Source organism: Anser brachyrhynchus (genome assembly GCF_964034855.1).
Source record: "Anser brachyrhynchus genome assembly, chromosome: 4".
In the NCBI taxonomy this organism is placed as follows: domain Eukaryota; kingdom Metazoa; phylum Chordata; class Aves; order Anseriformes; family Anatidae; genus Anser; species Anser brachyrhynchus.
This window is the reverse complement of record NC_137698.1, coordinates 21,627,413-22,204,128: the sequence shown is the minus strand read 5'-3', so window position 1 is coordinate 22,204,128 and position 576,716 is coordinate 21,627,413. Positions and strand designations below refer to the sequence as shown.

At 39.6% G+C, this 576,716-nt stretch overlaps 9 protein-coding genes and 4 long non-coding RNA genes across 44 annotated transcripts; 6 read left to right on the top strand and 7 right to left on the bottom strand.

Annotated features, from left to right (window-relative positions):
* Nucleotides 1–8,356: 8,356 nt before the first annotated feature.
* Nucleotides 8,357–251,086, top strand: TENM3 (teneurin transmembrane protein 3). 6 transcript variants are annotated; one of them, XM_080590723.1, is made up of 30 exons: nt 8,357–8,510; nt 75,673–75,882; nt 109,960–110,197; nt 115,210–115,302; nt 132,613–132,851; nt 151,853–151,975; nt 158,690–158,904; nt 165,422–165,632; nt 166,124–166,225; nt 166,387–166,581; nt 167,993–168,193; nt 171,127–171,312; nt 184,495–184,521; nt 187,042–187,188; nt 194,106–194,322; nt 195,775–195,894; nt 196,290–196,551; nt 203,544–203,811; nt 204,393–204,536; nt 207,517–207,766; nt 208,169–208,189; nt 213,404–213,636; nt 214,017–214,171; nt 215,023–215,897; nt 231,917–232,092; nt 232,816–233,051; nt 237,829–238,125; nt 239,581–241,192; nt 243,931–244,061; nt 247,456–251,086. In XM_080590723.1, exons 2-30 carry the CDS (start codon nt 75,681–75,683, stop codon nt 248,209–248,211), a joined length of 7,932 nt encoding a protein of 2,643 aa, XP_080446849.1. In that variant the 5' UTR covers nt 8,357–8,510; nt 75,673–75,680; the 3' UTR covers nt 248,212–251,086. The 6 variants fall into 6 exon arrangements, with proteins under 6 accessions (XP_080446849.1, XP_080446846.1, XP_080446850.1 ...); XM_080590720.1 differs by lacking the exons at nt 8,357–8,510; nt 184,495–184,521; XM_080590724.1 differs by lacking the exons at nt 8,357–8,510; nt 184,495–184,521; nt 247,456–251,086 and adding an exon at nt 246,649–247,445.
* Nucleotides 187,195–189,956, top strand: LOC308194617. Its single transcript, XR_013950761.1, has 2 exons — nt 187,195–187,406; nt 187,473–189,956. It is a non-coding gene; the product is annotated as an uncharacterized lncRNA (long non-coding RNA).
* Nucleotides 251,087–284,535: 33,449 nt separating the features above from the next.
* On the bottom strand, nt 284,536–316,121 carry DCTD (dCMP deaminase). 2 transcript variants are annotated; one of them, XM_080589655.1, is made up of 6 exons: nt 315,969–316,121; nt 302,282–302,393; nt 300,745–300,880; nt 291,245–291,361; nt 289,611–289,707; nt 284,536–285,858 (listed from the first exon to the last, which is right to left on the bottom strand). In XM_080589655.1, the coding sequence occupies exons 1-6, from the start codon at nt 315,998–316,000 to the stop codon at nt 285,780–285,782; spliced, it is 573 nt and encodes a 190-aa protein (XP_080445781.1). In that variant the 5' UTR covers nt 316,001–316,121; the 3' UTR covers nt 284,536–285,779. The 2 variants fall into 2 exon arrangements, with proteins under 2 accessions (XP_080445781.1, XP_080445780.1); XM_080589654.1 differs by lacking the exon at nt 315,969–316,121 and adding an exon at nt 306,045–306,193.
* A 10,965-nt stretch (nt 316,122–327,086) lies between these two features.
* Nucleotides 327,087–341,597, bottom strand: LOC308194162. Of its 4 annotated transcripts, none has more exons than XR_013950347.1 (5): nt 341,458–341,597; nt 340,288–340,463; nt 339,524–339,623; nt 337,701–337,859; nt 327,087–336,666 (listed from the first exon to the last, which is right to left on the bottom strand). It is a non-coding gene; the product is annotated as an uncharacterized lncRNA (long non-coding RNA). The 4 variants fall into 4 exon arrangements; XR_013950348.1 differs by having other exon boundaries at nt 327,087–336,019; XR_013950349.1 differs by having other exon boundaries at nt 337,804–337,859.
* Nucleotides 340,838–440,205, top strand: WWC2 (WW and C2 domain containing 2). Of its 9 annotated transcripts, XM_080589636.1 has the most exons (24): nt 341,496–341,551; nt 344,524–344,581; nt 374,217–374,326; nt 389,614–389,817; nt 390,824–390,900; nt 395,463–395,542; nt 398,969–399,098; nt 399,724–399,870; nt 400,823–400,896; nt 404,983–405,225; nt 409,624–409,713; nt 411,458–412,071; nt 415,445–415,568; nt 418,108–418,188; nt 418,272–418,358; nt 420,200–420,392; nt 422,093–422,257; nt 423,024–423,142; nt 423,805–423,997; nt 425,943–426,107; nt 428,634–428,726; nt 429,836–430,078; nt 436,154–436,281; nt 437,564–440,205. In XM_080589636.1, coding segments are annotated over exons 2-24 (3,429 nt in total). In that variant the 5' UTR covers nt 341,496–341,551; nt 344,524–344,579; the 3' UTR covers nt 437,631–440,205. The 9 variants fall into 9 exon arrangements, 5 of the variants coding, with proteins under 5 accessions (XP_080445763.1, XP_080445760.1, XP_080445762.1 ...); XR_013950334.1 differs by lacking the exon at nt 344,524–344,581 and having other exon boundaries at nt 340,838–341,551; nt 411,458–411,927; nt 436,143–436,281; XR_013950335.1 differs by lacking the exon at nt 344,524–344,581 and having other exon boundaries at nt 340,838–341,551; nt 436,143–436,281.
* LOC308194164 lies at nt 405,362–422,097 on the bottom strand. The gene is made up of 2 exons (XR_013950352.1): nt 422,006–422,097; nt 405,362–405,653 (listed from the first exon to the last, which is right to left on the bottom strand). It is a non-coding gene; the product is annotated as an uncharacterized lncRNA (long non-coding RNA).
* LOC308194159 (claudin-22-like) lies at nt 430,089–487,416 on the bottom strand. Of its 9 annotated transcripts, XR_013950340.1 has the most exons (4): nt 485,766–487,352; nt 484,381–484,493; nt 436,000–436,092; nt 430,089–433,975 (listed from the first exon to the last, which is right to left on the bottom strand). XR_013950340.1 is itself a non-coding variant. In XM_080589652.1 (2 exons), exon 2 carries the CDS (start codon nt 443,581–443,583, stop codon nt 442,930–442,932), a length of 654 nt encoding a protein of 217 aa, XP_080445778.1. In that variant the 5' UTR covers nt 443,584–443,885; nt 462,788–463,703; the 3' UTR covers nt 442,923–442,929. The 9 variants fall into 9 exon arrangements, 1 of the variants encoding a protein (XP_080445778.1); XR_013950339.1 differs by having other exon boundaries at nt 430,089–436,092; nt 486,986–487,416; XR_013950341.1 differs by having other exon boundaries at nt 430,089–436,092; nt 485,848–487,352.
* LOC308194160 (putative claudin-24) lies at nt 440,339–441,718 on the bottom strand. The gene has a single exon (XM_080589653.1). It carries the CDS (start codon nt 441,710–441,712, stop codon nt 441,086–441,088), a length of 627 nt encoding a protein of 208 aa, XP_080445779.1. The 5' UTR covers nt 441,713–441,718; the 3' UTR covers nt 440,339–441,085.
* Nucleotides 487,417–487,441: 25 nt separating the features above from the next.
* Nucleotides 487,442–492,973, top strand: CDKN2AIP (CDKN2A interacting protein). Its single transcript, XM_080589645.1, has 3 exons — nt 487,442–487,725; nt 487,862–487,992; nt 488,823–492,973. Exons 1-3 carry the CDS (start codon nt 487,502–487,504, stop codon nt 490,313–490,315), a joined length of 1,848 nt encoding a protein of 615 aa, XP_080445771.1. The 5' UTR covers nt 487,442–487,501; the 3' UTR covers nt 490,316–492,973.
* On the bottom strand, nt 492,708–498,733 carry LOC308194163. Its single transcript, XR_013950351.1, has 2 exons — nt 494,804–498,733; nt 492,708–494,517 (listed from the first exon to the last, which is right to left on the bottom strand). It is a non-coding gene; the product is annotated as an uncharacterized lncRNA (long non-coding RNA).
* Nucleotides 498,734–498,849: 116 nt separating this feature from the next.
* On the top strand, nt 498,850–503,036 carry ING2 (inhibitor of growth family member 2). The gene is made up of 2 exons (XM_080589651.1): nt 498,850–499,105; nt 501,745–503,036. The coding sequence occupies exons 1-2, from the start codon at nt 498,937–498,939 to the stop codon at nt 502,413–502,415; spliced, it is 840 nt and encodes a 279-aa protein (XP_080445777.1). The 5' UTR covers nt 498,850–498,936; the 3' UTR covers nt 502,416–503,036.
* Nucleotides 503,037–503,191: 155 nt separating this feature from the next.
* Nucleotides 503,192–549,406, bottom strand: RWDD4 (RWD domain containing 4). Of its 6 annotated transcripts, XR_013950338.1 has the most exons (14): nt 549,277–549,401; nt 549,023–549,103; nt 546,826–546,935; nt 546,571–546,715; nt 545,628–545,742; nt 544,726–544,775; nt 534,057–534,405; nt 531,774–531,874; nt 530,230–530,314; nt 527,854–527,906; nt 526,034–526,189; nt 515,684–523,198; nt 512,783–512,877; nt 503,192–510,967 (listed from the first exon to the last, which is right to left on the bottom strand). XR_013950338.1 is itself a non-coding variant. In XM_080589648.1 (7 exons), the coding sequence occupies exons 1-7, from the start codon at nt 549,298–549,300 to the stop codon at nt 538,892–538,894; spliced, it is 555 nt and encodes a 184-aa protein (XP_080445774.1). In that variant the 5' UTR covers nt 549,301–549,401; the 3' UTR covers nt 534,514–538,891. The 6 variants fall into 6 exon arrangements, 5 of the variants coding, with proteins under 5 accessions (XP_080445774.1, XP_080445776.1, XP_080445772.1 ...); XM_080589648.1 differs by lacking the exons at nt 503,192–510,967; nt 512,783–512,877; nt 515,684–523,198; ... (3 more) ...; nt 531,774–531,874; nt 534,057–534,405 and adding an exon at nt 534,514–538,916 and having other exon boundaries at nt 544,721–544,775; XM_080589650.1 differs by lacking the exons at nt 503,192–510,967; nt 512,783–512,877; nt 515,684–523,198; ... (3 more) ...; nt 531,774–531,874; nt 534,057–534,405 and adding an exon at nt 534,514–538,918.
* Nucleotides 549,407–549,464: 58 nt separating this feature from the next.
* Nucleotides 549,465–573,780, top strand: TRAPPC11 (trafficking protein particle complex subunit 11). 2 transcript variants are annotated; one of them, XM_080589643.1, is made up of 29 exons: nt 549,465–549,818; nt 550,269–550,438; nt 550,847–550,917; nt 551,864–551,978; nt 553,982–554,081; nt 554,844–554,917; nt 555,127–555,223; nt 555,993–556,126; nt 556,468–556,615; nt 557,183–557,276; nt 558,451–558,530; nt 558,616–558,694; nt 558,792–558,846; nt 560,309–560,454; nt 561,609–561,670; nt 561,775–561,907; nt 562,590–562,720; nt 563,245–563,400; nt 563,895–564,082; nt 564,747–564,895; nt 566,411–566,532; nt 566,983–567,102; nt 567,470–567,535; nt 567,619–567,775; nt 569,304–569,412; nt 570,093–570,184; nt 571,077–571,210; nt 571,591–571,758; nt 572,815–573,780. In XM_080589643.1, exons 1-29 carry the CDS (start codon nt 549,615–549,617, stop codon nt 572,857–572,859), a joined length of 3,399 nt encoding a protein of 1,132 aa, XP_080445769.1. In that variant the 5' UTR covers nt 549,465–549,614; the 3' UTR covers nt 572,860–573,780. The 2 variants fall into 2 exon arrangements, with proteins under 2 accessions (XP_080445769.1, XP_080445770.1); XM_080589644.1 differs by lacking the exons at nt 570,093–570,184; nt 571,077–571,210; nt 571,591–571,758; nt 572,815–573,780 and having other exon boundaries at nt 569,315–569,412.
* The last annotated feature ends 2,936 nt before the right edge of the window (nt 573,781–576,716 follow it).

Sequence of the window (576,716 nt, the reverse complement as noted above, 5' to 3'; positions counted from 1 at the left end):
ACTCTGAACATCACAGATTTCTGAGGCCTCAGAATTGTTCCAGTCACACAGCATTTTAAGTACTAAAGGTGGCTGCACTCTTCCACCTAGGTTTTCATTTAGGTTTTCATTTTACATGCTTTGCTCTTAAAGTGTAAGCACATAGTAGGTGGGAAGAAGAGGAGGAAAATTAACTTGCCCATGACTTGTGCTGATTCATCATCACTCTAAAATCTTCTGTGTCATGCCACCAGCTTTTCTCTGTGTCCTCGGTGTATACATGCTGTATTTAGTGTCTTTATTTTCCTTGAGAAATAGCATTTATGCCCAATGTCCAAGCACTTGCTCACATTTTAAGGACTCTTGTATGAGAGAATCCAGCCAGCCTTTGAGTTCCTTCTGTTGGCAGATAATACCAGAGCTTGCAAAGCTGGCAGTGCTTGTGAGAAGGGCTTTACTGAAATGTGTTGTTAGTGAAATCATTTAGATGATGGAATTAGGAAATGACAGTGATGAAGTTGGCTGCTGTGAAAACAGCAAATGAACAACAGAACTGAACTCAGTGATTTCTGGAGCTGTTTTACACAGGTAGGTCTGTGGCAGTCTGACATCCGTGCACTGGAGTGCTGAGCAAATAAATGGAGTACTGGGACATGGCAGTGGGAAGAAGGACTTCAGGGACTATTACATGTGATAAGGTCTGTGTAATATATTGTATTCTGGAGATGCGTGATAGTTAGCCTTGCTTGAAATAAGTTGAGCCCAAGTGGTGGGTGTAAGACCTGCAGTACAGAGGCCTGGCTCTGCGTGTGAGCACAAGGTGAACAGGCTCACTGAAACGTGGCAAGTGCATCAAAAGCTCCTGAATTATGGATAAAAGGAAGGAAGAAATATGTTCTTCTCCTTCCTCCCCTTTTAAGTAAATGGTAACCTTAAGTTCTTCAGAGTGTCTACACCCTATTTATGAATTTGTCACATCTGCTAATATTATTTTACTAGCAGTTGGGCATGTTGGCAAATGGTAAGACTGTTGGGTGAATGTGGAAAATGATCACTTGCTGTCTAGGAGAATTAATATCTAACAAATCAACTCAAGGTGTGCCATAAATGCAATTCTAGATGCACTACAGCACTCAGTTTTGTGCCTAACAGCCCACCTATCACCAGGCATTCATCATCTGCCTGGAAACACACCACAGGAGGGAAGTTTGTTAATGTGGGCAGTTCTGAGTGTATATAAAATGTATAGAAAACCTATTCTTATGGTTTATAAACACCTTCTCTTTATTTATTTTTTTTTTTCTGGAAAAGGGAATAAGGTATCACATTAGCAGCCTGCAATGACTTTTTTTTCTTTTTTTGCAATTAGCATCCAACCTAATGTTTTGGAAAACATTTATTTTAAACATATAGTTTTTATAACCATTTCATATATATATATACTACTTGCAGGGATGTGGCTCAGACCAGACATCAGAATAGTGTGAAATATTTTTTACGCCACCTTTCCAAGGCAATAAATGTCATACAAGCATACACAAGTGCAGATATAGTACTCTTAGATGAATGCTCTCAAACTGTATGTTAGAAATCTGTTTGACAGACATACTCAAAGGATGAAACTTTTTTCTGATCTTGCCAGAGAAGAAACTGTGTAAAAAGAAAATTTGCTCTGGTCATTCGGTTGGTTGTTTTGGGTTTTGTTTAGTTTTGTTTTGTTTTTTCTTAGTTACAGTGTAAGAGGAGGGAGAATAAGCTGTAATTAGGAGAAAAGAAACAGCTTCTTTTTACTTAGGAAAAAAAGGAAATTTCTAACCAAAATGATACGGTGATTTTTCCGTTATCTACACTTTACTAAAAAGGCAGAATACAAGATGAAGGACAGCAGCAGCTGAACACACAATCCCAACCACATAGTTTCTGTTATGATCAGTATAATGCTTGTTCCAAGAAATATGTGAAATATTTTCTGTGGGAGTCACAAGGACATTGATCTTGTGTGTGTGTGTGTGTGTGTGTGTGTGTGCCTCTTTTAGAAACACCTTTGTAAAGATTCATTTTGGAGAAGTACCTTGAACTTTTTTTTAATGAGATGATTGGAATACTTTAAAGTTAAACTTTCTGGAGGTATGAGACGCCAGCCTCATCATTAGCAAGAATAAAATGTTTTTTTCTTTGTTCTCTTACACTGATAGGATTGCTCTGTTGGTGGTCTTTACCAATTCTCAGAGATTTACAATATGGTATTTTTTTCACAAAATCCAATTCTCTTTGTCAGACCTCTATACAGAACTATTTTACTCTAAATAGATTGTTTCAAACAGCCTGCACCTACCGTGTTTGTTATGAGATGTCCTGTATGTCATATGTTTACATGCCAAATTGATCTTCTTTGGAGTTACTCCTTTTGTCTCTTTCATTTGCAAGGAATATATTCCCCTTCTTTCTATCAAAAGTGTGAATTTTAATTAAAAATAATGATAATCCCGTAATCCAGAGGGATTTAGAGCTGTGGACTCAAGTATTAAACATAAATCAGAACTTTGTCAGTTGGAAGCTGCTTATTATGAAGATTAGACACTCGGGCTCCAGTTCGGAGCATTAGCTGTGCAAGCAACTGTTTCTTTGCCTTCTTTTCCAGATGAAAGCCAGTGAGTAGCAGCTGCTGATAGAGGTCTCTGAAAAAAAAAATAGGAAAGAAGAATGAAAAATTAAGGAGAGAAGGTGTTGCAACTGTGTGTGTAATAGTTTTCTCTTTAGGGTTGTGGAGTGCACTGAAGTGCATCTCACAAGATAAAAAGAGAAGCCAAATTCACAGTGAGTCCAGTTCGAAGAGAGGTTTAAGGCGTGGATTATATTTGGATTTTTCTTACTTCAGTGACGGGTTTAAACTTTTTTCCTAAAATACTGTTGTCTTTTAAGGTTAGGTAAAATGACCTGAAAGCATTACTTTTTATTGCTTCATCTTACTTCTGCATAGCAGTTTTTCTGAAACAAGTGAGATTAGCCACTTGGCTCTTTATTCTTTCTTTCCCACCCCCCCCCACCCCACCCCCACCCCACCCCCAGGGTAGCTATTTCTTTCGAAGGGTTCATTGGTACATATCATCTAATCCCCCAGAATTTTTGTGAACATCTCCCCCTCATCATCATTTAGCTGTACTCTAAGATAAGGAAAGCATGTATGCGGTGTGTTTTCCAAAAACTGTATTAATCATTCAAAGTATATGTGCCCTTTTTCTCTGTAGTCTACTGACTGGCTGGTACTTTAAGCATTCGAACCCAGAAACACGGTGGTGAGAAAGTAACTGAAACTGTATGTGTGACTGTAACTATATATGTGAAAAGTATTCAGTATCTTTGTCTTCAATAACTTAGTTTTTTGAGTTCAAGATACTCGATTTGAATAATAATTGCAAATTTGTATTTTCCCATAGTTTTATTTATGACGGGAATTATTTTAGAGTGACTTCTAAGCAGGGCATTGTACCGATAGATAGCGAAATTCTAAGTAGTGTTAAACAAAAAATATTTTGCATTTTTTACCTTGCCAGATATTGCATTGAGCTCACTGGGAAATTTTTCAAAGAGCAGAGGAATATTATTTACTTTACTATATTCATATACAGCTCTCCAAAATCACAGTGCTAACATACACAGAGTGGTTTTATGTTACTTCTTAGGAAAAAAGTCACAGGTTGCCCACTTACATTCAAAAAAGTGTCTCGATTGATTCGACCATTTTGTGAAAGTACTGTATTTTTGCTGTAACTCCAGCTGTATCTGAGTTTCATCCACTTACTCGCAATTTCCACTTGTATTTTCAGTGCAATGCAAATCTGAAACTGCAAAATCCTTAATACATTTTTGGGAGAGGTTATAAAAAATGGTTAGGCTTTTTCCGTGTTAAGAGGGTAAAAAAAAAAAAAAGTTTATTATTTTCAGGTACGAACACTGAATCTGTGACCTCATCATCATCTTAGTCTGTTCTCATTTAAACCATGATCATTATTGCATGAAAAATGGCTCATCTTAATGGCTTATCTTACTTGCATGAAAAAAAATCTAGTCCATTTAGGGGACTGTTGAAGTGCTTAAGAACTGTAGGACGTTATATATGTAAATATATATAAATTATATATACTATATATAGTATATATATATACACTATATATACCATTATATATATATACTATAAACTATATATAAACTAAATTACAGATATTTGACTCGATTAAGTCTGTTTTGTACAACAGACGTGAGAATCTATGTCGCTGTTATATATGATACCTTATCTGACAAAAAATCTTTCTCTTAGGCAGTGTTTAAATTCCATAGCTTAATGCCCTCCTTTTTGTAGGGCTGTAAGAAAAACAGGCTCAAAAGTGATGTACTAATACTGTGCAGTTTCAGCTTCTAGGTAGGTCCGCCATCCATACTTGTTTGTAGCGCACACGCAGAGAATAGTGTTTCTGTAAAGTACGTGCAGCGTCTCAGTACAAGTAGCTGCAAAGCTTATTAACTATTCATGATAGGATGTCTTCACAGGGCACTTAGGCTACTACTGTTCAAACAGGCGAATTAGTATTTGGCTAAAAAGGTGCTTGTTCCCTTTTAATAAAAGTCACTGGTCATCATTAATGTTGATAAATAGCTGAAATTTTTATCTTGATGATGAGCAGAAGAAAGGTTCAGCAATTAGGACAGGAAGACTGGCATCAGGTTTTCCCTCTCTCAGGATACTGCTTTAGCAGTATTGACAAGTCAGCTCTGTGCCTCCATTTGCCACGTTAAACTGGGCGTAACAGTGCTTTCTGCTTTGGCGTGCCAGTGCTCAGACAAGATCCTAGTTAGGACTGAATCGTTAGGTGCGGGGCAAGGAGCCCAGCTGCTCGTGTCTGGGATTCTCAAGTCCAGTGCCTGCTACCCAGAGTGGCTGCTGTAGCACCTCTCCAGTCCTTCCCAGGTGCCAGCTGGGAGTGATGGAATTGCTGACATTTTGGCTCTCTGTGATAGTACTCGTCTTTAACAGAGGGGGAGGTTGCTTGTCTGTTACTACTTGTGCATTTCCAAAACCCAAGATAGATTAAAATGCAAATATAAAAATAATCATGGTGACCAGGCTGTTTTAACTCTCCCTCCACAGCCGAATCCAACCCGGCCAATTTTAGAGCTAAAACAAAGCCTTGCCTCCAGAAACTAACCACATTCGCAATTCTCCCCAGTTTTCATGCACTCTGGAAAAATATGAACTATGCAACATGCTATGAAGGCCATAAAATTTGAGCTCTTCTGGATCAGGGAAGAGGAATCAGTTCCAAAAGCTTTGAGTTCCCACAAAGAACATCCTGTTAGCAGTTCCTCTTTCTTTTATACCAGCAAGGCCCCAGCTCAGTTGTTTTCACTGATCTAAATTGTGGCAATATGACAGAGAGAGTGAGAGAGAGAAAGAGAAATTCTTTCACATATGTCAGGGCCAGCTGTGCAGTACCTTTCAGTCCTGTAAAAAAAGGTAAGTTTTCAAGTGACCCTGCCAGTGACCTGAAAAGGCCACTGTGACTTGAGTTCAGCAGGGGATGAGTCTCTGTTGCCCGTGAAATGCAGCTTCCAGTCAGGAGAGTCAAAGAGGCTGCGGTGGTGATAAATGTACCTGTAGATAGCTGCACAGATTAACATGGCTCTAATTTATTCCACATTAAGAAAAAGGACTATAATGAGTTATTAATAAAGAAAGACTAAAAATGGGTTCAAATTCAGTGGTTAATGCTCTCCATAATTTACTGGAGTAATCCTTCTGACCAAACTACTTCCAAAAAAAAAAAAAAGGTTTCTCTCTTTTTCCTCTGAATGAAACATGTACGCTGTTCCTCCCCACCTACCGCAAGGTTGTGTTTGATCTTTCTACTGTTTGGGCGTGAGCAACGTTGGCATAAAGTGTGATATCCGTGCTGGAGTTTGCTTCACCCACACAGTTGCCTCCTCCATATAAATGTTTTCCTAAGCAGAAACCTATGTTCCAGATGCCTTTAGTATTGCAGTTAATAGATACCATAAATGATTTGTGCTGCCATTAGTGGAACGGTGGAATCACAGCACAAGGAGCATCCTCCACTGCAGCAGGCTGAAAATGGAGAGAAGGGGATCTGCTGCAGAGACATCTGAGTCTCTTCCTGGATGGGGAGATCAGGGACGTGAAGGAGGTTGGCACTGGCTTAATTAACAGAGGCAGAATCCTACGTTTTTTGATAGGCTGCAATTCTATTGAATGTACGGTTGTACATATTTGTAGGAAAATGGTATAGAATGTATAGGTTGGTCGTCACAAGGCAGCTTTAATTTTAAAAGGATTGCTCTAAGTACCTCAAGCCTGCATGGCATCTGACTGTTGGAAGACCCCATGTCCTGCTTCCTGCACAAGTCCCCGACAGTCTTTTGGATCGGGATACAAGTACAGGCATCTGCTGAGGGATGTGATTCTCAGATGGGCTTTAGACTTCTGCATGAGCCGATGCCAAGCATTGAGTTCTCATTCCTCTTTCTTTCAAGATCTGTAGGGCTATATGCCTGAATTAATTACCTCTTTAGTAGATTTCTCCAAAGGCAGAAAATGCTTATCTGTAGGTATTCCATTCAAGCGGTTTGGAAAATAGTATTTTCGTGATCTAATACCTCATTTATTACAGCTGGACCTCTTGGAAGAGCCACAGAGAGCGTGAGTGTTGCTGTGGCCTTGCTAGAGACTTGCTTCCTTAACTGGCTCTGTTCGTTCGTGATTTCATCTCGTACCTCTCTCCTTGGCCAGTGTTGCAGCTCTCACAGATGTGAGAGTCTGTCCAGAACGTGAACTGCAAAAAGCTTCCAATTTGCAGCACAAGCCCCTGAAGTCTGAGCAAAGTGTAAGTCAACGGTGACTGTATTACAGTTTCTCCTTTGTGCTAAGTCAAAGGGCATGTAGTCTGTTGCGTCTCTGACTGAAGAGCTTCAGTTCAACATAGTGTTAGTGCTGTTGTGCATTTTTTCAGGATTTTTCCCCATTGTCAGCCAAGACTGCCATCATCAGGACTTGGCTACTTAGCTTATTATTTTCCCCCTTTTCACAGAATAATACTATTTCAGTCTGTGTAGTCTATGTTTCTCTTGGAAGTTGCAAGTGAGCACGTGGAAGTCCTAATTGTATAAGCTTTTTTTGAATATTATGAAATTTCTTATGAATAATACATCTAAAAACATGTGCTTTCATTGCAGCGTTCTACATAACACTGCTGAAACATAAATCTGGAGAGGTATTATTTTCCCTGGGGGTATTTTGTAGTCATTAACAATATCTCGACCGATTTTTGGCAAAATGTGGCTTCTGAGTAGCTGCTGGGATCACTTGGACCGTGTCAGGGACAAATCTTGTGCTAGGGTGAGGAGAGTGAAGGCTAGTCAGCATTAGCAGGGGTCCGAGGTGAAAAAAGCTTGATCCGAGAGGTTTGGTGGGAACTGCTGAGTACCAGTGTACTTTCTAAGGCAACCCAGAAAAAGATTCTTTGTGTGGTGATGTTGAGAGTAACGTTGGGGATATCGTTCCCGCAAATGTTTTCAAGGGTGTTGCGCGGGGGGGGGTAATAAATAATCTTCTTTTTTCCCGATTCTTTCACTGACGATAGGGGCACTAACTTCAGTTCGGTTACCAGCTGAAAGTAGGATATTCTGTTTCGAACGCGCGCCTTTGCAGCCGCAGATTTCCTAGCCACCCAGTCACTCTGGCTCTCCGCAGCACCTCGGAAATCAGGGGTGAGTACAGGGAGCGCCGTGGTGTGTACCGAATACTTGACAGCTTTCTACGGCCACCGCCACACACAGGGCACCACCGCATGTGGTTCTGCGCCCGGTCCAAGCAGGCCGCAACCCCGAGGCTTTCACAAGGAGCAAGCTTTAATTTTATTCAATTTATTGAATTTGTCAAGTGGCGTGTGAGGAAAAACTCAGAAAGTGGGCGACAGAGGTGTGTGTGTGGGTGCACTCGGGCTGAAGGGCAGGTGGAGCGGGGTGGGGGGCAGGCCCCATGGCCGCTGTGCCGCCACCCGGGCGGGGCTCCCGGTCCGGCCCCGGGCCGAGGGGGGTCTCCCCGTCCCCCTCAGGAGGTAGCGGGGCTCGGACGCCCCCCGGTGCGCGCCGGCCCCGTCTCCTTCCCGCCCGCCTCGCTGCGGCGAGCGGCTCCGCGGGGAAGTTTGCGCCTCGGCAAGTTTCTGCTCCGCGGGCGGCGCCGGGGGCCGGAGGTAGGGCTCGGGCCGGGCCCCCCCCTTCTCCGTGCCTCCCCCCGGAGCCCTCCCCAGCCCCTTCGACGTCGCCGTCCCCGGCCGCGAAAGGGTTACGCGGCGCCAGGCCCAGCCCCCGCTCCCCGGCGGGGAGTCGCGGCGGCCGGGCTCAGCCTATCGCGGCGGCCGGCGGCGCGGGGCCGCGGGCGAGCGGGGCTCCGCCGGGCGCGGCGCCACAGACGGGGCCGGGCGGCGGCGCGGAGCGGCGCGGAGGGAGCCGAGGCGGAGGTGGGCGCGGGGCTGCGGGGGGCTGCGCGGGGCGGCTCGGGCTCCTCCGGCTCCTCCCCGGCTCCGCGGGCAGCCCCGCCGGGAGCGGAGCGGTGCGGAGCTGGGAGCGGAGCCGGGAGCGGAGCCGCCTCTCCCCCCGGTGCTCGCCGCGGGTGCGGTGGGGTCGGCTTTAGAGATCAGGGATGGAGGAGGCGAGAAGTTTTTATTAGTGTGTTTTTTTATTATTATTATTATTAATTTTATTTTCTGTATATTTTATTTCCGTAATTTGTACCCGAAGTGTCGCGTCTCCCTGTTGGAGCTAACTCTTATATAATGGGAAAAAAAAACAAAAAAAAACCAACAACCCAAACTACGAAGTGTTCCTAATTCCTGTGCCTCGCAGAGGCTCCGATACCTGCTCTGGCGGGGGGGCGGGTCGCTGGTTCAAAAGTCTCTAAAGAAAAACGTAACTTTACCACCGGGCAAATTCTGCAAACAAAACCGCGACGAAAAAAAAAAAAAAATCAGCCTGGCTGAATTCATACGGAGCCGTGCAGCGCTTCGTTTGGAGTTTAGCGCGATCTTTGACGTTCGTGTAGGCACCTGAAGGAGAGAAAGGCGAGCTGCGCTGCGCTGCGCTGCGCTGTGCTGGGGGAGCGCGGTGCTGCTGCGAGCGGCCGCATCCCCGCCTGCCTTCCACTGCCGGCGCGAGCTCCTTCTCCACACACCTAGCAAACGCTACGCATCGAGCACACGGCTGTGTCACCAAATCAGTCCGCAGCCTTAAAGCTTAACGTAATCAAATTCGTTGCCTAAAGATGGTGTAGCTGAAGATTTGATCCTTTTCCACTGAAGTGGAAATACTTTCAGTAATTGAAAGCAGATTCACGTCTGGAGTTGTACTAGCCAAGGTTTGCTTTTTTAAAATAAACCTTTTGTTCCCCAGCTTTAAATGTTTGAGCGAGCCATCCGGAGACCTGTTTGTTAATTGCTAGAGTAGACTTTAAGGAAGGATTTGGGGAAAAAAAAAAAAAACTGAGAAAGGTACGTCAGCAGCTCCGTTTATTTGAAGTCATAATCTTTGTACTCCAGTGCATGAATGTACCGTTGCAGCTTTTGTGCCCGCTACATCTTAGTTTTTCTCTGTTAAATCACATGAACCTGAATGTGAACTGCCCATCTGCCTGTGGAGTGTGTGGTTTGTTGTTTTGGTGGTTTGCGTGTTTGGTGGTGTTTGGTGGTTTTGCGTGTTTTTTTTTTTAAGCTGTCTTAGCTTATGTTCGCCTTACTTATCCCATTTACCATTGTTTTAACAGTTTATTAAACAAAAAGATTTGAACTTTGAAGGTTTGGAGGAATAATGATTTACTTCAGTAAACAAACCTGACACTTTGCAGTGGTAGCTCTTCTTTGTTAACTTTGCTCCTGTTTTCTGGCTGTTGCTGTGAAAAGCTGGAGAAACCCTGCCTTCAGATACTTCAACAACAGGAGGGGCTTAGGATATGAACTACCAAACCCTCACACAAAGCCTGAGCTGCTTTCGAGCTGTGACCAGCTTTGAAGGTAGAGAACAATGAAGGGAGAGGAAGGGAATCACCTTCCCTCCAAAGCTCCCAGTCCGCAGAATAAATTCACTGAGAATGTGTGGAAAAGTTACTGAGGATGGCAAGAGTCACCTATCCATTAGTGTTTTAATTGCTTAATAGATGCAAGGAGGTGATTTCCTGATGTTAAATACAGGCTGTCATTAAGATAAGAATGTGTACATTTGCATAATCGTTCTCCATAAACCAGGTTTGTTTCCTTGAACTTCTTGGTGGCGTGCACGTAGCCTCCTTAGGTCACTTTTCCCTGTTTCTCTTAGAAAGAAGAATCTTTCAATACACACTCTGCTGAGTTGAGATGGAAGTGTTTGAGTAAGACATGGGAAAGGGAAGGTGTTCAAACCAGAACAGAAAATGTGGCTTTCCATTTTCCGTCCATCGCAGTGGGGTTCACAACTGTCAAACAGCTAACTTGCTAACTACCTCTGAGATGTTACAAAATTTTTTATTAATCGCTCTGCACATAGAAGGAGAATGGCCTAATATATGTCACAATGCAGTGTTTTCTTCCAAGGAGTTATCAAAAGGGTATGTTACAATTTAGCAGGCAATATCAACAACATAACCTTCACAAAAACATACAATGTTTGTTTAGACTTTTTGGCTTACTTGTCATTTGTACTTTCTAACCTTTCCGAGTAGAACTGAAGACACATGATGTAGTACATTCCATGCAGTATGGATTATTTTTTTTCTTTTGAAGAAAACCAGCTAAAGCGGTAGCTATTTGAAAATGGCTTTGATGATTAGTGCTATAAAAAGGTGAAATGTTAGGTATGTGTTCATTTTAAACATCCGCAACGAGAATGTTGCGGAGCACCCATCAGTGCATGGTATAAGCTGACCCGAGCTAAAGACTTCTCTTGAGCTGTATTCTTGCATGTCTGATGTGCATGTGTGAAGGTTTATCAGGACTTACCAAATTACTGAAATGATCTGATAAGCAATTATGAGATCAGACTTTACAACTTCGGTTTCTGGAACTTGTTTTGCATCTTAGTTCACTTTCTGACCTAAACAAGGAAAAATTAAGGGGTCACAATAGGTGCAGTTTATACAACGTAGTCATTTTAGCAGTAATGTGAGAAAACAATATTGCACTTTATTGTTTCACAAATGAGATAAGTTGGTTTTCCTATCTTAGAGGCTTCACTCTGTATCGGTTTTAGAGACTGCCTGAAGAGGTAGTTATATGCATTAAAGAATAGCAAGGAGGATTCTGTATGTTCAGTGATTATTGTAGAGACTCAATACTGTGAGCTGCTGACCTCACTAATGATTGGGAGGTTTATATGTCTGTTAGGTGTAAACACTTGAAGATTTTTATATGAAGTAAGAAATCATGATGAAATAACACATAAAATGCTTCTTTAGTTTTCCAACTGAAGTAATGTAAGCTTTTTAAAAGTTAGGGACGAATGGAAAAAAAATGGCACTTCTGTTCCTTTAGAAAGCTTCACATCTGTTAAACTCTGTATAGACTAGGTAGGTGGCCGAAACATAATGAATGGAAAATAATCACTCACCTTCTTTGCCTAATATTGAAAGAATTGGAAGTGCAATTATATAGGAAAACTTCAAAATTCGCTGTGGGTAAGAGCAAGCTGTGTAGTCTTCTTTTGGGGTTGGCTGGCAGCTGTTTATGGAAATGGAAGTAACTGTTTTGTCTAAACTGCTGTAAAGTTAGAGACTTTACAAAACAAGCCCTTTAAATCTAAGAAACTGGTGGAATTAGGATATCTAGAAACAGTATAGCATCCTAGTGGGATGTATATATAGGAAACAAACAGTGGTTTGGGGTTTTGGTTACAATTTGGAGAGGTACTTCAGGTTTGCTTTTGGTTTGTTATATGCCATGGAAGAGATTTTGCCTGCCAATAACATAAGAATAATTACAAACTTCAGTTATTTGATGTGGTAATCGGTCGTGTTCAAAACACTGATTTTTGTATTTGGTATTAGAAGGAAAATTTACAGGCAGTTTATATTCTAGTATATTCAGAATTTGAAATTTGAGGCTGGTTTGAGAAATCTTTTGGTAAAAGATTTAACCAAACACCTAAACTCTGAAATTTAAAGCAAACTACCTGTACAACTCAATGTAATGTGGCCTGAAAAAACAGCAAGGGTAGATATTCTTGGTGTTTCCCAAGATCTGGGTTGTGGTAAAAGTCTGCTTAAATGTGATTAACAAGTTTGCCTGCTTTATTTTCTGTGGCAAAAGAGCAATTTTTGCAGTAGCAGTAAGCTCACATCTCTAGTATCATGTCAGTAGTGAGTTACGTGGTTTTATCTTTCTGATACAATTTGCTGTTCTGCCTCTTTCTGGCTCTCACAGAGGATTCAGACCTCTATAGCAGAATTTCAAAAATGCTTAAAAGAGAAAGAGATTTAGAAGAAGAAAAAAAAAGGAGAGATTAATCCAAAATAAGAGCTCTTGCATGTGACTACAAAAAAGCACATCCAACTGTTTTGCTTGGTTTTTCATTCTTTTTATCCAGTTTCAGTTGTTGCGAGTCCAAGTGCTATTGACGTGGGTTGTTTTTGTTTTTCTTTTCTTGGTGTGAAGACTTAGTGCTCCGGAGAATGCTGTGGGATGCCAAAATACATATGAATACAAATTGAAGAAGAAAGTAACTGCTGTTATAGATCAGGAGCATTTGGTCATTCTTCATCATTGTATAAACCATGATAAAACATTACCATCAGCTTCCAAACTGTCGTAACTGATTTTTAAACTATTTCAATTTGCATCTTTAGTATAGTTGCTGACCACACACAAAGGGGAAAAAAAAAAAAAAGAATAGAAATACTTTTATTAGAGCAGGTCTTTGTTTAATCGTGTAGACCTACTTTTTCATAAACCCAGATGTAATTGTACCAGTGTATGAATTACAGTCATTTCCCAACCTGCAGAAATTTTTGAGTTGTTAATTTTTGCAGAACGTTTTTCCTCTTAGCCAGAAACTGCGTTAAAGAAAAGACTGTTGTCCAGGGAGTTGTAAAAAGTAGTCTGGAAAACCTTTTATGTGCTTTCTTTTAAATAAAACAGAATTGCTTTATGTAACAAAGTTAACTTCATCAACCTTTTATAATTATTTAACCATTATTTCATTTTACCCCCTGCTCAAACATTATACATTAATGCAATAGACACCTGGCTGCGCTCTTAAAAGTTTATTTGTCTTTCAATTCCTGTGATAGTAGGGGGCAGTATATCTCCTTAATTATCTTTGTTCAGGGAAATGTTGAAAGGCCAGGGTAGTTAAACAAGGCCATTTGGATTTGCAATAAGGTCGAAGTCAGATGCAAGGAAAGTGGTTAAATGCATTATCATCTTATTGAGCACATCATCAGTAAAGTGACCTTGATGGAGGTGGAAAAAGCCATTTGGCTATTTTATGACAGCCACCTCTCTGCTGCCTTTATCCCTTCCAGAGAGTACTTCAAGTAGCACTACCATAATCTCCTCGTGTTGCTTTGAAATCTGATTTTTCTTAATTACAGCTAATGAGTTAGAGTCTGAAAATGGAAATGTACTTTTTTAATAGTGGCAAACTTTTGTACCTCGAATGTATCCAACGTATCCTTCAGCTTGGGTGGTACAGAAATATCTCTAAATGTCAAAGTGACCTTAATGTTGATTATTATATATCTGCCTTTAAGAATCTCTTAATGATATCATTGTTTTCTATTCACGAAAGGCTTTATTCTGCTGCTCTTTAAACTTATTCTAAGTTAGTATGAGGACAGACGAGCCAACTTTCAGCCTTAGCAGCAGGGATGCTGTTTGTTTTAGTGTTCGTGTATTTATGTTTTTATAAAGACAAATTATGGGAGGCCTGTGGCTAAGCTGGAAACAAATAGTTTAGAAAATGTGTAACTAGTGTTTAAATTCCAATGTCTGTTATGCTTGGTGATGGTAGTCAATACTGATGCCTTAAAAGCTCACAAAAGTGAAATTTCAGCTTTTGTCCATTAATTTACGTATTTAATCAAAGTACTCTAAAGTGCCCATCTTCCCCTCCCTTCTTTTTAGCTATGTTTTCTCATTCAAGAATTTCTTTATTTGTTTGGTTTAAAACTACGCTGGTTTGCAACAAACAATATAAGCCTAAATTTATGGCTTTGAAGATGCCTCGGTAGTAGGTGGTAATTCTTACAGTGCTCTCTTTACAGGCATTGCCATAATTATTAAGGGAATTTTAAAACAAATGTACAAAATAAAAGGGAAGGCCATAACATGAAAACTGGATCTAAATTTGAACACCTTAAGATATAGGTTAATTGGCTGAAGCTCATAGCAGAGCATTAAGAATGACTGGAGGCTAGAGGGAATGATTTATAAAAAAAGATTAAAAGAATTTTTTTTTTTTAAGTGTATATATAGCTTGGTCACATGGCTGCTATGCACTGATGGAAGAACCATCTGCAAGATTTTTAAAGACTGTGTGGACTGAGGTGGTGTATCTAGATGCAAAAATAAAACAAAAAACTAAGGACTAAAAAGATCATCTGCATGTCAAGGCACTTTTTGTAATGGTAACATCCTGGAGGTTATGGAAAATAAGTCAGCACAATTGATGGAAGTCTCATTTTTTGAGAGAGTAAATATTAATTGTTTTATGGCTGAGCGTGGCTCTTACGCCTTTGGTTCCTAAGTTTTGATCAGATGTTGCTGTTTTGAAGATAAGTGTACTTACTTTCCACTTTGTGAATGATGATCTTTTATTCTTCAACATGTAGGTCATCTCCAAGAAGAGCTCAAGATTTGTCCTGTCATCACCTCTGTCTCTGGAGTTGGTAAAACTCAGAGTTGTGTCTCATCACAATTTGTTTTAAACCAGCATTATGCCTGGGTATGCCGTTACTTTTCTAGTAGCTTTTACTTCATATTCAGTCGATAAGATTTTAAAGTTGCCAGCTGCAAGCAACGTGTTGGTGTGGTCTTTAGCCCTGAACTGTAGTCACACTGCGTACTCACTGTTTAGTTTCAACCTCAGGGAGCCAACCATTTGGCTCCCCGAGGTTGTTTTTTGCAAAAGTTTGCTGATGAAACTGGGAGCTGGACTGAGCTAGAAGTACCTGATGCTCTTCCTCAGTTGCTGGGGTATTTCTCTTAACGCTATGTTCAGGTGGTGGCTGCTTGTTCTCAGAAGAGCAATTTTGAAAGCAGAGCATCCAGATGGAGGGAGGGTCTCTGCTTTCACGCACACCTTGCTCCTCACGGACATGCTCTGTTGATCTGGTTGCCTGTATGGTGGAATTGTACCTTCCCCTTGTAGTATAAGGAGTTTTATTTTCTTGCTCGTTAGTTACTCTTGTTTCTTCCTTAGCACTCTCCTGCTACTTACCCCGTGTTCTGCCACAGTGGGAAGAGTCTCCATGTGTGTTTCTGTGTACCCATGTGGAACACCAGTCTTTTGAAGGTACACGCATAGAGCCAGAGGTTGAAAATGTAGTTCTGTCTTCTCCTGTCAAACTTCCTTATTTATCAGGTAACTCCAAGAAGTTTGTCACACAGATAGGCCTGTCCATTGTCTTGTAATGATACCGAATCTCAAGATCTCTCCTATCAACTAAGAGACAAGCAGGGAGCTGATGGATATTGTGATGAAGAGGCTCGGAATGTTCCTTGACAAGCGTGCCAAAAATCACTGTCAATATTAGAGTCTTTTTCAAAGCCCAGAAGTACCTCAAAGAAATTTTCTGTTCCTCCCCCATCTTCCTCTTCATTTGTTCCCCTCGTGACCATGTTGGTTTATGGAGCCTGGCACATATTTCATTGCCAGGAGAGTTTCTTCTTAACAGCTGTCCTTTCTCCAAATCACACAGTAAGGTTCATGACATGAAATAAGCATCTTCAGAGCATCTCAAATAGTCTTATTCTGCAAGCCCTACGACTTCTTATTTTGTGTGAGATCCCCTGTATTTACCATTTGCTTTTTCCCCTGAGGTCAAGGAATCTCAAACTGACTTCTCAGACAGTTGGTTCCTCTCTGGGTGTAAAAACCTTCTCCCCAGCTGATTTTTTCTATCAGTGCCATTTGGGTAGTATTTCCACTTATTCCTCAGCAGCTCTGCCAGCTTTTCACAGAAGAGACCTGTATATTATTTATCAATTCTCTTTTCTCATTTCTGCCCTCCAGCTTTTACATTACCCCCTCATCCTAGCTCTTTCTACTTAATCCTAATTTACTGCTGATCAGACCCATAGCAGCAGAATCAATTACATGAGGTGAAAAAAGAATAAAAATAAAAACCTACATCAGACAAACTTATGTTTTTGCCTTTGAGGTAATTGGTTTTGCTCGCAGTGATCTCAGTGAAACCGGGTAGAGCTGAGCTGCTTTATCTTGCTTGTATGTTGTCTGCCTTCTGAACAAAAGCAGGAATATCTGCCTTTGTTTCCTGTGGTGCATGTGTACCCCATAAAAACCAGGTAAGAAGTGGGTCTTTTGGAGTGTCGGGTTTCTCTCTGCAGCACAGCAGAGTGGGGCTAGAATATCCTCTTCGATTTTTTTCTTATTACGTGCAATGTTATATGTGGGTGGAGTTCCCATGCATGTTCTTGTGCTAAACACGGTCACTGTTAAACTTGCATGTGATGAACTACGTAAAGGTGTTTACTAAGAAGTATGAGAACAGACTGTGGGCCCTCTCTTAGCAGACAGAATTGCCATAGTTCCCTGGAATCGGGTTTATTGGGTATAGTCCATACAGAAATTATAACCTTTATTAACATAATTTTTAGACTGAGATGTGTTAGTCTGAAACAAGGTATGCATGCATGTATGCAGGTTTGCATTTTAACCAGGGAAGGAGTCCCCTGCACTCAGCTGGCTGATGTTCAACCTGTGTTTAGGGCTGTAACACAGTGACTTTTTAACATTATAGCTAATCCGTGCCAGAAACTGTTAAGAAGTGTCATAGAATTCAGTAGGTAAAAGGCCCTGGATGTCAATAAACCCAGAAGGCTGGCAAAGTGTTATTATGTGAAAAGTTCAGCTCTGTATTCCTGTTGGGAGCTGCGTGTAGGTGTAGGGTGCTGTGCTGCTGGTAGCACCCCAGAGGTGCTCCCTCCTTCCTCAGTTCTCCCAAAGCCTCCTGTATGGTGGAAGAGGGCAAGGAAGAGAGAAGAGACCAGCCAGGTCTCACTGTAGGGAGTAAAATCAGGTTGTGGAAGAAGAGACAGAGGCATAGTCTATGTCTGTACTAAGAAGGAGAGCAAGCCAAGGTCCATTTTCTGGCTCTGCTGGCACACGGTGCGAGCATCACGGCAGTGCACATCCCCTTCCACTAAAGTTCGTGTCACATGGACCAGCGGCTGTTCCCAATACACCCTTCCGTGCCTTGGGTGGGGTTACTGGGCAGAGCGCTGGTTGTCAGACACAGAGATTAAGGCAGGAAAACCTATCACTTAAAGGTTATTGATGCTTGTATGCAAGTGCTTGCACTCAGGCTGAACTGATCCTGTTCTGCGCTTCAGGCTCATCATGGTAGGGGTAAGAAGGAAAGAGCAAAGCAAAGGCGGTTGCAGGGATGCACCCATCTGCTTTAAACAAATTTGAGTTTGTCAAAAGCCATTAACACTTTTCAGCATAACAGTGCGAACTTAAATATGAATTCATCCTGTAGAAGAGTCTTTTTTTTTTTTTTTTCCACATACCATCTCAGTTAGATCTGGATTTCTTTGTTCTTTCTGTCATGTTGGAGGTCTTTTCTTGGGCTGTCAGGGAGAGAACCCTTTTCAGTGTGGTCCTGACCTGGAGCAGATGTCCCACTTTACTTAAAAGATATCACTTATCTCAACTTTGCTAACATTTCATGCCACAGATTCACTTGCAGCTTTAGGGACATCCGTATTATGCTTTTGCGTCCAGGTTTCTTTGTCACATAGCTCTTAATTTAGGATCATGAGATCTATTAAAAAAGAAAAAAAAAAAAAAAAGAATATGAACTGCTAGTTCCCCTTCAGCATGCATCTTGCTTGACTGGCTGCATGTGTAACTGCCTTTCACATGCCATTCCTGCAAGATTTGTTGCTCCTATACCAGTGAAATCAGCTTTAAAAAAAAAAAAAAAAAAGTTCAGCTCTGCCTCATTTTCATGGACATTTCCTCATTTTTTGAAATACTTGAAAATATTGTGGCTCATATTAGTGATCACGTTTCCTTTCGTGAGATGATTAATCAGCATCAAAAGTTTTGATGTATTTTCTGCTGGGTGTGGATCTGCGTGATATACGTCTTAGTTGATAGAATCAAGTTCTTCTGCACACATACCATCCTGAAAGTAATAAACCTTTGTACCGTGATATTCCTGAGTGTAAATTGCTGCAATTGGATTTTAAGTTGGTTGAAAAAAAAATGTGTAAATACTCCCTTTTGGCTACCCATCTGAAGAGCCTAAAGAAATGCACACTACTCCTATGTCAATTATAACTCACACTAAATAAATTGATTCAATATCTCTCTGTGGCAGACAAATGACCTAGCAAGCTTTTTGGTTTGAACGAAGCTACATCTCCTTCTAAACACCTACCATTACTCTGTTCTTAAAAGAAAATGATGCGCATAGAAGCTAAAGTTTTGTAAAATAATGGAATTTGCCAGCCGAGCTATTAATCAGTCATTTACGGCTCCCTCTTTCATTCAAATGCTGCCTCAGACCTCTGATCTAATTCTGCAGACAGAACTTCTGTCTTTGTCACTGATAACTCTGGTTAACTCTTCCCTACCTCAGCAGCATTAAAACGGAGAAAGGGAAAATATTTATTGACTTGGCATAGCCAAACAGGTAATGGGCAATTCACTGTGGCCAGCCTTTAGGATATGTCATGCTTTGAGGTGACACAGGGACTTTGTTGCTTTTGTAAGAATCTCCTGTGGTAAAACCCTTGCTGACTTGGTGGAAGGAGAGTTGGCTTATTGGTCTGAGCAGTTATGAAAATGTACCTATAGCAAAATAGCAATAATAACACATGCTTTTCTCTGAAGTATCCATGCTGTGGTTTGAAAAGCAAATTTTAAGAAGATACGTTCTTCCACATGATGAATTTGCCTCCGTACCTTATGTATAGTGTAAGTTGATGTGCCAGTGCAAGGAAAAGCAATAATCCCAGCAAAGGGGAACCAAAGTTTCATCTGTACTAAAATACGTAGAAGATTTTAGTATTTAATATTGATAGTGCATACACAGTTTATGGAATCAGTGTAATTACACATCTGTGGTTTAAGCAAACCAATATCAAATGAGTGAATATGCATGATATGTTAGCTGCATATATTTGTTTTTCTGATATTTTATTGTAATTTCCTGAGCCATGCCAAAGAGAAGACAATAAAAGATACTACTGTTTGTTTCCTGTAGCCTCAGATACCCATACCTAAAACCTCTGTGGCTGTGGGCTGTTTTGTCTATTAACAGAAAACCTGCAAGGAACTTAGATTTAGTCTCATAAGATCAGAGTCCTTACATCACTCAGAGCACACTTAGCATTGTTAGAACATATTATATGTATGTAAGTGTTGTTTGAGGAGTGCTTAATTAGACTTTATCATAATACTTGTGCATTGTGGCAGCTAAAGTTCTCCATGCAACGTGAACTTAGTTAAGAAACCTGTTGGAGGTCACTGATAGGATATGAAGTCTGAACCTGTGGAGTTTCTGTATCCTGCTGCAAAATTGGGATCAGTGTCCCCAAGTATTGTGGTTGGAGAAGACCTTCAAGGTCACCATGTCCAACCTAGAATTTTCTGTGATTCCTCTAAGAGAGTGTGAGCTAGTTAGTTGAGAGCATCCATCCCTGTTGCACTTGGATGTCTCTGCAAAGACACATCCCAGTGCTACCAGTTGCACGTTCCAGTACAGAGCTACCAAAGAAGGCCAGTTTAACTCTGGTACAGTTTAGTTCGGAAACCACGAATCCAGACTGCTAGGCCAAAGCATTAATTGTTTAAAAATTATTACAAATTGAAATATTAGTACCAATTATTAAAATAGCTTAGTCTCTTAAAGTTAACAAGCTGGAAGAAATCTGAAGCTGTTTTTTCCACCTTTAAAGATGAAATTTGTATGCAAGATGACTAGAATACCAAATCCCAGCCAGATGTGAATTATAACTGCAAAATTATGAATGCTTGAGAAACAGAGTGCATAGTGGAAATGACAGCTCTACGGCTCTAGTACAGGAATGCCAGGAGCTGCTGTAATAACTTAATATGTAACATGCTATAAAATCAGAAATAAGCACCTGTATGTTTTCGTGTTGCAGAAGGTTATAGTAATGAGACGTGTTGCTCTGTAGACAAATTCCATGCTATGTCACAGCTACAGCACTAGCAGGTCTTCACATACCTGCAAGAGTAACTTAGTTTGCAATGAGGTGGTATATACAAAACTAGCAATCAGTTTTTTGCATTTTTTAAATATCCTTATTACAAACATCTGTAAAATTTGCTGTCTACTGAAGTAGAGTTCTGTGAAACAGACATCTTGTTTGTATTTAATGCATGTAATACCTTGCTTTTGCTTGCTCCTTCTCTGGTTAGTAACAAAATGTTTGTTTGTTTGTTTTATGGATTATGGTGCTGTTAATTGCATGTGCCATGAAAGCTTTGCAAAAGGGGAAAAAGCCATTTGCTGAAAGAGTTCTTACTGTTTTCTGAAGCATCTTCTGTCTTTCATACTTCATAATTGATCACAAGCACTCAAATGTTTGTTTTTTCTTCTGTCCTGAAACACTCTTGAAAGAAAGATTTTGAAAGCTCTTTTGAAGGAGTGGGGAAATGGGAATATTGTAAATTTCTTCATTCACGTAAAGGAAAAGGATGTTTCAGTTTGTTATTTTCATTGTCACACGTGAATAGTAAAATACAACCAATGCAATTAGGCGGCTGACTACAAGCTAATTTTATTGGATTGCTAAAGGTTAATAGTGTGGCTGTATTTCAAATCACACATAGGCTGAAATTATGACAACAGGTGTAGTAAAAACTGTAGTCACTGCTATCCCTAAAATAATATCCAATCATTTAACGACAAGAAATGTAGAAATCCAAATACCATATCCAAATAGGATATTCCTGATCCTGGTAAAGCACTTTGCTCCTATATTTCCTAGTAAAATTTAGGCATAATCTGAGTGGTGATTTTAGTACTTTGCAGTAACTGATCTTAAAACTTGCATCTGACTTGTTAAAATCTTACATCTGTAGTTAATAAAGTAAGAAATCTTTGATAATAGGAGTGGAAAACGGTGTATAAGTATAAAATCATGTTCATTAGTAATTTAAATGTGTAGGTTGCCAAGGACCAGAAAAATGTTTTCTAAAATACATTACGTGTAATGTCAAAATTCCTGCATGGAGAGGTAGAAAATAATGACTAGTCAAAAGTCAGACTAGTCAGCTGAAATACTTTCAGTAGACAATATTTTTCTTCATGCTTTAGGGCGGTGAGAGGAGCTGCAGTGGGTTCTCAAATACAGCACAGAACAGTCTTAAAGTTTGTCAAGGAATCTGTGATTTAGTAGCCTGTTTACATTTATGTCAGTATTGTATAATGACGTTAGTATATGGAGTAATAGCATTTTGATTCTAAACTTAATGTTTAAAAATACCAAGAAAATTTTAAAACTGCCTTACTTTTTTTTTTTCTTTTTAACTGTGTAAGATCCCATCTGGCTACTGCAGATGGATCTTCAGAATGATGTAGTGGATTGCTTCTTATGAGAGGTTATAAGTTTGGAGTTATCACATAAAACATATTAAGGATATAATGAAAAAGAACAATAAGCTGTTTGCTCTCTCTTCTGGTAGGCCATAGCTCTTTCGGGAATTCACATGAAGGGCTTACTTTTCCCAAAATGTTTGTTGGCAGAGGTTTGTCAGCAAGCCCTGACACCTGTTCGCATTGGTAGGAGCATCTGTTATTTCAGTGTTAAAAATTTTACTTCTGTGGTTTTAACTGAGTTCCACTTCTGCTGTTGATATAAGTGTACCCATCTTAGAATGTTTACTAGCATAAATCTATTTATTTAGAGGTGTCGTTACTTTTTTCCCTGTTTTTATTAGGAAAACTAGTCTACCATCGCGTGTGTTTATCTGTTTCTTGCAGTTTTTATAGCTAGTAATCTCTAAATAGTAAATACGTTGTCAACGATTTCAGGCTATTTTCCTGAGCTTTTCTTGCATGTTATTTTTTCCCCTACACACACTATCACAGTAATATCCAGTCCTGAAAGCCTTATCTCAGCTATGCTGGCAGTTCAAACCAAGTTTTGTCCCTAAAGCTTTTCAATGCAAAAAAAAACATAAGTTACATCATGGTTTCACGCTGGGTTGGCTGCCTGGAGTGAGGGGGGGGTGGGTGTTGTAGCACTTGGACAAGGAGAAGGAGGAGGAGGATGGAAGTTGAGATTTGTGTAATGAGTGTGAAACATCTGGATTTACAGGCTTATCTGAAGGTGATCCATGAGTGCTGTGCTACTACTTAGTGTGGCTAGAAGAGCTGAGAGAAAGGCATTGATGACAAGCTCTTGTTTCAGATGCATTTGTTGTAGGTATGACTTGTCTCTGTTATGAAAATGTTTTCTGGCAGGATGTGACTGTGTTTGATTTCTGTAAATCATGGTGTTTTTTTTTTAAAAAAAGGACATCCGAATAGCTAGAACAAGGTACTGTTTTAGATTTTGTATAATTATTTGTAGCACAGTGAGCTGGCTAGTATTCATTTCAGAAATATGCTAAAATATTTTTAAAACAAGAAGAAAATAGCAATACATCCTCAAGTTAAAACCTTTTCAGTGCATGCAGTTTACATTTTATATCTCAGTGTGCTATGTATTCATTAATTTAATACAAAAACACCATCTGTATTAAAAAAAAAATCAATAAAATAACTGCTGCTTTCTCTTCATAGCAAGCAAAATAACTGCCAGATCACATTCAGCAGGAAGACCAAATGGCTTCCCCTCTGCCCCCACCTCCGGGGCCTGGGGTGCATCTCCAGTTATTCTTTCCTCACCAGCGTGGTACTATGTATCAGGCTGGGCGATTTTCCATTGTGAGGCAGCTGCTCGTGTCTTTTATGAGCGATGCGTCACTCCCTGACCGCGTTTTGGTAGCTGCGTGGAGCAGAAGGGCAGTGCCTCAGGAGAGAAAGAAGATGGCGGTAAGGCCGTGCGGCCCACGTCTCTCAGGGCAGCAGCCCGCTTGAAGTGGTCTGCAGGCTACCTGCTTCCTTCCACGTCTCTTGCTCTGAAAGCTTCCTATTTTTTCTATCCCTCCTCCTTCATATCTGCCCTGATTTTCACCTCATTTTTTTCCCCCTGGGTTTGTTTTTTCTTTCAGTTGCTCAGCTGGGCAGCAGATGGGTTTGTTTTATTCCATATCCTGTGTTGATGCTCCTTTTTGGTATCTCTTTTACCATCTTCTTGGGGCCAGCAGTGCTTGTGGCCCAGGCCCATCTGTGACCAAGGCTGGACCATTCACTCTAATTCAGACTAGTGGCTTGACAACTGGGCAGATTTTTGAAGTGATTTATGCTGGTTTAAGGGAGTGCAGGGGGAAGGCAGGAGAAGGGCTTGGGGCACCTTTGGAATGTCAGGGAGAGGAGAAGCAACATCTCCTTTCTCCCCTCCACCAACCTTCCTCTCCATCCCAGCCTTCTGCCCCAGCTGATAATCACCTTTTTGTTTCCTTTGGTTCATTCTAAATAAAAACTAGTGGTTATGGTACATGTTCCATTTCAGGAAACAAAAAATTAATAATACAAACCGTCTTTTAGTTCATTGCCCAGCTAGAGAATGTACCAACTTATGGGACTGCAGATTTCCATACATATCCTGGTTTGGGTGAAGTAAGCGCCACCAGACAGAGACAAGCCATGCTTAGTCTGTCCTGTGAAGAGCTGTACACGGTGACTTCAGCAAGAACAGGACTGGTTGTGGGATTAAATTTAAAGAAGTTCTTCACTATTTAATCTGCAGCAGCTGATTCAGTGTGCAGTGCATCTCCTTTAACCATTACTGCTCTTCTGCTCAGTACCTGCCTTTCCTAATCCACAGTAAGTATTGGTGTGGGCAGCAAGGCTGGAACATACTGATTTAGGAAATGAAAGGTGGCTTACTTGCTATCTTGAGGAGCCAGGACCTTAGGACTTTGCCCTGGAAACTCTGCATTTATGCTTTGCGCTTTCAAGTTGGTACAGGAGGAAGAGTCAAATCCTCTTTCAAATTTCAGATAATTATTAAGTAACTTATTCTAAGATTAAATTTACATTTTAAAGGGAAGATATGAGCCTTGAAATGTTTCAATTAGTAATATTTTTTGCCTTCAAAATCCTTTCAGCTTACCTGTGAGCACTTCTAAAGAGATACAGTGGTGGTTGAGGCTAATTATGAGCACTGCATATTAATACTGTAATTGGCTAGCATTGCCTTCCCCAAACAACAACAAAATAACCAAATATTGTGCAGTCGCTGTGAAGTAGACAATAGGAATACTAAAAGGAAAGTATTTATTAGGAGTGAATTGTGATTGGCATGTATCCGAGCAGTTACAATTTCAATATCCCAATCCTAGAACTACTTTATTATTATTTCCCTTTTTGCTTCAAAACCTGAATAGGAGCATAGAATGACTGGCATAAAATAAAATACTGTTTTAGTTTGCACACTAAGGTGGGTGGCATGCTAGAAAATTAAGATATCCGGCTAAATGCTACTTGTTTCCCAAATAACTGCAGAGCTGCATAGACCTGAAGAAAAAAAAAAAAAACATACTTCCAGTATCTTTGAGGATACTGTTTTGAGGTGAATTTCTTCTGGTTTCTAGCTTGCCATTTCTTTGTAACTGCTTATCAAGCTTGTCAGCCACAGGTTTGGAGCAGCTCACGCTGCTGCTTGTAGCTGCTCTGCAGACCTGCAGGCTACATGAGGCTTCAGATTTATAAAGTATTGCCCTATTAGTCTGTCTTGGTAATTGATAATATTAGACATAAAGTATGGTCACTGCTTATGATATCAGTGGAGTGGTAGTAGGTCAATAAAATTTTGGCAAATGCTTCTTTTATATTGGCATAGTAAGAAATGCAAATCATAGAGTCTGGTATTAAAGCAAGTTCTTCCTCGACCCAGATTTCCAGGGGCTTCACGTCTGCAAGTGGGACAAGATTTTTACAAGGGTTCAAATGATTTCTAAGATGTAGGAGGTCCCCTTTATGAGACAAGTAGATGAGAATTTCAAAGAGGTCAGTGCTCAGAGACAGGAACGGATGAGAAAGGAAAGTTTTTCCCCCTATCTACTACCCTAAATCTTGGAGTAGAATCACCATCTAAGGCTCAAACCGCTTTTGAGCTGAGAGTTCAGTGCTACCAAAAAGGTGACCCAGAAGAAAATTGGTGTGGGGTGGGGAGGAATAGTGTTCTGTTGTGTTAGCATGTCGGATCAGCTCCCTGTGCAAAGTGGGGGGCAGGAACACCTGGCATAACTTCAGCCTTTGTTTGCAGTGCTCGTGTCCAGCACCTGTGATCTTTGAAAAAAAAAAATGCATCCTATTTTGCATCTCTTTCTTTTTTTTCCAATTTGGCTAAAGGCAGTCATAGTGACAGTGGTTCGAGTTACTGCAGTGTGGTGTTTGATTGTTGTGCCCCACCCTAATCTCTTGTTCTTTAAGGATTTTTCCTTGCAGTTGGAATGTCTGTAGGGCACGGTCACATTAGTTAAACATGTACACTGATGCTGCAGGATCAGTGAAAGTGAAGGGTTCAGTGCTGACTTGCAGCGTATTTGCTATTTATTTACTTTTCGGGCTACCCAGTGGGATATGAGACTGAACTTGTCTTGCTCTTATTTGAGCCTCAGTATGCTTACTGTGCACATTTGTGCAATTGCTGTGAAGAAAAAATCACTACAATAGACTCGTAAACCTGAGCAGCTGTAGGGGCTTTCTCCGCAGAAAAATCAAAGGAGTCTGTCCCGGTCTCCCCGCGAGTCTGCGCACCATGGCTTGCTGCTCCTGTGCCCTGGCAGTGCAGGAGCATGGTCCTACCTGAAAATCATGCTGCAGCGTGATCTGGGCTGCAGTCGCTCCTTTCCCCAAAGCCCTATGGCTCAGGTTTGTCCCTTCCTGCCTTCTGGAGAGCGTTTACTCCTTAAAAACACCCCAAACAGCTGCACATAGGTCAGGCAAGCACTTTTAAATAACGTGACTCCTGTAATAGGTTGTCTTTAGAGCTGAGCGAGATTAGCTAAGCTGCGTGATTTTCAGGGAGCTGAACGTTTGCCCAGTTCCTCTGCAGCATATACCCCTGAGGAAAAATGTCAGTCTGCAGTTACGTCAGGATGTGTAGGTGCCAAGTATGTGCTGTATAGCATCCACAGTTGGTTACCCACAGGTTATAAGGAGGCTGCTTTCTGTTATAACTGCACGGCTATTTGTTTATTGTTGCTGGAAAAGAATAATTGTATTGCTTGGCTTCAGGTACTAGCGTGTACTTTTATTATTTGTTACTGATAATTGCCCATTTGTAGTAATACGTAATTTCCTATTTTGGTGAGAGATGAGGAAATATTTTTGAAAGGCCTAAACCTTTATTCTGGGGAGGAAAAAAAACCAACAACTTTCATGTCAAATAACTTACAGATTTTTTGCCATCAGCCCCTCAACTTGGTCACTGTGGTGATTTTAAAATCTCTTGGGTAAAAATAGACAATGATGGGCAAAAATGGACAGAGAACCAACAAAGAACTCATTGTTCTATTCATGTATTTATTTCTAATAAAAAATGAGGTTGTTTTGAGTCATCCCTGCTCTTTCTTAGCACCTCATTTTGTGTGAGTTTGCAAGTGAGAGGAAGAGAGGACAAAATCGTGGGGAGAGATGGCATCTAATGCTGCACCTGTTTCATGGCGTGCAGCTTTGCTGTTTGCCACCCGAATGGATATTTAGAAGGGAAGATAAATAGTGGGAAGACCAGCTCAGACCTCCCAGTGGCTGTTTAAAATAAGGGTTATCTGATTTACAGAATGACCTTTTAGAGATACCGTGTCTTAGTGGTTTTTCTGCAGGCTCTTGCTAATTGATTTAAAACTTGTCCGGAGAGGTCAGTTTTGTTCCTTGGTTTTCCCTCCCAGATGTTAGGGCTGTTAGATGGGGGACGAGGCTGTGTGGCCTCGCCAGATGGGGAATCTGTGTGCTAAAAGAACTCCTGTGAGAAATGTTACAGGAAGGCATTCGTGCTGTCTGCAGCTGTACACCAGTAGCTCTGTGCAGTACAACATCTTCGGGCATCACACAGTCTTTACCGGTGTTTGTTTTGAAGCTTGCCTGAATTTTTAACAAGTGTCTATAAACGTCTCCATCTTGTTTCAAAATAGACTATGTCCTACAAAGCAGTTTCTTCACGTATTATTTTGCTTCAACTATTTAATTAATTTTACTAAAAGAGAGAAAGTGTGAGATGGCTGCAAACTATTTCTTTCTTAGAAAGCATATTAGTATTTAGCACAGCATTTAAATGTGCCTGATTGAGACTCCTGTTTTGCAAAGCACCAAGATAGCGAGGATCTTTGATGCAATATGCCTATTTCATTCATCACTCGTGCTGAGATCCAGGTAAAGTGTAAAGCTAAGAATATGCTCAGCTGTTCTGCAGGGTAGATGCTTTAATGTATTGAGAAGTACCTGTTTATTGATAAAGCAAGGATTGTTATCAGCAGATAAAATTTTGTGTTTTCTGTAGTACTCTTCATTTCTCAATTTTAATATAAAACACTTTCTGAAATTGAATCTTTAACGTTATTCAGTTCAGCTGAGGGGAGGAAACATTAAGAGATAAGAAAAAAATGATGTTTTTCTCATTCCTTTGTAACATTTCTATTTTTTGTTGAGCTTGTTTATACTTGTCTGTTGGTTTGCGGTGAATAATCCACGTTGTTTGTCATTAGATCACGGAGCTGCGGTCAGCCAATATTAGCTCTTGCTCTGAATTCAATGTTAGACAGACAAGGCAACTCTGTGCTAAATTTTTATTAAAGCAGGAGGTATTTGTAAGGACAGTAGATAATCCAGATAAATTGCAGGTTCAGAGTAGCTGTTGTCTTGTGCTTAATCTTTGCTGGGACTAAATTAAGAAACTACATTAAATGAAACACGTGTTTTTGTTTCTGAGGCTTCATTCCAGGATAATCCAAGCACGGAGAAGCTGGTAGCCACTTCACGGTGTATAGGTTGCCAGACCACTGATACTTACCAGACCCTTTTACTGGCACATGGTGAGTTTCTGTCAGCGCGTATTTCAAAACCGCTTTGAAATCCTCTGGTGGAAGCATTTCCTAAGTGCCGACGCCCTTTTAAATGTCTATGTGGGGATCTTACTGGGCTTTTTTTTCTTTTTTTTTTCTTTTTTTTTTTTTTTGTAACCAAAGCTAATGTAATCTGAAGGGGAATCTTCCAAATTCTCACTGATGGTATCTTACCGTGCTGCAAATAGTTTCACTGCTGGTTCCCAGTAGCTTCACAAAAACAGATGCTGCTCTCAATTTTGAGAGGGATGCACAATGTCCTAACAACAGCACTTGTCAAAGGGCCCGCTGGATGTTATAGCAGTCCAGACTTCTTTTTTTTTTTTTTAACTGGATTAGACTGCAGAAGCTCAAAGTGGCCAGAGGCACAGAGCGTATTTTACAGCACAGTGAAGTGCAGAAGGTGGAACTTCTCCAGACAAATATCTCTTCTAGACCTTCCTCCTTCAGCAAATCTCTTTGTTTTCCTGCAAGAGGTCAGGGTCCCACAGTCAGTGTCCACAGCCTCCTGATATCTGAATGGCCTCAAAAGGCTTTGAATGTTCCCTGCATTCAGCCTGTTGTAAGTAGGACATTTTTTCTTGGGCCATGTATAGCGCAGGTACCTCGATGGGCTTTTTGTAGCTGTGGTGTGCCAAATACTGCCCTCCAGTAACTGCTGCCGTGGCCTCAAATGGCAGCTATGGGTGCAGCTGTCGCATCGCACGGATGCTCAGCAGTGCAGAAGTGAGAGTTTATTTTGATGAGTAACCTTCATTATTCCACGTGGTCTGAAATTATCTTGTATTTTAATCATGATAATGTTCATCTGGTTGAATTGGGTATTTTATAAACACGAGTTACATTTCTAAGCTGCTCTGTCGTGACATAAAATAACAGAGGGAAAAAAACGCGTGCCAGCTGATGTCGTCTTGCTTTGTTCAGCGAAGGCATTCTTGTCACTGTGTGCAGAAGTAAAATGATGCATTAGTACCCAGACAAAGTAAAGTGAGTAATTTGGGGAACTCTAGTGGTGCAGCATTTAACTGTGGCATGTTTAGTTGTCAAGAAAAATCTGTCCTGCTTCATAGGGGGTTTATAGGTGCAGTGACAGAAGGATGTGACTGAAAGATGGGCTTATTTTGGGAAACCTAATTAGAACAGCAGTTTTATTTTTCTGTTATTGTTGCCCAAGGTTTGTCGTGTTTCTAGTGTTGCTATTAATGTCTTCTTAAATGTCAAATTCAAACTGCTGATGGTGATCATCTCATATCATATTGCTAAATATATACATCCCGTTGAGAATGTATAATGTAAATTGTATGCCAGACCCTCTACATATGCGTGTTAAAGTCTTTTAAGGAAAATTTGAAAGCAACCATTTAGTTTAAATTTGTTTCCTGTTTTCCTTAAGTGGCATACAAAACAAATGAAGACTTTTTTTTTTTAAAAGGAGACTTCATGCTATTGCATTATTTTTAAATGTTTCTATTTTCTGAGGCATCATGACACTAAATGCTGTAAGAAAGAAATCCCAAATATATCTTTTCCTGATGAACTGAAAGTTAATGTCATTTGCTTCTAAATGTTGCTCTGTGAGGTCAAGTACGTGCCTGCATCTGCCACCTAGCATCTAGCAGTCAAATGGAGAAAAACAAAAAGTGCCTCAGGGAAATCCTTTGTAAAACTTTGTAATGTACAAAAGAAAAGTAAGTTGGCCCTGGTATTCTGGAAAATTCAATACAGTTTCCATTACTAATGATAAATAGCTCTTCATTTTCTTTTTACTGAGTCCTTTTTGGAAATGAAAAGTCACTTTAAGATGTTCCTACAGTCATTAAATTAGTTGGCTATTTAATCCGAGTCTTGTGTGAGCGACTGCTGTGTGCAGCCTAAGTTGTGTTCGGTTCACTGCTTGTTGGAAAGAGGGTGTGCAGAGTTGTCCTCTGCTACATGTTGAATTTCTTGGGTTGAGCTTTGCATCTGTGGTTTGGACTGAGACATCGGTTACTTGCTGTTGAGGCTGTTCTTTTATCTTTTTGTGAGAAATCACCTGTAGCTTCCACGTGTAAATAAGATTGCAAACATAAGTGAAAAATAAGTTAGGATCTCATTGCTGCTACATGCAGTTTTAAAAGACTCGGGAGATAACATACCAAGGGAATAAGATTTAGCCTGGTTTTGTGATGTTTCCAGTGGACTTCAGTATCTGCCATTATGCTTTTTTCATGCTTCAAAAGCAAGGTCTTGAAATTTTAGAGTTATAAATATATTTATTATATTCACCGACGTCTGTGGAAAAAAAAAAAGATGTCTGACTTCTGGCACATGAATACATAATTGTGGGATTTCAAAGTGCTTATATCTTGTTAGAACAGCAAACCTTTGGATATCAAATATGCAATTTTGAAGAAATGAGGGATGCCATTTATTTTTATTAAGCTGGGATTTGAATGTTTGAAGAAAGTATTGGGGGAGGCATTTCTTTTGAAATGGAAGTAATATTCCTCATTTGCGATGTTAAAAATATTATTTTTGGCATAGTTACATTCTTTATAAATAAACACAGAAATCTGTGCCTGAAAGAAATATGCTTGTTTTCCATGTCTACTTATAACTTTTTTACGTTATTATTTTCACTTTTACGAGGGTTTCTGTTTAACAGCAAAAGCAGAGTTGAATGTACAGCTCTCTAAATTTACCATTACTTCCATGAGATGGAAATGCCAGTGTATTGATTAAAGAATATCAGCGCATGGAAAACATTTTGTCTCATTATCAATTAGTAAGTCACAAGCAAATCAGTGAGTGATGTTTTTCAGGTGGGAAAATGCAGGATACAGTTAAAATTAACTATTTCAGTTGACCATAACCAAAGAAGAAGATAAGGATAATAGTGCTTGGAAATCAGCCTTTACCTTTCTTTTCATTTGCTCAGTAAACCTCCTTCCATCTTCTGTGCAGCTTGGGCTCTTGTCCTGTTGTTTACTTACGTATTCCAAATACCAAACCTTCTATGAGTATGCTTTTATATCCTGAGGAGCTTACACTTTCTATGGAAGACTAAGGTTTTGGTCAACCTAAATTTGTAAAAGCTCACACATTCGTATGTTTCTATATATGACGTGCAATAAACGTAGGTTACGGGACAGAAATTCATAAATTTAGATGTGTCTTACATGCCGACTGATCTTTTTCACCATGAGAAATTTTAGTTATTTTGTGTATTTTTCAGTGCCTGGCCTTAAGGTATTTTGTACTGTTTTTCTAATTACATGTATGAAGTGGCATTTTGGGAACCCTTGGAGATTATTGAGAAATCCTTTTCATAAAGGTAGCTGTTAAGTGTGAAGAATTAGTTCTTTTTTTGGTGGGGTGTGTTTGATTACAAGGAAATTATATCCTGCATTTAGTAAGGTGAAAGCCAGTGCACCCTTCTTCATGCAGTAATAGTGGTCCTCTGGTATAAAATTACACCATTAACTCCCTAAAACGCCTTCTAAATATGGTTTACAATTCTAGTGCATTTTGTCTTCCAGGTGAATATGGTTATTCCTTTGTGTGTTTGGGATTAAGGATAGCTTCATGAAGTAAGCATTATAATTGTTTAGATGGTCCTGGTTTGGACACCTTGTATTTCGGTGTAAACATGAGGATGTTTGTTTTGTTACAGGGAATCATTACAATAGGTAAATAGATGGAGGAGGGGGTGTTGGTGGTGGAGTAACTGGCAAATACAGTGAGATGTGATTAGTAAAAATTGAAAAAATATATATATTTAAAGTGATGTGACCAGCCATAATAGAAATAAGGGAAAAAATTACAATGTATGTTAAAAAAAAATACACATATTTGGGAATAAAATCAGTGTATTGTTTCCCTGGAGGATGTTACCTAAGTCTTAGAAACTTATTTAAGAAGTAGGTTGCACACAGCACTGAGAAATAAAAATGAAGAAGCAAGGAGAGCAGTGGGATAACCTAATCCAGTAAGTCCTTTCTATCTCCGACTTACAGCTGTAGCCTGTAAGTGAGGTTCAGCTGGACACGAAACCTGTGCCTCAGGTACAGGTGCTGGATGTGCTTCACAAAGTCCTAAACTCTGAATTGGGAGCAGCTGGACATGTGCTGGCCTTCTTTTGTTTCAGGTAGATGACATTAGGACATTCAACTTCTTTGCATTGATTTCATATGAAAATGTTATTGATGATTTTGAAGACTAGGGAGGGTTACCGTGAAGACAAAAAAGACCTGGCATGCATGAAAATGTGTGAGAACCCTTGCTCAAGAACATACAGCGCATCTCAGTTGTGTGTAGACATGACTTTCCTCTTTTTGAGTTAGCTGATGCCAGTGCAGACCTTGTCAAGCCTGCATCTCGTGGTGGGAAATCCAGTCAGTGGCAGCTGCCGGGTACACAGGTAGGACACAAAGAGGGCCCTCTCTGTGCAGCTTGATAGGACTGGAAGGCTTGAGAATCTGAAAATCCAGTCTTTCATCTTTGTGAGCTTTCCCTTCCCTGCCAGGATTACACCTGTGACAGCCCCACAGAGATATTTGTTGCTGCTCTTGATATTGTTAATATTAAATATTAAAATTAAGTATAAAATATTAATATTTTAGTAGTCACACATCTCCGCACATCATTAGAGCCTTTTTGTACTAAGCACTTTTCAACAATACAGAGGCGCAGTCCCTGTCCTGAAGAGCTTGTAATATTAAATGAAGGATGTATGAAAAACGGGAGCAGATGACTCAATCATATATATGTATTATATATTTTGATTTTAAATTATGAGCAAATTGCCAGTTGTTCCTGTTTTCTCTTTAATCTCCCTGTTGGTTGGCTGATTTGGGACAAGAAACTGCAAATAGATGTAGATTTGTATTCGCTTGCTCTTCCTTCGTACTTGGCAGATTTCTGCAATTTATAGAAGCTTGTAGTTTCTCAATTTAAAAAAAAAATAAAATCAGATGCAATACTCAAAATGAATAAAGAGAATTAAATTTATAGGTCATGTTCCTGGCTGCTCTGAGGGCGGCACAACAACCTTTGTAAATGGGCCGTGTGTTCATCCACTGGGGTTGCAGGGACAGTCCTAAAATTAAATTTATGGAGGCCTGGAGACTGCCAAAGGTGGGGTTCCCAGACACCAATTATGTCTTATATTTTAGCAGTAGTCTTGTATTTTACCCTCTAGAGGATATCCCAATGCTAGAACAAATCCTTTCGTAGCTAAATTTTACTGACTTTAATCAAACAGACTAGAGTACAAATTGGTTCCAGATCTGGGATCCATATTTATTGTAACTGTTTGAAAATAGATGGAGATTCAAGTTGGCTCATTGAGCAACTAGAAGTAAAATGCCCTTGTCTGGTGGCCAAGTGTGAGTTGGGATGACCTCAGGAGCTGGCTGCTCCAAGGGGAGTCCCTGCCGGGCCCCCTGTGGCCATGCTGCAGAGGAGATGCAGTGGGTGGAAGGTACACAGAGGACAACTCCGTGACGGGACGGTCCTGCAGCCTGGCTTGTGTTGGGGAGTGCTTGGGGAAGGGAGGGCTCTGTAACCACAGCAGGTCAGGACGGACAGACGGACAGACAGACGCTGGGCTGCAGTTGCTTGCTGTTGCAGTCATCAGGAAGATGATGTCCTGTTTGGGTATGATTATCTGAGGGCAGTCTGGCTTTTCTGATATCTTGAGAGTGTCAGCTGAGCAGAAGCAGCTCTGGGAGGAGAGAATCTGTAATTTGTAATGACTTGGTGGGATTATCCCAGTCCCCGGTAGGTAAGGCTCAGCAATGCACTTTGATGACCAAGGATCCTTCACAGCAAAATCGCATAGTCTCTTCATACAAATACACCTGGAGTGCATACATGATAGCATTATATCCACCAGCCCCAGGGAGAGATATCATAGACTTGCAGGCTGTGAGCCTTGAAAGGGCAGCAGGGACTTAGGCTTTCGGTAGGGCTTCTCCCTAAAGCAGTACCTGAGAGTACAAGGAGGGGAAACCCTGTGTGTGGGTGTCTGGCACAGCTGCTGCTGCTGCAAGGTAAGTAGGTGGGTTGCTTCTGTGTCTTATACTTAATTTGACTTTTTATCTATCCCTGATATTCCTGTTGCTTCTTCTGTGTGCGTGTGGCTTCCTCTGAAGGTCTGGTACTTCTGTGTCTCCTTTCCTGGGGTTCCTTAGTTCGTTTTTACCCCTCCCTCCTCCTGTTATAAAGCGAAATGAATCAAACTGCTCCATAAAGCTTAGCAGTAACACCATGACTGAACTTGTCTCCTTTTGTGTTGTTACGACTGCATTCAAAGTTGTTGATCAGCCACCCTGGCCTGCTGACAGGCATGTCTGATTTGTATGGCACTTCAATCTCTTCAGTTTTTGTTGGAAAGGGACCCCTTCCATTAATAGTTTTGGTTTTTCTGCAAGCTCTATTTAGTGTTCCTGTGGTGTTTTTTTCAGTTTATTTGCTTCCACTACCCCTAAACCCAGTTTGTCAGTGCTGCAAAGGTTCATAACTTCTTGAAGCTTCTACTATATGTGAAGCGTGTATATGAAAAAGTGGTGTATTAAAAACTCTCTCATTTTTCTACGTATTAGTATTTTAGTGTTGTTTCTGCATTTGATCTGAGTTTTTGTAATGATCTAGGCTTTTCTTAAGATCAAATCAGTCATCTTGTCTTATATGTAGCAACTGCACAGCGACATCTCTTTTACGTGAAATATATGTCATCATTTTGTATTCTGCCTGTGTGAAGAAAGTCTCTTCATCAAAGGTCTAGTTAGTGTGTAAGTGCTTTGTTTATTTGAGGTTTCTAAGCATTACACATTTTCTAATCTGTTTGCTTATGGTTTCATGAAACCATGGAGTTTTTATGATGTCTCACATTGGCTTAGCATATATACATTATAAGAAAGCTTATATTTTTGTGATTTCTTTTTTTATTGCCACAGTCCTTGAAATGAATCAGTGGGAATAAGGTTTAGAGCTGTATGGTGACAAACAGGACCAGTGGTGTTTCCAACTGATGTCTTCTCAGGAAGTCAGGGACATGACCACTGTCCTACTATTCCCACTAGGTTCTTCTACGCCTCCTTGCTCCTCCTTTGGTTTCCATCACTGATCATCATCCTTTTATAATCATTTCTAGGAATGTACCAGTCCAACTTCTCTGGCCCTTTTTATTACTCCTCTTAGTGTAATATTATGCAATTCCACAGTGTCCTTCATGTGTTTCCAGGTTGTTGTTCTTGACTCTGCGTTACCGAATTTCACAAAGTGTGGCCGAGCTGGCTGGCAGCCCAGCACTGCTGGAGGTGGTGAGACGTGGGGTGCTGGTGCCCCCAAACATTATTTATGTCTCCTCTTGCTGCCCCTCACGCTTTCACCTTGGCAGACTCTTCTCCACCCTGTTCCCCTCTCCTGGCAGTACGTGAACTCTGTGTCCGTGAATCTGTTAAATAGCTGGAACAGGGAGCTATAAAACAATTCAACTGAACTTTGTGCTCTTGACATTCGCTCAGTCACTAGTGCCCTAAGGGGTATCTTCTTGGAGCTTTTGTTTCCCCTTTCAGAGTTAATCAGAGACAAAAAGACTATTTTGTCTTGAGACTGCAACCACTGAAAAGCAACAAAGGATCAGCACAAATCACTAAACTTCTTATGGCATATAAGACTTGGTCATCTCATTAAGTATTTATGTATGCTCTCTTTTTTTTCCTGCAGCTGTCATATTTCTCAGAGGGGACACAGCACCATATCACCACATCTACTCGTCTTTATGCTTCTTCGTTAAACTGCAGTGAGAAGCTCTTTTTTTTTTTTTTTCTTTTAAGTGAGTCAGGCATAGCAGAACTGCTGCTGCTTTTGGTTGAAGCATTTTGTAGTCTTGCAGGAAAATATTCTGGGCGTGAGCTGTTTAGGTTCTGTTTCCCTAAATATGAGCTGGCTTTCATAATTTATTTTTCTTTACAGTATCTGAATTCTGATTTATTTATTTTTTTTTTGTTGTGGTGTTTTGTTTTGGGGTTGGAGACGGGATGTTTGAGGGTGTTTTCTTTGTTTTGTTTTGTTGTTTTTTTGTTAGTCTTCCAGTCTGCATCATTACTGTGATTTAAGTCTTAACATAACAGGGCATTTCCCCTCTGTGGTCAGTTTCTTTTCTGAATAAAGGATCTCAGTTGTGGAAGATGAATGTATTCTGTACATTTTTGTGTGTCTGCTGCTTGCAGTTTCCTGTACTCTTCCTCTTCTTCCTGCCGTTCAGCATCAGGGCAGCGCAAGTTGTGCTGGCAGTGCGTGCACTGCTCTCCTGGCAGCTGGGGCGCTGTGTGTCGAAAGAGTGATGCGCTTCAGTGTATCCCAAAGAGCACTTTCTGACCCACATGGAGGAGTGAAGGTACAGGTCTTGGAACAGTGCTGCTAAAAAGGAGCTATATTTGTCTTCTGGCAACATCTATATGCGCTGAAGAACTTTTTCTAACCTGTCCCCACGGGGTGAAGTACAGTGTTTTCTATGTTATGTAGCTATTGCAGGTCAGTGCAGAGCTGTGCTGTTTTTCCTGTGTTACTGTGCATTGGATCTGCTGGCTTTTCCATTTAATAAATCATTATTATGTGAATTTGGGGTCTTTTCTAGTCTTGTTTTAGAAAGGTTATATAATGTTTCAGGGGAGGTCTATGCAGGGCCTAATATAAAACCACAGCATCTTACAGTGTGTAAAGGTAATGAAGTTTCTTTTTGTTCCATATCTTTGAGTTTGTCCTGAGGACTGCTGGCTGCTTGTTGCTATATATTGCTGTGACCATTTGTATTTCAGTAAGACTTTGTCCCAAGACTGGAATTTATTCCCAGATGCAGGTCTTACCCTGTTATCCTGACTTTTCATCCCGTATGTCTGAAATGCTCTTTCACTGTCTGATGTTCTACTCAGATCCTTCAAAATCTTTTTTTTTTTTTTTTTTACTTTCTATTTGAATAACTTTATGTTATTCTGATGACTGAAACTCTGCTTTGTGTAGAAAATTCAAAGAGTAGCTTGTCTGAGAAATTCACGCTAAAATGCAAGTAGATGAGACAATTTCTCTGAGTAAGCCAAAATACATTGCACAGAGGAAAATCCTTGTCACAGAAACCTGTGGAGAAAGTTGTGTATCTGAAATTGTGAAAGACAGTTTCAGTTGTCAGCTATTCTGAAGAGAAAGAGAAAGTTGAGGTCAGAAAATAAAGAAAATAAGCATCAGAAGTTGTTAGCGGAAATATTTGTGTTTGATCCCATCTTTTCCCCCACCGTCTTGCAGGTCGCGATTGTTGACAGTGGCCATAGTACAGAAATTTTACAGGCGTTTTACCTGGACATCTACTGACGCTGCAAACGTATTTTGTTGTTCTCTAGATCCATTTCAGTGTTTGAGTCATTGCATTCTCTAATCTGGCTGTGCGGGGGTGCAATTAAATTAAGAGGACTTTAAAATGTGCTTAAACTGAGGCACAGGAGTGAATTAGGTCCTGTGTTGCAGGCACAGCAGACTTGAAGGACTGCTTTGAAGGAGCTGCCCTAGAGGGCTGAGCAGCTTCATGCTCATTAAAACCAGGACTCGCAGCTTGACCTTTGGCAAGAGAGCCTGCGCTCGTTTGACTGTACTTAAGACGCTGTAAATAAACGCAGCGCTTCGGATGCTGGTGCAGCTCGGGTGGAGCAATGAAAGGAAAACTTGCCTCCTTCCACGTAAAGACATTTTCACTCCCACTGCTGCTGCTGCGCGTTCAGCTGTGCCGCTGTACAGAAGAGCGGCGCTGCTGGTGCAGGGAGACCTCGGGGACCGGTGTGACTTCACCTACTGCGACCAAAACACGCTCTGAACAAGGCGAGAGGGGACAATGGTAAAGGAACCTCTCATAGGTGTCCCTTGCCCAGCGATGCAATCGCAGGTGGGCGATGTTACCAAAACCGTGTGGTGTGCAGGCAGCCCTCGTGATCCGGGATGGCTGCGGGCACTTCTAATTATTTGTTAAAGGCTGCTGATGGCACAGCAGGCAGCATCCCCCAGCAGCGGAGTTCAAATTCACAATTTGCTTCCTGCTCAAAGGTGAGAGAAGTGCTATTGAACAAGAGCTGTAAGATCATCAGAGGTGTCGAGAGGAGCTGCTACATACGGGGGACTACAGTTTGTTTTGTGAAGTTGTTTTTATTTGAAAGCACATTTTAGCAACCGTTTCCATGTTAGGTTAGCAAAGCATTTGAAGCTCTATCTGCTTCTCATGTGGAAAACTACTGTAAAGTAATCTCAAGATATTTACCAAACCTTTGTGGCTTTTTCCCCTTCTCTCTTTGTCCTCTTTTCATCTTCCAAATTGCATTATCTGGGAATTAAATAATAATGGGCCCGTTTTGTCGAAACTCCCTAGCTGCTGCAGTATTACAGCCCAAAGAGAGTGTGGGAGTTCTCTAGCAATACATCGAATTTCTGGTCTGATAATTCTCGGCAACAAAAGTATGATTTCAGTCGCTCAAATCCCAGCTGCCATATTTTCAGGTAATTACTGGGAAAGAATTATCTTTCTGTATGGGAAATGGAGAGTGTATGTACCCTAGTTTTCAAGTGCAAGTAAGTTTAGAGACTGCCTTTTATAATATGGGTATCTGTTGCTCTTATAAAATGCTTAGGATAAGTTACAGAGGTGCTTGTTCATCTTCTTGATGAATTTGTGATGAAGGCTGGGAGCGATTACTCTGTAGGAATGTATAATTGAGCTATCACAGTCATCTTTACTCCCTCTTTTTTTCCTTTCTTTCTTTTTTTTTTCCCCTTTTTCTGTTCTATGTATACAACTATTGTAGGAACAAAATTTATGGTGTCTTATGATGTCTCTACTCCATGTTATGCATAGTACCATAAACACAGTGACAAAAAGTCAGATGGTATTTTGGGGAAGTGTAGCATTAAAAATTATTACAGATGTTACATTGTCATGTGCCTGTGATCCTGACAGATAGTTGGTCACAACTGTAGCCTGCTTGTAAGCACTTGGTATCTCTAAAATAAGAAATAAAATATGGAATTATCATAGAATACTCTGTGCATGTAAAATAGTTTTGCATCTTTTAACACTCGTTAATATTTGTTAAGATCGACTTTGCATCTCCCGTCGCTGGCAGTGCTCTCCGCAGTTGGTGGCAGGGGCACGCTCTGCCTCATTCTCGCTTTCAAGTCCCGCAGATGTTGCGTTTAGCACTAAGTGCCACAGCTCCTATCGGAAGGAGGAAAAGTGTTTCTTTGAGTAATTAAACAGGGCCGCCATTCCTTTTCTGGTGCAGCCCCGTGCCATCGTCGAGCGAAGGCTGCAGTCAGACGAGCCCTCCCGGCGGCACCTGAGCTGCCAGGGGTTCTGCTGCCCTCCTGCCACGAGTGCCCCGTCTTCTCCCTCACCTCTCCTGTCCAGGCAGTTCCAGTTTGCTCACGCATTTCCAGTAACCAAGCTGTTGAGCATGTCATTTTGACACGAGCAGGTTAGGAAACAAGTGTGTGTTTGTGATGCCAAGGGGCGATGTCACCCCCGGCGACGAGCAGCAGTAACATCCTCACCCGCCTCAGATGCACCCAGGGCAAACGCATCTGACGACGGCCAAAGGCAGTCCTGAGTGCTCTTGCTGCTCTTACTGCACCCTGAGAGCCTCAGGGGATTTTTGGCCTGCCTCATTTGTGCGTAGCAAATGGCCTTAAGACCCAATATATTCAGTAAGGATAAGATAATGCTGATATTCAGTAGCAGATTTCAAGACGCTCTTGCAATTATGATGGTGAAAATTTGGTCCTCTGCGAGCTCTCAGGAATATAAGGTAACGTTTTTTTGGATGACATTCCTGCACCGAGGCATTGCAATTCCCACTGTAAGCATGTACAAGTTTTTATTGTTCTCGCCAGAGTCCCAGTCCTACAAGGTATGTGGGCGCGTGACTTAGCTGTAATGTAATGGTGCAGGCGAGGCATACACTTCTAACAGACTATGCCAGGGCTCATTTTCCCCTTTTATCATTACAGCATGAAGTACGTTGCGTGCTCATCAGGCAGGAGAAATAATCTGCATAAATATTCTGAATAGCACTGAAGAAAAAAACAGCTTTCATGTTCCAGGAAGAATATTCCCATTCCAAAGCAGGACAAAAGAGATGTCTTCAAAATTGTCATGGTTGCTAATACAAATAATTGGAAACGTTTCCCAAAGATAATTTTGAAGTACTTTATTTAGATTTAAATAATACAAAATAACTTTTAGTGCCAGTTAGACTACATTTGGAATCAATGTATTTTCAAAGGGTGAAATTTTCAAAGGATTATTTCAGAGATACTTTAGACTAATCACAGGGGGAATGCTCTGTGGTGTACATCTACATGGGGTCTCCAGAAGGCTTTACAAATGGAATGTCTTCTCCAAAATTAAGGAGTCATTAAGTATAGTATTCAGGACTTTTAAATCCCTTTTGGAAAGAGGGGTTTGATACACAAAGCCAAGATAGGAGTATTACAATGCCTCGAACATGTTTTCAATGTAATGTCTTTTCAAAGTGCATATTGTCTACAGCTGCAGATTTGCAAAATTCTTTTTCAGAATATGTTGGGGTTGGGTCGAACAACACTGAAATTAATGCATAACCTGTAGGAAAAAAATGTAGTTGTGTAACTAAAGCTCGATAATTGATGGTTTTGTTTTTTCCTTCCCTCTTCTTTGCTCCCCCATTTTATTTTATTGTTTTACTCAGATGATATCCAAGTGCTCTAAATGTAGTGGTGTAAGATTTTACTAAATGGTAAGCTGAAGTAAAATGGCTGTTCTTAAAGCATGTGACATAGTTTAGCATCACTTCTCTCATCTTTCCTTTGCTTTGTGTATGGGTAAAGTCCAGTCCTTTCTTGGCTTCAGCAGATGGCCTAAACAAGGTTGTGTAATGTGAGAGGTGTACGCGTGTGTATTTCCTTCAGACACCATGCCTAAATGCTGAGGTGGAGAAAAGGGGGTTGATCTGTTCATTTTCTGTGCTTGTCAATTACAGCGTCTCCCTTTGTAATAAATCTGTGCTCAGAGAGATCATGGCAGGCTGACTTTCAGAGGCTGAAGCAAAACTTCTGTTAACATGTGTTTGTGTGCATGTACTGAATTATTATGACGTTTTCTTTGGGAATTGTAAATGGGAGGATAACATTGCATAATTTCCTTTTGTGCAACAAGATGCACGTACTTAAAAACAACAACATTCGCCTTACTTTCAGATGTAACACGTTTGACTGTTTGTTTAGATTCGGTTTTACTGAAGGAAGCACAACAGAGAGGGACAAGAGATTGGAGGCAGTTCTCCCTACCGGAGCTACTCTCCCTGCTGAGGAGAGGTTACTCCTGCAGTTTCACGCTCAAACTTTTAGCAGAGCCCATCAGTGTTGGCTACGATCTCCCGAGACTGCGCTAACAGTATTGGCCCCCAGTATTGGCCTTATGACAGGGTTATGGGATGCCTGCAGGCCGTCCGATTGTTGTGGCTTCGAGAGCAGTCCTGGTACGGCAGCAGCCGGAGCCCCCTGAGCAGCAGAAAGGTGTGTTGGGCTGAGACGGTGACACTGGTCCACACGGATTTATTTTTTTTTCCACTTGTACACTACTGTTCGATATTAAAATATCGATTTACAGGTAGAAAAATGTCAGGTGTGTTATTGTTTTATAAAATTATAGGTTGTATGCTCTGTTGTTGTTATTGTTGTTAATACTCGTCTTTTTTGTTGGCTGTGTGGAGGCTGCTCCTCAGTTTAACAAGTCACATGTGTGCCTTTCCCACCCGAGGCTGTAAGCAGAGCACCTGGGTACCCTACCGAACCTGAGCCTTCTCATTATTGCCTTTGTTTTTAGTTTTTGATACCTCTGCCATACACATCTTCACATCAGCATTGGCAGAAGCTAACACATCGACTGTGCTGCAGTACAAATTAAAAAATGAAGCAGGTCCGTCTGGACCTCTGCGTGTGCCTCTCTAGTTGAATGGCATCACCGTCTGTATGGTTATAGCTTACTGGTTCCGGGATTTTGATGATGATGAGATGGTTCCGAATTAAAACTAGTTTTTCTGAGTTAAAAATAATAATAATTTTTCAGACTACAGGCTGTACTTACCTGCCAGAAAAAGTAAAGATTGAAAGCAAAGAGCTTCACAGCCAAGCCACTCCTATCATATGATGAGATATAGACCAAGTACTGATTTAAACCTAGAGTAATTAACACTGCTTTATAAAATCCTTCAAATTCACTACGTCTTTGCACAAGAGCAGGGAGTTTTCCCTGGTGCTCCAAATGGCTCGTTGGTCTTTTCAGATCCACATCTGCGACAAATGACTTGAAGTAAGGGCTGGAAAGCTCAGGGGGCTGGAGAGCCACAGTTACCACTTTAAATAGGCAGGGCTGGTAAAGTTGGGGAAGGGGTGTGTGTTTGGTTTGTGTGTTGGGGGGTTCATTTATTTGTTTTTAAGTACATTGACAAAAGGAAGGAAAGCAAATACAGGCACCACATCTGCAAATGGCTACAGCCCTCTGGAACCCCACTGAGTTAAGTGGAGTTCCCAACAGGCACATAGCTCTGCCCCCATTGAAGAAATTGTGGGATAGAGCCACAATTCAAAGACTGGAGACTTATATTAATGAAGATCAACACAAAAACAAAATCAAGTTACTATTATGCTATTAAGAGTTTTTTCTTTCAATTTTTTTGGTTTTTTTTTGTTGTCTCTGCTTCACACTTAATGTCCCTCAGGACTCCTTTCTCATACTATTTTCTTACTTAAAAACAAAAACAACAACAAAACCCTGTTATCCAGTGTCTTGTGAGTAAAGCTACACTGAACTGGAGAGCAGAAAACAGTTTTTTGAGTTCGTAAACTACGGTGAAGCAGATAGGCTCATGTCTGAAAGCAGAAATAAAACCCATGATTTCTGAGAGCAATGTATTTTTACTGTTTATCCAATATTTTTATATGGACCATTCTGTTAAGAAATTTTGATTTAAAAATTGAATTGCTAACTTAAATATGGGGTGTATTTTTATATGAAATAGTACCTCAAGGCTGTCTGCAGAGCAGAGGAAGAATTACTTTTCTCATGACCGAGGCAGTACTTCTTTCGAGACTTTTCTTCTCATTTTTTTCCTAGTCCGAGACTTTTATAGTTTTGAAAGGGTTTTTTTGTGTTTTTTTTTTTTATTCCAGTTGTGCTTTTTTAAGGACAATTTGTTAAACCTTTTGAAACCTTTTGAAGAACTTAATGTTGGCCTCTGCTTAATGGACTGTGGATGCCTAAAACACTATTTTCAGACTATGCTCTGCCAAAGCTGGTCAATTCAAACTAACGTGGCCTCAGAAGTATTCTGACCTGCCAGACTAAGGGAGATGAATGAGCAGAAGCAGGCAGGCTTCCTAGTCTGGTCAGGAAAAAACAATTTTTTTCTAGCTTTTTATTCTTTTTTGTTCATATGGTAAATCGGGTTTGCTAAAACGGCCTGTACTTTTTTTGCTTTCTGAAACAGATAGGGATCCAAATAAGTGTGTGATTTAAAACAAAACACAACTTTTCTTTGATGTTGAGTAAAATAGAGCCAAGAAAATCAGTGGCTAAGCTTGTTAAATATACCAAGTTCCAGAAACATAATTAAAATGCAGAAATAGCAGCAGTCACGCTGCCGAAGCAGTATACTGTTTGTTTTCTTCTATTGTTTTTAATAGAAATTTCTGTCTCCATTAGCATTAGTGTGCATCTGACTACGTTTTGCTGTGTGCAGAGCCAGAGCTCACAGAATTTTTCCAAGCACAGTACCAATCTGGTAGTTAGTAGCTTAAAAACTGTCTTCGCAGCCCAACCATGTCACAGGTACCTATTTTTCTAACAGGAGGTTTGTGTTTGAATTGCAGTGCACTGAGATGGAATATCTTGAAGAGAACAGAAATGGCTTATTTTATCCATATCAGATTGTGAAAGGGAAAAGAAAAGCTTGTTATCTAATCAGCTGTATTTTTAGCAGGCTTCCGTAATTGGCATGAGACCCTCAGTCTGAGTACTTGTTTGAGTATGCAGATGATCTGATCCTTTCATGTTCCCTAGTTAGCTGGAACACAATTTCAGTTCACACAGAGTTTTCTGATACCCTCTCATTTAGGGGCTAATGCCCAAACAAGGTCCAAGTCTTTAATATTACCAATTCCTGTAATAAATTACTTGTATATTTAGTGTAATAATAGCAGTAAATGAAATAATTATGCTTTTCTGGTTTCGTTTTTAAATCAATTTTATTTTTATTAATTTGTCTTTTGTAGGACTGTTTAATTTAGATGTTTCATTTTTAAATCTTAGCACCAGAGCATACATAGTCCTCTTCTGCAGATATTGCTACTCTGGATGTATCCAAATAGGTGTTTCTTTAATCTGCGCAGAATTTGGTGTGGAGGTGCCCAAGCTACTGCCCAAATCAAAAGTGATGCAGCCATGTGAGCTCACTGCAGTGCCTGAGGTGATCAGAGGTAAGGCTTAATAGCCTGCGCTCGGTACCACAGTGTGGTAGTTAAGCTGATCCCAAGGTGCAAGCTGCTGCTTTGCACATTTGGCAGCGTGTTCATTTGCAGAAGTGCACTGGCTCCCTCGGAAGTAGCTTTTATTCCGGTCGTGATGCAGTCTTCTGTACTGTAGAAATGATCAGAGTGAGTTCAGACAAATATGGCCTGTTAAGCATCTGGACAACATTCCCCTTCATTTTACTGTGTAATTCAAGCACATGTAAGTAACTGAGAAAAGCTTTCTTTACAGCTGAGGTCCAGAAGGACTGCTTTTTTCCTTGATAATGTCAGTTGTGCTCTGTTCCAGTATACACTTTCAAAAAACTGTTTTCCACGATAAGTGGACATGCTGAATTCGTATTTTAAGTTTTAAGACTGGGCCACAGCTTTGTAATACAGCAATGTTTATTTCTGGAACAATCATCTGGAAATATAAACCTGTCCCTTCAGCTGCTTCCAAAGCACTGGTTTTCTGCAGGGTTAATCTGGTAGGCCAGGAGCTGCCCAGGACTGAGTCACGGGTGGTGGCGGTGGGAAAAGAAAGAAGCCCATCGCTGGGTGCACTCATTGTGCGTTTCTAATATATAAAATATATATAATAAATAAGGAGCTCCGTATTTGCTGCCAGGCTTCGTCTGGCTTGAGAGGTGCCTTGCGGGGTTGGTTTTGAATCGGTGTCCATCCATCATCCGTCGGTTCCTGCAGCTGTCTCCTGGTTCCTTGAGCTATGATACCTCTCAACCTTTTAATCAAAACCAGCCCAGGCAGGGTAATGGGCAGCATGCGGTAGGTGCCTGTTGCTCAGGAAGCCCTCCCAAGCTTTCCGTCTTCTCCGCTGCTCCGCTGAAAAGTGGAAGATTTTCTGGACTCCCCATGTGGTCACTGAGACATTAGAGAAGGAGGCTGCTGGGCTCCAGGTATAGCAGTGAACAAAACCTAAGCACTGGGAGCTAACTATTACATCAGGCTTTTTACTTGTGTTGTTTCTTTTAAAGAAAAACAACGCCAAATTCCACTGCAGTTTCTCTCTTGCTGAAATGCCCCTCTGTTTTGAGCCCCTGGTAAGCATGAACAGTAAGTGTGCTTTTTGTAACTGGATGGTTCTGTGTCCGACTTCAGCAGAGCTTGTCAGGAGACTGGCTCAGGGCTGAGTAATGCTGAATATTCTCCACAAAGCTTGCGCCTCATCAACTGCCCAACTCTATCTAGTGGGATGCTGGCCAAAATACCTCTCTTCTGGACTAGAGGATTTTTACTACCTTTTCTGACAGGTAAGGGCACTTAAATGGCAAATCATCTTCTGGCTGAGATTCTTTGAGATTCGGTGTGTGTTCATATTGTTTGTTTGCTCTTATTTAGGTTTTTGATTAGGGAGAAAGAATTGTGATACAGCGCTTAGGGAAAAAATACTTTCAGACAGGTTTGTGTGCTTTGATCTGAAGTAATGCACCACAAGTAATAAAAGATTAAATGGCCGCAAACTTTAATGCCAGATTTAGCAGTCATTATAACTTTCAGGTGTTCTCTAACCATTAATTCAGTTCTTAGTTCATTAAAATTATATATTTGTTTAATTTGTAAGTGCATTGGGACTTCAGAATTTTGTCTGTTGCAAAGGTTCTGCATCCTCTGTGTCATGATTGTCATTAAGCATTTCTAAATACAAGTCTTTCTGTGTTTTGTTTTTACAAAGCACTGCCATTCTTGTAGTTCAAAGTTCTCTTTCACAGAGTGCAGCTACAAGAACTGCATCAGAAGCACTCTGTGCTACATATTTCGGTGTGCCCAAGAGCATACTTCCATTTTCCCACACTCCCAAAAACCATGTCATGATACAGTGATGTGTCATTTTCCTCTCCTTCTGAAGATTTTGCAAATAGCCTTTTTGTGTAAATATCAAGGTGAACTTCCTGAGGAGTGATACAACTGTTTGTATTACTCGGACTGTGGTTAATATCTCAGCAAAGTGTCTCTACCATGAGTTCCTGTGGGTTTCTATTTCGTTATATTCTCTAGCTGTTGAAGGGTAAATAAGTTAACGGAATATTCAATGTAATCAGCTGAGTGTTTTATTCGGGTAATCACTTGATCAGGACAGTCACATAGGTATTGTGAAAGATGTGTTCATTATGAGAGAATCTCCACATTAAAGAGATGATCAAACAATACATGTTTTGTTGTTGGCAAACCAGAATGTTTGGCAGTGAAAAAAATGTGATGATACACAACATCACAGCGTGACTTTGTAATCAAGTGCAGACACTTCATTGTACATTGTAGTTTAGAAAACCAGAGTACTTCTTGAGTAACCTGAGCTGGAATGTGAGGTGGAAATTCAGAGCTAAAAATGACCATATCTGGAAACAAGTAGATGAATGTCTTTAGCATTTCAGAGCTTAAATAACTAATCCAATTTTAGTTCTGTATTTTAATAGATTTGTATAATATAGTGAACTGAGCATTAGCTTGTTCCCACCCCTCCAAAAAAAAAAAAAAAAAAACCTTTCTCCAGTGCTTTTCAGCATTTTAAGTAAATTTAAATGAGGAAGAGCTTGTGAATATAAAGCAGACTCTTCCAGATTCTAACACTTTGTGTTTAAAAGCAATTTCCCAGATAATGCACAATGGATTCCCATACATTTGGTACTTTAAAAAATATTTTTTTTTAATGTTGTGTTGCAGCTACTATATCTTGGAGATGGAAATAGTTGTACATCTGCAAATAAAAAAATATATAGTGGAACACCACTTGTGTGTGACATAAGTTGAACTCAGAAGTTCAGAATTAGTTATTTTATTTGAATATGCCCATCATAGGATTTATAAACTTCAGGACTTTCATTTTTATAATGCCAGTGTTTCAAATTTCTGAATTGTTTCAAGTGCTTTTTTCAAAGAAGCATGTACGTGGTATGATCCATATATATACATATGAGTATTCTCATTGATTTATGTGGTTACATATATAAAATATTCATACCTTAATAGAAACTAAAAACAGTCTTTATTGAGTTAAGTTGTGACTGTGGACACCAGGCTGCAGAAATGATTGATGGTTTTCTTACCACATGTAAGAGTCTAACAAGATTTCACAAAACCTTTGTTCACACACTTAAAAATTACCAGAACATTTTGTTAAGGAGCAGATAGTATGATCTTAAACGGCTGCTTCAGTATTTCAGAGAGAGATTCCTAAATGTTGGTCCAAAAAATAGATCTAGAATTTAAGGGATTTTTTTTTGCTTATGTGTAAACTGTGGATTGCAGTTGCGTATAGCCCAAAGTATGTTGTCGTGTTCATTTTCTTGACTGGAGTTCATTCATTTCATCATAACTTCGGTGTTGGTTGGTTGCATTATTTTTTTAAAAGCACTTTCTGACATAAATCAGTAAGGTTAATAGTAAAATATGATTCTGTCATCTTTCTGTTTCCTCTATGGGAATGACCTGCAAGTATCTGAAGAAGCAGTCAGGTCTCGCCCTTCATTAAAAACCTCCTAAACCTGCACTGGTGCCTCCTCCTCAGCCTGCTGTGCGTCCTGGCCCCTTACGCCCTTGTCGGAGAGTTGCCACTGTTGCTTCCTTCCCCTCGGGTTTCCTGGAGCGAATACGGTGAGGTGCCTGCCGTACTTGGGGTTTAGCGTGGAGTTGGCTTGTATTATGGAGCACTGTCAGGGACTGCAAGCCGTGTTCCTTCTGGCCAAGCTAGGCCAGAAAACGCGCCCCAGAAAGGCTCTTCCCATACCCGGGTGCTCACACACTTCTGCCCATGGGACCACACTGACCTGGTCTGAAGGAAAGCCCTTAACGTGCAAACCCGGGGGATTTCAGCTTCTCACAGCGGCTGCTCCCCACAGCAGGCCTGCTCCCATTGGTGTGCTTTGCTTCACGCCGTGTGGCGGGGAGGTGGCCGATGAGCTCGTGTCCCTGGTGGGGTCCTGCTTGCTGCCCCTGATGCCTCCCTGCTTGTGATGGCACAGGGGGCGCCCAGGGAACGAGAACTGTCTGGGGGCACTGCAGGGCGGCTACCAGAAATTCCTGCCGTTCATCGCACAGGAGCGCTCATGCCGTATGCTGTAATCGCTGCAATTAAGGACCACAGTACTATTTCGTTGCGGGTAGCACCCTCCTGGTTGTGTGTTTTTTTTTTTTTTTCTTACCCCTCCTTTTTCTCAGGCTTCCTTATCCTCAGGAGCAAAATTATTCATGGCCAACATATTCCTGTATCCCCACCCCCGTAATTTACTGCAACTTCTGTGTTCCTTGTTCCCCTTTGATTGGCCTCTCCATGTAGTCGTGTAGCGCACAACACAAAGATGGATTGTATGGCATTCTCTGCTGGGGAAAATCAACACATAGAGCAGGCTCACTGCCAAGATGTTCATAATTAAACTGTTGCTATGGACAGGATTACATCAATGTTTCTATCAATCATTTGCTGCAGTTTTGTGACTATCGGTACATGGATTTTTTTTTTATTTTTTTTAGCTTTTAGTTTCCTCTTACTTACCTTAGTTTTCAAATGGAGCACTGAAACAGAGATGTATAAATTAAAGTAACTGCTGGAAGTGACAGGAAAACAGACGTGAATTCCATCATTCAGACTGTGTTTGAAGCCAATATCTTTGTGAGGTGTTTGTCTGTATTCAGCTAATGGAAATTGCCAGATCTGGTTGTTCCTGTTCAGAAATCATCATGTTTTTGTGACCTAAAGAGTTTGCTGCAAAACTACAGCAGTGTGGCAACTGTCAGGCAAGTATCAATAGGCTGCGTGGCCAGAGCATTACCAGTTTGCATTAAAATGTTGCAGATTCAGGAGTACAGCAGATGTAATAGAAAACAGCAGTAAATCAGTTAAACCTTGTATTTCTTTCTGGCGCCCATCCCCTCTGATTCACATGCGGTAGGTTGTGACATGGGCTAATGACAGCAGAGCAAGTGGTACACTGATGCGTCGTAGCAGAGCGTGCTTGCCCGAATGCAATTGCTGTACTTCACCTGCTACCATGTCATTGTTACTGTTATCCCCCATTAGGGTGATCCTCAGCAAGTAATTCCTTTTGGTAGCACTCCGAATGCTGGCTATTACCGCTAACTAGCGTGCAGTGCATTAAATGCAGAGAGGTCCAGGACTGCAGTACAAATGAGGTAGGCTGAGGAGTAACAAACGATATCGAGTGCAGCTAAGATCACTGTAACGAGATAAACAGTGTGGTGTCACAAAATTGTCTCCAAGTTGACAAAACAATCCATATTTTATAGATTGCCTTAAAAATTGAAGGATGGAGTCAATTATAGCCAATTATGATGCTACATTTACTGGAGGAGTTTTCATATCCTTTGGGGAGGAATAAGGAAATGTTCAAGTCAGTCAGAAAAGGCTTTTGCATTTGCTTCCTTGTTTTATCTGAACGCAGGTCTTCCTGCTTCTTCAGGTGGAAACCACATATGAGACATGGGACAAAATTATCTTGAGGAAAAAGATTTTGTATTTCTTTTTTTACTTCATGTTCAGCATGAAATTATGGTAGATAATATGGCAAATAAAGCAACAAACTCGAACACCAGCTTTCCTCGATAATGTTTGGGTTTACTCCAAGGGAATTGTATGTGCAGCCTGGTGATGGCAAAGTCTGCTCAGGCAATGCATATTGACATCTTTGACTTGCTTGTTTCCCAAAAAAGAGCCTACACCTCATCAAGGGGATAGCTAGTAGAGAGTATATATTTGCAAATTTAGTCTAGTAAAGTAAATAATAAAGGAATGGGAGCACAGAACAACTTACTGTGACCTACAGTTACTTTTTGGAGAATAGCAGTAAAATGAGATACAAAGCAGCGTTACAAAGGTAAACAGATATCCGTATTCTTAAGATCTTGTCACAGTCTCAGAGGCAAGCACTTAATCGTGTAGTACTGTTTCATTTAGGTTATCCCACCCCTCCCAGCCTTTCCATTGCAGGGCTGGGTAGCGTACTGGGGAGCTGTGCATCCCATCTGTCTCATGCTGTAGAACTGACTGTGAGGAGTAGCATCCCGAACCCAGACAAGCATGTTGTTGGTAATATTAAGGATTCAGATATATAGATATCGGTGTACTCAGAAGGGAAAGACTACAGTAAACAAGATGTTTGACTAATCTTTCAAAGTGTTATCCTTCTGTGTTCAGGATTTCCTTTTGCCAGCTAGCTTCAGAGGGTGACCTAGTACATGTGCCAATGACAAAAGCTACTTGTAACAATTCAGATCATGCTTTTTGCTTTATGAAATAGGATTGTAAAAATCCTCTCAAAAAAGACATCTGAAATAGCATTAAAACACAATTTCACTTTGATAAGGTTTAAGGCACTCGTATGAAAAGTGACACTGCTTTGAGTGGCTCTGTGTCAGCATTATGCAATGTGTTGCACGTAAGTGACATTAATCCAGTAAGGGTGTGAGGGTCTCTTATTTTTCTCATGAAGTCATTAAATACCTTTATTGATTTCTGTTCAATCAGATGCATTCTGCTGGCATACAGCATCTCTAGACATGCTAATAGTGCTGTTGCTAATAATGTTTATAGGCCATATTTTTAAAGACAGATATTACATTCAAAATAAATTATCGTGCCTAAGTGAAACACAAAGGACCTTAGGGAAGCAATAATATTCCACTCTTTGCAAATTACCTGAACTTACTTTATTGCAAAAGAAGATTTTGTGACACAGATGTTCTAAAATCAATACTTAGCCATCTTCGGTGCATTTGCTGCTTTTTCTAAACATACAATGTTAATTTATGTTTTTGGACTGCTTCTGTTACTTGATGATAAAGCAACTTTTAGAAACTGAATGCGAACTTAGAAGCCCTGGAATAGTAAACTGCAGGTTTATAATACCATTTTTTTCTGCTGCAGTCTATTTAAAGACTGGATCATAAAGGCTGTGCATTTTACTGGCTAGTACTTTTATATTACTAGATAATTTCGTTATCTGAAGCAACATTATGTATATGCAATGTTGGTGGATGGAATGCTAATAGAGGACATTTCTTCACTTCTTTGTGATGAACAGATCCGCTAAGAGGAAGTATGTAAGACAATTAAATACAACAGGTGCATTTTAGCTCCATATCGGTGCATGCACAGTAGACAACAAATAAAATAAAGGCATTCTGTGCCCTTCCCTACTTTGATGCAATCCTAATGACTTTATCTTGACACTTAGTCTGAGCTTGTTTCCTTACCTAACAGATAACTTCAATTGCATTTTACATTTTCCTATTTAGAAGGAAATGAGACTTTGGATGAATTTGAAATCTGATTGAAGAGTTGTGATGTTCCTGTTAATTTTCACAATAATCTGATGTTGTAGTTGTTGCTTTTTACCTCACCTCCTCTGGCTCTTTTTTTCCCCTTGGACATAAGTGGTTTATCAGAGTAAATTGTCAGCTTCATCCTGGGCATAGCAAAAGCAGGCGAGCGTATTTATCTCTGCAGCCAAAATGTGAAGTTTTCCCTTGCGCGCAGAGAGTTGCATCCTGATGAGGAATTATGGCTCGTTTTATGTTTTTTTTTTTTGCTAGGACCCGTAAGGGCCCCTGACAGGTCTTGTTGAATAGCGTTGGCCATCCCCGTCTCAGGCACCAGCGATGCCAAGTAGCGGCAGGTTTATTGCATTGGCTCTGGAGAAGCTGTTGTTCACTCAGCATTTTCTTCATAGGCCGCTTGCCTGATTTCATTGAAGGAAACCGGAGCAAGGCTGTGTTGTTAATGAATTATGACAAGCCTTTTGCCTATCGGGCAGAGAGGCTCCTGCTTATCTCCTTTTAAGACAAAAACTTAATGGAAGATGCTCAGACAGGCAAGCTCTCTGATGATCCTCCTTAAGTGCTCGCCCCACTCCGCTGCGAACGTGCAGAGAGCCGTGAAGCTGCAAGTGGCAGCGTTTAATACCGTCTCCCTCATAATGCCTGAATAATTTTCCAGAGACCGATCGCCGCAGCTGCCGCGAACGTGGCTATTTGTTTATTTTTCACCTTGGTCCTGGAGGATTGCTGACCTAGCTCATCTGCTGTATGCGGGGCCGGGGGCGGCGAGGGGGGAGACGTGTTCATATTCACGGGGCCGGCAGCCTCCTTGACAGAACGGGATCGGTGGCGGCCGGGGCCCAGGACGGAGTCGTGCAGGCTGCCCCCTGGGCCGACACGGCGAGGGGAGCACGCCATGCCAGGCAGGGCCCGGCGGGAGGAGAGGAGGCTGCCACCGCCTGCCCTCTGCCCTCATGGCTGGCTCTGAGGGGGAAGGAGATGGCCCGGGCTGTCGGGGTGAGTTATGGAAGGTGTTTCGCCATCTCCCTCTGGACGCGCGGCTCGTTATGTTAAGCAGCGCAGCTTTTAAACTGCCGTCGCTTGGCTTTTTATGTGCTGTGGCCTTCATTTGCCGGAATGCCTCAAGTTCACGGTGCGCCGGTCGTTTTGGAAACGGGATGTAATTACAAAGGTTTCTTTTGCTTACCAGCAGCTTTTTTTGAACCAGTGTAATCATCATTACTTGTGGATACTGTAAATTGAATATCCCCTCCCTAATTACATTAAACTCGAGGGTTGGCTGCTTAAACAGCCAAATAAGAAAAGTTCACCCTTTACTATAAATAGCAAAATTGTTCCTTTACTTCTGCTGACCTTTAAAGCTAAATGCTTTGCACGACATCGTCAGGTGTACATTAGAAAGACAGCTAGTAATTAGATCCGTAATGAGGAACTAAGTTGGAATGGCTTTCTGGAAAACTTCTTTTATTCAGCGTTTTCTAATGGCTGAGTAACGCTTCAGCAGGATTGAAGTTTCGGTGTGTGGTGCCGGGGCTTTTAAAGGGGCTGGCTGCTGGCTCGTACCCCAGCTGCTCTGCCAGCGGCTCGGGGCAGCCCTGGGCTGCTGCCCATCGACCAGGGGGAGGAAGAGAAGGAGGAGGAGGAAGAAGCTGTGACCGTGATGAATTGGTCCTGCCCTTCAGAAACAGCACAGGGTCAAGGGAGCGATTTATCTAGCAGTCTTAGGTCTTCTGTGATTAATTAGTGTTTCTCCTCTCACTTCAGTAGACAAATAATGACTTAATTTGTAGTAAGCAGGAGAATAAGGAGAGAGGGTGGCTGCTTGAGTTTTATTTTTTATTTTGTCATTGTTTGTTTGTTTTTTCTCTGATTAACTTGAGTAACTGTAATCACTCTGAAACATAAGTCATCTTTTCTGTTGGGAGGAGACAGAGCTTTCGTTAGTCAACGTGTCTGCCTAGGTTTGAGTCTGTTGCCTGTCATGGTTTTACCAGTCCTGTGCATTGTTTTCTGAACACACATTGTGGTGAGCAATTTGATTGATTTCCATTTATTTGCGGCTACTGAAAATTTTAGTTCCTAGCTACCAGCTAATATTTACGTCATTTTCTTCATTCTACTTTAATTAAAATCCTGCCGTTTATTCCCTGTAGAAGCTTTTTTGTAAGTCGTGACTACTTATTTTCCCAGAGCACCTCCTGCTGAGTGTCCTTTATGACCTATCATAAAAACGTGCTTGGATGGGACAAATTGAAAAAGTGGGCCTTAGCAAAAGAAGGGAACTTCAATTACAGTGAAATGGTAGAGAATTATGGCTATATAAAAAGAATTCATTATTCTATTATGCAGTAAGGATTTTTTGTAACATTTGAATTGAAATAACTCCTAAGCGATTTTTGTAATGTAACGTAAGGCTAAAACCAAGGGAAAAAATACTCTGTGACTTGGTCTGTTTTGGAAGTATGCTTTTAGTTCATCCCCACTCTCCTGTAGCAACTCTTAAGAACTGTATCTTCCAGTTTAAACTAGTGAAATACCCTGCAATTTTATTTCTTGTTGAAAAATACTTTTGTTCATATGCAATATATTTATTAATTTACAGTTAAAGAATAATTATGCATTGCTATTCTGGCTTATTGTCTGACATATTTTCTACATTTCTGTATTCTATTATATGACAGGCAAAGCTACTGTATAGATTGTTTTATATGTGCTAGTTGTGCATTTGTCTTATGCGTGTGTGTACATACATGAAGTAAACAGCATGTTATGGAAGCATTTACGTAGAGAGTAGCCACTTTTGGTAGACAAGTTCTCTGTCTGATATTTAACAACACAAATGCAAAACAGAACAGGCTCATGCAATTAGGTAAAGATACAAGCAGTATCAATCCATTAGCAGACAGGCAAATCCTTCTCCATAAAAGCATGAAATAAATGTTTTAGTCACTGAGATGTGTATAGATTAGCTAGAAATCTGAAGGGCTAGTCTTCATTTAGTTAGTCTTCATTTAGTCCCCCTTAACAAGAACCTCAGCAGGTAAAAACATTTGTGTGGTGTTGAAGCGCCAGAGTCTCATTTCAGGGGTCCTTTGGACAGGCTAGTTCCTAGGAAAGAAAATGAAGAAAAGAGCGATGAGACAGGCAAGACCTTAAATATCTTTAGATTCATTTGTTCTTGCTTACCGTTTTGCAGGCACTTGTGCTTACCCTCAAGGCTTAAAATCTTTATTATCTTCAAAATGGCACAGCAAAGTGATTTTTAGCTGACTGCATACTGCTAGAGTGAAGGCAAATCTTCAAGCTTTCCTTTTCCCAGCTAATTCAAATACTAGCAATGCTTGTGCTTTTAGCGGTAGCTAAGCCTTTTGATTCACAGGGATGCATTTTAACAGAGCTCATTGGTTGTATGCTTCTAATTCGTCAGCCTATTTTTGAATGGTTTATCAGCAAATACCTAGAAGGCACTATCTCCTTGAGTTTGGCTTACGATTTCAGATTCAACTCTTAGGAAACTGGGATGCAGTCAGAGTGTTAAAATTGCTGTCTTTGTCCCCCTAATTATAGGTCACTCTTCTGTATTAAGCTTATTTCTGTTTCGATTCTACCTTTGGAGAAGCAGCCACAAAGGAAAGTACTCGGTGATGAGAAAATACTCGGTGATGAGACACGTCTCCTAACCTCCTCCCTGCTGGAAGCAGGGACAGTTTATGAACTGGGTGGAATTACAAAGTGGCATAATTGCGTTCTCTGTTTTGCTTCCTGTTCAGTTCTTAACAAACCTAATATTTGAGCCGCTTGCTTTTGGCAGCTGAGCGCTGAGCTGACATTTTGATGGAACTATTTATTGTAACCCCAAGGTCTTGCTCCAGAGCGGTAATGTTCGGCTCAGAACCCATCACCGTACATGTGAAGTTAAGGTTATATTTTCCCATGTGAATCACTCTACACTTATCTACACTGAATTTAATTTACCGTTTCATTGTCTAGTCACTCAATTTCATAAGGTCCTTCTGCAATTCTTCACTGCTCGCCCTCGTCCTTACTGCCCTGAGTAAGTTTGTATCATCTTCAAACTCAGCTGCTTCAGTGCCCGGATACCTTTCCAGGTCTGTTACAGATGTCTAGGGTGGTCCAGGCCTCAGTGTAGATCCCTGTGCTGCTCCACTGATACTTCTTCCACTGTGCAACCACTGATTGCTGCTATAGTCTTTTAAGCAGTTACATTTCCGTGCCGGGACCTCTGGTTTGCCATGGATGCACAGTTTCTTTAAAAGCCTTTGGTGAAAAATTTATTAAAAGCCATATGGGCTGTATTGACTAGATCACTGGTTTCACATGTGTTGGAGCTGTTCAGAGCTCAGTTAGTTTTGTAAGGCAGGACTTCACTCACAATAGAAACTTGACTCTTTTCAGGCATGTGTCCGCTTAGTCTGTTTGTTTTATAGTTTCTGTTAACTTAACCAACATATAGACATCAGGCTTTCAGATTGCAGTCTCCTGGAGTTTTTCTGGAACCTGTATTAACATCTGGCAGCACCTTAGCCTCATTTGAGACTGCAGAAAGGAAGGCATTATGGAGAGGGATGGATGACATGCCATCAGTAGTCATTCAGCTCTTCTGCCTTTGAGTTGTCACTCTGGGATGAATGCTGTCTGGTGCTAGCCGTTTGCTACCTCATACAGAGAAAGGACCGTGGGTTTTGTTGCACTTTTTAATAACGCCTAGCACAAGAGGTCCTTGTACAGTGTAATACAGTCATAAATTCAAATCAGGTCAGTCCTTAAGAATGAGGTTAAATATGCTGCTCTTGTCTCTGCTATTATTTTCAAGTTTTAGTGATATATTTATCTTTTTTGTGTTGTTTGTTTTCTTATCTTCTCATTTTCCTTACTGGTGTGTGAAAGAGTAATACAAACTGCTGAAGAAAGGGAAAGATTTCATTTACAAAGAAAGAGACCTTAAAAAACCGTGAAAAAATAGGTAGGGTTGATATTTCAGTTATACAAATCTGAGCTGGTGTTTGAAGCTGCCGTAGTCTAGAAAGATTCAGATGGAAGCAGGATTTTTAATTGGACAATTTTAATTGGTTTCCTGTTTAATAAAGACACATATGGTCTCCATCAGTAATTATCAATCTTATTTGACGTAGTCAAATTTTAGCTCATGGATAATAAATGTGCACTTGGATAATAAATGTGCCTGGTTTCTGTGTGAAGCTTTTGCAATGTTTCAATAACGGGGAACATTCCTCTGCCATTCCTTCGTGTACAGCTGTCGTTCAAAGCTGAGCAAAGTTAAGCATTGTTTAAGTGAGGGAAAAGGTTGGGGTCACTACCATTTCTTTGGACAAAGCTGTGCCTATGTTTGTATCATATGTTCAGATTTTAGGGATTCAGAAGCAGCTTTAAGCCACACTAGGCTTAAATTGAGAGTCCATCAGGGTTCTGCCCCAGGGAACTCCCTGAGGTGGTGTTCCCACCCCAAAAGGCAGAAGAACATTGGGTGCGAAACACTTGAAAGCAGGTCCTCTGCTGCTTGAAAGCCAAAGAAATGAGGCTCTTCAGGTGTCTGCAGAAGTGTAGCTGCAATTTTGCTGCAAAGCTGAGTTGAGGGTTGTCTGTACTTGTGTTTATATCACAAGGAATGGCCTTTGTGGTCCTTTCTAGTGTCCCACATGATGTAAAACCTGGCAGCTCCGATCCTCCGGCTTCCCTTTGCTCTGTTTCATGTCCTGTCAGCCCTGGGTGGGAGAAGTGACTGATTCGCCTCTTCTTACGCCATGGGCGTTCAGGGGCGTAAGGTGCGATTCATCACAGCCACGCCGCTCTGCCTGATGCTCTGTCGTTCTTCTGTTAGAGCCAGGAGAAAAGAGCACTGCTGTAATTGCAATTGTACAGTTTTCCCAGTTACGCTTTAGGACTTTGCAAAGTCAAAGAAGAAATAATTTCTGTATTGATGAGTTTTCAGTTTGTAAAGATGAAGGTGGGAAAGGTGAAGAGAGAAGAAAACAGGACAAAAATGATGTGGTAATGAAACTGAATGAATTACAAGTGATACATGGAGCTAACATGATGTGATTTTAACTTAGACTGTTTGGCAGGCAAAGATTACGTGTAAATATACCTATAGTACCTAACACTGCTTACGTAGGGTTCATGGTAGTGATTTGTTTCTTTTCCTCTCATTTTTTTCAATTGCTGTGGACAGACCAGGAAACTGAAGTACCATTGCTAACACAAGGAAATAGTGTAAATAATTGCCAAGTTCTATTCCAACCCCATTTTTTTCATGATAAATAAATGTACTTCACAGAATTGCAGGCTTCAGGAAGCCTTCACCACATCCCTACCAAGCGTATTCACGGTTTTTTAGAGAAATTTTCTAGGTTTTCCTCTTCAAAGAGACCTCTCTAGTAGAGTGTCTTGGCAGTGTTTGAAACAGGGCAAAGGACAATGAAGATATCAGTGCTCGAATTTGCTTGCATGTTGGCAAGACCCAGTTATCAGATTTTGGTATTAGGGAACAAAAAGCCCTCAGAGGGCTTAATAGCAAGAACTTTGAGGCATTTTGTCTAGGTTGTGCTTTCAATGATGATCATTTACTGGGATTGTATAGGCATACTACACCCTTGTAAAACCCATTCCATTATAGGACCTTCAACATGTGTCTCATGAGGACTGGATTGCCGCCACGTATGTAACACTAACTTGAACACTGTAGGAGAGAAACTGTTTAACAAGAGGATTTTGAAAGTTTATTCCAAACATAAATTAAATATTGAAGAAGAGGCTAGAACTACTTATTTAAAGAAAAAAAGAAAAGGGGGGGGGGGAGGAAGTGGGGGTTTTGGTATGGATAACAGGTGTTTTGTAGGAGGTGGTCTGGTCTTTGGGAGCTTTCTGAAGCTGTGCCAGGGACTGGCACAAGTTGTGGGCTTGGGTGTAACAGCAGGTTATGGCAGCTGAGTTAAATGTCCATATTGCCTCCGTGGTAGATTTCATCCCCCGTGTAAGAGATGCTACCTAACATAAGAAATGAACAATTACGTATGAGTGAAAGGATGAAGTGCGTTACCTTCTTACGACTTTTTCACACGTGCCTACAGAGTCTCTAAAACAACAACGTTTAATTTAAGATTTGTTATAGGTACGGTATTTTCTGGTCACAAAGTTGTTGGGTTTGCTTCCTTTTTTAGTATAATAGCTGCAATAGTAGTGGGTGGAAGTGCTGTTGGAATTGCTGTAGGGAATAAGGGACCTCACGATAAACAACAAAGCCCAGGCTATTTCTGTGTGGTTTTTTTTTCCTTCTTTGGAAAGAGAAGCTACAGAATTTGTAGATAAACTGGAAATGACATAAAATGGTTTCACTGGGTGACTAAGTCCAGATACTTATTTCTGTATGCAGTTTGGTAGGTGTTCTGTAAGCTGTCTCCTGGAGCTCAGCAATGCCTAGCTCATAGCCTACGTGCTAGAGTCACAGCCTCATGGTTAATTCAGTCACTGCTCTGCTACCTTTCAAGGCCTGGCTGAAATCTTTTGGTGTTTGGCCTTCTTTCCTCAAGCTCTAACTTCTTGGACACGTAGCAGGCCAGCCTAGCTTGCAGCCAGCACGATGCTCCAGAAAAGCCTTTGTCCAGGGGGGTAACCAAGGCCAAGCTCTGTGAGTTACTCTTCAGTCCCCCTTTCTTGGCAGCAAGAGAGCAGATGGGAACTTAGTGGGGCACAAACCCAGAGCAGCACACATGCAGAACAGCCACTGAGTTCATGTTCAGTAAATGCAGTTTTTCTGGGAAGCGTTACACCCTCGGCTCAGGCTGCACACTGTCAGTCCAGTTGATTCCCATAGACTCAGCCCCCTTTGGCCAGTTCTTCCCAGCCTCCCAACGGTGCTCCTCCTGCCCAGCAGTAGAGTTGATCCCCAGGGTGTAGATTACATGGTCTGACAGTTCTGTTGCCCACTGTACCATAATTTCACAGGCCGTATTGAGAATAATTTCCAAACTTTACTGGTGTAGGCATTGCCTCCTTAAAATATAGACTGGCAGAACAGCTAACAGATTCCTCCCTTTTGCGTGTTTATTTTAGGTCTTAATAGACTTAAGTATTTCAGGACTCTGTAGTAAAATAAATGCTTGAGGGAGCCTAAAATGTTCACACATAACCAGGGCTGGCAGGAGAACAAGAATTCAGTGTCATGAAAAATTTAGCAGGCTTGGCATTCGTCTTGATGAGGAACTAAACACAGTTCTTCAGAGATTTTCATGAAAAAAGGGAGAACAAGTTGCTCTCTTATTAGCTGAGGACTCATTAGCTGGGGCACTCACCAGGAATGTGGGAGACTCAGACTTGACTCTGTGGCCTGATTTAAGCAAAACATCTCCTTGCTTCTTTGGTGTCTTGGCCTCTTTGTCTCTCTCGTGTGTACAGTAACCTCCATTACCCATCTGAGGAGCCCCTCCAGTAGCAGCTAGGAATAAAGATAGTGCTGAGTCTCGTGCTGGTGAGTCTGCAGTTTCTTTCAGGGAGTGGTGCCCATCTGTATCCAGCTAGAGCACTGCTGCTAAACATTTCTGATTTTGCCTTCTTGGAAAGAAACAGTGACATTTTTGATACTACCTGTGTATTTACATTATTCAATATACATGACACAGTGCTATAAATCATTTCAAAGGATATTTTGGTATGCCAGTTGTTCACGTTACGTGGCATAATCATTTAACTTGTGCTACTTTCAACACTCCCAAATGTTCTTGTCTTGATAATTTTTCAGTGCAAATTCACTTCCTTTTTACACTCACTTAATTTGTAACAGAAGAAGCATATGAAACTTTAATTGCAGTGTGAGGGAAAATAAAAAAAAATGTTCACTAATGGGAAAGATGCATGGAAAGGGCAAGGAGAAAGAAGATGGGAGAAGGTAGAGAGGTAGAGGTTGCCTTGGCTGTAAAAGGGAAGACTTGAACGTCAGGAAACCTTTTCTCCAGGAGGTTGTAGATACTGAGATGTAGGTGGTACTGCCTTCTCTTTATACATGTTGTGCGATTTGCAGAAGTGCATGCCTGGCCCACTTCGCAGCACTCAGTCTGTAACCTCTGCAGGCTTAGAAGCTATGCAAGATAAAAATACATTATTTCACAAAGCAGAAAGGAGAGGAGACATGCATGTCTGTCCCCCGACTGGGATCCTGGTAAGAGGGATGCCTGAAGCAAGGAGATAATTTGTTGCACTCTGTCCAACAACTTCACGTTCGGCTACCATGGGAGCCCCTCCTTCAAAGCCCGGTTAATAGAAAGCTAGTGGGTTTTTTTGTGGATAACATCAGTGAAGAATAGTCTGAGCTGGGGGTGGGAGGGAAAGAGCTGGATACATTTTAATCCAATAGACTCTATGAAAACAGACTGTAACCATAAAAATGTCAAATAAAGCAGTTGTGTTGTATATTATTGTTTATAATGAATTGTTTTCTGCTTTTTCTGCTAATCAGGCATTTTCATAAATGTATTTTCCTTCCAAATGGATATGTTGTTGTTCCCATGGAGCAGCTGCGGTAACATATTGTACTCACATGTTAGGGTTTTTTCTTTCAAATGGAATGATGTATGAGTCATTTATGCCTAAAACATAGTAAAACTTATTATACCATCATTCATACCACATCTTCTGAAATAAGCAGATCCAGAAAGACACTTGCAATGAAACTTGGATTCCTAAGAGTTTGCATGAACTGATGAATGTTATGGGCTGATGCATCATCTTTATTCAGAAGAAATTTGAGTATGGTTCTTAATATCTCTGCCTGCTCGCCTCAGCACACATAATCTTAACAGCAGTGTGACAGAAGGGTTTGCATTAAACTGCACTGATTAACATCCTCCTCGATATGACAGGATCTGACTTTGAAGTATCCTGTGATTTGTTTTCTTCTTTGTGGATGTAAAAATTCTGACCAAGAATTGACTTTGCAGGCTGTAACTGCTTCAGAAAACATGTAATGAATGATTATTTGGTCTACTAGAATACCTCAAAGATAAATACAAAAAGAACACAAATAAAAGGGAATGTCTCAGATAACTGAGCAGAAGTGTTGAGACTATTGCTTTGTCTTTATCTCTTTATGTAGATACTGTGGCATTTAGAGTGTAGGAGGCTAAATCAAATAGCATGAAGTAATAGCAACTGCACCAGAAAACTGTATGTGTGCGTGCATGTTAGGCATAAACATGCCAAAATACAAAACGAATGAGATGTGAGTAAACCCAGTTTCAATTCTGTACTTCTCTATTTCTCTTCACTTATAAATTGCATTTTACGTGGTCTGATCCTATTAGAATGAATATGTTTAGCTTTTAAGTGTTGCTGCGTAATCTTTTCCTTACATAGTGCTGTATTATCAAGCATCATGTAAAATTAGTTACTTTGTGCTTGTATGAATGTGGACAAAGTCAAGCCTTCAGTTGGCTTTTTCAGGGGCTGCTCTCATAATTGGTCGCATTACTTCTTTTTATAAAAGGAACATTGTATGAATACAAATGTAATCCTGGCCAAGAACCTGCTAAAAGTGTCTTTTTCAAAGGGAAAAAAGGAGTCAAATAAGAAATTTCTTCATGTCCTTTCTTATCAGTAAGTGGTTGTGGTAGATGTTTTGGCAGCAGAGATTGATGGAGGTTGATGCGAGGGAGTGGATAATCTTGGAAAGCATGTGCAATAACGTATATGGGGAATTTTAGTTTTACACGGCAGTGCTTCCAGACTGATGTCTTTAAATGCTTTCTGTGTAGTAATTGGTTTTTATCTGGCAGGTTTTACAGGTATTGAGAGGTGCGTCTTGAAAGTGAAATGCTTCAACATTAATAATTTTTCAGGAACTCGGAGGCTTCTACAGCTTCAGCCAGTGATTCCTACCATTTAGATTAAGAGCAGTTGTTTCAGCATTTGCTAGGCAGTCAGATGAGAGTTTCCTTTCATCTCTTTTCAAGTGGATGGATAACCTCTGTCTGTCGACAGAGTTGGATGGCTCAATTGGCATTTCCCCGGTCCTTGGACAAAGACCCAAGGACTCTGGAAGCAGCTTGGTAAAGAGGTTTTGTTACCGTTGGTTCCAGTCAAACAAAAGCAATTATTTTCTCTCTTTCGGAAATTTTCTTGCATGTATTTTTTTCCCAGTCTGTCAGGCATTTTCTATTGTCATTTAGATAAAAATTCTTAGAAGTAACTGGTGTCGTTTATTTTACTTTGTGTTTTATTACTCTGAAGTTGTCAAATTGGCAACGAAATAAAGCTTACATTATTACTGCTGGATTTTATAGTTAACATTTCATGAAACTTAATTGTAACTCCCTTTTGTTCATTAGCTCATAACTTTATGAAAAGCACTTTTGGACTGAAATGTTCCATGGTTAGTCTGAAGCCAAAGGTTTTTGTTGTGTTTTTTTTTTTTTTAACTTCATTCAACATTTTGAGTTACCTATGCTGATGTGAGGGTTGCACTGGGTTGAAGAAATGTTTAATCTGTGTACCTCTGCAGTTCAAATGATAATGAAGTGTATATGAAATATAGGGGCTTGCATCTGACATATAGCTAGAGCCCAGTGCAGTCCTGCCAAGTTTAAATGCAGATAAAATGTAACAAAATGAAAAATTATCAGATAGGGGTTTTATATAAATAGTCTAAATAGATCAGAGTAATTTCTTGTAAAAGAAGAGAGCAATTAAAAATGCACAGCTTCATAGTGTTTTACAAATGCTGGTTACATTTCCTTACCAGCTAAAATATCACTGTTTATATATTCAGTTAAAAAAAAAAATAAGAGGCTTTGTTGTTGTGGTGGAGTGGTTTGGGTTTTTTTATATGGTGAATTTCCAGAGACACCTAAAGAAAAGACACCAGCCGTTTCTGATTTCTCAGTACCCAACAGTTTTCAGTGTTCTCAGTTTTCTAAATCATCCCTCAATAAGGCTGGGCTTTTTAAAAAATCTGGACCTAAAATGCCATTTCTGGCCCATTTCAGCACTGCTCTCTTACAGCGGATTCAGTAGCAAGCTCGCTGTGGTGATCATGTGGTGGATTTTCATTTAAGCTTTCCAGCTTCCTGCCTGTGGTGTTCTATTTGTTTCTGAGGTAGAAACATTTTCTCCACATGGGCAAAGCTGATAAGTTCTGTTCCAGCAGAGAAATAAATTACACACTAGATGTAATGAGACATCAATGTCCAGTAAATGTCCTGTTGCTTGGGAGAGTGGTGCTGTGTGAGACAACAGTCGATAATTTCTGGTAATTCTCTAATTCCTCCCCTCCCCAAAAGTTCCTTTGTTAAGGAGTTGGATTTAATATAGCAGAAATAAGAAAAAAAAAAAAAAAAAGGCCCCTATGAGGTACAAAGCTTGAAAGTGCAGCAGGAAGGGAAGGGCTTCTGAAAATAGAGCAATGAAGAGCTTGGATGCCAAATGTACCTACTCAGGTGTTATCTTCAGGTGTGCAAACCCTGAGCAGCTCAGGTCTTCACTGGGTACGCAGGTTTGAAGGTTCACTGGCAGGAACGCTTTCCCCTTTCTCCATGTTTCATTTATGCTTTTGTAACCATCTTGTGGTTATTTCGTCTTAGTCCTATGGGAGTTTTTAGTGGTTCATTTCACTGTAAGGAAAGAGGGTGTTAGCAGCAGGATGTTTTCTTTCACTTGGAGCAGGACTTGGGCTCTGGCAGCAGCGCTGCTGGTTCTCGTGGCTGCCCAACAGCATCCTGCTCCTCCTCTGTGCCTGCAGCAATGCGGCTGTCCTGGGAGGCACTTGGGGGTGCAGCTGGACATGAAAATAGCAACAACCATCTCCTCCCTCCTCCTCTTTCTCCTCCGCCGCCGTGCCTCGGCCCCGGCCTTTTGAGATAATGGTCGAAAGCATGCATCTGACGGGGGTGTAAATAACCACGCCAAAAGAAGTTACTAGTTTGAATATGGAGAACGAACACATTATTTTTCTAAGTGAGCTTTATGGAACGCATTTCCCAGAAGTTTATTGCTGTTTGTTAGCTCCTGTCAAAATCTCTTTAAGTTGCCATGCTCCTGTCTAAGAAAGCAAGTCTTTTGCTGTGGCCTGAATTATAGTCGTCCCATGTCATTAAGAGCTTCTTTAGATGCTTTGCTTCAAAGATAAGGTTACAGAGTGCAAGGTAGCTGCCACGCTGGCAGCAAAAGCAGGCAAAACTGGCATTCCTATGATTGCTTTGACAGCTAGGTCCGGTAAAATTAAAAAAAAAAAGTAGTTAATGAGTATTTGGTTTTATTCCTCTTCAGATTCGTTCTTAGCAGGGTGGGAGGAATGAGGATGGGAAATTACCTGACTCTAAAAGCTGAATGATTTGTGAGTCATTCTCAGAAGATTTATTTTCTCTTTAGCAACCTGCTCACCCACTCCCTCAAAAAAAAGAAAAAAAACACAACCCAAAGTGCCCTTGTAGTCTTCAAGATGCATTTCCTGTCCTATTCCAGAAAGGCTTACCCCCCCCCACCCCCCGTTTTAGCCCAAGGGAATATTGAAAATAAAAGGTACATAAGCTAACACAGGGTCATGCTGGAAGAATGATAAACCAGATGTGACATGGCTCAATCCATCTCAGCTCTAATAATAAAATGTCATGGATAGGAAGAATAAAGCAGCATTTCTTCACAAAGGTTACTTTTTTAGGTGATTACTCTTTATGAATTGCCCCCTGAAAGAATATCAGCATCCAAAAAAATTAGTCTTTTACAAAGGTCAGGATGGAGAGCAGAAATTTAGCAAACTTCAGGCTCATCACTGAGTGAATACATACAGAGACTGAGAGTGGCTAGCTTCGTTACACCAATTATAGCATATGCCAGCGTCTCCATTTTCGATGCTCTGTTGCACTTCTGAAAATTGGGGAGGGTGGGAGAACGTTGGTGGGGTGCTTTCCTGGTTTTTGCTTGTGTCTGTGGGGATTTTGTCTTTTGATTTATTTCTTAATCTGAAATTCCTCAGGGGTATTTGGAAGGGGCTGCAGTGCAGCCCGGTCAGGGCCCTGAGCGCCACGTGCCCTTGGAGGCCTCCTTGGCGCGGCGCCGGCGCCATGCAGGCCTGCTGCCAGGCCTCGTGAGGCGGTGGCTAGTGGTAGTGGCTTGGAAAAACAGGGAGCAGGAGATGTGTGGGGTCCAGTCAGCTCTGACCTGCTGGCTCCCTGTGCTGCTGGGTGAGGAGCTCAGGGCCAGGCAGAGAAGCTTGAATCCCAGCAGATGCTCCAAATGGGGAGTTGGCGTTTTCGTGAGAGAGCTTCTACCTCACAAGTGGAGATAGGAGTTAATCGAAACATTTTGCAATCTGGTGTTCATTTCATCGGCTTGCTTCTGTCCAAAAACCCCCACCAGGGGTGGGGGGGAAAGCCATCTTCTAAAAACACCAAGACTTGTCACTTCAACTGGTTTTCTGAGTGGAATGAGAAGTTTCATCCTCCTGGAAATAGCTGTCTGTTCCCCTTCCAACTTGTTGCATAACCCCTTGTAATTAACATTGGAGCAAGTAATGTGGAAAGTTCAGTCGAGTTGAGTAGAATAGCTGCTAAAATAAGTACTGGAAGTGAGAGATGATTGAATTTTTAGTTCAGCTCATGAACTTTTTACCTTGTTGCGTGGACCTTCAATCTGTACCTGGCTGCTTAGTTGTAAGATAATGCAGTTAAAAAATAATTAAAAAAAATTAAAAGGTAGAAAGTGGCGTACTTTGGTTAGAATAATCTGTCAGTTAAGGCTCAGATTCTGCAATTTCTTTACGGACAGAACTCCCATTTAAAGCAAAGATGAGCACTGCCTGAACTCAGGATTGAAGAAGGAGCTGCTGTGATCACACAGCCTGACCTCTGCAAGAATAGGGCACTCCTTTTCATTTAGCAATCTGCTGAGCAGCAGCTGTAAAATTTCCAAAACCACCAAAATGCCTCAAAACACAATGCGTTTGGTTCGGAGATGAGCACCAGTTCTAACACATAACCATCTTTCTTAAGATATCTTTCTCTTTTTTTCAGAAGACAATTACAAGCTGTATATTACAGACTTGTGATTATTATACTATAGTTCCAAGAGGAAAAAAAATAAAAACAAATGAAAATATTTCAGGCCAGCATTTCTCTTGCATTCTAATGGATTACTTTTGTTTTCAAATCAATGTAAGGATATTATAATCTTGTAAAGTTTCAGCTTCCACAATCTACACAAGCGGTCGCAATTTTGTGAGTTAAAATACATGTCAAAACAATGTGCCTCATTTATGTAGAGATAATAACTTTTTGAAGGAAGCCTGAAAAAGGTAGATAACATTTTTATTTAAGATTTGTAGCTGAGATGTAGTGACAGTTCATTAGCACTTAGATTTGAAACTTGGGAAATACACTTCCCAGTTCTGGGATAAAAGGGTCATTATCCATTGTCTAAAACCAAACCAAAACCAATTAAATGGAAAACCCACGGTAAACTGTGTGCATAGGTTTTATGGTGTTTTTTTGTTGTTGTTGTTTGTTTGTTTGTTTGTTTGTTTTTATCTTGGCATATATATGTGTGCATGTGTATAGATTAGAAAGACCATCTATATTTCCTTGTGGAGATCATCACAATAACTATAATGGTTGACTCTGGTATACATAGATAAAAAGAACTGTGTTGGTTATAAATAATCGTTCTTTGTGTGCTATGCCACAACAATTTTCACTAGTTCTATTTGCATGTAGAGTTTTAATTAAGAGATAACTGTCACTGCAGGTTGACTGCAGAAGGCTGCAGTATCCAGCAGAGAGATAAATTCCAATGCCAAGTCATACAGGTTGGATAGCATACAGGGAGTCCATAATAAAAAACAGGTTTACAATTAAAACTCTCTTATTCCTAACTTACTGTGTTATACAAAAAGATGAAAATATCCAAAATCTGGCTGATGAGGGTTGTATGTACCAGGTGATTTTTTTCATTTTTTTTATTTGTATTTTGGTCAATCTGCATGTGATACATTGGAAACTGAAACTTTGGGATTGATCAGTAAACTTGTTAGGGACAGTATAGGTGGCCTATTTAACAAGAGTGTGTTACAGTTTTCTGCACGCTGGGAAGTCATAGAACAGATTGCAAAGATTCATCTCAGCTTGATTCAGAAAGGCTGTAAGTGTCCTTCTGCTTGTTTGAAAGTGTTTTGGTTTCTAATTAATTTAGCCAGAAGACACGTTATTTCTGACCTTCACAAACCACTGACTGTCTGATTCCAGTTTTAAAAGATTCCATTAACTGTATAAAAAAAGCATCCTGTCTTCTCCTGTTGTGAGGAGCAAAGTACAGAATGAGTATACGTATATAGCTGCTGTTAGTGAGCTGTTATACATATACCATTTTCTCACAGTATGTGATATGGGGGGGGGTGTTATGTGACATAATAATGACATTTTAAATGGTGTGAAATCTTCGTTTCCATGGGGTCACCAGCAAAATTCCCATTAATTTAAGTAAGGGAAGGCAAAGCCCACCTGGCAATCTGTAATATAATAGCATTGTCTAGCTGACATTGAAATCAGTAAGCTTTCTTTACCACTAACTTCAAAATAAACCTCTCTGCCTCTGGCTTAGAGATGCAGGTAGAGGAATTTTTTCTTCAGTCTTGGTGACAGGGGCTGCCAAGAGTGTGAAACGAAAAATGCATTGTTCTGCCATAACTAAACAGCCTAAACAGATCTGTTGGTTCTTATATTGCCTTAAGCATCCATCAGGAGCTGTATGTAAGAGTTAGGTGTAGGATTTATGCATGCTGATTGAGATTAAAATAATGGCCCTTCAAATTTGTATAGTGAAATTACTTTTTTAAAGTATGTAACTTGCAATACATTTTATGCAAAGTGAATTGATAATGCCAGGTATTTGTATTTTTTTTCTTTTCAGATTTTTTTAAGAGTATAGTAACATGAACAGAAATTTGGTGTTAAAGAATTTAATGTAGCAAAGCAGACCTTCCTGAACTAAAACAAGATTTTAAGAATGTGTAGATTTATAATTAAATTTAAAGAAGTTGTGGTTGTTTTTTTTTTCTTGTTAGTGCCATATTGCCAGATAAATGTCTGTTTTAAGAGTTTGACTATATTAGGAAGTTTTAGTAAGTGTATGTATTTTAAGGCTCTGCAGAGACTTTCTGGGTCATCTCTTCCAGCCCGCCCACCCTGCAGCAGCAGGAGATCATTACTACTGCTTCTGTTGCATCCTACGTTTCTCCTAAATACCATGTTCCAAAAGCGTCCAATACTATTTTCTCTGAAACACATCTAGGGAGCATGCAGGGTGTAATTCATGTACACACCCATTGGTGTTGAAGCAAAGTGCCGCTTTAGCATGAGGTGACAGATAAAAGATGAAAGCTGAGTAACTGTTGGATTTGTTTTCCATAACACAATATAAATAAGCATAAATGCTGTTAATGTTGGCTTTTTTTTGTTTTCCTTTTTTTTTTTTTTTTTTTTTTTTAAGGATAGAGTGTGGGCTATGGATTGCAACCATGTGGAAGTGTCCTGGAGGCTCGGGAGCTGAAGGCACAGCTCTGCCCAGCGCATCCTCCTGCTCCTGCGCTCTGCAGTAGCCACTGTCAGTTCCAGGCTCTTGTCCCAACAGTGCTAGGCAGAGCAATTGTCAGAGCCAGCCTTAGACTTCGGAGCCTTAATTTACTCCATATATAAAATCACGCTTTATCCTCCTGAGCTTGTTTCTAAAATTGGCCCTCAGCTGGATTTTTGAAGATGAGAGTTAGACTCTGGTATTAGCGTCTGGTACAATTAATGCCTGTTTTTATTATGCCTTCCATTATTACTGAGCAGTTGATGGCAGTCATACCCATCGTTTATTTGCCTTTTTTTTTTTTTTTTTGGACTGAATTATCCTACTTGTCACTTTCAGCATTTCCATATGCAACATCGCCTCTGCTTCCAACTCTTGTTTTATAGCATCTTTGAAAAGATCAGTGCTGATCTCAGGCTTTTCCTATACTGCAGTCACTTCTCAGGTGTAGGGCCCAGAACAGTACAATTTAAAAAAAAAATAAAACTGCCTCATACATATGTATTTAATCTAAGGTATATTTCTTTGTTAACATTCTTCTTACAACAAGTTCTCTTTGGGTTTTACTTTCTTTTAAGACTCGCATTATTTCCTTCACAAATCTATTCACATCCTCACATGTTGCTATATTGAGTCTGTTCCTGCTGGAGTTTGCCTGTTTTCTGCAGATCCTCCTTGCATTTTCACGTGATAGTTTTTTTGGAAATACATAAAGGTAATTGAAAGTAATGTGTTTTCAATTATGAAAACACCAACAAGTTAAAGTGTGTTTATCCTCATAAATAAATAAACCTATAAGATGAGATTTAAGTACTTCGAAGCCCAGTACATTTTTTTTTCTTTTTTGTCAAAAATATCTTAATATCTTAGATTGAAATCACAGTAGAAAGAAGAAAATTGGCTTTTTAAAGTAAGGGTAAGAAATGAAAGAGCAGAACAACTGAAATTCTTGCTTAGATGTACACAAAAGAAGCAGGAGAAGGGGAAAAATCAATATTTGTATTTTTGTTTTTCTTTAGAATGAAATGTTGTTTGTATCATCATGTGTCTTCAAGCTCTGTGGAAAACAGGTGATAATCAATATAACTGTTCTTTGTCATGCATAATGATTTTTGTGATTTATAAAGGTGTTTATTAAGACTTCAACGAGAGATGTTACCAAATATTTTTCAATGCCTGTCATGACATGTTTAAAAAAAAAATGGAGAGGAATATGCACATCATCTATGATCCCTCTTCTTCTAGTGTGTTAAGTATTTTTTCTTCACATGTAGCTTTTTCTATAAATGGCAGTATAGATAGCTATCTGTCTTTTCACTTGGAATCAAACAGGAACTCGCATTAAGGTTTTGCAGAAATCTGCCAGTGCTGGATGAAATTGTACAGAAATATGCGTCCCAGCTGGTTGGCCTAGGGTTCTTGTGAAGAATTGGCTCATGTTATCACTGGCTTCATTTTCTCTGCAGACCGTGTAACTTTGTGACAAGAAAGACCTGCCTGCTCCAATCAGGTTTATTTATAAAAATCAAGTCACCAAAGTTGCATAATTTCCTGGAAGGGTAACAGGCATATCCACCTCATTTTTTCCAGTAGCAAAGATCTGTTGCCACTGAGTGTAGTAGCAGGAGGTTTGCTAGTAACCCCACGCTTCTACCCTGCAACTGACACCATTTTTTTCTGAGCTGAGAAACTCTGTAATCCGGAGCACCCAAGGAATGCTCTTTCTGGATGGATGCTCACCAGCACACTGCAGTGTCAACTAGCCACATAGCACAGAGGCAGTTAGTAAATCTGGATAAATGAGGGAATTTACAAAATAATTAAGGGACCTTGGACATGACACATGTTCAGGCAACAGGATATTTTGCATGATGAAGGTTTGTGTAGTCAAGGCTATGTTGTGTGTGAAATTTAATGAGTGTAAATTGAGAAAGAGAGGAGAAACATATTGAAAACAGTGTTGTGCTTAAGCTCTATAGGTATTACAAATACGCTGATTTGCCTCAGATAATGTACATCTGAAACACTCCTCTCTGGTCAGAGGAGTCCAAAGCAAGTAAAGAAGATTTGTTCCAAATGTGAATAAATAAATCATGGTGCTAATTGATACTTGTGAAAAAAAAATGTTAATTATTAAATGAATTACATGACAAATTAGATACAGTGACTATCTAAATCAGTTTGGGTACAGAATAAAGAAAGCATTCAATACACTGTCAAGAAGAAATTCAGGTTACTGAAGCAAGCAATATAAAAAAATCAAGGTGTACCAAGAAAATCTGGTAGTGCTTTATCTTGAACTTGAAAAAGCATGCTCTCTCTACTTCCAAATTCCCAAGCTGCACACTGTAAAATGTCATTCCCCCATCCTTGCTATTTCCCCAGCCATAAACCTTGGGTTTCACACAGGCGTTACTTGATTAACGGTAAGTGTTCGCTTTCCTTCCAGAACCAAACTTGAGTTTTACAATTGGTAATAGTACATATATTGCTGTTCAATGCAAGTTTGAGAAGAGGTAAATGACATGAAAGAATTAAGCAAACAGTTTTTGGCTAGGCTCTCACTGATTTATTTCCAGGGAACCACACTGGTTAGGACCTAATGTGTGTTAGAGAGCTCTAAGATATTATGTCATGGGCTATGCTGAATGTGGAAGCAAGGAAAACTAAATAATAATTAGCGTGATTTTAGCAGGGTACAAGGGAGATGGAGGGAAGTTAATTGAAGTTACTGGTGTCAGCATTATTTATTATATTAAACTTAAATTTAACTTTGAGAGGTGCTGCACCTCTCCAGTATAACTGTACTACTGAGTATTGTAAAAACAAATGATTAGATGATGAAATAACACTCTTTTTTCCTCTTAATTTAAATTTAGATTCTTAGTTATGAATGGTATCTGTGCAGGTTAATTTTTATTTTTTTAACATTATGTAATAAAGCTACTTCATTTTCTGGTACAATTCCCTACCTACAGGCAGTGTAATACTCTATTCTAAAGTAGTCCAGCAGTCTTACTCCATGTACAGTTAAATCTGGTTTTAAATACTGTTGGCAGTATTTTCTGCTTCTAAAGCACAATGGGGGTTAAAAAGTCAACTCTATTTTAATATTGGTCCCTTTATTATACTAATTTACCAGGAGCACAGAAAATTAAATTTTTGTTAATAGTTGTATCTGTTTGTCCTGTGCATCGGGTATAGTGCTGTGCTTCCAAGTGAACATAGTCAAGTAAGCTATTTACCAAACTGTGACAGTGAGGTGGCTTGAAGGTCCATTAAAATAAAACAAAAAGTCAGAAAGGAGGCAGTGCAAAGTTTGTACATGCATGTTAACACTGTCTTGGCATTGACGACGTATGCAAAAGTTATCCAAATGATATTGCCCTTGGCTAAAACTGCATTGCACTGGCACTGAAGGGACTCTGTGCTGGCTGTCGTCCCTAAAGCTGAGAAAAGTCACCACAGCCACCACAGCTTGCACTGTGCCCCAGTGCAGCTTTGAAAAGAAAAGTTGGAAATGGAGGCTACTCAGTTCCCTCACTGGGAATTTTTTCCTTGCCACACTTTTCCCAGGACAGGAATCATACTGAGATTGCCAAATTTCTTAGCCTGCTGACTCCAAATACTTGTCCTAGTTGCTATTACTACTCAGTCAGCTTCAAAGCTGCTTAGCTGTCTCCATTGAAAAAGCATGGAGGCTTACATGGAGTTAAACAGTGATGCTGGTACCGATGATCATGGGGACTCCAAAAATACAGGGGTCTGTCCAGGTTCCCTGTGTGCATCGCTGCTGTGAGAAGGAAAGCAGAATTTTACAGCATCAGCACTTGGTCATTACAGTGTGCAGTTTGTGTGCTCTCCTCAGCATGGAGCTGGAATAGTTTCCTTGTACCTTAAGAGAAGACCTGAGGAGCAGACAGCAAGGGTCTGTACCAGATAAGCTGAGATACTTCAAGCACTATTGTGCAAGCCTTCTGCAATTGTTCGTAATTCACATGACACATTACTTAGGTCACACTGATCTATTGTGGGTCATAGTCTCGGAACTTTGCAGCAGGTGTCCTTGTTCAGTGGTCAGGATGTGCTCTTTGGTCAGTGGCACAAGCTTGACATGTCTTCTAGGAAATAGGGTAGTACACGAGCAACAGATTCACAGAACAACCGGTCCTTACTAGGATAGTCCCTTCTGCCTCATGGGGTGATTCTGGCAGCCCTGCATTGGTCGTGACTGTTGCAAAGCTCTTCAGGATCTTTTCTTTGTGTTACAGACATTAAATACTAACCCAGGTGTCATAAGAAGTTCTGAAAATTCTCTAATACCTTGGCTACATTAGCCTCAGTCAACTTGACTCTTACAACTAATAAAAGGAAATGTCACTTGACTGTAGCAACTGAAAGAGATGTCAGAGAGCAGAACAAATACCTGGTCAATGTCAGAACAAATATGGGTGCTACTTTTTGAAGAGTGAAATTCCAGTTATTTCAGTGCAGTTCAGTCTCTGTCCCCACAATCCCCAAGCAAAGTTACATACAGTCAGTTTACAAAGGATCCTAGTGATCCACACTGACTGACACGTCCCCTAAGAAGAGGACATGTTTGAGACAGATGCCCTGCTTTGAAGTAGTTGTTTGTAAATGCCCTAATTTTCTCGGGAAAACATTTCCTGGAATTCTGAAAAATAATATTTAAAAAAAAAAAAATCATTAAGAAGGAGCAGCAAGCACTGCAGCACATGCTTGGCATAGGCCTCTGCCTACTGGGAGTAGGATCCTCCCGAGGGGAGACGGCTCTTCAGGACGCCAGGCCCACACACGTTAGGGCCGCGGACATCCTGAGTAATCTCTGTGCTGACTGTACTTGGCAGGGTAAATTAGGTAACTCTTTCTCTACTACTTTGTGGGTTTTATTATTGTTTTATTGAAGGACTAAATGTGTTGTTATGATATCCTAAAGCTTTATTTAAACTTGTCTTCTTCCATGATGTCTTTATGATACTTTCAAGATGTGGAAATGGGATGCGGTTATTGCATATGCATGTTTTAAAACAACTTGTGCAGATGGACTCAAGTTTGACAGATGAAACATTTTAATGGGTTTTAAATAGTATCTGTATCTGAAAAATACTGTTAAAAACTTAAATTCCTGTCAGGATAACTCATATGGTAGAAATTTAGGCCTTTGAGTTTCTCTGTATCTGAGAGCTTGGAAAACTGTTCCTGTTTGTCTGCTTATTTGTATTGTTTTCTTCCCTAAGTAGCTTTTATTACAGGAGGTGTCCCTCAGAAAGAGGAAGCCATGTGTTTGGCCATATATTTGAGTACTTTTGTTCTGCCGATCCACCCAGCAGGAGAGAGCAGAATGGAGGCAGTGTAATGCATGGATGTTTGCATTATGTAAATATTCATATCCTCTAGACAAAACAATCACTTCAGTTATGACAGTGGCCTAAGAAAATAAATGCTTTAAAAATAGGAAATACTATATTTTCCAACTGGTTCTACAGCAAATATTTTATTTCAGTTGGCACCTACTCTTCTGTCATTCTGTTTTGCAGAGACACTGGAATTTCGATAGCAATAGACACTGTGCATTGAAATAGCAAGTCGTAGCGTTGCGTTACGTGTTGTAAAACACTTAAACCGGTTTATTACCTGCTATTGTCATATTTTCTTTTTCCATTGCTTTTTATTGTTTGAAGTAGACAATTTGCCTTTCAGTGATGCAAAAAGAATTGATTTGTTGTTCATGTGATATCTTGACCCATATTTTAAATTATTTTTTTATTTTTTTCATAGGTCCTCCCATGCCATCCTCCTCATCTAGTCCATCAGTTACTGAACATTTACACTCCCCTCCTCCATCACCCAATCTCCATGACAACCAGAGGTGGTTATTAAGTAATAATGCCAGCCAGCCAGTTCAGGACTCTGATACAGATGAGGACTATACTGCCAGCTCATATCTAGTACAGACCGGTACTGTTTCAGTGTCTGTCCCAGGTCATGGTAAGAAGAGGACACTTTGTCCATAGTTTGAATACCCTTTTATTTTCCATCCTCCTAGAAAATTGCCTAATAAAAATTAAGATATATAAATGATTTTGTATTTTAAACTGATTTTACATGAAATTTTGCAAATGATGTCTCTACTGTAAAAATACTGTAGGATAAGCAAGAGTAGAAAGTATCTTACAATGTTTAGAAGCTCATTCAAGTTACTTTAAAATGCTATACTTATATGAAGCAATACCATTGATGATGTCTTATGTAACGCAATTTGTTGTAACTGACTAGCCTTTACTTAACTTTCTAAAGGATAGGATAAAGTTCGTTAAACTGTCATGATGTTTAGCTTCAGAATAATGTAAAAAGGATCTTTTACTACCTCATCAAGTTCAAAAGGTTCCAGTAGTTCCTTTAGTTTCTCTGTGAGCAAGAGAAGAGGATTTGTGCATTACTGGATAGAGTAGTGTATGTTAAGGAAAGAAAAAGAGAACTGTGTGGTGAGAGAATGGAAGAGTGGCTCCGAAAATGTGTGTTTCCAGAGTTCTCATGTTCCCAGTTGGTATGAGTAACCAATGAGAGTAACATGTATGTGAAATGTGAGTGCCTGCGTATACGTCTGGCCGTAGGAAAGCAAATCTTTACCTTTTTAACATAAAAAATAATAGCCATGTGGTTCCATTTCTGTTGTATGTTTGAATATACTGGTGTTAGCAGACTGGAAGACTAATTTGTAGATGCATGGTGCTTCCCCACTAGATCAGCAAGGCTTAGAACAAGACTAGAAAAAGAGTTTGTTTTTTTTTTTTTTTAGAATTTCTGTATTTTGATTGCAACAAACTGTCCTACAGATGAGCCGCTAGAGGGGGTTTGCAGAAGTATTTTACCTACGGAGTGCATGTCAGTTTGTTGGACAGAATTATGTTGCAGACCAAAAACACAGTGTTGTCTACCTACCTTTGAGTGCAACTTTATTGTTGTTTCTAAACTAACCTGCTAAGAGCAGTTGCACACATGAATCTGACAAGTTTTGTGTGTGTGTGTTGTTTATTGTTTTTTTTCCAGAAAAAACATCATGCTCTCAAGGATGAATTAAGGTTGCTATGTTAGATGCTTAAATTAAGTTCTTTAAAAATAACAAATTTATTTTTGCACATTCGACTTGTTCAATATTTAATCTGTGAGGAGCCCTCAAAAGCATGGTAATACATAATGCAGGGTATGTTATGCAGATGTCTCATTTCTTTTGTGTCAATGAATATGAAATTTGTTAGACGATGTATGCATTATCCAAAAGGTAGACTGGTTTAGTTCAATAAGTCAATACATTTAGATTGCTCTCTTATATACCAGCCCTTCCTTTACAAATGAAATATGCAGTAGCAAGAGAAAGCTGCTAAAAATTTTGAGTATTTGGCATGAACTCCTTACACCTCCTAGCCTCTTAGAAAGCCTTAGGAACAAGTAGTAAGTGTTCGTTATTCCTCTAGGTTTTGGCACTTTGTTGCTTTGTAAATTTTCAAGAATTGCTTGCCAGTCTGAATCTATCAACCTTGAGGAATGTTCCATAATCCTTTACGCCCCAGGCAAGTTGAAAACAAGTTCAGCTGATCCCACAGCAAGTCAAATCTTGGGCTTTCAGCAGGACAAAATAAGGGGTTTTTTTTTTTGATAGCAAGCAGAACACCGTGGTGTGTGTTAAGAGAGTTGTCCTTGGTGAGACTGTGTCTAAGCAGAAAGGTAACTCATCAGTGGGTACATGTTCATTTTTCCCCTCCCCTCTCCCTGCTATGCTTCCCCATCTCCTCTGTCTGCAGGTATCTGGAATTCGCCCCTTCAGTGTGTGTGTCCAATGGAAATGCTTGCAGTTTCTTCTTCATGCTGTCAATTAAATCAGTGATATATATATACACTCATAATCTAGTAGTGCTGGCAGTCATATAATACAGTTAATGATCTTTCTCTCTCCCCACAAGATCAGACTTGTTTTTTAGAAGTGCTCCAACTTGCTAACCACAGGTACTATATTAGTGATGGCCAAAATTTAAGCGGGGTTTCTCTTTTTTCTTCTGGAAGGGGAGAAAACCATAGGTGTTTTGGTAGCAGTCAGCTGCAGGATGAAGGATTGCATTACCTGAGAAACAGGATGCTTGCATCCATCATGTATATGAATATTACTTGGAAGATCTACTTGCTTTGCGTAGGGTTGTTTTCTTATCTCTTAAACTGCTAGCCTATCAGAAGGGAAAAATATATGCTTCTGTAAAAACAGGCAGCAGTAGAATTTAATTATTAAAGCTAATAATTTCTAAGATAGCTATAACTGTCTTCTACTTAATGATATGTATAGTTGTCTAGCCTTTTTACCTGTAGGTAGATCTCTCCAGATCTACTCTAGAAAGTAAAGGTTGTTATATCGTGACCATTGGTACAGTCTTATTTGGGTTGTATTTTCTTTTTATCATAGAATCATAGAATGGTTTGGGTTGGAAGGGACCTTAAAGATAATATACTTCCAACCCCCCTGCCATGGGCAGGGTTGACACCCACTAGATCAGGTTGCTCAAAGCCCCATCCAACCTGGCCTTGAACACCTCCAGGGATGGAGCATCCACAGCTCCTCTGAGCAACCCGTGCCAGTGCCTCACCACCCCCAGAGTGAAGAATTTCCTCCTAACCTCTAATCTAAATCTACCCTCTTTTAGTTTAACACCATTCCACCTTGTCCTTTCACTATCTGCACGTGTAAAAAGTCGCTCTCCGTCTTTTTTATAAGCCCTCTTTAAGTACTGAAAGGCCCCAACGAGATCTCCCCAGAGCCTTCTCTTCTTCAGGCTGAACATCCCCAGCTCTCTTAGCCTTTCTTCATGGGAGCTAAAATGCTAAGTAATACAGCAGGAGTACCACTTCCCTTTCACAGAAGGACGTTATTTTTTCACTGCTCTTCTTTTAATGCATCTAGATGCAAAAGCAGCTTTCCGTGCTATTTCATTTTGATGTGTAAAAAATAACTCGAGTGCTATATTCTCAATGTTTTTGTCCAATATTTATATTAGCTGGGGGAAAGAGGAATCACTTTTGAAGCTTTTAGGTTGGAAAAGGTAACAATGGAAAATAATAATATTACTGAACTGTTCTCAGTTATATTGACTATTTGTTAATAGCAAGTGAGATTTCCTTTTCTTTGGTCTATGCAAACATTTGTTTGTTTTCTTTTCGTCTATTTGGTGAATGTAGCAACCCACTCAAAATTTAAAGGATCTGATTATATAGTTAGAGTTATATTAATTTAAGCATTTGGGTTTGATTAGTTTCTTTTGTTGACCAGCAGAAATTAGCTTTCATTGGAGGAATTAGCTGCAAGAGAAGTGAGGAATTACTAATTTCAGTTGTTGGATACTCACCACATGAGGAGAAAAAGTCTTTGGTACTGCTAAAAAGAAGTCTGAGGTATTGCCAGTAGCTTTAAAAAATTTTATCACGGGAGGATTGTTGTGTGCAGTTTGCTAGGCGACATTTCATTTCTGTTAAAGTGGTTTGTTAATAGGAGTAAAATTCAGGAGAAGATAAATAGCAGGACCATCAGTCATAACAGTGTTCCTCTGCGTAGCACCTGCAATTTACTCTACATTTTATTTTTTCTTTTCTCCACAGAGCAGCTTGGTCTGACTCCACTGACTCTGTTCCATCAGTCAGCCCATTTGTCTACTGATTTCAGAACAATTTACTAGTTTTATAAAAGCATTTTTAAGAACTTCTGAAAATTTCAAATTGTTCTTAGAATGAATAGTGAACTGATTTATAAGAAACAGGGGCGTCTGAATAGGTCTGCAGAGAAAAGGGAACAGTTTAAGTGAGAGGGAGAAAGAACTAGGAGCTGGGAGGAAAGGATTCTTGAACATGACTGAGGTGTGGAGAAGCTTTCTTTGTGTAATAGTCTGCTTATAAATAATAGAAGTCATGTAAAGTCTGTATTTAAGTATCTTGATAAGCTTCTTAATCTCTTTACACCAAAAATGATAGATTAGTCAGAATTTGGAGGAGAATTTATTGAAATTAGTAGTAGCTTATCTTTCAACACAGACATATATTATAAAGGAAAATGCAGTACTAAGTTCTTTGGTTAAGTAGACGCTACGAAGAAAAGATACAGTTAAATGCTAATGCTCACTTCTGACAGTGGAGATGAAGAGTCTGAATGAAATTCAGATCTGGGGATTTTTACCCCTAAATAGGAAACATTATGGCAGAACCATCAAATGCAAAATAGGGAAAGATGTATTTGACAGCAGCATTTGTACAGTGTATTCGAACATTTAAGTTGTTCAAGGTTCTCATAACAGTTTGTAGTGATAGTTAAGCTGATGGGAAGATTTGAAATAAATTCCAATTTAATACAAAACACTTTTTCAGTTGTCCTTGATCAAGGATCTGCCAGGTGATGCAAAACAAACAAGACTTTGCTCCAGCCACATGGGAGTTGCAGATTGATGGGCTTTTCAGTTCAAACAGCTAACCTTTCCTGCAAAGAGAGGAAGTTTGGAAATCTAGAGCACAACTTTTGAGTTTTAGTTTAGTAAAGAGAAAAATAATCTAAAACAGCTGAGAGTGGGAGAATGACAATATAAAAGAAATATTCGTATTCAGAGGTCTCACTGTACGACACTGTAACTCTACAGATACCAAATATTCTATGGCATAATTCTCATGTAGTCATAGTCCGAGGGCTTTTGTTCATGGTGACTCATTAGAATTCGGTACAAAAGTATCTATCATACAGAAATTATTACCATTTTCTCATAGTACAATTGCAAAAATCCAAAGTCATAACATTTGGCTTTCCTACAAGCAGCTGAGCGAATACAGGCCAAAAGCTCCAGCCTGACAGCAGTAATGAAGGGATGCAAGGCATGTACAAAGCATAGGTATGGATTTTTTTTTAGTTTTGTTGGTTACACCTCAGATTTTCCCTTCAGCTGTCATGTTCTATTTTTCTGCCAAGATATCACAGTTAATATATACCACTATAACTAAGCAATCTGCCATTTCCTCTTCTTCCCACTTCTGTGTTTTCCTTCCCATGAGAAACAAATAAAATTGAAGGGTGAATGGAAGTACACACAGGGATCTGTGTTAAAAGTTAGTGGTAGAGGCAAGTGGCCTTAAGGAATCTTTTCCTCACTTGTAGCTCTTGCAGTCCCTCCTGTGAGGGTAGGAAGACCTCCTGTTTTGCCTCAGAAGCAGGGGACTATGATTTCCCTCTCAGTACCTCCACTGGCTTGTGAGAAGTTGAACAGTGAAAAGACCCACAGCAAGTTTAGTCAGTCATAGCCAACATCTTAGAAGGATCTCATGGTCCTTGGGTCCACAGACTTCCTGGCAGTCCTGTTCTAGTGCCTTCAGAATACTTCCCAGCTCTCGTTCTTTCCTTCCTTGCTGTAGTTCTTCCACAAGGGAAACCACATGCGATACTGAACTAGAACTGTGAACTATGAACTAGAACTAGAACTATGGCTGTCACCAGCCATACAATAAAGAGCAATTTAGTTCTGACTATTGGGGAACAAAAGGAGAGGAAAATACTGCTGGGGGAGAAGGAAACATGCACACGATGGGGTAAGATCGAACACTTAAAAGCTGTTTGGGCTTTTTTGGTGAAACATAAATTTGCTTCTTTTTGTCCATCATTCTAAGAACTGGCAGTCTTTCTAACTCCCTGCAAACTCCATAGGTGTCCAAGCACCTTATTTTCATTGTCGTCTTAAGCATTGTTCATTGAATTATTTTTTTTTTCAATCTCTTATCTCATAATTCATGATAAATTTTGTCATTGTTGTGTCAGTGCATAAAATTTGTCTTCAGGTCTGACACTGGTCCAAAGACATTTTGCTTGAAAAATGAATTCAGACTCATTTGGTTTGAAGTAGTCTATGATAATAAATTAAGAATAATAGATCAAACTAGAAGTTGTGTTAAAGAACATCATGGGGATATGCTATAATCTTGATTTTATTTAACATCATCATTAATTATATGGATGAAAGAGTAAAAATGGCACTAATAAAATTTCCCAAAGATACTAAATAGTGAGAGTTCTGAGTGCCAACTGGGGACAAGAAGTTAATAGAAAAGGACAAGGAAAGATCATTAACTGTATGGCCAGAAACTAATAAAGTGATATTAGAATTGAAAAATCTAAACTGGTCTGAGATACAGAATGTTCAAGAAGAAAATTGAGGAAAAAATGGTGCTGGAGAATTTTAGTGATACCGAACATCAAATCAGATATAAATTTGCCGTGTGAGCTAACAAATACAGTTTGAGCTGGGCATACAAATGCGTCAGAAAAGAAGGAGTTGTAGACATTGCATCGAGGGAGTATAAGGTACGATTTTGAGCCTCTTGCTTTTTCAAAATTACTGTCAAATTCTCTAATTACTGCTTCTAGTATTATTTTTGGTTAGTCTGCTGTTCAGATACATCCGAATGAAAACAGTTAAGCGGGTAGAGATATTTATCTATGGAAATAGGTAAGAGAACAAAACTTGTAGTCAGTACATAGCCTAAGGTGTAATTAAGCCCTGACAAAGGGGAAGCGGTATCTCAAGATGGGAGCATTTTGTGTACCACATGGAGATGCAATTAAAGCAATAGAATTAAAATAAGGAAAGGAAAGATTAGGCAGAGTATCAAGAAAAACTGTCTAACAGTGAACTGGATTAAGTTATCTGAGGCTTTCCCAAGGGAAATGACAGAAGCTCTGTCACCTGTAACATCAAATTAAAATACATAAAAAGGTCAGAATCGTGCTGTGGAAACTGAGCCTCCATTCGCCCTGGAAAAGGCAGACTGAGATAACCTCCTGGAGTTTTTCTAGTAATATCTGTGAGTAGTTTTCAAATCAGGTATACGTGACTTTGTAGTTTATAACAGAGGTTATCATACTGAGCTGTGGTAAGGCTGTTCATTAGCAGTGTACACATTGCAGTGCATTGTCTGTTTGCATTTGACAGAAAACTGCAACTTGTCCTGTGTTACAAAACAGCCCTTCCCGCTTGCTGAACCATTTTATGTCCTGCAGAATGACAAAATAAGGTTCCCTATTCTCAGTGAAAACTGACAGTCTCTTCTGGGCACACACATACTCGTGAATATTTCGTAAGCAAGCGCATTTGATACCCATAGACTCAAAATGCTCGTAATGTTGAATAGAGGTATTTGACATGCTTTCTGTAAATACGGAATAAGTTCATTCTGTAAAAATACACAGAGACTTTTTTTCTGAGGCCAGAGACTTATATTTCAACCACTATGTAGCAGTGCTTGCACTGCTTCCTCAGTAGGTACAGAAGCATTTTATCTCTTACATTCAAAAATCAGGCAGTGCAGGGAGGCCAATATCCTTTAGGTACAGATCGACAAATTTATCTGTTCCACATGCTTGGGGCAAATATAGCTGCTTTAGAAAACTAAAAAAATGTCATGACTGCTAGCCAATTTATTTTTGATCCCTTTTTTGATATTTGATTTCAATTTCACGAATCCATCTTTTTATCCTTTTTCTTTGGTATTTAAGCCAAACTTCTGTCAACATTGTTCTCTTAATGTACAAAAACGTACATTTGTTCAGTTTAGTTAAGCATTCAGTCTGTTTGCCAAGAGCAAATTAAAGTTACCCAATCTCACCCTCACCCCTCCAAAATCAAATTTTGCAAAGTGGTGGGCAATTAGTTCTCATATCTGATTGTTGTAAGTCATGTTTTTCTCTTAAAGATTTTTGTAGTTTTCGATCTCTGTTACTTAATAGAAGAGCCAAGACCAATTATTTCTCCTCAGATTGTGGCCTTTGTAGCCTTCAAAGAACAGTCTCCCCCACACCTCCTGTATCATTAGCTGCAAAATATCTTTCCAAAGATGATTTTGGCCTCTTCACAAATCAAAGGATTCAGAGTGACAAATTATCCGTCTTATACTCGAATGCATGCCAGATGGGACAACCTGCCAACTGTGCATCGTATTGCGGATATGATCCGATGCAGAGACATCTCCTCCCCTCCTCCCTTCCCCGTCAAAATCGTATTATAAAAAATCACACAAGAAAATCTGTGGAGAGAAATTCATTCTGAAATACAGTGAAATACAAATACAGAATATAATTTTCTCGAAGGAAAAAAAGCCGCATCCAAATGTCAGATAGCTTAAACTGAGCAAACTTGTATCTGGGAGTATATATGAACCAGGGAGTCAAAAATGCATTCCTCCCCTCCTTGTCAACGCTTGCACACAGATCATTTCCTTTGACTCTCTTGATTACAGAACAGGCATTCCTAATTGCAAGACAAGGAGCTTGCATTTAAATTCCCTTGCAGTTTGTTAATGGGAGAACCTGAAGTCACAGGCGGGAGCGAGGATGGATTGTTCTTGCAGGGAAAAGTAGGCTCTAACAAATTTGTAGAAGAAGTTAATTTATGATACAGAAGCTAAAAGGAGAAGGAAACAGTCACATAGGAAGTTTATTTTTATAAATTACAAAGCTGAGGACTTCGCCCAGCTGCTGCTTAGGCTGACTTCCAACCTCCGTGGGAACCCAGGGGTACAGAAGGCGTGAAAGTGCACAGCAAATCGCTTGTGGGAGGTCGGGATCAGATGCAAGCGACTCGCATCACTGCATCAAACTCTTTTATTCATTATTTTTCATGATATTATTTCAGGGAAAGGTCTAATATTTTAACTCTGTACTGTACTACAAAACCTTTTTTTAAACATGTCATTTGGGAAGAGAGCACTGCAGATCTTACACATGCTTCCATTTGTTCGCCATTGAGTGGCGACAGCCTGAACTTACAGTTGTACAAACAACACTTCCTGGCAGCTCTAATGCTCAGTGAGCCCGGATAGCTGTGAGAATTCAGTAGTTTCCCCTGAAACCTACAATGAGTTGAAAGTTGTGAAGTTTTAATAATTTCTTTGGTGGTGTTTGTTGTTGTTGTTGTTGGCAGTTTGTTTGGTTTTGTCTTCTGGTGTCTTAGACTTTGAGGTGCTTGTAATTGGGGTGGTGGCGGTATTTTTTTATTTTTTTATTATTTTTTTTTTTTTCCCAGATGTAGAAGTGCAGTCAGTCATTTAATTTTTTGTTTTAGTTGAATTAAAATTAGTTCATGTAACCCTGGTTATTGTGAGGAGCTGGTGCTCTGGAGAGCACTGCATGTCTACTGAGTTGGTATAAAACTTAGACATTTAGTAAGGACACCACGTACTATCCAGTCCCACTGATTGCCGAAAACTTTCTTCCTTCAACTGCAACTGAGTCCTTTGCTACCACTGAAGAAAAGGAGCTGTGCAAACAGATAAAGTACCTAATTTATTCCTTAGTTCTGCTGAATGCTGATACACGATTCCGTGTTTCTGAGGAAAGCCAGGTTGCTTTTGGAGTAAATTTAAGTTGCTGCTGAATGTTAACTATTACATGAAGCAAGTCGTTGTGATACAACTACAGCACTCGTTGTATTCTATAGTGTTGAAATGGTCGCTGTAAGGGAAAAAAAATAAAAAAGCATTTGACCAAAATAAGAAATGTGATTTGTTTCCTTGTTGGCTTTTGGCTTCCATGTGCATTCAGTTCTGTCTGGCTGTAAGTTGGAGGATGATGTTTGAGCACTTTGAACATGCTGCTCACTGGAAGTAAACAGGACTCACAAATTCTATTGGCAGATGCTTGACGCAGTCTTTCACAGGAGAAATACCGAGGATTTTACACTTGAGTCAGTAAGCAACAACAAATAAATAGATGTGCATTGGGTGATTGTGAAATCTTAACAGAGCTAATCTCAGTGGTGCTTTGAAAAGTGTAAGGCTAAACACGTTAACGCCTTGAATATCCTTTATTTTTTTTTAAGTGTTATCAATTATTTTAAAAGCTTCAGCGCTATGCATAAAGCATAGTTTCTCTGCTCTTATGCTTCATCCAGAAAAGGCTTCTCCATTTAATATCTTTCTGCGTCTGGATGTAGCATTGACATGAATTTCTTTGTCACTAACCCATTAGGAGTACACAGGAGTAGTAACCCTACTTTTTAAGGATGCAGAGATCTGACTAGAAGGCACATCAGCCTTCCTCTCTCATCCAAGGCCAAGGATTCCTATTGTCAGATGCAGTGGGCATGAAAGCAGCAATTTTACAGCACAAAAACTCCAATAACATTTACTGCGGTTGGCTGAGATTGCAATGCACACAGGCACTGCTCAGTCTTGGTTGCTTAAGCACCAGCTTCCCCTGGCTTTTTGCCAGCTTGTGCATTCCAAAGAGACAAGTCCTTTAAGGGGAAAGAGTTTTCCTTGTAACTTGCTGTGGGGTAAACAGACCATTCAGGCATAGTTTATTGCATTACATACTTGACTATGCGTAGTGGAATGTAGCAAAGTAATTGGTAGAATTATTTTAATCATTAGAATTCATAGGTATGAGATACGTTCTCTGAGCCAGAAAAAAAAAAATGCAGGGATGTTTCTTTCTGTTAAGCTGTTGATCATTTAGTACAAAGGACTAAAAATATTCTCTCCATGGGAATAGTGGATGTTTACACTGGTGTCCCTACTACAGTTACAGAAAACTGAATTAATTTGCCTCTTCATTGCTATTCTTCTCTAGCATATAAGTCTTGTAACAGTTAGCAGCATGCTACTGAGTAAAAAGAACAGTTGTGTGTGTGTAACGGGACAATTTGTTGTAGTAAAAAAAATTTCATTCAGAAATACTTTAAGTGCAGGGTAATTGCAAATTAAAGGAAGAGTTGCTGTAAATTCTGTCATCAGTCTAACGCATCTTTGCGTTGATACGTAGTCTGTTTTACAGTAATTAGCAGTAAACTCACCCCATCGCTGCCGTAACCCAGAGAATGCACATGAAATTTTCTTTCAAATACTATATTGCGTGCATTTGTTAAAGTTTTAATTGAACACTGCAGTACTCAGGCAAACAACCTATAACTGAATTTATTTCTTCAGAAACATATGTTACGATAGCTGAATATACAGAAGGCTGGCTCGGTGATCACTGAGGAAGAAGTGTCAGCTGCTGGCATTTGATTCTCGTAGTTCATTGAAAAAGCTTCAAAGAAGGCTAAAGCTTTCCCTTGGCTTTGTTTCTAGTAATTAATCAGTGTAAGAGGATGTGTATGTTTTGTTCATTCTTACTTCCAAAAAACACAAGGATTTTTGGTCGTGCGCACCCTTCTTTCTACTCCGTGGTGTCATGCACTGCATTGAGGAATGCTGTAAAATGGTGTCTGGGGTAATCTGGAGTTTCTGGGTTACCTGGTGGTAGTTTGCCCTCCATTGAGTGGGGAAAAGGCGAGAACAGGGGTGACCTTGTACCTCTCTCCCTGTGTCGTATGCCTGTACTGAAAATGCTTTGGAAAGCAAGTGAAGCACTTCTAATGAATTGTGCTTTTGATTCTCTGGATCTGCACAGCAACTCCATCGGGTTTTTACAGCTGGACTCTTGCTGTAATTGCTACTGGGATGAGATGCACAACATGGGGTTTTGGAGCTAAGTACTGACATTGTTTCACTGGCCAAATGTATACAGCATAGTGGGAGCAACAGACTTCATGAAATTCACACTTGTATATCTTCATGTTCTTCACCCATTTCTGACATGCTGCTGGTTTGCCAGCAGGCACTCTAGATGGGGGTGATAAAAACGGAAAAATTGAAAGACAGCTTCTTAAAGCAGCAGTATATTAGTAAAAAGGTTGGTTGTGACTGTAAACATGCTGCAACTGTCCAAAGATCTGTTTTTTCCATTAGTTAACTTATTAATAATTTTTACTGGCACTGAAAAAGCAGAAGATAGCACTTGAACATTTTAATCTTCTTGACGTTAGAATATAAAATAATGCTCAGGAAAAAAAAAAAAGGTATCCACCAATAAAAACAATAATTGGTCCCCCTTAAGCTTCAATTTGATAGTCCTTTGATATCTTAAGTGTCTCTAGCTATGCATCATTTTTAGCATATTTACCTGGGTAAGTCAAAGATAATATTTCTCAAGTCCTTATGATGCATGTTTCAGGAGATAAAATATAAAGTTGTTACTGAAGCCTTGTACTCTGTAGTTCTTAAAATTCACTGCAGTATTTTTCTTCAGCTGCCCTTCCTGCTCTGTTTCCTTAAGGCCTTTAATCAGTGGCTTGTAATATGGAATGTTTTTTCTGTTTGTTTACAGTTTCATATAAATAACTCAGAATAATTGTCATCAGACTGTTCCAGAGCATCATGCAGGGATCTCTTCCTCATTCAAGTTGAATTATTTCATACTTTAATCAAGCATCCTGTCTAAAAGTCTGTGTTGTCTCTGGTAATTGTAGTAAATTCTGGCTACTGTGTGCCTAAGCCAGCAAACCCGGAGGCAGAGAGGGAGGATTGGTTAGATATTTTTAAAACTCCTTTCTAGTTTCCAAGAAGCCCTCCAGAATAAAGTGCTTTGCAAGCCTTCTGGGCTGGGAGGCCCTGCGGGACATTCCTGGGCAGGGCTGAGGAACCAGCCGGCGTACTTGCGTTGCTGTGAGCCTGAAAGGGAAATTCTTCCCTCCCCTGTAACAGTTATTTATGTTGTTAGCTAGACAGTAAAATGGCTAGTGTTGTAGACAGAGACCAGCAGAATCATATCTGAGTAAAACAGTATAGCCTACCCAGTTCATCCAGGTGCTTTCTCACTAGTAATATTCAGATAGATCCAAATTTATGTTAAAGAAATATATCTTGAAGTCTTTTGATTCCATTGTAAATTGTCAACGGTGCCTTGCTTCGTTGCTGTATTTGTTTTTGTTATCCCCATGGCCACAGCAGATCAGATTTTTTTTCATATTTGTGTGTGGAAAATTCCTTAAAGAAGGGAGTTGAAATGCAAGCCAGTAAAGAAAGAAATGCTTAAACTTAAGCATTTTTACCACACATCTCTAGGATGAAGTGACCCTGTAGTACTAGTGCGCTGGGGAAGCTTCCATATCCTTCATGCACTCTTTAGTAATGTTGGTTTTCTTGTATGGTGCTCTGTGCCAGATTTAGTCTGTTCTGTCATTATGTTAAAGGAGCAGCCAGTGCCTATGAATTCTAAACCTACAATTTTAAATCAGAAGTGCATATTTTGGAAGGGTGATACAGAGGTTGCTGCTTCCACTGAAATTTCAAGAAATTCATGGGCAGGAAGAAAATCAAGAGAATGATTTCAAAAATGGCTTATTTTTGCTTTTTTTGTATGTATAGTTATTAATATAGATTTTTCTCTGGTATTGACCAGAAATAGTAAAATTGTGTGAATAATAAACATCCTGTAATCAATGCAGTAACCTTTCATCTCAGTGATATTTGACTCTCACTTTATACAAGTGCAAATAAAGGCATAAATCTTGGCAGAATTAAGTTGTAATTACCATATGCTTATGTTCCTGTTACTATATTCCCATGATTACAGTAGAACTTAAAGCGTATTTAAAGAAACATGAAAAGAAGTATATTCCCATGGTTACAGACTTGAACAATTCAATGGCATCTGCAGAAGGCCTTTGGGAAAAGCTCTTAAGAGTTAGGAAATATGGGGAACTTCAAGATTCAGTGCTCTTCTACTGCCTCATCAATACTGCTCTGCTTCTGTTTGGTTCCTTGGGAGATGCTGAGTAGCAGGGGAAAAAAAAACAGTAGCAAGTCCAGTATTTCCACTAGTCAAAAATACGGTCTCTGCTGAGATAAGTATCAGACAGCTGCTTGGCCGTGATTTCTGCCTCCAAGAGCAAAGCTCTGCTGTTGCTTTGCAGGTTAATAATGCTAGAACGGTGTGCTGCTTGCACTGCCCTATGTGAATCTCTGGAGGGAAGGAAGTTGCCTCTTGCCATATCCGTCCGTTAATAGTGACTGTGAGATATGAGTGAGGCCAAGTGGTGATGCATCAAAGCCTCTAATTTTGAATCCACAAAAGGCACTAGAAAATTAGGTCCCTTTTTCTTGGTATATTCATTGTTTACCATAGCATGAATGATGGTTTCCACTGCTACATTACTGCTGTCGAGTGTCAGCAGGCATCGTAAGCATGGTTCCCCAGTGGGGAAAATAAATGAATGAGTAATGGGAACTGCTCATCTGCCACCCCCTATCAATTTCTGGTGTTGTCAAATGTTCGCATCTCTTACGGAGAGGCAGGCGTGAATCCCCATTCCCACCAGCAGTGTATGCAACTGGTTAGGGGACAGTTTCTTCTGACAGTGCCCATCATCTTGGAATGAAGTAGGCAGGGGGATGGATGTTCTTTCGAGGCTATGTCCTGTGTTAACTCCTGGTAGCCACCCTGAGGCAAAGCAGGGAAGAGGTACGTGCGTGTAGATGAGAAGGCAGCGATCGTCCTGGGCTCCTCTGCCCCAGCCTCCATCCCCGATGGCTCATCTTTGTAACTCTCCTGGAGCAGTTCCTGAGAGCTGAGGAATGCCACATAGGCAAACGTAACCTGCAGCAGATGCAAATGGGCGTGATCCTTTTGCTCCCCAAAGTGATCTGTATGCATGAATGTGAATTTTTGCCTTTTCCTTTCCACTCTTTGGAGAATATTTTTTCTCTTGTTCCATCTTAAGTTTTAATCCTTCTCATCCTTTAAGTGTGCTCTTTTAATTTCCTCCTTTCCCTCTTTTTGCTCCATCTCCTTTGAAGGCTTCTTTTTCTCGCTGATTAAGTTATTTAACCTTTATTAGACCATACCATACCACTCCATCCCACTTCCTACTTTCTCTTTCATCCTCTTTTCCCTTTTCTAGTGGACTCTTTTCATATCATTCTCTCGTTGTTCAGGCTTCCTACCTCCCCCTCCTTATTCCCTTTGTTGTTCTCTCCATGGGACAGGTATATCTCATGAAAAGGCGCTTTGTTCAGAATGTATCTGCCTTGGGGCAGCTATTTAATGAAAAAATCAGCTTTCCATCCCATGCTTCTATCGCTCTGAAGCCCTACGCAATAAATGCCAATTACAGTTTTGCATAATTAAAATAACCATGCCGTATTTCTTTTTTAATATTAGTCTCCACATTAAAGAAATAGGATGTTATGCAGCACGTATGTTTTTTTTGAAACAAACAAAAAAAAATTATGCTTCTAATCCATATTACAGTCCTCATTATCCAGAATTTTCTTTAACCCTTCTTTTCTGTCCGTAGATGCATTCCAGCCATCTGTAGAAGAGTCAGCAAAACACAAACATGAACGCTTTTATAAGAAGTCTAGCTCTTTTATAATTGGGAATGAAAACTAACATCGTGCCTGCTTCTGATCCCACTTACACTCTTGTGGCAGGAAAGCTGTTAGAAGGGATGAAAATTGATCAAAAAAAAAATCAGCAGACTTCTGTCTTGATGGTTGCTGTGGTTATTGGGGGAATTTGCACTTGCAGAGAGGACGATGGGAGGTAAAGATACAGAAAAGGATCAGGCTCAGGTGGTTTTAACAGGGCAGAATAGTCTTAACCTTTTGGGTGCTGGGCTTCTTGTCCTGCCTCAGACCTTAATATCCTTAGAAGAGGATTAAAAGTAGGAATGAAGGAGTTGTTGGTACAGGTAATAGCACTAATTTCCAGAAATGTGGCCACTTTTGCTATAAAGAGTAGCTGATTCAGGCTTCTCAGTGAGATGCTCCCACTTAACTTTAAATGCCACAGTCTTTTAATGTGTGAGTTTGATATCAAGTGGCTCTTTATGCTCACTGTGCAGAAGTTAACATCTCAATCTGTGCTTTTCCCCAACCATTTTCTCCATCTCTTTTTACTTCCAGTGTTCCTGCTCATAATGCACGGTGTTGTGCATATGCTAGATGTTAAATAGCCGAAGTTAGCAATTACTGTAGAAATGAATGTTTTAGAAATAAGGATCTTACTTTTTTCCCCCCAGAATTTTGTTAATGTTATTAGATGGTACTTTGAAAGTCAGATTTTTACCTGACAAAAGTCAAGTTTGGAAATGCAGTTTTCTCTGTAGAGATTAGCAATATAAAGGGATTATTGAAAGCAGGTTGAGGAACTGTGTTCTCTGTCATGTTTCTTGCTCAGGAAGTCCCATTAGGTAAAGTGTTTCTGTTCAGAAGGTGACAGGCGGTCGGCACGTAGGACTCGGCAGCATCCCTGTATGTAAAAGATGCTTTTTGCATAAGTGGAAGGATCACAATATCAGAATGGCATCGGGATATGCTTGCAGTGGTGGTGACACACTTGTGCCTACGTGTGAGGTGAATGTTTAATTGATGGACTGTGGACAAAAACATTTTTTATGTGCTGGGAAATAAACAGTCGGCATTTTAGCTACTACACTGAAGCTTTGGCAAAAGCTGCCATGTGTAGACACACACTGCTGCCTTGGTGACTCCCACATTGAATGCAAGTGTGCTCAGGCCTGAGAGCCCTCCTGGAGGGGAAAAGCCATGTTCCTCCTCTGAGGAAGTTCAGTAGTTAATTCTGTCCAGCAAGCAATTAACAGTTGTGGCCCCAGCGCCCGTACGAGTCCCCCAGCACAGTCAGCATGGAGCTCACATGCCTTCCCGAATCCTCCAGGGCACGCAGTACCACAGACTTCAGACCCTCAAAGCACGAATGCGGCAGCCTGCAAAACAGCCCTCTGTTTGCGCTGGTGGTTTCCAAAGGACTCGAGCGGTCAGAGGGAATTAGTTGGCATCATAACACAGAGCAGATGAATGTCTGTTGGCATTCCGGGAGATAACCGATTCCAGGATCTCTTCCAAGCGCTCTAGTAGTGGGGTTGGGACCAGTCTAATTTAAAGGAGAGAAAATATGAGCGGTATAGTTGTGAGATAATCTGAAACGTGGTCAGAAAGCAAATCGCAAAACCAGGATAGCTGCTGTTGCTTTTATGTCCGAGGGCAGCAATTCCTCGTGGGTACCTTTGTCCTTCCCTTGTTGTCAGTCTTTCTTGTAGTCATCCTTCACTATTTTTTCTTCTTTGTTTGTAATTCTCTTGTATGCTAGTGGAAACATCTTTGACATGTCTCAGTGGTTGTTTCTACACACTTGCTATTTTGCTTTCTTTTTTCCTCACCTAGATGTTTGCATCTAGAAGGGATTTCATCGCCAAGAGGCTATTATTTTGCCAAAAAAAGGGGGGGACGGGGGAAGTATTTAAGTTATATTTCCAAAAGAACAAAGAATATAACTTACTGCTCTACAAAAAAACTATTTTTTCACCTGATGTCACATTTCAGAAACGTGGTAATTTTGCTTGTGATTATACTATCTGTTTATCAGTCGAGGAATTCTTCAATCATATTTCTTGATATGTTCATTGCCTTATTATTGCATCTATGCTGCAATGATAATGCTGTGCAACAAAACAATGAGAATTACCCAGGATGTACTAAGACGTACAATCATTTAAAAAATAAAAAAAGGAAAAAAAGAGTAAGTTTCACATCTCAGTTTATAATCCTTCAAATCTCTATGCACATTTATTTTTTTAATTACAGATGATTTTTTTTTATTACTATTTTCTTATTCAGTACCTAGAAAGGAGATCCACTGCCTCTGCAGAGGAAACTACCTTGTAAAAGAATCACCTGACAAGGAAGTAATTTCCATTCATTAATACAACACTCTGAATTGATTAATGAGACCAATATAATTTTGTATTTCAGAAGTAATGACTTGAATTTCTTTTTTCAGAACTGTTCCTATTTTATTGGCTGTTTATTTTCTATTACATTACTTTTCAGGTTTATGGAAAGTACTTGTAATTATTCAAGTACTTGTAATTATTCAATTATTCATTTGATGCAATGAATATATTTTACTGGACAGCCTTATGCATTCAGTGTTACACTTTTACTTTTGCAGCTGAAGACCAATTTTCTACTTACATTTATGCACATAGTTGGCTGTTGAAGTTTTGGTTTTGTTCTTGGTGTTTTGAGGTCTTTTTTCAAGCTGCTGTGACTTTTGCATTTACATGTTAGGCATGTACAATGCAGGTCTGTTACAATTCTACAAATTACAAGTCCAAACCAAGGTCTCATTAGCTCCTCTCATAATTCTGCAGATCACAACTTATCATAGCACCTTATATCTGCAATTGAATTTTAAATAATAATTTCTAGGTCAATACCCAGTAGTTGTCAGTTAAGAAGCAAAATGTTGATGGGAATTTTTCCAGACTGTTGATTGAAATTTCCACAGTGCCTCTGTCCTGTGAAGACAGAGAGCAGGAAAAGTACACTTTTCTGCCTGGGGCTTTTGTGCTTACATGGAGATGGAAACTCTACAAACTTAAGTTTCTCATTTATACCAAGCACTGTGGTATTTTGTCTGAACCCGGCAATTTCCAAGCATCAGTACACGAGTCCTTTTCTGGTTGCAAGTAATAAACATGCCATGTCCTTAAAAGACAAAGTGTGAGACATAGCCATAATTGCTCAGTTTTGGTGCCAAGAATAAGTGGTTTGAAGAAAGCTTAGCACCCTTATCCCTAGGGAGATGTAAATTATCACAAGCAACACCAGACACAGTAACTTCTCACTTGAGTACTAGTAAACAGCAAGGACACGTCACAAGCATAGTAGCTAGTCATCAAGTAATATTAATAGAGGCTCCTTCTGACATATATTAGTACTTCTATTAACAGTAATTTTGCACACACATGCACAAATACCTACGGAACCAAGTATATTCCAAGAGCTGTAACAGTTTTAATCTGTAAGAGTAGATGCCTTTCCTAGAGCTGTGTACTCCTCCTGTTTCATTATATTCCTATGTAAGGGCAAAAACAGGCACGGGTCGAGAGAGACCACCTGACAGTTGTAGCAGTGAGACTGGCCCTAGTAGCTTTTCTACATGTTCTTTCTTGAGGTTTGCTTTCCAAATAAGTCTTTTATTTGCTCAGTAACAATTTTGGTGTGTTTGTGTGTGTTTCCCGAACCCTAGCAAAAAGGATAAATAAATACGGTAGAAGAATGGTGGCTGTGCTTTCGCTCAGTCTATAATGAGATGACCTTAAGCAACTAACTGATAGACATTGAAGATCTCTTCTATAACTGGGGAAAACACCCTCCGCATAAATATCGTCTGCCATTCCCTGTTTTTCCCTATGCACAACTAAAAAGAAGTAAGAATCAAAATGCATCTCTCTGCTCAGTGGAAGCTGTTTCTGATCTGGAAGAGTCACGCACCAGCTGGGGTTCACTTTTCTGACATGTATACGGGTAAGCAGAATTCCTCTGGCTTTATCAGGAAGAAGAAACTATTGAAAAGCTTGTCGAGGCTACTGGTATTAGCGTAAGACCTAGCCATTAAATACCTGAGCGCTAACTCAGGGGGCAGGGAAACTGGCATCTTTTCCCGTGTTCAGCTAAGATCTGTACCAAGTACAAACGCAGCTTGGGCTGTCCAGAGAGTTTGTCATGTAAGGGGGTTCACGCATCCCGCTGTACGCAAACCTGACCAGTTGACCAGCTAGGGCAATGAGCGCTGACACAAAATTACTGCACGTGGAAGTGTGTTGTAGAGAGCCATGTTGGCATGAGCAGCAGCACGTCAGTCATCGAGCTTTTCTTGGCGTAACCTAGAGAAGAGCTGCCATCATCTCTCACTTCAGTACGACGAGGCACTGGCTTTATGACCCAAGCAAAGGATTTTCATCCATCTTTCCATAGCATGAGGAGTACTCAGTAGTACCTGCATGGCCTGCTTGTGGGTGAGGTTTGAATGAAAGCAGTCTTACGGTAGGAATCACTCTTCTGGTATGCATGGTGTACGTGCCTCTGGTTACTGTCAGAGCTAGTCAAACCCAGGACATGCTCATCTACGTAGCTGTCTGTTGGCCTAGGGTAAGCATTTTGCATGCCAGCAACCACAACCAGCTGGGTTCCAAAACAAGTATATCCATTATCTTTCATGGGATGAGGGCTTACGTTTCTCCTTGTGTCTAGACTTCCACCGTATTGAGGTCTGGCTGCAAATGAATTACTGAATGCGACAATTATTCGGATTTCCCAATTGTCTTTACAGAAGTATAGAATACATTTAACAGGCTGTGAAGAAGTCCATGCTCACAAAGAAAATTAGGAGGTCCTCACCCAAAACTTTACTGAGAACTGCAAAATATTTTGGAAACTAGGCTTGAAATCTGTGCCGTTGTGGAAAGATACTATGATGCAAGCATCTTATTTTGTACGTGTTGCAATGAAGTCTAAAACTGTTTTTAGCATCTGATACGGATCTCATTGGTATTTAGATACTTGAAAAATGTTTCTGAGGCTATTTCTAAAGTCAGGTTCTTAATTTTAAAGGTTCTGAAAATTAGCAGAGCAATTTGATTCAATGGTAGCAGTTATTTAAATATGAGTAGAAGATAAGAGGAAAACTTGGAGGAAAAAAGTACCTATTTAAAAACTGGTATTCACACAAACAGAGCTTTACACTGTTTTTATTGCAAGTTTAGGCTACACAATTAATCAGTGCTTCTGTTATGTTGATAATCTGTCTGCTTGCTGTTGTAAATAACTTACACTTGCTGGTGGAGTTGCTGACAGCTATTTAGACTTTCAGCTTTCAAGAATGCCACTAATTGTCCGTGTTTGCAGCTTCTAAAAGCATTTACTTCTGAAGTAGTTTTTGCAGCTAATGTACCTTAAAGTCTTCACTGATTGTTTGTATTTATTTTTTTTTAATGTGCATTTCCAAAGTGTGAATCTTGCTAACAGATTTAATTCACCTGAGACTATGAAGCGATCCAGGAGCTGTAGCTGAAAATGTAACCTTATTTATGATGTTGCTTTCTCTTTCAGGAAGACAGAGCATTCTCCTGTAACACAGCATGTAACCTGTGAAACCTTGCACTGTGGGGAAGGGTGTGCGTGTGCAACTTTCACAGTTATCTGCACAGAACCAGGGAAATTGGGCTGCAGGGAGCTCTGCAGGGAGCAGGTGGAATGAGTTGCATGCACCTTGCCACCCACGGGCTCTCTTTGTGTAAAAGCAAAGGAAACTTAACCCATATCAGAAAGCATCTGCTCTTCGAATATCCCCTTCCGTTCCCTGCTTTGGCACCATTGTGGGATTGCCATCAGCAGAACATGAAAAAATCCCCTTTCTTGTCCTTTCTGCATAAACCTTTGGTCTCCATGTTCTTCATAAAATTCAGTCCGAGAGCAGAGGACTTTTATTTACCTTTTCCCTACCTGTTCAAGCTTCATCCGTAGAACATCTTTCATTTCAAGATCAGCAAAGAGCCGTTCAACACCTGATTGATTCCTGCAGTCCCCTGCGCCTGGGCAGGTATCGTTAACCAGTTTCGGCAGCGAGAGCGTTGGATGTACAAAGGTTCTCGTTTGCTTGTGATCCCACAGTAAGCCATGGGCTGTGCCAGGAATAACAAAAAAAAAAAGAGATTTCCTGACTTACTCTGCTGTGGTCTTACCATGAGACGATTCTGCCTCCTGAAATGTTTGTTTTTAGCCCCCGGTAGTAGTTACAAAAGCGTGTTAAATATCAGGCTTCTCAGTCTGAGACCATCTGTTTCCCTCCTAATCACATACCACCCCCACACACTGGTTGCTTGTCATCACCGTCGGGGTTACAGCAGAAGGCAAAAAGAAAGGCATTTTCCCATATGATAGTTCAACCAGAAGATGGACTGGGGAAATGTGTTCGGGGGAGGGGGCGTAATTATGCTAGAAATAGAGGGGTGTTTCCCTGTGACTAAAAGGAAGCAGGCTGCCAGGGACTCCAGGCATCTATATCTCCTGTGGCTCCGTGTCTGTGTACTACCTTGTCCCCCTTGACTGTGGTCCAGCTTTCTTCACAAATGGGCAGTGTTAGGCGGGGAGAAAGCTGTCTTTGGAGGGGCTCTGTCTGCCTTCCAAGGAATGCTTTTGCCAAATTTGTTACTGGTGAAATGACAGCTGTTAGGTATAAGGGGAATTTACACACTTTGTGTAAATTAAATAATTTGAAGCTCAAATTCTGTTTGTGTAGAAACTAGGTTACTATTAGGAAGTTTCAGATCAATGTTTTTTTTAAGATCTAAGTAGTATGCAGAATTTGTAATCCTTCCAGAAGGACGCAGAATTATAACACATCGTTTTGTTTCTCCTTTGCTTCCTTTTGCTTTCTCAGAAGCAGCAGCAACCTGCCTTTTGCTGCTACAACGGCCTGCAGGGCAGGAGTATCATGGCATTCAACTTGGATTTCTACCTGTGTACAGGGAATCTCACACTTTTCACTGTATTGTGGTGGTGATTTACTCTGTGCTTATTTATTTACTTTTGCCATTGGTTCAGAAACATTTATTTGAGCTCTGTTCTTTTTGGTTCTTCATGCATATACTATCTAGTTGGCTACTTTAAGTCAAAAGATGTAGTTGTGAGCTGTGATTTCTCTACCTTTTATCTGTTCTGCCAGCTCAGAACTACAGCAGTTTTATTAAAAGGAAGAACTTACAATGACATGAATCGGGCGTGTTTTTTTAAGGAGCTTGGCTCAGACAAGAAGCTGTAAAATTTAGCTAGAAAATGATGTGAAAGATCTCCTGCTGGAAACAGTTTTGGAGCAGTAAAACAAGTAGGACAGAATGGAAATATAAACAGGAAGAGGCAAAACCTACAGTCATCTATGAAAATATTTTTGGAACATACATGTAAGAAAGAATGAAAATTTGCTGGTTTATATATTTTAAAAGAAAAATCTTGGGGGAATTTTCCCCCTAAATTTTTGTTTATTATTGAACAGAACTGTTTATTATCATTAGTTATAGTACAGTCTGTTTAAACTGTTCAGCATACAGCTGTCCTTCACAGCATTCACGGAATAAATAATGAGTACATATAAATCTCTAATTAAATCACTCCCTGTGTCCACTGATACCTCTGAAATTATCATGGATTTACTTAAACTCTAGATATTGAAGAGTTTTGTTGATAAGTTATATGAACTGACACCCTACATCCCAGGTAGGATTTTCTTCAGGTCATCAATTCACAGTTTATATTTAATTTTAGGGGTAAAAACTGTCGTTCTTCTGGAAAGTGAAGCAGCTTTACTGGAAACCCTGAATATCTTTTAACAAATCTTTTGCAATGAATGTGTTCTTTTGATTGATACCTAACTAGACTTGATTGTCATTAGAATAGAAAATACCTTACTTAAATCACAAGGTGGGGTGGGGTTTTTTGGTTTTTTCTTTTTTTTTTTTTTTAAATGTAAGAAAGAAGAGCAAAATTCTAATTCATGCATAAGCCTAAAAAGCTTATTTGAAGTCATTAGAGAACAATAGTTCCTCAGTGCGCTCTTGTGGAAGCCTCCCCCTCTTATGCATTACTCTTTCCTGACACAATAAGGAGAAAGAAATTATTTAAAAGCTATTTTGGAAGCTTGGTTCTCTATTCTTTTCCTCTATTTCATGATCTACCAATCGCTTCTACTTGATAGCAGAGAGATTGGTTAATTGATCTGGAAACAAAGATGCATTTGTTGACCTACTGCTTTATTTCTCTCTTGCTCTTAGGCCCAAGCTGTAGTTGCCTTTAACTCTAAAGGCCAGGATCAAGGTCCCTTTTTAAAAGACAAGCCTGTAGAGTAAGCATATCGCTTCTGTGTTTTCCGTAAAGGTTTTGTTCTGATTTTCGAATAAAGTTGTACATGCTTTCTCATTTTTCTTATTTTTTTTCCTCTTAGCTATTCACTTTTGCCTCTCCTCTGTGTATTATTCGTTCAACTTCTTTTCTGTGCAATCCTACCATTTTTTCCCCATGGTTTCTTTTTCATCTCAATGCCCTTGTTCCTTTTTCATTTCCTCCAAAGCAAAACATGAATCCCTCTTATCTGAGTTATTTCAAATCTGATGAAACGAACTCACCTATTTGCGCTTAGAAGTTTTATATTGTGTTTTCCCATTCCTCGCTTATCTTTCACAGATTTTATTAGTGTGGCCCTATGTTCTCAGGCAAGGCTGAGCATGCAGAAATTGGTCAAGAATTTCATCACTCATAATGAACTAATCTGGGGGTCTTTCAAACTACTTTTGGATTCATAAATTTACAAAATGTTCAAGAGGCACTATTAACCTTAGTGAGTTAATGACAAAAAATTCAGTTGACCTAATTAGAGAAGAATTTTCCCCTTGGCTCTTGGAATCGAGGAAGGCTAGTGATTTGCTCCTTCTTCATGAATGTCAGACGTGTCAGTAAAAGTCAGGTTCAGTGCGTAGTAAAAGAGCCCTTAGATGGCATGTTATGTATGGGGAAGAAGGGCAGCTTTTTCAGCGCTAGTTTTGTCAGCTGTAAGAAATACGTAATCGTTACTTGTGAGGGTATTTATTTAGGTCAAAGTTTATGAAAGTTGGTTTTCTTAACCTGTACAGTAGTAACTGCTTCTAAAATAAAATAACTTGGAGAAATTGTTTTTCTTGGAAGTGTTAAGAAATAAAATCGGAAGACAAAGAAAAACATACAGTCATGGCTCACTTTGGATTAATGATTTTGGATAGGAACCAAAATTATCTAACACTTGAAAATGCTAGGGAATCTATTAAGAAGTCATACATCAAACCTTGCAATCCATACCGTGCTCCAGTTAAACATGTGGTATGAAATGAGTACATATATTATCACCCTGTCATTTTGCCTGAATCAGGACTATAGAACATATTCAACTTACAGTTGGAGCATGATAATTTTGATTGCATTTATTTATAGATCACAATTGTTGGTGTCAAAATTAAGCGGATACCTGTATTTGGCATAAACATAAGGTACTGGATGAGCACAGGAGGAAATGTGATACCCCACATTGTTTTACCTGTGTTTTATGAGTAGTTTTGGGGTTATGCTCTCAAAGATTTTTCAGATGAATTCCAGTCCCCGGTCAGCAGTTTGGAAAATGATTTTTTCTTTCCCTCACAAAGTCTTTCAACGGAGCTCTGGAATGTAGGCTTCACTGGTTTTGTTTTGTTTTGTTTCTTTCAATGAAAATGTGAATTCTTTCTTTCAGTGTAAACTTGAATTCTGTGGTTAAAAAGCTAGCCTTTGATTTGTGAGCTCAAAGTATATTATTTCTCCACTGATTTTCTAGAGTTATCAGCAAAGATTATCTGAAGCTAGCAATAATTGCATAACTTTTTCACTTCTTGTTCTAAAAATAGAAGAAAGAGGATCCAGTTTAAGAATCTGTCCTGAATAGAAACAAGTGTGATCTTAAGTGGGATGATTGCTCTGGAAGACTACTGTCCCACAGGGAAAACCTTGGCCTGGAGTCCTGCAAAATACAGGACTTCTCAGTGGGATCTGCATCCCACCGTGGGGAAGCCAATTCAGTAGCATACCAGTAAAGATTGTGTTACTGTGTGTTCAGTCTCAGCGTAACATAAGCTAAAGTTCATTTTTGGGTCTCAAGTGAGGAACTTCTGTCATTTTTCACCATGTGTTCCCGGTTTGTTCCCCACATAAATTGTTGGAAAAAAGTCGATGATGTACCATTTGAGGGTTATGTTTGGTTTTACAGACCTCAGGTCTGTATAGAGTATAGGAATAGCGTATTTTAGTATCCCTGCTAAGCACTGTATGGGTTAGCCTGGCATGAGGGTAGAGGGTGCTTGCATGCTATGACAGCAAGAGTGTAAATACACTTTTGCTTCTAGTTCATTCTCTTTGCATGGTTACCATCATGCAGGTTATGTTAGTTTTTTATTTCTTTTCTTGTAAAGCAAGATCATAAGTATATTACCCCAGCAGGTTAAATTTCAGTTTATTTTAACTGTGTTTCTATACTTTCCTTTTCTCATCTTTCTTCTTAAATCCCTCTGGGGATAAAGAGGCCGCTATTATGAAGGTTGTTTGCTGAACTAGTTTCACTGTAGCTCTTTTCACTGAAGCTGAAATATTTATCTCTGTTTCAAGCTTTGATAAGGTGATTAAAACATCCTCACCTCAGTTAAAAACCTGCAAGGTTTCTGGTTTTGTTACTTAAAATGTCTTCCTTGTGGATGACGGCATCGTCATCAGTTCTCCTTGATGCAGGTGACTGCTCTACCAACCTGAGCTCTTTTCCCCCCATACACTTTGTAATTACCTTTTGTTAGCAAGTGTCTTAGGCGGTGCTGCAGACAAGAAGGCATATATCATTTTACAGTACATAAATTAAACAGATCTGGCCCACCCCAATATTGACTGCGTGTTACGTATGTATCGGAGGGGTTAATGGGGCGTGTGCAGGCTGGATGTGGATATGTTGGAATGCTTTGAGAATCGACTCGGGCTAATGGAAAAAATGTTTTAAAAGTGAGCTGGTTCAGTTCCCACAGTGCACAACAGAGAGTGGAAACAACATTTAATAAACCTTTCAGAAGTAAATCCTCCGATTTTTCCTTTCACCACCATCTGTGGAAGAAATGCCCTCTTTCTTCTCAATGGGCAGTATTTCTTCCCGCAGTGCATTTGCTGTACTCTGTTAGGTATTAAGAGAAGAAAGTTCTTTATGTCTTTTGACAAAAATATTGGAAAAATACATTCTATTCATACGTCCTCTAAGATACAAGCTTTCTTGACTTCGCACATTTTCGTTTAAACAGCAGGCTGACCAAAAATAACCAACCCAAGGATTCTGTCTCAACTTTCTCAACTATCTGGTTTCCAGTAAATTGAAGAAATTTTAGCTATATGCATCTTCTTTTACAAAGATAAATGCTGCAGAGGAAAAGCTCTGTTATACTTGGATCATGGGAGAATGTTGCATCTTCTGATTTATGTCAGCTGCATTTTAAAAACTAAGGCAATTATATGAGATGGTGGACTTAACCCATTAAGAAAATAATACATGATCATGTCTGTTTGTTTTTTACCAAATAGTTCTCATGCAGAGTTGAGGTGCTTACAGTAATATTTTTTTCGTAGCCAATTAAGATGCTTTTATACAAATTTAAATTAAATAAGAGTTTTTGTTTTAATGATAAACCTCACAGAAAAAATCAAGTTTTATTTTGCATTTGAGAATAGGCATGATTTTAGATGCAGGGCATGTTTGTTGTGAACCGTGAACAGTCTTTATGAAACCTGAAAAAGATTTGTGAAAACAGCCTGTAATAAAAATCACACATGCTTCATAAAACACTACTTGATAGATATCACTTGCACCATTAAGAACTAAACGACAAAGGATGTAATTTCAGTTCTGGCATGCAATATTAATCGAAAGCCTTTAAAGCATCTTGCTGATGGGAACTATGACAACATGACATTGAAGAATTACAGACTAGAGACATCTATCTTAATCAGATTTTCAAAGTAAATGCCACAAAATAGAAAATTATTTTATCTATTTTCACAGGGTCACATATCATATATGGTATATAGCTTTTTAGCTTGTTTGTTCTAAAAATACCAGAGACAAAAAAAAATCTGCTTTTCAAGTCAGTTTAAAGTTCAGTTCACAAACTTCACAAAGTTTTTGTGAAAAGATACTTGATAGCTGTAGAGAAGGTTGTTAGACACTGAAGGTTTCTGTTTTCTACAGAAAGATTTCTAAAACATTACAGAGAACTGAATTCTGAAAGAGAGCTGAGCATGCACAGATATTACTGGTATGAAGTTGCTGAGCGGAAATACTTCACTAAATGAATGCAAAGTGGAAAGACAAAGCTAGAGGTCTACCTGTAACCTAAAGTAACACTACTATAGATAGCACACTAGAATATTTAACTGAGTGATATCGGCAAAAACAGGTTTCTTCATTTCCTAAAGAATGCATTTTTTGTGCTTTTTGTTCATGATTTGTTTCTGTTTCCCAGTGTATATTTAAGTGGCAAAGAACAGCTTCCTTACATGATAGAGTAAATGATCAGCACGTACTTTGTGGTCAAAAATACCAATGTTATGTGTTAGGGACTATCCTACTGCCCTCCAGGGAGCTTGCAGTACTCCTCTTGTCATCTAGTAGATCTTAGATACCACATGTGCTATGTGAGACGATTTGAGTTTCTCCACACTCAAAGAAGTCTTTCTTCCCATTGACAGAAGTTGTTTTTATTTCTCTTTAAAAAGTAAAATAACGTTCAAAGAAAAATGTGTAATGTGAATAACCAAAATCAAGTTTTCTTTATTTCTTCCAGACTTAGGATGCATAAGGAAAGCAATACAATCTTTCGGAGCATATCCTGCATTTCGTTGCACTGGTAGTTTCTCACTCCCGGATAGCTTGACAGGTTGTCAGACCCTACAGGCAACGTACTGATGAGGAGACAAACATTGGCCTACTTTGATCAAGCTCCTTGTATGAGTTTTTCCCATCTTATATTGTAATAGTATACACACTCACACACAGGATACAGATGCATATCTTGATCAAAGTGTCCTTGTCACATCTCCACATTTTTGTCAGCACGTAGCTAGTACAGAAGGGAGTGCTTCAAGAAGTGAGCAACAATGGTGAGTTAAGGCTGTTTTCATCTGTATGTCCATTAATCGTGAAGTAAGCAGAAAAGAATAGTGCAGGCTGACAACACATCAAAGCAAAAGGGCTCTCCTGTGGTGGTTGGTACTGTGTCACCCAATTCCTTGGCTTGGGTGTATGGTTTGGCTCCTTAGAGCAGTTGGCAGGGCAAAGCCAATTCTAACATCAATAAGAATAAGCAAATACTTGTGATGAACCACAAAATGAACACATATGGCAAGTTACCTTAGATTGCTACTCTAGCTTATAGCAAATGACCAGAAAAGCAACTTTGAGTCTTGCAGACCCTGGCAGCAGAAGTACACAGAAGCAGTGGTTCATTTAAAAGACAGATCTGTCTAATTGCAGGTGAACTCTTTTAAAAACTAAGTTTTTCTCTAAACCTGTAACTTTCTTTTTGTTTCATTAAACAGCTTTTCGTGAAAGGTGCTCCCAGACCAAAGACTTCTGGAGCGAGTGTTTTTATTACCTGCAGAAGCAATGACACCCTGGCCAAAGTAGTGCAGGTAGCCCTCCTGTCATACCCTTCCCATAAGCAGGGGCTTCCTGGAATAATGCCTAGGAATAATTAAACTGTAATTTAACTGTAATTAGACACATTTCTATTTGCAGCGAATTCCAAGGTAAATCCCACTTCTGTTTACAGTACTCCAGGAGATACTTCCATGTGCTAGTTAGGTAAAATTCTGAGTCCACCAAAAGGTTGGGGTTTTTTGAGGAAATCAGACCAGTTCTTATGGAAATTACTGTTGATCACTAGCAACCTGCAGCTAGTAGACCTGTGACCAGTATCTGGAAATAAAGGGTTATCTTTTTTCCTACCAGATTTCTAAGGCATTCAGTCTAGTCCAGCTATTTACTTCTGGTGGATATTACTTCTACCATGGAAGGGAGTCTTCTAAAGAGAGAGGAAAGAAAGGAGAAACCTGACTAGAAAGAGTTAACACTCTCACAGACATAGGAACTCAATTACATTATATTCACATGTGAAATGTTTATATCATAATGGAAGTCTTCGCTTTTGTGTTTGTCATGGAAACTCAAAGTTAACGTTAATTATACACTACTAAAAAGCCTAATCTTTATCAAATGGAAATCACCTTTTTTTCCTTGATGAGTAGCTGGCTGACAGGTCTCAGCGATCTGTCTGTTACAGAAAGGCTAGCACATTAAATGTGCAACAAATTACTTTTTTTTCATGGAGACTTAGTCTGCTTTACTCCTTCTGAATTAACCCAAACAGCAGTAGTTATTGTAAATGCCTCTCTCTCACTTTTTACTTCCATGGATGCGTTTTTCTGTATTCTTTCATATGCTGTCCAAATTCAGTATGAATTAAATAAAAAATTAATTAAATGTAAATTACTTCTTTTGGAAAAGAAAAGAGAAAAAGGTGTTGAGAAAGGCTACAGAGTGCATACAATTTATGTCTACAACTGAAATGGCTGCTTCACTTCAGTGTTGCTCCCTAGGGTAAATAATTCTAATATTTTTTGAAAAATTCATATAACTGTAGTAAGAAAGCTTTCTACACGATTTCTTATGATTTTTCTGAGTTCTGTATACGTTGACATGCATAATTATCTGATGTTGCCTTATGCAGCAAAGACTTCAAAAATGTATGTTTTTTTTGTTGGACCTGAACAACTTGAATGCACATGCTGTTTGCTGGGCCAATTTACATTTGCTTCTTGCTGCAGAAATCTCTGTAAGATGAATGGGGTTGCTCTGCAGTCATTAAAGTCTAGACAGAACATGAAAGCTATAATTAAAACTTAGCATTTTTAGACATAAGCCCACCTGTACCTGTTTAGTTTTGGAGTAAACCTGCCATTCCCATTGAGATTAAGTCAATGGGGATAGCATTAAAAATCCAATTTAAAGCAAAGCAGCTGTAAGTTTCTGCAATAACTTTTTAGTATTTTAGCACAATTTTGTTTTATCAGATTTGAACACTTTATTTTTTCCTGATACTTTCTAAGAAAGCAATTTTTAATAAGGGGTTTGCATTGAGGGCCCTGGCCAAGTCCCAGTACCACTCTTTTTCAGTAACCAAGGGAAGAAGAGTTTCCAACAAACTGAGTGATAGAGAGGAAGGAGGAGTTAGAGGATCTCCGTACTGGCCGTTGTAGCGTGTGCAGAAGTATTTTAGCCAGTCTCTGGTGTTGCAGAGCTTTAAGCAAATATTCTGTCTCATGAAACTCCCACTGTCTTTATCAGTTCTTTAATTTAATTAGGAAAAGCATAAATCCAGCGTTTTTCTGGCTGTGGTGCTGATTTTGCAGGAGACCTGTAAGAACCACTCCACATCGATGCCTCAGTTTCTCTGCAGGTACAACAAAGACACTTTCATTAATGTCACAGTGATGTCAGTAGGCTTAGTTACTACACAAGACTTTAATAGCTTTGTGTGAAAGCTGCAATACTATTGAAAGCAGTTCTTTAGCTAATAACTCCTCAAAAGAGGAGTGTAAAAAAACTGAATCTGGCTCAGGCTTAAGAACAGCATTCAAAACATGACTGGTGTGATGGTTGTCTCGTCATCACAAATCAGTGGCATAAGATTGACGTTTCTGTTAGAAATTGTGTGGCAATCAAAAGATCGGTAGATTCAGGAAATCTGGCAAGTGGAAGAAAAGATTGAAAGAGCAGTCCTGAGTGATCTCTCATTTCAAATGACAGCACAGGACTGAGGAAATTCAGAGGAGTATAGATTGTAGCTCTATTGACTTACAGAAAAATCTAGCCTTGTTAGGTTCTATTCTACCTGTAGCTCTTATACAATTAGAAGAAGGATAAATCATTGCAGATTTTGCAGGCGCTTCTGATTGTGGTAGGCTGCAGATTCCCTGCCAATTGAACTTGCCCTCAGACACTAGGAAATGTCACTTAGCAGCATCCTATGGAGAGAGATGGTGGCCATCCAGGACATGTGGTCTTCACAAGCCTGCACTTGCTATGCTCTTCTACTTCAGTTTTAGCCTGCATCTTATCGTTACAAGCCCATCCCTCCAACTCTTAAGGTATTTTATATGCTACTCTGTAATTTCAGTGTCAGCAATGTTTATATGTTATATAGCAGGAGGGCTTTGTAGGTTCATAGGAAGTATCTGGGGAAATAATCTAAATCTCAAACAGTGGCCCAAGAAGTTGGCCTGTGGGCTGAAGAGCAATCTCAATCCTCCAGCATGTAATACGTATACTTTCTAGAGCTAAGCATTTACTTTGGGAGTACATAAATATCCTTTACTCTCCCTCTTACTCCCTGGTAGTTTGAATGAAAGTCTGTCATCTACCTGAGACATGTCTGCACGCCTGCCTTCGTCCCCTTGCTCAACACCCTCTTCTGTGGAGGAGAACGTTAGTTTTGCTTTGTCTTGAGCAGAGGATGGTGCTAGATCTTTGGTACTAAACTGTAATGAGAGAGAGATAAGAGAGTGGTTTTCAGCTGAGATTTTAAATGAGATGAGACATTAAAGAAGAAGAGGGATGCCAGAATAATGACTCACATGGTAGGAACTGCAGAGGAGGACGGTGTTGCACTGATACTGGGAAACACTTCAACAAGTCTTGGCAGGTAGGAGAGTCAAAGGGGGGAATAAGACAGAGAAGTCAGGTCCCTGAAATAATTCTGATGGATTTATTTCTCTGATTAAAAACAAACAAATGAAAAGGATTTACTTTCACTTGTATTTTTTTTCCTGCCTTGTAATTAATCGTTTATACATACATGTATATATTTATACATGTGCATGCATGTTTACACAGACGTGCATGTATATACATTTATATACACACATGCACCTATGTATTTGTATATAATATAGGGCCACAGTTAATCCTGCACCAGCTCATAAATAGCTTGTAACCTAAATCAAATTTTGAGTAGACATGAGCAAAAAATCTCTGCTAGCGTTAGTCTGTTCTGTTACCCTGTAGCTGACTTGTTGAAATGTGGGATTCAGCCACACGCAGCAGCACCCATTGCGTCTGTGTTGGTAAAGACAAAGCTGATCAGTTGTGTCCTTCCCAGAAGATAATTTTTTGTGAATGTGTTAGGGTTTTGGTGCTGAAAACTTTATTGGCTGAGTAAATTATTTCTGTGACAGATTCAGCATTGCTGTTGTTCATAACAGAAGTCATGTGGACCACACAAGAAAGCTGGAAAGGGGAATGGGCTTCTTGGAAAAGAAGTGATTCCAAAAGCTAAATTTTCTCTTTAAGTTTAGTATGGCTATTCATTAGCATGCCTAAATTTTCTTGTGTTCAAGACGTGAGAAATCACTCGCTATAAAGTTATTTTTATAATAGTCACCCGTAACATCTGTTATAACAGAAATACTTTTCCTGCATTCTCTGTACGGTTGTATTATTGGTTTGGTAACAATTTGCAGTTATAACCAGGTGCAAACAGGGAATTGTTTATGAAGATCAAACAACTAAATTAAAAACTACGCAAAATAATTTATAGCACGAGTAAAGTGCACGCCCTGTATCTTCTGCTCTGCTGAAAACTTTCATTTACATTACTAAGCATGTTTTACTGCAGTACTTTAGGAAAGAATAGATTGCAATTTGAATTCCATCTTGTTAGGTGTTACATTTTTAAGTGTCGTCAGTCATCTCTAAATCATTACAAATGAAGTGTCGAGGATTTTTTTTATTTTGTGTTCATTGCGTTGTATGCCAAGGTTTGTCTTCTCTTTATGACTTATTACCTGCTGATTTTTACAGAACAGATTAATAAAACCTAACATTCTTGGGGATACTTGATTGTGTGCTTTGTTGTTCTGAGGTTTTCTTTTTAAGCTTTATGGGTGTTATGTGCTTTGGTTAAGTCAAAAAATATTTCCTCTAGTGTTTTGATGGCCTGAATCTCTGATCACCTGTGACGTACTCCAAAATGTATTTATATTGCATAGTGTAAAATTGGAAAATCTGTTCTGTGTGTGTTCTAATGGATGTGACGGTCATTAAGTATATGAGTCTTCTGACGTTGTAATCAGATGTGATTCAGTCTGTTAAATATCCATGAAGCAACATCTGCTTCACAGAGTGACCTTCTGCTAAAGAATACTTAGCATCTATTAGCAGATCATAGTGCAGATCTGCCTTATTTGAAATGCACTAAACTAGAGTAGTCTACTGCTGTTTAGCAACTAGCTTGTAATAATTTATTGCAGTTAAATAATGCTTAAAAAACTCCATTAAATAATTATAGGGATTATATGCTTTTCGAAAACCTTTGTGTTCTACTGAAATTACCCATTTAATTTCAGGGTTGGTTTGTTAAAAAAAGCTGAAATCTAAAGGCACATTAGGGGATCTGTCAGATGCTGTTTTCTGTAGGTGTTAATAAAACCAGATTAAAAAAAAAAAAAAAACTGAAACAAATTAAAACCAAAAGCAATTTTACCATCTGTTGTATATTAATTAGAACTTTGTTTATCAAGGGTAAACTCTCTCTTAGAGAATGTCACTGAATGTCTGCTAATAGAATAATACGCAAATATATTAGACGATAGGATTATATTGAATTTCACATTCTGCTTTGGTTGTAGCAACTGCTGAGACGGTGTATAACGAACTTTAATTTTCTTTCTTCTTAGAACAACCTCCAAATAACCAAGGCCAGTCGACCCTGCAGCCTTTGCCACCTTCTCACAAGCAACATTCAGCACAGCATCACCCATCCATCACCTCACTTAACAGAAACTCACTGACAAATAGGAGGAATCACAGTCCGGCCCCGCCGGCTGCTTTGCCCGCCGAGCTGCAAACCACACCTGAGTCAGTCCAGCTGCAGGACAGCTGGGTCCTTGGCAGTAATGCGCCACTGGAAAGCAGGTAATTTCTTAGGTACTACTACAGACTGTAGCACTACTAAAGAAAACATTTAACTTGATGACAGATAGCCAGCAGCAGATACTTCCCCTTATTCAGCAAAAAAAGCTGAAAACTTTTCAGTACTGTAAAATTCTGTCCTCTCTTCAAAATCCACAATGCCAGTCTTTTCCCTTACAATGTTTATTGCACAGTAATTGGACTCAGAGAGTGTATTATTTTTTGCAGATGAGCATTTTCATTCCTGTTCATAATCTGTGACTTTTGACTGTTTGAAGTAATTTCTTGCCTTGCTTGCCAGATATGTTATGTGTCAAATATATACTGCCATACAGATCAAATGTGAAAGAACTTTCAGTAATACTTTAACTCTAGCACTTAGTAGCTTTAAAGAAATACCTGTGTGAGGCTGGATGTTTTCTAAATTTGTCTAGGATTTGGTGAGACAGAAGAACTCACTTAGTTCTGCTATAATGATAAATTTGTCCTTATTCTTTTTTGTCTTTTAGAATTGATAGCTGGCTCTAGGAAAGGAACGGCTAATATAAAGGGTGACACAAACTTCTATAGATGCAGATTGATGTATGATGAGGAATGATCTGTAAAAAAAATTATAGGACTTGCACAGTGCTGAATTTACTTACAGTGATTAATTAATACTCATGTAACAGTCAATCAGCACTAATTTTTTATTAGCATTAGCTGTAATATTCCAATTTAGTCATCAGACTAAACTATATTGAAACTGACAGTAATTCTTGAAAATATTTATGAAATCACTTCAGTTCATTCTTTGAATCCTTATAGCTTATGTTTTCTAGTGAAAGAAAGATAATCCAGTTGATTTTGACTACGTCAAAACATACGTGACCTTAAGATTCTTTATTAGGTAGTTTTGTCCCTACAAATCTTTCAGGTAACTCTTGTGTCAGGTTTGGGGAATGGCTGTTCACTTTTTTTAGTTTTATTAAATATCCCTGTATTGCTTATGAGGCTTGGACACTGTAGAATAGGATTCCAATGAAGAGATTTCATCATCATATTCAGACAATTTAGTGCATTAGAGAAAAGGTTTTTTTAATAGAATAAGTAAGTTTGTAGTGGGAGAGTGTGCTAAGATGGTGAAGATTTACAGGACAGCTGGTGAATCTTCTGCAGATGGATAAGATCTTTGGTGTTTGCTTCCATTGCTGTATATGTTTTCTTTATGTCTGTAAAGAAAAAGACGTAGTACTTGAATGAGAATGTGACTTCCAACCTGGATTTTTTTTTTTCTTGCCAAGTATAAACTTTTCATCTTTTAAATGTTCCTGATGAGAAGCTAAGGGTATTTGAGCGTTCAAGTTTGGAACAGGTTTTGTACAGGAGCTGAAATGTGAAAATTTCACATTAAAACTGACAGAGCTCTACAGTAGTTTTTCTAATAGTCTCACTTGGTTGGAACTCTTGAGGTGAAGAACCCATCTTACTTGTCATTGATTTTTCCCTTTTTTGTTAAGGTTCCCTATTGAGTGTGATTCTTAAGCTCAGTTTCAACTATATTAACAACTTTGTGATAGGTTTCTTCCTTCATCCATTTCTCAGCCTACAAGAAAGTTTATTTCATCTTTGGCAATATTTTAGCTTATGCCCTACTAAGCTTTTTTATTTTTTATCGGACTTAGATGACTGACTTAGAGCTACAGAATGTGAATGTCAGCATATATGCATAGCTATCTTTCTGTCTCTGTAGGCTCATATTGGTGATGGGTGTCATAAAAATGAAATACAGCTTATTGTCATGTATAGCTGGCTAGTGAATAGGCTGGTTTTGTACATAGGTGAGAGGGAAATATTTGAAGAACCTGAGGGAGGCTTTAGTCCCTATCATTTTGCAATAGTAATGGAGGTGACTTTCAAGATATATATTCTATAACATTAGATTCAGTTGTATATTTAATAGAATATTCTGTGATTTGGTTCTGCATAGAGTTAAAACTTTTGTATAAAACATTGCTGTTACTCTGTAATTGGATGGGCTGTAAGGTGATAGATTAATAAAGTCCAATATCCAATAATATCCAAATAACTTCCAATTTATGTTTTTTAATTCTTTCCTTTAAATTTTGTGAAGTTCTAAAACCAAAACTTGGATTGCATGAGTGCTTCTTGTTATCTTTGATGCCATATTTCAAAGAATGAGGTTATTCAGAAGTGGCAAAAATTGTCATCACTCTGTTGGTGCTAAATCAAATCTACCTTTAGAAAAAGCAAGGAAACAAGAAATTATTTCCTGCACAATTCCTCTGATTTCCGGCAGACTGCGGGACCTTTTCACTGGGCATTTAATGATCTTTACTATTTGTCTCTTCCCCAGCTTGCTGTGAGTTAGGTTCACCTGGAGAAGCTAGCACCATGGAATAACAGTACTTAGATGAATAAAAAGCATGAATATATTCAATAACTTTACATTTTGTTCTTTGAATTACATGTTGGACAGCCAAAATCATGCAAATACATGAATACACACTAGGTGTCCAAATCTTATAAATGACAATTAAGTAATTAAATGTTAGTTATCTTTGGTCTTTAGGTTTTTATTCACCTACTAGCTTTAGTAATTTATTCTTGAGCATCAGGATCATTACTTCCATTAATGTCTTGTCATTCTAGTAGGATCTAAATTACCGATATTTAAGAATACTTAGTAAATCACTTCTTTAAATTCTTTCTCTGTTAAATATTTGAATGTGCAGAATTTTTCTAATGCACAATCAATTACATATGCTAGAATTGAGCAGAGGAAGAGTATGTTAGAATTCATAAATTTGTTTATAAAAGCAAGCTGATATTATCTCTTAGGCAATATTTTATTAATGTTAGGCACAGAATGTCTAAGATAAATTTGTCAGCAAGGGAAAATTTACATATTCTAGTCCAGGAATAAATCTCTGAAAACATTACATAACTTTAGTCAGAGCCTATGCTGAATTGTATCTGTATCCAAGAAGAGCTTTGCTTTTTATTACTTCATTTGCTATATAACGTACCTAGTTTTCTGAAAGAAAGCTGTATTTTGTATGACGGAGTGTGAATTTTTCATAGAAACAAACCAAAAAATTAAGATGTTTTTTCATACTTTATACTGATACTGCATAGTCTTCTCTTACCCATAACTTATACTTAAAAATAGAATGCATAGGAACATTACTGTATTCAGTTACTGATCTACTAATTTTACCGAGAAGAAAGAGGGAAATGGCTGAAGAAATACTTGATGACTGGAAAGCAGTTCAGCATTTTGAAACATTCAGTTAAATTACTACAGTATCTCAGAAGTGATACTGGCAAAACAACTCCTAGAATGTGTTACTTCAAAACAGTTCTGCAAGCTTGATCCAAACTTCATTTTAGGACGTGAAGATTTTAGGAACTCCTAAAGTGTGATTAACACTGAACAACCATATGTCTTTATTGGGGTGGATTGCCAATGACGCTAGCGCCTTCAGTATTGATTAAGGTGTGGAAAGGGTGTTGATAGTTTCCAGGGTAGTCTTAAATCAATTTGTGTAAAGGCTGATTGATTGTCTGCAAAAGCACAGTGTTGCTGGAGGTTAAAGTCTGCTCAAAGCAGCTATTTTATGCATTCCACCCACTGAAACAGTGTCCAGTTTAATCAAATTCAAAATTGCTTCATTCTGTAAGTCTTCCAGGTTTTCACACATGGACTTGATTAAACATGTAACTTTTATTGAGAAGGGATGGCACAAAATAAAGGCACAAGCTGGGGGTGGAGTTCAAGTCCTGCTCTTCCAAAGACCCCAAGCGTTGTTTTGGCTGTGCCACGTTGGTGGTCTACAAATGGAGGAAATAGTTCTCCATTTTACTTATATTGCTGAGAGAAAGAGTACATTTTTAAAGATCTATGTGCCATAACTCTGAGGACAGTATATACGCACAAGCTAGACGTGTTCATCAGGGCAATCGACTAGTACTGTTTTCAAAGTCTAAAGCTGAACAAATAAAAGTTATGTTTTCTTGTGGCGTAGATTTCTTATGCAGTCAGGTGCTTACAAGCATCTGTATTTGAATCCTAGCACACTGGGCCCATACGCTTATAAGCTTCCTTTTGTGAGAATAGTCTGTTTCTTTAGATTTTTGCGTGGTCTCTCTGGCATCCTTCCAGCATGTGAATCCCTTGCTGGCGCACTGAAGACTTGGAATTTGAGCACACTGTCTATTTTGTCCCCTGTGTCTTAGGCAAGCATCAATAGTCCAGATTTTGGTAGTATTTGCACAGTATTCCTTGAGGTCGTCATTTACCACTTCAGAGAGATGCAATTGTTGAAGCAAGCATAGACGCAAATTTAGGAAGAGTTCCAAAACCAATCTTTTCCTTGTTTAGGTAGAGTAAGTAATATACAGCTGTAAAAGCAGTAATAGTGCCTGGTTATGTTTCTCCCCTTTCATTTTCTCGCCTTTCCCTGAGAGAGCCAGAGTCTGTGGTGCTCCCTTTCCTTCCCCTGCTGCTGTACAGCATCATTTGCAGAACATGAAATTGCTACTCATTCTTGGTAGCTTGCCCTCTGCACATTTTATGTCTGACTGCCTGTGCCAGATAGCCAGCAAGAGACTGGCTTTTCTAGTCTCAGTTCTCTTTCACTGCTTTATCTCTGGTCCAGCCTCATCAAATAAACTTCTCCCACTGTGCATTCAAGTTCTGTTCTCAAGACGATCTTGCCAGGGGCAGCAGCCAGGAATTTTATTCAAGGCCTTGCACAGAAATAAGAGATCACCAAAGGGTAGTGTCCACCTAATGGTAGCCTTGTAACACCATGTCTTCAAGTTACAGTCCAGCACGTAGCTCAAAAGACAGTACGGAAGGCAGATAAATACAGTGTTAAAATGCAGTGGCAGGTTTAGACATCCATGGGAAAGTTACTCAATAGAATTAGTGAATTCTTTTTTGGGGATCATCCCATTCTTTAATTTGAAATTGCTGCTCTAATTTCATCTTTTTGTATCTTTGTGTGTAGAGAATTAGGAAATCAAGCAGTCCTTGCAAATGGTCATGACAACCTTATAGAGATGGATGTGTTTTCTCCAACATATCACGATAGCAGTTATGGGTATGTGACTCTAAGTGTTTGCATGATGCTAACTGTTGACACAGAAGACAAAATGAGATTTTTTTAAAAGTCTGATTACAGTGGTCAAAAAACATCTGGAACAGACTTCCTCATCTTTATATCTTGTGTGTTTTTTTTTAATAATTTGTCATACTGACTCATAACAAAGAAAAATGGTTAACTTTGACTGCCAAATCTAGTTTGCTTTCACTTAAGAAAATAAGAGTGCAGTTGAGGTTGTATTAATTCTCTGTCACCTGATTCTGCAAGCTGCTGCAAACTATTTGCATGCTTATGCATTTGCCAGATCTGATCCTTAGTTTGTAATAATTTACTGTTTAGCAAATGTTTGTTTTAGAAATACTATGCCATGTTATTGTAGCATAAGGAATGACCAATTGAAGTTTAAAGAAATAGAACTGTTTTTTTATTCTGTAACATTTTTACCAGTTAGTTTGATATCTGAACTGTTAATAAATATAGATGGGTAGATACAGATTGCTATCATTAAAAAAAAAAGTTCCATATCTATTAATCTTTTTCATTAATATCTGTCTTCCGTTTGAACCACAATTTGACTTTCTTCTACCAAATCAGCATACTTGGTTTCTGATCTACACAAGAAAAAAAACATGACAAAGCAGTATCATTTCTAGTGAGTTCCAGCTTGTTAAAGAGCATAGTGTGATCAATTTCTGAAAAGAATTATTAATCGTAACTTTGCCTTTTTTGTTGTTAATAGTAGGGTGGAAATCAATACTTCATGTCCAAATTGTTTTGCTAATTGTAACTCTTAAAATTATAAAAGGGATAAGGTATTACTTGATTTAAATGAGAATATCTGCATCTGCCTGTTAATAACTCATTAATTTGTAAAATATATTGACACTGTACATAGATCTGGTTCACGTTCCAAAATCTCTTAAACTTTCACTTAGCCACAAATTAAATCAGCAGCAGTAAGGGAGTTATGTGTTAAATTCAGTTAGTTACTCATTTTCAGCAAACTCAAAGGTACTGCAGATACTTACCAGAAAACGCTTTTTTTTTTTTTTTAACAAATAAGCATACTGTATTTAAAAAATATATGTATTACCATTCCCTGTAGATCAGTTACCATAGAATACTGATTCGGATGCATAATTGCTGAAGCAAAGTTAATAGAAACATGCCTGGTTTACACTTTATATGTTTGTAATGGGACCACCAAATGCAGGTATTTTGGCAAATGGACTACATTGTATGAATTTCCTTTTAGTTGATACTAGTTCAGGTAGTGGTACAATAAAATTTATCTTGTTTGTAATCCCTTCATTTTTAAAATTATGCTAGCAGGGATCATTTCCTGGTGTGAAAGTTGTCCACAGATAATAACACATCAGTTCCAAAGCATAATAGATTTGAGACTACGACATGCAATCAGCATGAAGATTCAGTTTGTCATCCTCACTAACATACTGTGTCACAGCTAGAATCATTATATATTTGTTTCTTTGTTTTTATGTCATGTGTGTGTTACATTACAAAATATTATTTCTCAGTTTGTGTGGTGCATGGAGAGGATATTAATCTAATGAATATGACAATTTTAGTGTTAATAATGATAATAGGAAAAGACATTTTGCATAGAAACTCTAGTGATTCATATGCCTAGACCTTAGGAATAGTTGTTTATAGCTTTGAGAGATTTTTGCACAGTGCATTAATTATCATAAGACAGTTGGAAATCTCTAGTATTTTAATGGTAAGTATTGTTGGCTTTACTTGGTGTGGCTATTCTTGTCCCTAATATCTAAATGTACGCTTGTATACATCTTGACAAATCATCTTAGTTTGAAGTAAATAGCCTGTTTTTCTTTTACCTAACCTGAAAGGCTGAGTTGTCAAAGTATCAGAATTTGAAAATGGAGATTCAATATCTAGTGAATGATTGCATTTAGATTTCTTACTGTTAAGCTTCCTAGCATTTTCTATCTCCTTATTTTCTGAAAGTTTCGTTTTTTGCAGGGATCGGGTTTGAAAACCTGTTGTATTGAAGAGGGAATTCTTTGCAAGGATTGCAAAGACTGGGGATTTTTGTCATGGGTTGGTGAACGTGTTCAGGAGAGCTCAGTTTAAAAGTGGCTAGGTTGTTACAAGGCCATAGTGAATTGAATTCAAGAGGGGAAGAAGCCAGGAGTGCAGAGTGGAGGGGAGAAATCTGGACATGACTGGGCACAAAAGGAGTAGGAGAAGCTGTACAGATGGTTAAGATGGAGTAGCCCAGAAGGAGAAATTGCTAGTACTTGGTTAGGCAAGTTAGGACTTAGATAAAATGCTAGAGTATTAGGGACTGAATATCTAGGATGAAACCCAAGATTATTCCGCGTCCTTTACTGCTTGTAAGTGCTTGTGAAATCCCTTTAAATATCATGTACCTCATCAACTGTAGGACTAACTCAAAATGATGAGAAACCTTGGCTGCTGGTATGTGCTCTACTAGCAGAGAAACCAGGAATAACTAGACCAAAGACCTCGTATCTGTGATGGTGTATGTCAATAAGAAACTTTTCAATACAATCTCTGAATTGTCAAATTTGCTTTAAAATATCAGAGGTTAAACCAAAAAAAAAAATTTCAGTAAAAAAAAATTCAAGACTGTAAAGCAGATAACAAGTTACAGAGTCAAAAGCTAACCTCCTTCTACAGTTGCATGCCTGCAGTAGAGCCTGCCATCCCAATCAGTGTAGCTCAAGTTGAACCAGAAAAGAACTTTAACAGATTCTGGAAATTCTTTCCATCGCATTCAGATAGGTAAGAAAATGAAACCAAATACCATGGCAAAGCAAGACTGGATGACTTTATGCTGTCAGCAGACAGGGTCTCAGTAAATGTAGGTTGTGCAGTGAGAAGTCCAGCTTGAAAAAGGCATCAGTGAAAATGAAAACTGTTATAAAAAAAATACTGTCATCCAATCTGGGCACAAGATGTAATCCTCTGCCGTACCGAGTCCCTGAATGGTGATCTCTCAAGTCTTTTTATAGATTTTGGTATTTTGCGTACAAAAGAGTATGCAAACGTAGTATATAAGTTTCCACCAAGGAACAATTAGGGACTGGAAAAAAGGAATGATAGGTGCCTCACAGGTGTTTGTACAGTTGCCAGTTTGATGGTATTGGCTGTAAGACAGTGCTGTCACTGCAGTGACATGAATCTGGCTGTCTGATTGACTGCTGGTAACGCAGTAGTGGCAGCACAGAGTTCAGCACAGGTTATCACAGACTCAGAATTGCAAGAGAACCACAGCTACGGACATCAATAAGTGGGCTAAGGATCACAAATCTATTATGATGGAAACTTCAGCCTGTTTGTAGCTTGATGCAGAATCAGATCCTGTCAGCCGCTGACAGAGTAATACTTAACTTCTTTAACTTCCCTCTGGTTTTAGTTCCTTTTAAAATGCCCAGTAGCTCAATCAGGTCTTTCTGCTGCAGATGAAATTTCAACCTTTGTTTCAACTTCTGAACTAAATTTTGGGTAAATAATGCAGCTCTGAGTCTCTCTCTTAAACCACACATGCTTTTTTGGAATTGTCTCCATGTGCATTTTGAGGCATTTGCAGCAATTGAATCACATTATAGAATCGTAGAATAGCTTGGGTTGGAAGGGACCTTAAAGCCCACCTAGTTCCAACCCCCTGCCATAGGCAGGGACACCTCCCACTAGATCAGGCAGCCCAGGGCTTCATCCAACCTGGCCTTGAAAACCTCCAGGGATGGGGCAACTTGTGTCACTGCCTCACCACCCTCTGAGAGAGTTTTCTCCTAACATCTAATCTAAATCTCCCCTCTTTAAATTGAAAACTGTTTCCCCTTGTCCTATCATTATCTGTCCAAGTGAAAAGTTACTCTCCATCTTTTTTATGAATTTTTATGTCTATATAAATAAATAATTGGTCTCTTTCAGCTTAGTAAAGACTGCAAGTGTAGTAAAAGGGATTGGATGAGTACAGTGCCCTGCCTTTCCTCTTTGATTTTCTCCCTGGGAAGCTTATCTTACTCAATATTCAAGAAAGGAGCAGGCCAAGATTATAATACCTCATTTAAAAGACACCTCTCTCTCTCTCTCTCTCTCTCTCTCTCTCTCTCTCTCTCTCTCTCTCTCTCTCTCTCTCTCTCTCTCTCTCTCTCTCTCTCTCTCTCTCTCCCTCCCTCCCTCTCTCTCAGTTGGGATATGATTCCAGAAGAACAAGATGAGGAACTGTAATATAAATCCTTATGCTCACGTGAGCATTTCCAGTTGTTAGGATAAAATTCAGATGTTTTCCTTTACCCTCTCTTCCTCTGGAGAGACAAGATCTGGAGCAGCACAAACACTATCACTATCTAAAAATGCAGTAATGGGCTGTCAAGTCTGTTCCCTCCAACTGCTGCCTCCTTCCGAAGTGTGTATCAATGACCAAGAATAACCAGAGCCATGTCACTTACTGGAACCTAGATGGAAGTCACTGTGAGTGCTAGACCTTTAAGACACCCAAAGCAAGCCTGTAAGGAGAACAGAGTCACTTGATATTTTTGAGCAATATATGAGTCTGGTTTCACTCTCCTCTATAAGGCAGGTAATGGGACTTTCCTGCAGAGAAGAGTATGAGTAACTAAAACTGTGGCAGGTGTCTTGGTTTGCCCACCCGGCATCACAAGTCGTTCTTTGCATCAGTCTCCCCAGCTCACTTCGGCAAAGTGCAGTTTAGCATTGTTTGTTTCCCTTGCCCATCTTCACAGAGTGCAGCATAGCAGAGAGGAGCACAAAAGAGCAGGCTCAGAACAGGCTGATTTAACTGGTTCTTTTGATCTATGTGTATCCATGTAACACTGAAGTGAACCCCTCTTTCTTGGGGGACAGAGCCAGCAGCCCAAATCTGAATTTCGAGGAACCATTAATAGGAATCTTACAAGTGTCATGTGCATACTACAGCACTATATTCTTACTTATGCCACCAAGAAGGTAGGTACATTGCAAAGGAAGAGATTTTGGGTGCAAGCCATCACGTACCAGTGGCTTCCAAAGGAGATTGAGATACTGTCATGTCTGCATTGCTGTTGGAAGTTTCTGCTACAGGTTGCTGTGCCTGACTTCAGTCTTCCTCTAGCAGCAACCAGCAGCGGAGCAATAACCTGCCAGGGGCCAGATGTGAAAGAACACAGAAGCAGCAAGGAAGGCACTTGCAGCCCTACTGTTTTTTTTTCAGTCTTTAATTTGTGAAGAAAGCGGGTCCTTGGTGTAAACCCACCCAAATTCAAGCAGATGTTACCATATATAAAATATTTCTCTGAAACATTTGAATAAGCTGTTACAAGAGGCTTATCTCCGGTTCTCACGGATGTTTCCTCTGTTTTTGCATATGGGTAATAGCTTTCCTCTCTTTCTGTCTCTCAAATTTTGATCATCATTTGATCTGATGTGATCTTAGAGCTTTTTCCAGGATTATGGTAGCATTAATATTGGCTCCAAGGAAGCTGAAATTCCTACCTCTTCCTAGGTAATATTTTTTTTTCCAATTCTGCACAGAAAATAAACTGAGACAAATTCACAGCATAATGTAGTTTCTGTGCTGGCTTGGATTTATTTTACATGCAGCCATATGGTTCTGTGGAAGTCAGTCATAAGCCTGTGCTAAGGGCAAACACCACCAGCTACAAGGTTTCATCTCAGAAGAATGTTAACAGAAGATGAAGACAGGCATAAAGTGCTCACAGAGAAAACAAAAATCCAATCCCTTTTGGAGCCTACTGGGAATGCTGATCTCATGCATCAGTGAACTAGAGTTCATATGAGACCTAGCCAGTAATTTCTGTTATCTCTTTTACATCTTCCCTGTAACGTCAGTTGGTGGAGATTAATCTTCTCATTCCATCTGCTTCTTCAACTCAGTGCAAGGAATCAGATTTATTGATGTGATCTATCCATTAGTGAACCAGGCAGAGCTCTCGAATGTAACGTGGCAGGTGAGGGTCATGGTCTCATTCAGGGAACCCAGTTCAATCCAGCGTGAGTAGGGTCTGCCAAGACTTAGAACACACCAGCCAGTAGATGCAGTGCAATGGCTGATTGTGATCTTGGACCACTGTTTTTTTCCACGGTTAATGGTTTTCTGCTGATTCTGACAGCTAATGTATCTGGTATGTTTTTTGTAAACAAAGAGCAAGCATGATAATCCATTCCAGGGAGGGAGAAAATCAGCTGGTTTGGATTAAGGAAAGTCAGGGAGAGAGAAACACAAAAACTTTCATGACAGAGCTTGGCCCAAGCTAAAATATCTGCAGTTAGATGTAGCCATGCTCTCCTGAAGTTACTTCCTTAAGATTGACTGATTTCTTTGTATGGAAATGGCAAATAAAATGATAGGTCTTCAGAGAGATAGACACATGCTATCTCTGCATATGTCAGAAAGGAAGCATTTGAGATAGAGAATGAGAGCTCCCACACCTCAGAAGTATCGTCTGTCTAACTTCTCTATGCCCCTTTGGACCATCAGAAAAATAACAAGATATGCTGTAGGTACCCTTACGTCTTGCTAGCTTACATCAACTTCACGGTGCTGCTGAGGTGTTACATAAGGTGCTACTACACTTCTGAAAAGCAGAATTAATGATTGTTGCTGTGTCCAGAAAGATGAATTTTGAATTAGGACCATTTTTAGACAAAACCTGCTACTTCGTTTTTTGTTCAAGTTAGCAATCATCACAGATGTATTCAGTACAAAAGAGATTAATTACAGTTTTTATTCTAATCAGTTCAGTAATACCATTATATGAAACGTCAAAATCAAGCCATTCGGAGTACTGTCACTTTCAGAGCAGCAAAGTCGCATCTCTTAAAGTACTAGTCCTGAAATGTACGTATATCACCGAAACATAAATCCACTAAAATTTACATTTCTCTCAACCTGCGTTCACTTGAAGTAGATTCAACAGAAGTTTTTTCCACCTCTTGAGGATATCAGAATATGATTGATGTGTTCTTAATTTTAGATGTCAAATGCGTAGATATACTGCATCATGCTTCAGAGTGAATCCAGTGTAACAGATTGAGAACCTCAGCAGAACAGATAAGAACATTTTACCTTGACTTGCTTACAAATTTCTTTTTTCATATAATAATGTCCATATATTCAACACTCCTTAGAGGCAAATAGATAATTTTTAATAGAGTGAGATACTGGATCACTCACTAGAGTGTGATTTGAGTTGGTTTTTGAGGGAAGATAAACCTATGCTCCACAGTATGAAAATTGGTGTGCTGGTTTCATAAAGCAGGTAAACTGTGATTACAGAAGGCAGAATGGTACTGCCTTGGCTGACAAGATAAACTGCAGTAAGCTTGTGGTCCAACAGCGAGCTCTCATGCTGGCAATAGCTAGTATGTCCAGGTTTTTTCTCAGATAGCAAGGAGAACAAATGAGTCAAATTTATCAGATTAGTGGCCCTGTTACTCCCACAAAATAAAATTTCAGAGACTCACAGATATACTTACATATCTGGAGGTCTTTTGGTACCTGAGGATAAAAGAACCAAATACAAAAAGATGTTAAGGATAGGTTTTCTTTTCACTTTTACCTCTCCACCAGTCAGTTTCTGTTCAGTTGTCTTCCAAATGCCAATTTTGTTATATTCTGCATCAGAACAACAGGTATCTGAACATAGTCTTCCTCAACTCCACAGTTGTCTTTGCCTGACCCATAAAGAACCTAAATCTTGAACAGGCTCAGAAGCATCAGGGAATCGGAGATGGAAATTGACTGGTGGAGGTGCACTCTACCCTCTCTGAGGCAGGCTCATGAGCCTGCCACAGCACAGGCGTCTCCTGTTATGCAGAAGACGGAGGTTCCCTCCTCCTGCCAGGCAGCGGGAGGAGACCTAGATCAAGGGGGGGAATGGAGGCAGGTGCCTATTCGGGGTGGTAGGCGAGCCCTCTCTCTGCCCACCTCACCTTCTCATCTACCCTTAAATAATCGATATGAAGGACTAGAACAAGACAATCCGAATGATAAAGTAGATAAAAACCCGTCCCAGCTGGAGGGGGCGCCTAAGACAAGGCGACCTACACACCGCATTGCCACATCATCCTTCAAAAAAGAAAGAAGGGCTATTGTTATGGGGGGCTCCCTTCTGAAAGGGACAGAGGGACCGATATGCCGACCGGACCCAACCCGCAGAGAAGTCTGTTGCCTCCCTGGGGCTCGGGTGAGAGACTTCGCCAAGAAAGTCCAGCGCCTGGTACGGCCCACTGACTACTACCCGCTACTGGTCTTTCAGGCTGGTAGCGATGAAGTAGCAACGAGAAGTCCGAAGGCGATCAAAAGAGACTTTAGGGATTTGGGGCGACTACTTAGAGGATCAGGGGCGAAGGTTGTGTTTGCCTCTGTCCTTCCGATAGGGGGGATCGAAGCTGAAAGGCGTGCTGTTCACATAAACTCGTGATTCGAGACTGGTGTGACCGGCAGAACTTTGGGTTCTTTGATCACGGGAAGGTCTATGCTACACAGGGCCTGATGGCACCGGATGGGATGTGCCTCTCTCGGAGAGGGGTAAGGATCTTTGGTCAGGAGTTGGCAGGGCTGATAGATAGGGCTTTAAACTAGAGTCGAAGGGGGAAGGGGCTAAAACCAGGCACGCCGGTGAAGACCTAAGGGAAGGTACGCTAGAATCAGAGGGGCTGGGTGCCAGTGAGGTCCTTCGGGCAGATCCACAAGGTGCTGAGTGTAAGGAGACGCACCTGAAGTGCTTCTACACGAACGCACGCAGTATGAGGAATAAAATGGATGAGCTAGAAGTCCTGGCCCAGTCCCGCAACTACGATATCATCGGCATAAGCGAAACCTGGTGGGATGAGTCCTGTGACTGGGGTGTTGCGATAGATGGTTACAGGCTCTTCAGGAGGGACAGGCAGGGTAGGCGAGGGGGTGGGGTGGCGATGTATGTGAAGCAGGGGCTGGACTGTGTGGAACTTCAGGTCGGAGATGGCAAAGTTGAGAGCCTCTGGGTAAGGATCAAGGGACGAACGAATAAAGGGGATGTCGTTGTGGGAGTCTATTACAGACCGCCTGGCCAGGACGATAGCGCCGATAAATTATTCTTTACAGAACTAAGAGAGGCCTCGAGATTAACTCCCCTTGTCCTTATGGGGGACTTCAACTTGCCAGACGTTAACTGGGAGTGCCACACGGCTGACACGAGCAAGTCCAGGAGGTTCATGAAGCACCTAGATGATAACTTCTTGGTGCAGGTGCTAACGGAGCCAACTAGGAAAGGTGCCCTCCTAGACCTGTTGCTAGAAAACAGAGAGGGTCTGGTGGGAGATGTGGTGATTGGTGGCCGCCTTGGTCAAAGCGACCATGAAGTGGTTGAGTTCAAAATTTACGGTGACAGAAAGAAAAGTGCCACCAAAACCTCATCCCTAGATATGGGGAAAGCGGACTTCAGGCTGCTCAGGGAACTAGTCAGCAAGGTCCCCTGGGAAACTGCTCTTGAAGGCCTCGATGTCCGCCAGTGCTGGTCATTCTTTAAACGATGCCTCCTAGAAGCACAAGATCAAGCAATTCCTAAATATCGCAAGTCAGGCAGGCGGGGCAGGAGGCCGGCGTGGCTGACCAGGAACATTCTAATGGAGATTAGGCGGAAACAGAGAGTGTTTCGCTACTGGAAGGAGGGCCAGGTGTCATGGAAAGAATACAGGGATGCCGTTCGTGTTTGTAGGCAGAAAATTCGTGTGGCCAAAGCACACCTAGAGTTGAAGCTGGCTGTGTCTGTGAGAGAAAATAAAAAGGGCTTTTTCAGATATGTGAATGGAAAAAGGAGAACTAAAGAATACATAGGGCCGCTCCTTGATAGGGAAGGTCTCCTCACAGACAATGACATAGGCAAAGCAGAGACGCTTAACGCCTTCTTCGCCTCTGTCTTCAATGCCGATGATGGGCTTCGGGACCCAGGGTGCCCTGAGCTAGAGGGCTGGGACGGTGGGGATGACAAACTCCCAACCGACCCTGAACGTGTGCGGGATTTGCTACTCCACCTGGATCCCTACAAGTCCATGGGTCCGGATGGGATTCATCCCCGGGTGCTGAAAGAGCTGGCGGACGTCATCGCGGAACCTCTCTCAATTATTTTTCAACGATCCTGGGAATTTGGAGAGGTCCCGGTAGACTGGAAGCTGGCAAATGTTGTGCCGATTTACAAGAAGGGTCAGAAAGAAGACCCTAGCAATTACAGGCCTGTCAGTCTCACGTCAGTGCCTGGTAAAATCATGGAGAAGATGGTTCTCGAACTTATTGAGGCTCACCTGGGGGACAAAGCAGTCATTGGTCCCAGCCAGCATGGGTTTGTGAAGGGCAGGTCCTGCCTAACTAACCTGATTTCCTTTTATGATAAGATCACCCGTATGATGGACCAAGGGAAACCAGCTGATGTGATTTTTTTGGACTTCAGCAAGGCTTTTGACATGGTTTCCCATAGGATCCTACTGGACAAAATGTCCACCATACAGCTAAATAAAAACATCATACGATGGGTGAGCAATTGGCTAACGGGCAGGGCCCAAAGGGTTATGGTAAATGGGGCTGCGTCAGGCTGGCGGGCGGTCACCAGTGGGGTCCCTCAAGGCTCCATTTTAGGGCCGGTACTTTTCAATATTTTTATAAACGATCTGGATGTAGGAATAGAAGGTATTTTGAGCAAGTTTGCTGATGACACCAAACTTGGAGGAGTTGTGGACTCGAATGAGGGTGGAAAGGCCTTGCAGAGGGATCTGGATAGGTTGGAGAGCTGGGCGATCACCAACCGCATGAAGTTCAATAAGAGCAAGTGCCGGGTCCTGCACCTGGGACGGGGAAACCCTGGCTGCACGTACAGACTGGGCGATGAGACGCTGGAGAGCAGCCTAGAAGAGAGGGATCTGGGGGTCGTGGTTGACAGCAAGTTGAATATGAGCCAGCAGTGTGCCCTGGCGGCCAGGAGGGCCAACCGTGTCCTGGGGTGCATCAAGCACGGCATCGCTAGTAGGTCAAGGGAGGTGATTGTCCCGCTCTACTCTGCGCTGGTGCGGCCTCACCTCGAGTACTGTGTGCAGTTCTGGGCACCACAGTATAAAAAGGACATGAAACTGTTGGAGAGTGTACAGAGGAGGGCTACGAAGATGGTGAAAGGCCTGGAGGGGAAGACGTACGAGGAACGGCTGAGGTCACTGGGCCTGTTCAGCCTGGAGAAGAGGAGGCTGAGGGGAGACCTCATCACAGTCTACAACTTCCTTGTAAGGAGGTGTCGAGAGGCAGGAGACCTTTTCTCCATTAACACCAGTGACAGGACCCGCGGGAACGGGGTTAAGCTGAGGCAGGGGAAATTTAGGCTTGACATCAGGAGGGGGTTCTTCACAGAGAGGGTGGTTGCACACTGGAACAGGCTCCCCAGGGAAGTGGTCACTGCACCGAGCCTGTCTGAATTTAAGAAGAGATTGGACTGTGCACTTAGTCACATGGTCTGAACTTTTGGTAGACCTGTGCGGTATCAAGAGTTGGACTTGATGATCCTTAAGGGTCCCTTCCAACTCAGGATATTCTATGATTCTATGATTCTATGATTGATTTTTCTTCTTTTTTTTTTTATTTGCTTTAAGCAATTATTTTTTAACGCTTTTGTATGTTTTACCCTAGAAATAAAATGAATCAAAGAGTAGTTTTATGAAGATGTTGTCTTTATATACTGCAGGGCAAACAATGCATACTCATTATACAAGAACAAGGAAACAATTGGTTGAATTCAAATTGAAATAGATAGAAGAAAACACATTTTGACACAACACGTGTTCAGCCTACAGAACGGAATGCTACAAGACATCTGTGAGAGCCTGAGTTGTGAACTGATAGAGAATAAGTAGTCTGGAAGACTTTCAGTTTTTCATTTTGCACTGGCCACTTTTAAGCAAGATACTGTCCCTGGTGATCTACCCAGCTGTGGTAATGTCTCTTTCTGCCTATTTGGTTACAGTTAACAGTTATGTGTGCAAAATCTGTGTTTCTCTATCAAATACAATTATCTTCGCAATTTTTTGGAACAAACGTAACATGCTCACTGTACCACATGTGTTTACAGGAATCCTCTCCTTCCTCTGTTTTTTTAAGAAGAGATCTCCTTCAAAATCTCAGGTCAGGGAGAATTTCAGGGAGAAAGAAATTACAGCTTTTCTTCCTCAGTGGTCTTCCTATCATGGTCTGTAAGAATCTGAAGAGCCATGTGTAATTAATACCATCATGGTAATGATTAAATAGGCAACATTTAAGGCAGTATAGGAGACAGCACTGTAAGAAAACTTCAGTCTGTGTTGAGATCCTATGTGCCAAGGCACTATGAAATCTGTTACTGATCTTTGTGGAGTCTCTCTATGCAGAAATGCAACCAAACTGATAGGTTTTGTATGCTCCAGATTCTTCAGGTGCTGGTAGAACACAACAGTGCACAAGGTGTACTGTTTGGAAGGGAACGTGTACTTTTGGAAGGGAAGGATTTGTTTTTTTAAACACATTTATTCTAAATACAGTTTTATTCTGGATCCAAGGTATTGTAGCACTTAAGATGAGGAGGACAGCAGTGTCTGGTCACTGTCATAATCTGCATTACAGAAAAATAACAGTGGCTTCCTTCCAGTCTCACTTTCAAAAACATGATAAAACCTGATAAAACATGATTCATGTTCTGACGTACTTAGAAGTGTTCAACAGAATTTTGCTGAGCCTTCTTCACACTTCCTTATTTAGAATGAATTTTGTAATAGAGTCCTGCGTAACTTGTAGTGTGTTGTGACATATTTGCCGTGGGATTTTGCACTCTCTTAGTGGGGTTGTGCTGTGTCACCTATTCTAAAACAAAACTAAAATGCTGCTAAGAAAGTTCTTGGAAATGATAAGATAGTCTTCAAGCATCTGCAAAGCATTCTGTATACGATGCCCAAAAACAGAGAAATCGTAGCTACAAATCACCTTTGCTAAAATCTACAACTCAGTATAAGCTAAAAAAAGTCACATATCTATTGTAGATGTTATATTATGAATGTTAAAAATATTCAACAATTGTATAAACTTTTAGACCAACATATTTAAAAGTAATGTAGAACAGTCCTTTTTGTTTTGTGATACTTTATTAATGTACTAACTGTGCTTCTGGCGGTCTGGACTTCAGGGCCTTCCAGACATGTTTATGTAATGCTGCATTCATTAATGCGCAGTATCCATTTTTTTTCTAAACTGAAGTGGAAAGATTTTGTCACAGATATTTTTGTAAGGAAAGTTATTCTAAATTGCATTTGCGTTGCTGGACACTGGGCTACCTTATATCAGAATTATTTGGGTTTATGGTCTGAGACTTACTGTCCTTCAATGTTTTAGTAATCTATCTCCATTTCTCAAAAGACACAGTTTTCAGTTAACTTAATCTTTCTGCCCAACTCCTGTTTTTTTATCACTTTTTTTTCCCGTCCTGCTTTCCCATTTACTGAATTTAGTAGAGGTTACTTCAATTTTATTTTCCACAGAGGAACTGGCAGCAGTGAGGAAATCTTATTTGGTATGAATCCTCCCCCCCAGCTTGAAGAGGAAAAAAAATCATCTGGATGGCAGCAGGTGCACACCAGCCCCTGACACACAGAGAGTACTGAGTTCAATTAAAAGTGTGATTGTTTTATTGTTATTCACAAGCTTGTTTTCTCACTTGACTTCTTTGGGTTTTGCTACTTAATTTCTCTCTTACCTTTTAAGAGAGGAAAGTTAAGCACAATGCCTGCCATTTGTGAAATAAGGTGACTTCCCAGCTGCCTTTGCAAGCAAGGATTAGTTTTATGACATAACTTTCCATTTTACCATCAAGCTGTAGTTCAGAACTGCTAGGTACCAAATTCTTTCCACCTAAAATTTTAAGATTGGCTGCACTTTTTAACAGAAATGTACGTTGAATTAGCAGACAGAAGTATATATTGAATAAACATAAAAGTATGAGATTATTTGCTTTAAAAATGAATTGATTTACATGATAACAGAACTAGCTTCTCTTGTAAAATATTACCACGGTTCAACGGAATTTTTTACTCTGAAGCTTTAAAAAAATATTTAAAGTGCTACTTACACGAAGATCTAGCAAGTGCTTGTTAAATGATCAATTTTGAATGGAAGATACACTATTATAGATGCTATAAGCTCCCTATGAGATGAAAAGTAGTGTAATTGCTGGTAAGTCAGTGCCTGGTCAAATAGTGCAAACAGTTAAGTCTTTAGAAAATAGCTACTCAAGTACCATGGTTTGAAAAGGCAAGATAAATGGATATATAGATAATTAAAACCATTTGTGGATAGATTATATTTCAAGAGCACAAAGAAGTTTGGCATTGTCTGGAAGCAGGCTGGATTTGTTGTCAGATACCATATCCTTCTGCTCATCTCATAGGAACACTGTTTGGCATGGCTCAGAGAGGCAGACAAGATGTGCAGGCCTGATAGCATTACACTTTAAATACTGATCACTCTGAGTTAATGTAGCAGGAGAGTCTCTGACAACTTTGTTAGTAACTCCACTCATTAGAAATAGAGAGATCCAAACAAATTTTCTTAACCCAGAGGAAGATACCAGTCAGGTTTTTTTGTCATTATTTTACTCTCTCCGTATTTTTTCCCCCAGCAGCCTCCAGCCAGTCGGTACAACCACTCTGGCATTGTATTAATGTGATTCAAAGCAAGGGAGGAATAGCTTGAAGTGAGGAGTCGTGCTGCGTGCTGCCTAAGACTGCACACTGCTGAATTCACATATAAAAGTTACAATTTTCTTTCATTGCCTTGATGCCTGAGGTGGACTGTCAGAACTGTGACAGCTCACACCACCGCAGATATGCGGCCATCTCCCAGGTTTATCTATGGGATTAACTCCTCAAAGGCTTTGAGAATGTGGATTACAGTCTCTGGTAGGCTGTGCTGTACCAAAGCCAACATCTCAGCTCTCACATTCTCAGAGAAAATAGAAGAAAAAAGATCAGAGGCTAACTGTTTTGTTGCATTATTTTGTTAAAGCGTAGACTGTATGGAGTTCTGTTCAAGTGCTTGTATAATGCAAGTTTCCATTTTTGGTCTGTTGAGCCTAAAAGTGAGACAAGGAGATGCTGGTCAGGCAGCTTCTTCTTTTTAATGTGAAAGCTGATGTTTAGGAGTATTATTATATCTGCTGTATGGCTTTCCTTCAGTCCCCGAAAGCATTATTTATTATGCACTGAGAAGGAAACAGCCTTCTTTGTTTGTTGTTATCTTGAGATCCATGTAGATACACCTGGAGATACCATTTACTATATGTAGCCAGAAATTAAAGAGCAGTAAAGGTCAAGTGGGTAAGACACTTTATCAGAGCTTAATAAATCTACATGCTTCTGTATATCCCTAAGATTAAAGTAACAACGTTCCAAGTTAAAACATTTTTTATGTTGGGCTAAGTATTTTTATTTTGGTGTTTGCTATGTAGAAAATGTCACAAGTTTTAACGAAGTAGTGTCTTAGAGAGGATTTAAACCACGATGGCATTGTCCTTTGAAATCATTAATAATCCTCCAGGCTCAGAAGCTAAGAAAAACTTGGATGTGCTGTTTTGCATCAGTAGATCTAGTCTATATCCATCTGTTGCTACTGCCAGCAAGTTTCATGTTGTTCAAACCGAAGTAAACTGCATATAGTTTATTTCATGGGATTGTGTTTGTGATGCATATATTTGCAAGGAGGGGGCATATGCCAAGATGTTCAAATTTATCTATTAACCTCCTGCAGCAAAACCACGAGCAAATAACAAACCCTGATCATCTGGTATTTCTCTCAGGGTGCAGAGGGGCAAATTAACTTTGAGTGTCTGCACAGCACATTTCCAATGAAGCCGCTGTACTTGTATAGGTTGGTACATTACTATGCAAAGATGCAAGCATGGCTTCTGGTGGACAAAAGTCCCATCAGCCAAGAATTAGTCCTGACGAGCCCATTGTCAGGTGGTGTAGCCTAGAGGGCTTTCCCCTCCAAAGCTAGCTCATGGGGTTCTGGAGCCCCTGACCCATGCTGTATATATGGCATGCAGTAGACAAAAACAGCATAGACTTGCTCTTACTAGGCTTCAGGAGGAACTGCCTATCAGCAATTCATGAGTGCCTCTTACTTACTAAAAATGCAAACACCTCTGTCGTTCTGTTCAGCTGTTCCTCCACTTGGTAAGATCAAACTTCTCCGAAGTGGGCTTTCTTACCGTTTTTAGTTATAATGCATTTACTTTGCAAAGCCTGATTTTAGTAGGCCAAGCCATACACTACAGAGTTGCCAGCATAACAAATCAGTGGAAAAAAAGCCTGGTGCAAAGACCTTTGGCTTAAGTTTTGTTTGTAGAGTTGTATATACGTGTCAGGAGAAAAACTCCAGGTAGTATAAGCCTATACGCCATGCTTCCTTTAAGAGGCTCTGCCAAAAAAAATATGCTAGTGTGAACTAAAATAGAAGGATTCTAATGTAATGAGGTAAACTCAGGGAATAGTATTTCCTTGAGAAATTTTAATTTAAATTAAGCTTATTGTTAACTCACAGACTGTGTCTTAAATTTGGCTTTGCTTCTCATTTCTGATTCTGGCAGGGATTCTTTCTGAGTGCCTACTAAATACACATCTTTAGAGTACTTGCCAGATTGTAACTAGCGGCTGTATCCATAATCAGATCTTGATACAGTAAGATTATGTGCAAGGAGATATGAATTAGTGTACTGAATAGTTAGGACACAAAAAAAATCTTTTAAATGACTATTTCTGGCAAAATTGCCAAAAGTTTATATCTGAAAGATTGCTGTTTTCTTTGTACTTTACCCAAGAAAACTGTGATAAGTAGTATGGGCTACAGTCAGATTGCATAATATTGACTTTTTAATGGAGTTCCCTGTAGTCTGTAGTGGAAGCCAACAAAAATAAACAGCAGTAGAAAGCCTGTCCGTACTTGTTGGATAAACTCTGAGAGACCTCCTCTCTACCATACGGTATTTTTTGGTAGTTCTGTTTCTAATCTGGATACCAGTGTGTCACTCATGTTTTGGGGTTTTTCAATCTTTTCTTAAAATGAAAGTGCCTTTTTAAAGTGCAAGTGCTGTGACAAGTGTTGTTTTTATGACCCTTTGCAGACTGGATGCTAGTAGACATTTGAAAAATAGACAACATTAAACAAAAGCAGTGTGACTGCCTGTGCTCCAGCTTAATTTACTTGTGTAGTTTACCATACACTCTTTCCTTCCACAGGCATTTCCTATTCAAAACAGGAACAGGGACCACACCGCTGTTCAGTACTGCAACACCAGGGTACACAATGGCATCCGGCTCTGTTTATTCCCCTCCTACTCGGCCACTACCTAGGAACACTCTGTCCAGAAGTGCTTTTAAATTCAAGAAGTCTTCGAAGTACTGTAGCTGGAAATGTACTGCTCTCTGTGCTGTAGGGGTCTCAGTGCTGCTGGCAATACTGCTGTCCTACTTTGTAGGTGAGTTCCTTTTTTTCATGATAACTGTCATCATAAATAGGGATGTCTGATGGACTGTAGACGTGCTGTCCCATCTCAACCTTCGTGTATAGCAGAGTTTTTGGTAAAAGTAAAAACCACAACAATGACTTAATGAAAACTCCTAATTATTTTGAGATGATAGAAAATCTGAATACTTTGCAAGCACTCTGTGGCATGACAATGGATGAACTAATTTCAAAGAAGTATTCAAACTGCAATTAAGATATGTGGTGTCTAAGCACTTAAAAACATATATGCAAAATACAGGCTATAAAGTTCTGTGACGTGAATATAGCTTGCAGCATATTTATGGTACACTTCTCATTTTGCATGAAATGTAACTAACACAGCATTTAGGAATTATAACAACTTATTTCATCATTATATACATGTATGTTTGTGTTTATAGCTAGTGCAAAAGTCTAATATAGACTTAGATTGCAAGGTAGGGAAAATAAATGTCCAAAAGGACAACATGCAGAGAAGAAGGAGACTTCTTCCTCTCTTGTGGGGTGTTTATTTTTAATTATTTACTGTTTTCTCTGTTTGTTAATTTTTGCCAACTTGAATTTCACATGATTTCTTTTATTTCTTCTTCACTTTATTTAATGTCATAAATGCTTCTTCTAAATATCATATAATTTGAGGTTTAGGCAGTTAGTGGGGGAATCTCTTGCCCGTGACAAAAACATTATTGACTTCAATGTGGGAACAGAACAGGCTTATCATGTATGTGTGTGTAATTTCTTCCATGGCTTTGTCCAGATTACAGATTTTGTTACCTCTGAGTCCTTAAATGGTCTTCAAAGACTTTTTTTTAAAAAAAAAAAAAAAAAAGATTTGTTAATTAGAACTTAAAATCAGAAATGAAAATTTAAGGGTCTGGTTTTTGTAAGGCATTGGTTGTGTTCCAATTCAGAGTCTTAAGAAGTCAAGAAAAGAAGAGGAAGGGTGGGGAGTCAATCTCTCCTTCTCTCCCTCGTTTTAAAGTCAGGATAAATTAATAATAAAGCCTAGAAGGCCCTGTGATCCTTAAATCTTTATTGCCTTTGTTGAAACAGGCTTGCTACATTTCAATCCAAGGCAGAGCATAAGCTGTATAAAGCCTTTGAAGTAGTTCTTACTGGGCAGAAGCTCCTGTGAACAATGCAAGGAAGTGGGTTGCTGAGTAGCTGGAGAAATTCCTCTCTGCCCTGGCAAAGCAGAACCCCCAGAGCACCCTTTCCACCTCAGCTGTGAGCCCCAGAGAGCAAAATGCATATATACAAATGTAGGGCTTGCCACTGCTGCCTTGGATTTTTTTTATGCGAATGTGCACAGCAGTATAAAAGTGTAGTGTAGAGTTAAGCTTTGACACTGCATCTTTTTTAAAGTGCGATTCAAATAATCCCATTTACAAAATACAGTAATTGTGCTCAGTCTTCATAATATTGCCTCTTAAATCACTACAACCAGACATCTGCTACTAAAAAAATACATAACTATGAAAGAAGGAATTCAGTATGAAGTATCGCTGTCAAGAACTGGGAAGAATAGCCATACAGATAGTAAAATATTGAAGACCTGATTGTGAACTGAGTTCTACACTTTGCTAGCTTGAAAGAGTGAGATTACTTATGAATCTGAGGGGCACAAGAAGATAGCTGTACTGGATTATTTCTCCCACAGGCACATTAAGAAATATAAGCATGTCTAATGTGCCTCTATTCCTGTATTCAGGAAAAAGAACCAGGCTTTCCAGTGAGTGAGAGCTTTCAGCTCCACACATCATTTATTCACATACTCTGATAAAAAAAAAAAAAAAAAAAAGACAAATTTAGCTGTACATTTCATGGGCACATGCCAGCTCACATACTTGCTGAAATAAACAATGCACAAGGGCCTTCCTCTGCCCGTAGTCAATAGGGAGCTCTTTGCCTACTGGTGATATTACACGTATTTCAGCTAACTCAGCAATCTAAATGTAAAATCCAGCACTCAGGGATGCTCTCTAGAGAACTTGGGGTCCATAAAACCATGAATGGATTACACTCATTCAAATATGTGGTTTTCCCATCTCTGCAGACATAATATCAGAAATACTCTCCATTTAATAGGCCATCTAAGTATAAATTGGTGGAAATCATTTATGTAAGATGGAAATAGTCCTTCGTCTTGGTTAAATATTTCATAGAGTAGCTATGAAAGAGGAATTGAAAGAGGAGGAAATTGATAATAAACTAAAAACATTGGGAAAGGCTGTGGTATTGTGTGACCTCTAGCACTGTGTGACATGCCTCTAACACAGTGATCTGGCTGGTCTGCTGAGGCCTACAGCAGCTGAGGTGGCGTGTCACATCTGTGAAGCCAGTTTGAGACGTGTTTTTGACTTCACAGGGCGACATTGCCACAAGCATTAAAACACTACAGCCATTGCTGTAAAATATGCCAGTGTGTATTGGTAAGGAACACAGTATGGACCCTGTCCACTGCGTGACTGTGGCAGCTGCAGGTCGAAGGCCTAACTGGATCGCTCACCCGGGGACTGGCAACATAACTGGGCCCTTCTTGGAAAGGGTAGAGATCAACATGTCATGGCCAGGCTTCCTTTAGTTGCAGTGGATATGGGGTAGAGAAAGTGACTACAGATCCCTTTGCGTAGACAACATAAGGCAGAAGAGACAGTTTTGCTAGACTTCATGTCTGCCTTTGCAGAGCTACGCAGTCAATTAGCCCCGCCAGTGGAGGGGAGCTACACCGAGTCTTGTCTGTCTTGCACTTCTTCCATCACTGTGACAGGAAAGACTCCTACGTTTACAAAGTCTACAAAGAGGAGGTGAGAGCAGCATATGTCAGCACAGGAAGGGACCACAGCAAGCGCCACGCTGTAAGGCCACTTAATGTAGTCTTGGAGGTCACAAGGAATTGAAAACATTATTTTTGTCTAAAGAAAGGAAAGTCTCGCTGCCAGCCTCCCTGCATACTCTTGATTTTTGAGCACTGGTGGTCTCTCAACCATTTAAAATATTCAGAATGTTGAAACTTATCATTCCTGTCAATGAGACGTGCTAATTTTTAGAGAAAATAAATGTGAGTTGTGGAAAATGTTGACCTTCTTATTAAAGGGTTCATCTACTGTTAAACTATTGAGAAACAATGAGTTAAGCAAGAGAAACATGCAAGTAAGAAGCGCTTAACCAAGATATAGTACAGCATATATAGGAGAGTGGAGTTAAAAACCAGCTCCAGTTTAAAGTAAAGGATTCAAAGAACATCTTCCTGAAATAGAGTATTAAAAAGAAAGAGAATAAAGAATATAAACTGCTTAGTTTGGGGATCGAGATTACACTGAAATTTCTTTAAGCTGCTCATTTGGCTAACTGCTATTCATAATCAGATTTGCAACCAAGGAAGAAGATGACAATTCTTTTCCAACATGAACATTTTTAGAAAACTTCAAAAATATTCTTTTCAATTTCCCTGTTTGGAAGACTAGAAAGAACAGTCTTAAATTTAAGTCATGAAAGAGTAAGAAATATGACATTGCCTCAGTTTGACCTCTTTTTATATACACATGAATATTTTATCCAGGCAGTCTGTGTGAGTCAGAAATAGAGTCCAGCTTTACAGCGTGCAAGACAAAACAGAACTTTATCCTTTTTCTCCCTGTGACTTACTGTCTCATTTAGCATCCATCTTTTGCAGTGAATGAATGCAGTAAAAGTTTGGTAAAGCAAATGCCTAGGTGAAACATCAAAGTTTTGTATGTAATGACCAGTATGTAACTGCCAGTTCTAACTTTTGGATCTTCTCTATCCACTCTCTTTGTCACTAAAGGGAGCAGTTTGTTGTTCTTGGATGTGTTTTCTTTTAACAGAAGAATCCCCTGTTCAATTACAGAGAATTATATCAGGAGTTGTTTTCAGTATGTCGTTGCATAGCATAGATTCTGACCAGCTACATTAAAGGAATAATTGGTACAGTACTAATTATTTTTTCTTTAGTGCGTATTCACAGTAGGTGAAAATAATGAGAATTTGGGATATCAGGGCCCCTCTTTCTAGCCGAGGAATTGCTTTGGCAACAGGTTTTCCATTGCCAATGGCATTATCTTGACATTAGCTAAGTTGATACAAGAGGTTAGTGCCATTTTCACTTGCATGGGGACCCAACAGGCAAGTGGTTTTCCTCAGTCAGTGCTGGAATTACACAGTGCCAGATTTAATCAACTGAGTTTGGAGAGTTGTACACTGAATGATCCCATGCATCCGTCATGAATGTTGTCCTATGGCTACTAAATGGGTTTCTATTAACATAAAATATTATTTGAATACATGGTGAGAGACCTGACCTGTTCAGTCCACCTCTGCTGTTCTGACTTCTTAACAGCAGTCTGTATCTTACGAGCATTTTGTGCTCTGTGTACCTCAGAATTGATCACTGTGCTAGCATTACCTCTGCAGCCAGTGGTCAGGAGAAGAATGTATGGCAGCCAGTTATTCTTCGTGATAAAGATTTAAATATCAGTAGTAACTTAAGGACATCTCTTTAAAAAAATAGAACTTTATTTAATTGAAATGGCCACAGGACTACTTTTATCACTCCTGCTTCCTATGAGCAGTTAAGTAAATCCATTTTGGACAGAAAAGAAAGCTAACTTTTAGATTTAACAACTGAAACATCTTCCGGGACAACATATATTGTAGTTGATATTTCATTCTATGAGAGCCATTAGAAAAGTCACTGTTCTGCTGTGATTCGGGGATGACCACACAGTCATAATCCAAAGTGGAAATGAAATATGAACAAAAAAGAGATACCAGACTAGAAAGCCATGTTTGATAATCACTGATAATTCTTTCTACATTTATATAAAAATAGACATTGTGCTCATTCTGTTATATTGTACGTTCAATTTTTTTCTCAGTCTGAAAATTGTTATTGTTTTATCATCATCTGAAGACATTTAAGCTGAAAATTTATCCACTAATGAATTTCTAATAATTAACTTCCATCAACAACTATCTTCAGAGCGTGAGAGAAGAACTTGTTGAGAGTAAGAACAGAGCAACTTAATGTAAGAGTTTTTATGGTAGAAGTAGGTGGACAGAAAACATAGCAAACAAGTTTTGTCATTAGAGGAGAGCGTCACAGAAGGATTCAGGGTATAAAAATTACAGCTGACGGCCAATTAACTTCCATGCAGGTGAGTTTTAAGTAATCCTGAAAAATTTAGAAAATTGTCTGTTTCTGCAGACGGAGGTTAACTTTCCATCTCTCCAGTGCTGTTTCTGAGTTTGTTGTCTGTGGGTCACCCGCGTTACTGAAGATTTAGTGTGACAGCTGCTGGCATTCACATCTACTCACAGATTGCAGAGGACCAGATGCCTTTCCTGTTGGGCTCAGTGGCAGAAGTCATAGTAGGGCAGAAGTACCTTCCCCAGAATTAATGGACAGTTAGTCATGACAGTTACAGAACTGGATTTTCGTGATTAAAGCGATGACTAAATATACCTGTAGTCGAAAGTAATCTATCTTACTTTATCAGTAAAGAACAACATAATATGTCTTTTTGATTGCAATGCCAAGTTAACATTATGCTGCTGTTCGTAAAGCTCAATTACTGCCAGGAATGACGAAAACAACTTAATTAATAATGCCATTTAAATGGAATTTTTATTACAATACCCAGCATAGGTATCGTAATTAACAGGCATGAGGGAGAATATAGTTACGTTGCCATTAATCTGCTTTACTTTCAGTATGTGTTTATAGAAACTCTTTTTCTCTTTGGCCTGCATTTAATGTATTAAATTGTATTAATTGTATAGCATTAATAGCATTAATTGTAATGCTATTGTCACTGAGAGCTTTATCAAGAACTATTGTACTTCCAGCAGGGTGCCTGCATTCTCTGCCCACTCTGCTTCCTAGGTTACGCTTGGACCTTGGTTATGAGTAATGCTTCACTGAGGTGTGTGGGTTGGAAATATGTTCCCTGTCTGCAGCTATGTGGCAGATTTTCACAGTTAGCCAGGTTTATGCTCCTACTGCATTTCTCATTCCATCAAATTAGAGATGCTGAGGAAGACTAATACCTGTATATATCACGGATTCTAAAAGGAAGGTGCTTGTGGAGGGAAGGTACAGACAACTCATCCGAACAGTCTTTCAGGCATTTAAGGAAGGCTTTGGGTGTCTCTTGTGCTTCTGGAGGCAGCAGCAGTGCTCCATGTCAGGCTTTTCTTTCCAAGCTAGAGATTTCCAGTATCACTTCCACCTTGAATTGTCTGACTCTCAAACTAAAAAGCTGTGGATTAAGTACGTAGCGGTGTTTTCCTTCTGTCCAGAACGGATGTTTACATGTCTCTCTCAGCTCCAAATGTCACAGGCAGCAACTGCAGTGGTGACAATGCCACGTGGGGGCTGTAAGGCCCAGCCTCCCCAGTGTGTGTGGATCTGCTGTGTGCTAGTCAAAATCTGTGTGCCTGTTGTTTTACAAAGTTATGCTGGATGTTGTTCTGGGAGGACAGAGTAGTAGATACCCTATAGAAATATAAGGCAGGACCAAAGGGTGTGTGTAGCCTCTGCTGCTGGATCTGTAGTGCGGGGTTATATACCCATATACCTGGTGAACACAAAGTTACAGAGCAGGTAGAAACCACCTCCTGAAATTTCTGAAGGATTTTACTATCCTGAACAGACCTTAGGAAAGTCCTTTACATCTGAACTACCAATCTCCGAGTTGCATTTCAGTACTTTATAATCTTCAAAAACAGTACTAAAGAAGCCAGATAATTAGTGTTTGTAGGCCATACTTTAGTAATATCAGGTCAATCAACTCCTTTCACTCATTTCTTACCTGTTCTTTATAAATGACATTCTTCAGATATGCACGATTGTCCATACTGTTCTGATGCTTTATCATAAAGCTTAATATCAGTGCTAGTAATTCCATGATTTTCTGCATTGCAGTGATGTTCAGCTTTATCTAATATGAGATAATTTTTCCCTTGGTATCTCATGGCCATGGCTTTTAGATTCTGCACGATGTTCATACAATGTTTAGAGCAGGCATTGCTGATGAGTTAGCTATGCCTTCTTAGTGTGGAAATATTTATAAACAGTAAAGTAATTTCTTATGTTTGCCACATTCTTTCAAACCTGGGAGACAAAGAACGACTAGTCAGAAAATGAATAAGTTATGCTTCACCACCTTGTTGGGGGTGATCGGGCTGAAAATGTTTTTAACATCTTTCATTGAAATTGCACTAAAACTGAATGTGTTGAACATCTATGTGTTAAAGCATGAACATTAAATGTACTTTTTTGTTTCTAGCAAGAATTCCATTATGGATAATGCCTTTAGTTGATGCTTTTTAAGCAAAGATCTTGTCACTGTGTTTCAGACTAAGTGCAAAGCATAATATAATATTTACTGTTTCAGGAGTGCACAGTATTAATATTTGATTGGTGTTGTGGATGTCACATGCTGTTATTGTTAGTGACACTGAAAGTAAAACACTTACTGAGAAAGATAATCCTCACACAGAAGGATGTAGGAACATGTAATTGGCAGTCAGGAGGTTAAGAGACTTGACAAGATTTTGAGGGATTAAAAGTTAATCTGGCAGGGAGAATACCCACCTCTGCACCTAAAAAGGCTTGTGTTTTAATTATGATTTGTCACAAGGTTTTTGGCAATAGGCCTGTCACTCTTCCACTTTTGCCCAGTGGAGCGAATTGAAACTCAGTAATCCTGGCAACATAAGGTGTAGTGATAAACCAAAAGGTGACATGATGTCATTGTCCATAGGGCCCACATTGTGTTATTTTGCTGTCATACTGTAATGCAGTATGGTGCTTTTTCAAAATCTGGATGGTGTTTCCAAGAATACTGAAATGTCTCACAAGCACATCATTGTGGAGATGTGGGCCCTTCTGCAATCCTCCTATAGTCTTCTGGCAGACCCACAAACAGTAGCATTTTTTCAGTCTAATTATGAGTATTTCAGAAATGTGGTTAAATTATACTAGCTACTCTTTTGGATAAACTGTAGGCTTAGAGCAGTTCAAAGATGTAGTTGCTGTTTTATCAATGGTGGTAAACGTGTGCTATATTTTAATAGTATGTAAGCATATGTAGTACTTCAAATTTATGCTTATGTTTAAGACATTTTTCAAAGCAGAGATGAAATTACTTGGATGATTTAAGTTGTTTGTGGACATAAGATTACAGACCTCTTTTCTTTCCTGGTAGTTCCCATTAATTTATGATTTGTGTTAGTGAAGAAAAAAGCCAGCCCTTAGAGATGTGCTATCCACTGTGATATCAGAATTAATAATACCCGTGTTAAAGTTGTAGTTTTGTGTATAAATTATATATTTTCCATAAATTGCATCTCTTCTATAAATTGCAATCCTTTCTTGCATCTTTTCTGTGAAGAAAACTGCTTGTTCTGTTTTGAATGCTTTAAAAAAATCATGCTGGTAAAATGCCTGATTTAGACAAGATTTTTGTAAACCTCTCCATACACAAGCAATTTAGAATAAAAAGGTCAAGTACATATGTCCAAACTTGCTGCGAGCAATCTCCTTTGATGTTACATTTATGACTGAGATGGCAAGTACACATAGCTTTTACACAGGTGTAATTCCCCCACTGCAGTGATTAATTATGGATGCAATATAGGAGTCCTCTGAAGCAGACAGGAACCTTTAAATATGAGATTCTTTCTTTTCACATGGATGCCATTTCAGAAGACTTCACTCACAAAAACACAACAAAAACAAAAAAAGGTCTTCTCTTAGTAATCATCTCCTATAACAACATCTGTAATTTTATAATTCAGGAAAAGGAAAAGTATTAACAACTGTTCAGAGTAAGTGGATGTTTGCATTTGAAATGCTCAGTTTCCCTCAATAATAAAACCAAGCAAACAACCAAGAAAGAATGTTTTTGCCTAAATGTGATGAAATAGAATCACACAAAATCACCTCTTCTAATATCTCTACATGAGGAATAAGGGGAGGGCGGTGGGGGTGTTGGTTAGGTGTCACGGATGAATATAGGCCATTGGGAAAGATAACTAGCTCCACAAGCCTTTAAGGAAAGAAACAGATATGTTTCCAATGTTTTTAACGAAAAATATTTCTGATTTTACATTATTATGGTACAGGAAGACCATTATTATTATTTAAATAATGCTTAATTTGAAATTAAAACAAGAGCCAGATGCATATTGTTAACACCGTTTGTCAACCAGCCATGTACTTGAGTTTCAGAAGGTGTGTAACACAATAACTTGCTATGATACATTTATCTTCACTTGTGAAAGCTTCAAACTCATCTGCTGTTCATCTTCTCTTTCATCTTTGAAATGCCAAGTTTCACAGCAGTTTTTATTGAAGAATTTTTTGTTAGAGATCTGCATTTGACTCCAAAACTTTTCACATTGACAAGTAATAGTTCTTCAGATTTTCAACTTATTTTTCAGGTTTTCAGTCTCCAGCAGCTTCTTTCTGTGTTTCTTGTCTATTAGTAATCTCAAGAAGAAGTAATGATGTGCAGGTATCCACAAGTTTCAAAATGAGAAACTGAATCTTTCTTGTTATTTCAATTCAACTGGAGCCAAGACTAGATAATTTTAAAACACATCCTTATCACTGATCCAGTATATTTTCATACAGTAGCAAGATTAGTCAGTGCTCTTGATCAATCTTAGTGCTGCTCCAGAGCTAAGACTGCCTATTCTTAATATCACCTGTGAGGTTTTATAGTTCAGTGCCTTAGCTGATTTTATTTGGTGGGGGCTGGGGGGATGTTTAATGTGAAACTAATTCTAACTTGTTTTTTCCCAGGGTTTACATAACTATTAAAAAAAAGTACAAAGTGGCTTGCAAGGCACAATTCACTGGCCTTACAAACAATTAACAGTAGGGTTGTCTTTATGTCATAGGTTTCTTTCATAACTCATATATGATAAATTAATTTTTCTGTTTTCTTTTTATTAGTAGTATTTTTCATGTGCTTAGAGTGCATCTTTGCTCACAGGAATAGTTTCATAAAAGCCATGTCTCACTTTAGTGAAGCCTCTAGAGGAACTATAGTCATGGTGTGTTATTGCAATCCACATAAAACACATTAATGACAATAAAATAAAGCATGCTCCATCTACTAGCCAGTCCCTCCTGTGCCCTTACTAGTTTCTCTGGCCCAGAGACAGAGCTGCTTACCCAATCGTGATTCCTGGTGGTATAGTGAGGAGCTATATTTTTTATATATATAGCCACAAGGAACCGAGCTTAAACCTGAGGGTGATGGACAGGTTTCGGTAGGGGCATGATTGAAATTCCTGAACTGACTTAAATCTTGAAACTTTTTTGAACCAAGGATTTGCACAAGTTTGTTAGCATGTACAGATACATAGGTAGTAGCTTAGAAGTTTATACTTGATGTGTTTTGTAAAAAGATCTCTTCAGTGGTAAACTCAGTGTGTTCATTTTGTGTGTGTGTGTTTTGGTTTTTTTTTGTTTTGTTTTTTTAATATGAAATTAAGTGGAAATTGCATGGTTGCAAATTGATCTGCCTGTAGTGTTTGGTTTATGCAGCTACACAACAGTTCCGATAGGTGAGTGATACTTATCTAGCATAGATCTAAGTCACTTTAAAGGCATTGTTGTAAAGAGGTTACAGGTTATTTTGTTGTGGCTTCAATCACCTACCTTTGATCTATAAGTGGACAGCTGTAATTGTGATATCATGAAGGATAACAACAGCAAAGGATGAGAAAACCTATATGTTGACTTGCACAATCAACTTGCATATGATCTCAGCAGGAAATTCTAAACAAAAGCTAATTTATGGAAAAATATGTATTTCTAATCACAGTTTAGCTCTGCGGGGTTCCAAATAACACACTACAATCTCTACATGCAGATGCTTTCATCTTACATTCCAAATTTGGTGACATTCCAAAAGTTCTTATCAAACCTTATTATCATCTTTTATTAAATCTTATTACATTTCTCCTTGTTGCATGTTTGCTGTAATATTCTGTCATTCTTAATATGGAATAAAAAAGCTTTGATCTTTGTTAGACAGTCATGAGATGGAAATATGCAACACAAGTGTTTAACTATATGCTATAAAATCCCAGCTTGGTGTGTCCTTTGAACATCCCAGTAATTGGCCTCTGTTTCTTTTTCGTTTGGTTCTTAAATCTTTTCATCAGACTGCACTTCTCTGTGCCATCAACATGCAAATAGGTTATGCATGATCATATAGTGCCATTTCATTATTATTATATCCCTTGAGAGATTTGGTGGTGGAGGGTTTGGTAATAAATAAGGCTTTTGAACTATAAAAATGCTTGGACCCATTCATTGATGCTCTTGCCTAAGATGTTTCCATCAGATGTTGAGACATTACATTGGTACTGCTTTTCTTAACACTGCTGTTTTATGAGGGCAGCCATCTAAAGGATATCACCCTGAGCAAGAGTTGGAGCTATAGAAAAAAAAATAGATAAGAACAAACCTGAGCCTCATCTGTTTTCCAGAAGTGAGTTAAAGGAGGAAAAGGAAGGAGTTAAAGCTTGAGAAAGAAGAGAGTAAAGAAATGCCTGAAGGAATACAGAGAAGTAATTATCCTGCAGTCTTAACCCTGTCTTGAAAAGTGTAAATCAGGGGAATTTTTTTTCCAAAATGCTTGACAAGGAAATCATTGATTATGACTTTATTAGATAGAAACCCCAAATTTATGGAATGCTTTTCATGCCCTTCTCTGAACTAAGAAAGACAAAACAGCCCTTGTCTCAAAGGAGTCAGCAATCTAATGTGCACTTCCCCATCAGTTCTGTACCTGTAATGACTTTCACCATCTTGTTAACTGTGAACAGCGTTATCTGGAAAAAAAAAATGTTCAGGAGAAGGTCCAGGATAATACTAACAGCTATTTAGGTAATACTGAAGACTATTACGTATCAGAGAATGCTGATCATCAGAATAAATGGTAAATGTGAAACAAGCTGTAACAAATACATGCTATTTAAATAAGTGGCTACTGAATAATGATCTTTGTCTCTGTTGTAAGAAATCTGGATTCTCCCTTAAGCTTTGAATGTGCCTCACATAATGCTGTTGACAGAATTAGACCATTGTTATATAAAAGTCACTTGCTTGACAACTAAAACGAGACATCTAGACATACAAGTTTACAGAGGAATAAACATTCCACTTCTTGGTGAACATGGTAAAAATAGTTACACTGAGATCACTGCACATCTTTCTTAACATTTTGAGTGCAACTGTACTTTAAAACAGCATCTTTGATTGGTGGTTGAAGAAACTAAGTTTATCCATAGCAGATACTTCTTCTAGGCAATTTTTTGTGATGTGTTTTGCAAACTTTTTATTAAAAGGTTCCAAGGAAAAAAGAAGAATGGAGTGTAAAAGTTGATTTTACTGTTTCTCCTGCAAAAAATTCAATGGATCCATTCTATAGTTAAGGATAAGAGGAAAGTGATCACACTTCTTCAGTTAATGTATTGATCTTGATAGGCATCGCTAAGTTTTCTTACAATGTTGTACCAAATACTTTACATTCAGAACACAGGTTCAGAAACTTTAATGAATATGTGATGCTCCCATTGGCTAACCTTTTGAAGAGTCTTAAAATGCACTTTCAAGTTATTTTAAATTTAAAAATAACAGGCTTTTTGTTGATTTGAGAAAGACAGTAATAAATAAAGAACTTGTCTTTATAACTTGTAATTCACTTATTTAAAATTTTAATTTACTATTTTAATTGACTATTTGATCTGCAGCAACATCCAAGGCATCCTATTATCTTAGAAAAGAGGAAATGAATGCAAATCACTGACAGTTGATTTGCACATCTTCTGGTCCACTCCAGGTCCTTCAGAATAAAATAGATTCAGACTCTAATTATAGCTGCAAGAAAAATATATGGGAGATAATTTTAAAAACCACTTCAGTGTTCAAATATTTCATTTGAAAATGTATTGCCAACAGGGAGATGAACTAGAAGATAATCCTTCAACAAGATTGAGCAATAATTGCAATTTGCTTAGTTTAAATTATAATCTTTTTGCATTGCTTTAAATATAAATGATATTCACTTTTCCTTATGTGCAAGTGTGCATATATATTATTCTATTAATTCTAGGGAAGCAATTTAGTAAACCATAGTTTGAAAGCACTAGCACCCAGAAATACATAGAAGTTACAGACCTGGAAGATGTGTTCAATATCTTAGCAAGACGCTCATCTTCAAGTACAGCTTCATGAATAATAAGAGTTGATTAACATACCTTGTAAAATGCATGGCAGAGGCAAGGAGGGTCACCAACATCATTCGGTTCCTTCCTCTTGCCAACTTTCCCCACAGTGTTGAGTATTTTATGTTTATAGAACATAGTTCACAGGTCTTATCTCCAGAGATCCTGGGGAGATACTTGCTACTTTGAGATAGCCAATATTTTTTTTCTACTGTCTAGTTTTAATTTTTCATCTGTTGTAAGAAGAGTTGGAGGAGCATTGGAAGTCTGTTTCCCAGTTCAGGCAACTCAGTTTCTGCTTCTTTCTACTTAAAAGGATCTACCTGTCTGTGAAATTCCTGCTCCCCTGAAGTGCGCTGTCCCCTTCAGAATTCTTGTTCTGCAGAAGGGAGATTTACCAAATGCAGAATGTCGCCTGTTGGATTACTGGCACAACCAGCCAGTACTTAGAGAATTCATGCTCACACTCGCATTGCCTATCCAGTTGCTGGAGGGATACTTCTGTGAATAAAGCCTCTGCTAGTATGCACACAGTTTTGCTTATTCATCTTTATCACCTGCATGTTTAATACTTCTCACTCACACAGCTTATCGGGTGTTTGCTGTGCACTTTGTTTTTCATGAACCTGACTGTCAATCACAGTACGTTAAAAACAGATGTGGTTGATGCTGATGACTTAGGAGAGACACCCTTGAATTTTGACCAGACCAATAGATAGGTTTTTTTGTTTTTTACTGCATAGTATGTATACTCATATCTGTGTCCAGACTTTTTCTGTTTAGAGCTCTCCAGTACAAATGACAACTGCTGCAGCCCAGATTCTGGAGGTTGCTGACACCTGTCTAATTTCTCTACCAAATAGCTGTCCCTATCCTCTTACTGTTTGAGCGTTCTTCTGTTACAATTCTCTTCTCTGCCTGTCATAACTTTGGCAGAAGAGGCCTTCGAGCCAGTGAGCAAGACAGGGAAGGGAAAGCACTGCGCAAGCTGAGGATTTGTCAACTCTCACCATTCTTCTCTCACATGGTTACACAGTTACCCCTCTCTTTTACCACCTACTAATAAAAAAAAACGATTTCCTTTTGGCTTACTGAAGAAAGTCTTGAAGACGGTTTTGAAGTAATAATACAGTGTATTTGCTCAAGAACAAGTTAGTTGTAGAGAGAATGCATAAAGTAAGTACAGCAATACTTGTTTGAGAAATGAGCATACAAGTTAAGTAGGCTGGCAGCCTGAAATGAATGAAAGGGCCTGATACAGCAGCTTCTTTTTCCTGAAGCAGATTATTGTAAAATGTTTTATAAAAGTGTAAACAGGTAATTTCTTTTTCAAGCATTTGCTGTGAAATGTATACTTTGTTGCTTTTTTAATTATTAAGTGGAAATGAAGACTCTGTAGACTGCTTTCAAACCAAAAGAACTAGATGTTGATTATAGAGAGTGAAAGGTAAGATCAACCAAGCTTGAAAAAGTAGTTTAAGGTGCTTTAGAAACCCTTCAGTGAACTGCATGGTGACAGATGGTAAGATTACTTGATAGCATCAACAAAAATGCTGGTTTTTACAGGCTACTGTAGGTATAAATGCACTTCTTTAATCTGAGCTCTGAATCTTTGGAGTATCCCAGTCCATTTGGCATATAGGCCAACGTGCTGCTTTGAAGGCGTATAAAGGGAAGAAGAAAAATTGAACTGTTAGTTTGGTTATTGCTCATAAGTTTAAGATTTGCTCTGGAGAATTCAGCTGTATCCACCACCACAGACACTGTGTTCATGTAAACATACGCATGGACCCCAGGGGAGTTTCTCCTGATGCCTCTCCTTCCCACCCTGTTGAAGGGAATGCAGTCTTCACCATTTAAACTATCACTGCACTCTAAAGGCTGACCATAAAGCTGATAACCTGGCCAGTAGCAGTACAAATACCACCGTAAGCAAGTTTGTCAGTCCTAAGGTAAAATACTGGCTCAACGCCTGCAAGTAAAGAAGACCTGTTGGTGGCAGCTAGAGATAACTTTACAGAATGGAGATGTGGACTGAAAAGGCAGAATAAGCAGAGGATATCATCATTATTTCTGTGCTTAAGTCATCCTGATCCTCAATAAGGGCAGTCTTCCCTGTTGTGATACAAGTAAAAGGAGGTTTTTGCTAGGGTTTGTTGGCACGTGTGATTGTGACAACCCATGTTTTCACCTGTTCACTGAGGGTTCATCCCTTCTTGCAGCTGTGGGTTATTTGGACTAAATTGTTATGGTCTGTGACCACAACCATCACAAGCTGTATGCCTCCTCGTTAGAGACATCTGACATTCTCAAACAAGTCCTTGCTGCCATGAAAGATGTGCCAATACTGAAAGTTGTTACAGTGTTAGTACCCTCACTTATTTGGCAGCCTAATTACAGGCTCAGAACTTGGTACTCTAGGAAGGATCTGTTGTGTTCACTGTCATTGTCTAACACCAAAAAAATGCCAAATTTAATGAGAATAAATCAGAACTGACAGCCAATATCTAATCCAAAATCAATATACTGCTTTACATTACATTTGCAACTAAGATAGCAGCTGGCAAATGAGAAATACATTCCTCCTTAACTTTGCTTCATATAACACGTTCTTTATTGAAAGAAGTGGATTTACGATTTCTCTGAATCTAATAGAAAAAAAAATCTTCAGAAATAGTGGAGAATGGATTGAACTCTTACATCCACCTCCCAAAGATGCAAGAAAGTCTTCATCCTTTTCTAGACTTGAGGAGACCAAATAAGGATGTACAACCCTGCAGACTGCGTGCATCACTCCACCTCTGCAAATTCAGAACCAGTTCATTACATTTGACTTGAGAATCTTTGACTTCCCACTGAGCTGTGCTCTCACTATAGAGTTACCAGTACCAGGTGCTGTTTATCAGTCATTTAGGCATCAGGAATTTTTAGAAGGTGCCTCGCTGTCCTTGTAACAATGATAAGAGCTTAAAGTTTACCATTGTTTAGATGGCTGGCTGAGAAGAAAACAATCTTAATGTAAAACAAGAAAGAGTAAACTACACATAGATAAAATTTACCTGTGTTCTTAAAGCTTGACAGCTCTGAGGCAATTGTGCTTTATATTTTGGTCCTGTATCCACAGGCCTAATATTTTCATGTTGTTCCCATATGTGTATAGTGAAATGAGACTTCTCTAAATTCCATAGTACTGTCTCAAAGGGATTAGATAGTTGAATTATATAGTGTGTTTGCACACACTGTAAGTTTTGGGTTGTCATTAGAGCTCTCAAACAACATCTTCGGTCTGCTTCAAAAAATATTCCAGTATTAAAAATTTGTGAAACTGCTGCAGGTATCATTCTCTTCCTTTTTATTAAATGTTGTTTACTGAACTTGGTGCAAGTTCAATGTCAAAGTTGAGAGAACAATAGTGTTCTTGAGGGATACAACTATTACCATCTTCGACAGGCAGCTACAGTGGGATACGCATCAGCACAAACACAAAGAAAAGGTAATTGTCACTTACCTTGTAGTAACTATGGTTCTTTGAGATGTAATCAATACAGATCCCACAGTCCTTGCCTTTGAAGACTTCAAATTCCAGCTGTTTTGAATTATGAGGGAATGGCTAGAAGGTCATGTCAGATTTTCCCCTTCTGACCTCCCAGCGGAGCATGAAGAGGTACAGGGCATGTACATAGTACCAGCAGAAAGAGCTGTCAGTGATGTTCCGAGCTCGTGCTTGGAAGGGATGCACTTCTAGAGAAAGCTATTTCAAAATAGATGCCTTTTTGTTTGTTTGTTTGTTTTCCTCCTGTGAAGTATTAAAAGTGATAAGAATCCAGCAAAGTTAGGAGAGGTGATTTAGTTCTCCAAGAAATATACTGAGTTTGAATCATGAAATATTTAGCTATTTGCAGTCTTTCATTGCTGCCAGTGAAGTGAACTGATATAACAGATAGTAGAATCTGACCCTAGAGATTTTGATGAAATATATTAAAACAGGTAAAATCATTAGAAGATTAATACATAAATAAGAATTTCAGCTGAGGGAGGGACGAAGTAATAATGGTTAATTCTAGCAACGTGCCAGAAATGGTGGTGGTCAGATTTATGTTTTAACAAGAGGTGGGAGGGGAAAAAAGAAATAAGGTTTTAGGGTCAGGGAACATTCTACATTATCAGGCTTTGACAGGCAATTTAAGGTCTGAGAAAGAAGAGTAATAGTGGAGTCAGAGACTTGGAACAAAGAGAATATGTCATCTCTAGTGGGGATTTCAGTCTTTGAAGCATTCAGTAATAGGTCTTCGGTTGCGTTCTGTTTTTTTTTGTTTTGTTAGTGCTGAGGGGGAGAGCTTAAGGCAAAGACCTGGCAGAGAGGGTCTTAATTCTGCAGTGTTTGCTGTCTCCCTAACTAAACTTACACTGCAGTCTGTTTGTCTTAAGTAAGGGTTGCCATGGTCAATACAGAGAGATTGAAAGATTAGAGATGAAACCAAATAGAATGAAGAATTGCTTATCATTAGGATAGAAGGAATGAATAACATCGACTATAGCAGTATCTATTTATGGGACGGAAGGAGCAGAAGAAACAAGATGCTGTGAATCATCTTCCTTGTATTCAGCACTAATAGTTAAAATACATCATTACAGAAAAATTTTCCACTGAATTTTTATTCCTCAGTAGCACCAAAATACTGTTTCATCTTTGGATATAACTGCTCTTGTAGAATAAGCAAGTGCATGTTATCCCAAAAGCAAATTGCAGTAATTATAATAAAAAATATTTTTGGTGGTATCCTAGAGTCATTTGAAGAGAAGGAAACCGGCCAACAGACAGCAACAAGTTGCATATGTTATGTGTATCATAGCATATCATTAAGGTGAATTGGTTTTCCATATTTTTGCTCTAAAAGTTTAGGCAGACAGTGGAGAATCACAGAATGGCTGAGGCTGGCAGGGCCCTCTGGAGCCCACCTGGTCCAACCCTCTGCTCAGGCAAGGCCACCTGGAGCTGCTTGCCCAGACCACATCCAGGTGGCTTTGGACAATCTCCAAGGGGATTATGGAGAATTAAGTACTTCCGAAACCTACCTTACGCATTGTCATTACTACAGCAGCTAAGTACCCAGTGTCTCCAGCCCTGCTAGTGGTCTTGGCCTTGTGCTGTAGACTAGCATATGGGATTAGCATGAAACTTGAGGTTTCACAGGGTGTTGGTGACAGCATGGAAAGGAGTGGTAAAGTCACAGGTTAGCCCTATAATGCCCACAGCAGCCCTCTTCCTCTCCTTTTCATGGCTAACCAGAACAGGTCCATCTGTTGCAGAAATCATTTATTTCAGGAGGTCACTTAGGAGCTCACTTAAATGGTTTGTCACTTTAGAAGGATCAAAAGTGAAAAAAAGAGGAAAGGACATAATTACTATTACTGCCTATCCTTTTGAACATTGATTTGGGACCAGTAAAAGACTCAAAATGAGACTGGTGAGCTTTTTGTCAGCTGTATTCACCAAAAGCGCTGTATCATTAAAGGACAGTGGTAGTAATTGCTTAATGCCACTGCTGAGTTGAACTATCAGTCTCTGTATGCTTGTTCCTGTAATTTAATTTTTTAATGTATGACTTTCTGTTCTGCTGCAAAGCATGGAAAGCCATTATTTATGTGATTTGTCATTGTGGTTAAGAGCATCAAATAACCTGTATCCTTCACCACCAGCAATGCATCTGTTTGGCCTCAACTGGCAGTTGCAGCAAACTGAAAATGATACTTTTGAGAATGGAAAAGTGAATTCTGATACTGTGCCAACACACCCTGTAACAGTACCTGCTGGAGAAAATGGTAAGTGAAACACACCAATTTCTTTCATCCTTTCAAGGCATTTCCTTTCTTTGTGTTTGGTTTACATCACCAGACTTTAACACTTTTCCTTCAAAACTCTATACTTAAATGGAAGTACAGAGCCTTTGAAAATAATAGTAATTCTAAATAGGCATGCAAATACGAAATAGGAGTTGTATTTCAATTGGAAAGAATACCTAACCTCTAACATGTGAAGGTAGTTATGAATCTTCAGTGATAATCTTGATCTTATTAGGAAAGCCGACTGTCAACCAAAATTCCTTATGGGAATTTACATGCGGTATTGGGTAAGGGCAGAAAACCTCTTGTCATGCCCAGGGAAGTAAAACCTCTTACTCTAAAATCCTTGATGACCTAATGATTTTTGTGGGGTCCCTGGAGGAGGCGAGGTGGTGCTGAGGCTGGCTCAGACCGTCCTCCCTGAGGGCTCCCAGGCTGCAGAAATGGCCACAGCAAAGCCAGGGTGCCAAAGGTGACAGAACATGCTATTTCATAAGGGGAACTTGACACAAGATTCAGACTTTGGGAGTCCTGTTGAGCTCTGGATAGTTTTCAGACCAAAGCCTTATCTGTGACAGAGGGACTTAATCAACCCTTTTCTAAAGGATCAGCACCAGAAGAGGCTCTGCAGGGGGATTTGCATATTTTTCAAAGCTTCTCTGTTAGTTGTGCGTAGAAGGCAACTCATGACCAAGGAGCTTCCTATGGCATGATGACCTTGCTTCAGAATGCCTCTTGTTTTTTTCTGTAGATAATGAGGACTTTTTCTATTTCTCTCTGAAACAATAGGTCATGTGTACTATGTTCATTTGTTATCTAAAAATGTCTAGCGTATAATATTGAGTCTGAATCATCCAGCCAATATATAAAATAAAAAAAAAAAAACTTTATTAATTTTGTTGTAGGAGCTTTTAAAATACAAACCACATAAAGGGATTATTTTTTATCGACCTTTTTTCATGTTGCCCTTTAAGAATCTCAAAACATTTAAGAGCCTGTGCACTTTTGGCTAACAGAGGCTTTAAAATCAATAGTTTTTGAATGGAAAACTTGATTTAAATGGTTGATGAATGTGGTATTTGCTTCATTACAGAAAAATCCATTTTCCCTTTCGCAAGGTAGAGCTGACCTCCTTACCACTGAGGAGGAGGAAGCCTCTGCCAGCACTTGACATCTTGAAAATTTTTCAAGTTATCACAGCTCCGAGTTATAGAAATGATACAGCTCAGTTCATTCTTTCTCACATCTTTTTAAGCATATGAAACTTCTCCAGTAGGACTTTTTCCTTTTTCATTTCCTTTACCCTACTGCCTTTTTCTTGCACTTAGATATTCATTATCTCTTTCTGTGTTCTTACTTGTTTTGATGAATAGCAAAAAGCTACTGTATGGTTAATGAATATTGATGCTGCAGTGACGGCTCATCATCCTGCTGTCTTCTGCTCTGAGAAGCCAAGATTATTTTTTTTTAAATATACTTTAAATATACATTTATTTTTGTAAATATTTTATAAATATAAATTAGTTTTTTTCCCCTTTATCATTTCTATATTTTTAACAAATTAAAAGCTGTTTACTTTGCCTCAAAGTTAAATGGAAATAACAAATACATCAAATCCTTTTTTTCTTTACTTATGTCCTTAAATACTACACAGGAAAATGGGGTTAATTTCATCCACTGCTAAAATGCTATCCTCTGCAGAATATAGTAAGTGGTCATTTATCAGCATACATCAATACTAAGCAACAGATGGACCAAAGAATACACATTTTAAACCACAAAAGGAAAGTTAAGTAGAAGGCAAAGCATGGCGATGACTAGATAGGAAATTTAATGAGGGGGCCCCTGTGCTGTCACACTAGTTACTGAAAACCGTAAGGAAGAATCAATAAGGCCTTGATTTTGATACCTCAGCAGCCATACAGCTTTCAGTACTCCCCAACTCTTTAGCCCCCAGTAATATTCCGATACTCCAATTCAGATGGGAGAATTTTTCATTGTTATGGGGGCCATTAATTTTTCTTGAGTCTATCTCACCTAAATTTTGAACAGTCCTGAGCCAGTTTTGGTCAGAAAATCGTAGCCCTTATATGTGTGGCTTAGATCTTAGACAGCCATTTGCCATTCACAGGTACGGATACTTTGTGTGATGAATTAGTAAAGCTTAAACTTTAAAATGCATTCTTATGACCCTTGAAGAAAATTCAGCCGTGGTTTACCTAGAAATAGCTAGTCATAAACTGACAGTAAAAGCATGTTAAATCATCCTTAGATGCAAATCATTTGTTAAATGAAGCTTGAATCTCTGAACAAGCCTTTTCAAAAGATTTTGTTTGTTAGTTGTTTTTTAGTGTTGCTTTTTTTCTTTCTTTCTCTCCCAATGCTTTTCTCTGTATGAAGAGTAAGCTGCTGGCAACCTATCACCTGCTTATCTAGACAGGCATGATTCACGGCTGCATAAGGTAGCATAAGAATATGTATTTTCTACAGAGATGAAGAATTTTGTAGGGCACTTCAGTTTAGGTTTTCCAAAATACTTTGTAAGCCATGCTTGATCACATACACCACTTATTTGAAGTGCATCAGTGCTTCATCTGTTTTTATAACTAGGCAATAGAAAAGAAAGGTTAAAAAACACAGAGCTGAAAATTTGTTTAACCATAGTGTTCTAATAGTTACTCACATCTCATATATTGCTGTCTTTATTTTATGTTGTATAAATCAATGTGCAGTTCAGAAATACCTTTTATTAATTTATGCTTAATTGAACATGTTTTTTGTTGTTGTTGATGTTTTTAAATGCAAGAGAGAAAAAAGAGAATGGGAAAAAAGGCATTTCTTCTGGGTGACTTAAATGCAGGTTTTGAGATTATACTGACTGAAATGTAACTGATACGTCTTGTGCTTTTCTGTTTTGTTTACAGTATATCATGTTAATTGAATGTATAGTAACTTCTTAATTAGATGCTATATTGATTTTTTTTCTATAAAAGGTATGTATTTAAGGAGTATTTTGATTTCATTTGTTGAAATAGTTGTTGCAGAAGGATATACAGTGATGTCTCAAGAAAAGATCTGAATACAAGGTTATTCAATGGAATGGGTGAAAATGCTATTGATTGTCTGTAAATCCAGCTTTGCAACCTAATATTTTAATTAGTGCTGCCTATGAAGGATGGAAAATGATATTATATGTGACACTGTACAGCAATTAATGTTCAGCTTTTTTGTGTTTTGGTTATGCATTCATTTTCATTCTGTTATGGATACTCAATTCTTTACAGAATATCTTGTGTATGAATCCCTAGAATGTTTGCAGATAAGGAGAGGGAGTTTGGCTTCATGTAATTTTCATGATTTTTTGAACTATTTTTCTTGAACAATAACTGAATTTTGTTTATTGCTTTAAATATTTGTTCAGCTCAGGATTTTGTCCACTGTAACCTCAGACAGTCAAAATAGAATTTACAAATAATAAATATAACAAATATTTTATCTGTTAATTAACTGCAATACATCGGATTGTTTATCGCATGAGTACTCAATATAATGATGTATAGTATGTAATTCAGCAAAATAATGTATATTGTACATTGAATAATAGGACTTCTAGCAACATAAGTACAAATTATGATATAAATATTATTTACCTATAAATTCTTTTGGTATTTTTATTTTTTTTTCATGAGGGGCTGGGAAAGAATAAATTTTTGTGGTAGAGAAGTAAAATGAAAGGGAAAATATTCAGGAGGCTATCTGTTTTAAAAATAGGTTTCATCTTTGGACTATTTTGTCATTACAAAATTGTGTGAATGAATGTGACATTTCATATTTGGATTTAAAGCTTTGGACTTAAAGCTTTGTGTAAGAACTGTTACCATTTTAGAATGCGAAAAGGAAATGATGAAACTACTAACATTTTCTTATTCCTCTTTCCCCAGGAGGGAAAAAGAATAGTTAGTGCCGTGTTCTTAGGAAGACAAAAAGCTAGTGATGACTTTGAGAGAGGTAGTTTGGCATTAAAGGGGCATGTGGCTACAGAGTAAAAGTACCCCGTTTTTGGTGAAGAAAATGGGAGCCTATAAGATCATTCATCACCTGCTAAGGATAATTGCTGAAGTCCAGTAACAGTCATTTCTGACATGTTGGGCAAAATATTTGTTTGAAAAAAAGCACCTGTTCAAGCTATCTAGTTCATCTTTTCTTACTGGTATAAAGACGTAGCTGTTTTTCATTTCAAATATACAAATAGGGGAAGTTGTAGATCAATACTGCAAACAAATATTTATTGTTTAGTGGTTACCAGCCATCAGTTCTTGAATTTATACAACAAAACACGCTTCAATTTGAAGTTGTAAGAAACATGCTTTTAAATGAACTGAAATAGTAAATCAAGATCTATCTTCTAGCGTAACGTATAAATATCGCAAAAGGTTAACTCCAAAGTTAGAAAAGCATCAACGTCATCCTGAAAAGAGTAAAAAAATGTTTCTTCCAAGATCAGATATTTCACTGTCTCTTGAAAGCAGAACACTGATCAATATGATGATCCTGTAAGTGAGACATTTTCAGTGACTGCAGCAGTGTTGCAGCGTAGCCCTGATGATGATAGGAGCCCCCACTCAAGGCCTCTCAGTAGTGCTTCTGTACCTGCTTAATTCAAAAGCAGCCTCTCCTCATCTGGGATGCACAAAAAGTGGCGAGGATCAATCTGTGACCTTACCTGGCATTTCAGATTTTAATCATTTTTTTTTTCAAAGTCTAAATGTTTGCAAAAAGGTTGTGTCAGTTTGTTCGCTCAAATGATGAATAATGTAGAATTTGAACATAGACGACAGGGCAGCAACAGAGCGTTGTCACTTCTTTACAACACTTGTACGCAAACAAGCCAGCATCTCTTGAACATGCTTATCACATTCAGACGGGTTTAGTTCAGTCCTTATAATAGACTGGCTGCTGAAGAAAGGAAGTGAATTGGTAAAAAACACAGTTGACTATAGGGTTGTAACTACACTTCCATTCTCCTTTATATTGCTTCACACAAGGCTCACCTTGATGAGCCAGCTGACTAAATATGGCATCGCCTGCATAGTCTGGAGCTGGCAGGTGTTGATAGGCAAGTTCTTAGGCAAATCTTTTTGTCTTAGCCTAGGTTTGACAGCGCTGCTTCCATTGGGTCAAAGTAGGCTTTGACCCTGGCACCAGGTTCGGAGGGCACTTGGGTACAGCCACAAAACATGGATATAGAGCCTGGGCATCAGGTCTGAGCCTTTGGCCACAAACAGGGTTGATGCAAGCTTTACTAAGCCATCCCAAATCTTAAACCTGGATGGTGGCAGTTCATCCAAGCCACTTTCGTAGTGTGTAAGTCTTAGTAGTTCTTTTCCCTGCAAACCTTGCAGGTGGAAGATGCTCCCATAACTAAGCCTTAAATTGTTTGCTAGTGAACTTTGAGACAGGTTTGTAATCTTTGCTGGATTTTAAAGTATGCCTGTGCAGTGCAGCCAGGGACAACACGGAGATCTCAGTGCTGTCACAGACCTGTGCTATCCATAGCATGCAGCCTGGTGCCTTGCAGAGTTATCAGCTTGGGCTGCAACAGTTCTGCCCCATCCATTTACTTGACAGCGCTTCACTGGGAGGTCACAGACTATTGCAGATCAGATGATACTGTTCTGCACCCGAGCTATAGTGTAAATACAGTCTTTCTTGCTTGCAACTTACCCACTCAAAGAAAAAGAGTTTGTAGTGGATATGTGAATTTTATGACATATTCTTTTTTAATGCCACAACTGGTAATCCAGTTTTTCAGTGTTAGCATTCGAAATCACAAGTCTTTTGCATGTTAGCATCTTCTTTGCTTCTTCAGGGCATGTCCAAACCATCGTCACTGGGCTCCTAAGGCTAACTGATAGTTGCATTAATGCTTCTTAGAGCAAAATCATTAATACCCTTCAGGATTATGTTCTTATTCCTAGTAATTGCCCTTTAGGATAAATACATATTTGTAATGTGGAAGACAGTGGGAGTACCAGACTTTGACATGTTACTACACATTTTAGTCAGGAGACAGCATGGTCAAGAAGGTGGTAACAAGCTTGGGGCAGAGGCTGGGGAGCACAGAGGACCTAGGCGTTATGGGGAGTGAAGGCATCAGGATGTAGGCACAACAAAGGAAGAAACATTGCCTTCCTTTTGGAGAGAAAAAAGAAACCTAAAATAGAGAACCAGATCTGTAGGCATTGCTAGGATTGTATGTACATGCTAGAATATTTGATTTAGAGAAGACTGTGTGTATTAGTTCTCTTGACTGGTTAGGTTTATCTGTTAATCTTAAAATCTGTCTGCTGCATTTCCCTTTTTTCTTATACTTTTTTAGAATAAGTCTTTATGCTGGAAAACACTGTCTTTTGAAACACTTGACAAAAATGAATTGTTTAGTGTAGATCCCAAAGCAGTTTATGTATTGCCTGTGCTCAGGGAAGTTACAGTATTTTTACTTGATAGATACTTGTGTTGTCTTTGCTTTGTTAGGTCTCAGTCAGTGAATTCCCTGGGACCTTACATTGAGAAAGATTATCAAGTAGCATTTTATCTGAGGTGATTCTAAATATTTGACAGTTCATATGAAGGGTGATTGAGAACAAAAAAAAGAATACTGATTTTTTCTCCCTTATTATTCTAACCTGTCAGGAAAATTAGGGGGATTTGCACAAGAAAACAACACTATAGATTCTGGAGAACTTGATATAGGCCGAAGAGCAATACAAGAAGTCCCCCCTGGGATTTTCTGGAGATCACAACTCTTCATTGATCAGCCACAATTTCTAAAATTCAATATATCCCTTCAGAAAGATGCATTGATCGGAGTATATGGCCGAAAAGGCTTACCACCTTCACATACTCAGGTGAGAACTGCTTTCATTAAAAGTATGATACATTATCGAAAACTGATAGTCTGTATCTTTTGTATCTTCTTTTATTCCTCAGGATAACATGCTTTTCCATTTTGCTGATTTTTAGTTTTTATACTTTATTGATCTCATGTGATGTCCAAAACATACATAATACCGTAAGTGATGGGATCTAAAGTGTATTATGGGAGTGGACGAAAGGTTCTTATTTACAAGCTGCATGAATGCTGTGAGCAGTGATGATGCTTTAGATATGGGGTTGTTTCATGCAGAATTTATATGTACTTTTTTCTTCTCTAGGATATAGACATATCCTTAAAAAACTAAGCAAACTAGTGCAGTTTCTTATGGTCATACATGTGGTCATGTGTGCATGGCAAAGGCTGCATTTGCCAAATTTCCAAGCAAAAAGAAAAGAGTATTTTAAGGAAACTTCAGTTTGCTCTACAAACAAATGCTACAGTATTTATAGTTTGGTGGTTCACTAAATAAATACATAAAAGGAAAAGTATGTAATATGTGATTATGAAGATACAGTGAACTGGGGTTGTGAAAGTGTCAGTTTTCAGTAGACATCTGAACTGTCTTAAAACTGTTCGTAAGTGTCCCAGAAGGATTTACTCTGCTCACTCCTCAGAAGGTTTCTAGCGAGACTTTACTGCGTATGATTATGCTCTTGCCTAGTAACAAAGAACAAAGTTTATCCATAGTTAGAGAAGTGTTGAAGCATAAAAGAATGAATAGTCTTCTGGCAGGATTGGCAGGGGGAAGGGAGAAGCATTTTCTGAGATGGTATTTTGGAATTAATTGTAATCGGATCTTATTTTTAAGATTTAAGATCCTCCACGTTCAGATTTCTTTCAGCTGGATGGTAGTCCAAGTGCTGGCTCTGAACCATTGTTCCACTTGAAAAGGCAGTTGAGCTCATGCGCTTCTACCCCACTTATAGAATTACGCAATATCTTACCGACTTTTTTTTAAGTGTATAGATTTGCTGTGAACACAACTCTCAGTATACTAGCCTAATGGGATAGTTGGAATGAAGTTTGGCTAATTATGCCTGATACACAGTTGCAACTTCAAATTTGAAAACTGCAAATTTCAATTTCTCTCTTTGATCCTTATTTTTTCATTTTGATTTATATGTTGTTATATTACTGAAAGTTATTTCTTTTGTTTTTATAGGCATAAATTTTAAAAGACCTAGAGCATAGAAATATTCCTAATTATATCACCTTTTAAGCAGGTACTGTCTCATATGAAATTTTGTCACAAATTATGTAGAAAGAGCCAGCAAAGGATTTTCTTGCAACTAAAACCTCAGAATGTTACATTAGCTTGACTTTTTAGTTTAGTTTCCATTAAACTACAAACAATTTATTGAATGCAGAAAATGCACTTATGTTTATTTAAAAATTTGATCCTCATAAAAAATTATTAAATGGATTTTCTTCAAACCTTCACATTTGAACACCCACCCTTAGGCTGACAACAAGCATGAGAAATTCTAGCTCAAAGAAAATTGATTCAGAGAGTTATCAGCCATTGGACATAGGGGTCTGGAATACAAATGCCATCTCAGTGATAACAATAATAACAGGAGCTAGGGAAATACATGTGTGGCAAGAATGAATAAAATTGAAGAAGCTGATCTGGACTTTGCATTTATATGAGAAGTTATGTAAGTAGATGTGTAAGATGATCCTTCATTGATTCCTTATCCTGGCAAAAGATTGAGATAGGGGTGCCCTATATCCAAAAACTCTGAAAAATAAGATAACTAAATCTGTTTCCCATCATCGATGTTACACAGACTCCTTTCCCTTTGGATTCCTGCTATGCAAGTGCTTATCCACGTTTAAGTATGATAAAACAGAAAGAAACATGCACAAATCCTGCTACTACATCTTCTGTAGATTCTGTGATTTTTTGGATATATTGTTCCCAGGATATAGGTCAAGCTCTCTTGTCCTATTTTTGTCTGGTATAAAATTAGAGTATTTTTCACAAACCATTTGACTGACACTTGATACCTTGACAAATTAGGCATGCTTACTTAGCAGCCCTAGTGAACTTGTAGGACTGCTGAAGATTCCCTGGGGTACAGGGTTTATCAGAATGCTTTTATGGCCTGACTCCAGTCATGTCTGGTTTAGGTGGCAGAGATTAACTATCTTTATGTAATCTCCTGAAAACACCGGTATATAATGAGCAGCTGGGGCGGGGTGCAGATAACCATGTTCCTGCACATGGGGAAAAAAAGTTGAGTGAAATGTTTCTCAACAGTTTAAGCCTTTTTGCAACAAAGCAAAGTCCTCATCAGGGTCTTCATGATGAAGACGCAGCTTCTGTGAGTAAAATACATATTTTGCCAAATTAACTTATATATATAAAATAAAGGATTTAGGCTAAAGGACATCTAATGAAATGGAACACTGAGAGGGTTGCAAGCATGAATCTGTTCATTGTTTTCTTATTTCCCCTAACCCTTATAGCTTGTGCTGACAGAGTTCTTCGCTGTGAGCCAGCCACAACCAGCAGTGGCAGACTACCAGCTAATTGTGCGGCATCCTTTCTCTGGGTGAGGCAGCTTACTCATATAGCTCCAAGGGTCATAGGAGCGTGTTAGAAAAACACACGGATGTCCATGCTGGGTCTGATCAAAGGCCCATCTAACTCAATATTCTGTCTCTGACACTGGCCATTAGCAGATCTGTAGAGATTAATAAAGCAGCATGACAGATTTGTAGTTATTCTTCCTAGAATACACTCCTGGCCTCCAGCATTTTAAGGCTGAAGGACTTCCTGAGTCAAAGGTGCTGTCTTTATATTTCATAACCTTTGAAAGATGTTTTTTTTCCTAGTTACCTCTGAACCCCTGGAAGCTTTCAGCATCTGTGACATTTGCATCAAGAAATTTCACAGTTTAACTATACATCTTGCATGATATATTTAGTGTGTTTTGAGACCGCTTCATTGTAGCTTTACTTTGACACCCAGTTGGTAGTCTTTTGGAAGAGACAGTGGAGATTTTCCCACTAATTTCTTCTCAATCTCACCCATTATTTGTAGATCTCTAGTGTCCTGAAGGACTAGTGTTTCTTCCAGCCTATTCAGTCATTCTTTGCATGAAAACCGTTTCAGTCCTTTGATCATCTTTTTCCTTTTCTGAACTCCTCCAGTTTTATTGTAGCCTTTTGAGATGGGGAGGCCAGAATGGCACAGAACATAGCAGTTGTTGAGCTGCCATGGTTTTGTAGAGTGCCTTAATGCTGTCTGCTGGGTTTTTTGTTTGTTTTGATGGGGTTTTGTGGTTTTTGCTTGTTGGTGTTGTTGTTTTTTTTTAATTGTAGAACTGAAATTTCCTAAGAACTGTCTACCGTAGCACCCTGATCTCATACCAGAATGATACAACTTGGCTCAGAGCCCTTCTCTAGATGTGTAAAGTTAGGGTTGTTTCATGAGGACTTCGTAGAGCAGGATCTCACCCATACATATATCACATTATGTTTGCGTCTCCTGAATGCTATCTACTCTTATCTCCTAGTCACAGAGTGACAAGTGCTAATAGCAAAATTTATGCAAATGAGCAACTGCTGCCTGTTTCTCAAACGTCAGTGTTTGAATTTTCAGATCTTATGTCAAATAATAAAGAACTGATTACTACCTGCACTCTGCCAGCATTCATAAAGTTTCTGTACCAGCTGTCCCCGTCCAATATCTTTGCTCATACGCCTTTGATACCCTGCGTGCATTACCACCACCATCTACATTAGCTCCCTCCTTAAAGCTTAGGTCCTTCTATGAGAATCCGCCTCCTCTCCATATGCAAAACCTGCATGTGACATTTGCCACTTTCTCCACTTCTGTTTCCCAGACCCTTCACCTGCTTATCTACGTCTTTGCTGTATCCAGTTAAACCAAACAGTAAAACGAAACTGGAGTCTTTCATTCCATAGCTGCATGACCTTCTGATGCTAATTTTCGTACCACTGTAATGGCCATAATGAAAGAATGCCAGAAATGAGCTTGGGAGAGATCTCAGTAAGTTCACAGCCCTGTCTTGGAACAGGATGGGCTGTATCAAAACCATTCGCATTAGTTTGTTAGTATTTCTTCACAACGTAATAACACAATGCAGTAAATTTAATTCTCCTTCTCTCCCACGGTACAAAATAATAGGAATACAGCATGTAGGAAACATTTTCGATACATTGTAATCAGGAGAAATTTTTGGTTTGTTTCTCTATTCTCCTTAGGTACCTATTATCAGTCTGAAACACAGCCTCTGTATGTGTCACAGACCAGTCTGAGATGCATAGTTCTCTCTTTCTGGGGAGTCATAAATAAATCAACCAGAAATAATTGACAGTGGCTGTCCATTCAGAACCCAATCAATGCAAGCCTGAAAGTCTTTGTGACACTTTCTAAAAATGTCAGTTTCATTGCAGCCAGAGAATCAATATGTTTATTTAAAGAGACTTTAAGAATAAGAAAAGGACTTTGGTTTAAAACAAAAATGAATGGAGTACTAGGGCAATTCAGCACATTTAGACTCAATATAAAGGTAATTAATTTAGCATCATAGGAGGGAAATAAAATTAGTATGTTTTTTACTTATGAAGATGATTGTTTTTCCCAGTCTGTTTCTGTTATTCTGTCCTACATTAAAAAAAAAAAAAAAAAAGCCTTTAAAAGGGTTAAGATCAATTATTGTTTGCTGGGGGACAGACTGAACAATAAATTCCCCTCTGTACGGCTTTTAAAATGTAGTCTAAAATGGTGCTCTGATAACGACATCTGCCCTTACTATGTTCTTTATACAAAATCACTAATTGTACCATGCTTGCCAGCCAATTATATATTGTATATCAATTATACTCTTTGTGGTCAATCAGGTAGTGTAATCATTTGCTCCTGTATCAGAAATATGTTTTTTAGCTGAAATTGTCCTACATAAAAATGACCCTCTTCAGAGTACAAATTACAAGGTCACTCCTAATGTCCATAAATGACTTGTTGAAGCACAGAACTGCCTGGGCTTTCTCTTTTTAAAAATATTAGTGAACAGCATGAGCAGGAAGAAGTGTTCTTGAGTCTAGTGGGAGGGAAAAAAATACAAAATTGTTTTTCTCTCTCAAGCATAATAATATAAATATTTAATTCTCTGACAAATGGGAATGTTGACTGGTTTTGAATAATTGTTCTCTCCCGAAGCAGTTGCATTCATTTTCATGTGGTGCTGCACGTACAAAGTGACAGCACATCAAGGTACTGGCTCCTGCACATACTAATCGCATTTATGTTCTGTTCTGCTTGTTCAGACGTAGCTGGGAAGGTGTCTCAGTTGTCGATAGAGGCATAGTAACTATGCATTTCTTTCACATCCTGAATGGTTGAAAGGTAAATCTGATTACCATGGAGGAACATTCTTACAATACCAGTGAATTTTGACCTGCAAGCCTGCAGTTTTGGGAAGAGAACGTAGGGACTTAAGCCCTGTTCTGGGACAAAGGCTATCGTGTTTTCTTTTGTCCTGGGAGCAGTTTCTGAAGGCCACAAGTCAGGGCATAAAACCACCAATGTTTCTGGTCCTGGTAACCGATGTTATCCTAGCTCGGGTGAATCAGTGGCTGCACATCCTGGCCTTTACTTCAATAGGCCCTGGATATAATTCCATTTGAGAGAGTTCTCAAACACGTGTGAAGATTGAAGGTTTATGTGTAACATTTCCCCTTGTACAATAAACGTGTATTGAAGTGAGACTGTGAGCAGACTTCAGCAGGGCCAGCAGAGATTCTCCACCATAAGCAGTAATGCTCTTGAACTTTCCTGCGTGTCTAATTTTGCTATATACACATTGATCTTTCCATGCTAAACATGCAAGTCTTGAGAGCAGCCTCCCGGATAGTATAAAACAGTGCAGAGCAGATTCAGCTCCTTAGCTGTTATTAACGCTAGTTAAGGTGAACATGCATGAAATCTCGGGTTGTGAGTTTACTTGTTGTATCAGCTGAGATGCTACATTTCTAAAGCTCCACTGATGGTTGTCAGCAAAACAATATACACTCTCCATTGACCTAAGGGACCTCCATTTTTTGTCAGTTTGTCATTTTCAGTAGTTGTCGTTCTTTATGCTTTCCTTTCCCTCTTTTGGGCTTCTGCCTGAGGGGATGGAAGTAAAGCTCTTTCTCTTCTTCTTTTTGAACTCCAAACTGTCTGAAATGGGGATTGAGCAGACAATTTAATCCCCAACGTGAAAATAAATAAAAAGCCAAGTAGATGGTTGGTGGTGGGTATTATTGTTAATCCATGCGCATGTAATGCGCTTGGAAAGTTAGCGCTCACCTGTAGGTCAGGTGACCTGTAGGTCAGATTTATTTCAGCTGATGTTTTCCTCCACCCAGTGTGTGAAATGGGTTAACTGTCCTGCACTCATGTCACCAAAAAAGCCCTTGCTATAAGGATGAGCACAGCTGTATGTCAAGCTCCCCTCTGTTCCTCCCTGCAGTATGACTTTGTGGAGCTCCTGGACGGCAGCCGGCTGATTGCACGGGAGCAACGCAACCTGCTCGAGTCGGAGCGAGCGGGTCGGCAGACGAGGTCTGTCAGTCTCCACGAAGCGGGTTTTATCCAGTATTTGGATTCCGGCATCTGGCATCTGGCCTTTTATAACGATGGGAAAAATGCGGAGCAGGTGTCCTTCAATACCATCATTATAGGTAAGCATCATCTTCAAAGCTCTGACCAAAAGCTGGGCTCTGGTCGTGAATTTTTTTAGGAATCCAAAGATAAGTTTTTGAAGTCTGGTGATCTTTTTTTCCATTCATAGTGCTTCTTTTGCTGCTCAGAAAAAGATGCAGAATATACAATTTAATTAGTTGGTCTAAGGCACAAGTTACGTACCTTCTTATAAAGCAGTGCTTGAAAGGAGTACGCCATCGTCAAGTCTTTGTTAAGCAGCACAGAGCTGTATTTTGAGTGTAGAGCTCATCTTGTTGTGCCATTATAATTGGAGCCTTCCTGTTGGAATGTAAAGTCCTGAGATATTACAGGCATCAACTATAGAAAATAACAGCAATGCATGCTCCTCAAACAAAGCAAACATTAACCCTTCCCCGAGAACCTGGGTGTGCTGTCAGTCAGCAGCGGTTCGCGTGAAAGGTGCTTCGCGCGGTGGGGTCGGTGAGTGATCCTGCTTTTTTTCCTGCAGAGTCTGTGGTGGAATGCCCCCGGAATTGCCATGGTAACGGCGAGTGTGTTTCTGGATCCTGCCATTGTTTTCCGGGCTTTCTGGGCCCCGACTGTTCGAGAGGTACCTCAGCCCAATCCTCTCCCCAAGTCAGTCTAAGCAAGCATGAAAACAAATACATTAGGAAAGAAATTGGCATGCAACAGGCTCCATAGATATTCTTGTTTATGAAGCGTTGATGAAAAAACTCTATTCAAATCTTTCCGTCGTGCTTTATTCCACAGCAGCCTGCCCGGTACTGTGCAGCGGCAACGGGCAGTACTCCAAAGGACGCTGCCTCTGCTACAGCGGCTGGAAGGGCACTGAGTGCGACGTGCCTGCAACGCAGTGCATTGATCCCCAGTGCGGGGGCCGTGGCATTTGCATCATGGGCTCTTGCGCCTGCAACTCCGGATATAAAGGAGAAAACTGTGAAGAAGGTAAACAAGTAAATATTTACCCCAGCACCTGCTGTTGTTGGTCAGGTTTCCAGCTGGCTCATCCAGCTCTATTGATTTTGCCGGATCTAGATCATATGCACTAATACCAGGAGAAGAAAGAAGCCTGTTTATTGTTAAATCTTAAACATACTGAAATATGTCTGTCTGAAATATGTCTGGTATTTCTTCAAAAATCAGTTTAGAATACTAAAAATCAAGTTTCGGAAGAACTAGTATCACTATAGAATTATTATACCTCACTTATCCTCAAGTAATCAAATGTGAAAGTTCTCACTAATGATATCTTTTTGCCAGTTTTTACTTTTTTGGGGATATGAAGAAAGCACACAAAAAATAAATGTTGGAATACAAGAAGACTTACTGAATTTTCACAGTATAGAATAAATCATTAATGTATTGCTTTTGTTAGTGATCTTTTCCACCAACCACATTGTGGAAAGTGCTGATTCAAATGCATCACTGTGAAGAACGACACATCATTTTTGTATTCCAAAGATGTGTGTAATAATATTCTTTCTGGTATGCTGCAAAATGCAGTTCATTTTCTATTCTATTTTTTTAGGGAGTAAAAAGTGCCATTTTCTTCCTCAATGAAATTGATTTTATTGATCTCCACGTACAAAGTAATGCAATTAAGTCTCTGGAATTAAATTTTCAGACCATTGACCCTACAAGTGTAACATTTTATTGAGTCAAATTGCTAAATTAAATCTCGTCATCTAAAGCACATTAAAGTGAATTAAGAAGGATAAAGAGTATGCAACTCATTTATTTCTGAAACACATTGAGGGTCCTGTAGAGCTGTCAAAACTCCATAGCGGTGGATCGGGTCAGTTGATACCAAGTGTTGCAGGGAATACGGCAGTTGTTACACTGTGATTAGGCAAAACAGAGATCAGTAGCCCGAGACCTGAAGCCAATCTTGTTATAATTCAGAAAAATTAGCAAACCTTGAAAGGTTCTTTGTTAACTCAATGGCAGCCTGTGACTGTCTCGAAGTCAGTTATGTGCACACACAGATTTCACAATACCAGAAAGTGGTGTGGAAGTGACATGTTTTTTACAAAGAAAATTGCGGGTATGCTAACAGAGATTGGCTAGGACTTGTAGTCAATAATGATAATAAAGAGTGATTTAGCTTGTAGCCAGAGAAGGGAGGCTGGCACCAAGATACCTTGGTCTGCCCTGTCTTTTCCTCACTCATTGCAGTGAAGCAAAGGTGAATTTGTCAGCTTCAGCCACTGATGTTTACTTTTAAGAGGAGTGCAATGCTGTATATTTCACAAGGTCTTAACATGCGGATTAAGCCCAACGGTGCCGTGAGCACCTAGAGGTGATTATTGTTGTTAGAAATGACAAGTTTAAGCCAATCTTTCTCTTCTCCCTGCAGCGGATTGCTTGGACCCAGCCTGTTCCAGTCACGGTGTGTGCATCCACGGCGAGTGCCACTGCAACCCGGGCTGGGGGGGCAGCAACTGTGAAATCCTGAAGACAATGTGCCCTGACCAGTGCTCTGGCCATGGCACCTACCTTCAAGAGACTGGTACCTGCACCTGTGACCCCAACTGGACAGGTCCAGATTGCTCCAATGGTAAGGGTTAAAAGCACTCATGTTTTGTAAAACGATGATGTATTGGATAGCACTGCTTTAATGACATTATTGTGTTAGCACAGGACCTACCAAGCTGATGCAAGCCTTTCAGATGACGTTAGTATGAGCTGTGAATTGATTCAAAGGTTCAAAATAGCTAACGAATTTGAAGTATTTGGAAATTACTTTGTTATTATCTGTTAGCCACTTTCTCCTGATAGCTCACATACAACTACAGAATGTTCTTTGTACAATATATATATAAGTATCATCTTAATACATCCAGTTAGAAACTACAACAGTGAAGCTAGAGAGAGTCCATTTAAAAATCTCTCTAGCTAATTGAAGACCTTTTTCTTGAAGTTTTTGCACAGACGTACCAGTTTGAAGGCAATGCGAATGCAAGAATTAATCCTAAACAGCTTTCGAGGAAAGGTGCAGGCTGCCAGGGCAGAAGGAGTTGGTAGAGGTGAAGAAGTAAATGGGACTTCTTGAAGTCTGAAACTGTACTTATTAAAAGTGTAATCCAAGCTTAGAGGAAGTAGGAGAAAATGACTGGAGTTTCTGTCCCAGGAAGCAGAATCTAAATATTTATGATTATGACAGCAGCCTTTTGACAAATACAAGTTTTTAGAATATTGTTTGGTAGTCACATATCAAGAGACAAATCATGTCTAACTGTGAGATATATATTTGACTTAAACAGTTCATCTAACAACTCAGATGATTTTGTTAATGAAAACTGAACACATGGGCTAGCTGGGTTTGTGCCAGCTTATGAATAAATATAACTTTTTTATGAGGAACCGTCTTTTTAAAGCAAATGTACTTCCTGACCAGGATCTGTGATACTCCGTAATGTTTTATGTATATGAAAATGACGGGACAGAGTTCCAAACATTCAATAAAAAGTGACAAAAAGGAGAAAATGTCTTCTATTAAATTTGTTTAAAAGAAAAAAATCTCATTTTCTTGCACTAAAAATGGCTATTTGTGAGAGATCTGTTGTAGTTCTCAGGCAAAACATGGATCCTCTATTTCTTGATACAAGGTCCGTTATACTGTTTTTGATTATTCAGTTATCCTCCATCTTCTACTTACATTTCAAGGAATGATTAGTCATTATAATAAATGCAATATTTTTGATCTCAGATACATCAGAAGTGTCAGCCTCACAAAAAAGCATTGTAAAAAGACACAGATTATTTGCCGAAGTTGTGCAAAATGACCTTCAGACTGGTACACTAAAGAAGTAAATCTTTCCCATAAACATTTTGTTAAGCTGCTAGAAGAAAAAAAAAAGAATGAGTTATTTCCATCAGAGGAGTTTATAGGTTTGAAATCAGCAGAGCTTTCCTCTATCTTCATCAGCAGTTTGTCCGTTAATTAGCCCTTCAATTCCACTTCAATTAAATTAACTCTAATTAATAAGTTCATTACAAAGATTGACGCACCTTGCTCAAAGCTAGTGTGCTAAAAGCTGATAAACACCTTCACCCTAATGAAAAATTGATTAGATTGAAGAGAAATAAACCTTTCTTTTTTGGAGCTGCATTGACGTTTTGCGACTCTAAAGTTAATCAAACAATCTTGGATCTCTTAATCAAAAATCTAATTCAAAGTAGATATAAAATGCTGTATAGGAAGAAAAGGGGGGGGGGGGGGGGGGACGGAATTACAGATGTCTTTCTCCAGAAACATTCTGGTCTGTTTCTTATGGGAAATGTCACAGCTCCTTGGTACTGTGTTTAATGTTCCACAGCACTTGGAGACAGAGAGTTTTCCTCTACTGGGGAAGAAAACCCTTATTGAGTGGAAAACTGGAAACCTTTGATGCACTGAAATCTGTTGAAAATAATTTCAGCCTTTTATTACTAAATTGTTTGTTGTCTTTTACAAGAAAACAAAAACAAAATACAGTACTCTTATGAAGCAATACTCTTATGTGGTTACAACCAACCATATGCCAAGGAACCAAAGAATTCCCTCGGGCTGTATTGTAGCTTCTCCTTTTTTCTGTCGTGTGCTTAGCAGAAGTAAAGTTTTCTGGAGTCTGACTAAATGAACTGAAACTGTAAATGCAAAATCTGGCAGTCTAAATTATCATGTTGTATTAGCAGAGACTTAACATGCGTTGTTTGGCCTCTGTCTACCTTTGGCTCTTAACATATTTTTCAATTATTCTATCAGTTACAAGATCCTGTTACTATACGTAAATGACAAGTTAAATTGCTGTATGTTGATTTATTTTTTTAACAATCTATTATTTAAATCAGACTGCTCATAGCTGTCACTGATACAAATTTACTGAATGTAAAAGAGAATCATCTTTTATATTTAACAGATGTGTCAGTATGTCAGCATAGTACTAATTTGTCTCAGTAAGGCTGATTCTTTATAATGAAAAAATGTGTCAGAAATGGCACATTTTTACTTCGAAAGAAAACAGGGAGCAGGGTAGGGAGGGGAAACCTTGTTAAAATGAACTTTCATTAATAGTAGATTTTTGCTTACAATGTACAATGACCTAGGTATGTGGTACATTTAGTCACTAGATGTATGTTGTAACTTCTAGGTTTGAGTGCCATATAACGTAAGTTATGAAAGGCTGCTGTTAACATGTATGTGATCTCAAAAAATGTAAATAAAAGTTACTTAGAGCTAACAGAAGAACTGTGTGCACTTAAGCACCACTAAGTCTAGTGGATAACTAAGTATTAACATGGAGATAAAACTCTGTGCTCCATATTATGTTGTGTCCTACCTGAAAATGCCTTTCACTGTAAATTCCTTTGATTTAATTACCAAAGATTTTGACTTTCTTGCTCTTCACATGTTGAGTTAAAATGTAGCGCTGCTAATTAATGCACACCCTCTCTCTCCTGTGTGCACTCTCTGCCTCCTTTTCTCCCCTGTTCCCCTCTCAAATCCAGAAATCTGTTCGGTGGACTGCGGCACGCACGGTGTCTGCATGGGTGGAACGTGTCGCTGCGAGGACGGCTGGACGGGCGCAGCCTGCAACCAGAGAGCCTGCCATCCCCGCTGCACTGAGCACGGCACCTGCAAGGACGGGAAGTGCGAATGTAGCCAGGGATGGAATGGAGAGCACTGTACTATTGGTAGGCTGGCTATGCTTTAATGTGTCCTCGGTGCGAAACTCAAAGAGCCAGCACTGCTGGCTGTGTCTGAATAAGAAGCGTATTACTTTGATGCTTGTTTCTTCAAACAGAATATTTGCACTTGTCAGTCTGTGTAAAGGAATTGATATTTTAAGAAAGGAAATGGTTATATAATGGCTCATCAGTTCTCCATAGCTAGTTTGCTGTGAAAAGAATTCCCTTTTCAATCTTTTCCCTTTAACTGCCTTTTTGCCGAGGAGGCTACACTTATTTTAAACTGTAAATATATTCTTTGATTTATACTTTTCTATTTTTATATGATAGCTTAATGTCTTTCGGAAATGAAGCTTCCTTTTGTTTTTCTTTTATTATTATTATTATTATTTCTTGGAGAAGAAGGTCTGAAAAGTGAATTTTGCCTATGCACAAAAACAGCACTTCCACTTTGTAATATGTGATCTAACTACCCAAAATTACCTTCTTGTAAACATAATGCTCTATTTAAGAATTATATCAGTTTTTATATGTAAATAACAGCAATTTCATACAGCAGATTGAGAAGAAGTAATCCTCACTACAGCTTCTGTGTTGCTGTAATTGAGTTAGTTCTAGCATGGAGAAACCTTTGGAGATTACTGTGCCTTTATTAATGGAGCTTTTCTTACTCAGTTATGTACAGTATGTATGACCCATGTGCAGCTCATCCTCCCCACTGCCCAAGGCTTGACAGTGCATTAGCATGGGAGATTACACCTGTAGATAAGGGAACTAAGGAAACAGAAGAAAGTGGATGAAGAGTTGTCCAAAAGTTTATCATTTTTAAGTTGATTTTGAAAAGCTGTAGAGCTGAAAAATCACCTAGGCTCACTTCATGCAAGATGCAGCAGGACTCTAATGCAGAAGGAGGGTCCTATCCAAACATTTTTTGTCTCTGCATAATCGCAGATAAAAATGATTGCATGACAACAGGTAGGAAGCACAGACAAAGGATCGGCAGAAGTCTGAGTGTAAAAGCAGACTCACAAGTACTTAGGGCTGTGGTGAGCACTGCACAAAGCTCAGTGAAGGCTGTGACAGGAGTAACAAAGTGGCTCAGCAGGAATTTACGGGGCACATCTCCCAAATGTGAGAAACATCGTGGATAAGCGCTTGGAGGTGAATTGAATAGATGTGAAGAGGTGGTCACAGGACAAAGGCAAGTATTAGCAATGAGTGATGTGGAAATTGAAAGATAATCTAAATAGTCTAAAAAACTTTTGATAAGGAAAAAGTTTCATATTTGAAGAGATGGAAGAGCATCAGTTAAAAGAGGTTATGTGGCCAAAGCAACAAGGTAGGACAGTAAGTCTAATAGTGGTAGAGGTGATGGATGTGAACGTAGCATGATTTTCTTTTGCTACAGGCTGAAAAGGGGCTGGAGAAGTTCAACCTCTGCGGATGTTTTGGAAGGGCTGTGACTCAGAGTGTGCGGGCATGACTGTGTCATCACTGGGGCATGAGTATCTAGAGAAAAGGCCCAAGCTACATTCCCAAATAGCTGTAGCCTTGGCTGGCAGGCAGGATGGTGGTGCTGTATGTGGCAGTCACAGGAAACAGTGGCGTGAGCTTTGAGGGCAGGGAAAATGAAGGTCTGTTTTGGCTGTATTACTGATACCCACATCATTGCACCAGGAACACGAGTCAAAATTCCATTTTGTAGAAAGGAGTCAGGTGTGAAGTAGTAAGATTGATTTGTGAGTTATTTTTAAAGAAATCGCAATTGATTTTTTTTTGTTTGTTTGTTTACAAATGAGAGTGTCCAGATGTAGGAGGGAGGGGGGGCCAAGATGCAACTGCGCAGGACCCTGGGAAGAATTGATGGGGTTAACATTTTTGAGGAGCTTCCAGAAAACATGCTGACAAAGTGAGTAGCGAGGTGGGGAGAGAACTGCTTTTTAAACAATAAAGTAAATCTTTAGAAGTAGGATAAAACCTTTCCCTTGACCGCTTTAACTTGCCAACGAGCAATTACTCAGCAAATCACTCTGCTGTTGGTCTCACTGACCTTGGCAGCATTTCAAGGGTTGTAGTTATACACGGATGAACTGCTCTTGAACAATTTTTCCAACATATTAGGCACAAACAAGTTTTTCCTCAGTGCTGGCCAAGCAGGTTTGTCTTCCCACCTGTTTATTCTTCAAATGTGTATTTACTTTGTGGCTGCTGCTGTAAAAATAGTTTGATTTGTTTATATTACCCTCACAGCCTTGAAGACATGTAATGAGGTACAGTCTGTAGCCTGCTGTTAATATTTATTTTTCCTAGTGCTGTTTTCTTCAGGACCCCAGTGCTATGGAGAAACCAGGTCATTTTACTGTTCATTTACAAGAGTTATTCCTACTTAGTGGAGTAAAAATTGATGCTTCCTCAGCTTGGTAAATGGAGAGTCAATTTGCTTTTCTCTCACCTGTCCTAGAGTATATAGTAGCTCCTTCTAAGCAATAAATTTCAAAATACTAAGGACATCAGAATGTGTCTCCATGCATACCAGCTCTTTAATGTCACCCTCCGTTTGTAGCCCAAGCATTTTTATGTTATTTACAACTCCCAGTTTGGTAGCAGAATATTTATCTAACTTCTGTTGAGCACAGGAAAGACTTGCACTCTGCCTTCATATCCCCAAAATTAAAATAAGGGCATCTTTCTTTTTTCTGAGTCATTAACTGTTTAGCTACAGTAGTGTGAAAGATTTTAGAAATACAGATTTGTTTGTCTGATGCAGGTGTTAGCTGGAAGGCGCATAAAATGCAATGGCCTGCATTTACAACTTCTTTGGGAAAGGAATATTCCAAAGAAGTTGTAAATTTTAAGGCCAATGCACTTTATTCACTTTTGGGGAGAGGAATAGCCCACCAGATCTCTAGCTGGTTGCACAGAATGTGGTAGATAAGTATGCATTAAGTACAGAGGCGCTAACTGGAATGTTCACTGAATCATCAAAGTCCCTAACTCATTTTGATCGAAGACATAATGTTTTTTTGTGAAGCGTGAATGCCACTTCAGATGTAAAAACGTTTTGCACTTCTACTTAAAATTTTTATGTATTTCTAAACGTTGACTGTTAGTCCAGTGTCATTTTCAGTTATCCCACTGTTTGTATTTTTAGTTGACTTTTATTAAAGGATAGGAAAAAGGAAAAAACCACAAACTTATTGCTGTAATTTAAAGAAGATAGTCCTTAGTGGTACTCTTCTCTAAAATCTTTTACGCCCTTGATTGCTTTTTGAGTTATTATGGTGTTTGTTTATACTCCCAAGATACTCAAATAGAAATTTGGCCAAAGGAAAGTCTAATTGCTCTAAAATTTCAGAGAGCATTTGTTTCTTTTTATTCCAATACTTCAGGACTTTGAGAATCAAAATAACAGATGATTGCAAAGGTTTGCTTTTTTTGTTCAGACAAAATTTTGACATCTGTTACTCAGCATACATTTGTTAAGCATCAACGTTTCCCTAAGGCCAGGGATCGCAAGACTGAAAATTGGAATTTATATACATTTAATGTTATGTACATTTGGTTTGTGAGAGAGAACAGAATAGACTAAATAAATAAGATTTTTTAAAGTTTTTCAAGCGAAGTGTGTAGTAAAGTGGGCAAGGTTTTTTTGGCTAATGTGGTAAGCGTGATGTGTGTTGCTGACACCCACTGGTCTGTTGTGCATCTCTGGCAAAGGGTTGTTCTGACGTAAACACCATACCTAATGTGGGCCACACTTGTGAGTCATTTTCTTTGCTCTGAACGCATACTTCCAAAGATTTACATCAAAGATGTTCATCAAAACACTACAGTGTTGTGACTAGATTAATCTAATGAGAAATAAAGAAACTCAAGATTTATTGCTTTGTTTAGCATCGTAAAAGATTGAACTAAACACTGGCAATATATGTTCCAAATACATATTCCATTTTAAGGCTATCTAAATTGCTTACTGTCTTTTCCCTCTAGAAAATCGTAGTATTTTACCATTTCTTGTATCCATGTGAGAGCGGGTTAAATCTACAGTTTACTGCAAAGCTATGGAAAATCCCTGTCAATTGTTTATTTGGTTTGGGAGTAACATTCATGGGTCTGGGGTCAGCATCCATGTATCATTTTGTAAAGCTGAACCTGCATCTCAATGTGATACAAGACCACACATGCACAGCTGGTGCCCAGGTGAAAGCCTGGATGAAAATTTGCTCTGTAATAAAGTTTTTATAACACAGTTGTGCTAAAATATGTTTTAGTTTCCTTTCTATCCTGGCTTGCAATGAGTTCAGTGACCCTCTCCTGTCTTAGTTGTTGCTCTGTGAGATTGGAACAGACATTTCACAAGTCTCATTATTTTTTGTGATATAACTGTTATGTACCATGAGTAAATTAAGTAACTGTCTTAGGAAGCCCATAAATATGAATACTTTTCCAGCTGCTTTTCCATTAAACTCTGTTAGCTGAATGAAATTAGTAAATAATTATGTTGGTGGGGAATCTGCTATATCCATGTGCTGTGTAACATCTCAGTTTTACAATGCAACTTAATTTTTTCTATAGACCAAATTAGTTTTAGGGTAATCTAAATTGCAAATTGGCCAATTTGCATTAAAACTATGCCTTCTTGTTCAGATTTGTCAACACCTCTTTTTTAAAAAGTCTTCGACATTAAGCATGGGTGGGTAAGACCATCTGTTTATGGAGCTTGCCTGCAGCTCCATTACTTAACACATGAGACAGGTTACAGCTGTTTAATTGTTATCGTGTTGAACGATTATCTTTCCATCCAAAATTAATGTTTATATATGTATGCATGGAAAGCAAGTCATTAAACATAAGTGATCTAAATGTGGATTAATGTCATTAAGCATTGATATTAATCCCTCAGGAGGGCTAAAGTTAGCGTAGTGGTATTCAAGCTACTTTAGAGTGCTGTGTGATGCTATCTTACCTGGTACGCAGAACTGAAATTCACATCCAGTGATGGTCTGCTGTAGAAGAGTACAGCTTACAATATGTTTGTATTCCCTTGGAAACTGGGATCAGAATGTTTTTTATCATCTAAGAATTTTCCCTAAAATTAATTGAGAAAAAAATAACAAGGGTCAGCAAAGTACTTAAATTAAACTTTTCTCTGCATTAAATAATGTTAAAAAAAATGAATTTTCTTTAGCAAGAGCTTTCTAGTTTCGGCTATCTTAACTAGAAAACCAGGGAAGTCATCTGGTTTAGATTTTCAGAACTACAGAAAAAAAAATCTGGAGCACACTCCTGTAGGTTCATTTCCATTAGTACAGACTCCGCCCTGGTTAATGGGAAAAAAGGTTTTGTGAGTATGAACAAACACAAAGGTATTTGCATGCTGTTTTTGTATGTGACCATGAGCAGCTCAGAGGTATTCGCAGCGTTGAGGAATGCTTACTTTAAAAAGTATTCTCCTTCCCTAAACCATGTGATCTGCACCTGCTTTCTTCAACATGTGTTTAGCTTAGGGCTCCTTATATTACAGATTTTGAATAAGACTATGTGGAAACGACACTTCATCCCTTTATAATATCAGAGAGCAAGTCAGGACAAATGTTTTCCTCCTGTTAATTAAATGAAGTCCTCATAGAAAACTTGGTATACCTATATATAATTACACCATATATCTTTGCAGTGTGAGTTTGACAAACAAAGTTATTGAACATTTTGAGGGCTTGCTTGATGTTCCCCACCTTTTGCAGGTTAGAGGGAAAGCAACATAACGTTATGTTGACCATCCTTATCTCAATACTGATGCTAATATGGCAAGCATGTTCTACTTTTCTACAGAGTTTAAATTACCAAGTATACTCACATTTCATAGTGTTTTAATGTTTCTGTTAGGCAAAACGTACCTTAATGTCTTCATGCCAAGAAATCTTCATAAACATTAAGATTCTTTTGAGATTTTTGAATTTTGACCAAAAGAAAATGTTTTCCTTTGAAATAGAATAAATACTGCTATATTAATACATTCTATAATTATCAAAATTCCTCAATGCATGTGTTTCCTTAGTGTAGAGTTCATGGAATTACACTCAGTGCAAATTTCACCTTAAATTAAGATCTGAAGGAAGGTATGTCCTTTGCCGTTCAAACCTTTTACTCTCAGATAAAATCTACCAAAGATTCAAAACTAATTACATCAATACCAATTAGTGCACACAATAATTGTGAATGAAATCCTACTTTCAAAATTAATGTCTCAAAAACACCTGACCTCACTGGAGTCAGGATTTCACCACAGTATTTAAACATGTACCATCAATGCAAAAACTTAATAGAAAAGAGAAGATAACTTTCTTGGCACCCAGAGGACTGATAACCACAGTTTAACAGTATTTCATGGAATTTAGTTCAAATGTGGTTTTCATCTTCCCTGTGCCTGAAGAGTATGTTATTAACTTTCCAGGCCAAACCTTGAATATGCAAAGTAATTTACATGCTTTGTAACTAATAAAATACTCCATTACCAGGTAACTTGAAGATCGTGCCTGCGTATCTGAAACTGTAAAACAAAGTGAATTATTTGTTCAGGCCTTAACACATTCCAAGACCAAGTATCTCAAATACAAATTATCTGTTAGCATACTTTAAATTGCTAATTGGTTGATTTGCATTTAAATGAGGACCACATGTGAAGTTCAAGTTAGGCACATTTTCAGAAAACAGAATCCTCTGAGATGAGAAGAATTTTAAAGTGTGTTGCAAAGCTTACTTCAGTTGAAGTGGCCAGAAAGTGAGTGTTATAGTAAGTTGTATAACTAGCTACCTGCTGGTCAGACACATTCTGAAAGTATCTCTAGTCAGAAGGAAAGATGGAAACAATAATTCTTCCCATCCCATCCTGTTCCATGCCCTAATATGTTTTCAAGCCAAATTTAACCTTCATGCAGTTCTTACGCTATGCATCAGATTATACGTTCATCTGTCTGAAGCAGCTCTTTGAGATTTTGTTAGAAGTCTCAAACAGGTATTTGAACTTTTTCAGCCTTAACATGTGAGACAGTTTTAAATCCTTAATGGCATATTACTTTTCTTCTAAATCCTTTTCCAGTTAAGTAGATGTTAGATAGGGAACAACACTAGTCATGAACATGTTAGCAGTCCCAAACATGTACCAAACTTACAATGTCTATTATACCCTTAAAAGCAACTAAACCTTTTATGCTAAGAGACATGTGGCTTTCCAATAATAATGATAAGAAGTCTTGTTTTAAAGTAAAATTGGGATTGTCTCCAGAACAAAAAATCTAGAGGACAGTGGGCTTCGGTGCCTTTGAATGTAAAAGCCCATGAAAGGTTGCTGTGAGGAACTGTTGCGGTTTTGGCAAGGGATAAATTGCAGTGAATTCAGTTCTCCCTGCAAAGACATACGCACTAGGTCTATGTAGATGTTGGAGAAAAGTGCAGAAATGATGAAGGTATGATTTTGGGATGAGAATTATGTTTTGGCCTACGTAGGGAGGAAAACAAAGAAGATTGCCAGTGACCATTATTCCAAATCATGTGTTCTCCTTTACAAGAAGGGCAAGATGGAAATTTAGGAGTAAGAAAGTCTCAAAAGGAAAGAGTGTTTGTAATCCTCCTCTATTGGCAGCAACTCTCTGAACATATGGTATGTCTAAGACAAGGTTCTTACAAACTCAGAAAAAGAATGACAACCATGAGTTGCATACACTGGAAGAACATGTGCTTTCAGTACTGTTAGGTGATGAATAGAGAGAATTATATTTGCAAATGATACCAAAGCCTGCTGCCCCCAAGCACTTTGGAAGACGGGACAAGAATTTAAAATTACTTTAACAAATAGAACAGGATTTGCAGAAAAATAGGTGCAATTCGATGAATGCAAGGTTTTGTGCTTAAGTCAGAATAATCAACTGCACAAAGTCACGTTAGGAAGCAGCTCACCAGGTAGAAGATACTCCAAAAAGACTGTAGTGAATCATGAATTTGACATGAGTGAGCTGCTCTGCAGACAGGCTAGAACAGTGGCTTTAAAATTGTAGTGAATTGTGGCCTCCTGTAAGTTTTCTGGTAGATGTATGGACCTCCTCAGAAATTTCATATGGATGCACGGCTTTTTTTAGTCAGCCTTAGAGAATAAAAGCAGTTGCATAAAGAAATCAGTACATCTTTCCCTAAGTCTGCTATGGACAGGATAAGAAGTACTGGGTTTAAATATCACAAGGGATATTTGTTTTTTACATTTGAAAGATGTTTTAATTGCCAGGGTAGTTAAGCTGTGGCTGGGTGGACATGAGAGGAACATTCTTCAAGGTGCCCTGCTAGGAGAAGTGAACCAGAATGAGGAACTACAGACTGAGGCTTGAGTAGGTTAGAGGGGTTAGGACAGAGCAGTCAAATGTTTTTTGTACGAGTTCCCCCAAAACAAACACAAAAAACTTTGTTCACACAAACTGCATTCTCCCTAAAGTTTGCAATGAAGCTCTCAGGAGTTTCTCTTCTGTTGGCAAGTGTCTGTGAAACCACTGAGAAAGCAGTGTGCCTCATCCCCTGCTACTGCTTGGCTGTGCAGGGAGTAAGCTATAATGTTCATAACACTTCGTTAGCACAAATGGCAGAAGTGTAGGTGGCTCATCAAAGCTTCCCTGTCACTCACCATGAAAAAATGTAATGTCACAGAATGGAATTTCTTTTTTCCCCCTTCCTTTTTTTTTTTTAATTTATTTGGTGTACGTAAGACCTGAGAACTTATAGATGCCCAAAAGCCATGTTAAAAGAACATCAGTAGCAAAATCAAAAATATAAAGCTGGGAGGCCATGAGGCAACACTCATTTGGTCCTTCTGTCATTGTCATGATGATTAGAAAAGAAACAACATATATAGTATCAAATACATTATAATAAAAATATAACTACATGGAGTGCTGAAGGAGGGCTGTCAGTTCTGTACACTGATGAAGGAAAGAGGGTATAAAAATTACTTCTTCAATTTTTCCTCTTTTAGCTCTCTTCTCTCAAATTTCTGCTTTCTGTTTTCTTTAGGAGGGAGAGGCTGTAATGTAATAAAGAAGGGAGGAAGCTGCTGGTGTTAGGGGAGAGGAGGCAGGGGTGCTGCTCACATTTCAGGGTAGAGGAAGCAAAAAATAAAAGTTTTTAATTTGGACAGACCATGAATGAAATGGCTTTGGTCACATTCTTTTGTATTTTTACTTCACATCTAGCAGTGCTATGAGGTCAAATTCTGCTCTTGCTGCAAAGTAACTCATGACTTCTGTGGAGCTGTTGATTTGACGCTGTAATGGGCTAGTATATGCTACAAAAAGTATGTGGTATGTTGTAGTTTAGTGTGTAGATTACAAAGGTTATTGTGGGTGAAAATGTCTTGTGAAGGGGTGTGGTGGTTTCACACTGCTGGCTAGCTGAGCTCCACCACACTGCTCTCTCACTCGCCCCCCACAAAGGAACTGGGTGAGAGAATACTATGAAAAAGGGCTCAAGGGTTGAGATAAGGACAGGGAATTGTTTACCAATTACCATCATATGCAAAACAGATTTAGCACAGGGAGATTAATGTAATGTATTGCTTATTGCTAATAACGGGCTAGAGCAGTGAGAAACTAAAAGCAAACTAAAAACACCTTCCCCCATCCGCCTTCTTCTACCTGTGTCGCAGGAGAATGGGGAATGGGGGCTGTGGTCAGTCCCTGAGGCTTCATCTCCACCACTCCTTCACGGTCCCTCTCTGCCCCCGCTCCACATGGGGTCCCTCCCACGGGATGCCGGCCTTCCCAAACTGAGCCTGCGGGGGCTGCCCACAGGCAGCAGCTCTTCAAGAACTGCTCCAGATATGGCTCCGTACCATGGGGTCCATCCCCCAGGAGCAAACTGCTCCAGCACGGGTCCCCCATGGGTGGCAGGGGAGCTCCAGCTCCACCTGGAGCACCTCCTGCCCTCCTTCTGCACTGACCTTGGGGTCTGCAGCGCTGGTTCTCACTCCTCTCACCCAGCTGCTGTTGCACAGCAGCTTTCTTCCCTTTCCTAAATCTGTTCTCCCAGAGGCCCACCCATTGTCACTCCCTGGCTCAGCTCTGGCCAGCAGCAGGTCCCTTTTGGAGCTGGCTCTGATCTGACATGGAGCAGCTGCTGGGCTCTGCTCACAGAGGCCGCCCCTGCAGCCCCCTGCTACCAAAACTGTGCCATGTAAACCCAATACAATAATAATAACATAAACAAATAGAAGTATAAATTTGCTATACAGTATTTAAAAACATGTCGCTGTTATGATCCTTTATGACGGAATAATCAGAATAATGCAGTGCTATAAGTACCAATTAAGGAACATCAAATCAATGGGTATGTGACTCATGCTGATTTAAACAGGAACTGATTGGGATAAATGGATTTAATATGTACTTTTATTCTGTGGCTATTCTTTCTTACCTAGAGGAAGTAGCATATGAATAATCTAAGGGAGACACTGACTTACATCTCTGGTAGGAGACTAATGGGAGACATTAAATCTAAAAAAAAGAATTAAAAAAGGTCTGGGTTCTGACTGGTTATGAAATATGCCATGTTAAATGTGAATTTGCCTGACTGTTACCACTTCTTTGTAAAACACATTTATTTGCCACGTATTTATATGCAAACGTACACCCATTGATAATATAATTTATATTTTATATTGACTGCCACTTACATGTTCTTGGACTGTCCTAGAAACTGTGCAAATTTTATACTTGTTGTTTTTCTTTATTCCATTTGAAGCTATATTAAGTCCCTCTTGAAAGTCCCTGCTTGAAATAATACCAAAACTTTCAATTTCACAGTCTTAAACCCTGCAAGAAAACTGTTGTGCATACATTGTCTGGTCTATGGCTAGTGTATTAGACTCTTTAAGGACTTCACATAACCCAAATGTGCCAGCTGTTTAAAAATATCACAAAGAGGAGCACCTGCTGAGATGCTCCATCCTCCAAATCCCACCTAGAATTCTCTGCACAGAAGGGAAAATGCTTGTATTTTGTATTTCCACACAGAACGGGGTTAATTCCTGTTTCAGTGGCAGGGCCATAACCACAAGGAAGATAGTATGGCTAGTTAAACCTCACTAAAAAGTTGTACTATTTTTGGTCACTTGTTTTCTGCTTTATGATTCTAGGATGCTGCATATTCACAGAGCAGTTTCTAACATTGCCCTTAATGTCAAGTGATCACGGGTAGAAGGACACTGGGATATAGAACTTGGTTTCTGCACATTATAGGTTTATGGTCTGGTACCGACTTCTTGTAAGACTCCTGGACACACACACAAAAAGCAATTTCTGATTTCTTTTTTTTTTCTTTTTAATGCAGATTGTCTTTCTGAAGGGTAATAGTATGAGGGGGCCCATTTGCAAGGACTGTTTTCTGTTGCCTAGGAGGTTTTTCCTATGTTCCATTTTGTTACCTATCTGTATATTTGTGGAGACATTTAATGTTTCACTGGTGGACAGATGCATTCCCCAGACAGACCTAATTGCTTCAATTTTATGGAAAAAAGCTTGATTTTTCCTCCACACTTGCTGCACTATTCTGAGAGCAGCTGTGTAGGAGCAAGAGGAATTATACTGGATGAGTAAGAGAAGAATTTGATCCACCCTGAAATGCAGCTGTATCACTTTTCTTTTTGTTTGTGGTGTATGTGAAAAGGTACTTACTTTGCTGCTGCCATTCTAATGTTCTATAATTGATGTTTTCATCTTCTTTCTTAGTCTCCCTTTAACCCTATCATTATAGAAAAAAACAAACAAACTGTGCAGTGGACAGCTGATACTTTCTTCAAGCGACAGAGACTAGAAAGTTTCCACCTCCTAGTTGTAGCAGTGATTGTGTCTTCTCTGGGTCTACGTAGCTCATCACATTCCTCCTTGGGCTCAGGAAGAATTTTTTCCCATTCAGTCAAACTGGAGGAAATTCTGTGGCTGGAAACGCCTTTCTTACCTCAGATACACAAAGCTGAGGGTCAATAGCAAGTGACACACAGTACTTGCCAGAAAGGGTCCATTGTCCAGCACAGTTTTAGAAAAGGACAGATTTTGAAAGTGAGCCTATATGGGCTCTGCTGGGAGATCTTGTCCACAGCAAAAATATGGAATTGAATCTGACATTGGTGACTCGGCTTTGCTTGTCCCTGCTACAATGGTCTGCAATGTCCCATCACCTCATGTGCAGGTGGCTGGATTTGGTAGACTGCAGTAGACCAGTCCTATGTGGTTTTGTTTTATGTATTCGTCCCTTTAACACAACTGCAGCTGATGTCTGTTTCCTAAAAGTAAGGAGGGAACATACAACCTGCTGTGTTTCATGTATCAAAAGTAGGAGCCTGCTGCTTTAAACCCATCTTGTGCTCTGTCTTTCATTCATCCATCTGTCCTCCTCAAATTTTTTTTCCTCCTCAAATGTTAATTGTCGTAACTTATGAAAAAAAAGTCTTGCTTTTCTTGGATATACTGTGTTATTTATTTTTATACATCTAAAGCCTGAGTTTAATTGTCACCTGTTTTTCCAAATGAAGTGGATCACCATGCTACTAACCCCACTATACCTTCTTCAACCCTACCTATATGGTCTTAACTTATTTACATAATCGGTGTGTGTGCTCAGAAGAATAACTGTGGTTGAACTGAAGCAGAAGGAAATTATTCCTCTTAAAAATACTGTTAATGCAATCAGAGTTAAGATAGTATGCTGGTTATGCTGTCAGAGCTATACATGACCTGCAAATTAAAGATCTTCCAGTATGGTCAGTGTTTTAAGCTCAAAAGCGAAGTAATTACTCTTACGTTGTGTTGAAAATTGGATTTTTTAACTAGCTTTGATTATATTTTTGTTATACGTAAAAATCAAAGCATGTGAAGGGAAGTGGGAAGAAAAAAGAAAGACCTAGTCTTAGAAACGTAGCATCTTTCCTCTGCAGACCTCCTTTTTAAAATACTATTTCATTGAGTCATGAGTATGTTTGCTGGAAAGAGAATTTCTTGCATTTTTAAAGGCTGTGAAATACATTTTCATTCTGTAATGTAAGACCTCTCATGTCAGGAGCACCTGCTTGATTTGCATGTGAATTCTGAACAATTCCTGTTTTATGTGACACTTCTGAAATGTCTGTCTGTTTTTTTTTTCTTTTTAATTCTCAAGCTCACTATTTGGATAAGATAGTGAAAGGTACTGTATATTTGCTCTTTGATGACATGCCTATACCTACATGTATATTTTAATATCTGAATATATAGTGGCAAACATACCAGATTGGCAAAAGAATCTTCTCTCACATACATTCCACGGATTATAGATTTAATTCATACTACTTTCAACTCATCTCAAATTAAAAATGAAACCTTGTTTATGTTATATCATGACATTTTATCAGTTATTATACCTTTCTGTACAAACTGTATACGTGCATTAGATTTTGTTTGAACCAAAAACTGAAGATAGTATTCATTTGCTGTTTGGTTTGTTTCTTTGTGAGTTTTGTCATTAGATCTCTACCTATGAAACAGTAAATATTTAGGAGACAAAGCAAAGCAAAACTCTTGTCATAAAACAAGTGTCATTAGTTCCAAAGAGCAGATTAATTACAGATGTGTGTTTACATGTAGATAGATCAATAGAATAATGCGGGATTTTAAGCTTTGGTTTATCTGAATGTAGAAAATCTATAGAAAATTATGACTTGTATTTTGTATGACACCAGAAAAAGCTCGTATGCAGCCTTTTCAATTAAAAGGTTAAAGGATGCAAATGCCTAACATGAAACAGCAAAGAGTTTTGTATCTTCAGTTATGGTGAAAAATATATTTTAAAAAATGTTTAAACTATTCCTACCCCTCTTTCCCTTAGTATCTTCTCTATTCCTTATTTGTGTTTTGTTGTTTTTTTTCATTAAAATATGGCAATATTCATGGCAATATCCAGGCTTTCACACAATAAGTCTTGAGTGTACCCAGTTGACTCCTAAAATGCTCTGTCAGTAGGGCAATTAAATATGTAAGTCTTCCATAAATTAAACAGAAGAAACATTAAGGAAAAAATAGCTCTCTGTACATCAACAGATACTATTAGCAGCTACAATCTGAAAGAATAAGAGTAGCAAGATTAATTTCAGCCTAGCTTGGTAACACGTAACCATAACTGTAGCATCACCATACATCCTCATAAGAGGCTTTTCTGATTTTCTGCCTTCTAAGAGTAATTTGACAAGAGTTGAGCACTCTTCGTAACTTTTTCCGAGAGTGTTTGCAATTTGAAACTACATGGTTGAAAGGAGTCAGTAAATTCAAAATTCTTTAGAAGAAAAAATAAACTATTCCTTCTGAAATACTGTTCTGAGCTCAACTCAGTTTAACCAGAACAAGTCAGTAGACTAGTTCATAACAACAGTAGTTCTAGCAAGTGAAGTATTTAGCCACTTAGCTTTCTTCTGATAAAAGTTTACCGAAAATTGTGTCCAAAAATAATCTGATTTATAGTCACTTTCTCATAAGATACTTAGTGCCATATCTGTACTTGCTTCTGTCAGTGTCTTATCATAGTCATAGATAAGGAACACCAAAATCTACATATTTATAGTGTTGTCATCCTCATACAGATCATGTTGGCTGCATGCCAGATTTCATCACTAGGAAGTGACAGCTACTGTTTTCTTTTTTCTTTTTTATTTAATGTAATGTTAGACTGAAAACAATTACAGATTTTGGATATATTAAATTATTTTAATTGTTTCCCAAATTTTCCCTCCTTGGCCATAAAAGCAGACAAGATAGGATATAAAGGTAACAGCACAAAAGCCTTAGGGAGATTGTCACAAAAAATCACTCTCTGCTATCTGTCTTGAAGCACGTCACTACCGTGTTTTTGTTCAGTCTATCAATGTTTTATTGTGGTCCTTATGGTATTTCATTTTGTCCGTCCTAAGTAATCAAATACGCGCAGCTACTACATTTAGTTGGAAATCCTGTTGGTCCTGTCCCATCCGTATGCAGCCTGAATCCTAATGTTTGTTAGAATAGATGCTAAGCTGCTTCACTATTTCCTGGGCTTTGCTTATTCTGTGAAAAGGAATGTACTTCTGGCATAAAGTATAGTCATTAAAACCAGCCTATACTTTGTGCAGTTTTTAACGCACTGTAATTTCACATGAATATACGGCAACTCTGAGACCAGATAATGTTCTCTTTTATTACGTGCCTAAGAACATCCCACTTTCCTGCTTCATAATTTGGAGGGATTTGTTCATAGTAACAGGGAGTTTAAACATTTTTGCCAGTAAGTAACCAATACTGCATAGAGCAAAAGACAATATGAGCACAGAAAAATGTATTATTTTATACAGCTGTGTTTGCACTATGCACTCATCTCTTGTTACCCTGCCAAAAAAAAAAAAAAAAATTGAAAAACAAACTTAATTTTGTCTGGCCTGCAGGTATTTAGAGGATTGATGCATTTATTTCCTGCCTGTACAGGTAAGTGGTGTCTCAAGTGTCAGGCCAATCAAAGATGCCACTTTGTTAAGAATTACATTCCCCAGGTAATGTTGCTGTTCCACTCCATGTGCAATTACAGTAGTTGTGCTGTTATAAAGGCCTGTTCCCAGTAAGTGTCCCTTGTTTGTAGCTTTTATTTGACTGAAATAATTGCAATATTTAAATCACCTGTGGTGTTCTTCTTTGTCTGTTTCAACAGAGGGCTGCCCCGGCTTGTGCAACAGCAATGGAAGGTGCACGCTGGACCAGAACGGCTGGCACTGCGTCTGCCAGCCAGGATGGAGGGGAGCAGGCTGTGACGTAGCCATGGAAACTCTGTGCACTGACAGTAAGGACAACGAAGGAGGTAAGGTGTCACAGAGTCACAGAATCACAGAACGGCTCGGGTTGGAAGGGACCTTAGAGACCATCCAACTCCCTGCCAACAGGGGGTATACCAGCTGGATCTGTAATGCTGGGGAGGGTGTGCTGAGAACCAGAGGTTTTACAGGCAGGTGATAAAGTGCTGCTATGAGAACCGTGCTCGCGTTTTACTAGCTCTCATGCCTGTAAGAATACACTGAGGTATGTGCTGCTATGAGAACCGTGCTCGCGTTTTACTAGCTCTCATGCCTGTAAGAATACACTGAGGTATGTGCTGCTTTTGTACGGCGTATCAGCAAAGCCTCACAAGATGCTTACGACAGCGGAGATAGGTACTTAGAAAATGATTGGTGTCACCTTAGAGTTCCTGCGGTGTTCTTTGATAGTGGAATAAAGCGTCATCTCAACTTAGTGAACTGTACTGGGGAGGAAATAAAAAGGAAAGAGTTCACATTTGCAGTGACCTCACAAGGAAATGTATCCTAAGAGGAAAGGCCAAACAGGGACTTTACATTTTGACCTATGATGCTATTGCTGGAAACAATTGCTTGCCCAGTCTACAAAGATAGCCTGTGAATACTCAGATAATTGACAGGACACTCCCAGAAGTCTTTTCTTCTCTTTTTTTTTTTTTTGGCTTGCTTCTCTGCAGTCTGTCACTTGGGTGACAGGTAACAATCTGCAGTAAGATACAGGCAGGACTGCTGACTTAAGGAATCAATCTGCAATCATCGGTGTAGGGTGGGGAAGGGAGAGGGACTGTGACTGCGGCATGACTCCAGAATCACACACAAAAACAAGACTGAATGTGAATGCAGTCATATAGTAGATCAGCATAATACTTTTGTTCTTTCTTCCATCCTCCTCTCCCATCAACTCTTTTTTTTTTTTTTTTTTTTTAACACCTTCAGATCCAGAACAGAGATAACAAACTCCATTAGGGACTCTGGATGATAATGTCATCTATGGCTGACTTTGTTTTGCAGCTTAAGTCTGTGTATTCCTTTGCCATTGTTGGTCGGCTGTTTGCTCTCGTATCCCAATTGCAGTTGGGATTTTAGAAATCACAAACATAAGCAACAGTAGCATTTACTTCCTGAGGAAAAAAAAAAAAGTAATATGGTCAAAAAGGTACTGCTATTTACTGCTTTACATATCATTGGATTTACTACACTTCTCTGTTAAATATTTTACATTCTGAGTGAACTTAGGATCCTGAAGAATGTGATGCAATCTGGCATACAGTGAGCTAGTGTGAAGCTGAATTTCTGCATGTATGAAGGGAGCAAGAGGACTGAGTTATCCATTGCATTTCCATGCAGAGATGTGCTGTTCGAAGAATGAAGTTCATGTGGGCTGGGAGATTATGAACATAAGGAAGAAAGAGAAATCTTCAAGCATGAAAAGAGACAAAGCAAGGAGGAAGAAAAACTAGGTTAGAACATAATCTGGAGGAAAAAAAGATAGATGGTAGGAAAAAAAGGAAAAAAAGTTGAAAGCCCAGGGTCAGACTAAAACAGATTCTGTAAGCGTTAAGGGGAATAGAATGGCGTTATGTATCAGAAAGTGAGCGGGAGAGTCAACAGCAGATAACAGAGCAGTAGGAGGAAGAGGAGCAAGGTGAACAGGAATGCACATAAACAGAACAAGACAAAAAGAGATGCTCCTTCAGACTGAAAACAATAATAGGTGTTTGTGAGGAAAAGGGGAAACAGGATGAGGAATCGTAGCAGAAGGATCTAACAGGATGACTTAAAGTTCAGAAAGAACGAACAATATTGCAAAAATAATACTCTACTGCTAGTATTTGTGTTGCTTTTTTTCTCTTTAATTTTTTCATTACTCCCTTTACAAACATTATGCAGCTATGTATGAGGAGGGGATTGGCCAAACAGTTGTTTTGCTATGATTGTCCCCTATAATGCTCTTTTTCACTGACATTTCTCTTTCTTTATTTTATTTTTAATGTACGTGCTTCAATAACGAGCATACTCGCTTCTATCCTTGATTAGTGGCTGAGGAACCATGTTAGAATATAACAAATTAAATTAAAAGTTGGAAGCATACCAAACAAAACTGGAAAAGGAAAGTCCTTTTTACCAGAAACCCACCCAGAAAGAGAAGCACTTTCTTCCCTTTCCAAGAATATGTGCAGTCAGCCTACTGATCTCTCAGGCAAGCCATTCAGATTCCAGACAGCTGCAGGTGATGGCACGCGGATGCCTCTGTTGTATTTGTTTACTCTGCGACGTTAGGTTGTCTGAGCAATTCTGCTGAATTTATACTGATGACTGCAGGTACCTTGATTTACATCACACTAGGCTCAGTGGTAATATAATTGGAGTTATCTTAGTTGTTAGCTAATTGAGATACTGTGGTTAATGTTAATGCTTCATCATACACTGGATGAAATATATGTAATATATTAATATGAGTATAATTCATTAATAACAGTGTCTGCTGCTCCTCTGATTCTTAACTCTTTCTTGGACTGATTGTTCAAATTCCATGAACATGAGCATCCCAACAACCCCAATGGGAAAATTCTTCATGTTATGTTCATGCGTTAATGGCATCAAAGCACCCATCTAGATACTACTGAAGTATGATGGGATAATTACTCATCTTCCTTTTAATACAGATTTTTGAGAGTCCTGCAAATCGTTTCCTTTCCCTTTAAGGATCACAGTTGCTTTATTTTTTCATGTGTTTGATTTGAGTAGTCTGTTACAGGATTTTCTTTACATTTTAGCAATCCACAACAAATGTGTTTTCAACAAGCAGACCTTAGGCTGAATTAAACTCTTAATGACTTTGTGGGGAGAGGAGAAGTCAGAGTTGTCCGTGGGTGGAAGAAGCCTAACTTCCTTACTTGGCAAAAAATGAATCACTATTATACTTTGACAAAGTGGGCCATGTTTTGTCATCACTGTAGGAAGAATAAGCTGTTGACTTTTTAGTTTAGGTGGGTCTTTACTGAACAGATTCCTTTGTAAGGCTTGCTTTTTATAAGCTCCTATCCAGTTAGTAAGAGTAGTTAAAGGTTTCCACCAGCAGAATTGAAAGGATTATTAATGTTCTTTTATTAGTAAAATTAAAATTAATACTATTATAAAGCAAAGCCTACTTAGCAGTACAGTACTGTGCTTTTGTAATTACTTGCATAGGCTAGGATGGCTGGCTTAGGGTAATCATTGTCGCAGGGTAGTACAAACTCAGACTAATTTGAGGATGCTATAGATAAGTTTACAGAGATACTGCAGTAGTAACATTGAACAAGATACTTGTGTGCTGCTTAGGAATAAATCAAGGGCTATTTCTGCTTTTGTGAGTTTTCTGACCAGCTGCTCCTACGTGCAATCATTTTTGCTGTCTATAATTGAGTCAATTTGTTACACCCCATCCTAAAACTGAGCTACATGAGAATAACAGAGTTTTGTTAATACAGTTTTCTGTCCATTCCAGCCTCTCCTCTTCATGTGACACTGGCACTGAAACCAATAAGCTGGGATGGCCAGCATCACAGCTCCAAAACTGGGCTCTTCCTTTGCAGGCACTGAATTTCACATTATGAAGATTCTTTGTTGCCTAACTACACAGTTGACTTACTTATCAAGAATGTGATTTATGTAGGTCATTGGCCATGATCTCCCCCTGGCACTAGCAGAACTTGTGCCCTGGAATTTTGTCCCACATGTTGTCTTCCAGGAGTCTACACTTCAAATTCGATTCAGAAGTAAACATGCCCGCTGATACATCTTATTTTGTAAACATCAGAAACACAGGAATCATGTCTTGACTCTTCTTATTTAATTTTGTTTTGGTTTGTTTTTATTAGTCTCTACAAAAAAGCAATTTTGTCACCTCCATTGCAATTCTGTGCATTTTGGTACAAAGGGAAAAGTAACATTGGTTGAGATTTTTACGCCTAGACTTTAGTTTTGAGGAAGAAAACAATAACGTAGTCATTATGTCTGCTGTGTACAGAAGTACCACTTAGATCTAGAACAAAAAAAGAGGTACAAAATAGCCCTCTGAGACTAATAATGATTGTCCAGCTGGCTATAAGAGTTTCTATTTTCTTTATAATTTTCCTATTGCATTTGAGTGATATAACTGATAAGCTCGTGTTAAGCTAAGTCTTATATTTTTCAGGCTAAACAGCATTCATCGATATTTTGCAGAGCTATTTCAGAAAGGAAATTTTACTCTGCTTCACACAGTGCAATAGAGTAGTCAGCTTAGTGGTACTAGATAGCTCTAGCCACATATGTACAGAGAAAGAATGAAAAATGTTTGCTCAGGTTATAAGGAGCCAGATTCATAACCATCCGTCACTCGCCTGGGCAAGTTGCTGATAAACTCCACAGAAAAATAACAAACAGCGTATCCCTATATCTTGGCTGGTGAAAATGAGATTCTTTCTCTGATTGATGTTAGCAGAGAGGCTTGTAAAAATGCATTTCCAGCTGATTAGTTCAGAAGGTGTCAATCTCATGCAGTTTTATGACCTGCAGTCTGTACTCCAGATGTACATTTGCTTTTTATAAACTAACAAAGATGAATGACTAAATTTGAGCATTTCTTTGGCAACTGCATGAGATATTGCCTGGGAGACCATACAGAGATATAAAAAAACAAAACTATGCTTTTAACCATCAGTACCCCCAGCTTTGATACTGATCCAAGCTTCTAGAGCTAAAACCAGCAAGGGAGCTCAGTGCTTCAGCTGGAAAGGGGTTTCACATTGTACAAGAGTGAGACTAGAAAATCACAAGGAGCACAGACCAGTTGAGGTTGGAAGGGCCTCTGGATATCATCTAGTCTCGCTGCTCAAAGCAGGGTCAGCCAGGGCAGGTCGCTCAGGGCTCTGTCCAATGGGTTCATCTCCAAGGATGCAGACTGCACAGCCTCCCTGGGCAACCTGTTGCAGTGTCTGGTGATTCACAGTAAAAAATTTTTTCAGATGTTTAAACAGAATTTCCTGTATTCCAAGCATTGCCTGTTGCCTGTGGTCCTTTTGCTAGGCACCACTGAAAATAGCCTGACTCCATGTTCTTTGCACCCTCCATGAGGTGTTCATATACATTGATGAGATCCCTCTCGAGCCTTCTCTTCTCTAGGCTGAAGAGTCTCAGCTCTCTCAGCCTTTCCTCTTAGGCAAGGCGTTCTGGTCCCTTAATCATCTTTGTGGCCCTTTGCTGTAGCATGTCCATGTCTCATGTCCATGTCTCTCATGTACTGGAGAGCCTGAACTCCAGGTGAGCCCAGCACTCCAGGTATGGCCTCTTTCTGACACAGCCCAGTATGTCGTCAGCACCTTGGTGCTGATGGGGTGCATTGCTGGCTCGTGTTCAACTTGGTGTCCACCAGGACTCCCAAGGTCTTCACAAAGCCGGTTTCCATCTTGTTTCCCCCCAGCATGTACCGGTGCCTGGGGTTGTTCCTTCCCAGGTGCAGGACTTCGCACTTCTCTTTATCAAACTTCATGAGGTTCCTGTCAGCCCGCTTCTCTAGCCTGGGAAGGTCCCTCTGGACGGCAGCACGACTCCCAGGCGTATCAACCACTCATCCCAAGGAAAAATCAATGATATTTCTTTTCTCTTAAAAAAGTTTAAACTTTGATATACTTAACGGGGATTTTTTCATCCCTTTTATTTTTCTTGAACTGACTTCAATGTCGGCTGAGTTAAATAGGAATTTTAGATGTGCAAAAGAATAGAAATCCCAGCCCCTCACTGTTTTGCCAGTCTTCCAACCAATCCACACAGCACGGCAGTTCTTAGAGGAATACCTTTAGAAGTTCTCTGTTTACTTACACTCTTTCAACGTATGATTGAACAAAAATGGATGATAATTTTCCCTGCAGAAAGTTTTACTATAAAGCTAGATTCTTTTGTGAGAGAAGCAGTCACGGGCTTCCTCAGAGTGCTGCATTGGTGTATTTTTCATTTTAGTGCAGCAAGCAGGCTCCCTCTCTAATATAAATGGAATAATAAAATGTTTGAGCTATTTCAGTCTTGCTGTTCTTTTGGGGAAACAATTATCAGCGATGTGATACCATATTACATTCATCTGGAAATTTTCTGTAGCTGACATTTCCAGGCTCATTTTCCTTACGACTTTACTTACAACAAATTAGTAGTTATCAATTTGATCTTGATTTTAATCTTTCACCAAATTAGATTTCCAGTGATGTGACAGATCTAATGCTCATTATATGTGAATATTTCAACACATAAGCATAAAAGCACCCATGTGTTTAAATCTTTTTATAGTGGCCAGTATTCCTCATCATTTTATTCAAAATAAAATCTAAATGTTAAGTACAGATTTTGTTCTCATATACATTTTCATGCAAAATAGTTGTGGAAATTGCCACTAGCAACAAAACCTTTCTGCCAAAGTATAAAGGAATTCACCTTGATAAATGTTGTGAAATATTTAAAGCTACTCGCAGCATAGATATGCTAAAAAGTTCAGGAAAACAGCAGAGTGGGAGTTACTTGTTTCTTTTCTCTAGCAAGCCAAATAACCTCAGATAAAAGCTACTGAGACCCACCTAAAATGTTTAATATTTATAAGTTAGCAGTGTGTGCAGAGCCTGAGTTGCCTTCGTTTTCTGGTTTGTTCCACATATTTATAGAAAAGTATTGAATAAAGACATTTAATTTATGCAAGATCCTGAGCACATTTAGCTTGCTAGGATTTCCATGGGAGTTTAAGAATTCAGTGGAAACAAACTTACATTTCTTTAATTTAAAGTGAATTTATTAAAATCTTAATTATTAATACTCTTTCATACTATGTAATTTTTTTAATCTCTCTGCTTGCCGACTCATTCACATACAAAAGGGCAGGAGGAAGAGTTTGTTCATTTGTGTGAATTTCTGCCAACAGATGGACTGGTTGACTGTATGGATCCTGACTGCTGTTTGCAGAGTTCTTGCCAAAATCAGCCTTATTGTCGTGGGCTACCTGATCCCCAAGATATTATCAGCCAAAGCCAACAGTCGCCATCTCAGCAAGCTGCCAAAGCATTTTATGATCGGATCAGTTTTCTTATCGGAGCAGACAGCACTCATGTCATACCTGGGGAAAGTCCTTTTAATAAGAGGTAAGCGTGACTCATCCTTTACTTATGAATACAAAAGCAATTGAAGAACGTGTGAGGTGCATGCTAGGAGAAGATCCACTGTGATTGCAAATTTAATGGAGTGGACTTTCAACAACGACATTTTCTCTTAATATATCAGATTGCTTATTTCATCTCATTTCCTAAAAAATTCAAATTGCCAGTGCCACTGGGTTGCAGCAGGTGTTTGCCGTACATAGTACCTGTATTCTAACAGGGCACTTTATTAATGATTAAATAAATCTTTATTTAACCAGTTAATTTGGGCTAGCACAGTTGGAAGTATATCAAAGCAATGAAAACACTTCAGAAGGAAAAGCAAAGCTACACTTTTTAAACTGAGCTCACTAAATAATATAAATTATGAATTAATGTAATAGAACTGTTAAGTGCACGACAGTATAATTGCATAAACTATTTGACTGGTGCTCTGCGAAGCAGTAATGACCTGAAAATAAACCAGTAACAGGAAGCAGGTGTCTCGGATCTCACTGAGTGAAAGAAGATGATTTACACTAGAACCACTGCGTTTGCAGTAATTTAACAGCATTAATGTGTTTGGGCACAGCAGTTGATTAAAAGTTCTTGCACAAATGTTCCTTATTGCTCTTTTAAATTTTGTACTTTGTAGTCCCTGCAGTTTTACAGATTGCTTTGATACTAATTGAAAAGTACATTTTTCTTTAAGAACCTGCCAGAGGTATGACTTACAGAACATCTAGAGATTATAAGTTCTTAAAATTCTTCAGTGTATTACTGGGCTTAGTAACTCAGTACAGAGTTCATACAAAATGAACCAAAGTAAACTCAACCAAATTAAAACAAAATGATAATCTGTAGATGTTGAGGTATGTGTTTATACAATGTCAGTTATGTGAATTTGTAGATGGTTTGAAGGCTCAGGAGTGATTTTGTTAATTAGAGTTATCACAGTATCACAGATTTCTAGGTTGGAAGAGACCTCAAGATCATCGAGTCCAACCTCCGACCTAACACTAAGTACTCCACTAAACCATATCGCTAAGCTCTACATCTAAACGTCTTTTAAAGACCTCCAGGGATGGTGACTCCACCACCTCCCTGGGCAGCCCGTTCCAATGCTTAATAACCCTTTCGGTAAAGAAGTACTTCCTAACATCCAACTTAAAACTCCCCTGTCGCAACTTTCGCCCATTCCCCCTCGTCCTGTCACCAGGCACGTGGGAGAACAGACCAACCCCCACCTCTCTACAGCCTCCTTTAAGGTAACTGTAAAGAGCGATAAGGTTGCCCCTGAGCCTCCTCCTCTCCAGGCTGAACAAGCCCAGCTCCCTCAGCCGCTCCTCGTAGTTGATACCATGTCGAGATGTATGTTGTTTGCTGTGCTAGCTATTGTTCATTCAAAAGAGAACTAAAAAAAATAAAATAGATTTGTAATTTGATATTTTTTCACAGCCTTGCATCTGTCATAAGAGGCCAAGTATTAACTGCTGATGGAACTCCACTCATTGGGGTCAACGTCTCCTTTTTACACTACCCAGACTATGGATATACAATCACTCGCCAAGATGGAATGTGAGTACACTTTGAAGCGTTTCTAAGACATCAAGACAGTAAATACATAAATAAAGAACTGCTTGTAAAAATAAATCAGTAATTAAATAATGGAAACAATAGACCTGAAAAAGTGGTTAAGCAACTCTGTACTTTGTATATTCTTCAAATAAATATAAACTTACCATATATATACTTTGGAAGTAGAAGGCCTTGTTGAATTTAAATGCAGCATCCCAAATTCTCCATTCTCTTAGTGCAGTATTATGTAATGTAATTTAATTGATTTCTCCATTGTTCCCAGTAGAGCTATTCTTTCTTCAGATCAGTACAATAGGGTGAAGAATCAATCAGTAAAATGGAGGCTGTGGATGGCTGTGGGAATTTGCTCAACAGCTGCCCCTATTTTTTTCTAGGTTTGACTTGGTAGCGAATGGTGGTGCCTCTCTCACACTGGTGTTTGAGCGATCGCCGTTCCTGACGCAGTATCACACAGTGTGGATTCCCTGGAATGTATTTTATGTCATGGATACCCTGGTCATGAAAAAGGAAGAGAACGACATTCCTAGTTGTGACCTGAGTGGATTCGTAAGGCCAAACCCCATTATTGTGTCATCGCCTTTATCTACCTTCTTTAGAATTTCTCCTGAAGATAGTCCTATCATCCCAGAGACACAGGTAAAGTGTATTACAAACAAGCAGCATTTTATCTTAGGCTAGAATTAAGTAACTATAGTGAAAAGAGTGTAAATTAATTGTTTTTAAATAAATAATTCTGCCAAGAATTTGCAATGTGGTTATTTTTAGACCGATTTATTTATTCAATGTGATAATTTTTAAAATTTAATTTAAAAAAAATCTAAGAAAACTTGGTGCACGCCAGTGTCTGGTTTTGTATCTGTTTGCATCATTAAAAGGACAGAATGTCTTCATCAATCAAGCACTGGCCCATCAAAATGGACACACTGTAGTACATCAAACTTCTTAGACTGCCCTCTTGTTAGAAATGTACTTCAAAACAGAAAATGAAATGTGTATTTCCATTGTGTCAAAAAAAGTCATACAGTTCAATTTATCATTTATTTTTAATAGAGAGCATAACACTCCTATTTCTTTTTATACTGAAAAATTCTCTGTTTTTAATGCTAAGGACAGGCTTACAAGGCAATGAGCGTGTGTGCTAATGTACATCCTCAGAGCTTGTGATGTCCAAAGTAAAACTTAACAACATCAAAACCTTGTTTGCAGCTGAAAGAGCTGCGACTGGAATGTTTTTTTTTCTATCATAGGTTGTGTTACCTCAGATAACTGATCACTAATGTAGTCTTCCTCAACTCTTAAAGCAGAGTTGTGTTTCAAGTAGTATTTATGTCATTATTGATTTCTGATAAAACTTATTTCATTATTGATTTCTGATAAAGCTTTTCGTACTGAAACAGCACTCTTTCTCCTTGCTCTTTCTCTCTCTTCCTCTCTCTCCCACCCTCACAATGTCATAATTACATAGGGCATTCTTTTTCACATTCACTAAGAAATATCCTTGCATCTTCATGGGAAATATAGAAAATGTATTCAAAAATTTATAGAGCTTTTAAGAAAAGAGCAAAATCATTAAGCAGTTCATGGAAGGAGCAGGTTAAAAGTAAAGATGTAAGGAAATTACAACTAAACAGTCATACAAATCAAGACCATGCTAGGAAATTGTTGCTTTTATCCTGTCTTTCCGAGCCATTGTTAGTTGCAAGTCAATTAAAAGAAAGGATTTGCAAAACACAGTCCACTGAAAAACAGCTCTGATTTACTTGTTTTGGCAACATATGATAGATTCAGTTCCTGAAGTGATGGCAAATGGCTTAGATAGATGGTGTATAAATCAAGAAAAAGTAATAATAGAAAAATGTCAGAAAAAAAGTCATTTTGAGAGCAGTGGGACTAATGAAGTCTGGATTCCAACTAATTCCCACTGCTATAATTGCAGCTGTCTGCCATGTCCAGTCCTTCCCCCACTGACTGCATTTAGCCTCTTTGTCATGGGAGTGCCAATTTGGATACTAACTTCCCTACCCAAATCTTTTTTTTAATTTTTATTTTTATATGGTTGTTGTTGGGTGTGGGATTTTTTGTTTGGTTGGGTTTTGTTTGTTTTTGTTTTTGTTGTTATTGTGTTGTTGTTGTTGTTTTTCTAAAATCTAAAGGAACTGAGTTATCTTAGTGATTTAGTGATTTCTACTATTGTTTCAGATTTGGTTTAGATTTGCTACCAAGTTCAAAGGGTGGGAGATCTGGTAGGCAGGACTAGTGGCTCAGTCTGATTTCCTTGCAAAACCAACCGGAAGAAAAGGTCATATTCTCCTTGAATACTAGGTGCTAATGGGTGATTTCTGATGAGGGAAAAAAAGTAATGTTGCTGTGTATGCAAAAAAAAATCCTGTACTGTGTAAAAAAATCAAGAAGTATTTTCTTTGATATACTTTGTTCATCAGACATATGTAATGCCCTGCATCAGCAGGTGGGAGCTGCACAGCCGTGCCTGGGAAGTGCTCTTTAGGGTCGTATTCCACTCAGAAACACTTCGTGCACAAGTCTGTCTCCCAAAAAATTCACCAATCTGATAAAAGATGAGCAGCTTCAGATTCCATTAAAAACTGCCTGTTCAGCTCCAGAGGAACTGCTATAAATCTTTTCATTTAAAAGAGGGTGATGCGAGTTTAAAGCATGGGAGGCTGGCTGAAGGCATAGGAAAAGAAAGCGTTTCCTGTGTCTTGCAGTCAGCATCAGTCACCCCGTTGGTGCAGTGTGACAGCACTCACTGTCACATACAGGAGAAAATGATGTGCTGCTATAATCATCATCATCTCTTGAAGTGCTTCATCATCCCTTGGAGATAATGTTTCCAAAAGAGTGTACTTAGTGGCTTATGAATCCCAAAATGATCAGAGGGGGAATTAAAGTCTGTGCCGAAGAAGCAGCACAAAAGAAAAATGAAAAAAGAGGACAAGTACGGGGAAACAAAGAATGCAGTAGGTGGAGAGGTGATCACAGACCCAGCAGATCATTACTCAAGATGGATGATAATAAATACATGTTAACTAAATTTGGACTACTCTAGGCATAATTTTTTATCCACTTCCAATTGCAAGTTAGCATGCTCTGCCTAGACTTAAATAGCTGAGATTAGCCGGCATGGAACGAGAAGTTAAACTGCATGCAGATGAGGGAGATCAGGTTGCGCTGGAGCTGCTTATACGTATTAGGTAATATCATTGCTGTCTTTTTCCTAATATAATAAATGTCTGTATGCCACATATTGCAGTGTGGTCTGGCAGAAACCCACATGTGAGTCACAATGAGTTCTGAAAACTCACAACTCAATGAGTTCAGTTCTGAAACTGAGTTTTTGTGGCTTTCCTTCTCCTACACTTCCATTATTCACTGTTACATATGCTTGCAAGGCTCCAAGATGCCTTCTGCAGGTCCTGAGCAGCTTGCTTCCGTCACGTCAAGTGTGTAGGTGAATGAAGACTGAGAAGTATTCTTTCAAATTGTACGCTTATATGTGTTTAGAGGGAAGTGGCTTTGACTGCATCTGTGGAGTGTGACCTGCATGATTAAGGGACCAACGCAGGTTTGGAGAGCTACATTGTTAGGGGACCAATTACTGAGAGTAGATGCTTTGGTTTAATTCCAGTGTTGCCTGGGTGAACTGTGGATGAGTTTTGTCAAAACAGTTCAAGATTGCACACTTTTTTTTTCTTCTTCTCTGACTCTGTTTTACTACTGGCAATACTATACAGCGGAAATTGGCAAAATTTCTTCACCCAGAAGAATTAAGAGTAAAATAGGGGCCTCAGTAACTTAATAAAATTATTATGTTTGTAACTTCAAAATGTCCAGGTTTTCACCAAAAAAACAAACCTATTTTTTCATTAAACCTTGCAGTCTAATAGGACGCCTAGATATTTCAGTCTTATATAGATGGTATATCCTGGTTTCACTTAGCTTAATCTGTAAACTCTGAATTTGTACTGAGAAGACAATGAAGATTACTTCATCGAGCTAAATATTTCCATTTAAGTGTCCTTGTTTTCCAGTAGTTTATCTAATTTTCTTCTCTTTGTTTTCTGTTTTAGACTTTATATATGCCTCTTGGTTTATGCTTTTACTGATACATTTTTAGCCTGATACGTGTATGTTTTTTTCCATCCTTCTCCGTGGTATCTCAACAATGCTTTAACTCTATAAAAAACAAGCATCTTCACCCCTTTTCATTTCTCCTTGCTTTATATTGTTAACCCAGGGTTATGTCTTTATAAGTTCATTTAAGAGCCTCAATTCTAGGGGAATTTGTTTTTTTTTTAAAGGAAAAGATTTTTCCATCTTGAAATGAGCAGCTTCAGCTTCTGCTTAAAGAAGTGTAATTTTAGTATTCTTTGGTCTCAAGCTTTGTGTAATAATAGTAGCTGCCAATACCTACCTGTGTCTAAACATGCCATCTTTATCCCTCTCAAACCACGATGATGTTACATTTTAGTACAGCAGTGCAGCTCCTTACATCTCTGCAAAGAACCTTTTTCAGACGCAAGGACTTCAAGTTTGCACTCATTTGTGATTTCTTTTCTCAAATCCTCTATTGAAGTTGCTCATTTGGCAAAAATACTTGGCAATACAGCAGGCCAATTTTCCCCCTAATTGAGTGTAAATTCCCAGTTCAGGGTTCTTAATACTATCATAGCATGCCACCTGAATCGCATCATATTGTGGAGCAGGAAAGCATTCCAGAGCCTGGACAGCTTTAGTCCTTCTGGCCACAAGAGGCAAGGAGTCCTGCACAATTTATGTGACTCAGTCACCCACTTGAACTTTGAGGAGAGCAAACTCTGTCTTTGTGAAAATTGAGGTGACCCTTATCTCAGTCCTGTAGGTTAAGTATTTCACAGTTTTCCTCCCAAGAAGCTTGATCATCCGTAAATAAAATGTCAACCGTTCGAATGTGGTGGGGGGGCTATAACTCAGTCCCCACAGGGTGTCAGCATTTCTGGAGGTAGTTTGATACTCTGTCGGGAAAAGGTAAAGTACAGACAGATTGGTTGTGCTGGCAATTCCTGATGTGACTTTTATACCCAGTCACTTTCCTGATTGCTTTACAATTGATGTATTGTCATGGCTCCCATAGGATGCTCTCTGCTGTGCCTGATGATTTAACGTTTCAGATGAACATTAAACTGTTTAATTCTCTTTGTAATGCTTGATTCTAGGAGTGAGATTGAGATGCATAACCTTACCTCTAGATTTCTGAAGTTTGCAAGAAAATAAGTTACTACAGGGAATATTTTATGGAAGGAAGGAAGTTATAAGTCAGATTTCCAGCAGATGTTTGAGGCTTCTGCAGAAACTAATAATAGGGGTTCGTGGTTTTTTTGTTTTAAACCTCGCTGAGAACTGCCTGTCCTACTTTCTAATTTGATAGTAATCCAAATACACAGTGGAGTTTCTTGGAAATTGAAGCTTCAAGGTGTCCTCTTTATTGTCTGTTATCTCAGGCAAGAGTATCAGAAGACCACCTAAGTGTTTAACACTGCTCTTCCACAGTTAAAGTTGTAAAAGAAACAGTGGTCTTAACAGGAGACCAGTCAAGGCCATTAAATTGTGTCCTATTACAAGTGTATTATTTCTTTTTCTCCTCTTGCTTACGGAGAACTCCATCTGTTAGACCAGATTTAATGTGCAGTAGATAAGAGTCCCGCTGATGTCTTGAGGAGGAATTTGTCTTTTGTTCATTGGTGTTTTGTGTTGTTCCTTCAAAGTCTTAGAAAAGGAACATGTTCACAATTGCTTTTCTCTCTAGAGAGTTTTGTTTGTGCAGAAAAGATTTTCTTCTCATCTGGCTTAGATACTGTGTGTATATTGGTCTGAGGGAGAGCAGACTAGATTTTCAAACAGAATTGATACAGCTCACCTCCTTCCAGGTGATGATACTGCTCATCATTTCAGTGATGCCAGGTTGTTGGTGGGGAGAAAAAGAAACTTTCAAAGATTGAGAATTAAGAATTTCATTTGTCTGGTGTCTTCCAATGCTTCCTTTATTTCCCACAGCTCTGTTACAGCCTTGCTGGAGGTGAAGAGTCATATCCCTACACATATCAGATTTTAGTAACCATTCATGCCAGACCATGAGCCAAAATACTATTTCTGATTTGCTGCTGTTGTTAAGGGGAAGGAGGCAAATGCAATTAATAGTATACAAATCTATATAACAGCGGTAGTGCTAACATAGGTAATGTTGTATCATCTGTTGCCCTCCTCAGGACCACAGAACCACATATTTTGATTCTGTTCAACCCAGTCAATTGTTTAAAAGCAGCGTCTGAGGATTCTCTAGCATAGAGAACGCTGGAGAAAACCTGCGCTACAGAAATCCTGAGCTAACATAGCACTTCATAAGTAGCCAGCTTTTGATCACACTGAAGTCTCAAGCTTAATGTCAGGGATATTTGTTCTCTCCCTGAAGTCTGCTTTCTACTGATACTAATTAGTGTTTGGTCTTCAGAGTTCAGGACCAGGAGACAGGTAGGTAAAATACAGCTTTCCAAAGGTACTTCCCCAGGAGTACTCCTTTGACACCACAAAGGCTCTGGGCTTGTGATTCAGCATCCTTTGCCCTCTATTCCCCCCCCCCCCCCCCCCCGAAACATTATGTTTATAAATGTGTCTAGATACTTCTTTTTCCTTATTTTCAATAAGCAAGGATGGTTGGTAGCTGTGCAGCTGAAGTGCTGGCTCTCAGTGTTTAGGGACATGATTCTAATACAGTTTTATGTCCCAACTGAGGTATAGGACAGTATTGGCTGTCTTCATCCACGTTACGCAGAAACCTTCCACATCCATCCATCACCCACTAAAGCTCCCCAACTCAGAGGCAAAGACAAGGTAGAGGGGGGAGGAACCTTTTAAAAATAAAATTGAATCATTGCACCTCTCTGAAATGAGAAAGTGGTGAGCTGATGTCTGAGTAGTGAATATTGATCAGGAAATACGGAAAAGCTTTCCCTGAGGCATCCTACTTATCTCAGTGAAATAAATGGAAGAATACTCTGGTTTAAAGTATTTACAATCCACAGATAATGCAAATAATAAACCACCTAAAAGTCCTTCCTGTGTTGCACTATTACCCTGTGAACTTCAGGAGCAATTAGACATCCTAACCTAAATCTGAAGCTCTGCAGTGTTTTGAGGCTCTTTTGTCTTTATTATGTATCCGTAGTTAGGATATGGATGGCAGCACAAGTGGGGGCTGTTTACACTTAGGTAGAAGATGCTTTTCTGCTGGTTTTGGAAAAAGCATTTGGGAAGGCATACTCTCCTCTTCTCCGTACCTCCACCCATTAAAATAAAGGAGACATCTTTGAAATCCTTCAGCAGAATGTATGAACTAAGCAGCTTTAGTATAACAAAGATGTTAGACTTTGCTATTATGGGAAAAAAAAAAAAAAAGTAAAATACTGTTCTTCATTTGTTTTTATTTTACATATTAAATGAAGGCCAGATTTAGATGATACTTCATAATGGATTGTTGTGTAGCATCATATCAAGCCCCCTTTTACAATATTTGCATTGTTACGTTTAATTTCCAGATCATTCACATGTTGCCTTTTCTCTTACTGATGGCATAGGTACTTCATGAAGAAACGACAATACCAGGAACTGATCTGAAGTTATCATACCTAAGCTCCAGGGCTGCAGGATATAAGTCTGTTCTGAAGATCACTATGACCCAATCTGTTATACCGTTTAATCTAATGAAAGTTCATCTTATGGTGGCAGTGGTGGGAAGGCTTTTCCAGAAATGGTTCCCCGCATCTCCAAATCTGGCTTACACTTTCATATGGGATAAAACTGATGCCTACAACCAGAGAGTCTATGGATTATCTGAAGCTGTTGGTATGTGTGTTAAGCAAAGGTTTGGGATTTTTTGCATTTTTGCTATTGTCTTGAAAATAGAGAAACACATCTGAAATACCTGTATCCATTAATCAGAAAATGTTTGGCATAATAAGATGAGAAATAATGGTGGATAGTAAAGTATATTAAACAACGCAAATCTCAACTTTACATTATGAGAAAAGCATGCTTCAAAAGGAAAAAGAGACCACTGTCATTTTTCACTTGTAGTTCTTACCCATGAGTAATCCTCAGCCTAATAATATGGTATGGTGTTCAGTCTGTGCACTCCGCATACTTTAGAGCACAATAGCATTCTGACATAATTCACAAAACAGGTTTCTTCTCTACCTGTCCTCTTCTAATTCTTTTTAATAGCTAAGATTATTTTAATAACCCAAGATTACTTTTTAAAGTATTTTGAAATTCTGTTTAGTATTTTCAATACATCTAAGGAAGCCATAGGGATTTTTAGGTAGCCTGGGAGAGCAGAACATACACAGTTTAGGAAATTACCTTCTTTAAACTATTCATCTGAACAAGTTTCTATATTTAATGAGGAAATGTACTGTTTTTTTCAGTGTCTGTAGGCTACGAATATGAGTCTTGCTTGGATCTGACTCTCTGGGAAAAGCGGACTGCCATTTTGCAAGGCTATGAACTGGATGCCTCTAACATGGGTGGCTGGACATTGGATAAACACCATGTCTTGGACGTTCAGAATGGTAAGGAGTTATGCTTCCTCTTCCTAATTGTAATATTCAGCTGCCTCTCAACTGCCACACACCTTAGTCATCTCATTTTAGCTTTTCAAATGTTTGCTTCCCTATTTTAAAAAAGGGAAATTACAGAATGCTTTGCATGTGATAAATGCTTTGCTTCCTCCTACAAATACGTACGCACTAATAAGTGCATCTAACTGTGTCATTCTATGTTGGATGCGTTCTCCAAAGAAACCACCCCCAAAAAATTAAGTGATGCTAAGGAGACACTGTTTCTAAAGCAATTGTAGATGTCACCATTGTTATTGGCACTAGCTGGATGTATGGTAGCAGTATCTTGAATGCTTTCTCACAATGATTAAAAATTAAATGGCAATAGCAGGCATTCCTGCCAAACCAAGAGGTCTCCACTCCCAGTTTTAAAGTCTTCATTTATATTGGAGATTTTCCCCTTCAGGTCATGATATCCCCAGCCACAGCATGACTGCTGATGGGAGCATTTAGTGCATGGTTACAATGTATTCTGGAGGATGAGCAGTCGTTTCCACTGTCCTCTCATTTAAACCCTTCCCTGACGTACATCCTCCCCAGGATGCGTGGTCAGCTTGACACATTGCAGGTGACAAATGACAGTGCCTTCAGCCAATGAAGGCTCCTTATGCTCCTATTATCAGGACAGACTCCAGTTGCCAGGGAGCAAGTCCTCTTTAATCCCAGTGAAAAGATGAGGAGCAGGACACATTTAACAAGGACCGTGCCTTGGCATCAAGGTCGATTTGTCCAGTGTGTCTCTCAGTAACTGCCAGGTGGGTGCCATGCTGAGGAAACACCAGCTGAACACTGAACAGGAGGAAATGCGTAAAAATTGGGCTAGAAGTGTGTAAGACAGGTGAAATAGACAAAGTTGCATAGCTTATGGTGGGAGTTGGTTGCACTCAATTTTTATGGAAAGGAGGTACCCAAAAGTAATTCAGTGGGAAGAACATCACTTCTGTGGTACCCAGTGTCCCTCAGAAGTCTCCTGCTAGTGCATCAGTTTATTTGCTGTGATATGCTAATCATCACCTAAAAGCCTCACTTCTGGCTAGTAGAAAAACAAGGTAACCAAATAAAGGGAAAGGTGTCATTGTACCTAATTTAAAAGTGGGTGGGGAAAAGTGCAAATTCCTGAAAGGTAATTCATCTAAAAATGTAAAGAGCTACAATTCTAAATATATATATATATATGATTGATTCTGTTCACAAGTTGAATTGGTGGTGGCTTTAAATTATTTTCAAGAGTACATTTGACAAGTAATGACTTTTCAAAGTGACGTGTGTCTAATTGAATAAACAAAGTGGAGAGTTGTAATGGCAAGGTGGGTGAGCTGGAGAAATTTATTCAGAAGAGAGTGCAGACACTGTTTGTACGGACATCCTAAGCTACTGCAGTAAATAGTCTAATGTGCATCTCTTAGTCTGTGATAATAGAGGAGAAATGTGAAGGACCAATTTTTCAAGGTAATGATAGAATAAATCAGATGCAATAGTGCACTGTGCTGACTTGTAGAATTCCTCTGATGAAAATTATAGAACTCAGCTATTTCAGGCAAAATTATGGTTCCATGATTGTCATAAATGATGTAATCATAGGAGAGGGGATTTTGTATACTGCTAATGCATTCTGGCTTTGACTATTCATGAAAAATACATTCTCCTTCTTTTGATTTAGATTACTTATTTAGATTACTTGTCATTAAGTTTCCATAAACCATTTTCATTCTTCCCGATTTGATCATGTTTATTGGTGTTATGTTTATAATCTCCCAAATTTTAGAACATTAAAAAATAGTGAAGCCACCTAAAGCATTTAAAGGGCAAAGTGTTTTTTCTTCATATCTTTCAGTATAAAGAGTGCATTTTTGAGGTGAGGACTGAAAGAGGAACACGTCTTAAATTTCCTCTAAGCACCTCAAAAGACAAATGTATCCCTCAGCCCCAAACTGCCTTTGAAACTGTATGGACAATTGATAAAGAATTTATCACTGTAAAGTACAAAGTGACACATGGTTTACGTGGATTATACCACGGAAAGGTAAATTGTGACTTATGAGTAGAACCGTAACACCTGACCATTGGTAGAGTACACCTTGATGGATTCATTGAGGTCTATAATACAAGAAGAATTTGGCAACATTTTAACATGCTGTAAATTTAAACATTTTTTCCAAACTGAAGATTTAACATAAAGCATGCATTTTTCTTCTCAGATTTCCTATGGAGGCTATAAGGAAGAAAAATACTGCTGGCACATTGCTTTGTCTTTACAAAATTACTGTTCCTTTCATGCCTCAAAGCAGAATTAAGTTTAAGAGACAGGTTGGCCTGGCACCACATTTTTTTGTTGTTTTTTTTTGACATTTTTAATAACTGCCTATAACTGCAGACATGGTATTGAGGCAGACTTTATTGCCAGAGGTAGATTTTTATTGTGAGCTGAGTAAAGAGCATTTTATAATGTAAGATAGAAGCAATCTCCAATTTTTTAGTTAATCTTTACAATTTGCAGTAGTAATCTGCTTTAGATTACATTTGACATCATATTCATAATTAGTTATAGTAGGGCATTAGAGATGCAATTTGCAAATACAATTTTTTCCTTTTTAATGATATATACACAGGTAGAATTTCAGTTATTTCAGGAGAATTTCTAAACAGAAGTTTAAAATGCATTTTTACTACATTTTTTGGACAAGATAATTTAATGCTTTGGGTGTTTTAGTGTATTTGTGACTTTATTAGAACATTTGTAGTTCATAACTAAGTTCTGTTAGTTGTAGTGAGAAAAAATGTGGTGCTGAAACAATTAGAAGTCCATTAAACTATATTACTCAAATAAAAAGAGATATTCAGAATATCTATGCATCATCTCATGTACATACATTCAAGGTTTTTATAAACGTTGTTGTTGTTGTTATTTTGTGGTTTTTATATTATCTGCCAGGAATCCTCTACAAAGGAAATGGTGAAAATCAATTTATATCTCAGCAACCCCCAGTTGTCAGTAGCATCATGGGCAATGGAAGAAGACGCAGCATCTCCTGTCCAAGTTGTAACGGTCAAGCTGATGGTAATAAACTACTGGCTCCAGTTGCCTTAGCTTGTGGGGTAGATGGAAGTCTTTACATTGGGGATTTCAACTACGTTCGGCGGATATTTCCATCTGGAAATGTAACTAGTGTTCTGGAGCTAAGGTATGTTTTACTCACATCTTGGACCTTTAGAGTTGTGAATTACTGATGCAAACAGAAGTATGGAATGGATTTCTGATGTTGTGTAAGTTAGAGCTTCCAAACGCTTTTGAAGCAAAAAAAGTGGATTCAAAAATTTTAACATGTTGGAAATGGTATTTAAAACTGAAATGATAAAAATTTACCATGGTAAAATACCTTAACTCTGTAAATGCAAACTGTGAGAATTTGGTCTTCCCAGAGTAACTATTCTGTGGGTTTAAAGAGTGAACCTACATAGTCAACGTGAGTGGACCTCTTCACTAATGATAGATTTAAATGTTGCCTTCTTTTCATCTTCTAACACCCTTTCTGAATATTTTTCTAATAATGTTTTTCTGTTCTTTTTTACTTGCTCCCACCAAGAAATAAAGATTTTAGACATAGGTAAGCATTTCTTACAGAAGATTTCTATATTTCTAACTGTTCTTTTTTCTTTTTTAACAAATGAATGCTTATAATGGACAAGTCCTTTCTGAGATGTATTATTAGGAAAGAGGAGTATTTTTCAAAAATAATGAGTTCATATGTTTTAGTTATGTCAGCTGTCAGGCTGCATCGTCCTTTCGGATACAAGTTCCTATTTTCTCATCACTCTCTGTCCGCAGCCAGGCTTCTTTTTATGCTTGTATGTGCCCTCCTGCACTATCCCTTCATGCCTTCTTGCTCCTGTTCCTTTGCTCACACTTCTGCTGTTTCTATCAAAACTCATTCATTAGTCAGATCCCCCAAATACAGTGAGTACAACATATAACTAATAGATGTATTATAGAAGTAGAAATTACAGAAGTATAAAGTGAGTTCGTTTCATTAGCCTTTTGATGCTGAGCCTTTTCAAGCTCACATTAAACAGACGCTTTTGTTTAAATGTGAACTTTTCTTAGTAATGAAAGCTGAAATAGTCACGTAATAACAAGACTCCAACAGTTCAGATTTAGAAGTACGTGAAGATTCCATAAGGCTTGTCACAGAAACAAGAGTAATCAGAGGGGTTGTAGTGCAGCATTCATCTGTCCTGGCATAGGTACAATAGTGGCAAGAGCAGAGGCGAGGAAGGTGGATGCTTAGAAGTGCTTTGCCACAACAGCTGTCACTGAAAAGGAGACAAAAACAACATTATGCTAAAGCCTTGTTGGATACATGAAGCCCTGCAAGACTTTGTGTCAGACTTGCTAAGTACAGGGCTCAGCAGCCCTGCAGGGTCTCTTTCGCTCCTTTTTTGCTGTCAACCCTTTTCCTTCCTCATTTTTCAACAAGGAGAGTCATATCTCAGTTCTCCTTTAGCCCAGTTTTTTTAAATTGACTTAAGTCTGAACCTTCTTTATAAGGACAGGTTTTATGTTCAAAAAATTGTTTCAAATGGGTTAGGCAAAAAATTCCATGACTAAATAAGATGTTTGCATCACTGCTAATAGTCAGATACGGGAAGTGATGCATAGTCTGACTGGTTTGAAGTTATCTTCCAGGTGTGACTCTGAGGTAATCTGATAATTTTAGATTTCGTTATTAAGTTTAATTTGCATTTGTTGCACTACTTTTAGAAGAAATCCCTTGTGATAACACAAAGCTGTGATTACAGCTGTATAAGACATTGTCTGACAAATGTGTGGAATACAGAGTAATACTGAAAATGGGAATTTGGAATGGACAAACGGGATTAAGGAGCTGATGTACAACGAGGTGTGTTTTGCTGTGATTTAGTGGTGACGGCCTCTTTTACCTCCAGCAGAGCTGTGGTCACAGTCTCAGCTGTGGCCTTTCAGAAACAATTTGGTGAGGGCAAACATTGGAGCTTTTCTCCTTTATTCATGTACATGTGCATAAGCTCCAGACAGTGACATTGTAATCATACTGCACAAATTAGGGTAACAGCATCTTCATAGACTTGTGTAGCAGCTACAAGGTGGGGGTTCCTCCTGAGGTAGGCAGACGCCTTGAAGACCATGGACAATGAGCACTGCAGCAGTGGTCGTGGAGCCAGCAGGCAGGGAGGTGTCGAGCCCAGTGTGCAGCCCAGGGAGGTGTCGAGCCCAGTGTGCAGCCCAACATGGTCTGCTTGAGTCTGAGTTTTCTCTCCCATCACAGGACGTTTTCCCAGTGTGAAAACTCTTAGGGTTTTGCTGCTCAGGGACTTCTTAAGCCACAAGTGTACCTTTATGTTGAATATCCCCTGACAGCTTTTCATTCTATTGATTTATCTGACAACTTTTAAACACACAGCCTTTGAGCATCCACCAGGTCCTGTGGCCATGGGTTCCCCCATCTTGAGGACACACTGCGAGACAAAATAGCTTCTTTGGCCTGGCAAAATATGCATTCACCAAGTAAAACAGATGACAAGCACTAAATACTAGCCGAGAGCTGTTATCTGCTCAAGCATTCACCTTTCCTCACCTACAGACATGGTGGTTCAGCACAGAGAGCAAGTCTCCCACCTCAAGGAGCCTGTGCTCTAAATTAGGGAGACAGGTCAAATTTATTCTCTAATGTACCAGTGACCTAACGTTTTTTTAGTCTGAAAGCTGAGCTGATGTCTTTATACACCCTGATGCCTATGGCTGATTAATGCTGATAGGCATTCATGGAAGTAATTTTTAGAAGGACTTTGAAGACAAGGAGGTCACTTGTAGGCTATGGCGATATCCTGCAGAGTCTGTAGAGAGACAGAAAAAAGTTTTCTTAGACCTAAAAACAGCTTTGAGGGCATATGGTTTAGATGGCATACATTGAATGGGAGAGCATAGATCAGGGCCAGAGCAGGAAGAGTAGTGTTTTTTTAAATTCTTCATGGAGAGTAATGCAAGCAATCTGACAGCTGAGGATTTAAAAGAACAGCATAAGCAAGATAAAGCAATGAGAAACAGATCATGACAGCAACTAAATAGTAGGCAGCACTTACAAGTAAGTTTTTCTAACATTTTACCATTTTGCATTAAGAAAACCAAAAACAGGAATGGGAAAATGTGCAAGGTCTGGTCATTGAAAAGGCTTAAGCTGTGTGCAAACATGCACGTGTGTGTGTGCTTTAAATCGTAAGCACTGTTGATTAAGTGCAGATCGAACAAGTTAATATGTAGTCGTTTGTCTTTATTGGACCCTGTGTTGGCATGTAACCGCTTGTTTTCCAGAGCCCTGTGCAGCAACCTGGCAATACTGAATGAGCCGAGAAGGCACTGGCTCTGCATTTTAGTTCTCTGTTCTTGTTGTTATTGGTAGAAGGCAGAGCCTTAACGTTGTTTCAGGCCACAATGAAATAGAAGAATCTCTGCAGTTTTGCAGGTGTTGGATACTTAACCCTGTGCTATTTTAGAGGTCTGCATAGTATGCATAAATGTCTTCTGGCTAGGAAACATGGTTTTCAGTGGACAGTGATCTAGTTCCTCAGATTGTGCCTTGCTCCAGAGAATTGGTGGTTTGTTCCTAACAGCTAAAGCTACCTCAGCTTTCTGACCTTCTCTTGAAAAGAAATACCAAAGTTAAGCTAGCTATATTGTCTCAGAAAGAAACCATGAGACATTACTTAATACAAATTGGAGAGTTTACATTGATTCAATAATAATATCCTATGCGCTCCCAAACCTCAGGGTTGTTGGGATTTTTTTGGATAAAATGAGAAAGTATCCTTAAATTGTCATCTGTATTTTTTAATACGGATGCACTACTTATTACCAGAACTCATCCTGACTAAGAAGGGCTGTATCATTCTTGCTGGAATTAATTAAAACTTAAATGTTTTCATATATATGAAGAGAGCAGCTTTAAAAATTCTTTTCTAGAAATTAAAAAAAAATAACATTAGGTATAAATCATTTAGTTATTGATTTGGTGACTCTTTATTCCAACAACTGAAAAATACGGTTTAGGCAATGTTAAATGAGTTGAAGGAAAGTACCTTAATTTAGATTATAGTAGCATAAGAAAGGACTTTATTTTAAATTACAATTAAATAAAATTTAATTCACATTTTGCTATGTGTTTATATGTGAAATGTCTGCAAAGTTTCTTAAAGACCAGAGTAATCATATAAATGTGTATAATTTAATTTGCAGCCCATGGAGATATAAATAATTTGTACACTACATAGTGATCATATAAATGATCTCTTTGTAAATTAAGGTTCGGAAAATACCTTTAAACTATTTAGTGCATTGGCAATAACAAGTTTCTAACAGACAGAAATTTGAGTTAAGGCTCCACTTAATTGTTTTCAGACATGCTGTATAACATTCAGCTCCGTAGCAGGGCTTTTTAAGAGGTGCTAATCACTGTGTATTTGATTTCATTAGTCTGCTTCACTTGATTTCTTCCTTCTGCACCAACATGTTTAAACTCTTAAAACCAAAGAAAATCCTATTTATGCAACACATTTTTCTGTGTTTTTGTAATTGGAGAGCTATAAAAATCTGTCCCTGCTAAAAGGCATCGTTTGTTCACAAGTTGTTTCTGTTGGTCTCTTGTTGCTTTTTCCAAGTGGCACTACATAAAAATGTGTTACATTAGCACAGTTATGTATTTACAAAATGTGAAGTACAGTGTTCCGCGAACAGATGTTTGGATATCACCAAGACTGGTAGATAGGTTTCAGCAGCACTTTTGCAAACATCAGAAGTGGAACTGACTGTTCTGACACTGATTCAATCCATTAGGAGAGCATCTGAAATTACCTCCTGTGTTTACATGACCTTATTTTAGTTCTTCATGCCGTAAATTAGGTCAGGAATCCTAACTGCGGTGGGTTAAGTTTCTACGTCGTAATATATCAACCCAAAAGGTACTCTCCAGGGTAGGTTTTTTCACCAGCAGGGGAGAAAAGACAGTAATTCTCAATTATGTAGCACCAGTGGAGAGGCAAAGTGTACGTTTCTGGGAAAATGGTTAGCAATATATATTTTCACTGTAATAAAGACTGTGTTGGCATAGTTAGTGGTTTTGTGCCAATGTGTACAGTTGTTTGAAATATGATTCTGTGTTAAGGAGAACAGAAAAGCTCCGCTTGGTGTTCTGGTGGAAAAGATGACATTTCCTAATGCGTTAAATCATGCATATCACGTCTTTGAAAGCAGTGGATTAAACAAATACTTATGAAGGATGTCTTATCTCTTGCCTGTGAACTAATAATACGAACTCTGCCTTATCTGTTTATGAATTATATAAACCATGCACCCCAGCAGCCTTATGTAAATTATAATAAAACGGATAGGATGATAATGGCAACAAAGTGTAAGCTAGGGTTGGGGTCATGCTGCAAAGTTTGAAACTGAGCCAAGGTTTCAGTCAACACCAGTTCTAAGACTCCACCGTTTTGATGTGGCCTATTATGGCGTTGAGAACTGTCTCTAATTACAGCATCATAGACAAAATCGAATTTTCTGTCCCAAAAGGATGACTAGTCTAGGTCGGCCTGCCTCTGACACAGGAAACAAATGAAAACCGAGAAAAGCTTTGGGGCCATGACCTCTGCTGCATAAGCCCAGAGCACCAGCATGGTTGTTAACTATTTATGTATTAGTACAGACTGTGTATGAACTGAAATCTTTTCTTCTTGGTCCGACGTTGGTGCAATTAATTACAGCACGAGCAATGTGTAATTCCTTTTTACAGCAGCAACCCAGCCCACAGATACTACCTCGCAACTGACCCCGTGACAGGAGATTTGTACGTTTCTGACACAAACACACGCAGGATCTATCGGCCCAGGTCACTCACGGGTGCAAAAGACCTGACGAAAAATGCTGACGTAATAGGAGGAACCGGGGAGCAGTGCCTGCCCTTTGATGAGGCAAGATGTGGTGATGGAGGCAAGGCGGTGGAGGCAACTCTCATGAGCCCTAAAGGTAAATATGAAAGTTCAGAGATGGGCATGGTCATGTTTAATACAAGAGTTGGTTCAAAAATGTAGTTCAAATAATTTTTCCCACCGGGGAAAACCATTGAGGAAGACAGCTGCAGGAGAGCCAGGTTAATTTTATAGTCAATATGTGGCTTTCATGGTTATTGAGCACTTTAAAATGCTTGTTTAGATTATGTGTTTGGCAAACAATGGTGAAGATGTAAAATCAGTGTTGCATGTGGTTCCACTTACCCCATGTTTCAGGTTAACTTAAATGCTAGGCCTTTTTCTGCCCTTAATATACATACCACTATATACATACCACTCAGGCCCTTAGTTACAGATATTAGTACAAGCAACTAATTTTTATTCTATTCACTGAAGGAATAGCAATTGACAAGAATGGGTTAATCTACTTTGTTGATGGGACCATGATCAGAAAAGTGGATCAGAATGGCATAATATCCACGTTGCTTGGCTCCAACGACCTGACCTCAGCACGACCTCTAACCTGCGATACCAGCATGCACATCAGCCAGGTACACATTAAGAGCCGCTAATTCGGAAAGCAAATCGGGGGGCTAGAAATGCAAATGCAGCTTCCTTGCCAATTAAAATAAAACTGGGTGGAGTGTGTAATGAATATTTAAGAGTAGAATTTGTGGAGAAAGAAACCTATTCCAAGGACATGAATCTCAGTGTATTCTCCTAGCTATAAATGCTGCTGTATTCAATTTTTCTGCCCATAAAGTTCAGTTTAGTTTAGAACAGCAAAACCACCAGCAGGAAATGTTAAGTCCAGTAGTAAATACTTGAAGAACGACAGATATGTTAGAATTGTATTGGCATGTCCGTGTTTTCTGAATTACTAATAGCCTACCAGGGTGAATGAGAGGATATATATAATAGGGCAATTTATTTTTTTTTGTCTCAACAAGTTTGTGTAGGTAAGAAGAGATGTCACTAGTGCTGTGTTTAGAAATTGAGTACAGTCCAGTGTTTCGTAGTCTGGAATGTAGTAAATTATTTTTGCTAGTGCAAAAATAAAAAATGACTACTGTCCGTGGACAGTAAACTGATAGCTGTCTCTATTTTTATTTATGCATTGGTGATAAAAACAAGTATGGCACTTATTGGAGGGGAAATTTGACCTGTATTACAGTTCCAATGCTGCTGTTTTTTCAATGAAGTAGTCATCTGGAAACCCTTCCCCTTGCCTCCCTGAAACCTTTCATTTGCTGCATTCCTTTTTGTACAAGTCTTTCTGTCTTGATTGGTTACAGCAGATAAAAAATATCCTTACAGCATTATCTAAAACTGAAAGTTAATTCATTCATTCCGTTTAAGGTGCACTAGTTAACTGTGTAATAAACCACTTCTCTTTGTTAAGGTTCGTCTGGAATGGCCTACAGATTTAGCTATCAACCCAATGGATAACTCCATTTATGTTCTGGATAACAACGTAGTTCTGCAGATCACCGAAAACCGTCAGGTTCGCATTGCTGCGGGGAGGCCAATGCATTGCCAAGTTCCCGGAGTGGAGTACACGGTGGGCAAGCATGCTGTACAGACCACATTAGAGTCAGCAACTGCCATTGCAGTGTCTTACAGTGGGGTACTTTACATTACAGAAACTGATGAAAAAAAGATTAATAGGATAAGACAGGTTACAACCGATGGAGAGATCTCATTAGTTGCTGGAATACCTTCAGAGTGTGATTGCAAAAATGATGTCAACTGTGACTGTTACCAGAATGGAGATGGCTATGCTAAAGATGCCAAACTTAATGCCCCTTCCTCTTTAGCTGTGTCTCCAGATGGCACGCTGTATATTGCTGATCTGGGAAACATTAGGATACGGTCTGTGTCAAAGAACAAACCCTTATTGAACTCAATGAACTTTTATGAAGTTGCTTCTCCAACTGATCAAGAGCTTTATATCTTTGATGTCAATGGTACTCACCAGTACACTGTGAGTTTAGTCACTGGAGACTACCTGTACAATTTTAGCTACAGTAATGATAATGATATTACTGCAGTCACGGACAGCAATGGGAATACTCTTCGTATCAGACGGGACCCCAACCGGATGCCAGTGAGAGTGGTCTCTCCTGATAACCAAGTCATCTGGTTGACGATAGGCACTAATGGATGTTTGAAAAGCATGACTGCACAAGGACAAGAGCTTGTTTTATTTACCTACCATGGTAACAGTGGACTTCTGGCAACTAAAAGTGATGAGACTGGATGGACCACTTTTTTTGAGTAAGTACATAAATAAAGCTAGATGCTGTATAGTTCTATTGAGCTATACAGCACCACTTGAAATATTGCTGAAGACTGGTAAGTAAATGTGAAGATGACACTTAATATCAAAAAACACTGAAAGATACTTTTCGTTTTCCAGGCCGTCCACATCTATCTTACTTATTCTAAGCATTGGGTCTGCATAATCTTAAAGTCATTATTTTCAATTTCTGTTTTATACATTAAAATAATTGTGAGACAACATCTCACTCTTGTCAACAAAGTTGTAACTCAGACAACTACGATTTTGTACATTTGCGTGAGAAACTAGATTTTTTATCCTTTTTGCTCATTAGATTGACATTGTTCTGCAGCAAATACTGACAAGAAATGTGCTTCACTGCTAAACATTTTTTTCTTTTTTTTTTTTTAACATCTTTTCTTATTACATGCCTGCACTGTCTTTTACCCAGAAAAGGCTGGGTAGATTTTTTTTTTTTTTAAAGTGGTGAAAGCTTGTGTTTCCCTGAGTGGCAAATATCCAGGACCATCTCCTGGATGACATGACAAGCTTTCACACAGGTGGACCCTTGAGGGAGGAATCTGAGAAGAGAAAGCATGATCATGGGGGAAATACCATTCCTGTAGGAATAAACTGAAAACAGAGACCACCAGCAATGTGTGGTATACACACATGCAAACACAGCAGTGAGAGATACTAGACTTTTAATTTTACCAATATCTGAAAATTTTTTTCAGTTAATTGTTTTACCCCGTGTAAGTCATTAAATCATCAATGCCTGTTCATAACAGCCAGATTAGCAAAAAGTTTTACAGAATCCTCAATTATATCGAATGAGGAAGGTCATGACAATTTATAGATAAACTAGTAGAACCTGACAGTTCAGATAGTGCCTTTAAAGGCAATTTCATTCCCTAATGAACTAGACTACAGACTGATATGCCAAGCAAAATGTATCAAAAATACAGCTTAAAACACAATTTATTTTAATAAAGATCGATGTAAAATTAACACTTATTTTTTTCCGTTATCTCAGTCAATTGGAAAATAATGTGTGTTCTTAAATCACTTGAAAGACAGATGCCACGGTTGGGTAAAAATGTGTCTGTGGAGGAGTGGAAGATGTAAAGTTAGTACAATAAGTAAAAGCATTAGAGGGCCCTCAGTTGAAGTATTCAGGATTACAAAGGGCATCATGAAAATCCAGTAAATCATTCTTCTTTTTTTTTTTCCTTCTTTTCTCCTATCTTTTAGATGAAATGCAGTAGCAACTGCTGCCAAGGTCAGGGCCTAAAAAAAGCTTTCAATTCAACACACATGATAAAGAAAATAAAGTGCTGGTGTCAGGCAGTGGCAGCAAAGCCAAACATCTGTGTTCTGAGATAACTTCACATTTATGTCAGTGTACATTTGGCTGAGGCAATACACAGGAAGGCTATGAGCACCTGTATCTACTCTCCAACCTTTACATTTGCCCATCAGAGACACGAGAGCAGCAGGTGCTGCTTCACTGCATATTGTGTCTTGAAGTGGAGACATGGCTAGAAGTGCTGATTCCTAACAAAGACAGCAGGTGGAATGGCACTGCTGCCAGTTTTAAGGTATTCTTACAATAAGCTGCAAGTTGGCAGGGCTTTCGGAGTGGGCACATTACCAAAGCATTAGCGCACGTCTGTAATATTTAATTGTGCATTTGTGCATCGCTGCACATCTTTTTAGGTCCTGCCAAGAGGACACACGCACAGCGAGGATACACAGAGGAATGAGACATGCACAGAGGAATGAGGCACTGTTCAGTCGCGAGGGCATGTGTTCTCAGTCCCGCGAGTTAGCTGTGTCCTATATGCTGAGAGACCAAAGCACAGCTTCAGATGGGCTGTAAATACTCATCTATTTCCTCAGAGAGTAAATCCAGTATTTAACGGTGACGCACAAAACCCACTTGTTTCCAACATGCGATTTGGGCAAGGCAGTCAATTTGGGGGATAGTGAAGTCCCTTACTGAAATTAAGGCATCAGTTGGGTACAGCAGGCACTTCAAATCATGCTGGCATTTATACTGAATAATTGAGGACCCAGAGTTTTAATCAGGGCAGTAATTTCTCACCACGATGTGTGTAGCTTTGGCGTGCCTACTGTGGTGCACTGCAGAAGTAGCTGATGGCTCCTGAATGTATCGTCATGGCGTCTGCAAGATCACAAGAAAAAGCAGATACTGTATTCACCAGTAAGTGTTTTAAAGGCCTGTATTTTTCCTCATAGGAAGAATTTAGGCTACTGTGTGTCATGAAATAGATAGTTATTTACTGAGTTTGTAAATAGCCCTCTTTCACATCTGGTCTGCTTTCGTGCAGGCTTTCTGGTCTGTGTTAGGTATGTCCAGCTGGCTTGCACAGAACCCAAAGGGCAGGCTATTCCCCTCAGAAAGTGTTAGTACTATTTCCAAGCTGCTGTTTATGCGCTTCCTAAACAATTGCCTCAGACCAATGTCTCGTTAGAAGTCCCAAGCTGAAATAATTATGGAGAGAGCAAAGCAATTTCATTCACCCCAAATCTGCCAGTGTATTAGGCTTTTGCAGAAGCAAAGGTATTAATCTCCTCCCTGTATCCATGATGAAGAAGTAATCTGTTTAATTGCAACAAGGAAGATTGAGATTAGACATTTGGAAAAACTTCACTGTGAAGATTTTGGAGCCCTGAAGCAGACAGACAACAGTGACCCCTTACCCTTCACAGGCTGTCTTTAAGAACAGATGAGACATCTTTGAGGACTAACTTGGGAAGAACAGATCCTGCCTTGGGGTAGGGGCTGGACCATCTGACCTCTCAAGGTCCCTTGCAGTCATGTTTTCTATAATGCTCTGTACAAGTTAATACCAAAAATAAAAAAAATTGTGCTGATTATGTAAAGCTACAGGGAATGAGGAAAAAAAAACCACCGGGTTATTTTTCTTGCCAAAACAGCATTCTTAAAGACATCCATTGGGCATCAGAGCTGCTTACTGTTTTTGGACATAAAATCCCCATACACTAAATTTGTGTCTGTGTACTTCCCTTTTGGAGAAAAAGTAGATAAAAACGAGACCATTCTGCATCTTTTATTCTGGGATCAGCAAACATTGTTTTGACTTTGCTTTTCAGTGGCGGTGATTTATAATAGTAAATCTGACTTCAGCTGGATTTCCAGAGGCTTCTGCATCTATTGCCAAAGTGGAAACCATGCATATTGTTTAGGGGTTTTTGTTGGAGTGACATGGTGTGTGTGCGTGTATCTCAGCCCCAGCTTTTGGCATTTTCATGTTGGTAGGTAGTATGGGCTAAAAATTCTTCAGCTGAACGTTTTTCTGTTGAAAAAAATGAAGTCCTGTGAAAGCTATAAGGTTTCCCTAGGATGCCAGGATAGGAATAAGAAATGAGGAGAAGAAATTGTTCTGACTTTCTTGTTCTATTTTGGTAATAGCAAAATATTTCAGTTTCATTGCTGGATACACTTTCTTTACATATAGGAGTTTATTTATGTATTTTATTTACTTTATTTATATTATTACTCAGCTTCTCAAAATATTTTGGGAAGGGAATAAAGTTTATATTCCATTGTGAATTTAGACTTTCTTTCAACTCAGACTTAAAACTTTTTAACTGTTAGAATTTCCAGTGGAATAGAAATGTCATTTTTCAGCTGTGATTATGGCTGAGTTGTTTCACCATTTGGTGGCCATGCATCTGCCTAAATGGCAGAAGTTATACTGGAGTAAAAATACTGCATTTCTAGTAATAAAAAGATCAGTCTTCAGAGCCAATTCAGTAATAGCTTTGTTAACTTTTCTCTGGTACAAATCTGTACAACTGCACCATGGATTCTGCTGAGTTCTCAGTGATGTGGCAGTAGATTTAAGACAACTATTTTATTTTTTGTTAATTTTTTAGAGTAACTTTTTAGTGAAAAGAGGAACCTTTGAAGAAAATAGTGCATCCCAAAATGGGCAGTCGCTGCCCTGGCACATATTATAGCAGCTTTTCATGTTCTCCCTCCTCCCTACAAGCTCAGTCACACCAATATCAGAGCCAAAAAGGTTTACTTTATATTTTATTTCATCTGGACACTAAATAATCTAGAGTCTATGGTTTTTAGTCTCCACTTTGCCTGAGGGAAGGACTGGCATACAGGAAATATTTGTTTTACTCTTTGTGTTTTTCAAAGTGAAAATTACAAGTACTAGTAATCAGAAGTGAACTCCTAAGAAGCCCTGAGGTGCCCCTGTGCAACTGGCTCAGTGGTGCAGGAAGGCAGAGCCCCCAGCCTGCCACGCCACGTCTCCATGAATGCCCTGGTGTGCCAGCACTTGCCAGCCAAGTCAGCTGAAACTGCTTCAAAAGCTCACTTAAAAAAAGAAAAAACCAATGCAGTGTGCATGCAGACTGGCACCTGAGCGGTCTCTTCCTCACAGACAGCTGAGGACGAGTCGTGGTCAGCCCAGCATCAGGTGGCCGGGATCCATCCCTCTGCAGTCCCAGCCTAGGTGCGTCTGCAGGAACCTTTGTAAAGAGGCAAAGCGATCAGTAAGTTTCCAAAGGCAGCAGGTACTACAGTTCCACACATCTACATTTTCTTTCATTTATGCCTCGTGCCCCCGTTTCCCTGAGAAGTGCAGACAACATAGCGATCGCCTTTGGCTTCCTCTTCCCCCTTCAGCTAATCTGAGATAACTTTGCTCCCTTAGCTGTGAATTCTTTCCAGTAGCCACTGATTATTATCTCTTTCCTGTCTTCTCCACTCTTGCATCGCTCTCCTTTTGGGAGCAATGTCAGCAGGCAATATCTGATCCAAACTAAGATGCCTCCTCCTCTTCCCTGCAATTTCACTCCCTTTCTTCCAAGTCTCTTTTTGGCTCTCCAGACCCTCCCCTCCAACTGCATTTCCTTATTTCCTTACCTCGTATCTTGCTCCTTCCCATGTCTCCTGTCATTTCTCTAAGGCGTGTTTGGCTTCCCCGCCTTTTCCTTTCCCAGAGGTGCATTTCTTCTCAATCCCCTCTTGTATCTCTTGACAGTCCGTCCAATGTTTCTCCGGGCACTTCATGCCCTGAGCTCATTTGTCTTCTCGTTCCTCTCCTCCCTCTCTCGCTCAATTCCTGTCTCCAAGGGAATGCAACAGAAATCAAAGAGAGTGACATTAGCAGGCAGAGCTCTTACAAGTTTACTTTGCTCCCACAGTTAAATTAATGAGCTTTCCAGCCCTTCCAGAAAGGCGGTGAAATTGTGCAGACTGTGAAATCCTTAAAAGAATTTTACAGGCGAGAGAGTCGCAGGTGAAATGTATTTCCACTGCGTGCTGCGGAGTATCATGCTTTACATATGATGCTTTTATTAACAATGCATTCATTGCTGTGGTTTCCTTAAAACTGCAGCATTCAGAGTAAGACCCTGCCTCTGGCTTCGACTTGTTTAGTTTCCCTGTGCAGCCAGCACATCATCTGTAACTGTCGGCATTTGGCAACAGGGAACAGATGATATTTTGCAGTATTTCTCTTGCTTCATCTTAATGGCTTTCTTGTGGAGTCTCACTTGGAAATACAGAGATTTTGCTTGTAAAAAGTCTAAGGAAGTTTTAATGAAAAGTTAAATTTAGAGAAAAGCAAATATTTAATTTCAATCAGGTAAAAATTATCTCCCAATAACAGTGTCAATTCACTTGCACTTTTACGGTATATTAAGGTGTTCACAATTCAGTTTTCGTCATTAATATTTGTATACTGTTTCTTGTAAATTTGTAGGGTTTTATTTGTGTTTCTACTTCTGTTCATTTTTCTATCACATTTGTGCTTCAGTAATTTGGATATCAAAAAAATGCCTACCCTTTTTTTCTTGCAGTTTTTGGGCTTTCATTCTAATTTGATTTTGTTTTCTTAAAGTACTAGAAACTTGTACAAAATTGTAATCTGTTTTTTGTTGTTTTGTTTTTTTAACAGCTCTAAACAGTGTTCTCTGAATGTCCTTGGTATCACAGTGGTTTTTAGATATTTTTCTCCTTTTACCATCAACAGCCTTCTATACCTTTTGCTTTTACTGTTGCTGCTTTGTGCTTCATCTGTCCAAATCAGTGGCTTTGAAGTAATTAACCACACTCACCACATTGGTTTTGTATAACATGCCCGTACTGACTTTTGCATCCTCACATGAGCCCTTGCTTGCAAATCATGTCTTACAAGTGTGATAACGTTAATCTTCCCATATTACATTTACTCAAGCAACTTAATGCATGTTCTCTTCATTCTTATTTTTTTTTCCTAAGTGTCGTTTTTGGGATATTTTCTAGATACCTAGTCCTTGCACATGTGCCTCTTTATCCATGTTGCTTCTCTGAGTCCAGCAGGCAGTACACATATTACTGTCTGAAAGCACCTTTCAGGAACTAGCTGGTTCTCTGTTAGTCAACATTTGGTGTTTCTCCTCCTCTCAACATGGAACAGACTGAAATTCCAGTAGGCATAACCTTCTCCCACCATTTCATATAGACTCATGGAGGCAAGGCTGGCCAAAAAAACATTAAAGCATTTCCCTCTATTCAAACTCGACAAATATTTCCTCTGCCCAGAGAGAATTCATGGAGAAAATTATCTAGCTGATGTGTTCAATTGTGCATGGCCACAGCAGACTGAAGAAAATCCTGTGTTTTAAACCTTCTCTTAGTTACATTGCTACTACACACACACACAGAACTGAGCATTCACACAACATGGATTTTCTGAGGAGAACTTTGTGACAGTTGTGCTTACTGTCTGTGCTTACCATCTTTCTCTTTAGATAAATTGTTAATTTTTTTTTTAATTTCTAACTTCATTTTGGTGAGAACAGAGGTTGTGATCTCTCAGTTTTCTCAGCTGGAACACTAACTCAACTTTACAGTAAATTTCATAATTATAATACAACATGCTGTTAAATAGTTTGATAAGGGTATGCTATCAGTGGAGCATACAAACTTGCTGTTTCAGACTCATCCTACTAAATAACAAAGCAGACATGTTAAAAATAATCAATTATTAATAGCAATGTAAAATTTTTCAGAGAACTTCAGCTTGTCCCCTAATTGCTCAGGTATCAGTAGCAGATCTAGTTTGATAGGCATTTATCCGTTCCTTTTTTTTTTTTTAATGTTTGCTATTTCTTGTCCTTAGAACTAGTCTAAGTAATAAAAGTAGAACTGAGAAACCGTTGAATAGGTAATAATATCAAAATAGCAACACTGAAGACACATATCATTATTACATCCTACGTGCATGAGAAAAAAAGAAGTGCTTTGATTTCTGCCAAGAAAATCAGCATATGATGTCTCTGTGGTTTTGGAAAGCACTTAGAAGTAAAGATAGTTCAGCAAAAAAACAGTATCTTTCTTACTAATGACATAAATGTCCTGTACTGTCAATCCAATCAACTCTGTTTAGGCTTCTGAAAGTATCCATTTCACTTCTGGCTTTATCAGGAGCTTAAGAATACCATTTGTTCAGTTATCCCCATGGTAGTGTTCTTGTCCCATGTTCATTTTCTATATCAAGCACGAGTCAGTGAGGCTAGAGCCAAGCTCGCTGTCTCTCCTTTATACTCACTTCACTGGTGCACTGAGCACTGAATGGCAGCTCCAGCCTTCACATAACAGCTGTGTTTTCAGTCCCACAGTATTCAAGCACAGTCCTCATGCTCAGGCCTCACCTTGCACTGCTTCTTTCACCAGGTGTTGCTTCGTTCACTGCAAAGCACCGTGCCCCCAGAATGCCTGTCTTTGGAAGTCGTTTTGGACTAGGTCGTAAAGATGGTCAATCTTTCTGAAGATTTTGGTCTTCCATTGTGTTGTTCTGATGTTACACATCACTGTTGAGTCTTCAGCCGTATTATTCCAATTTTTCTACGCTCTGTGTCCATCTGGCTTTTCTTTCACGTTTCTCCTTCAGGAAACTCCTCCCTGGAGCAAACTGGAATGGCATCGATATTCCAGTTTTGTCCTCCTCCTCCTCCCTTTTTTTCTCAGGAGCCATTGCCACAACACCTCTCAGAAGTAGTAATGTGTGCTACAACACAGAGTAATTATTTGTTTTGGGGGGGGGCCTGTTTTCCAAAGGAGGCCATATTTCCAAAGTCATAAGGCTTATGCCTGTTGGTACTCAGTGCTGAAGTTATTAATCTGAATTTACCATTTACTAATTTAAATTACTTTGAACTTACTGTTCTAATCAGGTTGCTACAGTTTTCTTGAAAATGGGCAATTTGAATAGAGGAGGATGTCCTCATTGAGGCTGGACCGATCAGCTTTTTAGGGAGTCTACAGAGCACATGGCACTGAAAGCCCTACCCAATTCCCCCAGAAGATGAGAGAGTCTGTCACTTCTGAAGCCTGCATTGGCTGGATATGATTCATGCACCAAAGCAGTAAGGGTGCTGTAATAAATTAACCACAGAACCTGAACCTAGCAAAATTTTTTAGTACCTTGGCATTTCACTATCCTAAAAAAAAGAAAAAAATCCATATAATTTTGTGTTCCTTTTCCTAAGTTTTCAAACATAATGTAATTTATTAAAGTTTTATTATGTCCAAGTTATGGGTTGTTGCGACCCTGTAAAAACACCTGGATAGTTTTTACATTTTAAAGCGAAAAAGGAAAAAAGGGGGGGAAGCATCAGTAAAGCTTATTCTGTAAACAACATCTGACCAAAGAGACCTGCCTTACATCCCTTTTTTCTTGAAAGGCCTTAGCACTCGGCCCTGATACTATAAGCAGACCTTACAGCAAGGGCCAATCTGTCAAACAAAGTATATATACACCAAGATTTCTTCTATTTGAAAGGCCATATTCCAGTATTTATATCAGCAGGGCTCACTGTTTATTTGTACAGCAATAGACGAGCTAGGCAAGAGGGGGGGAAGTGACAGAGGAACAAAACGTGGGCCTCAGGGAGCCCCAAGATCAAAGCCTGCAGGGAGCTGCCGCAGGACAGGCGCTCGCCCTGCACACCCCGACAAAAACCCATGACCAGACCCCACGAGGCTCGGGGCGGTGAATGCCTGTTAGAGGGAAGCTGAAAAGCAAGGCATGAGTGTTGCGGTCTTGTAGATAAAAGCCTGGCTGCAGGTCTGTGGCTGCCTGGCTACTGTTGTTTAGGTTCATCTTCGTACAGACAAGCCCCATGCCATTGGCCTTGAGATGGCTGTGCTTGGTTGGACAGTGTCAGCACTGCTGAGGAGCACCCCCAAAACCTTGGGAAGCATCTTCGTCCCCAGGAGACACCTCTAATTTAAGCCACACCACCTCCATCCTGCTGCTCCCACTGCACCCCTTCCCCTTGCACACACACCAGTCGTTCGTCCTCCTCTTCCAAAAGCACCAGCATCGTTCGCACGAGTTGCTTATCCAGACTCTTGTGCATGTACACTTTGTGTCAGAAATGAGAGGTATGGCAGACTTCATGGTTTGTGAGTGCTTACAAGAATATAAATGGCAGATGCTTATCACAGCAAACAGCACAGCATTGGAAGACTGCAACACCGTACGGTCTGATGGAAGCAACGAGTAAAAAAGTTTGGCAGTCTTCTGGCAAAAAGTAAAGATAAAACGATGATAAATTCATGTATTGCTTCTTTCACCGCAAAGTACCATTCCCCCAAAATACCCATCTGGAAGTCATTTTGGGTTAGGCTGTAAAGGTGGTCAATCTTAGGGAAGCGCGAGCACCGAACTCGCACTTGTTTTCATTGCTGTGCGATGAAGTGGAAAATGAGCATCAGAAACGTCTCGGTGCGGAAGTGGGCGAGCTATCAGGAGGGAAGGTGTTGATTCATTTCTGTGAGCTCCTTTCCAACAGACACATTTTCCACAGTGATTTCGGTTTAGAGTGTGCCTGTTGTTTTGCAGATGAGTTATAGCTGTCAGGAATGGCCTATTTAGGTGAATTGTTCACATGTCTAGTATATTGAATGCCAGTTTACAGAAAAGACCGAAAACTATCCTTTTAACGTTATGACAAAATAGACACACACAAAAAAGCCCCAAATGCTGCGGCTATAACAGGAGAAGGTGAAAAGAAAATTTGTCAATCACTTTCAAGCTGAGGAAATGTCTTCATTAAACATGGGCTGAAACATTCATCCTGACCAGGTTGCTAAGATAAAAAAAAACATTACCTGAATTATTTAACCAACTGTGCAGTTAGACCAGATTATCCCAGCTGAAGCTGGCCCTTCTCAGTGGAAGACAGGCATCAGATAAAGGGAGAGGAAAAGATGGCCAGCTGCTTGAATTCGGGCTTGAGTTTTCTGACACTTGTTTGAGCAAGACAGAGAAATTCAGCTGATACTTAACAGACTTTTAATGCCTTTCCAGCCTCTGTGAGTTTGCATTTTTCTGTCCAAATTCCATTTTAAAACCAAGTAGTGACAGATAAATTCCTATCCAGAATTGGATTTCAGGCTGCAGTTTACTTTAAGTGCTTCCAAGCATCACTCCTGGACCTATTTTCTCTGATTCGTATTCAGCTACTATTTTGTCAGATAAGTACAGGAGGAGTGAGATGGAGATGGAGGTAGAAGTGGAGAAGTAGAAGCATGAGAGGAAAAGTGAGGGGAGGCAAGATAAGAGACCTTTTTCATATATTTAAGGTTCTGTAAGACTGGTAAGAATACTGATTTTTTTTTTTTTTCTCAAGCTTAACAACTTTCCAGGTAAGAACAAAGGAATAAATGCTACCCTTATTAGACAGTAGTCCTTCATTTAAAAATAAATAAATAAAATCAAAGCTCTTGTCATAATTTACGAGCTTACTAACATATATCAAATTGTCATTTACAACACATATGCTCCCTTCTTCCCCTCTTGCTAGGTAAAACAAACCAGTATTAACAAGACATACAAATATCTCATTGTTTATGGTTCTTTTTTTTTCTTCTTCTTTTCTTTTAAATCTACCTGTTATATTTTAAAAATTCTAGTTTAATATTTTGGGTTTCCTGATATATTTGCACTGTGAATTCACAAGCAAGGCACTAAACCTTTTAACATCTAATACAAAATGTCCAAATAAAGGAATATATGCAACCAGTATTTAAGCTCATATTATGTTTAAGAAGGCAGGTTATAATGTATGCATATCTGTAAGGCTACAGAATAAAAGCCAAAAAAAGGCAGAATCATTTGTCTGCCCATGCATCTGTAGGTTATTTTCAGTTTGTGCATTCCTAGCAGGATCGTTCAGTCACTCCTGTTACAAGCAAAAAGCAAAAATGCATATCAAAATTGGGAAAGCAACTCACAAACGGAGTGAAGGGGAAAAATTACCTAAATCTCATACTCTTGAAGTTAAGAGTCTTTTCCTCTCTTCCAAAAAGTCACTTAATGCTTGAAGATGGTCAGAATAGAGCCCCCAGTAACTTGCCATGCCCAGTTTTAAAACGGGAGGAGAGGAAAGCTCTGTATCAGTGACAAAATGATAATGAAAGGGAAGCTATATAAACTATGCATTTGTTTCCTTGTGATCAGCAAGATAACTATTTTATTACTGTTTTAGCAAAGCAATGATACCCAATCAAGGTGGCTTCTCCTTACTGCAGTTTTCAAACTGCAAGTTCACTTTTTGGAGGGACTGAGCTTCAGGTACATTATGGGAGGCTAAACATGGCTGAAAGAAGGTATTTGCAAAATGACAAACATTCTGTAATGCTGAAGACAGTAGTCTTCATTGTAAATGGGAACATAATGGCCACAAAAAGCTCAGTGAGACATTTCACTGCCACGTTAGGGCGGATTTTCAGTATGCGTCTGAACACAGTGATTATACACCTAAACCAACAGCACACTGTACTGCAGAAAGTGAACTTTGAAGTTTCTGCTCTCACCCACCAATAAGCAGCGCATTGATATAAGAGGCTTCCTGTGAATAACATGAAACAAGTAGGGTAATGCTCCATGAATTTTCTAGCCACTCTTGATAATTCAAGATGTATAAAGGAAATGCCTGTTGTGCTGAGTATGTAACAGTACTTTTCATTCTACTGTCAAAATTATACATGTCTGTATTATGAGATGTATTCATGCCTCATTTCTCTAATACCGTATCCCAACTAATAGTATAATCCATAACCAGTCTTTAAAGAAATACATAATATACATTTGCACTGTAAGTCTTGTTATCTGAAATGTACAGGAACCAATGTACCTTGCTCTTAAACCTGACATGTTTACAACAGCTGGAAAAAAAAGTATGGAATTTATTTTGTTACAGGAATATGCTGCAGAGGTCTGTGGAAAAACAGTATCAGTCATAACTTAGCTATTGGCTTTAGCAGCAACCTTTACCATACACTTCATTTCTATAGCTCCCTATTTATGTTGAAGTAACTTCCAATATAAAACATTAATAATGCTCTGCAAGCTGGGGTCGAGCTAAATGTGCTCCAAACTATGATACAACTCGTATGAGAAACAAGTCAGAAATAAAGAAAGTAGGGCATTTCCATCTGTGACAAGGCTTGCCGGGAAGTTATCACTGCAAAGTGAAAATTGTCCTACATAGACTAGAACGGAAAATGGTCTGGGAAGGAATGTAATTAAAACTAAAGAAGATGAACAATGGAAGAGGGACTTCCAGCAGAGCGAAAGGTCAAGAATCTGGGAAGCTGATAATCATTATCTCTGAGAATTTCTCACTGCAGAAGGGGAAAACTAGCCAGCAGTGGCAGATCACCCCAAAGGAAGAAAAAGAATTTGATATAAGGGGAATTTCAGCTAGTGGTGGTGGCAACTGTCCTGCCCCTGCTGCTCTCTTCTGTAGTTATTGACCGAATATGAAGGTCATTATGTTAATGAGTGGAATGGGGTTTATAGGATTAAAGCGCATGAGGTAATGCCCAGTAAGCAAGTTTTTGTTTTAGATTCTTGAAATGTTTATGTGCAACCTGCTCTTGAGGAATTTAAGAGAGAGGTTGAACGGCTTTGCCTGGTATAGGAGGAAGATCAGAGGGCTCAGCAGTAACATGTGTGCCTGTGCTTGTGTTTGGATGAAAAGATCAAAGAGGCTGTGAAATGCCAAATATAGGTGCTTGCCCTCTAGACTTTATATCTCATTCCTGTTAGGGCAATTTCAATATTAGAACACAAGACAGATAAAATAAATCTCTCGGTCTAAAACTGACAATATTGGATGAATAAATTCACCTTGGCAGCAGAACGCAAGGATATTTGGATGTAATGAGAAAAATAGCATAGGAATGCCCAAAGGTATGAGTGATGTTGCTATGTTGAGCATTGATAAGGCTTTCATTGTGGGCAAAAAGATATCAAGTATAGAAGTAAGTTTAGTATTTGATGTACTGTGAACAGAATGAAGGACACACATTACAATCCATCATAAAATGGAATATGTAATAAATTGTAGAAAGACCTATTTCCTTTCTTTCTTTTTGTTCCTGGCTATAAAAGTATGAGAAATCCTATTCTTACTTTTCACATCTCATTCACATTTTCTTCCAGCACTAGGATGCCTGAACCAAGCAATCATGGCTTTTAAGATTCTTCTAGCTTTAAAGTTATGTTTTTAAGAACATGAATGTGTAGCATGAATTTTGCTGATCTTTGAACTCTTCCCCTCTGTAATAATATTAGCTGCTTATTCCAGGCTCATGGTGTGCTTTTTATTTATTTGTGAAAGAAAAGAGACCAGTTCAGGAACTATATGCACAGACTCAAAAAATAATATGGAAGCAAGAATGCATAAAACAAGAATAGCAATGTTCAGCGCTGCATACTGTAGTGAAGCCACACATTCTACTGAAAACTACAGATGCATAGTGCTTCCCAGCTCCAGTGTTGTACTCAGAAATATGTATAATTAATTTCTCGTAAATGTTACGATTCAAAGGAAGAAAAGTTCTTACAGAGAAATCTTACCTTTTGTAACTTTAGGAAGCATTGTTCCAGATGAAAACTGGCACTTGGCTCCTGGAATCAAAGGACACAAGTAGCTCCCGAAAAGATAACTTGATACCATTTTCAAGCATTCTTCTGTAACATGAAAAATAGAAGAGGACAGTAATTGGGGGATATATGTTCCCCTGGGAGTTTAAAAGGGAAGTTGTGCATGAAAAGAAAATAAATTTATGGAACTGAAGGTCATTAATGGGCTTGCAGTCAAATTTATGCACAAGGAATGTTGCTGTATTTGTTTCAGTTTCTTGCATAAATGCAGCATCTCAGCTTGCCAAGTCCTGTATAGGAAAAACAGCCAATATTAGGGATAGAAACACCCTGGAAGAAACCCTGTTTTTTGAAATATACTTAACTTCAAGAAATAAGTTTCCCCACTTGATTTCCCTGGCTTGCAGAAGGGCTTCTGATTTTTAAACATTCTTTCCTTTTTCCTGTTGCTAAGTGCAAGTCTCTCATAAACAAAGGAAATCAACTGTGTTAAAAGGATGAAAATGACTGTGTGCAAAAAGCTGTCAAATCTATAGAGTAAGCAAACTGGAAAAAAACATTTCTAAACCTAATCCTTTCAGTTACAGCAATCCGTGCAGTACTCACGATGTACAGAGAAAGTGAGGGTATTGTGGGTTAAAACAGTTTGGAGTTATTTCTCCCAATTTAAAAAAGAGTTTCTGTAGCCTCAGTGATATACATGGTTTGTTTTGTTGTTCCTTGGGGGGTTCTTTCCCAGAAGGAACATTTTGATGATAATAGTAAGTATGAAGAGCTTAGCATGCTTTGTGGATCTGCAGGGTCATGTTATAGGTGAATAAAGCTTCCTTCAGCTTCCTACTGCAGTCATGGTAGAGGGATGTACAACTCCTGACATCAAACAGGTCTTAGGTGGGCTGAATCACCCTTTAGATACTTGTTTTGCTCCGTTGCAGACACAGGGAGCCTCTAATTCTGAAAAACATGTCTCAGCTGAACACCTGAGCTGATGAATCCAAGCTGTAGTATTTGAAGAGCTAATCCTAAAGGCAGTTGTATGACCTGAAGCTTACACAGTGCCGTACCTCTGTACACTGTGACTGCAATGTATGTTTGATTTGACCATGGTCTTGGTGCTGTATTTGAAAAACATAGTAGAAGTGCCCCTTCATTCACTGATTGCTTACTTGGGTCTCAAGAAGTACTGTTAGGAATTGTCTGCACTTCTGATGGGATCACTTTGTTTGTCTTGTTTTTCACATGCGCAGAGCTGCACATACCTTATCAATGGTATTAGTAGCTGGGGTATACCTAACAAAGCACAGGAAGATACACGTTTTACAAGTCCTAGGTCTATTTCAATTACAGACATCGTATCTACCTACCTACTCTTGAATGGATATGTAACTATTGGTTTAAAGAAATGTCAGTGGGACCAGAAAATGTTTCTCCTGCGTGGCTTGTGCCACAGTTCTCAGGCTATGATCCACAGGCAGCTATCAAGTTACATACACTAGCTGCTATGATTTCCAGCTACAAACAGCTTAAGTAGAATAAATACTACCCGAGATCCTTTCTCTTAATAATACAAGGGATGTTAAGCATTCAGGACCAGGAGAGCAGGTGGTCCACATAATCAGTGAATAGGAAGGGCCAAAGGGAAAGTCTGCTTAGATACCCTTTTTATGAAAATTTTTGAGGATTCCTACAATAACAGAAAAAATCTATTCCAATAACAGGGAGTGAGTACATAATGCTACGGAATTTAGTACCAACAAATATTCTCCCTTTGAAACGGTGAATTAGATGTGCAGCAGGATCTGGTCACACTTCAAAGAATCATATGCAGAGCTGAAGATCCATCTGTTTGCTCTTGCTATCACCATTGAGGCTCCTGTATGTTAAACAGTCTTTTGACTACTTCAAAGCACGTTTGAAGTCTTTGCTGTGCCTATCCCATGCACAAAAAGCAAGAGTGCATTAACAATATGAGTAGCTGGTATTTTTGTTCATTTTGCTTGTAAATGGAAACAATTTGTTCCTGCTATGTATCATTTTTTGACTTTTTTTTTTTTTTTTAGCTATGATAGTGAGGGCCGTCTAACAAACGTTACATTTCCTACTGGAGTTGTCACAAACCTTCATGGGGAAATGGAAAGGGCCATTACGGTGGATATTGAATCATCCAGCAGAGAGGAAGATGTCAGCATCACTTCCAACTTATCATCAATTGATTCTTTCTATACCATGGTTCAAGGTACTGTATACAAAACATTTCTCAGCAGATACTGACCTGAAAACTCTTTTCTTCTGGTACAAACAGCTTAGATGAGATGCCTTAGAGGGAAACTTAGAGGCCTAGTGTTTGGAGGAGGAGGTGACACACGTGCTTTTATACATATATAAAAAGAGCTGTTCTGGGAAGGAAGGAGGTACAATGAAAGTATAATTAAATGTTTTCTAACCGAATAGCTTTTGCAAACAGTTGTTGGAAGTAGTCAGAATACCTACTTTGCATAAAAAGGGAATCTGGAAAAAGAGTGTGAAATGGATTGCAAGGGAAATTGGTGTAAAAATAGCATAATGTGAGATTTGAGCTTTAAAATAGCATGTGGCATCCCAGCACCCACATCCTTGCAAAAGTCACTAGTCACAACATACTTTGGATGTGGCCAAAAATGCCAAATGAAACAGCAGAGAATATGTTTTGTGCAACTCCAGAGACTATATTCAATATACAAAAAATATAGGTGGGATTTTTCGGATGTTTGAGTGACATCCCAAAGATGTTTTTGCTCGCATGGGATACACATGGATGTGACACAGGTGTTTTCATCAGTCTCACCCTTGGTGTTTATTTATGTCAGGTCAGTAGCTGAAGTCAAGATTTTACATGCATATATTGCATAAGGAGTAGAGAACAAAGGCAGACTTAACCCACATATGTAATGTGTGTTTGTGTGGTTTTTTGCATTTTCAGATCAGTTGAGAAACAGCTACCAGATCGGTTATGATGGCTCGCTCAGAATCCTGTACGCCAGCGGCCTGGATTCACACTACCAGACAGAGCCGCACGTCCTGGCTGGCACTGCCAACCCGACAGTAGCAAAAAGGAACATGACCCTCCCAGGGGAGAACGGGCAGAACTTGGTGGAGTGGCGATTCCGGAAAGAGCAAGCCCAGGGAAAAGTCAATGTGTTTGGCCGAAAGCTTAGGGTAAGCATGCAAGCATGTGTGGTGTCTATTGCATTCTCATTAACTGAGAGGAAACGTAAATGCGTTCTTGTAGGTATTGCCATCCAACAACCGCAGAGTATTTACCGCAGATAAGCTTACTGTAGAGTTGAAAGTTGTTGCTTTTATTACTTTATATATTAGCTCTTATTCCATATTAATTGCTCTTTTCTGCGGATTCTAAACTGTTCTTTTTAGCCTTCAATGCCTTAAAATGACTCAGGATAAAAATAATATTTTTACTGCTTTCCTTCACTTTTTATTTCCAGCACTGAACTCACACACCCGCTTTTGAATCGTTTTAAATTAGTCTACCATGAGTTAGCATGGTCTTAGGTAACACTGTGTGAATGTGTACGGCATATTCCTCCAACATATGTCTTTACCATTTTGTTGGCATTTCTTCTTCCTATATAGTGTGTGAAATGTAAGTAGGAAGCAAACTATGATTTATGACAGCCATTTGGTAAAGACAACATAGATTAAGCATTTAAAATTGGGTTGCCAGGAAACCATTTCGAGACCACATCAGAGGTCTGACATACTATTAGGACTGAACTCAGTTCTTTAAAATAAGGCCTAGGCAGTATATCAAATAAAGGTAAGTAATTTCAGACCACTTGACTTCTGAGAGGTAACATGCCATTTTCTAATTTTAATTTTTTTTTACTTTCCTTTGGGAAGGAGGGAATGCTGCCATGCATCTTCTATTTCTCTCTACCACTTGCCCTGCAAGAAGAATTGTTTTTTTCCAAGAAGGAAGAATGATTATGTACAGTAGCTGCTGCTTAAGAACAACATGCTTGTACCTAGCTGTGGTAGCAGTCTTACCATGGATAAGGAAGAGCAAAAGGAATCCATACTTGTGGAGCTCGTCCTTGTGGTTCTGGTTCATAGCCATTACATAGCAAGTTGGGATAATACACCTGCCAAGTAATTCATGAAGGAAGGCTAAGAAAATAAATAAATAAATAAATAAATAATCATACCAATAGCATGATTGGTTTTGGTAGTGAAGCAAATCTCTATGAGTCCAGTTCTAAAAATCAAAGCAAAATTTTGTCATTCGGATGCAAAGGAGGTTAAAGAAATGTCATGGGCAACTCTGACTTGGAAGAGTTGAAAGAAGGAACAGCAAAGAGGGAAAGACGTAACATGAGCGGGGGGAAGTGAGAGATCATAAATTAGGACAAAACAGTGGTAATTAAAAATGTATATGCAAATGTGATAAGTAGGGCAGGTGAGAATATGGGCTAATAAGATAAAAGAAAATTGCTACCAAATTATAAAAGGGAAGTTTTTTATTGTTTTTTTGTTTGTTTTTTAAATTGGTTTACTTAGGAAGATACTGCAGAAATATTGCTCAGGGGTAGTTGGGGGGTGGAGAAAGAAAACAAGAACTGAAAGAACAAGAATAACTTACAGAGCTCATCATTTCCATCTACAGATATGTCAGTAACATTTTGCTGCAGAGAAGACAAATGTAGACAAAAAACAGTGACAAAATGTATTGCCAGTAAATGTACTCATATATATGACACTTTCACTGCATTATATATATGCAGTATGTAACACCAGGAAGTACACTGTGGTACTCTCCTGGGTTTCTATCTTGTATTAGTTATACCCACTACTAGTAGTCTTTATAAAGAAATTGATAACCGTGTTTTTCACCATTCTTGAACTCAACAAGCCTCTGTCAATCTAACTTTTGTTCAGATTTGTTCTGTGTGTGCTCTATAAGCTAGCTTCGTCACTGGACCTGTACATCTGTTTTTAAGCTGGTCTTTGGCAGAGGTGCCAGCAGTCCTCTTCAGGGAAGAGCCATTTTGGGGCAGTTTTACTGAGGCCAAGACAGACCCTCACTTACCAGGTTGTTAAATAAAGGAACTGATACGAGTTCTGTCTCAGGGGGTGCACCTAGAGAGGACAGGTGACACCAAAGAGGGACCTCACAATAAGGGTTTTTGCACTACCTTCTCCAGACAAGCTCCAAGTCCTGCAAACATCCCCAGTTTTCACATCACCTCTTGAATCTCTCTGTAAGGCACAATATACCCCTACTACTAATGGGGAAATCACTGTCTGGTTTCATGCTTCTCAGGGAGCCACTGGAAAGAAAACCAGGAGATAGAGCAGAGCAGGATAGCTGGACACCGTAATTACTGAAAGAGTAGGACAGCATATAGGGGCTGTCAAGAGACTTGGTTTTGTGTCATTGTGTTTGTTCATTGAAAATTTCCTGAATTGCTGTTTATATCATAATGAAGCCCAGAATTACCAATGTATTTAGAGGTATGATTGTTTTAGACACAATAAAAATGTTTACACTTTGCTGTAGAAGCATTCAACCAAAGCTAATTTGTCCTTCTAACTGCCACATGTATTACAAGATCATGCAAGCACAGCCAGTTTCACCCAAAGCTCACGTTTGAATGCAAGAGCTCTGTCAGCAGATTTTGGAAGCATGAATCTGGCTACAGAAAAAGGCACTTCCTTTCTTCTAGTATCCAGCCCTTACACAGACAAGACAGATGGAAAGTGAGAATCAAGGGATGTTATTATCCCATTTAGCAGATAAGGCAGCGAGACAGCTAGATTAAGTACTTTGCTGTAATTTACACCGGAAGGATGTGCTTAGCCAAGAAATTAACCACAATTGCTTGGACATCTGCCTTAACCATAAAACCACCCTTCCCTCTTTGCCAGTTCAGAAATCAGAAGTACCTGTTCCCACTTCAGCATCTAAGCCTGAGAGGCAGACAAGAAAATTAATAAAACTCATAATTAAATGTAAAATAAAGAAGGTAAGATGGAGAGAAAGGGAAGAAAAAAATCAGAGAAGCAAAACGGGCAGAGAGAGAGGGAGAGATGAGTGCAGGCATGGGTGGGAGAGGCTGAGAGATAAAAGCCAGCAATAAACAAGATTTAAGTGTAAATTTAGGCAAATGATTGAATATAAATGTTGGAAAACTTAAACAAAAAATACCTGAAAATGAAAAAGTCAAAAAAAAAGAAAATAAAAAAGGTTAAACTACCTTTAGAATCAGTCTTGTAGCATTAATTTTTCACAGTATGTTTAAATAATATTTGATGGCTCATTGAGTTCATAATGTAGCTATTCTGCATCTACTAGACTTTGTGTTCCTTCCTTAGAAGATTTACATGAAAATAGGATTTTTTGTTCTGAAATTGATAGTGCAGATTGTTGTCATGCCAGTGATTTCATATTAAAAATGAGCACGTTAACATAAATAGAGGTAATGAAGATAGATAAATAGACAGATATAAGCAAAACTGAATATTTTGAGTTTTTTTCATGTTCTCCTATAACCCATTGCCATTGCTTTAATACCTTTTGTGCTAATAACAAAGGATCTAATTTATATTGATCTTTTAGAAGATCATCATCCTCTGGGTAAAAGTAGCAAAGTCCATGATATATGGATTTTTGAACATGCAGCTCTAAAAAATGCAAAAATCCTCCAGCCATTTATTTGGTCAGGATATCTGTTTTCTTTCTCTTTTCTAAATGCTATTCAGTCATCTTCATTCTTCACTTCTTTGGTATATATGCATCAAATACTTGAATAAGAATTTTTAACAAATCTTAATTCACATAGTTATATGTCTGTCCCCTACTTCTCATATGTTAGCAAGATACAGCGTTAAAAAATCTTAGTTATCAGTGTTTCATCCTTACCTGGAATAACTTTAAAAGACACAGCATATACAGAAATGGTTTTCAGATGGACAAAGGCCTGCTTGAGAACACTAGAAAGCAGTTACAGAAGATGAACAGAGAACTGCAAAAATGCCAGTATGGGAAAAGAAAAACAGACGTTTTCATTTCACAAATACAAAAAATGAAAACTGATTCAATGAAACTGAAAGTTAGCATATTTGAAACACTAAAACAGAGGGTACATATTCCAGTTTTAAAGGTATTACATAAAACTCACTATTCATCACTGTTGTTTACATATATTAATTAAAATAATTAAATAAATAAATATATCTGTTTGAAATCAAAATAATTACAAACCTCAAAGCATTTATAACTGTTTTGCAGTGGTTCTGTAGTCTTCCAGCCATTTATGGCTTTAACTGGTCAGTTAATTAGGCAAAGGACTTAAACCTATACTGAAGATTTTAGCATAATAATACATTGTGGCTGTGGATCGTATACTGAGTTAAATTTCCATCTGAACTGGAAAGGTGAAAGCCTGTGTTCTAAAAAGTGTTTGATCGTAATTTGAAGATTAAATGTGTTTTGAAGATCTTAATTTTGTATTTATTCTTTTGAAAAATACTTGCTGTGGAGGATTAGGACTCAGTTCATTCTTAGAGTTTGATAGTCATGACCTGGACCAGCAGTTGCTGGGATATGTCTTAATAGTTTGCTAGGTATATTTTAGACTGCCACAAAATAAATAGCTAGTTCTCTGAAAAGGCACTGTTTATTGAAGAAGTTTTCAGTGCATATTTTTAAGTATTTTCTTAACAGTTGACTAAGCATCAAGAAAGAACACAAATAGCAACAAATTCTGGGCCATCTCTTCATATAATGAAGCCTTTTAAAATATATGCTAATGTAGTGCATCACATTTATATTAGGAAGTTGCTAAAATAATTTATATACACAGCAAATCAATCACTGGAAATGGTATTTAAAGAATAGCTAGCATTTTGTGGAAATAATAGGTGGGTAGTGTTTGAACAGCATGATTTATGATGTCATTTTGTTTGTTTTAAAAAGGTTAATGGCAGAAACCTCCTTTCAGTTGACTTTGATCGAACCACAAAGACAGAAAAGATCTACGATGACCACCGTAAATTTCTGCTGAGGATTGCCTACGACACATCAGGGCACCCCACGCTGTGGCTACCAAGCAGCAAGCTGATGGCTGTCAATGTTACCTATTCATCCACAGGGCAAATAGGCAGCGTACAGCGTGGGACGACTAGTGAAAAAATAGAGTATGATGGACAGGGAAGGATAGTGTCTAGAGTGTTTGCTGATGGGAAAACTTGGAGTTACACATACTTGGAAAAGGTAAAGAACACTCAGGGTTTAAAAAATACTTTGAATGTGCTAAAATTGTGCAGCATCTGACTGCTGTATGCAACATAAAAACAGGTAGTGGAAGCGTATTTCAATTACTCTTACATATCAACATGTGGTTCCTATGGGAATGTTTTATAAAATAGATATGTAACCATGCTGTAGCTAATTGTTAAGAATTGATGACTTTCTAAATTAAGCAGCATCTGTATTTACCTTTTATTTCAAATGCTTAAAATAAGGTACAGGAATTAGATCTCTGCAATATAATTCGGTTGAAAATCATTTATTTGTAAATTATTCACTTCTTTCTTCACTACCAAGAAAATCTTGTTTTTAAATAGTTGTGTCTCTCAATTTACACTTCCTATATGTTGTAGCATAGAAATAAATAATAAGCAAAAATCAGAGTTCTTCATTAGATATACTGATTACTGAATGATAGCTCTTCCTCTAGAAATAGCTGTGAAAATCCCCCTTGTGAGTTCTCATGCCTGCTTCTACTCAGGCAAATAATGATAGGACAAGGGGGAATGGTTTTAAACTAAAAGAGGGAAGCTTTAGATTAGATGTTAGGAGGAAATTCTTCACTCAGAGGGCAGTGAGGCACTGGCACAGGTTGCCCAGAGAAGCTGTGGATGCCCCATCCCTGGAGGTGATCAAGGCCAGGCTGGATGGGGCTTTGGGCAACCTGGGCTTGTGGGAGGTGTCCCTGCCCACGGCAGGGGGGTGGGACTGGGTGGGCTTTAAGGTCCCTTCCAACCCAAACCATGCTGTGATTCTGTGCAAAAACAGAATCAATTTCTTTGTGGGATTTAAATTGTTCCTATTGAATCTGTTGCTCAGCAAATACTGTTTGCTAGTCATTGCAGACATAATTTAATTCAGACCTATGATACATAATAGCCACACATCAGAAAAATGTTAGAATAATTCCGAGTGGCTCCTTCTGATATAAATAATCAAACAATTCTTTTGTCTATGTCTTAACACGTACAGAACACAGTATTCAGAGATCTCAGGCTATTCAAATTCTTCGAAGTCATCTCTAATTGTAGGGAAGAAATTGTATCTCCCATATGTTGTTCTCCTCCTGAGTTAATGGCTCCAAGACAGTTTTTCTTCTTCCCATATTAAACATGTCTTATCTGAATCCATTGACAATCTGCTGTTTAGCTGTGAGTGCTTGATAAAAGAGTGATACAGTCATAACAAGTAGCAAATTATGAATGTCGAACTACTAATTACAGAACCCCTTAAAATTAAGCATCCAAGTAAATTAGGCAGGGAGATGTTAACAACATGTAAGGTCAAGGATAACTCAATTAAAGAGGAGATAATTTTCTCAAGTGGGAATGTCACATTTTTGCGAAGAAATAGTATCGGTATATGTGGGGGGGTACTCCACCATTTGTCACATGGTAAAAATCTGTTCTTAATTTTCAGTCAATGGTTCTTCTGCTTCATAGCCAACGGCAATATATCTTTGAATACGATTTGTTGGATCGGCTTTCTGCTGTCACCATGCCCAGTGTTGCTCGTCATACCATGCAGACTATTCGCTCCATTGGCTATTACCGGAATATATACAACCCCCCTGAAAGTAATGCTTCTGTTATAATGGACTACAATGAAGAAGGGCAGCTCCTTCAAACTGCTTTCCTGGGGACAAGCCGAAGAGTATTATTCAAGTACAGACGGCAGACCAAGCTCTCAGAAATTTTATACGATAGTACAAGAGTTAGTTTTACTTATGATGAGACAGCAGGAGTCCTGAAAACAGTAAACCTCCAAAGCGATGGCTTTATCTGCACCATTAGATACAGGCAAATTGGCCCATTGATTGACAGACAGATTTTCCGCTTTAGCGAAGACGGAATGGTAAATGCCCGATTTGACTACAGCTATGACAATAGTTTCAGAGTGACTAGCATGCAAGGTGTCATCAATGAAACCCCATTGCCGATTGACCTCTACCAGTTTGACGACATCTCCGGCAAAGTAGAACAATTCGGGAAATTTGGAGTTATATATTATGATATTAACCAAATCATCTCTACAGCTGTAATGACTTACACAAAACACTTTGATGCACATGGTCGCATCAAGGAAATTCAGTACGAAATATTTCGGTCACTAATGTATTGGATTACAATTCAGTATGATAACATGGGACGAGTGACAAAAAGAGAAATTAAGATTGGGCCATTTGCCAACACCACAAAATATGCTTACGAGTATGATGTAGATGGTCAGCTCCAGACAGTTTATCTGAATGAAAAAATAATGTGGCGATACAACTATGACTTGAATGGCAACCTCCACTTGCTCAACCCCAGTAGCAGTGCCCGTCTGACGCCACTTCGCTATGACCTGAGAGACAGAATAACCCGGCTAGGGGACGTGCAGTATCGATTAGATGAAGATGGATTTCTGCGTCAGAGGGGTACTGAAATCTTTGAATACAGTTCAAAGGGCCTTCTTACTAGAGTTTATAGCAAAGGCAGTGGATGGACAGTGATTTACCGTTACGATGGGCTCGGACGACGAGTTTCCAGTAAAACCAGCCTTGGACAGCATCTCCAGTTTTTTTATGCAGACCTTACTTACCCAACCAGGATCACTCACGTATACAACCACTCAAGTTCTGAAATCACTTCTCTTTACTATGACCTGCAAGGACATCTTTTTGCCATGGAGATTAGCAGTGGAGATGAGTTTTACATTGCATCAGACAATACGGGGACACCACTGGCTGTTTTTAGTAGCAATGGTCTCATGCTTAAGCAAATTCAATATACGGCTTACGGAGAGATCTACTTTGACTCTAACCTTGACTTCCAGCTGGTAATAGGATTCCACGGAGGCTTATACGACCCACTGACCAAACTAGTCCACTTTGGAGAAAGAGATTATGACATAATGGCAGGCCGGTGGACAACACCTGATATTGAAGTCTGGAAGAGAATTGGGAAGGATCCAGCTCCTTTTAATTTGTACATGTTTAGAAATAACAACCCAGCAAGTAAAATACATGATGTGAAGGATTACATCACAGGTAAAAGAAGGTTACTTAAATTGCAAGACTTGCTCAAACTTTTCTGTCTCTGTATTCTTATAATCTGGAATCTGTTTATCTGCATTAGAGACTGAGGATACTATGTGTGGAAGGTTACTAAAGAAACTTTCAGGGAAAATACTTGTTCAGAAAAGTAGTTGGCATTTAGGACCAGATCAACAAAGTGATTTCAGCTTGGTGTGCTAGGCCTATAAACATCCAGTTTAGACTGGAATGTACAATTTTGGTGAAGTACCTTGGTATGTTGTATTTGGAAAAGCTATTTATGAGAAAACATTAAGCTCTCAACAATGAAATGAACTACAGCAAACATGCTCATCATGAATGGTGAAATAGCAATCTTGAAATATCTTGTCTAGCTTTAGACATTGATTTAGGTACCTAAGAGAGATGGAAATACACAACATATTATTAGCTTTTAGGCATAGGTAACTACAATAAGAGAACTACTTGTGTCCTACACAATCCTTATGATGCCCTAGTATTAGACTTGACCCAAAATGATAATTCAGAGTATCTCAGTATACAGAGGGGTTGAGTTTTCCAAAGTACATTTCAACGTACCAGTGCAATACATCTCTTCCTCATCCACCAACTGAACTGTAACACTGGGTTGCTCAGAGATCTCAGTGTATTGGGAAAGGAAAGGGGAGTTCTAGGTTCTCCTTCCAGTATTGTAATACATTGCCAAGTGCTCTTATAATGAAAATAGATAGACTTCTTGAACAAGTACAAGAGCAAGATCCCCTCAAGAACACTCATGATAATCTCCTTACATTTGAATTAGTCTGGTTTTTTTTGGTTTTTTTTTGTTTTTTTGTTTTTTTAATGTATCAGGGCTATTGGGCAGTAAGAAATGCATATTTGTGTACCAAAAACAAGAGGGAATGAGAATGTACAGTAGCAAGGGCAGGAGGAGTCTTTCTGTGACCAGTTAAATTCATGAACACGGCAGAAAGTGTTCACTGGAAGTATGTTGGTTGATTTGCCAGAGCGTGTTTTTGCAAGGCTGCTAATGTAAATTGGCTAAGAAAGGGAAGTTCAACAATGATGTGTAGTCCGATGACTACACAGGCAGGACTGGGAAGTACAGAGCAGGACATACAAACATAGTACAGAATTCTCTTTTGGCACTAGAAAGCTGCTGACATGCTACTTGTACAATTGAGTTGTTAGGGAATCTCTATATGCTTTTCGTGGATCTAGAGTTAGCGATGTGTATTGTTTTCCATTAATCTACGTACAGAAAATAACACACATCACCAGAAGTTTCTGAAAAGTGCATGGCTCAATCAGAATCATTTGAATTTTTGTATTTGAATAAATGTATATTTTACACAGACAGCACTAGACAAAGGAGGAGCTCAGCTCCACTTTGTGAGGCTACCACTCAGAGAATCATACCAGGAATGAAGTGGGTTTGCATTAATTTAAAAACCAGCAGCTATTAATAGGGTTGCTAACAGGTTGCCTCGGAGCAAGGATGATAGTAAACCTTTGGATCTGGCCTCTTCTAGCAGCATGTGCTATAGGGGATGCAGTTGCAATCAGATTGTTTGTGGCATTGAAAATGATGCACGTGGTTCAAAAGTTGCCCTCATAATACAGCTTTAGTTCTTCTATTAACATCTTCCACATATGGAATACATAGATACATACTGCTTATATGAGGTTATCATTACAATGACTAATTCAGCTGGCTGGCATTTTTAGATCCAGAGCCTCATGAAGCATATCATTTATCTGGAAAGGTTATAAATTATTTTTGGGTACATATTTTTTATTAAGATTTGGAAGAATTTTGTTCCTTCTTACACTTGTGTGGGGTTTTCTTAAATAAAAACTACTAGACTCGATAAGGTTGCCAACTTCCACCAAGCTTAATATTTGTGCAAGATAGGGTAGAAAGACAGATAGGGTAGAAAGACAGAAACTAGCAAGGCAGAGCACCCATTCTTGCCCAACAATTTTTAATTAGTTAATTGCCAGCATCCCTAATTTATTTATTGTAATAGAACATAAAGTGTATCATAAATAATGTTATCTAATGCTAATTTAGTATTCTGTCTACTTACTGACACAATTATAATACATTTCATTAGTTTTTAATTTCATCAATCTGACTTCATCTGGAAGCGGGGGAGATTTCTCTTGAATCAACATAAATTTGATGCCAAATCATTTAAAAGGTAATTGACTGTAAAGGTGTTATTTCAGATACAGTTTGAAGACACTACAATAAAACATGTATAACAAAAGAACTGGATGTGTTCAGCAGCACTCTTTCGCTTTATTTTGATGTATTGATGATGAAGGTATAACAAAGAGAGTGATCAGTATGACCCTGAAATCCCAGTTAGTTTAGGCTATATTGGAAGGAAATCTCACCCAGTCGTGCTCCTATATTCGTTCTGGAAGTCACTGAGGCCTTTAAAATTGCTGAAACCTGCAGTACCTTTCAAAAGAGCCTGGAACACAGAGCAGAAATTTCACGTAAGCTTAGGACTTCAGGTTTTCTACATCGGCTTGCTATTCTAGCTGTAGCACAAATCTAAATCCATACATATCAAAGCAAAGACTGTTGAATAATTTTCATCTTACAGAAGGAGATCAACTATGTCAAAAGCTATTCCATGTACAAATGGTAACAAATAATTATAAAATACTGAACAATTCTAACATTTTTTTTCTCTCTTTTTTTTTTTAATCTCTTTCAGATGTTAACAGCTGGCTGGTGACATTCGGCTTCCATCTGCACAATGCCATTCCCGGTTTTCCTGTTCCTAAATTTGATTTAACAGAACCCTCCTATGAACTTGTGAAGAGCCAGCAATGGGAAGATATACCTGTAAGAAACAAAGATAAGCATACAAATGGAAGGAGATAGAATGTTCCCTCCTATTCAGCTCTTAATAGGCATGGATAATCCTGCCAGGGCTACTTGCTAAGTTAAATCTGAACAGTACTTTTCAAACCTCTGATTTTTATCTATTTATTTTCAAAATAATTTAAGAAGTTACAGATGATGTTCTTTCTTACAGATTTGCTAAGCTAGGTACAATTTTAAATAAGCTTTTTGTTTGCTTTCAGCAATAATAAAAATGCAGAAGGACAATAATCAACTAAAAGAAGTTTAAGACCCTTTAAAGATGTCTGAGTTTCCTAGCAGAAACTACAGAGATTAGATTTGTACTAACACTCTGCCTGAAGGCAGAAACTGAACACTGTAGCAAAAAATAGACTGTGAAATAAACAGAAGAACAGGTGATATAAATTATGCATACCAGGCACCACTACAATTTTACTTCTCTTTAATATTAACCATGTTTTATATGTAAAGATAAAATATTGAAAATGAAATTACCTGAGGTAAAATCCATTATATTACATAAAACCAAAACTCCAGGTGCTTATGAAGTTCTTTTGGGAGGAAGAAAATGAACTGCAAACCTGAAAACCTCTTTGAATTTTAAATCATAAAAGAAATGAATGTAAAAGTTAAAATCCAAACCCGCTATTAAAGAAAATGTTGTTTACAAATCAAGCTTATTCAAAGATCAAAGACCTATGCCCTCTAAAATTCTCCAGTTCTCAGTTAAGAAGGAAGTGTTATAAGAGACAGTAAAATGGGTAATCTGATCATGAGTAGTCAAAAACCATTCTCTTTTTACAAGAATCATGATAGAGAACTTTACAAGATTAAAACCTTGCAAGCTAATTTAGAAAAAAAAAATCATTAAAAGGTGGCCCAGCGGAAGGGAATATATGGAAGGGAATTCTGCATGCATGAAGTGACCCAATATCTGTGTAGTTTAATAGCCAGGGACCAAGTAATGGAAAAAGACCATAGAGTACACCACGAGAATGGTACTGTCCATGAATAGTAGAGGCAGTAAAGAGTGTTGCACGTACTCTGGGCTGTTACCAGGAGATAAGAGACCTGTCATCAGGCACTGCTGTGGGGAACCATTAGAGGCTGTTTATTTAGATCTCAAAGGCTAAAGAACACAATTACCCAGTACCGCCAGGGAAAGGGCACCAGGAAGAGAACCAGTCTGGCCAAAGAGATGGGAGCAGCCAGCTAGTTGTCAGAAACCTTCCTTCAGGACAGGAGTACCAGGGAGGCATGTGAGGAGTGCCAGGGACATGCAACATGACGAAGGAGGAGGGAGGGAGAGAGGGGGGGAAGGAAAACAAAGATGCAAAATTCTCAGGTAGGAAGAAGTTGTAACTTTGGTATTCACTGCTGAATAAGCAAACACAACCAGGAGCCAGAAGTAAACATAAGAAACGCTTAGTATTTTGAAACGTTTTAGGGAGTGAGCTGTACTCAGCTCTGAGGTTTTGCTTCAGAGCTCTGAGGTTACGTTAAAAATAAACAAATTTTGTCATTAAGTTGTTATAGCATCTTGCTGCTCTCACTGATGAGTGTGCTGGCTAGAATATATCTTGTGCTCAATAGCTTTCCTGTAGGATTCAGAACAGCTGAAATTCATACTTGTTAGCAAGTGCAGACAAGAATCTGCCACATTTAAGGGGAGTTGAGAGCCCAAGTCAATTTGAATTCCCTCAGGAACTGTACCCTCCAGAAAGCTGCCCTTGTGGCAAAGCAGAGAAGCCTTTGCAAACCTTTTGCCAAGCTTTGATTAGCAGCGAGGCTGAATTAAGATTGCAGAGTCTGCGTTAATGACTCCTGCTTGGTATCCCATCCAAAAATTTCGGAAGAGTGAACAGGCTCATGCCTTATTTGTCAGTCAAGAGTTAAGTGGGTTTACACAATATTTTACTGAAAGGACAAAGGGTCAATTGGAAGATAGGCTGGATAATCTACAGAAACTAACTATTCCTTTTCAAAAGTGCAGCCAAAGCTATTTAAAATCTTTCTCTCTGTTTCCTGCTGAGACAACTGCTAGGGCAGCTGTCTGCTCTCCACCTCCGTCAATACGATCTCATTCACAGCTTGTTGTTAAGCCCCAGGGTTAGACAGATAGGATGTGCCTATTCTGCACAGTGGTAAGGTCTCATCCCAACCACAGTCGACCCCATAATGTGAGCTGCCCCGCTGTCTGGCCACGCTAGGTAACCATTCCTGCTGGCTGCTTCTACTTTCCTTGCCACTGGGGCTAACCACAGCAGTTCTGCTGACAGGTCCTGGTCTCTGGTTGTCCTCTCACCTTACCAAGAGTGCATCTAGCGTACTGGCCTACACGTAGCTCTTAACAGTCAAACAAACTTTTAAAACATATTTTCCTACCCTAGCTTTCCCATCGTGTGCCTTTGCACCTCAGAACTGCAACTGTAATTTCCTCCCCTTTATGGCACACCTGCCTTTCCAACAAGAACACCCTAGATAAGGGAAAACATGAAGTAATAAGTGAGCATATTTTAGACTTGCCTGTTGGTTATTTTCATTCATTGCCCCTTTTCTTTGCCAGCTGTCAACAAAGCACTTTGCTGTATTCAGGATTACACCCCTCTGAAGTTCTCTGGAGAGAGACCGCTCGTCTCTTTCAGGCCCCAGCCAGCACGCTGAGACTTGAAGGGAAATGGATGCTCACGTAGCTGGAGTGGCTGCAGCTTTTTCACATATCCCCTTTTGTCAGTTTGTGCCTGTATTTGCAAGAAAGAGCATCAGTCCCCAACACTCCACTCCTCTGCTCCGTACCATTTACCTCCTCCTCTTTTGCCATAAAGCCTATCCTCATGGTTTGCCCCCTTCGTTTACCAGCTTCAGGGGATATGAGAGCCTCCCTGCAGTTTGGCCTTGGACCGCAGCTACTTAAGAGACTGTATCTCCTGACTCGGTGTAAAGAAAGGCTTGTTCTCCTTCTAACGCACAGCTTCGTGACTTGCAAGAATCTCCTCAATTTAGATGGAACTGTGGTAGACAGGAACCACAGTTGAACAGGCTCAAAGGATTAGACAACACCGTAGTAAGACAGCTCTTTCCCCTATTAAGTATTAGTATTGCAAAAGTCCTGTGTGGCCCACCAAGTAGCCTGTGAAATAAACAGTGCTTTTGTGCATGCGCAGGTTCTCAGGGAGACAAAGAGAGAAACATTATCAAACCAAATAGTCTTGCAGCTCAGTAGAACAAGCAGTATGTAGATTTAATTAACTCCTTGGCACTGTCAGTTGTGGCATATCCTGTTGTCGTCCATGGGCAGCGCACCAAGAAAGCCTGCCTGTTTGGCATCTAGAGGGCTACAGATGGTTGGTAAAACTTCTGTTCTTGTTTACAGCCAATTTCTGGAGTGCAACAACAAGTGGCGAGACAAGCAAAGGCTTTCCTTTCCCTGGGAAAGATGGCAGAAGTGCAGGTCAGCAGACGGAAATCCAGCGGAGAGAAGTCGTGGCTGTGGTTTGCTACAGTGAAGTCTCTGATCGGGAAGGGGGTGATGCTGGCTGTCAATCAAGGGAAAGTGCAAACGAACGTGCTCAACATCGCAAACGAGGACTGCATAAAAGTGGCAGCTGTTCTGAACAATGCCTACTACCTAGAAAACTTGCATTTCACCGTTGAAGGAAAGGACACGCACTATTTTATCAAGACCACCTCCCCCGAGAGTGACCTTGGGACGCTGAGGCTGACGAGTGGGCGGAAGGCCCTGGAGAATGGCATCAACGTCACCGTTTCCCAGTCCACGACCGTGGTAAACGGCAGGACTCGTAGGTTTGCCGATGTTGAAATGCAATACGGTGCTTTAGCACTTCACGTCCGCTATGGCATGACGCTTGATGAGGAGAAAGCCCGAATACTGGAGCAAGCCAGGCAAAGAGCCCTTTCCAGTGCCTGGGCCAGAGAACAACAGAGAGTAAGGGATGGAGAGGAAGGCGCCAGGCTGTGGACAGAAGGAGAAAAGAGGCAGTTGCTAAGTGCTGGAAAGGTACAAGGATATGATGGGTACTATGTACTCTCTGTGGAGCAATATCCAGAATTAGCAGACAGCGCTAACAATATACAGTTCCTCAGACAAAGTGAGATAGGAAAGAGGTAACACACTGGCTTAGCTCAGGCTGCCAAAGAGACTGTGTACCAGTGTCTTCTAAAAAGGAGACCAAACTGTTTTGCTGCATTACTACTTGAGCCTAAGCTTACATCTTTGCTCAGATTTTTTCTGTAGCACAATCCGAATGGACTCTAAGGAAAAGAGCGCCTTCCAGAAGAATGATACTGCTAATGACAAAACTTTTTTTTTCTCAATGACCTTAAAGGTGATCTGCTTTAAAGAATATGTTTACATATGCATATCGCTGCACTCAAGTTGGACTGAAAAGTATTAAAAAAAAAAAAAGAAGAAGAAGAAAAAAAGAAAAGAAAAAGGCCTAAAGATCTTGCAACAGGCTGTCTGTTCCTTTGAGGCACTGTATTTAATTAAGATACAGACCCATACAGTGTTTCCAAATGTTACTGAATTGTTGACCTTTGCTTACCAGAAGTAGTCTCTCTCTTTCTCTCTCTCTTTTTCTCTCTCTTTCTCACTGCATAGGATGTGGTATATATCTGTTAATTTTAAAACGTGGGGCAAAAATTACTGTTTATAGACAACCCAACTGCTTTAAACTGTGCTGCTTTCTAAAAGGACATTGGCACAAGTGACTTATGCTACCATGGGAATTTAATAATGGATTTTACAATGCTAACATGGTTTGCCTTGGGGGAAAAAAACTGCAAGTAGAATCCTTGTTACAGATAAGCAAAGGAAACCCTGATTTTTTTGTAAATTATGTGAGACAAGTTGTTTATGGATTTTTATATGAATTACAATTTACTGTACATCAAATATTAGTCTCAGAGGAGTTAATTTATGTAAAGTGTTTAAAAAAGTTTATACTTAAAAATAAAATGATAAAAACATGTGCTGTGTGTGATTTTTTTAAAGAAAAAGGAATTGCACCTTTTATGTTATAGCTGTACAGTATAAAGGATTATATTGTAGAGATATAACAGTGATAACTAATGTCCAAAAGTGTTAATATTTTTGTATTAGGTTTAAAGCTGTGCATCTATCACTCTGCTGATAGGATGAAACACTCCAAAGTGGCTGGCTGAATCAGACTGCAGCTCCCTTCCCTCCTGTACCTCTCCTGTCACCCAGGCCAGTGCCACTTCATCAGTCATTGTTAGAAGGCACAGTAACCAAATAAGTCTCGTTTATTATGATGGAAGACTTTAATAGGTTGGGTTTTCCTTGTCTTTTTCAGCCCTAACGTAATAAATGGACATTTATTCATACCAAGTGGGGTTTCTGTTGTTTTTTTAGAAGCTTTGTTTCACAATGGAGAGAATAGTGTCTCAGGTGCTTGGCAAATTGTATGTAGAAGAAGAAGAAGAAATGATGTAGTTTCATCCAGTTATGTCAACTTTGTCTTCTGTATAGTACAGCTCTTTTAGATGTTATAACTCCAGATAGAAGAAGCGTACCTCTGACCTGATGCTACACAATAGCTCTTTAGGCAGGCAGGCTGTTCAGTAGGTTCATTTCCTGGCCTTCAGCTGGCAGATCAAATTCCATTACTGTGAAAACAGAACACGGGGATGGAGAGGAAGGTCTAATCCTAGTGCCTAGTCTGCATCTCAACACCACTGCATAGATTTGGCATGCTCTGCTCCAAGGCCCAGTGTATTTGCTGCAGGACGTAACTGAAGTGTGCAGCTGGTTCCTTATAGGAAGCCTGTAGGGGCATCTATGGCATCTGTTCTACATATTGGCTGAAACCATTCTTAGAGCTTTACTCTCATGAGCACTAAATTCAGCCACAAAAACAAATATTTTTAAGATGAGACAAAATTGTTTGGTTTTTTTTTGATGTTCATTGAAATATACACAGTTATTTCTATCCATGTATTATAATGACGAAACATAGTAAGTGAACGTGTCTTAACTATGAATGGTTCAAGTGGATGTAATAAAAATAGTTTTCTAACTGCTTTGTATTCTGAGAGTCTATGGTATTACATACTCTAAATTGCACATTAGGATTGTTTGATAAACAGATTTGAATTTCTCCCGGCCAAGTTGCTACCGAATCTACAGTATCGGTGCTGTTACTGTATGTGTGTATTTGGTAGAGCATACAGAACTAATTACACATATAATCAATGCTAATCATCTATTAGAATGAAAGCACAGATTAGTTGTTTGTTAGTATTTTTACCTTTGAAGCCTTGAGGGCCCTAAATTTAGAGAGGAGGATGATATGTCAGACCCCAGCGGCGTGTCATTGATCTACGTATTATTTTTGAAGATGTAAAATGCTAGGTGTTCGCAGTTCTGTTGGGTGGCTCTTCCACAGCACTGTATTTAGCATGCTGTAAGTGCTCTCTGTTGAAATAGGCTCATATTCTAAATTATGTCAAATGTTTCTGTTCTGTTTGAATATGAAAAGCTTGTATAACATGTCAACAATGAAATATATCTTCTACTTGACGCGTACCAGTTCCTTCTCCTTTGTTCTGGCACCAATAAACAACAAATTATAGTATCTGTTGGTGATCATTTTAGATAAAGTCAAATCAAGCCAATTAGTGGCCTTGTTAGTAGGTATAATGAGCCTATTTCTTGCTAAAAAAAGACTTGTGATCTGGACATGCTCCTGCAGGAAATAGTGACCTTGGGGAATATATAAACAAAAGATCTTTTTAAAGAAAAAGATATGTATAATTAAAAGAAACATATTACAAAAAAAGGAGATTCTAAGTATTTTAGGCAATGCCAGTCAAAATGCTATCCTGATATTTTGAGATGTATATTTCGTCTGATTTGTATTGTTCTTTTAATTTGCCTTCTTAACTTTATATGTGTCCTGAATTTTCCACAAATTGATAACTATAGATTGCATCTAGGCTTTCCAATAAAAGCCAACCCAATGTGTGCGTGTGTGTGCGTTTATATTTGCTTTTTAAACCTGTATGTCAGATATTACAGCTGCACTATCGCTTTTCTGGTTCTATCGGAAGAAGCAAAGCGATCCAGTTGCACGGGTATTGATTCATTTGCTTCACAGTTGGCAGTGTCTTTTTTCCTCCGTCCAATGGCTTAGTCTGCTAACTCAGCAAAGTGAATTACTCCATGGGATCTCTCGGGTGGCCTACTTTAGAGAAAACATTAAATATACCTCACAAAGTCAAATCTTCTATAGATAACGAAAAGCCAAAGAACAAAAAAAAAAAATCACTTAGAACTGTTTTCTCTCATGTCCTCCTGAGTAAAAATACGACAAAAAGTATTTGATTAGAAATAATTAGGTTGGCACTGGTAGTTACATATGTACACAGAAGAGATCCTTCAATCTGCATTTAGACCCACTTTGTAGAAACTGCTGACTTCAGCTCTACTGTATGTCAGGAGACCGCTTTGATTTTAGTTGGAACAGGCAGACTTCACCACACTTTGTAGTGACAACCTCAAGTTGATAACGTGTTGATCCAGCATGAATCGGGTCACTCTGCTTAGCTAACTGTGCCCTAATTTTGTTATTAAAAAAAAAAAGCCAGTCAGAGAGCTTTGTATGTTCACACTTGGGAGGTGAGAGATTTGCATTTGACAAGGAAAAAAAATGCTAGTTACCACTGCCACTCTTCAGAGGCACTTTTAAAGTGATGGCTGAAAGACTGCAAAAGAAGAAACACTGCATAAAATAACAGTTTAAAATGATTGTCTATGAGAGAATAGGCTGTGTTTGCAGAGAATCCGAGATGACAAAATGTTTGAATTCTGTCTTCAATTGCTGAGTTTAAAACTTGGTGAATTAAAACACAGTTTTGAATCTTTATGCTATTCTTTTAAAGGCACATCACGAAAAAGAAGGAGAAAAAAAAAAAACTTCTTAAAATGTTAATACCATGATTTACGGTTACCTCCATAATGGCAAGCTACAGCTACACATATGGCGAGTTTCAGAACCTTTAATAGGAAGGACTAGTGTATAATTCTTTGGGGATGGGAAATGCAAAGCAAAGACACTTACTAGAAACAGCTTCTAAGCAGCTTATTAGAAGCTGTTTATTTGACACTTACTGGAAGCTGCCAGGGTTAAAAATAAGCCAAAGCAGAGAGCATCACACAGCGTGAACTGAGCAGCACAGGCACAGGGAAATATCCCTAGCTGCACAGCCACGTCCAAACCGACCAGACTGATCAGCTTCTCATCTACAGCCAATTAGTGCTAAGGAATAAATATGCGATGCTTATAAAATTAAATTGATCTTTGACTGCACACACAAGTTTCTGGGGCTCGTTGATCAAAAATAAAGCCCAAAACGAACACCAGTGAATTGACAGGGACGTGCCAATTTTCTTCTCCTAGGAAAGAGGCACACAAGGTCCATAGCCATCGCACTGACGGACAGTACTGAGGACTTTAACTTTTCCCTCTGAAGTTTTCAGCTTTGTGGCAGGACCATGTCAGGCAAAATTTAACGGTGTGAGTGCCTAGGTTAGAACTAAGAAAAAAGTGAAAGTCCTAGTAATAGTTAAGCCCCACTCCTTCCTCCTGGCCCATTTTCAACGTTAATAGTAGTGTAGATAAGGAAGCCAGCACTTGCTGTAAGCACGCCACCAAAGCCTGAAAAAATGCAGCTCCTCTGTTCATCTCAAGAAGCAGAGAAATTGTTGCAGATCCCCCAAAATGTCTTAGGCCTCTCAGGGTGAAAAGATGATGAAAAGGTGTGTTTCTCAGGCCACCTCCTGATCGCACAATATAATGCTGGATATTGCAGTTAGCACAGTGAGGGTGGCAGAGGAACAAGAGCATACTGTTGGCCACCCAGGCACAGTCTGCCCTGCTTCAGTAACGGGATGTGTTGCGGATGACAGGGGAGGGAGAGGGAAGGGACGTGTCCTGTCAGCAGCTGGTCTAAAACCCAGCAGTGGGAGCGAAGTCACCCAGCATCTCACAAACACTGGCATGAGGTTTATCTTAGCTGCATGATTCTTTATACACATTCCTTAAGAGAAAAAAAAGAAAAAAAAAAAACTGGCCTGATTTCTAGTGTCACAAATTGATACAATGCTGATTCATGCAAGGATGACATAAAATGCATCCCCAAATAAAGATAAATATGCTAAACATTGTGCCCCACTTCTAAACAAAGCATGCTAAACAGCAAAAACATGCCTTTCTTGAAGTACCTAAGGGTCTTATGGGCAATTTGGAGGGTGAAGAACGAGCGTAACAACATGGCAGCTCATTAGCGTCATGTTTTCACAAACCCTACCTCATTGTATTTAGTAGTTCTGCAGGTAAACTCTCCTGCTGTTAATTACCATAAATTCCTAGGTAAATTGAGTAAACCTTTTAATTTACTAAGTTAAAATTCTGGCATTGAGGAATATAAATTTCTAGAGACACATGCAATTTTTTTCCCTACTATAAACTGAGTCAAAGCTCATAGTAAGGTAATTATGCAGCTTAGAGTTAATGGCTCCCACAAAGCTGTCTTAATAAAGCCTTTTGGGATTCAGGAGGAAAAGGAAGAAACTAAGAACAAGGCTGGAAGGCGACAACATGTTTCAACCAGCTCTAGTTACTCAATCACACTTAAGCGGTCTGAGACAGCAGAGAGAGTGCCATGCATTACAGAGGCATGCTGGAAATAATTGCTATCCCAACACAATGAAGTATTTCCACATTCCAAGCCCGGGAACAATTTTAAAACCAAAATGACAAGAATGGCTACCTAATGGACCTTACCTCAATCAAAAACAAACCAAATCAGTGTATGGAAAGCTAACAGAGAAACCAGTTGAAGAATTAAAATCTGAGAATGGCTATAGGCATGTCATTTGATGCTGTAGAAAAATCCATCCAGTGTTTGCTGACAAAAACTATGGGGCAAAAAAAAAGAGGGAGGAGAAGGGGCACAAGACCCAGTGCTAGTCACCGTTTTCTGCAACAACAGGGTAGTATATATAAAAAAATTAGTGATGCCAACATCTGCAGATGACAAAAATTGATGGAGTGGCAAATAATGGCTAGGACAGGGCAGTCAAACAGAACAATATGGATCACTCGCTAAAATGAGCCCATTCAAACAAAATGCATTTTAATACAGGCGACTCCAGAAGTAAAGTATCTCAGAATAAGAAATGCAAATCTCACTATGAAAGGTATGTAGCAGCCTACAAGAAAGCAATGACTGGAAAGAATGAGGAGCGCATAATAGATAAATAACTCATTGTGAGATTCCAGTACAATAGTGGTGGCAATGAAGAGCTCATAAGGGTGGAAAAGCTTAATGAGATTATTGGCCTTGTTAAACAAGGGAAATAGGAAGGCAATGTTATCTCTGCGTATGGCACTGGCAACACTACTCTTGCATACAGTTCTGGAGCATGCATTGTGAAGAAGCTGTTAAAACCCTGGAGAGAGCGCACATGGAGACATCACAAATAAATCTGAGGCTTAGCAAAAACAAAAAGGAAAAAAAGAACATTAAAAAAAAAAAAAAAGACACAGCTCACAGCTGCTTGCAGGGAGAGATTTAAACAGCTCAACAAAAAAAAAAAAAAAAAGGCGCCAAAGGGTGCCTTGACAATAGACTGTAAGTGCCTCCAGAGGAAAAAAACACATTGGAGTAAAGTGCTTCTAAATGTGGGAAGGGGGGCAGAAGCGGTGTCTGGGAAGGCAATTCTGATAAATTCACATTTGGAACTAAAAAAAAGCAGGGCGAGGGGCAGCTGCTTCATGACCGCTAGAGCAAACTACAAGGGAAGAATTTTCCAGAAGCTTTTGGCAAAAACAAGAAGGCTGTTGGAATTATGTTTGATGGATGCTGGTGATGGAGTTTAGACTAGATGATGGCACGGTCCATTTGGCCCCACATTAGATATGAAAGTAAATACTTTTCAACTCTGGTAAATGCCAGGCCAGAGGTTTAGGGTTTGTCTCCCCCTGTTCCCCTCCCCCTTTCCAACCCTGAAATACCCACATTAATTTGACAGAAGCCAACAAAAAATATTCTAAAAGCCCAGACTTTTCAAATGGGCAGAGCCAGCTTGGAACATTTTTAAATCATAGCTTGGTTTCCACAGCAGAGATAAGACTTTCTATTACTCTTTATAGCAGCTGATTATTAAAACTAACTAAAATAAGCCTTCACTTTCTATTAAATTCTTTTCATGAGTGTAGCAGGAGTCAGTACTTCCAATATGCCTGCATGTTTATGTCTCCAAAGTATCCAGAGGCAAGTGTTTAGGTTAAAAAAAAAAAAAAAATCCTGTCTGTGCCAACAGTGACTGCACTTTGCCCTGAGCATACATTGCCCTCGATTATTGACTCTCCCTGCTCCTTCCCAGGTGTTTCATGCTCTGTCAGCTTGGGTGAAGGTGGGGCGGCAGCTAGTCATTATTTGGTGCAAAATGAAGAGCTGATGCCTGCAGCATCGCTAGGACGGGCTTGCATGCTAGCGGATTTCTAACCTATTTAATCTACTTTACAACTAACAGCGGGCAGAAAATTGCTCACTCCTGGCTCCTTCCCCACTTCACAAAGACACTGAAACGGCGCTCCAAGCTCCTTGCCCAGCTCCCCCGGTCCGAAACGGTGCCCGGGCTCAACCAAGCACCAGCCCCGGCAGTACCACCGAGCCCCCCGGCGCCGCAGCCAGCGGGGCTGGAGCCCCTCGCGGAGCTTCTTCGGCACCGGCTGCCCTCGTACCGGTGCAGGCGGCCCGGCGCGGCCCGGCCCGGCCCGGCCCGGATCCCCTCAGAGCGGCGCCGCCATGGCTCGCGTGCCCCCTGGCGGGCAGGGGAAGGGCGGCGGCGGCCGGCCCCGGGGAGCGGCCCCCCGGGGGTGCATGGGCCGCCATTTTGTCGGCCCGGTGAGGGCCGCTCAGCCCTACAGGTCGGCAAGGACGGGTTCTCACAAAAACAGATAAATAAGAGAAATGCGATGGCTAAGAAACACAACGTTAAGATCCTGTGAAATTAAATTAAGTGAAATGAATAAAAATCACCAAGTTGAGATCCTGCTTCACCTTGTGTCAACCTGAAGCACGCTGTGGCTCTTGGGTGCAGCTTAACATTTCATACCTGCAGAGCACATGGCAGCAACTAGAAGGGCAGCACCAGCTTCAAATCTAATGCAATACGCAGTTTTAAATGCAGTTTTAAAACCCACACTGCATGAGGCCAGGCACTGCCCGCTCTTTCAGCCTCCCCACCAGCACTGCAGCCTGCTGCATGGCCCAGCCCCAGCGGCAGGTCCCAGTCAGAAATCCCAAAGAGGGGCCCTTTCTGTGGCAAATCACACTCTTCGCTACCAATGATGTGTAGCTGTGCTAATACCACCTTGTTCCTCTCTAAATACAATAAAAGGGCACCAGCTTGACTACTGGCATATGCATTTAGTAAAATACATTTTTTTTTAACTGCACAAAAGATACTTACAGATGGCTGTCATCCACCGCCAGTGAAATGCAACAACACAGAGATCAATTACTTCAAACACAGAGCTGTGTTCCCGCTGCCTCTCGTGGTGTAGCTGGAAGGGGTTGCTATAGCCAGAGCCAGACCCCCGGTGGCTGGCACCCAGGCTGTCCCTGGCCATGGGCACCGCAGTGGCTAACACCAACGCCAGGCCGATAGCCCAGCCAGCTGCTGCAGAGCGACAGCAGCTCAGCAGGGAGGGAGGAAAGGAAGGGCTGAGTCTGATGTTGTGCAGCAAAGTGTGTGCCTGGATGGTTAATTTGTGATTTCACTCCCCCATAAATCAAATCAGATGTCCCTATAAATCCTGCTCCTCAGGAAGAAAGCAGAAGGGCAGGAGCTGCATGGAGCAGGGAACAGGACCATTTTTCTTTTCAGTGGCAGCAGCACATCAGTGACACTCAGTGCTGTGCTGGGTCAGGCCTTCACCCTCTGTTAAGTTAGTACCAACAACTCCTTCATCTAAAGGGCAGATAGTAACAGTAGAGGCCCCCCCCCCTTTGCACTTTTCTTCCTTTCTTTCCTCCGGTTACAATAGCAATAGCCTCTGAAGGAGCTGTGCTAATTAGTTGCTATTACACTTCTTGGGTGGCTGGAAGAACACACTGCCTCTGACCTCATGCTTTGCAAGGTACCTTAACAGCTTATTACTGCTATTGCACGGCAGCAATGGTTCATTTTATAGTTACTTTGAAAGAGCCATTCCTCCAGTGCTGAGATATAATCTAAGACTAATGCAGAGTCTCTCCAGAAGACTGCTGTTAAACTGTCTATAACCGAGTGTCCAAACACTGCACAAAGCTGTTTCATTTGCTTAACATCGACTCACTAGCAATTAATATGCCTGACATAACAGTGCACTACAAGGCCCATAAAATCTGTAGCAGTAGGGGAGTGAAATGATTATAACATTTTTTTTTCTTTTTTCAATAATACCAGACTACAGTTTGGGCACTGTAATCTTTTCAAAGCAAGAAGCTGAGCTGCATCTGAACAGCTGTTGTTTACTGAAGCAATAATTAGCAATGAACCAGTCAAAGTACCTGCTACCTTCCGCAGCAGCTCAGCAGTTACCTGCACCCTGTGCCTGGGAGCAGAGGCTCACAGCTTCACGTGTAGACTATCCTTAACAAAAAAAAAAAAAAAGTCTCAACTAACTTTAAAAAAGGAAATATTTTAAGTGGCAGTGCCAACCAGCCTTGTGCAATAGAAGTAATCCCACTGAACTCATTGTGAGCTGGGAGACAGATTTCAGATTGTAGCAGATTTCCCTAGCACAACACTTTTCAGCTGGCGGGGGACAGGACATGATGCAGATTAGGTGCTAGGCACAGTCCTGCTGAATAGGCTCTGCTGCCTCTGGGCAAGGTCAGCTGCACCCCACTGGGACTGAAACCTCTGGGGAAGCACATGTATAAAGCCATTTACTATGTCTGTGAGTCTCCTGGTCTTGCAGGGCTTTCTAGCTTAGTTTGAGAGCCACAGAACAGCAGAGAGAGAAGAAAGAGAGCTGCAGAAGACAAGGGAGAAAAGAGGCAGGCGTGGGACATTTTCGGGATGGACCTCTTGATTCCACACCTGGATGAAACCTAGAGATCTCTGTGATGCTCCACTGGGGGAAATTACAAGCAGAGAGTGAGACATCCCAAAGTAGCCATTTGTTTATTGATCAGGGCGTGTAGCTGGGGTGAATGGGTTTACAGCCATGAATCTGAGCCTCAGTGTTGTATCTTTCGTTTTCCACAGACCTTAGCTCTCTGACATAGAATCATAGAATCATAGAATATCCTGAGTTGGAAGGGACCCTTAAGGATCATCAAGTCCAACTCTTGATACCGCACAGGTCTACCCAAAAGTTCAGACCATGTGACTAAGTGCACAGTCCAATCCCTTCTTAAATTCAGACAGGCTCGGTGCAGTGACCACTTCCCTGGGGAAGTGGTCTGCAGGCGGTGTGAGATGAGCATGACTTTGGACTCAAGTAAGAAGACAGGAACATGCAGCCAGGCTTGGGGTGAAGGGGAAACAGGGGCAGGACCTCACTCACCAGAATCAGTTTAAATGGCTATCCCATAACAGTTTCAGTCACCTGCATCCTCTCTGGCCCAATAAATATTTAATCTCTTAGCTGAACATGAAATAGCTGTAACTAGAGACTGAGAAAGCCTCATAACAGCAGTAGCAGCCTGCAGCCCTACCCATCTGAGCTACTAGAAACGGAAGTTCAGGTCTCCGGGTCGGCAGAGCACTGGAAGAAGTCTCCAAGGACCCAGGGAGGGCTGCTAGCCATGCCGGGGTGAGCGGGATGCTCCGCGGACTGGCAGCTGCACCTCTCCAGAGATTCCTTCTCCTGCGTGAGAAGGCTTGCCTGCCAAAACTGATAGGTACATTTCCACTAACAGCTGTCAAATCAGTGATTCCTGATGAGCGAAAAAAAAACATTTTGACAGAAAATTCCTGACCAGCACTGCACAATAAGCTAGAAACTGACTTATCTCATTACACCTGTAGTGCCTCAAAGCTTCCTTTTCTGACTAGTTAAGTTGTCCTTTTGAGATGAAGCTCTAATGTTAGCGACACAGGCATCCAATACAGTCAGTTACGAGCTTGAGGAGTTTCAGTTAAATAAAAGAAAATATACTTCAAAGTTTAATTTTTTGTTGGCATTACATTTTTTTTCATACTATCCAGAGCTCTGTTAGCTGTCATTCTGCCATTGGAAAGCCAACTAGAGTTACTGGGCTAGTCAAGAAAAAAAACAGGAAATACAACACACCAGTACAATTTCACTGGATGAACTCAGCACAGCGAGAAATGGCAAACAGTGTGATTTTAAGTGAGGTCTTCCAGATTGAGACGATAGGAACCTAACTGTCCTTTCAGTGACCTTTACCACCCCAGAGCTGCAACTGCAGAAGTTCAGTCATTTTAAAATAAACACGGTAATATTTACATAAATGTAAATAAAATCAAGTCACAGCATGCCATACCTTTCAGGTCTATTAAGACATACCCCATGTGGTGTTGTGAGGCACAAGGCCAAATGATTTCAACAACCCAAGAAATAGAATAGTGCCCTCAGAGTGGCTGGCCTGGGGTGTTATTAAACAGAAACCTGAAATATCTGTAAGCAGAAGGGATTTGCTTTTCCTCATTCCTGTTGACGTGTGCATAAATCACTGCAGCTCGGTAAAGCAGCACCATTTGTTTTCCAGAGTTCTATTTATTTCTCAGTTGGAGCAAACAAGAAACATTCAGCCAAAATGCTATGGATGTGACACTAGCTGACAAACACAGGGAGATGTGGAGCTGACAACCCATAGTTAAGGAATGCTGGTGAGCCCGGATCTTGCAGCCCACACATTACATCAGATCACACCATGCCTTAGCCCACCACAGCGTGCAGCCACAGCCACAGGAGCTCAAATAAAAGTATATCTACACATACAAGGTGGAAGTTTTAACTGTACCGTAGAAATTCAGGTGATACAAGGCCTAACAGAGGGTTCACACAGGTTCAGTTGCTGTCACTAATGGGATTTATACAACCTTTGATCAAAACAGTTCCATTGTCAAAATATTAATACTGTACAAAAATTATAAGACCAGGTAGAATATGACAAACCCTCCACTCAAATTCCTGGATTGTGTTGCAGGTTTAGGAGTTAAAAAATAAACAAAATAAACAAACAAATAAAATTGTGCATCTTATAGTAAAATCCTTTGATTGCTTACCAGTTAACCTGAACAGCCTAGTGGTTAATGTCTGAGTATATCCCAACTCAATACCCCCACCACTAAGGTATTTGAGCAATATGTAGTGAAAGGATGGATGGATGGAGGATGCAGGAAGCCATCCAGCTTTACTCCTTGCTCAGAGTGGCTGTTAACATCGCTTCCTGGGGAAACAGTTTCCATGCACCACACTGCAGGCTTAGGACCTCAAAAGACCATATGCTGCAAGATTTCCTTGGGGATTTGTCCGGGAAGAGCAAAAATCATTACAGAAGGTTACGCTGTGGCATCCAAAGCCTATGTCATGGCACAGGTGAGGTGCAAAAGCAGCCAGGATCACAGCAACAGTGACATAGGCAGCCTCAACGGGTGGGGCAGGGTCCAGCCCTGAACAGCAGAGAGGAAGCCAGGTGGAAAGCAAATGAAAATAAAATAACAGCTAAAGAAGAGAAAACAGATTACATAAAATAAACCTTCCTTCAGTGCTAGCAAGGGAAAGGGTCAGGAAGAAAGCCTCGGTACCTCAGTGTAGCACAGAGGAGGCAATGTCACGAGGTCGGAGCAGGGCAGAAGGCCCTGCCCATGACAGCAGACATGCACCATCCAGATGGACCTCCTCTCCACCTGCCCCTCAGACACTGTCCTCTCTCCCTAATGTCTCCACAAGTCAGAAGAACAGGCACGGGCTAAACACCAGGGATCTCAGATGTAAGGGGCTGTCCCAACTTACAACTTCTGCTCGTCATTTCTAATCCACTCCAAGCCTCAGTGGTGGGTAGGCAGGATAGGGTGCTTATTCCCATCCCCAAGCCACCAAGCTTTTCCCTCAAGTGCTTTGCAAATGGCTGAGACGACCTGTACACCACACACTCACGGGACCAGCAACCAAATCTTGCTAATGGTTTCTTGATAATCTGTGTGCCCAGATGAAGCACTTACCACTTGTTTGGACTGAGAATTACCTGAGAGCTTTCTTCCCGTTTATTTTAGGACAGATTCTCTCACTGTTCTGCTGAGGAAAGCCGAGATGAAACTGCTCACTCTTCCCCTTCCTAAACTTCTGATTCAGGCTGTAATAACTCCAGAACACTATTCGTCTGGGGTATTACCCTAGACAAAAGTGGAAAATTTCCTAGGGTGAAATTATACAATTACTGGCCCGCAGCTCACAGCTTCCGCCAGGCAGGCTTGCCTCAGAGTCAGCAGCGATAGGCTCATGAGAGAGTCTACGCACTTTCCAAGGCCACAGGTCTTGCAATATTTCACACTGCAGGAGAGAGAAAGAGGTGAGAACAACCGAGGTTCTTAATAAAACTTGGTTCTTTTGAAACATCTGTCTCTGAAGCGCTCATAACATTTTACAAAAGAAGCCGAGCTTTATCCTCATTTTACAGAGAGATGATAAGAGTTGCAAGCAACAGCAGGCCAGAAGCAGAGTCGAGAAACAGACCCCAGGCCTCCCAGTTTCTGTGGGTCTAATGGTGGGAACAGGCTGCCATCATGGGAGTCTTCTCTTAATGATAGTTTCTCCACAAAGGCACTGACATTTTAGCACTAATTTTAAAAACGTTTACACTAACAGCAGTGGAAGTCTTAAGTGCTGATGTAACTCTCATGGAAATAAGATTTGAAACAGGATCCACAGTTCCCTATAAGAGCCACAAATTTTAGCTTGTATTACAGGTGCCCTTCGATGAGCATTCAAGGCAGATTCCAAACATCGGTTTAGAAGCTTCCCATACTCAGGCATATCTTAAGCCATTCGGCAGATGCTCTTAGGAAGTTTTGCACTTGTGTGAGATCCTCTGGAGAAAAAAAAAGAGATCTTCAAAGGGATAACTATCTTCTTCTGATTAAAAGCGTAGCTTAGTATGCTGCTTGAACACCACTGGGTGCATCCTGCATAGCACGTCCTGATTAGCAGCGTGTTGAACATTCAGCAGAAATTTTTCTTGTCCTGTTAGTTTATATGAAGGCTGATGAAAGGTCAGGATTTTAAAATGGTGCTTGACTGAAACACAAGGACCCTGCAGCCAGCAGAGACAGCCCGGGACCATCTCTTTTCAGAAACAATCACTCCCGCTCTATGCATCTTGTCCCAAGGGTACAAGAAGCCACAATAAAGATCCTCTAGTTTTCCACTAGTGCTGGTCATTGGAGTGACCTCAGCAATACATAGCTGTCAGGAGCTCTCAGACTTTAAAACAAGTACCTGGGGACGCCCATGTCAAATTTTATTGTCAGTGTTGAATGCACCGCCGCATTTACAGCTCTTCCATTCTGAGTTCACCCAATGCTGTGCTACTACAGCAGGAGCCCAGTCTCCTAACATTTATGAACTGTGTGTTGAAAACTGGTTCAAGTGTATTGTAAAATAAGTGACCTATGCTTCAATATTTTAAGCATCAGATATGGTTTCCTTATGAACTTGCTGCCAAAGTCTTCCTGTCCTCTAAGTAACATCCAGACTAGTCCTCTCTTGTTCTTCTGTGAAATATCTGTGCTGCAGTGTCCCTTGCAAAAGCTGCCTGTCTCATGACTCCATCTGCCCCAAGGTTATCAGGAGTCCAGCTAGATCCCCACATCTCCTGGAAATGCTGTTTTCCTGAGTGATTTGGATGCCTATTAGTGGCCTGCCTGTGTGTTCATCTGGTCTGTTAGGAGAGCAAACCTCTGGCAAAGCACAGATATTTGCTTTGTTAGCACAGGTTTTCCAACCACTCTTCTGGGGAAAGAGGAGGGAGGTTTCTTCCCTGCAAGGGCAACTGTTCAGACCAAGTAGTAAGAGAACATAAAACTGCAGCCACTGCTTAAAAAAGAGTAACAATGCTGTGAATGTGAGAAGCCAGGAGAGACATTTTGTATGCAGTGAAACTCATATAAGCAACAGAGCCTGACACCTAATGGAGGAAGGGCCAAGGAAGGTCAGAAAAATTACACTGGAAATCTCTGCATTACTTCTAAACTAGAAGTGTTGTCTGTTGCCAGTGGCCTTTGGTGTAGTTTTCACTATGTTCATATGGTAGCTATTCATTGTTGGGTAATTATCTTGTTTTGTTTTTCTATTTATTTATCGAGTAAATCAAACTAATAAAAATCCAGCCCACGATTGCCATGGGAACACTCCAACAAGGACAGATGCAGCGTATAGCTGCGAGGAAAGAAAGCAGGCTTCAACTTTATTAAATTATACACGAAGCAATCAATACAACTTAACACAAACAGCCCTTGCAGGCTCTGCACTAACCATGCAGCAGGCTCAGCCAGTATCTGTAGAGCCTCGTACAACACCAAACAGTAACAACCCCTGTGCCAAGTTTCTGTAAGGGTACGTGCTCCAGGGTGTAGTCTTTCTTGTCCTTCCCTTGCATCCTTCTAAAGGGGATCACAGAAACTGAGCAGTTTACTTTCCATCCCATAGACATTCCACGTATTTTTTTCTCCCTCCCTAAATCTATTGAATTCTTGCTCTGGCTATCTCAGAAATTGCATTGAAAACCTAGTCCTACTTAAAATAATACATTTAGACTATTTCAGTTTCTGAAAGCAGAAATCAAATCCATGGCTAACAAATCCAAATTGTTGTTTAGCTTAACTTGGTCACTGTCTCTGCAAAGATGGATGACAAGAGACAGAAAAATAGAAAGCAGAGAGTAGAAGAGATTAAAGCGATAAAGGGCCTACAAAGCTCATAGCAATTTTTCTCCTTAATTTCCTCATATTCAAGGTAATGCCACTGAGAGAGAGCCAACAAAAAGAATTACATGCGCTGCCCAGACTGTATTTGTAAAAAGCAGTCTCATCACTCCCGATCCTTTGTATTGCTGGCAGTGAGGGTCGTCTTTCTGGACACGGCAGGGAGAGAAGGTGCCAGGCATTTGATTAGGCCAGATCACAGTCTCCTTAAGTCCCCCAGCTGGGAGCCATCTGGCAGTAACTCAGTCTGTGCGGGTCATCAGTCTAGTGCAGTGCCTTCCCCCTGCCAGGGCTCTGCGATTGCCCTCCCTGCACACTTCCACTTGTCCCAGCAGTGCTGACAAGACCCCCTCCACCCCTCACTGCTGAGCTGGGAATAGGCCCCATCTCCTCTCTGGACCAGGCATCCGGAACCACTGCTAAGATCTCTTTTCTTTATTTCTAGCCCTCTTCTGGTGACAGTTTATCAGGAACCAGCTCTGCAATTAAACAATATTTATGCCGAGCACTTTTCAGAATGAGAAATAATGTTAAATTGCTTTGCTCCCTCTAGCCATACTCCGACTCCTTTGGGGATTATTCACTACCTCTTTTCCAGCATCATCTCCAGTCTCTAACCAGAAAGATACAGCGGCTCTGCCTGGCACGAATGCAGCACTGAACATGCATCTTCAAAACAGGCAGACACTCCTCTTCCCTGTTCAAGTTATTTAAGCCGCCAGCAGATGATACCTCTTGTGACACTGTTCATTCAGGACAGCCATCCAGGTTTGTTGCAGCAGTTCCAGTACAGAGGGTGGCTCTGTCCCTAATGTCTTTGCCCTACCTACTCTCCTTACAAGAAGTCCCACACGGTTCCATTCCTCCCTTCTGCCATCCCTCTACATGTACAGATATGCATAAGTCCATTTATATAAGCTTTCCTCAACTACAAGAACAATGCCTTCTTTTCTTAAATGCAAATTACTGCCATCTGTAGTGCATTGTTCGTATTGTATTTCTCAGCACTTTGTGCTAAAAACTGTTCTCAGCCATCACATTGCACACCAGAGTCAGTGTCTGGCAAATTATACCATTGCTGCAGTGCAAGGAAAGCTTGTGATTGTGATGCATTGAGATAATCTTTCATCTGATTAAAAAAAAAAAAAAAAAAAAGCAACTCCAACCTGGAAAGGGTTTGTGTTCACTTCCAGGACTTCTGCTTTGAGCTTTCTGAATGGAAGTGTATGCAGAGTGAGGCATTCAGAGTTATGACTGTTGCTTCCTAGTCCAACCTATTTTAGGATGTTATTTGTCTCTAATTTCCTCCTCCGTGAAGTATTTAAACAAAGACTTAAGAGTAATATCATTATTGCTAACAAGATTGTGTTCATTCTCCATTGCAATGCACAAGCACACAGTTACAAATAAATTGAGCACTGGATGATTTACCTTCACCATACTATTAAGTTATTGCAACATCTTTGTTCTCATCTCTTCTGCTCTAATAGTTTTAATTAATTTAAAGTAACAAGTAAATTGTTTCCTTTCTGCTTAATCCTCTAAAGTATATTTCATCCTTGAGGCTGAATTACCAATGAGTGACATTTGTTAGCAAAACAGAATTTTTCCCTTCCCTAAATCCAATAGATCCGTGTTGAATTCTACCAAAACAGAGTTTTGGTTCATTTTTCTTTTTGTTTAACCTATTTAGTAGAGCTGGCTGGCCATCCTGGAGATACTATAGTTCTGTAAATGAAAGGTGTTGCTTATTTAAGCATTGGGTTGTGATAAACATTTCCACATAAAATTGTTGTTTTCTAAATATTATACCAAAGATGGTATCATTTAGGTTGCTAAAATATCTCATTAAAATAGAACGTGAATATTCATTTTGACGCAAAATCAACCTAATAAAATGCTCTCTAGCAGCAACCTCATGCATATGTGGTAAGGTATATGTTTTTATTATTGATTTAGCAAAATTCAGTCACTGATATTGACCCATGAGGAAGACAGTCTGCATGGGGTACCTTATGAAGGCATTTGTTCTCTTCATTGGAGCGTTTGGTTCCAGTAAGCACTGAGGACTGTCCTGTAGATCAGGATGCTCGCAATGCTGCAATTCCTAGCAGAGCCAGAAAAAAAAAAAAAAAAAGAAAAAAAAAAGTGTTAAGACAGGCTTGAATCTGAGGAAGTGCTGATCTGGAACCTAACTTTACCATTACTCCCAGCCTCAGCCTGGAACCCAAATTCAAGTTCTGAGAAGGCTTGAATTCTGCAGGTTCACATCTGGGTCCAATCAGACAGCTCAAGCCCATTTCCAAGCAGAGGCAAACTGAAAGGCATGTGGTATGCTGGGGAGACAAACCGCAGATGTTTATTGTGCTCTTGCGCCCTTAGCAATTGTTCTAATGGGCTGGAGCTCCTGGGAGACCATTTGACTTTTGCTCATGTCTATACTGTTCCCTCATACTGCTGACTATGCAGAAGCCCAAAGCTGTCAACAATCTGCTTCCAGTGTTATTTCAAGGAAAGAAAAGTGAAGTGGCATCTGATCTGTTGAGAGAGAATGGGGAGGAAGGTTATTTTAAAAATATAAAGCAACAACAGAAATCTGTATGGAATCGATATTACAATCGATAGCTTTTGCCCCTTTGGAAAGCACAGCTTAGTCTGAAACACAGGTTTCCCCTTCTCTGTTGCAACAACCATCCATTAAAAAGACTAGTGCTTACTTTGCCAAGACCGCATTGTCAGTAAGTGTTTTGAAGCTGTGCAATAATGATTATTGTGCAGTATTGCATTTTAATAATTCAAATAAACCATGGAACATTATGATCTCTACGGCTAAGTAAATACTTTGTTGCAGCTCCAGCCTTGGAAAGCATCATCCATTTCAGAAGAAATGTCTCTTTGCAGAAAGAGCAGTTTAAAAACACGGCCTGCCCTCACAAACGGCAGCCCTGGCTGCTGCTGAAATGCTCTGGTTTGCACAGAGGGAAGAAAACATTTTAGTGAAGACCACCGTAATGTGAGAAACGTAGTAAGTGATTAAATCTCTTGCTGTCTATTGCACCATAAAACTTGCGCAAGCAAGAAGATACTTCCATACGTGTCAGGCGTTCGGCACCTTCATTCTTCAGCCATTGAGATTCCCTACTTCTTCCTTCACCCAAGAGCCGAGCTGTGGCAGAGGGGGAATGCCTGTCCTTCCCCTTTGGGAAGAAGCCCAGGCGGTGAGTGAGCGGGGCCGTGTAAGGGCACTAGAGAAGGATGAGTGGGGTAGGATGTACGACTCAAGGACAATGGAGGTGAAGAAATGCTACGATTCCGCAGGAATGAGTAGAGCCCTCCAGAGAAGAAAAGAACCAGGCAAAATTAAAAGAGAAAATAGAGGGCAGGGTTACTAAAAGAAGTGTGATTACTCAAGGGCATTGCTTTCAGGGGGAGAAGAGTTAGAAAATACAGAACAGGATGCATTGCTTAGACTAGAAATTTCACAAGGGAAGGCTGTCAAACCTAGTTGTCAACTATTTAAAAATGTACTGTTAGTATTGCTAAGCTGGACTAACATATGGCACACAAATTCCTGGACCTCCCCAGTCACTGGGAATGTTACAGCCTACTTAAAAGTCGCAAAGATTTCACTCACTGTCTTGCCCTAAGAACAAGAGTCCTAAGTCTTCTCGTGGCCACTGAGATGTAGGTAGTAACAAAAGCGCAAATTCTCAAAAAATAAATGAACAGGTTTTCTCTCGTCAAGGAAACGAAGCATTTTATTTTTCTAATTCTTATCTGAATGTAGCAACGCAGTGTCTCATTTCCCCATTCCCTGCCTTAAAAGTTTGAGGTTATACATTTGCATTGTACAATTCCCCTACTACAGGTTTGCTGAGGCCGTCTGCTCTGCCTTGAGTGGAACTGTACAGACAAAGGACATTTTCTAATCTGCTAAATCACATAGCCCAAGGATCTTCTCCATTTTAATGCGCATGGTTTTCTACAGCCCTCGAAAGATGAGATTAGATTAGATGGAATATTATCAGAACTAAAATCACTAATGTATCACTAGAAAATGAAAGAAGAAGTTGCTGTCTATTAAAGTGCAACAAAACTACTAAACAGGAAATGGATGAATGGCTGCAATAAATCAAAGCTTAATAAGGCTTTCAATCCATGTGGTTTTTTATTTATAGCAGAGAACTGAATAGGCTAATATTTCTCATGCAGATTTACATAAATGTGTTCTTTACTGTCTGCTAGGTCAAACAGAGCCCTGGTAGGTGCAGACACAATTCCCCTGGCTTCCGAGAAGACAGAGTAACCACACTTTTGAGGAATGTGTTGCTCTGACAAACAGCAGAGTCAAAAGTACTCTGTGACAGGTAGAAAATTTGCATTTCCATTAGTGAGGCCTTTGTCAAATGAAATCCCTAAAGGCAATGAAGAATGTGTGTGGAAGGAAAATGCAATGTATTAATTTACACCCCCTCACCACCACCACCCCCCAAAAAAAAAAAAAAAAAAAAAATCACTGTATAGATCAATGAAATGTAAGTTAAGATAAAAAGGCAGAGGGAAAAGATTTACATTCTGGAAGGCTATACAATAAAGGGATAGTGATTTGTGGATGCTTTTGCCACATGATAGCCTTAAAAAGAAATGCTTTTAGATAGTTTGGCTGTCTGTTAATTCATCACGGACTCAATTCTTATATCCTGTTCAAAATTACCAGCTGCTCAAGTAGTGCCATTAAGGTGCACGGAGTAAGGGCACAAGGATCAAACTGAGTCTGTGTGTGAGCCACTTCGCTCCTCTGAAAAATCTGTAATAGATGCTCTACTACGTGAAAAAATAAGCCCACTTTTTACCCCTTTTTTAAGTTTATCAAAATGTGGATACAATTTAAAGGATCACGCTTAATCTTTTTGTCTATTGTCTTTTAGAAATCAATGATAAAATGCTGTGAGGATTTTTAATGAGATTCCTATTATTCTGTGCTCTGCAACACCTGCTTCTCATGGGTGCAACTCTAACGAGAAATTAATAGGTCATCAGTGGAATTATGGCTAAAACAAGATACTATTTAATGTAAATAAAAATGTCAGAAATTGATCCAAGGTTTAATTTGACCAAGCTTTAAAACACATTCATATTATCACAACTAGCCCTGATCATTTTAGGATGTCTATATCCTGCATTAGTTCTTCATTTGTATTCCAGATATTTATCAAGAGTCACTTTATCTTGAGACTGATGGATTTAAATTCATAGTTTCCCCAGATATATTTGAGCATTTCAGGGGAATACACATCTTAAAGGATAACTTAAGACCATACAGAATTAATATTTTCAAACCAGTAAATTTAGGGGCGTGTTCTTCCCCACCACAGCCCATCCCAGAATCCCAGTGGGAGCTGGCACTTTCTATATTATCACCTTTCCATCTTGTACCCCTTCCTTTACTCTGGTGCACGTAGATGGACAGCTGGATAACGTGAACTTGTGGCAGGACTTACCAAAACTTACTTAAGTTTCTCTACCCTGTTGTTTCCATGCAATGCCAAGAGTTTGCCTGGGCCCCTACATTCAGATGTGGAAACAGGATCCCAGCTCTGAGGAGCACAGGGAGAATACTTTTGCACTTGTGCACGCTGTCGGTGGCTTTAGGAGGGCATGCATGCTCTTTACTAAGTCAGCTAATGAAAGTAAATTTGCCTTATCAAGAAGTCTTTTCAGGAACAGCTCAAATATTTACCTACTGATCTTCATACAAAACTCTCACAGGTTAACTATTGATCACGTCTCAGACAAGTCAGCTGTCAAGTAAAGTTAGAACAATTCTTGCATAGACATTCTTCTAGTTTATTCCTCCTCCAGTATACAGTCATGTTGTACTAGCCCCTATGTGATGCGTGGTGCTTGTAAATTATTCCATCAAAAGAAAATCCAAAAGCTTGACCCCAACCAAAATAGTCATATTGGATGAGTTATGAGTTATGGTTATGAGTTAACATGGTCCAGAAGCGTAAGTCCTAATAACATCTTCCCCTTCAATTGGATTTCTGCTCTGACGTCATTTATGACATTCAGAAGGTCTTTCCAGGAGTAAATTAATAGTTTTTTGTGACATCCCCTGAAAATCACAACGCTACTAGATTGAAAAGGGATGTTCTGAGCTGCAAACATCATGTCCACAATGAAGCCTTTTTTTTTTTTCAAACGTTAAGAAATATCTCACTAGATAAATTAAAGAACAGACAACGCACACTAGCTACTATCCTATTTTCTATCTTCACAAAATGGTGTAAAATTCCTTTCATTATGCTTTTATAAATCGGTAGGTTCTATACAGGCTCTACTAAGTATTGCTTTCTGGTTTGGGCTCTTTCTGCCTCTGTTCTTACTTATTGCTGCCTCACCATCTTTATTGCTAGCAAAGTTTTTCAGCATTTCTTTCTTTTTTTCTTTCCCCTTTTCATACAGCAATAAATATTATTCGATTCAACAAATGCATACAAATGGTTTCCATTAGAATTTTAATCTACTCTCAAAATGAAAGAAAAGCTTTGTATAAATCTTTTTAAATTACCAGAACATAAATTCAGACAGGGACATCTCCACCTAGGCTGAGCTGGGGAGTTCACAGCCTGCTGTCCTTGCTCATAAATTAATTGAGGTCTCTAGCTGCTGTAAATGAACAGTGCATCCTGCAAAAGATCATATCTGTCAAGATTGCAGATTGGTTTCTATCAGAGTTTGCAAAAGTCAGAGCTCACAATGCTTTCATTATGTCTATGAGTATGGCTTCCCAACTGGAAAGAAATGTGTGTTTTGTTCTGTTGGGCCAAGATTTACAGAAAGCAATTTTCCTCCACGCTCCAGCTATGACAAACCTACTGAAAAATGTCATTTCATGACTTCTTTCATTCAATCACCTTTTTACTGACAAATATATATATTCTTTCTGCTCGATGTATACGCACCAACTGTGACATTTAATGGGCAAGGAAAGTTAATCACAGGTGAGTACATATCCCTCTTGGATAGTGCAAGCTATACTGCTTTCACTGCCACTACTCCATTATAAAGCAAGCATGGCTTCAGCTGGCTCCCACAACTACCTGCTTTATATCAGAAATTTATACATTTTTAAGGGGCTCCCTAAGACTCTGGGCACCAGCTAGCATATCCATGAATACCTCTTAGACATCTTACATTATGGTAGGGTTATGACAGAGTGCAAATAGAGTCCGAGGCAAGGTGGATATTACTCAGTCCTCAGTATCATTTTGTTTCTTCCCCTTTGACTCTCCACTGTGAATCTGCAGGCACATGAGGGATGGAGTAAAGAAAAGACAGAGATCATCAGATCTCAGAGTTTCGGCTGTTTGGTTTGTTTGCTTGTTTGTTTAATCAGTGCCACATTTGATGTTGGTGGCAGGGACCATAGACACATTAACACTTGTTTGCAATAGTTCAGAAATCAAAAGGATGGTAGGACTGACCAAAACAGCTCTTTGCACAAGTGAGTAGAATTAATACTACTTCAGTTGTCAGGGATTAAAACCCAAACACTGTACATCCATGCATTTCCTTCCTTGCCTATGCCAGCTGTGCTGACCCTTCCCTCTTCACGACTGAAACTTTACAGGAGGCACCCCAAAATCACCTCAATGTCCACCTGTCACCCCTTCCTCTCTAGTTTAGGAAAAGAAAATTCTCCCTTGTTATCTGGAAGCAATAGAAAGCCATCATACCAATTCTTAAAAACGATGAGGAGATTTGCCACAGCTACAAACACCGGTCACAGGGTGGTCTTGATGATCTTGCTACACAAAATGCTAGCAAGGCAGGGCTAGAAGGGCATACTATGGCATTTTGTTCTGTAAATACACACACAACCTTTTAAAGAATGCAGATTATTTACATCCTAAAAGTTAATGTGCCTGTTAATCTCTATTTAAAAGCTTCTGCTTTAGCCTTTTAGTGTCAACCAGTTACGGTCCATGAAACAAAGGTGGCTGCCAGCCACAAGAGCCAAATATGTGCTGGAAATTAATTATTTACTTGGCAGGCTCAGCAGTCACTTTGCTATCAAAGCAATTGGGGCAATTTAGCTCTTTTATTAAATACTCAATAGTTCTGACCTGTATTACACAGGTGACATTTGGCATTCCCGTGTCACGATGCTGCATCTTCCCACCATGGTTCACAAGCACCACGCTGTCAAACTCTTCTCCAGGAAAAATACTTGCAGGTGCAAACATCAGCAGTTGTCCTGGTAGTCTAGTTTAGAAAGCATTTAAAATAAGTATTTTAAATGTACAACTGCTCTGCGCTGGGCTCACACAACAGGAGGGAAATTTCAGGTTGGAAGTTTTTATTGTAACAGATTACAGACTGTTGAAGATGTGGATTGCAGTGGCAACCCTGATAATATGCTCACCATAGCAGGGACAAGGCAATATGGTATGAAAGAAAATCCCTCATAAGCAAATATTCATAATATTTTCTATGTTATTTCAACCTATGCCTGGCATATACTAGCATACAGGTATGTACATCACTCCACTGAGCAGCAGAAGGAAAAGGTAAAGTAAAAGAAGAAAAGAGAAGAGAGAGAGAAAAAGAAAAAGCCCTGAAGTATTTTTCAGTTTGGAACACAAATCAAACTGCAGAGATTATTGTTGAATAGCAGGTTGATCCCCAAAACTGTGTTGTTGCCATTACAGGTTGAAGTGACGCTAACAATTCCAGCGAATATTTAAGTTTCCTCCCTCATTTACTTCAACATACTGGTCATAGTCACAGCCTTTTGAACTGACTAGTCCCTCCCTATAACTTCAAATATTTGAAAACATCTCAGTGTCATTTTAAGCATAATTTAAAGAGGCCTTTTTGAGTTTTTCCCTAGTAAGATCCCCAGGTTGTTACATGCTCTCTGTATCCCATTACAAACTGTAAGCTACCGTATCCCGTTACAACTCATCTATGTTGTACTACTGACTAACTCTCACTACTTATCAATTTTTTCCAAAATTTCTTGCTATTGGGGTTTCAGATTATTTTTCCCCAGATGCAGTAATTTTCTTTTCTCTCAGTATTCTCAGTGGAGACTGACAGAAGAGTGGTTAAGGGATCTTGCAGTGGACCCAGGCTTAAGAGCAATTACCCGTGCAAGCCAGGAGCAAGACTCAATCAGCCCAACCGACATCGTTCATGCTGGGAAGTCTAGCACTGTTGAAAGTGATACCTTCCTCGTAAACAACTGATAAGAGAAACGATCAGACTTCAGCCACATTAGTTTGATGTGCCACCTTGGTTAGTAAATGTTTGACCTTGAGTTGTCCACAACTTAAGATAGGGAGGCAAAAAGTCAATGAGACTAAAGACCTTCCTTCCTTCCCCACAACTTTTTCCTACTAAGGATCAGCTGTGAATTTCTTTACTGTGTTACATACCTTCAAGTGATTGGGATACATCCTAAACAGACTACACCAAACAGTAATCTAGAGACAACCATCCGTGATTCAGGATAAAAAAAATCAGTAACTCCTTGACTTTACAGGAAAAGAATCCTCACAATATGCAGTTATGTACCTGTTCATCAAATTTGACTTTTTTTTAGTATGGATTTGAAGTATACAATGTTGATCCCTGTTAGACTACCCTGCTAAACGGACCATATGTGTATTTGATTAGATTGCAGACAGTTCCAATGTTCCAGACAGCTCCCCTAATGAAGGTCCTGCCTACCAAATGGATCAAAATCCCATCAGCTCTAATGACTGGCATCAATCCCCCCCGTATTGATGCAGTACCTTTGCTTCTAGCAACATGTCACAGTGTTTTCCGTGTTAGAATCTGAGGATTTAATAACGACAATAGAGAGGTAATTATAGATTTATGTACGCAGCAACAATTTTGTTCTATCCATTATTTTGATTTTTTTTTTTAATTTGGACACAGTTGATGTATGTGACTATCACAATACTTTCATAAAGTTCTTGCTTAGCAGAGTGATGTGAGAGGAGAGGTAGCACACAAGTGGTGCAAGTGGTGCCGTCTTATAAGCACTATTAGAAAGTGGGACAGGGTGCGATTTGAGGATCTTAATTACCAAACCTGAAAAAAAGGAAGAATGCTATATGCATATGTCAAAACAGTATTAGAGTGATTATTTGTCAGGAAACTGCATTTATTTATGGCAAGTTTCTCCTTATTGCTATATGATGTGTTACGATAACCTCTACTTCACTGAAACTTCCATCAGTAGTTTTCAAGAGAAATAAGAGTCAAGAAGCCCATTTTAGGTGATTAATCTACATCTTTGCCCATGCAGAAATACAGACTGAAGCACCATTCCACTTCAGAAGCTTGCATTAAAATGTGCTGGCAGCAGGACAGAAAGCAAGTGTTCATATCAGTGCACGTAAATTCTAAAATCAGAAATACAAATATGACAGAAAAAGCAATCTTTTGAATACTACATTGCTCTCATTTAAGAGCAAAGAGAAAAATAAGATTTTTGTGCATTGTTGAGGTGCCATGGACAGACAGCTTGCAAACGCACTTGAAAAGGTAGACTACACCAATCACCGATGTCCAGCCCCTAGCAAGCAATATATCTCTCTTTCAGTCTAGCTTTTAAATGAAAGGTGCCTGCTCTTTCTGAAGTTATTGGATTGTGTTCTGACAATAAAGTTAAATTACACAAGGAGTATCTAGAATATTTCATCACAAAATCAATGTGCCTTATTTTAAACTTTGCTTTCTTCATCATAACTTACATACACACACACTGATCTATGAAAGTTTTCGTTCAGTAAGAACACAATTTCAAAAAGCTACTGCTGCCTCAAGGAAAATACTGAAATATATTCTAAGACAGAAATAATTCTATTTATCAACCATTTTTCTTCCTCACCTCTTTGCTATTTAGAATATTTGCATGAAAATGGGATCTTTATTTCCCAAGAGTTCATCAGCTGCTACTGTTATGATATAATTTCCATGGATACCAATTGTATGTGATGTTGCAAGCATATGACAAAAGGATGAGGAATAAGGAAGAGAGAAATCAACTAGCTGCTTTATTCTTTGGCTATGCTTTTGGGTAACTCCATAAACAAAGCCTAAAGCCTTATCTAATCAATTCATCACTCCCACACAAATAATCTACTTGGTCCTTCTCCCTTACAAGTCCTTTCGGCAAAAATGTCTCAACTTATTTAAATGTGTTCAGTCCTTCAAGTATTATCTCTGACTCAATGAGAACAGGACTCAGGACTTCAGGGAGTGACAGAGACAAAAGCCATTATTTTTTAACCTAACTTTAAATCTTTCTAATTCAGAATTTTAAGTGGTAGATTTCTCAATTGAAATATATATATATATATATATATATAATATATCTTGGTAAGGTATCTGTTTCAGTAAAATTAACATCAAAGAATTATAGATATAATAAAATTTATCTGCTAAGGAGGGAAGAACTAATGAAGAAAACACCAAGTTTCAAAATACATCTGTTACATCAGTAGGTACAGCAATTTAATGTTATGTACCTGCAGAACTGTGCAAGGCTGAGTTAGTTCACAGCCTGATGTGGATTTTGATATCTACATCTCGTTAAAAATCATTTGAAGAATATGTTACCTTCAGTTTAAAACCCTTTCTAATAAGTGGTTCAGGATGAACACATTTTCTCATTTTGTAATTATATAAAAATATATTTTCGAATGTGTTTGACCAGAACATGACTCAAGGATTTTGCCTCTACTTAGGAGAGAAATGTCCAGAAGCAAGCAGCAGTGTGGGCAGAAAGATCTGGAGCCTCACTTCATCCAGGGAACCCTGATGATGCTCGCAGGCAAGTCCTTGCCATGTTTTGATATAATGGTAATGTGTGACCTACAGAGACAGAAAGTCACAGCCATAAAGCCCTCACTGGTATCTATGATCCCTCACCCCAACACCTCAAAGGCAAAGGAAAATTTCTAATTCAGAGGGAAGGAACCAGACAGTCGCAAACCAGTTAAGAAGCTTGGCAAGAGTCAAAGGCATGGCTGGGAGCAGAGCTACAGAAAGCGGTCCCACGAGAGAGCACTAACCACAGAGACACAGCCCTGGTCCAAGGGTGGTCAGAGCACCACAGCCAGGAGCACCGAGAACATCTCATCAGAACATCAGCCAGGAGCACCAAGAACATCTCATTCATTGTACTTCTCCAAGCCCTAACAGTGCCTCCCCAGCATCTTGCAAGTCACCCCTTCATTACACTTTGCAACCAAAATTAAAGTTCTCTGCCGGGAGCTAGAAGTCACCGAGCCCCTCAGAGTCCTCCCTACTTTTGCTTTTGTTTTCCATTGCAGGCTCGAGCAGCACGCTGAGGGGCAACCACAAAAAGCCTCTCTGTGGCTTGCATACTGCTGCCTCGTGAGCCCATTCACTAGCTGAGGAGAAATGAATGCTAACTCTCAGCACAGCCAGAGGAAGAGCAATAAAAGCTTTCACATCCCTTCTCCTGGAACAGAAAGTTCAGTGCAAATATGAGACCCAGGTGATACAGCAGGCTGCTCCTCACCCCCGGGGCAGGCAATAAGTGTCCTGCAATTTTGTAGTCTCCTCCCAGAAATTGAAATCCAAGGTATGCATACCTTGCAACACACTGGGCCAAGGCTCCAACTATGCATTTTTCTGTTCCTTTTCTACCTCTCAGTAGCCTTAACATTATCTCTGGGGTAGATACGAACTTTTTTTTTAAAAAAAAAAAAAAAAAAAACTTTGCTCATCTGTCAAGTCTCATTCCCTGACATCAAGGAGATCAATCTGCCTTTATTAAACACAACTCCTGGCTCTTTTGAGAGGCTTCCCTTTTTAGATATTGGTCTCCTAAGCTCCTCTCCACAGCCTGTCTCCCCTGCTGCATCCTTCAACAGATTTTTTCAAATGAGAACAGACAACCCGTATAGGCTGACATGCTTTTTGCAGCGCTCGCTGCTCACATCTGAACGCTGCTAACCAATCTGCCTGCACTGCCAGGCAGTACAGTGGTGGGAGTGGGGACAAGAGGTGTCTGCTACATGTGTACAGGCATGCACTTGGAAAGGACTGCTTTTCTGTAGTCAGTGAAAATAACATGGGTGAGGAAGCTCATAAACATTACTAGCATAGTTTTAAGCAATGAGACCAAAAGGGTTTTATGGAAGAAAAAATAAAAAGAAACCATTAAAAAAAAAAATTATCAGAATCTACCCTCCTTGCTGGAGTTTTTTCCTTAGAAAGAAAACATGTTCAGGTATTCAGGTATTCTCTCTTGAACGCCAAATTCTCAGAATCACTCATAGATAGTCCTTCTCCACCTGAGGTAAAGTTGGTCAGTTTTGTTTGTCCGATGCTTGTAGTTATGCCTTAACCTTAGAAAGTGGCTGAAATAAAACAAATGTGGTGGAGGTCCAATGCTACACAGCTATTTTGATTTTCATAGGGAGTTACCCACAGGGAGAAACCCACAGGGAGTTTCAGGTGACAAGATGGTGACCTGAAACAGCTCTCCTTTGCTCTCCTTCAGTCCATTTCCCTCCTACATGGGATATGTAAAAGAACATCTTAGTTACACCAGCCTGAGCTAAAAGTGCATTTAAAATCAATCCAGGTAGTGCATAGCCCCCACTTGAGGGCAGAATTCAAAATCAGAACATTTATTACAAAACTGTAAAGCTGTTTTTTTGCAGACTTTGTCAGGAACGCGTTGTTCGAATGCCAATAGGGACATCAGGCTCCTCATAATAGACCTCAGGTCAGGAAAGGATGTGAACACATCATCAGCTTTAGCCCCACTGACTTAAAAGATAGTTAAGCACATATTTTACATCCTGTCATAAACAGGAAATATGTAGTACCGTACAGCCACCTTAGCTGCGAGGGGAATATGCATACTTATACAGGAATCTAGCTCACTGCAAAGCTTGGATGGTTACAGCTTTTCTTGCACTCTAAGCTGCGATCAACAGAAAGTGGCCAGTAATGAACAATGAGATCTAATCCAAAACAGTCTATTAAGGTGCTGTTTTTTGCTTTTTGTTTGTTTTCCCCCAAAACCAAATGTATGAAGGCACCATCATACCTTATAGCAAGAACCATCCCAGACATCAGTGACCCTACTGCAGGCTTAAGTTAGTGCTAGTGAGTGTGGGACCCCAAAGACCCATGCTCAGAGACATGCATCCTGCTGGGTGCCACATAGCCCTCTTGCTTGTATCTCAGAAGCCCTGGAGAAAGAGACCTTGGAGGAGATGGGGGGAAGAACAGGTGCAGGAAGAGATGATGAGGATCCAAGAGAGTAGGGAGAGGCAGAGCAGGAAGCAGTCAAATCACACACCTGGAAATCTCCTGGAGCCACTGCTCTGAAGTCAGCTGGTATGTTTTATTTCTGGAGGAGAGATACTGAACCCCAGGGGGAAGCAGTCAACCTCCCTCACATACCTCCAGGCTACCCCCTCTGCCTGTACGATGTCCTAGAGCAGAGGGTGTAGTCTAGCTGCACAAAGGACAAGAGGAAATGGCCTCAAGTTGTGTCAGGGGAGGTTCAGGTTGGAAATTAGGAGACGTTTCTTCTCAGAAAGAGTAGTTAGGCATTGGAATGGTTTGTCCAGGGAGGTGGTGGAGTCACCGTCCCTGGGGGTGTTTAAGGAAAGGTTGGACGTGGTGCTTAGGGACATGGTTTAGTGGGTGATAGTGGTGGTAGTGGGATGGTTGGACTAGATGATCTTGGAAGTCTTTTCCAACCTTAATGATTCTATGATTCTAAGCCTACACAGTGCTTTCACTATGCTTCCATCTAACTTCCAACTAACCATGAAGGTACTCTGCAATGACCTCTTAGTTGCCTGGCACACTAGAAGCACTAACATAGCCTATGACTTTCAAAAGACAATAACTCTAGTTAGCACAAAAGAAACACAGATTTTCATCAAATAAAGAATATATATTACCTAACCAGTTTGAAAAAATTCCTTCAGTTTAGGACAGGGCGGTCTGAGGTGCTCAGCTTCTTCACCCTTCCTCTTATTCAACTTTTTTTTTTTCCTCCAAATTATAGGGAGGTTCCTTCTCTCCCTCTTTCCAGATATCTTCATTTGGCCTTGAAGTGTCCAATAGATAGCACAGCTCTTATACAAACACACGTCCTTTTCTCTCATTGTTTCATCTTCAGACTTCAACATCTTACCACAGAAAGTCCCTGTTCTGGTCTCCTCTGCCCCTTTCCTCAGGCCAAACCTCCAAGTACCAGCCAACACTCTTCTGAGGTGTTTCCACACCTAACTAGCTTCTGGGTTTTTGTTAGTGTTAGTTTTCTTGATGTTGTTACTGTTGTTTTATTGTTTTTTTTTTGTTTTTGTTTTTCTCTCTGGAAGACAGATAAGCAATGTTAACAGCAAAGACCCATTTCTTACAAAGCCATTTCCCCAGTTGTCACAGAAATACACCTTCCCCATAAGATTTAAAACCAGAAAGAATAAATATGATACACATATCCAATATAATTAAGTACAGTCATTCCTGAAAAAGGAAATCTGCAATCCAAAATCCTGGCATCTGAATTTGAAGCTCTCTAGCAAAACTTGTCAGCTACTCAAGAAATAAATATGAAAACCACACCACAAAACACTAGATGCATTATTATTAGTATCTTAACAACAGTACAAATATTAAAGTGCCATATTGTTTACAACACAAAATTAAAATTTTAATTTTAATCAGTCTTGTTTACCCAGCAACATTCTGATTAGCAGAGTTGATTGAACAGTGAAGGAGGGAAAAAAAAAAAAAACAAACAAGAAGATAGATATGCCACATAAAAGACTTGAGCACAAGTCAACAAGCAGGAACAGCAGAGTTACACAGCCAACTGAAGAATGCACCCAAGTCTCTGGCAAAACAAGACACATATTATGCCACTGAAGTGGTGATTTGAATACATTTCATTTCATTTCCTCTCCTTTGGTGCAGGAAGCCCTTCTGCATATTTGCATGACAGAATTGAAATACACATTAGCTTAAAACAATGAAGGAATAGGGAGGTAGAGAACATGGAGTAGGAAATCCCATGAAACCATAGGCAATTGCTTCTTTATTATGCATATTTTGCTGCTGAAGCACATTATTCTCATTCTCCTTAGGGCACCGTTTGTTAAGAGCACAGTAAATAATGTCAATAACAGAAAATCCAACACACCGAGCTCAATTTTTTTGTCTCATGTGTGGGTGAGAGAGGGTATTGACAGAAGCCATATTTTCCAGCACAAACCTCAAAGCACGCAAGAGGGAAGTGGCAGTTCTTCGTTCCAACCCCTGCTCTTTAACACCTCCCAAAAATAAAAAAGTCAGGTTCACAGGAAGATGGTGCCCTTCGTAGAATCATAGAAGACCAAGTTGGAAGGGACCCGTAAGGATCATCAAGCCCAACTCTTGTTCCTCATGAGGAGCCATGGGCAGCTGCCCTCCGCTCAGGTGCCACCATTTTGTGCCACGACTATGGAGGTGGTGCCTCACGGGCAGGAAGCTGAAGGCACCTTCCTCCTGGAAGGCCTGCTCCGGAGGGACTCACTTCAAAGCCATGGTCATGGTACATTGGAAGGGTTTGGACAACGCCATCCCACTGCTCTTGGAGATGAGAGCGTTGGGAAGCCAGCTGCTGCCATCCTGCTCCAGCAGAAATCAAATGCTGCACTCTCTTCCAGTTTGATTAACCACACGCTTCATTAAACCTTTCACTGTTGTTTAACAATGCTGTAAATGCCAGGAAGACATTGGTTGGTTGGTTGTTTTTTGAATGAGGCAGAGACAATTCAGAAATGCTTTTTTTTCCCCTCTTTTTTTTTATTTTTTCCCCTCATTTTCTTTAAGCCAGAGAAAATAAACAGGTGAGTTAAGTGTAAAAGGTAAGGAATGCAGACTTAAAAGGTTTCATACAGGGTTTCTTAAACAGTCAGTCTGTTAAATGCTTTTCCGTTGTGCACCTTTCAGTAGTTCCTGAAGCTGAGAACACGGAAGAGATGCAGACTACGCACTTGAAACAAGTTTTACCCCTCTGTTCTCAAGTCACAGAGAGTTTTGCACTAGATTTTAAAGGAAAGGGAGAGAGAAATCTACTAAAAACGGCTTCAGTGGAGCAAACTCTTTGAGCCAGCCCCAGTGAAGAGAGCAAGAGTTGTTTCCTCACACTTTCAGACATGTATTACATAGGCCCTTTTCTTACCTACAACTGAGAAGAAACAGCTGCAAGTAAGCAGCCCTTCAGCTGTGGTCACTTCTGAACTTCATTCTTAAGTGCTTCCAGTGTAGCAAAACCTGAAGCCAACCCCTTTGGATTACTAGAGTACTGCGCTCTGCTTCTTCACGAGTTTCTCACCACTCGATAGCAGCTTCAAGACTCCCTGCGGCACAGCTGCTCCCCACAGCCTCACCTCGTAAACTTAGCCCAGACACCCAGGTGAGACCAAGCCCTGCCTAATTGCTGCTCCAGGGCAATCAAGTGGAGCCTCTGTGCTTTGTCCCACTGCACTTGCATCAAGTCTCCCATCACCCAACTTCAGAGAGAAAAGTGGAGAGCAGTAAGTCAGAATTCTTGTTTACTTTGCTTGCTCTCAACAGGATAAAATCCCTCCAAGATTCATTTCAGCAGCTGATTAATTGCTGCAGTTTCTGCAGTTGTATGCATGGAGCTTTCAGTCTGAGTGATAAACCAGAAGAGCTTTTATTGCCAATGCTATAGCAGGCTATTTTGGAAATCAGAACAATTATACTGGTCACAGCATACTTTTTGTTGTGTTTGTGAAAATATTCCTCATATACAAAGCAGTAAAGTGTTCAGTCAGTGATCAAAGTTTCAGAGATGAAGATTATACTCTCATACAAAATGAGAGAGTATGAAACCACCCTTTCTTAAATGAAATTTATGTAAATAAGATTGCTGGTTCCTTGGGTTCTCTGACGGTGGAATAGAATAATATTTAGAAGGAAAATCTAGATGGCAGGATTTAGATTCAACCTTTATGGTGGTGTTATATTGAACTCAATAGGATCTCAGCATTTATTTGAATGTGATTTCTTCCTCCAATTAATGCTGCTGAAGTAACTATCAAAATGCTCCCCAGTCCCCTTTCAGCTTCCTGCAGTTTTTTAAGCAGTCCCCTAAAGAAACCCCATCCTAGTCACCTGCCCATCTTCTGGCAGGCTGTGGAGGTGGTTTACCATGGGTGCGGTGTCAGTAGCCACGATGGGTCCTGTGAAGCTTCATGCTGGTGAGACATGGGGTGCAAAGAGTAGTGCGGCTGGTAGTTCAAAGCCCAGCTGTGCCAACGGTAATGACTGGAGGGAAGGGCTGAGGGAAACATGATGGATTGCAACAAGGCAAACACAAAGTCCTGCACCAGGAACAGAACTTCACATTACAGGACTGGCTGGACACACACACTGGTTAGAGGGCTCCTTGGTAGAGAAGGACTGAGGTGGACAAGAAGATGAAGCGCCCTCACACCAGAGAAGGCTAACTATGTATTAGGCTCTACTCAGAAGCATGCAGCCAGAGGGTTAATGGGGTGACTATTTGTGCTCTTCTGTTCAGCGTTTTTAAAAAGGCATCTGGAGTAGTGTCATCTTGGTGCTCCCCAGACAGTCAGTAGAGGGACACTAAGATGGTGAGGGAGTTGCGCACATAATGCATGAGAAAGAATGAAAGCAGCACTTGTTCAGCCTGGAGAAGAAAAGGTTAAAAATGAGGGGAACCCAGCTGCTAACTTCAGATACATAATAAGTGGTAACCAAGATGACAGCCAGGTATTTTTTTTCAGACACCTACAGGGAACAGATGAGAGGCAACAGACATAAACTGTAGCAGTGGAAATTCTGACTGAAGTAAAATGAAACCTAGTGAGGGTGGAGCAAGTACTGGAATGGCTGACCAGAAAGGCTGCAGAATCTCCATTCTTGGAGATTTGCAAAACTCAACTGGACAAGGCCTGAGCAACTGGATCTAACTTATCAGCCAACCATGATTTCATCAACAGTAGGACTAAATGACCTCTAGATATCTTGCCAGCCTGAATGGTTCTATGTATCCTCAACTTGAGCTTCAGGACGTGACACACAGTTTATGATATTTAACAATTTTCATTGTTTCCTCTGGTAATTGACATAATTATTCTTTATTTGGAAGGCAAAGCACTATCTCCTAAACTATTAAAAAAATATAATAATAAAATTATAAAATCATTATTAAAAATTAAAATTGTTATAAAATAATAAAATTATAATTATATATAATTATTTTATTAATTATTAAAATATTATAATATAATTTTATAATTGTATATTAATCATATTATAATTATGTTATTTATATGTTATTAATATTATATATTAATTATGTATAACATTATACTAATATAATACAATACACATATTGTTAATATATTAATTATTATTATTATAATCATTATATAATCATTATAATAAAAGTCAGCAACATAGATTTCTAGGCATGCACACAAACAGTAAGGGTCAAAGCATCTTCAAGATTTTTCTAAGACATTAAGCTCAGGCTAAGCATATGTTATCTCAACAGTGTATGTGCTTTTTTCCATCTCTTATCAAGTTGCTCTGCAAATCAAAGTACCTACTTGCTAGCCTGGATCAACAGAAACTTACTCTGAAAGGTTATAAACATGGCTTTTAACAGATCAAAAACAACGATTGGAAGAAATCTATAATCCTATCATACTCTCCAGTGCTGCTGTTTTGTTACACAGAGAAGTCTTGGGGGGGGGGGGGGTGTATAAATTAGTGCATTGCATTCCTAAAAACACTTGAACTTTGGTTCAAAAACCTTTTGACTTATGTACACTCTACATTCCTGTTATCCAAGGCCTTATAGAAAAAAAAGCTTAAATTAACCTGAATCACAATGCATACATCTCATAAGTCTAAAAGATTAGCAATTATCTATGAGGAAAACAGCAGTTTTGCTGCCAAAAACAAAATTTTGCTTCTTTTCTCCCCTCTGTCCCATTGTCAGAACACTGTAACTTAAAATGCTTCTACTTATTAATTTAGGCCAAAGAAAAAGACGTGCATAAGCTGTTTTAGTGACATTTTATTAAAGTAATTTTTCAGGTTTCACCCTCCCCCTCCACATATGTGCAAATTTCTTCTTCTGGCAGTAAGCCACAGACCAATTCTGAGGTGGAAAACAGTTGTAAGAAAAAAAAAAGTCAGAAATTACTTTATAAACGGACACATTTTATAATACATTACAATGCTCCCTTTAGTAGCCAAATGGTTCGTGAACATTACCCTTTATGTAATATCACAAATGCACAAAATATGCTTTGCATATGATTGCAAAACCAGCAGCACTCTGGAGCCAAGCACATGGTTTAATATTATAATAATGAGTCTACTTCAACGTAGTGGATTTTAATAAGACTTTAATAATACTGGTATGAAGCCAAATTACATAATGTCCCAAAATATGAAACAAAGCTTTTACAGAGAAAATAAAAGCTCACTGAAGTATAACCACATTTAAAAAAAAAAGGCAAAACAAAAAAACAACCCACCAACAACGTTATCTAAACAAAGCCATTAGGCATATTTAATTTAAAAAAATCAAATTAGAGAAAAGGAACTCAAATCTATTCCCAGATCTCAAGATAAAATTAAAAAGGACATTATTTTAGGCAACATTTATGAAAATGAAGGTACTACGCCAGCACTGGGAAACAAGCTAACACCATAATTACCTCTTTTGGCACAGATGTGGATACGGGTTGAATATCTCCAATTTCTCTCAAAGGACAAAAAATGATTCAGTTACCTTATAGGTTAATTTTAAGATTGAACTATGTTGGATTGTCTAGAAACAACTTAGACCAATAATTTCCTTCTATACACGAAAACCAACTCCAAATAAGAGTCCCAAAAGTAAGAGACAAATGATTTACTCCCTCTAACCCTCTCAGTTCTAGAGTCTTGGGAAAAATAAGGAATTGAAAGGGCTCTGAAGCTTGCTCCATCATGGACCATTCTCAGAACAACTTCCTCTCTCACCTCTCCTCAAATATAACATTGTTAGATAGCAATTAAAAGAAAAATCAATATTCCATTGTTGGATAATGCATGTAGAAGATCACACATTCTTTAATCTGTATAGCCTTTAAAAATACTAGTGTTATGCTAGTTGGAAGATTACTATTTGCATGGATAACATTTTTTGTTATCTATTAGAATCAACTATTTAGACCCACATACCCAATAGAGAGATCAACATATATTAGCATATTCCAATGTACCTCTAGTTACAATAAGAACTACTGTTAAACCGAGTCTAAATGAATGCTGACAGCCTATCAGAGCATGTGGTGAAGAATACAGCAAGAATCAGAACAGTTTTCTTTACATACAGTATATTGTCTCAACTACACATCTCTAGACTTTTAAAGCAGATTTGATAAAGGCATTAAAATTTTTTAAGTAGATTTAGATTCCACGTGACAAGATGAAGTGAGGGGAACATTTTATGCCTTACATTTCTTAGAAGTTTACTTTAGCTATAGAAACCATTAAAAAGTTGCAAGTAACTTCAAGATGAAAGGCATTAGCAGCTTTTTAGAAAAGGATAATCACAGTCTTCTAGAGATTTAATGAGACTTAATTCACAGAAGCTTTTGACTTGGTCTGCTGTTAATTGAATCAAAGTCGATGATGATCTTGTTACATTTTGGCTTGAATTCCCTAAAATAAAGAAAAATACAGATAGTGAGTAGTTAAAACATTTTGCTTGCTTTAGCTCCAGCTAAATTTTTGAAAGAAAAAATCATCCTTGGATTCACATAGTTTTCATCTCTGTGGGAGCCAATTACAGTGCAACAGACTGCGAGAAACCTGGACAAGAAAGACTAAGACAAAAAAGACACATGGAGTGGGTTAGCCTTTACATTCTTCAGCTATTGGAGTTCATAAATTACCCAGGAGTCAAAGGACTTCTAACAACTTAGCTGCAGGTGGTGGCATCATGTTACCACGGCTGGGATTTTTGTTCATATATATTTATATTTCAAATACTTTACACATAAAGATGTATAGGTAAATGTGTTTGTATGCATATATGTAAATATTTCCATATACTGTACACGTTTATATACATATGCACGTGTGTATATAAAATATTTGAAATACATTTTGATGAATGTTTTGATCACTTTTTTTTTCCTCACCAAGTTTTCAAAGAACTTTGATATTTTGCCTCAGTGTATTTTAATATTTTTTGAGCTAGGGGAATAGATCACATTACATATTGTACTGGGGTAAAAACAAACTAGTTAACAGAGAATCATTTAAAAATTGTAACTTTAGAACTATAAAATTAATACAGACACAAAATGTTTCCTTTTATTATCATTAGAGCATCTGCTACAGCAATTAGTAAGTAAGGTATTTGGGGACTGAGCATATATTTTACAGTCTACCAGTAAACAAAGGATTATGCAAATAGTGTGGATTTAGTGCCTAATTAAGCTCTGCAATTCAGTTCAAGAGGTTCATTAAGTACCACCTACATCCTTAATAATCAATACAAGAATGAAGAATAATCAACATAGAAAAAGCTCATGCTGCTGACCACAGAATCTCTGAAGGACTGCAACACACTTTGTCCAGAATAGCAGTCCAAAATACAAGAAACATTCTCACCCTGGAGAAGTTACAAGATTTGACTTGCAAGAGAATGATTTATGCTTCTTAGTCAACCAGTCTTAGTAGACACAAAATACACTGAAGGACTAAAACTGAATTTCAAGTACTGCTATATTTTTTCATGGATGTTTCTTAGCCCAGTAGGTACCTTTCATCCTAAAATTTTATGTCAGAATTGTTATGTTTGCAAATTTTTCAAAGCCTTTGTATTAATATTGTAAGACTTTTTAGAGCTGCAAAGCCTCCCTGACTGCATAATTACCCTCACCCACAGCATGCTACTGCTATCAGACTGGCTGTTGAACAGATCGTAGAATGGTTTGGGTTGGAAGGAACCTTAAAGCCCATCCAAGTTCCAACCCCCTGCCATGGGCAGGGACACCTCCCACCAGACCAGGTTGCTCAAAGCCCCATCCAGCCTGGCCTTGAGCACCTCCAGGGATGGGGCATCCACAGCTCCTCTGAGTAAACTGTGCCAGTGCCTTACCACCCCCAGAGTGAAGAATTTCTTCCTTATACCTAAATCTAAAATCTCCCCTCTTTCAGTTTAAAGCCATTACCCCTTGTCCTATCACTACACTCCCCGACAAAGTCCCTCCCAAGCTTCCCTGTAGGCCCCCTTTAGGTACTGGAAGGCCACTATAAGGTCTCGCTTCTCTTCCCCAGGCTGAAAAACTCCAACTCCCTCAACCCGTCTTCACAGGAGGGGTGCTCCAGCCCTCTGATTATCCTCATGGCCCTCCTCCGGATTCGCTTCAACAGATCCATGTTCTTCTTGTGTTGAGAGCCCCAGAGCCCCCTTCAGGTGGGGTCTCACTAGAACAGGGTAGAGTTGGGGAATCACCTCCTCAGCCTCCTGGTCAAGCTTCTTTTGATGCGGCCCAGGATACAGTTGGCTTTCTGAGCTGCAACTGCACATTACTGGGTCATGTTGAGCTTCTCCTAAACAAACACACTCAAGACCTTCTCCTCAGGGCTGCTTTCTCCATCCAGCCTGTGTTTGTGCTTGGGATTGCCCCTGACCCAGGTGCAAGACCTTGCACTTGGCTTTGCTGAACCTCGTGAGGTTTGCACAGGCCCACCTCTCAGGCCTGCCCAGGTCCCTCTGGATGGCTCCCTTCCCTCCGGTGTGTCAACTACACCACACAGCTTGGTGGTGTTGGCAAACTTGCTGAGGGTGCACTCAATCCCACCGTACGTTACCAACAAAGATGTTAAACAGTGCCTGTCCCAACACCACTCATCACTGGTTTCCACCTAGACATCGTGCCGTTGACCACAACTCTCTGAGTGCGACCCTCCAGCCAACTCCTTATCCATGGAGTGGTCCGTCCATCAGATCCATGTCTTTCCAATTTAGAGATGAGGATATCATGCAGGACAGCGTCAAATGCCTTGCAAAAGTCCAGCTAGCTGTCAGTTGCTCTTCCCGTATCCACCAACGCTGTATCCCATCATAGAAGGCCACCAGATTTGTCACGCACAATCTGCCTTTACTGACACCACGTTGGCTGTCAGCAATCATCTCCTTATTTTCCATGTGCCTTAGCATAGTTTCCAGAAGGGTCTGTTCCATGATTTTGCCAGGCACAGAGGTGAGACTGACTGGCCTGTAGTTCCCTGGGTCTTCCTTTTTTCCCCTTTTTAAAAATGGGAGTTATGTTTCCCCTTTTCCAGTCAGTGAGAACTTCACCAGACTGCCATGACTTCTCAAATATGATGGATAGATCCGCCAGTTCCCTCAGGACCCTCAGGGACATCTCATCAGGTCCCATGGACTTGTGCACCTTCAGGTTCTTTAGAACTGCAGCGGGCTGTTCTTCATTATCCCAGTCCCTGCCTTTTCCTTCTGTGACTTGGGTGGTGTGGCCAGAGCTCTTGCCAGTGAAGACTAAGGCAAAATAGTCATTGAGTATCTCAGCCTTCTCCTGGGAGAAGGCCCTGCTTTGTTGCCCCTCCAACAAGATATCAGGGTGGTTGAAGTCTCCCATGAGGACCAGAGCTTGTGAATGCAAGGCTGCTCCTATCTGTCTACACAAGGCCTCCTCCACTTGGTCTTCCCATCTGGTAGCCTGTAGCAGACCCCCACTATAATGTCACCTATCCCTGCCTTCCCTTTAATCCTGACCCTGATTGTCTTTAGGTATCTCTGCCAGCGTTTTTAAAAATCCTAGTCTTTTTACTTAAGGCAAATATTCCATGCTTTACACTTTTATCACAAGAAAAGCTGACCAAAGAAGACTGGACACCTATAGGCACCAATAATTATATTCGTTTGGCTGGTTTGATACCTGCCTAAATTGACTGCAACGTGAAGATACTAAGCTTTCAATAAGTATCAGGTAATCCATACAAAATAAATTGGTCATTTCAGTCCAACTCATAGGATAATTCATGTTGTAAGGGAATTGAGGAGGTCATCTTATCAAACCTCCTGTTCAAAACAGGGTCAGTGATGACTCTGAGCACAATGTAACAAATGAACCATCACATTCACAATTTCACTGGCAGTCTCAAAAGAAAAGTCCAGGAATGAAAAGGAATACTCCAAGTGGACCATTTTCTCATACAAACGTTATGAAACTGAACTTCAACCATACTCTAGGGAAAAACAATGGTGCAACAGTCCATCAACCCAGTATCTTTTGCAGGCATACAGAGCAAGCCTGCTATCAGAGAAGAAAACATTGCACAATGCAAAGAAAAAAACAATTGCCCTAAAGTTGGTCTCTTTCACGCACCATTTTCTTCCTTTCCAAAATAAAAATAAAGTTAATTGAAAGTTCACTTGCCTGTATACAATACCAGCTAAATCAAACATCCGCCGTGCTGCTGTCATTTCAGTAGTGTCGTGATACTTGTCAGACATAAAAATAATTTCCTTTATGCCTAGAAAGGTCATACAGAAAAAAAAAATGTTAGGATTACATTGAAAGAAAATAAAAAGTAATGACATACTAGAACTGGTGCACAAAATCAGAAAAGACAGCACTCATCCACATACTTTAAAACTCTCTGGTACATCTCTGCTTCCCCAAATATTACAGGTTGCACCTGTATATAGGGGTGTGTAAGGAAAACAGTTCTCTTAAAAATGTTAGAAAATATTTTCTCCACTTTCACCTAAGTTTACCACAGAAAACCAGAACCAAAAGTTGCCAGCAAACCCGTAAGATAGATGGACTAGAAATTAAGTATTTTTGCAAGAAGTTATTGAAAACTTGCCTTTTTACTTCTCTAATATGGATGAAATTCCTCACAAAGAACTTAACCCCAAATGTCATTCCCCTTCCAAATGCATAGTTGTTTCTTTTTCTTTTGTTTTTCATTTCATAAATAACTTGCAGTCCCAGGTTCAAATCCTTATAAACACATATTGTCTCAAATGGTTGAACGATCTATGCCTAAATTAACGATTTGTGCCCTACTTAGAGGAGAAGCGTAAAGGCTGACCCAAGAGAAGTTACAAATGTTTCAGAGCTTATCAATATCTTACTGTATTAGCAAATACCATACATATCAATACACTGCTATTTTTCTGCTGACCTAGCTGCATAAGGAAAAGGATGAGTGACTGACTACACTGAGAACAAGCAGCGAATCTACTTTGAAAACCATTTGATTTTTATTCTGTAAATAAGAGAATTGTAGCATACAGAATATGATTGTCTTCCACCTTCATCCCTCTTCACTTCAAGCCTTACTGACCAAAATGAGGAAGTATTCTTTTTGCTGCTTTCTTTCTTCCTAGATTCCAATGGCCATTAGTGGCAAGAGGAACTCCCCAGAACAGCAATCCATGCTAAGGCTGCGAAATATACGCTGCCTTAAGCAGAGATTTTTATGGAACTGAAGCCTATTGCAGATATGGCTAATCTGAAAAAGGCGACACATTTAGGCCAGCACACTTGCTGCAGTGGCACAGATTTATAACAATTGTAATGAAAGACATAATTAAATAGGATCATAGAAGTCTTATGACATTTATGCGCAAAGATATTTTAAAATCTTCAAATATCTACTATGCATCACATTCAAATTAAAATTTCATGTATATACTCCCAACAGACCTTTTGTCATGCAGAAGTTTATTTCTTTCTGCCCTACTCTATTCAATGTGTCAGAGCACAGTAAAATTGACAGTAATTATATGCAAAGCCTGTGTTGTTCTTTGGCAGCTCCTGGTCTAAGAAGTTACAAACCTAAATTAGAAGCACGCTTAGAATCACAGAAGATGCAATTAGCACTGGAAAAATTTGGCACCATTCAGATGCAAAAAAACTCCACAAGTAGCATCTTATGAAGTTGACAGTGCAATTAATTTAGATCTAACAGCAGCAATTTAACATCAAATACATCCGTGATAAGATACCAACGAGACGGCAGCTCTGCAACCCTGACAAATCAAGCTGGCACTACTCCTTACCTGCCTGGATGATGAGCTTTGCACATTCATTACATGGAAATAAGGCAACATACATGCTGCAGCCTTTCACATCAGCTGAGTTTTTGTTCATGATGGCATTCAATTCAGCATGGCATACTGATTAAAAAAAAAAAAAAACACAATTCATAATACTGTTCATTAAAATAAATCAGTCAAACTAAAATTAAAGTGTTACAATATAACTGCTTACATCCTTTCAGAGGCAAATAGCTTGCACAGCTTGTCATAAAGGGCAGAGGAAGAAATAAAAGCAGAAATACCAAGATCAATGAAGGTCAATTGTACTGACCAGGTTGCCGATTAGTAATGATATCATTAAGCACATTAGCATTGCCATTTGCTAACACCTATAGCAGGCAACAAAGCCTTAGGCTGTGGGCCAAGTAGTTGCAACCACCCTAAGTGAAGCAATATCTCACAGCTTCACAACTCTCTAGAGAATCTAATTGCCAGTATAAAACAGCTCATTTATGTGTTTACATGCACAGATAGGAACATTCTTATGGTTATAAGAGCGCACTGTGTGCTCTTAAAGGCAGGAGAATCATGAAGTAAAACTGAGCAGCTCTGTCCTCTGGGTCCCAGAACTGCTCAGCGCTGCTGCATGATTCTCTCACCCCAAGAATACACAAGACACACTCAACCATAAAAACGTCCCAGCTTTAATATTAAAGCGAGTTTACTGCTCATTAAAAGGTGCCAGACTTCCCAAGCAAGAAAACAAAGTCCTCTATTTCTCCATGGATTTGAGATAGCCCAGGTAGAAACAGACAACCCTGCCTTATTCCACCATAACACAATAGCTCTTTCTGGACAGGTTGCAACTTCGGGTTCAGGTTTTTATGCTGTACACATCAGTACATTATCTAATGTGCCTCAAAAAAAGGTGAAAAAAGCTCAGTTTATGTCATCCACTCTGAAAAAAAAAACATTAGGAAAGAGGATCTCTGCTAGAACCTCCTGTTTACACCTAGAAATGACAGCAAGTTGCATAATTCATACAGCTATCTACTAAGAAACTGTCTGGTACCCTGACTTACTTCGTAAACAGGTGCTGAAGTGAAGTGTGGGTTTGAGCTCATCTAGAGACCTGCATGTGCAGAAACATTAAGCGTTTTTCTTCCCCTGCTTATTTTGAAGAATGGATTTTAAAAGTCTTCCTCTCCCTTGCATATATGGGAAAATTAAAACAGGCAAAGTTAAGAGCCCAGGTTCACAGTAGAGTTGCTATTATGTACTGACCCCATGTGTGAATGATCTCACTGCACAAAGAATAACTGAGTGTTGCACTTTCAACATGCAAGAACTGAATGGAAATGTTTTCCGTATGTGCTAAGGGTCTACATGGAATTTTCTATGTAGCAGCTAATGCACTAGAAATTTACAGCCTAACTTACAGCACACAAACTTTTCCATGTAGGCAAGTCACAAAGGACCAAACGCTTGCTAAAGAAGGCTGAGCATCAACTCCTACAAGCAGTCCCCAGAATTGCAATGATTATGCTGCCCACATACCTTCTCATAAACAGTAAAGCCAGAAACTAACATAAAAAATAGGAAATTAACAACAAAAAAGATTTCTATTACTATTATTTCTATTACTATTGTAATCAGCTCACACAACTTTAAACATGTACCATTAAGTATGTAAGATATACAATTTTATGAACTTAGAAGATTCAGAAAATACTTTTAACTCCAAATATATTACTGAGTTGCAGTAATCTTATCTTCACATGAAACAGCCACAGAATTATTTATCTGGGGCTACAAAAGATTGAGGGAAAAATAATTTCAGCAGCTGGAACCAGGTTGTGTTGACAGGTCAGAACCATCACTTTTAAGTTTCTTTGAACAACATACTTACGTCCCAGGCACCAGTCTCGAAGGCCTCCAGAAAGGAGGATGAGGGAATGTTTTCAAAGGCTTACAGAAGTCAAAAAAACCCTAATTCCTTCAGTAAATATTTTTCTTTCACTAAAACTCAGAAATCTTCAGCCATAAAACCAAACACATTTCATTATTAGTACTACAACAAGCTTCCTTCCTGCACTGAGGAGAAAGAGCCTTTAAGAAACTGCAGAATTCTGCAAATTTTCAACAACAAATCTCCCAAACAAAAACAATTTCAGGCCAAAAATAACTTGTAGAAGATAATCAGCTGGAGTAAGGGAGGGAAAAATTTTGCCTCCCGATCATGTTAATTCAATCTGAAGTTAAGAGCAACGACAACTCTCTAGAGTGGTGAGACAAAAAAAGACCAATGATAACAAGGAAGAAGTAGAAACTAATCATTCCAAGACAAGAATTAGCGGGGTCTCTAACAAAACCGGCAGGATTTAGTTTCAAAAACAAAAGGAGGTGGGCTTTGCATGCACACTGTTGCTCGACTAAATATCCCTTACTGCACAAAGGAGCTGAGAACTAAAGATTTACATTGATTCAAAAAGTCATGTTTTTTCTCCAGTATTTTTTTTCCAGTTTACTGGGCTATTAAATACAAAACGATCCTGTCTCAGTAGTTGGAACTTGGAAGATTATTATTCTGGGGTTCTGTCATTTTGTGTGTCTTTGTTGTATACATTTCCCTAGACATCTGCTACTGGCCCCTGTACGAGGTGTTATGTTAGATGGTCCATAAGAAGGTACAGGCATCAGACAAATATTTTCAGGTTTTCTGCCATCGCTCTTGATCCCCTTTTTCTCGTTTTCCCTCTCTCTGGCAGACAGGCATTGACTATTGACCCATTTATAGATAAGAAATTTCTATGAGTAACAGATTATCTCATAGACCTGCCAAACTTTGTATTGAGCATTACTGAAGGAAACAGAAATCAAATCCAGGAGTTCAAAATCTCTGGGTATAATAAGTACCACATTTAGGGTATTACGAAGTTTTCTAGCCTGTTAAGAGCTCCAACTAGGATTAGTAACATGTTGTTCTCTCTCAGACAGTAAGAGGCTAACTTGCAGTAACCTTTCACAGGTGCACAGCATTCAGAACTCTGAAAGCTGTTTATTTAAACAGACTGGTAGAACTAAGAGTTTTTACAATACCTGTGGGGGCCCCCAGTGTCAGTAGTGTTTTGGGTTATTTTTTCTTTTTTCCTTTTTTAAATATTATTCACATATAGTTAATATTACACTAGGTCTGCAACACTGGTTTCTATGTTGGAAAAGTGACTTGAAAAGTATTCTCTAAAGACTTCATTAGCTGAAGAAATAACCATGCAACGAGAAGTTATTGTGTCCTGTGACATTCTCACCACCTGCTACAGTGTTCGTGAGAGGAAGAAAAAAAAGCAGAGGAATGACTGCTTCATTACTGCTAGTATTAATTAATACTGTGTTTCTATCTTTTCTAATTGCATATTGCTTTGTGTTATGTATGTGAGATAGCACTCATCCTTAAGCCTACCTGTAAATAGGCGACCCCTAATAACCCTACTCATGGTCATTTTTCAGTAATTAAACACTTACCATGAACACGTTCTTGCAGTGTCAGAACTACTCTTCCCACCTTCTAAAAGTGTTCTGATAAATGATTTTATAGGAACCATATGATTATTCAAAATACTTATTAATTCTGTTAAAAGACTTATATGCCTGATGAAGACCTGAAGGGACCACCATAACATGTCACCTTTTAAAAAGAAATCAAAAGGAAGGCCTCCAGGGAGTGACCTGATGTGATTAATTACTAACAGAAACAGACTAGGAATTTGGAGAAATTGCGTACTAAATATGGTGTTACGTTCAAAAGGAATACAATTAAATGCATACAGATTGTCATGCAACAAGTTTTGACCTATTTATTAACATAAGATTTTATACTGCCACATTAACAAACTTGACAAATACTACAGGTTCTTGATACAGATATATGGTTCTGTTCCAAAACAAAGCTGTCACAGAAATAAATATAGGGAGTTCTGTAATTTGGCCCACTTGTTCCTCAGTCCTTTGGTAAGATCTGCACTTTTTGACATTCTTGCCCCTCATCCATTCAGTCTTTGTCCAAGCTCCACCTCTACTGTTACTTTCTACTCGCTGGACCTGACACTTGACACAACAAGGATCACAGAAGGGACTGAGATATTACTGAAAAGCACAGGGTCTGGAGTGCCATCCCTTGGGGACAGTGGTCAATGGATCAGTAATTTGTAGAATCATGACTTTTTTTTTTTAACCCTTTGCGAAAGCATGGGGATGGGTGCAGGTGACTACATTAGCAGAAGACAGGACACTGATGTAGGGCTGATGCTGCCCTCAGCCCTTCTTCCTCTCTGTGTCAGAGGAAGAGCTGTTGCTGTGGTCAGGGCAGGAAGGCAAGGATAACATGACCAGATTTCATTGGCGTCAGCCTCTTCAGACTGCAGTCAGGAAAAGGGAACAGCCCCACCTCACTAATTTGTTCTCTGAAAAGGGAGAACTGGGCAGTGAAGCTGGGGCCTACTCAGCCCATCTACAAGCATCACAAAATCTGCCAGGGCAGGCCAGGGAAGCCCCTTTCAGAATCTCAGAAGCACTAAGCTAATCCAACCCATTTTCCAGTTCCTCCCACACTGCTCCAAGTCTGTTCAAATCTCAGCAAGAACACCGGGCTGTTTCTTAAGGGACAATCAGAACAAGAGAAATTACTTTCAGTGTTTCCAAATGTCCAAGCTTTCTAGAGATTTGGTGTGTGACACAAGAATCGAAAAGATATCCATGCAGGACAAGAAAGTGAGTGGCTGTAGGTGGAGACTGTCTCCTATAGATCCCCCTTCCAGTTGAAGCTTCAGCTTTGCACTGCCAGTTGGGAAAGAGAGCATCACACTTCTTCATAGTGCCTTATCAAGTTTTGTGCTGTCAAAATAACAGCTTCCACAAAAGTAACATTTGCCTGAATATGTTCAAGTGTTCATCTCTTTAAAAAAATGACGAAAAGCTCATAATCCTAACACGACAAAATGTTGCTAACAGTTTGTTTCATTTTACACAGCAGGTACTCTTCAATTAGAGTATACTTTTTGCCACAGCACATATTTTATCATATCTGAACCTGTATAAATATTTGTAAGCATATTTACTGAATATTTTCTCTATTGCTTAGAGGTTTCTATATTTGCCAGTCATTTTAATTTAAAACTCTCTTAATTGGAGACTGGTTGTCAAATAGATGTTCTTAGATTACAGTGGAGACAGAGGGCATAACAGGAGCACAGCAACTAGCATTAGTGGGAAGACTTACGTTAATAGGAGAAAAACATAGTACTTTAAATGATCAGTGAGAGGAAACAGTGCATCATCAAATCCTTGCATTCATCTAACAGTAACAGAGGGCACTCACTTTGACACTGAAAGCCAGAATTCTGTCTAATTATTAGGCAGGTTCTACACACTGTATTGAACACAAAGCTTTAGGAAGAGCTTTTAATAACATCTTAGTAAAGTAGGTATCCAAAACCTTTCTCCTGTGTGCACAGAAACATCCCCATTCCTGTCACTGACTGGCAGCCTGGAAAGAACCAGTTCCCACAAAGCAACAAAAGCCTGATTTTGTGCTGTGAAAGATGGCATCCTGCAAAACACTAACTACTTTCTGACATAACAAGGCCATACTACTTAACTGTTCAAATATATTCTGCAGCTCGAAAGAAAAGTTCTAATCAGTTTCAAAACTCTCACAAGGAATGTGAAATATGGGTACAGGCAATCCACATCAGGATTCCAGTATTGTACAAATGCAAACATCTGCATTCTCTAAGGTAAAGAGAGCACTACCTACCACATTTTCATGCTTTCTTTCAGTAGCAGCTCAGATTACACTTAGGTACGAGTAAATTCCTTGGTTTATTTTTTTTTTCTTAAATCAAGCATAGCCTGTTTCTTAACACTGAGCTGAACAGAAGCCATACTTCAGGGTGCCGGTTAGATGCTTACAACGTACCGTATATTGCAGCAGACACAGATAACTGAGACACTAGGGAATTTCAAGCCAACAGGTTTCAAGATGCAGTAAAATTTAAGAGTGATGGGACTTGTTTAGCCTTAAAAAAATAAAAGTTCAAAAGATTACTGTTATCAGTAAGTGCACAGGGGGAGGGAGAAAGGAAGAAGCAGCATTGATGGCACAGAGTAAGAAACGCTAAAAGAACAATGCTGGCATACACAAGAATGTATAAATTAACGATAAATAAATCTAGCATGGAAAGAGGAAGTTTTCTAGCCACGAAACAATGAAAATGATCAGAGCTGTGGGGTCAATGTACCCATCTGTTCTGCTGGAGCTCAATAAATTTATTATAGGATCATCTAACACACTTCTGCAAAGATAGCCTCTGGGCCCAATCCCCTGCTATGTCTGTGCTACTAAACACAGACAGGGCCAGGGACTGACCCTTGGCCCCGAGGCCAACTGGCACAGACTGGCTCCTGCTCCTCCTTCTCGGGGCTCCAGCAGCACTACATAGCACTTGGCCCCAGGTTTCCTTGCGGCTCCACATCTCCAGAGTCCCATGGCAACACACACATATTTTGTATGTTCAAAGTGCATAAAGAAATGAGATGGCTTTTTTGCAGCCCACCAGTGGTATTTTCACAGCATGAAACAGAGTATGCATTGCATATCCCCCAGTATGGCCTGAGGGAGGGAGGAAGGTTAAGCATACCATCTCAGCAGGCTTTGCATGATAAGCCCATACAGGATGAGACTTTTCTTACCGCCTTTCTTCCACCCTGGCTTCTGGAACAGTGTCTGAGTGAGCCATTTGCAGAGAAACACCCAGGCTTTGTTCTGGAGAGAGCCAGTCAGGGTGGTCCAAAACACCCTGTGAAAAAGTTAGTTGATGTTTATGCCTAAACTAATGCAGTACGTAAAACCAGGAAGGAGGTCAGCACTCAAATTCAACGCCAGTCCTTTCCTGTAGCGCCAGAGACGCATAAAATAGCTCTAGAAGGCATTTTCCAGGTTACTGTGGTGGTACATGCACAACTGTCATCAGCTTTACCCAATAAGTTACATTGCAGCTCTAGTGAATACAGTGCCAGCATTCCCATGATAAGCTAATGGAGCACATAGTAAGATTGTATCGTCTGCGAACAAGCTAGTCAGGAAAAGTCAAGGATAAAAAGTTCAATTTACACAAACGCTGTGATGATTAGTAAAAGCAGAAAGGAAAACATGACAGTTTAATGAGATTTTAGCAGCGATTCTATGTGTCTCCTTGCATCTACCAGAATTTTTTAAAGCAGAAGATTATTTTTTTTATATATATACTTGTCTGGTCTGTCAACTGTGCTATCAAGATTAATAAGAAACTGCTAGAGTTTAAATGATCTGTGAATTACAAAATAGGTCGTTTATTCATCACAGCAGACATTTTACGTTACAAAGTTGTGATTTTTTTTAATGAGGTGAAGACTAAGATTCTTTGGGGGGAAGGGTGCTACTTAGACCAATTCCTAGAAAGGAAATCAGCTCTCCAGGCTGTTAGATTGGTTAGTGCATTTTTTAAACGTGTTACGAGGTTTTTACATGCTAAAACATTCTACATCTTTTGGAGTCAGCGTTAACTAAAAATAAAAAAATTCTCATGTTATCTCCTGCTAAAATTCCCCACAAATCCATACTTTTTTTTTTTAGTTTAAGTTGATCAACTTTATATTAGAATGCCCTGTTTCTGCATCTCTCCTGGAACATGCTTACATCCCAAAGACCACCCACGCTGATCTTAGTTCAGAACTGAGACCTAACAGCAAGCATTACGACTCAACCAAAATCAATATTCTGTCTTCAGTACTTTGTATTTAATCAATGGGCTAATGCTTGTTTCCACACCCTATAAATAAAGAGCAGTCATACCACGCTGTACCGTTATGGGACCTTCATTGTACGTAAAACCACTGCTGCTGTGCCTTAGAGCAGATGTTAGAATTTGGCAGGAGCTGGCCCTACCATCAGCAATGCATCTCTTATGAAAAATAATATGAAACTGTATCAAGTTTAAGAGTTAATGTTAGAGGTTTTACAGCAAATTGGTAAACTGAATAAGGACAAGTACCGGAGTTGTAAGAACTCAAATACAAAACTGATTGAGCTGAACCACTGCATATAATCTTTCACTTCAATGCTACAGGAAACTGGAACATGTAATGTCAGTGTTTAGAGAGAGCTTTGGATGAAACAGGGAATTTCAAAACTAACACAAGTCTAATTTCTGTATCAGATCAATTTTTAGAAGTTATAAAAATAAAAAATAAAAAAAGTAATTAGTAGGCAGAGATAAATACTGTATACTGGAGGTGTCAGTATCTTTCCAAAGGCCAGATTCTGGTGCTCATTTCCCCACACCAATGCAGGCAGAAAGGGAGAGTTTCTCAGGGCTCTTGTTCAGCTTTGTGACTCTTCCCCCTTCCACTCCTGAGCCCAGGACAGACTATGATGCGGCACAGCACGAAGGAGCTCCTAATACCCATTTTTCCTACTCCACTGGTCTCATCCCACAGAGGTTCAGCAGGAGCTGGTGTGAAAGCAGAAAGATGAAGGGGGATGGAAGACAGAATGCACTCCCTCCTTCCTTATCAGTCCTAACCACAGTTCCTGCCCAACATAAGCTACTGAGGGCCACAAGGCAGCTCCCAATACCATTTCCATGCCCAAGAGGCAGTCCTCATGGAGTGAAGCCTGAGGCAGTCCACTGGGTTATCTTCACTGGCTCCTTCAAGCCTGTGGCCCAGAGGGGCAACAGTACAGCCTTGTACCACCGATATTCATAGAGGACCCTTCAAAGCAGGCTTGCAGAAGGCCAAACTAAGCCTGCTGCAGAGGCAAAGACCGGATCCGAAGCAGCACTCACCTATATTTACCATGAAACTGTCATTGCTCTTCATTCATTCTCTCAATTTAGTACATGTGAACCAAATCATAGGTTGAAATGAACAATGCAAGTCACTTTACCTGTAGCAGGGCAGATCTACTGCATACCATATAAGACAGAGGCATGGAATGACAGAATGTGATATTTCAAGACAAACAAAATTCAACTCTTTCATAATATGCATTGTCTATGCCATGAACATCTGAACACTGGAATTTCCAACAGCCACTAGAGTTTACAATTTTAATACCGCTACTTTAGACGCAATTATTTGTTTTGCATGTGCACACTCTCAGTAATTTCTGTGGAGACAAACACACTGAAACAGCAATCATTTGCATACACTGTGACTGTGTGCTGATGAGCTGCATTCTATTTACAAGTTTTCATTACATAATCCAAACCAGCTAACCATTCATGAATATATTTCACGAGGAATTCAGTCCTTCACGAAGACTTTCCATTTACTTTCACAGCTGTGATTTTTATCCTGACATATCACACGTGCACATTAACAAAGTTGGGTGAGTGGAAGAAAAACTGACTGACATTTTACCAAATGAACTTTCACAGACACAGACATCAAAAGCTTGATTTGTCAACCGCAAGATGCCTTACCATAAGGATATTTTGTGTCTAGTCTATGTGCTGCTGTTCTCGTCCAAGGTAGTACATCATCGCTGCAGCCATTTGGCATCCCATTGTATCCAATTCCAACAATCTTGTTTTCTGAATTTACAATGCAGGCACCAACCTAGATAAAATAAGACTTATACAGTATCAACAGCATGAAAAATAATGTATCAACAAGCACAATAAAACCTGAACCTGAAAAGCCAGTCCTACAAATGTAATTTAAGAGATACAAGCTTTACCCTGTATTAAGTCGCACTGTCTTGAGCACAACAAGGCTACGATAAGCAAGGCCACAACTGTACCTAACTGGCAGAGCTTGAAAATAAATCAGGGCAGACGCAAGCCTGCTACCCTCTGGTTATGCAGTCCCCAAACCAGTCTGCCAGCACCATTCCTTGCCTGGCTACAAAGTGAACCACGTTCAGGGAGCAGAACCAGCACAGAACTAACTGTACTAAGTGTAGGTTTTCTTGTAGTTTAGCTCCCCAAACTAGCAGCAGGAGCTAAAGAAAACGGATGGAAGATAAATTAAAATGTGGTAGTGCTGACCTACAGATAAGCTCACAAACCTCTGTGGCTTGTTTATGCAAACATGCACCAAAATAGCAGACCATTTAACTCCCACCCCTTATTACTTTAATAAAAGTCTGCACAGGAGCCCTACTTTTAGGGTGATGAACTGCCCCATTTTTACATTTTCTGTCCATACTTTATATATATTGAAACAGCAACAGCATTAATTTTACTTCATACAATGTGTTTATTAACCAGCACTTGGGTAACAGGAATTTAGCCCTAAGTAAGTATGATTCAGAGAAGTGAGAGCCATAACGTACAGAAGCCAGCAAGTAATTGAGCAAGCTGTTAATATGCATTTTAATCCATTGCTTTGTTGGGATTTTTTTCCAGACATTTGTCACACAAAAGAAGACTAACAGTATGACTGGGCCCCGCAGAACAGCATGTTTCAGGAGAGGTTATCTATCAACTCCAACCGATGTTCAAGTGCAAGAGAGGCACATGAAAGAAGTAAAGAATGGAGAGACAGGCAATGAATTGGAGGGGCAAGGAGAACTGGAAGGAGAAACCAAACTAGATGACAACTCAAATCAACCCAAGAACAAACAACTGGGAATTTTTATACTCTTACAGGTGAGGAAAAGGAACTTGCTGAGATGCTGTGTCTTAAAAATTACAATCTAAAATTTCAGTAGTTACATCCTCCTCTCACAGTAACTACATTTACTAGAAAAAGAAGAAAACATCTCTTCATCTGAAAGTTAAGATGACATAGAAGATTTACAAAACTCCAAGCTGCAAACGTACACACAGAATTATACACATGAGGTCAGACCCAATAAGAGAATTTCTGTAACAAAAAGTGCTGACCATGTTAAAAATTCAATAGCTATATACTGAAATAACTTTTAATAACAAAGCCCTGAAAGTGCTACTTGTGCATCTGATGTGATGTGCAACACAGATTAGGTTATGTTACTCTTATGCATTGCCTCCTTACCTGAGAACTTGGATCCTTGCTTCTTTGTGCTGACAAAAATGCTACGGCCATAAAATATTCAGGCCATTCCAAATAATCCTCTCGTTTTCTGCAGGATGCTTCATTGCCAAAACTACATTTTATGGGAAAAATACAAACATCAGTAAACAACACGTATGTACAGTTACTACAGACCGTATTTTTTAAATGTGCACAAGTTTAATTTAACCAGGATCAGATTGTGGCTAAGACCACCATGTATTCACCAATATTTTAGCAGTAAAATAGTCAGTGTTATGTGCTTTCCAAGAACTTATATATGCAACATCTCCATTCAGGGGAAAGGCACCCAAGTGAGGTTGCAAATTTCAGTTTTAGATAAGAAGGCTGAGCTATTCAGAGCACTGAGCTATTCAAAGACAGAGCAATTTATCCCTGATAGATAACGCCTTGTATATTTCTAAGATCCAGGTATATCATGTACTGGCATTCTTTTCGCTCAAACAACATAATCTTTTTTTATGATGACTGTGCTAACTGCAAGCCTCTAATCTAAGCTATTTTGTACTTCTGCCTACGACAAGTGTTCGTTAGATTTCTATTTGGAAGCTTCCTGTGCAGGCTTTCCTTTCTGTCTGTACAATTATAGCCGTGAGCTTGCCTCTCAATGCAACACTTACTGGCAACAATCTGACCTTGTAAACTATTCTGATAGGCCCCTGCTAAGTTGCTCTTGAGATTATGCCCTTTATGAAAGCCTCCTAAAAGATGATACGAGATAGATTGAAGAATTTTTCCCTTAGAATATATAAGCGTGGCATGAAAAGCAGTTTCTTTCCATACTTTTTGGGGGTTTGTTTGGGGGAGGCAAAGGGGATGTGAAGAGGCAGAGGGGATGTGATTCATCACTTTCTCTTGCCTCCTTATGGTTGAAAGGCTGCTTGGACAGCATAAGAAAAAATTCTGTGCTTTCCAGTTCAAAGAGGGAAAAGACATCCCCCTCTCCCCTCCAATATACTAAAGCTTAGCAGATTTCAAGGAAAATATTGAATCCAAATGAGCTTCCCCCAGATCCCACTTACCATTGCTACACTTGAAAAACAAAGTGATGTCACAATTCTAACAGCTCTCCAGTGATCCATGGAACATCTCAAATACAAGACAGTAAATAGCCTATAAAAATACAACGGGTGCAGTACTTTTCTTCTTGGGCCCCTCTTACCAAGGACTACAGCTTAAGATATTTTAGGAAAAAGAGGAAGGAGACTGAGACACCCTTCTAGCAATGTTGAGCCATGCAGAAAAATACTTCATAGGCAATTGCAAGTAGCAAGACATCTTGTAGCCACTCTAGTACCAGCGCCTTCCAAGCACAAACATTAGAAGACAAATATTTTGTTAGTTGTGGTTTTTATAACAAAAAATATAAGAATAGCATGTATTTGAGGTTTGCAGTTAGCTTGTCACACTGAGGTTACACTATTTATTGAAGAGATTGCTGGTACATGAATGATAAAACTACAAAGGTGCTATCTACTAAAACTAAATTGCTGCTTTTGAGTTGTTTGTATATGACACCTTACAACTAAGCAGTTTTGGCTTTTCCGTGGAATGAATGAGAATTATCACTGAGGCCATCATCTCAGTATAAGGTGGGAGAAACGTACATTCTCTGTGCAACCAGCACACCTCTCACACTGACAACACTGTAAATAGTGTGAAAAACTGTCAATTATGAAAGCACACAAAAACGTGAGTGCCCAAACTGGCCTGAATCATTTCAGCTAAAGGGTTGGAATGGTATCCTACTAACAAAGAATAGTGTTCAGAGAACAAGTTCACAGCAGAAAGAAAAAAATTTAAGGCTTGCCTTACTGGTCTTGCCATTTTTCCATACCAAACTGAACTTTGACAGGTTAATTAAAATGCGAAAAAAGTACTTAAGCTGATTTGAGTGATTATTTAAAAAATGTCACAAAAGCAGGTTTACACAATCCAAAACACCAGCAGACTTCAAACGATTACTCTAATACATTCCAAACTAAGTGACATTCACAATGATGTCTTCAGAGAGTCCTCAGCAGAGACATTTAAGACTCAATGCAGAACTACAGCAAATAAAACATTCTGAGAAAAGCTCTCCAGAAAAACAATAGTACTCTGAAATAAGAGATCCTGAGGTCTCCTTTTGTTAAATTATCCCCTAGCAACCCTAGTTATTCAAAAAAAAACAAAAGCCCCTATTTACTTTTCTTATAAGTACAGAACGCTATGTAAGTGGAAGTCCCTCGGAGTACCAACTTAACAGGGAGAGGAGCATATCTGAAAAATGAGCAGAAGGCTTACATCAAAGGGAACATAAAAACAAAACAAAAAACCCCTTACTCAATTACTTCTACTTAACATCACAATGATTGGCTAGATAATTCCCTCAGCTCAATGCACAGGAACACAGGAGTGTGAAATGGATATAAAACACTTCATTTCTGATTGAGCAGAAGCCAAGGACTTGGCTAGCACTCAAGCACACAGAGGAAAATTAAGTTTATAGATTTTGGGCTGCTGGTCATCCTCCTCACACTCATTTATAAGTTCTAGAATTGCATGAATAAAGGCTATTCTAGAAAATATGATAGCTGGCTGTAAAATAAGCAAATAAGGTTTATCCTCGTGATAATTCATAAGAACTTATGAATAAAAGTAATGGGAAGTAATAGCCATGAATATAACACCACTCAAGAAAGAAGAAAAAAAAATCTTCAAATTCTACAGTGATTTATAGTCTGCAGGAAAGTCTGCATAAACTGTATTTCAAAGGCAAACAGAGAAAAAGATTCTGTAATTAAAGGACATTGCCTCTGTTCTCAGCTCTTTTGCATCCATCCAGGCTTCAAGCAAACTGTAACACGCTGTCTCAAAAAGGAAGAAGTTTCATTCAACTACTAAAAAATAAAAAGTCTCCCTTAATGAAAGATGTAGTCGAGGATCCTAGAACAGAATACACCATTTCAAAAAGATTTATGGTGGTCAGTTACACAACAATGTAGTACAACTCAGGAACAACACGGTATCAGGCTATTTTTTTTTCCTCTCTCTTTTTTTTTTCTCTGCTGCTTTCATATTTGTGATATCATGTGCATTATACTCCAACTATAACGTTGGTTTTTTTTCTTCAGGATGGATTATGCTCCTGAAGATCAACTATCAATATTTTGTCACTCAACTTGCAGCAGTTAGGGTAAACGAGAGGGAGGGTATTTAAAAAAAAAAAAAAAGCGCCTTTAGGCACAGTCTTTTTCCCCCAAGGCCACGTGGGATACATGTGTTTGATGGCTTCCAGCACTAACTCCTTTAGGGCTCCCCATTTTGTTTGCAACTGGTGTTTTATCAAGTGGGCCTGTCATCCCGAGGCTCGGCACCTTTCCCCTACGCGTACTGGGATGCAATCGTTACATGTTCCTCACTGGGAGACAAGTTTTTGAGAGAAATAGAAAACAAACCTTCCCCACCGAGAAGCGATACTGAAAATCAACTACACCCCGATTTTCCACGAGCCCCCCCCCCATACCCCTAAACGCAGGCGCTTTCTAGAAACACCCAGCCCCCCGCAGCACCCCGCGGCCTGCCCCCGCGGCTCCCCGGCCGAGAGCCGGGCCCAGCTTCCTCGAAAGCAGCCGGCCCGGGCCGGGGGCACCCCGCTTCCACCCCCTCCGGGCCGCGGCCGGCAGCCTGGCCGCAGCCCCCGTGGCCGTGCCGTGCCCGGGAGGAGGCGCTGGAGCCGTACCCGTTAACGTGGCCGGGCCGCTGGGCGCTCATCCCGCCGCTCGCCTTCGCCCGTTGGCGCCAAAGCGGGAGCGGGCGGGGAAAGGGGCGGGCGGGGAGGCGGGCTGCCCCGCCGCCATGTCGCGGGGAGCCACCGGGGGCCTGACAAGTTCGCTGGGGTGTTCAGGCAGCTGAACGTGTATGTAGGCCACGCGCGAGTTATAAGTGCGAAATAAATGTGTGTGCTCGCGTGGTGTGTTTGTGTTCTTTCGGCCGGGGGCTGCCCACTCTGGATGTTTGGTCGCCTTTATGGAGGCACTCGAATGGGAGCAAGTTACTGATGTTTGTGCTTACGGGGCTGTGAGACATCACGAGGAGCCTCCCCAAATCCATCCGTGTGTGTCCAACTCATTTCCCACTGTAAACAGCGACAGGTGCGACAAACTCACTGATGCACAAAAGAAAAATGCCTTTGAGGGCAGCCCTGACACAAGTTTGAGCACACGAGCTGTGCAGCTCGCACTGTACTGTTGTCCTGAACGCGGTCACCAGACACAGCTGAAATAACTGTTTCCTGCAGCCTCATCAAAAACCATCCTCTTAAGCTAAGACGGCATTTCTGGGAAACTGGGCACACAGTAGTCTTAACCCAGAAGCTGTCCTTAGAGTCCCCACATGCTAACTAAATGCATAGGAAACTGCACAGGTGAGTATACCAGGTGATGTAAAGTACACCAACATGTGCTGTGAGAAGGTGGCCAAGTCAAGGATCCCACCATGGTCATAGCTATTCTTGAAACCATCCCAAAAAAGAGAGGCAATGGTGATCAAAACAGAGATATGCATTGCTAATCCGTTCATATTTAGATCGCTGCATCAGCTAGCTGTCTTTTTTGTTGTTGTTGTTAACAACTGACAAGCCATCAAGAATGAAAATGTTACCTAATTTTACAGATAGTCCTATTTAGTTGTCATGAGAAAACTTGGCATAAGCAGCCTGTTTTCTAAGTTTTTCAGCCCTCAGAGTGGAAAACATAATTATTTTGGTTTGTAACAGTTCTGTGTTCACAATTTCATACAGACAACTAATGTTCATGAAAAGGAACAATTTAAATGCAAGAAAAAGAAAAGAAATTTAATGAAAGTAGCATCAGTCAGGAAAACATGAGTCTGAAGGTGAAATGAAAGGCCTGATTATGGCTGATCACGAAGAGAGTTAAAGAGCACTCATTTAATTAATCTGGAGAAAAATTTAGCATAATGCAGTTCAAAAAGTTTGCTACTAACTGTGTATGTGTTTCTGCACTCTTGAAGTATGAATTAAAATTAATAGTGCTACGATTGCCTATGCCATATTTATTATTGTTCATAATTAAGATTCTGAGGGCAAACCATAACAACTACTAACTTTTCAAAAACAGTGCTTATATGCTGATCATATGCAGTGAATGATGGATTTTCTGTTCTGTGAACACTGATTAAGAGTTCTCACAAACTATTCCCTGCCTTGAATTTATGTTTTCCAGCTTCCAGGACACTGTGGTATAAACATAGGGTTGCACTGAGGGCAGTTAGCTTGTCTTCCTACAGGTATGGGGCAAAGTCCTGCAGCCTGGTCTGTTCACTAAGACTTTTTTGGTGTCTGCCTACTTTGTAGCCCCTCTGCAGCTAATTGTCTGAATCCTCATCTCCACTACCTTTGTCTTACACTGTGATCTAGAAGCCTATTTGCCTCCTTCATCTGTCTCAGGACCATTCAGATCTTTGTGATAGAATTGGAATTCTCTAACTCAAAGCCCCTGTTAAGAAAGGCATGCACTCAAATAGGCTGAATTTCATCTAATTTTGTATCTGACACTTTAGCCCTTCCTTAGACATTCCTTGTTTGTTCCACAGAAGCAGGATGTATATGAAAAAGCATGGAGTACCTCAGGTACTCTTTTATAGTTTTTGTTGTTGTTGTTGTCTCTGATTTCATAGATGAAAGCCCTGAGCATGGAGTATCATGAACTTGCTGTATAGATGTCAATAAACAATCTGAGCTGATACAAATATTTTAGATGCTCTTCTTAATGAGAAGCAATACAACTTTGAAATACATGCTAAATGTATAACCATCTGTCAGGATATTTATATTTTTAGCTTAATGCTTAGGAAATGATCATCTTCTATCTTTTGTAAGTTTTGATAAAAGCAAACTAAGTTGAGTTTGGGGTTTCGGACCCTCTCCAGGTTTCAGACTCTCTCCCCATATTCTTGCTGCTTGCCAACACACACTTTTAACTTTGTTAATGTAGCATATACATAAGTTTACTCAGAGAGTAGTGTTTGCTATTGGCCAGGTTATGGAGCATACAGTTTGCTAGATGACCCTAAAATCAATCTCAAAACTTAAGAGAAAAGTAAAAAGAAATTGCTAATGAATTGTTGCTTTTTTCTCTAATAGAATAATGTTTTCAGAAACTAATTACTAGATTTAGAAAAAAAAAAGTCAAATAAATACAACAGTATGTCTATATCTGCCTATTTCTTTACATCTGGTTCTTACCCGTCTTTCAGAGAAATACATCTAGCTGACAGGATAATTTTCATAGTTAGAGAAGGGGAGTCATTTTTAGGTGTCTCATCATCCAAATATTTTTCCAAATAGGAATTTCTACTTGGGTTAAACTTTTTCTTCCGTACTTGCTTAGACACTGAGAACACACTCAATGCAAATGCAGCTGCTCATATATGCTGAACTTCTCAATTTCTATAGCCAATTTAATCGTGAATTTATGACTTCCTCACTGATCAAATGACATTTGTATCAATGTAAGGCTTTGTTCTGTGAACAAACTCCTATTGATGGAACCCTCTTGCTGGAAGACCTAAACAGGGTTAGCTGCAACAGCTTGTTAGTAAACCAGCCCATTAATAGACTGCAAAAACCTGTTAGATTTGTATAACATATCATTTTGTATAGGGAGCATAAGCATTTCAGAATTGCTACAGGAGTTTTAAATTATTACCATCCTTTGATCAAAACTAAGTAGGATGATATTGTGATACATTTGGTGCAGGTGAAAGCCTGTTGCAAATCCACTGTTTACAAACTCAAGTGCCAAAATTCAGGATGTCAGGTCTGTGTTTAGATGCCTACAGTTACACAGATTTGTGAACACAGAATGCCAAAAACACTTGATGCAGTCAGTAAAACTGTGCATGATGAGCATCTCTGACAGAATCCATGCAATACTAAGGTATTTCTGTGATTTTCAAGGCCGAATGGAAATCTGTTCTCTTTTTTATTTTTAGATTTGCTGATTTGTATATTACCTTACCTAGGATTGAGTGCTAGATTTAAGTTTTCTTCCTTCCTGTCAAAGTCTAACACTATCTATTTTGAATATCACATTCTCTGTCCTCCAGACTCAAAATTTCCACAGTTTACCAACTCCCTAAATCCAGCTTCTCACATTGCTGATAGCAGCTAAGTGTCTTCTCTGAGATCTGCCTTTTATTTGCGCTTTATTCTCACTGGGGTCACAAACAGTCTTCTGTTCGATTTTTAGCATCACAGCTATTTTTCATCTCACCTAAAATTTTTAAGAACGTATGTTGTTCTTCCTAATTCTGACTGTTTGCTTGTTTTATTCATACTGACCATTCCAATATCGGCAAATACTCTCTTCCCGGTGTCCTGATCGCCTCATCATTACTCTGATATCAGTATATTCTCCAGCTAGATTTGTTCTTTCTATATCTTATTTGCTGCTGCTTTCTCTTTTTTTTTTTTATGTTTTTACTTATGACTCTGATCAGTCCTCTACTTTTTAAATTCCTTGTTCCATTCATACCTGCCCTTGCAAGCCAAATTCCCTGTTTTATGCAAGGTGGCATAATTGACAGGACAGAGACAAGTGCTAGAAAAACAGGTGATACCGCATGTGATCTCTTCTCATACCTCTATCAAGAATAAATCCCAGATAACGTTGCTAGGTCATCCTTGGGAAAGTAAACTGAGATATAAAGTCTCAGACTGCAAGTCTTTTGGTAACCCTCATGTTTTTTTTCCAAAAGATGAATGACCTTCTTTGCCCACCCATACTAGTCATAATCACAGTTATTCCCTAATTAGAAGTGAGAAATTAATTTTCTGCTTTCAATATAATATTTCACTTTCTTGGCATGCTGCTTCTGTATTCAGCACCTGCCTACGTACTTCACAGCTTTCTATTTCTTCTGTTACCTTCCACTTATTATTCAAGGCTATTTTTGATAACTAAGAAGATTATTTTCAACTTCTGTACCTTCCACTTTACCATGATTTCCTATCATGATGCAGTGGCTTTTTACGTTACTTCCATGAACTTTGCCTAAGTCCCAAAATCTCTTACAATGCATCAACTTGTAGTAACTCTAGCTGGACTATAAGATGATCTGTACTCACTGCATCAGACACATTCTGAAGAAGGAAGTCTTTACTCTGCCATCACATATAAATAATCTTGAACACATGTATCCCTTCATATCTAGGGAACTGGCTTGCTTTACATAGTCTTTTTTTTTTTCCTCCTTGATAAAAGTTCCTTTTATGCTTCTCTTCTTTTACCTCAGTAGGTAGGTTTTCTCTCCATCTTTCTTCTTGTTCCTTTCAGTTTTTTCTTTGTTTATGGTAAGCTTTAGCTTTCTTCTATAGAGAGTTCTTCAATTTCAGTGTATCATTTCCTGTCATTTATCTTAGCTGTACCTTCAGATTTCATTGTTACAGTGTGATAATACTTAAATCTTCATATAAGAGCTGCTGTACAGAATCGTTTTCTTACATCTTTATATGGGCTTTAGCATGGACAGTTTTAAGTAAGCATGCTAAACCCATCCTGTGGTAAGATACCAGTTACCTTTTCAGGTATCCTCTGGATCATGGTTAAAAAAATAGACAAGTATTTCAGGATTCTTAGATACACCTCTTTAGTTAGCAGAATTAAATTAAGTTAAGAGAAACAAAAAGAACTGCTGTTATCACCCTATTTTTGTCCTGTTCCTCACCTCAGTGTGAGGAGATCCCTTTGACCTATTTGCCTTCCAAGTTTGCCAATATTCCCATTTCCCCAAATACCCATTAGCACCAGAGGTATTTCCTGTCTTCAGTAATAACTGCTCAATTCCTAGGACAGAGCAGCAAGCGAACTGTGCAGCAGAAGGCACAGAGTCTTCATTTTATGACGTCCCAGCATTCGCTTGGCAGCAGGGCAGAGGGAGCCCAGGTGCCACTGTCATCATATTATATGTGAGTTCTTTTCATCTATTCCTACTCAAGCTCTGGCTGTTTCCTAAACTCATTGAACTAATTACCGAAGAGCAGCTAACAGCCACGATGCTTTAACTTATCAATAATGAAAAGTGAGCTGGAGCTGTCAGGAAATACATTTGACATCCCAGCTTTGAAGAACAGGAACTCTGCGCTCCATCTATAGATACGAGGGGAAATATAATCATTAGTAAACCTAATTTATTTTATAAGTAGAGTTGGCAGTGTGATTCCTTCTCAAGATTTCCTGGCACTTTCCCATTATGAGATTCTGCTTTTAGTTGTCTACATCAGACAAACATGATTTGTTCAGGCTGAAATAACCCAACCTGGGTATTTGTCTCTACTAACATGATTTTTTATCTTTCAGGTTGTATTCATATTAAAAATATATATATATATTGTACCTTTGAAACCATTATAAATGAAAGCATATTCACATTAGAAAGGTATTGACTCAGACAGCAAAAACAGTGTATGGTAAATGAGGAATTTTTAGCATGGAGCCACAGCAGCTTTGGGCTATAGAAAACATATGATTAGGTAAAGGATGCAAAAAGCAGGATGTGATCTTCTAAGAAGGAATCGTTAACAAATTCAAAGGTGGAAGGACTATAGATTGTGGAAAGAGAAGACAGGCATTAGTTACATATTTTCATTTTTTATTTTTCAAAATACAAGAGAGTATTGGTAGGGTTCAAAGTACTGAAGAAAAATTGTCTTTCGAGGCCAGCCTTCACAGCAGCCTAGGGAGATAAAGAAATTAAAATAACACTTGCACTTATTTTTTCAAAACTGAGGAAGCAAAGGGAATTGAAATGTGATATTCTTCAATTACAGGAAAGCAAACTAAGAGACTCTCTATTACTTCTACAAAAATTCCTATATACCCCTATAATAGGTTCTGTAGGGAGAATAGCAAGGAGAACTCTAAATCTCTCCACTGGTGTATCTGTCCTCAGGGGTCAGCATTTTTCCACAGAAGAAGAATGTCTTACACAAGCAAAATAAAAAATAGGCCAAAAATGATAAGAATTCTATGGATTTTTTGAAAACTCTTTACCCTTGTTAGTGTAACTTTTTAGGGTAAAAATGCAAAGAGCCTGTTAATTTGACCTTAGGTTTTTCAAAGGATTAGAAAATGGAGGTTTTTCTTTTTGGGTGATATTATGTGAGTTATTTTATTTGTGGATTTTGCATTAGAAAATTCTTTTAGATTTTGAATGGTGCTTCAGATGATCTGCAGTACAAGAACCTGAAATTAGCTAGCACAATGGAATCAATACTGAGCAATATTTTCTTTCTGAAAGAAATTCAGTCTGACAGAAAAAACTAAAAGCGGTTTAAGGAAACTGAGACTCTGGCTAAAAAGCTGGATACAGAAATTCCCTGTAAAGCAGTACAAATTAGTTGATGTCACCAGAGCAAGAAAACCATACTGACAGAATAAAATGTTATCCAGGTTCCAGAATACTTTATTATCACCACCTTAGGTCACTAAGCTTCACAAGCTATATCCATCAACTTTGATAGCAGTATATATACTCACAGCTGAAGCTAGAAGGTGCAATGCTTTCAAGTACTAATGATTTACATTAAGACACCTGGGTTCAAAGTCAGTTTATGACAAGAACAAAATGGGTTTGTTGGTCTCAGCCTGCTCTCTAGTGGACAATCACACATTAACCCAGTCCTGGGAAGAATCTCAAGAATTAGATTTGTTGGCCAAGACATAAGGTTAAATTCATATTCTCTGAATAACATTACTAGGAATAAAAATAAACTCTGTATCTCTGGTTTTTGTGCTATTCCAAAACACTGCAAGGTGAGATATTGCCATTAGCATCTCATAAATACTGTATTCAGTATTCTTGTTACCAGAATTTGAAAGGATACAAGAGAATGGGAAAAGATACGATGGAAGGCAACAAAGACAGTTAGATGCTTCCATGTTCAAGGAGAATGAAGATACGATGAAATACTACCATAAAAGATGTAATCCGTAATGTTTATGACTAGGTAAAATATTTTTCATTATTTACTCTTTTTTTGTAATACAAGACACATAGAAAAAATAGACAATAACGATTTTTTTAAAAATCTGATATATAATTAACCTACAAACTTGTGTCTGAAAGACATCTTAGAGATGAGAGCTAAATAGCACTTTTAAAAGACTTTGGTTTTTATATGAATAAAAATAATAGTAAGAGTTATGTTAGATAGCATTAAAATGTATGAGGGATATAACCTCTCATGATTCTACATATAAAACACACATAAATTGCTAGAGCTTAGGAAGAAACTACACCCACAGATGTTTTATTTCATTAGTATATCCCATACAGTGGTTACGTTCACTTCATCAGGCAGGCAGTAGAATGCTGGAGTCTTACAGTTGTATAGTCTGTGGCATTTCCTACCTTTCCAAGACAAATTCCTGAGTGACTCATTTGCAGAAATCAGCTGCAAAAAATTGTCAGGAACTCTGACCTCATTTCAGGTTATTCCCCTTTACATTGCTTAACTTTTCATTAGTCAGGAAGATAACATTCATCGATACCCAAGCATTTCCAATTACAATCACATTCTGATTACAATCACATGCCAATTACAGAGGCAAAGCAAAATTTTATTGAGTCTCTTTTCAAAGCTTTTTTAAAAATATAAAAAAATAATCTTAGGTATCACTAACTTATAATTGACAATTACATACTATTTATATTATATATTATACATTAACATATATATACACTATATGTTAGCACCCACATTTTCTTACAAAGTCTTGTACTTTTGTCATAGTCTAAGCTGACCATTCCATAATTTTTCATCAGATTATCTACCTCACCTTTTTGCAGGAATGCTAGAATATTTCTACATTTTACAAGCCTACATTTCAAATTCAAGACTAATTTAAAATTCAGTTCTTATCCAAATGGATCTCATGGACTGGCTGTTGTTTACTGTATTTAGAAAGCTACATTTCTGGATTTTACAATGAAAAAAGAAAAAAAAAAGCTGTCTTTTGAATTAATGATGTTATTCTGGTTCCAAATTTAGATTTTTTTTTCACAAGAAAACAGATTTACTTTCAGTTTTGCAAAGAAATGCAACTCCAGATATACTTTAAAGGACAATTTGTCAACATTAATTTCCATTGCTTTCTCAGTTGCTAATTATACTATTAGTTATCAAAGTTCTTCTTTCTACAGTGCTTTCATAATTACCATTTCTGATTATTTATTTCTAACCTTGTGATATTTGATGTTTTACTTAGAGGTTGAGCCAGTAAATGCTAGTGTGAAAATGTGAGCTGTCATTTACAGAAAAAAAATATTCTTTCTAGACTTTGTAGTTAAAAAGTGAATTTTAACTACTTTTACAAAGTAAACCAAGTGAGTCTGAAAGTCCCTTAAGTCACAAGGCAAATGAAGAAATAATTTATTGGGGAAGGGAGCTGACTCATAATTTCTGCCTATGTGAAGACGACAATATGTTTCCGTGAGTAAATTCTTACTGCAAAATTATGTATTTATGGAATAGCTTGACAAGTGTAATTTCCTTGAATATAAAAAAAAAATAATTAGAAATGTTAAATAGGACCTAAATTTGTCAAGCATAATGCAGAGGAATGGAATGGCTAAAATCTCATAACTTCAAAAGAATTTGAATTATGCATTTAAATTCAGACTTGTGGCGTGAACTAAGATAATTACCAGGAAAATAGCAGCTTTTGCAGTCAATAACAGACATTACATTGAGTTTGTCAATTTTTCTGAGCTGACAAATGAAAGATGATGGCTGCAGAAATGAGCTGCAGATTATATGAGAACTACTACGGTCCATAAGAGCTAATGCTTTTATTCTCAAAGCCTGAAGCTGTAAGGAATATTAATAAAGCTATTTGTATTTAGCTAGTTGTAGTGCATCAGGTACCTAGTAAAGAAAGGTTTCTTCATGGAAGTAGTCTTCTGTTTCTACTTGGCATCCAACACAGCTTTCTAAAAATGTTTTTCCTCTCTATTCTCCTGATAATTCAACAGCAAAAGGACCAAGGAAACCCTGTCAGTAGTACCGACTGCTTGCACAGAAATTCTGTTGTACTCATGACCACTTGCTGGCAAACATTAATGCACAGAACAAAAATAAGTAAGATGTGCTATAGCTCAAAACAGATGTGCTGGAAATGGGATATAGTAAGTGATAAAGGAGAAATCCACCATAATAGTGTTGCCTGACTGCTAGAGAGCAAATAAGTAATAATAATAAACAGTATTTAAACTATCCAATAACTTAATCTTGATTTGTTATCTTATAAAAGAGCTTCAACTATTTTATTTTCTGAAGAGCAGAGATCCATGCATATTAGAGGAGGAACATACTGTAACCATGTATATATATATATATATATATTCCAGGGATATAAACCACTGAATGACAGCTCAGGATCAGCCAAAACTGATCAAAGTCTCAAGAATCTTATCTCCCGAACTTCTGTGGGAGCACACTGTGACAAGCTTATCTCTTTTAACCCAAATTTAGAATATGTCAGAATAGCTTAATCCTACATGTTTATTCTCACATTTGACTTTTTTTTTTTTTTTTTTAAATTAACGTTGTAAGTGGGACCCAAACTTTCAATTTTCTTACCGGTTGCCATCATTTGGAAAGTGCCATGGCATGGAAAAAAGTTCTAGCTTCTGAATTTCATCTTTCAGCTGAAATCTTTTCAGCTTTTTCTCAGCTCTTCTTCAAAAGGCTTCTGAGCAGGTTTGCAGGGAAACCTGAGTAGTAAGGATCCTTAGAACAGAAGTCTAAAGATCTAGCCTAGAAAGAAAATGAGACTATCGTTATTTTTACACCTCATAATTTTTCAAAGTATCATAATGCAACTTTCTTAGCAACGACAGAGATTCCCCAGAGCGGATGGCAGTTCCCTCACACCATAAGGCGTGGTACACTTGAGAGCAGCAGGCCGTCACCCTGAGCAGGGGACCCTCCGCCAGCCTGACTGGAGGCCGAGTTACCCGCGGCATGCACAGTCCTTCCACTGATATGAGGAGAGCCCTACACCCTCCTTCTGCACAATCTCATTAGTGTTCATTGTAATTGTCACAACTGCCCCTATGTGTGAAAGGCTTGTGAAAGAGCTGGGTCACTGAGCAGGCACCATGAAGAGCTCTCCCTGGTGCCTTAGCAGGGAGCCAGAGGCATGTGCTCCTATCTACTACAGCCCTACTGGGCAAAGCATCACCCCGACTACCATTGTCATTCCAGACATGGCAGCAGAGAAAGTCCAGTTACTCCCCACTGACATGGTCCCAAAACGGCAGTAAGGGTGCCACAGAAACTCAAATAGGGACAACCGTTCAACAAAACTTACAGTGGTTTGAGAGAAGTACAAGGCAGCTGGGTGGATTATCTACAGGAGTAAGGGGACAAAGTAAAGGCAGATATAAGCCTGGGAAGCCCTAGGGCAGCACATGCACATACCTCCCCATGTTTTCATTTTTTGGTTCTCTACAGAGACAGCTCTGAGGAAGGGATCCCTGCCAGCAATCTCCTAGACTAGAGCATGGTCAAGGAACAGCTAGGAGCTTACTCCTGGGCACTTCCTCACTATGGTTTTATTTTAATTCAAAAAAGAGCAACAAAGTAAGAAAGAGGACGTTTGTTAAAAGTCAGTCTCAACTCTGTACAGGCCCCAAAGAACCTACTTAAGGATTTGTACTAGAAATACATGCTTTCTCTTGAGAAGGACTTCAGAAAGGGCAAAAGAAAGCTCATGTAACTAATCGGCAAGGTAAGAGAGGTTGTTAGAAGCAAAAATACATCTTTGAAAATGCTGAAGTCATGTTCAAATGACACAAGAAGAAATAGTTACAAACTCTGGCAGGTTAAATGTGAAAATGTACCAAGGCAGACCAAAAAGCACCAGAAGAATAAGTAACAAAGGAATCAAAATTACTAATCCTTTCCTTTATGAAATACATCAGGAGCAGGAATTTTGCTAGAATATGTCAGACCAGTTGGTTTTCAGGGCATAAAAGAGTACTCAGGGAAGACAGGGTCATTGCAGAGACGCTAAGTGAACTCTGCATTGGTGTTCACTGTGGAAGGAACTGGGAAGATTCTGAAACCAGAACCCTTCTTGGCAGGGGACCCATCAGAAGATCAGTCTGAAATTGAAATTATTGTAGAAGAGATTATGGAATAAATAGATAAAGTGAAAATCACCAGGATTGTCTAGTATTCACTCCAAATTTCTAAAGGAACTCAAGGACAAAAGAGCTGAATTACTCACAGCAGGGTGCAACCTATTGCTTTAAATTGCCTTGCTTCTGGAAGGCAGCAGATGTGACATCAATTCCTTAAAAAGGTTCCAGAGAAAATCTGGGGAATGGTAGCAATGTAAGTCTGACACGTGTATTGGGCAAATAACTAGAAACAATGATAAGGAACAGAATTAGGGGACACCTGGACAGATCTGATTTATCTGGGAAGAGTTAGCATCCTGCTTAGGAAAGTACCACCTTACACTCTGATAAAAGCTTTTCAGTGCATTCAGATGTAGCCCAGTAAATATGATTTTGCCAATTCTAGTAAAAGGCCAGAAACTGCATAGTGACCTGGCAGTGCAGGAGTTCATGGGAGTTACCTGGGCTTGTCTTGACTTAAGGTGGTTTGGGATATTTTTCAGTACATTACAATTGTCTAGAGGTCATGTGGGTATTACCTAACCAGGTTAAGTTTGGCTCTGTGGATACTTTACATAGTAAAAGCCTAACAATCCTACTCTCACAATAGCCTTTTTATCTTTTTTATTTTTTTACTTTAAAAGAGGTTGTGAGAATCTGTGGGGCAGATTTCAGTCTTCAGCAATGAGAAGGATGCAGACTGTAGTAAGAAAACACAAGCAGACCCCAAAACAGAGGGGAAAGGCCCCCTCTCCCCCATGAACATCACACTCCCAGCAGCAAAGACGTGGGAGGCTAGGGACTCATAACACCTCCATTTCTGCTGCAATTTTTTCAGGAAGGTGAGGAAGATGGAAGTTGTTGGCCTTAGGACCCAGTGGTACATACAGAAGGTGAGCACAGCACCAGAGAAACTGAGTAGATACAAACAAGTTTATATACAATGATTTTAACTGTATTGTTAATGTATTCTTTCTGCATTAATGGGATGATTTCTACCATTAGGTTGTTAAAACATTAATGGGACTAACAGTGCATTCTTACCTCCTTCTATAAGGCATGATCCCTTCTGCCCATAACAGGATTTAAATGTAACATGCATCCAGCCTCAGGCTAGGGCTAGTCCTGAGGGCTGGGGTTAAGGTGTGATAAACCAGAATGCTTACAGGGCGTGATGAGACTGATGGTAGAAAAGGGAATCCAAGAAAGGACAGGTCAGGTGTCCAGGGGTTTCCCACAGAGAACACTACTTGATGGGCCTTAAGCACACTATGAGGCTTCAGCCTAAGCTTCATGTTAGCCTTTGACAAAGTTCAGAAAAGGTAGTTGAAAAGGGTGTGCTTCTTGATTCAACGTGGAAAATGTCTAGAAAGCAGAAAATACCTGTCACGAGTAAATTCCACAACAATATCTGCTTTATTATTCTTTTTGGAGCATTTGAACCTGAGCTTTGGCTAGGCCATGATTAAGATTTGTTTAAATAAAATGCTGACAGGGATGGTGGGACTCCACGGAAGTGGACGGCAGGCCTTAAAAAGCTTTGCAAAGACAGCATTAGGCTAGGGGATTCTGAGCATAAACAGTGAGGGCATCAAATGGAAGCTACTTGCATGGATAAATAGTTGGTTAAAAGATCAAAAAGAAAGCATCAAAGTAAATGGTGAGTTTTGATAGTGGAGGACATCGCAAGCGAAGATTCAGTGGTTTGAGACATGTTCTTCAGCATAAATGATTTGGAAATGGGAGTCAATAATGAGATGACAGTGTGTGTTGCTAATAACATCAAATTAATGGTTAGAGGGACAAAGGTTTCTTGTGAAGAATGGCTTAAGTCCCAGAGCCTGGTGAAGTCCCTAGAACATACAATGCAAACTAGGTCTCATCTTTGAAAGGAGATAAAGAAAGTATGACAGGAAAGTTACCCACTGGTTCAATATTATGTATGAGACATCAACTCTGTCAGTATTCGACTCCCCAGATACAGATACATCTAGTGTGGTTCAGGAAGCTTTGGGCTTGAATGGTCCAAGAGACCAATTGTCATTGTCCAGAAAACCTCAAGCAGCAATGGTAGGACGTCAGCCAGTGTAGTAAAAGCAGTAAGTCACACAAATGGCTAGAGAACCTGTCCTCTAAGCTAGAGTCTGACTACTGATTTGTGAAGTTGGCCATAGTGGTCACGTTTATGGGACCATGCTTTGCATACGGAACAGTAATGCTCTGGCTGGGAACAGGCCTTGTTCTGATTTCAAGCAGTCAAAAAGAAGACAACTCCCATTGTTCTGTTTCTTGTTATTTAAACTCTGTATCAATAAAAGAAGAAGAAGAAAAAAGTATGAAGTACCTAAGGAAAAAAAGTGTTGCTCTGAAGTCTATATTGCCCTTAATATGCCCGCAGAACTTCCAGTGAGATGCAAACATCTCCAGTCAGGCTTCTTTTCACTGGGAATCCCTGTTGAATTCATAGGGCTTTCAATGGCAACGAGTTTTAAAGGAATTCCAGTTCTAAATATATAACAGCCTAATAATTTGGAACAGTAATTCTTCCCCCATCAAATTTAATGGGTGCTTTTTGGATTTTATGTGTTTGTGACATTTTTGCAGACTCGTATTTCCTTTGTTGTCTTCGCATTGCTACAGAGTCGCACCCCAGGGTACTTTATGAAACTGTAACTGATGTAAAAACTTGATTGGCAGATTTTTGTGTGTAAAATATATGTTTCATGACATTTCAAAGTATTTCTTGATGGAATCTGCTTTGTTCTCTATTAGGCTGTAGTTCCTTTCTGTTTTGTGAAATTGTATTTTTTGCATTGGGTACTGTACCAAATACATTGCTTTATATAATGTCTCTCAGTAAAATATTAAATAATGCTTATGGGATTATGAAAGGTATCTAAAAATACACGAGAAATATTTCTGCTTTGTTAAACTGCCCAGACCCTCCATGTAAATAGAATTTTTAATATTTAAGTGTGAAGATCACCAAAATGAAAATAATGCATAATAAATTTGCTTAGTTTCTTTGAGGAAATGACAACAAAACCAGGCAAGAATAAACAAGTATACATTATTCACTTGGATTCCAAGGAAGCTTTTAATACAGTACGAAATACATTATTAATGAATAGGGTAAGAAGGTAAGGAAGTAATACTCAACTGGCTAACAAAGTGGCTTGCTTACAAAGTCAGAGAATGATCATAAATGTTAAAGGAAGATGACAAATGCAGCACCACAGAGCTTAGCATTAGGTCCTCATCTTTGTCGTATAAATGAACTGGAAAACTGAGAGAGCTTTGAGATGTGCAATTTGATGTGTCAGGAATGCAGGGACCAGCCGGTCAGGAACAGGAAGGAGGAAAATACACTCCTTTGAGTGGGAAATGAATGGGAAAAAATGGTATGTATATGTGTTAGAAGTGATAAATGTAAAATGTCTAAAAGTAAGAATAAGGAAGTTAAAAAAAATAACAGAGGTTATGCCCTAAATTATGGGCTGTATTGAGCAGGTCAAAGATCTGGAAACGTTAGATGCAAAGCTTAGAACAACAGGTAATTAGATGATTATATTAAATTCTGTTCAAATCATTTGGTAAGAATAAAATGCTGCATAAATACAATTAGCTGTTCAATATCTAGCAGCAGCTAGAAAGGACAAAAATTCAATGCAGAAGATGGAGAATGCTAAATCCAGACTCACTACAAATGAGCATGGAAAGAATTGAAAATCAGAATATTAATTTGAATCTGTCCCAGGAAGACAAAGATTAACAGCTCAAGTTTACTCATTTGGCCGTCTTTGTGCAATGAACTGATAATTAAGCCAGCAGACACATTAGTGACTGACAGAATAGCAAAATGAAATTTTCTCTTATCTGCCTGTTGTTCTCAGTAAATTAGGAGGTATACAAGGAGAGGACAGTACTGGCTGGAAGAGTACTGTGATACTTCTGGGAACAAAGAGGGATTTAGTGCACTGTATTTCAAAAGTGCATATATTAGAGCACTAAGAGATGTTCTTCACTGCTATATTCTCTACCCAACAGAGTATATACTAAATTTATCACCGCTATACTTGCCCTTGTACTTTGAGTGTTTAGGTTTGAGTGGCCCCAGAAGGTGCAAACTCAAGAAGAGTGATTGGAAGCAGTCCTATTGCTACCAAATCCTTGATTTACATAGTCATGTGGAAGTTCTGTCTCCTACCTGCCTTTTCAGTTTCCACATGAAGCCTTTAGAAGAACCATTTAGGCAATATTAAGACAAGTGTGAGCTACACTTCACCGCATCTGAGCATACTCACTAGCATCAAGATGGCTTATTCTTTTGACAGCAGCAACTCGCAAATAAACACTGTCTGAAGCTGATGCAAACAAGTAGGTGATGCTACTTGAAGGGCTCATGGAGGCAGTAAGTCTACTCTGAATGAAAACACAAAACTCTAAGTGGCCAATTCAGTCTATAACTAAGGACTGTTTGTGGATTCTCACTGATGCTCTTGCATCTTTGCATCTGGGACAAATGCTAGCTCTCAGGCAGTTGTCTTTGTTGAATTGTAGCAGATTATAACATTCCATTTTACCTAGCTTACAGCAAAGCACTGTGAAACCTGCAGCTCCCTGTTACTCATCTTTTTGGAATCAGAATCAGTTCTGGGCACAGAAAACTCACTCTCCACTTCCCCATATTGCTTTTTCATAGATTCAAAGTTAAATCTGAGATCTCAGTATTCTGCAATCTCGAGTCAAACTAACTGAAAGCTAGGGAATGAAGAATATGAGGTTATGGTTTGACCAAGTTGCCTCTTTGTCATACTGTATCAGGATAACACATACCTAGATAACAAATACAATTCTGTAGGGGCTGAGCATAGGTCAAAGAAAAAAACACAAAATCATTTGTTGCAGAAAGGGTCATACAAGGTCACCACATTCTATTTTGTGTGCAAAACCAGCTAAAACATAAAACTGGCTCATAAAAAATATTTCCCTATATTGTTAAGGCAGGGGTTAAAAGATGATAGATAGCCTCATTTTTGGAAGGGATTAAAATATTAATATAGTGAGTGCAGTATAAAGAATGGAACAGAACAAAAGAGGTCTTTTCTTTACAGTGAGTTATAACCTTCGCTATACAAAGCAACACAGTTGCCTGCCTACTGATGTCAGATGCATATGGAGAAAATAGGACTGAAAGCAGTGATTGCTTGGGATTGTCTCTCATGGGTTTTTGCACTGGGGATCAGGGTATTGAGAACAAAATGAACCTTCTCCCTGCCCCATTGAATCCTTCTTACAACAAAGGGATGAACTAATCTCTGCTATGCTGGCCTGTTCTATGTGGCTCTTTGTAGATCCTCTATGTTATAAAACCTTTCAGAGCAGCAATCAGTATGGACAGTCTTCATGTTGTTGTTGGTGGTTTTTTTTTAAATCATTCTCTTGAATCAAACTATGGGTGCTCTTGCTTAATTCTTTACATATCTCAGATATTTTCATCGTCTTACTGGGTGACTGTAACACACAGGTGCTGTCAAACACTCCAATGAATCTTATATCTATGCTTCTTATCTAATATTTTCATAAAGAATTTTTCCTCAAAGACATTCAGATATCCACCTTTGGTAGATTTCCAGATTTTGTATCCACACATTAAGATGCAAATTACTCTCCCTCTCCCTCCTTAGAGCAATCTCCTAATGCTTCTTTTCATAACATTGTCAGTTTTAAACTTCTGAATGTTCAGTTTTGCAATACTAATGACCATTTTTGGTAGAATATGCAAAATAGAGTAATCTGCTGTTAGCACCACTGGCATCAGTTGAATTATTCTTGCTCTTTGTGAGTACAATGATGAATAGAAATAGGCCCAATGCACACAAGAATAGCTTCTCGGGATCCTCTTCTGGACAATCTTCCATTTAATTGTTTCTTTTACAAAGCTTTCAAGACATCCAGAATTTTTAATGTGTCTTTCCACTAGATTGGAAGAAATGTAATAATGTTTTTAATAGGTATGTAAGTGAATGAAGCTATGAAAATGAAATGAGGGTAGAAGCAGAACTGGAAGCAATCTTAATACTGTACTGTAGAAAAAAAGACATTGCAAGTTTGCTTGCTTTATCTTATTATGTGGAGAAGAATTAATATATCAAATATACTTACTGGTAGCTCATTTATAGCTAGAAGGTCATCAGCTATGGTCTATACGGTGACCTTTACATACTATTTTATGTCCTCTACATTAACGAACGGGGATGAATCTGTTTCATCCCCTAAAATCATAATTGACAAAAATGATGTTTCATCCATGAAGTTTGTAATAAAAATAATATGGCTTCAGGCATCAGCTGACAACTTATTTTCTGAGCACAAGGGAATCATTAATCTTGAGAGACAATCAACTGCTAAATCAATTAAAAAATATAGGCGCTTTCAGTTAGCTTTAATTGTTCATTATCAGAAGAAACTCAAATGCTTGGTGTAGCTGCCTAAGGCACCAGCTAACCAAACCTATGATGAAGTTCTAATAGTTTGCATAAAAGTGAATCTGAAATATTTGAGTAAATCTTTTCAAGGAACATATTTATTAGAGCATGGGATGCCATCCTCACCATAACTACACCCAACCTCTGTTAGCCTCCTGATTTTCTTAATTCTACTGAAATTGGAAGCACTGAAATGTGTGGTAGGTCCTATCCATAGCATTTACAGTAATGGTTTTCCATAGAGCTGCCTCACTTTATCTTGTAGCCCACCTCCCTCCTTTAGGAAAAACTAAAAGTAACCAACCAACCAAAAAAAAATGCAAAGGAAGAAAGAATTAGCTCATGCATATGGGACATTACCAAGTCCCTGTGAAATCCATGGGCCGTATCTCAGCCTGCTGTACAAGAAATTCTAGTTGCTAGAATTAGTGAAGGAATTTTTCCAAGTATTATTGCAAATCACAATATTCCCTTTAGATTATCACTGACAGAATTTTAAAATATTTACATTATTCATCAGCTCCTGCATCTCCTCATCTAAATGAAAGTTGTAATCAATAAATCATCAATACCTCGCTTTTTCTTTCATTCTGTGGGATGTAAATTATGCAGCTTTCCATTGTTCCTATACATATACAGGTAATGCCCAGCCTTTCCGAACCCATCAGAAATAAACTTACTTCTAATCAATAAAGGTGCACCTATCATGGGAGTTGTAACTACTTCTATATACTGAGTAATGAATTTAAATAGCGCAGGATTAAATGGCAGAAGTTGTTTATGCATTCCAGCTCTGCAACCTTACAGCTTCAGAGTAAAGATGAACAGAACTGGCTCCGATGCTTAGGCAATGATTTAATTTTATTGTGAACTGTGTACTTACAACTCTCCTGGCCTATCATGAGAATTGAGAACGCTCAACACATCAGACTCTATTTTACTGTAGACAGAGCATTGAGAAGAGAAGAGAAGAGAAGAGAAGAGAAGAGAAGAGAAGAGAAGAGAAGAGAAGAGAAGAGAAGAGATATAAGTTAAATCTCAATTTCTGCAGCAGTTTTAAAAGGCTCAAACCATAGGTTGCATTATTACCACAAAGTGTTTTCCCCTTCCTGATTTTGCAGTGTTTAAAGTGATTAAAAATGGATGGTAAAACTTAATAAAAAGAGAGTCTTTGTTTTTTCATAAAATACCTCCTTCAGGAAAGGTGAGCTGGTTAATGAAGCAACAGTAAATGCTGAAGATAGAGCTGGCATGCTTTCTGTAACAGAAGTCATGTGGGGCTTGAAGTAGTCCTTAAACTGGCTTTTTTGAGTACAGCTATACTTTACCCACAGACTTAAATGGAAGTTCAGTTTACTTAGGAATTTAATTAACTTTATTTCAAACCGTAGGGAAAAAAACATTTAAAACTTCTTACCATTACCCCCAAACTTGTTTTGAAGGTGTCTTTTGATAAGAAAAACCAGCCCATTAATCTGAATGACAATTATTACTGTTCTCAAAACTAAACCACTTAAAGAGTCCGGGAGTTCTTATGGGAAAGTTTAAAACTATTATACTTCAAATTAAATTTGAAGGTATTGCATATTGAGTTGCTTTTTTTTTTTCTCCCATCATTTTTAATTACTAGTACATTTGCATGAAAATGGGATCTTTATTTCTTGAAAGCTCATCTGCTCCTGCTGCTTATTCTTCATTGAGGATGTCACATGCAAAGGGTTAGATCTTCAGGTGAGGTAAAAGCAAGAACAGATGTGCTTAGAAGAAAGAAAGTTTTTATGCAAACAGTATTTTTAATAAAAACAGATGAGGATAAAAAGTGAAAATATATGCTCTGAAAACAAAATCCCAGTATTTTTTCCAGGAGATATAGTTGTCTCTCCAAACAAAAGTTACTTTGAACTTTAAAACGGAATACAGAATATGAAAAAAAAAAAAAGAACATAAATATGAAATTACAAAAACCTAAAGATTCACTAGATCACTGTTTAGTCAAAAAAGCACCCTAATTTGTTATTCATGGTTCATTTAAGCCCTCAAAATAAGACATTCTACAATAAAGGAAAAAAAAAATCTAATTTTTTATGGTCCTTTCTGAAAAAAATGACTGATTTCTATCTAAACAGAGGTGTTTGTATTGTAAAATTCAACCAGTCAAATGCTTACACATTAGAGTGAACAAACCACAAATAACACAAAGTGGGAACTACATATTGGCTCCTCCATGTACAGATCCACTGGAAACACAGTGGTACAACACTTTGAGAGTTTGCACTGACATGTGTCTATGCTTTCAGAGAGAAGTGAAGATATTTAACACCTGGTGGTCCTTAATATATGCCCCTCAGCTTCTATTTCTCAACAATGTGGCTTGATTCCAGCTATCAACATAATCGAGTGCACGAAAATAGTCACGAGAGCCTGTATTAGAAGTATAAGAAAAGCTATAAAAGTCTCACACAGTAAAATAAAGCTGTTCTTTGAAAGAGCTAATGTACTCTACCAGATGTTTTGAAGATTAACTGTTCTTTAGATAGCTCCGTGCAGTTCCATAATAGACGTTGAGGTTAGGTTTGACAGCCATTGCACCTGCCTGCAGCCTATCAGGGAAGCATCCTGAAGTTCATCACACTCCGGGCGCCAGATTGGCGATGACACAAGATGAGCTGCTACTCATCGGGTATTCCAAAACCACACACAACAATTTGGCTGCCTAAGTAAAGACTTGGAATGACAAAATGGCACCAACGGTTTCCATGGTCAGATTCCCATTCCACGTAGGGTAAATCAGAGGCAGTGCTGCCGCTCTGCTGAAAGGGGGCACCACTTGATTTGGGAAAAGGGAAGGGAAGGGAAGGGAAGGGAAGGGAAGGGAAGGGAAGGGAAGGGAAGGGAAGGGAAGGGAAGGGAAGGGAAGGGAAGGGAAGGGAAGGGAAGGGAAGGGAAGGGAAGGGAAGGGAAGGGAAGGGAAGGGAAGGGAAGGGAAGGGAAGGGAAGGGAAGGGAAGGGAAGGGAAGGGAAGGGAAGGGAAGGGAAGGGAAGGGAAGGGAAGGGAAGGGAAGGGAAGGGAAGGGAAGGGAAGGGAAGGGAAGGGAAGGGAAGGGAAGGGAAGGGAAGGGAAGGGAAGGGAAGGGAAGGGAAGGGAAGGGGTTTAGAACATGAATCCTACTAGGAAAAATACAACTCTGTCCAAACTCCAGAAGTGATACCTGACCTCATTTCTTTTAGTACAGAAAATGCCACATAGGCAGAGGCAAGGCCCAGCAAGTACTTCACCTGCAGCCAGGAAAAATTGACAGTGCACTCAGATACTCAGATTCAAATCTACAATCCAAATGAATTGCTACTAATAAAAACAAAGCACAGAGCCCCTTTTACATTGTTTTATCCTGTTTAAAAGACAAACATTTGCACACTGCAAGCCTCAAATGGATAAAAGCTACCATGAGAACTTATAAGCCATCTGCTAGCTTCCTAATGAAGCCAGTAACTATTATTGTTTACAGTTGAACACCGGGGGTCATGTGTATTTGCTGTAATGAAAGAATCAATGCATCACTGCAGATGCTAGAAGAGAACTTTTTTTTTCCAGACGGCTAATTATAAATACAATAAAATAACAAATTAAAAAAAAATCTGTTCATCTCCTTTGAGAAATAGTGCTTGGCACACCAAATACAAATTGCAGCACTTTTCTGTTTTCTAGTAGTCTCTACTTGATAGACTCAGCATACAGAAACAGAATCACGAAAAAGTTGCTCTTCGATTCTTAACGAATAGCTGACCACCAAGGAATGTTTAGTCCCTAATTCTCTAATCTTTACAAACCTCCTGCATTACTTAATTGCATGGTTTATCTGAATGTAATGATGAAACATGCATTAGCAAGCAGCCAGATATCTGTTGTTGTTTCACTCTGTTTCTCTTGCCTGAAGAAGACACCATGACATGTGAAAACTTGGCTCAGTCGGGCTATTAAAAACGTCCTGAAGTTTCTTGGATTTTTCAAATGTTGGCTGAAGAGAAACTGATACACAGCAGTGAAGCAACCCATTTCTGGCTTACTACTTCATCACTCACACAAAAATACACTAACAAAAATACACAAAAACCTATACAACAATATGAATTCCCAACATCTAGCAAAAACAAACAAACCATTCATTCTGAAACCTTGTCAATGGCCATTACGTGTTTTAAGAACGTATCTCAATTCCAGAAAATTTCATGAAGTCTGTAAGTCAAGAGAGCTGACTTGCTTTGCTGAGTGAAACAGTGCAAATGACCCTTCATGCCCTTCATAGACCTCTGATACCATGGTCTATGGTGCAGCCCTCCTAAAGCCCATACTCTTCTCATTCCACCTGTAGCATAAGTGGAGGTGCGTGTCTATCATGTGACTAAAATGCAGTATAAGATCCTAGCTAGATGGGTTGAGGTAGAAAGGAAAGCTGTATTATTGTATGTACCGAATCAGTAAGCACATTAGAAAAGAAAGGGGGACAAACTATATTCCTCTTTTACGATGACGCATACTTGTAGCAAGCTGTACCCACCCTGGAGACTGAAATAAAGGAAGCTGTCAGCAGAATACCACTTCTTTTTTTCTATTTTGTTTTCCTATTGTGGTGATGACCAGAGAGACAACACCTGGTGGATCAGCGTGGGCAGAGTTCATTACCAACAGCCTGCTGGAAGCTGCTGGCCCTCACTGCAACCCTTTGCTGTGACCCACTCCTTGACTGATGACCAGTGTGCAAAGGCAGACCTACTGCATGAATTGTTACACGAGTACCATCACTGAAAGAGCTCAGTGATTAGAGAATGGGAGAGGGTGAGAATAGTTTAGTTTTGGTTCCTACTCTGACAGTGTTTCTGTCTTTGTGGACTTAAGCGAATAACTTAATTTATATGTCTTAATTCTCTTGTTTCATAAAACGCCTCAGATAATACTTTCTTCCCTAAACTATATGCAAATGTACACGAATATGCTTGCATCCCCAAATTACAGGGGAGTTGCAAGAATTAATTAGTTAATGTTTGCAAAGTGCTTTGAAGGCAGAAAGCACTCTATAAATGCTAATTATTAAATCAAAGGTTTATCTGACTTTATTACCAAACCACTAATAAAATAAGTTACATAGCATGTGCAGGCTGGAAAAGGCACTTCTACTGTCTAAAAGATATAAAGGTTTTAATTAGCAAATGTTTTGAAAGCACTTTGCTGATGAAAAAATGCTAAATGTTAATAAAGGTTTTCCCTAATGAAAACAGCTACAAAATATGAACTCCTGGATGCTACTGTAACTTCTGCATATATTATCTAAAGTTTTGTCCCATGAGAACAACATTTTTATTTGAAGCATGGTTTTTGTAATATTGATGAAAAAAATTGTGGTTATGTTTGTCAAATGAATGTTCAGATGCAGCAAGAGATTAAAGGTATCATTCTTAGGAGAGAATAGCAAAACCTAATGTATTGTCAAATTATAAATGTATACACATACTATTGTTTTTACTATTTAACTTAAAATGGTATTTCGCTATGCTTCCAAGCATCTGCTAATTTACAAAGTTCAGCTCCTCCAAAACACTCTACATGCACATATGTGACCTGTTATCCACATGCTATCTTAAAATCTAAGCATGCAGACATTTGAATCGGTTAGGAATAGGTTAGAAAGACTGAACTCTGGAACTTCCTCAGGCCTTCTGAAACACTGTGAATCCTTTGCTTCGTATGATTTTATCCTGCCAGGGGAAAGCTTTTGTTCACCTGTTTGCGACACTTTTTTGCCCTCTATATTTAATAGTATAAACTTGGATATAGTAATTTAAACATATAAATTTATTAATATTAGTGTAATTAATGTATTAACACAATTGACTCTGATTCATTCCCTCCCTACACACGTTTTAAAGTTAAACTTGACTTTAGAGCCCTCCGGAATAATATTATTATTTTGAAATTATCAGATGGTAATCAGTACTTGTCAAAAGCTTAGGCTAGTGGTTTGGAAGGAAGTTTGAAAGTAGATCTTGGTATGCATAATACCTCTTGTAATGTCTGCAGAAAACATGAAACCTTGAGCAATGAGTAAAGCCCTATTAATCTGCTTTGCTGAGAGGGAAGAGGCATGCCAGCATCCTCCCTACTTAATGCCATGCAGATGGCAGCAGGATGAGAATGCAACCAGTCAGGCCCGCTCAGTGAAGCAACGAAGCCTGGCTGCCAAGGCAGAAGCTGCCTGTTTCCATGGTCCAGGAGAGAAAATACCTAGTGCTGTCCCTGCTGCTTCCAGCAGAAGGAGAGCTCCAGGTGCTGCTCCTCCAGAAACCAACAGGGTCTGCCGCTTTCCAGTGTCACAGAATGCTGACTCAAAAAGTTACCTCTAAAATCCTGGGGTGTGGGCAATTGTACGTGTTCATTAATTTGAGACATAAAGCTCAAATAGGGCAGGAAAATGCCCAGAATCTGACATGCTACAGCAAGGGGTTGTGTCCATTTCTGTGCTCTTAGGATAGCTCTTCCGAGCAGACTGGGTGAGTCAGAGCAGCAGCAGACGTGATAATCCTTTATCACCACATCTATTTGTCAAGCTGGCCCTGAAAGAAAGGCGAGCAAGATTTTTGGAGAGGGAGGACGGTTCAGTGCTGGGGAAAGGAAAGGTCATCTGGGAATAGATGGGAAATGAAAAGTCCTCAGATTTGGTAAAATGTCAAATGGGTTTTTAGCAGAAGGAACTCAAGATTACTGATTTTCTCTAAGCCCAGCTTTTTTATTGTGTTTTCTTGGGTTCCAAAATTACCTTCTAGAAACATAGTTACTGTATTTTTTACAAAACAATTCCAGACTAACCAATAAAAAGATAGTCCGCATTATTTTACAGTTAGTTTAACATTACACATTGTGAAAAGCAGTACCAATGAGGTAAAGCAAGAGCAGCAGTGCTGAAGTAAGGTCTAAAATGGTATTCCTTATAGTATTATAGCTATTAGCCCTTATTTTTGTGAAAATATGGGAAATTTTGTGGCCTTCCTAGAGAAATCTTATGGATTTTAAGATTAATGGATGGCATTAAGATTACACTAAAAGTTGTGACAAAAGTAAAATAACCCTTTTAAAATTTTTAATGCTACATTAATTAAATCAGAATGGAATAACTTAAAGGTATATACAAATCCTTGCTTGGAAAACCTTAAGACGTATGCCAACTTGCACAGAATAATTTTGATGGCATCAGAACTCAAAAAGACAGGTCCACTTTCAGTCCTGTATTTTGACTTTGTATAGTTCTGATATCACCAGTGGTATGGGTCCATTCCTGGATGGAAGCAATAAAATTATAAATAATGCAGAAAAAAGCAGGCATGCTCGTGAAATGCTTCTGTCTTGCAGCTGGGGAAAAGGCACATTAAGTATTAATAAATGATGCTGATAAAATACTTCCCATTCTAACAATAAATCAAAAAAACATTGTGATGGAACTGGGACTGGCACTAGAGCTTTGGAATACACTGGTCAAAAGTAAATGATGTTGTACAAATATAAAGTCACATATCTGAGAAACAAGTATGCAGGCTATCCTTAGAGGATGGAGCCCTTAAATCACAGCAGTAATCCTTGATGAGGTGCTGTGGCAGGAGTTAATCCAATCTATGGACAAAAAAACATGGAATCTATAGTAGAAGAGGAGAGATGCCACATATGCCTATATTTGACACTAGTGTGACAGTTATTTATATTTTTGATAATTTAAACTGAAGAAAAATCTCCTTTAATTGGAGTGGAGTCAGAGAAGAGAAGTGAAAATCATTAATGGACTGGAAACTGAGCTATAGAGTGAAATCTTATCAAAGAGAAGATTAGGAAGCAATTTGACCACATTATGTGCATTTGTAAAATAGAAATAGTCATTTCCACTTGTGAAAAAAAAAAGATTTAAATAGGTCTGACAAAACACAAGATTGGAGAATTCTGGCATGGAAATGTTTACCTCTTTTCTACAGCTATGCTTAATTCAGCTATGTATAGAGCGATATAATTAAAATCCAATATTTGAAGATGATGCAAAAATCACTTGCTTGACTTGCTTCAAATAAAAATTCAAGTTGCTATCATTTAGCTTTTCGGGTTTCCTGCAGTCATTTGAAGGCAACCCTAAAAATGATTTTTTCTATTTGGTTTGGTATTCCACTATCCTTATTTACTTTAGTAATGTAGTTTTCTTCCTAACTGACACGTGTCTCCTTTTCAGAAAACATATTTTTGCGATTTGCCCCAGAACAAGTTGCTCAAACAGATTCACATTTAAAATATTGATAAGCCTAGCTACACTTTGAGACAATCTCCTATCCCACAAATCCCACGTAATGACCAACGTAGATTAGATGCCAATGCTAGTCTGGAAAAGAAAGGTTTTGCAGAGGTGATGAAACCCTGGCATATCCTGGCATTGACAGCATTTGCCCTGTACCCAGCTAGACGGCTTTTGGCATGGGGGGTCATGCTAAGGATTTTAAGTCATTGGACTGACTGAAAAAGGATTTCCCAACAGTGCTACAAAAGTATCAACTGTCCCATAAAGCTGGAGAGGCAATAGGAAGTTTTGACATACTAATTACAGGCTGTCTTACATACATCAATGTTTGGCTTTATTTGTTTTTTGCTTTTTTGTTTGTTTTGTTGTTGTTCTTTTTGCTATTTCTTAGTTTTCCGCAGGTTCTTCAGTTCATTATTTGACATTGTTTCCAAAAATATGACATGACAAGACATCATAATTATTCTGTCAGGATGATTTGGTATATTTGAACATATGAGTCTTCTGTAAATAAAGTGAAAGGGATATGAAAGAGAATTTTAGCTCTGCAGTCTGGTTTAAGGCCTTTGATTTTACTTTGATTTGGAAATGTCATGGTTCACTGAAAGCTTACCAGAGCGAGTTTAATGGATTAGAATATGTTATTAAAATGAGATGGCTAGAGACATGTATTCCACAGATGTGGAATATTGAGAAGGGAGATTAAACAAACTGACTTGCAAGAGGCCTCTGCTGCATTAAAAGGCACTGTAGACTACTTTTTCTTTCATGGCGTTTAGGATGAAGGGCAGGAGTAGCACTAGAGGTTCATTACAGCAGTGTTCTGAAGCCATCAAGTTTTCCCTGTTTGTACCTTTTCTTCATTTACACTGAGACACTGAAAAAGATGTCTCAGAGATATATGCAGAAAAATGTTAATATTTGATGTGGTGTTATGGACACACAAAATCTGCATATATGTGCTTCTGAGAATTTTTTATGTTCTTTTTGAGATTATTTTTTTTTGGAAACAAGATTTCCTTCAGGGATTTCTTTGACTCAAGGAAATCTCTTTTAATAAGCAACTCCTTACTTTCTTCTCCCCCACCCCAGCATATTTCTTTTCCTCCTCTTACCAAAACAAACAAAAGCTTGCATTAATCTGTTCATGACCTACGAAAACAACCTAAAACTTTAAAAATATACATTTTTATCAGTCAGAACTTTGTTTTCTCTTAACAGAATCTTGAAACCTATAGCTAGTGGTTACATATAACCTGAGTACAGCTCTTTCCCTGTAACTCTTGTTCTAATTGCCTAGCTAGACCAAAAAGGAAATCAGCACTGAGTCTAAACATCCAGGGGCTCACTTGCTGGGACAGTTCTGCTCTAGAATTCAAGCAGCATATTTGCAGCATAGCACTTTATTTGTTTTGGTATGTTTGAATTATGTGCCACTTTTTTGTGTTCTTTAAAGTAGGGTTAACAGGAACCTCATGAAGTTGAGCAAAGGCAAGTGCAAAGTCCTGCACAGGGGGAGAAATAATCTCATGCACAATTACATGTTCCAGGCCAACCAGCTGGAACACAGCTCTGCAGAAAGAGACCTGGAGGTTCTGGTGGACAAAAAGCTGACCATGAACCCGCAGGTGTCCTTGCAGCATCCTGGGCTGTGGTAGGATGAGTGTTGTCAGCAGGTCGAGGGAGGTGATTCTTCTCCTCCAGTCAGCACTGGTGAGGCCACACCTGGAGTGTTGTCCCCAGTTCTGGGCTCCCCGGTACAAGACAGACCCGGACATACATGAGAGAGTCCAATAAAGGGCCATGAAGATAACAAAGAGACTAAAGCATCTCTCCTGCGAGGAAAGGCTGACAGATCTGGGACTGTTCAGCCTAGAGAAGGATCTGGGGGGATCTTATCAATGTCTACAAATACCTGAATGGAGGGTGTGAAGAGGACAGAGCAAGGAACTTTTCAGAGGTGCCCAGTGACAGGACAAGAGGCCATGTGTACAGACTCAAACACAGTAGTTCTCTGAACATCAGGAAAAACCTTTTCACTGTGAGCATCCCCAAGCTCTGGCACAGGTTGCCCACACAAGTTGTGGAGTCTCCATCCTTGGAGATCTTCCAAAGCCACCTGGGCAACGTGCTCTAGGTGCTCCTACTTGAGCAGGGTGGCTGGGCCAGATGGCCTCCAGAGGTGCCTTCCAACCTCAACCATCCTGTGATTCCTCAGCTGTAAGCATCAACTGTATATCCTTAGGTTTTACATTCACACCTTTACAAAACAGCTGATTATCAGCAACAGCTCTGATATTTCAGTCCAAGGATTATGTTTTAATACTTAAATTTTGCAGACTTTGCCTAGCTTTGAATTATTTTCCTTGAATTATTATCTATTGTAATCTTTTACACTGTTGGAGGTTGTTTCTTTATTACTGCATTTCATTTATGAACATACAAGTATAGCAATTTATGCTTTTGTAATGTTGTTCCACCAAAAAAATTCAAAGGAGAGAGCTGTAGGAATAGTGTAATGTGTCATATATGTGGACATGGGTATTTCATAACATATGTTTCACCATATGGACTTTATAGCTTTTATACACCATATTTTACCTGGGAATTAGATTCAAAATAAAAGGAATTTTTGTATGAATTCTAATCTTTTCCTTGTGATAAGAAAGCTTATCCTAAGTGTTTCTGAGACCACATATTGAATTAATAAAAATGACACAGTACAGTTCGACAGACTCAGCTCAGGAGCTGAAAGCATCATATGTTCTCATTCCTATCCTATTTCGTTTAGGTATTTTTTACTACATCAAGTCACTTAACACATCTCTTTTGGTATGTCCACCACAAAGTGAAGATAGTAATACCATGCTTGATCTTGAAAACTTTTTATTGGGATTCTGGGTTTTAGATACCAGACTGGAATGAAAATTGCCATGGGATGATTAGCACAACTCAGCAACACCTCTAGCAGTCCAGAAGTGCTAAATCTTAGTGTTGATGCATCAGTCTCATTCTTGCTACAGATTTGAACAGGCTCTCAGATCATATTTTTGCAACATAGTTTTCAGCCTGTGTTAGCAATCAGATAGAATTGGGGTTTGTTTGGTGTTTGCCAGGACAGAAGTCAAAATACCTTACATTCATGCAAAGAAACTGCACTTTTTTGAAGGGAAAAAAGAGGTGGGAAGTAGGTGGAAGAGAAAAGAAGCATTTTTTTCCATATAGAAGTTTGCTGGGTTTGTACTCGTTTTGTGTTTTGAAAAATAGTTTTCATTTGTTATGAAAACAGGTTCTTTAACTCTCTTAATCAGTCAGATCACTTTTTTGTAATGCAAATCTTAAATACTCAAGCAATTAATCCAGTCCACTTCATCACTGCACTGTTTCTGAAAGTACATGGATGATACAGAAGAGAGTAATACTTGAGAATGTTATTGATAAAACACTCCTTTTTGTATTTTATCCATTGCCTCCTTTAGATACAACACGGCAGACATATGTGCGTTCTTCTCGCCGTGGCGGGAGCTCTTAGTCCTTGCACCAGTAGAAAGGGACTGTTATAAGCATTAGCTCTGTAAATCTTGTTGGAGTATCTTAACTACTTGAAGAAATTAGTTGCTGTTCACCAAAGGAGCTGATGTTGGGAAACTTTTTCATTCTTCATTGAGTCCCTCTACTGCTGGTCTATTTCTGCCCTACATGGCCAAAAGAGAAGGCCAAGCTCTTGAGAACCTCCTTGGCTGACTGGGCATGCCTTTGTGATTCTCCAAAGCCATTAGACATCAGTGAAAGACACTGCAATTCCACAGATACAATGAAATGTAGGAAAGTTAAATTTGTATGCACAAGAGAGATCATTTAAAAAAAATACACCGAGACTATAGAAGATATAACATCAAGAATATGTACCAAGACTGCATCAAGAAACTCTCTTTAACCTCTCTGATTAACCTCAGAGGTTAATTTGGACCTCATCAAGCTTAGGGGTTTTGGAACAACCAAAATTATCCATCTTCTTTTTCCTTTGTCCACAGCAATATTGCTGATATTTCAGCAGTATGAATCAGAGTTAACAGAACTGAATGCTGAGTTAGTTCTAATGAGTGGTTTAAAGACGGCTGAGTTTAAGATTTTTATCATGAAAACATTACTCACATTTCCATAGTTAAGCTTCAGGCAATACTATTACCACATAATTTCTACTCTACCTACTCTAAACTTTTAATCTGACTAACAATCAGTTAAAATTCTTCTGTGCACTCATTTTCAGATGTATGCGATTAGAACTATGCCTTCAAGGACTCAAAATGTGTAATTTCTTGTGATTTTCTTCTATGTACACCTGAAAGCAAAAACAAGGCCAAAATTTTGAAAAAGCTTATATATATATATATGATGAACGTATATACATATATATATATATATTCATTTGAAGAAGAGCCCTGTATGGGCTTTTTCAGTAATACTCTGGAAAGTCTTTATAGGACATCCTATTTTAGCAGCAAGTGGTCCAATTGAATATCAGGGAAAAGAGCAAGCTTTGGAGTAAAGAGAAAAGCTGAATGAGCATAAGCATTATCAAAGCTGTTCACTGGCTCCATTGCTTCTGCAGAGTTTCATCATAAATTCAACTAGAAACAGTATTATTCAAAGATCTTTTACTCTCAGCTGTATCCATGCATAAGAAGCTGACAATAGTAAAAGTAGCACTCCTCCGCCTTTCCTCCCTCCCCCATGTACATTGTTTTGCTTTACAGGACTTTTAAGAACATTCTTAAAAATCTCCTGGCACGAAGGAGTCTTAGTTGTTTTTGCTTATTTGTTTGTTTGTTTGTTTTCTTTCCTTTTTTTTTTTGTGGTAGTTTTTGTTTTGTTTTGGAAGACGTTGCTATCTTAGATAAAAATCACCGTGCTTATAAATAAATAAGCTAGTATTTATAATGCTTAAAATATTGACATTTTTTACAGTTCTACAATACCTATATGTCAGGGAAGTCAGATTGGCTGTCCAGATTGGTTTGTACAGTGTTTAAGTGTCTAAAAAAATAGCGACACAACTAATACATACATATTCAAACATTTTTGTCAGATGTTTTCAGAGATTAATTCTATCAGCGTATTTCATAATTCATCCTGCAATCAAATTCTGCTTGAAAGCAGTGGAGACTGAACTATGTAGATTTTCAGGGAGACAGCTGTGGCTCTTGATTCAGAGCCATTTATGGATAGTATGAGTTAGGGCTGTAACAGCTGTAAATTTCTTCAGGGACATCACTTTGGAGAATCATCAAGTTAAGGGATCCTTTTGTTATAGAGGGACAGGGCACAAACATGCCTTTTTTTTATAATCACAGTTAGTCCCAGAAACAGCTTTACCGTGAATCAAGAAGTAAGCAGGGAACAGCAGGAGATTAACTACGCTAATACGGACTGGAGTAGGGAATGCTTCTTGTTACATGGCAGGAGCACAATCATTTACCCGTTTCTGGGTTCAGCAACCTCCATTCTTGTGTTCCAAATTTTCATTTTTTTCTCCTGGCCGGTAAGAGTAAAGTAGAAAGCACACAAAATAGTTATGATTCTAATTCCCTTTAACTTAGTCCTTTAACTATGTACTACTTCTAATGTGAACTTCTTCATACGTGTTAAACATGCATGCACAAAGCAAAACAGACGAACAATTAGCTCCTTTTCATTGAGCCTATCTTGTTATTAATCATATTTACAAATAAATACTTAAGTCATGCCAAAGCTATATTACTCCGTGCTTTCAGACAACTCCTTCATATGCACCCTTCTGTTTTGAATAAAGCACGCTTACATCTTCTGAACTCTTCTGTCTTATGCAATTAAGCCAAACAATCTGTGGTATGCTGTCAGCTGACAATGTCAGCACAACATGCTAGGAAGGTTATCAGTTGAGATGTAGGAGGTATACTTGCAACACTACTTTCAGTTAAAATTTATAGCATATTTCGGGCTAAAAAGGATCATTATGAACTTCTTTCTACCTTCCTGTATTAGACATATGAAAGAATATCAAAGGATAGTGGAAGAAACTATTTTCCACCAGTTCAAATTGCAAAACAGCGGGAAACAGGATGATAGTTTGTATCTGTTACCTACAACAAAAGTAGTCCTTTAAAAAGCTAAATGTTCTTATTGGTAACGATAAAAGTCTGTCATTTATTTACACAAATATTACCTATACTTTTTGTCAGTATGACTTCAACTATTGTCATTCCTAAGTAGCTCTAAATTGGTATTCTGGACTGTGGACTCTTAACTACAATGAAGGACTCAAACAACGGAAAGTGGAGGGGGGGGACAGGGAAAGCCTAACACTCACCATGTAACAGTTTGCATTTCAGTGTAAGCACATCTATATATGCACACACAAGCATATACATAGAAATTAGACAAGTATTCAGTGGTCTTAATACATTTATTCCCCCCAAAATTAAGAAGTGCCATTTCTATCTGTTTGTACAAATGAAAGTGTTGATGTTTTCTGATGAGAGGTTTTACTTCAAAGGATAGTTAGAAATCAGCTCAACATCCATGTGGATCTCATCTAACCAATAAAAAAACAGATGTGGTTTGGACTGCTGTGGTGGTGACATAGAATAGGGATTAGTTACTACCTCAGATGTCATAATTAACTTTGGGAGAAGTGACGTTTCAGTTTTGGCTTGATACTAGAAGTTTTCTAACTGCATGTACTTTTTTGTGTGGATTGTTTAGAGGGTAGGAATATAGGAATGTTGCTGTATAACAGGCCTCCTTTTTCAGAATGAAAAAGGCTGTACCATTATAAAAGCTTCTTATTAGTGCCAAATATAAGTAACTGGCAGCTAGGTTCAGAGAAAATATCCTCTGTAGCTTTTTTCAGCTTACATAACAAGAAACCTCATTGATAAAGCAAACTAAACTTTAAAATGGAAAAGGAAATCCAGCTTATCCTGTCCCATAATTGCTACATGTACTTTCCCACTGCAGGATGTCACCTAAAAGCAAGTTTATAAAATTACACTATTGAAAGAGACACAAATGTCAATGGATAGTAAAAGTGCTTCTTTACACTGATGGAAAAAAAGACTGGACTTTATGAACCAATCAGCTGACTGAAACTTAATACTCTCAATGAAAATGAATGAGTCTGTCACTTTAATAGGAAATGATCCTGTTGCTTTCTGTACCTGAACTCTGACGGAGATCCAGAGGTTAGGACAGCTCAGTTTTTCTCCACTGTTAACCACCAGGGCCTTATGTCAAGTATGAACTTTCATTGCACATTACCTTAATTCAACAGAAGTAAAAATAAAAACTTTAAGATAGTCTGGAGCTTAACAAACAGGTGTTTTTTGGGAGATATAGAAGCCATTTGCAGAGATAGAAAACAGATTAGTATTACAAAATAAAATAATTAGAATGACTAAAATTACATAGGTCTTTGCCAGATTGGTAATTAGCTAAATTAAAATCATATTTTAATGGTATTTTTTTTCTATTTAGGAGCAGAACCAACAATGGGACTTAGATGTTTGCAAATTAGTTACTGTAATGCCTAGTGGTTAGGTATCTGGCCTCTGAAGTGGAATCCAAAACCCTGTTAGGCAGCGGACAAGTCCAGTTCTTAATAAGTGTAATTTCTATGGGAAGAATAATTCATAAAGCTGAGCGCTAAACGTAGCCATAATAGAGTAGGCAGGCAGATTTAAGAAAGAAGGAAAGGAGAAGATAGATCTGGATTCCAGACCCCCCTCTCCCAGGAAAAATATGTTTAATCCAATAACTGCTAAGTGGAAAGAGACAACATATTCTGGAAAATAGAATAAAACTTGGGTTACCTAGGAGTCCCAGATGCTAAACTACAGCCATACTCTACCACCGGTGCTCCACTTCTGGTACCAAATCTCGGGAATCAGATACACATGCAAATGAATAGAGCTCATTAAGTTACCTTCTATCAGCCGAGCCACGGTAACTAGCCTCACATACTCTTCTCCTGTGGCAAACAAGATACACGTAGGGTAACTCACACCTGCTTTCTATACTTAATGCAACGTCGTAGGTGGCTGCTTTTCAGGCCGGGATGGTTCTGTGCACACACTATATACATATTCTCTGCTGGTGTTTCTGTTTAAGAAGAAAGAAGGAAAAGTTTAGGTACTTCCAGGGTTAAAGGAGAAATGTTGAAAACTGAAATGAAAAAGAAAACCTTAGGTATTTTAAACGTCAAGGTCCTCTCCCCAACCCTTGAGCCTTGGCACGGCTCAGAGCAAGTCCACCTGAATGCCTTTCCAGGGCCGCGGCTGGTGAGGAGCAACACCTCTCACCAGCCCTGACTGGAAGCCGAAGGGAGCTCCGTCGGGGCGGCCACGACCCGGGGCACCGAGGTACGGGCCAGGCTGCCCTCAGACGTGCCCTCCGGGGCCGGGACAGCCCCTGGGGCCAGCCCCAGACTCGGGGCCGGCCCCCGGCCCTCAGACAAAGGGCCGCGGCGCCGGGCGCACCTCAGGCCGGGGCGCCGCGCTGCCCTCGCCTCACGGCAGCTTCCCCCCCGCCCCGGGGCTTTGGGCACCCGGGGGTGCAGAGGGCTCGGGGTGACGGAGCGGTGCGGGAAGCCAACCCGCTGGGGAGTCGCGGGGCCTCCCTCGCCGCCTTCCGCGTCCCCTGCTCCTTCCCCACGCTGGGCATTTTCCTGCCCCCGCCCCGGTCCTCGTCCCGCCCCGCTCGGGGCCCGGCGCGGTATCGGCGGGCAGCGCCGTCAGGGTTAACCGCGAGGAATGCGGCGGGAGGAATGTGCATGCAGATGAGATGGATGCTAATCTCATGCTAATGAGCGGCGGCCGCGGCCGCCCGGGGCTCAGCCGGGCTCCCCGCACCCGCGCCCAGACGGCAGCTGGGCTCCGCCGGGAAGCCTGACCCGGGCTGCCGCCCGCCCCGACATGGTGGACTGAGAGCCGGCGGCCGACGAGGCTTTGCCGGGCTCCGTCCAGCGTGTCCCCCGGCCTCCCCGGCCCGGGCGGGGGCTTTTCCCGCTTCCCTTCTTTCTTTCCGTCCCTATGGAGCAGCTACCCCCGCCGGCCGACCATGCCTAGGAAAGCGGGGAATGGGCAGCTCCCCTTACCCGATGGCTGGGAGGAGGCGAGGGATTACGACGGCAAAGTCTTCTACATCGACCACAACACCAAGCAGACCAGCTGGATCGACCCCAGGGACAGGTGGGTGCGAGGCCGGGGGCATGGGCTGGGAGAAAACCCCTGTGCCTTTCTCCTCCTCCTCCTCCTCCCCATCGGCACACTGCGTGCGAGCCCCTCGGTGACTTGATGTTGTCAGGCTTTTATGGACCGGGGGGGGGACGGGACACGACACAACTCTTTCCGGAGGCAAGCGGGGTCGCTGGAGTTTGGGGAAACTCTGCCTGGATGCCTCGGTGGCGGGGGCCTGGGGACAAAAGGTGGCCCCGGGCGCTGAAAGCAGCCGGGCTTCCCAACAGGTACAAAACTTTGCGGCTCCCTCCCCAGCCCGAGGCGCTGCCCGGTCGCCATCCTTCCTTCCCCCGCCGCCCCCAGCGCGGCGGCTGTGGGGCCGCCCCCCGGGCGCTGCCCCCTCCGGTGTCCCGGTCCTGTCCCGCTCCTGGCCTTGTCCCCGGTCCTGGTCCCGGTCCTGTCCCGCCCGAGGCGGTCTCCCCTGCCCCCGGGGAGGGAGCCCGGGCTGCCCGAGGCCTCGTGTGTCCGCTAGGCCTCGGCAAGGCTCGCTCCTCTCAGACCCCCGGGCTGCTCGTTGGCTGCCTTCCGCAGCTCTCAGCGCTAAAATCGGCAAAACCTGCCCTAAAACGCGGCGTGAGCCGGGCGAGCAGCTCGCATGCTGCGAGCACATGAGTCACTGGGGCAGGGCTTTGGGCTGGGGCTGGCTCCTGCCTTTCTGGGGGGACTTCAGGCTCCACAAGGGGCTGCCTTTTAACAGCGTGAGGGTGGGCGCCCCGGATACCTGGGGTAAAACGTGTACTGTGGCCAAAGTGGTCCTGAAAAGTTCTTAAAAACCAAAACTTTGCCTATATGACGAAATTACATGTATTCCCTCTAATACATAACCTATATATATAACTACATATAAAATACAACGATGCATTCCAGTTATCAAAACCTTCTAAAAGGCATTATAAATTTATGGGGCGAGCTGTGCTGAATTATAAATGAAGGCCCGGCATTGTATTTCTCTGGTGGAATTAGAAAAGGCCGTTGTGACAAAGTTTGCAGCCCGTGAGCTGCAAAGGGGGGCTTTGACAAGCATCCTATGCTGTGTCAGGCCTGCTGCTCTGTTGTACTTGGTATAACAGCAAATTCCAGTAATGGCAAACGTAATGCTTAGCATGGTTTGAAGTGCGAAGGAATTTAAATGCCTTGTAAATATTAGTGAGCTGGTAAAGTATACTGGACAGTGGTTTTTATTACACCTGTAATAAATAGGCCTTTTGGGGTCATTGAGTTTATTTTTTCACTGCAGACAATAAGAAGTCCTGTTTTTACTGTTTCTAGAAATAACATATTTAAAGTTTAGTTTTAGACTTCTGTGTTTGCAAAGCAGATTATAAGATGGTGTAATTGCGGTAAAGCAAAAAGTGAAAATTTGAGTCTACTCGTTATAATACTGCCTCATAAGTATATTAGTTTATTTACTTTTTACACATTCTGTAGCCTTGAAGATTTCAAGGGTATTTATTGGTAATAGTTGGTGGTAACATCTGAGTCTTCGCTCATTAATAGACTGGGCAGCTGACTGAGTAACGGTTGTCTGTTTGCCATCTGACAGGTATAGGATAAATATTGTTTCATTAATATGTTGATTGCAGGCGAAAGGGAAATCAAGTCCTGAGAACTGATAGCCTGTAATGAGAACTAAGGAAGTAAAAGACTTTTTCAGAAAGTGTGATGTTTGGAAATAATTGTTAACCCTTGTCAGTCATGCAAAACAAACAGAGATTTTCTGCTAGGTGCTCCAGCAAATCCATAATTTAGTATATATGGCTCAACCGTGAAGCTGAATTGCCTGCACAGGAGCCTGACAAGCCCATTTTATCTGCAGTTTACATTGCTTATATTTACAATATCTGTATTTACAATCTGTTTGTATTGGTGACCTGGTTTGGAAAAGTGTCTAAGAATTGTTTGAAAGTCTCGTGATGGCTTTGTTCTAGATTCCATTGTATTTTCCAGGTATTTAGAGAATGTGTGTTCTGAAACCATGTAGGACAAAATGAGGGCTTCCTGTCAGAAAAACTGAAAAGTGATCTTCCAAGTTTGTTATTGCAGTAAAATCTGGATTTGTGCTATTTCTAAAACTTACCTGAGATCATCAGAATGAAGACTATGGACTCTACAGTAAGACGAGAAACACATTACCTTGTACGATGATACTTGCAGGCTTTGTTTTCAACTTTTTTTTTTCTGATGGAGTTTTTCATAAAGTTTTCATAATCTACTTGTACATCTACATAATCTACAGTACGCAGGCTCCTAACATCTTTCACTGGTAAAGCAAGCATGGAATATGTATGTTTTTATGGACCATTTTTCTTCTGCTTTTATCGTACAGCATTCCCTGGATATTTTTACAAAGAAAAGTGACACTTGAAGTTTTAAAATAATTTTTTATCCTCTTTGATTTAGAAGATGCAAATAATGGAGACTAGCACTGTGAGACGACAGCCATATGTCTGTGGGTCGTCAGGTGTGTTTGGGCACAACTAGGAGTCTTTGTTACTGGTATCAAATATTCATGTCTAGAAATAACCTGACAGTTGAAAATACCATATTCCTAGGCTTCTTGGAAAATTTTGTGGGGTTTGTTTGTTTGTTTCCTAAATGTACTAGTACTTGTTTCACTTACTTTTCTATACGTTCTGATAGTACATGTAACTGTTACTGCTTATGTGGTGCAGGTTTGTTGACAATAATGATAACTTTGTGTACAGCTGTGAAGAAAATCTCGTGGCTCAGTTTTCAGTTTTGCCCACTTCAATTATCTGAGTAAACCCGTTGACATTAGAGAAGCTCACACTTGCAAGGGCAAGAGTGACATGACTTGTGTATTTCAGGGAGTGCTGTGAAAGTTATTCGAATTGCTCTGTTCTTTAGTTTCTTTTGTTTTGTTTTGTGCTGTTCAACAGTGATTTCTCTCTCTGAACACTTAGGGTATCGTATTGGTTTGTTCTGAAGACCGGTGGCCCAAGTGAGAGAGCACTCTGAGATGTAAGTGTGAGGAGGAGAAGATGTAATGGCAAGAACATGGGAGTTGTGGTAACATTTTCACTGGCTAAATATATGGGTGTTATTTCTTCTGACTCCTCCAAGCTACAGCAAACTGAGAGCTCACTGATCTTATCAGTTCCTTTGAAAGAGATTTATTGTAGAAAGGGAAATAGCCAGAAATATCAATTGTGTCCCACTGCTACTTGATAAATTTAGGAAAAGACAGCTATGGACTGAAGAAAGTGAGCCAGAGGAAAAGGTGTGAAAGGGCTAGAGGAATTTGTATTCTCTTTGAAGTTCCCTTGAAACTCTTGCAAGTTTCTAGGATGCTAAAATACAGTAAGGTGTTTTTGTTGTTGTTTGTTTGTTTGTTTTCTGATAGGCAATTAAGAAGGCCTTGGAGTGGAGACAGAAATTTAGAAAGGAAAACTTTATTTTTTTTTCCATCATTTAGCACATTTTAAGTGGGCCTCATGTTTGTTACAGTCCTAGGTGGAACCAACAGAGTAGAGCACCAAGGAGAAACAGAATAGGAGATAGGAATCTCAGCACGCTCAAATCTTCAGCAGTTGGATGATGGTTGGGTTTCTCATCAGGAATGCAGGGCTTCTCGTCTCCTGGTTTCTGCATAATAAGTGGTCCATGCTCCACTACTCAGCATCACTGACTTATATATATATATATATATATATATATACTTTTTTAATAGCTTGCCTAAAATGAATTTTAGGCATAACTACATAAACAAGTGCTTGAGAAACACAGGATATGCAGAAACCAGAGAGCTTTTCTACTTAGAAATTGTGAAAGAATTTTCATAGTGCTGACATAAGGAGGTAATGCGGTTTCCATTGCTGCTTTCATCTTTTGGGGAGTTGAAGACACTACAATTTCTACCATGGATTTCTGTAACTTGTGTGAGATTTGTCTGTCTGAATTAGAACTTCATTAGTTGGTGGTAGTTAAAAGTTGCATGTCTTTTTCCCTTAGAAATGAAGGGCACTTTGTTTCTTTCTTTTTCACTGGAACTTGCTTTCTCTTGTCCTGTGAACATCAGAAGCTGTGAGAAGGGAAGATGCAGAGGTTGAAGCTACTTGAGCAGGAGGGCTGTCATCCCATCTCCTTCCTGGATACTACTGTGGCTCAGGGGTGCTTGGTAGGAGACTTCAAGCCACTTCAAGTTGGAAATGCAGAGGAACAGGGCATATGGGATACTGTGCTGGTAGGAGTTAAGGGTAGCATCGAAAATGGGGAGAAAGTGGAAGAGAGAATAGCGTGATGGGGATGTACCATCAGAGATTTAAAAATACGTTTGGATCAGTTCTTTTTGCACAGACATAAGCTGTGTTGTGACGATAAGTAAAATAACTTACTTTCTGAGGTGTTCTGTGACAGAGGTGCTAGGCAGGTACAGCTCTGTGGGACGCTGGTGGCTGTGGGTCAGGAACAACTTCTGACACGTCTCCCCCCTGCCCCAGGAGCTGTAGTAGTGGTGGTGTCCACAAAATTGGGACAAAAATAGGAGGATGATTCACCTGTCCTTTGAAGAATTATGATGTTAAATTGAAGCGTTAGTCATTACATTTTGAAAGGGATGGTTTTTAATTCTCTTTTAAGTGCAGATTTTCACATTGCAGGTTTAAGGTACAACTGGAGCAACGACCTGATAAATCCTTTCTTCAGGGTGCTGCTTGCAAAGAATCAATTTAATGGCAAACTGTCCCTGAAAGATTCACCTTCTCATTCCCTTTCTATTTTACATTGCTTCTCCCTTGTTCGCTAGCAGTGGAGGATGGAGTGAGGCCTTCAGTTTTTGGTGGCATTGAGCTGTTGAGTGATTGCCTCACCATACCTTAGGAAATAATAACCTTAATATGAAAGTCACCTGCCTGTTCCGGAAATTCAGTGGAGGACCATTTGATGACACACTGAAGTGTACAACTTGCAATAACTGTGTAGTGAGGTAGAACAATTACTTTTTTTCCCCACCTGTGTTTCCCAGTATCTTTTCCTGCCTTGTTTCAGCCTGTAGCATCATTTGCTGTTTGTTCTTTATCCTCACTCCACATAATTCATAATTTGTTCGTGTCTGCTTGTCTGTCCAGGAATGTGCATATTCCCTGTGAAACTGTCTGGTATCTTATTCTGGTTTCAATGACAGGTTGGGAACTGCTTTTATTTAATTGCATATTTATTCAAAATAAAACCTGTGGTGCAAGTACTGAACTAGCAATGAGAGACTAGCCGTGTCTGAACTTCTGACACCTTCATTTGTTTATCCAGTGTAAAGTAGCATTCCAGTATTACAGCGCTAATATGGCTGTGATAGCATCAGACAGTGTTAAAATACATAGTGATTGTGTCTGTGGGTTTTTTAACCAGTCTGTCATTTGCTTGAGGATATGTGTTGTTGGTTTTAGCATTAGTGAAAATGGCTGCATAACTCTCAGATAACGCTTTTATTCTTTATTTCTCTGGGAGTGATAGGGCTGCTCTGTATCTTTCATCTCGGAGCATGTAAAGTTAACAAGTCAGGAAATGCAGACTATTTGCTTATGTGTGCAAAGTATGTACCACTGCTAAAGCCAAGGACTGTGACCTGTTACGTAAAATGGGGCAAGTGGTCTAGACTGTGGTTTATCCAGACCTGTGTCTGCAGTGCTTACCTACTGGAGCTATGTTGATTAAAACCTATCTTGACTTGCAGGATAGCATTACTGTAGTTCTCACGCGCAATGTAAGCCATGTTTAATGAGAAATTGTACGCAAGAAGGAAAATACACCTTTTCTCAAGTGGAGCAGAGCTCTTTGCTAGAGATGTTTTCCTACCACAGATAAAAAAAAAAAAAAACCCTTCGGAACTACCTGATACTTTCAGGGAAAGGAAACTGGCTTTACTTTGAAGTAATGGCTGAGAAAGAAGTTCTCATTGTACGGAGAAATGTCAATATAGAGATCAAATAGGACAAGTTATTTACAATGTTAAGGATTTGTACAGTTTGTGTTAGTTCTTGTCTTCTTCCATTTAAAAAAAACTTCTGTTCAATGCTTTGGTTAAAATGCAGTGCTTGGAAATGTTATTAAGACTATTGGGAAGAATAAGCTAAGAGGATTCCCTGCTTTCACTTATTAATGTTTATAATGGATAGACAAGTTGAATTTTGTGAAATATGTTGTTGTTGTTGGCATTCTTTTTAGTCTAGAAAATGTTACAGATATTTGAGTTTTCATAATTTTCATATCACTCAGATGACTAGAAATCAGAAGAATACTCATGGAAATAAAGGAAGCTATTGAAAATGGACCAGCAAAGGTCAATATTTCCATGGTGACACATTTTCAGAAAGATGCGAATAAAAACAATGCGGAGATTCCCAAACTGTTATGCTGAGACGTATAAATTCTGATTACCACAAGCTGCAGGCAAGTGGAAGAGGTTTGTAGAGGGGTAATGCATCCCTCTGTCTGGGCTGTCACCGTCCTGTTCACCCATCCCTCTCCTGCCACTGAGTAGTAAACGAGGAGATAAGTAGTAAACCAGGAGGTGATTTGGCTAAAATGAGACCCCTTGTTCTATAGGATTATTTTCCAGCAGAATTGGCTTGTGTCACTGAATGGATACCAATGCTGCTGAGAGGGAGGAGACGAGTCCAGAGCTGGGAGCAAGAGGGGATGGCTGATTTCCATTGTCTATGAAAGTAGATTAGAAATTCTTCGATTTTTGGAGTATTTTTTTTTTCTCATTATTCATACAACATGTTATAAACTCAGCTGCAAAGTATCTCACCCTGCAGATGTTGGCTTGCAGTAAAGTTAGGCAAGCAGAATGACAATGTAACTCAAAGCTTTGAGTGTTTTGTTGGGTGAAGCACACTGGAGCTGTTTGTCTATATGGACAAATTGACTTGCCCCTCATTTGGAAGGAGCAGCCAGTGGCTGAAAAGGAGCGTGATGCAGAATTTATCTTTTCCCTTTCGTTACTTGAGTATTCTATATGGTTTTGCTTTGTGGGTGTGGGATTTTTATTCTATTTTGTTCTGAAATAGCACATCTAGAGCTTTGCTGAATACTCTTCTCAGTGGCGTTTTCTGATTAAAACCACCAGTAGTGCTGAAGTTCCTACCCAGTGAAGTCAGTCTCTGACTCTTGTGTTTTTAAAAGGATAATGAGAATTTGGTTTCTTTTTTTCTTATTTTCTTAAAATGTACATTTTTATGGCTAATTTGCTTTTGGATTTTTTTTTTAAATTGTTTACGACTTCTGGGCTAAGGCAGTATGTCAGTGATATGAATGTATTCTGTCAACTGAAACAATCATTTGCATCTCATAGAACAAGATCAGATGCTATCCTTTGAACTTGAATACTGTTTGTACTTGAAGAAAGGCAACTTTATCTCATCAACTCTGAATACATATTGTATTCAAAGTAACTGTTTGGATATGTAAAGACATGTATTGTCTTGGGACAGCAAACTCAAAATCTGTCTGCTCTTGATTCATGCTATAAAATGCTGCAGGTTGGACATACTTTGGTGTATCCGTACTATTTTTCTCAACTCATTAAATCAAACTTCAGTCTTTGTTTGAAAAAATAAAAAAGCTATACTGGAGTGCTTTCCATAATAAACTGTTTGTTCTTATAATCAGGATTTCAATGTCTAGAAATACCAGTCTTGCTTTTACTTTCAGTGTAGGGGAGAAGATCTAGAAGGATCTGTATTTTCAACTAAATCCTTCTAGGACATTCTATTTGTGTTAGCAACTTTCTCATGTTGTTAATGATGAAGAGTGCTTTACACACCTATTGTTTCTTTTTAAAGTACATTCAAGTGCGAAACTGTAGTCTTGCCCAGATAAGCTTATCTTATGGCCTGCCGATCTGGCTGGTGATGAATTATTGCTCTGATTCAGTGCCGTGCCCTTCGCTCTTAACAGCTTGCCTTGTGTAGCTGAGAATGTTTGACAAAGCTGCAGGTATCGCCAGTCACATGGCAGGTGAACTTCTGGTGTTTTCAGATTGAGCACAAGCCCGTGGTGCTGCATGGCAGTGAGCATTGCCAGTGTATGACAAACGGTGCCCGTCTTAGCTACGTGGCAGGTGGATGTCCTGGTAGCATCTCATCAAGGAACAGGATTTGCCTATAGCATAGGCGCCCTTCGCCATATTGCTGCACACCAGAGCATTTATTTTGATCACGCACTGGGGGATGTGCTGGATGTTTCTGTAGTGGTTCTGGAGGAGGAGGACGCATGGCCCACTTCTGCTGAAAACACAGGCTTTGTAACCTCTCTTGCTGCCCGTAGTAGATTGCAGAAAAATTGTAAGGGAAAGAAATTTATTTCCTCTTGATGAGGAAACAATGGGGTGGGATTTTTCCTTTGTTTAATGCTGTCAGCTGTTAAACTGTGGTCTTGTCCAGAAGCATCTGTCTCATGGCCTAATAATCTGACCGAGGAAGAGTAATTACTCCTACTCAAAGTCTTGTCCTTTCATTCTTAATTTGCATTTACTTGATTAAGCTGAAAACATTTACGTAGACTTAACACTTTGTGCCTTTTCACGGGTGTTAACAAAATGCCTCTGTGAAAGCTAATTCCTGTTATAAGTAACCACGTGCAAAACTTCAGTTGGTTAATAAACAGTTACTGTGCATCAGAGAAAGATGTAATTCTGATTTTTAAACTCCACTGTAAAACGCAGTTATTTAGCAAATGGTTACAGTTCTCATCCTGTGATTTGATTCATGTTCAGGAGCCATTCTGGCTGCATAGGACCTCCAGGTGGGTGCTGCTGTCCTCGCTGTAGCCTGACTGATGCAGAGCCTGAGCAGAGGGATGCTGGTTTGCCTTCTGCTCTACAAAGACCCAGTGGGGACCATTGCCAGGGAGCAGGGTTTGTAGTGCAGTAAGGCTGGAGTAGTTGCAAGCCAAACAAGGGAGCGAATGTTTTGGTTTTGTTTGTTTGGGGAGGGCACTGGGGAAGTGGGACATGTCATAGAATGTAATGCACTTTGCTCCTCTGGTGTACTCTGTGGTTACTATTGCTTATAAGGCTCCTTTCAACTATGTCGCCTTCTGCATTTTTGTCTGACGTGCACATGATAAAAAAATTCTTCGTGAACTAAATGATGTCTCTTTTCCGTAGGTAGTCCATCACTCAGGTGCACTTCTACGTTTCTTGTCAAATATGTGTTGTTAATTGGGGCTTGATTTCAACTTCATAACATCTTGGCTGCCTTGAGTTACACTGTGTAAGACTTGTTTCAGGTATTATTTTTATGTATACGTGCTTCCTTGGTGAAGCACTGACTAGTGCAATATCAAATGTTTTCTTTTGATTTTAAAGAGATACAGCAAACATCCCATGAGATACTTGTGAGCTTTCAGAAGTTTAGGAGCTTAGTAGCCTCTTTCTTTAGGACATAATGACTGGATGGGAATTCATTAACTCATAGCTTCCCTTCCTAATTTGTTGCTTGTTGTCATAACTTTGAAAAAAGTTAGGTCATGGTTCTGCCTTGAGAGGTATATGGGGCTTAATTATGCTTTTTGTGTACTCTTGGGGGATGTATACCTGGGCATGCCAAAGCCCACTCAAATCCATTCCAATCTGACCCCATATTCCCAAGACCTATATGATGTGTATTCACATTAACCAAAAGAAAAAAAATCAAGTCCTTTTTAGTTCTTTCTGTCATAGGCTGTCTTAACACGTTATGCCATTTATGATAAATTTTGAAGTATAACCTTGCAAACATTACGTATATCTTTTTTTTTTTTGTCACTGATTGATTTTTCTCACATTCTCAGTAATGGACAGTTTTATTATCTGCACGATCTGACCTAAATGGTATTTTTTTGTTGTTGTTGCTGGAGACGTTTAGTACAAGGTGCAGAGATTTGCATTCACTTCCCCCTCCTCTCTGTTTTGTTTTGTTTTCTTCAGTTTGGACACAACTGCAGAGTGGTGAGCAATTCTCGTTTGGAGTGCTGTGGCCTTCTCTCCAAGAGAGATTTGCAAGATAAGCTATGATAGGAGTTTAAGGCATGAAACTATTCAGTACTAAATTCCAGAGAGTGCAACGATAAACTGCCAAAACTGGAATTGGAATGTCCATAGCGTTGGAGTGAAAGAGGGAAAACAGAATGCTGCGCGGATGCTGCAGCCTCTGAAGGTCTGACTTGAATTTCTTCCCTCTGAAGTAAAGGGTAGCGTTCCCTTTAATATACCAGCTTGGAATGCAGACCTGGAGAGAAGCTCCAGCTACTGCTGTGTTACAGTACCTAATGTTCCTGTACAGTAGGAGGTTGGCTGAAGTGTTTCCTATTTCCCACGTTCTTTTGCAGTTGTCAGCTTTGTTTTGTACAGAAGTGGCAGGCTGAGGTGGTGCTTCAGTGAGTTACAGCGTGAAGAAGGATCACTTGGAATGGAAGTATTAAATATTTAAAATACTTTTTTTCTGAGACATCAAGTAGTAAATAATTGTTCATAAGAGCATGCAATTCAGGGTAGTCTGACAGGGAGTAAAGACCTTTCTTCTGTCACGTCATGAGTATTGCAGTGTTTGAAATGAACAGTTAAAGTATTTACAATCATTCTGGTAAATGGTAGAACGCTATGGATGTGAATAATCATCTGAGACCTCTGCGGGACATTCCTGAAATACTGTTCAAATGACTAGGGAAATTATGGGATGCAGCAAAACACACAAACACTGTGTGCTCTTTAGTCAGGCTCACACAGTCAGTGGTTTACTACTATAGTAAGTAAGGCATAATACACAGGAACTGAGACATTAAATGTTTTTTTTTCAAGTTTCTGAATTTCTGATGTTCTTTCCCTTTTTTTTTTTGCCATGCCCCCCCATTTATTATCCCTAGGTTCTGTTTTTCTATCTACTCTTTCAGAGAAAGACTTCAGTGAACTAAAGTTTGAGGTTCGTTAAGGAATTTCCCTTAGTTAGACTGCTGTGTTAGCTAATTTACTGGTACTTCAGTCTAGAAGGTGAATTGCTCATAGCAAAGCAAATTATTATGGTGATGTGGATTAGGCTTTTGGGGTCTTGTTCATGTTGCTTGCTTGTTGTGTTGTTCTGCCTCACTTGCTAGCACTGCTTACAGCGATGTAAAATGCTGTGCCATGGAAGGTTGTTGATCTGCATTCAGGGCCTGGCTGGCCCATTTGCTCAGAATATGTGAAAATCATCAAAACTTTCTTTTTTTTCCAGGCAAAATTTTAGCAAGAAAAATAAGCCTTGAGGACAAATGTAGAAGAGTTAAATATTTTGCCTTTAAATAAATAAATTAAATAAATTCTTTAGAACCTCCTAAACCCATTATTTCCTGTCCCTATTTGTATTCTGTGGAAGACAGACCTGTAAGTGTTAAAACAAGTATTTCAGGGTTTTATAACTTGCGTTTCTTGCATTATTGACTGGGCAAAACGTGGCTTTATTGGGGGAGATCAACAAATTCACTAAACGTGATATTTTGGAAAAAAAATCCTTGTTCCAGAGAAGTAATGTGTTGATCCAATCTGTTTAAATTCAGGGAAAGCACCTAGGACCATACCTCCCACGAAGTCATTAATCCCAAACACCTGTACCTTTAATGGCAAAATTAAATGATGACCAAGGAGTTACAAGACAAGGATACTAAAACGTGCTGTACTGAAATGGAAATTATGAGGGTAGGGGGAGGTTACTGGTGGTGCTTTGCCATGTAATGACATTAACAGAATCATTACCTGCTTCAGCGGTGTCCACAAAATAATGTAGATCTTATTTTGCTCTTGCAATAAATCCTATGAGCAAAAGTATGGAAATCAGCTTTCTTCTTTTGAAGACTCTTTCTCCGCTATGTAATAGTGAAATAGATCTCTGACACCCAGCAGTTAGCATGTACCTTGAATTTTAGAATTTGATGGGGAAAATGTAATATACATCTAGTGATTGGTTTATTAAAGGTACTTGCGTGAGGGCTATGTTATTTGCAGTGTAATCTTAAAGTTAGTCCTAGTTATATGTACTCAAAACATCTCATTATTATTTTTGTCAGTTCCTCCAAATGTGACTTTGGAAGGGACAACATTTTAAAGTTCGTTCCAGAAAGCACTTTGAGAGATAGGGATGATTGAAAACAACACTCCTGAATGGCACCTTGCTGTACTTCATAGATCATAACAGCTTTTATTCACCACTGTGATTGTTTTTTAAATTACTACCTGTGGATGAATACTTGAAAGAATTGCCCTGCTGGCTGCATATTTGGTTTGATTGGGGGCTATCTTGAAGTTGTCTTTAAATTACATGGGGTTCTTGATGATCCTAGCATTTTCTAATCTTCTTTCTTCTGCAGTTTTGTTTCATAGACTCTTGCAAGTTTAGGAAGAATAATAATTCTCTTTAATTTTTTTCTTCTTAAAAAAAAAAAGTCATTTCGAGCTAAGATATTCAGAGATGCTTCTTTCAAAAATGATAAACATGCTGTTTATTTTGCATTATTCTTCCCCCGAAGATGTAAATTTTGTAATGAATGATTATTTTACTAATAGTTGCTGATGGACTGGAAACTGCTTAATTTATAAAAGATGCATTTGTCGCAGGGAGAGTGCCAAGTGACATCCAGAAGAGCGGTGTACAAAAGCGATGCTGCTTTAATACTTTATTAAAGTATCACTATGGCAGTAATGTGCTACATGTTTTTCAGAGGTTGATGTTTCATTGGACTGTCACTAAAAAGGCAGAAGAAAAGAGAGGAAATGAATGTCGTGAGACAAAGTGACAGTTGAAGTTAGCTGCAATATTTTGAATAAACAGCTTTTTTCTTTTTTTTTTTTTTCCACAAAACTTGCAGTCTTGATAAGTCTGTGTAAAATGTTACATTTTTCTGTGTTGATGAAAATTTTGTCAGGGAGCCCTTTTGGGAGCGTGAAAGGCTGGGAAGGTTTTATTGCTTGTTAGGCAGGGCGCTGCTCTGGAATGTGAAGGAATCAGATTCCAGTCCCTGTCCGGACTCAGAGTGACTTGGTGCTGTGGAAAAGCCATCTCCCCCTGATGAAGGAGACAGGGCAGGTACCTGAACGCCCTGGTTCATTTCCTTCACGCCTGCAACCTGAGGCAAGAGGGAAATCAGCCTCCGGTTTGGAAAATGGAACATTGCAAAAGTTCTTCTGGAGGGGAAAAGCAAACAGAGGAATAAAAAGAAACAATGCTGTAAAAATTCCTGTGAAATGTAATTGTTGTCCTCTCGATAGCAGTGAGGTGTGCCTATCACTAGAAATATTTAACCAGAGACAATTCGTAATCTCCATAAATTCCTCTCAGATTTTTATCAACAGCCGTTTCCAGCTTCAGCTGCCGTGCCCCGTGTTCCTGCTGTTCCTGGTGCACGGCCTTCCTGTATTCACTCAGAACATCGCTCCAGTGAACGAGCAGAAGATGGGAGGGTGATGGAAAGAGGGGGCCGTAGCCCGCCCAGGTATCTCACCCTGTCTGTAAGGGTAGCGTGGGATGAATAAAAGGAGGTGAGAGTGATGGCAGCAGGGGAGAGCGACATTTTTCACTGTGCCCAAGTCCACCGTCCAGCTGAGCGTGGCAGCCTAACAGCACAGCTCGGGCTGCTGGTGGCTGGCATGGGGAGCACGATTTGCTCGGTGCGATTCTTGTTAGGTCGGCTCCTTGGGCCCCGCAGACAGGCTGAGCCAGGCTTTCCTTCTGCAGATCCCTAAAAACCGAGTTCACAAGGTTCTAGCTGAGTTTTGGGCTACCTTTGCCTTTGGAAATTGCTTCCCCCCTTCTGCTCTCTTTTTCTGAGGTATTACAGCAGCTGGAGGAAGCAAGACAGAAGGAAACAAGGACACAAAGGTCAGCGTTGGGGTGGTTCAGTCCTTGTATTGTCTTAGCAGGGAGTTTGGTTTCTTATGGCAGGCTGCAGATATCCCCTGTACCTCAGCTGAGGTATTTCTGACCCTTCTCTGCCTCGTTCTGTATGCAGCGGCTGCAAACCGTGCTCTGCGGGCGCTGCTCCGTCCTGCTTTGCTCTGCTGACAGAGACTTAGCGGTCTTTCTGCCTAAAGTGACTTTCACAGGAGCATCCCACCACATGGATCACTTTGCCCGTGTCCTCACGGCCCGCAGCAATTACCCAGGCTTATCCAGAACACTGTCAGTCACAACACATTGCTGCTACCTGGGCCACCCATGAAGGCCTTTGGTTATGGCCTAAACATAGCGTGTGATGGTATGGTAAAGGCCCTTTGGGCATTAGTTAAACTTCCTAGTCAGGTTAGCGAGAGGAAAAGATTTTGTCTTCTCAAAGCCCGCTGAAAGGATCAAAAAATTCTCCAGCCTGCTTTCTTCAGCTGGTACGGTGGATTACCATGCTCCATCAACCGGACTAATTCTTCGGCTGCCGGTGAGGGTCACCAAGCACTGCTGCTTCCTTGCCTATCTACCCGCGGCTGGTTGCAGAGGGACAGCAGGAAGAACAGTCCAGACTCGGACAGACAAGAAGACAAACTGTTTCTTCACAAACCCTATATGTCTCTGTTGCACAAGGCTGTGCATTTCTTCTGCGGGCTCTGGTCAAGCGAAGCCAAATGTCACTACCAAAAACCAAATGGGTTTTATGAAGGTTTTTGAAGGCAGAAATCACTTCTGGACAGTGCTGATGCAGAAATGCTGATAATGGCTGAAATACTGTAATGTTAAGAAATGAGCTGTACTGTTACTCAGACTGCTGATGGATGTCTGTGGTTCTTTAAAGTGATGTTACTATTTATATAAGCTGTGTAAACCAAATTAGAGACCTCGTTACAATCTATTTATTGTTAATGTAAGTGCTAGAAACACAGTGACTTCAACACAGAGAAAGTAGTAAAGTGAAGGAGAAAAGAAATGCGATGCGGGCAAAATGAAACACTTCTTGTCTCTTTGGCACGAAGCAGTGATGTCAGCAAAAAGGACAGAACTTAGGCCCTTTCACCCGGACTTCAATAAAGAACAGAGTTTTTCCACTATGTGACCAGTGTAAAAACTAATGACCACAGGATTTGGGGTTGAGAGAGGATAAAATTACCATATCCTGAAAAAGTGAGTGAAGAGCTATGCAAATCACCTTTAGGAAAGAATTTAACTGCTTTATTTTATTGCAAAGCCCTACTTTTCTTCCTTAATGTGTTTGCCTATAAAGTTCAAATCTTTACAGCATAGCACAAAAAGAGATGCTTAGTGTACTGACAACTGAAAGCATGAACTGGTCATCCCACAAGCGCATTAAAATGTTCAGAACTGAATGCGAAAGAATGGATTTTTCATTAAACAAGCATGCAGCACTGATGATTCCTCTTAACTTCTACCATTTCAAAGACCTGACAGAAGATCAAATCTCTCTTTTTATGGCTGATTTAAATCAATCATTGTTCTGTCCGGCAAAATTCCAAGCCCACATTTGAAAGCTCTTTTGAGAATTATCCTTCCCCCACCCTAGGTTATATCTGCCAGATCAGGAAATTCCAGCTTCTTCTCTTAAACTTACTGTGGAATCCCCAGAGTCTGAAATGCAGAAAACAGATTTTTGCTGGACTGCAAATAATCACGATCCTCTTTTTCTTCCCTAACCTTTTCACATGCTTTCTAAAACAGAGCTTTAGCCATGCTGGGCGCTTGAAGATAAGCTAAAAAAGAATTGCATTGAGTGTCAGGAGTTTGGAAATCTGTCCTCGTTTGGTCCAAGTCCGTGCTCGTACACGTTCTCTTTAAATGTTAATCTTCCTTGTATTTGTTTTAATTGCTTTACTTAATATACTGTAGAGCGTTGAAATGCATGCAGGCACTTAATGGTATTTTTAACAGATTAGAAGTTTGGCTCCTATTTAATTGCACTGCTCCCATTTTTAAGCTTTCCAATCCTTCTGGAAATTGTATTAGACGACTGATGTTTGTAGGAGGAGAGTCAGAAGTCTAGCCTCCAACCAGATACATTTTATTTTAAAAGCTTGAATGATACATGAAGTAATTTCCCAAAGGAACCTTAGGATATCATGTAAAATTGGAGGAAAAATAGCATCTGAAAGTATTAATATTTATGTTAAAGATTTTTCACAAAAGCAAGTGATGTAGATTGATTTATGAGAGATAGTATGAGACTTTCATTGAAAAGTTTAAAGAGATTACACAAGTAATTGGATAGTGGAGATTTGTATCTGGACTATCTCTTAAGAGCAATCTTCTCTGTTCAGTTTAAAAGAATAATAAATGGCAAATGGAGATGTAATGCTTATCTTGGCAAGGAGTGACTGCGTACTTCCAGCGTGTGAGCTATTGTTGAGGTTTTTCATTACTCAAACTGTGTAAAAACTTTACATCTAACACAACACTTAAGTGATTTTTATGGAGTAATCATTTAAAAATACAGTGCCTAAGAAATTCCAGAAGTCTGTGAAATCGCAGCTTTCCAGTCAGCTGAATTTATTGAACCATCGCTTATATGGCAACTTGCCTCTTCCAGTACAAAAGACATATACAGTGTGGGAGATTACTGCTTAATCAGTTGTTTATGCTTAGGTGTTGTTTTTCCATGAAAGTGCCTCTGCTTAGTGTTTGAGACAGTAGTGTAGCTTTCGGTGGTGTTGGCAATTTTTGAAAACACTTCTTACTGGAGCCTCATTAAGGAACTAGTTTTGGCTTTAAAAATCAACAAGGTAAAGCCTCTCGCCGAAGGACAGAATGCTTCTTAGATTTGTTTTTGGCAAACATGGTGGAAGTCAGGTAATGTGACTTTGGTGTAGAAGGAGGCTGTATGTGGAGTGTTTCCTTGGCTTGCTCTGGAAAGGTGCTTAGCATTCATAGGATTGGGCTCTTCAGTGATTCATGTGGCTTTGCTTTGAAATTCAAGTAGCCAGGAGATCAAGGTATTGCAATGAGTAGCCATTTTCCTAATTGCCCAAGCAATTCCAGTTCATAATACTGTGAAAATTAAATGCCATTCTCAGTCATTTCTTCCTTTTTTTTTCAAAGCAGGACTTTGCAACCAGTTCCAGTTTGTTGTTAGCCCAAAAAAATCCTCACCTACCAAAAGCGATCTCCTAACTTTCACCACATAAAAACTGCACGCTGTAATTAAACGCCTCTCCAGTTTTGCATGCTTAATCTTATCTGTTTTAATAGCTTCATCTTAGGGAGTGTTAGTAGCAGTCAGGCATATTACAGCATTGCATGCAACCTCCATGAAGGAGCAGGGTTTCAGTGGCCATCCCATGACTTGTCCGTACCAACCTGAATTGGGGCTGCGGTTGTTCCACCCTTTAATGTAGCATGGGCATTTGTACCAGTGGTGAACTGGTTAGGCAGCTGAACTGGTGTGGAAATAAATAATCAAATCTCTCCACTCCTGCTAGTTTATTTCTTTGATCTGGCTTGCTCTGGAGTCACATGAGTGTCAGCACGAGTGGAAGAGATGGGGCATGAACATGGAGCTGGAAGTGGAGGGAGAGCAGAACCGTGAAAGCCAGGTTAGAGCTGATTGAAGTGGTAGGGAACTTCAGTATTTGGCGTGGCATAGGCAACCAACAAAAATTATTTTTCTTTAGGCAAGATATCTTACAGTGGGGTTTTTAAGCACCAAGACAAAGGCAGGCAGGCAGGAGTGAGTCTACTTGTCTATGTGCGTGCATGCTTTGGAGGTGTGACGATAGCAAAGATTTAAAAACTACATGCAAAAAGCATGGCCAGCTGTGAGATCAGACCAAGGTACTTGGGCACCAGATCTCTGGCTAACATGTTCCACTGCCTGCTTGTCCTCATGGTGAGATTTTTTTCCTTACATCCAGTCTGACCCTGTTGTTTCAGCTTCTGCCCATTTGTTCTCGTCCTCTCACCGTGCCCATCCGTGTAAAGTGCCTGACACAACTGTCTTAAAAAAATTCCTCAGAAGTTGCTGTTGGGTCACCCTGAGCACTCTCTTCTCAGGGCTGGAGAAACCCCAGTCCCTCACATTCAGCTCGCTGCCAACCACGACCCCAGGGCTGCAGAGCAGCTCCCCAGCTGGTCAGTCCCAGACTGTAGTGTTGCAAGGGGTTTTCCTTCCTGCCTTCAGGACCTAGCAGTTATCCTTGCTGAATTTCTTACAGTTCCTGTCTGTGATTCCATGGCTAGGTTAGCCTTTAGCTTTTACTGAAATTCAATATTGACCATGTATTATTTGCTACAAATGTGATTAATAACAATCTAAGAAATCTGGATTCAAAGCCACATTTTTGTATTTAAAATAAAATCCTTTGTGTGACCAACTCAACAGAAGCTAAAAAAAGAAGTGTCTTAGGAAAAACTCAATTGGCGTATTGACTCATAAACTATTAAATAACCAAATGCTTATTAAGTAAGAACACATTAAGGGGACTTAAAAGATAACTTTCCCTATGAGTTTGGAGTTTCTCTGTAATGTCTATAGTAAGGCAGTTAGAAGAATCCTTTCTAATAGGGGTCCAGTTTGAGGTGTATGTGCAAGGCCAAAGTATTTTTATTTATTTTTTTAATCCCAGTGGGGACCATTCTTCCCTTTAATCATTGTAAATTAACCCTTAAGATTTGTGTATCTTGTGTTCTTTTATGTTGCCAAAAAACGAAGATTGTACCACACTGTTTTAGCTATGCTAATATATTGGTAGCTATCTTGGATCAGGTATTAACTTTCCTTTGGTCGTTAATATAGAGGTCAGCAGCTTCTGCGTATGTTGTTTTTTTGTTTGCTTGTTTCTTTGCTTTTCTTTAAGCTTACTTTAAGACAAGGTACTGCATCTGACATGGTTTCTGTCCTTGGAATTCTAATTTCCAAAGCTAACAGCCTTAGGAAGGAAGGCAGTAATGGGTTTAATTCATCGGTCTGCGTGTGCCAGAAGGGCGAACTCAGAATAGAAATTCCAATAACAAAATGGTTGCGTATGGATTTCATGTTTACTATCACTGTGGAGCTACTCTTTGCATTTTTGTGAAGTCTGTTTTTGAAAGCAATTACAGTTTTGACTTCAAAATCTTGTGGCAGTGGGGTTCAACTATGATTTTGTTGTACACAACTTTGTTTTGAACCTGCTCTTCTGTATTTTGTTTGTGCCTCCTTATAGTGTGAGAAACAGAAAATAGTTGCTGCCTGTTCCCTTCCTTGAATGCAATATTTCTGCTCTGTAAGCAACTTTCAAGATGAGTAATTGTAATCTGTTCAGTTACATATGCATTTTATACCCTGATTGTTATTGCCCATTTTTTTCCATATCTTCATCTGTGGTTTTATGTTATAGATGTGTGTGTGTGTGTGTGTGTGCGTACAGGGCTGTCAGAGCTTAACGCTGTGTTAAAGTGTAATCACGGTAACTTTATAGAAATTATATGATGATATTTTCTGTTTGGTTTTATATTCCTTTCCTAGTAACTTGTAAAAGAGCTGTTTGGCTTTTTGAATGCTGCTAAATGTTAGGCTGATGCAAAACCATCTACGAGGAGCTGAATGCCTTCTTCAGCAGTATTGGCAAACATAGTTAATGTCTCTTGCTCCAATTAAAAGTGATTCAGTGCTACAAAATCTCTTTGCTGATTTTTGTGTGTAACCTCTTTCCTTTTTTTATTTGGAGTTTCTGTGTGTTAGCTTAAGCAATTAAATTTGCGAATGTGCAAAATAACCTCATGCTGGTGTTCCTGTCTTCTTTCCCCTTCTCACATACACTTTCACCTTGAAAGACAGGATTGGTAAAACGTTGCTTTTACCTACTCATGGGAGTATTATGAATATAGTTTTGATGTTTGTACACTTATTTGAAGAAATGATGGTAATTTACTCTGTGCTATTAGGGACCAGAGCCAGGGAATAGGTTTTAACAAACTTTGTGATCTCTGAAGTAATTCCTTAACCTGGATTAGAATTATCTTTGTAAACCAGTGATGCAAACTGCTAACAAACTTGAAGGGAGCATTTCCACATGTAGGAAAGGTAGACAGCTCTATTCCAGTCTGGTAAGTAGAGCATTAGCTCTTCTGGCAGGTCCAGGTTGCCTTTTATAATGTCTCGCAGAATTCCTAAGCAATCTTTGCAAATTACCGCCTAGGAAGTATTTCTCCTGCTCTGAACAGCTGCGTGTGCCAAATATACTCAATAAAGAGGGACAGAGGGGGTAGAGGAAAGGCTTATAAGGGTTCTGTGGTTTTTTTTTTTCCTTCCTTTTTTTGAATTTTGCCTTTCTAGGAACTGAAAAGCATATCTGACCTTGAAAGATGTTTAGTCAGTTTGACACAAGAGGTAAAAGCTGATTTCTTTCTTTATTAAACGGAGAGCCATGCTGAAGTAAATTGAGTATATGTAGTACTCCTGCTAGTGAGTACTAGAAAGTTTGGTGCATTTGTACAAGGTTTTGGTATAGCGTTTTCTCTTTTTTTTCCCTTTTTGAAGGCAGTTTCTGGGAGTGGGTGTGCGGGAAGGAAGTCAGAGCAGAACACTTCGATGTTTCCTGTTATATAATTGCTGGATATTTCCCATTCCTCAAATCGTATTGCCAGTGGGAATAAATTTCATCTAAAACTTGAATTCAATTAATATTGCGAATAAAGAATGTAAAAACAGCAGAGGTGCTGAAGGAACTCTATTTTGTTTAATGGAATACTATTTTGGGCGTGGCTTAAAATATACGGAGGAAGGCAGTTTAATTTCACTAAATGTATTTATAACTATTTTAAGTTTTTATTATTAATATATATATTATATTTATATTTATTTATTTATAAGTTTTATATATTAGCATCATTGGAAGGTGGGATTAAGTGTAGGCCAGGACGTATATCTGAAACCTTGTTGCAACTGTGATTTTAGAGTACTTTGATACCTCAGCACCAAGTATTTGTAAGTTGTGTGATTAGATTTGTGTGAAGCAAGCACGTTTGTCACAGTCCTTATTTGTTATTTCAGTCGTGCAGTTTCACTGTCTGGGTCAGGCTGTGGTGTCCAGGTTTCTTGGGCAGCTGCAGGGTCCCTCGCTCTGCTCTCACGGATGTAAAGGCTTTTCTAGAGGCTGGCTTCTGTGGAACTGTAGCCAAAATGATTTAAGGCAGCTTTCTTAACCATTTGCACCAAGGGTTGTCAGACTTTTTAATGGTCTGTTATTAACACTAAGATGCAAACGTATTCCCCTCTCTTTCTTTGTAGTAGTGTGCTGCTTGCAGTTGTATAAAACCAGTGGTGTGTTTGTTCCTTTTCCATGTAAACAATCGTTAGTCCATTTTAAAGACTGCTACTACTCTTGTAGCATCTGGAAATAGAGTTCACCAGCGCCAGAGGTTGGCCAAGTGTCCTTGGTACTGTTAGAGCTAGGGCAGTCTTTTTGCAGCAGGAGCTGCGGGGATACCGTCAAGTACCTAATGGTTTCATGAGGTCTGCGGTAAAAATGGCTACAAACCAAGTGATTGGGTGGGAAGCTAGAAATACAGACACGAAGAGCTCGGTATTGAGAATTATGGTTAGAGATGGTGTAGTCTCCCCTAGGGTGCAGTTTGTAGGTCTGTGTCTGAATTGCAGTGACCTTGGGCAGTTAACTTAAGTTCACTCTTCCCTGCTTGTGGAATGATTGGTGTACTTGGCTGAAGTGCCTCGCGGTGCTGAAGGCGAATGTTTGTGAGGTTATTTGAGATGTTCAGATGGATGGGAGTTTTCAAAAGAGCTTGTCACAGATTTAAGTTTCCTGCTACTGAATTTGGTAACACTCCCGTTGACTTCAGTGGGAGCAGAGTTAGGCAAAGGAGTGTGATAAATACCCTCTCCATAAATCCAAAGGTTCCTTGTAGTGCAAGCATTCGTCTGCAAGAGGAGCAAAGGGGAGTTCACAGAACAGCATTTTCAGGATTATTTTCTGTAGAGCTCATTTGGACAAGTGTGTATATGAAATTACAGATAGGGAGAAAGGGAAAGGTTAGGGAGAAGGAAGATCTATTAATGCTGACGTTACTGTCATGATTGTTTTCTGGTTTGGACCGTGTTTCTTCATTGAGTTTCTCTTTCGCAGACTTAATTTTCATGCTACAGTAACGTACTGTCTTTAACCCTCCTGTGGTTAGCTATCTGCCAGGAAGTGTGCTTTTGATACTTACTGCCTGACATACCCAAGCTGATAAATCATCCAAAATAGCAAAATAAAGGTTTTAACCATTTATAATAAGTACATCTGTCTTGATTTATTCAGATAAAATATTTCAGCCTGTGGTCATTTTCCTCCTATTGTTTGTTATATCATGCTTCGGTTAAATGGTAAGCTTTTGGGGACAGATGTTGCTTGGTTTTGCTTACAGAAGCTTTTGCAGAGTTTGAATTTCACAAACCAATGCTTGACCTTTTTTATTTTTTTTTAAACATGTATTTCTAAGGAAATGTCTTCCCGTTGTACAAAAATAGTTTGGTAATATACGAAATGAGAAGCGAAGTGAGAGAAGCCAGGTAAAGGAAACATTTCCAAGTCAAGTTTGCAGGTAGAGATTGTAGGGTTGATAACATTTAATCCAGCTGGAAAAATATCATAGTGCTTATGGCCTCAGATTAAAACTAATAGCTAATTTTCTTAACAGGGCTCTTGATTGACATCATGGTCTCCCTCTATCAACAGTGTACAAGCACGTATACAACTAACCTATAGCAACGCTGCAAGTAACAGCCTTTTCATAATGTCACTGCATTTGAGCTTTCCAGGGGAAAAGCTCAAAGGTCGTATCGCTGGTTTATGGCTGTGGAATTATCCCTGCGCGAGGGTATGGTTATCAGACATTCCTGACATTCCAGGTGTCTAATATTATAGTGCTTACATGCCAGCACAGGACCAACTGCCGCGTCAAAGAAAGACGCAGGAGAAAACATGTGTGGCATTACCCATTTCCACTCCTCCGCCCCCTGCTCCCCCACCCCATAGCCTTGCAAAATGTCTGCTTTGCGTTGAACTTGGCAATGCTGAGGGGATAAACAAATTACCAGTAAAGTGATCTGATTGTTTGTTTTTTTTTTCCCCTACAAAATATTACTCATTCTCCTTTTCATTCTTTGTTTTTTTCCATTATCTTCTGTTGCTAAAATGATGTAGCAAAACGTATAGCTGTGTTCCGTGTGTTTTTTTTTTTCTTCGCTGATGGTTATTGTTAAGTAGAAAGCAAAAACAGTTTATCATAATCAAAAGGAAAAGGAAACAAAAAACCATGCCAGCAGGCAGTTTGACCTGGTCCTGCGAGCAGTGGGTGTGGGTCCCTTCCTTCCCAAAAGCGTTCTTCCCCTTCTGGGTCTGGGCCATTCAGTCTGTGTGCCTTTTCAGAAGCACCTGTGAAGGGACAGAGCGAGCTGACATCGAGCTAATGTTAACCCCTTGGGCACTGGGAAGAGGCAGTTCAGCTCTATTTCATTGCTGCTGTAATGGATGCTATGGCCATCTTGAAGATGCACGTAGCATCTCATGGTAAGCTGGGCGGCAGCACGTTCCCTCTTACATGCTTTCTTGCGTGCCTGTGTGAGGAGGACATCAGTTCCCTGGCTGTTTGGTGGTGGTTGTTTTTTTTCCATCCTTAACTTTTCTATGTTTGGGAATCTGGGGATGGGTAGGAAGTTTGAGCAATGGGGATATGCCTTTTTCAAAATAAAAGCACAATAGTTCTTGTTCACATACTGCGAGCACTGATGATGATTCTATAGGACACTTGCAAAACAGTGAAGTGAGGTAGGGAGGGATCTTTTGGGAAAACTGGGCATTCCATCATATAAGAATTTTGATTTACATATTTCACAGCACTTTGGATTTGGTCTGGTTGGTTTTATCCCTCCTAGGTTGCATGGTGGGTATCTTGGTTTTTAGTTTGGTTCACTACTTCTGCAGATTTTATTGGCTTTTCTAAGACAAAAACAAACAACAGAAAACCCACCCACCTTTTTGTTAAGGGACAGCATTCATTCTGTAGTAGCTTTTCTTCGGTTATTCTTATTATCAGATTGTAATTTTGGAGGCTTTATTTGCGCTGTTAAATTAAGTGGACTCATTCTTTGCAGATGTGAGTAGATATTTGTTTTAAAGAACTTGCTGCTCTCAATGTGCAGTGCATCCTGTCTCTTAACTACATAGGCTGCATTATCTTAGAGTGGTTCTGTTTGTAGTAGATGTCTTACTGGAAACAAGTTTTTTTTTTCAAAGTTTGTTTTTTGATGTTATAGAAGTTTAGTAAAAGTGATGTGTAAACAAATTGAATTTAGGATTTTTTTCCTGTAGTAGGGTTTCAGATGGGTAGTTTGGCTTGTTTTCATCCTTGTCCTGGCAGTTGAGTGTTTCTTGACCGAATTGGGAAGAGTAGTTAACTGGAAAACATTGAAGGAACAGAGTACAGTTTCCTACAGTACTTAGTGCTTGTCTCCAAAGCCGTTGATGGTGAGGTACCAGCTTGTTTCTAAGCAGTATGCACTGAATATTGTGAGCAGCTGTGTGCCATGGTACAGCATATGGAACTGAGCTGGTCTTCAGGAAGGCCTTTTGGCAGTAACAGCCCGCACAGATAATGGGCTGCCACGGCCATTTCACATGGTAGTGCTAATGTAACTGCGGCTCTGAAGGGCTCTCTAAATGAGAACCAAGAAAGACACCATTCAGCACACTGCCCTTTTCAGCAAAGCATTTCAAAACAGCCTTGAGTACTTTGCCTAAATTATAGAGAAGAAACCATTTAATCAGTACTCTAAAAAAGATTTAAAAAAACAACAACAAAAACCAATGAGGAAGGAAAAAGATTGTTTAGTTTCTTTCTGATCTTTGTACGCTGCCTGAACACAATATTCTGTTGACCTGGGCTGCTGGCTAGCTAGACAAGAGTCTTTTAATGGAAACTCTATTTTTCCAAGCCTTACTTAGGTTCCCTCAAACATTTTTGCATGTGGTCTAGTCCTATCTACACAAATCCATAACTGGCTTGTAATATGGGAGATGTCATTGTAAACCACTGCCAGAATGAATTCAGTACTGGAGCGAAGTGCTTGAGCTTGTAAAACACTTGCGAGAGCTGTTACCCCAACAGTACATCCCCAGATATTGTCCAGCCATTCCGTGTTGCTGCAAGGTGGTGAACTTACTTACGCATGTCTCTTAGTATAAGCACTTACCTGCGTGTGTGTACGTTTTCATTTACCAAAAAAACCTCTAAAACACAAAAAATACATTTCTTTAGGGCCTACTTGCTGTCATAAGTATTTGGGGGTTTAAAGGAATTATAGGATAGAAATTGCAAGCTATTAAAAATGGTACTATACCTGTATGGTGTTTTGAAAACTAGAGTCATCTCCCAATTATTGCAGGTTTCCATTCTTTGTATACAAATTTGACTGTTTTACTCGTCCTCGTATTATCAGGAACAAAAGGATCTGAGATCTGGAAAATGAGTGAAAATGTTCAGTGTATCCCAGAAATAAATACCTGCTGATGGGATTAGTAAGTCTTTTTCAGCTAAATGTGCGCAACTCCCCTGTGACTTAATCTCTGCAGTTAGCTTCTGAGTATGCAGCTGTGGTACAAGAAAGCAAAGGCACGGTGCTCTCAGGGTACTGCTGGCAGCTACGTGTACAGGTGAGGTGTGTAGCTAGGAACCTTTATATGCCTACACTGATGTATGCATGCAGGTGTAATGCTGAACAGGCTAATGGTGCACGTGCTATGGTGGCTGTAGGCATAAACAGCGTTATCTGGTATTATTGAGAGCTTTTCATAATTAAAGACTGGGGTGGCATTTAGTTTGAACTATTCTTACTGATTCTGTATTGGTGTAGAAAAGGTGACGTGTATGTTAATGTCCACTGAAAAATGATTGCACAAATCTTGTGAGCAAGACAAACAAGACTCTTGACCCTCTGATATTTAAGGACTATAATAAAACAGGGGCTGCCAGCATGCTAGCCCTTGTTTAATGTATTCTCATGTCATGCTGATGTTCGCTGAATTACTCGTTCAAAATAATACCTGTAATGAACTGGTAGTTTATCTTAATAATACCCTTGTTAAAAGAGAACGTACCTAAGCGTTGCAGAGTTTGTACATAACGTCTTGGACTGCTATCTGAATGGGAGGGACTGCTGTGTTAAGAACACGGTGTTTAGAAACTGAAATCCTGTCAACAGAACCGTGAATGAGATTTTGGAGAGAGAAATTGTGCATGGGGTTGGCTAGTTTATAGACTTGAATGATCAAAGAAAATAGTGAAAAGAGTGTTTTATGAGCATGCAAATTCTGCCACTTTCTACAGGTAAGTGGTCCAGTTACCACTTCTTAAAGTTAGGGAGCTGACAACAGAAATTAAGCGTGTTTTGTTGCAGCTTCAGCCACTAATTTGTAGAAGAGAAGATGGTCTTCCTGATGTAACTTTTGTGCTGCCAGTGGATACAGACCTCAGCCCTAGTGAGCCGCAGTGCTCCCTTTCTAACCCTAGCCTGCAGCATGGAGATGCAGCTTGGTCTCCTCTGCAGTGCTGTATGCAGTCTGCTACCTGGACAGTACTGCTAAGTATTTGTCCTGCTTAAATTTAGTCACCTTGCTTTCAGTCAGGAGCCTCATATTTAGATGATTTCTACCGTCACGTAGAAAAAGAGGGAAACCTTCAGAGTGTTATTCATCCTCAGTCTAAGTAGATGTGCTGAATTAGTCTCCATAGGGAACCTAAATGAGTAATTCAGGTTAGATAACGAACTCTTAAAGTTGATGGGATGAATTGCACCCGTGAGTTTTATATAAGAAATCCATCTTGGGTGCCTGACGTGAGTAAAATCCATGTCTGGCAGCATATTTGGAATGGGATTAGAAGATAGGTTAATAGATCTTTTAAATTCATAATGGTTGTAGCATTAGAAAACTGGGTAAGAGTTTAATTGATTTTAACTTTTAACAATTGATCCAACTCGAACACTAAATTAGGAGTTCTAGTAAAGAATTTGAACACTTCTCTTTCTCTATACATTCCTTTGCCTGATCAGTTCATTTAAATATTTACATTTGAGCTACTGCATGAAAATAAGAATGGAATGTTTTCAGTTGTGTTTTTGCAATATAAGTGAGAAAGTAACTGACGTTGATCATATATGCTTGTATTCTGTGTCCTTGTGCTGACTGGAAGTATTTGCAAGGAAGTGCTCAGAAAAAGTGGTGTTACCATTGTATTGTGTGGCTGGTAGGTCACCTGTACACCCTTTTGTAAGGGTGTGTGTAGTTAAGTGAGGCAGGTTCCAGGTAAGTGTGCATGTGTCATTCCATCTTTGGGGTTCTTCAGTTATGTTTTAATAGATGTACCTTAAAGTTTTGTCTTCTCAGTTCATAGAGTGTGGAGAAGAGCTGTATTTGTCAGAAGAGTTGATAATCTCTTTTAAAAAAAGTAATAGAGAGTCCTGCATTGTATGAGAAATGTGCAATGTACATCGTTATATAGCATTCAGTATACAAGAATGAATGGGTATGAAATTTAATCTGTGTAACACTTCAGATAAATGTTGTGCTAGATCTTGCTGCAAGGCAAAGCACGTGAGGGCATTCTGGGTAGGGGATAATTGGGATTTGGAGAAGGTTTTCAAATGGATGTCGAAATTGCTATAGAAGTTGAGCATTGACCCTAGTTATAATTGAATTCAAACCTCTGAGTCTTGACTGTAGGTCAAGCATTGCACAACAAAGGAGGTATTCTTGGAAGTCATTTTGAAAGAGATTAGGATGAACCTGTTCATAGTTCTCAGGTATATTTTATGCACCTTTTACCAACCTGCATTTTTCTCCTTTCTAATTGAGGAAGAGTGTTGGATTTGTTTCTTTTTTGTTGTCCTCCGTCAGTTTTCTGAGATGTGCCTTCTTACTTTTCTCTATTCTCCTCATTCTTCATCACATTTATTATGAATTGCATTACATCAGTCTAAGCAAAACATCTCAAGCTTTACTCGTGTAGTCCTTGCTTGTACGGGTAACATCAGCACTTGAAATATGCTAAGGAAGTCAGATGAATTTAGAAGGGAGCAAAGACCAAATTCTGGAGTTTCCTGTTGATAAAGTAGAGTCCTAATCATAATATGGGTAATTTCTGCTTCAGTGTTGTGACTTCATCCTGAGGAGATTTTGGAGAGAAATGAAGTCTCAGAGAAGGGATGCAGCAGAATGCAGCATTACTCTTGTATCGAATAATGCATGGAAATGTTTTTGTGTGTACACATATGCATACCCTTTTGAAGAATATGCACACTGATCATCAAGGAAGTGTGAAATACCATGGGTAGCCTGTATCCTAACAGAAAGAGAGCATTTACTACTACATGTAGTAAATTTCTCATTTTTTGTGGTCATTGACCTTAGGAAAAAACATCACTTCTGTATATTTTTGTGGTCTAGGGAGTATCTCAAGCACACAAGTGCACAAAATTGACCAAATCAAACAACACTGCATTGACAGTCGGTCAGTCTGTAGTTATGTTTCCATTTTACAACATCATCATCCTCTTTATTAATTTTGAATGCATATGCAGACTTATCTGTAGTCATGTCTATAAGAGCAGCAGCCATTAATGATAACACGTATCATTGCAGAATCTACTTTTCAAAGTCTTGGGTAAGTTTTTTGAAAACTCGAAAGAAAAATGTGAATTTGAGGTGGCAATATAGCTTCTCAATTTGTAAGCCGTATTTGTCTCCTGGGTTTCCCAGGGTATCTGTGGAGTGATTGGCAACAGCACAGTTATATACTGTTTGCACAGTGGAGTTAGAGAGTTCTTCCTGGCTTTCCTAGGAGTAGGCACTTCTTGTGGTACGCACCCGCTGCTTGTTCTCGCGGTCCTTGGAGCATGCTTCAATCCATAGGCTGAAATGGAAACATGGCAGCAGTACAGGGTTGAGTAGAAAAAAATTGCTATTTATGAGTTTAAGGCTAATGAATTAGACTTCATTCGGACAGAATTCTAAAAAGGATCAATAAATAAATAAAAATATTGCCCATAGGTGGGAATACTCGAGTTTAATGAATATGCATTTAAAAAACCTTCTGTTAACTGGTTCAGCTTCATAGTACACTAAATGTGGACTTCAAGTCATCCTTTTCTGAGTATTGGCATTCTTTCAGGAACATGTAAATTGATAACCACAAACCGAAGAAGTGTTGCAAACTACTACCTTGGAATATCAGTGCCCTGAGACGCAGCACTTAATCCTCTATTATGGTGCAATAAACCTAATTTTTCTTGGGTCACAGTTAATGAATGTAATGGCAGTCCGTCCATCAGCTGTTTTTATGTCACAGATAATGATATTCACACAGGCAAGATTCCTGCAGCCCCTGCTCTCAGGTATTATTTCCTTCCCAGTTACATCTCATAACTATCTCATAACTCCTTGCTTTCGACTTCTGTCTTACAGATTTTCTCTTGCATTTTACTTGTCTTCATGTCATATTAATTTCATCCATTTGCCGTATGTATTTTGAAAGTAAATAGTATTTATATGGGGACAGTTTTGAGGGCTCAAACCAGCCTGATATCTCCTTGTGCTGATTGCTGCTTCATCGTAAAAAGTGTCTGGCTCAAAAATCCTGTGCTATTAAAAGACTCTGGAACAAACGAGAGAGCCATGGGGATGTAACACTGTTAGATAGTTATGATCTTGTTATGTACACACCTGCCCAAGTTTTAAAAATGTACTCAGGAGCAGTTCTGATGTAGTTTGGATGTCACAGCTGTGATGTCCAAGCATGATCCAGAAGAACAGAATCTGTCCGGCACTATCCGGACTTTGGTGCCTCTGCCTCCCTCTTCTTCTGTTTGAGGACTGGAGTGGGTCGCTTGAGTAGTACTTTTCCACAGTGTTTTTTTTTTTTAATCGCATTAATTTATGGAGAGTGGGAAGAGACGGCGGCTGCTTTTCATTCTCACGGTGTCCGATTTCTGAAAGGTGATAACACCTGGGCACAACATCCATATGGCCAGAGTGGTCCGTGCAGCTCCAAGCTGCAGAATGAGCTGTAACAGTAAGAAGTCAGTATTTGATTAAAAATAAAATTGGTGAGGAGTACAGATGAAAAGCCAGGATATTACTGGGAATACATCCTTCCTGTAGAGGTGGTTTAAAAGTCACAACTTCTGATTGTTGCTAGCTGTGTTGTGTCTTTGGTGAAAGTATTAAATGCTTGTACAGAGTTTTAAGTGAATTTATTAGAAAGACCATCTGTGCATGTTTATACGAGTTTGCTATGATCCCCACTCTGCGATATTGTGTTTCAAATATTTTTACTCCTTAAATCAAAATGCAAATCTTGCAGTTCAATACTATAACATTAAAGCTAAGGATGAAGTGGATTTTTTATTATTTTTTTTCAGTGTAAGAAATGTTTTATGAAAATCCACGTCTGTAGTGTAATTCAAGGCAGGACTTTCTTCGCAGCATGATGCTCCTTCGTAGCTGGCACAGGTCCACACGACTAACCGGCTGCGCTGAAGGGCTCTTGCTTTCATGCCATTGATGTTTCCTCTGAGTAGCGGCCTGGGAACTCTTTATCACAGGTACCCGGTGTTCAGTCCGCTGCGTGCTGCGGACAGCCTGACTGAAGCTGCGATTGTATTATCCTGGTTTTCAAAGGCTTCTCCTGCTTTCCTAAGATCCCCCTCTTTCTGTCTAGCTGTTCCTATTTGCAAACAAGGCAGTAATCTTTGCTGTGATGCTGGTAACTGCTAATCGGTAGCGTTTGGGCAGGCGCGTTTGATCTGGCAGGGCAGCTGGTAACCCCAGCAGCTTGCAGCTTTTTCCTGTAGAATAGTTGTTCCTGGACTGTAGCAAGGCAGCATGCGGTGGGTTACGACAGAGAAGAAGGAAAACAGGTACTACAGAAGCTACATCTTTTCACAGTGCTGCGAAAAGTGGCGGTGGCTGGCCATTCTTGTGGATAACCTCTCCCGATAAACTTTTCTCACTGCTCTCTCGTGCTGCTTATAGCCTGTATTTTATACCTTAGTGGTCCAGATGTAATTTCACATTGGTGTTTTCACCTGAGTTTTGTCATAGTTTTCGGTGTGTTTAGTGGTTTTGCACAGCAGTTTGTAAGTGGCAATAAATAAGCAAACTTGCTTTGTGTTTGCTTTCTTTTGTTTGTCAAAATTAAGTATCAGTAACTTTCATGGGATTATATTTTAAACTTCAGAGAAATACAAGAACATAGATTCATGCTTACCATTTAAGAAAAAAAAACAACTGTCCACTCTGCAGAAATTTTGGAGCATTAGAGCTTGATTATTTGTAATTTCTACAACCCTAATTCGCAGGAACAAAGTATTGCCCTACTTTAAGAATTGATAGGTCAAATCCATCAATAATTTTTCTGTGGGGCAATAATTTTGAAATCAAAACTGTGCTCAGCTACATGAAGAACTTAATTCAGTAGCTTTTAAAAGTATTTTCTCTGTAGTGTTTTCTGCACAAAAAAAGCCCTTTCATTTTGTAGAAAGTAAAATATGCCAATCTTCTCTCTGCCATTCCTCACAAAAAATGTTGATAAACTGGTTTGTTTTGGAAAATTTGGAAATTTGCAAATAATTGTTAAAAAATACCAACCCCAAAAAACCCTATGTGAATTAGATGGTTAACTTTTTATTTATATGGAATTTTCATGATGAGATGAAAGCTTCGTTGAGCAAAGGAGATGATACTTGTGTGTCCCACAAACTGCGTTTGGTAATCCTAGTGTCAGGATTTATATTTTAAATTCTGAGTATGTACTAACATTACAGTGATAATCTTAAATCTTTTGTTTTTCGTTTTAAATATATCAGTAAGTGACATGGCTGTGGTTTTATCAACAGGAAACTCAATACTTAATACTTGTTTCTTTCCCCCAAACCAGCAATAACATGATGATGCAAAGCTTTGCTCAGCCTCAGTCAAAAAAAATTGCATGTATTATTGTTACCAAACTATTTCGTGCAAATAGTTTATTAAAATGAAAACCTTTAATTATCTATCTTTAATTCTTTATTTATCTATCTTTAATTATCTATCTTCCTAAAAAGGAACCATGTGAACATCTGAATGTCTACTGAATGTTACTTATAAAGTGTCTACTCTATGCACTCCTCCAAACTGCTGCTAATTTTATTCAAGTACATGGATTGGTTAAGTGCTGCTAGCAGTATCTTAGATGGTTATATTTTCTTTTCTGTGTTTTCTGTCTACGGTCGTTAGAAAAGATGACCTTGAAATCCAGTGTTGTCATCACAGTCTCAAGGTTGAAGGGTCCAGTTCTTCTGAGGACAAATAGGGATGTAGATTGTTCTTTTACAAGCTATTGGTTGTTGTTTAATTTTGAACTGTCAAATGTGTAAGATGTTGCAATGAATTTCTCACTTGAGTACCTGTACTGGAAAATGTTTGCAATAATTTATGTTATGTTCTTGGAGTTAATGAATTCATGAGGATGGAGCAGGGGAAAAAGAATCAAGAGCCTAAACTGTAAGGGGGGTTTGAGGGATATCTCTCCTTTCTCTGTATTGTCATTCTTTACCTTTTGTCACAATAGGAATTCATACAAATAACAAACATACGTAGGGAAGAGAGAGAAGCTATACCTTGAACTTGTTTCTTTATTTGTAGGTTAACAAAACCCTTGTCATTTGCGGATTGTGTTGGGGATGAACTGCCGTGGGGATGGGAAGCTGCGTACGATCCTCAGATTGGTGTGTACTATATCGATCACATCAACCGTAAGTATTTTTTCAGTTTGCCATATTGATTTTATAGGAAGGCTCATCACAATTAGACTTTCCTGAGAAGCTCCTGAAGCGTAACGAGGAGTAGGAAAAGATTTCTTAGGTGGTGGTTTTACCCTGCTGGGCAGCCAAACTCTACCACAGCCACTTTCTCAAAGGGAAAGGGGGATAAAATTAAGCCATCTGGAGCTGGCTTTTATCTGACATGGGGCAGCTTCTGGACTTGTCTCACAGAGGCCAGCCCTGCAGCCCCCCTGCTACCAAAACCTTGTGACGTAAACCCAATACAGAATTGTAGTTATAGTAATGATTCGTCATATTCAGTAACCAAATTATCACATTGCTGTGCCTGGGTTTGGGAATGGTTGCAAATGTACTCACAGTTATTCACAATTATTCACTCTTAATCTTCCTCTGTGGAAGAAGTCCATGTAATGTATGGTAAATAAAGATGGTTTACATCTGTTGGTACCTGTAAAGTGTAGGATGTTGGATGGCTATTACATATTCAGCAATGCACACTGGTGGGTATGGGTATAGTCAGACATGAGTAACCAAAAACTGGCTTCAGTCAGACTACAGAAAGGAGCTATGTAGATTAGGCAGTATGGAGTGTGGGGGGTAATTTGCAATTTGTATGTGTGGTCTGGCAAATGTATTGTAGTTTTAAGAATGTTGTAGGATACAGTTCAAGCTATAAATAATGCTGTATCTTGTAGTAATTGGAAAGGGAATGGGGATCAAAATGCTAGGGAAAAATTGACCTTTGGTATAATGTTATTGGCTTCAGAAGGCTTACAAGCAAATCTGTTGCAGAATGACTACATCTACTTCTACATATATTTTTAATTGCATAGGAGTTACAGCTAAAGCATACAAAACTACAGCAAAAAATTTTGAAATGCAATCCATGTTAGACTTAGCCAAATGAATACATTAATGAAAGCATTTCTGTCTTCTTTTTATGTCTTCTTTAGTCCATCCTAATTGATACCTTTCTCTCTTTTCTTAGAAATGCTCTTTTATAACATAATAGAAAGGATTCCATTTAAAATACCTGAATGTAAATGCCTGTATATGTGCTAGCAGCGCTGTGTACTTAAAGAATAGTAAGGTGCCTGTGCCTGTGGTGGTTTTACCCTGCTATGCAACTGAACTCCACTGCAGCTGATCTCTCACTCCCCCTCCTCAAAGGAAAAAGGGGAGCAAATACAATGGGAACGGCTCAAGGGTTGAGATAAGGAAAGGGAGATTGCTCACCAGTTACTGTCATGGGCAAAACAGACTCACTGTAGGGAGATTAATATAGCTTATTGCATATCACTAGCAGACTAGCACAGTGAGAAACTAAAAGCAAACTAAAAACACCTTCCCCCCATCCACCCTCCTCTATGTCCTCCCCCTGAGTGGCACAGGGGAACGGGGAATAGGGGCTGTGGTCAGTCCCTGCGACTTCATTTGCACCACTCCCTCATGGTCACTCTGTGCCCCCGCTCCACGTGGGGTCCCTCTCATGGGATGCCGTCCTCCCCAAACTGAGCCAGCGGGGGCTGCCCACAGGCAGCAGCTCTTCAAGAACTGCTCCCACACGGCTCCGTACCACGGGGTCCATCCATCCCCCAGGAGCAAACTGCTCCAGCATGGGTCTCCCATGGGTGGGCGGCAGCTCCCCCCAGACCCCCTGCTCCTGCGTGGGCTCCTCTCCACGGGCTGCAGCTCCGGCCCGGGGCCTGCTCCTGCGGGGGCTCTCCATGGGCCGCAGCCTCCTCCAGGCCACATCCACCTGCTCCACCGGGGGCTCCTCCACGGGCTGCAGCGTGGAGATCTGCTCCGTGTGGGACCCGTGGGCTGCAGGGGGACAGCCTGCTCCACCAGGGGCCTCTCCACAGGCCACAGGGGAACTGCTGCTGTGTGCCTGGAGCACCTCCTGCCCTCCTGCTGCACTGACCCTGGGGTCATTCTAAATAAATGAGGACATACTTGACTGAATTTAGAAGATGAAGAAAGAAAAGGATTTGCTTCTGAATCTAAATGCTATTACAAGCTGAAACTTGTCTTATTATAAAACTTAGGCTGTAAAGCAGGTAATCAACATTTTGGGGTGCTCTGAAAGTGCTTTCAGATCACTGCTCTGATAATCATGCTCTTTTATTCTATATATGTTCAAAATTTTTAATCGCTTTTAAAAATGTCAGTCCTATAGTTTCCTTTTTTTTTTTTTTAGAAATGAGTGTTTTTAGATTTTTTTTGTCTGTTTAAATGCTATTTTTGTGCATTGAGTGTGAATTCCTGAGTGTTAGAAGTTTCTCATGGGTTGAAGTTCTGTTTCACACATGTAAAGAGTTGAGGCCTGGACAGCATTGTCTTGGAGTTATGTTGAAAATAGTAATATACTACAAACAGTAATGCTTCCACCTAAGAGAGAAGAATAGTGTATGTATATCCATCTGAATATGGTCATCTTTCTGAGGCTAGTACAAACAATTGTGATTAGCTGGGTTTCTTTATATTAACACATATGATGTATGACAGTGGTGTAGTTTGGACCTCGGTGTGGTTAAACTGGTTTCCATCCAGTGTTTGGCAGAGTATTTGGTTCCTGTTTTATTAATACAGGTTGATTTATAGCAATTTTGGTGAAAATTATTGTTTTGTAAAACAAAACTGTGTTTTATTTTTGTGCGTTGTATTTTGCAATGTTTGGGTGAGGATTAACCAAATTGCTGGGCAGTAAGCTGCCTGAGGGTCTTCTAGGCAGGTCTAATGTGCCAAATGTGGACATTAAAACTTCATCTTACTGGAGTGCAACATATGTTTTGATATTATTGACATCTCTAGTATGGAGCTCCTACTTACTGCTTTATTAATGTAATAATTCAGATGTGTTGGATATGCTTTGTGGTTTTGAACTGGTAAAATTGTGTGTCAGGCCAGTGGATATGTTAGAAGACTCTCCTTCTTTTAACTGTATCAATTCCAATTTTGTTAATTCTTTTAGTGGACAAAGAAATTCAGGGAGGGAGAAAAACGAACTGCATCCATTGCTAGGAGGAGGACCAAATGGGCAGATGTAAGTTTCAGGTTGTCCACAGAACTTGGAGCAACAGTAGTAAACTGGCCAATCTTGTTAGCTTTCTCAGTCAAAACCATTAAACCATGAGCAGCAGGATGGATCTTAGTGCAAAAAAAAAAAAAAGTAAATTCAGAAGGTTTTACTTCTGGTTGTTCCCTCCTCTTCTGTTAAAAACTTAAGGTTGAAAATTTCAATGGTGGAATTTCCATTAGTGCACATTGCTAAGACTTAGTCTACTCTTTTTGAGGATGGATAGAGCCAAAAGTCCCATTGATTTCAAGAAAAAAGTACTAGGCTGGAACTTGCAATGTTATAAAAAATTCTGCCAAATTTCTATAATGAAAGATTAAATTCTTCAAATATTCATATCAATAGATCTTAAAATAAAACCTTGTAAATATTTTCCCCAGCTTTGTAATTAACTGTCCTAGTCCTTTACCTTCCCTTCTCCCATACAAACTGAGAAAAGCCTTAATTGCCAGTGGCAACTCAATTTCTCCTCCAAAGACGGGTAAGAGTTGGCTGTGAGCAGTCTGCAATCGTAAACACTCTGCCTCAAACTTGAGGAACTGCGCATTTGGTGTCAATATGTTTAAGTATAATTTGGTTTTATTATCATCACACATTTTGTGTATTTTTATATATGTCCGTGGAGTTCTTTTCAAATACAAATTTCTTCTAGCTCTTCGTGATTGCCTTAGAGCTTTCTCATGATCCTCTCTGATGATGTAACCCACTTTGAGAAACACTGACTGAGGTCATTATTTTATGAATATATTACCCCAATTAGGAGTCTTAATGTGATACTTCCAGCCTCAAGGGAGACCAGATTACAGGCCATCTGTCACGGCAGAACATGCTTGCGTATGATGTGGGTAGCTAATACTGTAAGAAACTAAATGCTTATGCTGTGGTTCAGTAGCACCCTTTGTTAGAGGGATGACTGAAGGGATATTATCTGGTGATCAGGGACCGAGGAGTTCCTTTCGCACAGGATCCTTCTTGCTGTGGTTTGGGAGAGTTCAAAGATTTTTATCTTGTGCTGTTCACACTTAAAATTTTTGTTACCCATGTGTATTTGTATTCAGCCACTTTAGATGTCTAATTTGCTAACATTCATTAATTTTGCTAAATAATATGGTTAGGAATTCAAAGCAATACAAAAAATAACACAAACCTATTATTCCGCTTAATTTCATATATCTGCAAGCAAAGACGTCACTTCCACATTTTTCCATTTCTTTTTTTTCCTGCAGGTTTTCCAACATCAGACTTCAAGTGGCTAAGGTGCAAACGTTTGTGCTCGTAAAGATTGGATTTGCAAAGACTTTTAAGCTGATAGAATCTCTGAAAGAATTGGTCCTGCTCTATTGTTACCTCTGGCCTTTTGTTCCGTCCCTGCAGTGTTTTTGCTTATACTGGCATGAATATTTGCATGGCCAGACAGTGAATCAGATCAGGGAGCTGATTCGAGTTGAAACTAATCCGGCACTGGGAAAAAAAAGTTGCTGTTTGTTCTCCTTTCCACACCCCTGTTTATGCAAGGGAGGGAAGGTGACCCAGGAATATGAATGAACGTTCAGGTAGATGAGACGGGGGACAGCAGTTTTTTGCAGTAGCACTGGTTAAAGGCATTTTGAAACTACACCCCTGAACTTTCATCTGGTCTGTGCCCTGTGCAGGCTTGCCAGGAAGTAGTTTTGACTGTGAGGCTGTGATATCCAGGTGCAGTTCTTAAATGGTGGTGCCAGCAGCAGTAATCGTTGCTTACTCTGGTTCCTGCCCCACGTTGTGTCAGCGTGACCATGTAGGGAACAAGGACGATGGGTGAGCATTCTGCTTCCTGAGGTGTGTGAGTCGTCACCCCCCTCCTCCACTTCCTTCCCCACTGCTGCTTAGCTTTTCTGAACTGGATCGCTGCCTCGGATGAGTGTACATGAACAGCTGCAGAAAGGTGGCAGTGGGAGAAGAGTAGGGTGGGAGCCCTTTTAGCTGGTGGAAGTGGCTCATGCGTGGGAAACGGTCTGGGAAAGGGAAGTCAAGTTTAAGGATGGTCAACGCCACGGACATTCACCCTGTTAACATGCTTGTCTACAGACTGTAGGTGCAGAAGTATATGGGCCTGTGGAAAAGGAGAGTTTCATTGAAATGAGTGAATTAGATTTAACTATATTGTTCCTGTTTTCTTGAATAAGTGAAGTTAGGAAGTTGAGTCAACATATTTATATGTAGTTGTGTTTTTTTTTCTATTGCATCTGCAGATAGCATCAATTAGGAACTCTGTATTTGGCACAAAGAGGGAGGGATCACTAAGAAATGATAACTGTTTGCACACTTCTAGGTTTCTTAGCACTTAGTGGTTGGCCAAGTATCTAAATATCTTCTACTTCAAGTAGTGTGCTTTAGTCAGTTGGGATACAAAACAAAAGCCTAAAGTTTCAAGTAATACAGAGGTAAAATAGATAGGTAGCAGACCTGTTTTTATGAACGTCTTCATTTCCATACTGTAAATAACACGTATATACTTCCAAAATGATGGGCAGGGTTGTTGTGTTTTGTAATTCATCGGTGAAAATTGATGCAATGCAGATTTATACTTGGACTTTATTACTCAAATTTTGTGGATTCCCATTGCTATAAGCCATATTTTTAAGACCCTAGCTTTTTTCAACAACTTCTACTTTGGGCTTAAATGAACAATTAGTAAATGTGTCATTTAGTATGACAGCGATTTGGGATTTTTGTTGACGTAATACAGTGTTAAGCAATAGTTGCTGTAATTGATAGCAAGTTGAGAGAGTCGTGGTTTTTTGCTGTGTGGGTTCTTTTTTTTCAGTTCTAGAAGTGTGGTCATCACAGTTTAGCAATTGTTAAAAGTTTTTTCAACTTTTCCAGTTCAGTAGAGAGTTCTACTTTATAAAAAATGCTCAGAATCACATTTTAGGAAGTTTCTCAAAAACAAAACAAAACAAAAAAAAAACAACCTACTGTCAAAGGGAATTACTATAAGTTAGCTTTTGTTTTATCATGACTGAATGGATGAACTTCAGTGGGTTTGTGGTTTTGGTGGAAGGAAGGGCGATAATTGAAATCCTTGCACAGATCTTTGTGATCATCAAGATTGCGCTTGAGCTGTAAACTTCCAGATTCATTTTACTGAGTCTGTGTCTCCTTGTGGTGATGTTTCATTTGTTTCTGGATGGGTCCAAATAACAGATATCAATATCTAAAGACAAGCAAAAGCAAAAAAGAGAAAAAGATAGCAAGTATAGATGCACAGGGATGTATCAGTCTATGACAGAAATTTTATTTTCCTCAACATTGCTAGAGATATCAATGTACTATTAGCACTTACTATAATAATAGATTGAAGTGCTGAAATCCTGATTTGTTTTCTTAAATGCTTGAAACTTGAGAGATTACTTTGTAATGTGACTAGTTGATTTCCATTATTAGTATTAATGGTACTCAAGAAGCCTGTTTCCTGTACGTTTTGGGAATTTACAGAGCTCGGGGAATAAAGTCCTGTCGTTCTAAACACTCTCTCTTTGTGAGACCTTGGCTTATCTGAAAGATTTCTACTTTTGGCTCAACATGAATAGTCTGAGGGAATCCTGGGCTGGGACAAGTTCTGCCATGCTTTCAGCACCCTACATGTTCCTAAATAACTCATCTCCTTCCAGATTTATTTTCAGGCTCAGGAATAACCAGGCAAGAGGTTGTTTTCCTCATGGTGTTGATCTAGCTAACCTAGAAAACAGGTACTCTGCTGTTGGTAGGTTAGTGGCAAAGGTATTAGAAAGGAGCTGAGTGACAGTATTTAAAAGATAAGGATGGGGAGGAATAGCTACTCCTAGCCCAGTTGTATTTCAATTCATTGCATCTCCTTTTTTTTTAAAAAAAAAAAACTTTTTACATTGTATTCTGTTTTTTTTTTTTTTTTTTCTCCTCCCTGCCCTCCACCCCTCTGCTCCCAGCACTTTTCTTCAAAGAAGAAGTTGAGCATCTACCTTCTCTGCTTCTGCAGCTCCTCCCTACTTAGTTTTAATTTTCCACTTTGGAAGCATGAATGCACATTTTGGTTCTTTCCCAGAGGCTGTTTTCTGCCACTGATTCCTCCGCAGAGAAAAAGAAAATTAAGTCAGAGTGATGCTAAAAGGTCAGGAAGCACGGAGTTACAGGGATTTGCGTCTACTTAGCTCAAGATGAGAATTCACTGAAGGTCCCTATTTCCCCACTTGGTTTCCTTCCTTCTTAAAATTTCAAAGCCTAGCTTTCACATACACTGTTTGACAGTTCTAACAATATTTTAACTACAGGTGCTCTTTTTCTTGCTGTAATCATAGAGGCTTTCATGCCATTTTATGTGTGTGTGACTGGTTTATCTGTCACAGGGACTTTGTGGATAGAGTGACACTTCTCCGCTCCAGCCTGGGACTGAAGTACGTCTACACATATTGCCAGACCATATTCTTGGGCAAGGAAAAAATCTGAAAATCCCACCATGAGTCTGCAATTAGCATTAGCTTGAGAGAGTAGGATTGTGTATTGTGTAAGTGTGTACTGTTTGTTCCCACGACACATCACTGTCTTTTAAGCAAGTGGTGCCATGCAGGCATTTGGGAAACAATTGTGAAGACTCCTTACTGTCAGCAGACGCATGGTGAAAACCCAAGAGCAGTGCATCTTATCTCAAATCTCATTTATAGGTTGCTATCTTCCCTGCCCCCGGCTATAGAGAGTCCTATGTAATAAGAAGGGATTAGAGTAATCTGGTCTGTGCTGGCTACAGAAGGCAATGAAGGCTCTGGATTAAAGATGGTTTTAGCTGCTGACTTTTATGTAAAGATTATACTTGTTTTGTTTTTTTTTTTGTTTGTTTGTTTCTTTTTTCTTTCCCCTCATGTCATATTTCTGATAGCCATAGCAGTAGAACATTACCTACCTACCTATGAGATAATGTCTATAGAACAAATGCTCAGAGTTTCTACTGCTCTCGTCTCTAGGATGTATAAGCATATGCTACCACAATGTCTAGAAGAAACTAAAGTGCCATAAGGATAACATGTTGCTCAGTATTTCTTAGTAAAAACCTCTGAGTAAATATTTCTTGGAAATCTGCTCACGCTTGCACGGTAGAGCTGGAAAACATTCTCATTTTCTCTCATTTCTCAACTCAAGCACAGAATAATTTTATGGAAAAGTGAATAAGGCTTCTGGAAGGGAGGAAGCATTGTTCTTGTGTGAGTTCTATGGCAGGAAACAAACTGTAGAGAGCTCAGTTCAAAGCATCCTCTGAATAACCTAATTTTCCTTCATGTCTCTCTTTAGAAGCCATATTCCATCTTATATAATGTGGTAGAATGTGATTTTCTTTGAGTATCCAGCAGTGTTTTAGATCATTTTAAAGACACTGCATATGTCACCTTGTTGGGCTGCACAGTCTTCTGCTTCTCTATAATGTGCTGCTCTTTATTTTATGTACCTATTGAACAAATACATCAGTTTGAAACAATACAATATTTTTTGACTTTGTCCTCAAATTTGCGGCTTCAAATTGCTTTTCTTATTGTTCGAGTTTGACTACGAAGTATATACTAAGAATTTTGAAAGGGGGGAAGTGAAGAGAAAAAGGACTAAGAAAAAAAAAAGTCTTTCAGAAAGCCTCTGGTATGTAAACAATGAAGCACATTCCTTACGCTAGTCCTGGAACACTTTGTTATGCTCCCTGAAACCAGCGCTAGTGCGTTTGTTCCCTTGCTGCTGGTTAGGGCTTGCAGCTCAGTTACCTGCAATATTTGTTATGCCAGCTGAAGTATGATGAAGTAATATTTACACTCTTTTTTCCCACCTGTACTTCTGTCTGATTGCAGGCAAAAAAATGGAGATTTGAGAGCCAGTTTGCTTATCAAGAAACACAGGATATTCTCGTAGAATAAACATATCCATGGTGGTTACATAATGGTGTTTATAAAATTGCTTTCACCACCCACCATTAAGCTGGCTTGAATTGCCCTGTGATGGTTGGTATCAGACACCCGTTTTCTGCTTCTGATGTAATATATCAAAGGGTTGTTGGTGGTTTTGTGTCTGTGCCACCGTGAGGTGGTTGTGTGCGAGATACCATTGAAATCCCGGTTCTCTCTCACCACGGCTACCCCCAGTTTGGCTTCGCTGCAGCCGTTCTCCAGGGGCTTGCCCTCAGCAGGCTGCGGGCTGTTTTCCAGCTGTCCCCTCCTTCTCAAACCACTTCTGTGGAACAGGACATAACGCTACCACAGCAGAGGCAGCGGGGACTATTCAAAGACCAAACTGGGTTTAGTTTGAACACTTTCTTCAGCTGCTGTACTTCAGGAGAAACTCCAGGGATGGAGGAGCCCTGAATGTAGTCAGTTACTGCGTTTGAGTTTTCGAGGCCCATGCTGTTCTCTTAAAGTTGGGATCTGTTTGGGTGGAGGTGGTAGTCACGTAATTAGGATGCAAGATAACCAGAAATGCTAAGTGTAACAGCTATCTTTTCATCAGTTAACTTTTCAGGCAGAGAAACTGCCAGCACACGATACACTTGCTTTTTATATAATATTTTTGGCTGAGTGAGTATTTGGGTGGATTTAGTGTGTCAAATGGGCTTTGTGCTGGGTTGGGTGAACACCACAGATTGTGCAGAGGAGAACATGTGAATGTACAGCGTTGTGGAGCATTGATGGAGACAACGTGGTGGAAACTCCCCCTGAAAAAGGGGGCTTTTATCACAGCTACAGCTGTGATGGATGAGACTCCCCCTGCTCTAGCATCCCCCTCTGCCATACAGGTCCTGGGGCTCTGGTCTGTGTTTCTATAAAGGTCAGCTAGTTTCACTTGAAATCTTGAAACTAGTTTCAAGTGAAAACCTGCACCAGAAAAGTGCAAATTCTGTCCCAGAATTCTGAGATTCTGATACACTTATAAACGGGAGTAATACGGGCAAGTGATTAAACAGATGAGAGCTCTGTCATCTGGATGAGAAGTGTAATGCCACAGCGTTGTCTCCACCTGCTCTGCATGTGTCCTTCTCAAGTAGCAGTCCAGAATCTCCGGCATTTTTTTGGTGGGGCCCTTTCGGAGTGCTTGCTCTCTTAACTGTGGTGCCTGAAAACAACCTGCCGGACTGAAGACAGCTTTCGTACGGGTCATTCTAGAGCCAATTGACACTATTATTTTATTTGGCAAAGGGAGATGCTGGAAAAACTATTGCTTCCACATATTGTTAATCCTGTAGTAAAATGTCCAATTCTCTCATGTCTAGCAGTGGGGCGTCAGGGAGCCGTTCCCTTCCCTGTGGGATTTTCTAGTGGGATTTTAATTCCATGTATTTTAGAGAAATACGATCTACTGCTGATAAGGTAATAGTTTCCTTCTGTTGAAGTAGACTGTAAAAATTTGGCAGAGTGTCTGGGTAGCAGACAGAAACATAACATCTGACTATCTAATAAAAAAAAAAAGACATGCCTGCATATCCTGTGTGTCTTATATATAATATACATCTTATGTATAATTACATGAGGCAAGTGTAACATTATAGCTTGAAAAGCTTTGTTTATTTCTTTGGTTAGAACTCGCTTCAAGGGCAGTAAATTAAGTCCTGGCATTTTGGCTCCAAGTGATTGTTTGGGCCAGATCCTTCACTCAGCTTAAGTGCATCAAACCTGGCTGGCAGTGAGCCAGGAAGATTGTATTTCATTAATAGCAGGGTGATCAAAGCCAACGCAGCTCGATCTTCCACATTGCAGGTCTGTGATAACTTCAGTGCTCAGGAACGTCCTTGGGTGGAGCATGCCATCCTGCTGCTTGTGCAGTTCCGCCCGTCCAGAACTTCCCCTCAGCCAGGGGTAGTCGCTCAGATCATTAAAAATGGAAGGAAATAAATTGCTGGTTGGTAATTTTGCATAAATTACTTATCTACGTACTTGCAGTAATTTATTTAAAGTTAAATTAATTGGTTTTAAATCAAGATCTCTTAATAGAATCAAGTAATTTTGATTCACAAATGGCTTTGCCAAATGATGCTAAAGCCAAGTTACGTCAGGAATGTGTAACGTAACTATTAGACATGCCCTCCCCCCCATGAATACTGTTACTAGAGTTTATTATTTTGCATCGTGATTGGACTGAGAAAGTCGATATATATTTTTCTAAATTCAGTCACTGCTCTCGACAGAGCCTGATGTACCACTCTTAGTTGTTTAAAGATCCATTTTAAGGAGATGCCTTTTGTTCATATCAAAGTTTATGCCACAGAAAATGAGGGCCACTAAATCTTCATTTTCTCTGCAAGAAACAGCTGAACTAGTGAATTTAACTATCTGGTGATGCCAAAAGGGTTGAGAGAGGTGATGCCTAGGGAGGTGGTTTGTCTGTTCTCCACTGCTGATGGTGGGAGGAAGTCCGGCTGGAGTTTTCTAGAACAGATATAACCGTAGAGTTTCTTGCATGATTTATATCTGCTCTAGACAAAGTTCTAAGTCCTGTTGCAGTCACCAGTGGAAACACCTATCTGCCCTAAAAAAGGAATGGGCCTCTCTAAAGTTTGTTCTTCATCAGCTGTTGAATTATAAGGGTAGGAGACTGTTGGGGTCTTATTTGTGGTTTAAATCCCACTCTGTAGTTTAAAGATAAAGGGCTTCACATCTCACTTTCAAACACTCAGCAAGCTGTGCCCTCGGTACCATGCATGTAACTGCCCCAATAATATTCTGTGTGTACAAATATGACCCTAACAGCAGGTGCTTGAGACACTCTCTTTCAAGGAAAAAAAAAAATCTTATTTTTCTGAGGCTTTAGCTTTGAGAACTATAAATATTTGTTTTTGAAAGGAGAACTCTGCCTTTTTTTTTTTAATTTACACGTGCTCAAATTACGTGTGCTCAATGAACGTACTTTTCACAATGTAGCAGTACAATACCAGAACTATTATCCGTAGTTCTGTCAATGTTTTTATTTTTTCCCTCTGTGGGGTAAAAATGCTGATTACAGTTCAGATGACTGAAAATTATAAATGAACAAGTGTTCATGCTGCTACACGTACACATGTATATATATATGAAGATCTTGCCAAACAGGTAATTTAATATGGGGGGGTTTCCACTTCATCATATTTGAGAAGACATAGAGTGAAAAATACTCTGGAGCCTTCCCTGCGTGGTGAAAGCTGACACCGGTATCAGTTCTGGGATAATGATCCCAATAACGCTTTGCCTTTTCCAGGATTATGTTTTTCTTGACTGAGCATTTGTTCTGGAATAAAATACCCACAGATAGACTTGGCTGAGCATAGTTTGGCCAGCCAATTTGCCTACCTGGGCAGTTACCCAAACCTCAGTGTGCTGAAGCTGCACTTCTTAAAAGGCAGGGTCACCTCTAGTTCATCTACGACTGTCTGAATAAAAGAAGTTAGGTCATATCATCAGAGCTTTGTTTTGCACACGCGGCTTTGAGAGGCAAAAAGAAAATGTATGGTTGTATTTGTCAGCAATAAAAAATTATCTGCTCTTGATCAGCTTTGTCCTTCTCTTGCAGTCACAAGGACAGGGCATCTGTAGGCCACATTTTAGGACTCTGCAGGCTACATTTGGTCTTTGGGCTGCATGTCGAGCAATCCTCACTTAAAACCTACAAGGCAATTACCTACAACACGCTCGAAGATGAGACCTTCCAATCTTGTAAGATTATTCGGTGGCTGCTGGTTGCACTCTTAAAACACAATCACATCATTACACTCTTCTAAAAAAGCAACATAACTGCATTTATCCTATTTGATCACTGACCCGTGAGAATCCTGCTTCATGCTCTTCATCCCGCTTCACAAAGAAGGACACCTCTGGAAACAGGCACTTCTTATCTTGGGTAAATAACCGGGAATGTGGAGGTGCCTTAAAGCACAATGGCATTAAGTGGCCACAGATAGGGACATGTGTTGACTGTTTAGGAAAGAAAAGCTATTGATTTGCTTCTTTGTGCTCCTGATAGCTTTGTAGAAAAGAGCAGGTGGCTACAAACACGGATGTGTGCGGCTGTAGCTAGAGGTAGTTTTTTGGAGAATGTTCACGTTGGGGTTATTGGAAAACCAACTGTGCATAAAGCTTCTCCATGTTAATCCTTTATGCACCACGCCTGGGTTATGTGATTTATACTCTCCATGCTTCCACTGTGTGCACCTAGGAAATACCTTCCCATGTATAAACACAAAAGCATGATGTGTTTCTAAATGGTGGGGGGGTCACCAGCATGGGGTGGGGGTACGTGAATTGGTTTGTTTGTCAGAGCACCAGGAGTTACACAGACATCGTCGGTTTAGGATTTTACAGAGTTAGTTCTGTGGGAAGCGTCTTTTATTTCCACGTCTCTGGTTTATGGGATGTTAGCACCAAGAAGAGCTTTTGAAAAACTGGTAATTAGTTGTTATGAGAAATTGTTATTAACCAGAACCTGTCCTTATCAGCAGTTACAAAAAGTCTTTTCAGTACTTAAAAGGGGCTTATAAAAAAAACAGAGAGCTAGTTTTGACACAGATAGATAATGATAGGACAAGGGTGAATAGTTTTAAACTAAAAGAGGGGAGACTTAGATTAAAGGTTAGGAGGAAATTCTTCACTCAGAGGGCGGTGAGGCCCTGGCACAGGCTGCCCAGAGAAGCTGTGGATGCCCCATGCCTGGAGGTGCTCAAGGCCAGGCTGGATGGGGCTTTGGGCAGCCTGGGCTGGTGGGAGGTGTCCCTGCACATGGCAGGGGGTTGGAACTGGGTGGGCTTTAAGGTCCCTTCCAACCCAAACCGTTCTGTGATATGATATGAAAATGTGTAGTTGAGTGAATGCCCTCTGCCCAGGACTGCAGTTCAGATAGGGGCTGGGGCAATGGGGTGCTGCAGTTCTTTTCTCCCCTGTGTCTTCAGCCACACGGTCCCATTCCCCCCTCCCACCCTGTCCTGGTGCTCACAGTGAACCAATTTAGGGAATCAAAGTGGCAGAAAACTTAAGCCAGAGAGTAACCTTTTCACCTGCTTTTTGCAAAAAAAATGAGTAAATACTTTGTGCTTAAATACCTTAGTACTGAATGTTTCTGTCAATGTGGATCCACATGGATTTATAGTATGTAACTTAGACAGAAAATGCCGTGTGGTGCCCACCTTGCATTCAGCTTTCAAACTTTTCATGGCTACGTCTTACGAGAACACCAGTTTTTCTACTTGGTACAGCCTTAAAGGAAGACTATTCATTGGACAGCTTCAAAACGTGCTGAGCTAAGTCTGGAAATATGAATGATAAGGTTGAACATTCAGCTTAACTCTTCCTCTTTGCACGTTTACGAAAAAAAAAAATCAAAACCTGGTCCTGGTTAGATTGATAGTCACATACTTTCTGTAATACATAGCACTGCCATATGTCTGATGGCTTTCTCTGTGCTTTCTACCCAAGTCTTACTTCTGTGTAGCTACTTGAGTTAAAATGTTTCACGTAAAATCTTCTTAAGGGCCTGTTCCAGCCTTCTTGGTTATATTACCTGGGTAGTCAGTGGAAAGGAGGAGACTCTTCAGAAAGGTGGTTTGGTCCCATACGTCTTAGGCACGTGTCTCAGGTGGAACGACATGCTGTCCCTCTCTTGCTGTTGACCATAAATTATGTTACATCGTCAGTTCAGTTGCAGTGGAAAAGCTAAACAGAAAGACTGTTTTCATAGAGGAAAAGGAGAGAGAGAACCACAATAAAACATGAAAAACAGATGGCTGCAAAAATTAATGAAGTGGGGGTTGTGGTTTTTTTTAATAGCTAAAAATAAATTTCATTTTTTTTTCTTCAGAAATGCATTTAATTTTAAGGTGTCATTCGAAGACTTTTTATTGATCCTGTTATTTCCAAATGCTTGGATGCAAAAAATACGGGTGAAAAGTTTTCATATATTTTAATTCAGTGTTGGGGGTGTAAGAATGATCTACATATAGCATTACATATTGTGCACTAATTCCTAGTTTTACAAGTTATCACTGAAGTACTGTTTCTGAAGCACACTATTGTGGCAAAGAGAAACTTCTATAAAACCGAGCATCTGCTTAGTAAGCAAAGCCAACCTATGGTTTAGACTTCCAAAACTGTGGATTGCAAGCAAAGAAACAATTCGGTTGTGACCACATTTCAGCAGAAGTACCTTTAAATTTTTTCTTTTTCCTCCCATAAAGAAACAACACAAATAGAAGATCCCAGGAAACAATGGAGGCAAGAGCAAGAGAGAATGTTAAAGGATTATCTTATGGTAGCCCAGGATGCTCTCAGTACTCAGAAAGAGCTGTACCAGGTGAAGGAACAGAGGCTAGCACTTGCACTGGATGAGTATGTACGGTTGAACGATGCCTACAAAGAAAAATCAAGCTCTCGTATAAGCTGTAAGTACAGTAGAAAATACAATGTAACCTCTTTGATCTGTGCCCTGCAGGAGATCATGTTTCGCTTTAGGATGAGTTTTCAAGGTTTGCTATGAACACCTTGTACTTTGGCTTTTTTTAAGAGGTAGCATCCCTCCCTTTTTTTTTTTTTTTTTAAATATAAAGGTATTCTGCTGGAAAGAGCTCTCTTCTGTCCAATACAATTGAACTCCTTTGAGCCATGGTTTAGAGTAGTTGGCTCTGAACTCTGTTTTGTCACGCTGTTTGTCAGAATAAAATTCTGCCAAATCTAGGTTCAAAGTAAATAGGATCCCCTGCATTTCGTGGCTGCCTACTGAAATGACCCTACTATGTTGGCAGGTACCTGCAGTAGACCAAAAAGAGAATTTGTTGCTGCTTCATGCAATAATCTTGCAGCACGTATGAAGTGATAAGGTGTGAAGCAGAGATACGTATTACAGTATTGGACGAGGAATTAGTGTATGGTGAAGTGCTTTCAGAAGCCTGTATTTGGTTTGTTGGCTAAATATCTCTCTTAGAAATGGATGGTGTGATAAAAGTAACATGTGCAGCTTGGGAAGAACTGAGCAGCAGACCTCTGAGACTTCTGAATTAAATCTTTTGCTTTCCAAAAACCTCCTTAGAAGCTATGCCTTCCAGGAAGAGGTGATTGCATGATTTTGAGATGTCTCAGCTGGAAGAACAGGAACAGAAAGCAAGGGCTAGAAAGCCAGGGAAAATGAGATGCTACTTTTGGATTCTGCAATAGAATGAAGGAGGGGAGATACAAAATAGTGATAGAGGAAAGAAAGAGGGAAATTTTGATTGTTCATTAATTATTGCCATGCTGCAATGCTGACTGTTCTGTAAAAGGACATATATTTGTAAAGTATTTCATGTTTTTCTGTACTTTATAGTTTTAGGTCAATGGGGTTTTGTCAAGGAAGGGAGTAATTAGTGATCTAAAAGTACTTATATATTTGTCCTTTTTTGTCTTTTGAAAAAGTGTTCTCAGGCTCCTCATCAAGCATGAAGTATGACCCTGACATTCTGAAGGCTGAAATCTCCACTACAAGATTAAGGGTGAGAGTTCTCAGTTCATATTCATTTGTATTCTGTATGCAAACTTCCTGACTGTAGAATGCAAAGTTTGAACTAGCAGAGGTATGTTGTACCCCGATAGTGAAACCTCCTGATATTGTCATTAAATATCATTCAAGGGTTTTTAATGAATTTTAAGTGAATTTTTAAAGCTGTCTCAGCTACTTCTAGAGAACACACTTTGGTGAAACTTTGACAGATATTCTAACAAGATGTGGGTTTAAATAAGTCGGAGGTCTATTTTCACTTCTATGCTCCTGCTTTTAAAAGGAAGAATAAAAATAATTAGGTGAAAATAAAGTAGTAGGCAAAGATGAGGTGCAGCTAGGTGACTTTTTATGCAATCTTTCTTCTGTGAGAAATGGACCATTAGCTACATGAACTGCCTCACAAATTTCTGTTGGTTTAAAAACTTGCCAGTAATGGTGTAAAACTTTGCTTTGATTTGTCAAAATAGAACATTTTCTGTCAAGATTGAAAGTTATTCACTTTTTGAAATTGCTAACAAGCAAAAACATTATTTGGTCAACTCCTTTCAGTATAGTCAGTAACAGACTCCATACAAAGAACTTTCATTCACAGGTTAGTCTCTAGTGAATTCATCTTGAATGAGGAGGAAATGGTGTGGAAGACATTTAAAATCCATATAGGGAGTTCATTTATTTAAGCTGTGGCGTATAGTGCTCAATGGATAACCTGGACTTCCTGTAGTTAGTAATGAAAAAAAATCAGATCAAACCATGCGGGATGAAAAAACAGCACCTCACAGCACAGTCCTTGAATAAGGGCTGGGATACAGAGTCTGCATGAGCAGAGAGAGCACAAGCGATGCCAGTTACTCAGCTCCTCCATTGCCCCCTCCTGGCTTCTGCACAGAGCAGCACTCGCAGAAGCCTCAGAGACTTTGCTGAGAGTAATGAGTTATAATTAGGAGTCTAAACAATTCATGTTTAAATGGAATTGTGGAATATGGAATAGCTCATTAAAATTTAAAAATGATATAAATGAAAGATGGAGTACACTGTAAAACTGGTGTCCAGATGTTGCCCTCCTGACTGCTTGTACAGGCTGCCCTTCCTTAGAAATACCAGTTTGTAGTCCCTTATTTTTTAAACAGAAGGGAAAGTTGTTAGTGAGAAAACCCACTTCAGCAGTGAGAATGTTGGAGAAAAAAATTTGAAGCTTCAGAGGGAGAATCTATGACAATAAGGACCCTGGCCAAGAACAAGATTGAAAAGACAAGGGCAGAGCTTCTTTCTAAAGCCAGCACAGCAGTAAAAGAGGTTCCCTGTTGGTAAGGGATCACTGGTATATTTGGGAAATTAATGGTGGTGTTGAAGAACAAAACACATGACCAAAAGTAAATATAGTCACCTAAGAGTCAGAGGAGAATATTCAAACGTGGTCCTATGCTCAGTTTTTCCTGTTACTGTACTCTGGTCAGCTCCCAACTCGGAATGCACAAACACTGAATCACCTCTTGGCTACAGTTCTACAAATTGTCCATTCACTGGTGAGAGGCTAATGTGCTAATCACAGGAGTTAAGTTTTTGGAGGTGCCTCCCTCTCTTCATTGCTTGTTGGAGTCAATGAAAACCTAGCGTCCTGCTGGTTCTCAACGCAAGGTTTAATGGCGTTGCAAAGTCCAAGTTGCGTATGTGCCTAAAATAGGTGACCTGAATCTTGTCTGCAGAGTTTAGAAGGGTGCAGTCCAAGAATATCTGTATCAGCATAAAGTGTGCTGTCATCCAAACCCACTGGATATGAAAATCGTTGAGATAACAAAAAGTGGAGCCCTGCGATGCTAGGGCTGGAAAGTGGTTTTCAAGGAAGATGGCAAGAGAGGTATGACTGTATTATATCATAGTTTACCTTTCTTTGAATGTTTGAGGATGCTTTGCTAATATTCAGCCTTTTGGCATTCTGCAGTACATGCATGCATGGACTTAATGGGAAACAAAGTTAGTCATTAGCGAGCTGCGAGCCAGCTAGTTAGAATTTGCACATTGTTTAGTGAACCATTAGGTCAGATGTACTAAACCTGTTTCTCTCTCTCACACTGGCTGAGGCTTACTGGCATCGTCAGGTTAATGGTGGCTGGAGGGGGGGAAACTCAGCATTCGAGGAAGTTCTGAAGTGGCTTTTGGCCTTTTCCTTGTTAGCTGGGCTTAATATATGCACACGGAACCTTTTGGTTACGTGAACTGCCTAGTGCACAATATGTCACGGAGAACACATGACAGAAATATGAGAGCAGGGGCAAAAATTTGATGTGTGATCAAAGTCTGTTTTATGCATATGCAGCAAGTAGGGGCTGAACCTTTATGAAATAACAAGATTTTTGTTGTTCCATTAAGCTTGAGTGCTGGGGGTAGAATGGGTTAGCACAGAAGCCCGATTGAAGATACAGTTAGGAGGAGGAAGCAAGAGGCCTGCCAGGTGCCTTGGGAAGATGTGCAGAAGCAGTAGGAAGGGGGTGAAGGATAAAACACATGAAGAGTTGTAAAAAAGAGGGGATTATATAAAAGTTATGAAGGAGAAGGCGAGGAGCACAAGTATAGTTTAATGCGACTACAGTGCAGTAAACACAGAGTCTATTATCATGTAGGTCACGTCCTTCTGTGATAACATACCTAACTCACATTTCTTGATAATGAAATGATGATGAATTGCAGAAGAGGACACTCAAAAGATGATCTTGAGAAAAATGGAAGGGCTTCTGAGAGATCCAGTTGAAAGCGAGTGTGCCTTCTGCAATTACTACAAATTCACATTTCAGATTTAAAAAAAAAAAAAAAAAAGTTCAGTCATTCTTCATTTCTTGGAAAAGTTGGGGCTTTTTTTCATATTCTATACATTACTTTACCTGAAACCCAGTGGTGGTATGTTTGTTTTCTATGAACCTGACTGAAACTCTTGAGAGAAATTATTCTTGCAGTTTAATATTCTCGCTTAGTTCTCTGTTCTGCTTAACTGCAGGAAAGCGTCATGCTAGTCAGAGAAGAAATAGTTGAAGAGAGCTGAATATGTAGTTAGTTAGGGGCATTGCCAATTTATTATACTAAATATTCAGTATAGTGAAAATAAAAACAGTTTTCTGTCAATTAAAGCAACTAGTGATAGTTTCTAAAAGTCTGAATGGAACCCCTAATAATCTAGTAGCAGATTTGCTTTGGAGAAAATGGAGATTGTAAGCATTTTATTTCTGTCAAAGAAAATTCATTAGCCAGAAGATACAAACTTGAATGCCGAAGTGTCATTTACAATCCCATGTGTATAAACACCCAAATCACTGATTATTTTAGACATAGGAAGCATTTTAAGTCTCTTGGAAAGCTACAGCAGCTGCTTCTCATGCTTTTGGTCACATTTTTTGATTTGAAGAATAGCACGAAGTAGAAAATCTAAAAGGAAATGCTTGCAAACAGTCTTGGAGACATAATTTTGAAATTATTAAAGTGGTCAAAATTATTTATTTTAATACAGTCTGTTTTTCAAAATGCAGTTGAGTATCTGAAGACCTATATGAAAACAAGCAAGAGTTTCACAGTGATAGTGAGAGCAGAGGACTTCTAGCAGGCTTTTCCTTTTTTCACCTTACTGATTGGAGAGTTTTTAAAAAAATAAACATCTGGCTAGTATGTGGAGTGCAAATGAGGCAGATGTAGGTGTATAAATACCAAAATTTGGGAGTCCACATTTCATGTACACATTTCTGTCTCTGTGTGTGCTGAGGATGAGTTTTAATTTGTGTTAGAAGTACGCTGTTTTATGGGTAGTCCAGAAACTTTGTTTTAGTGTGTTTGGGAAGGGTGACATTAACAAACAAACAAAAAACAACCCTCCATTTAACTTTTAATATAATCCTGGTTCGTAAATATTTTGTAGTGTACTCACCTGCTAGCCTCTGAAAGAGCAATATTGGGGTTAAAAAACAATTGAGCATGCAAATTTAGAGAAAGCATGGAAGGTTTTGCCAAAGACGCATCTATTGAATAGATGCATATATTTGTGATCCAAATGTGCTTAGTTAACGTTGTTTTGGAATTAAATGAATGTGAATTTTATTCATAGGGATCCGATGTTTGTAAAGCTTTCTAAGAAAGGGAAACTCACAGAAAAAAAAGGGGAGTCCACACTTTGTCTTTTACTGTGCAAATGACTTGAGAGCTTCCTGGAATGAAAAAGCGAAAATATAATAAGCTTAAAAATAAACAGGAATGTCCCTGTAGAACAGTTGGAATGCATGCTTAACAAGTGAGAAGTAAATTACTTGTTAAAGTTCTCTCAGGTTTAATAACGCAGTGTGGTATCAATACAAATAAGGAATGTGATTTAATCTGCTTGTGTCCCTTTAATACTAAAGCATGTTGCCCATAGACATAAGGAAGAGAGCAGATCCTTTTGTTTTTAATGTGTGTCAGTAGAGCAATTTACTCTCTTTTTTTCTCATCCGATGTAGAGAATACATTAATTTTTCAAAGCCATGTGTTATGCCATTTAACAAGAGGAATTTTCTAAGTCTTGCTTTGATTTAACACAAGGTTAAGAAGCTGAAGAGGGAACTCTCTCAGATGAAGCAAGAGCTGCTGTACAAGGAACAGGGCTTTGAAACGCTGCAACAGTGAGTAATGAAATAGTTGAAATTGACTTAATTCAGTCATCTGATCTTTTTTGTTGTGGAATTGAATACATCTTATATGAGATAATTATTGGTGGAAAAATGAGAATATAACAACTCTTTTTGTTGCAGTTAGGAAACAGGAAATCAGTAGAAATAGCAAAGCTATTATGCAAGTGTTAACGTGAGAAATCTCTTCCCCCTTCTATTTTTTTCACGAAGGAGCTTGTGTTGCAAAGAAGCAGAAAGAAGGTCACACACACACATACACACAAAGTAATTAGGTCTGTCTTTCCTCCTTCCCCAAATCTCAGCTCAAGAGAGAGGAGGGTGCAGATCTCAGAGGTATAAATGGTGCCACAACTGTGCAGGGTTTGAAGTGAGTCACAATTTGAGGATTAGAGACCTGACTTTCTTTGTTCCAGTTGCTGGGATGCCTGGGCTCCAAAGGGCTGATGCTGAACTGGGTGAACATTCTGGGTATTTAACCAGTTGGACTATTAGGAACTGATTTTTTTTATTATTATTTCTTCCCAGTCAGAACAGTCCCAGCTGCTCTTGACTTACAAAGTTGGGCCATAAAGTATTAAACATAACTCAAAAAACTATCACCACAGAGAACATGGTGGTTCACTGTGGGACATTACTCGCTGCAGAGGAAACTTTACTAACAAGTATGTTTTCTTAACTAACATGAACAAAGAATTATTAATGCTAGTCATTATCTGTATTGTGGTATGTACTCATACATTAATACAGTAAAATGCTGAGCTGTGTGCTCTTGGTACACTAGTTCCAGTAGCAGAAGCAATGTTTCATTGTTAATGTAATACTGTCTGGATACTTTTACCCTTTTCCTCAGGACCTGCTGTGTATGGTAGTGTAATGTCATATAAGTAATAACCTTTATTCTGGAGAGCTTGCAGAGTATATAGGGAAGATGGACAAAATGTAGGAGAAGGGAAGTATACTTCTATCTTGCTGATAGAGTGCTAAAACAGAGAAGTGATTTGCCCAGGATGACAGAGTATCTGTATTTGGAGCTGAGTGACTGGGGTTAATTTCTCACTTCTAACCAGAGCATGTTGTAGGTTGTTTCCTGTGTATTTTAATAGATCAGTTTTGCACAGTAGGTTTTTTGGTTTCTTTTTTTTTTTTTTTTTGAACTGGGAGAAAGAAATTCTGGTCCCAGGAATGGCCAAGAAAAATGGTGAAAACAAATGTTGCTCCATCAGTGCTATTGTAATTACAGACTTGTCCAAATGGAGCAAATTATTTATTTTTTTTAGTATGAAGAGTTTGAAGTTGATTAGGAACTGAAAACCCTTGGCACCTTAGGAGGATACCAATCAAATCCCTACCCTCTTTCCTTTTGACTAAAACAGAAATGTAACATTTGTTGTTATTTAAGTATATAAAGACTGGAGTGGAGAGGAGAAAAAGATAATTGAATTTAATAAATAGATTAATAAATTAGATTTCATTTGAAGCAGAGTTTAGAAAAGACAGACATACTGATTCTAAAGTTTAAGGTAATAAGAACTCATGCTGCTGTCCCAAGATTAAAGGTTAGCCAATCATGCTGGTTTTATTATATTAATTCAACAATGAAGTATTGTTTTGAGGCAGCTTGCTCACAAGCCATTTTGATAGGAATCCAAAGCATGTTTCAGAAACTGTCAACAGCATTCCACAGAAATACAATGGACATTTGTTTTAAAAATTCAGTCAGCCACTTTTGAACAGTACTAATCCCATTAATTTGAAACAGGAAGATGGAATATTGTATATGTCAGAGATCCTTCTTGTCCATCTTAATTATATACAGAATAAAGTAGTTGCAATTTGAAAGTGACACGTTGTATTACTAGGCAGCATGTGGTGTATTACCCAGCTGTTCATTCATGGCTGTAATTGTTGGCATATCCTCTATCTCTTTGACTTTAGCAACCTGATGAGTTACCAGAAATGAGGTGCTTGCAGAGAATAAGTCTGTGAAGTGTGTGCATACCTATGAAAGCGTTTGAGGATCTTTCAAGTTGAAACAAATATATTCTTGAATGGGAATCTGAGTGTTGAGTCGTGTTTTTTTAATCAAATTTTCTTTAAAAAAAAAATAAAAAGGCTGTTCTAATTTGCATAAAAACTGAAACATGGAGAAAGGAAAAAAGATTCTGTCACATCTTTAATGACTGCTTTAGAACCTTGATACCTTTGTGCATAAAATTAGAAGAAAAACAGAATACTTTGTTACAGGTTTTGTGTTCTTGCAGGGGATGCTCAAGATCACTTCTGATCACTGAAGCATTTGATCAGTCTTCACTCACAAGGTTAATGTCTTGTAGCAAAGATGATGGGTGATGATAAAAAAAAAAAAAAGGAAACCAATTGCACTATAAAAATGTATTCTCTACTAGATGCTCGACTTTTGTGAAGATGCCTGTTGTTTTTAATTTTGCAAAGCACAGCTGCAATCATTTATATGATGCTATGAAATATTCAGTTAAACTAGAGGTTGGAGAAATGTGTTTACAAACTATACTTTTAAGTCAAGACTGAAATAAAATAGCTTCTTTTTTTTTTCTCTGAGTTTGGGAACTCAGAATTTTAAGTTTTTTTTTTTCTTTTTTTTTTTTTTAATATTGATATTCCAGGTATTTAGTAAATCGTCTGGTTTATGACATGATATTTATTATCCAAATATTTTGTGAGTAAAGAGAGCCTGGTGACTGGGGGAGCAGAACAGCTATTCTAGGTGCTTAATGCCTAAGATTAGAGTAAACAAGATGGAAGCTGAGACAAGAATATGGTTAAATGTCTTCTCTGCAAAGGTCACGAGTACCAAGAAGCTTGTTTGTCTGTTGGATGTCACATTGTGGGTCTGGGTAGAGGAATACTGCTCATAATAAATTCTGCTTCTGTAAGGCTCACGCACAGTTAATATTATTAAAGTTGTACCCCAAAGTTGCTTCTCTGCTGCAGAGAGTTAGGGTGGGGATGGGATTTTTGATTGTGTTGTCAGCAATACGCTATAATTCTGGTAGCATGTTAGGAGTATTATTTCAGATAGTGCTTGCTCTGTGCCTCACATGTCTTTAAGACTGGATCAACTGAAAAATGTGGAGTCTCTGCTTTTGGTAAGGCCCCGATAGTTTAGCTAAGGTGGTTTTAATGCCAACATTAGGTTTTTCCATAAAATTTCCCGTGTCAGCAAAACCCATCCATTGTGTGTGTGTTAGACACCTTGACGCTTTTGCCAAGCATTAAATAGTATTTTAATGCAGACTTCAGTGTCCTTTTTTCTCTTTACATGTCTGTTGAAGGAAATAGTCTCTCCTTCCCTTCTATTCTCTAACTATGCTTGTCAGAAACAAAACAGCAGAGGTGTTATTTGCTGCATTCAGTATTAATACTCTTTTTTTTCCACAGAATTGACCAAAAAATGTCTGGAGGCCAGAGTGGGTATGAACTGTGTGAGGCCAAAGCCATCCTGAGTGAACTGAAATCTATCAGAAAGGCAATAAGTTCAGGGGAGAGAGAAAAACAAGATTTAATGAAGGTATTTCATAGGGTTGACATAAGTTTTATGTGGATTTATTTTATTGTAAGGAGCTTTAATGATGCTAAATACATGTTAGACTTTTTCAAGGGATGCTCAAAACTGTGAGTGAAAGTAGCATTAAAATCACTTTTCAGATGCAGAAACTGAAGCCTGTGACTTTCTTAATTCAAAAAGTCACACTATGGCAGTCAGAGAATATAGATATCTGAATTTGTAGGTAAGCTGCAATGCATGTTACTTCTAAACAATTTAAAATATTAAATGGACAAAACTTGAGATACATGTTTAGATGTGTAAGCGGTGAAGGTCTTACAAATCTAAATTGCACTATATGAATTTCTGAAACCATACCTTTTCTTTTTTTAATCATCCAGTTATTTAATTGTTTGATAAAAAGGGGGGAGAGAGAGGAAGCGAGAGAGAGAACGAGAATGGCGTGGTCATACTTAGTATCATCTATGAACTGCTTGGTTAGAAGGCTAGTTTGCTTAATGTGAGGAATGAAAACTAGAAAATTTATACTGGAATCTTTTAGGTAAACATCTTTTGAAGAGAAACTGGTACAAATGCTGTAAAGTACAAAGGCACTTTAACACCACCTCATTCTCTGTTTCCTGAACAGAGTCTTGCAAAGCTGAGAGAGAAATTCAGTCTTGACCAGACCATTGGGACATCTGAACCAGACTTGAGTTCGAGCTCTGTAAACTCCCAGCTGTGTTTTTCTAGACAAACATTGGATACAGGGTCTCAGACTGACATTTCTGGTGAGGTGAGCTTTTTTCATTTGGTCAAATGTAAAGAGAAATTAAATCAGAATGCTGTGGTTAATGGAACTGGCTGTTTCAAATGTCTGTTTACTGTTGCTGATAGGTGTATATATATGCATGTTTAAAGAGAAAATTCCTTAGTTAACTGATTTTCCCCTTAAATTTCAAATCAGGATTCAGATGAAGTTTTTACATTTGGCATGAAGCATTTATCTGGCATCTGATTTAATCAAACAGTTCCAGTACAGTGAAGTTCAGCGTAAGTAGGTAGTGTTTTGTGGATCTGTCTGTATGGTTATGTTGCACCTTACAGACTTGCTTTGATCTGAAGATGTTTTTAATTTTCAGAAACAAGATCTCAGAATTTAACTGTGCAATTTCATTTCACACAGCTGAAACGCTGTTAATGGAACTACCTCTTTAATGATTCATTAATAATTTCTCTGTTTCACTGACAGTATATTTACAGTGACAGAAAGCTGTGCTTAATTTTGGCACCTTCTTTGAACTTCCGTGGGCTAGATTTGTAAGGAAGAGATAGCACTAGGCTTGCCAAACAAAGAACTACACTTGTCTATGTTTCGCAGCAAATTTTTGAAGTCTTCCTTTAAGATGTACTGACTTAACCCTAAATTTTGAGTTCAGTGGAGTTCAAAGTTCAAAATTTTGGGTGCGATCAATGCAAGACTTGTTTGAAAATGCACTTGATGTACTCTGATAGAATATGGTAGGTAGTACAGAAGTTAATAGCAGATGAACTGTATGAGAAGAAAACAGCACTGTTGTATATCTGAGTATATTCCTAACCGTGTATATAGCAGCAAGCGTGTAGCTGAAGGCGGGTGTGGTTTTATTTTCTAAGTGGTAATTTTTCTACCCTGTGCATTTGTTTGGTGTTGTTGATTCATTTTACAGTTTTACACAGTAATAAGGCTAATATTTTTTTCTCAACAGGTTGGAGCAAGAAGTAGATCAAATTTAGCAGAAAAGGTCAGATTAAGTCTTCAGTATGAGGAGGCAAAAAGAAGGTAATGGGGTTAGTTGCTTTGTTAAATTACAGTCTCGAGCTGGGAGGTTTCCGACCTCTCCAGTACTAACATTGTGCTCACAGTGACATCTAGTGGACACCTCTCTGGAAACACTGTAGGCATTACTGTAAAATGTTTCTTTTTCTCCAGAATGCAAAGCGGGCTTTCAGGAGCCTTTAGTGCTGTTGAGCAGTAGTTTTTACATTTAATGCTAAGTTACATATGTTAAGAAATAAAATGCAGACAGTGACAAGTTAACCGCAGATCCAGGATTAAGGGAATAGAGTGAAATGGCGTTCCACTGACAGGGGTTGCTAGTCTATTTATGTCCGTGTAAATCCTTCTTAGGGGTCATCATTTCAGTTCACTGTGCCATTGAAGGTTCTTCGGTTTTAGAGTTGCTTCAGATTGTCAGTGCAGGTTTGGTAGGCTTAATTATCTCTTTTTCCCTGAGATTTTGAATAATTTAAATACTTGTTATCACTGTGGGGTTATTTTTTTAATGAGTTTAACCTGAGGAGAGAAGAAATCAGGAACTGTCCCACTGCTGAATGTGAAATGCTTTTCAAATAAAGTTCTGCAGTGGTTGCTCTTGAAAGCGGTGTCATTTTGATGGATTGCCACAGCACTGAAAGAATGGTCATCAGCAAGCAGAACATTCTGGGTTAGAGTGACATGCCTCCTGGTACGCCAGAGGAGTAGTGCTGCATAATATTGGGGCAAGATTTATTTTATTTTAAAAAATAAATCATGGATATGTTTTTATTTATTAATGTATTAATTGTGTTGTATTATTTTCTAATATTTTCCACAAAATTAAGTATCAGCTATTCAGAAACCATACAGCTTTTGTTATGTACTTTAACAAAAATAGAAGTCTCACACCCAAGGTTCCTACTCTATGTTAAAAAACAAAGCAAGACAATAAAATAAAAATTAGCACTTTTCCACAGATGAAAATTGTGATGAGAACTCCGTTTACGCTGTGACCTAATTATTAACTCATTTGGAATACTGTGGTATGCTCAATTAGAAAACCAGGAAGAGAAATTGTAAGCCTTTACTTTGTATTTATATGTTTTAAAGGCAGGAGGCAGCACAACTGATGTTTTCCTGTCTAATTCCAAATATATGTCGTCTTCATATATGTTAGTAGCTACGATCCTTGCTGGAAACAACAGTAACCCTTTATAGCCTCATTAGGGATCATAAAAAGTTATTATATAATCAGTGCAGTCAACAAAGAGTGCTGTGGCTGTGTCTGTGTTTCTTCAGTATTGAACTTGGGTGATTTTGCCTCAAAATCATTGTGTACATAGTATTAATTGTCAGATGGTGTTTCAGGTGCATGTAGATGGCATTTTCTGTCAACTTCTTTCATCCAAAACCAGATCATCCTCTCTTTTGTCTATGTCTTGTTACAAGGAAGTCCCACCATTGTGTTCTATATCTCATTTGTAGGAACAAGAAGGTACCCTGGCAGTAAATTGGTGTATTGCTTCTAGCTAATAAAAAAGCACAGTGTTTGGGGTATGGACTACTGCAGCACGGGACCTTACTTTCTCATAAATTAGCCAAGAATGTGGGTCAAAATTGCAGTAGCTCAAGTACTTAATCTTTACATAACTAAGTATTTGTTCTGTGCAACATCAGTGTGTTTCAAGCTTAAAATACCTTTTAAATGGTGTTTTTATTCAGTTTTGTCTGAGAACTTCCAAATAATGGATATTCCTTTCCACTTTAAATAAGACAGATTACTTGAAGACACTGTTGGAATGGTTTTATCAGTGATAGTAGGGTAAACTTAATAAAGTGTACATATCTCAGACTAATGAAGAAATGTACTAAAATGCAGTATCTAATTACATTCCCCCTAATTATTATGCCCATTGTAATCATCACTGGAAGTTAATAAATATTGACCATCTTTTCTGAAATATTAAATGTGCAAATTCTTAGTTGCTTTGTGTTTAAAAAGAGAGAGAAGATCTTGTGAGTGAAGTTGTTTACTTAAAAAAATTCTTTCCAAAGTTATCAGATAATTTTGTATGTTGCATATTTTATGCTGTTTAGCCAGCAGCGTTTTGAAGAGGTGGAATGTTGTCTGTGGAGAAGGGTATCAGGATAGCAGAGGGTTATCTGTAGCAGAGGGAGCAAAAGAACTGTTGGGAGACCCGCATCCCATTCCGCTAGCCATCAAGCAGCTGTCAATAGCAGCTACTTAGAACAAGGTTAGCTACAGAGCAGGGTTAGCAGGAGCTAGTGACCTGGAGATTGAAATCTTAACACCTCGTTAGCCATCTGAAATGATTCAGTTGTTTTCCGTCTGCATACAGCTCCTCTAAAGGACTGTTAAATTGTATCCATAGCTGCAAAATATGTTGAAATGCTTCATTTCATTTCATCCTGCCATTTGGTTATGGTAACACTGCTGATGGTATTTCTGTTTGTTTTGCATTGGTGTTTTGTGAAAATGCTCAAACTTGTTCTTGCAGCACTTTGGTGGGTGTATTTTTTATTAATATTTTTTAAGCTGTTGTTTTTTCATTGAGGTGCAGATGAGATAAATTTTACCCATGGAAAAAGAAAGGGGAGGTTCCCCTTAAGCTTCTAGTATGAGCAACAGGATAGTTAGATTTAATATTAACTATTCTTAGCTTTGACCATAAATAAAAGCCTTAATGTACTGTAAAATTAATAGTTGAGGTGCAAAATAAGCATGATATCATTAGTTTTGTAAATGACAGAAAACAGACTGGAAGGATGAAAAGCGTTTTCCTAGAAATATGTCGGGACTACAGAAATATGACACAAACCAAATTGTGTGTGTGTGATGATGCAACATGGCATGGGTCATTACCTTAGGCAGTGCCTGTTAACACTGAAGTTGCACAGACTTGGGTCAGTTTGTGAGCTAACTTAGGTGTATTTAACTGTGATAGTTATAAATAAAAGCAACAGAGAAATTCCTCTTGCCCTAGATTGTCAGGGAATATCTTTCTATTTTGACTTTTCCTTTCTCTGCCTTTTCCCAGCCTGCAGTAAAGCAGTGTGGAAGGCTCAGAGCCATTACGTAGTTCAGAGCTTCCCATAACTCTCTATGCAGTTATTTCAGGCATAGCTAAGGCTGGAAGTGATTAGAAGTTACCATCTGGCTAGATATGTGGCACCTATAATGGGAATTTTTATACTTTATATGGTTTCCAGTGGACAATGAGTCTTTATTGCAAAACCTGCGCTTTTGTGCTATGCTGCTGAGCCCAATGGCAGAGCGGTTCTGGAGACTGAATACTGGCAATAACCTTTCTCGATCAGAACTGAGCCATCGTACAATAATAATGTAGGGAACTTCCTTTGCTACCCCAAATCTTGGGGCTCCTAACTCTGTGATCAGACATCTACAATGGAATAGCAGTTGCACAAACTTCCAAGCAGATACTTTTCCTTCAGGTGTCTACTGTCATGTTACCTTTTCTTTTCCATCACACAGAAGAACAATGCTTTTGCCTTTTAAGATTTGCATGCGTATCTGCTGCTGAAGTGAGCACCTTGATATTGTGTGTGTTCTTTAACAGCAGTCCTCGCTGTTTGAGAAGCAATCAGTCTGCAGCAGCTTGGAGAAATAGACCATACTCCTAGATGAGTAAAGCAAAGTAAAGCTTTTTCAGTAAAGCTTTTATTAATGTCAAGACTTTTAATTCAACTCAGGAGGAACTCACTTTTAATGCATATGCATATTACTGTCCATTTTAGCATTCTTCCATATATGAAGCAGGTAACTTTGGAAAGGGCACCATAGTTCCAAGGTTTGGCGTTAATTTTTTTCTTTCTCAGAAGTACATTCTTCTGAGGTATTTAGGACAGAGAGGACTACACAGCCTGTTGGCCTGGATAGGTGGCTTGCTTCTCTGGCAAAGTCTGCTTTCTTGTGAAGTAAATGTAATTAAAAGTATGTTAAGTAAGAAAAGGAGAAAGTAGAAAAAGTAATTATATACTTATACCTTTCAAAATATTGTATCACTTCTGTCTTTCCTCGGAATCGTGTGCTGTGCTGGGCTCAGACAAATCTGTTATGTTTTATTTTAGCATGGCTAACTTAAAGATCGAACTGTCTAAGCTAGATAGTGAGGCCTGGCCTGGGGCACTGGATGTGGAAAAGGAAAAACTGATGCTAATCAATGAAAAAGAAGAGCTTTTGAAGGAACTCCAGTTTATTACACCACGCAAACGTACTCAAGATGAGCTAGAGCAGCTAGAAGCAGAAAGGAAGAGGCTTGAAGAGGAGCTGCATTCTGTAAAGAGCACACCCAGTCAAGCACTTGCTGAAAGGTAAGGGGTTGTTTCTGCTGGTATTAAATGCCTCTTTCTGCAGTCTAACCTTTGTACTCATTACAGACCCTGAACTGTGCCTTGATGGGCTGTTTTCCTTCAGTAACTGTTCTATGTAGGTCTTAATTAAATTTGTTATTAGCCCAGTGGGCAGAAACACAAAGAAGTCTTCTGTACCCTGAGAGAATGCGAACACCCTGTATGTGCTCTGCAATATCAGTTGCTCTGCATTTCTTACCAGCATGAAAATGCCTGTGACAGATGTTAAATAACTGAGGAATGTCAACATACCAGCAGGAGGGCAATACATCATTCACTGGTGTCTGATAATAGCAGCAAACTATTTGAACTCAGGTTACAAAGATTATCTTGATTGTTGCAACATCTGAAGCCTTTCATTGTGAGTTTTATTGCACGCAAAAATGCAACTGAAAGAGAAAAAAGGAAAGGAAAAAAAAAGTTCAGAGGAGAAGCATGATTGCTGCAAAACTATCCTAACTTGTTGCTTCCTAACTGGCAACTGAAGCAACTCCCACGATAAATGGTATTAGACAGATTCAGAGTTGGAGAAAATCAAAGGTGACTGTCACAAATGGACTTTTCATCAACTGTAAGTGGAAATAAATTTATGGGAATCTCTAGCACACATAAAAATGCAATAAGCACAACATGTCACTTTATTTATCAGTGCAGTATGCCTTATTGAAGTAATATAATCAGCATTGTAAGACTTTCCTACTTCCTGCAGCAAGGAAACACCTGCTGGTCCTCCGTTTTCACTGAATGGTGAAATTCTTATTATTGACGTTAGAAGGCAGCTCCTAAATTTTAGCTGAGTAGTGAGGAAATTTGTTCTTGTTTCCAAATAGGTGTGTGTGAATTAGGCATGGATTTTAAATGTATTTGTATACATCCTAATATTTTAAACTGCACCATACTGAGAATCCAAAAGTGTTTTAGGATAATGGTTGTGTCCTACTGGAACTATGCTTCTACAGGAGAAATTACCTGTCTGTCTTAGTAGTATCCAAATTACAATGGCTCCATTGCTATCTGGCTTCCATTAATAAATGGACAATAAGTGGTAAATAATAAAATCACATTGACAAAAAATTTGAAACTAAGGTTTTGATGATAATGCCGTTGTAAGTAATAGCTAAGTCTTGACTATTGCTGTAAATAATTAGCTTTTTACTTAGTCTTTGGTTTTGGTTTTGAATGTTTAGTGCCAAAGAAAATTGTGCACATAACCTTTTTCCCATACATGCCAGATGCCAAACTTGGAGTACCAAGGGGAAGAAAAACTGTTTCCCATTCAAGTAAAAGTGAAACAGCAGCTTTTTGTTTTGTTTTGTTCTGTTTTTGTTTTTCCATGGATAGTGACACAGGTAGTTGTTATTCTTTTCTCTCTATTTTCTTCAAGTTATTCTCCTTTGATTTTTATCCTGCAGCTGAAAATGTGGAATTGTCTTCTGAGGTTACCATACGATTTCATGTCATACTCTGCTAGTTGAGGCAGTATTTATAGTGTTTTCTGGCTTACTTTTGTGCCATTTCAGTGAAGCTCCAATAATCTCTACCTGCAGCTCTTTATCATATTAAAACTGTGTTTCCCTTGATGACTTCAGAACGAGTCAGTTCTTTCACACCAAGCTATTTTGGGGGTTGTTTCTGGTGTGTCTGCTGTGAATGTAAAGAAAATCCTCATTTTTGTAGAGGCGTTCAGATGATGAAGCTTTTCCTGAATCTATAAAAACATTACAGTTAATTGTGTCAGATCAAATGTCGTCATTTTATTCCTTAGAGGTGAGGAAGATTGTGCTCTCCATTATCAGTGGAGGAGCCGCCCCACCTTCAAAGCACAGCACTGTCATTGCATTACTATTTTCTTTCATAAAGTTTCATGAATACCTTAGGTTTCTGGTCTTTCACTGATACTGATAATAAAGCAACAGCATAAGAAGCTGTGGATTGTGTCAAGAGCTTGATATGACAAGTTGTTTTTCCTTTCGTAAGTTTTTGGTGTTGTTTTTTTTTTAAGGGAGAAGAATAAACAGAAAACTTGCTCTGACTTACAAACATTGCCAGTGTAGCCCTGGGTTATTTTGGAGAAGAGTGCTGAAACTGCCACTAGTAGATGTACTTGGAGTCAGTTTGCAGAAGGAGGGTATAAATCGTAACATATCAGCTTCAAAAAAACAGACAGGGTTAGTCTAACTGCTCGAAGAAGCCTTCCAGCAACTGCTCAGAAATAGCTGCATTGTGGAACTGCTGAGAACTGCCCGCTGCTTGCTTTCCTCTGCATTTGTGTTAGGGAGAGATTCCATTACTTCTGGAGTCCTTGGCAAAATCTTCTAAGTAATCACAGACCTTTAGACGGATGCATGTTAATCTTCTTGATTGTGCTGTTGCCTGTAGTACTGGCCCCCCACTCTTGTGTCTCGCAAACAGACATGTCCACATGAATTTCCACTGAAAGGTGAAGTGTGTACATGTTAACGTTTTAATGTTTTTGTTTGCTTGTTAAAGATTTTATGCCTCTGTCATCAGTGTTAACAGTCTATGATCAAAACTGGAGAAAGGTATCTCAAATCACTCCTGCAATGAGCACTGGATGAATTCAGATAGGAGGGTTGCAGGGGGGGTTTACCCTGCTGATGGTTTGGGTGTTTACATGGTCTATGGCATATTAAAGATCCTGTCTATGCTACAAAGTAGGTTTAAAAGTATGGAATGTGGTTTGATGTAGGAGGGAAAAAATAGCTTGAATCTCAATTAGTTGTGGGATAATGAATTTATGTATTGAAAAGTCACAAAAGAGTTAACGAAGAGCACTGTTGCTTGAGAAAAGCAGGACAGATTGTGCTTTAAAAGAAGGCAGAAGGCACTATGTAGTAAAATGTGCTGGGAAGGAATGTCTGATGCCCTAGTTGAGCTTAATTCTTGGTTGGGAAACCTGTGTGCATGAGCAGAGAATGAAATACCGTGTTATGCTTTTACCAGCGCTAGCAGGTATTGGCAGATGAAGGCGTTACCGCGGTGTAGGAGCACATGCGGCGTATGCAGTGAAGTGGAAGTTCACACCCTGGCTGACCTCGGGGTAACTTATTCACCTTTGCATAACCCAGATTCGCTCGCTGAATGAGCATGGGTGTAAGCAAGTGCTTTTCATGCTTTGTTGAATTGAGGACTTAATGCCTTTTAACTGGTATCTTGCACTGGGGGAGCGAATTCTGGGAACTCTGGAGTATTTCCTTCACTTTGCATAAGAAAGCAATGGTTGATTTTTGGTTTTGTTCTTTGAAGTGTTTCTCTGCAGTTGAATTTTAATTTACACGTCTTTGAGATGCCAGAAAGGCCAGAGGAAAGGTTTCTGAGAATGAACCTGAAACCGTTTTAGAGTAATTTTTGCCCTCCCTCAGATTAGTTGCTTAAGAACTTGTTACATGTATCAGTTGACTGAACAGGGGCTAGAGGAGAATATACTAATCCACAACTACAGGAGGGTTTTAGCTGAATCCACTGAGGGAAAGCAATTTATTTGGCGTTGCAAATGGAGTGATAAAAGGGAGTTATAAAAGGAAAAGCCACTGTAAAGGTTATTGAATCCTTTCTGTTAGCAGCCAGCCGAAAGGAGTGGGAGAACTCTACCATTTGGAGCTGTAGAGCTAGGCTGGATGGCAGTGCAGGAGGTAATAATCCTGCTTTGTAATAAAGGTGAGCCTCGATAATGAGCATTACAATGCCATGTTGCACAGATGTGATGAAAAAGCAGTTGGGAATGTAGAAATCTTTACCAAGGACTCCTAAATAGGATCCGCCATCTCAGAGCCTTACGTTTGGATCCGGCCTGTTTGTTGTGCTTTATCTCTTGAGGAAGACTCTGAGATCAGAGGGAGAGCTTTAATTTTAAACTCCCTGCAGTGCTACCCCAAGTTCTCGCATTGTCAGCGTCAGTAGTGGTATTGGTGTCTTTTGCTGTTTGTGGTGCTGTTGTTTTCTTCCCCTGAAAGTATACTAAGTGAGAAGCCAATCTGTAGCGTGGCTTTATTAGTATTAGTGCAGATCTTATTTTCCTGAAGTTGCAGCTGTTTTCCCAGTGCTTGTGTGTTAGTCCTTGTTTCGCTTGGTGCAGTATGAACGTACCAACGTGCTGCTCACTTGCACGCATAGCAGGCTTCTTACAGTGCTTAGTATTCTGCAGTCAAAGTCACTCTGCTGAAGTGGTTGGGGTTTAATGACAGGATTGAGAGCTAACGCAGCCTCTTGGATTTTAGTAGTCAGCAACCAGATGAAAACGAGGGATCTTCACTTTGTTTCTGTCTTACCTGTGAGGTGTTTTAGCCTTGTGACTATTCAGTAATGCTTTCCTCTACTTACATGTACCTCTGTTTCCAGGTTGAAACTGGAGGAGAGAAGAAAAGAGTTGGTACAGAAACTTGAAGAAACTACAAAACTGACTACTTATTTGCATTCGCAACTTAGGAGGTGAGGCTGTACTGCATAATGTAAAACCTGGCTTCAGCAACAGTCTGGTGGACTTGGTTGTCTAAACTTCAGTCTTGGATTTTTCTCTTAGCTGGGGGCTGAACAAAATTTGTTTAATATTTAAGTAAGAAAATGCAAGTATAATAGTTTCAAGCATTTTGCCTCTGTGTGAACCTGGTGTACCTTCATATTTTTAGTAAATATTCAAGACCGGATTAGATGGATTATTTTTTTTGGTATTGTTTCTATAATTAAGCAGAGATACATTTTCTTGCTCCAGTGTAAATAAATAAACAAATTGTGAATTCTCTAATTGGTCAGATCTCCAAAATGCTGTCACTGAGGAGACAAAATTGTTTCTCAGGCATCTATGTAAAATGAGAAGTGCAGCCTTTGATCTGCATAATAACCGGAGAGGCTCAGTGCATACATGTGTACATGTAAATACTTGTGTGAATAGTTGGTTCTGATTTTATTCTTCAACACTGACTTGTGCCTTCTGTAGACAGAGAAGTACTCTCAGCAGGATATATTTTCCTCAGTCATTGTTTCAAAATATGACTCTGGGTTCATGAAATTCATAGTGATAACAAAGTAGTAATCAGTTACAGCAATTGTGAACTCAAACTCACTGCTCTGATGGGAATTCTAATATTTAACAGCTCATGTATTGTCCTGAGGAAGAGTTTTTCCCATTTCTGGACTGCGCTCTGGGCTACCAAACCATGTGTCCATTATGTTTATATGTATATTTATTTTCCTGAATTTGGTCAAACTCCTTATGTATCCCAGTGGGATACACCAGTCAAACAGCTGCATTAATGTTTGGGTACTGCTTTAAAAATCAAAATGGGTCTTTAAGAGGAAAAATGTTTTTAAGCATTTTTAAAGGTCCCCTCACAATAAGCCATACCATCCTATTTTGGCGGTCTAGGTTGGCTTAACTGTTTCAAACATCTCAGCCAGATCCTGTAAATTGCATCTTGATTGGTGATCAGTTAGAGAAACAGTCTTCTAGTCTTCTAAAAATCCACCACTACCACCCTTTTTTAATGTAGTTTGTAATCTTGTTTCTTTAAAAGGGGCTGCCTTGAATTATTTTTCCTGCTGTTTTTTCCCCATCAGAGTCCTCCTGAGCCAAGGCAGTGGCACCCAGTTTCTCTGGCTTGGCAGGGTTCCTTGTCTTCACTTATTAAGAGGAAAAGATTGCGTGTTATGGCCTGTGCCAAGCTTATGTATTTCCTGTGCGTGTGGAGTATCTTACAGACGCGAAAGTAGTTCTGCTGTGAGTCCTCTGCTTCTGAAAGCTGCCATTTCTCCCATGTGCTTCGGCAGAGAGCAGGCCGCATAAATTTCTCTGGAGGTGGCAGCAGTCTTCTGCTGTCATAAGCTTTCTTTTGCTGTGACATTGACCCCCATGAGCACCCACACCAGGGTCATTTGAGGGAGCAGAGCAGCTGAGAAAGCTGCTGTCACTGCCAGACCAGTTTGTCAAACGCTCAGCCTTCCCCGGAAGAAAAGGGGCCTTGGGAACAGGCCATAAGCTGTTTAAAGTGCACTGATGGTGTGCAGGTTGGGCATGCTGAGCTAAACCACGTATGATCGCATTAAAAAAATGCCCTGAGCAGCATTCAGTGTAAAAAATTGTTATGGTGCAGCTCCCAGTCAGTCTTATCTCTGCTCCTACTGTTTCTGCTGGTTCAGTTTAGTAACATCAGTGTACGTTTTTGTTCCTTCTTTGCAGCCTCTCAGCTAGCACGTTGTCTGTGTCTTCAGGGAGCAGTTTGGGATCGCTGGCATCCAGCCGGGGGTCTCTGAACACATCAAGCAGAGGGTCGCTAAACTCACTCAGCTCCACGGATCTCTACTATAACCCAGGCGATCAGATAACAGACTTGGACTATCAGTATAAACTTGACTTCATATTGCAAGAAAAAAGTGGTTATATTCCTTCGGGGCCTATCACTACTATTCATGAAAATGAAGTGGTCAGCTCCCATGGGAGACTGGGTTACAGTGACTCTCCTTCAGCTGCAGACCATCCCAAACTGAGTGAGCCTCCCAAATCCGTGACATCGCTGTCTTCCAGGTCCTCGCTGTCCTCGTTGTCCCCCCCAGGCTCCCCTTTGGTTTTAGAAGCTGCATTTTCTGTCTCGGCTCAAAATTCCCCTCTGCATCACCTCACTACAGACTTTGAAGACTGTGACCTTTCAGGTGATTTTGCAGGCATTAGTCTCTGTGAGAACCAAATGTTATTGGACTCTGAAGCCAGAGCAGGATCTCAGATTCCTACAGACGACAAAGATCTTAATGAAAGCATTAGGCAGCCTCTGCCTTCTCTACATGAAGGAAGTTTAGGTAATTAAAAAAAAATGTAATGTCAAATGTATACGTAACGTGAAGATTTCGAACTAACAGATGGCTTTTGAATAGAGAGATATCTCCTGTAACTGAGGAGTAGCTTGAACTAGTAGTAGTTTGTCGTTGTGGGCAGTAGTTCGGAGGGACACTACATAACTTCTAGCTTCAGGTGCAGAGAGCTGTGATCACCCCAATTCCATCTACATTTGTTCAACAGCTGTCTCAGAAGGGAAATTCATGTGTTACAGACTTTATAGCCTGAAAAATAACAGAAAAAATGAAAGCTGGATCTTGGAGGCAAGGTGTCCCTAGGTATTGACAGAACGTGTGGGGATAGGGCAAAAATACCTTGTGCTATTTCTTGGTAACTTGAAATCAGATGCTTTGTTTCTCACTGAAGGGTAAGTTACAAGCTGGCATCCTCAGTAAAAGAGATTTCTGGACTTAGACTTAGAATTTTTATGTGCATTTGAACCTACTGTCACCAAAAGATCTGCAGTTCATTTTGGATGTGAGCTGAGGGACAGGACAAGTTACCACGTGCCATGTAAGTTACAGTGAAACTCTCTGCCTGTTTTTAACATGGATTTCATAGCTTTCAGCTTTTTATCCACCTGCGAGTTAGAACAGAGCACCTAAGCTAGTCTAGGTTCCCCCTACAGTCTGTGGGTAACTTCCAGAAGGATGAGTCGTCCGATCCCAAAACTTGCTTCCCTGTAAGGAAGATGGATGAATTATCCTGTGAGTTATTGAGGTAACTAGGTAATATTAACTTTGAGATGGCAGAATTAGGTGTAATGAATTCCGCTCCTAGTCTGTAGTAAAGGCAGTGCAACACAGGGTTCTCATATTGTCACAGCCTTTGGCAGAGTCAGAACTTCAAAAATCCCAGCTGCCAGGAATCAAAGGCTTGTCCTTAGAGCACTGACTTTGCTGCCAGTTGTTGAGGTTGACAGTGTGTTGTGCTTTCTCTGCACGTTTATTTATTGACGTTTCCTAGTGTCATGCAGCGGATCCATTTTGCCAATGACGAACCGAAGGAGCCAGATTTCCTCTAGCACAAAGCATGAAAAAAAACACATGAAATGCATCTCATCAGCACCCGATATTCCCAGTTCTGCATTTTTGGGGCTGAGCTAATAGTGAAGTAGCTAACAGAGAAGTTTGGGTGTCTTAGAATTAAAATATGGCGTAGCTAGAGAGTGCATTGTCCAGATATGTTACCAAGTTTGAACTCTTGTGCCGGGAATTTGCCAGTTTGGAAAAAAAAAGTACCAGGACGTATAGATACAGACACATTTTAATGAGCAAATTATTATTATTTTTTAATATCAAGGAATTGTTGTCACAACTGGTGGTTTATTAGCTTAGCTTAGTGCAATATTTTAGTAATTTCCATATTGACCAGTGCAATTTCCATATTGACCATGCAGAAAACATGGAAACATGGAAAGAAATTGGAGGTGGGGAGGGAGAGGGAGTGCCATTTTGTCCTTTGTCTTTTCAATATAGTAGAACACAGTAGTTATTTTGTTTTTGAGCTATCTTACAGAACATGGAAAAAATAGTTAATTTCCCTGCCCATATTTCAGCAGCATATCCTTTCCAAACTACCAACTTTCTGTCTGTCTTTGCAATCTGGCTGCAATCCATCTGGTCTGAAAGCTGAATTTAAGACTGTTTGGAATTTGGGAACACAGGGCTGTGAGGAATCATTTTTTTTGGAAAAATAATGATTTAAAGAAATACATTTTTCAAAGGCATTATGTGGTTGTCTTTTTGAGGTTTTTGAGGACCTGTAATTCCGGATAATGTCAGGGTATCTTTTAAGTCTACAGGCAGTTATGATTTTAAAGTATAAATTCATCCTGGTATTCTTCACACTGATACTTTCTTACGTAGGGTCACATATATGATGTAAATTATTTTAAAATCTGCATTAAGACTGCCAAAACGAGCACTCAGATTCTGAAAAGCCAGAAATTAATTAATTAAGCTTCCTATACCACAGGTTTCCACAGTAAAATGGGCCTCATGGTGAGGCTTCAATACAACAGAAGTGAGGTGTGGAGCTGGGGTAGGTTCAGTGTTCCTACTCTAATTTCCCTCTTGGAGCTGCTGCAGTGGTGAATGGGAAGGTTTTCAGCAAACTCAGCTTGAGGCATAAAACCTGCACGGAAAATTTCAGCGTGATAGTACAAGTTTTACAAGACTACGAGTCTGAATACTACAGAATCTGAATTTGGGGGTAGACCAACAGCTGAAGACGGTGTAGGTAGTATTTTCATGTCGTAAGCTACTGTGGCTATTTAGATGCAGCGCTCACCACCTGCTGTCTGTCCCTGACTTTTCTCCACAGGTGAACCATACACACATTTGCCCCTCTGTACATGTCCCTGCTGTCAGAAACCAAGTTGGAATATCATGTAGTTCTTCCACAGTCAGTCTCTGTCATTGTCAAAGTCAATTCAGACTGCTGTGGTAATTCCTAAGGGTAATCAATAAATCATGTCATCACCTTCACCCCTTGTGGTGGGGGGGAAGGGGAAGAGCACTTCATCATCAAGGAAAAAGCATTCCTACTGCCATAAATAAAAGCACAAATGCAGCAATCAATCGTCTAATCTGAAGCCTTAAATTTTAAACATTTTAACAAGATGTAAAGTCATGATTCAGGTGGGGACGATAATGCATACCAACATCCTCACCGCTCGGCAGATAAAAGTACTGCACAGGTCCTTACCGTACCACACTGCAGAACGTGGCTTTCAGTGAGTGCTGCTGCCTCGCTCTGTGAGACTGGCACTTGAGTAGGAGCTGAAGATTAAAGGTGAGCAGTAGCTGATAGTAAAGACTTCATAAAATAAAATAAAAAATTGATGATAGTAAACTAGAGGGTGTTTTTCATTTCTAGTAGTTAAATTGCTGGGAAGAGGGCTTCTGTCTGACTTCTGAATATTTAATAAACAGTCGGCACTCAGTCACTTTGCATGTAGCTGAAGTGTTACAACAGTGCAGAATGTGAACATGGTAAATGCAGGTTCGAAGATCAGGATAATGGGAGTTAATAATGAAGATAATGAAGGATAATAACTAGCTCAACTGATACAGGTGATGATAGAAGCATGTATCTTTGGAAAGGAATAATAGTTGTACATTTTGAAGTTCATCAGTTTGGAAATATCCCCTAGACAGAATATGCAGTAACAGTAATAAAGTCTCAGAATGTTTAATGATGTGGAACAAAACTAGTCTGTGATACTCAGTTAAGGGTCACTGCTTGCAACTTGACGGCTTTCTAAGCTATGCACTTCTCTTTTCCTGACTGTTAATCTCTTGGACTAATTTTCCTTCTTCTTTCTTTTCATAGGTGTTGACTTACCAAGAAGAGCAGCTGGTCACCTGCTTGCAGAGAAAACAGCTTGTGTATCTGCTGCCGTGTCTGACGAGTCTGTAGCTGGAGATAGTGGTGTATATGAAGCTTCTGTGAAACAGTAGGTTTGAGAAATAATGCAAGCCTTCCCACCAAAAAATTACACATACCTATAAGCAGTTATGTAATATCAGCGTAGGGAGTTCAGACATTCTGTACAGGTTCTGCCATGTGGCTGTATTGGCACTGCTCAGAGTGACTTTTGTTACTTACTGTTTTGTATAACTCTTATGACTGCAAAGCATTTTGCTGGAATATTTTCTTTGTTAAAAAAGTGGGGATTGGAAAGATGAGAAGATCCCTAGTTGAAACATTAGTATAAAAATAATCCAAGCTAGGGTTTAATATTCACGCTTCACTGTGGTGGACAGCATGCAAGAAGAAAAGTATTTGCTATCAGTGCTTTTTGACAAGACATGACTTCCATGGGATTCTTCACACTTGTTTATATGGTATTTTCACTCTTCTAGCAGCAAGAAGAATAAACTTTAGACTGGATAACAGAAGACTGTTGCGAACTGTGAGAGAAACTAAAATCTTTATTTTCTATCTCAGTGTTGGCAAGTTCTTGACATTATGAATTTTTTGTCCTTTGAGTATTCTGAGGGCTATTTTTGCATGATGCTTACAAAGATGTAGATGCATGTCTTCTGTTGCCAGGCTAAATGCTTTTTTATTAGGACAGATGAAGGTGCATTATGGTATCATAAATGGGCTTTATTGGCCTCTGGTAAAGGTATTTCTACTTGTGCAGTCTTTCACAAATTAAAAGGTAACAAAAATGGATTTCACTAAACAGAAAAGCACAAATAAAAAAAGGATTTGACATGAAGTATTACAATGGCCATTCCATCTCAGCGTAGATCATGGACCCATACTTCACCTTGAATTCTGAATCCTAGTATTAGTTTGCTCCCTCTGTTCAGTTCGACCTAAAGCAATTTCGTACACTGAAGTAAAGTTCTGTGTATAAAAAGGACAGCACTACTTCTTTCAGAAAGCATTTCCTTGCTGTACGGGTGATGGAGCACTGGAATAGGTTGCCCAGAGAGGTAGCAGAGTTCTTCCTTCGAAGTGGTAGTGGAGACTTGCTTCCTTCTTTGAAGATCTTGGAGATCTTCAAAGCTGCCTGGATATGGTCCTGGGCTGTCTGCTGTAGGTGCCTGAGCAGGGGGATTGGACCAGATGACCTTGAGGGCCCTTCCAGCCTCAACCACTCTGTGAAAATTCAGCCTTCACTTGACAAAGCGACTGCAATTGTTTGGTTTGATTCACTAGTCATTGGTGTCTTTCCACTTCCAGTTCTGAGCCACTGTGATCAGAATTTGCCTTCTGCTCTGGTTATAAGCACAGTGGGTAGAAATGAACAACCACTGGACCAAAAGCCATGGATGTTCTGTGAAGCTCTTTAGTTGTCCTCTCCAGTGACTGGAAGGATAGCTGAAAACAGAACCAATTCTTGTTTTTTCCCTGCTATTACTCAGGAAGAGAGAAGAAGAGACGGTTGCATCCACTAAGCCTGTACACAAAAGCAAACCATTGCCATTTGTGCACGCTAAGATTTACAGACACTAGGTTTTCTGTGATAGCTCCAGGTGTGGACGTTCTTAATTCTTACTGAGTAGGAAGTAGTGAAGAGGTAATAAGTGCCTCTGTGTGATTCGCTTATGTTTAGTAGAAGTATCTTTATGAGCACTCTGTATGGAATAACTTAAAATTTCTCGGTGTGCTCCTGAAGTTACAGTACAGTGATTTCCTTTGTATAGACCAGTCCTTTGTGTTGAGTCATTTAAGGCAGGGGAGGAAATAAATACACCCTATCATATTAGCCAGCTGCTAGGAAATGACTAGTAAAGGGAAACCTCTAAATGCAGAGTCTTAAAATAACCCTGTCATGTCTTGGTAACATATGGGATATCTGTATCATTCTCCACATTTCCTATTTTGACTACCGTTTAGTGATCCCAACGGTCTGTTTTTAAAAATAATTGAAACATATTAATACCACATCCTCATTGAAACCTCACAGAAAATGACTGGATTTTTTTTGCCACACTGATTCTCTGTAATTCCATTCTGTACTAGTTGCTCTTCAGCTACAAGGATTGAGTCCTTTTGGTTCTTTGAATGGCTTTGAAAACAGGCTCAGAAGAAAGATCTTTCTTGTTTGCACAGAAACCTCTTCATTATAGAGTTCCTCTTAAATGTTCTCTGAAGCAGTATTTCATATGCAGCATACATGTGGTCTGGTGCTTATTAGAAACCTTAATTTCCAATTTTGTGTTCAGGGGGATAAAGAAGTACTAAACATATATAAAAAGTCATCAGTTTTTCTCTTGCCTTTTAGTCTGGCCTGCCTCAGTAATCAGCATAAGGCCTTTCCAGCTCATTACTGGAGTTGTCAAAACATCCAGGCACCAACTATCTTAAAACAGGAGTTGCTATTATGTAGGCCATGAAATTCTCATTTGGAGTGCATGCTGCAATTAAATCAGCCTGTTTAGGAGAATATATACACGTTCTGTGTGTGCGTACGTCAATTATTGCTGAAATCTAAGTACAGTTTTCCTAACAATTGAGTATTTGCTTGTTTGCCCTAGACCAAACGAAACCGAGGACATTGTATATAGTGAAGATGATGCAGCAACTCTCGAGGCTGCCCAGGTACAAATAGGACTCAGGTGAGTGACCAGCAAAGGGATTATTTCTCTTCCTATGTAAATGTAAATGTTGAGCTTTCCTCATATTGTCCTTTCTTTAACAGATATGACCACAGCAATTCAAGTTTTGTGATAATCATAGTCCAGCTCAGAAATCTTCCAGCGTTTTCTGTCCCCCTTGGCTCTAAAGTGTAAGTCAAACAATCACTGAGCAGTAGTGTTGAAATATGAGAGTATAATAATACACTGTGTACATTTTCCAAAGGAATGGATTGATTTACTGCTTAAGAACACTAAAATACGTATAAAACATTTCTAACCATAGTAGTACTTAGCTTTTACAGATTGTATCAATGCTGCAGGAAAAAGAAGTTACCAGAAAATTTGCACATTAAAGTGGAATAATTAATATTTGTGTCAGGGGCATTTATGATCACCTGGGAAGATAGAGGTTTGTCACAGCAAAATCTGAGGCATTGATTGACATTTAAACTTTTTTTTTAAATTAAAATGAAAGTAAGCACTCAACAAAGCCAGTGAGCACTTCATCTTTTATTTGTCTGTTTACCCATCATTTTGGCCTGATGCCAATAAATTGGCTAACAAATATTGAAAGAATGCTCCAGTGAACCATCTTTTAAACACAATTTTAATATACTCTATCTACTATTCCTACTTCTTTTCTGAACGTTTCCTAACTGTATTACTTAATCTACTAAAACGGCTACTTTCAGTAGACCATACAAATTGCTCAGCTACACTTACGTGAATACCACAGCAGCATTACTGAAATTACATTACACTGCCACTTAACTTTGGGATTGGTTTGTCAAAAGGCTGTACGCCTGCTCTCCAGGCTTGATAGCCAAACAACTTAGATCTTACTCTTTACCCCAAGAAGCTGAACATAATTGGGGAATAAAAGATATGCCTAAATTCAGAAAGCAAAATCAAACTTTTCCCAGACCTAATTTCTTCTGTTTCACTTCATGTAAAACTAAATTTTTAATAATACTAACAGTATGTATAAAATCACTACCAAAAGATACAGTAATACTGCTGTAACTCTGGGGAGATTTTTTTTTCTCAGAAAGTTTTTTGCAGAATACTTTTCCTTGGCCCACTTGTTCTTCTTGCTTTAGCTAGCTTCATTGCATTCTATTCTACAGTGAGTATTAATAATATTTAAAGCCAATACCAGAAACAGGTTAGTAGGCACAGAGAAGATGCAAAACAATTACTGGTGCTCTATTCATGTGTATGAGGTGCTGTGCACTAGGTAAATAACATCAACAAATTGCATTAGGAATGTCTTCACTCCATCAAATCACCATTAAAGTGAGACTTTCAAGTTAGGTGTTAACTACCTTTATTCACACAGTATCCATCCATATTTGTTAAATAAATAGAATGTGGCTGCCTAACAATTTCAAGACATTTCCTGAACTGAAGTTCAGGCTTTCAGGCCGCATTCTTTTAAGTCTCACTTCACGTCTTACGAATTAGTCTTAAGCAGCTATGGCCCTAACTATTTTCTTCCTCATTTTTCTTAGTTTTCTATTTTCTTTGAAGTTTTTGTATCGTTTGCTTTTTTAAAAGATTAAAGGACATGTTGCTGCTTTTCAGTGCTGCTCACATTGTTCTAAGACTTTAGTTTTTACCTCTACATTTTTTTTTTTTTTTTGTAACTAACGTTAAGATCATGTTTCCTCCTGTCTGGGGCATGGTCTTCACTGTTCCCAGTACTACACCAGAGGATAAATTTGGATAGAGCCAGAAATAGCTACCTCTTTTGCTACTACCATCCCAGTTGCAGACATTCCTTTTGGGGAAATGCTTGTGCAAGGCATGGGGTGGGGGGGTAGTTTTTCGGCCCCTTCTCTCTTTTTCACCTATTTGATTCCACCTCTGATTTGCTGCTGTTTGATTTTCTTGGCATGCAGTCCTTTAGATAGTGGGGTCAACTTCTATCACACATCGCCAGCAAGTGCTAGTTTAAATACAGGTAAAGGTTTTGTTTTGTTTCCGGCAGGTATATTAGAGTAGCAGTACTTCCATCCTCAACCGATATCAGCTGTCTGTTCCGCACAAAAGTTCATCCGGCCATGGAGACCATTTTATTCAACGAGATATTCAGAGTGGCCATTTCCCAAGTAACACTGCTCCAGAAGACGCTGAGAATAGACGTTTGTGCTGTCAGTAGAAGTCGTCGGGAGGAGTGCTTGGTATGCAGGTTTACTTCTGGCTTTTTTTGGCATGCATTTGTTTATTGTGTCTCCTCTAATTTTTGATGGTCAGGGCCACTGAAATTTCACAGTACTTGCTTCAGATTTTTTTTTCCTATTCATGCTTATTGATTTAATACTTGAAATACTGCCTTTCTCTGAAATTCCAGATACACGATCTAAGCCTGGATGGGTGTTTTAGGAGGTGTTTTGATAATTCTAACACTGCATTACCTTAAGCCTTTAGCTATAGACTGGTACTGCAGCTTTGCAGTTTTAGATATTAAAATAATCACAAATTTAATGCAACATTACTTTAACACTAGATTGTAAAAAGCTGAATGAGAGGCACAATAAATCCAAAAAAATCATTGTGAACCCTACTTATCAAAACTTGTCACAAAGAACAAAATTAAGCTAAATAAAGTTTTGCACATTGTTGTAGGTTATATTAAGTCCACTTTTTTAGCCTTTGTGATCTGTAGAAATAATAATAAGGCATAACATTCATAGAACAGCCTATTTCAAACTGGCTTTCTTGTATTCTGTTGTTAATTGTGGTCATTGCCTGATCAGTGAAGCTTCATTTACTTTCAGATTGCTTTTGCACTTTCTGGTGCAAATCAGCTTACTTTTTCACCACAAGTCTGTCTTAGTAGCACAGTGAGATTTTTAGTTAAAACACCCTGAAGAGATGCTGGATTTCTGTAAGGGTTCATCAGACCAGATTACTGGGAATGGCCTCTCACTTTCAAAAATGCAGAAGTTAACTTAGCTCCTGGGGGATGCTTTGGCCTTTCTCAGTGTGTTAGCAGACTGAACTCATCAGCTTGACTGATGTGAAGAAAACCAAGAGGTTTCCCCTCAGGTGAAGGAACAGTCAAAGAACAAAAATGCAACAGAATGGAGGATTCAAAGGTGAAGGAAAAAAAACCAACAATAAAAAACAACGAACCAAAAGACACAAGGGCTAATCACAGGATCAAATGAAAGACTTGGGAATATGACTCCTAGCAGAAAGCCCCGGGCAACATGACCAGAGTCTTGGCAAGAGCTATGTACTTAGCCCAGTAGCTGTGAGGATGATTTGTTTTGCCAAAGAACGAAGGGTTGTAATCTCCAAGGCACAGACCCAAACCAAGTATTTTATAATTTCCCAGAGTGCCAACTCAGTGGATGTTAGTGCTTGTCCAAATGAAAGGGTTTCTTAATCTCCTTTATATAGTGTCTTTTCATCTGCTTCCTCACTGGTTAGAGCAAACAAGGTCATCCATTATTGTTTGCTGTATTGATGATTTTTGTGGTGAAATAACTGAAAAAAATTGACTGAAACTTGCTGCTCCACGAGTTGACGCTGCAGGTTTCACTGACACAGTTTTCCTTTATTGAATGCTATAGGAAGCAGGCGTGTGTTATGTTGATAGAAAGGGATTTGTGTGCATGCATGTGGGGAGAAATTCCATATACTGAAACAAAAGACAGCAAAATGGACAGTGTGGGCCTTCCCATGTACTTCTCTTTATTTTGTTTAATTAGAAAGGGAGGGAAATAGAAAAATTGTACAGTTAAAAAGAAAATTAAGATCCATGTCAAATTTGTGCTGCCTAATTTACCTGATAAATTCTGTAGAATTTATTTTCAGCTGTCTTGCAGGAAAATGACAGATTTAAACTTCTTTCTTTCCCTTTATTTTTGTGCAGGCTGGAACTCAGATCAGTCTGGCAGATTTATCGTTTTCTGATGAGACTTGTACTCTGTGGTACAACCTTTTGCCTTGCAAGCAAATTCCTGGCAAAAAAAACAAGGAACAGAATGAAGAATCCATGTTTCTGTTAAGCAAGCAGCCTTCGGACTCATTGGACTTGGTGAGTGATGTGTTGGCTATTACTGTAATAACAAGGAAAAAAGCCAGAGACTCTACTTGTCATTGCGCTATGATTATGTGCGTATTAATTGTCCTCCCCCAAGACCCAGTCTTGCAGTTTTGTTCATATTGACTTTTTGTGTGAGTGAGTCTTATATGGTGTTACAAACCTGCTGCTAAGTGTGGCTAGGGATGAGGCTTCGTAGTGGATTACAAAATTGCACTCCAGTTCACAACACTTGAGCCGTTTCTTCTTGAAAATAATCTTAACAAAGCTTTTATTAACTTTACCATTGACTTTCATATGCGTGTATTAAAAATTGCTATTTATTATTTGAATTTGTGTGCTTAAAAAAAACCATTTATGCAAAACACTTGCCAATTTTTTCTAGTTAAATAAGCTTTTCTGCTTCAATGCCTCCTTAAAAGAACTACATTTAAAATGTGACTCTAAAGAGCAATGTGTTTTTTTTTTACCTAGTGATATTACAAGTATGAGGGGAAAAGAGAGACAAGGTATTACAGGATGACAGAAATATATTTGATTCCATGACCATTTTACAAATAATCTACTTTTGATTGAGATTTATTAGTTAATGTGCTATACAATGACAATTCAAACCCCTTGTATTTGTGATCTAAGTTGCATTTTTGCTGGCACCAGGGAGCACCAGGGTAATACAGCTCTTGTGGGAGTTGTGATATTAATTTTTGCTTATGTTATATATCACTCAGTTCTGTTTTTTCCTCTCGTTCCTTGTAAGCAGGATGCTGTGTCAGCTCTCCTGGAGAGGACATCTGCTGAGCTGGAAGCAGTAGAACAAGAGCTGGCTGAAGATGAGGAGGAGGAGGATGAACAGGAGCAAAGGGGCTCTGAGGAAGACTGGTAAAGCCACTTTTTTCCCCTTACTGTTCAGGCCTGCATCTGCTCCTTCTCCCTATCCTTAGACAAACAAAAGGGCTGTACTTCCAGAGGAGATGTCAGTGAGGGGACCCTCATTCTCCTTTGTGATCAATTCATTCACCTTCTTTTAGGTTTACAGCGTCTTGGCTGCTCTGTTAACTCCCATTGCCAGTGCCCCTCCGTGCACGTCTTCCTGTGAACCCATCTGGGGTGTCTAAGCCACTGGAGGTGTACTAAATGTGTCATATTAAGTGTTAGTTGCAGTAATAGGATTTGAAGGGAGACCTGCTGCCCAACAGAGTCAGCGTGTAGGTGCTTCCACCGATCATCTTCTTTTCGAATAAGCTGTGAACTTTTTGTGACCAAAGTCCTTCAATGTTACCAGCATGCAGCTATAGTATATGGCACAGTGTTATCGTAATGATCCTGAAGGTGACCTGTAGTAGAGCTTGCTGGGTTTTACTGGTGCATATAATGAAAAGTGCTTTCATGTGAACTTCTTGGAACCATTTCAGTGATACTCATTTTCCCTGTCAGGAAAACGCATACATTATACATGGGTGAAGGCCTTCCAATATCTTTATGGTGGATATGGTGGGCTTTATCACTTCAAGAATAAACCTGGGCTACTTTTGTTTGTACAGGTTAGAAATGCTCGTAGAAGCATCTGATGAAATTGTTGACGAAGAGGAAGATGGCATTAAGCTGGCAGTAGAAGGCAGCTGTGCTGATGACATGGGGTTATTCATTGATGCAGCAGAAACGGAGGAAGACAAGGACAGAGAGAACAATGATGAGGGCCATGAAAGCCAGCAAGCTGCGGTAATACTAACACTGGTGAGTATCTTGGAATATGCATTCCTGTGGTATCTTGCTATGTCTGTAGACCTGTTTCTGAGCAGTTAATCTAGAAATCTGTCACACCTGAGCATTCACAATTTGATGTGGCATTTGCTGTAGGACTTGTATGTACTTTTAACAAAACTGGTGTGGTCTCTTCTGAACCATACAGAAGGCATTTAACAGATATGCTACCCAGAGCTTTTAAGTTAAAGACGATTAATTAAAAATGTCAATCTTCACCTTTTCTTTTTTTGTTGCACAGTGAGAATATTTAAGGTACAGGTGCAGTTCAGTAGTTAAAATATTTCTGCATGCCCATTCATTGTTGCCTATTTTCTTCTGATTTATGTGCTCTGTTTCCCTTCTAATAAATAGGGGGAGAAACAGAACAGGGGTCAAGATCTCTAAACCAATGAGGGGATTTCATTATTTCTTCTCTTTATATTAGGGCATGAAATACAAAAACTGCTTTGCAGGGCAGATGCAGAAAGACTAATTTAACATAAAATTCCAAAATGTACATTAAACTGTGTACTGTTGAACCACTCACACACTGCACATAACAAATTCCACGTTCTTGTTAACTGTTTACCTAAAATTATACTCCACCATTTGGAGAGCACCTTTAGAAAACCTTTCATACAGATGTGCTTGATGTGGTAGCACAAACTCTAGAAATAAAATTTTAAGAATGCTTTTTAGCATTTTATTGAAAGTACTGGTGCAGATATTAGACATACAGATTCTGTAAAATAGCAAGGTAAAAAGACAAGAATGACAGCTTGATCCTTCAAGTTTGTGACAATACAAAAGTTTGACACCTCGGTGGACTTGCTGGAAACTGTAATTAACTTCCAATTAATGTGGAAAGATGCCAAATGAACTGAGGCTGTGGTATAAAAGGACTGACAGTCTTCTGGGTAGCAGACAAATATAGATCAAAGCTCTAACTCAGCAAGGGGAGACATCAAGGAGACCATCTGAAGGTTAGACACACACGTAAGTCTTTTGCTAAGCCAGGGCTGGACCCGGACAGTGAGTGAGAGACATAGCAGACCTCATTACAAACCAGCCACAGCACAGATGATCTTGTGCCAGAGCCTCTCAGGGTTGCAGTTGTGCTATTTAGGCCCTTGTATTTATCACCTACGCGTTCAAAACCATGGACCTCATTAAACTACCCGAGTTGGAGAAAATGCCCCAATGCACATCAGTAATATCAAACGTGCCAGCTGCTGCAGTGCTTGTTGTAGCCCTGCTGTCAAGGTGATTGCTGCGTGTTAGCACACACTGCGCCACCTATGGGGATGTTGCACCTGAGGCTCCCCGTGACACTCTTGGGGCAACCATACTAGGCAGTGGCCCCTTTTGAGGGACAGCAGCTAGAAATGTCTTCTGCCTGGGTTTCACAAGGCTGGCAAAGCTCTGTAGATTGTCACATAGAAGTCCTGCTGCTGGGCCGCTGGGGCTGTGTGACTGTATGGAAGGGCCAGGGCAATGCAACTTTCCCAGCTGCTGCTTGCAGGGTGCCCGAGCACCATCTCGGGCATGGCAGAACCTCGTTTTTCTGCAAATGCAGAACAAAGCCAAAATGCATAGTCATAACAACAATAATAATAATCTCTGCAAATGGCAAACCAAAACACTTGTACCATGGCAGTATCAGACCATCTGCAGGGCAGCAAAGGCAGAAGCCTTCGTTCTGTAGGATACACAGGGTACCTTCAAAGACTCCCCCCAGTGCCTCTACACATTTGGGAGTTTTGCTTTTCTTTACTTGCCGCAGCTTCTCTGTTATGTGCAAGATGATTTTTGCTACTGGTATTTTTCCATCCCCTGTAAGGAGACAAGAATGCCTGTAGAATCCAAAGACAGAGAAACTATGCAGTGGCATGTGTCTTGATACAGTAGTTCTTATAAACCACATTTCTTTTGATAGGTTGATAAAGAGACTAACACTGAGGAACCAGTTAATGAGAATGCAACAGTCCGACCCAAGGACAGGGCCAGCTGGAGCTCCAGACAGCGTCCCTTTGTCAGGAACAGCATGATAGTGCGCTCACAAACCTTCTCTCCAGGCGAGCGGAACCAATACATCTGTAGGGTAAGAGGAAAAACACTTGGAATGAAGAGCTATTAACTAAAGAGTCATTTAACTTCTTGGGAATGATGCATTAATGACAGTGAGTCATGTACCAATTTTCCCTGCAAGAGGCAGAGCCTGTGCTTTCTCTCAGTTTGTTCTTTCTCTAACTGACCTGATGTGTAGTAGAACTGGCTTCAGCAAAGTTTTGTGCTCTTGCAAAACTCCTTTACTAGGGCAAAAATAGATCCTACTGAAGAGAAGTAACAAAATCCTGTCCTGTGCTGGTTGTCTGCAAAAAGTGTTTTGCTGCACATGAGCAGCTACGGCTCTCACACGGCAAAATAATTTGTTAAAACAAAATAGAGTTCACTGTAAATTGCCATTACATTAACATATTTTAATAATATAACCATTTAAATGTAACAGTGTGGAAAGAGCTCAGTCATCAGTTGTAAATATCACTTTGTATCGTAACTGGTTTTAAACCTGGGCAACCCAAATCCTGCTGTAATTACCTATTTGAAGGATGTGTGAGCACAGCCTAGGGGCTAAGTTTTAAACATGGCTATGACGACAAAGTTCTCCAGTCTCTATTGATGGTAGTATGGGAAGGAAAAAAAAAAAAGAATATTTAAATTATCAACCCTGTTGCTGCTAAGCTAACTGAGAAAATCATGTATTTGAAGATTTAAAGCATGGACTACCAGCTCTATAGATTGTCACTTACAGACACCCTAGAAAATGCAGGTTATTTTGATCTTCAGTTTCTACAGGCTACTCACACAAGTATGACTTCTTAAAATACTTGATGCTTTAATTCTTCTCCAGTTCAGTTAGAGGTGGTTGTGTTTATCATTTGGAAATGGTAATGTTGGTTGCCTCTCTACGATTCTCATTGACCTAAAAATCTATAGTCAGTATGTAAATATTTAAATAACTATTCATACATATGAATGAAAAGTAGTGGATAGCATTGTAACAATCTGTACATGATTTGGATAGATCATTGGCTGAATTCAGAACTTAGCCTTCATTTTAATTCCTGTATACTGGCAACTGTCTGTAGTGGCAAAAAAAAAAGGGGGGGGGGACCATTAACTTAGCGCCTGTGGAGGTCTTTTACAGGAAGTAACGCTAGGTGCTCTGATGGTTTAGTTAGTATAAACCCCTGAGGTTTCTGCATCCATAAAGTTCTGCACTTTTGTAGCTTAGAAACTTGCCACATACCTGCTGCCTGAAGCCAGAACCTGAAATAACAAGCTGTGACCAAAACACAGTCTCTGTCATCACGTACAGTATGTCCTGGAAGCAAAGTAACCAAGAAAAAAACCACGTTTGCACAAATCCATCTTTTGCAGCTTCAGAAATACTCGTGGTCCGTTGCCTGGGCTCAAGAGTGGGCACTGTAGCTGCATCCGACTCTGTGGATAGGGCTGAGCACTCGTGTCTCCGCGGTCCTAGTCCCCAGTGAACACCACCAGCATAGCCGGCCTTCCTTGCTCTGTGGTACCGTACTCGAAAGCACGTGAAGGGTGTGCTCTGGCTAGCTGCCAGCTGGTCTCTTTTCAGAAGAAGTAGCCCAGCTTAAGAAAGCACCTGTTCTCATATGATGTTACGGCAAACAAATAAAACTATTTTTGAGGCCTAAAGCACAGACCCAAAGTCTGTTGGCACCTTTGAAAAATCTTCCTTGAAAAGTGCTTAAAGTGGTGGTCAGTGATGACCACCACCTGTGCGTATCCAGGGGTGAGTTCCCAGCAGCATCTCCGTGGTGAAAAGACAGACTTCTCTCTAGAGAAGTGTATTCATATTGCAAAAGTATTTTATTTCTCACCCCCAACTCCCAGTCAGTCCTGTATAAACATGATTTAGGGCTCTGGCAAGTTGGTTATTGAAACGTTAGCGGAGTGATTCTTTTTATCTGTCCTTCTCTGAGGAGGTGAAAATAAATATTTAGATAGATGCTTCTGTTTTCTTTGAAGATTTACCACCACGCATGTTGATGCATCTAACAATCAGCCTGCATTGATGTATATGGGACTAATGCTATAACTAAGAAAAAAACTACTGTTGTTCTGTGGTGCATATTTGAGAAGGAAAAAGTACTTCTGAATGAAGCTGTACGCACACCTGTACTTGTTACAAATAGTAATACAAAAAAACAGGTGCATGTCTACAGAAATTTTCCTTCCCTGTGGTAAATTTGTTAAAGCCTGCCCCAGGTAAATGAAATCCATAATAAATGAACTCCATAGTATAGTCTGCAGTCATACAGAAGCCACCCAGTGATTTGGTGGTACTTAATAGCCAGTTATCTTCCTTGATTTCTGAATAGTCTACTTACTGTTCAGTAAGATCAATGATTGTCTTGGCATAGGAACAGAAATTTAGAGTAGACGCTCTAGTTCTCTTTTTTTGTATTTTATAGTAAGAATGACCTATCTGTATGATCAACACTGAGGTTTTCGGACTGGCTTTATCAATACAGATGTATCTGTATGTGAAGATGCTTTATATCTCTGTTCATTATGTACATTTTGACAGTTGAATCGAAGTGACAGTGACAGCTCAACACTAGCCAAAAAGTCTCTCTTTGTGAGAAACGCCACAGAAAGGAGGAGCCTAAGAGTTAAACGGGTGAGTGCTGCGTTACCTGGATGGTTTAAGGCTAAGAGTTTGGAGATGAGGAATAGCAAATAACTTAAGCCATATGCTTTATTTCAAGTATTTGAGGAAAAGTGATGCAAGTTACCAGATGTAGACTTAAGTTTCAGGTTGAGACCTCCCCACAATGGTCTTCATCCTTCACCATCCTCCACTGACAAAGCTTATGTTGCTCCAGTTGTGGCTGGAGCCAGCTGGTGCTCAGCATTGCAACATCTACTATTGGATTTTAACGTGTTACTGTCAAAGCAGTCTGAGTTAAAGAACCGTACTGTTACAAAGAGACCCAAGGCAGCTTAAGCTGCACAGATGTGAACATCAGCAGCATGCATCTCGAGCAAATTTTGATGGAAATTTCAAGGATTCAGACATGCTTTTAAAGTTGATTTACTCTTCTCCAAGAGTGTATGAGTAACAAAGTGACTGAAGGAGAAGAAAGTAAGATTATATTTATTTTACATAGAGTTCATTCTTATAAGTTGTGAGGTGTATTTTAATCTTGATTGTAACTAAAAATATGCTTCCCCAGAAGGGTTGTTACCAGGTAGCAGGATTACATTTGGCATAAGAAAGATGTATAAAATAGCCTAGGACAGCTTGTACTGCCCAATTTATTCATGTGAAAATGCACAGTGAAAGGATAGTAAATAAATGTGAAGTATACGAAAAAAGTGCCTGTTTACAGAGTTCATAACATTGTTTGCTTGGTCCTTGAAAAAGCAAATTTTGAGTATAAATAAATAATAAAATAAATAATAAATAAATTATATAGTTGAAATCTGTGGGGAAGTCTGTGTAGTTTTGGACTACTGGTATTGTGCTGTCCTGAGGATCAGACCAGGGTTTTTTGGTTTTAACCTGTCAATATATCATTCTACAACTGGTTGGTGAAACTTTTGCACTTATTTTTAATTACTGACCAAAGAATAATTGCAGAATAGATGGATGTTTGGATGTGGATCTTATCATAGCAACTTTCTGCTAACAGAAAACAGTTGAGCTTTTCTGAATGTATTCTGTCAAATTCTGCACTAGCCTTTCTGGATATTAATTTTTATTTTTCTCTTTCCCAAATGATTCAGCCTGTTTGCCAACCGATCATGCGAAGAGCTATGCAAGAGTGCCCTATCCGCACTTCCCTTGACTTGGAGCTGGACCTCCAGGCGTCACGCACACGACAGAATCGGCTGAATGATGAGCTTCAGGCCTTGCGGGATCTTAAACAGAAGCTCGAGGAAATGAAAGGTAGAGGAGAGACAGACCTTCCCCTGTGTGTGCTCGAGGATGAACGATTTCAGAAACTCCTGAAACAAGCTGAAAAACAGGTATGAGCAGCATACAGATTTTGTGTGATTGAACAGATATATGCCCTTACCTTTTCTACAAATGCGTTTACAGATTTTTTATAGAAGCTCAGAGTTGACTACTTATGCTATGTAATTCAGATGTGTAAACACTATTTCCTCTATTAGTCAATACTACAGCATTTACACCTAGAATTTGAAGTAGCATTTTTGTAGCGCCCCTACCTAAATGCTGTAGTAATTCAGAGTAGAAACTCTATTATTTGAGGTAATAGGTGTGGTTGGTGTAGTAAAATAGCAGAGGAGTCTACTTGAAAGTTCATTTAACGCTTGCATCCCAGCCATATGTCTACAGAGTTTCGTACGCTTTTTGTCCTCCAGCATTAGCTGATTTGCAGCCTTCACAGAACTGGTAGCCAAAAGACCATTTTAACAGGTAGAGAGAGGCAATGGCCATTACTTACAGTAGTGGGGGTGTACGGGAAGGGTGGTACTTCCACTGTGGCTTAGTTCCTTAGGCAGGACATACTTGTTCTAATTTTGGCAGATTAAAGCCAAATTCTGCTCTCCATGGGATTGTCTCTAAAAGAATACAAATATATATTCAGTCTCTAATTTAACAAATTAAGATGGGATGCCCTCATGTGGGAAAAGACAAGAAGAAGTATAGAAGGGATGAGAGGCAGCAGTGACAAGCTGGACCATGGGAAATTCTGACTCAATACATGAAAAAAGTAGGATGTTAAGCGTTTTTTGTTTTGTTTTAGGGGTGCGTTTGGTTGTGTTTTCTAAACTGTGAGGGCGATCATCCTCTTCTGGAGAGTGACTTTTGACACAGGCAGATATTGATAGGACAAGGGATAATGGCTTTAAACAAAACGAGGGGAGATTTAGATTAGGTACAAGGAAGAAATTCTTCTCAGAGGGTGGTGAGGTGCTGGAAGAAGTTGCCCAGGGAAGCTGTGGATGCCCCATCCCTGGAGGTGCTCAAGGCCAGGCTGGATGGGGCTTTGGGCAACCTGGTCTCATGGGAGGTGTCCCTGCACATGGCAGGGGGTTGGAACTTGGATGGCCTTTAAGGTCCCTTCCAACCCAAGCCACTCTATGATCATGCATTGAAATAAGGGCATAGAAAGGTTGTAAACAAACAAAGACAGAAACAAACAACAACAACAAAAAAACAACAACCTCTACTCTTTCCCCTGTTGGAGATATTGAAAACTTAACTGGACAATACCCTGAGCACACAGCTCTCACTTGCTCTGCTCTGAAGAGGCAGTTGGAGCAGGTGCCCCCTGGAGCCCCCTTCCTCTCTATGTCAGTCTGTAAACATCAGTTCTCGATGAGGGGGGAGGTTGGTGGTGACATTCAGGAGGGATTAGCATTCTTTAGCTGTTCATAGTTGATAGATGAGTGTTTTTGATGACACCAAGTTATTCAAAGTAGTAAAAATGGAAGCCAATTTTAACAAGCTGCAGAGGACCTCTTAATATGTAAGTAACAGTTTTAAAAAAAGTTAATGTCAGTAAATAGCCTTGTGTAGGGCAGGGAAGGGATAATCCTAATATTTACACATGCAAAGATGGGCTCTGAATTATCTGAATTAGGAATGAGATATCGCAGATACAAGAAACAAAAACTTCACAGTGCTCTGATGTCAAAAAGCAAATAAGACATTGGGAATTAGAAAGCTGGAACAAAACAAGTCATCATTCTTTAATGATATAAATACATGTTCTACCTGCAACTTAAACATTGTTCAGTATGGTTCCCCATCTCAAAGTAGATAATAAGACTACGGAGGGTGAACAGGTACGGTCAAAGGAAGGAAACATTCTGTGTTAGGAATCGCCAAGTACCTACAACTAAAGCAACAACTGTAAAATCACGAGTGATGTGGAGGCAAGCACTTATATATTCATCATCTTTTATAATATGAGAAATAGGGAACTGAAGGGGTAGCAAGTTAAACAAACATAGTTAAATAAACATGTTTGTTTAAAAGCTGTAACAATACTTTTGACCGAACATTGTGAATAGCGCAAGTTTACGTAGACTCAAAAAGCAGTTTGATAAGTTCATGGAAGAAAAATCCAGCAGACGTCATTAACCAGAGTGATATCACCTACTTCAAGAAGGCCTTGACCATCAGCTTAGAAAACAAAGCTTTTTCCCAGTATGTTCTCCCAAGTCTGTTCTTGACCAGTGCTGTCCTCTCTGTCTGTCTCTTTCCTTGGCTTCTGCTTTTGGCCATACTTAGCTAAGTTTTAAAATGGCTATAAAAACTAGCACAGTTCAGGCTCAGTGTTGAAAAGTATTTTGAAAGACCCTTGATTAAAATGGAGTAAGACATCACAACATTTAAATATCACACCTTGTATCCAAGTTTTATTATTATTATTTGAATTCATTGGATGTATTTGATCTTTGAAAAATTTAACCCAAAAGAATAGTGGTTTATATAAAAGAAATTTATCTACATTTGTTTAGAAGTTTATAGGTTGTATCTAATGCTCAATGCAGGATAATCATTTTAAATTGTTTGTTTAATTTAAAACAAAACCCACAAGCTTATTCCCATTAGAATAGAGAACTGTTTAATATTACAAATCCTTTGGATTTGTGCATTCATATTTCAGCCATCTCTTCCAAGGAGATAGGTGCCTGATATATTTCTGGAGTCAGTTATCAGCCCCGTGACACACGCTGCGATGAGGAATAAGGGCAGTAATATACATTCTTAAAATACATGCAGGCTGCAGCACAGCATTTAAGTCCCTCTTTCCAAGCTAAAAGTGAGATCAATGATCACAGCCACTCCACCTCTTTGAACAGTGCTTACCAAGTTTCTAGATATATTTCTGCCCTTAGTATCATTGAAACCTTCCCCTGCGGAAGGAAACAACCCTGAGAATGCTGTACTCTGCTGTCAGTGTTTCCTCTTGGGTTAGCAGAACACAGCAGTCCACAGAACATCATCATACATTATTTTTGAGATCCTGCAGGCATTATAATGGCACAGACTAATGCAGCAGCTAGAAGTGCCAGAACAACTGAGAGAGTCTCAAGAGGAAAAAGAAACTGCAGATGTAGGGGATATTGAAAATCAGTAGCTGCTTGCTAGCACGCAGTTACTCTGCTTGAAGCCCAATGCCCAGACTCCATTCCTTCCCTGCCCACCACACATTCCTAAGTATAGCAAGAATGTAAAGCCCACTAATAACTTCAGATCAAAAACAGTAGGTAATTCTGTGCAGCACAAACATTGTTTCTTGTTTAGGTCGCATTTCTGTGAGAAATCATCCAGGATTTCAAAGTTTGTCTTAAATCCTCATACAAGTAAGTTTTCAGATACCTAGCGTCCTTTGAAGTACCTCCTCTTCGCATGTGTCCAAAAAAGATTCCTGTGTATAGCCACAAATATCTTTTTTTTTTTCCCAATACACGTTCTATGTAAAAGTAACCTTTAATTGTGTCATTAATAACACAAGCATGTCCTTGTTGCCAGTGTTTTGGTGTTCAGCACAGTTAACAGTTTTTCTTTAGGCTCACTTTCAGTCTTCTATACAAAAAAATGAACGTGACAGGAGTTAACATTTCAGCTTTAATTTTGCTTGTCTTTCCTTATTCTTTGTTATCTCATGCTTAAGTTAAGCACGGGTACCGAGATTCCTCTCTGGCTGAGGTCAGATTTTTGGCGCTTAAGGAATGCACAGCCAAAGTATTCGTGTGCCTTTGTGTTTTAGATGGATGGAGGATTAACTGGCTATAAATCAGTCAAGAAACATGATATTAATACAGTCCCAGTCTTGTACATACCTTCTCATGTGCATGTTCTCATACTAGACTGAAATCAAAGTCTACCTGAGAGCATCCTGAAACTGTCAAGTTCTGAGTCCCAATCCATGTTCGAGGTAGCTGTGGCAAATGGCAGAGATTACTTCCCTTGGTTGTCTGCTCCTTCCTTCTGCTGGAGATCGCTGCTCTGCACTAGCAGGGAATGTCTCTTAGCTTCCTGCAGCCTGACACGCTAGTTCAAAATAAATTTGACACCTGTCTGACAGAGATCACAAGTGTGTAGACCTTTGGTCTCTCACTATGTGTTGTTGGCTCAGAGTAATATCATGCATATAAAAAATTAAAGGATTTTTCTGATAAAAATATAAGGAGTGCAATATCAGCAAGGTGAATGGACAGCAGTAAGAACGAAGTCATTGTATTTATGCTGTTAGCCTGAAATGCAGTAGTCACAAAAATCTTGCATATAATTAGGGAAAAGATAAGATTAGTAAATTTTGAAAAATTGTGTGTTTAGTGCATTGATGAGATAAATATTAGCTGGGGGATCTGATAAAAACATATGGCCAGTGACATACGTAAAATTAATTAATACACTACCAGCTGTAGATTGCAAACTTATGTTCACTAACTAATAGGGGAAACAATGTTTACAGGTTAATTTCACTTTAAAATCTTTGCTCTTTTGGAGTTGGGAACTGAAGTTAACAGCAGCACAAGCTTACTGGTGGGTAGGTATTTACTGAACTGCATTCATATCAAGAAAGGTCCTTGAAACCAGGCCAGATACCTTGGTACCAGGCTGGTGTTCTTGCCTTGGCTTTGATACTGCTACAATGCAAATGAAAGAATGAGTCTTTATCCACATGTAAAATCTGTGTTTTTTAAGCGGCTTACGTGAACCTTTCCACTAGGTCTATGATTTCACTACCATTAGGACTGAGAGAGCATTGATGGGTATCACCAGCTCTAGGGAGAAGCAAGTCAGGGAGGGCTGCTGAGATGGAAATCAGTGTCCATGGAGCAAAGACACCCCTTGGGAGTTCTCATCTTTCGCCTGTTGTTTATTCCAAAGCTTCTGTTCCCTTGAGCTTTTATTTGCGGTCTCTAGTAAGGGATTCATAGAATAAGGAAGGGGCTACCTCACAGAAAATGCTAAACACATCTGTTTTATACAAAATGCCTTTGTCTTGTATCTACCCTTCTACCAGTTTGTTTTTAATCCCTTAGTAACATCATAAAACAAGGACTTACAGTAGATTTCACTAGAAAATTTGGATGTAGTAAACTGAATACGTTTGTTAATGATAAGTGACTGTATTTCCCACTCATACTTGCTTGTGTGGTACGAGGAACTTGATTCCAATGCATTTAGCATCAGCTTAACCTCATTTTGGTTTATGCCCTCAGTGCCTATAAAGCGTTTTAATAGTAGAAGATGGTGATGTGAAAAATATATTGCAGAAGAAAACAATTATTTTACAGCTTTGTTCTTCCCACTAACCAGTTCAGTATATAGTAAGCATTTTTCAAAAACAGGTATATTCTTACATAAAATTACAGAACACCTCTAAGCTGAAGTGGATACTAAAGCTAGACTTTCAGCTGGGTGAAAGCAATTTGAAAGGATATGTCTTTAGTCTCACATTTCTTTCAGACTGGTGCATCTTAGCATTTTTAACAAAAAAATACAGCGTTATTGCAAGTATTAGAATTGACATGCATTTGAGTAACGGTAAATATGGTTTGTATATAAATAGAAACATAGTGTTGTGTCATGAATAAAAGTGTAAGAATTCATGAATATTAACTTTGCAAAGAAGGTTAGCAGAACTTGAATGTGTATTTTGAGAACTTTTTTTTTTTTTTAATAATTTCATCATTTAGTCATTTCAGATTAGGTATAGACAATTTTCGTAACAGCTGACATTAGGAAATAAAAATATTTTACCCAGAAAGAGAATTACTGTTTCTCAGTTCTAAAAAGACATTTGGATAGACAGCATTTGTTTATACAAATTTAAGAATTGTTTAACTGTCTAGGTATTGCCCTAAGAAATATCAAACTTAACAGCACTTAGTAACTACCTGTGATGGCACGTGTTTTTTTGTTTTTATTATATTTTTAGAAAATGCTCTGTTACCTTCCTGAGTGCTCATTGCTTAGACTTCGTAATGTCTTCTGTCTTGCAGGCCCTTTGTGTAGAGATATTGGTTGACAGAAGAATTTGTCATTTCTGTGAAATAAGCAGTTGCTCATTATTAGCAAAATATAGTTATTTTATAGTTATTTTACAGGCTGAACAGTCAAAAGAAGAGCAGAAACAAGGTTTAAGTGCTGAGAAACTGATGAGGAAAGCTTCTAAGGATGTATGCCGGTTACGGGAGCAAAGCCAGAAAGTGCCACTGCAGGTGCAGTCATTCAGGTATGGCCTATTATGCTTTTTCACATTTTTTTAGTGTAGTTAAGTAACGTATTTTTTTTTCTAAATATAACTAAACATGACCAGCAATAAAAGTCCACGCACCTTTGAATTGCAAGATACATCATCCCTTTCTAATGCAGCTAAAAGTTGGAGTTTCAGAGGACTGGGTAACTTGCTCACATGACAGAAGCTGAGCTGTGGTGGTGGTAAGAAAGTGGGGTGAGAGGAGCAGAATGGGTTCCTCAGCAAAGAAGCGTTACAGTTGCGCTATTTAACTTCAGTTTGAAGTTCAGAGCATCTTCAAAGAGTTTTCATTTTCTCAGCAACTCTTTTTGAAAAGGGGGGGGGCAGTGATGGTAATTTAACAGTCATCACAGAAACGCTGCTGCATAAGTTTACAGAAACTCGTGATAGTGCTTAAGACACTATCATTCCTCTGCAAGAAGGGTATAGTAAGCCTCCCTTCTCCTTTATCTCCTAATCACAACATAATTAGCCCAGGAATCCCATTTATATAGTTGATTTTGCTCTGGGCTACTATTTTTGAACAGAACTCAAGCTTACCAGTGAAAAAGATGGTTTAGTCTCTTGGACAAGTAGTTACTTCCTAAGGCTGAATTGTAGTCATCCTGCTAGTTGGACTTGGTACGATGATGTGTGGCCTCAGACTAATCACACAGAGGCATTTTGAAACTCTCAAGAAGAGTGTCTCTTCTGAGCTTTGATTTTTATGCCCCCAATATTTATCATCTGCTTTCTAGCCTTCTGGCAGACAAGCACGTATAAACTTGTTATGCTTCAGTAATCTCTCAGTTTGTAAGAGACAGAAATGGTAACAGCACAGGGGAAACAACTGGAGACTGGGATGACAATTCTGCTGCTTGCCCAAACCTAGTTCTTAAGTCTTCTTTCCCTTTTCCAAAGTCAGAATCAAATGTTTTGCCTTTTCTTCACTGCCTCCCCCCCCCGATATCATCATAGGAAATGCGGTGACTGTATCAATATTTTAGTCTTGTCATTGTAGTTATTACTGAAACATTGACTTTTTCTTGTTCAATATTGGAGCTGCTTTTTACATAAATCTGCCTAAGAAAGGAATTAAAAGAAGATATTCTGGCAAATGCACTTGTAAATAAATTCACTGTGTATTTTCCTCACTGTGTATTTTTCCAAGCCTGTATTTTAAAGAACTATGCTGTGACATTAGCAACTCTACAGTAGATGATATTAGAGTCATGCCATAAATGGTGAAATAACAACTTGGTTTTGTTTCTAATTTCAGGGAGAAGATAGCATATTTCACAAGAGCAAAGATCAGTATACCAGCCCTTCCAGCTGATGACGTATAATTATGCATTTTCATTGAAGCGTTTTCCCACTTGCTCATCTCTTTTTTAGATGAACTTTTTAGTTCTAGTGACCTGCTTTAAATATCTTCTATTTTACATTCACTATTGATATGTTTATTTGTAAAATACAGTGAATTGAATTGTTGTATGCCTGAAAAAGAAAAAAAAACAACAACCAGAAAACCAAAGTAGATTAATTTTGGTATACTGATGCTGATTTTGTACAGTTTGTATGTATTGCATGTGTGTTTTTATTTTGTAAAGATGGAACAAAGGAACAAAGGCAGTACTAAGCATGTATCCTGTTGAACCACACTGTGTTAAGAAATATTACGTTCAACAGAAGACTGTTTATCTTTTCACTATTTTCATGTGAGCAGACTGTGAAGATGGCTGTTTTGCCATGCAATATTTTTGTATAAGAGTGTGACTTTCATAGTTTGAAGTTAACTACAACTGTAAACTCCTTTCCAAAACATCAAGGCTGCCTCACAACAGCTGCTAATTAGATTCAATCACCCACATTGGAATTTTGTTTCTGAAAACAAATTTCTTCTGTTTTTGTTTTTAATACTTTATAGGAAGAAACAGAGTCCAGAGTTTAGTTTTGTGAATGTACAGTACTTTAACCTGCACTAAAAGGTTTCTTGCATCTGCGGGAGAGTGAGGAAAGACAAAGCAGACAAGTAACCCTAAAAACTTATTATGAGACTACCAAAAGGGCAGCTGCTTTCTGAACTGGAAGCTGAATAAAATTTGTAACACCAGCATTGACGTGAGAGTAGTTATAGCCACTGTACACTTAATGGGGGTTTCCTCTATACGAATCTTTTGTCTTAAAGGCTCTTATTGCTGACTAGGAGAATATAACAACGTTCACTAGGCTTACAAATACAAAGAGATTTTTATTAAAGTATTTGTACCAATAGAAAAATCTGTCAGACAGTAACTCAGTCTGTTGGTAAAGTAAACACTCTCCGATCTGAAAAGATCCTGACTAGAAGGCTTTGCATATTTCGGTACAAAACATTGTGAAAAATACACAATTGACCCTGTATGCAGTTGAGCGTGCACAGGTTTAATAAGTAGATATGAAGAAAACATTTCAAACTTGTTTTATATGAAGAAGCCTCCTAGGAAGAAACATCAACTTGTATTCATTCTGTTAGAAGTCCAGAACATCAGATGTTTACACAGCCCTGTCTGGGTAAAAGCAGTTGGGGTTTTACCTTGTTTGGACTGTACAAGTAGGCAGACATCGTAGACAGAATTAGTTCGTTTTCTACTTAGTGTGTTGCACTCAGATGTGTTTAATGCAGTGGCTGAAGTTTTCTTCCCCAAGCAACAAGCCGCATATGCATGGTCTTAATCTTTCAAAAAGGCTGTAATTGGTGAGAAAATGGAAGTGCCTATAACCACAATATGGCAGCTGTCTGAAGTTCAAAGTGACAATTCTGTCATGAGAGGTCTGTATAAGCCTCACCCAAGGGTTTTCTTATGCACAAACACATCAGTCCACTTCAATGTATAGCAAAACATGCTATTTTGGGCATTATGACTGGTTGAACATCCTTTATGAATGCCCCATTTGTTTTTTGTTTCTTGGGTTTGAGATAACATTCATATTTGAAAGGTCAATTTTAAAAAAAGTCTGGAATTATTTAATGTAGAGGTGAAATGAAGGTTGGCAGTTTCAACTTCTCAATATGATTATATAAAATGTTTGTAGAATAATGTTTAGAGGTATACTTTATGATTTTTCTTTTATTTATTTACAGTCTTATTTATGTTCTGTTTAATATAGTTCAGTTCTGGCCATAAAAATAAGGATGCTGTTGTGAAAAGTATTTAGAGCTGTCTAAATTCTTGCCAGCTTAGCTGTTTTTTCCTCACACGTTGAATAATTTTCAAAAAGTATTATCTGATTTGTAAGCATGGGGTAAGGCCAAAAAGTAAGTATTGATGGCTTTAGCTTGCAAAACTCATTTAAAAATGAGAGACTTAAAATATATTTGTGCTCCTCCCTTTCCACATTGATAAGGCTGAACATATTTATAGGCAGCTTTTAACAGTTCCGTTTGTTTTGTTTTTAACTAATTCAAATTATGCACACTCAAAACACTCAATAGAATAAGCTAAAATAATACATACAAATAACCCCCCATGAGTTTAAAATTATAAATATTACTCCAAGTAGAATTTACTCTGCACAGCAGGGTATAACAAGTGTAATTAGTTCTGTTTCCAGGTACCAATATCATGCAGTTACATATATCAAAATCTAAATATTACTGGTACAAGAATATTTAGCCAAATGAGCAAAGGTTAGCAGAAATTTTAATAGAACAAATCATCTTTTTAAAACTATTGCTATGTTTATACTGTATTAAATATCAAATGCTCAGGACTGAACTAAATATTTAATCAGGTTATATTCTGAATGTGTTTCTGTTCTAATTTTGTCTGTAAGAGTATGCAAATACATCACATAGATTAACTTGTCTCTGCACTTTCCATGTGTTTCAGTGATTGGAAAATACTTTTTTTTTTTTTTTAAACAAAGCTCTTTTCCAGACCAGTGTTTTATTTCTTTTATTGCTGTTCTGTGTGTTCATATGCTCTTTGCAGAAACAGATGGCTGCTACAGGTTTGTCAATGTAAAATCATTGCAATTTATAGAAAGTTCACATCAATCACTGACAAGTCTTAGGATAAGTTATAAAGAAAATTATTCATACACTTAAGTTAGTTCTTTACATTCATTAAATAAGAACTTCAGTAGTGATGAGCACAGTCAACTCTCCACCAGGCAGCATCTTACCATTATTCAAAACTGCTGGCTTACCAGAGATCGTGTGTGTGTGTGTGTGTGTGCTGGAATATATTTGATCACGTATGTGCACATACACACAGTCTGGATGGAGAATCTTGTACTTCATGACATTGAGAACATTTAGTTTACACTGGTATAAATGAATACAAATCCATGGAATTTCATTTAAGGTTATACCTTGTATTAGATTTCTGTATTGCGTGTTGAACTAGCACTACAAACTGTTTCAGGACTTGAGTATTTTTTGTAAGAAAGACATTCTTTAAAGCAGCCCCATTACATCAGTACAGCTTCTGCCATGCAAAATATGGTCAAGTCTCCATGCATACCTAGAGATCCAAGATTTTATACTCATTTATCATTTAAAAACACACACACAGAAAAACACACACAAACACTGCAATTGATCAGATTTTGGAGAAAAAACAATGGTGACTTGGATCTGCAGAGCTCATGCATTAGTGTAATTAAAGGAACTACACAGTAAGAAACAATCCCTGCCCTCAGTCTTGTAAACAATAACCTGTCCGTTCAGCAGCCTTTCCTTACTGTAATGCAGGAGTAAAATCTGAAAACCCAGCATCTACCCTTTTCAATGTCTTCTGTTGCCAGTTTCCACATACTAACAGGTGTCTTGCATATCTGCCATTGTATACTGTTCTGGTAATTGATGCTCAGATGACAAGAAGACTGTGGAGAGGAGTAGGGAGCCTCCTAGAATTACGAAAAATCCACCAAACCAGCCACTGAACAGTGCATCCCCTATTTCCCATCTGGGTACAATCTCCGGGATCTCTTCATCCCAAAATTCCTGGATTATATTATGGGCAACCCAAGAAACAGGGACTAGGACCAGAACTCCAGATACCCACAGGAGTATTCCTCCAAGAAGTAATAGCTGTTTCTTTAGCTTCTGCTCTGTGTTCTCCATCATTAGGCAGTCCAAACCAAGACTAGAGATCACAAGGCTCAGAAAGCCTAGTCCATTTGATGAAGATACTAAAATCCTGGAAATCCTGAATTCTAGAGGCAAAGCTAGGAAAGAATCAAAGTCTTTACACTGTGTTCCTCCTACATCTTGGACTATACACGTTTGCCAGAGTCCCATAGTCCAAAGCTCCAGTTCGTTTAAGTCTAAGTTGAGATTTTTCCAGTCTGGTAAATAGTTACAGGTACCGGTTAAAATCCATCCTAGTGTAGACAACAGCAATCCAACTAACTGTAGCCTGTGTCTGTGGACCAAGTTCATTTTTAGCAGTTGTAGCAGTACCGAACTGCTTGCTTTTGCAGACAATATATACTGAACGTTGGCAAAAGTTAAAACAATGCTTTGTAAAGCATGAAATACTCCTCCCCCTCCAGCCTATGTGCAGTGTTTGGGGGATTGGGAAGTAGTGTGGTAAACCAGTAATTGAAGGGTGTGACCACAGCCAGGCTCATCTTTCATTAGTTTGCATTTGTAAGTTATTTAATTTTTTTAATTATATACTTTGCTGTGCATCGATCTGCTAGAGCATTACAGCAGTTCTGCTAACTTTGGCATTTCATAGTTTGTTTTTAAATTAAACTAAGAACCACAAATACAAGGTATTTTAATACCACATTGGTATATTCCTACTTAAGTGAGGCTGTCTGCTTTGAGGCCGGTTAAGTATCATTTGCTTAAAGTTGACGGGTACATGTTGAGAGCAACATGTTGCTGTAGGTGAATAGATACCAAGAAGCCTTTGACAGAGCACATAAAACCTCACTATCTTCTGACACAGGTAGGTATTTTGAAAGCTGTGTATCTCAGCTTCTTTTTGGTGCATCAGGTATGCGGATCTTAGAATAACTTGTATGGGCAATTTTATGTGCTAGATTGGGTAAACAACTTCTTGGGTATGAAGTACCCACACCGTAACACCCCATCCACAAAAAGACATCCGCAACTCTTGGTAGCATGTCAGAAATCTACAGTTTTCTTAGCACAGCGATTTGCTAGTACACTGAAAAACAATTTGAGGCAATGAATTTACGTAGACTGTTCAGGATGAGAAAAAAACACTCGAGCTCATATGTCACTGCATTAGGCAAGTGGAAAATTGCGACAGGGAATCAAGCTTTGCGGCTCAGTTAATTGGGTTCGTATGAAAAGGAAGCGTACGTATTTTGGTTAAAAGCCAAGACGTAATAGAACATGCATATTCATCTTGAGGATTTTACAGTGCAGTTGAGAAAATAAAGGCACCTTTTCTACACAGTCTATGAAAAACTTCAGCATTCTCCTGTAAAACAACATTTTAAATAGTTCTACAGGTGAGAAAATACACCACTTTCAAATACCAGTTATGAAGAAAACATAAAAGTTTAGGAATCAGCTAAGTAACAAAGAGTCCTTTGAATTACTACGGAACAAGCTTCTGGCTTGCACTGGAGTTTGGAAAAGATAGGGCAGTCTTTCTGTACTACTTGAAACCCCTGGTTTTAAGGCCTGGTTTCAGTTTCCAAGTGTTGACACTGATCTTGCTGTTCTGCTACTGCGTAATGGGCTGAAGATGGATGGACTTCAGTTGAACAGATTGTGCAATTAAGTAGGAATCCTCCTAATATAAGGCAAAATCCAGCAAGCCAGCCAACAAATAACGCTTCCCCCAAATCCCACCTGGGAACAATATCTGGTATGTTCTCATCCCAAAATTCCTGGACTGTGGAGTGGGCAACCCAAGAAACTGGGACAATAGCTGTAATCCCCGATATCCAGAAGAGCATTCCTCCAAACTGCAACAGCCGTTTCTTCTGATCCTGTTGTCTTTCACCAATTTTCAAACAGTCCAACCCAAATCCCGAGAGCAAGAGGCCCAAAAGCCCCAATCCATTGGAGAAAAACATCAAAATCCTAGAAATCCTGAGTTCTGGAGGCAAAGCTAAGAAAGAATCAAAGTCCTTGCATTGCATTCCCCCTTCTTCCTGGACAACACAAGCTTGCCAGAGTCCCATGGTCCAGATCTCCAGTTCATTCAGTTCCAAGTTAAGATTTTTCCACTGGGGTAGGTAGGTAGTGAGGCAGGACAGGACCCATCCCAACAGAGATAACAACATGCCACCTAACTGCATCACTGGCCGATAGACCAAGGCCATTGTAAGAGCGCAGTCCTTGAGGCTCGAGGAGGAAGGTCTCCCCAGCCGCTCTGTAACAACTGCTACCTTGAGCCGTGGTGGACGCTATGATGATTTTAGTTCTCTGCTGCCCCGAATATAAGCCTTTGCTGTTAACCCCTTGTGAGCTCTCAAGCACTGTTTTGTTCTTCACGAATATAATGTTTCACATAAAGGACGAAGAACTTCGCTAAACCATGAGTTAGGCTTTCTGATAAGGATTTGATCTGTTACCTTCCAATTTGCTTGGTAAAATTATATCCCAATGGCTGATAATTACAAGCCTGAGGATGAACAAAGAAGGCTCTATGACCCCTCACCCTAAAACACAACGGAAATCTTTGTGCTTCAATACGGATTAATTAGATTATAAGTGGTGATAAAAAGTCAGCTCTGTGTGCAACAGGACTTCATTGTAATGGCTAAATTTGAGATTTCAGGGATGTAAATCAAGGCCTTGTAAAGAAAGGTAGACTGTTTGCCTATAATCTTTATTCTTAGACTTCCTCAACATACATAACGGCTTATCTTCCACTGCCCTGTTTTATGTCCCCAGCACTGTAAAAGACGCTTTGTAAAAGATCCTTACGTTTCACATTTTCTACATTCACTTCTTTTAAAATGGGCTTTGTTTTGACCGACTCTTAAGGGGAAAAGGAGACGGGTATGGTCAAAGTACCGTAGAGAATGAAATCCTAGACATCCCACCACCATAATGAACTTAGGCAGCTCATCAGACGGGGTAAGCTGTACCTGCCCCAGGACCTCAGCAACACCACGGTAGCAGCTTACACCAGCCCAGTGTCCCCTTTCCTACAGCCCATGTCCCAGATGGCACAGAGCATCTGCTAGTGTCTAACAGCTTTTGGCACTCCGAGCCCTGAGGGCCGGGGGATGTCTAGTACCTTTCTGATCAAAGCAAAATGCCACTATGACATTACCCCGTTAGGAACCCCTGCTTTTTCCTGCTGTCATGTTAGCTGTATTGGTGCTTGTCTGCCGGGTCAGCAGGGAGAACGCTTGTCTGTTATTGCCCCCCACAGGCAACAGCACACCCTGTATGGGAGAAAGCTGAGCAGAGCAAACATGCACGCATGTACAACCCTGAGGTTCTCTCCAGCCTTCCTTGGCTTCATTTGCTGGATGTGATACAGCACCAAGTCTGACAAATCCGTGTATTTTCATTTGCAGTTGTTCAAAATGGGTTATTGGGTGATGGAAGAGCATGGCACTGCTTCTGAAAGTCTCCAGAACTTTCTAACCCTCGTGTTTTTACTGCCACAAGTTGTGAAGAGCCAAGACAAAGAAAGATGATCTGTTTCCCCTATGCTTGAGTGCCAACTCAGGCAAACAACCTACACCTGGTCAAAAAATTACCACGTACAAGAGCAGGATATCACCAAGGATATTACAGACAACACTGGGAACAAATTGATGCAAGCAAGGCTCTAACTTTGGCCACCCACTAGGCATAAGAAATAAAAATTCATTCAGACTCCAGATTGCACTTTCAGATTTGGCAGTGTTGTTTCTCTCCCCTTTCTGTTTTCAGAGCAAGGAAACTAGTTCTGGAAATCATCGTGACATTCAATGAGAAACTCCATAATGTCCTTTGAATAATTTTTCAGATAAACAGCTACGCTTCAGGAGTGCTTCTGCTCATTCAGGGGCTACATGCTTATTTGACTTTTAAATCATGGTCACTGCCAGACTATTACCAGCAGCCAGTTGCACTTCCCTTGTCTATGCACCTTTAACATTTCCTTCCCGGCTGCTAATTCCAACAGTCGATGCAGTGTGAAAGCACAAGATCAGGCACGTGAAGGCCATTCATTCTGCTAACGCCGACCATAGCAGCAGCAGTATGCCAGCCTTCAAATTGTAGCAGTCAGAAGCCCTGAGACTGCAGCATCAGTAAGAGCTGCCAATTCCGTTCTGCAGCTTACTGTTAACCGCACAGTAACTTGGGGCAAGCAAAAGCTTCCTTATACTATCCTGTGCGAGATTATAAAAGGATCTCTGTTTTTCCAGTGGAAGAAAAAACAGCTAAGATTTGCCTTGTTGCTATGCTAGTAACAAGGTCTGAAATGCCTTCACTTGGAACTTACCAATCTTACGAAAACCTCAGCAAGCCCATGAAGACACAAAAGGGCTTCTAGCTGAACCTAGATTAGGTGAATTCTCAGGTTGGTAACTGTCTTAGTCCTATCTCCCTTGTGATTCTTCCACACTTTTCCTCCCCACCATTACTTCTTTCTTTTTCTTGCATCTAAAAATGTCTCATTCTTGGAAAAAATTTATTTTGGTCAACTTGTGCCTACACAGAAGGAGCTACTGCTGACCCTAGGGGTTAGAATCGGGCGACACACAGCAGCCACAAGACACGCAGCACGTGGGGCTGTGCCCCAGCTGTGCTCAGAATGACATAAACCAGATGCTGACAGCCGCGTGGCCCAAAGCACCGCGGGCTGCACCAGCCCTTTCATCTCAAGGGGTTTTGGTGGAGATGGCCACTGCCCCCCGAGCCAGCCAGGCAGGGTCGCCGCCCCTGGGGGATCCCCGCAGCTGAGGCCACGGGGCCGCACACTGGTGAGCTGCTCCAGGACAAGCCCCTTCTGCTTCCCCTGCCAGCCCCTGCAGCAAGGACGGTGTTTGTCTAATGCAAGGCTGCCAGGAAGGAACGTGGTATAGCTGTCAGCGAACAGCATGCTGTCAGGTACAAAGGGAGAGGATGCATTTAGAGGGGCTTCTGATTGCTTGGTCTTGGAGCACCTTTTTCTCTAGGCTTTAAATAAAGCCCAATTGTATGCAGCGTTCAGGGGTACCATCCTACAACATCTTAAGCAGCTGAAATAATCTCAGTGTGAAGAACTGAGGCAGCAGGCTCACCGTAGCATCACACCCTCCCAAAGCCCGGCACTCGCCACAGACGCCCACATCGGTACATTTCACATGTGCTGCGGTTGCCATTTGACTGTTTCAGCAGCCAGTTCCGTGAGACATGAAGCTTTCGTAGCTCCCATTACAGTTGATGCCCATGAACATAAAGCACAGGGCACAACTGGGTTCCTACAATTTCCGTAACGCTGTTTTAAGTGCTATAAATCACATCATTCATTCTCATCACCTCCAAGCATCGTTTGCAAAGTAGACTAGACTAGATTTTGGCTAGATTAAAGCAGAATGAGGATGATCAGCATGTATATCATTTTGTGCAGGTGAGCGCATTACACTTTTTTCTCCCCACAAACCATTTCAGGCTGAAGACGAGGATTCTGAATCATATTGCAAATAGGTATTTCCTTTAAAAGCTTTAGCGCTACCTTAGCTCTTCTGGGAACCTCACAGCCAGAGAGTACACTTGTACACTAGGTACACTGATACTTTACCCCCTGCAAAGAGCATTGGGGAATTGTTGTCTGTACACAGCTCTGCAGCCCACACAGTTAACTAAAGTTTTCCGTTCAGCATAAGCAGAAAGAAATATCAGGTGCAGCACTTTGGGAGCAGATTAGAAATTGAATCCCACAAAAGCAGTCAGTGCATTGTAAAAGACTGACTCTTTCCTACATTTTCAGTTCTTACGTAAGACATAAGCATGTTCACATTGAGGGTTTGTTTATTCTCCTCCAGCAGTCCCAAAGTGTGCTCATCTATGAAGTGAAAGCATCTCCAGTAGCATTCCCCAGACACTGCCATAATTTTTTCTAATTCTGAAGACTGAACTGAAAATAGGGAACTGAGTTCCCTAAATATTTTCCATGGCTCATTTAAATATCTAGTATTTTCATGAATCATTTATGGGTGTCTCTTATCTTTGGATTTCCATCTTATAAATGCATATGCAAAAGATGGAAATAAGAGCCAGTGTGTAGATTTTTTTCTATAGCTAAATCTTATATAAGCCAGCGAAAGACAGCTACTGTCAGAAGCTGGCATGGTAGTGCCTTCAGCATCTTGTTACAAGTGAGTTAGTTCATTCAGCTTGGCAGTCTTTTGCCTCCCACCTTACTGCTTGAACTGCAAGTTTTGGGAGTTAGCATTTCCTTACCCAGCTAAGATCGCACTTTGTGATGCTGGAGCATCTTTTGGTTTTGGTGCCCTTCAGGGAAGCAAACAAACATCAAGCAAAGAACACAGCCCATGCTGCCAGCCAGACTGACTTACTCCAGTCCGCATTTAAGTGAACTTTGACATTAGGGCCAAAAATAATTATTTGTATTGGAGGATCTTAAAATTACAGGGGGCTTCGCAGAGCACCACAGTAGAAAAAGAGACTGACTTCTCCCTGAAAAATTAACTATGTGCTTTCAAACACTGACAGTCATCAACTTTGCAAGAGTGATAGCAGGTATATTATAGCCTTCTAATGAAGTGAAGCAGACTGATCTGAATTTTATTTATTACTCAAGTTGTTACTATTCTTCTTTTAATTTCCTCCTTGTCTCCCCCACTGAAATTAACACTACCAAGTTAGATACACCCTCACACAGATAATCCAGCGTATGAACGGCATTAGTTGCTACATACACATCTGATCCACAACAGCAATACTTCATTTTGAACACTCAGAAGCTGTCAGGAAAGCACTGAAGAGAGGCAGCAGGGAGGGGGTTATGCCAGTGATGCAGCTAATGAGCATTTCCATTTTAGAAGGGGAAGAGAGGCTATGCTTTGAAATACAGAGTTGGCTCATGGTGTCGTTACACTTTGATAAAATATCTGACTTAATATTTAGAGGTGATGACTTGAGACTACAGTACTTCTTTCTATATTACATCTAAAGAGAGCTTCCCTCAGTGAGTGCTTGGATGCTGCTAGAGCAAAGAAGCCATGACACACACAGCCAAATGTTTTGTGGAGAAGTTACAGCAGAAGGGGACGGGTCAACAGAGGCAAAGCAAATCATCACGAAGGCCATATCACCTCTTCTGATCCGCCCTCCCTGATGCTGGCAGAGAGCGCACCCCAGCAATTGGTGTGCAGCCGCTGCAGACAGTTTTACAGCACTGCTGCACCAGGGCTGGCACACAGAGCACGAGGCAGAGCTGGGGCGAGGGCAGCAGCAGCAGGTGAGCGCTCAGCACGCACACAGCCCCTTAACATCTTCAGGAGAGGCAGCAAGGGGCAGCGGAGCCTTCAGACATGGAGAAAAGGCATAGCCATGGCTGGCCCTTCTGAAAAGGGCCTCCCTCCTCAAACAGGCATATTCCCAACTTTTCAGTATTGCAAGGGCTGCCCAACCCTGCACATCTTCCCTCTTCAAATGCCAGATGTAATTAATTAAGCAATTTTAACAAGAGTGTATTACATATGCAAAAGAAATGCACTTGTAGAAGTGAAAAGCCTTGCTAACAGTTTCACTTTTGCAAGATTAATCAAAATCTTGAAATAAGATGTCCTGCAGGATTAACGGCAGTTGGACAAGATCTAGAAGGCAAAGGAACTAAAAGGGTTAAGCACAGCAAGGTGAAACTGCCTCTCTCTGCTTTAGGAACTTGCTTAAAAGATTGAAATGAGAGAGGGTGGATTTGCCATCATTATACTGGAAGAATAAAGAATGCTTTAAGGCTCAGTACTTCAACCTTTGCAGGAACTTTTCCATCACCATCCCAATCCAGACTTCAAAGTGAGGGCTGACTGGGTAAGGAAATTAGCCTTATCCTTCAGGGAACTAGTTCTGATACACTGTTAATACAGGAGATTACTATAAGTATGAAAACTCAGGTCACTTGCAGTGATTGGAATGTGATTTCCTTGAATGACGGAGGTCTAAGAAATTAATTTCTGAGCTGTGAAATGTATAGGCTTATCATTATCCATCTCTTATTACGAGACTCTGGTTTAAGTGTTACACACATGTATTTCTACAGCGCTCTTCATTTGACACCCGCAAACAATTTTTATAATAAGCTTTCTCTCTTTCCTTAAGACTTGTTTCATATTTTCAGTAAACTTATGAGAAATTTGTAGCACTTAGTTGAACCTGCACTGGGAATTGTTACTGCATGACAACAGGGATTTCAAAGATAATATAGACTTGTTAACCATAAATTAGAAGATTGCACGTATCTTTTAACACTGAGCTAGCCGGGGTGTGAAATGAGACATGAGAGTGTCTGACAAGTGAAGGAGGCGAGGGACACCTGTGGCGTTTTGTTCATCTGCCATAATTGGGATTTGGGGGGAAGAGAGAAAAGAAGCTAAATAAATTCTGTAGTAGTTTGAAATATGATTTTTTTTCCATTAGATTCTACTGGCTAAACAGTTTAAGTGTTGTACCTCTCAAGGTGCTGGGAGCTACGAGATGCAGAAAGGGAAGGTCTTTCCTAGCAAATAACTGTTCTCTCTAATGCTGCAGAGCTTTTTGCTACAAAAAGTAGTTTTTCTTCCCCCACAAATGGAATCTTAGCAAGTTTATACTTGAAAGAGTTTGTGACATCACATCATTAACAAACTAAACCACTAATATTTATCAGTATTATTTAAAACTTATTCATACACCTCTTACTCTCATCTTCTGTAACGTTCGTTCCCACACCTTCCCTCTGCTTCCTCTCACCTTCCACCCATTACACACAAAAAGCCCAAAGCCCTCTGTCTATTCATTCAGCTTCCTTCAGGAGGACAGTGAGAAAAGGGTCAAACACAGACTTCTACAGGGCCAAATGGGCTCCCTGAGGAAGAAATGGGTGCAGGGAGTGAAGAAACAAGAGCAGTTTCCTCCCTTCACTTTCCCCTGGCCCTCTCACTGACTGCTGCCACTCAGCAGCATCCTCTGATGTCAAATACTGCCTGCAGAGGTGAGAAGGATGATGTGGAGAATCCACTAACACACCCAATGCACCATGTACTGCAAAATACTGTATAGCTGAGACAGGTGAGACTGCAGGAGTCCTGGTTAAATCTGCATCAGTAGATTGAGATAATGCCTGGCTCTGTCCAGTAGGAACCCAGAGAGAGGGAACTGCTGAAGACCTCTATCTTGCCTCAGCAACAGTTACGTGATAATTATTTTCCTTTTACCTAACTGATGATTGCTACATGTTGGAAATAATCCTGCAAAAGTGCTAAGCATCTTTTGCAGAGTATCACACACTTTCTAAACACTACTTGCACAGAGGCAAGGGCTACCTCTGTACCACAGATTCAAACACTTAAACAGAAAATGCTATACCACAAATGAAGGACAGTGAAGGGGCTTAGGTTCTGACTGCAAGAAAATGATTGTGGAAATTATTACAATTCATATTTCCCAACATAAAGACAAGCTGTGTTCACTTGAGCAGACATCTGCTTTGAATTCTTATTCGTTGGTCACACAGAAGAATCTACTTTTTCTTTTACACAGTACACAGCAAGTGATACTGATAAAGTGACCAATCTGCAGTGTACTCAAATCTTTGTATTATTTCGCACAAAAGATAGCAGCTACACGAGTTAAAGAAACATATAAATAAAGTGCAGATGTACACATCACTGAGCTTAGTATTAGTAAATGTAGCTCTGCAAACGTACACAAGTGGATACAAGGCTATAGGACAGCAGGCCAAGCCAAAGGTCTATCTAGCCGAGCAGCAGATAACCAGGAAGGAAGAGAAGACAAGAATGTGATAAGGATAGACTGATACTGTCTTCCTCCTACAGTGTAAAGATCTCCTGAACTTGGACTTCAAGTCAACATCTTTATGTTTAATACCTTTGATGGACCTTCCCCCAGTGAATTTGCCTGAAAAGTACATATTTACTGCATCCAGAGCATCTTACAACAGTAACTTCCACAGTTTAGTTTTGCCTTGCATCGTATTTTCCCCCTTTAATTGTAAACTCACTGCTGGATCGTTTTATTCGCTAGCACCTCATTCTTATGAATGCCTGTTCAGTCTGCTTCCTAACGTAACTCATTACCTCAAAACAATTCATTTGTTTTCATACTTCATACTTCTTTAATATGCTTACACAGAGGTCTTCTCCATGCTGAGGAGTCCTACCTTATTAAATAGTCACCTCAAAATAGATGAAAGAGTGGCGATCTCTTGTGGCGAACCCACCTGCCTACTGTCACGAGCTCAATAAAGCACACACACTGCCAGCTACCACACTGCAAGAGAATTCATCTGGGAAAGTAAACCTCTCTTCTTTCACACCACTATTATTATAATTGTCAGAGTTATTTTTCTGTTGACCATACACTTTAGGACAGAAACCAATTTCTTGTTGAAATGTCTCCTGAAGATGGAAATATTGTGAACAGCACTGTGTTGGTATATTTGTGAGTTGGTAACACCATTTTGCCATTTTGAGAAAAAAACTCCTCTAGCCCAAGAAATAAAAATGGAAAAGAATTAATCCTCTCAACAGTATTCTGCTTAAAAACTAGTATCTTTCATCATATGATCTAAAAATAGTGGGGTCTTTTTGTTTTTGTTTTTAAATAGGAAGGGTACACTCCCAAGTGGATATACAAATGAATTTCCTGTAATATTCTGCCAGATGCACAGATGGCATGAGATTAGGAAAGAGCTCCTGGCACCAAACGCATGATGATTTTCATAAAGTGTAGGTTCAGTGGTTGGGAGTAATGCATCTGTATTCATGTGAAAACCCTTTATGCTACATCATATTATCATGCTTTCTCTTTACCTAATTATCACTTCTCTGCAGGACAGTGATCACAGAATTTGCTGCTGTTGTGCTAGAGAGAAAAATGGGGCATTACATCCCTCAAGGAGTGCAAGTTCTGTACCTGACCCATGTCTGCAAGAACCACCGCTCACATGAACACTGCTGACAGCAGGGTGTAGAAACGTGCTTAACCTGGGGAGTCTCCCCACAAAAGTGGGATAAAGTTATGTATAGTTTTCATATAAGTTGAAAGAATCATTACAAGTCATTTTTGCCCATCTTCTTCTTACAAAACAAAGTAAAGCAAACTAACAGACACTTATTTAGATTTTCTTTAAAAGCCTCCAATGACAGAAAAAAAACCTCCAGCATTCTTAAGCAACCTATTCTACTGAAGCATTAGAATACAGATCAGATCTCCTAAGGCCATTGTTCTTGTTCTCCCCTTTTGTTCTCTTCTCTTAAGCAATGTCACAGAGGTTGGCATTGTCTGCCATCTTGCATACAACATTCTTGATGGCACAGTCCCTAAACAGTAGTGTTTTTTCTTGTTATCGACACCATCATAAAAATCTGATTCAATTTATGATTTACTTCAATTTTTAATTCTGGTATGAACTACGTGTTCCTTGCAGTGCACACACACTTGGTCTTCTACCAATGTCAAAGACAAGGACCTATCCCGGCTCCCAGCACAGCCACGGAAGAAGATGGAGCATTCCCCTTCCACTACTCCCTGCTAGGCATGACGGAGAGCATGCAGGTATCCCTCCATGAAACGCCAACACAGACACCCGTCTCCCACCTCCACACACAGTTTGCTTTCAGAAATGTTTGATCGCTGAGCTCCCTGCTGGATCCTTATCACATCTCCACAAATGCAAGACAAAAGCAGCCTATTTCATATTTCTGCTAGGAGTCAAAAAATGAAACTACCACCAAACTGTGAAAGGCTGGAAGTGAGGTGGCTTGAGAAAAGGAAAGGGAAAGGATATAGCTTGGGAGCATCTCGTTTGAAATTGGAAGCACAGTTCATAAATACCAAGTCCACCTGGGGTGTAGTATGTATCAGAAAAGAATGCAAGTAGGTTTACAGCTTTGGCACTTTCTCCCTCTTAATTACGGAACTCTTGGATTATTTTTGAGGGCACAGAAGACATTAGCATGCTCAGATCATCTCACTGCTACTACACTGAACATTTACCTTTCTTGCCTTCAGAGCATGTTCCACAAAACCTAACAATTAAACTGGCTTCTCAGACTTGTGCAGGAAAGCCCAGCTCGGTCTCCAGACCTGGGGGAGCCCAAACTGCAAAGCCAGCGATCCTCATGGATCCGAGGAAGCCAGCTATGACCAAAGTAGGAGTCCCATACACAGCAGCAGTGCTGTACTACCACGCTGAGCTCCCACGACAACAGCATCTTCCAACCCACTCGTGACTGTGGAGCTACATTATTTGTGCAAGGGCAGGAGAGGTGGGTCAGGGAAAAGTTTAGGCAAAAAGATAACGAAAATCCTGGCTCCTTTGTCTTTTATGCAATTTAGCTTTTTGTATCAGAGCACAGTAGGAGTGAAAATATGCTGTTGGAGCCTAGTGAGCAACCTAAACAACCAATAACAGACGAAAAGACCTTGCAGCGTGATGAAAGGAAGACGCTCAAGTTTCAGTAGAAGGATCTGCAGTGTCAAGTACTGCAGCACAGTCTGGGACTGCCACAATCCCCACTGCCAGCTGGAACAGGAATTAAGGGCAGAAATGAATGATTCTTGCAAATGAAACATGAACTACAGATGTGTAATTTGGGAGTTTCCAACAGCTCAGGGAAGAAGCAGTAGTTGATAGAAAGCCGAGAGCTGCACAAGAGATGCCTACTAACGTTTGAGCAGTAAAGACAAGAAAGATTTACAGTCAGCTGGGGAAACTGGGACAAGAAGCTTTCTTTGATAGTGTGCCTCACAGAAATGCTGCAAACTAAAGCAGATCTTTGAAATGCTATATATGTATATTCAGTACTAGATAATGATTACAGAATATTTGACCCTGCACTGCCATGAGCACCTGATATATATGTATAAAAAACTAATTTATAAAGACATTGCTAGGGCCCTGAAGGCAAAAGGGAAAATAATTCAGATCATAAAGCAAAGAAACTCCATTGTTAGGATTTGTATGAGAAGCTGTCAAGGAGGTGGGTTGATGCAGGATTCAAAAGGCAGTTTTATACCTAAATACATTGAGAACCATCTTTGACTACCTTGCTTTGCTTTTAAATGAGGGGGCAGGGGAATCAGTCTTTTAGGAGAGCTCAGAGAGCTCCAACTGAAAGCGTACTATTAGCCCCAAACAATAAGAAAAATCTTCTGTTGCCCAGACACTCATAAATCTTGCCAAATCCACACGAGTAAGCACAGATCATGGCCACTGCGTGGCAGGCACCAAAGTGCTGCTTAGCCTGTATGCTATTTCTGTCAGTGACCGGCAATAGAAGCTAGGGAACAGCCGAAAACTGGGGCAAGCAGATAGCTCAGCTTCCTCAACATATTTACCAGCCTCCACCTAAAGGCAGGTCAGGGCCTTCCTAAGTCTAGAGGCAGTGTCTTTGCATTCAAAGCTTTTCCCTGACTCTTCTTTCATCACTTTGCCCAAGCACTTACCGAAATCTTGCTCAGCTTCAAAACAATGATATTGGGCCAAAAAACTCAGAAAACTCTCAAAAAACAGAAAACTCTTGCCAGTGAAGTAATGTTAGCTTTGTTCCCTTCCCCCCTTTTTCAAAATCAGTACTGAAATAAGTTGTTTTGCTCGTATAGCCTATTCCCTTTTGAGGGAGTACGATGTAATAGACAAAATATAATAGAAAGGTTTTCCAGTTCAGATATCCTAGCAGGCCTTTTCTAGCCTTTAGAAAAATAGCCAGATCACAAAAATATATATTTAGTAAGTGTCCACACAAATTAAACATATACCAGTAATGTATTCCTTCTGGTATTTAATTTAAAAAAAAGTGCCAAGCTGTTCCAAGTTTCATTTTCTGTGAATCAAAGCTTATGCTTTACTTTCAAAAATTGAATGCTGTTCCCAGTAGCCTCATCTCATCCGTCCTTAAAGCATAACACTCACAGTGCAAACTATTTCTTGGGGTTCTGGAAGAACCGAATAGTGCTTCGCTCCCTGTCTTTGTTATGTGCACACTAAACACTCATCTCCTCCAGGCACAAATCAGACTTACTGGTTCTACAGAAGTGACAGGGACCTCAAAGGTAGCATAAAGCTACATAAGCATAAAGTTCTACAACAGTGATCAGAACCATAAAGCCAGCGTTAATGCATTGAAACAAGCAGACAAATCCCAATAAAGCATTCACATGTAGAGCTTAACACAAGTGGCCATGAGAAGACCTGAATTCAAGGTTTGATTTCCACACAAACTGTATGGCAGACAAATGATCGCAGTTCAGTTTCATAACTGAGTCTGGATTCACTGCAGCTCTCTAGGTAGCCTAAGCAAAGCAGTACCCAAAGCAAGGAATAACACGCAGAACAAGGAAGAGGACCATAGGCTGGAAGTCAGACTCTGGTCTTTTTCTAAACTCATTATGGACTAATTTTTAAAGAAGCAATTTACATACATTTTCTGTAAGTACTTTGTTCTCTCTCACCTGTAAAATGGGATTCAGAGCAGACAAAACCATGGGTTCTTATTGGCCACCTCAGATGTGCAAAGAGATCCTATGTAAGATACTTGTACAAAAAGCAATCTACTTTTGCATAATTATTAGGCAAATCATCTCACTTTCAAAAGGGAAAAAAAAAGGCTATAGTGGATTTTAGTGCACAGCACATTTAGGAATAAGTCTAGAAGTGTTAGTATTCTGACGAAGAAAGTGGTCCTAAGGGTTGATGCATCTTATGACTGTAGGAGAATTGATGGTAGAAGAGAATTCTTTGATGTTTTATTTAAAAGTTGTGCTCAATAATTCAATAAAGAGTTCCATTATAAATCAGGAAAGAGTAAGAACGTGTCATGAGTACAATCCAGTAATGAATAAAAAACAAACACAAGGATAGCAAGTATCTGTAATTTAGGAAGCATATAGCTCACTATTTAACCCTAGTGAATTAAGTCACCTGGGGTGGAAATCAGCACGGAGTCTTGGATCTGAAAAGTGACCCTACTGTAACGCTCTCATCCTGTGAGATTCAATAGATGAAAATTACACAGCAGCTCCAGTGTTTTTACTAACAGACATGCACTACTCTGGCTTTTTGATCAACCATTGACACCAGATTTTTTTTCATGCTTCCAGGTGAGGCAAAGATAAAAAAGGAAAAGTACGACTGATGGTATGTGTTTTGTTTCTTAGATCTTTCCCTCTTATCCCAGAACAAGTACTGTCAGGTCAGTTAGATACCCCAGTGTCTACTACTTAATCAAAACTCTGTTATGCACAAATCCAGAAGAATTTAATCCCAAGAATAAGATTTACCTTTTCTTCAGAGAAAGATAGGAGGACTCAGTACTCCCAAGTATGGGGAACAACAGGATTAGATTTCCAGAATTTCTGTTGGACTTGGCTTCAGGGACACCTTATTTCCCCTTCAAGCTGCCTTCAATTAGTCTCAGATACAAAAGGATGAAAATACTAACTTCTTATGTTCCCACAACCCCAACTCAACTTGCCATTCTGTATTTTCTAGCAAGTAGTACAAAATTATTTTATATAACCTCACAAGCATCTGCTGGCAGCAAGGAGGCCAAACCAAATTAGGAAACACATTTCCATGAAGAGTCTTCCATCAAAACACAGCAAATATGGAAATTTCCAACAACTCAGCATGTTGCTACATCGCCATTTGCCCATAAATTCCAATAATACACAGCTCTGGGATCCCATTAGCATCCTAGAGAGTGAATAATGAGTGAGCTATAAATCTCAAGGCCTATAATCACAGTCAGGGCTACCTATCCCCAATCTTTGAATCCAAAAATATATTTTGTTAATTGCATTAGCTATTTTTTATGTTATTTTGTGCCAAAATAAGCAATTCTAAACTGAGTGACACCTTTTATCAACTTCAGCTGTAACTCTGTCATCTATCACCACTTTCTACCTGGATGTCTTGTTTAGAGAAGGAAAAAAATCTCAGCTTCAGGATCTGTTATTACAGTGACAACATCACAACCAGATGTGGAAGGCCAAGTACCTTGCCTCTTCTTCCTTCCCAGGAAGTAATATTCCCACCTGTTGTTATTCCTGCCTTATCTCCTCCCCCAGTCTCCCAATAACTATTATACTACAGATGGTCCTGACAGCCCCCTCAGAACACACCACAATTTGCCCAAGATGCTTCTCAGCAGGAATTGATTTTAATATATATATATAATATTATATATTATAATATATATATATACACACACACACACGCACACACACACTTCCACCTTTCTTCTTGACCCAGGTATCTCTGAGGCACCCAAGCCACTATCAACCCAAGCCACTATCAACCCAAGCCACTATCAACCCAAGCCACTATCAACCCAAGCCACTATCAACCCAAGCCACTATCAACCCAAGCCACTATCAACCCAAGCCACTATCAACCCAAGCCACTATCAACCCAAGCCACTATCAACCCAAGCCACTATCAACCCAAGCCACTATCAACCCAAGCCACTATCAACCCAAGCCACTATCAACCCAAGCCACTATCAACCCAAGCCACTATCAACCCAAGCCACTATCAACCCAAGCCACTATCAACCCAAGCCACTATCAACCCAAGCCACTATCAACCCAAGCCACTATCAACCCAAGCCACTATCAACCCAAGCCACTATCAACCCAAGCCACTATCAACCCAAGCCACTATCAACCCAAGCCACTATCAACCCAAGCCACTATCAACCCAAGCCACTATCAACCCAAGCCACTATCAACCCAAGCCACTATCTAGCAGGACATGATAGTAGTAACGTTTTTGATTAAAGCAGGATCTTGTTTCCTTGCAATCTCCTGCTGCTTTATATTCCTAATATGAAGGCAAATGCCACTCAGTTTGATATGCCTTCAGGTGAAGAATAGCAGCCTTCATTTCGTTACACTAACATTACACTAATTGTGGAAAAAAAAATCAATTAAAAAAAATCCCTGATCTCAAAGAAATTATTTAGGAACAAGATCTGAGATTGATATAAACCTTCCTTATGCTATGATGTCAGGCATAACTGGAAAGACAGAAAAAATGGGAAACTTAAACCTGAGGAACAAAACGAAACGCGAGTGAAGCAGAACTAAACCTTCTCCCCTTAAGCCTCTATATTCTATTTCTCTTTCTTAGTTTTGGAAGGCTGTAGCAGAGCTCTGTTCTTTTAAGGACATCACATAAGTATTCAAATGTAAAAATTCTCAGATTCTAGCAAGTCTTCAACCTGAGGCATGGGCTTACATATGGCAAGTATAGCAAATTCTAATTTCCATTGCCATATTATTTACATTTTTAAAAGTCAAACCGGACAGTCATCAAAATTATGTTAGGGGCTCAACAATAACAAGGTGCATGTTGTACAAGGTTGTGGTGGCATTTTAAAAATTACTTTATCTGTGCAAGAGAGGACTTTTTTATGCTTATGCTGCTATTGTGTCAAAGTATTCAATTTCTAGAAGGCCAGAATCATTTACTGTAACATAAACTATCCCTGACTTGCTAGATTTACCTCTATTTAAGTAAGATTTGTTCTTTTAAACAAATCACATAAAAAGTTATTCACATATACAATGTTTTCTGTTGTTCCATATACTAATATCTTTTAATACGAATACAATTTTGAAACAAGTAAAATATAAAAGTGTATTACTACCTGACCACAGGTTTGCAGAAAGGGATGAACAACAGTTCCAGACAGTTTCCCCATGGATAAATTCCCTCTCCACTTAAACGTGAGACATTTAAGGGGGTTATTTCCAGATGGTTTAAGTGTATTCGTAAAGCAAACCACTTGGTTACATACCTCAGAGAAAGTTACAACAGACTATTGATTAACATTATACTTAACTCTTATGTTACTTCTCTTGTGTTATGACCTGAGCTGACAAGTGTTTTCAAAGATTGAGTTTTCAATTAAATGCAGCTTGAGTTCTTCAGCCTCCAAGTGACGTGCTGCAAAACATCCTTATTACACAGCTTACAAACATTTTAACACTACTGCAATAATGTACTACAACTTGATTGTTATTGCTCTAACATAAGAAACAGCATATGGTTCCTGACAGACTATTCTGTTTATTTCATTCTTACAGCTGTTGTGGAAGCAAATAGAAATTTTAGGTAGACCTCTCCAAACCTTAATTGGTTTCTGTATGCATAGCTATTTATGCTAAAAGCTTTCATTTAAACAAATACCTTAGTGCAGTTAGCACAACGCAAAAGCAATTGAGAGTCATTTGCCATTTGTTTCTCCGTTCATTATACAACTACTCTGATCCTAGGGACAAATGGAGCAGTGCTGGGAGACATGCTATGACAGCGTACAAAATTCTAGTGCCTGGTCCTGAAGGACTTTCAGACAAAAAAAAAAAAAAAAGTTTAAAACTTTCAGTAATAGTTACCCTGCAGGCCTGATGAAAAGAGCCACATCTAAGTAATATTATTGCAGAAGTTCACTGAGACTCCGACCAATGCAAAATAAAACTAGATGCTGTACTAAGTAACAGCACTTGCCTCAACTTTCTTTCTCTGCTCTTAACCAGGGTCCCCATCCTTCCCAGGAGCACAGCCAATCATCAGATGGGAAGCCTGGGGCTAGATAAAAAAATGCACTCATTCTCCTCAGCTTTATGACAGCTTTTAAACAGACAGTTGTTTGAAACTGCTTTCAATTTTGGAACATTAAAAATGGCCCCAGCAAAGACAGATCTGTGAGTTAGACACAGAAGACTGCCAGCAGTGAGAAACAAGTTGTCAATGAAATTTACTACCTCCCCATCTGATGGAAGCTAACACATCTTCTCAGACAGTAACAAATGCATGAAAATATGCTTTAGTCCAACAAAAAGTTTATTTTGTCACATCTGGAAAGAATATAGAATTGTCCCTTTCCCAACCCGCAAATAAAGGAAGCAGCCTGGTAGTACAGGTAGACCAAATTCATGCCTGAAGTACCAGCTTCTGGAGTCCTAGAATTGCATCCAAACCTGAGCTTCCAGTTTTCCATCATCAAATACATCAGTGCAGGCCTGAATCTGCAGAAAGCCTAATTCAATTGCTCTGGCAAACACAATTCACTTCTTGACTGTTCATGGGTTGTAACCTCACAACTCATTGCTAGACACACACAACTCGTGTGCCTCTCAACCCCCAGCTGTACAGACACAGTGGGCTCCCCCCAGACAGTTGCTATACAGTCTGTATATCATGCTTATCTACCATAAAGCCTACTTGCTATTGTTCCTAGCAGCTCTCTGAGGGAACATCTGGAAACACAGCGGGGGCTCAGTGCTTGGTATATAACCAAGTTTTTAGGACAGCACAGTCTGATAAATTTGAGCATGTCCAGCAAGGATTCTGAGTGCGCTTGTTGTCTGCACATGTCTAACAAGCAAGTAAATCCTATGAGCACACAACGTGTGCCGCCGAGACAGTAATATTCATGGCCAAGAAGAATAAGCATGCCTCACATTTCTATTAGTAATGTATTATCTTGCTGTAAATATTGACTTTGCTGTAGTTTAGAACTCTAACTGTAAATTAATGGAAAGCTTATGGGAACATAAGGAGACTATGCTCTTAATGATCTTAATAGTACCTTTCAGCACACCAATGGGAATTATGGGGAGATGCATTTTGAGATATTATTTCTAGTGCCATTACAGCCTTAAGACACACAGATAAAAGTGTAAGATGACATCAATATGCTTAAGGAGGATTTTAGTGACTTTTTTAATAACTTCTTAATCACAGAAGTGCTTCTACTGCAATTGTTTCCAGCATGTAATTCAAACTGAAAGTTAACGTTTAACAGGAATAGATGTAATAAAACAGTTTTAGAAGGATTTCTTGTTAGAATATCTGTTTCTCCAATTAGCAGAAGCTAATGTTTTAATATTGAACACTGTCACTGCAGAAAATGAAAGCTCTGAATGTTTCGAAGATAAGCAACACTGCTTCTTCCTTCAGCCCATTTTGCGACGGAAACTAACCACTTTCTGATACATGCCACTTAAAAATGCTGAGGGTGACAAGAGATAAAACTCACACTTACAAGTTATTAGGAGAGCAGCAGCTCAGAACATTTTTACATTGAGACAAAAATATGTAATAGCTACAGAGAGACTATTCTGGTTTTGCAAAATAGACATCTATCCCAATCATTCTCTAAATGAGTTAAATGCTTCCACTTTAAGCAAAGAAACTTCTCAGTGGAAACAGGACAACCTACTAGAGCTCTGCTGGATCATGCACATGTTCAAAACGGTAGCTCCTGAGCTGACCTAAGGGCATTCCTCAAGTTAACCCTGTCCTGTGGAAGAGTTCCACAACAAAATTCAGCTCTTACCACCACACAGTATAATGTAAGTCTGCAAGACGTGTTCTGGGTCACCATCAGAGAACCATACTGATACTAAAAGGCCTCAGGTAATGTATAGATTTCCTCATAATTTCAGTATAAATACAATTAATTGGATTAAGAAATAAAATCTTGCACCATTTGGGTCTCTTTTTGAGGGGTGAAGCTAGTTGGAATTCTACAGGGGAAACAAAAAACAAACAAACAAACAAACTTCCTTGCTCACATTGATTGATGGGGTATATACCAACAGCCCTTTTAAATCCTCCAGTCCAGAGTCAGGTAGGCCTCCAAAGCAAGCAGGCTCTACAGTGAAGCACCTCAGCAGTAACAGCCAGCTTTGCAACTGTGCTGCCTGTAACCTCTCTGGAAAGCATTTTCAAGAGCCTCCAACACAGCCATTATAGGAAAGAAAGAAATCCATAAGCACTCATTCAATATACCTGCCTATCACCAGCCATTCTCATGAAGGGACAGACAGGGCACTATTTATGAAAACCAGGAAACAACTGGAAAAACACTGTCTCAGAAACAGAAATACCAAAATTATGCAGCACCAACTGCCCGGCTGTAGGCATGCACAGATCTTGCTACATCTTTCTTCAGGGAGGGAAAAGGTTAATTTGCAGGAAAGGCCATCGAAAACCTCAGCCAAGGAGCACTCCACACTTGCCTTTGTTCAATCTAATCTCTATCTGCAAACAGCAACTTTCCACACCAGTACTGCCATACAACTCCTGCCGGGCTGCGCAAAGAGGAGCCCCCGTCAGGAGCTAGCACGAGCACAACAAAAAACACAGCCTCCTTCACAGAGTGGAGCAAGGCCTTGCTGCAGCACTTCTCGCTCTGAAGTGCAACCCCCTCAGCTCTTGCATCCCTTGCTAAAGCCCACTGCAGAGCAAGTAGGTCTCAACTTCTCACAGCACAACCCCTCCTTAACCCCAGCCTTCCAGCTTTCAAACCACAGGCTATAAACAGCAGTTTCTGCTCTCACCTGGCTTCCTCCAGCTTTGTTTCTCCTTCAGGTCGCTGTTCACAAAGATCTTGTTATTTTCCTGAAGCCAAGCACCAACTGTCTGTCACCACATTGAGATTTTTCTCCTCCCTGCTCCCCTACCTTACCTCTCCTGCCGCAGCACCCAGCTGCAATCACTCCTCACCCCCAGGTGTAGCTGAGGGCTAATTAGGTATTTGGGCTCCTTTCTGCTAAGTCTGAAATTCCACCACAACTTGCCATCCCTATGGGGAAAAGAGGGCAGATTTAAATCCCTGTTATGTACAGAAGACATTCAGGAGCTTTTGGGTTGCTTTTTCACTTGAACAAAGCAGGAAACAGACTGCTTTTCACCACTGCAAATATCTGCGGCAGTTTAAGAAAGACATTTAGCTTTGCTTTGAGATGGATCCATATGTTTTAAAAATCTACAGGGATAAACTGAGATAGACTTGCTCGCTCCAGAAGAGCAAACAGTTCAAAATTTAGGCTGTTTTGCTGAGATCAAAGAGACACTATTCAAGTTAAACTGACTGTGACCTCTGTCCCTGAGATTGCAAATGAGTGTCCTGGTCACCTGGGTACACTCGCATGTGGGTACTTGGTCTTGACTAGGAATTCCATTCACGTGGGAGAAGTTTACAGTGAAGGGGTTATGTTCTTGCAGAAACTGCTGGGTTACCAAACCAGCACTTTCTACAAAGAAAGAGAGAGACAAACAATTTCCTTCCCCACCAAAAAAAAAAAAAAAAAAAAAAAAAAAAAAAAGAGAGAGAGATTCTTGCCTTTACTGCAGCAAAGGTGAACATAGAGCATTCTCAACACCACACTTCAGCAGGCTCAGGAGCAAAGTGAGGAGCTGCTCCTCAGCCCAGCATGAAAGAACTCAACTGAATAGCCCCATTTTTAGTTTTTGCATGTAAAGAAAGTAACCTCTACAGCCTGGTTGTTAGATCTGCACAAGGGAAGATGTGGATTTCAGCCCCTCTTTTGGCAACTATCCTACACTAATAATTCATAAGAACTAGAATCCCCGTCTTCCCTTTTCTTTGGGAGTGCTCTCACCAGAAAATGACACTCATGGTTCTTGATCCAAAGCATATTTAATTATTCCATGCAAAACTTCACTAAAGGGAATTCAGTGAGCAGGAGACTGGAACACTTTATAGGCTGGCAATTAGGGCACTGCCTTTCAAATTCCTGCAAGCAGTGAATAAATGGACTTTGTGTACCTATTGCCTGCATGAATGCTCTAATCATTAAGCTCTCGGATAAACGAGGAGAGGGTATAGGCCACTCTTACCTCTTACCAGCCTAAGATAAATAAAACTTTTCTATCTCAATGTCCTTTTAAACACAAACAAAAAATACCCATAACATGTCAACCCACCAAGGAGCAAAACGTTCTCTACCTGACCCTTCAGGCTGGACTGTGGAATGGGCCACTACCACGTATGGTCACCTGGACACCAACACCCACTGAATAACTGTCCCTTCCAGAGACACCCGGCGCTGGGCTACCCACTTCTCTTCCTGGGCTGGTGTCCAGTTTAAACTGAGCTCTCCAGCACCATCAAGTCTGAGACGCCCCTGGGCATACCACATGGCTGGAGGGAACTCTATTAGCAGAGAAGTGATTACAGATCCTTTCATGCAAAATTGCATCAGGGTGTACATTTTAACGTTACAAACATACATACCGATTAAATCCATTTGTGGATCTAACCTTTAGTCCTTTCAAAAACAAAATTAACCATAGAACCTACTTTCTCTTTCCCATCTAACCTGGGAATAAAAGAGACAATAAGCTCACAGCAAGGCCACAAACCAGTCTGGAAATAAAAAAGACAGAAAGTCAATTTGCTTAACACCTACCCTAGTCAAATGAACCCCAAGTTTGTTGTGCATTTATCCTTAAAGCACATTCAACAATAGGGCAACAAGATGCTGAAATGCTCAAAGGCAAACCTGTTCTGGTATAATCGGTTTATGCACATGCACAGTGTGCTGTTCATTGTATGCCTAATACAAACCCCTTCTCTGTGCTAGAAGACAGAAGGGCTGTGGAGGTTTACTGGTCACGAAAGCGAATTCTTGCTGTATGTCACCATATAAGCTAGTAAATGTGTCATGAAGCCATACCCTTACATTATAATGCAGGTTAAATCAAAACCATACCAAGATACATCTTTAAAACAATGCAATCTATATATTCATAGCATAGCTTCTCAGACACTGAAAATATGGGCTAAATGTTAGTTTCAAATATGTGCAGCAGGCTCCTTGACTAACATTTGACTGTCAATAAAGAGATTACTGTAGGATTAAGCCTTACCTTGGGAGATAGAGAAGAAACAAATCTCTAATTATCTCTACTCTTGTACTCCGGCCATGATTTCTGTTTCTCTGGGGAAAAATAAGCTTTGTGTTGTCTTAAGTTTAATGTGTGTATTCTTTCAGTTAGTTTTAATATATTTTAAAGTATTAATAAGGTAACTTCTCACTTTTATTTTCTCATCTTTACATGTATTTTTAATAGGAATATTTTTGTAATTGTTCTTGCAGCATATACACTTATTGATGCTAACCAGCCTTGTTCTATACATTTTACCCTATATCCTGATCTTCCCTTTCAAGAATGACCTAAAACACCTGAACCACCACAGAAGAAGGAATTTTGGATTTGTAATCAAACAGTTTACCTTTTGTTACTAATTAACTAAACTACTGACAAATATTTGCAAAGCAAACTCTGTTTGTTAATGACTAAACACCAGCATGAACAGAAGTAACCTTCCTCATTTTGAGAGGAATGCCATTCAAATACCATCTTACTCTTTCTCCTACAGACAAAGCTGAAGTTGGAATTAAAATAAGTGAGAACAAAAAAAAGAAGTCTTGATCTAGAAAAATTATATCATGGTTCTGCTGAGTGGAGTGAAGAGGGAAGGAAAATTAAGGACATACTTTCTAATAACGTGAGAGAAAACAACCCAGTATGCAACTGAGGGAGAGAAGGAGAAATTAATGGTGGAAGAGAACTACAGTTTAAAGTAAGAAAAGCACAGCAGAGTGCTTTCGGTAAATTTGGTGAGGAGGAAAGAGAAGGATGAACGAATAGAATGTGGTAGAATGATGATAAGAAAAGGTGTATAGAAATGAGGGTGACTGACCAGATGTCACAGGGAGGTAAAGGAAGGGAGCAAGGGAAAAGCATGAAGTAGACATGAGAAAGAAATACAAATTGTTCAGTGAGAAGGAAAACCATGATAATTACTGATGCTGCAGATGCAGAAGAAATGAAAATTACCAGGAAAAAATCACTAGACTGTACCACAAAACAGGAGATAGAAACGGAAAACAAAAACATGAGAAAAAAAAATCAGGCTCTTTGTTATTTCTTCATTTGTATTAAATCTAATTTAAACTACAACACTTCTGTTTGACTTAGAGGAAGTCAGGAAAGCTCTACAAAATATTTTCTTTCCCTGGAAAGTGAATGTCCAACTCACTTTTCCTGAAATGTTCCTATTCTGTTAGGAAAAGCAGAACAAAATGTGTTATTCTGAGTTACACTGAATTGGTGTTAAGTTTGCCTAACCAATCAAAAAGACTCCTTATGGGTTAATCTGTAACTAAACTTTTCCTGTATGAATTGTTGTAGGGTTTCTGGGAAGTTATTGTTCAACTATCACATTCTTTTCAATGAACTAACTTTCCAGGAGGCTGCAATCCTGCAGCCTCCCATCTGCTAAAACTGTTAGATTAGACACTATTTGCAGGAAAAACATTATGTCATGGGACACTTGGCCTAAACAGGCACCTAGTCTAAAGACAAAAATGGGAAGGAGGCACAGAAGTGTTTCTTGCATAGAGCTCCCTCTTCCCATTTGTACTCATTTTTTGCACTCTCATGATTGTCTTTCAATTTCCAGTCCTCACCTCCTCTCACATCCAAAGTTACTTCTAAGCTCCATGCTTTATCTCTTACCATTACTTCCACATCTCTTTCCACATCACCCCTTTTGCTCTCCCACCCAATCTTTATTTACTAGACACTCTGCCTGCTACGAAGACTAGAATGTCTGCTGTGAAAGGTTATATGCTCCCCTTGTTATTTTGGGCACATCTGCCTGTCCAGGTATCTTCATTCTCAGGTGGCTGTCACTCAGACGCTTTCCATGAGCCCAGAAAACAAGTTTCTTAGCCAGTGCTAGTTAAGGGGTCAGCTGAGGATGTGAGTGTGCTTGTAATACATGAAGCTCTTGGTGTGTGCTGGCACAAGAAATACATATTTATAAGTCACACACACATACACAAAGACAGCACCAACAAAGACTCAAGCATATAAAAGAGAACATTTTTCAATTACGTGTTGTGATGTGTATGCCCAGGGGTTTAACACATATGTGTGTGTATGTGATAGGTGTGCTGATGCTAAGAAATGTTTTCAGTTCTTGCTGATCTTTTCCTTACCCCTAGGACTTGTTATAGAAGAAAACATATTTCCAAAAATATATTACAAAAAATACAGCAAGATAGTAGTTTTGGTAACAGGCATTTAAGAAGTACAAAAGCAATTCAATCTTGTATCACAGTTCAATTGTAACTACAGTTCTTCTGGCTTCTTTAAAGACATCAACTTTATGTATTTTACAGAATAAATAAGCTTATATGCAAAATTAATTGCTATGTGTCACAAATTTGTAAGACTTTTTAGCCTTTCCTTCTGGAATCAACTAACCTCACTGATTAGTCACACAGGACAAAAACCTTTTCAAAGCTTCCCTCCAAAGAACATTTGTGTCTGAATTATGACAGACCTAAAAGATGAACTAGTCAAATGTTTTCCAAATCCTGAGTAAATCGGCTTTGTGTTGAGATGAGTTGTCTTCCTCCCCCACAAAGGAATTTCAAAGGTGTGAGTTACTCAATGCACTTGTATTTTTCAACAGAAATAACAGATGTTCTCAAGTTTCTCCAAGCTGTGACTCCAACTGTTGTGCTGAAAAAAGTCATGACCCAGCTCCTACAAACATATTAAAACTGATTTTATTTCGCCTTACATTTTATTAGCCAGTTGCTCTGTCTATTTATACTATTAAACATGAAGCTTTCAACGACAAAGGGACTCATCACACACTAATTGAAACCAATGTCAGCACTCCAACTGGGTGCCAGAGTCCTTTACAAACATTGGCAAGCATACCCAGTAAACTCAAATTTTTAAAAGTCCAGTCTTTGCATAATTTTGAATGCCTTGAGGTAGTCAGAATACCAAAATAATAGGCATGGGAGCCAAAGCAGTTTGTCAGGGAGCTGTCCCTTCCTAGTTATACCCCAAAACTATAAGAATGGAACTGCCCTCTCTATTTTAGAACAGTGGTATTATTAGATGCCTGCTTGTATAAAACACGCATAACTCAATGATGCAAACATAGGATAAAGCTCACGAACTGTTAATTGAGAATGAACCCAGGGCAGGGCATGACTCAATCCAGTTCACAGTGGACAAGTGAACCTGTAAAAATACACAACAATCATTTGCAAGTACTCCTTAGTCCATCTCATCTCCTACCTGTGAGCTTGACAAGAGGTAGCACATGACGTGCAGCTTCTGAATTAGGCATCTAGCACACCTTACGGAAATGGTAACAGCTGAGCTTGTTCTAAAACCTCTTCACCATGGGAGCACTCATGTCAATTTTTCTCTCCCCACCTGTCAATATTCACAAAACTTGTAGGGTTTCAAGTGTCTTTGATATGTAAAAACAATTTTCCTCTCAAGCTTGGCTGAAAACAGTCCATAGATTCAAAACTTGTTATGAACAAATTGATAGACCAAGACTTGAAACCAGGTAAAATAGCTGTATTGCACAAAATTAACGTGCCCCATGCTGAATGCATAAAAATTGCTTGACTGACAGGTCCTACAATGTAATTACCATGGTGAAATCATTAACTAGTACCACGTTAACTCTGTGGAGCTCTGCAAACAAAGATTCTCTTTTAGTTTGCCAGTAAACTAAGAGAACAGTATCTTTCTCTTCAGGATGTGCAGGTTGCAATATTAAAGAATTTGTTATCCCAGTCAGACAGGTCTATCACAGCACAGTCTTCACTCAAAATCTCTGTTGATAACACCAGTCATTTGTTAGAGCCATATTCATAATCCCAAGAAACTGTCTTAAGAACAATACAAGTTGCACTTGTTGCTTTAGGAGAGATCAGGTGATTAAAAGCAACAAAAATTATTATTTTTCTCTCTTTCATAGCAAATTGCACAAATTTTAGTTTAATAAAGCCAAAGAAAGAATCAGTCTGTCTCCTTACAGCACTGTCTCAGTTGAAATATAATTTTGAAGAATACAAAATGTTTTGATTGCTGACAATTGAACTGATTTTATACAAAATAATTTCTGTGCTGCCTTGTTTTCTACACACAATAGATAATTGTTCAGGGCCCCAGCTTGCTAAACATTCATGCCTCTGAGACTTTTGCACATAAAGAAGGAGGGAGCCTTCCTTACCTTTAGTCAGAGAGGTTTTGTCTGTGTATGGTTTATTCATATAGAGCATGTATTATTTGAATGGTTCAAGTCAAAGCCCTTTTATTATGAACCTACTAGAATCAATACTTCAGATCCGGATAATTAACAAGGTTTGCAGCTAGCAAATCAAGTCTTCCTGAATAACGAAGACTAAATATATAGTAGTGGTTATTGGGTGTATAACCCACCCTTTAAAAGCATAAATATCCTGAAACTTCATGGCCTACCACAATAATTAACCAAACTTAGTAGACAACTAAAGAGACATTTTTTTATCAGAACTTTTGTTCCTGGGTGTTAAAGACAATTTTGCCTTTCATTACATGTGTGGAGATATCACTTAGCACTGTATTAACAATTGTACTGAGAATTGTGCTGAGAATTGTACTGCAATCACTGAGAATCAGGCTTTTGACACTGTATCCCATAACATCCTCACAAAGAAGCTGATGAAGTATGGGCTGGATGAGCAAACACTGAAGTGGATCAAAAACTCTCTGAATGGATGGGACCACAGAGTGGTTGGTCAGTGGTGCAAAGTCTAGCTGGAGCCCAGTAACCGGCGGTGTGTTCCAGGTCAATACTGGGTCCAGTCACGTTGAACATCTTCATTAGTGACCTGGATGTTGGGGCGGTGTATCCTCGGTAAGTCTGCAGACAACATGTAACTGGAAGGAGGGGCTGATACACCAGAAGCTCGTGCTGCCATCCAGAGGGACCTGGACAGACAGAAGAAGTGGGCTGGCAGGAAGCTCATGTAGTTCAGCAAAGGGAAGTGCAGAGACCTGTGCCTGGGGAGGAACAGCCCCAGGCACCAGCAGATGCTGTTCATTGTGAACTGGACTGAGTTAGGCCCTGCACTGGGCTCGTTCTCAATTAACAGTCCGTGAGCTTTATCCTATGGTCGCGTCACTGAGTCATGTGTGTTTTTATTCAAGTAGGAATCTGACTACTTACTTATTAAAAAGGCACATCTAACATACTCCTGCAGTGTAACTAGAAAAGGACAGATACTTGACCAACTGATTTCGTTCGTGCACCCAATATAATATTCATAATATTTGGTATTATGGATACCTCAGTATGTTAGGTACTATGCAAAGACTAGATATCTTTCAGCTGAAGGCATTAGGAGGGAATAAAGTCATAGAAATCATAGAAAGAAGGCAGGCTTACTGCAGGGAGCTGTGACGTAACAAACAACTATACAGAAACCAGGTTTCATTTGTTTGCTTCCCACACAACATCTCTTTTATGTAGGCTGCCATACAGAACAAAACAAATGTCCTTCATAAACTCTAGTGTGTTACATCAATAGAGCCATCTTTATCAACTGTACTCGTAATCTTGCCAAAGAACAATATGAAAGTTGTTTGACAAGACCTGCTTTTTCTGAATAAAACAGGCATTTCATGGTCATGAATGAAAATGTGATATTCTAGCTCCTAAATATTGAAAACGTGTAGATCTCCCAGTTCCCTAGCTCTCTGGTCACCTCTCAGTGATGACTTAAGTCTCTAAAAATCTTGAATGGCATACCCTGGTTATTAACCTATATTCTGCTCCACTCTCATCACTTGCAGTTGCTTTTCAGAAGGTATAGCTTACAACACAATATTCACTTTACCTACACGAGAGATAATAAAATTGAAACATTTCCAAAACGAACAGAAACAACCAACCACTTCATATTAGCTCTTCATAAAACAGAATTATGCAGAACAGCATGCAACCCCATTCTGAAGACAAAAATTAAAAGCAGATGTGGCCACTGTTTGTCCAGTCAGCATTGTGGATGAATACAACTGTGATGCTGGTGGGGGACCTATAAAAACCACCACTGTGCTCCTATCCCACCATCCTCGGCATGATCCTCACTGAGTGAGACAAACGGGGTGACTGTGAGACCTCAGGGTGCAGCCTGGTGATACTACTAAGTCAGTAATGGTCATATGCCACAAAAGGCACAGTCCAGCCTCCCTTTTTCTCTCTTAGCCCCTATGGCAGATTTGTTCCTGGAATCAACAGACGTAAGAGACTTCAATAAGGCAAATTAAACATCCTATGTTGGAGCTATTTTTGGAAGTTATCGACAGATTTGCAACCAAGACAATTTAATTTGCTTTGGTTTTATTATTAATTTTTAAAATTTAAAATTCCTGCACCTAAAAACTACCCACATTTTAGCTTGCACTTTACAGACAAAACAGTGAGGCTCTTTTGTCTCGGAAGTGCTTATTATTTATTATTTGGCTCACAGAGAGAAGATGAGCAATAAGAGAATGTGATGCTGGTTCATATGAAAGTGTCTAGCAAAACAGTTGTGTTTCTACGCTTAGGCTCTGACAAACCTAGGGGCAGAGAAGAGATGTTTGACAAAGCACAGGAAGATGGGCTTATGGGTATTTACAGAGATTTTGTGCTATGCGTAATCAGCAGCATGGGTGGAAGCCTGAAAAGTATGTGTACAACAGTGCTTTAAAAGACTGACATGATTTATATAATGGCAGCGACAGACTACTTCTTGGTATTGTAGAACAGACGGCTTGAAAAGTAAAGAGAAGTCGGTCGTATTTCATACATTGAAGGAAAGGGAGCCAATGGCATTGTGCAAAACAGAGGAGTGACAGGGCTGGGACAAAGAGCCAAGAAAATAACCTTTGCAAATGGACTGAAAGACAATGGAAGTGTTGTTAAGCACACATAACTCCCAGCAGGTTATTTTGGGGAAGAAGAGGGTAGAAGGCCACAAGAGCTGAGAAGGTAAGCAAGACATGCCTGAAAAAGATAAAAAGCAGTAACTGGATGGAAATCAACTGTTGAAAACAGACTAGAGCCCACAGATTAACAACTTGAACAGCTGGTTTGGGTGAGATGAGGCAGCACAAATGCATTCTACCATTACATGTCCCGTAATTAAAGGTTAGAAATATTTTGTAAGAAATTCACATAAATATGAGACTGCAGTCTGGAAAGCAGCAATAATGAAGACTGTAACTCAGAAACAGTACCAGTCCTGAAACACGTAAGCACATGCTGAACTTCAGGGAAGCTGGACATCCTTGGTCTTTCTTAAAACAGATGTGAACCTCAATTAAGCTTAAAGCAATTTCATTCCAGTTACTGTCTTTCTTCCAGTGTCTCTAGTTTTCCCACTGAGACCCAAAAACTGTGAGCAAGCAAAAATGAGAGCCTTAAGAAAAGGCCTGTCTCCTGCCAGAGCTCTTGAGAACTGATCTGGGGATACAAAGAAGTATATTTGTATTAGCAGGCTACCCGGAGATTCTCCCAGCATACTAAATTCCCCTGGATGATAAAGGTCTGGGTGTAGTATAAACAGTAATGAAATTCTTGGTTTGTCCAAGAAACAAACCTTGTTTTTTTCTTATTCTGGCCAGGTGTCATTCTGTCAGGGAAAAGGGATTTGCTATAAACCTGTAAGAGCAGTACACCGACCAATCCTATATTAAAAAGTTCCATGTGGACAAATCAGACTACAACATTTAGGGAGACTCAGGAGAGTCTAAAGAGTACTTTCATGCAGCAATAGCAAGGAATACTCTGACAGCTAGGAAACTTCAGCTATGAGCTGCTAATTATCATGTGCTCCAAACGTCTTCTCACAGACTAAAACCCTCGGCAGTTGAAGCTCTGCAGTCTCTGAAAAGCTTATCTGGAGTTTATCCTCCAGAGGCTGTGGGGAGAAGGGGAGCGACCCTTCCCTGACTAATTATGTAGCTTTATGTGCCTTCTCAGATGGAGACTTCTGAGGAGGAACCTGAAAGAAATTTCAGTTTCAAAGGCTGTTATACACTCTCGCTGTACTTTTTCCTGCCTTAGAAAAATAGTTACTCAATTTTGCACTTCTCTAAACAAATGCTGTTTGAAATATATGCCTCTGAGAAATGGTCTATCACCCTTTCCTAGGAGGAGAAAAAGTTGCCTTGGTATAATCAATGCCTCTTTCTGTGCCTGCATACAGGCTGGTGTTTTGAGCCCAAGCTGTATCCAGCCTGGGAAGAAGTGGTACCTCCCCGAGGTTGCCTTACAGTGGAGAAACATGCACCTTTACAGCATGGCCTGTAAGGAATCAAAGACATGACTACCCTGTGGTGGTAGCTTGCAGCATTAGCAAGATGAAATAGTCCTGTAAATTTTTAATATTCTGTATCCTGTGCCTTGCTAGTGCTCTCCCCCTTCCCGCTTCTAGGGTTGGAACCAATTTGTGTTTTGTTCTGATCTACAAGTCTATGAACTTCTAAATACAGAGCCATCAGGTCTTGCAATTAGACAGTTATTTATGACACACTGTCTGGGTTGTCTGGCAGACTTTCACATGATACTGTCTTCTTAGCATAGTAATGTTTCATCTGGTATTTGGTAGAATACAGATAGTTTTTATATCTTTGTGCATTATCTGCTAAATGCATTTATTGAGCAACACTTCTTACCTAAATAAAAGCGGAGCCTTACATTTGGCGTTCGCTTCTTACCGACAGATTCCCTCATATTCAGTTGTGGAATTGCCTTAATTCTCTCAATACTGTTTCCAGCTGTAGCGTGTTTCTTTAAGAAAGGGGTTTTGTTCCCTCAATCTTGGCAAGATTAAATCTGATCACTTTTAAGCCACTGTTCTGCATTTAAATACGAAGAGAAGGAAAGAGAAAGTACCCTTCTACAAACTCATCGGAAGTTTGCATCTTGGAGATCATTATCTTACTGTTTTCCTGTACTCAGCAAACAGAAAACCACAAGCTTGTGCTCATGGTATCAGCAGTCAAGGCTCTAGCTTACAAATAAAACAAATAACATGGTAGCCATAAGCTTAGTATTTTGCTTGTGTTGTTGCCAGTTCTCTTGTTTGTGTAAATGATCTCTGTGCAGTCACTGTAGGGAAAAAAATAAATACAGACAAAAAACACACAAAAAAACAACCTCTATTGCTGGCCCAGAATTAGAATACATTTGATTTTTGCCTGTGTTATATTTTGAGTTCCTGTCTGCAGTAATTAATTATAAACCATTGCTTTCGGGCCCTCTCTATTACTGTTTTCTAGACAGCAGTGCCTGATTTTGTATATATAATGATTATTATTTCTTCCCAGGTGTATTACCTTACATTTATCTATATTAAATCTCATTTCACTTTCCTCTGTCCATCTCTGAGAAGTTGCCCCTAGTCTTATTCTCCAGTGAGGAGAGATCCTTAGTCAGAACTGCTTTGTTTATGGGATACATTGCTGGGAGGGCGTAATAGGTGAAATAATTGTGTAGCTCTTCTAGACTTTTCATTTCCTCTTCCCTGCATTCCAATTCTGCTCCCTCTGATGTAGTCATTGACTTCAATTCAATCAAGAACAAGCATTTAAAGAGCTGGCCCATTGTACGGATAATGGCAACAGTCCAGTTATTGAAATTTCCTAATCCTTTGTTTGGATTAAATTTCGTGTTCTCTTCTGAAACAGGCATAGAGGATAAGAGAAGAGATTAAACTATATTACACTGCAGCCTAAGCCTGCAAAAATATTTCATAAAAGTGCCTTGTAAATACTCTCAGTGTCTGCTGTTTTTCTGCACCTGAAGGAGTTGTTTAATTTCATGCCAAGACCTTCATTTTGGCCTGTTTGGATTCAGTTGTGTCTCTGCTGGAGTCAGGTTTGATTTTGAGCTGACAGAATTTTGATTCTGGGCTAGCTTTTGGCACTGCAACCCCAGTACTGTATATCATCATCAATTTGTACCCTGATGGCTCTGAAGATGAACTAGCTGACAGCAACCCTTTGGGTTTTAGATAGCCTTTGACAAAACCTTGCCCAGGAAGTGAGTTTGTCTGATCCTAGCCAGCAGCCTAACTGAATCTGGGCAAGCCCCTCATAGAGATGAGAAAATGAATCTTTTCCACCAGCGTCACTTGAAATGTTCTTGAAATGCACTATAGATGCCAGCATTGCTTCAGTAGCCTACTCGGGGGTTTGGGAGTTCCTGTTCCCTTCCTTGCACTGGCAGTAATGATCATGCAGTCCCGCAGGGAGTCAGCTCAACAATGATACTAATTAATTACTGCAGACAGGAGCTCAAAATGTAACATTGTTGAAAACATCAAATGCCTGTGCTGTTTTGTCTGCAGCTGGTCTCTAATGGCTGCATTTGAGGAAAATCTGTAGCATAGCTAAGAGCAAAATCTCATTCTCTCTCACTCTGCTGTTAAGGAAATATAAAACTGAATGGTAGCAAATGCCACCAATTAGAAGCTGGCTAAAGTAAAATACAGGGTAAAGAAAAAATTAGTTTTCAACAGTTTTAACAGTAGGGTGCTCTTGGGAAGGATAGCTCTAGAAACATTTGTCTGGAAGACACCAGCTGGGTCGCTGAGTCAGTCCCTGCAAACACAAGCTGCCCTTCAATAATCATTGAGTCCAGAACGATCCACAAAATATTGACTCCACATGCCTTCATACACAACAGGCCTCTTTCAACATCTTACAATAATCTTAAGACCTACTATGAACACAAAAAAGTGACATTGATAGCGAGCATCAGGAAACGAACTAGTGAAATCATGGACACTGCCAGAGTCCAAGGACGTGGATTCATGATCCAGCCTTTCTCCCTTCTTTTCACCACATGAAGCAGAACGCTGCACTAGAGCAGATTGCAGGTTTGGCTGAAAACTCGCTGTACGAAATAGTGATTAATTTTCAGCCACATCAACTTCCTGAAACCAGTCGAGAACGACCAGCTTCTTTTTTTGGCAAGCTTAGCTCTTGGCTGCTAAGCTTCCTGGACCAACCCACTGCTCAGCTGCACAAATACCAGGAGGGACCACGGTAGCTCTGACTTAGATGAGGATAAACTGCTAGAGAACTGCACTCTGGAGATGAAATTTCTCTTAGCAGCAACGCCAACCGAATGACCAGCTGCTGCCAAACGGAGCAGTTCCATGCAATTCTGCCCCAACTGGCAGTTCTGCTCAGTGAACCATTCAACAACTACTCACTTTTGAGCTGGAGTTTGTTTTCTTCTAGTTCAGCTCACCATGGCCACTAGAGAAATGGAAATGCATGGCCAAGGAGGAGGGAAGAAGTAGAACCACCTCACTTTGGACTGGCAAACTGCTAGAGTCACGTGGTTGCATTGGAACCGCTTATGCAGTGTAGCTCTGCCTTTAAATGCTCATAATACTATAATAATAATAATAATATATTTGTGGGCCAGCATACACGGTCATGAAGGCTTGTGATGGACAGGATTAAGGACCCAATCAAACTAAAGAAGACTGGAGAAAAAAAAAGAATCATTTTTTTTCAGCCAGGGATGTTCCCTGGTTACGTTCCTGTTAGAACCGAAAAAGATTTGCCTGCATGCTGGCAGATCAACAAAAAGTAGATATGCGTAGCAGATAAGGAGCTGAAGAACCTGTTGACAAAATTTTCCCATGAGGAGCGTTGGTGACAGCCTGCTTCACACACAGAGCTGGCCACGATGACTTCCAGACACCCTTTCCAAAACTGCATTTCTGTGTTTTTATATTTTCTTACTACAGGAACAAAAAGCCGTAACCCAGTACTCACAGCAGTTTTAGTACGATGTGCTAAATGAACTGTGCTAATAAGTATATTTTAAACCTGCACAAGCTATTAATTACGATGTTTTTCTTAGCAGTTTTCATATGTCCAGACTTAAGCCAGCCAGCTCTGTTAAATTTCAGCTCTTCCTGGGGAAAACTCCTGTCTGGCTGCGATTTCCACTCTTGCTGCCCAGGAAAGCAGTCACTCAGAGCTTCCTCAGAAGACAGCTAATGTGCTCTCTGAATGCCTTTTTGCCCTTTTCTTCCCTTGTTTCTTCTACTCTGAGGCCAGCAATAGAATAGCTCTTCTGCTTCTCTTCGTAATACAGGACCTCTCACATGAAAAGGGCAGAATTCTCTCTTTACAACCTAGCCTTTATTTAGAAAATTTGGGATTGCAATTTAGCTGTATTAGTGGGATTTATGGATAATCTGAGTAGCACAAAGGGACATAATATGTCAGAAGATCCAGTGTTATTCTTTTAATTTACAGCACGCATTCAGAGTGCAAGTGTCACACCTGTAGTTCTAGGGTCTACATTTACCAATCTATCAATACACGCAACATATTCAGCAAACAACAGCTGCAATATATAGTAACTGTTCATTGGCTGTATGAAAAAAGGAAGTAACTGCTAGGGTGTCGCCTTGCTCTGAACACCGCACCAGAAAAGCCAGTGCCTGTGACTCAAGGATGCATAAACCCAAGAGAAAATTCAGACAGAGGGCAGCAAAACGATCCAGAGGTTGAAAAAGAATCTTTATCGTATATGGTTTAAGACATCTGTTAAAAGATACCTGACAGTGGGGGGCTTTTCAGTTTTGCAGACAAGAACATAACAAGATCTAATGACTGGAAAATGAAATGAGACAAATTCAAGATTGAAATAAGATGCAATTTCTTAGCAGCTGGGGTAATTAACACTGGAACAACTTACCAGGGGAGGTGGTAGAGTCACCATTGATTGGAGTCTTTAAGGCAAAATTAGGTATTTTCCCAAGAGACATACTTCAGTCCAGCCTCTAGGAAAACTGAAGGAGATTAGGCAAAAAAATCCCTAAGGTTGCTTACAGCCAAGAAACCTTTTCATACAATCCCATGAATACAGCCCACCAGAGTGCCAGCTATGCAGTTTGAATTGGGGAACTGGGGCTGGGCCTACAGTATCAAATTTATAATGTCCCTTCTGGAAGAAAACGTGCCCTCATATCCCAGGCACAAATTTGATCTAAATATTTATCATCTGCTAGCAGCAGATGGATTTTTAAAATAGAAAAAAAATCAGAAATCAAACATACACTGCCTATAAATATTTACAAAATTTTCATGGTTAATGTTGGCTTTTGTGTGTTTCTCTTTAGTAGCATTTTGCTAAGTGCCGTGACTTTAGAAGTCAGAGATATCTAGCTGTGCATGCATAAATTTTCCTGGCAGACACAGTGGAAAAAAAAATAAAGAAAATTGAAGATAGCAACAAAAAGGATAAAAAAAAGGAAAAAAACTTTGTTTTCATGACTATTTAATCTTTCTTTTAGCAATATTATTTCTAAAATTCTATGTTTCTGCTATTGTGTGTTCACTATCACTGTCATAGCCTGGATAAAAAAAGATAAGTTGATGACTTTATAAAGTTTGCAATGATTGCTCAAATCTTCAGGGAACCGGATCCCTCCCTGTGACATTAAACAATTTACAAAACACCAGGAACAACCATTCCAATAGCAAGAAGCTATTAATTTTCATCATTTTCATAATTTCACAGGTGTCAAATCTTAATCCATTATGCCCAAGCATATTATGCTGCACAGTTCCTTGCTGACTTGCCATGGGCTAATTATTGATGGTTCACTACATTCTAATAAAACCTTTATTTCATCTGTCTGTCAAATGGAAATGAAATAACACAGAGAAGTTGCCAAAACGACTACTTGAGGCCATTAAAAAAAAAATAGAAGAGATGTTCCATTGCTTCCATCCCACAGGCCATTCTGAATACTGCCGGTTGAATAATGTTTTTGCTTTGCTTCTTCAGTTTCACTTTTTCTTACTAACAATCATAGAATCATAGAACGGCTTGGGTTAGAAGGGACCTTAAAGATCATCTAGTTCCTACCCCCTGCCATGGGCAGGGATGCCAAATAAGCACCTGCCTTCATGCAAACATCAACTTGAACCTTTAAATTATTTTGAAAGAATGTTATATTTATGGATATATTCACCAGTTATTTCAGAATACGGTAATTCAGTCGTCAGTGCTTTGGGAGCATACTTGCCACCCAGACAGGGAATTTATGCTTTAGTTGTGATTGTATCTCTAACCTGAAACATTGCTTTGTCTCACTGGAGGGAAAAGGTAGGTCTCCTGATAAATGTAGTGGAGGAGACTGTGCTTTGCTCTTTGCCACACTGCTGTCTGCCACTGTGACCTTGCAGTAGACTCACAATTTCTATAAAGTTATGGTGGCTGAAAAAATTACCATCCTGGTGTCTTTCCTGCTCTCCACCAATACTTACCGCTCTAATTAAGATGTAAAACAGACCTGTTTCAAGCAGCAGCTAGGTTGGACGTCCGTTATTTCACAGCAACAACGCACAGCCTGAAATATACACTTAAAAGGGCATCTTCTATTTTTACCAAAAGGGAGGTAAATGCTGGCACAAAGCCACTTCTGACACCTGTACATGAAAAATGCATCTGCTGCTGCAGCTAAACCCTACAGGGGTAATGAATAAAAGGCCACGAGCCAACGATTTCTCTCGCTGGACGTGCACATATGGCTCGATGCAGCACTATGTGCGGAATCCTCCAGCCAGGTCTGAGCCAAAAAGTCACAGGTGTATTTGCATGACCACCGTGTTGTGTCCAACCTAATTAGCACTGTGTCCAGCCTAATTAGCACCACCCACCAACAGCGTTAAGTGCTTTGGGTGCAGCAACACTCAGCAAGTCTACAGACTTGCAAGTCTATTCCAACACTATGCAACTCTACAGACGCTGCTTCCTGTGCTCTGTTGCACGGTTTAGAGGTGCCCTGACAAGTGTTTTTATGATAACAAATTCAAGTCATTTTATTTTATTGTTTCCAAGGCAATGTGAAACTTCACTCATTGCTATTTTTCCATACCTTTTCTATTTAAATGAATAGGAAAAAAAAAACGCTTACCATGCCAAAATACTAGAATAAAATATGTTTAGGGTATGCTTATACAGGTGTCTAAAAAGAACCCAAACACTAAGAACAGCTAGGTGAAAAGAACTCCCCAGGTCTCTATGCTCAGCTGCTCATTTAAGCGCTGACTCCCTGCTATCTTGTCTCTGGGGCAGCAATTTACAATTCTGTTAGATGTTACTGTAAACTGCTTAGTAGCAATGCTGTGTCCATTTGCACAAGCATGAATGATGATCCAAGGTGCGAAGCAACAGCAAATCAGTCTCTGCTATTTATATGTGACCTTAGGGAATTACATCTGCTTCAGGGCATAGCTTTGAGAGTATTTTGGGGGGAGGTTGTGTGGTGTTTTTGATTTTTTTCAAAAAAAAAAAAGATTCTGTAGCAGTTTAAACCCTTTTAGTTTCTCAGATAAACTGGCAGAGCATACCTATTTCAAGCTAATACACAGACACATTAAGTCCAGTAATGAAATCCGTAATTCCTACAAGCAACTAAACTGGGCATTATCAGCTAGCAGTTTACTGTGGCATCTTCAAATCTTGAGAGATTTGAAGGATGCAGTGATTGCCTCAGGGAAGATATTCCGTATGTTGAGGGTGACCAAAAGGACATCATTAACACAATTACAAGAAAAGCAGATGGACTAGATAAGGAGACTGTGAGAGAAGAGGACAGCAGATGACAGGAAAAGACAAAGTTTGTGAAGTGTTTTTGTGCAACTGAGAATGCAGCTGAGCTGACAGAGCACCCAGCTGCTGCTGAGAGGGCAGGCTCCATGGACATGCAGCACAACAGCCAGGCAAACCCTTACAAGAAGCGGCGAATACTTCTGCGATCGGCTGGCTCCCACATCTGGCTTGCTGGGGAGCTAGGTAAGCATCGGTGTTGGCACAGGGGAAGTCACAGGAATCCAGGAGGAGGGGAGAAGAAGGAGGCACAGCACTACTCCTTCGGAAGCAGCTAGCTATTAGCTGGCTTACCTCTATCGTCAAAATCAGGTCACGGCTCAACAGCTAGCAACAGTACCACCTAAACCAGCACAAGCCATTGCAGCCTGCAGCTGCTCATCTCTCAGCGCTTCGATCTGCCCCTGACCTAACCCCTCCGTGGCACCAGCCAAAATGCTGTTTGACAGACCACACCACAGAAACAGGCAGCTGGAAAAGGTGCCTCTCCTCCCTCCCCCCTGTTGCTTTTCAGCCAAATCAGGTTCCTAATCTGGATTACCACGCAGCCGAGCAAAATGACTGTGCCAGCAAACTAGCAGGGATATCAAAGGGACAGGAGTGAATGGCTGTGAGCAGAGACTGTCTTAGGCCAGCACTGCTGCCAAAAAAAATTGTCAGACTGCGCTCTCAGAGGGCTAGAGGGCTTGCAGACACAGGGAAATCTATGGAGGTACACTAGAGAGGGAAGTACAAAAAGGAACTACAAAAGAGTCCAGGGAGATAAGTGTAACAATAGTGTTTCAAGGAACCTCTTTGACAGGTCACAACAAGCATAGGAAAAAAAAAAGTCATAAGCAGGATGAGACATAATAAAAGCCTAAAAAAGCCCATCTGTGATATGGACAGAGATAACAAGACTTTGGAGAAGAAAAGGAAACAGAATTCATATCCATCAAGATAAACAGGTTTAAAAAAACAGACTGGAGTCAAAGAGGACTCCCAAGTTATAGGTCTGATTGACAGTGAGCAGTTGTGTGCCTTCCAGGCAGGATCAAAGTCCCTACCCAGAAAAAAACAGGGCTCCTTGTGTAGGGACTGCAGATGGAATTTCAAGTTGGGAGGATCTCTGAAACACTATACAACAGTTCCTCAACAGGTGGAAGCTCTTAATTCTGAATGAATTCCTATGCATTTTTTTAAAATGAGCTTAAAAGCTAGCATACCGAAAAGTGTACCTGTTTGCAATATTAAAAATGGCCGATATGGACAGCATTGCCATGGAGGACAGAGACCAAAAATTGTTGGGATGCTTTGCAAACCTTCACATGAGAATCCAGAATGAGCCAAAGCTGCATCTTTAATTTTCACCTTTTTGACGGGAGAAGAAGTATTTAGATTCAGAAGCCTATACTTTGCCTCCCCTGTAATTTTGCTACTGTCAAAAACTAGAAGTACATCTAGGAGTGTTTAAGAGCTGGTTTTGATGACAAAGTATTACATCGGGATGGAAAATGAATCCACATTTGTCTATTTCAGTAATGGAGTGAAAAAGTAAGCCATTCGCACTTTTTGAGGTTACACTGAACTTCTAGAGATATTTCCATGCGATCTTGTCTCCTTCAGTGCCATCCAGTGGCGTTAATGCGAAATATCCGAGAGGATATACAAAAACACCAGAGCACACAAAACAGCTCTGTATTTTCAGGAGGTGCTGTTCATACCAGGTAAATTGCAGGTTGTCAGGGATATTGGTGTAACAATAATGAAAAACAGAGCCATGATTTTCAATAGCAATAATTCAAATTAGATTTGACATTGTTGCCTGGAGTCTCAGGAAAGCTCCTTATATCATTTCTAAAATAGTTATTTGTGTCTGCAAAATATGTAGCACATACAAAATTCATACTGGTACAGCACGATATAAAGATTTAATAGCATCCATTTGCGTAATGCAGCTATCCGCAACCCAAGCCAATAAAATATTAGTTGTAATTTTTCTCTTTCTCCAAGGCATGAATAGTTTGACTGAAGGAGCTCGGGTATCTAGATTTACAGGTTCTTACACTCTCAGTAATGCAAGTATATTTAAAACGTATTCACATATATATACGGTACTAGATATGTGTGTGTGGACATGCATACACATCTACACACAAAAGTTCAGTGTGTCACAGCCTCATTAGAGATTCTTTTTTTTCAGATAAGGTCTTCTTGCCCTTTTAGTGCTTTCCCGAATCCTCTTGAATTACAATGAACTCAAGCCAATATTTGCATTAAGACTCTTAATACTGTTTCCTTGCTTTCTCCAACTCAAGGGTAGAGCTGTCTGCCAAAGGCCTAAGGCTTCCTACCTAAAAACTCTTAAAAGGTGGCTCTGCAAGATGGATTTCTGCAAACAAATGGATTTCTACCTCTTTTGTTCCTTTCTGGCACACAAAAAAAGACAAGAAGACATCTTATACAAAATTAGAAGGGCAGAATATTTTCTTGGTGTTACTTACCCTAGCAGATGCTTACTGCAAAGGAAAAATCTATTGAAATGCTAATGTCTCTGTGCTCACAGAGTTTTCACTTTCCCTTCCCTAAGTCTCTGTTTAAATCCCAGAGGTTCCTCTGTCAATGCTCCCCCTTCCATCACTGCTTGTCCCTTGGCTCAGGGCTGAGACTTGATTCTGTGCAACTTTTTCTGCTCTACCAATATAAACAGCCTTCCAGATCTATCCTCTCATTCCTCTTAGTCCTAGGCTCCCGGCATACAGTCCCCCTCATCTGTATGTACTCGTTCTTTTGCCTTAAACTCTACCTCATTGATTTCTCCTCAAGAATTTAATTTCCTCCCTCACCTAATTCCAGTATCCTATCCCAGGTTAACTTATTTTCCCCGCCTAGTAGTTTCAGTCTCACCATGTCCCCTGCCTCAATTCTTACTGCTTCCCTCCCCTCAGTCAGGTACATGTCCCCTTACTATTCCTATCAGACATACTCAAGCACCAGTGAAAAAACAGGAATCAGCAGCTTTTCGGGAGCACAGGGAATGGTCTCTGTAACCTCACTTCCAGTCCCCAGTTCCATCCTAGTCCGGTGTGGCAAACAGAGCTGCAGCTCATAAGCAGAGTAGGCTCGACTGCAGCAGTAGTGGAGGCTGGGGGTGGGGGGGGGGAGGACCGGGACACATGCTAAGTCAGGAGTGTGGAAAATTAATTTCTTCAAATGCTTATAAATTTGGCCAAGTATAGTCAGAAGATCAGAAAACACCTGCCCCAAATTCAGGTTTTCATGGCAAATTCCAAATCAGCTCTAGAGCATAAAGGCACTTCAAAGATAAGATCTCCACAATATTTCACCCTAGACAAAGCCCTTTTTTCCCCTGCTTTTTTTCTTAGATCACAGTTGGTAGCAGGAAAGTCATCCTAAACTCCCACCTGTAGCATGGAAAATTATATGCCGGACAACGGATGTTTAGCAAGTTGGATGCTTTATTTTAACTAACTCATATGAAAGGAAATAACTGACAACCCTATTCTAGGCATTGTTCCAAGTATAACATAGTAATAAATGCAAAGCCATATTTTAAGCTAGTAGTAAGAGCACGAGTAAATGAAAATAATTATCAACTCAGCTCTTCATTTTTACCTTTAGTTTTATCCACTGCAACTACACAGTATGTTTTCCTCAGTTGAGAAGTCTCAGGAGAGGGGGTGACTTTATAATCCAGAGCTGCTTACAGTAGCATAACAGTAGCATACCTGCGGTGGAATAAAAACACAGATTCACTTTAACCTTCCTTCCATTGGCAGGCTTACATAGTCATTAATGCTCTTTCAGCAAGTATTTTCTGTCATTCGAAGAAATGATGGCATCTAATACGATTCCACAACCTCAGGTAATGAGGTCAGAAAGCAAACGCACATTTGCACCTCTGGGTTACTGAACAGCAGTGACCGGCTACCTTGGCCCACGCAGACACATCCCCCTGAAGTGCTGTCTCTTGCCCAGCTAGGAGACCTTCATTCAAGGCTCTGCTCCAGCAGAACCAGAACATTACCTTGGGAAACAGCAAAAGGTCTCCTTCTCTTCCAGCGTCAAGCTGCATTCCTAACAAACACAACCCAGGGCTCGCGAGTGCTTGCTCATTACTTATTGCAGGCACCAACCTACGGATGGTGCTCAGAGGATTCATTGTGCCAGGCCAGTCAGATCCCACCGCTATTACCCTTCTGCGACAATAACTCCAAGCTTTATCTTTTGCATGGCTGTGATGTTAAGGGCACACTTCCCGTATTAAGCTGAATAAAGAGTGTCACTATATATTAACCTTAACTGCACAGAACATAATTGAACTCAATGGAGCTGCTGCCCTGTGTTTCAGCGGGACTCGAGTCTGGAGAAATAATAATTCACTAGTTTACAAAGGCAGAAATAAACTTTCTTTATTATACAGCGAGTGCAGGTGCAATACTGTGATTATAGACACTGGTATGATTCACCTTGAGATTTTAGTTGTATCTTGCCAAAAGAAGCTATTATCAAGCCCCAAATGACTCTAACAACACTACTATCAATGTGGTATTTAGAAGTTCCTTCCCTAGTGGGAACAAAAACATCTCTTTTCTTCCAATCTGGAAAATTAAATGCACAGTATTAGCACCATCAATGAGGTGTTTAACTTCAAAATTGCCTCTCCTGGTGAGAATGAAAACACTACTTGTTTCCTTTTTTAAAATTAACAGCAGTGTTTTTCTCTCTTTTCTACCAAACGCACTTTTTTAATCAACCTGAGACACAGTATGTCCCTAGCGCTCAGCGAGCACTGCGGGCGTACATCTACGTGTGTCTGCGAGCCCGTGCGTGACATCACACGCTCTGGGGCTGGCATCGAGCCTGTTTCCAGTATGGTGCGAGCACACAGTCACCTTTGTCCCAACAAAAAGGCTATGTTGATTCAAAAGAAGCACTAAATAACCCCAAGCTAACAGCACAACGTGCCAGAAAGGTGCCAAACCACAGAAGTTGCTCACCGCAGCCAAAAACTGTTGCGTGGCATGCCAGGAGCGTGATGACTCTGACCTTTCTCCAGCTGTCACCTATGTTTGCACTCACCCATATGGTCAGTGGTCAAAGAGGTGAAACGACTCCCAGTTCATTTGTCCTATAAAACTGGGCAAGGAAGAGTTGCAATCAGCTCTCGAGCCACTCTAGTTCCAGATCATGCGTTAGGCTTTGTAGCTGTATTGAGCCATCAACACTCCCTAAGACAATGCTTTTAGAGGAGCCCAGGTCTCACAGATGATCCCCAGATCTCAACACTGCACATACACCTTCTGGGATCCCTCTGAGCATACGGCATTGCCACTCTCACTCCCTCAAGTCCAACCCCGCCCAGCTCCTACTCTTAACTGGTAAATTACCAGTTCAGCATGGGCTGGTCCTTAGCACTTTCACTTGGCAGCTCAGGTGGTTGCAGAGGAAGACGGAGTGTTCAAGGCTGTGCTGTGTGCTCTGCTACCTTCACTAGGTTACTGGCAGTTCAGCCAGTTATCCAGGCCTGCCCGAATTCCTGCTGGCCCTTAGGGGCAGGTGCCAAGTCTGGGCCAAGCCTCAGCTGTCTTTGTTAGAGAGAGACCTGGTTCATTTGGGGCTGCAAACAAGGAGGCTGGCAGCATGTATCACCTCATCTCCAGCCCAGACTCAGACCTGTTTGCCAGGGATTCCATTCACCATTGCCTTTCAGTGTCTGTATCGACCCCCTAGTCCAGAATCCTGGTATCACGGAGTCAGAGGTCTGGGAGACAGGCCCGCCCCATCTCTACCTGGAAAACCTCGTGTGACAGATCACATCTTTCCAATGTTTCAGGCTGTATTACCAGATAACGACACACAGCACTGATTACCATCTGGATACAGATGGGTGACACCACCCCGGTGATGACCACAGTGCTGTTTCTGAACACTCTGACACCTCTTCTGGACAAACCCATTGCTCCCAGACCCCCCCGCCAGGCAGCACACAGACCTTCTCTCATTTTCTTGCCCTAGTTGCAAATACAGAGCAGTGAGTTTGTCAGATCCCATCATGCTTGTTACTGTCCTCTCTCTAAGTCCCCAGTTATCCTTACCAATGCGAGAGAGAACACTGGGTGAGTTAACTACACAGGGGAAGGAAAAACCCTTCCACTCTACCAACGGATACCGAGAAAAAGAGCATTGGCTTCCCTAGTGTTAATTCCACAAGCAGCACCTCAGCAGGCTGGCGCTGGGGATACCGTCACAGCGCGCTCACGACTTTTTCCACACAGAATTCTCGGCGCGCTTTTAGAATAAAGCCCAAGGACGAACTTTTCCAACGCAAAGCCCGCCTGCAGAGGAGCACAAGCCGATACGCGAGCCCCTCACAGGCGGCAGTTTCCGTTCTTAGCCGGTCTCCTTTATTAACGCTCCCTCCAGGACATGACAGGACAGGACAGGACAGGACAGGACAGGACACCGCCCCCCCCCCCCCCATTCCCCTCCCCTCACGCGTCCGCCCCTCCCCGCGGCCGTTGGCGGCGCGAGCGCCCCCTCGCGCCTGCCGCCGCCTCGCGCCGCAAGGCAGGCTGGGGCGGGCGGCGGCGGCCGTGAGGTCATCGCCGGCGGCCGGAAGGAGCGGCGCGGAGCGGGGCCGGGCCGGGCGGGGCGGGGAGCGCCGCGGCGGGGCCGTTAGGGCCGTTGCGGGGCCTGGCTGAGGCGGGGGGGCGGGGGGGGGGCGCGGCGGGCCATGGCGGGCAAGGCGGCGCGCGGCGAGCCGCTGGGGCGCACGGCGGAGGAGGTGGCGTGGGCGGAGGCGCTGCGCGGGGCCTGCGAGCCCGAGCAGCACTGGCGGCACCGGCGGGAGTTCCTGCTGCGCAACGTCGGGCGGCCGCCGGCGGCCGGCAGCGCCGAGCTGCAGCGCCTCGTGTCGCTCTCCATGGTGTGGGCCAACCACGTCTTCCTGGGCTGCCGGTGAGTGCGGGCCGGGTGGGGCGGGCGGCGGGCGGGGGGGTGATGGAGGCCGTCTGACGGCCTTCCTCCTCCTCCTCCTCCTCCTCCTCCTCCTCCTCCTCCTCCTCCTCCTCCTCCCCCCCTATCGCCCCTGCAGGTACCCGCCGCAGGTCATGGAGAAGGCGCTGGAAATGGCCGAAGGCATCCAAGTGAGCGACGCGCCCGTCCGCACCACGAGAGACGAACTGGTTGCCAAGGTGAAGAAAAGAGGCATATCAAGTAGCAATGGTTAGCAGATCATAGCTGTGACAATACATAGGAGTTAGACAATGCTTGCCTGTGAATGTTCGAGCTTTACCTCGGGTTTAATGTAATCCAGTTAATTTACTCTCCACAATCCCTAACCGTCTCCCCTCTTTATGCTATTTTTTCCCTCGTTAATGCTTTTGAAGTAGACACAATGTGTACCTACTCTGCTGGTGATTTAGAGCTCTTGTTTTGAAGACAATGTTTGTAAACCTACAGCCTGTGCACACCTTAAGCCAACTTTTTAATGCGATGTAGATGATTGTTCTCCAGCTTAATGGAATTCTTGTTGCTTTGCTTTTTGCTTTTTATTCAGACGCTGCTGCTTTGTAAGAAACTTAGAGTTTTGTTTTGTAAAGAAATTCCTAAATTGGTATTTTAAATGTTTTTTTATGATATTAGTAGACAAAATGCACTTTTTCTTTTTTTTTAGGTCAGACAATCTATTTAATGTGCTTTGGTCACTTTTGTTCTGGCCTGCAAGAATACAAGTACATACTTGGCCTTCAGATCCCAAACCAAAACCAGAAGTCTAGCATATGGGCACTTTTAGATTTATTTTTTTTTTTTGCCAAACAAATACTAAAATGTTCTGAAATGGTAGGTTGCACTTTTCGTTTTTTTGTCAAAAATTACTAAAATATTCTGAAGTAATAACTTAATTCCTGAAATTATGGTTCAAGGTGTAATCCTAATATATACCCTTTAACTTCAGAGGGATGTCTGTTAGAAGTTTTTAGATAAATTGCTTCTAGATGGATATTTCACAGTGCAGAAATTGAAGAGAATAACGCACTTACTTTGTTTTGCAGAAGGGGTAGAGGAGCCCTCCAAGAAACGAGCTGTTGAGAAAAGCAAAGATGCTAAGGATACCGAGAAGGATGTGAAAACAACCGAGGCAGAATCTCCTAAGGAAACAGAGAGCACATTGCCAAAAAAGCAGGAAAAAGATAGTAGCAAAGAATCAGAAAGTTCCCAGTCAGCTTGCAGTTCAAATCAAGCGGCAGTCGCAGCACTGAGCATAGAAGCAGAAGAAAAACCTGTTAACGCTGAAAATACTACTGAGCAAAGTCCAACCCCGTCTTCATCCGAAAAGGAGTCGGGAGAGAATCCACCTAAGGAAGGCAAGTGTGAAAATGAGCCGTCACCTGAAAAAACTACGTTAAGTTCCGGTCCACCGGCTGCTGCCAAGAGCGCCCCGCAGGCAGGAGCAGTGCCACCGGCGGCTGCCAAGAGCGCTCCACAGGCGGAGGCAGTGCCACCCGCTGCTGCCAAGAGCGCCCCGCAGGCAGGAGCGGTGCCACCGGCTGCCAAGAGTGCCCCGCAGGCGGCAGCGGTGCCAGCGACTACTGCCAAGAGCGCCATGCAAACGAGCGCTACCTTGCTGTCTTCCAAAAACCAAGCGAGTGCCACGCCATCGGTGTCCAAGAGCGTCGCCCAGGCGGGCGCCTCGCTGCTGCTCGCCCCTAAGAGCGTCGCTCAGCCGGGCACCTCGCTGCTGCTGGCGCCCAAGAGCGGCGCCCAGGCCGGCACCTCACTGCTGCTGGCCTCCAAGGGCAGTGGTAAGGCGGGATCCTCGCTCCTGGCCTCCAAGAGCAGTGCGGAGGTGGCTGCCTCGCTGCTGGCCGCTCGGAGCGGCACTCAGCAGGGTGCCTCGCTGCTCACCTCTAAGAGCAGTGCTCAGGTAGCTGCTTCGCTGCTGGCCGCTCGGAGCGGCTCTCAGCAAGGTCCCTCGCGGGCTGGGGCACCCTCCAAGGGCGGCACGCAGGCCGGTTCGCAGCAGCTTGCCTCCAAGAGTAGCTCGCAGGCAGGTGAAAGTCCCGCTAAGGCTTTGTGCAAACCGTTAACCAGTGAAGATGCAAAGGAAAGACAACCTTTTTTCAACAGACTCTACAAAGCTGTAGCCTGGAAACTGGTTGCTGTGGGAGGCTTCAGCCCTAGTGTAAATCATGCCGAACTTCTTAACTCGTCTATTCAGTCTGTAAAAGCTACCTTAGATGTTGCTTTTGTTCCCCTGAAGGAGCTTGCAGACTTACCTCAAAACAAGAGCTCTCTAGAAAATATCGTTTGTGAACTGAGGTGCAAGTCTGTCTATTTGGGTACTGGCTGTGGTAAAAGTATGGAAAATGCCAAAGCAGTTGCTTCAAGAGAAGCTCTGAAATTGTTCCTCAAGAAGAAAGTTATTGTGAAGATATGTAAAAGGAAGTACAAAGGTAGGGAAATCGAAGATTTGGTACTTCTGGATGAAGAATCAAAACCCTCAAATTTACCTCCAGCTTTAAGAAATCCTCGGGAGATCATGTAGGCAAGAGTCGCTGTTTGTACCACGTATAGTATTTCAGTACAAGGACTGAAGGTTAATTTTGTACTTTAAAAATGTAGGCTTCCAGGTATTTTGTATTTCTTTCTCGGTTTTGCAAGACGATTCTCTTCCTTTCACTTGGTAGCAATTGTATAAAACTTGTTAGAGATGACAAGTGTGCATTTAAAGGTATGCCTTAATACATGGCACACTAGTGTGCTGTTTTATTTGCAAAATAGTCTACCTAATTCTTCTATTTTTAATTAAACGATTAAGGTACAATTTGCTGTTTAAAACCTGACGATTTTGTAATTCTTACGATTTGATGGCGGTGTGCTCAATTGTCTACCATGTCGTTTTTTTAGCCACGTAGATGTATGTATATAGGGACCATAATACTTGAATGATTGAAAGTTGTTTAGGAACTTCGATCAAAAAGTTGAATCATCCGTTTCAGACGTGTTGCTCATAATGTTCACCGTTCCTCTTACTAGGAGAGAAAATAGTTGGTTGACTATTTCTACGAGACCTTGTAATACTTGCAATATAAATGACATCGTGATCCCATTGAATGTTATACTAGCAGTTAGATCCCATTTAACATTAGACTAGCAAGTTGCCATTTAGCAGTCGAGTCACAGCTACTTCAGCCACCAAAACTCCGTAAGTGGATCTAATTTATATTGTGAAAAATCCTTTACAGTTTTTTCAAATAAACGTGGGTTTCTATACGAAGCATATTTTGACTGCTACTAGAACAATAAAACCTCTGGGATATGTGTTTATAGTACTTTGTTTTTAGCCATTAACTATTCCAACCATTTCAGTAACTTTGCAACACCTTAAGGAAAGCTTTACTTTGAGTGGTTTCAAGATGTAATCCCACTAGGCTGAGTTGTTTTCTTGGGATGCCTAGTTGCAATACTGTAATGCTGAGTGGACCTGTAAAATATTTCTGCTTTTCTAACACTTACTAAGAGGTAGATGAGCAAAATCAAGCTGTCGCTGTCTCCTAGGGACAGCGAGCGTATTGTAAAGCGTTCACACGAGTCGAGCCCTTTGTTACTTTTTTACATGATGTTCGCAGTGGTCTGAAGCGAAGGAAGCGGGAGATTACCTTGTTTTTGATGTTCTGGAAATACCTGCACAAATTGCATGTTCTGATATATTGGATAATGACATGTAATTGTAAAAACATGATGTCTTCAGCGTTGTTTGGAATTAATCTCGTCTAATTACAGTAGTTAGTATCATTTAATGGAGGCCTGGCACTTGATTGACAGATCCATTGATGGAGTACTGTGGGAGTGAGTAGGAATCCCTGGGATCTCACTAGCATATTCATCCACTTAAAGGCTTTGAGTTCTGTGATTTCTGGGACGAAACCACAGTGGTGTTGGTACACTGTTCCTGGTGTGACTTTGAACAGCAGGGGCTGGCTGGGTGGTAGCACCTGAAGCCTGTGAGTTTCTCATGCTTTGGGACGGCCGGGTCAGAACCTGCACCTCATCCCTGTCCCCTTGGATCGTCCTTAACTCTGGTCCTTCCTCAGGAGCCCCCGGGTGTTGCTTGAGCATGACCCAAGGTTTGGTTTGCAACACGCAAAATTGCTTCTTCCATAGCGTAAGAATTGGTGCATGCCTGTAGCGCTGAGAACTTCGTGCTCTTGTTTTGTAATGGGGAGTTGTACCTGTGCCAGGAAGCGTGAGGTCTCCTCAGGTCCCCGTTCGGGTGGAGGCGCAGAGGCAGGACTTTGCTCTCCGAAGTGCAGCTTTTCTGTTAGTTCCTTTGGGTGCCTCCGGACCTCCGGTTGGGAACTGCAGCAGGTGTTGGGATTCCAAAACCTGTTCGCTACCTGTGAGAGGGAGCTGGCGGTGTGCCCTGACCTGGGGGTGTTAGGAGAGCTGCGGTAAGCGGCTGGGGTGTGGGATGCCTTGTCCTGCCTGACAAGCCCTGACGGGGTCTGTCGTTAGCGTTTGCGTGTTACTCGGAGGTGTTTGGTGGTGACCCATTGAAGGACGAGCCTGAAGCTTCTCTTAGCAGAGCCCGGAGGCCGAAGCGCGTTATTTTTGCTGCAGGCGGGGGGACGCAGCGCGGGCGGCAGCTGCCGGCTCTGTCAGGCGGGGGGCGGGGCCTCGCGGCGCGATTTGCATAATGTATTCACGGTGGGCGGGGCCGCGGCGCATCACCCCGGTGGGGCCGGTACCACGGCCGCCCGCGGGCGTGACGCGGCCCCGGGGCGCAGCGGGGCGGCTGTGCTGCCTGTGTACGGCCTCCCGGGGCCGGCGAGGGGGCGAGCGGGCGGCGAGCGGCACTCGCCCTAACCTGGAGGCGGCCGCTGCCGTGGCGCCATATAAAGGCGCGGCGGCGGTTAGGCGGCAGGGCGCCCTGAAGACCTGCTCTCTAGGCCACGCACGGGGGACGCCGTTCCTCAAGGGCCGCGCGCCCGCCTAGGGGAAAGTCCCCGGACGGCGGGCAGAGAGTGCCGGGCGCCGCCGGCGCCAGCCCCCGCCTCGCGGCCCGCGCGGAGCCGCCGAGACGCCCCCGGGCAGAGCGGGCGGGCGCGGGGCGGGCCCTCGTCACGGCCACAGGCACGCAGGTAGTGCGCAGGCAACGCGCATGCGCACCAACAGCACGGGGCTCACTCTCAGGGCGTCCGAAGCCTTTTGGGCGCCCGGCACCGCGCCGCTCCCTCCCCCCTCGCCTCGAGTTCACACCGAAGTGCTTATGAATCCTCCGCGGCAGGTCCGGGGCCGCTAAACTACCGAGAAGTCTTAGTTTACCGTTATTTTTAAACTCTAGGCACACGACCCATTTGTAGGTACGGCACAGTCCGCAAACCCGCTGCTTTCACACATGACAAGAAAGAACCGAGCTGGGGCGCAGCTCTGCATAGCTTTGCTTTGGTTTTGAGGGGCTGGAATGGAATCCCAGTGTCCCAGTCTCGGTTGCTGAAAAGGATCTGTCTAAAGCTATAGAGCTAATGTTTCGTTAGCTGGCATCCCTCCGTAGAGGTGGCACCTGAAGGGCAGCCTGAAGACTGCAGACAAACCTGCGTTTGAACCCTGTGCAGTGACCAACTTTTTATTTTTTTATTTTTGGACCCTAAATGTTGCTCTACAGAATCTCATCAACTTGGGCTGTTTTTCTCTGTGGGAACACATTTTACTCTCTCGCTTGTAAATTATGGTCAGTGTCGGTCTTCTTCTTTGATACTGCCTCCCTCTTACCCTAACCAGATCTGTTCCCATTTACTAGGTTGCAAACTGCAGGGAAAATAACAGCAGTAGCTGCTCAGTAAAATACGTCTTTTAAGCTTTTCTTTCTGCTAAAATGTGCATTTCTGCAAGGTTTGCATATTGTATAACATGGCGCACTCTTTGTCCACGTAACAATTGCCTTGTAGTTGTGCACCTTCTAGATGGTTCGGCTAGTTGCCGCAACCCCAACAACAGTACTTCCATTAGCAAGGCTACGTGTTTTTAAGAAAATATTTAGTCAGACACCTTTGCCACTATTTCTTCTACCAGTAACATTCCTGCAACTGAAAATGACTCGTACAGCTCTGATGTCTGCACCTAAAGAACTTTAAAGTTTGATTTGCCATTGATGGTTAAGTGACACAAATTGTTAGGCCCAGGTGGGCTGCGGAACTGCGTGTTTTAAATGCCCCTGTCCGCTGTCAGAATTCACACTGAGCAAAGGACACTTTATCTCTGGTAGGAAAGTAGATCTAACCCACGTTTGTCGGTTTTCCAAATCCTCTGGCGTTCTAGATTTTAACTGCTGTCTGAGAGACAAACTATATTTAATCAGATGCTGCCATAGGGTATGGAAGTTGAATGGGAAGAATTGTAAAAATAAACAGTTACTGCAAAGCACAGCATGACATAAACCTAGGTTGCACACTTTACTCCATTTTTAACTTTGCTCATCATGAAATAAACAGAACCCACTGGTCCAAAGCAAAGAGAGGAACTGGATATTGCAGCTGGCTTCTTCTGTTAATACAACTCAACTGATCGCTACTTTGGGCTGAGGAAGAAATTTTCTTTCAGAGCATATTGGCAGAAAGCTTGGAATTTCTCCAGTTTTCAAACAGATGTTTGCATTCAGATGAGGAAGCACATACATCTCCTGATCAGTGTGGGATGTTTGTTACTTGGTGTTAGAGAGCTCTTTGATACAGCTGAGAATGAGGCTAGCTGGGAAAAAAAAAACACATGCTAATATTTTTAAGAAATGTACTGGTTTAATTTATCACCTTATCAAAATAATCTCATGTTTAGTCAATATCTAATGTTTAGGTGTCTTACACTCGCATAAACGAAAGAGAAAAGTAGTAGTGGTTGCTTCAGTATGATCTGTAATCTACCAGACAAATCAAGCCTAATTTTTTAAGGAAAATCAAAAGCGACAAATCTGACATTACAGGGAAGTATCTTTTTTTGGATGACCTGGCGTTAGGGAATTTGTTCGAGAGTAACCTACCTTAATGAACACACTACCTCTGCAGCCCTGGAAAAGCCATCCTCTTCCCCAAATACCAGTTATATGGTGGCCACCTACAGCCTACAGCTCTCTGCAGCTGACTTTTAAAAAAGCCCAACTGGCTTGTGCTCATTCGTTCTTTTCTTTGCATTTCTTTTCTCCGTATCCTGTAGAATTCTTCATCTTCTTCATCCCATGGAAACCAAATAAGCATACCTGCCAACACATACACGTAGTCAAAAATCAATTCTGTTATCAATGCTGCTCCATTTGCCTAAAAGAAGCACCCTGCTATCATCCTTTGAGCATTTCTACTAAATGCGAGGTACCTCTTTCACAGTGACGGCCCCTTTTTACGCTTTTTCTCCTCAATAATGCTGCTTTTCGTTATTTTTTTTCCACACGCTGAAATTCTTCCTAGGCTATCAATGAAAAATTGAAAAGATGTAAACAGCTTGTGCACTATTAGGTGAAACGGGACAGGAACCAGCTATGATTCATGGACGTAAAATCAGGATTACAACAGATGGAAGACAGGCAAAACTACGAATGGGGGAAATCAAATTTAGATTAAATATCTGGAAATATTTTATCATAGTAAAATCTATAATGTGATGAAATAATCTTTCACAAGAAGAGGAATACTCTGGTTGGGACTCTTAAAAATATACTAGGACATGACAAAGGAACAAAAATGTTGTTTTCTCCATGGGAAGTGGGGTATAGACATATAAATGCAGTGAAGATTTACTACTTTGTAGTAATGTACCTCTGATACCACTGTGAATATCAAGCTCGCTTTGACAATTCTCCACTCAGTGGAGAGGGTTAGAGTGAAATTTATGGTCTTTCTGCCTGTCCATCTCTACCATCTCTACAGATAGCAAGGTTTTGCTCTACCATGCCTCCTCTTATCTCCAGATTATTCTCACAGTCATCAAAAGTATAGACATAGCTGGGTCACGGAAGCTACCGAGCTGCAAATAGTCCAATGCATTGAAATTCTCCAGTGCTTGCTCCCAGGCACTCCGGGGCATTACCAAGCCGGAGAATTCAGCCTGCTGTTCTGGATTTCCTTTCCCCCAGGGCTTCCAGCATGCAGCAAGCTAAGGCTTCATCTTCCTAGGGAAATCTGGTCTAACATTACTGATGCATTCCTAGACTGCTCAAAATTGAAATATTTCCTTCAGTGTTCAAAAGCAGCAGACAACATTGAAATTCAGGGAATGTTAGCTGATCTCTGCTGTACCTTAGATACTGCCTCCCACACAGTGACAAACAGCAAGTTTTTAGCACAGAAACCACCTGTAGCATGCCTTATGAATTATGCTACAATGACTTTCTCAGTTTTTTTCTTCTTACTGATGCTACATATACAATTTGTCAGAAAAAGCAATGTCAAAAGTGAAGTCAAAATGTTATTTTTCATTAACATTTAATTGCAATTAACATTTATTTTTAAACAATGTATTAATTTTTAATTACCATTTTTGCTTTATTTTTCTGCTGTGTAGCGGAAATATCTATTTCTCAGTTTTATTTCTTTATGAGGTAGCAGAATGATGCAGCTGTTCACACTTACTGCAAGCAGAAACACAAACCCTCAAAACAGTCGACATCTTTCTAAAGAATTTAGTATCATTGGTGTTGATCCTGTTCCTTTTGCACTGGTGTGTAAGTTGGGCTTTCTGCCTGCACAGTAAGCATTATTTGTTAATGTTATATGAAAGAATTCAATTGCTTGGATTTCAGTTACTCAGAATTGACAGCAACGAGCACCACGCAATAAAGTTTCAGCACTGTACTGTCACTGGAAGTGAAAGTAGCTAGATTGTTTTCATTTTCTAAATCTATTTGTGCAAAAATGAGACAAAGGGCATAAAATGATCTGAGATTTTGCTTCGTTAATCTGAGCTGTCACAACACACAAAGGAGCTGGTTTTACTGGTGAATGGATTTTAACGTTGCAACGTCCTCTGAGGAACTTACTGACTTGCAGACTTCCTGCTTTTATGGCCAGAGTGACATCAGTGTAACACACAATGTTTTGAAAGTACTGCCTACAACTTTGTTTTCATTTATTTTATGAGCTTGCCAGCACACTGATGACTAGGGCTAAGACATCTGTCTACAGCTATTGCTCAACACCTTAGCTGTAGACTCAGAAAAACACCGTGACAGGATACCAGTTTAGCAGCTGCATGAGCTGAAAGTTTAGAATGTGTTTAAAGACCTTCCTGAACTGGGTGTTGAGGAAATGATACTTGGATACTGCCATCATGTAAGATACAGATCTCCCTGCTGGTTAGATGAATCAGTGAGGTTCAACACGCTGCTTTTGTCATGGGGATAGCCGTGGGGCCATCTCACGCAGTCAACACACTCACAGAATTGCAGGAAAAAAAGCAGGCTGTAAGGGATCCTCTGGAGGCCATCTAGTTCAGCCCCCTGCTCAAAGCAGAGCCAGCTTCACAGCCAGATCAGGTCGTGCCAGGCCTCATCCAGCCAGGCTCCAAAAATATCCAAGGATGGAGACCACGAAACCCCTCTGCACAAGCCATGCTGCTGCTTATCCACCACTCTAGATCGTTCCATCCAGAAATGATGTTATCTACAGCATTAGTATGGCCACCGTTTTAGTGCTGGCCATTTACCTACAGGTAGGAATATGTAACATAATAAATATCTACTTCACTCTTGAATGCAGTCATCTCTGATGCTTTTTTTTCCTCCCCCAAGTTTACAGGATCTCATATTTTTTCCCACTTTTTTTTTTTTCAGGTGCCTGAAATATAAATGCAACATACTGCAAGATGTACAGGTCTCCTGGTAATATTGCCAGACACCACAAGTTGTGTTTTTTTTTTTTTTTCCCTAATGCTTATGATTTTTTTCATGTAGTAAAGATCACAGGAAAACTTCTGAAAGAGAAGCAATTCTTGGTATTTTTTTTTAAATAATTCTAAGTGCTTGGTATCACTCTCCCAGTAGTACTATAACTGAAAAGTATATGTATTTCTACTTTTGTTGCCTACTATAGGTGTTGTGGCCAGCATTTGATACAAATCCTGCAGCAGCCTTGGGGGAGACAGGATACTCTGTCAAAATCAGGAGATTTGTTGGCAGGCGAGTGGGTTTTAAGAGACTAAACTTCTTTGACACCCTATTTAGAATCCTCTGAAAAGATTCCTCGGGATAAAATGTCACTGCGCTTCCCTAAGTAATGGTTTATCGTGAATCATTTTGCTCTCCTTTAGAGCTAAATAAAGCAGCTCTATCTTACGGGAAAAGCTGCCTAAGTTACCGCTGTGACAGTTCGAGGATATGAATTAAGCAGATGCGTGAGGAAGAGCTTGCCTTTCAGGCACCCTCCGGTGTAACAGAGTGAAACGCATCTGTGGCCGTGCCGTCGGTGCAAGCCTTACCTCACGATGAAGAAGCTCCTCAGAAACAAATTGCTACAGCAAGCAGGCTCACCTCAGGGCGGCGTGGGGGAGGCTGACGCGAGCCGTCTGCAAGCAAACTGTTTAAAGGGGATGTAATATAATATAATATAATATAATATGAACGTTACCGCGATCAGACTTACCCGTCCCCCCAGCTCGGGCACGCTGCCCTGGGAGGGGGGCTCTGGGGGGGATTTGTGACGGGTTGTTTGGGGCGCCGGAGCGCCCCGCGGGGACGCTGCGTGAGGGTGGCAGGGAGGGGGGCTGCGACACCAAATCCCCAATTCCTGCGGGTTTCGGGCCACTATTTCCTCACGGAATCAAAGGGGCTGTGACGGGGGCGGCCGTTGGGGCGGCCGTTGGGGCGGCCGTTGGGGCATCCCACCCCCACCCCGCCCCGCCCCGCCCCTCAGCCCGCCCCTCCCGGCGCGGCAGGGCGAGCCCGCGGTCCTTTAAGCGAAGCCCCGCCCCCGCTCTCCTCCCGCCCCCCTCCGCCCTCCGCGCCAATGGGAGCGCGCGGCGGGGGAAGGCGGGAGAATGCGAACCCCTGGCGGCGCCGCCGGCCGCGCCTTATAAGGGCAGGGCGTCGCGCATGCGCGCAGCACGGCGGCGAGGGGCGGGGGCTGCGAGCGGGTCTCGCTGCGGCTCCGGCGGCGGCGGGGGTCGGGAGCGGGTGGCCGCGGGGGGATGATGCTGGCGGGGCCGCAGCTGGTGGCGGGGCCGGCGGCGGGCGGCGGCGAGCGGTCGCGGCTGCTGTCGCTGTACGTGCAGGAGTACCTGGAGTGCGTGGAGTCGCTGCCGCTCGACATCCAGCGCAACGTGTCGCTGCTGCGCGAGGTGGACACCCGCTGCCAAGGTGGGCGCCGGGACGGCAGCCCGGGCCGGGGGGGGGGGGGTAACCGCCCGGCAGCGCCGCACATGCGCCCGGCGGGGCGGAGGGAGGCAGGGAGGGGAGGGGAGGCCGGGCCGGGCCGGGCCGGGGCTTTATGCGGGGAGCCCGGTGCCCCCAGGGGGTGGCGGCGCCCCCCGGGGTGTGGGGACGGGGCAGGGGCTCACCGCGGCCGTCCCCCTGACGGCCCTGGGAGGTAGCTGCTGGAAGCCGTCCGGGTCTTCGGGGCCGGAGGGTGAAGGCTCCGCGCTGCTCTGGGGTCTCTGTCAGCGCTTCTGGGCGGTCCGCGGTGACCCGAAACCTGCGCGGGGCGGGTCCGAGCCTCCGCTTACCCCGCGCATCGCTTCCACAAATCCTTTCAGCCGCTCGCGCGCCACCGCGCTCCTCAGCCGGTTGAAAAGAGCGAGGAAAACAGGCTAAAAACTCGATAAAAAATACCTATATCTTAGGCCCGGGCCTGCGGATCATCTGAAAGTACTGCTCGTACGGTTTTGGCTGGTGTGGAAGGCAGTGATAGCTCGTGTGGGAGGAGCAACGCCGCTCCTGGGCTTGGAAAACTGAAACCCTTCAGGTTTTCATTAGCTCCGCCAGGCTTAATCGTGTTGTCTGTGAGGAGCACTGGGTCGTGGCTCAGTTTTGTTTAAAACAGAGGTTTCAGAGCTGTGTAGCAGGGTGTGTACAGGTACCTCCTCCAGTCCTGGGGGTGAACACGGAGATGGTTTGGTGCGCTCGCATCTCTGCCGCTCCTGAAGTCCCTTCTTCCACATGTGAGAAATTTGGCTGCCCTTTGGAGAGCGGGTCCCGTGGTGGTCAGGACAGGCTGCTCCAGGGAACGATCAGCTTAAAAAGGTGTCTGCAATGCAGAGCGTTTGTTTTTTTCCCCGTCACTATGGAAAAACAAACAGTTATTGCTCGTGCATTCTCCCAGGCAGGGCATTTCCTACCTGGGAAATCTATAACTACACCTATACCACCTATTTTTTTACCTCGCAAAAGAAGGCAAGGTGGGAGATAACGTGGGGGGAGTACCGTACTCCGCGCTCTTCAGGAACAGAGTAAAATTTCTTTCCATGTCAAGGCAACAGATGTGGCTGCGCTTGTAGGCAAACAGAGCTTGTGCTTTTAATGGTAGCCGGAATGCTAGCACTGAGGAAAAATAGGCTGCGTGACTTATTAGACAGGCAGAGTACTGATTTTTATCTTCCCCTTGTGAAGGTCTCGAGTTAGAACAAAGTGCTGTTGGCTTCTCCTGTCACGCAGGTTGCAGAATTTATAGTAAAAAGGGGCTGTTCGCACTTAAGCTGCCATTTCAAGATGTCAGCAGGGAAAAAAATCACGGTGAACAAAGTTGTGATAATATCTGTGGCTTCCACTCAGTGGGAGCTTGAATTATTTCACAGCTGTACAAAGCAGGCAATATTCTTTAAAAACGAAAGCCAGTTTGTAAAACAAGGGTCTGCAGAAAGAGAAGGATTGTACTACACGTGTTCTGGTCACAGAAGTACACAGTTGAGTATCGTACATAAATTCCCTTGCCTGTTAAAATCTTCAAGCTGTTTCCAAAGGAACCGGTGCTGTATCTAACACTGCATCAGATCTCACTGTCAGTTCTACTGATCTAGTTCCTTCCACTGCAGCAGTTCCTCTCTTTTATGAATAGATCTAGTGTAACTTTTGGTCTAGAAAATATTATTTTAAAATCCAGCAAAATAGTAGAGTAGAGAACAGGCAAAGGCTGTTTGATGAAGCATTTGTTCATCTCCTTTTTGGGTTCAATAAACTTGTTTCTAGGAACTAAATGTCGTGAAAGATTCGCAGCAATCCCTGCAGGTATTTTGCATGACTTGTGAAAGAAAAAAGCCTAGGAGTGAAACCGAAACATTCGTTACTAGTAGCTTAAAAATATCCTGTGATGCACTAAACTGTAGGTCACCTATTCTGAAAAGTTCAGCCTTTATTTAAAATGAAACTTGCTGTAGCTTCTTTGTAACGTGAACGCACCAGTTTGAGTGGTTTACGTTGACTTAAATCCCAATTGTACATTTGCTAATGTGTGACTTGAAGCGCCATACATCTTTATAACTAAGCGTGGTTGAAAATGTAATACCAGACCTTTAGGTGAATAAGAAGGGGAAGGAAGAAGGCCTGAATATCTGGAGTGATGTCTGTGATATATGATGGCTACATGAATGACACGTGATTATAATGAATTCTCAGCTTCTTCGTATGATATGATAAGCTATCACTTCGGTTTGTAGGCGTTGGAACTACTGGAGAAAGGAACCTCAACAAAAAATTCCTGCTTTGTCAGGTGCTGAGGCAGCATCTGGACTATCCACACTTCAGCAGCAGTGGTCGCCTTTCTTTTTCCAACGGCTTTAATAAGCTTGCTTTTCTGTAGAACATGAGAAACTTTTCTCGCAACAGATTGCAATCTTAAACACTGATTTGACGTTCACGTGCAACTTGAATTAAATATCGGATCTAGCCCACTAGGGTATACTATAATTAACACTTGCACTATTTTTTTTGTTAGAAATACGTTTTTATATTTTCTTGAGTGTGTTCAATCTCGTGTAATTGTTTCTATTATCTTCATTTTGTAGAAGCGCTAAAAGAAATAGATGAAGTCTATGAAAAATACAAGTCGGAAAATGATCCCGTTCAGAAGAAACGCTTGCAGCAGCATCTTCAGCGTGCGTTAATCAACAGCCAGGAACTTGGAGATGAAAAAATTCAAATAGTTACTCAGATGCTAGAACTGGTAGAGAATAGAGCCCGGCAAATGGAAACACACTCTCAGTGTTTTCAAGATCTGTCTGAGAATGAAAAGCCTCTGGAAAAGGCCAAGATGGAGTCCTGCCAACCGGAGAGGTCTTCACGGAGACCTCGTCGCCAGCGAACCAGCGAAAGCCGTGACCTGTGCCATATAGCAAACGGGATTGATGACTGCGATGATCAGCCACCTAAAGAGAAGAGATCTAAATCTTCTAAGAAGAAAAAACGCTCCAAAGCCAAACAAGAGAGAGAAGTTTCACCTGTAGAATTTGCAATTGACCCCAATGAACCAACTTATTGCTTATGCAACCAAGTGTCTTACGGCGAAATGATAGGGTGTGATAACGAACAGTGTCCTATCGAGTGGTTCCACTTCTCGTGTGTTGGACTCACCTATAAGCCAAAGGGGAAATGGTACTGCCCGAAGTGCAGAGGAGATAATGAGAAAACTATGGACAAATGTACTGACAAATCAAAAAAGGATAGAAGATCGAGGTAGTGAACGCAATTTGTGTTTTAAAGAGTTGGTCCTTTTATATTAAAATGTTTAATTTCCAGAGAGCGCTGTTTTAGGAAATGCATAAGACTATGCAATAATTTTTAATCTATAATATTAATGGCGTATTAAAAGCTGTTATACCTTCTGTGAATCTTTAACTTTCTGCACTGAATAACCAAATAGTTGAAACAGGGTGGCTTCAGACCTTCACAGAAGACATCACAAGCATATGGCGCTTGATTTCAATTTAACCCCATTAGTATTTAAAAAAAAAAGGCAAAAACAAACAAAAAACCTTGTGAGTCTTGAAATAATGGTGGTAGGAAAGATACTGAAGAACTCTTTCATGTTATGGGGAAGGCACTGAAATGCCTCACCTAACTGCTAGAACCTTAACAACTGAATTTGTTCTTTATCCCAGGTCTTAAGTTTCCAGTTTTTGTGTTAACATCACACATTTGGAAATAGGGTTTTTGAATTCAGCTGTAACTGTTAAAGTCTTCCAGGCTAAAAGCAGACCTCTTCAGTGACTTTCGTATGACCAGTACGTTATTTCAAGGAAGAAAATACCACTAACTTAAGCTTTTTTTGTCAATATTAAACTCTTGTCTTTGTGACTTTACACATGAGAGTCAATTTTTGGATTTGACAGACTTGTGGTGTATAAGCAGTTTTGGATTTTCTTAGTGGGGTTTTATTGGGGTTCTGTTGAGCATCTTGATATGGTCTTTATTGTTTAAGATGGTCTCCCTAGCGATGAAACCATTTCCTTGATCATTTGTATTTTGCCACTGCCTATACAAGCCTTGAAGCTGTAGGAGGATCCCTTGAGAAGGGGATATTGACATTTCTGGGAACAGAAACTGCAAGTGTGATGAAATCTTCATCATAAACTCTAGAGATCTGGAATATGATTGATATTCTTTGGGACATCAACTTTGCTTTCCTTCAGTAGTATTTTGATACGTGTGTGGCCACACCAGGGTTTAAGTATAGCACAATAGCCCTTGAACTTGGGCAACTATCCAAAAAGCCTGAAAGCAAAAGCTTTCACTTAAAGTACTGATGATAATGATAATAATAAAAAAAAAAGTGTGGCTGGCATACAGCCAGTAGACAAATCCTAGCAGATTTCTGATGGGCTTTAACATTAAACATTACTTTTTCTGAAGTATGCTGATAGTGTCTAAACTTAGCTGGTTGTTAAAAGTTTATTTTTTAACTTCCTCCACCCCCTAGAGGAGGTAGAAAAAAGATGGAAACAGCTGCTTCTGCTCCTTTGCAATGGGAGACACTAACAGAGGAGAAATAAATGGTATACCAAAGCTTATACCTAGGGTTATGCTTGAGTGTTCTTCCGTGAGAGATTGCCAGTGCCCTGGCAGGGCAGATAGAGCAGGCGTGCAGGTTATCTCTAGGTGGGCTGGAAGTGCTCTGAAGTCCACGTAGGTCTCTGTTCTTTGCTGCTAAGGTCTTTCGTGAGGGCACAGATGAAGAAGTGACACCATCTGTGGCCAAGTACAATTGAAATGCACTGCTGAGTTGAGAACAGCGTGGAAGGCAGAGGAGCAAAAGCAAGCTGCTGTGGATGAATACCCTCCCAACTCAATCCTCCATCTCCACTAGAGGGCTGTGCTGGCTGGGGCTGGAGGGCTAGGTGTGCTGCACGTAGCGTAACGAAAGCCTCAGCGCTGCTGGGCCAGATGGTATGAATCAACGTGCAGGTCTCCGAATATTATTAGCTACATAAAACACTGAGCCTACTTCTACAATTAGGATCTGATTCCTTAACGGGATTTTAGCATTTGCAAGTAATATTAGTTAACATATGGCAGGGGAGTGTGGAGCCAATATTGTGAGCTTTAAAGTTTTAGTTTAAGTGAACCAGCTTCACTGGGGAGATCCACGCTGCAGTAAGTAAACTGCACTTGTGGGAAACTGCCCCAAGGCCTTTGACCATCAGCAGGGTAGGCGGGAATGTAAACCTTACTCTAAGGCCCTGACTTGCTTTCCAGGCTATTGCGTGATAAGGTTGCAAAGAGGGGATCATTGTTAGGGACTTTGTCCAGAGAACGATGCAGATGAGTGTCTCAAGTTCTCCTTGGTGCATATTACTCCTTTTTCTATTTGTTACAGCTTAGTAATCCTTAAATTTCCTTCCTGGGCAGACTGGAAGGCTTGGGCTGGGGATTGTATCAACGTGTAATATGCCCATAAAATGGTGATGCTTCCTAGTGTTAAAAAGAAAACAAAAAAAACCACACCCATTTAAGTAAACACTGAAGTTGCAGTAACAAAATGCAAGTGAAATTGTAACTATTAACATTACTAATTTATCTTGGAAAGTACATTTGTATTTCTGCTAGCTAGATCAAGAATGTGTTTTTCCAAGACAGAGAAGAAGGGGGCTTGTGGGCCTTGTATAATCACCTGGAGTAATCGCTGAAGTAGGACTAGCGTATGCTGTGGCGGTACAGAAAAGTTTAGATTCTGACAGTGGCTCAAATATCTCTAACAAAGGGGTGCTTTCTTTCATTGTAATGGCCCTTCTGGTAGGGAATATGAATTCTCAAGGTTCCCAGTGAAGATACTGCTGGGGAAGCAGCATTTGCTTTGCCCAATACCTGAAATCACTCAAATGCAGGAATAATTCAGCACTAGTTTATAAGCAGATAAGCAGTGTGCCTCAAACGTAGATGGGTGCATCTAAAATTACCACTTTTAAATACTTGTAAGTTGTTGCTAAAACCTGTATGAGGAAAGACCTGATACAATCTGTTAGACAGCATTTCACACCTTTCTAACCAAACCCAGATTTTGTGGTTTTGCATCTGTTTTCATGCCAGATCAATGGTAATTACTGAAGACGCATGTGAGATGCTACTATGAAATCAAAGGTAAGTAGAGAACTCTTATGTTGCTTCTTAATGTTGAGCTCCTACTCTGAAAGGAATGAACCTCGCTTGCAAAGTGAAAAGAAAATACAAACTTCTAGTCAATTCATCTTGAAGATAGGCATTGGCTATCATGAAACAAAACTAGATTCTTAAAATAAAATCTGGGCAACAAACTGTGTTGGGAAGTTGATAGAAGTATATGTAACTGAAGAGGAAACTGCTTCCTCTCTGGAAATTCGTACTTCATCTTAATTCAGCATGGATCAAATGTCAAGCTTATGTTTTGTTTTCTTTAAGCCTATGAAAATACGGTTTATTTTTAAGTTCCTGCTTTTTGCCTTTCAGTTTTGAAGTAATGCAAGTTCATCAGCGGTGAAAGGTCTTTATAACTATTTTAAAAGAATGGCATCAGAGCAAGATCTTTTCTCGAGCACTGTCCCATGGACCAGTTTCATTAAACTTGACAAAAATAACAATTTCAACCAACCAACCGTTAAACCAAAACAAACAAAAAAAATAGACCTAATAGAAAGCTTAGTATTTTGAAAGCAAAACAAACGATTTAATAATACTTCCTGCCTATATTTGTAAGGCTGTCTTGGTATCTCCAGCAGTTACTGCATTTTTCTGGACAGGTCTTGAATACTATGCAAGATCAGTAAAAGTTTCCTCCAGTTGCCGTGTCTTACTTTATTGCGTGAGCTGCCTGAATTCAAATATGGTAACCTAGCAGTTGCAACGGGTACAAATACCTTAAAGGTAGTCTTTTGCATGCTGCCATATGTTCATACCTGTTGATTGCTAAAAAGCACAATGATGATTCCTCTGTATTCAAACTAATTTTAACTGTATTTCTCTGCCAAACATTAAATAATCTACGCATCCTGAAATGGTAATGTGCTACTGGAGAGTGGTACAGGAGAGTGGTAAGTGAAATGCTCTATTCTTCCCTGAATTTATCTAAGCAAAGAAAGGGCCTTTGCAAAGAAGGTGGCATTTTCTAATTTTGAAGACCTTTTCTCCATTTAAAGCCCGTAGTTTCAGCTTGAAAGAAACGACTACCATTTGCCTGAATGCATACTTAAAAATGAGCGGTTTGGTACTTCTGTAGCTGTACCACTTCTGACTGCAACAGATTAGATTTTTAAAGCCAATCTGGCTTTTTGTTCCGCAGATTTCAGCGGGGCTGAACCCCACACTGTTCAGTTTCCCCTGAAGTCCAACCAGTCTATCTTGATAAAACTGCCCCATCAGCAAAGCGAAGGGCTTTGGGTTCTTTCTTCCTCTCACCTGCATACAGATGTCTTTTATTAAGAGGTCTTCATCTCCGGGAGTTCAGCAAGTTTTTGATATTGGCACCTCAGGTTGAAGAAAATATTGTAGGTTCCATATAAAAACCTTTATTGCTTTAAATGCAATTTCATGTAGACTCCCACCCTTCTTCGTCTTCCCCCCCCATTTCTTTATCCTTGCATACCTGGATCTAACAGAGCAATGATAAAAGCTCCTCCAGCTCACGAAGATACTTTTATCATGTCAGGCAGTATGTCTGAAATCCTTCTATTGCATATGTCAAAGCTAATACTATCTGCTTAAAGTCCTGCGTTAAACTCAAGTGTCTGGTATGTTAGTCCTGAAAGGTACCTATGTAGTCAGGAAAAAAAAAATACAGTATCGTGGGCAGGCAATGAAAAAACAACTTGTCTATGCTATAGTTTAGAAGCAGAATATCTATATCTTTCTCCATCAGGACTAGCAAGTCTGGTTAGTCCCTGTGGAAGAAATCAGGCAGGGCAAGGGTGTTTTCACCCGTGGAAATGCAACAGTCTGGAGAAACTAACTGAGATGTATGTTGGGAAGTTCCCACTAGACTAGCGAGGTGAGGTTACAAAAGTAGTTGCACTTGCTGTTTTTCTTTAGACTTTTTTTTATAGAAGCCTAACTGAAGAAAGGTTAAAAAACCTCGAATGGAGGTGCGTATCGCTCTGCAATTCAGAGTAAAGCATCTGATCTTGAAGATAAGCACCTCATAGCCTGTTCACCTCCCTTCTCAAAACTTCTGAGTTACTTTAAGCTGTTTCCTTGAGAAATGGCTTTCTAAATCCTATTTACAATGCATAGCTTTTCTTGGGCATAGCGAACAGTTAAGTCTCTTTGAATAGCTGGTCTTAAGAGATCTGAGATACTCCTTATGTTTTTAAATCATTGGACAGTCTAATTCTTCTTAAGGTCTTCCTCACTGCTAGTGGATTCTTGTTCAAAGAAGTCTTTTTTCAGTGGAATTGACGGTTGGTTTTGCATCTGATCTTCTTAAGATGCTGAGAGAGAGGTTGTAACTCAAACCCACAAGAATTGTTTTTCTGTCCAGTGCTAGTTAGACAGATTTTGCTGTCAGTGGTAAAAACAGATGATACAACTGATCAAGTTCCACAGACTTATATCTCCTAGAAGAAAAAAATGTTTCATTTCTTGTTTTGTTGTAAAAGAGGCATGGTATGTCACAAAAGAGTCATCTCCTTTGTAATGATGTTCTGATTATCCTGCAGTCCTTGGAACTGCTACAGAATTATGGATTTCCACTAGAACTGGCTGGTAGACCTTTCTATTCTGTGGAAGCTTTTACAATTTCTTCATTAAATGAAGCTGTCATTTATCTTTAAATCCAAGTCTCTTTTTAAAATCAAGTTCATATTACATCTGAATCCTTTCTAATTTTTGGTAGGGAAAGGGGTTTTAGAAACTTGTTTTGACAAATTCTACATTTTTTTTTTCCCGTGTCCTTTTGGTTTACTTGGTAGGGCAAGTTCAGATTTAAGAAAGTCAGCAATGTTTTGAATTTAACTGCAAATGTTAGACAGGAGACCATCTCCGTTCTGCTGCAAACAGCAAGGAAGGAGATGGTGCTGTTCCAGCAGAACACTTTACTGCAGCCGATTCCATACTTCTCAGAGACGCGCTTCACGCACTGCACACTTCTTTTTTCTTACATATACATCATGGAAGTTACAAGTAGCATTTGCAAAGATTCAAATTTTAATTACTTTTACTAAAGGCTTATTTTACAGCATAGAAATCAGTGCTTAGCACAGAAAATGAAATCCTCCCTATAGTTCTGCTGTTACCACTGAAATGGTAAAACTAGTAAATGAATTCACTACGGTAAGTGTGCACAGAACTAGGAGAAAGTTACAGTTCGTAGTTGGAGCGGGGGGGAGCAACAGGGTACTTCTATGTTCGAATGTAACATGAGTTAGGAAGCCTAAAAGGAAACTCTCTCATCTCCTGCTGAAAAGTAGAATAGACTAAAAAGAATTTGAGAATACTTGAGAGTAACTTTCAGTAGAGAAATTAGGATAAAATCCTGGCCCAATTTAAATAAAATTCGGTTGAGCTGGGTTCTACCCACCATGCAGACTTCCAGCTTCCTTTGACTAAGGCCTAAAAAAAGATTAAAGCTCCATGGCAACTGCTATCTTAACTCCTGACAGCCATAGTATAAATTACATCTTGGAAAAACCTAATACTGAAAGTTTTATTTAGGTCACCAGTCATGCTAGGAAACGGTAGGATTACAGATGCCACCCCAAACTTTATTCTGCCCCTGCAGGGTCTCAGTGAGGCGGAGATTTTTGTGGGAGGCAAACAGGATGCTATCTAACTCCATGCAGTACAAGTTCAAAAATCTGTCAAGTTTTAAGTGTACAAATTCGTTTCATACTTTTGGGGAAAAGACTGGAATTTACTTGCTACTGTAGCCTTCCAATGAAAAATACAACGAGGTTCACCTGGGAGGCAACAGCTCAGATGGGTACATGGGTACTAGCAAGGTTAACACTGCAGCTACATTTGCTGGCAGGAAGGACACTATTGCCTGTTTTTTTTTTGTTTTTTTTTTTAATGGGGAGCAAGATGGACGAAAGTTGCACAATTCATTCGCTTGCCCACAGGTGCCCCATCCCATCATTCATGTTTGTACAATGTGCCACAGAAGCTGTGCGCTCCTTCAGGGCTTGTATGGAAACGCTGTTTACTTGCTGCTTGAGGTATTTATAACTACAAATAGGTTATTTGAGCGGTGGAAATGAATATAAAAGGACATTAAAAGTCTAGAGTGAAGGGAAACTGCGGTAAACAATGAGCAAAAACAAATTTCTGCCTATTTACACAGAGATTGTCTAGTACTGCTATTTCTTTAGTTTGACTTTTCTGCTCCTTGACTGGTTTTGACCCTGTCCTTTCTGGACTACATGCTTTTCAGGCCTTGAAGAGTGTCTTAGTTGTCTGTGGACCCCTTTATTGGAGTGGCTGCATGCTCCCTGGTCTGTCACCTACTGCTCCTTTTCTGGAGCTGTGCAGACCTGAAATTATTGTAACGCTTCTTTTGGCCTCATCAGATAGCAAAGGTTAAGTCTTCAATATCCCATTTTAAATGAGAGAGCCCATCGTTTCTCAAAAAATAAAACCGAGATAATAAAACTAAATTTGCAGCCCACTTCATAACTACATTATTGCCTACTTAGAAATTTTGCCTTTTAAATGTTTAACACTAACAGACAATCTTTCTTCACTTCCTGGAGAAGTGTGAGAAATAGAATTGTAGAAGCATTACCAGTACAATAACCAGTTTTACAGACCTGCAAGCAGGACTGCTTTTGCTCCTTCTTCCAGTAGCTGGATTTGGCTGATAACTTGATAATTTGATAACTGATAATTTGGCTGAAGGCTGGTTTGGCCTTCATAACTTGGAATAACTTTGTGCTGGTGTTCAAATGGATTCAAAACTTCAATGCTAGGAACAGATAACAAAAAAGTAAAAAGTACTCAAATATGTATAAATGGTAAATTCTATCAGAAAAGCAAAACCTAATTTTTATTTTTTTCCCCAAAGATTTAATATTGATATAATGTGCTAAGGAGATGCTAACAAATAAGCGTGTTGTCAGTTGAACACATTAACTTGTATAAGTTAGCCACTGGAGCGGAGACAGTGGCTGCAAACAGCTTTTGGGAGACTTTTAAAGAAGTTTAGAAATGGCAAACAACTTGGATTTCTGAATATCGTTTAGATCACTGGATTTTCTGCATCTGTGAAGAAACATCGTATTAATTTTGTAAAACTTGGAAATGTCAAATAGTGATAAATGAAATCATACCCAAACAGACCCTTGAACAATTTCTAAATAAAAATACCTACTTTTGTTGGCTATGATTTCCAATGCAGTAATCTGTAATCTCATGACAGCATACACCAGAGTGACAAATTTATCTATGTTACAATTGCATTTTATTTAGTGATAGAAGGTGAGAATAATTTTGAGTCCTTCCCCTCTTATGCTATTAAAATATTCATGGTAAACTGTGAAGGTAGTTCTGGGTGATTTCACTATAAAGAACATCATAATGAAATTGTAGTCTAAACCGTGATGATTACCATACCAGAGGTACTCTAAAGTTGACTTCAGAAGAAATACCTACCTATTCTCAAAGCACCGCCAGATCAGGTAAGTTACCAGAGCATGTGTTAATTCTTACATCTGCACTGCAGTGGGCCCTGTTTGTCACGAGGAGATGTACTCTGATGCATTAGCTGATGAAGCTCTACTGAGCCAAAAGGCTCTTCTTCCTGTAAGCGTGCTATGTATGCACTTTGGAAACCTGTTCAAGGATAAAATACGATGCTTCCATGAAAAGTGACATTTTAAGTATTTTAATTTTTCTTTAGAGAAATCCTGAATATTTTGTCCCACACTTGTGACTGTTGCCATGGAGATAGAATTGATTTGGGGAAGCAGGTCAGACATAAGTCTCTTATTTAATAATTTTTTTTGATAACTCTCTCGCTTGTATTTAATGACTTGTCATCTGCACTTGTTGGCATGAGGCACAACAGCAGAGAAGAAAGCACCCACAAATTTCAAAGGCTTGATTTTGCGGAGTGCACTAGAGTGATTCAGCTGCAGCTTCACTAACTGCCAACTATAAAAGGCTACTAAAACTTACAAGAATTAAATGAACAAAAAAGCAGCTTAGAACTTTTCCTAATACTTCAAATCCTGCAAGTGCATCACAGGAGGATCTTGCTGACTGTAACCAGAAATATTCCTGTATCTATTCAGTCTCCAGATGAAGTATTTAAAAAAAAAAAAATTTAGTATTTTGGAATACAGCCTCTAAGCAGAAGTTGATTAAAAAAATTCAATAGGAAAAAAAAGTTGTTATTAAATTAAGATTGGGTTTGTATGCTTGCCAGAACAACAGATCACTTAGTAAGGCTCTTTCTCAAACCTTATGGCTAATGTAAATCCCCGTAAAGATAAGCAGAATGTGCCCAGATTCTAGTCCTATTTTTCCTTCTCACTAAATTAAGCACAGCTTCTAAATGCAATTATCTAATGAGCATAATAATGACAGACATACTTTCATTCAAGACTTTATAGCTGAAGCTAAGTTCTCCTAGGCTGACTGCTTTCAAATACCTTTTACTTCCAAACAGATAATCATTTTCTAACAGCTTGTGTCTTTCCACTCCAGCCATTTCTCCTAAAGCGTTGTGTAGTTACACACTTTTTCAACAGCGTATGCTCCTATTCAACAGCACAAATAACTGAACGGGATTCAATTTTAAACTGTGCACCAGTACAATATGGAATCTACACAAAGCAAACTGTTCAAAAACAGGTTCAATATTTAAAAAAAAAAACAAAAACAAAAAAAAAAGCCCACGGACACACAATGATGCCGAAACTTTATTTTTGCCTTGCATAGCAAAATTGAGGAGAGGTGCTAGGTAAATGCTCCTGAACTAAAGCCAGCCATGCAAACACTGATTAATGAGATGGCACTAAGCTCGGTCCATTAAGATAGTGTTTGTGCTTTCAGCATAGTGCCCAGGTTTCCACTGAAGGTTTAGCTTAAGTGCATCGACTGAAAGCATCTAACTAAGGTATCCAAGTTGAAGTCATCTAACGCCAGGCTCTAAAACAGGGCTAACCTTCTGCTGGGTCAGGGTTTTTATACTCAATGGTAAGGAACCGAAGCAATGACTGTGGTATTGCAATTTTCCCCATGCTTTTGAACAACATAGGAAGATATAATAAATATCATACCTTTATTATATTACATTAATGTTATATAACAGGGTATTATGAGTTTCAGTTGAACATGGTACTGATACAAGCAACTTCGTTAAACTATAGACTGTATAGCTTTGGCATAGTTTTCTTTCAGTCTATCATTTCAAGCAGATTTCTGTTTAAACAAAAACCATTAGAGATCGCTGATCTCTGATTCACCAGCAGAAACACAAGATCTATTCACTTATTTTTTGTGTTTTGTGAAATTACTTTGTCAGCATTAGCCAGCTTCCTCATTTTTCCTGTCTCAGCAAGTCATTCATTAGAGGAACTTGAACTAATGATTATAGTGTGCCATACATGTAATAACAAAACAGGAACATATTCAGGAATCTACCTGATTTCCATCATGACTCCAAAAACAATTCCAATGGGATCATCTGTAATTGCCACGAAGTACACAGTTGGTTAGTTTTTCAATCATTTTTTAACCTGAAATTTAGAAAAACAGTCTTTTTAAGTACGTCAGATAAACATTATCCTCAATTTGATATTAGTCTAAGGAATAGCACTTTAAGGATTATTTAGTATAGTACAATAATCAATTATAATTAAAAAAAAGATATTTTTAGGAGGACAGGATAAACATGGCATTAATTTTGCGCCATTGCAAAAATAAGACAAAATCTTGTAAGAATAAATAGGAAAGTTGTTTTAAGACATTCTATTCTAAGTTTTGGAAACCACACTTAATGGTGGATGGAGTTCAAATAAGCAACAAGAGAAGAGGTGTAGAAGACAATGACTTCTAATGAAACAGAACAAAGCCTAGAAGCAAGAAGACTGAAGTGAATGATAGCCCTCAGTTAAGTGAAAGTTTACTTGTGAGAGGAAATGAATAGCCTAAGTGAGAAGTACAACAATTCATGTCCTTCAGATTGAGCACTGAAGGTTTAAATAAGGCTTTAGGAAAAAAATAATAATAATAAAAAAAAAAGAACTGACCAACCATAATGACAGTGAAGCACTGGAATATATTACTTTGGAAACTAAAGGTCTCTGGTGACAAAGATGCTACAAGACAGGCTAAACAAACATGTCAGCGTTGGTTTAATTATATACGACCCTGCCTATGGGCATGGGAAATGGATTGGATTTGCAGTTCTTGAGTTGTGGGAAGGCACTGACACCCTGCTGGAGACCTAGACAAGGTTCCAGGAGAATTTAATCTTATCTTTCTCCTTCTTCCTACCTTTTCCCCTAAAACTTCTCTCTGAAAGCTATTCGAAGAATGTATTTGCTCTCTGCCTGTGTACAGGAGGGGAGCAGAGCCAATACATACCTCCTACATAAGGACACATTTTGAGCATCACCAGTAGCCAGCTGGGTGGACGGTTGTTGCATGTTCCTCACATTCCCCGTCTGAAAGTGGGAACTTTCAGTGGGAAAAGCTGTACGGTGTTGGAGGTTATGTTACCATAGTGGTACAAAGTCTATGTGGAAGGCTGTCCTTTATCTTCCCAGGGAAATGATATTATAACAATAAATTTGAGATCTGCTGAAATAAACAACCTCTTAAAGGGATTTCCAGTTCTGAACTCTTGTTGCATATGTAATTAACTAATCACAAAGTAGTAATATTCTTCACGCTCACAGAAGATGTGAAAGATGTTCAGATATTTTAAGAAGCAAACCTGGGTACTATGCTTTGGTTTCTACTCATTCAAAAAACACAGGAAGAATGTTTCGCAGTATTTTCTTTGATAAGTGCTAATTTTTGGTGGAAGGGAAAATGAGTGGCAAAATGACTTCATGAATTTTTAGCAGCAAGAGAACATGTTCAGTAAGTACTTCTCACTTTGCTGATCAATTCTGAGCACTTTCATGCAAATATCTGCACTCTAAACTCTCAGTTATTTTTATAAATATCACATCTAGCAGCCGCTTTTCAATGTGAACAGTGCATTTAAGCTTACAAAACACAATACCCACCATTCCAGTTTCTAAGTTGAACAGTGTGATACAGTCAATTTTCTCTTCGTCGCTGTAGTTGAGAAACACCAGACAGTGGCCAATGTAAGTCAAGACAGTAGTGTATTGAAAGAGGATGGATGTGCTAGTTTCAAGAATATGGGCTTGCAAACTGAACACAGTGAGACAGTGTACATGGTATGAGATCTCTGATAAGTCAGTCACAAGTTCAAGACCTTTTCTGCAGATTTGTATCAATACTTTTCATTTTTATTTGATATCTAACTAAATATATGTACCCTTTTCTCAATTCTTAGTGTATTTATTTATATGAGTAATTAAGTGGCATTGGTGTTGGTGAACGAACCTTAAAGTGCAGTGCCAGGCATAAAGCCTTTCATGTCTCCATATGTGTACATATGAATTAGTGTACGTGTACACATACGTACATGTGTGTAACTTCACCAGCTGATCTGTTGACGTACTGCAGCAACGACCAAGAAAATTAGAGTAAAACATGTTAAATGAACATAGGGCTAAGACTATACGCAGTCAGATGAAAAACTGTTCATACTAAAGACAATCACAGTCCGCCACGGATACTTTAAACAGACAGATGAGGGTAAATAGCAAAGATGATTAATAAACTTTGCAATCTTGTGAAAAATGTCATTCTGCTTACAAGACCATGAGACTGTAAAGTTCTTATTACAATGTAAAATTTGATATTTAGAAAGAAAAAAAATAGAATTTCCACTTAGAAAATTAAGCAATCAAGGTGTGGACTTAATTATGACCATGACTGTCAAACACTTGCCTAATCAAGAATCTGGTATCAAGAACTTCCTGATACCAGATCATAATGGAAACCATGGATTGAGAGCAAGATAGAAAGGAGTGACATTTAAAAAAAAAAAAAAAAAAGAACATCATGTAGGACAAAACAGTTTCTCAGCATTCTAACAGGTGTTGCATAACATACCTGTCAGTAAGCCGAACAGTATCTTGGGATTTGAGAGAAACTGTCATGCCGTGAATTTTGTGTCTTGTTTTAAAAAAAGATCTGCATCATACCCAATGCTGAAATAATTTGTTTCATTATGTGATATAATTTCTTATCACATTGTATAATGACATGGCATTTGGTTATTTGTATTATAGCACATAGAATGCAACACGTTTCAAAAAATGTAATTATAAATACATGGAAATAGAAGACAGAGTAATCCCACTTACCTCATCTCATATAAATTAATCAAACTTGCAAGAAAAGGCATATACATTGTAATTAAAGCAAAACCTGACATATTAGGATGTTGTTTCTCACCTTTTCATCTCCACTAAGCAAGTACTGAGCAATGGCATTATGTTTTTCACTAGCAAGTTGCAGTCTTTCCATTTCCTGTTTTACCTCCTTCTCCAGTCTCCAAGGTTCTAAAAAAAAATTAAATATTGCCTTTTGTCACTTGATACAACCTTCTGACCACATTCATTGAAACAAAATTCCTTGGAAGGAAGGATACACAAATCATTTACCAGTTGGTCACTACAATTGTAAGGTTTCTGGAAAACCTGCTTATTTTTCATCTTTTGTATATTATAAGCAAGTGATGATGATAGCTTGCATCTTAAATTACAATGAACAGCAATGGTAGATTCAAGATAAATTTCTTGCACTTACTCAGAAGTCAGACTGTTTACAGCTCTAGACTTTATGAGGTCCATGAAAAGTAGTGAGATAAACTGTCGGTGTGCTTACCTTCAGTTCACCCAGGACTGTCTTGCCAGTAGAGAAAAATTATGGTCTACAGATGAAAAAATGTTTGGAGACCATTGGTCTAGAGTGATGTCTAGAAAGACAATGATGCTACTTGGTATCACAGTGAGCATAGTCACAATTCCTACTTCTCACTTCTTAGGCAGCTATGGTCACTAATTCTCGTAGATGAAGAAATACAGTGGCCCTTGACAGAAGATGGCCTGCCAGAACAGACTGCACAGGAGCTTTGTCTTCGTATTCTGGCCTCAGCTGACCCTTTGCAAACCCAGTCTCCAAATTCCCAATGACAAAAAGGTCTCTGGCAAAACAATAGGATTCTTTGATATCACATGAACCATGTTCTGGGAACAGCACCAAGAGATCTTATCCAAACATTTCTCACAGACCTCACAAACACTAGGGAAAACCAATTCACTCCAATTGGCACAGGGAAGAATGAGTCGCATCTTCCTGCTCCAGTGAAGTCTTTATTACTGCTTGAGGGTTTTATCCCCAGAAAGTGACATTTTCAAAGGAGAAGGAAGGCAGCCTTAGCTCACAGTTTGGGTCCCACAGTAGCTTTGAAACTAACAAATGCAGTTGACCTTAACTAGACTTTGAAGTTTCTACTCAGATGCACAATATACCGTAAAGAATTGCTTATTTTCAGTTTTTAATTTTGCTTAGAGACACTTCCATGAGTATCTAATAGATTTTAATAGAATGTCTTTGATGTTAATGATTATCATGGCTCCAAAAACAATAAAATTGACAGTTGACCAAACAATCATTCTATTATTTAGAATATTCTATTATTCTATTAAAATTATTTAGCACTTAGTTGCACTGGGAATTAACATATGATTTTTCTATACTTATATTCAGGGATGAGGCAGTGTCAGACGCAAAGTGCTACCTAGTCTCAGGAAGGCCAAGCAGCAGTTCTCCCTCAAGAATTGTCGACTCTTTCCTTTGGCAAATAACAATGTAATGACCCATCTGCTTCTTCGCATACTTCTTTTTCAAAAGCTGATAAATTAATAGAATCCAGTAAAAATTTAAATGAAAGCATGTTGCCTGTTTTGTATAATAAATTATCTAATTAAATGTCCTGTTTAATTAGGTTTTACGTAAATGAGAAAAAATCCATAAGCATGCACACCCTCCTCCCCCAGTTTACTGAATAAACTTGCATTTTGTACCTGTAAAATGAGCCTTGGAGAATCTGTAAAAAGAGGCCAATTCTTCATCTGTAAAGGCAAAGAGTTTGTATTCCTCCTCAGCACTATTTCAGTGCTTTCTACAAGTCCCTTATTCATTCTAACACTACTGCATTGTGATTTTACTATGTTCCACACTGTAATAACTATGGCACTGCTATTCCTGAATATAACATTACCTTCAAGAAAAAAAGCAACCCACGCACCAATCTATGACTGGTGATTATTCATCTTACGTAGTTGTCCCTATTATGTTTTCAACTTTAAAGTGGCTTGATTTGTGTATCTTCTGAACACTCCTATCACACTGATCTTTAATTCTCTAGCACAGATAAATATGCATTTGGTTGCAACACAAGGCTGAAATCCTGGTCTCACTGAAATCAGGAGTTCATTCTTGCAGTTCTAAGCTTCCAACATAAAAAAAACAAAACAAAAACAAACAAAAACATTCTTCTTCAGTTTTTTTTTTTTTTAACTTGACTGAGAGATTCTAAAAAGTCTCCACAGGAAGACATTGTGAGGATGATTCTTTTGGCTCTTTAGCCAAAACTTGTTTTTAGTTGGATGATTCCAGCAGTGCTTAGCATTGTGTACAGTTATGCTAGTGGTGAATGCACCATTGCAAAGGGTTAGCCCTTTGCAATGTGTAAACAACTTCAGAAACAGGCAAGACAATTCAGGCACAAATTACAGAATTAGTACACTTTGTCGGTTCTTCATGGCAGAACCACCTTTTGAAGGCTTCAGTCATTTTCAAATGCAGCACTGTGCCTATCATGATGTCTTGTCTAATCTGAAAGAATGTTTAGACATCAGAGAGCTGCCTATTTTGAACTTGCCTGGGACAATTGCATATTGCCACGATTTCTTCAGTTCCATTTGTGTTTTTTTCATTGCAATCTTGTTAGAGATGTTCATGCGAAACCGCAGGAAATGACATAATGTATCATGGTAAAGTAGAAGAGATTATTGAAATACATTAGCACAGACTGTGCAATAACTGAAGAATATGGAATGACAATATTGGTCATTTGAGATTTCCATCTACATGATTCTATCAGAAGTGAATCGATCCATAGAAACAGTTCTCCTTTATTGAACGAATGGTAACAGAAATTAAACCATTCACCTCCAAGAGGAACTGAAGGTAACTTGGTCAAATGCCTACGGTCTTCACATTCCTGAACATTATCTCAGCGGTATCAGTGTTTGGAATATGGCTGAATACTATGAGATGAGAGCCCAGATGATTCATGAAGCAGGTGCAAATAAGGTCATTGCTGAAATTTTCTGCCTTCAGTTGGAACTTGGCTGGGTAAAAAAGGGATAAAAACACAGATTTTTACAAGGAATTAGGTACCTAAAGTTGCTGGAAAGCAGCCAGTATGATTTTCAAAAAGCTCCTAAAGAATTTAGAAAAGGTGCTCTTGAAGACATCATAGGCCACCAAATTGGGCACAGGTTCATTTTCTACAGAAGAATATAGTTTCTAAACTTCATTTCCTGAAAATCACATGGAAGTAGTCATTAGTTCCCTGCTGTTCCCTGAACAGCAGTCACAGAGTCTTGGCATACCAAGCTTAGCAAGCACATCACTTTTGCTAGCACTGAACACCATGGCTTCTTCTCCATTCCAAAATAAAAGAAGAGTCTATTAAGACAGAAAAGTTATCTGTAGCCTTGTTTTGTCACATCACCAAATAAAACCTGAAGACTAAGCACATATACAAGGCAGACCAAATTCCAGATGTATATGTGCAACACAGTGCAAGAGGTATGTGACAATATCAGGTCTCTATTGTCAGAATCAACTAGACGAGCACATTACAGAATAAAACCCAGAAGCTCTAATGCAGCCTGATTGGACTTTTCATGCCAGTTATGACATGACGAGGAGGGGAAGGGCAATGTTACTATTCCTGCAGTGACTGTTCATGAATAAAAAATCTGGTTTTTATTCAGTCGGATTGCCATATATACTAATTAACCACACATTGTAATGCTAAAAAAGAACACCATGAACAGTAGCTGGGATTACTGTGGTTTGATTTTCCTTCTTTTGAAATGTTTTGCCCCTGTACTTAACCTTCATGCAGCATGTATTATGATTTGCTATGCTCCCAAAGTCATTATCACCTGCAAATCTAGCATTTAAACCCTTCAGATGTACCAGTGACAAAATATGGGATTTAATACATCAATATGCATTTTGGATTATTCTCTTTATAATATCTTGAAAATATGGCCATTTTGTATTTCTTCCATCCTCTTCCATGGAATTTTTCTAACACTTTGTCTTACTTCCCTGAGACTGAATTTGTCCTTGGAAACTATTTCTATCTTTAATATAGAAAATTTCCAATGCAAATGAAAATCAAATTATGAGTGGCAGACACTGGACTTCCTCATTCTAATCCTGTCAAACACACTGCAGAAGGAATTATGATGACCCTTTTCTACTGTTGTATGTTGAGAAGTGGACTAGTCATAGTTGGAAAAACCTATAATTTGTCAGTGTCTACAATGTTTACACAGAGCAATGATGAATAACAGTAGGACACCAGCTGAGAGAACACTTCCTGCCATGCATTAGCACAAATCCGTTTCTCAGAAATTTCAGTTTGACAATCTCAACAAACACTGCATGCTGGATTGGCACATCAAACCAGGAAAGAATGCCCTTCAACTTATGTTCAGAAGAAGTATCTGTATTAGCACTTTATTAGTAGAAGACATAGTAGACTGTTGAGCAGATGATATAAGGAGATGAGGGAATTCATACCTACAAAATGTTCTCTTAATAATATTCCCTTTTAACATTTGGATTATATAATAACAAAACAGTAAATACAGACCAATGGAGGAAGTATAAAGAAATTATGAACAGATCTAACAAAAAAAAAATAACAAAAATATGATGACAGAAGTCCCATATTTAATTGAATTCTGAAAAGGGATTTTTTTTGTCCTAAGTTTTCAGTGGGGGAAAACATTTTCAACTAACCTGTGTGCACACAGAATATAATCTTTCCTTGAATTCCTCAATGTAAGTATGAAGCAATCCCTGCATATAGGAGTATCTAATGAATAAATGTGTATTTCATACAGTAACTGGCATGAGACAGTCTGATCAAAAACCTGAAATAGCAACCAAAAAAAAAGTACAGGTTCAAACACAGAACTGAGCATATTTCCTGTGCATGCAGCTGCCATATATTCCTTTCTCTTCCCTGACCTCAGAATAAAATATGAGACAATGAAACTCTGAGGGGAAAGGAAGCGAAATGTGAAAACAGAGAATATGAAAGTATCGCCCCCACAAAAAGCAAGAGAGAAGAGTAAAACAAATGAGAGAACTGAAATGTCAGTGTGAATGAAATGCAGAAACAAAGGAAAAAAGCTGTCAAAATTAATTAGAAGAGCAAAAAGCAATCTAAGAAAACTAAAAGAAGTGAAGGGTCACTTCATAGCTAGGTAACTGTATCTGAAAGGCATAATACAACCTATCTTCTCTTCCAAAAATAGTTGTAAGATTTTCTCTCCTTCTATTTTCTTTAATTAAGAAAATCCTAAAATGTACATTCAAAGTGTCATATAGCTCTATTATTTATTCAATAGCCATTGCTGAGGAGGAACCATTGTAAACTATATAATTGAAGGATTGCTTTGTTTTTCAAATTTAGGAGTCTTCTGCTAATCTTTCTGAAATCTTTACTTTTGTCTTTCTATTTACTACATTTGACAGATCAATTCCCGTTGAAATGTTGGAAAATGCCTATAAAAAAATCCCAAGAAGTTATGTCATTTTTTAACTAAATTGATGGCAAAATAAACACATAAATGAGTCATCCTTTCTGTAATGCTGAAATATGGATAATGAGCCCTTTGTAAGTTAGATAGAATCCAGACAGAATAAAACAAAAAAATCTATTAAAACTTCATGTTTAAGTATATATGGCAATTTCTAACTGAGAAAGCCATAAAGCAAACTCTATTAGACAGCAATTTGATATCAACTTTCTTATATCGTCCTCTGAGGGGCTTGAAAAGCTGTCAAGGAACAGAAACATGAGTTGAAATTGAGGTTATTTATTTTGATTGTTACTGCTTTTGTATGACAAGATTTTGAGTTTGAAAAATAATCTCATAGGAGGTCTAACAGGCTGTCTACCCACAATCAGTCGTGCAGAAAACACATGGAACTGTTATCTGTTCATCATTCCAAACTTGTCTGGATCTACCTGAATAGATCTCTTGAACAGATCTCCATTGATTCCAGGGAATCTGAGCAGGTATCACTGATCCACAACATTTTAATTGCAATACTAGGGCCCAAGTTATAAAGCATGGAAGATACTCGCCTAAACTGCTGTGAGATTGGACATTCCTTGATAAAAGACTTTATTCTGTAAAATACTGCTCAAGGCAGAGTTCCACTGAAGCTAATGGATGTAATGCTCTAAGTAATGATATGAACAAGCCAGAAGACTTTAATTTCGAACATTAAGATGGTTAAAATACAGCACTTTTTCTTTTTTTTTTGTGGCAAGGGAATCATAATGACAATATACCACTGTAATTCTAAGCGTCAGCATATCATGCCTTTTTAAACTGATTTTTTTCTTAATTCTAGCCTTAGCCCACCATTTTTAGTGAATAAAAATTCAAATGAGTCATCCTGTCGGATGGCAATTAGTAGTGTATACACTATAATGACATGCAAATTTTATTGTCACCATTCTACAGGATTTACTGTTTGGTCCTGTAGATGTAGAAACAATGATGTTTATATTGTCAGTTCAAGAGAGATCCAGGAAAAATTAGCTCTATACTCTTCTGAATGCTCATCTAAGCCATCCAGACTTATCAGCAGCATTGTATTCTTTATAAGCAATTCCAGCAACTAGGAAATCTCTTGAAATCATGCTCTAAAATCTTTAGGTAAAGAAAAAAGAAGACACTTCAGGTATTGTAGGTATCTATCTAACACTTTGTTTTTAGTACTCTGTATTTAGTTGTGGCTTATCCCATTGTACTTACTTTTCATTTTACATTATGACAATGAGTTAAAACAGTTTTAGGGAAATTAATCAGGAGTTGTAAGAACTATGTGATGTTCTTACAAAGGATTAACTTGCATGTACCAACAGAGTTACAAACCACTGTGAATCTTGTGACAGCTACCAGAGTCCAGAGTTCAACCACACACTGCTATGAAATCTTTCTGCAAACTCATATGTACTGAAAGTAGAGTTCAGAGAATTGTCGAGCATCTGGAATGATTCAGGGAAGGCAAATGGGAAGATTTTTGCTGCTTTTTACAAATGTTTTGCTGGCATTATTTTCCATGATGGCAGGCACTGAATGAATACCTTAGTTACGTTATTTTTTTGATCATGGTTTATCTTTGTTGATTTGAAGAACACTCACAGGCCTCATTTTTATAAATCAAAATAAAGTGTACCATGGACTAAATCCAGCTCCTTTCTGCAAATGTGAGCAAAGCAGACTGGCTGCTGGTTTTCTTCTCTTGCTAGAGATCACTAGCAGCAGCTGGACCTCTCAGTAGGAGTCAAGTATAGCCCTGCTTTTCTGTTGTCCCGATATTGAGGGAGCATGGTTGTGTCAAAGAGCAACCTGAGTTCTGATTTCCCACACAGTTCTCGCCTGCTCCCAAGCTAACCTGAGGACAGAGACCTGAATCCAAACTCCTGCAAAGTGGAAGAGAATACCTGCAGTAGGGAACGCTCTTGAGAACTGGAAGGCAGATCAAAATCTGACAGTTCTTGGCTTCGGCTCCCTCTGGTGGGTAATGCTTACTGCAGAGAACAGCATAGTAGTACTGGTCCAGGTGACAGCCCTGAAACAGAACAAAGTAACATTCAGGTTGCCAAAGTCGTCTTCAAATACACAGAAATACACCAACAGAGCAATGATCTGAGATCTGAGCTTTAAACTATGACTCAAGACATTTGCGTTGAAAAGAGGAGATGCAAGATTCTTGTTAGCATTGAACTCTCTTCAAATTCAGAGGAAAAAAACAAAGAGATTGAAGGTTTGTCCCAGGTGGAAATCTGTTTTCAGCATCTAATGTCCATTAAAATAAAATAAGAAGCTTGTTAAGCACTTATTTTCTGACAAGAACATTTTCATGGATTTCCATTCCTGACCGATATTTTGAAGGCTAAAGTTTGATGTCCTTTCTTAAAAACACTTTGTTCTCAGGATTCAGAAAATACTAATTGTTTCATGAATTTCATACCACAAACATTCTTTATTTGTTACAAAAGTCTTAGCTCCAGTGGAAAAGGAAAATATCTTTTTAAGTCTGAGATATTTTACCTGCAACAGACATATCTACACATTTACAAGGTGAATCAACTGAAAATTAAAGCGAATTTTATCATTTATATTCTTGGATGCAATTCTAAGTCATTCTACAAGAATGATGCAAACACTGTATTGCATTTTGTTCAATACTTGGGTTATGATAATGGTTATTTGTAATAACTGTAATATTAAAATAAACACGAGTAACCCCTGTGCTACAAAACAGTACTGAAATTTTGGTTACCTCAGAAAAATGCATGGAGATTTTACAGATATCAGCAATCTGGTAGCAGAGGCTTAACGGAATTAATTGCACGTTTCTGCTCACACCACTGGCATCAATAAATCAAATAACTTTTGCACCCCTATGTTAAAACACATATACATTTTTTTCCTTTCAGAAGCTTACTTGTTGATCTGAAACAAGTTCAGATGTTTTGTTATTAACAGATGTTTTGCTGGGAGAAAAACAACATTCCCATCAGAAAACAGTAATCAAGCATGAGAGCATTTGGAGTAAGAACAGTCACATGAACTCATGACTGTCAATGTACACTGATGGTCTTCAATTGACCAAGCCTGTTTTGTTCAGGCATAGTACCAATTGAATCAACTGCAAAGTCTGTTCATTAAATTAGTTATGGAGTTGCATCATACCTAAAAAAACCTAAGCTGTAGGCATACCTTTTACATCAACTTTCATTCTGGATTAAAAAACAAAAACAAAAAAAACCTTGCAGAATCTATAAAAGACAATCCTATTATTTTCTCCTTTTAAGAAAAGGAAAACATCCAACTGCCAGATCCAAATAAAGAACTTGTCCTCAGAAGCTCTTCACTAGATACACAGTTTTAATTGGAATTCAAAGCAATGAATAAAATACACTAGAAACCTCCCCTAGAGTTAATTTAATTATTTCCCTCTCCCCTTATGGTGCTTCACGTTTGCCTCTTACATTAACTAGCATAAGGTTCTTAGGGTGTGAGTTATGTACAGTACAGACTGGCTTGTTTGTAGGCATGTGGGACTGCATCCTCCTTGTGGTCTCTGCAGGCTAATTAATCAGTGAATTTATGAATCCTCTGCTTGTGGGTGGACTGGAGACTGAATGGAATTGTTATTAACCTGCTTATAACACTCATAGTACTGTAATAAGACACACAAAACTCATGGTCCTGGCATTCATCTACAGAGGTGAGGAGAAAGCTGCTTCTCCTTCACGTACATAACTGACTCCATCAATGAATTTGTGCATATAGACAACGTTTGTCTATAGGGACAAATATTAGATATTAGGAAATCATTCTCCCATGTCAGACTGGCTATTATTTTGGAGGATTTTCCTTTGCTCCTGCAGCACTGAAAACAGCATCCCTTCTTATGATCATAGGTAACCTCAGGTTGGCAAGGACCTCAGAAAGTCTCTAGTCCAACCTCCTGCTGGAAGGAGGGCCAGCTGTGAGACCAGGCCAGGATTATCTCTGCACCTCTTGGCCATAAGGTGCTACAGGTGACACCGGGTATCTCTTCCTGCCAGCACACAGCGCAGTCTCTCAAGGATGGAAATGCTCTTATCTTACTAAATTTAACATCGGGTCTCCTTGTGAATGTAGTGTCCCATAATAAATGGGGGGTCATACAATCTGATATATCTAGTGGTCCTTGCTAACTTCACTATCCATGCCTCAAACCCCCAGCACTAATAATTTAATGTTAGGAGTGCTGTTGTGGTTTAGCCCAGCAGGCAGCTCAGCACCACACAGCCGTTTGCCCACTCGTCCCCAGTGGGGTGGGGGATACAATCAAAAAAAGGTAAAAGTGTGGGAACTCACAGGTTAATATAAGGAGAGTTTACTAAGGAGAGGAAGAAAACAGTAATAATAATACTTTTTTAAAAGTGACGCATAATGCAACTGCTTACCGTCAGCCAACTGATGCCCAGCCTGCCCCTGAGCAGTTGCCCACCCTCCCTGCCAACCCCCCCTGTTTCATTGTTCAGGGTGACACCATAGGACAAGATGGACATCCCTCTAGGCCAGCTGCCCTGGCTGTGTCCCCTCCCAGCTCCTTGAGCACCCCCAGCCTCCTCGCTGGCAGGGAAGCACAAGAAGCTGAAAAGTCCTTGACTCACACTGCCCTGTAACAACTAAAACATCCGTGTGTTATCAACATTATTATTGTCCTAAATCCAAAACATGGCACCATACCAGCCACTATTAAGAAAATTATCTCTACCCTAGCCAAAACCAAGACAAGTGCAAAATTGACTGGGTAAACAATAATTTAAAAAAAAAAAAGTGTTACAACAATGTAATTTTTTTTTCTTTTAAACATTTCTGTTTCAACTTATCTGAATTAACTTACCTAGGAATCCAATCACAAGCTAGAGAGAGGTTGCCTTTGCCACTTTTTCCAAGTAATTTGTAAACTCCATACTACCTCTGCTTACTCTACAATCAACCTTTTATCTGATTATTTAGGTCATCCAATTTTTTTTTTCTTCCAATGAAACATTTAATCCTGTATGAGAAAGGAAAAAGGGGAAACATGCAGAAGAGTGAAAATTGATGTGGCCGGGAATGAGTGTCACAAGTCTTTGGGGAAGTCCTCTGCTACTTTGAGAAACAAGGCTGTCATACTCAGGGTATAAAGAAATCCAAATTAGTTTATTTTCACATTGTGAAAAATGTCATTCCTCTGTCAAAAAACAAAGATTAATCTGCCATCAAACAGAGTTAAACTTGCTCTAAATATCTGACACAACAGAGCCAAAATAATATAGGGAGTAATTAGAGAAAGAGCTCCACATGCACTGAAATAAGGCTTCTTCATAATTTCCCTTTATATCCTTTCTTTGTTGTAACTTCACTTCAAATGTATTGGGGGGTTTAATCCCCCACGAAAAACTATGCCAAGTGGGATGAACATTTTTCTAGGCTAGCCCGTTAATTGTAGGTTCATATAACTACCTTTCTACGCAACTGATTTTGACTAATTGTTGCTGAACCAAACTAACCAAAACCCTTACTCCAGTGATAATACAGAGCAGCTGCGAAATGGCATCTCTTTACATTTAAAGTTTTGAGGTTTTCCTGGTGAATAAATGCAGTACATTACTTTTGCAATTTTCATCCATTTCCCACGCATGGGATCTGAGAGACCACCTGGTTCCTTCGGGTCAGCCGCATGGAAGAACACTGGAAAGGACGCTTACAAATGAAAAAAATACCGTGGTTTCATTTGCTTTCCACAAAACGTCCTTGCTCACTTGACAGAAAAATAGTGCTTTCTGACAACTCCTGCACTCTTGACCTGAGACTGCTTTCAGCACTGTTGGCTGTGCATATCACGTGCAAAACATGGCAGATTGGAAATACGTGCTTGTGTGGGTTTCTCGGAGGCACAGCACACAATACACTGTAGCCAGAATTCCTACATGAAGAATGTCTCTCAGATATGATAGCTGCAAAAGCTGAAATAATATGAATATTGATTTCCTTTGGTCCCAGAAGTCTGGTTTGGAGCCCTGACTAGCAGATAAAAAAACCACAAAGCTCTACAGGCAACAATGCCTGCCCCTTCCTTTGCCTGGGAACAGCACTAGCATAGTGATCAGCATCCCTGTCTGGTAAGAAGAGTGTGACTCGTTTGCTCACAATATATTTGACAATATCAGTTTAATAGGACAGCTGATTTGCAGGTCTTTGTGCCTGGAAGGACAGCTAGGTTTTAGCTGGGTGCACAAAAAAGGAAGCAAAATTAGTAAAGCTAAGGACAGTAAAGGTAAACAAATATCCGTGGTGAAATGAAGCCATGTTAAAGCCTCATTCAGGCTCAGATGTCACTTATGGCCCCAGAGCTTGTCTGAACTGATCACTTCCAATTAAGCAGCACACTGGTATAACTCTGCCTGATCCAGAAAAACAGTTATGATGGCAGTAGGGGCTGAGTGGGGAAGGGAATTTGCACTTGATCTAAAACATTACAGGAAACCATTACTCAAAAGGAAAAGAACACATCAGTTTTACAGACAGGTGAGACATCCCAAGTTCTCTCTACCATGCCATGTTCTACATAGGTTCATGCTGACAAACATAAAATAAACAGCAGCTTGCTGCTGAACTCACAGAGCTTGACACTGCCAAATGTGCCAGAATTTCCCCATCCCAGTTGTTAACACTTGCCTTTTCCTCCTGACACGTAGAGTTTCTGGGAGAAAAACTTGGAACTGATATTTCTAGGTAAACAGAAAGAGAGAAAGACTTAGCTAAACACATTTTCCTTTTCATTATTTGCAAAATTATCAGCAGTCTTACAAGTAAATACATAGCACTTCATGACTTGTGAGCAGCAAACCAAACACCATTATTTCATAATGACACTGGAAGTACACATGAAAGTTACCTAAAATGCGAACTAAGTTCTTAAACCAGCTGCTTTATGTGCAAATTTTTCATAAAATTGCAGACAGAGGCCTTCATAAATATGCAGAAAAAATGCCATTATCTTCAACTGCATTAGTTAACATTAACCACTTTCAAAGATAGAGGTCAAAGTCTCAAACTTAGTGGAGGTCCCAACAGACCTGTGTAGGTGCAAATCAAAAAATATTCTTGTAATTCTTGTATAAGGTATCATGTGTGGACAAAGGAACATCAAAATTAATAGAAAGGGCAAAATTCAATACAAAGGTTTATTATTCCCAGAATCTACCAATCTGATTTTCTAATTCTTCTCCAATTCTTTATTAATTAAAAAAAAATGTCGTAAATGCTATCCTCGCTCAGCAGTAAGCAGTTTGCTGTCTGTGCCAGCTGAGTCGACCCCCCTCACCTGATACTAGGCAAATTGCTCATGCTTTTGGTAGCCTCAAGACCATTTTTAGATGCACTTAAATACAAAGGGTTTTTTTCCAGTATAACTTTTCAGTACTTTTGAAGTACTTCAGTACTTTATAGCATAGCCGTTTGTCTGCAGCTCCTGTATCTTCTGATCTTTGCTACTTTCCCTCAAATAAGGTTCTTGGCAAGAGCTGACCAGAGGAATCGTGTGATTTCAATTTTGCCAGAAAGTCACTGCAAAGGCATTCAAGGTAGGAGGAATGGAATCTGCTGTTGATAGGGTCGATTCCATCTTTGCTCTAGCTTACATTTTTCTTATAGACACCGGTGCAATGAAGATACAATGAGAGAACAAACCTTTCATGCATGGAAATTAGCTGAATCACCATATACTGAAAGGCAACCAGTGATAACTCTTGCTACAACAAAGTAACGTCAGCATTATATCCAGTACACTGATAAATAAGACTTTCTGCACAAGTTGTACTAAATTAATTTCTAACAACCCTAGACAATACCTTGAGTATTGCTGTTTCTACCAGACAGCTTTAGGTTTGCAACAAGAAAAGAAAATAACATCTCTTCACACATACTTTGAATAAGTTGAAGGATGAGACAAGTAATGAGCAAACCCATTTCACTGAGATAGAGGAGATGAAGGGGGTGGGATAGGCAGAAGCACAGAGCAGGTTTGTGCTCAATAATATTGTTTTACAAATTATGTTGTGAAGTCCGGAGCACATAACACAGACAAGAAAGTTGATCTAAGATGAAGATTGAAGGAAAGAATTAACGTAAAGCGAAGCCAAAACTAGATGCATGGTATCTTGTGTTACACCTTTTCTCAACAGATTAATATAGTGTTTTGTCTGTGAGTTCAGATAATAGAAAATCATGCCTGAAACCCCAATGAGTCCACTCAGATCTCATTCTGCAGTTATAAGTTGCTCTAGGCCATACCTAATACTTTCCTTGGTTTCTTCAGATTTGTCAGACATAGCTGAGTTTGTTACTAATGCAAAGAATTAATAGCAATAAATGATCAGAAACAGATCTTAATTAAACATAAATGAACAACTGCTTATATGATTTTGATTCTCGATTCGTATTGTCTTAATTTCATGCCAGTGCCACTGTTTCTGATGAAATCGCTGGTGAAGTGGGGTATCCAGCACAAATTAGGGATGACATGATTTCAGCCTTCAACATCACTCTAACTCATCATGCCTCCTCAAGGATTTAAAATGACATCGATTCTCCCCAGTGTAGCTTTTGCTGGTAGATTATTACTACTGCAGAATAAGCTTAATAATGCAGTAATTTCATTCTCTGCAGTTAAACAGAATTTCACAGCATGTATTTTATTTTGCTTGGCCAAAGTCCAGGCACTTTGCTCCCGTAGTAGGGCCTAAATAGAAGCCTGCAGATTGTAGGAGTTACATACGCTTAATAGACTGAACAGTACATTGAACAGGAAAAGGCATTTAGGGTTATGGAGAATTAACATCTTTGAAGTTCTACTTTACGTATTTATTACAGCAGTAACACGCTCACTTAGGTATTGCTTATCCCATCACAAGTTTCTGCAGAGTGCCAAAACAAGTTATGTCCCTAATTCATTTTATCACTGAAATTAAAATTTCTCCACCTTTTAGGAAATAATCTATTGCTAAACATTCCAGCTGTGACCTTCTCCTCATTTTGGGTTTCTAGTCTCACCTGTGTAAGAAGTTCAGTGGATGCTTCCTGTCTGAGATTGCTCTAAGCTTGCTGCCTGTGTGTAGGATCATTGCTGAAAACATCCCTGTAAAAAGTGCCATGAAGATGAGTAAAAGACAAGCTGGAGAACATACCAGAAAATTAAGAAGCTGCTCTAGTCATAAAACATAATTAAAGAACGCAGTTACTTCAGGTAGGTGCTGCACAGTTTGGCAGATAGGCAATAGAGTCCTACTGCCTCTGTTTTGATAAGTATATATCTCACCTGGGCCTCATCTCTAAAATGTGAGATAAAATCTCACGTGGCTATTTCATGATCTTGTTATGGGTGTTATTAATAAAGATTCAAGAGAAGTTTTCCTTTAAATGATACCTTCTAATACTGCACTTCATAATATAAAGAGAAAAGTGCTACTTCTCATTTAAATAAAGTCACTATTCATTTGCAGGCAGTAATGTTGAAAGAAAGTTTTCAGACTTAGTATTTCTTTCATGCAAGGGCTTAGCAATAAAGCTTCCAATGATTAAAGGAGTGAAGCAATTTCAGACTAATGAAAAATAATCTCCTTAATGGATTGGAAGGAAAAGCATTTATTCCTCTACCAAACAACTTCAGAACTAAAGGAACTAAGTACTGCAGCTTATAAATACTTGAAACAAAGTTTTATCCAGTCTGTACAGGTGGTTGAGAAGCTGCAGCTATTTATCATATTCGAGCAGGTTTATGCTCGAGGAATGAGGATGACACATTAAACATTTCATGTGAGCAGGATCTGTTGGAGTTTGATTCTTTGTTAGAGTACATTTCAGTTATATTTTCTTTTGAGGATTTGCCAGTTCCCAAAAAGTGTTAAGCAACATCTGCCTGCTAGTCATCCATCTGTACTGCTTCTTCAGTCAAAAGTGCCTCTTTTGACTCCCCACGAGATGTAACACTTAGCACTTTATTCTCTTTATTTCAGTTAGTTGTATTCTTTCAATTATACCTTTAATATAAATTATCCTTTTATGATCTCCCTGTGATGACAGGATCATCAGGTTTTTGCCCAACAAAAAAATTTGAGTAATGAAAAAAAAAGGAACGCATATGCAAAGGGAACAAATACAACCCTGATTTTCATACAGTACAAAAGCCAATCCAACAGGTTTCTTAGAGTGTGTATCAGTTAAGAATTTATTTCATTACCCCCTTCTTCTTTCATATTCTAGGTTTAAAACATTTACTTTCTTTATACAGTAAAGCCAGCACTTACTGTACCCTCACACAAAAAAGAAAAAAATGGAACCCCTACATTAAATAAAAAAGATTCCCCAAACCTTACAACTTTTGGAGTTGGAGAACTTTCATCATGCCATGAAATTAGGATAAAGAAGATAACCATAGTTAAAAGCTTTTATATATATATAAAAGCTCAATTTTTGAGCTTTTATAATTAATCCACCTGATAAATTCAAATTTCATGTTAAACATTATTTGCAAACAATTAATGAATGGCTCTACTAAATTTGAGCTGCAGGATGATTTTTTAGGGCTGATTTCTTACCTTTGTAGTAGTTTACGTCTCAGCACTGACTGATTTTTATACCCCAGAAATTTTTGCATTTCAATCAGTTAGTTCAATCTTTGACCAAGACAATGTTGCATCTGATGTTTAAAAATGCACAGGAGATAAATATACAACTGTTGCTTATTGTGGATAATATATATATATATTTAAATAGGTATTTAAATAAATATATAAAACATTAATTTATATTAAAATATATTTATTTTATTGAATAGATATTTAAATAAATAAATAAATTGAATAAACATTAAATAATACATTTAAATAAATATGTAAATATATTTAATAGGTGTTCATATATGCATCTGTCTTGTCATTTATAGCAGGGCACATGCCAATAGCAATTATGTCTGTAGAGGTAGTGATAATCAACAAAAGTCAGAAACTCCCTCATTTATGCTACTCGAGGAGTTGCTGGTCATATTTTCTGCAAGTAATATATTAATAACAAACCTACAAAAATTCTAACTGAACTAAATTCACTCTAATCTGAAGTCTAATTATAATTTCTGAAGATATGTGCATTGTATCCTCATGAAGACTGAAGACATTAATGCTGACATTTAATCCTGAAATCATAAAAATTGAACTGTTCTACAGAAACCCATTGCCCAAATAGGTGCCCCTACTGTGAATTTGTATTGGTTAACTAACTCCTGATTGTTCCCTTCATGCATAATCTGATTGGCATAAATACAATCATTAGCATGAATGAACAAAATGTTCCAACAGTTCACTATTCCCTTGATCAACAGGAAATGAAAGAGGAATAAAGCAATCAAGAATGGCTCTCACTACTCTTCTGATGCTCATTGTCTATTAGTCTGTGAATGTCCTGAAAGCATGCTACTGTAAATTTAGTACGAAGTGATGACTTAAAAATGATGTATATTTTCTTCTTTATTACCCTATGGTGCATAAATATCAAACCATGCGCCAGAGTTCTATATAGGCTGTAGATCACAATTTCTTGAGGATACTACTACTCCTGCAATGGAATTGTGTCCCACAATATACGATTTGAATTCTTTAATTTATTGCCACTTATTTTAAAAAAAGGAATATAAATATATTTATATTCCTCTATACAGGAACATAAATAATTCCCCTATATATTTTGCTATTAAAAAAGCTGCATGTTTTTAAAAACTGCAGCACTCACAGCTCCCACATAGAAAATAAATCCCTATTTATCCGCATTAAACTTTCTTCCATCAAAAGAGAATACACGTCTTGCCACATCCAAAAAAAAATTGTTCTGGAGACTCTTAAAAAATTTATTTCAGGTTGACATCTGGAGCTCAAATCTATTTCCAACATGACCAATTTGTAATAAAATCATGATATATTTTATGTACCTGGCCAGTTGCTGCACTTTGTATAATAACAGAAATATAGTTGAAAATGGTTATTTCAATCATGTTCGATGTATCACGATGAATTTAAAAGCAGCTTTCAGGTGCTGGCTAATACGTTGTTACATAAAAAGATCAAATTTGTTAGTGGTCTGCTCTAGTGAGCAGTACAGCAGCCTTAGAGATGACAGACAATGTTGTTTGCATAGCAGTAAGCAAGCAGATTTCACTCCCCTAAGAAATGCCATCCATAAAATGGGTGTATAATAGAACTGGACTGTGAAAACACATATTAGAACTTGATGAGCAACCTTGATATTATGCTGTGGATTTGTTATGCAGACAGCACTGCAGAGACAATTTCAGCCTACGGAACTGAAATAAAGGAAGAACACAACAACACAGGTTTTGAACCACGTTAATCACTCCATTTCTCACTGTGTGTTGCATAGTTTATTTTTAGTTACAAATATATATATTTATATATGTACTTATATATATATATATAAATGACAAATAGCTTTTGGCAAAAGCCTCATTAATATGTCGTTTGAATCCTTACTATGACTAGATTTTCCAGAAACTTTCTGGAAATTGAAGTCAAAGCTGTTCCTCTATATTCTTGAAGAACAAGACTAGAGTACAGAATATCATAATACTCTAAAATTATATTCATATCAGGTAAACAACTTTCTTCATAGTAAAGTCTATAATTCTCTTTGACAGCACTCCACCTACTTAAAAATTATTTTGACTGTTTTGTGACTGCAATATGACCTACTTTATACAATGAGTATACATACAGACGCTATCCTGTAACCAAGCTAAGAATGAGCGGTTTTGTATACTAGAATTTACAAATATTATCATATGTGATTCCAATGCTCAGATTAAAGATTCTTACCATGCTTAGAAGTTTCTGAGTAAAAATTACTTCTCCATAAGCTGCCCACTTTTTTCTTTTGTGGAAGAGTTTAATGACAATGCAGATGAATTACGTAGAAGTTTCGAATCTTCCATTTTCTTTTAATTGACATTGTTTTCCCCTATGTTACTGCTTTCCCTTTTGTCATTGTGAAACCACAAAATTCCACGTGAGACACTCTCTACAATTTCTTGCAGCACTTTTTAGAAAAAAAGATTAAAAATAAATCAATAGAATGACAACAGTAGGGGTTGTTCACAAATATGCAAGTTACTCTTCTGTGGGTATCAGCTAGTTACAGCCTTCCAAGGATGCAGAGTCCTGAATTCTGTGCAGAAAACAGAAGAAAAATATTTATATAGAGTCCATGAGATGAGGGCATATTTATGCTGGCTTCTCAACAATCTTCAAACAGCAAAGAAAAGTATCTACACACCCGCTATTTAGTTGTGATTCTTGAATTTTGCAATTAATGGTTCTCAAACACCTCCATACCATTGCAACATTCATTTGCTCCGCTTGCTTAGGTTGCAGCATTTCTTTCACACTTCCTCTCTCACCTCCACTGATACACATGGGCTTCTCTGGTAAATATACACCAGATTTCAACATACTGAGCTCAAAAGCAAGAATTATTGCAACCAATATTTGAAAAAAGCAAAAAAAAAATTAGAAGTACAGCAGGAAAAATATATATATATATATTTATTTTTTCCTACAGGAGGGAGCAGAATAGAAAAGAAGTATTTTGTTTTCCAGCACATCATCTTTTTCTCTGGTCTAAACTGTTTTCAAGTCTTGTATTTCTAGAGGGAAACTATCTTCATTAGCAACATGCTGTTATACCAGCTTATTACATCAGTTTTGCAGCAACAAGGCAGCTAGAAGCTTACAGTGCTTTGGGGGGAGGCGGCTTGGGGGACATGACTGAAACATAGTACCCAAAATATAATTTCTTTAATTCTTAATTGTAACTTCTTGATGAGCAGGGTTCTAAAGATAACTAAATTCTACTCAGCAAAGATTGTATTACCCCAAATGAACTTTGCATTTATAGACATTACCGTCTATTTTGTAACAGGCTGTACCTCAAAGCAGGAAAGTAATTGTTTGGTTTAATGGGTCTTGGCACATTTGTTCAGATTAAGCAGAAAAACAGTAACTGTTTTTTTCAAAATACTTTCACGCTCTTAGGGAGTGGTACTGAAAATGCAAGATTGGTTCCTGCCCTGGGAGTTCCCTGCAGTGTTGCTGTTCACTTCCTAATAGTACCACCTGGCAGCAGCAACAAGGAAACAAGCTGCCCTGAGCAGTTGTGCAATCTCTGTTCTTTGAGGATGTCAACACATGGCAAAGAAAAGGCACTGGTGACCTGCTGCAGCACTGCCCCCAGCCCTGCTGTAAAAGGAAGGTCGAACCAGGTGACTTCCAGAGGTTCTTTCCAGCCTGCACCTCTGTGATTCAGTATGCAGTTACTAGGCTATTCACCGAAAAAAAAAAAAAAAAAAATCATATGCAAAATTTTACCCTTCATTTGTGGTTAACAACCATTAACCGTTTCCCACCTTTTGGAAATAATTTGGTTTTTAATCCTAATTTCACTTCAGGTTGGAGCCCCTACTTGTAGGACAAGGACAACTAATGTGTACAACTAATTGCACACATCAACGGGAGCAAATTTTCTGGCTACTGACAGTTTCTCTCACATCAGGCAGCTTTGAATCTCTTCCAGCATACAGAGAGCTCACAGGGGAGATCAAAAGTTCAAGGAGTTGAACTCGATGCCTCTGGTTATGACAATCAAGCAAAGAAGGTATAAATGATGGTTGTATACTCTCCAACAATGTTTTGTGAAAAAGATGCTATCCACATCAATTACATACACTTTTGGTCCTCCATACTGCACAGACTGGCATATTTTGGGCAATGGTGTATGTTGTGGCTGTGCTTGCATTCTGGATACTCCAACTTTTAACCTCCCCCAGTAACTAAGAAGGGCTGACCTTCCTCAGCCTTCCCCCAGCTTTGTCTGTCCAGCACCTGAGAGCTGTACAGAGCACAGTTACCCAGTACGTGGTTTGCTAATCACTGTAGATACATCCCAGAGCACTCTACGAAATGCCTGCACCAAAGAACACGTCTATTCTATTCATCCACTCCCCAGGTAGCTACACATACGTCTGGGCTCAAAAATCCAGACACTAAATGCCCAGAGCTAACTGAGATCCGGACACAGCAGCGCTCTGTGTTATGTGCAGACTTCTGAGGTTCTCTGCCAAAAGGAACAGTTGCTGTGAAAACAAACAAAATCCACCAGTCGTATACAGATAAGCAACCATTGCTTTTTCTTGGAACGACGACCCGCACAGATTCCACTATTGCTGGTTTATAGACATTGTCTCTTTGCTGACACCAATAACAGGCATTCTGCTCCAGTAATGGCTGCTGTTAGTGAAGGAGGGAGGCATCCACCCAAGGGCCTCTGCTAACTCTCACCAAAATTTGTGCAACTTCCACAGACACAGGTATTCTGCTGAGAGGCGGTGAAAGCAGCCTGAGGCGGGTGGGTTGAACCAGACTCTGTCCTTACCAGCTGTCAACACATTTAAAAAACATCAGCGAGGTTACAGGTTATCACATGCTTATCAAAGGCTGCTGTGGTTTAAATATTGTCCAGCAGTGCTTTGCCTATAGGTGTTTGAAGAAGGCAGTACCGTAAAACTGTCTGTCCTCCAGGCTGAGTAAATTCTCACTAAGAAAACAAGGAGGTGAAAGAACCAATTAATACGAAACTAAAAAAAAAAACATTGAGCAGAACCTGAAATAAAGCCCAAGTGTATGTATATCACTGTGAATTATAGAAGAGATTCAAATATTCATATATCTCATTAATGCTACTCTGCTCCCAAAGAGGGAGAAGACTTTTGAACCATGAGGAAGAGTGTATACAATCTCTACAAGTCTTGCTACTGTAGGATAGAAAAATGTAGGCTAGAAACCAAAGGAAAGGAAGAAAAGTTCTTCCTCATCAGCTCTTCAAATCATCTGACTGAACAGGTACTCAACACATGCATGCACATTGGCTAATAGGCTAATATGTCTGCTTGTACCCAAAACATTTAAAATATCAAAATAAGCAAGAAGGGAACATCCAAAAATAGTGGATCCACAATCATCTTGTAGAATTTCTCCCTTTTAACTTTTTCATACTGATTGCAATGGCTGTTAACCACGTCCAGGTAGCCTTTGTGGACAGCTTACATATACCTTTCTTTCTTTGCAGAGGTAAGCAGTGTATTTCCTTCCACCCGATGAAAAGTAAAGGATACCACTAGAGCTCATTAACAGAATATACTGAATCCACACTGACTGCTGTAACATGAATTTTACTGAAAGCAATGCTTAATCACATGGATTATAGCTACCTATTTAGCAACCTAAAATTATCCATAAGCATTTATATGCCACAGATTCACTGCATGGACGTGGACTGAAGCAGACACTAATGCTGTTCAGGTCCACTCAGATTTATTAAATCAGACTTATTTGCCTCTGTACCTGGTCATCCTTTTTCAAATGTCCACTTTCTTCCAGGGACAGTTTTGCTAATTTATTTACTTCTGCAAAGTGAAAGTCTTGTTTCCTTTTCCAATTTAGAAGCATAAAATACCTCAGGTCTTTGCAATACTTTCCTACTAGCAGGAACACTAGGAAGCAAAGCATGAAGCATCTGCTTGGAAACTACTGGCAGTGGGAAGCATGTAGTCATGTAAGGAAATCTTTCTGTCCATTCTTTTTCACATAAATGTCACGAAGGTAGCTTTAATTTTGGCATGTCCTTACCTCTGAATGAAACTGATTTCCTCGCTTTGAGTGAATTTGTAACTTTAGCACTATTTTAATCTAGGAAGTAAACTTCTATACTACATGCTATACTTTTATCATCTAAAGACATGGAATGAGGGGAAAAAATCACCGTATGCTGTATGCCAGTTAACTGAAACTTGGTAATAGTCTAGCGCTGATCTTCAGAGAAGAATATAAAACTGATAATGCTGTGAAAATGTATTACCCATCTACTGAAGCTGTATACTTTCCATTAGACTTTTATGAACGGGAAGCTACAATTTCCCCATACTATTATAAAAATCTCTCTTCAAGGTCAACTGAACCATACTTTTCTGTAAGTAGAGATCAAATGGTTCCCTGTGGTGGAGAGAGCAGCTCTTTAGATAGTAATGCTTTCATTGCACTTGTTTTTACTCCAGGAAATCATAAAATGCATTACTGACGACACTTATATGACTTAAAGTAAGATCCTGCTCTGAACATTGACTCCATACAAGACTATGGTTATTGCCTTTTGGTGGCACTATAACAGGCACTTGTTTTAGAAGGAAAGATTATCTTTTCTTGAAAGATATCTTCCAAACTCATCCCAGAATGACTCCTTTTACTGGTCATTACCAGTAATAAAGATACTGGGGGTGAAATTATGCCCTCAGAGATACCCACACAACCCCAATGCTCTCCACTAAGGTTGTGCAGATAGAGTTCGGCTGTGTCTGTCACTGGTGTGACTTTATCAGATCCCACAGCTAGAAACTTGCAGTATGCAATCACAGGGTTTTCAAATTTCTGCCATATTGTAAGTGTGAATACTTAAAACACATACTACGAACAACTGGCATGAACACTCAGACACCGTGGCAAGGAATACCTACATAAAACTTCAAAGTAGATGGATGAACTTTCAGTCTAACATAGGACGCTGGTATCAGCATTTGCATTCTCATGTGTCTTGTGTAATTCAGCTATTTGGAGTCACTCCTCACTTTGCTCTTAATGAAAACGAGAGAGAAAACAGTTAATTCTTTCATTCTTGTCAAACATTCTAACATGTTTTTACAGTGCTGGTCAACATGTTTTGTCTTAACTAAGAGCACAACAGATTTTCAGAGGTTACTTCGATGGTCTTGAAAGAGTAACAGGAAGCGTAGCAGTGAGATGAAGAGAAATTCTTCTCGCAACCATTTAACAGCCCCATTCTGAGACAAAGCCAAAGCTACGTTGGTGAAAGAATAGGTGACAATAATAGAAAATCTATGAACCTCTTGTCTTCTGCCATATCCCAAACTTCTGAAGTGTACAGCTCCACAACTGTAAGCTTTGCTTTTGTTGTGTTTTATTGCCCTGCAGCACTAAAAAGATTTATCTCCTGTGTGCTTGCTTCCTTCTCCATTTCCTCCTCTAATCCTTCCAGAGTTCTCACACCTCTGTTATTTTATCTGTTGAATCAACATCTCCTTCCCCCTTCATCCTACCGCTAAGCACAAGCGCTGAGGGTGCCATACCATAAGCCACGGAGCGTAGCTGAAGGAAACAATTTCCAGAAGAGAACTACTCTTGGTGCAGACCAGCTCACATGATTTTCACTGCACGAAGTTCACCGAACAATCTGGAACCACTTGTGTTGCCTCAGCTAAAAGGAGGATAGCCTCCTCCCTCTGCTTTTCTACCAAACATTGGGCATCACGAAATCGTGGGTTTTTTTTTTTATTATTTTTTATTATTTTTTCCCCTTATCCTTCTTTTAGTCACCAAAATCTCACCGCTCATCAGCTGGGTATGCTCTAACTACCCACCCCACATCCCTGCAGTGGTACCGCAGACGGCAGGAGCCTTGATCTCACTACCAGCTCTGTAAGCCTACAGGGGTGAGCAGGATTTGCTGGCTACATCCTGATGATTAACCACAGCTGTCAGCATTCCACCCAACCTACTTAAAGGCAGCCTGCATTATTACAGGGGATTTGCATTACAGTGCATGCATTACAGTGCATGCTTTGGTTTTGGTACTGGCAGCACTGAATGAACTTATATTTAACATCACACAAGTAAGACTAAAGATCACTTTGAAGTTTCACCCAAAGAGACAAAGATAAGGTTCCAGTGTGACAGTGACAGCTCTTGTATCCCTACCGTGGACTTCTTGTTTTTCAAATGCCCTTAACCATAAACAGGAAAAGCTGGTGAAATTTTAGAAAAGCGGTCACCGTGTTTCAGAGGCACTGATCATACTATAACAAAAACTGCATAACGCCCTATGCTAACAGCTCCTTCAACTTGAGACTGCTACATGCACTACCTTCTGTAGGAACTGACAGAAAAACAAAAAGAAATGGGTGGGGGGAAATGACATTTAAGAAGGGACATCCCCCTTCTAAATAACAAGCAAACAAACCACAAAATGATGGGGTTTGAAAGGTTTTAGAAGTATACGTAGTTTAAACTCTAAGAACCAGAACATTTGAGTTGGAAAACTTAGCAAATTCATTTAAATCATTTTAGGTGTTAAGACAGAACTATAACAGTAAATTCTTAAAATATAATCCTTGTTCAACAGGGAATGAATTGATCACAAAACAACAGCTTTCCAAAGCATTAGGAATATTAGCCAATTCAAATATATGCTGAAAGGCTTGAGAGGGAAAGCGATATTTTAAGTTAAATTTCAGTTTAAAAGATTAAAAACTTCATTTAAGCACCATCTCCATTTTCTGCACCAAGTCTTTCTGAGGAAAAACTTTGAGATTTATTTGAGAAAGGGGTGAGAAGCTTACTTTTTTTTTTTCCTTTGCTTAAGCAGAAGGGCTTTGCCAAATGCTTACTGCAATACCACCACGCATAAGAATTACTATTATTTTTGAAGTCCCTTCAACTAACGCCTCTAACGCGTCAGTAAAACAAGTAGTGTACGTGCGTTATGGAAAATTTCCAAACTGACAAATTCCTTTTTAATCATCCTGTGCCTTGGACCCTACTACTTCTACTTTACTGCTACTAGTATTGACATTCATTTTCCCACTCCAACCAAAGCTCTACTACAAAACCAAAAAATTTAAATAAATGGTGTAACCCTATAACCTAAGCGACTCTTGCCCTACAGAAATGAAGTACAAATCACTGTTTTTCCACTGCCAGCGACATTAATTTACTTTAAAAAGGGGAACAAGGTATTTTCCAACAGTGTTTAAAACTCGGTCACTCCCTAGTCACGTTCTCTATTTATAGGTGTCTCACTTTAAGAGACACTGATGTGTCTTTCTTGATAAAAATCATCATTTTCCCTCCCCTCAGTTTCCAGTGCACACGCTTCTCCATAACACCAAGTACCTAGATTTTTTTGTGGCCCACTTCCAGCTATCATGTCGTAATATAAAACAGTTAAACAAAAATTACCTTTCAAATTTTACACAGAAAGGAAGAACTGATACAAATATTCCCAATGCAAAATGACTGGCCTGAAAGTAGACTTCCGAACACACGTTCTAAATCCCTGCTAACAGAACCAAAGGAGATTGCTATGGCATCTTCCTAAGAGCACGTGATTTAAAAGCAGAGAAAAAGCTGAAATATCAGGCATTCCACAAGGTTAACAAGTTTACTGATACACACAGTAGCTTTGTAAAAGCAAGATATGGTTCTTGTTTTGTCCTTCCCCCATGCTCCCTAACTAATCTATTCAGACAAATTGTCATGGCAACTCCATTTAGACACCAAGGATACTAGCAAAGACAAGTCAATTCCCCTTGGAGAGAATTTGAATATGAAAGCCGTACCCATTCTGATGCTGGTGGAGACAAAACCTACACGCCCTTCCCTGTTACCTGATCACAAGCCACACCAACTTCTCCCTGCAGTGTTACTCCCAAACACTCTTGTTTGGGTTGCAGCCATGAGCCTCCGGTCTAGGTCAAACACAAAACCACAACATTTGGAAAAAGTCCTACTTTGTGTACTTTACTAAATGTGCTTGGAGTTCAAAAAGTAACCAGATATTCCAAAAATCAAGCATTTTTTAAGAATCAATAGTTTTCTTTATTAAAAAAAGCACACATCTCACTGTAACTCTACAGTTTCAGTAAAAACTACCCTTTCTTATTGGACAATAGCAGCGCAGACCATATTTCTTCCAGACCTCTTCACGGTTTCTTCAGAAGAGTGAAAACATATAAGAAATTAATTTTTTTTCCTTCATCTGCAGTCACAACATCTCATAGAATTTTTCTTTATATCATATATAAATTACAAGCGGTAATTTTGCACTATATTTACTCTATCCTCCTCTGATAAAAGGAAGGAATTTAAGAGAATAAGAGAGCTGTAGGAGTGTACGTTGTGTATAAGCTCTCTTGACCTAAGCAGGAGGAAAAACACTTCCTCTCCATCAGCTGAAGTCCTAACTTGACAGCTGTGTAAACTATCCTGTATTGGCTGCACAGGCTCTTGTCTCAGCACCACGGATCGGAGCATCCAGCCCGACATTCCTTTCACGAAGTGCTGTAACACAGCGCATGCAGTGGATTGCACTATTTCAAAAAGCCGCTGGACTTGGTGCGATGGCTGTTTTCCTGTGTTTCTCAGTGGAATAACTATTCTCTTATTAGTAACAAACACAGCTGCCCTGAAGAACACAAACATACCCTGTAAGAGGGAAAATGTTCTGTCAATTGTTAGGAACACTTTCTTGGTAAGAGAAAATCCTTTGCAAATTCAAGTGCAGCCTTAGAAGTACAATATGTACAGCAGGAAAAAATAAACACATACCACAGCAGATAAATAGGTATTTATTAAAGTTCATCTCAAATCAAACAAAAATAATAAAGAACATTAAGGCATCTTGTATTCAATAACCATTCATATGGTAAAGATGACGTCTCTTTCTGATACAAGAGAGCAGACTAGGAAAAAAAAAGTTTTCCTAACACATTTGTCAGAGTGCTGACTTGACCCACTGTTTTACCATTCTGTCAGCAAACCTCTTCAAAGAATAATCACTTCTTCAACGAAAGAGCTACAAAATCCCAACACTCACTGAGACACACACAAGATAGCACTCTTCCCTCCCCTAAGACACACGACCTTCTATAACAATGCACACTGGAGAAAGACTTACAGATGCATGCTGCAGAGGATAAAACATTCATGTTGTAACCACTCATTTTTGAGTGGATTAGAGTATTTGTCTTTGCTTTCAATAGTATTTGCTATTTCAGCTAATAACTAGTGAAAACAGAACTGCAAATTCTAGTTAGTATTGCGATGCAACGATTTTTATGTTCTCCTTCTACATTTGTGTTAGATAAACAAATGACAAAGGTTTTCTTTCCATGGAATAATTTATTTTGACGAATTATGCTGTCAAGCAACTAACTGTTATAGTGCTTTTTTCTTCCATTGGAATAAGAACATCAGGAAATGTTTACAGTATCTCTGGGTTCACTATAACAGGATTTTACTACAGAGTAAAATATAAGTTATTAAACACTGCATATAGCACTATTCACTTCAGCACATTCATTCTCTATATCCTTTGTCACATTTTTACCTTTGTTTAAGGCAAGTTTTGTTTTCAAAGACGACCACAGTCTCTAGATAAACTTATATGACTAGGTTTACGAGTTAGGAAATTGAGCTTTATAAAATATTTACTTCAACAAATAAGAAAGTTATTAAGAGAAAGATGGTGACCCAAAATTGCACTGTATTAAAAGGTGGAGTTTCCTTGTACCAAAGTCCTTTATTCATCATCTTTAGAACCAGTTTTGCTTAACTATAAAAGAGACACAAAAAGAAAGTGTTCAAAGTTTAGATTGCCATTCCATTTATTAGGAAACAAGAACATTTCCACCTTACATAGACCACATGTATTTTTAATTAATAATACAGACTGATTGTGCTACTGTATTAAGAGATTGAAATGCATCGAATTATTTCTTAAGCTTAAGCACCAAATAAGCTTATTTCCTGAACCTGAAACTATCTTCGTGTATTTTGCAAATTACTTCCAAAAATACAAAATGAAGTGCTGCAAGTGATTTAAAAGAAAAACAAACAAAAACAAACCCAACACACACCAAACAAAAAAAAAATCTAAACCACAATACAAAAGCTTTAGGGCACTGTATCTATTTACTTTGAAGACTTGGTCATCTCTTCTCCAAAATACAACAGATGCAGTAACTGAAAAAGTATCTCCACGCATCTCCAGAAGAGATTCCATATGGTGATTTGCACAATACAAACGCAAACTTTTCTTTTTTTTTTTTAAATCAAAGTTTATAATTACTAAATGTAGTGCACCTATCGAGAAATGTATCTGGAATCCAAAACACTCACTACAAATAGCCTCTTTTAACTTGGGAGAACTCTACCTAAAACCACCATCATCATTTGCTCGATGTTATTTAACAACTAGAATTGGTGTTAGGCCTTTATGCTGACAATTAATTATAATTGTACGAAATAAAATAGTTTGTTATCAAAATTGTCAAGAAGCTACACTGGTTTCCAATGAACAAGGAAAACCAATATAGAGCATGAGAAATACATGAATTAGAACCTAAAACGGGCAGCAGTTCTTACTGTTTCTTGTAAATCTTTTTAATATTAAAAAGATAACTTGAAAATACTTACATGCTGGATGTATATAGAAACAAATCAGACACCACAGTCAAATCCCAACAAAGTTATGAAGAAAAGCAAGAAAAAAATCAGATAAGTTTTCTTCAGATATAAGTATACATAATTTTTAATATACATAGGCAGTATTTTCATAATACTGCATACCATAAAGTCACATTACCTTAATTACATCCACCCAGTTCCATCCTCGAGGAAGCTCCCCTTTGTGATCTGCAGAACAAGAAGGTTTTATTTTCAACACACAAGCTAAAGATAATCTTCGTCTTTCTTTAAAATCAACACAAAATTCTAAAGAGCCAGAAATCTTAATTTCTCCATTACAAAGCCATGAAGACAAAAAAAAAAAACATGTTAATGTCTTGAACATATCTTGCTTTTCAAAGTAATTCTGTTTAAATAAAAATGACTCAAGGCAGTCCACCTGATTTATAAGGCAACTCTAAAATGAGCTGGGTTAACTACCGGTGATACGTTCTGAAAAAGAACAAAATTTTACAAAGATCTTCCCTTATAAGGTCAATTTTTAAAATGCCAATTATGCATTCACATTAGGTAAATGATACACAGAAATGACTATCATGGGGTATAATTTATTGCTGCAGTAATATAACATTATCCCAATCATTATCAAAAATTAAGTTTGAACACATAAAAGTCATCAGCAGGACTTGTCAAAATACCAAACATTTTTCTGTCAGAAATGCAAAGTTTCACTGAAAGCAGAAAGTGTCTACAAAAACACCTCTATTTTGAAGATAACAAGCTAAAGATATTGAGTTACAAAGCAAACATTTGAAAATTTCACTTTTGTCACAAATTGAAATAAAAAATAAAATTATTCAACAACATCTTCAAGTCCCTACTGTAGAGGAAGTTGCTTTACCCAGAACAAACATCTTGGGCAAGAATAATTAATCTAAAACAAACAAAACAGAGACCACAGATTTAAAGCAGTTAATCCTATATGCAAATAAATACCGATTCTGACTCTACGAAGATGCCACTGCTATAAAATTTGGACTCTCATACTGCTCAAACAAAACAATACTATAGCAGACAAACCTGTTTTGTCAGCTAGCTTTCGTTTCTGTGTTTTGGATAACTGCTCCTTTTTGTCCTTTTTCTTACTTGCTGGCACATCGGGAGTTCCAATTGCAATACTATTGCTTACTGAAGTCTGAGAAGGATGAAAATTGTTGTTAGTATTCTGTACGTTAGTTCACCTATCATACTTCAGAAGCCAGTAATAATACAGAGTACGAACACAGATTCCTCTGTGTGTGTGCAATTACTGAATCTGACATACTGAAATGTCTTGACTGTCAAAAAAGAAGCAATGCCATCCGCTGTCAGCAGCTTTTAATCAACACACAATCATGACAGTCAGAACCACGTGGAGGAGACTGGAATTATTCCCTTTCACAGCTGCAAGGGGCACTTCTTACACTTTGTAAATTTGATGATGGAGCTTGATATGAATGGATTCAGATTTCCAAAATAGGAAAACCATTCCTTCTTCCTCAAAGCAAGTCTGCAGCACCACAATGGCAAATAATGTCCTTACACATCAGGAAGCAATATGAGAAGGAAAACACAGAAGCCACAAATAGACTCAGCCTGACTCACTGAAGACCCTAGAGGTGCTTTTATGCAATCCATGACTTCCCAGGAAGCTTTCAATAATTTGCCCCCAGGCGGACACCTTTCATCTGCTCCAGCTCTGTTTAGATTTCCTTCTGCTCCATGCCTCCATTTTTATGTCACTTTGTAAGACAGAACTACAGCTCATACACATTTGCTGCGACAGCAAAGTAACAATTAAGCATAACAATTATGACCACTGAGCACTGTGGCACCGTACCACACTATGTGCCACTGTTTATCCCCTAACATGTTTATACCTGATGTACTAACACCTTAAAAGATAGTGCAATGAAGCATTCAGAGTTGGAATAACCATTTTTGCAGTTTTAAAAGCAAGAGATTAAAATCTAAATTTACTCACCACAGTGTTAACAGGCTGATTTTCCATGAACAGCTCTTTATTATCTTTGGCATATTCAAAAAGTGTGTAAGTCATAGCAGTTCCAAGATTAGCTTCAACTTCTACCATCAATTTATCCAATATGCTTTGTTTAATAGCTGAAGATCTGAAAGAAATCATAAAACTCAATGATGATCTAGAAAGAAGAAGAAAAGCTCATCAACCAAAGAGCCCTCACATAAAAGACTAGGGAGTGGAGCTGTCGTAAGTACTTACATTGTGTTGTTGAAAAAAGCATCCATTGATAAGATTGGTGCTGTTTGTGGATATGTTTCTGGCCAAGAAACTTCTATTAGAAAGGCTTTCGGATCTCCATTTTCACCTATCTGAAAGAAAAAGAAAAAAAAATTCAGAAATCAACAGTTTCCAGTCACTCATTAAAGACTGCAATGCCAATACACAAGTCTCTCACTTCTCTAAGACCAACCGAATTATTTAAGGTAACAACTCTTTTCATAAAGTTACCAGTCAGAAAATAAAACTTTCATCCAGAAAAAGTATTACACTTACGATTTGAACATTAGTCTCCAACCTACAGTTTTTACCCTAGGAAAAGCAAATTAGCGCGCGCGCTCTCTCTCTCTCTCTGTATTTTAAAGTTATTTCAGTCGCATGTATGTGCCAGCAGAATGAACTAAATTGACATTTTGCAGCACCTACTTTAGAGGTGAAATAAATAAAACTTTAAGTCAGGCATCTGCAACATTTATCACGACATCACCTACACTGTTGCTGTCCAGTTCCCACTGGTATCAAGAAGAAAACCAGAAGTATGGTTTAGAGTTCTCCCTTTCTCAGGAAAGGTCTGTCTGCGCACTGAGCAAATCCATGCAGAAAGCTGCATGTTCATGCTCCTCCTGCCAACACAACCTAAAAACGGAGTAGCCTTACTTCAAATGATGTAACTACATTTTCCCAGTATTTGAAAAAGTCTTTCTTTAATCTCAATTTCTTAGCACACTGATTACAAAACACCTTTATGTGTGAGACATATCTGAGACAGATAAGGATCAGAAAAATGGCATATTAATTCTTTGACCTTGTCATGCATTTACTTGCACTATGCCTTTTCATAACACAAGTTTTCTTTCACGGGAATGTGCTACTGCCTTCACCTGACACTAAGCTTTATGGTATTTCAATTGAGTTCTCCTAATTTTTGACATTTTTAAAAAAATTACTAACAAATAAATCTAGCAAAATGTAGAATGATACCCTGTAAACTTGCAGGCAGGTCACAATCACTCTTTTGAGAAAATTAAGTTTACTTAGACCAGTCCTATCAGTGAAGGAATGCTGCAGTTATACAAAACGGGATTCAGGTGCTGTTTACTAGATCGACCTAACTTGCTACAGTTACCAATTTCATTCTGAATTTACTTGAGAGTTGCAAAAAGGTGACTTTAGATGCTTTCTCCCCCCCTACAGTGGGAAGCACAAATGCAGAGCATTTTCAGGCATCTCTGTAAAGCTCCATGGCAGCACAAAGACCTGCCTCTGTCCTTGCCCGGAACAACTTCCAGGTTTTCAAATTTGAGAAAGTTGAGTACATAATTTGTTTTAAAACAGAAGCTGTTTTAGAGTTGTCTTCCAGAGATTAGTTTATACTCATAAGGCAATTTACGTGGACTTGAGTTTTGTACTCCAGGGCATCTAACAGTAAATATCTGATCAACAGAATACCTGACCAACATAATGCCAAGGTTTTTCCTTACAGCTCATGAGATTTTAGTAAGGAAGAATTCTAAGATAGGAATAGATTGTTCTACATTTCCTCTAAATGAAGTGCAATTATTTTTAAGTTTTTATTTTGGTATCTAGCACTTCTGTTTTCTATTTTTAAACAGCATGAAGCTGCAACAGGGGAGGTTCAGGCTGGATGCTGGAAGGAGGTTCTTCACCGGGAGGGTGGCTGGGCAGTGGGGCAGGCTCCCCAGGGAAGCAGTCATGGCACTGAGCCTGTCAGGGTTCAAGGAGCATTTGGACAATGCTCTCCGACACATGGACTGATTTTTGAACGGTCCTGTGTGGGGCCAGGAGTTGGACTCGATGAGCCTTATGGGTCCCTTCCGGCTCAGGATATTCTATGGTTCTACGATTCTAAGCTGGCCAGAACCTAACTGCAAATCTCAAGCTCAGAGGCCCCGGTACGTCTCTCCTGAGCAGACACCCAAAGCTTTCAGTGCGTTTTCTCCGTAGTGGCTTGACGAGGCACGTCAGCCACCTCTGGGCAGGGGACAGACACCTGGTAAGGGAGCACCGGGCTGGGCTGGGAGCCTTACCGCCACTTTGGGCCGGCTCCCGCGGACACCGGTAACCCGCCCGCTGCTTGTCACGGCCCCCAGCACCGCCGCACCCCCGGCCCCGCTAGTACAAGCGCTGTGAGGAGACCCCGAGCCCCGCGCTGCCTTACCCGGTACTGGAAGGACACGGGGCTGAGCTCCCTGAAGCAGCCGTCTCCTTCGTAGATGGAGCGCAGCGCCTCCAGCTCCATCTGCGGGGCGGGCAGAGCACGGCGTTACCGACCACAGCACCCCCAAACCCCCTTTCCTCCTCCTCCTCCATCTCCCCGCACCCGCCTCAGGGTGACCGGCGGGACGGGGGTGCCCCGGCCCTAAGATGGCGGCTGGGGGCATGCGGGCAGCCTCCCCCCCCCATCTCCCTCACCTCCTGGTCCTCGTTGGCCGCCATGGCGCGCACCACGCGCGCACCTCTCCCGCCCCTGCCTCAGCCGGGGCTGCCACGCACGCGCCGCCCGACCCCCTACCCCTCTGACTCGGGGGGCGGGCCTCTCTCTGATTGGCCCGCCGGGCAGCAGCGTGGCGGCCGATTGGCTCCTCCCGCCGTCCGTCAGAGGGAGGGCCGGCACCTCTTGCCCGGGGCGGCTCCTGCCCCTCCCTTTCAGTTCTCCGTGCCCACCGGTGCCTGAGCCGCGCCTCAGGCGGGGGGGAGGGGGAGCGGAGCCGCGCCGAGCTGAGCCGCCCCGAGCTGAGCCGCCCCGCAGGATGACCCCCAGCCAGTGGGACTTCCCGGTGGAGCTGTGCTGCCGCCCCATGGCCTTCGTCACGCTGACGGGCCTGGACGTGGTGTACAACGCCGTGCACCGCGCCGTGTGGGACGCCTTCTGCGCCAACCGCCGCGCCGACCGCGTGCCCATCTCCTTCAAGGTGCTGCCCGGCGACCACGAGTACCCCAAGTGCCGCACCAAGGTACCGGGGGGCTTCAGCCGCGGGGCGGTGAGGGCAGGCTGGGGGGGCTGGGGCTGGTCGGCCTGGGGAAGAGGAGGCTCCGGGGACGCCTTATGGTGGCCTTCCAGTGCCTGATGGGGGCTGCGGGAGTGATGGGGAGGGACCCTGTGAGGGGGTGTGGTGGCAGGACAACAGGGAATGGCTTTAAACTAAGAGGGTAGGTTTAATTTAGGCAAAAGGAAGAAATTCTTCACTCAGAGGGCGGTGAGGCACTGGCACAGGCTGCCCAGAGAAGCTGTGGCTGCCCCATGCCTGGAGGTGCTCAAGGCCAGGCTGGATGGGGCTGTGGGCAGCCTGGGCTGGGGGGAGGTGTCCCTGCCCATGGCAGCCAGTTCGCCTTCGTGCAGCCTTTGTCACGAGAGGACTGTGAGCTGATGTAGTAGCTTGCTTTAACAACTTCAATATTTTCAGAGGACCTCCTATGAATGGTATATTCCGAAAGGGATCCTGAAGACTGGTTGGATGAACAAACACCTGAACTTGGTTCCCGCGCTTGTGGTGGTGTTCTACGAACTAGACTGGGATGAGCCTCAGTGGAAAGAGAAACAGTCGGAATGTGCCACTCGGGTGGAGATTGTCAGGTAGCCTTGTTCCCTTTGCTTTGTTAGGGGCTCCAAGCTAATGGTTAAATGTAAGTTGTAGAGGCATTTCTGCCATATAAAATAAGTAAACGTGTATCTTAGACACAAATGAAAGGGGAACTTGAATTTTGTTTTTTAACATAAAACTGACAGTAGAGGAACTTTTTTTGAATACTTTATTTGGAAAAGTCATTTAATGAAAACCACTTGTGAGGTGTTGCCAAACTCAACACAATTCAGTCCCATTTTAAAAAAGACAGCACAGCATTCTGTAGATGATACAGCATATTGTTGTGTTCAGTTTATTTTCTTATACTTTAATCGCTTCCATCTACACGGAAGTGTCATTTTCTTCTGATTATTCACAAAGTGAAATCTTTACACTGTGTCATGTTATCTTTATTCTAGGCAAAGTTTGCAGGGAAGAAATACAAAAGTCGCGGTGGTTTTGATTCAGAAAAAAACACCATTACCTCCAGGTACTAGAAATCTTTGTATGCAGTTGTGATGATCTCATTTTTAAGAAAACCTGATTGAGCTGATTATTTTTTGTCTCATTATCTGCAGTTCTTAATACAATGTCATCTACATACACAAAGTACGTCATAGCTGCACAAGAAGAGTGCTAAGGGCAGTCGACCCTAAGTATCTAAAACTTACCCTTAACTAAATACTTGTGGGTCCAGTCCTTTTTTTTTTTTGATACTGTGCATCACAAATGGTACCTTAGTGTAATACGCATAATGCGCCTTTTGTAAGTTATATTTTAAAGCTTAGTTGAGATGAAGAAAAACTGTAAAAGAAATAAGAACTTAAAGGGAAGGGTACCTGTACTTACTGTTTAGCTTAACTCTATTTTAATAAATAAAAAATTTATGTTTATAAAGCTATATATATATTTGCTATATAAAGCAAATGCTTTATAAAGGAATGAAGAAACCTTTTAGTGGCAAGATCCTCATTAGGAAATGTAGAGGAAAAACACGAGTCAAGTGGAGCTGTGAAATGTGATCTGTTTTAACCTTACCTTTCTCTAGAACCACTGCTTCAGCTCTAGGTACATACTTTCTAGTGTCTGGCAAACCATTTTTTTTACTATTATTTTCTGCATATTGGGTGTACATATGTCTTTTCAGAATGCTGTATTATTTTTCAAGATGGGAGGATATTTAATTCTGTGTGAAATCAGAAATTTAAAGAAAAAAAAATTGTCATGCTAACACATTGCTGGCAGGTAAACCACTCCTATTTTCTGCTTTTGTGTTCAGCTGGATGAAGTGTGTAGTATTCAGAAAGAAAAAGGAGTGTGGTCTCAATTTTATTTGTATTAAGTTTGTCCATACCTCCTACTGATCCAGCTGTTGGAGTTAGCTTGACATTGCAGCACCACATAGTGCTTACTTGTGCTTTTCTCGCCTTCGCTAGGGGAAGATGTTATTGCATCGGAGAGGGCAGCAGCTTTATGTAATGCTTGTGACCTTTCTGGAAAATCTCTCTTTGTGCTTCCACACACGGATCATCTTGTTGGTTATATTATAAGGTAAGTGACCATAAAATGCTGTTTTGCTCTGTGTGCCAATGGAGATAGTGAGATTTGGTAGGTTGAGATGACAGCTGTCCGGCATGCTCACTGTAGATCAACAGTGAATGTTTCATCTGTTGGCTGAAATTCTTCAGGTTATTCGGCAACCAGATGCAATCCTACGTCTGCCCGTTCTGCGTGATGTTCCCCTCCTCAAGTCGGATAAGGGCAAAGTGGGCTTTTCTACCTCTACAGTGGTTTTGTCAGTGCTGGTTCTAATTTTTTCCCTGCAAGTTTTGTTAGGTGCTGCAACTCTGTATTAGCAAGTCTTTGCTTATTTTTTCCTTCCGCTTCCTGGCTGTAGAGATATGTCTTTCTATTTATGCTAAGTGGCATTTATCTGGATGCAAATACTGTCCTTGTCACTTTTTACGTTATTTCTGTTTTAATATGTAACAGGGAGTACAGCTTCAAATAAATTAGCAAGGCTTTTCAAAAACAGCAGAGGGAGACTGTCTTGTGCAGAGCTAAAAAGACAGGCTCAAACTAAGGCAAATCATGGTTTACTAAAATAAATTTTGATTTTTCCAGACATACTGAACATGGGGAGGAGGGTGTCGTGGTCTGAGAGCCTAGTTCTTCCTTCTCTTGCTCTTGTATTTATATGTAAACAGTAAAAATCTTAAGATAAAATCAGTGCTGTTACTGTGTCCATGCTGCTCATAAACAGCTACTGGAATTGATCAAAATAAATTGTTACTTCCAGTTTTTCATCTTATGCTTAATGCTGAAGAGTGTTTGCTGCACATTAACAGCTGTAAGCCTTTGCAGACCACATATAGTTGCATTGTGGCATGGGTTTTGTGACTGTCTCCAACTTTGTGTAGATAAGGCTGTGTCATTAGGGATTTACAGCTGCTCATGCACACTTAAAAGAAAAAAGTTTGAGCATATATTCAAGTACAGAATTTCTTATATTAGTCTTGACATTTTTAATTGAGACTTCATAGTAGTAAAATATATATATATTTTTAAACACTCCCCTATCCTCAATGGACTGGCTTCTCTTTTCTTATACAGTTGCGATACAGTGCTAAAATAAGTATGCTAGGGACATTGAACTTCTCATGTTTTCCTTCTCTGTCTGAGCTCATAGTTAAAAACTGCTGTTCAGTGCTCTGTTCCTTTGTTTTTATCCCCATTCTCTCTGTTGTGGGGTAAGTAGGACACAAGTTGTGATCTCCCTTAGTCAGTCTGTAGTCATCCCTTCTTGGCCAAATCACGGAACTGGTACTTCACCCTTTATTTTGTGTGCATCTGTGCTGTTGAATGCATTTCTCTCCTGTTCTCTGGTCTTTTCTTGCTCTAATTGATTTTACTCTTTGTAACTTGATTGTACAGCATATACTTAAATCCTCCTCAGCCTCATGCTGCAATCAGTGTTCTGGGCCTCTTTCTTTCTCTTCTTCTCCTGTGACTTGCCATTGGGCTATTTATCTTGCAAACACAAATTTGACTGTCACTTCTATAACCCAGGTAGCTGTTGATATTTGGGCAGAATGATGAAACCTAGTCTGTGCTCTTGTAATCTTGCATCTTACTTATTACAACTGTTTCCTTTCTACTCCTCCCTCCCCGGCCTAGCCCTGGCAAATAAAATTTTGACCTGTTCAGACTCATCCCAGGAGCCTCTGCAAGGTTTGCTTGCTTTGACTGAGGCACCTGCATTTTCTATTGCCTTGCAAAATTCTGACAGCTTATCCTTGGACTTCAAGTTAAATATTAATTTGCTGTATGAGAAATCAATGCTTAATGCTCTTGAACCTACTTTGTGCTACCCCTACATCAGGCTTTGTGTGTTTTCATCTGCATGCTCTTGCCATGTATAGTAGCTTACAGAAGACTTCAGTAATATTTCAAGCTATTTTTGCCAACCTTAAAATAAGCATGATTAAAAGTAACTTATTCTGAAGTTATTCAGATTCCTTGTTTGAGGGAAACTTGGTTAAACTTTGTTACAGGTTGGAAAATGCATTCTATGAGCATGCACAGACGTACTATTATACAGAAATACGAAGAGTCAAATCTCACAAGGAATTTTTGAACAAAACCACTCATCAGGTAATGTTACTTCATTTTTGAAATACTTTGCAAGTTACAGTTCACGTTGAAACATGAAAATAAGGGTTGTTTGTTGCTTAAATTTATTCCATTTATTTATATATATTTGTCTTATTTATTTTATAATTTTATTGCTGCCCCCATCCAACTTGAGATTCCTTCTGTCTCGTTATAGAAAGTAAATCTGTTTTTATTTTCTGTAACTTAGAACAAAACCAATCAAAGTTTGTTTGCCTTCTTCACATCTTGAAGGAAGAACCACAGCTCCCAAAAATGAAGTTCTTATTTATTTATCTGTATGTATTGACCTATTTGAATGTAATATGTTAATAGGCTATGAGAAGTTCTTCTTTTACAAGCTTTGAACTTGAACTTGATTTGACTCTTAGCTTTTGCTTTTCAATTTATTAAATATTTACTCAGACACACAACATTCTGTTGCAGTTGCCAGTTTCCCTCTCTTTTGGAAGCTGGAATCCAACTGGCAAGCTCTGAACCAGCAACCAACACTGTTGGTGTAGGAATTCTTGGGTATTTCGAAGGCTTTCCCCTGTCATAGGGGCTTGGAATAGATTCAGTCTGTCAAAGATCACTGCTGTGTCACGGTGGCAGAGAGAACTAGGAGAGAATAGTTGCATAGTCAGTCTTACAAGCCAACTGCTCTGTTCTGTAAAGCTCTGAAATTATCACCTGTATCTGCTTTGTAGGGTAACAGGCATGTTCAGGTGTTTGTAAATGATGTGTACTGGTTTTGTTTTCCAGCTTTTATTTGTTAGACACCAGTTCAAAATAGCATTCTTCAGTGAGCTGAAACAGGACACGCAGAACGCTCTCAAGTAAGACTTGTGTAAACTTCCACCATCTTGACCCCAATTTATTGCTAAGCCATAGAATATTATATTTTTCTGAAAGCAAAATTATTTGAATATGGAAGGGTTGTGTTCCTAATTGGGAAGTACACTAGTTAGAAGACTGTTTTCTGCTGTCAGTAATTCTGTTCTTAAATTTTATCTTGTATGTATTAACTCTAAGTGTTTATACCTAGAAATTACAGAACTGCGTATAATCTTGTACATGAATTGAGGGCTCATGAAACAAACATGCTGGAAATCAAGACAATGGCAGGATTTATAAACTACAAGGTAACAAGTGTGCTCCTTATCTTTGACAGCATATACTTAAAATAAGTAAATAAATGTATTAGTTGACGCATATTTAATGTGTGAAGGTTTTAAATGTTCTGTTTTGCCTTGCTTTCAAGGAAATAGATTAGTACAGCCATCAATGGGGGTCGAGTTACACTCAGACTTGAAAAGACTTCTGAATTCCACACAAAGATCCTTAGCTGAAGTTCAGGTGTATCTTGAAGGTTTAGAGTTAACTTGAGATGCAGTCATCTTGAGGACTAAACACATTAACTCTTGCTCTGTGCAGGGGGAATGAAAAGAAGCGTTGCTTGTTCCTTGAATATTTTTGTCATAAATGTATGTCACAATAGTTTAATTACTGCTTGTTTGGAGGAGAAAAGTAACGCTTCAAAAATGAGGCCATACTTTTGTGGTGTTCTGGGGGATTTCAGGTGAGACAATACTATTGTACCATTTAAAATAATCCCAGAGTTGGACTTCATCAAATTCCATTGTCCTTCTTGAAGTGACTGCAGGCTTCAAAGTTAATGGTCTGTCTAGTGGCTCTCCGGCTCCAACCTGAATTTGGCTGTGAGTTACACTCTTGCATTAATTATTTGAGGGAGAAAAAAAGAAAAATAACATTAGATGAAACAGAGGACCACGTGGTTTCAAGGGTAGTGCATTAACATTTTACACCTTTTTTCTATTTTCTATGCTATTTGAGCTTTTCAGAAGTATGTAAAGTTAGTGAGGGTTTTCTTTTATTTTTGATTCATTCTAGATCTGTCGCCTCTGTTTTCAACATAATACTCCACTGGATGCAATTGCTCAGTTCAGGAAACATATAGACTTATGCAAGAAAAAAATAGGAAGTGCAGAACTGGCTTTTGAGCATGCTGCCTGGATGTCTAAACAGTATGTTTTTACTTAGTATTGTTTCTGTTTTACCTCCCATATGGCTTTATGAAGCTCATTATTTTGTTTATCTGAGTAAGATAAATTTTGAGCTCTTTATTTGAGAAAAAGATGCACTTGATCCTAAAAGCTGCATGCTGTTATTCTGTTTTAAGTTGATTTTTTGTTACCTTTTCCCTCGGAAAGAACAAGGTATGACAGAAATGCAGCCATAGAACTTAAATGTAAAAGTATTTTCTGTCTTAAGAATAATCAGAAATTTTAGCTGAAATGCCCCTTTCAGTTCATATTGCTGTTCTGTATCTAATCTTAATTACAGAAAAAGTTTTCCTGTTTTATAGGTTTCAGGCTTTTGGTGACTTGTTTGATGAAGCAATTAAGCTGGGTTTGACAGCAATTCAAACTCAGAATCCAGGTTTCTATTACCAGCAAGCAGCCTACTACGCACAGGAGCGGAAACAACTAGCAAGTATGCTTTGTAACCATGATGTAAGTTGGGAGGGGAAAAAATGCTTTACAGGTTACCAGGTTACCATTAGCTGATGTTTCATTCTCAAATTGTAGTGTAAAAATCCCTACTACATGTTTAAAAATAATAATTAATAAGGAAAGAGTATGTGTCTTTTGATGCTTGCTAATAATTAAATATTAAATATAATTTCAAATATATATTAAATACAATTTCAATATTAAGTGATACTTTATATTGAAATAAAAGTAATACTTTATATTGAAAGTAATCAAAGTAATACTTTATATTGAAAAGATTAGCCCTGAACAAACGCTTTTTTATTACAAATAATTCTGACATGTTTTTAAAATTCTTAAAATAGCATACTTTCTATGCCTCTGGGTACTTGAAAACTTACTGTTTTATTTTTCCATTATGTTTCTCTGTACTTGCACTATACTATTTTTATACAGGTGGCCTGAAAGGCTATAAATTTAAAGCAAATTCATTCTTTTGAGTGCATGCATATTGGAGCATCAGATCACTTTAATGGTTTAAAATAAAACATAAACTCTTTTTTATGACCATATTTGCTGAATTTACAGTCCTCTGTGGTATATCCCAATCCGGATCCCCTGGAAACCCAGACTGGAGTGCTTGACTTCTATGGGCAAAGACCATGGCGGCAGGGAACATTAAGTATGTTTTTGAGTCTTGTATTTGTGGAGCTTGAACAAATTTTTTAGTTGCTGACCCTGCCAGCTGACTTCGTAGGCACAAGCATATAATCAGTCTTCCAGAGCCAGATGCAGGGCTGAGACCTTACTCTGTTGTTAGTTGGTGATAGGACTTGAACAGGTGTCAGCCGGAAGCTCAGGAAGTGTGTTTGGTCCTTATATAACAAATAGAAAAGGGAATATCTGGCCTACGCAGAATCGGGTCTTCAGCAAAGTGCACGGGCCATACTGAAGCGCTGCTGCTGCTGCTTCATTTCTATTTCTGCCTGAGCTACCTATAATCATTGTGCTGCAGTGAATGCATTCCTGGGAAGAGAGGTTGGAGAACTGGACACAGCAAAAGTAACAGTGTCCCTGAATGCAATTGCTATACGTTCATCCTTCCATCCATACCTGTCAGCTATAGATGGGAACTCATGATATTTTTCTGAGAAAACTTTTTGGATTTTGAAATGGTTTGAGAGGTTTCCATGACTAGATTTTCTTCTAAGAAGGGAGTTTTGTGTTTTTCCTGTTAAAGATGTTTTATCAGGAATTTGAACTTAAAATCTACAGCTCTGAGCTGTAGAATATATATATGAATATGCATAGAGATCTGAGATCTTTGTGGATGACTGATTTTTTTACTTTCTTCCCTTTCCCTCTCTCCATGTGGTCTCCCATTTTTTATTCTCTATATATCCTTTGAGCATTGTAACTTTCTCTCTGTCCTCTTCTAAAGACTTCCTTTCATTTGCTGTAAATACGTGAGTCATCTGTTTTATCTTCAAGTGTTACAGTTTTAAAATAAGTTAGAATCTACTCCCGAGGTTGAACAGTTTAAAAAGAGGCAAAACTGCCTGTCACGATGTTTATGAAGCTGGGTTCAGACAAGAGTAGATAATCTTTTAGAGTTGTATGCAGTTCGTCGTATGTTGGTGTTCTCAACTGCTAGAGAAACATTTGTTCCAGAGTTTGTCTTCCAGAACAGACCGATGAGTTTTTGAAGGGTTGTATCCATCTCCTAGGAAACAGAATGTTTAAGAATTTGAGTGTGCTTGAGTTGGAGCTTGTATTACAATATTTCAGCACAGAATTAGTTCCCTTTGGGCATGGACAAAATTCCAATGTCATGGATTTTTCACTGTCTTATGCAGGCTTTGATCTTTCTGATCCTGAAAAGGAGAAGATGGGGATTTTATCCCTTCAGTTGAAAGAGAAGAATGTTCTTCACTCAGTAAGTATTTTTTTCTGCAAAAAATCTTTTCTGACATTGCCCTAATGTTATATGTATAATGAAATCAATACTGTTTTTCTGTTAGGAGCTAATAATTACTTTGTTGAGTAATGCTGTTGCACAGTTCAAGAAATACAAATGTCCAAGAATGAAAAGTCATCTGAGTGAGTACGGATAATGAGATGCATCTTTAAAATTAACTTTGCAAATACTTTCAATATTAATCTGATACATCTTTCTTGTTATTTTTTGTTAAATCAGTGGTTCAGATGGGTGAAGAATATTACTTTGCGAAGGATTACGCCAAAGCTTTGAAGTGAGTGCCATCCCTGATTGTTTCCTTTGCACACTACTGTTCTCACTGAGACCACTTGTCTTACTGATATGGAATACTGTTGGAAGCTTATCTAAGATGCTCCTAGTACCTGGATTTAATCAAAGTACAAGCTCTGGAGTGTATCAATTCAATTTCTATTAAAGAAAGCAAAGCAGATATGATGAGTCAGTTATTAGAGTAAGAAGACTTTACAATGTAAGTCATGGTGGGAAATTACCTTATTGGGCAGATCTTTACTGTTTATTTTTAGCTCACTGGTGGAGTGTTGTCTCTCTTCCCCAAGATTGATTTCTGAAACTTCCCTGCTACTGCAGTAAGAATATAATTACATTGAATTAAAGACTTTGAAGTTACAAAACTTAAAATAAATAAATAAATAAATAAATAAATGCAGCAGACAGAAAAGAAGGAAAAAAATGTAGCTGAATTAATTTTTACTTATGTTGCAAGGGAATTAGCGAAAGGAATTACTTCCGTTGATACAGTTTTCTATGACTAATGGCTACAGAGCTGTGAAAGTTTAGCCCTGAGGTACAGCTACTGTCTCCTCTGAAGGAGGTGTCCTGTGTTTAGTTTTTTAAGTTTGTCTTTTTAAGGGGAAACAGAGTCAAGGTCATGTTAATGAAAACATTGTGGAACTACTGCTTAATTAGGTTTCCATGATCACATGTTCTAAAGGCAGCATGTTTGAGCTGGGAGAGAGATTTACTGTTATCTGACTGGAAGCTACAAAGAGAAGAAAATAGGGTAGAATAAGCAGATCGATTCGTATCAAGCCTAATTTTTATGTGAACAAGCATGAGTTTAAAAAAGCGCTTCTTGCTTATATTTAGGTAGGCTGTCTTTAAAAGAAAAAATTATTCTGTGCATTGTTACTACTAAGTGAAAATTGCTCAGTGTAAAAAAGCACAATAAGGTGCCCAGGTTTCTCTGATATAGGTGGTTGCATATGTTGGATGTAGATCTTGGAAACCCTTGAAGGGAAAAGGAGGTAGGAGATAGCATAAAAAACATCATTTTTCCCTTCTGAGATGCTTAAGATTCTTCACTTTGGAAAGGGGCTTTTTTTGTGGGTTTCTAGTTTTTCCTTGAAGTTTGCAGCATACTCAACACTAAAGCGTATTTCTAATTAAGTGCTGGACTAAGACTTTTCTGTCCAGTTGTTTTACTTCTCTATGTAAAGACAGGTGAGTTTCCCTGATTTCTTGTGAAAGTTTCTCTAGCCTGAAATAGCAAATTAATGGAATAAATATGTTTCTTTACAATAATTTCTTGGTGATTCCAATATAGGGCGCATGTGTACAAGCAGTCAACTTGGTTTTAATCTAGTGTTTGTTTTAGTTGAGATAAATTTTTGTGTTAACGATACCAAAAAAATGTGAACTTCTTAAAATACTGGGGTGTGTAACTTGTTTTTCCTCTCAATTTTCATACTTTGCAGGCTGTTGGATTACGTTATGTGTGAATATCGGAGTGAAGGATGGTGGACTCTTCTCACTTCCATATTGACGACAGCTCTCAAGTGTTCATATCTGATGGCCCAGATAAAGGATTATATAACATATTCTTTAGAGCTACTGGGTAGAGGTATTCTTTTCAGGAAACATACTCAGTTAACCTATGTAGAAAAAATTAATGTGTATTTGGAAGTGTGACATACCATTATCAGCCACGGTGCTTATGGTACCGCATATGAGTTGACTACAAAAGACCCTGTATGCCTGTGCTGAGTTCTTATTGCATGCAGGAAGTTGAATTTTCATGCTCTCCTATTATAATATTCATTGAATTCAAATAGACTGGGTCAGAATATGTGAGGCACAGAGCTTCATTTCAGACTGAAAGTTGCATATAATAATATGCATATAATAATATTCAAATAATATAACAATTTCTTGAGCTTTGGGGATGGGGGGAAGAAATCTAGTATAGTTAAAAGGAAAGATGTTTTTCCTAGTAAGTAACTAAGCTACGCCTATTTTCCTAGGCTTTATAATAGCAAATATGCTTAGCTCAAACTTCTTACCAGAACTCTGCTGATGAAATATACATGTAGTAGTATCTTTTAAAGACAAAGTGTGACTTAAGGTAGCTGCACAGTAGAAATGCAAATACTCTGGTTTACATAATGGTTGTTACTTGACGTTGCAGAAATAATCCTTATACACCCTAATTTGCTAAATAATACCTCTATCAGGATAGGCGTGGTAAAAATGGTTTCTCATCTTCTGTTAGCTAACCAGGCTATCCTGCTTTATGTTAAGGAATAGTCAATGAGACAAAACTGCCTTTCATTGTCAAGAGAAGACTCCTTATTTTAATTGGTCTTTTTTTTTTCTTTTCACCATTTTGAGCTGCTGTTTCTAATCTTATCCAAGTTTGCCTCTTTGCATGTTCCAGACTTTTTCTGTTCTCTACTGTTTCTTCTGTTTCTAAACAGCAATAACAAGAAGCTAGAGACATCATTCTCTTAGGGTTTTCCTCTGATAAGTTATGAAATGCTTGCTTATCCAAACAATATTTTACTTGGTTCCAGTGAAAGTAAGAGGGAACACACAGAATGGAGGAACTTCTAAAAATTGAAGTACTTTCTCATTGGCGGAGGGATGTTAAATCAGGTGGTTTTTTGTCAGAATGTTTTTTTCAAAGATGCAAGCTAAAGGAAAGGTCTATTTTTAAGTTTAAAAGAAATAGTAAAATGATTTGTTTCTGTGTTGTAATCCTTTTTTTCTGCTTGCTAGCATCTACTCTTAAAGATGATCAGAAGTCTCGAATAGAAAAAAATCTGATAAAAGTTCTAATGGTAAGTGGATAAAACTCCTATTACCCTTTAAATATTTTTCAGAAGGAGTTGTTGTCTGATAATCTATTTCTTACTTTTGTTTGTAACCTTCTATCTGGATACAGAATGAGAGCCCTGATCCTGAGCCTGATTGTGATGCTACTGCTATGAAAGCTTCACAAAAATTGTGGGCTGACCGTGTTTCCTTAGCAGGCAGTAATGTGTTTACAATAGAAGTCCAAGATTTTATACCATTTGGTAAGTAATAAAGCTTCAAGCAAACTTACACAAAACTAAACATTTTGATGTATCTTTCAAATAAATAATTAGGAGAAAATATACATTATATAATGTAGAATATGTTAATGCCAGCAACACAAACTGTTGTGTAAGCACAGCTCTGTTCTTCATCTAAGTTGCTAAGAAATCATGGGAGAAGCCAGTGATCTCTTATCCCCAATGTGGATTACTGGAAAAGAATCATTTGAGCATTATATCTGAGGGAAAAAAAAAAAAAATCCCTCCTGGCTTCTACTGAGGCCACCTGTGCCTTTAAATATGGTAGAAGTAGTAAACTTTTGTTTTTTGACAAACTTCTTCTCTGGTGTGCTTTGAAATAGAACTCTGAGGAAAGAAGGCAGAGCATGCAAAGGAGTACCTCCCTTGGAAAGGGGGCACGAGTGAGCATTACTTACAGAAGTGTAGTTAAGTGTCCAGGTTTTATTTCTCTGCTGAACGTCTGCCTCTCATCCTCTTTGCAAAGGTTTCAACCAAGTGCTGAAAAGTAACTTTCTGTGACAGTGCCAGTAGCCAAATGTGTCCCACGTACTCTTTAACTTGTGTTTGTGTGTATACACAGAACAATTCTTTTTTATAGTTCTTATTAGAGAAGAATGCTTCTGGAATTTAGTATTGTAATTTAACTTTTTTTTAATTGTAGTGCAGTGCAAAGCAAAATTTCTTTCTCCAAGTTTTCATGTTGATGTTCCTGTGCAATTTGATATATACTTGAGAGCTGATTGTCCTCATCCTATCAGGTTTTCTAAGCTGTGCATCAGTTTCAATAATCAGGTAACCACATTCTATTTCTGACGTAGTGACAAGATTATAATAAGAGTAGAATAGTATCTGTTAGCCTTTCCAAACAAAAAAAAAAATAGTTCAAAAGTTCTTTTCCAAAAACTATGTGAATAGTTCAGTTGGAAAGGTGTTCTTTCTTTTTGAATTATCTATCACTTTTGACAACTGTATTGATATTATGATAACTTCCCAAATCCAGTTTGATTAGTCAGAGATCTCCACAGAAGAACAAAGATACCGTACACTGAAATGTTCTGAAAATGTTCTGAAACTTTAATGTCTTATTTCTCTGGATGTTTTTGCATAAAGTTATGTTAGTGAATATAATGGATATTTTTATGAAGAAATTTCATTGTAATGTAGCTAAGTCTAGCTTCATTACTGTGAAAAGCATTAAGAACCAATGTAGTTTGATCCAGTAGCACAGAGCCTTAACATTTGTTATACTAGAATTACTCTCTACAGATGTCTTAAGTCTGAAATTATCAATGTTTTTCCCTACTCTTCCACTGTAGGATTACAACCAATACTGTGTGGTAGAAGAAGCCTATCAACAAAGTGATATTCTAGAACAGTCATCACAAGGAACAATGTGCTTAGTCCCTGGTAAAACAAGAAAGTTCACTTTCAAATTTGTTGCAAAAACTGAAGATGTAGGAAAGAAGATTGAGGTTTGTCAGTTTGTTTCACGCCGTTCTTACTGACGTTTATGAAGAACTTGAAACTACAAAGCTACCTCTGATCTGGCACCAGTTATGACAGTGTGGTTCCAAATGTTTGAACTTTTGAAACAATGTCAAAAACGAGCATAAAATTTCATTGAAAATAACAAAGCTCAGAATTATCACAAAAACTTGCATTACTTCAATTTTTTAAAATGTGAGATACATTTTTAAAAAATGGTGTAACACTATGGGAGAGTAGAAAACTAGAAAATAGTGCATTGCATGCTCTCGAGCTTGGATCCTTTTTCCAGTGCAGTTTTAAATGAAATTCTGTGGCAGTGAGTTGTTGTGACTTCTGTCTGTGAAGCTGCCAGAGGGTTTTGGGTGATATACAGGCACAATAAAGATGTTCATGTTGGAAAGCTATGCTCTTACTGTGAGTGATCTGAAGACACAAGATGAGAAGTTCTCAGTATGTGTTCAAATTATTTTTTTGTCAGATCACATCTGTGGATTTGGTCCTGGGAAGTGAATCTGGCCGTTGCGTGATTCTGAACTGGCGTGGAGGAGGCGGAGATGCTGCTTCGTCTCAGGAAGCATTGCAGGCCTCACGTTCCTTCAGGCGAAGACCTAAGCTTCCAGATAATGAAGTTCATTGGGATAGCTTGGCTATTCAGGCAAGCACTATGTAAGTAAAAACTTGAAAATGTGTATGATGTATTGAGTCTCCTGAACACTCTGTCTAAAAGACAACAATGTTAGGACTACTTTAATAGGAATGTTTTTATATATCTTTCCATAACTGGGGTAAGATGTTACCTTTCTTAATTCTTTGTGACCTCTGAGCTTCCAGATAGCTAGAAGTACAGAAAATCCTTGCACTGATCTCTAAACACGCCAAATATGCCTTAGTTTTTCCCTTCACCTAACTCTGTTAGAGTTTTCCCAGATTTTTGTGCAAACTAGGAGGTATTATTGTTCTTTCGTTAAAGCCACCTCTCCCCACTTCCCCCCCCCTCCCCCGCCCTCCAAGAAACTGTATTGGAAAATAATCATTAATAAGTAGGTTAACGCTAACTAGATCTATTCAAAATTATTACATCCGATTGCTGTTGGTGGGGGCACTTTTTTCTTTCCTGGCAGAAAATCTGAACTGTTAATGCTTACTGGTGGGTTTCCAAACAGTAGTTTTGGAGTTGTTGCCATCATGCTGCTTTTCAAGAATATCACCTCTCCTAGTTGAATGGCCCAGCTGTTGTCAGAACTCTTTGAACAGTAAGCTAAGTCCAGTTTAAAGGAGATTTAAACTCATTAATTAAGAAACATAAAATAACAGTCTTTTTTTCTTAAAGGATTATTTCTAGAGTGCCAAACATTTCTGTTCAGCTCCGTCATGAACCTCCTGCCCTGACTAATGAAATGTATTGTTTGATTGTGACAATCGAGTCACATGAGGAGACAGTGGCCAAAGATGTTAAGCTTACAGCAGGTTTAAAGCCAGGTATTTGGGGTTATTTTCTTTTAATCCAGCAGTATCCTAATTGACTTTGTTTTTGATGCAATGAGGAAAACTATAGTAAATGGCTGTGCTGCAGTAGTTAAGAGACAAACTAAGGCTGAAGGTTGGGAATAATGGGATAGTAGTGATCAGAACAGAAATTAACAGTCTCATTTAGTTATTGTCATCTTAACCACTGTTTGTCAGTAGCATTTATGTTTACAAGTGTGAAAAAAAACTTGGAAGCTTTTGTATTCTTTCTTAACCTTTTATTTAATTTGCACATTAACTAAACTTTTTTCCCGAAAGATATACCTATTTACTTTTCTTACTGTAAGCATCAGTCAGATCTTGATAAACATGTTCTAAGGATAATCTTATGTGGGTTTTCTCCCTCTTCCCCCCCCCCCCCCCCCCCCCATTTTCCCCACTTGAAATTTGGAGAGCAGTGAAGAACAGAGAACATTCCTTTGAATGAAAAGGAAACAATGAAAATACATAGTTTATGTTTTAACTAACTGTATGTAGCTATTAATAGCAGTTTTCATATGTGAAGTACAAATAGGCATACTGAATATAATATTTGGAGCAATTACCCTAAAAGGCAAAAATATTTTTAAGCGACTAGCATATAGGATGCAATGTTTGCCATGTACTCTGAAATAGAACAACATTTCTTATACAGTTGTACAGCTAATTTAAAGTCAGTTGAGTGTTCTTTAAACTTTAGTTGGATGTTTGGGCTTAGCTCCTAAAGTAGTGTGGAATAATTGGTCTTGGTTTGTTGGTTTGTTTTTGTTTTTTCCCTCTCCCCCTTGATCATGAGTCCTAACACTTGATATGCAAGGTCATTCTGGGCTTGCTGATTTTACAGTAAAAACAATTGAAATTTGACATTTCATTTATAGCAAAGATGATATATTTTCCACAGTTGCAACTTTTTGGCAAGATGTGACTTGTTTTCCTTTGAAAACTATCCCATGCGATTGCAGTAAAGTCATTATCCTAGTCAACCCCTGACTGTAGAATAGTGTCATTTAACATCTACACGTTTTTTTTCCACCTGTTTTCAACACAAAGATTGGAAAATTGGAAGAACAATTTTTAAAGGATTTAAAATCATTAAGTTGTGCTTTTGAGAACATAAGAATCACAGAAGTGTAAAATTTGCATTTTATTTCACATAGAATAGCAAGAAAAACTTGAATCGTGTATCAATATTGTGTTTTTTATATGGTAGGGAATATCTAGATAGGACTTCTAATCTTGTTGAGATTCTTGTGGCCTAAATAGATTAAGTGAAAAAGCTGCAGCACGTGAACCCTACAGTTTAGAAAACTTCAGGTGCTATTTAATCCGTTTTCTTGCTTATGCTTTTGAAAGCATCTCTCAACCAAATGACAATGTTAATTCCTAGCGTATAGCTTTCTGAGATGAATATTTTATTATTTTTAGTTATTGCTTACATGCTTCGGTAGTATAAGCCTATGTGGATACAAAGACTGTCTTTAATCCTAGGGCAAGATGCCAACCTGACTCAGAAAACTCAGGTGACTCTTCATGGAACAGACACATGTGATGACTCCTTTCCTGCATTGCTTCCTGATATCCCTGTAGGGGACTTGCAACCAGGGGAAAAGGTAATAGCTTAACAACCTTCTTTCTGTATCACAGTCAAGAAAATGGGGATCAACTAACAAGACTCTCATAGTAGGGCCTATATTTAGTTTCCAGTATCTGAACTGTTAAATGAAATGCTTGGTGTATAGTTTGCCTAATGTTTACTTGAAGTTTAGCATTCCTTCAGCTAGATCCCCTTTTTGGCCAAGGGAATAGGACACGTTCTGGTATTGATGACAGAGCTGACAGAAAACATAAAATAAGAAGGCTGTGCTACTCTCGTTAAAATCTTATACTATTTGATTAAGATTATGCAGTTCAGGAGATTGTTTATGGTCAAAATAATATCCATTCTACTATCGCTTTCTTGGTCCAAGTAAGATGATTATCTACAAGATTTTGGACAGTCCTAGACCTAATTAATATATTCTAGGTCTATCTTGATTCATATTGTTTCCTTTATCTTGCAGATGGAAAAACCAATATACATTCGTTGTGGAACGGTTGGCGCAAGAATGTTTCTGGTCTATGTTTCTTACTTAATCAACACTACTGTTGAGGGGAAAGAAATTCTCTGCAAGTGCCACCGGGTAAGATACTAAGATGCACCAATTGCTGGAGGTGCAGCCTTTAGATTGAAAATATTTCTTGCATTTCATTAATGTAATTTCAAGTCTCTTAAAAGCATTTCTAGTAGGTAGAAAAAAATGCAAAATCAGCAGTACAATAGTCTAATATTGGGTGAGCAGCTTCATAAGTATAATTGGAAGAAAAGTTTTCAATATTTATTCTTTTAAAAACACAATAACCACAGATATATTCTGCTCTCGGAAGAACTTAGTTAAAATGATGACTAAGAGTAATGTTATGTTAGTAACCTTTGACATCAGTAGACAGGTCTGAAACTGAATATAATTTTTTCCCCTCTTCCTCCCACCCCTTTCATTACCTATACAGGATGAAACTGTGACTATAGAAACAGTGTTTCCTTTTGATGTTGCTGTCAAATTTGTCTCCACAAAGGTATGTGTTTTGAAAAGTTATTACTTTCAATAATCTTACCCTGTTTAGTTAGAAATAGTCAGATTTTGTCTCTGTCTTGACAGCTGGAGCACTTGGACAGAGTCTTTGTAGATATACCGTTTTTACTGATGACAGACATCCTCAGTGCCTCTCCTTGGCCCCTCACTATTGTAACCAGCCAGCTACAGCTGTCGGCTTCCATGACTCCAGTAGATCAGCTGGAATCTTATGTGGAGAACGGTGAGTTTTCTTACATTATGCTTTCTATCATGAGGATACTTTTTGTGTAATTTGGGAGTAAGAGCAGGTGACATTTTAAATGGTATTTGCTTATCAAACTGTAGAAGCAAGCTGCTTGACACCTTATTTGCTTGCCAGAACAGAATTTAGAACAACAGGCTACAAATGTAGTTGTGCTTTGCTATATCAAACAAATAGACTTGACTGATAGGTGGTAACCAAAATGCTAAATGTAACAGATGTAAGGGAAAGCAGCTGAGAGTACTTCTGACCTACAGCTTTTTAGGTATCCATGTGAATAGTTACTCAATATTTCCAGTATTTATGAACTATGTATATTTTGTTGATTGCAAACAAGTTATCACTTTATGGAAGGAACGTCCATGATAGCACGTTCATGAAACTGAAAGATATGAAGCTAGACAGAGTAGGCTAAAAAGATCAATTAAAAGTAAACATGTTTTTTTAAAACATTAACAAAGCTTAATAGGTTATTACTTATGTAAAAAATAGATATATTTTACAAGTCTCAAACTTTGCATTCAGTACTTCAGCTTTGAAGTCAAATGGAGTACTTCACAGTAGATCTGATTCAAAATCTTTGAACAAAATGTTGTCTTTGTATTTGCTGAGTTAAGAGACAGGAAAACAAGTGTTCTATTCAGACTTGAAATATAAAGAAGGCAGCCGACATGCCTCCCTGACTGTGGGGCAGCTGTCCACCTTATGTATTCAAGGAATTGCAAGGCTATAGTTCTAGAAAGCAATGATTTCCCAGGTCCTTTCATCAAAGTATGAGATTTCATCTTTAGCACCTTGTGCTTCTTGACTTCCAGTTGCTATTTCTAAAGAGCTAACAGCCAGGAGGTATGAACCACTTCAAATACAAGCTATTCAGCTGCCCATTTTTTTGTCAATTTAATTTTTTTTCCTTGTAAGACTTAAAGATACTTTAATTTTGAATGACTGAGCAATTATTTTCTTAGTGCTGTTTTCTTCAAAAATCCTTCTTTAATCAAAAAAAATACTAGCTTTTTTTAAAACCTGAAATAACTTTAAATAAAAAGTGAGAATTCAAAGATGGTAGATCTTTCTTGTGTTCCCCCTCTTCCCCATCTCTCATCCACTTGGGTGGGAAAGGAGGAATGTCCATGGTGGTGGCTTTAATTTTTATTTTATTTTAAATTTAAAACATGCTGATGTGTTGGAATCTTCTGTGGAAGAGAAGTATAGAATTTGATTTGGTGTTATTTTGCCCTTTTTTGCATACAAACTCTAAATTTGCAATGGCTTGTTCTATATAGACAAGAAAGATCCTCACAATGCTGTTCAGAAAGTAAACTGTATTTTCAAGTACTGGGATATCGCACAGTCTGTATTGAATTCATGTGCTACGTAGATACAGTTTGCAAAGTACTTCAAGACCTTTCTGTTGGAACATTTGTGTCTGTGTAATATTGGCTTTTTAGACTTGGTGCCTTCTGCAGTAACGATTATGCTTTGATTTTAAACAAAATTTTGCTGATAGTTGTTTTACAGACAGGTGAGAGTGCCAGTGAGTGCTTTTGCCTTCGATGTCCTCCAGTCACTAATGCTAGTGGAGTGGCAACTGGATGTTACGTCATTTCATGGAAGAGGTAGGCAGCTCTTGGCCTGAAGAGGGAGAGGAAATAAGTTGGTTTGGTTTCGGGCTGATGGTGTTTTTTGACTTTTTTGGTGTTGGGTTTTCCTGTAACAACGACTGTCTAGACTTTGGATCATAGTCATTACTTGGTTAGACTTTTGAGCAAATACATATTTTACTTAGTAAATGTTATGTGGCTATGGTCTTAACATTCCATGAAGCTTTCTTTTTTGTAAGATCTTTGGTCAGTTACAAAGCTGTCCTCTTACCTTCTTCTTGTTTCCTCCAACCACAAAACATTTCCCTTGAAGCCAAGTCAAAGGAATAGTTTAGGATAGCAAAAAACAAACAAACAAAAACTTTTAAAATGGGGAAAACTTAATGTTTTATCACCCTAGGCTACGGGTTTATGTATTCACTCAGTTTTCAAAAATAAATGCTCAGATGTGTCGTTTTTTTAATTATTTTTATTGTGATGTAGAGCTGTTTAATGTTCTTACATGCCTATTGCTGCTTTATCTCCGTGCTATGACACTTTTTGTGCTCACTTCAAACAAAAAACATAAGGGAATTTTTCCCACCATTGAAATTACTGTAATCTTATTTTAGTCACGTATAAGTGGTGTTCTTCTGGCATGCTCACTTAATGCTGTGCAACTCTCAATGTGCTATGTTTATGATATTTTTCTGCAGAAGCTCACCTGTGGAAAGTGTACCTGTTGTTAGTACAGTCATCACTCTGCCTCATGTGGTTGTAGAGACCATTCCCCTCCACGTTAACACAGGTAATGTTAGTTAGGCTACATGTATGTGCTGCCTAGAATTTTTAAATCTTCCAAAGTAAATAGCTGATAAATTTTATAGCATCTGGATCTTACATTTACTGTCACAAAAGACAGGAAATTAATGCTGGATATTATGGAGGTAGTGAAAGAAACTGCATTATCACTTAAACTGCCTTGCCCCTCTTCCCACTCCCCTGATCTAGAAAGAATTGGAAGGTGGGTATGTGAATGTGTTCTCTTAAAAGCAACTGAGCTGTGTTAGCATGTGGCAGCATGGAGACCACGGTTACCTCTACTGACACAGCCTTCCCAGTAGGTTTCTCTAGATGCCTATGGCAAGAATTGTTCCATCCACCCACGCCCTGGCCACATCCCAGGAAAGAAACAGCCTGGAGAACTGGAGCTGCTCGCGGGCAGGTGAACTGTTTCTCTTCTAGCATTTCACCTGCACGAGAGCAGAGTAGGAGTGCAGAGCTCACTGAACACACAATTCCTATGCTTTCTTCAGTTTGTTTTCACTTGTACTGAGATTCTTCCATCATCCTTTCCTGTTATATTTTGGAGGAGCTTCCTCACAATATCTGAAAATGCTGGCAAGCTGAGAATACCCAGCAACAAAGTGATTTCGTAGCTTCCTGCATACTGTGAACAGTCAAGGGGTTTTGTAACTAGGTATTGAATGAGTGAAAAACTGGAAAGGGAGGGAAACAATTGTAAAACTTTAATGAAGTTATGTTCTGTTCCTTAGTCTCTTTTTAATCTCATCAGAAATGCTTTAAATACGTAGTCACTTTTTTCTTGAAACTTTTTAGTGCTCTTTGTTGAACTTGCTTCTTTATTTATGAAACTTTAAAACACAATTGATTTGAGATGGCTTACTTTCTTTCCAAAGATCTGCCCTCATTTGGTCGAGTCCGAGAATCCCTCCCTGTCAGATATCACCTGCAAAATAAGACTAATTTAGTCCAAGATGTGGAGATGTCAGTGGAACCCAGTGATGCCTTCATGTTCTCTGGCCTTAAGCAGGTACAAAAATGTCACATTTTCTAATCCTGGCTTCTCTGGTAGTGAAGAACGTATTGATTAGACTTGCACTGATGTGCAGTGATGACAAATTCACTGTTTGCAAATGTATGGTAATTTCTGTCTGGAAGGACACATGCGTGCAGATTCCCTTTAAAGAAGGGTCAGATGGAAGCCTGCCTAGGAGCTATGTGTCATGTTGTTTGTAGGTAACACACTGTTTCAGTATAAATTAATAGTTTTAACCAGTAGAGAAAATGTAGTTACATTATTTCCAACTTCTCAAAGTAAAAAGAATATAAATAGAAAGTAAATAGGAATCTGCAGTTGGTCACAGAACTTGTCTGTGATTGTGGCTTTTTTTTTTTACTTTCTTTTCTAAGATCCGATTAAGAATCCTTCCTGGCACACAGCAGGAAGTGTTATACAACTTCTATCCTCTGATGGCTGGATATCAGCAGTTACCATCTCTTCATATTAACTTGCTGCGATTCCCAAACTTCACTAATCAGCTGCTCAGAAGATTCATACCTACACACATTTTTGTAAAGGTAAGACTGAGAAGTGTCTTGTGTTTAAAGGCTGAAGTCGTAGGGGTTGAGGAACATCTCTTGAGTTTAGGTTCAGAAACACTGTAATATCCCACAACTCCCTAAATAACTTCTAAAAACATGCTCTCTGTGAATCACTCTGTCTAGATTTTTTTAAGTAGTGTGGATCTGAAGACAGTTCAATCATATCACAATGAATAGATCTTGTGCCTTTTTAAATTTTTTTTAGAATAATTTAAATCCAGTTGACCAAAACAGTGCTTTATTGTTCTTCTGCTGCTGTCTCCAGAATATTTCATTCACTTCTTAGTCAGACTCTGAGCAAGCAAGGAACCTGAAGAGTTTGTTTATATGACTTGAATTGGACTTGTTCAGACGCATTTAATCCTGCTTCCAGGACACAGGCCTGGCATTCTTTCAGTTTTATTTCAGCCAGAAGAGATAGGCAGAACTTAGTTTTTATGTATGCTGTCAATCAGTGGCTCTTCTAGATTGGTTGTCAAGATGTCCTCATAAGTCAATACAAAAGGCTTTTTTCCGCAAAAGCGTAGTGTTCTCAATGCTTCTGTTGAACCTCTCAGGATTCAGAATACTTTGCTTTTTTGCCTTAAAATTGTCAGGACCTCAAAGAACCTTTCTGTAAGGATGATGTTTTTTCTTTAAAACTTCTTCCTTGCTCTCTCCCATCTCTAGTGATTCTGTTCAAAATTCTTACAAGAAGCTTTCAGTCTCATTCCTGTTTTGTGCATTGATTAACAACTTCTTTGTACTGCAATAATACTCAGAACTCTGATCAGCCAGGCCTTGTGCTGAGTAACTCAAATGTGTATGGAGAAGTTCTTGATATATAACGGCACAGCTGTAAGGAGCTGAGCCCTTTACCAGGTACTCACTAGGCCAAACTCATATTTCAGTTGGGTATCCTCCATGTTTGTACTACTACTCGAAAGCATTAGAAGTAAAAGATTGGAGCCACGTGATATATTGAAAAGTGAGTTTCATGACAGCCTTAGTCTTCTGCATAGTCTAAAAATCTCTATCGTTATTTTCTTAAAGCCTCAGGGTCGTCAAGCAGATGATAACTCAATTGCAGCTGCGTAACTTCGAGACTTGTACCTCTGCACTTAAAGAAAAGGAGAAGCTGCACAGAATATGTAAAACTTGCTTTGGTAACATGGCTTTGATCAAACCGTAAGAATTTTATTTTTAAATTACACCTCCTAACAGAACTAATGTTTAAAAAAATCTAGTCTTTCATAGGCTGTCTCTAAGGAAGAAACATAGAGAAAAATTGGTGCTTTATTTAACAGGAACATTCTTTTGAAGTTAACTGTATGTCAAACTCTTAAAGGTATTATTTTATAAGCGTATTAAATGTCTTGAATGTTTAAGTGGAGAAAGGCAAATTTATTTGACCAAAACCAAAATACATCTTCATTATTAACAGTAAGTTGAAGTGCTAAGTTTGCACTTTTTACTGAGATTTACAACATTGAAAATTATTATCCTTTACAGAAATGTGTTCTGTGCCACTTGTGTTGAGGACAGAACGCAGGTTATGCAGTAGCATAGTAAACTACAAATGATTAACTCGTACTGTTGGAATTGAGTGGCTTACTGGTCATTTAAAACCATAAATCTAAAAGGCACTGTTTCTTCTGGGTAAGCCATACATCTGGATTTGAACTCAGCAACAGCTAGTCATGAACAGATTCATTCATAACAGGTGGACTATCCAACCTCGACTTGATGTGGTTTGGGATTATTTTTACCCACACAGCTTCCAGATTAAAGATGTGTTTTGATAGTCTCCTGGTGTGTGAATTTAAAAAATTAAAAATAAAAGTCCTACTGTTGTACAGTTGCAGATGAACTGGTGTTTAAAATAGAGTAAATCATGTATATATTTAAAAATAAACAGAAAACTTCAGTTGTTTAACTTTCTGAATAATTACATTTTGATTGCTTGGAAAATACCTTATTTATTGTCAAAGCGAAGTTCTAATAAACAGCTTGTAACAGAGTACTTCTGAAACAGTGTCCTTAACTGTATTGTTTCCACAGCTGTCGTCATAACTTTGATCTGTCTTGTGCGCTGACATACATTTATGGCACTGAAGTCTAAAATAACAGCTCTAAGACAAAAGCATGGGAGAAGTGTGGACACAGGACACACAGTGAAAAGACTGCAGGCTCATTGGCAGTCCTGAGAAAATATGCACGAGCATATATAGCTTTTCTGTAGAGTACAGATGTAGCTGTGTTATGAGGTGGTTAAGCATTAGTGTAGAGGAGGAAAAGAAGACTGACAAACTGTGCTGGGAAGAACATACGAAACCTTCCTTATTCTTTGCTGAAGTGGCGGTCGTGGAATAGGCATCTTATCTCTATTGAAAAGACAAGAATGGAAAAAGTATTTCATTTCCAGAAGTGTTTTTTTTGGTTTCAGGTAACCAATTAGGTGCTAGAGTTGCTGCAATCTTTGCTGCTCTTTCATAAAAGACGTGTTGATGCAAGTGATGTCAGTGTACAGTAGAGAACTTAGTGGAGAAATAGGGTGCCTTTTTCGTCACCTCCTGAAACAGCTTAACAGCAAAACGGTAATGTGCATTCCTTCGAGAAAGGGGAGGGCATAAATGCTTTCATGGTTACAGTGATAGTAAAGCCTTGAGTGAATTGCATAAATAGATTTTTATTTTAAATCATGAGTAATAGAAATAGGAGCTGCATAAAAATAACGCAGAAATGCAAACTTACCTTACCCCATGGAGGAAAAATTAATACTCTGCTATAATTGTAATTCCTATTCTTTTTCCATTTGCGAAGATAATCTTTTCTTGGTTTTTGTTGTGATCTTAGTGTAGCTGAGAACACTACAAAGCAAAGATTTTTCTTAGTTGTCTGTAAAGTACTAGGCACGCCTTTTATGCTATGTAAATGACTGATGTGAATGAAAACATGCAGTAAGCAGGAACCACCTTGCTAAAAATGCTTGAGAAGTGATTAATGATGAGTATCTTACTGACTCATAGGACTAATGCTGAGGGGGAATGTTTGCGATTCATAACACAAATCCCTTTGGAAGTCTTGAGGAGATAAAAAGGGTGCATTTACTTAAGTATAAGTGCAGCTTTTTATTGCTTACTGTATTTTGATGAGCACTATTTAAACTTAAATGTATACTACTTAAATGTAGTCTATTTTAATTGGAACTAATTAAGCATCAAAGAAAAGCTACTTTTAGAACGGTTTAAAAATAACTTTCAGGGAAAAAAAGAAACTGAGATCAACATGTTCAGACTGCTTCTGAACTGGAAACTTAGCACTAGCAACATTATTTCCTCCCCTTGTATGCTACCAACTGCATGAGAGGGGAAGAAAATGTCCCATCACCTCAGATCTGGCCTACAGTGAAGTCTGGAGCCAAGAAAGGAGCTCTGGCATTTTTTCTTTGCTTTCTGGCCTAACTAAGCTCTAGATACGCAAAGTTTAGGAAAAGTGAAGGATTAAAAGGCTCTAATCCTCTGTAAATCTTTAAGGTCTTGCACTGTCTTCTCAAATCTTCGATTTACAGAGAGGTTTTGGAGATCTACCTTGTATGTCGTAATGAACAAAATGTCTTCATGCTTTCTTAGCCTTTGTTTGGGAGATTGGGATTTTCTAGGTAAAAATATTGCTCTGACTCCTTCAGGTTTGAGGTTGCCACATGTACAGTAGGAAGAACAAAGCTGTCAAAAGACAAACCATGGATTTTTTTCAGGTACCTCATTCCTTAAGCCTGCTCTGCTGCTGTTTTCTAAGAAGCAAAGAACCCCTCCCCTCCTCCTTCATGTCTTTTCAGTGAAGAAGTCAGGCTGATGGCAATGGTGAATGTGGGTATCTCACCCCAACCTACCTTCCCTGGTAGAACCACAAGGGTAGTAATCTCTGCTCTGTTTCAAGGACCAGGCACTTTACCTGAGGAACTGAAATGGAGGATGGAGACCTGCACAGGATGTGCGTGTTCAGCTTTCTCAATTTCAGGATATCTATGTGGGTTACTTGGCATCTCTCAGCTTTCAGGATATCAGGTGTGCTCAGTTGGCTCGATAGGGTACTGAGGCAGCTTCTACTACCTTCATCTGTTGGTCCCATTGCCTCACTACACTGGTTTATAAAATACTTCATTTATAACACTGCTTACCACACGAAGAACATGGTTAGAGTAGAAAAGTTCAGTTGGAAGGGACCTACAAAGATCATCATGTCCAACTGCCTGCCTGACTGCTTCAGGGCTAACCGAAGGGTAAAGCATTTTACTCAGGTTGTTTGATAGCTGTGAAGTGCTGCTGAAAATGAGTTTTGTGGTCAATAAAAATTAAGATGTATCCTAAGTAGCCGTTATGATTAAGAAATGTTCAACAAAAGTTTACAAAATAATTTTAGAAAATTGGTTTGTTGGAGCTCTCCTTGGTGATGGGGAGAAATGGAAGCATAGTTTTGACTACTTTGAGGCTTCTGCTAAAGTAAACACTAAGAATTTTATTATTATTTTTTTAAGTGGGGGATAAGGAACAAACCTGGTGGAAGTAACAAATCCATTTTAAATTAAGAGCTCATATGGTAGGCTACATTTATGTGCACTTGTGAAAAGCACAGAGGTGACTTCAGATAATACAGATATGGACTGGTCCTGAGATACACAAAGTAGTTAAAACTCATCCCAGCTGTTCTGCTCTGCTTCTCAGATAGGTCTCAGACAGGAGATCTCTCTGCACCAGCAATCGTGCTGTCCATGTGGAATTTGACAACTCCTTCCCTTCGCTGGTAGGCAGGAGCAAGGTTCCTGGGTTCCCAAGAAGGTTGCATTTCGCTGAGGCTATGAGCTCTCAAGCTCTGCATTCCTGCTGTGCATCACAATCTGCTTTACCGGATTGTTTGAGAAAACAGCCCATTTGTCTGAACAAAGAGAGGAACTA

Coding starts and splice junctions, on each gene's coding strand:
- LOC308194160 (XM_080589653.1), bottom strand. CDS start 441,712: ATGAACTTGGTCCACAGACACAGGCTACAGTTAGTTGGATTGCTGTTG.
- DCTD (XM_080589655.1), bottom strand. CDS start 316,000: ATGCCATGGCACTTTCCAAATGATGGCAACCG. Junction 302,394..315,968: donor TTTCCAAATGATGGCAACCG/GTAAGAAAATTG, acceptor CATAAAATGTAG/TTTTGGCAATGAAGCATCCT. Junction 289,708..291,244: donor AAAGCTCATCATCCAGGCAG/GTAAGGAGTAGT, acceptor TGACCTTTCTAG/GCATAAAGGAAATTATTTTT.
- TENM3 (XM_080590723.1), top strand. CDS start 75,681: ATGCCATCCTCCTCATCTAGTCCATCAGTTACTGAACATTTACACTCC. Junction 132,852..151,852: donor ACTGCTGTCCTACTTTGTAG/GTGAGTTCCTTT, acceptor CTTCACCACCAG/CAATGCATCTGTTTGGCCTC. Junction 171,313..184,494: donor TGGAGAGCACTGTACTATTG/GTAGGCTGGCTA, acceptor TTAATTCTCAAG/CTCACTATTTGGATAAGATA.
- ING2 (XM_080589651.1), top strand. CDS start 498,937: ATGATGCTGGCGGGGCCGCAGCTGGTGGCGGGGCCGGCGGCGGGCGGC. Junction 499,106..501,744: donor GGTGGACACCCGCTGCCAAG/GTGGGCGCCGGG, acceptor TTCATTTTGTAG/AAGCGCTAAAAGAAATAGAT.
- RWDD4 (XM_080589646.1), bottom strand. CDS start 549,300: ATGGCGGCCAACGAGGACCAGGAG. Junction 544,776..545,627: donor AAAGCTAGCTGACAAAACAG/GTTTGTCTGCTA, acceptor CTTGTTCTGCAG/ATCACAAAGGGGAGCTTCCT. Junction 542,565..544,725: donor ACTGGGTGGATGTAATTAAG/GTAATGTGACTT, acceptor TCCCTCTTACAG/GGTATGTTTGTGTTCTTCAG.
- WWC2 (XM_080589634.1), top strand. CDS start 341,421: ATGCCTAGGAAAGCGGGGAATGGGCAGCTCCCCTTACCCGATGGCTGG. Junction 400,897..404,982: donor TATGAGGAGGCAAAAAGAAG/GTAATGGGGTTA, acceptor GTTTTATTTTAG/CATGGCTAACTTAAAGATCG. Junction 405,226..409,623: donor AGTCAAGCACTTGCTGAAAG/GTAAGGGGTTGT, acceptor CTCTGTTTCCAG/GTTGAAACTGGAGGAGAGAA.
- TRAPPC11 (XM_080589643.1), top strand. CDS start 549,615: ATGACCCCCAGCCAGTGGGACTTCCCGGTGGAGCTGTGCTGCCGCCCC. Junction 558,531..558,615: donor AGAAGAATGTTCTTCACTCA/GTAAGTATTTTT, acceptor TTTTTCTGTTAG/GAGCTAATAATTACTTTGTT. Junction 563,401..563,894: donor ATGTAGGAAAGAAGATTGAG/GTTTGTCAGTTT, acceptor TTTTTTTGTCAG/ATCACATCTGTGGATTTGGT.
- LOC308194159 (XM_080589652.1), bottom strand. CDS start 443,583: ATGGCCTTGGTCTATCGGCCAGTGATGCAGTTAGGTGGCATGTTGTTA.
- CDKN2AIP (XM_080589645.1), top strand. CDS start 487,502: ATGGCGGGCAAGGCGGCGCGCGGCGAGCCGCTGGGGCGCACGGCGGAG. Junction 487,726..487,861: donor CACGTCTTCCTGGGCTGCCG/GTGAGTGCGGGC, acceptor TCGCCCCTGCAG/GTACCCGCCGCAGGTCATGG. Junction 487,993..488,822: donor AGGCATATCAAGTAGCAATG/GTTAGCAGATCA, acceptor TTTGTTTTGCAG/AAGGGGTAGAGGAGCCCTCC.